This window comes from Balaenoptera borealis, assembly GCF_965194805.1.
Source record: "Balaenoptera borealis genome assembly, chromosome: 11".
NCBI lineage: Eukaryota > Metazoa > Chordata > Mammalia > Artiodactyla > Balaenopteridae > Balaenoptera > Balaenoptera borealis.
In genome coordinates this window covers 56,291,327-56,868,042 of record NC_138868.1, presented here as the reverse complement: position 1 = coordinate 56,868,042, position 576,716 = coordinate 56,291,327, and the positions used below count along the sequence as shown (strand labels likewise).

At 39.2% G+C, this 576,716-nt stretch overlaps 10 protein-coding genes, 2 long non-coding RNA genes and 1 pseudogene across 27 annotated transcripts; 8 read left to right on the top strand and 5 right to left on the bottom strand.

Annotated features, from left to right (window-relative positions):
* Positions 1–20,504: 20,504 nt before the first annotated feature.
* On the bottom strand, positions 20,505–42,833 carry LOC309606387. 4 transcript variants are annotated; one of them, XR_014231795.1, is made up of 5 exons: positions 42,752–42,827; positions 41,752–41,901; positions 36,457–36,571; positions 33,687–34,229; positions 20,505–28,135 (listed from the first exon to the last, which is right to left on the bottom strand). It is a non-coding gene; the product is annotated as an uncharacterized lncRNA (long non-coding RNA). The 4 variants fall into 4 exon arrangements; XR_014231796.1 differs by having other exon boundaries at positions 42,655–42,776; XR_014231793.1 differs by lacking the exon at positions 41,752–41,901 and having other exon boundaries at positions 42,752–42,833.
* Positions 42,834–42,896: 63 nt separating this feature from the next.
* Positions 42,897–73,771, top strand: ALG8 (ALG8 alpha-1,3-glucosyltransferase). 5 transcript variants are annotated; one of them, XM_082343356.1, is made up of 13 exons: positions 42,897–43,071; positions 47,753–47,831; positions 53,492–53,685; positions 56,719–56,828; positions 58,044–58,111; positions 61,427–61,553; positions 61,815–61,918; positions 62,723–62,842; positions 65,120–65,219; positions 66,466–66,571; positions 67,912–68,009; positions 68,331–68,403; positions 69,765–73,771. In XM_082343356.1, exons 1-13 carry the CDS (start codon positions 42,977–42,979, stop codon positions 69,994–69,996), a joined length of 1,506 nt encoding a protein of 501 aa, XP_082199482.1. In that variant the 5' UTR covers positions 42,897–42,976; the 3' UTR covers positions 69,997–73,771. The 5 variants fall into 5 exon arrangements, with proteins under 5 accessions (XP_082199482.1, XP_082199479.1, XP_082199480.1 ...); XM_082343353.1 differs by having other exon boundaries at positions 62,723–62,843; positions 65,080–65,219; positions 66,432–66,571; XM_082343354.1 differs by lacking the exon at positions 68,331–68,403 and having other exon boundaries at positions 62,723–62,843; positions 65,080–65,219; positions 66,432–66,571; positions 69,765–70,018.
* Positions 73,772–84,752: 10,981 nt separating this feature from the next.
* Positions 84,753–92,228, top strand: NDUFC2 (NADH:ubiquinone oxidoreductase subunit C2). The gene is made up of 3 exons (XM_082343423.1): positions 84,753–85,081; positions 90,050–90,193; positions 92,049–92,228. Exons 1-3 carry the CDS (start codon positions 84,913–84,915, stop codon positions 92,096–92,098), a joined length of 363 nt encoding a protein of 120 aa, XP_082199549.1. The 5' UTR covers positions 84,753–84,912; the 3' UTR covers positions 92,099–92,228.
* A 1,234-nt stretch (positions 92,229–93,462) lies between these two features.
* On the bottom strand, positions 93,463–133,505 carry THRSP (thyroid hormone responsive). Its single transcript, XM_082343415.1, is given in 7 exon segments — positions 93,463–94,143; positions 96,910–97,033; positions 97,037–97,231; positions 97,235–97,804; positions 118,427–118,515; positions 130,378–130,477; positions 133,167–133,505. Coding segments are annotated over 4 exon segments (498 nt in total). The 5' UTR covers positions 97,400–97,804; positions 118,427–118,515; positions 130,378–130,477; positions 133,167–133,505; the 3' UTR covers positions 93,463–94,129.
* On the top strand, positions 132,860–139,325 carry KCTD14 (potassium channel tetramerization domain containing 14). Of its 2 annotated transcripts, XM_082343403.1 has the most exons (3): positions 132,860–132,993; positions 137,718–138,302; positions 139,100–139,325. In XM_082343403.1, exons 1-3 carry the CDS (start codon positions 132,922–132,924, stop codon positions 139,103–139,105), a joined length of 663 nt encoding a protein of 220 aa, XP_082199529.1. In that variant the 5' UTR covers positions 132,860–132,921; the 3' UTR covers positions 139,106–139,325. The 2 variants fall into 2 exon arrangements, with proteins under 2 accessions (XP_082199529.1, XP_082199528.1); XM_082343402.1 differs by lacking the exon at positions 139,100–139,325 and having other exon boundaries at positions 137,718–138,449.
* A 10,976-nt stretch (positions 139,326–150,301) lies between these two features.
* Positions 150,302–271,716, top strand: INTS4 (integrator complex subunit 4). 2 transcript variants are annotated; one of them, XM_082343315.1, is made up of 23 exons: positions 150,302–150,442; positions 156,148–156,342; positions 168,393–168,510; positions 187,735–187,841; positions 201,412–201,597; positions 202,242–202,292; positions 205,920–206,008; positions 207,162–207,282; positions 212,972–213,043; positions 215,908–216,082; positions 220,592–220,797; positions 230,755–230,897; positions 233,516–233,631; positions 235,847–235,980; positions 237,975–238,132; positions 246,085–246,178; positions 249,450–249,530; positions 251,364–251,494; positions 256,973–257,032; positions 258,793–258,952; positions 259,178–259,321; positions 263,848–263,968; positions 268,081–271,716. In XM_082343315.1, exons 1-23 carry the CDS (start codon positions 150,389–150,391, stop codon positions 268,257–268,259), a joined length of 2,895 nt encoding a protein of 964 aa, XP_082199441.1. In that variant the 5' UTR covers positions 150,302–150,388; the 3' UTR covers positions 268,260–271,716. The 2 variants fall into 2 exon arrangements, with proteins under 2 accessions (XP_082199441.1, XP_082199442.1); XM_082343316.1 differs by lacking the exon at positions 187,735–187,841 and having other exon boundaries at positions 150,369–150,442.
* LOC309606381 (cytochrome b-c1 complex subunit 6, mitochondrial pseudogene) lies at positions 238,140–243,663 on the top strand (annotated as a pseudogene). Its single transcript has one exon. The product of its transcript is annotated as a cytochrome b-c1 complex subunit 6, mitochondrial pseudogene (transcript).
* A 2,786-nt stretch (positions 271,717–274,502) lies between the features above and the next one.
* Positions 274,503–307,737, bottom strand: AAMDC (adipogenesis associated Mth938 domain containing). 2 transcript variants are annotated; one of them, XM_082343416.1, is made up of 4 exons: positions 307,586–307,737; positions 299,295–299,444; positions 276,451–276,546; positions 274,503–274,677 (listed from the first exon to the last, which is right to left on the bottom strand). In XM_082343416.1, exons 2-4 carry the CDS (start codon positions 299,424–299,426, stop codon positions 274,537–274,539), a joined length of 369 nt encoding a protein of 122 aa, XP_082199542.1. In that variant the 5' UTR covers positions 299,427–299,444; positions 307,586–307,737; the 3' UTR covers positions 274,503–274,536. The 2 variants fall into 2 exon arrangements, with proteins under 2 accessions (XP_082199542.1, XP_082199543.1); XM_082343417.1 differs by having other exon boundaries at positions 307,644–307,734.
* Positions 307,738–307,845: 108 nt separating this feature from the next.
* On the top strand, positions 307,846–490,284 carry RSF1 (remodeling and spacing factor 1). 2 transcript variants are annotated; one of them, XM_082343286.1, is made up of 16 exons: positions 307,846–308,306; positions 351,594–351,685; positions 417,793–417,885; positions 419,226–419,431; positions 439,331–439,485; positions 454,793–456,558; positions 458,310–458,516; positions 462,863–462,967; positions 464,533–464,612; positions 469,378–469,432; positions 470,396–470,505; positions 476,465–476,532; positions 477,652–477,859; positions 479,541–479,761; positions 482,030–482,218; positions 484,320–490,284. In XM_082343286.1, the coding sequence occupies exons 1-16, from the start codon at positions 308,120–308,122 to the stop codon at positions 484,886–484,888; spliced, it is 4,311 nt and encodes a 1,436-aa protein (XP_082199412.1). In that variant the 5' UTR covers positions 307,846–308,119; the 3' UTR covers positions 484,889–490,284. The 2 variants fall into 2 exon arrangements, with proteins under 2 accessions (XP_082199412.1, XP_082199413.1); XM_082343287.1 differs by lacking the exon at positions 307,846–308,306 and adding an exon at positions 388,498–388,606.
* LOC309606358 (serine/threonine-protein kinase MARK2-like) lies at positions 373,179–573,871 on the top strand. Its single transcript, XM_082343376.1, has 2 exons — positions 373,179–377,997; positions 570,222–573,871. The coding sequence occupies exon 1, from the start codon at positions 375,142–375,144 to the stop codon at positions 376,276–376,278; it is 1,137 nt and encodes a 378-aa protein (XP_082199502.1). The 5' UTR covers positions 373,179–375,141; the 3' UTR covers positions 376,279–377,997; positions 570,222–573,871.
* LOC309606389 lies at positions 397,520–501,292 on the bottom strand. Its single transcript, XR_014231798.1, has 3 exons — positions 500,850–501,292; positions 500,306–500,607; positions 397,520–407,997 (listed from the first exon to the last, which is right to left on the bottom strand). It is a non-coding gene; the product is annotated as an uncharacterized lncRNA (long non-coding RNA).
* Positions 501,341–520,766, top strand: CLNS1A (chloride nucleotide-sensitive channel 1A). 4 transcript variants are annotated; one of them, XM_082343389.1, is made up of 7 exons: positions 501,343–501,563; positions 506,717–506,853; positions 511,301–511,402; positions 512,063–512,170; positions 513,934–514,107; positions 517,493–517,582; positions 520,016–520,766. In XM_082343389.1, the coding sequence occupies exons 1-6, from the start codon at positions 501,439–501,441 to the stop codon at positions 517,558–517,560; spliced, it is 714 nt and encodes a 237-aa protein (XP_082199515.1). In that variant the 5' UTR covers positions 501,343–501,438; the 3' UTR covers positions 517,561–517,582; positions 520,016–520,766. The 4 variants fall into 4 exon arrangements, with proteins under 4 accessions (XP_082199518.1, XP_082199517.1, XP_082199515.1 ...); XM_082343390.1 differs by lacking the exon at positions 520,016–520,766 and adding an exon at positions 519,352–520,002; XM_082343392.1 differs by lacking the exons at positions 513,934–514,107; positions 520,016–520,766 and adding an exon at positions 519,352–520,007 and having other exon boundaries at positions 501,341–501,563.
* AQP11 (aquaporin 11) lies at positions 523,166–542,969 on the bottom strand. The gene is made up of 3 exons (XM_082343394.1): positions 541,716–542,969; positions 534,196–534,312; positions 523,166–530,884 (listed from the first exon to the last, which is right to left on the bottom strand). The coding sequence occupies exons 1-3, from the start codon at positions 542,332–542,334 to the stop codon at positions 530,805–530,807; spliced, it is 816 nt and encodes a 271-aa protein (XP_082199520.1). The 5' UTR covers positions 542,335–542,969; the 3' UTR covers positions 523,166–530,804.
* Positions 573,872–576,716: the final 2,845 nt, after the last annotated feature.

Genomic DNA, 576,716 nt, shown 5'->3' with positions numbered 1-576,716 from the left:
ACAGATTCTGGAGTTAGACTGCCTGGAATCAAATCCTGGCTTTGCCACTTAATGGCTATGTGACCTCTGGCCAGTTACTTAACCTCTCTCTTTCCTTGTCTGTAAAGTTGTGGTAATAGTACCTATAACCCATAGGGCTGTTGTAAGGGTTTGATGAGGAATACATCTTCAGCTTTTTGAATAGGGCCAGGAGTATAGTAAGTGCTCTACTTACTACATTAATTACTACCATTACTATAATTATTACTATCATCATCATCATTATTTTCTGTCCTCATCTTTCATTGCTGTCTTACTTGCTCATGCCCTCAGTGTCCCCTGCATAGTCCACATGGATTTTTAACTCCTGACCTTTGCCCAAGGCATTCCTACTGCTTAAGGCAACCCACTTCTCCTCTCCAGTGACCCAAACCCTGTCCATCCACAGTGGATACCCTTCTCACCCTCCACCACCCTCTCACTGAGCCCTTCCTCCTCTGGTCTTTCAGTGCCCTTCTGGTTGGCATCTCCAGGGGTCTGAGAATCAGATCTCAAATCACATGGTCTGTTTATTCACATACTCTTTTGAACACCTGACATATACCAACCCCAGGGCTGGGCTCTGAGAAAGCAAAGATGAACCCTGAACATTCCTGATCAGGGTGTGCAGTGGGGGAGAGAGACAGGTAAACAAATTCCAATAGGATGGGCAGTGCGAAGGTGGAAGTCTGTCACAGGTGGAGTGGACCACAGAGATAGGATAGCCTCAATGTTGACACCACTTTACAGTTTAACAAAGCACTTTGCTTTCTTTTACTCATTTAATCCTCCCAACAAGGCTCTGAGAGAAGCAACACAGGAGGGGCTTTTTTTTAATAGATGAGGATGAAACGACTTGCATGTGAACACACTGTGTGTAAGTACAGTGCCTGAACATAGTAGGCCCTTGGCTAATTATGAAATTGAATTATATGTCATTTAATTCAAATTAAGTGGCCAAGTCAAGGTGAGAACCCAGTCTGAATCCTCCTTCAGGATTATTTCCCCTCAGTTGTGAGGCCAAGGACAGAACCAGGTCTCCAAGTGCCAGGACTCTGATCCAGGCTTTTCCACAATGTTCCAGGTGACCTCGGGTAAATCACTTCACTGAGCTGGGCCAGACAGCATCCTTGGTCGAAGGCAAAAAGGTAGAGTTCAGCTCTACCAGCTAGAAATCTCTTCTAGCCAGAGTTGGCTGGAAGAATGATCCTCCTAATTCTGGAGTTATGTGAGCAGAGACCAAAAAAATCCCTTGATGGGGCTGTCATGGGCTTCTAGCACTGGCCTGGCCCCAATTGTCTTCTCCCAGCCTTTTGTGCTGTGAACATAATACTTGGTGACAGAGCAGTCCTGGGATTTTTGTATTTTCCGGTATGAAATGCTGGACGTTATTAAGTGCTTCTGGAGCTAAAACAACCAGGCAAAGTGGAGTCACTCAGATGTCATGTCATACTACTAATATTCCCTTGAGTGAAGTCCGAAAGCTTTTGTGAGGATGAGGCTTATTCCACTGAAACATGGTGCTCCCCACCTCCTTAGAAGGGGAGGCAGATGAGACAAATCTCAGCATCCCCACATCATCATTCCTGAGCAAAGAAAGGGGCTTCCTTACTTGGCGGCTAAGAAAAAGGACTGTCAGAACGTGACATTCATTGGCTATTTTTGGCATAGAATCTGAGAATGCTGTCCTAGAAGGAAATTTGTAATTGACCATCAAAGGCGAAGAGGAAAGAGAACTGGCTTTCAGTCAAGCAGACCAGTCCAAATCCTGGCTCTGCCGTGTGACCTTGGCAAGCACCACCATCTCTCTCTGTCTCAATGACTTCATCTAGGAAGTGGGGATAAGAATACCTGCATTCCCTACCTCGTAGAGTGATTATAAGGATGAAGTGAGAAGTACATGGAGAGCGCCTGGCTCCCTCCTCTTGGCCCTGGACTTCGTGCTGTCCACACTGGATGGGGAGATCTCTCCTAAAGCAGGGACCACCTCTCACACCTCTATATCCCTGGCCTTCAGCACACTGCTTCCAAGGGGAGCTCCTCAGTTCACATTTGTTGAATAAATGACTGAACTCCACCTCTTTACCCTTACCCATTAGGAAACAGGTCCAGAGTGGTGGAGGGACTTGTCCCAGTTACACAGCCAGGGAGGACCCCAGGACCCTTGACTCCCAGCCCTCTCTCTCCCATACACTACGCCTTGTGCATGCCACATTTGGCAAAGCCCTCTTTGCACATTGGAGCCTTTCTTCTTCTTCTTCTTCTTTTTTTTTTTTTTTTTTGGAGCCTTTCTTCTTTCAGCCTCTTGGTTGGCGAGCAGCAGACTTGGAACAAGAACCCAGATCTGTCAGGCCCAAAGCCATGAGCTTATTTTATGAGGTGCACCAAAAGCTCAAGTGGGGCCTACGCAGCTTTTTAAATCTGTTTCCCAGCCGTGAGTTTAGCTAGTTCTGCAGGTGATGAGCATCCGTTGGGAAGATGCCTCACCACCCTACCTCCCTGCATAAATCTGACATTGAACAGTGGCCAAAATCAGAGGCTGAAGGCCAAATGGCCTTGCCTGCTCCCCTTCAGTCGATCTTTGTTGCCAAAAGCAAAGAAACAGGACATAGTCTCTTTCATCAATTCTAAGACACATATTTTTTCACATTCCAACATCTCTGAAATCAGGCTGAGACTTAACAATTGATAGTATCTTTCAATTATAATTGGCATTATTTATTCTTATGTGGTAAAACATAAAATAAACTTGTGTCTTGAAATTGTCTTAGGTTAAATGAAATCCAACATTAACCAACAGTGGCAATGTCACTGCAGGTCTGCATACCCTTTCCCCTGGGCTAATTAGACCCTGGAAGCTTTGCCCCTGGCCCAACATCCTTATTTCACAGATAGGGAAAATGGCCAGGGCCACAAAGCCAATCAGTGGTAGGGCTGGGTCAACATCCTGTGAGCTGGACCTGCTCCTCCCCACCTCCTTTATTGTTATTAACACTTCTAATCCTCACCAGAGCCCTGTGAGATAGGAACAATTTACTCCCCCTATTTTCCAAGTGAATGCTATGGAATGAATTTTGTTCCCCCAAAATTCATATGTAGAAGTTATATCCTCCAGTACCTCAGAATACAACTGTATTTGGGGGACTTCCCTGGCAGTCCAGTGGTTAAGACTCTGCGCTTCCACTGCAGTGGGCGCAGGTTCCATCCCTGGTCAGGGAACTAAAAGCCCGCATGGTGCAGCCAAAAAAAAAAAAAAAAGAATACAATTGTATTTGGAGGGTATTTAAAGAGGTAATTAAGTTAAAAGAGGTCATTAGGATGGACCCTAATCCTATATGACTGGTGTTCTTTTAAGAAGAGGGAACTTGGACAGAGACAGACATACGAGGGAAGACCATATGAAGACACAGGGAGAAGTTGGCCATCTGCAAGCCTAGGAGGGAGGCCTCAGAAGAATCCAATCCTGTTAATGCTTTGATTTTAGATTTCTAACCTCTAACACTTTGAGAAAATAAATTTCCGTTATTTAAGGCGCCCAGTCTGTGGTACTTTGTTATGGTAGCCCTAGCTGACTAGTACAGTGAAGAAGCTGAGGCACAGAGAAGTAAAGCAGCTAGGAAGAGGCTGAGGGAGGGTTTTGCACTCAGGCAGTCGGCTCTATAACTGATGCTCCGAACCACCACCTCCACCATGGAGAAGGCCTCATGGCTTCAGCCCAAACAGTGCCACTACCGGAGCGGGCTTGTGCTTCTTGGCCCCCAGGCAGCCTGGTGAGCCTAGATGAGCTCGTGGCGGCTCCTCTGTCTCAGATTCCTCCAGCTGAGTGTGGTATGTCAAGCTGTGATAGGCTTGGGGCAGAGTGGAAAAGATGGACCACAGTGGTGGGGTTGAGAACAGAAAATACACACACACACCCAGACACACACACACCCAAACACACACACCCCTTGTTCCCACACACACCCCTTGTCTCCTAGAGCACTGTTCTTCCTCCTCTTCACGCTGCCTTGGAATTACACCATAAGGCAAACACAGTCTAATGCTCAACGCTGGTGTGGATCCTGTCATTAAAAACCCAGTTCCAAGTAACAACTACCACTGGCCAAGCACTATGAGGGGTGTTATATGATCTCATCTAATCTTAACAAAAATCTGGGAAGTCACTATCATAACATTCATTTATAAGTGAAGACACTGAGGCCCATGTAGATTAAACAGCCCAAGGGAATGAAGCCAGAAAGTGGCAGAGCTAACTGCAGATCAAGTCTTTCTGATGCAGAAGCCCAGAGCCCTCAAGTTGCACAATACCCAGAGGCTCTGTTTGCACAAAATAATAGAATTCAATATGACAGCTGCTCCTTGGAGTTGTGCAGCACCCCAGAACTGTGAGGCTCCCCTTTCCCCAAACTCCTAGTGTTTCTTTTATTTTCCTTCTAGTTTTATTGAGATGTGATATAATTATACTGAGATATAGTTGACATACAGCACTGTATAAATTTAAGGTATACAGCATAATGACTTGACTTACGTATATCATGAAGTGATTGTCATAGTAAGTTTAGTAAACATCCATCATCTCGAATAGATACAAAATTAAAGGAAAGAAAAAAATGTTTTCCTTGGGACGAGAACTCAGGATTTACTCTCTTAACATTCAAATATATCAATCAGCAACATTAATTATATTTATCATGTTGTACATTATATTCCTTATAACTTATTATTTATCTTATAACTGAAAGTTTGTACCTTTTGACTGCCTTCATCCAATTCCCCCTGCCCCCAGCCCCTGCCTGTGGTAACCAAAAAACTGATCTCTTTTTCTACGAATATGTTTGTTTTCAAAGCATAATTGAACTACAGTGTTATTTCCTAGTGCACAACATAGTGATTCAATATTTCTATACATTTCAAAATGATCACCATAATAAGCATAGTTATAATATGTCACCATACAAAGATATTATGTAGTTATTGACTATATTCCCCACTCTGTACATTTCATAACCCTGACTCATTTATTTTGCAACTGAAAGTGTATTTCTTAATCTACCCCACATATTTCTTTCCTTCACCCACCCCCTACTTCCCCTCAGGCACCCACCTGTTCATTCTCAGTATCCATAACTCTGTTTCTGTTTTGTTATGTTTGTTCATTTGTTTTGTTTTTTAGATTCCACATATATGTGAAATCATACAATATTTATCTTTTTCTGTCTGATTTATTTCACTTAGCATAACCTGTAGCTCCATCCATGTTGTCACAGATGGCAAGATTTTATTCTTGTTTATGGCTGAGTAATATTCTGTTCTATATGCATATAGATATAGATGGATAGATAGATCATTATTCTTTTATCCATTCATCTGTTGATGGGCACTGAGGTTGCTTCCTTATCTTAACTATTATAAATAATGCTGCAGTGAACATAGGGGTGCATACATATTTTCTAATTAGTGTTTTCATTTGCTTTGGATAAACACCCAGGAGTGGAATTTCTGGATCATACTGTAGTTCTATTTTTAATTTTTGGAGCAATCTCCATACTGTTTTTTTTTTAATTAATTTATTTTATTTTTGGCTGCTTTGGGTCTTTGTTGCTGCACACGCTTTCTCTAGTTGCAGCAAGCGGGGGCTACTCTTCGTTGCAGTGAGTGGGCTTCTCATTACGGTGGCTTCTCTTGTTGCAGAGCACGGGCTCTAGGCTCACGGGCTTCAGTAGTTATGGCACACAGGCTCGGTAGTTGTGGCGCACGGGCTTAGTTGCTCCGCAGCCTGTGGGATCTTCCCGGACCAGGGCTTGAACCCATGTCCCCAGCATTGGCAGGCAGATTCCTAACCACTGCGCCACAAGGGAAGCCCCTCCATACTGTTTTACATAGTGGTTGCACCAATTTACATTCCCACCAACAGTGCACAAGGGTTCCCTTTTCTCCATATCTTGGTCGACACTTGTTATTTATTGTCTTTTTGATAATAGCCATTCTAACAGGTGTGAGGTGATATCTCATTGTGGTTTTGATTTGCATTTCCCTGATGATCAGTGATGTTGAGCATCTTTTCATGTGCCTGTTGGCCATCTGTATGTGTTCTTTGGAAATATGTCTGTTCAGATCCTCTGCCCATTTTCCAATTGGGCTGTTTATATTTTTGATGTTGTGTTGTATGATTTCTTGGTATATTTTGATATTTATTTTTATTTATTTATTTATTTATTTGGCTGCGTCGGGTCTTAGTTGCGGCACACGGGATCTTCATTGAGGCATGTGGGATCTTTCGTTACGGCGCACAAGTTTCTCTAGTTGTGGCGTGTGGGCTTCTCTCTAGTTGTAGCATGAAGGCTCAGTAGTTGTGGCACATGGGCTCTCTAGTTGTGGCGCACAGGCTCCAGAGTGCTTGGGCTCAGTAGTTGTGGCATGCAGGCTCTCTAGTTGTGTCGCACGGGCTCTAGTTGCAGTGCGCGGGCTTAGTTGCCCCGTGGCATGTGGGATCTTAGTTCCCGACCAGGGATCAAACCCGCATCCCCTGCATTGGAAGTCAGATTCTTAACCACTGGACAACTAGGAAAGTCCCTCTCGGTATAGTTTGGATATTAACCCCTTATTGGATGTCTCATTTGCAAATATCTTCTCCTATTCAGTAGGTGGCGTTTCATTTTGTTGATAGTAGCTTCCTTCACTTTGCAAAAGCTTTTTAGCTTGATGTAGTTTTCATTTGTTTATTTTTTGTTTTTACTCCCTTGCCTGAGGAGACATATCCAAAAAAAAATTACTAAGACCGATGTCAAAGAGCTTACTGCCTGTTTTCTTCTAGAAGTTCTATGGTTTCAGGTCTTACATTTAAGTCTTTAATCCATTTTGAATTTATTTTTGTGCGTGGTGTGAGAGAGTAATCAAGTTTGATTCTTTTGCATGTACCTGTCCAGTTTTTCCAATGCCATTTATTGAAGAGATTGTCATTTCCCATTGTATATTCTTCCCTCTTTTGTCATCCATTAAATGTCCAGGTAAGTGTGAGTTCATTTCTGGGCTCTTTATTTTGTTCCATTGATCTTATGCCAGTACCATACCATTTTGATTATTGTAGCTTTGTAGCATAATTTGAAACCTGAGCACACAGTACCTCCAGCCTTGTTCTTTCTCAAGACCGCTTTGGCTATTCAGGGTCTTTTGTGTTTCCATACAAATTTTAGAATTTTTTTTTCTAGTTCTGTGAAAAATGTCATTGGTATTTTGATAGGGATTTTATTGAATCTGTAGATTGCCTTGGGTAGTATGGTCATTTTAATAATATTAATTCTTCCAATCCATGAAAACAGTAGCTCTTTCCAGCTGTTTATGTTGTCTTCAATTTCTTTCATCAGTGTCTTATAGTTTTCAGAGTACAGATCTTTTACATCCTAAGTTAGATTTATTCCTATGTATTTTATCCTTTTTGATATGATAGTAAATGTGATTGTTTTTTTAATTTCCCTTTCTCATTGTTTGTTGTTAGTGTATAGTATAGACATGCAACAGATTTCTGTATATTAATTCTGTATCCTGCAACTTTACCGATTTCATTGATGAGTTCTAGTAGTTTTTTTGGTGATGTCTTTAGGATTTTCTGTGTATAGTATCATGTCATCTTCAAGCAGTGACCATTTTACTTCTTCCTTTCCAATTTGGATTCTTTTTGTGTCTCTTTCTTGGCTGATTTCTGTGGCTAGGACTTACAATACTATATTGAATAAAAGTGGTGAGAGTGGGCATCCTTGTCTTGTTCCTGATCTTAGAGAAAATGCTTTCAGCTTTTTACTGTTGAGTATGATATTAGCTGTGGGCTCGTCATATATGGCCTTTATTATGTTGAGGTAGGCTCCCTCTATACCCACTTTATTGAGAGTTTTTATCATAAATGGATGTTGAATTTTGTCAAAGCTTTTCTGCATCTATTGAGATGATCATATGATTTTTTTCTTCAATTTGTTAATGTAGTATATTACATTGATTGATTTGCAAATATTGAACCATCCTTGCATCCCTGGGATAAATCCCACTTGATTATGGTGTATGATTCTTCACTGTATTGTTGAATTTGGTTTGCTAGTATTTTGTTGAGGATTTTTACATCTATCTTCATCAGTGATATTGGCCCATAATTTTCCTTTTGTCTGATATCTTTGTCTGGCTTTGGTATCTGGGTGATGCTGGCTTTTAGAATGAATTCAGAATTGTTCTTTCCTCTACAATTTTTTGGAATACTTTCAGAAGGAGCAGTGTTAACTCTTCTCTGAATATTTGGTAGAATTCACCTGTGAAGCCATCTGGTCCTGGACTTTGGTTTGTTGGGAGTTTTAAAATTACTGATTCAGTTTCATTACTGGTAACTGATCTGTTCATATTTTCTATTTCTTCCTGGTTCAGTCTTGGGAGAGTGTACCTTTCTAAGAATTTGTCCATTTCTTCTAGGTTGTCCATTTTGGGGGAGTATAATTCTTCATAGTAATCTCTTATGACCCTTTGCATTTCTGTGGTGTTGGTTGTAAATTCTCCTTTTTCATTTCTGATTTTATTGATTTGGGCCCTCTTTTTTCCTTGATGAATCTGCCTAAAAGTTTATCAATTTTGTTTGCCGTTTCAAAGAACTAGCTCTTGGTTTTATTTATCTTTTCTACTGTTTTTTAGTCTTTTTTTCATTTATTTCTGCTCTGATCTTTATGATTTCTTTCTACTAACTTCAGAATTTGTTTGTTCTTATTTTTCTACTTACTTTAGCTGCAAGGTTAGGTTGTTTATTTGAAATTTGTCTTGTTTCCTGAGGTAGGCTTGTGTCACTATAAGAACTGTTTTTGCTGTGGCCCAGAGATTTTGGATCACTGTGTTTTTGTTTTCATTTGTCTACAGGTATTTTTTTATTTCTTCTTTGATTTCTTCAGTGATCCATTGGTTGTTTAGTAGCATATTGTTTAGCCTCCATGTGTTTATGTTTTTTTGAGATTTTTTTTTTCTTATAGTTGATCTCTAGTCTCATAGTGTTATGGTCAGAAAAGATGCTTGGTATGATTTCAATCTTCTTAAATTTACTGAGGCTTGTTTTGTGGCCTAGGATGCGCTCTATCCTGGAGAATGTTCCATGAGCACTTGAAAAGAATGTATTCTGCTGCTTTAAATCCATTTGGTCTAATATATTATTTAAGGCCTGTGTTTCCTTATTTTCTGTCTGGATGATCTGTCCATTGGTGTAAGTGGGTGTTAAAGTCCCCTACTATTATTGTGTTACTGTTGATTACTCTCCTTTTATGGATGTTAGCATTTGCCTTACATATTGAGGTGGTCCTATGTTGGATGCATATATATTTACAATTGTTATATCTTCTTCTTGGATTGATCCCTTGATCCTTATGTAGTATTCTTCTTTGTCTCTTGTAACGGTCTTATTTTGAAGTCTATTTTGTCTCATATAAGTATTGCTACTTTGACTTTCTTTTTTTATATATATATAAATTTATTTATTTATTTATGACTGCATTGGCTCTTTGCTGCTGCATGTGGGCTTTCTCTAGTTGCAGTGAGCGGGGGCTACTCTTCATTGCGGTGCATGGGCTTCTCACTGTGGCGGCTTCTCTTGTTGCGGAGCATGGGCTCTAGGTGCGCAGGCTTCAGTAGTTGTGGCACACAGGCTCAGTAGTTGTGGGTCACAGGCTCTAGACCGCAGGCTCAGTAGTTGTGGTGCACAGGCTTAGTTGCTCAGTGGCATGTAGGATCTTCCCAGACCAGGGCTCGAACCCGTGTCCCCTGCATTAGCAGGTGGATTCTTAACCACTGTGCCACCAGGGAAGTCCTACTTTGACTTTCTTTTTATTTCCATTTGTGTGGAATACCTTTTTCAGTCTGTATGTGTCTCTAGATCTGTGATAAGTTTCTTGTAGGCAGCAATTATATGGATCTTGTTTTTGTATCCATTCGGCCTGTCTGTGTCTTTTGGTTGGAGCATTTGGTCCATTTACATTTAAGGTAATTATCAATATGTATGTTCTTATTGCCATTTTGTTAATTGTTTTAGATTTGTTTTGTAGGTCTTTCTTCCCCTTTCTTCTTTTGTTCTCTTCCCTTGCGATTTGATGACTATCTTTAGTGTTATGCTTGGATTCCTTTTTCTTTTTTGTGTGTATATCTATTATAGATTTTTGTTTTGTGGTTACCGTGAGGTTTTTATATAGCAGTCTATATATATATACATGATTGTTTTAAGTTGCTGGCCTTTGTTCTGGTCAGTTGCCATGCCCTGCCTTGTGTGGAGGCTGCCAGCTGCTGATGGGCAAAGCCAGGTCATGAAGCAGCTGCCTACAGAGCCTCAGGGGTCCCAGGGCTAGTACTGGCCCATTGGTGGGCAGAGCCATGTGCTGGGTGGGTGGTTACAGGAGTGGGGTTCCCAGATCTAGTGTTGGCCTGCTGGTGGATGGGGCCAGTTCCTGACATGGCTGGCTGCTGGGTCTGGGGTACTCCAGAGCTAATGTTGGCCCACTGGTGAGTGGGACTATATGCCAGGGCAGCTGGCTTAGGGGTCCAAAATGTCTCAGTGCTGGTGTTGGCCTGATGATTGGCAGGGACAGTGCCCAGGGGAATCCCAGAGCTAGTGCCTGCCCACTGGTAGGCAGAGTGAAGTCCTCAAGGTCTCTGGCTGCAGGGCCCTGGGGGTCCCAGAGCTGGTGTTAGCCCATTGGTGGGCAAGACTGGTTCCTGACACCATTGGCTACAGGGTCTACGGTGTCCTGTAGCTTGTGTCAGCCCACTTGTGGGTGGTGCCAGATCCCAGGGCAGCTGGCTGAGGGGCCCAAGTTGTCTCAGAGCTGGTGTTGGCCTGATGGTGTGTTGGGCAGGTCCAAGTGCTAATAAGCTAGAGGGAGAATCCCAAAATGGCACTTGCCAGTATCAGTGTTCTCATGGTAGAATGAGCTCCCAAAAATAGCTGCCACCAGTGTCTACGTCCCCAAGGGTGAGCTCTAGTTGCCTCTTGACTCTCTGGGAGAGAGATCAGGAGGTGGGTTTAACCCAGGCTCCTTTCAAATTTCTGCTTCTGCTCTGGGTCCCAGAGTGTGTGAGATTTTGTATGCATCCTTTAAGAGTGTAGTCTCTACTTCCCACAGCCCTCTGGCTCTCCCAAAAGCAAGGCCTGAAGGCCTTCAAAGCCAAATGTTCTGGGGACTCACCCTCCTGGTGCAGGAACCCTGGGCTGGGGAGCCCCATGTGGGGCTTGGACCCCTCAGTCCTTGGAAAGAACCTCTGCAATTGTAATTACCCTTCCATTTGTGGGTCACCCACCCAGGGGTATGGGTCTTAACTATCCCACATCTCCACCCTCCTACCCATCTCACTGTGGTTCTTTCTTTATATCTTTAGTTGCAGAAGATCTTTTCTGCCAGTCTTTCAGTCTCTCTCATCAGTAGTTGCTCTGTAATTGTAGTTTTGGTGTCCCTGTGAGAGGAGGTGAGCTCAGTGTCTTCTTCCTCTGCCATCTTGGCCACTCTCTGCCTCCCAACCTTGTAGTGTTTCTAATCTAAGGATGTAGATGCCATTTCCTAAGCCCCCGTGGGTTATGCACTGTTAGGACTGTGGGCATAGACCTCAGCCTGTCCTCCTGGCTGTCACTGCCCATTGGGGAAGACAGGCAAGGAAGCAAAAAATTTCTAATAGTGAGATCATTGCAATATTAGAAGGACAAAGGTGAGAGGGGTGAGGGTGAGTTGAGGGTACTAGGGACCATGTTGGAGAGGAAACAGGGAACAGTCAAAGATACCTCACCTAGGGGCTTCCCTGGTGGCGCAGTGGTTGAGAGTCTGCCTGCCAATGCAGGGGAAACGGGTTCGAGCCCTGGTCTGGGAGGGTCCCACATGCTGCGGAGCAACTAGGCCCGTGAGCCACAACTACTGAGCCTGCGCGTCTGGAGCCTGTGCTCCGCAACAAGAGAGGCCATGGTGGTGAGAGGCCCGCGCACCGCGATGAAGAGTGGTCCCCACTCGCCGCAACTGGAGAAAGCCCTCGCACAGAAACGAAGACCCAACACAGCCAAAAATAAATAAATAAATAAATAAATAATTTAAATGTCAGTTTTAAAAAAAAGATACCTCACCTAGGAAGACACCCTTATGATGGGTACTGAAGGATGAGTAGAAGTTTCCTAGGCAGACAAGGCAAGGAAGGGCATTTTAGCCATAAAGGACATCATGTACAAGTAATAATAATAGCTAATATCAATTAAGTACTCATTATGTGTCAGGCATGATGCTGGGCACTGTACTTGCATTATTTCATTCAGTCCTCACACAACACTATGCGATAGGTACTATAACCAGTTTTACAGATGATGAAACTGAGGCTCAGAGAAGGTGATTAACTTGCTCAAAGTCACACAGCTGTTAAATAGTAGGACCTCAAAAGCCTGTGTTCTCACCACTACCACGTTACCATCTGTACAGAAACCTGGAGTTGAGAGTTAATAAAAGAAGTTTAATGTTTCCTTAATAATTTCTCTGATTTTTCCAACTGTGATTAATGGTTATCAGGTCTTTCTCCAGCCTTTTCTAACCAGAGAGTAGGAGGAGTTTCATGTCTTAGGACACAGTGGACTCATGTGGCAATGAGATGGGGCAAGAGAAGATGTGCCCAGAGCTTGTTTACATTTGGAAGTTTCTAGGACCTTGTGAAATTTTCAATATTTTTTTGCTTTGCCTTAAAGAAAATCCAGACAAACTGGAAAGCACTTCCTCTCCAATGGCCCCACCATTTTAATAAAAGGAAGGAAGATCCATTTAGTGAATTCTGTCCAAGTTGACTTGGTGCCCTGCTGGCCAGAGGCCCCAGCTTGAGTTTAGAGTGTTTTGTTCTGCTGTTTTTGAGGACTGGGTTAGCAAAATACATCCCAAGATTGTTTGTCTGTTTTTCCCTGTTGCCTCATGACTCCCAGACAAAACTTGCCAAAACTCACTCTCCCACCAGCATTCTCAAAGAAGGCCTCTTTGGGGTGAGATGTAAGACAGACTTAAGAAAGGCTCAAAGTGCATGAAGGCTTTTTCAAATGTTCCATGCACAGGCAGCGCGGCTGGTGTATGAGAGCAGGGCTGGGAATCACAAGTCCTGGGATCTGGCCTTGGGTGTTTCTCTCACTTGCTTTGTGATGTGAGTAGGTCCCTCCGCCTCTCTGGACTTGCTTCCTTGTGTGTGAAAGAGTCGGGTCAGTTACTCATTCAACAAACTTGAACAAAGGACCTTCCACATACAGGTACCATGCTGAGGGTTGGGGATACCGAGGCATGAGATGTGGTCCCTGTTTCAGGACAGCTTCCAGGCCGCTATTGGGAGCAACTAGTAAAGGGGGCAAAGAGGAGAGAGGGGAAGCTTCCCTCCCTGGTTGGAGAGGCAGGTGGGGTCAGGGACAAAATCTAGGAAGTACTTCAAACGGCAAGTAGGGGACTTCCCTGGTGGCGCAGTGGTTAAGAATCCACCTGTCAATGCAGGGGACACGGGTTCAAGCCCTGGTCCGGGAAGATCCCACATGCCACGGAGCAACTAAGCCTGTGCACCACAACTACCGAGCCTGTACTCTAAAGCCCACGAGCCACAACTACTGAGCCCGCGTGCCGCAACTACTGAAGCCCATGTGCCTAGAGCCCGTGCTCCGCAACAAGAGAAGCCACCGCAATGAGAAGCCCGCACACCACAACTAAGAGTAGCCCCCACTCACTGCAACTAGAGAAAGACTGCGCTCAGCAAGAAAGACACAATAGGGCTTCCCTGGTGGCGCAGTGGTTGAGAATCTGCCTGCTAATGCAGGGGACACGGGTTCGAGCCCTGGTCTGGGAAGATCCCACATGCCGCAGAGCAGCTGGGCCCGTGAGCCACAATTACTGAGCCTGTGCGTCTGGAGCCTGTGCTCCGCAACAAGAGAGGCCGCGACAGTGAGAGGCCCGTGCACTGTGATGAAGAGTGGCCCCTGCTTGCCGCAACTAGAGAAAGCCCTCGCACAGAAACGAAGACCCAACACAGCCAAAAGTAAATAAATTAATTTAAAAAAAAAGACACAATACAGCCAAAAATAAATAAATAAACTTATTAAATGAATAAATAAATGGCAGGTAGAGTTTGCTAGAGTCAGAAATTAGGGAAAGGCACTCCAGCAGAGCCCAGGCTCTGAGACCGGAAAGAGCAAGACCGCCTCTAAAACAGAGGCACTAAAAAAAGGGGTGGCTGGGAATGGTTAAGGGTCTGGGCAGACCGCCTGGCTTCAAGTCCTGGCTCTACCACTTGCTGACTATGTGACCTTTGGCAAAGTATTTCACCCCCCTGAGCCTAATTTCCTCATCAGACAACTGGGGATAATAACCACACTCACCAGATAGGGTTCTGTAAGTGTTAGATAAGTCAATGCACATAAAACGCTTAGAACAATGATTGGCACCTTTTACACACTCAATGGATGATAATTATCAATATTGCTATTTTTATTAGTCGAGGCTAGAGACTAGAGTCTAGGCTAAGGGGATAGACTAAAATATACACTGGGACCAGAATATGAAGGGTTTTGTGTGTTAGGGTCATTCAATTTAATCACTGAGTGTTTCCTATGTACCTGGCACTGGGGATTCAGTGCTAAACCAGACACATACCCTGCCTCTAAGTCATTGCCACAGGGAAGGGCTGCCAGGCAGTGTTGAGGGAGGGAATCAGCAGATGTTGAACGTAGTAGAAGCAATCCATGCTGCTATGTGCCTTTCATCATCATGCAGCCATTACATAGCAAGAAAAGGGCCCTGCCCTGATGGAACCTGCATTCAAACATGGAAAGATACCCCATCTTATAATTCCACATGGCACAATTGTGACCAGGCACAGGCAGTGAACAAGACTTTCCCTAGGGTTCAGGGGACAATAAAATGGAAATACACATTAAGAACAACATGAGCTAGATCACAGCTAGAAAGTCAGGTCCACTCCTCTTCAGCTAGGAACAACCTATGGGAGACCTCTCTCTGTGTATCAGAGGCCATTTTCCACCCCACCCAGAGGTCCTATTCAGCCTACGTAGCCTGCTCTGAGTGCCAGCCCCCAGCAAGAGACCCAGACAGACAGCTGGTCTTCAACTTGCCTATTTCAAGCGTATCTTTCACATTGATTTTCTCTCTTGTACTTAACTGTCCTCTACAATTTTCACAAAGAATCATAACTCTCCTTAAAGGAGAGACTTACCCTCTGGGTTCAAGGTATCCAGGCCCTTAGGAAAACAGATGATAAAATGATTGTAGCAGAAGCTGCTGGTTGTCCCTTAGTATCCATTTTGCCCCACTCTTTTCTGTAATAGGAGCTCATGAATTTGTCCACTCAGAAGAAAGACCATATTTTCCAGCCTCCCTTGCAGCTAGCTATGGCCATATGACTAAAATCTGACCAACAGGATGTGAGGAGAAGTGGTGTGGGTAACTTCTGGGACGAGTCTCTAAAGTGAGGGAGTGTGCCCCTCTTTGTCCCTTCCTTCTTTATGCTGGCTGGAACGGCAGACACACGGCAGGAGCGGCCACCATGAACCATGATGTGATGGCCACATGCTGAAGATGGTGGAGCCACAATATGGAAGGAGCTTGGGTCACTGACACCATGGGGTGCTGTATCAGCCCAGACTGACAACCTCTACAATTCTATGAGAGAGAGAATGTCAACTTTATTGAAACCACTGTTTGTTTATTTTCACTTGTAGCCAAACCTAATCAAAACAAATATTTCCACCTCATCCATAAAAGAGAAACACATATAAGAACAAGGAATTGTTTCATTACACCAAGCCAAGCTATGTGTCAAGATCCCCTTTCTGAGATTGGTCTTGCTGACCCAAGCCTGGGGCCGAGTGAGCCCATAAGGAGCTCTGATGCTCCAGCTTTACTCTTGCCCCTGGGTTGGCTCAGTTCTCCTGCCAGGGGCCAAGGCTTTGTCCTAAACCCCAGCTTCCTTGCCTGGGTCCAGAAAACTACCCAGCTCTGTCAGTCTCTCTGTCTACATTCTGGCCCCTGGACCCAGCTACCTAGTTGCAAGTTGAGGTCCCTATGAAGTTGTTCATAGGGACAACTTCCCTGGAATTTCCCTTGCCACCTGCTATGTTATAGGCCTTGTGGGTGAGGTATTTTCAGGAGGAATTGGGGAGGCTCTTTGACATACATCACTGAAGTGGTGCCTAAAGAGTTCAAGTTCTTTTGGCAAATCTGGCATTTGGCAGTTACAGCCTCAGTTGCCTTCATTTTCCCAAATATTAAATCTCATATTGGTCCTCATCTATCCCCTAGCTTACATTCAGATTTATGTAATCATCATGTTCCTCTGATAGAGGAAGACCCTCACTCTTCCCATGATGTCTGGTGCAGCTTGGATCCACCTGTGAACTCTCTGTGTTCGTGAACTTCACAGGAAGGGGCCTAAGATGCCGAAGGCTCATGCGAGAAGATGCAATAACAATCATCTCCAAAGGGGCTGGGGCGGAGGAAGCATTAGCAAGCTCTGGTCTTCATTCTCCTTACACGGTACCTATAATGAGATGTGCGTTGTCATAGCAATGAAGGGCTGGGAGTTGGACAATGGGAGAAGATTGTATCATGATGCTATGAAAGATGAGATGTTTGAGACATAGTGTGATCAAAATATACCCCCACTGACCTCAGTGGGGGATGTCCAGAGCTTATTCCTATGATGTCACTACCCTCTGCAGAGACTCCTACAACTGTGCCCAGCCCCATGCTCCAGTTTGGACTCCAGAAGCTAGTGCCACTGAGGGCCGATTCAATCTACACTTTGGCCCCTGGACCCATCTATCCAATTGTAGAAGTTCTGGGCAATGTTCCAAAGCAGGTCCCCTGTCTGTACCTCGCCCTCCTCTCCATGTTGACCTACCACTGAGGCCTCTGCATGTCTCTGAGTCAGACCCAGGAAGCTGTAAGAGAGCCTTTACATATGAACTTCATTCTTTCTCTTTATTTATTACAATGTACCAAATCTTCCCAAATCTTTAGGATCTGGCTCAAATGGCCCCTTCTCCAGGAAGCTTTCCTTAGTCCCCTCTACCCCAAACTCGTATTGTTATTATTAATAACAACAATAATAATATTTCATTAAGCCCTTACAAAGAGCCAGGCACCATGCTGTTATTTACAAACATAATCAATCAGTTGAATCCTCACAACGTCTTTCTGAGATAAGTGTTATCTCCATTCTATAGATCAAAAAACTGAGGCTGAGAGGGGTGAAGTGCTATGCACATGGTCCGAGAGCTGGTAAGTGACTGAGTCGGGATTCGAGCTCAGGTGTGGTCACTAATCACTGCACTGTACTGTCCCACTGAAAGTGAGCACATATTTCTTGGAACTGCCCTGGCTCTTTACCTGGACTCTCCTAGGGTGGGATAATTTCCTGATCCACTCCAGATCTGGCAGCCTAGGGTTCTGGGATCATTAGAAGGCACGGCAAAGGGGACACAGAGACTTCTTGGTGACTCTCTAGGAAGAACCGCCAGGGCCTCTGTTGCTGGGTTCTTTTCTAAAAGTGTCCTCCCCCACTCAGCCCTTGATGCAGGGTGCAGCTTTAGAATTCCTGGACTCAGCTTCTGAGTATTGTTGTTTGCAGGAGCAAGTCAGCAATTTGTGGTTTCCACACAATGGCTCTGTGTTCTGTTATAGAACTGGGCTTGTTTGCATTTCCATCATCGGACAGGGCACAGGCCCGGGTCTGTCCTACCCTTTTGCCTGGTGACCCAGAGCTATTCTGTGGTCAGGTCATCTGCCCCAACCCTTCAGAGTGGAGAACACAGGACAGGGCAGAAGGCCCAGCTCTATTATCACAAAGATAAAACCCAAACAAAACTGGACTTCCTGCCCAGAGAAGGGATCATCATGATACCTGTTCTTTTAAATGTGCCTTTTGGTACTTTAAAGGGGAAAAGTGGGTTTAAATCCAGGGTGGCAGTGTTGATAAGAGGGTAGGGAAACAAGTACGCTTATATACTATCGGTGGGGTATAAACTAATGTGATCTCTTTGAAGGACAAGTTGGTACTATTTATTGACATTTCAAACGTAAAAACACTTTAATGCAGCACTTCAAGTTCTAGAAATTTATCTTTCAGATATTCTTGTACATTATGCAAAGATATATGTACAAGATGTTTACTCTTGTATATATTATAGCAAAAAATGTTAGTAATCTAAATGACCATCATTTGGGGACTTACTAAATAAATAAATTATCGTTAAACCACACAATAGAACATTTTGCTGCCATTTAAAAAAAAAAAGTAGATATGTATGGGCCTAAATGAAACATCCTCTGAGATGTACTGTTAAATTAAAACAGCAAGATTCCAGGGGTGCAGTGGGGGAAGGTGGATGTGAAAAAATGTGTGTGTGTCGGAACCCTCCAACACTGTTGGTGGGAAAGTAAATTAGTGCCGCCACTATGGAAAACAGTATGGAAGTTCCTTAAAAAACTAAAAATAGAGCTACTATATGATCCAGCAATCCTACTCCCGGGCATATATCCAGAAAAGACAAAAACTCTAATTCGAAAAGATACACACACCCCACTGTTCATAGCAGCACAACTTACAATAGCCAAGACATGGAAGCAACCTAAATGTCCATCAACAGATGAATGGATGAAGAAGATGTGGTACATGTATACAATAGAATACTACTCAGCCATGAAATAATGCCATTTGCAGCAACATGGATACACCTAGAGATTATCACACTAAGTGAAGTAAGTCAGAAAGGGAAAGACAAATACCATATGATATCACTTATATGTGGAATCTAAAAAAATGATATGAATAACTTATTTACAAAACAGAAATAGACTCATAGACATAGAAAACAAACTTATGGTTACCAAAGGGGAAAGGGAGGTGTGGGAGGGATAAATTAGGAGTTTGGGATTAAGAGATACACACTACTATATATAAAATAGATAACCAACAAGGACCTACTGTATAGCACAGGGAACTATATTCAATATCTTGTAATAAACTATAATGGTAAAGAATCTGAAAAAGAATAGATATATATATAGATACATATATATGAGAGAGAGAAGTGAATCACTTTGCTGTACACTTGAAACATTGTAAATCAACTATACTACAATTTAAAAATTTAAAAACTTAAAATTAAAAAAACTTTTTAAAGATACACAGAAATATTTTTTTAAAAGGTGTGTGTATATGTACACATATAAAACAAAATTCTGGAAAGATGGTAGGAAACCATCAACAATGATTACTTGAGTAAAGGGCCTGAGATTCTGGAGTAGGAGGGAGACTAACTTTTCAGTGACTACCAGTTTGAACTGGTTTGACTTTTTTTACCCATGTACTTATATTACTTTTATTTTAAAAGTATTCACGTTAGAAAAAAAATATTTTTATCTAAACCAAACCCTGCTCTTCTAAACTGTTTCAAAGTCGTCCTCAATTTTTCCCATAAACTGAGCTGCTACTGTGTCAAGCACTATGCTCTATGCTTTATTTAAAGTTCTGCTTTACGTATATTTTTGTGTATGAGGTAAGTAAGGGTCAGTATCTCAATTTTATAGCTGAGGAAACAAAAGATTTAAGGAAATTAAGTAACTTCCTGTGATGGTTAATTTTATGTGCCAACTTGGCTAGACTACAGTATCCAGTTTTTTAATTAAACATTAATCAAATCTAAGTGTTGCTGTCAAGGTATTTTGGACAATCAATTAGCTTTTATAATATGTTTATTTATTTACTTATTTTTAATTTTTTTAATCTATTTTTGGCTGCGATGGGTCTTCGTTACTGCGCGCGGGCTTTCTCTAGTTGTGGCGAGCAGGGGGCTACTCTTCATTACGGTGTGCGGTCTTCTCATTGCAGTGGCTTCTCTTATTGCAGAGCACAGGCTCTAGGCGTGCAGGCTTCAGTAGTTGCAACACGCAAGCACGGTAGTTACGGCAAGCGGACCCTAGAGCACGTGGGCTTCAGTAGTTGTGGTGCATGGGCTCAGTAGTTGTGGCTCGTGGGCTCTAGAGCACAATCTCAATAGTTGTGGTGCATGGGCTCAGTTGCTCTGCAGCATGTGGGATCTTCCTGGACCGGATCAAACCCGTGTCCCCTGAATTGGCAGGCAGATTCTTAACCACTGTGCCACCAAGGAATTCCTAGTTGACTTTTAGATAAAGGAGATTATCCTTGATAATCTGCATAGGCCTGATCCAATAAGTTAAAAAGGTCTTGTGTGCAAAAATGAGGTTTCCTAGAAGAGGAAGAACTTCACCTGTGGACTGCTGCTTCAGCTCCTACCTGACAGTTTCCAGCCTCTTGGTCTGCCCTACAGATTCCAGACTTGCCTGGCCAGCCCCTACAATCCCAAAAGCCAGTTACTTGCAACCAATCCCCTGACCCTTCTCTCTCTTTTCTCTTATTCTCTCTCTCTCTCTATCTATCTATATCTATCTATCTATCTATCTATCTATCTATATATATAATTTTTTTTCCTCCTAAAGGCTTTGTTTTTGTTTCTTTGGTAGAATCCTGACTGATACACTTCCTGAGATCACAGGGCTAATAACTGATACAAATGGAGTTTGAATCTAGGTCCATCTGACTTCAGAACATTTGAAGTCAGAGTGAGCATGACAAAGCCTAAGTGGGTTCATGTCACAGCTTACGTGAATCCTTTCATTGAATCTATCATATACCAGAATAAAAATTCCTAGCAGGACTATGTTTGTCAAATCTGTTTTGGTTGCAAGCAACAGAAGATGCAACTCAAAATGGCTTAAGAAAAATTAAGGGGGCAGCGGCAGTGTGTGGATTTATGCCTCATGTACTGGAGAAGTTAAGAGAAGTTCTGGTTTCACCAGGAATAGTTTCTCTCCCTCCAACTCTCAGCTTTGCTTTCCTTTTTTGTTTTTTTAATTTGTAATCCCTTTCTTGGTCATGCTGTCCCTTCATGGTGGCAAGATGGCTGCTGTAGCTCCAGCCTGCACACTCCTAGGTCCAGTCCTAGGGAAGAAGAGAACTCATTTCTCCCATATCTGAAGTATAAGTTGTAGGAAAAACTGAGCTTTGGGGGCTCTGATTGGTCTGACGTGGAGATGTGTCACTACTATCAGTGATGTGCCAAGCATCAGTTGCTCTGGGTCTGAACTGTGTATGGGGATGGGGCCTGCCTACCCAACCAACATGGACTGAGAATAAGGTGGAGTAGATTCCTGAATGGAAATCAGGGGTTGTTACTAGAAGTAGGTGAATGAATGCTAAGCAGTCCAGAATGTCCATTTCAGTGACGTCCACGGTCAGACTCACCTGGCCCCTACCCCACTCCTCCTCCTACCCTATACAACCTACACTCCAGTTTTACCCAGACACTTGCCATTCCTTCAATGTACCCCAAACTCTCTTTTCTCTGTGCTTTTTGCCTACTATTCTCTCTGCTTAGAATGCCATTCCTTGTTATCCTCCATCCTGAAAAAGGTAACCTTTTCTTTAAGACCATTTGAAATAATAACTTCTCCAGAAAACCTTAGAGGATGCCTCTGACTGAATTACTCTCTCCCTCTTTTTTTTTTTTTAACATCTTTATTGGAGTATAGTTGCTTTACAATGGTGTGTTAGTTTCTGCTTTATAACAAAGTGAATCAGCTATACATATACATATATCCCCATATCTCCTCCCTCTTGCGTCTCCCTCCCACCCTCCTCTCCCTCTTCTTTGTTGTTTTTGCTGTTGTTGTTGTTTTGAGTTGGCAGCATAACTAAATTGTTAATTCTAAAATGGTCAATTACCTTGGTAAATCACCAAAAGAAAGTGCAAACCTGACAACAGAAATATGAGGCTAAAACTGGCCAAAATTATCAAGGGACTGATTCTTTCAGACTTTAGAAAATACACTGATCATATCAAGAGACTTCGTTTAGCTGTTATTTCTACAGTTAGTATGCCATGACAGTTTGCTGGCTGTAATAACCAAATAACTCTTTTTTGTTTTTATAGAGATATTTTTGTTTCTATACAGAAGCATTTAGCACATTCTTCCTGATATTATGGTGATTTAAGCACCTGACTAGTTTCTCCTAGTCTGTGGGTTCCTTGAGGGCAAAGACAATAAATCAATCACCTTCATAACCACATGGTGCCTGTAATAGTGTCTTGCATATATTTATTTGTTTGAGCAAATGTTTATGAGGCATCTGTTCTGTGGCAGGTTCTATGTTGGTTATTGGAAGAAGCACTATTTAAAAACACAACTAGACCACATATGCTTCTGTCTCAAATGGAATGGCCAAATTCCTTCAGGAGCCACTTAGCTAGGCAACAAATCCAGAATTTGAACATAGTCTGACACTGGAGTGTACAATCTTAACCACTGTGCAATGCCATCCTCCAATGGTTAGGGCACAGGATATGGAATCCCACAGGCCTGGATTCAATTCCAGACTCTACCAATTCCTAGAGTAAGACCTTGGGTAAGCTGTCACATCCTTCTAAAACTACAACGTCCCCCATCTATGAAGTAGGCATAATATTTACATCTACCTCATGAGACTGCTGTGAGAATTAAATGAGTTAATCCATATAAAGCATTTAACACAGTGCCTGGCACAGAGCCAGTGCTAGGTAAATGTTTTTATTATTACATTTTCCAGAAAAGTTGAGGCCCTCAGGTATAATTTGGAAGGAAAACGCTAAACAGAGACAGTATAAAATAAGAATTTGATACTGGTGGGGGAAGAAGAGAGAAGAGGGAGTGGGGAATTAAGTCACAGAGCAGGGACTTCCCTGGTGGTCCAGTGGTTAAGAATCCGCCTTCCAATGCAGGGGACGCGGGTTCAATCCCTGGTCAGGGAACTAAGATCCCACATTCCGTGTGGTGACTAAGCCCGTGTGCTCTAGAGCCCGTGTGCCACAACTACTGAGCCCACACACCACAACTACTGAGCCCACATGCCACAACTAGAGAGAAGCCTGGGCGCTGCAACGAAGAGCCCACATGCCGCAACTTAGACCCAATGTAGCCAAATAAATAAATATAAAAAAATTAAAAAGTCACAGAGCAATAGATGGGGATTCTGAGGAAAAAAGTCAGCCAGTGAGAAATTCTGAATGATGGAGTTGACCAAATAATAATAACAACAACTAGTGCTTACCACGTGCCACGCAATTCTAAGAGTTTTCCATATAATAACTCAATTCTCAATATAACACTGTGAGATACATACTATAATTTTCCTCATTTTATAGATAAAGAACTTGAGTCACAGGTTAAACCACTTGCCCAAAGTTCAACAGCTTGTGACTGGTAAAACCAAGATTTGAAGCCCCACAGTCTGATTCCCAAGTTTTTGCTCTTAATCAGTATGCTATACCATGGAGGTCAATTTGGGGGAGTCAAAAAATTTAGGATAAGAAAGTCATCCAAAATAGGGACCCAGATTTCTGCAGAAATATGTCCTATCATCACAGTATTATTTATTGAACATCTGCTATGTGCCAGGAGCTGCTTTTGGTGTTTACACATATTATTTAATCCGCACAGAAAACTTATGAGATAGGAACTGTCATCCCCATTTTCAGATGATGAATTTGAAATTAAGTAATTTACCCAGGGCTACATAGCTGGTAAAGCTAGTAAGCAGAATCAGGACTGGAATTAAAAAAAAAAAAAAAAAAAAAAAAAAAAAGACTGGAATTCAAATACATCTGTCTCCGAAAGCTGTGTTCTTGTCCTTATGGCAAAAAATTGGCAACAACTTAAACACCCAATAATAGAAAAACAGTTCAGTAAATTTTGCTATATTCACTTTTCATATTCAAATTCAATATATTCAAATTCAGCTACTAAAAATTAGGATTTTAATAGCATGGGAAATTTTCTTGTGTTAAGTGACTGTTTTACGTGAACGGGTAAAACTGCATATATGTAATGAGCTCAACTAGGTTAAAATTTGCACAGAAAAAAGATGAGAAGGAAATACACCAGTTGCCTCTGAGTGGTAGAATTACGGATGATAATTTTTTCCATGTCTTTATACTTTTCTATACTTTACAAATTTTCTACAATGAAGTCATAGTATTTTTATAATCAGAAAATAGTAAAGGAGATTCTTTAAAAACTAGGCTCCATGTTTCATTTTTTGAGAGCCCTTCTCAGTATGGCACTAGTGGCAGAGCTACAAAAGAGACTGAATACACAACCTCAAGAGTTTCCTGTGTCAATGTCAAGGTCCTAATTGACAAAGGATGGAATCCTAACAGAGACGGGGAACTTTTGGCAGAGTAACCTTAGAATCTTAAACTTCCAGATTCTCCAGAATTCTCTGTTCCAGCAGAAACAGCCCCTTCTCCCTTGCCAGAAGAAAGTAGTCTCTCCTTGTCTGGAGATGCTATAAAAGCCCTAACTGAGGCAGGTACTTGTCTTCTTCCTCAATATCTGACCCTATTGCCCCATCTGTTGCCAGGCTAATAACCATCTCTGGGGGGAGACAGCTTCTACACTGAAGGTATTGCAGACCCTCGTTGATACATACTGGAAGAAACCAGGGGAACATATGTGGGAATGGATCTTGAAGGCATTAGACTTAGGGGGATGAAGTACAAGGCTGGATAGGTGAGAACAGTTTTCAGGATTGTTGGATATGGAGTGTGAGCTGATGCTGATTATACTAGGAGAACCAAAACACCACTATAGGCCTCTGGTTAGAGTGGGGAATTAAGGAAGCCAAGTGATAAAAGGGCTTCTAGCCCAAGTCCATTGCACAAGGTGAAATGCATTCATAGATCTACCCTGTAGTTAATTACCCAGTTTCTGAGAGTGGAGATTGGTAGAGATATATTTAGCAGATATCAGAATCTTTGCCTTGATTTCCTGATTTGAGGAATAAAACCTTTAAAGCAGAAAGGGTGGGACTTCCCTGGTGGTCCAGTGGTAAAGAATCCACCTTCCAATGCAGGGGACGCAGGTTCGATCCCTGGTCGGGGAACTAAGATCCCACATGCCGCGGGGCAACTAAGCCCGTGTGCCACAACTACTGAGCTCACGCAGCTCAGTGAGAGAGCCTGCGTGCCGCAAACTACAGAGCCCACGTGTCCTGGAGCCTGCGCACCACAACTAGAGAGAGAAAACCCGCGTGCCGCAACGAAGAGCCTGTGCACTGCAACAAAAAGATCCCTCAAGCCTCAACGAAGATCCCATGTGCTGCAACTAAGACCCAATGCAGCCAAAAAAAAAAAAATTAAAGCAAAAGGGGCCAAAGTGGAAGCCCTTGATATTACCCAGACAGCCCACTGCCCCATCAAGCCAAGGGAGAAAATTATAAGCAACACTGCATCTGGAAGGAATTACAGAGATTAACACAGACAGCCTTAAAGGATGTAAGAGTGTTCATCCCCATTATACCCTTATTCAAGTCACCTTTCTGGCCTCTGCAAAAAGCAGATAGACCCTGGCAGATGATGGTGGACTATCATAAACTTAACCAACTTGTAACTTTAATTGTAGCTGCCACACTTAATGGGATACCTTTACTGTAACACAGCCTCTGGCACTTGAAATACGACTACTGATCTGACAAACATGTTCTTCTCAATTCCCATTGGTAAATAATATCAAAAGCAGTTCACCTTTATCTGGAAAGGATACTAGTCTACACTTGCTACCTTGACTGAAGTTTATGTCAACTCTCTTGCTCTGTCACAGAGTGGTCTCTAGACCCCTTAGTCATCTTCTCATTGCAGAGAACATTAACAGTCGTCCTCTAGAATGATGGCATCATGCCAGTGGTGCTGGTGAGCAGGAAAAGAAAGTACTTTAGATGCCCAAATAAGACATAATTGTTACAGAGAGATAAACTCCATGAAGATTCAAGGCTCACCATGTTAGAGAAGCTTTTAGCGGTTCAATCACCTAGAGTATGAAAAACATTCCATCTAAGGTAAAGGACAAGTTTTTGCACTAGCATTCCTATCATTGAGGAAGAACCACATGCTTGGGGGATTTTGAAGGTAGCATATACTGGACTACAGATGCTGCTCTGGTCCATTTCCCTGATGACTTGGAAGGCTGCCAGTTCTGTTTTTTGCTCAAGGCAAGAGAGGGTTCTGCAGCAGGTTCAGTCTGCAGTTCAAGTTACCTTAACACTCAGGCATATGACCTAGAAGATCTGTGGGGCATAAGGATGTTATATAGAATCTCTGAAAAACCCTACAAGGAGAGTTGCAGCCCTAGAGTTCTGTAGCAAGACCATGTCTTCTATGGCACAGAACCACTCATCATTTGAAAACCAGATACTACATGTTACAGGGTCCTAGTTGAGAATAATTGCTTGACACTGGGATACCACATGTGGTAGGCTGATAGTAGTCTCCAAAAAGATATCCATGTCTTAATCTCTGGAACCTGTGAATGCTGCCTTACATGGCAAAATGGAGTCTGCATGTGTGATTAAGTCATGAATCTTGTGATGGGGAAATTATTCTGGATTATTCGAGTAGGCCCTAAAAGCAATCACATGTATCCATATGAGAGAGAAGCAGGAGTGGCACACAGATAAGAAGAGGAGAAGGCAATGTGGCCGTGAAAGCAGAGACTGAAGTAATACATCCACAAACCAAGGAATGCTGGCAGGCACCAGAAATACTGGAAGAGGCAAGGAACAAATTCTCCCCTCAAGCCTCCAGAGGAAGTGTAGCCCTGCTGATACCTTGATTTCAGCCCAGTGATACAGATTCTGAACTTCTGGCCTCCAGAACTGTGAGACAATAAATTTCCATTGTTTTACGCCACAGCTTTAAGTTTGTGGTAATTTGTTACAGCAGCCATAGGAAATCAATACACCAAGTTACTATATGACAGGAGCTGCCCATCATGAGTGAGTATTATCAGATCCAGCAAGCCATAAGGGTTGGAAAAGCAATCCATTGTAGGGTGGAAATGTTGCATTTGGTATCAGACCCAAGCAGGTCCAGAAAGCACAATTACAGTATGCCTAGATCCCCATGTCACCTATTTCTGTTGCAGTGAGACCTCGTCTTCAATTCACACCTATGGCCTTTGTGGGGAGAGGGGATGGGCCCACATAACCAACTGACAGAGAAGGGAAAAACTCAAACCTACTTCAGAGATGGGTTGGTACAATTTGTTGGTACTAGTCAAAAATGGACAGCTGCTTCATGACTCAAAGTGTAGTTGTAAAGGATAGTAGTTAAGGAAAATCCTGGACAGAGATACAATCAGTACTCTTAGTTGATTACTTTGTGAGGAAAGAAAAGTGGCCTGAGGTACAGTTCTACATGGTCTCCTGACCAATGGTGAATGGCTTGAAGTGAGTGGTCAGAGACTTGAAAGAAACACCATTGGAAGATTGGACTAAAGAAATCTGGGCAAGAAACACGTGGATGGACATGTGGGAGTTAGTATATAAGTCTTTGTATCCCAAGTTAATGCCGTAAGAGAACATCCACCATAGAGAAAGTGCTCAACAACCAGGAGAGAGGATGATTTGTCCTGTGGATGTCAGTCAGCCTCTCTTCTCAGCTACTTCAGCGCTAGCACAATGGGGCCAGGAGTTGAGTGCTATGATGACAAAGAGGGAGGCTATGCATGGGCTTAGCAGGATGGGTTCCCTCTTATTAAAACTGATCTAGTTATTGCCTTTGCTAAATACCTAAAAGGCCAGTAGCAGAGATCAATGCTGAGCTCTAATCTTTAAGGAAACCAATTAGCCTCTTGGTAACAGGTTGATTACATTGAACCCCTTTGTTACCAAGTCCAAGCTCGCTCTGCTCGCCACACGACAGGCCAATAAATCAGGAGAAAAGGTGTTGAGGCAATGAATAGCAACTTTATTCGGAAAGCCGGGCATCCGAGAAGATGGCGGACTAGCGTCCTAGAGTACCATCTTATCGGGGTCTGGTTGCTACTTCCTTTTATAGAACAGACAGGGGGAGGAGGTGAGGAAGTAAAATAAAAAGGCCATAAGTCTTGCAAAATATCTCCTGGTTTTGGCCAGCCTCAGGGAGGAGATGTGTTAATTTCTTCTTTTCTGCAGCCAGTCACAGGTGGGCAGGGTCAGGGTGTTTCCCTGTGAGCTGAACAAAGACACTCTAGTTTAACATTCAGGCAGAGGGGCAGGGTTCCCCAAGGGAGGCCATTATGTATGTCTATAGCTATAGACTGAACAAAAGCAACTGAAAGCAAAGGTCAAAGTAAAAGAAACAGATCTAACATGGAGTCAGGTTTTGTTCTCCCCTGTTATAATTCCCCACTGTCAATGTCCATTCCACAGTCTTGTGGGATAAGGGGCAATGACCACTCTAACTGCTTCCTGCTGTGTAGCGGTGACAAGAGGTGATCATGGAATGGAATTGATCAGCCTTGGGCAGGGAATAATTCTCAGAATTTTTAGTAAATAGTTCTCAATTATTTGAACCTAATGCTGTGCTGTTCAGTAGAACAGGATTAAACAAGTAGATTGACCTGCGCTTCTCCAGCCATAAGGAAATTGCAATCTCAAGTTAAGGAATTTGGTGCTTTTCTACATATGGGAAGATGCAAGAGTCTGGGCTCACTGAAATCATTTCTTTGATATACACCTCACCTATCTGGGGTCTATATCCTGTGTTTTCACATCCTGAGTTTCCTCAAGGCTCACCGCAGGGAGTGGCTGCAGTCTGCTGGCTGCTAGATGGCAGGTATTCTTTCCTTCCTGAGTTCCCCCAGGGCTCATCAGCTCACCATCAGTGGTGGCTGCAATTGCTGATGACTGTGACATCCTTTGTTTACTGATATGGCAGAAAATATTCCATTTCTCAGATCCTCCTCTTGGTCAGGAATTCGACAAATATTTGGGAGACATTTCATGACCAAATTTTGTCCCACAGCACTGGGAGGCTCATCCCAGATCAGGCAAAAATTCTTGTTGATATGCCACTCCAGGTGCTAATTTCTGGATTAGGCCCTGTTGATAATTAAAGACTCTCTGGATCCTCTGTCTTTCTAGTCTATTATGATCCAGGAAATCTTTTCCCTTGTTGCTTCTTCCCATACTTAGAATCACACTATTACAATTATTCTATAAGAGTCATAAATGTGATCTATTTCCTCAAGATGTTTAGCCATCATCAATTTTGTTGGAGGCTTGGTTACACACTGGGTACTGTAAGAGACAACAATCTTATATAATAGACAGGATATAAGCAACGCAGCTAGTAACACTGACCAAGTCATAGTGCAGCAGGGAGACGCAAATCACGAACAATTAGGAAACAAAGAACAAATTAAAACAATGCTTAGGGCTTCCCTGGTGGCGCAGTGGTTGAGAATCTGCCTGCCAATGCAGAGGATATGGGTTCGAGCCCTAGTCTGGGAAGATCCCACATGCCGCGGAGCAACTGGGCCCGTGAGCCACAATTACTGAGCCTGCGCGTCTGGAGCCTGTGCTCCGCAACAAGAGAGGCCACGATAATGAGAGGCCCGCGCACCGCGATGAAGAGTGGCCCCCGCTTGCCGCAACTAGAGAAAGCCCTCACACAGAAACGAAGACCCAACACAGCCATAAAAATAAATAAATAAATAAACCCAAAGTTTAAAAAAAACAAACAAACAAAAAAAAAAAAACAATGCTTAGTATAACTGTTTGTAATCCAGTTACAATAAGCCATCAAGTCCACAAGAGAGCCAGCTGGAGAAAGCCAAATTCTGGCAGGACCAGGTAGAGAGAAAAAGATAAATGTTTCATCGTTGTTTACAAGGGTATACTTTATCAACTTGTTGTAGCCCATAGCATAAGAGAAAAGGTTTTTCTGGAAAACAAAGATTAAGGCTAGTATATTTCCCAAAGTCAAAAAGTTATAAATCATGTTCATCAGTTCATTCAGTCCCATGTAATTAATTAATTCCTGTTGATCTAGATGAAGTAATCAGGTTTTCCATTAGTTTTTTCATTTGTTACCCAGTCCAGTGGCATTATCTAAAGGCTATCAGAAACTTATATTTGTTTTAAAAAAGTTCCTTTTTATGCCTTCTTGAAGATGTGGCAGTTTTGCAAAGCATCACCCTTAGCTGCCAATGAATGATAAAGGTCTTAAAAAGGCAAGGTTAAAAGATCTCATTACAATTCTTCTTGGCAAAGAAGCTTATCTAAGTTGTTGTGACATACAACATTTTACAATAACAACTAAAACTATAACATTATGCCAAGACATATGTAAATTTCAGAGCTTTATATGATTTTTACAATTTTATATTAATAACATTTATTCATACCATATAATCTGAGGAGGCTTATCACTCATTTGACAATGCTTTCTGTGTAATTTAGCATACTGACCAATTCTAGTCAGTTTAATATATATATATTTTTTCTCTGAGGTGCCTCAGGGTCACAGTTCCCTAGCCCCCAAAAAGGAAGAAAATCTCAGCCAACGCTCCACCACAGGCAAAACCAACGCAATAGGGAAGGATACCCTGGTATCGTCACACATGAGTCCCATTATCAAACTGGTCTCTCAGGGTCACAGTTCCCTAGCCCCACAAAAGGAAGATTCCCAACCAATGCCCCATCAGTCCAAAAGGGGAGAACCCCAACCAATGTCCCATCAGAGATGAAGCTGAATGAATGACCAAGGATGGCTCAAAAGGGAAAATCCCAAAGAACGCTCTGCCGCAGGCCAAACCAATGCAATAAGGAAGGCTCTCAGGGGCTCTCTGAAGCATCCCAAAGCTAGCTGAAGTCAAAAGATCTTTAATTAGAATTTGATAGGAAATTCATCAAAAAATCCAAAAAAAATTTTTTTAAACATTTGGTCAGATAGAATATTTAAGAATAAAATCCATTTACCAATTAAGTTTAATCTAACCTCAGCCTGACAATGCATAAAACTCCTTTTTACTCAAAACCTATATCCCACTTTCCTATTATACAGTGAAATGTTTTATTATTTTTAGTAGCTTTAATTACATATTTAAATTAGAATCCCCAACTCTTAAAAACTTTAATTTCTAGTGAAAACCGAGAAGCAAGTAATAGTTATCAAAATCTGGAGAGACTGTCTTAGGTAATTTTCAGAACATAATTATTCTTATAGAGTTTACCTAAAAGCTCTTATCTCATTTACATTTACTTTAATTTTTTAGTATTTATTTATTTATTTATCTATTTATTTTGGCTGCACCGGGTCTTAGTTGCAGCATGCAGGATTTTTATTGCGGCACGCAGGATCTTTAGTTGCAGCACATGGGATCTTTTAGTTGTGGCATGCAGGCTTCTTAGTTGCAGCATGTGGACTTCTTAATTGTGGCATGCGGACTTCTTAGTTGCAGCATGCAAACTCTTAGTTGCGGCATGCATGCAGGATCTAGTTCCCTGACCAGGGATCAAACCCAGGCCCCCTGCATTGGGAGGGCGGAGTCTTACCCACTGTACCACCAGGAAAGTCCCTACATTTACTTTAAAGTTTCATCCTATCAAGTTATTTTCCTTGCAACAGATGTAATAAGGTCTTTTTTGATTCCTAGGTACAACAAGGTATTATGCTTAAATTAATGACTCTAAAGACATATCTATATTAATTAGATCAACGAGTTTAAGCCACCTTCAATACCAGATATCAGTTTAATGTTGAATATTTTCCAGATCATGTGAACCCAAAATTCATTCTGGCCAGTTTTATATTCCTGAGTATTTATATAAGTGCTTAATTTTTTTTTAAGTCATTTAAGTAGAGCTCTTTTACGAATTAATTTTGGTAATACCATACATCTACAACACACATAGACACATACAAACACACAAACAGAGAAACCTCATAGTTCTCATTTCAAAATTTCAGCCCTGAGTCAGGTACAGCAATGTAAAACTCATCAGTTAACAAAAGAGGTTGGATTAAAATTGGGTTTCTGGCAGATGGAACAAATCAAGCTCACTTGTCTAGATGGCTGAATCTTTTTGCTAATACTTATAGAAAAGACATTTAGGATTTCTATTTATCCTTGACAAGTCAATTTCTAAATTACTTTACTCTCTTTTCAAAATTTGCATTTTAAAAAGATGGCAGAGATAAGGGTTCCTGAGAAGACCAGGTAGGATATTTGCATCTCAAAGATACAGGCAAGCTTCTCCTAGGATGACCTCAGGGGGAAAGAGCTCTTTCTCCTTTTCTTGGGTTTCCATTAGTGCCATTTGTAGGCTTAAAGCATGCTCCAGTGGGACCCTGATGTCAAGCTGTTCTGGCAAAAAAGTTACTTGAGCATTTAATTTACAAAGGATATCTTGTCCCAAAAGGGGGATTGGACACTCTGGCATATATAAGAAGCTATGTTTCAGGGTGGGGTCCCCTAATTAGCATTCTAGAGGTTGTACTTCTCCAGAAACTCCCATGACCAGGATAGACTGAGGCGTTTTCTGTGCCACCTTGGTATTTACCACAGAATATGTGGCACCCATATCTATTAGAAAGTCAATCAATTTGTTCCCCACTGTCATAGTTACCTGGGGCTCCTGTGGGGAAATTAGAATCGGACGCCTCAAGCCCAAGGGAGTCTCCTGGCCTCTTCATTCATTAGCAGAGTGTTCCTCTCTTTCTTATATGAGAGGCTCCTGTCTTCCTTCTATTATTCTCCTTCTTATTCTTTAGTCTAGGGCAATCTTCTTCCCAAAGCCCTTCCTCCTTTCAAACCCAGTAAGCATTATATTCATAAGAGTGTGAATGTCTGCCCAAGTGGGATGGTGAGTGGCAAATATAGAGGTGAAAAGTTCAGTCAAACGGAATGGGTCCTCTCAGTAAGCAGGGTTATGGTTTTTCCAGTTAAGCAAATCCAAAGTCAAGAATGAATTGTGTACCCATATAAACCCAGCTGGTTGGCCATTTGCATTAAGGCCTCCTACAAGATATTGGCACATGGGAAATTGCCCTGCTGTGGAAGTGGCTCCCAGTCCAAATTGGGTGCCCTGTCAGGTCTTAGATGGTGATACTAAACCAGGTCCCTGTGCCCTGGGGGTTAACATAGAAACTTCTATTCGACTCCACGGGTAGGGGAAATAGGAGGCGGTAAAAGGAGTGAATATGTTGGCGACATGGGGGGGTAGCTGGAACAACTGTTGGTGCAGAGTGTTCGGCCAGTGGGGGAGCTGGATAGGCCGGAGCAGGGTTTAAGTTTTGAAGTAACATGTCCCCACTCTCATTTTCTCCCTCTTCCCCTTGTAGAACAGGTTCCCCCTTGGGTTTTCTTTCAGACTGCTGCACCATAAGATGGCAGCCCTCTGACTTCTTTTCCTCCTGATGCAATAGCATAAATGCTTCTACGTATGGAATCTCATCTCTTTCTTAGTCATAGGCTCAGGGCTATGTTTTGCCCATTTATCTAATATACACCCCAAAGGGCTTTCCTTCGCAATAGATGAAGTATTTCCCATTTTTATAAGTTTGATAACACCAAAACACAATAGATGCAAACAAATTCCAACACAAAAAGCGCAAACAAATTCCAACATCGATGCACACAAAACAGAAGCCAACGAACTGGTTTCCAAATCAGGCAGAGTCCAACAACAATTCCCCTCTCCAACAGGGTACCCCAACCAAATGCAAAACAAATTGAGGGGGGAATTTGTTCCTGGTTGTACACACCAGAGCGACTTACCCTACAAAGATTGAGTCTGTCGACTTGCAGAAGTTTGTTGATTCCTTGCTCCAAATGCCGAGCTCTGGGGTAGCCAGTGTCACACTTCAAGGAATTTTTTGAAGGGAAGATCCTTAAAACAAATTGTCCCAGCAGCTGCTAGGGCCTTGCCCCAAAATTGCCTGATCGGGGCCAGTTAGCCATGAACAGCAAGACTCCTGGCTGGCTAAGCCAAATTTGTTACTGAGTCCAAGCTCGCTCTGCTCGCCACATGACAAGCCAATAAATGGGGAGATGAGATGTCGAGGCAAGGAATAGGGACTTTATTCAGAAAGCCAAGCATCCAAGAAGATCGCGGACTAATGTCCTAGAATACCATTTATCAGGGTCTGGATGCTAGTTTCTTTTATAGAACAGAGAGGGGGAGGAGGTGAGGAAGTAAAATAAAAAGGCCATAAGTCTTGCAAAACATCTCCTGGTTTGGCCAGCCTCAGGGAGGGGATGTATTTTCTTCTTTCTTGCAGCTGTTCACAGGTGGGCAGGGTCAGAATGTTTCCCTGTGAGCTGAACAAAAGCAAGTTAGTTTAACATTCAGGCAGAGGGGCAGGGTTCCCCAAGGGAGACCATTAAGTATGTTGTCTAATAGCTATAGACAACATCCTTTTAGTGATTATAGTAAAAAAAAAAAAACCAACAGAAAGCAAAGGTTAAAGTAAAAGAAACAGATCCAACATGGGGTCAGATTTTGTTCTTCCCTATTACAGCACCACTAACAAAATATACCATATGAAAGGTAATATTGGATATTCTTTGACACTAAAATTAAAATATTAGTTGCTGGCACAGTGGCTTAGTGATATAAATGAGCTAGGAATGAATGAAAACTGGTCAGTTCTCACAAACACTTGCCTCTGAGGACTCATCTTGAGTTGCTCAAGGTGTAAGGCCCCAATGAAAAAGCAACTAAAACCACAACCTTGCCAAAAATACCACATGGGGTCTCTACTTCCTTCAGAAATCCTATAGAAAGTGTCAGGAAATTCCAGAGGCAATAAACCTGGTTAAGGAAGTGCATACACATAGCCCTTGTGCTTGAGGGCTGGGCTTAGGAAAAGGCTGATGGGATTTAATACATAAAGTTGGGGAGGGATGAAAGGGAGTTCATTCAACATCCAGCTTAACTAAGGCATTAGAGGAGGATGAGGAAAGTGTAGGTGGTAAAATCAGGTATTGCTGAATAAGAAGCATGGGCTAAAACAATTCCAGGTGGGCCCTCTGCTTTGAAAGCACTTCTTAGCCAGGCAGGTGGGTTTTAATAATAAGCTACCCAGCAGGCCAACTAGGTCCCCATGGTGAAGCTTCAGTTATCACGTGGGGATAAGAATGAGGTGTGGTTGATAGAACAGAAAGGAATAACTAGGAGCCACCTCTCATTTTACAGCCAAAGTACAGAAAGGAAATGTGAGAGCCTGTGGATACACAGCAAGTTAGAGGCAGAACTGGGACTAGAATTAGGGCTAGACCCTTAGTCAGCCCCTTTCTTTTGCATAGCAAAGATCCCTCGGAACCATCAGATCAAATTAACATCAACCTATTCATTCTTTGATTCAGTTTTTTCAATCAATCATTCTCTCAATCATCAATTCACTTATTCTACAAATGTTATTGAGGGCTCAGTGCAGGAAGCTGGGGTAAACAAAACAAACTATGTAAGACGTGATTCAGACCCATGGGTGAAACACTCATAAACATATAATTAGGCACAGGAATGGGAAATGATTATCTCAACTGCTGGCCCCAGAATCCCTCTTTGAAAAGGAGTTGACTTCGTTTGGGAAAAAACCTTGATAAGCTCTTGGGTAGAAGAAGAGGCCAAGAGCAGAAAGTGCCCTGACATTGCTCTGCATGTGGAAGAGGTTTCTTGCTTCAGAGAGTAAGGGAAGACCAGAGAAATGGGAAGAAGAAATGGGAAGACTGGTATTACACAAGGAAAGAAAAAAGGAGGGACACCACGTGGCCAAGGAGCCAAAGAGGACTGAAGAGGGCCAGACTGACTCCTAAGGACTTTAAAGGATTTGCTGTGTGACCTGCAGCTTTTCAAGAAAGTCTTCTGTATTCATAAATACTGTGTATGAGCAGATTTGCCTGGAAACCAAGGAATAAGCAGAATTTCCCATCTGGATTACAAGGTAAGAATATAAGTCACAACTGAGGAAGTATAGGCATACTTCGAAAATATTCAGGTTCAGTTCCAGACCACCACAATAAAGTGAATATTGGAATAAAGCAATCCCATGAATTATTGGTTTCCCAGTGCATATAAAAGTTATCTTGGGACCTCCCTAGTGGTCCAGTAGTAAAGAATCCTCACGCCAATGCAGGGGACGTGGGTTCGATCCCTGATTGGGGAACTAAGATCCCACATGCCACGGGGCAACTAAGCCCGTGCGCCACAACTACTGAGCTCATGTGCCTCAACGAGAAAGCCCACATGCCACAAACTACAGAGCCCATGCACTCTGGAACCCACGCACCACAACTAGAGACAGAAAAAAATCCTGCACGCCACAACTAGAGAGAAGCCCACACCACAACTAGAGAGAAGCCTGCGTGACACACTGAAGAGCCTGCGTGCCCCAACTAAGACCTGATGCAGCCAAAAAAAAAAAACAGTTATCTTTACCCTATACTGTAGTCTACTAATTGTGCAACAGTAATATGTCTAAAAAAATGAATGATGTACATGCCTTAATTTTAAAATACCTTATTGCTAAAAAATGCTAACCATCACCTGAGCCTTTAGCAGGTCATAATCTTCTTGCTGATGGAGGGTTTTGCCTTGATGTTGATGGCTGCTGACTGGTCAGGGTGGTAGTTGCTGAAGGTTGGGGTAGCCATGGCAATTTCTTAAAATAAAACAATAAAATTTGCTGCATCGATTGACTCTTCCTTTCACAAACAATTTCTCTGAGGCGTGCAACACTGATAGCATTTGACCCACAGTAGAACTTCTTTCAAAATGGAAGTGAATCCTCTCAAACCCTGCTGCTGCTTTATCAACTAAGTTTATGTACTACTGTATTCTAAATCCTTTGTTGTCACTTCAACAATCTTCACAGCATCATCACCAGTAGATTCCAGCTCAAGAAACCACTTTCTTTGCTCATCCATAAGAAGCAACTCCTCATCCAATAAAGTCTTATGATGAGATTGCAGCAATTCAGTCACATCTTCAGGCTCCACTTTTAATTCTAGTTCTCTTGCTATTTCCACCATATCTGCAGTTACTTTCTCCCCTGAAGTCTTGAACCCCTCAAAGTCATCCATAAGGGTTGGAACCAACTTCTTCCAAACTCCTGTTAATGTTGATATTTTGACTTCTTCCCATGAATTAAGAATGTTCTTGGGACTTCCTTGGTGGTCCAGTGGTTAAGACTCCACACTCCCAATGTGGGGGGCCCAGGTTCCATCCCTGGTCAGGGAACTGGATCCCACATGCCACAACTTAAAGATTCTGCATGCCACAATTAAAGATCTCGCATACCATAACTAAAAAAAAGATCCCGCATGCCGCAATGAAGATCCTGCGTGCCGCAATTAAGACCCAGTGCAGCCAAATAAATAAATAAATAATAAAATAATCTTTAAAAAAGAATGTTCTTAATGGTATCTACAATGGTGAATAGTTTCCAGAAGGTTTTCAATTGAATTGGCCCAGATCCATCAGAGGAATCACTGTCTGCGGCAGTTATAGCCTTATGAAACGTATTTCTTAAATAATAAGATTTGAAAGTCAAAGTTACTCCCTGATCCATGGGCTACAGCATAGAAGTGTTAGCAGGCATGAAAAATATTAATCTCGTTGTAGATCTCCATCAGACCTCACAGGTGACCAGGTGTGTTGTCAATGAGCAGTCATATTTTGAAAGGAATCTTTTTTTCTGAGCAGTATGACCCCACAGTGTGCTTAAAATAGTCAGTAAACCATGTTGTAAACAGATGTGCTGTCATCCAGGCTTTATTTTTCCATTTATAGAGCATGGGCAGAGTAGATTTAGCATAATTCTTAAGGGCCCTAGGATTTTTGGAATGGTAAATGAGCATTGACTTCAACTTAAAGTAACCAGCTGCATTAACCCTTAGCAAGAGAGTCAGCTTGTCCTTTGAAGTTTTGAAGCCAGGCATTGACTTCTCCTCTCTAACTATGGAAGTCCTATATGGCACCTTCTTCCAATATAAGGCTGTTTTGTCTACTTTGAAAAATCTGTTGTTTAGTATAGCCACCTTTATTAATTATCTCAGCTAGATCTTCTGGATAACTTGCTGCAGCTCCTACATCAGCACATGCTGTTTCACCTTGCTCTTTTATGTTATGGGGATGGCTTCTTTCCTTAAACCTCATGGACCAACCTCTGCTAACTTCAAACGCCTCTTCTGCAGCTTCCTTGCCTCTCTCAGTCTTCATGGAATTGAAGAGAGTTAGGACCTTGCTCTGGATTATGCTTTGGCTTAAGGGAATGTTGTGGCTGGTTTAATCTTCTATCCAGACCACTAAAACTTTCTCCATATCAGCAATAAGGCTGTTTTGCTTTCTTATCATTCATGTGTTCACTGGAGTAGCACTTTTAATTTCCTTCAAGAACTTTTCCTTTGCATTCACAATGTGGCTGTTTGGTGAAAGAGGCCTACCTCGACATGCCCACCTCACTAAGTTTCATCATTTCTAACTTTTGATTTAAAGCGAGAGTTGTGTGACTCGTCCTTTCACTTGCACACTCAGAGGCCATTGTAGTGTTATTAATTGGCCTAATTTCAATATTGTTGTGTCTCAGGGAATAGGAGAGAGACAGGGCAATGGCCAGTTGGTGATGCAGTCAGAACACACACAACATTTATCCATTAAGTTCGCCATCTTCTATGGGCGTGGCTCGTGGCACCCCAAAACAATAGTAATGTTGGAGCCCAAGGTAGGCCACACCAAAATGTGCCTCGATGGCATATTGATTATTTTGAATTAAAGTTACTTAAGAAATAGCCAACGCAAGAGGGACACTGATTCTCCCTGCTGTCTCCCTGAAAGCAGGAAAGAAATCTCTCATGTGAAAGGTGCACCCCTGCATCTGGAGGTAGAAGGACACCCTTACTGCCAAAGATAGGAAATTCGGGACCCAGAAGCCTATATAAATAAACCTTGTTACTTCTTTAATTTACTAACCCAAGCCCAAGCTCTGTTTAGATTCTTCATTAATTGGGCACCCAAAACCTAAGTTTCCTAGTCCTGTCAATTCCTCACAAATTTATTCTTTGTCTAAAAAACATGAAAGCTTCCTGTATGGCCACTTCTTAGGTCCCATTTCTATGAGACTTCCATGTGCATGAGTCAAAATTTATTTTTCTTCTGTTAATCTGTCTTGTGTCAATTTTATTATTAGTCCAGCCGCAAGAACTCAAGAAGGGTAGAGGGGGAAATTTCCCTCTCCCCAACAGTAACATCAAAAACCATTGATCACAGATCACCATAACAAATATAATGAAAAAGTCTGAGATATTGCAAGAATACCAAAATGCAACACAGAGACACAAAGTGAGCAAATGCAGTTGGAAAAATGGCACAATATCTCCCCAGGTTTGAAATCTACTCATTCTGGGTGGTGTACTGTGAGGGAAAAAAGCAGGGACTCAGGGGTAGGAAAAACATGGGTTGGAATCATGTTCCAGACATTCATGCCATTCAACAAATATTGAGTGCATATGTTGTACCAGCTGCTGTGCCAGTTCTGCTGCTACAATAGTGAGTAAAAACAGACAAGGTCCCAGCACTCATAGTATGAATACCTAATGGGGAATTAGATAATCACACAAATAAATGTGTGATTGCACTCAGCTGACAGGTGCACAAAGGGAGGTCAGGGAAGGTTTCCTGGGAAAGTGGTGCTTGATCTGAGAGCTAAAGAATGGAGAGGTAACTAGCCTGGGGAGATGTTAAAAACAAGACAACAGGCCCAAAATAGAATCACTTATGCTAAGCTCCACACCACCAAACTGAGACTTGACTCAATTACAGTTTTGTCCTCCCAGAAATGGAATCTTAAACCAGGAAATCAGGAATCACCTTATCAGCATTAGCTAAGTAATCTGCCCGATAAACCCCTGGCATCCCCTATAGGGAAAGTAAACTTGCAATAACCAATCTGCTTTTTTGCCTAGCGTAACTCCTTTGTTCTTGCTCCCCTCTGCCTATAAAAGCCGTCTTTTCCATAAAGCTCTTCAGAGTTCCTCTCTGTCTGCTAGATTGGATGCTGCTTGATTCATAAATCATTGAATAAAACCAAGAAGATCCTTAAGACTTATTCAGTTGAATTTTGTTTTTTAACAAGGAGAAGGAAGAACATTCCAAATAGAGAATGTATAAAGGTGCAGTGACAGGAGGGAACGTGGCATGTACCAGAAGCTGAAAGCAAATCAGTTAGGCTAGAGAAGAGAATAGGGGGTGGAGAAGAGTGGATGAATGTGAGAGGATTAAGGAAGTCAAATAGACAGGACTTGGCAATAGCAGTTAGAAATACTTCAGCTGCAAGGAGCAGACAATGACCAACAGTGGCTCAAATACATAAGGATGATGATGATGTGTGTGTGTTTCCTCAGATAATAAGAAGATAAGAATTCTGGAGGTAGGAGGGATTTGTTTAGCAGCGCAGTGATGTCAGGGCCAGCATGATGTGCCTTCCACGCCTCATGACCAAGTCCAAGGCAGGAAGAATGAAAAAGGGGGCAAAATCCATAAAAACTGCCTCTTTTATCAGGAAAGGAAACCCTTTCCTGGAAACCCCCCAGCAGACTCCTAAGTCCTACTAGACAGAGCTGTCATCAGGCCATACCTAGCTGCCAGGGAAGCTGGAAGATCAACTGTTTAACTTTTCTAGACTCTTTAGAAGAAGTGAAAAAGGGGATTGGGAATGGGTATTGAGTTAGTAAGTTCACAGTGAGTTTGCAGGTGCGGGGCAGGGTAGGTGAACAACTGAATGGTTGGTTGGTGTCATTCTCTGAGTGGATAATACTGGAAAATCATGAGCTCAGTTTTAGATATGTTGAGTTTGAGGTGTGTGGTAAACTGAATAATGGCCTCCTAAGATACTTGTGCCCTAAACACTGGAACCTGTGAATATTACCTTATATGGCAAAAAGGGACATTGCAGATGTGATTAAGTTAAATACTTTGAGATGGGAGGGTCCTAGATGCATTCACAGCTGTCCTTATATGAGGGAAGCAAGGGAAATTTGATTCTAGAAAAGTAATAGATGTGGCAGTAGAAGCAAGAGGTTAGAGTGATGCAAGGAAGGGGCCAAGGAATGCAGGCAACTTCTAAAGGCTGAAAAAGAAAATAGATTCTCCCCTCAGAACCTCCAGAAGGCACCAACCCTTATGACATCTTGACTTCAGCCTAGTGAGACTGATTTGAGACTTCTGATATCCAGAACTGTAAGAGAATAAGTTTGTGTTGTTTTAAGTTTGTGATAATTTGTTACAGCAGCCTAGGAAACTAATGCAAGGTGCCTTTAAAATCTAAGAGATGGCAGGTAGGTAGTTGGATATAATGGTCTGGAGGTGAAAGAAAAGGGCTGGGCTTGAAATATAAATTTGGTTTTTTTTTTTAATTAATTTATTTATTTTTGGCTGTGTTGGGTCTTTGTTGCTGCGTGCGGGCTTTTTCTAGTTGCTGCGAGCAGGGGCTACTCTTCGTTGTGGTGTGTGGGCTTCTCATTGCGGTGGCTTCTCTTGTTGAGGAGCACGGGCTCTAGGTGCACAGGCTTCAGTAGTTGTGGCACTTGGGCTCAGTAGTTGTGGCTTTCAGGCTCTAGAGCATAGACTCAGTAGTTGTGGCGCACGGGCTTAGTTGCTCCGCGGCATGTGGGATCTTCCCAGGCCAGGGCTCGAACCTGTGTCCCCTGCATTGGCAGGTGGATTCTCAACCACTGCACCAGAAGGGAAGCCCCTGAGATATAAATTTGAATGTCATATTCATATGGGTGGCATCTGAAATTGCGGGAGGGCATAAACTCATCTGATAGTGACACTGTCACCTACCTGCTGTTTATCTTTCAGCAAGGTACTTAACTTCTCTGAAACATTTTTTATTGAACATTTATTCTGTCCTGGCACCATATCAAGCAATTTACAAGTGTCCTCATTTAATCCTCACAACCACTTTATGAGGCAGACACCATTTTTAACCTCCTATTTACAAAAAAGGAAAATAGGGTTAGAAAGATTAGTCATTGGGGGGAGGGATATATTGGGAGGTTGGGACTGATATATACACACTACTATGTATAAAATAGATAACTAATAAGGATCTACTGTATAGCACAGGGAACTCTACTCAATACTCCGTAATGATCTATATGGGAAAAGAATCTAAAAAAGAGGGGATATATGTATAACTGATTCACTTTGCTGTACAGCAGAAACTAACACAACAGTGTAAATAAACTGTACCCCGGTGAATATTTTTTAAAAAAGAAATGAAAGATTAGTCATTTGTGCAAAATCAGACAGTACATGAGGGTGACAAGACTAACTCCATTCCTTGTGCCTCGGCTCTTACGGCCCAGGTATCAGCAGTATCCACACCATGTAGGACTTTGTTAGACCTACTGCATGAGAATCTGAACTTTAACAAGATCCCCCAAGTGTACAGACAGAAGAAGCACTGGGCTCTAGCCTGCCTCCACAGTAGGTTCCCCTCAGGCAGGTACTTTCCCAGAGCCCAGCTCAGAGTTCTAGAAGCACAGAATGTTTTCCCGTCTGTACCTTTACCCAGGCCATTCTCTGCCTGGAGCTAATACTCCAGGTGTCTGGATTAGGCGCCTCCAGTATCCTCAGGTACTTTTATCTACTGTTACTCTACTGTAACAGAATTACTGTTATAATTCTGTCTCCTCCATTAATATGTGAACGTCTCCCGGAAAAAAAATAGTTTTCTCTCACCAGGTACCCCAACAATAGGCAAAACACCCAGAGCAGACGCCCAGCAACTATTTGAACCAAAGCATTAGTAGCACGTGAAACTTGTCACCGTACAAACCGCTCAGACTCAGGGTGGCCCTCCCTGGCGGAGACTGAGGCGGAGCGGAGAAAGGACGCGGAGCGGAAGGGTTTAAACACTCCATCCCTGGCTTTCCGCCGGCTGAGCAGCTGAGCGGCTGAGCGCATGCGCGCAGCTCACGGGCACCGCCTCACAGGGCCTTCCCCGCATGCGCGGGAGCGCGGAGGCGGGTCAAGTTGATTGAAAGCGGGTGGCGCCGTAGCAATGGCGGCGCTCGGAGCTGCGACAGGTGGTGGCAGTTGGTTTTCGGCTTTGGCGCTCGGGGTGACTCTTCTCAAATGCCTTCTCATCCCCACCTAGTAAGGGACCCGCACGGCCCGGGGCTGGGTGGGGAGGCCCCGCGGTCGGTCAGGGCGGGAGAGAGAAGCGTGGATGCCCCTGGGTGAGAGGAGGAAAGGGAACTTGAAGTCATGTGGTCGCTGCTGCCCCTTTGCTATGCTTCCCACTCCGCCCTTCGAGTGTTATTTCACCTGTGCACTAGATCATAGCCCTGATGGCTGGGGTCAGGGCTGGCACTGTCTGACTTTAATGTTTCTGACCTCAAGGTCCTCTTCCTTAACATGCAGATAAACAACACCCACCTCCAACATTCATTCAGCCAGTACAGTATTTATCAGCTGCCTCCTGTGCTAGGCACTGTTCTAAGTCCTGGAGAGGCATTTGAGAAAGACATTTCTGGGGAAGTTGGTGAGGCCAGATAGACAAACAGGAAAGTTTCAGATTGCGATGAGGTCTGTAAAAGAGGTAGAGAGTGGCTACCGGGCAAGGCTTTACTCTCCTCTTTTAAGAGGTGATGTTTGAGTTAAAAGCTGAAGGATGAAAAAGAATAAGCAATGTCAAAAGTAGTTCGGGCATAGGAAAGAGTAAGTGTAAAGGCCCTGTGGTAGGAAAGAACTCAGAGCATTCCAGGAACAGAAAGTGAGCATTGTGGCTGAAGAGCAGTAAGGGAGGAGGAGAGTGACACAGGATGAGGTAGGCAGTAGTCAGGTCACACAGGCTTAGACTGCTGTGCGACAAATGGATGCAGACCCAAGACTGAAAGCATGGGATCCCATTAGGAAAATACCACGCAGTGGTAATGTGTATACAATGGGTACTCAGTATTTATTAATATTATTAATATTGGCTTCCACATCGGTTCATCCTTCCTATTTCTTCTCCCTTGACTTTTCCCCTCATTCCTTTGCTCCCTTCCCAGTTTAGTGTTTGGTTTATTGGTATCCTTTGGTTCAAGTTCTTGGTGACCTCTCATTGGGTATGGAAGAGCTGTATGTATAGAATGTAAATCCATACTGATGTGTGTATAAGCAATGAAGTGTATATGCAGGTTCAGCAAAATGACTTACAGGGACTTGGGAAAAGAAGACGTTGGTCAGTTGAACTTTCTGCAGAACTGAAAACAAATAAGAAACATCTTTCTCTTGTAAAAGCAAATTGGAAAAATCCTTCTAAAATGTAGGAAATTCCTTTCAAATCAGAATGAAAGGGAATTTTTTTTTTAAACCGTGGGTATAAGGTGATGTTCCTTGCTTTAGTTACTTCAGCCTAGAAATGTGTCTTCAGGGTTGTTATTTTGAATACTGCTGTTGCTTCAGGATTAAGACTGTATGTAGTTGTAGTTAATGCTCTGCTTCTCAAACAGGAAACCCCTGGGATGTGAGAGGGAAGCTACAGGATAAATGCAAAAGTATTCACCAAAATGTTTACTAACTGCTTTATTATGAACCAGGTACTGTGGCAAGGTACTAGAGGGGAAGACAAAATGGATATGATCCCTAGCCCTAGAAAGGGTGTAGTTTAGTGAAGATAACAGTCCCAGAAATAAATCAACACAAATATGTAATTACATAACAATGCTGTCTTAAGTGTTATGAAAGGAAAGAATGGGATCCTATAAGGCAACTAACAAGGGGGACTTACTTTAGATTGGGTGTCGGGAAAGGTCTCTGACATATAATTGTAGGCCTGAAGATAGACCCAGTACATGTCTTTTCTTGAACATATGTATGTGTTTCTATTGAGTATGTTGGGGAGGAAGAAATTTTTCTCTACCTTTCTAGTCAGGTTCTGGCTGGTCTAAGAATTCAGTTGACATGAGACAGATTCACAGGAGAAAATCATCAAACAAAAGTTTAATAACATGTACATGGGAGAGACTCGGGAAAATGGAGTAACTCACCAAAATGGCTGAAGCCCCTCACCTTAAATACCATCTTCAGCTAAAGACAAAAGAGGATGTTGGGGGTAGTAGTTTGGGACTTCAAAGGGGAGAAAGGCAATTCACATATAAATGTTTGCTGGGCCATGAAGAGACAAGAGTGGACTCTGATCTCTAGGTTCTGGTGAGTTTCCCTCACCACATGTAGCCCATATTCTTTGCAGATATCAGGGGTGATAGCTCTCTTCCGGGAACAAGCTCTTTATATAAATTCTTTAGGCAGCTAAGAGGGAGGTAAAAAGAAGGACTTCCTGAGTCTTCTGTTTCTTAAAAATATTCAGCTTAAATCAATCCTCATGCCAAAAAGACACATTTTGGGTTGCCAAATTTTGCTCCCCTACAAGTGTATACCTAGAAATGTAATTGCTAGGTCATAAGATCAGTTGTGAATTGTGATTTTGAGAAATCTGTAGGAAATTCAGGTGACATTGTCAGCAGGAAGTTGGAGATGTCTCTCTTCTAGAACTCAGGAAAGAGACCAAGGTTGTATATTGTGATTCGGGAGTCATCATTACACAGTTCTTAGTGGAAGCAATAAATGTGAATAAGATTGTGCAGAGCAGAGTAAGCTGCATAAGAAGAAGACCAAGAACTGAACCTGAAAGAACATCAACATTTGCTTGTTGAGTATTGGAATGGGAAGCCATGAAAGAGACATGGAAGGGGTTGGCTAGGAAACTCACGAGAGAGTTGTCACAGCGGAAATGTTGTATAAAACATTAGAAAAGGTAAATCAGGTTTTGCTGTGGAACTCATTGTTGACTTTGGTGAGTGGTTAATTCAACAAGAATGTATTGAGCCCATCCATGTATCAGGTGCTGTGTAAGATGTGGAAGGGAAGTAAAGCAGAGTAATAAACAGAAAAATAAACTCCTGCTAAAGAGGAGTGAAAGGCACCAGAATATGCCACCCCAAAATATGCCTCTTTGGTGTAAGGATTTTTATATTGGTATCATTTGGTTCAAGTTCTTGGTGACCTCTCGTTGGGTATGGAAGAGCTGTATGTATAGAATGTAAATCCATACTGATGTGTTGGGGACCACTGCTTTAGATGACTCAGAGACTCTTTTCACTTAGTATTGGGTTGGCCAAAAAGTTCGGGGACTTATTATCTGGGGGAACTGCAGACATAGGAGAAGCTCTGAAAACAGTAAAAGTTACTTTCAAGGAAAATTTACATTAGAAAGGAGGCCTGTACCTGGAAAGTAACTATTACCAGAGATCACTTTTTCATCTGAGAGACTTAGCTGCAAGGCAGAGCAACGTTTGTTTGCCAAACATTCTCTTCTCACCTTCCCAAGAGTTGCCTTCCCCCCTCTTTGAAGCCCCAGCCCCCTACCCCTCTCCTTAGCTCTCATGATGGTAGATAAGCCTCAATCACCTGGCCACCTTTTGAGTCTCATCTTGTATCTTTTGGGGCTCCTGTACATATGTATGTAATTTAAATTGTCTTTTTTCCTCCTGTTATTCTGTCTTAGGTCAATTTAATTCTTAGACCAGCCGCAGAACCTGGAAGGGTTGAAGGGAAAACAATTTTCCTCCCCTATATATAGGGGACATACTTGGATATATTTATATATAGTGAGGGGGGACCAGTAAACAGAATTTGGAGACATGAGAAAGGCAGGGCAGGGGCCTTTTCCCACCTTTTCTGTCTGATGAACTCCTGCTCATCCTTGAAGATCCAGCTTCTGTGTGAGGCCTTTGCCAGATAATGAATCTTACTAGAATTGTTTGTGAACAAGAATAAGTCACCTCTGAGCAATAGCCTGAGGGCCTCCCTTAAGGAAAAGTATGGGCTTTTGGTCAGCCCTTTAGATCAAGGGTCCCCAACCTCCAGGCCACGGACCATTACCGGACACTCCCCATTGCTCGCATTACTGCCTGAGCTCCGCCTCCTGTCAGATCAGCAGCAGCATTAGATTCTCATAGGAGCACAAACCCTACTGTGAGCTGCACATGCGAGGGATCCAAGTTGTGTGCTCCTTATGAGAATCTAATGCCTGATGATGTGACGTGGAGCTGAGGCGGTGATGCTAGCACTGGGGAGTATCTGCAAATACAGATTATCATTAGCAGAGAGGTTTGACTGCACAGAGACCATAATAAATCAATTGCTTGCAGACTCATATCAAAACCCTATCAGTGAGTGGCAAGTGACAATTAAGCTGCATCTTACGGAGTAGACCAGACATAAGCAACACACTTTGGGTGTCACTGTCTCCCATCACCCCCAGATGGGACCATCTAGTTGCAGGAAAACAAGCTCAGGACTCCCACTAATTCTGCATTATGGTGATTTGAATAATTATTTCATTATATATTACAATGTAATAATAATAGAAGGAAAGTGCACAATAAATGTAATGTGCTTGAGTCATCCCAAAACCATCCCCCCACCCTGCCTGCTCTGTAGAAAAATTGTTTTCCACAAAACCAGTCCCTAGGGCCAAAAAGGTTGGGGACCACTGCTTTAGATGACTCAGAGACTCTTTTCACTTAGTATTGGGTTAGCCAAAAAGTTCATTTGGGTTTTTCCATAACATCTTACTGAATAGGTTCCCCACCTTTTCCAGAAGGAGGTCTGGTCTCCAGGTAAGTGAGGTGTTTCAGGATTATGTAAAATACCTATTTGTGTCTTTATAGGATAGTGAGCTGTGACTATGTAGGGGGTGTTGGTCCATTTAAAAGCATAATTTTAGAAATGTGAGATTGATAAATATTATGAAATCTCATTTTATTCATCTGATTGTTTTGAGTAGCCATTCCACAGATTTTGAAGTGCACCGAAACTGGCTTGCTATCACCCACAGTTTGCCAATATCACAGTGGTATTATGAGGTAAGTTTTAATTTTCACCTTTTTGTTTTTTTTTTTAAGATGATGTGTGAAATCGTGTAAGTATTATTGATATTAAAACAGTTTTCCCTGTGATCATAGGTTGAATAAATCTTTATAAAAATTGTAGTCTTTCCTCATGTTACCGAACCGAACTTGGGTCCCCTTGCCTGGCACGCACAAAGCAGATCTACTGATCCTGGGTTATTGTGAAGGAAAATACAGTGTTTATTGCAGGGCGCCAGGCAAAGAGAACAGGCAGCTAGTGCTCAAAAGACCTTGTTGGCTTAAAAAAATGCACAACGTCAGAGTTGTGAGTTAAGTTTTATTTGGGGCAAAATGAGGACTGCAGCCTGGGAGACAGCATTTCAGATAGCTCTGAGAAACTGCTCTGAGGAGGCAAGGGGGGAGCTAGGACATATAGTTTTGCAACAAAGGGCAGGCAGTCGGGAACATCAAAAGATTACTGCTAATTAAAGAAACCAGATATGCCAAGTTAAGGAGTTAAGCGCTTTTCTATATATGGGAAGATGCAAGAGTCTGGGCTCACAGAAATCATTCCTTTGATATGCACCTCAGCTATCTGGGGCCGTATCCTGTATTTTCACATCCTGAGTTTCCTCAGGGCTCACAGCAGGGAGTGGCTGCAGTCTGACAACTGCTAGGTGGCAGGTATTCTTTCCTTTCTGAGTTCCCTCAGGGCTCACCAGCTCACCATCAGGTGGTAGCTGCCATCGCTGATGACTGTGAACTTGCCAATGGCTTTCAGGCAAGGGTTTTTAAAGGCCACAGTAGGGGTGAGGGTCACAGGGTGCATGATCAGCTCACGGACATTTTTCTAATTGGTTGGTGGTATGGTCATAGGGTGATGTTTTGAGAATCTTTTTTTTTTTTTTTTTTTTTGGCTGCTTTGGGTCTTCGTTGCTGTGCGCGGGCTTTCTCGTTGCGGTGGTTTCTCTTGTCACGGAGCACGCGCTGTAGGCGTGTGGGCTTCAGTAGTTGTGGCATGCTGGCTCAGTAGTTGTGGCTCGCGGGCTCTAGAGCACAGGCTCAGTAGTTGTGGTGCACAGGCGCACAGAGATGTTCCCGGACCAGGGATCAAACCTGTGTCCCCTGCATTGGCAGGCAGATTCTTAACGACTGCACCACCAGGGAAGTCCTTGTTTTGGGAATCTTAATCATCAACCTTCTGGTTCCAGTCTGGGGTCTATGTGCTTGTGGTCAGCATATAGTCACCATCCTCCACTGAGTGCGGGGGTCTTAGTTTCTGCAGAACAACTCAAAGATATGAGTCCAATTGTTGTCTATATTCATTCAGGAGGAACTAGGAGTCCTGTGACTCTATTGTTCTAATCATTAACTACTTGACTTTGCTCTTTGGAAGGCCAAACAAGAAGTGGGGGACAGGGAGGGTCTTATACCTGGGTAGTCCCCACAGGGTCTTACTCGGTTTCAGTCCCCCCTTTTCTTTGATACTCCTCAATTCCTGAGGAGAACATGGTGGGACAAGAAAGGGAATAAAGTTTTGGATAGAGAGGTTAATCATAAACTCTGCAAGGGAACTTGGTTTAAGGAGGAGTCAGTTTCATTCAGTTCTGCCCTCTGGAACTATTAGGGAACCCCTTTACTTCAAAGTGAGTTTCCCAAATTATACATGGGGAATTATAATATTTGCCACATGCTTTTTGAAAGAACATTGGATTGGGAAAGAGGGAAAATTGGATTCAAGACCTGGCTCTGCATCAGCATAGAAAATACATTTCATCTCTCTGAGCCTTGGTTTCTCATCTGGCATATGAGGATTTGGAATGAATTATTTCTAAGATCCTGTCTCTCCTTAACATTTTGTGATTTATGAGGACAGGAATAATCCAATGTGATGTGTAGGTGTCTGGTAATATACAAACCATTCTATTCTATTATTACAAAAACCATGTCTGTATTTTTATTTCTGGTATGAGTTACTAACTTGCATATGATACTTCATGGAAAACAGACATCAGCTCAAAAATGACTTGATCAAAAGCAGCACTCTGCTGTCAGTAAGATTTTTTTAAGACAAGCTGTAAAGTCTTCTGTGAGTTTGTTGTTGCTTTTTGGGTTTTTTGGTCAGGTCAGAATAGTCCTTTGCACTGAAAAAGCTTGAGAACAATTGACCTAATTGACCAAGTTCCTTCTCACATAATAACACTACAAGTATTTCATAAGAACACTAAGGAACTTTAAGTAGTTTCTTTAGTGTGAAGTATTTCCATTTGCATGTATGCATACCAGTGAGGAAACTTTTTGTGTGGCCTAGTGGTCCAAAGGTTGGGCTGTGATTTCAGACTGCCTAGGTTTGACTTTCAGCTCTGCCACTTAATACCTATGCTGGGCAACTGTGGGCAAACTACTTGACCTCTCAAAGCCTCTGTATCCCCAACTATTAAATGATAATAATTATTAGGATGAAATGAATATAATGTATAATGTGCTTAGCATAGTACTTAGAACAAATGTGCTCATTAAATATTAAAGTTTATTAATACTTAGCATTATTAATATAATGACCTTCAACCTGTAAATGAAAAGGCAGTCCCCTGTCTCACCATTTCCTCCCTGCTCTCTGACTATCCCTTCTTAGTCTCCTTTGCTCACTCTTCTTCATCTATACACTCTTTCAAAAACTGGTTCCCTCTGCCTCTCTTTGTGGTCCCTTTTTCTTTTTTTTTTTTTTTAACATCTTTATTGGAGTATAATTGCTTTACATTGTTGTGTTAGTTGCTGCCCTTTTTCTTTTAATTCTATAATTCTTTCTGGCTGTTCTCTCATTTACTCCTATAACTTTCACTACTACCTGTTATCTTAGTACTCCTAAAACTGTATTTAGGCCAGAGCTGCCTCCTGTTATTGGCTTGTTTTAGATAGAAGAGGTTTATGTAAAAGAGATTCTAGTAATGGTATACTTCTTTGTTCTTCCTGCCCTCCTCAGCAATAACAACAAAAGAAAACAAGAAACAAAACTCAAGTGCGAGGTTCACAGTAGGATATAAGGCTGGAGAGGCACATGCCTCAGGTCTGGAAGGTCTTTCTGCCATACTAAGGAGAGTGGACATGTGAGCAGTGGATTGTTTTGTAGAGCCCTTCTTAGCTTTGACTTCTAGCCTACCGTTCTGTTCTGGACTCAAATTAAATTGATTGGTCGATTGGTTGGGAAAGACATTAAAAAGACCCATAATAAATATTCGTGGAATGGACACAATTGTTTTGAATCTTTGTTGACTTAAAACAAGTAGACTGCCAGTTACTTCTCCAGCAAAAATGGGTTTATTCAGGATCAGCAGAAAATAGCAATTCAGGGTCTGCAACCATAGCGAGTCATGTGCAAGTCCCCGCGTAGCAGTAGCAGCGCATAGCGAGGGAAGGAGAATTCTTTCAAAGAGGGAAAAAGGAAGTTGGGAGGGCTAGAGTAAATAGAGTCCATGGCTTTTCATTGGCTGAGTTGTGACAGTCTGAGCTCTTTGCAGGAAGGAAGAGACTTTCTTCTTGCTGTTGGGCTCTGCTGTCCTCCTAGGGCCTGAGACCTCCCCCTTCTGGCCTCCTGATTCTATCTTAATTGAGGTTTCTGTTTATTAATTTTTACATCTTCATATGTAAAAATGAGGTTGGATGTTTTTGTACTTGAGGAAGCAGCTCTGTTGTGGTAGCTTCCCGAGCTAATGGATTTGGAGTTGGAGACCCAGATTTGAGCCCCAGCTCTACCACATATAAGTGACAGAACTCTTCACTTGGGAGGAAATGTTAGCTAATCACTTTCCTGGCTTCCCAGAAGCTGTTTAGGTAAGATGATGGCCCCAGCTGGAAATCCCTGAGGTCAGGAGGGCCTCCTGGGCTAGGTTTGGGAAGTCTCTGTGGGGAGAAGGAGCAACATACAGAGGGTGCCTGAGGGGTGTGGGATTGGGGACGGCAAGGGAAGGACAGGGACGTTTTGTTTTGGATAAATGACCATCTCAGGCAGCACCTGTTCCTTCTCCCAACTCTTTTCATGCTTTCTGTTCCCCATTTTATTTAAAGTAATAAATATGTCGATAAAATAAAGTAGGAAAATCTTTTAGACTTCCAATAAAATAAATGGCTCTTTAAGGGTAGAGTGAGCTCTGACATAGAAACTGTGGCTGGAAACCACAGATGTTAATAAAGTCTAGATTCATGTTGAATTTCTTGAAATTGTATGGACCAGTAATTTCTAAACTTTTTCAAAAATATATACCCTAGCCAGAAATCATTTTTGAGCATTCACTACCCAAGAGGTCTTTATAAATTATAAAGGCAAAGCCCTATTAATATACTTTTAAAAACAGAAATTAAGAAGGATAAGAGTAAAAAATAGAATTTCTCATTTTTCTTTCCATAGTTCAGTGGGTCATCACCCCACATTGGAGATTTGGGATTAGAGAAGGAACTTTTCATAAAGGAAAATTTAATGGGTGAGTTCATAGCCTGAGTGCCCTAGACAGAGAGCCTCTGGGTTGGCCTTTGCATTTTATACCTGCAGGGGGAGTAAATAGGCTACTTCTTATTGAGACCTAAAGTTTTCATTCATCCTTATCATGAACAAAGAGCTAATAAGTAGTTTGAGTCTCTCTTGCCTCATTTTATACTATAGAGAGACCCTAAATAGTAGTCCCTGTGGGCACTCAGTTAGTACCCAGTGAACCCTTAGTGCACTTCCAGAAGGAGAGGAGTTTTCCATTGAAAAGAGCAACAAATGCAGAGTAGGGAGATTATTACTGTCTCAGCTCTTCTAGGTGCAAGATCAGGTTTAGTTTTAGGGACATGCTATGAGGATAGTAATGTTTTAAATGATAACAATTAATAATATTTACTGATACTTAGTTTATATCTGGTTCAATACTGTGTGTGTGTATATATATATATGTAAAATTTAATAACCCATGAAGTAGGTACTGTCATCCTTGTATGAATGCAGAAACTGAAACAAAACAACAAAATATAGTTATCATAAAGTTCATATATAGTTTATATTTTTATATAAAGTTTATATGTTTTTATAAGATCTATATTTTCATTTAATCATTAGTGACCATTCATTCATTTAACTAATGATTATATAATATATCAGGAACTTAATAAGTGCTCAGGATACAGAAATGACAGAGTGGTTTCTGCTCTCAAGGATCTCATGACCTAGTGGAACAAAAGATAAGTAGCATCAGTGTAGCATTTTGTCGTTTATAAACATATTTCATATGTATTAACTCATTTAGTCCTCACAATATCTCATTTTACAGATAGGGAAATTGAATCTCTGGGACAGAACTTGAACTCAAGCTAGTAAATCATTCATTATGCCTTAGCTCCCTTTTTATATTTAGATGAGTAGAACCATGTCATAACCAAGTTTATTATTAAAAGTTTTCAAATTAATTTCTTGTGAAGTATAGTTGACTCTAAGGAAATTGAAGACTGTATTAAATAACTTAGGAAACACGTTTTGGTGTTCTGCTCAGTCTTAACAGAAAATTTTCTATTTATGGCATATTTTAAGTATAATTTCATCATGTGTTTTTTTTAAAGATGAGAGAATGAAAATTTCCAACCTTTGCACCTTCTTTATTTATTCAGTTACTTAGGATATATTCTATCTTCAATTTTTACCACAGGCAACTTCAGAGTGGACCTTGGATTACCCCCCCTTTTTTGCATGGTTTGAGTATGCCCTGTCACATGTTGCCAAATATTTTGATCAAGAGATGCTGAATGTCCGTAATCTGAATTACTCCAGCTCAAGGACCTTACTCTTCCAGAGATTTTCCGTCATCTTTACAGATACGCTCTTTGTGTATGCTGTCCATGAGTAAGTCTGAGAATGTCATTTCCTGTGGAGGGTGTTGAGGAAATATTATAGTATTAAATAGTATTAACTTGTTCCTCATTTGGGGCAAACAAAGTTCATATAATAGCAAATGCTAGAACAGTCCAAAATGGTTGTGTTTCAAACTTCACAATGAGTAATTACAGCAAGCAGTCTAGCTGAATCTTGTGGAAGAAAATGGGGGCTAAGGTGGGATTACAAGTTAGAGGTAGAACAAGAGATTGTGAATGTTGTGAAAAGTAGTCCCAAGTAGAGTTCCAGGACCGTTTCTCCTGCCCAAAGTGGCTCTACATGCTTCTCTTTCCTTCCTTGTAGCAGACTACCAGAGGCTGCCATGACCTACCCTGTTCTTTGGGATATGCATACCTATGTACAGCACAGCACAGTCATGCATACATATGCATAATGCTAACCACCAATGGAGTTTCCATTCTAGTAAACTCAAGAAATCTTACTGAGTGCTTTCAGTTGTAGTCTCTGGATTCTTTCCTTCACGAAGACTCTTCACTAATTTTAGGTTATGTTTATATTTTATATTTTTATGTTTCGCATATTTTACTTATAAGTTACTTTTAAGTAGGTGAATACACGTACGTAGAATATTGTGCACAGTGACTTCCAAGTAGTGATTTCCCAGTTAATGTTGATTTCTATTCTGTCCTAATACTTAAGCCTGCTGGTATGATTGTGACAGAGCAGTAACTGGTGTCCATTCAATGACCTTTGTCATAAATAGATCATTTCTGTTTGTGAGGTCTTCTAGACTGAACTCTTGCCCCATTCAGTAAAGAGTCCCTTGGGGATGTTTTAACCCCCTGCTCATTTTCATGGAATAACTGCTGTTTGGCACCCTGACCTTCATTCTCTTTAGGACCTAGCAAGAGTTGAAAGGGAAGGTGATATGTAAATGTACTCCTTTTAACTCAAAATGTTTAAATTCACACTCTCAGGGAAAGTGTATACAGGCAGAGAGAGGGAGTAGAATTCATTTCCATCTACAATGTAGAGGGAACAGTTAAGTAAGATAAAAATCTAGAACAAGGCACTTTGTATAGATTAGTAACTTACTTAATTTTCTCAATTACCCTGTAAGGTTACTATCTCTATTTATGAGGAAACTGAGGCTCCATGGAGGAAAAGCAGGACACCTTTTGCTAACCCCTATTTAATTGCATCTTTATTATGTCTTCTTTTGGTTTTAGATTTCTTTGTTTTTAAAATTTGCTGATATTCAAACGAAACACATTTTTTAAAAATCTTTTTATAGAATAATACATCCTTTTCATTGTCAAAATTTTGGAAAACAGAAAGCAATTATACATACACACAAAGTAAAAATGACCCATACTCCTGCACTTACAGCTGTCACTATCAACATTTTGGTGCATATTATTTCAGCCTCTTTTCTGTATCTGAATTTAATTTTTATAAAATAAAAATGGGATCATACTGTTTTGTCACCTGGTATTGTCACTTAATTACTATATCTCTACCTTTAAATAACATACATTTTTTCATAGGAGTTTTTTAAATTATTTGGGCAATCAAGAGCTGCAGGTTTGTGGCTCTATTCTTTTTTTTTTTTTTTTTTTTTCAATTCCCTCCACCACCCTCTCCCAAACTATCACAGGTCTATTCTTTTTTTTTTTTTTAATATATTTTTTTAAAAAATTTATTTATTTTTGACTGTGTTGGGTCTTCGTTGCTGCACACAGGCTTTCTCTAGTTGCTGCGAGAGGGGGCTACTCTTCATTGCGGTGCGCGGGCTTCTCATTGCAGTGACTCCCCTTGTCGCGGTGCATGGGCTCTAGGCGCACAGGCTTCAGTAGTTGCAGCACGTGGGTTCTGTAGTTGTGGCACGTGGGCTTCAGTAGTTGCAGCGCTCGGGCTCTAGGGTGCACAGGCTTCAGTAGTTGTGGCGCATGGGCTCAGTGGTTGTGGTGCACGGGCTTAGTTGCTCCGCAGCATGTGGGATCTTCCTGGACCAGGGATCAAACCTGTGTCCCCTGCATTGGCAGGCAGATTCTTAACCACTGCGCCACCAGGGAAGTCCTCACAGGTCTATTCTTAACTTGGCTGGTATCGTAATATATAATTTGGAGTGCTATATCATTCTGGTCTGCATTTTTTAGTTTTAAGGACTAAAATAGTGTATGCCCTCTCAATTTTCAAAATCCTTACATTTGGGTTTTTGGTGGATGGTTTTATTGTTTGTTTGCTTTATTAAATGAAGACTTTGTTTTCCAAAAAAAAAAAAAAATGAAGACTTTTGTTTCAAATCAGCATAGCTGAGAAAGAGACATGGAACTGGCCTTGAGGCCTTTCTTTCTGCTACCACCTTTTTAAACAGTCAAGAATGGCATGGACACCCCAATCCCTGTGTCTAATCTAATAAACTGACAGAGAAGCAACTAAAATTTTTCCAACCCATTGGAATTTCTTGGGAGAGGTGACACCTAAGGACACCTTAATTGGAAAATTGTCAACATCACCAGAACTGGACTCCATCACCTTTCTTTTTCCTCCCTATTAATAACTGGCAACATTAGAGCTGTGATTTGGGTGCAGTCATATTGAAGGACTACAAGAAATTCTCTTGGAGTCCCTTTCCTCCTTTTTAAAAAGAAAACCTCCCATGGTCCTTGAGAAGTAAATTTAATACTCTGAATGAAAGCATCTAGCATGCACTGAGTACTCCATAAATACTAGCTTCATTTCCTTCATCCTTTCTCTCCTTCATTCCTCCATCTCTTTCTTCCTTTTTTTTTTCTTCATATTTGGGTTGATATAAACCTGGGTTTTCTGACTGCTATTCAGCCTCAGTGTCACTTTTTAATCATCATTTTCAAAATAAAATAGTTCCACATTAAAAAAAAAAAAGAATGGCATGGACACTTTATCAGGAATGGCTAATCAAATGCATCAGAGTATTTCAGAGTGTACTCTGTAGAAGTATTATGGTGTTCTAATGAAGATTAAATTTGTTTCTGATTCTTTCCTCATGTTCCAATATAGGTGCTGTAAATGCATTGATGGGAAAAAAGCAGGCAAAGAACTTACAGAGAAGCCAAAGTTTATTCTATCAGTATTACTGCTGTGGAACTTCGGGTTGTTAATTGTAGACCGTATCCTTGACGTTTTATGTACTGTTCCCTTACTTATTTGATATATACTAAGTATAAGATTAATTCTTTCTGTAATGGTGATTCTGAAATGTGAGCTGCTTTTGAAAGTGGATGTGGGGTGGGTTAGTCAGTTCCCCAAACTGTGGTCTCTGCCCAACTTCATCAGACTCTGGTTGTTAGAGCACTTTGTTCCTGAAAAGTTAGTGGTGACGTGCAAGAACCAGTAAAACTGCCAGTAAAGCAGTATACTGGGACTTGTTAACTGTCTTTAGATTAATCTAATACACATATCTTTAATAGTTTATAACATTATTCTAAATACCTTTTATAGGAAACGGCATATCACAGTGTCCATATGGAAACAGGCCTTCATGGTTTTCTGCCATCTTGGCTTATGACATATTAATAGGCAAAGTTCTTAAATCCAAAGGGTCTGAATGGGGGACTTCCCTGGCAGTTCAGTGGTTAAGACTTCGCCTTCCAATGCAGGGGGTGCGGGTTTGATCTCTGATCGCGGAGCTAAGATCCCACATGCCTTGTGGCCATAAAACCAAAACATAAAACAGAAGCAATATTGTAACAAATTCAACAGAGACTTTAAAAATAGTCCACATCAAAAAAATCTTAAAAGAAAAAACGGGGGGGGGGGGGCGGTTCCTGAATGTAAGTAAAATCCGAATGATAGAAGCCGAATTTCTACAGTTTTCATACAGGTAGCCAGGTGTGGAAGAAAACACCTAGACTTTGGTTTAAGTCTGACCTGGTCTTGAATCTCAGTTATGAAATTCACGTAGTGTTAGGCCATGAGTGGATTAATGCTCTGAGCTCTAACTACCTCACAGGTTCACTGTATGTGTACTATAAACAATGGAATGCTACATGCAGTGGCCTTCAGTAGCTATTAGGTCCCTTTCTCATCCCTGATTCTAAAAAGCAAAACAAAACAAAAAACTCCTTTAGTTGCTGGCTCTTTAAGGTACAGAAAATATGGGAAAGTTTCCTGGTTTTCTTCTTAAACATAAATTTTAATTTAAAAGTTTGTCCAGGATTTGGCTGTTTATAGAAAACACTTTTATGAAAAGTCCAAACTGGTAGTAATATTTTTGTCTTTAATTTACCTATAAAGGAAGCATTTGCAATTTTTATACTTCGTCTGCTGGCACAGTTCATTATGAAATTGGTATCCTCTGTTTTCTTTCCTTGACCTGAGTCCAGATATTCATTTCCAGTACAATGGTTTTTTATCTGGATTAATGCTACTCTCTATTGCACGATTATTTCAGGTAAACACAAAATAGGCTAATTATATTAGTTTGGTTTTTAGCTTGTAAAGGTGATAGGTAAGTTTATTTGACCAACTGTTTTGAGTTGCCAAGTGCTATAGACACTTTTATTGAGTATTTCTCACAAATTCCATCTTCTCTTTTAATAATACTTTTCTCCATTTTACAGATGAGAAAATTATACTCTAAAAACTTGTTAGAGTATGGCAGGCCTAAAATAAACTTGAGTTTCTATATTTGGTTGGGATCATTTATCCAGGAATGAAATCTTCAACAGTTTATACTATATAGTAACTGTGATGGTGGGGCCTTAACCATCAGAAGCATGTAGCATAGTGTAATGGAAAGTATGGAATTTGGAACCAGAAGACCTGGGTTGAAATCCTGAATAACCCTAATAAGCTGTGTGACTCAGACAGGGGTTATTCAAAAGCATTCGCTGCTTCAGATTGGATACGTTATATATAATATATTATTGAGTAAACCTTGTAACTATTCTGTGAAGTTGTTAAAAGTTTCCTCCTTTCATAGAGGAGGAAAGCGGATAATTCAGATTTCTGGGACACTCCTCTGTACACTGAATCAGAATCTCTGGGATTGGGTTTTAGGAATCTCCAGGAAATTTTGATACACCATCAGGTTTGGGAACCATTAACCCAAGGCAAGTCTTTCAACCCTCTCAGCCTCAGTTTTCTCATCCATAAAATAAAATTTACCCTTGATACATTCTGTTTATAAGATGGGGCCACCTACCTCACAGGGACTTTGGAAAGATCAAATTCAATAATCTATCTTAAAGTTCTTTATCAACTATAAATGTCTGGATAAGTTTTTTTCTTTTAACCATAAAAAGCCACATTATACATGGATCATAATTGGTGTTCAATGAATGAATGTGGATGGTTGTTGAACAAATGAACTAAAGTTTAGCTATAGAACCAGCTAGACTTTCTCTGAATCTTAAATAAATAATAAAACCGGTGGAGAGATTTGGAAGCATCCCATTGTTTTTGCCTTATCGTTCCTAACGCATCTATTCTAGACCACACCTGATGAGACAGTGAAAGGAGGAACTTGGCTTTTCATGTTCCCTTTGGCAGTTTCTCATTTGATCCTTCCACACCCCAGGACCCCAGGACCATTATCTCATTTTATCCTTCCAAAATTCCTGTGAGGTAGGTAGAATGCAGACTTCTTTAGTTATAGTCAACTCAGTTTGGAGGTTTTTTTTTTTTCTTCCTCAATCAGAATGCCTTTAATTCTCCTAGGTAGTTTGTTAGATCTAGTACTATTGGCACAATACTTGGTGCCTTCAGCCTGATTGTAGTTTATGTTACCTAATATGTAATATAAGATTTAAGTGATTCTTTGTTAGCATAGCTTTATGTGTAATCATTGGTACTCTCATTCCCAGATCCTCTCTGGAAATCAGCTCCAGCTATTGTATAACTATAAGAGGGTGAAGGTAATTAACTTCCCTAGGTTCCTTAAGGAGAATTTGTAGTGTGTTGTTACGATGATGTATCTTGTACTTCAGCATCAAACTTAGTACTTAATAAATATTTGTTGAAATAATGAATTTATGAACCAACTAGGCTCAGTATAAAAGCTGGCTGGAATCACTTGCCTCTGTTCTCCTTATATTACATTTAAACCTTTTTATTATAGAAAATTTAAATTATATACAAAAATGGAGAAGATAGTACAGTGATCTAAACACGCACACACAGAGGATTATTTTGAAACACATCCCAGACATCATATTTCATTTGTTAAGTATTTCCAAATACAGGCAGACCTCAGAAATATTGTGGGTTCAGTTCCAGACCACCACGATAAAGCAAATGTTGCAATAAAACTAGTCATGTGAATTTTTTGGTTTCCCAGTGTATATAAAAGTTATGTTTACACTATACTGTAGTCTGTTAAGTGTGCAATAGCATTGTCTAAAAAAATGTGCATACCTTAATTTAAAAATACTTTATTACTAAAAAATGCTAACCATCATCTGAGCCTTCAGTGAGTTGTAGTAGTAACCTCAAAGATCACTGATCACAGATGACCATAACAAGCATAGTGATAATGAAAAAGTTTGAAATATTGCAAGAATTACCAAAATGTAGCACGGAGACAGGAAGTGAGCAAATGCTGTTGGAAAAGTGGCGCCAATAGACTTGCTCAATGCAGGGCTGCCACAAACCTTCAATTTGTAAAAAACACAGTATCTGTGAAGCGCAATAAAGCAAATCGCAATAAAACGACATATGCCTGTATATCTTCAAAACCATGTTTTTTTTTCAATATGGTAAAATACATATAAGATAAAACTTACCATCTTAAACCATTTTTTTCTTCCAGTTTTATCAAGATATAATTGACGTACAGCACTGACATACAGTTTAAGGTGTACAGCATAATTATTTACTTACATACGTCATGAAATGATTATCACGATAAGTTTAGTGAACATCTATCATCTCATAAAGATACAAAATTAAAGAAATAGAAAAAAATCTTGATGAAAACTCTTAGGATTTGCTCTGTTAACAACTTTCAGATGTAACATACAGTAGTGTTTTTTATATTTATCATGTTATATATTACATCCCTAGTACTTACTTATCTTATAGCTGGAAGTTTGTACCTTTTGACTGCCTTCATTCAGTTCTCCCTCCCCCATTCCCCACCTTTGGTAACTACAAATCTGATCTCTTTTTCTTAGAGTTTGTTTGTTTTTGCTAGTTGTTAGTTACACAACTTAGTGATTCAATATTTCTATCTATTTCAAAATGATCAGCACATAAGTCTAGTTACAATCTGTCACCATACTAAGATATGACAATATAGTTATTGAATTTCCCACACTGTACATTTCATACCCATGACTCATTTATTTTGCAACTGGAAGTTTGTACTTAATCTCTTAATCTCCCTCACCTATTTCTTTCCTCCCCTCTCCCATTTATCTTAAGCGTTTTAAAATGTACAGTTCAGTAATGGTAAGTATATTCACACTGTTGTGCAACCAATCTCCAGTGTTTTTATTTTTTAATGAACTTTATTTTTTTAAATAATTTTAGCTTTACAGGAAAGTTGCAAAGATAATAGAGTTCCTGTACCCCCTCACTCATTTTCCCCTAATGTTACCATCTTATAGTGCATTCATCAAGACTAAGAAACCAACATTGGTACACTCAGATTTCACCAGTTTTTCCACTAACATCCTTTTTCTGTTCCAGAATCCAATCCAGGATACTACATTATTGTGTTTAGTCTACCCTGAATTTTGAATTATTTACCTTTTAAATCTCCTAGAAAAGGCATATGGAAGGAGCATTTCTCTTTGCTGTTCTCCTACATTTCAAGCACATCTACCTCTATGTAGCACCAGCTTACGGTGTATATTTACTACGATCTTACTGTTTCACTGCAAATAAACCAGGCAAGTTTTAGTGATCATTTTATTTTTTCTTTATTTTATTTTATCTTGACTTGGTGGCTTGCTTTGTGAGAGGGTTTTATGAGGCACAACAGGTATCTCTCAGCTATTGATCCTATAAACCCTTTACCCATTCTGATTTTTCTCTGCTCTTGCCACATCATAAAGATTGGTGTACTATCATGGGATACTTCTAGTTTTGGCATATTGTATAAGTTATGGCTTTCCATGCTACTGGTTAATGATAATGTTCCTTTTCTGTAGATGGGTCCATCCGATGGAACAGCTTCAGTTTTCTCCGTCTTATTTCCCTGGGACTAATTGTTTTCCTAGTTTCTGCTCTTTCGTTGGGCCCTTTTCTAGCCTTGGTAAGTCTTCTATTTGTTATAAAGAGTACATGTTTGTTGTTATTTAGAAAAAAATAATAAAGCCAGGAATATATAAAATAAGGAAAACTACTCCTTTTTTACTCCTTCCCACTATGACTCCCCAAAGATAGAATGTTATTCTTTCAGACATTTTTGTGCTTATGCAAATATGTATGTGCATATATTTGTATGTTTAACTATATGTCTCACACAGACACGCACACTCACACAGAGTTGCTAATAATTAGTCACAGATTTCCATATTTGCTAATTTGCTTGTTTGCTATACTTCAGTTGTAACCTCAAAATCAATACTCACAGTGCTTTCACAGTCATTCATTGACAGCAAACATTCTAAAGTGCCTAGAATGTTACAGATGTTCAACAGATGTTTTTCGTTTTTCACTTCTTCCCTCATGCTGAATTCAACTAATTAGTTTTAATTTCTGCTAAAACTGGGAAACATTACATCTCTCATCAAGCCTTCCCTGCCGTCCCCTTCTCTTCAGTAAACTTCGTAAAGCTGCAGTCTGTGTTCTCCTTTGCCCCTTATAAATTCTTCCATTATTATAATAGTATTGGACTGGTATTCAGAGTACTCTGATGTATCTTGTCCCACTTAACAGATGAGAAGGTTGGACAAAAAAGAGGTTCTGTGAACTGCTCAGGATCACACAACTACTTCCTTGAACAAAAACTGTAACTCAGACCTCATAACTTGCTACACACTATGCCATAGACAGTACCCTAGTTCTCTTTTTGAATTTAGAAAAGATTGATCACTGTTTAATCTCTTTTCAACAGAACCAACTGCCTCAAGTCTTTTCCCGACTCTTCCCTTTCAAGAGGGGCCTCTGCCATGCATATTGGGCCCCAAACTTCTGGGCTTTGTACAGCGCTTTGGACAAAGTGCTGTCCATCATCGGTATGGTAGCAAGCCTTCTTACTTTTTTTTTTCTTTGGCCGTGCAGCATGGCTTGTGGGATCTTAGTTCCCCGACCAGGGATCGAATCCGGCCCCGGCAGTGAAAGCACCGAGTCCTAACCACTGGACCGCCATGGAATTCCCTAAGCCTTCTTACTTAGACTATGAATATTGAAAGGACTAGTCACATTGACAAATGGAAAAACCTGCCTTGTGTTTTGAATGTGGCTGAGCTGGTTGTTCTCCAGCCCTGCGTTTCACCTTTCAGAATGAGCAGGGGAGTGGTTCTAGGGACTGAGACTTCAGTGCAGGAAGCAGACTGCATTCCTTCTAAAAGCTCTTTGTGGCAGTGAGGTTGTTGCTCCTTTCCTTGGGAAAAAAATAAACTTTTTAGACATTTTTAGAACGTAATTTTACCTTAAGCAAAACGTTATTCAGTAGTTATAACCTTAGTTTTAAACTTAAAAAATGTGAAGAAGCAGGAAAGAAGAATGTGTAGGTTGTGACTCTGGGTATTGAACCAATAAGGGAATGATAGCCATGCAGTTTAACATGAGCTGAGAAGAAAGGGAAACCTTAGGCTATGCTTTTGAGTTTGAGGTGTGATGAAAAAGAATTTATAACCTTTAGGTGGTTCTGAAAATGACTCTGTGGAACAACTCACAGTCTCTCATTTGTGAATACAGCCCAGCTTGATGGAAAATGGCAGGATCAAGAGAAGGACAGGTAAACTTTTCTGTAGTGGGACAGACAGTAAACATTTTAGGCTTTGCAGGCCACATAAGGTTTTGCTTACAACCTTTAAAAACGTAAAAACCTGTTGTGAGAAACAAATGCAACAATAAAGAAGTGCTAGGCTGTCAGTAGCAGGAGCTTTGGAACCAGACAGAACTGGGTTTGATTCTTCCACCTATTAGTTGTATGACTTAGGCACATTACTCATCTCTCTGTGCCTCAGGGGGGCAAAAAGTAATGGCTACAAAGCCCTTGGCACATGGTAGATGCTTAACGCGTGGTGGCGGCTATTACTGTTTTGGCTACGTACTTACAGGAAATCGTAATTTGTTATTATTGCTCACCCACTGAGTCCAGCCTTGATGTACATGGCATCTTATAAAGTAAGTTCTTAACATTTCTAAAAGCTTTAAACAACCAGCATGATATGAGGTACAAGGGTCGCTTGCCTTATCTGAGTCAGGAAACTGTTGTACCTCACCTTGTATATCTGTCTCCTCAAGGATGTGGTGAATGGAAAGTCAGTGGCAGGTTAGGCAACTCTGTTTCAGGCAGATAGTTATTAGCTTTAAGAGAGAATCAGCAGGCTGAAGGAAAAAGGGACAAGGTGAATGAATAGAAAATATTTTGGTAGTCTACACCTTTCCCACATTTCACTAATTTTCAATGGCATTAGACAGGGCCATTCAGGTGCTCAGACTGTCCCTGACTGTTCTGTTAGCTTTTTTTGGGCTGGGACTTACATCATTATCGTCAGACTTGGTTCATTTAGTAAGTATTTCTTGAACTCCTATGTGCTGGGGATAGAAATAAATTAATTGTCATTCCTGCCTTTAAGGAACCGAGTATAGTAGAGGAAATGAACATATATACAGATACAGTGCAGTGTGGTGCACACAGAGACATGTATAACAGACCTTAGCCCACAAGAAAATCAGCTCTACTACCTGAGTTAGGAGCTTTCTCAGATGAGTAAGTGAATTAGGAGTTAACTTTGCAAAGTGAGTAGGCCATTCTAAGCAAAGGGAGTAGTCTATGCAAAGGGACACAGGTGTCAGAGTGGTATGTCGGCTGACTGTGGCCAAGCTGTATTTAACAAGGTGGAGTAGATGAGGCTGGAGAGGTGGGAGGGGGCTAGATCATGGAAGACACTATGTGCTATGCTTAGGAATGTGGACTTTATCCCATAGGCAAGGAAGGATTCAAAGCTGGCCTGTGACATGGTAGACCTGTATTTTAGAAAGCTTGCTTCATTTTAGAGGTGAGAGCATATTGCTGTTCATGCTGCCTGCCAGCAAGGTTTCCTGTTCCAATACAGACAGCTGCAGTCTAAACTAGAGGCATTTTAGGTAGAATGGTGCAGGACTGAGTTAATGAAATCTTGACCTTGAAACAGTCTTAAGATTTAGTAGCTTATTCTTTTTCCTCAAGGAATTGATTGGTAAAATATGGTGTGCCATTAATCAAAACAGAACAAAATAAAATGTCTTTTTACTCTGTAGGTTTAGAACTGAAACTTCTTGACCCCAGCAAGATTCCCAGGGCCTCAATGACAAGTGGTTTAGTTCAGCAGTTCCAACACACAGTCCTTCCCTCAGTGACACCCTTGGCCACCCTTATCTGCACTCTGATTGCCATATTGGTAAGAATTCAGACGTGGTCCTCATTTCTTGTGTTTTCTCTGCTTTTCTTTTGTGTGGCTGGTTGAATTTTAACTTTCAAGTTTTCCCAACTGTAGGATAAATTCCATGGCTGTAATCCTGCTGCAGATTGAGGCATTTCCTATTCTTAGGGTAACTTTGAACACTGTAAGGAAGGATTACTAGTAAAGCCTCCTTGAGAGAGGTTCTCACCAGAGGCTAAGAGACCATGTGTTCACCGTCAGATGAGGAAGAAAGAAAAGCCCAGGGGAGGGAACTTGGACCACACCGTGGAGAAAGAGGACAATGTAGTAGGGACATCAGGTTTTTGTTTTCATCCATGGCTAACTGATAAAAACTCTAAATTTGTCTGTACTGCATGGATATTTTGTGATGATGATAATGAATTGAGAGAGTCAACAATGGCTGTCTGAGCATGAGATAAGAATCTTATATGAATCAGATGCTGTTATAGGCATCATTCATAGCTGTTTTTATTTGTTAGTGATCATGATGCCCTCAATTTCATGATACAATTTTAGTAAAATTCAACATAAATAACTTAATCATATCTAATTATACTCAGTTTTAATTTTGGTTTCTAAACAATCAAGTCTACTCACAAGACACCTGACCCCACTTAATTACGTGGCAGTACTGGTAGGTAGTTAAGCTCTGTTGGCCTACTTATCCACATGTTCTGAGTTTAAAACTTTTTTCCTAAAACTTCAGCCTTGTAAGCTGCACATGGAAGGCCATGGTTTTGTTGTAAATTACACTCCAGCCCACAAAGTTAGGTGTTTGTTTATTAATATGCTAAGATCTAATTTATTATTAGCTCCACAATATCAATGAACTTTTGTAGTTTGACCTAATAAGTTCAGTGACTATTAATTAACTAATTATGAAGGTGTAATATGAGTTATACTGGATATCCTAGAACTTAATTATCTTTTCATATTAATTTTGATGAATAGAATTAATTTTAATGTGTTAAATATATATTTCCAAATGCCTTTTTTTTTTCCTGAGTAGTTGTTTTTATGTTAACTTTTGGTGGACCGTTCACAAAGCGAATTATCCCAGTTTGATGGAGAATAGTCTTAAGAGCTACTGTTTTTCAGAGATGATGTAAATTATATTCACCTGAACAATGTTTCAGTAAAGCCTATTTTAAATGATACTGAAGTTTTATCTTTGCCTATTGTTTCTAGCCCTCTATTTTCTGTCTTTGGTTTAAACCTCAAGGGCCCAGAGGCTTTCTCCGATGTCTAATTCTTTGTGCCTTGAGCTCCTTTATGTTTGGGTGGCACGTCCATGAAAAAGCCATACTCCTTGCAGTTCTCCCAATGAGGTAAGCAGATAGCTCAGTCAGTCAACATTTCTGGCATATTTCACAGTGATCCTATTGTTTTCCATTTGATCTGTCGCTTCTTGACATGTTCAGTGGGATAAGCAAAGGCAAAGACATATGGGAACATATTTATACCGGGACAGAATGGGGATGTTTAACTTGGGATCCTTGTACCTGTGTAGGTTCTAAGTATGCAAAACTGCCTGTATTGTTCCTGCATTTTTTGGTAAGGGGTACTGTAGTGATTAAGCGCCATGATACCAGGCTGTTACTTCTGGATATTGAATGGCAGCATAGTATGGAAAAAGCATGGACTTTGGTGTCATCACACCTGTGAAAATAAGGTCCCACAGTTCCTTGTTAAGTGTTGTTAGTCAAAGTAAGGATTGAGTCCATTATGGAATAATACCTAACACATACAGCACTTCAGATTTTTCAGAACTGTTTTTGTTGCTAGTTGGTTTTTTTGGGGCGGGGGTTGTTGTTTTGTTTTGCATTCTTTCTTTTGAGCCTCACAACAACCTTTAAGATAATTAGGATAAATGGATATCATCCCCTGTCTTCACATCTGCAGAAACTGGGGCTCAGAGTTTAAGTGACTTATCCAAAGTCACACAGCTAGCAAATAGCAGGGTTAGGACTTAAACCTGAATCTTATCATGCTGAATCTTAAGATCTTTTCACTGTGCCATGCTAAAAAAAAAAAAAAGCATTTTAACTGCAGTTGTGTCCATTTTATATACAACTGAAACCCAATTAGATAGATGGTAATAGAATTAGCCTTTTTCTTAAGATTTTTCTTAAATCCTGAGAGAAATCATTTAAGCTCTGAAAGAACATTAAGCAAATTTGTCAGATCAGTATATGGCTTGTCTGGGTTCATTTAGCAACTTGGAGTTTCCAAATTAAAAAATAGAGAAAAACTTCTAATGTCTTTAGTTAGAATTCTTATTAAACACCAGCAGGTATGGGGCATTGTCCAGGAGAAGGGCTATAGGGTTGGAAATAAAACTCCAAGTCCTGTTTCTCTAGCTGCCACCACTAGGCAGCTCCCAATCCCACAATATTCCTTTCTTTGAGGAGGCAGTTACTCAGAGAGGCAAGATTCTTTTTTGAATGTTCCATGACTCAGTGTGGTGCATTCTTCTTTGTATTACTTAAAGTTTCCCACTAAAAAAGTAATATTCTCAATTGAATTGGACTTGTAGCAAAGATCAGTATGTTATTTTATGCATAAGCCAGTTCTGGAAATAATATTCGATGCAGGTTATTCCAGCTATTTGCAAGTATAAGCTTCATATGATGTTTTAAGGAATTATTATAAGAACTTTTATTTTTAGCCTCTTATCTGTGGGAAAAGCAGGAGATGCTTCAATTTTTCTGATTCTGACCACGACAGGACATTATTCCCTCTTCCCTCTGCTCTTCACTGCACCAGGTAAGTAGCTTCTTTTAAGAGAGATCTATTTAATTGCCTTGCCTTTTCATCAGAGCCTACTGATCAATACTGTCTGATCAATACTATCTGATTTAAACAACCTTAAAATCTCTTAGAGAGAGCTCATCCATTCTTTTAAATAAAACCTCCAACATGTCCCTAATTCTCAGTATCTTTACATGTCACAAAAATGCACGGTTAAGCTCAGAAAGCATTCCCAGCACTATATAGCTGTGTCATTGTGATTATATTCCCTTAAGTACCATAAACCTTTCTCTTACCAACTTAATTATCATATGTACTTTTTTATTCTTTTAACAGAACTTCCCATTAAAATCTTACTCATGTTACTGTTTACCATCTATAGTATTTCCTCACTGAAGACTCTATTCAGGTAATCTAAAAAAACTGCATTTAAAATTATATTTACTCTTGTGAAATGTTTACTCCTAAATGATTGATAAGCCTTTTAAATTTTATTTTTTAAGTTTTAATAGTAACATCACAACATTACAAAATATCAGCAGATAGCAGGAGAAATTACCCATATTCCATCACTCTCACATGGCAATACAGGTCATGGCTTTAGTTTGGGGGAGTATTTGAGGAAGGACTACCCAGCTTAAACTAAAACTTTATATGAAAACTAAAAAATGGAATGTAAAATATGCATTATGAGTAAAACCACATAAATACAGATGCTTAAAACCAAAAGATATGTAAAAAATTCTTACATATCTTAGAATTATGGGTGGAATTTTTTTCTTTTCTAAACTTAATGTTACCTATATAATTTTTTGAAGCTTGCTTATGGATTATATCCGATTGTGTTCGTGAAACCTCAAATGTTTAATTATATGAAAACTCAATTATAACCATATGACTCAGCAATTCCACTCTTAGGTATATACCCAAAAGAACTGAAAATAGGGACTCAAACAGATACTTGTACAGCAATGTTCATTGCAGTTTTATTCACAGTAGCCAAAAGCTAGAAATAGTCCAAATGTCCATCAACAAATGAATGGATAAACAAAATAGTATATATACATATAATGGGATATTAGTCATCCAGAAAGAGGAAGCTCTGATATGTACTACAACATGGATGAACCTTGAAAACTTAGGCTAAGTGAAATAAGCCAGACACAAAAAGGACAAATACTGTATGATTTCATTTATATGAAATATCTAGACTAGGCAAATTCATAGAGACAGAAGGTAAATTAGTAGGTATGGGGACCGGTGAGAGCATTGGTGATGCTGGATAGGGAGTTATTATTGCTTAATGTTTCCAGAGATTCTTTTTGGGGTGTTGAAATGTTTTGAAAGTGGATACTGACACAACATTGTCTATATACTTAATACTACTTAATTATATACTTAAAAATGGTTAAAATACCAAGTTTTATATTATTTTACCAAAACAAAAAATTATGTATTGTTTACCATATTCTTATTCCAATATCACACTATCCAACCCCCTTTCCTCTTCCGAATGCATAGCTAATTCTCTCTCAGCAACTTCAGCTAAGTGACAACATAGATGATGGTTGGGTAAATTTGGATTGCTGAGTTAATGTAATGATATATCTTTATCATTTTTTTTTAAATGTGAAATTCTGTGCATTCTTTTGACTCTAGCTTTATCTGTACTTCACATCAAGACAGTGCAGGTGAGAAGCTTTAGCTGAGAAATGTTTGCAAAAGCAGAATGACTCATCTAAAATCAGACTCCTCTCGTTTTTTCTTCAGAAAAGAAAAACCTCTTTTTAATTGGATGGAAACTTTCTACCTCCTTGGCCTGGGGCCTCTGGAAGTCTTCTGTGAATTTGTATTCCCTTTCACCTCTTGGAAGCTGAAGTACCCCTTTATCCCTTTGTTACTGACCTCAGTGTATTGTGCAGTGGGCATCACACATGCTTGGTTCAAACTGTATGTTTCAGTATTGACTGACCCTCCTGTTGGCAAGACAAAGAAGCAATGAATAAAGGAACTGCTTGGATGTATTCCAAGCAATTATTTCATGGGAAATTAATCAGAACTTGAAGAAAGTTGCTGGTGGCATGAACCATTCATTTCAGTAAATCTGTTTGAGGACCTTTCTTCTAAACTTGGCCTTGCCCAGCTTAGCAACCTGATTGTCACCATGGTGAGAAGCCACTTGTCCTCCGTAAGCAGTGAAACACATCTGAAACAAATCTCGCCTTCCCCTATTAAAATTGTCTGAGATCATTGAGACTGCTGTGCTTGCTCTAGGCAAGGAGGGAGTCTGATCAACAGCATGATTATCTGTAGCCTATGATAACCATTGTCAGGGTATAAAGCATAATTAGAATTATGTGCTAAGGGAAATATAAATAAAATACCATTTTGTATTTCTGCATAAAAAATTTTTGGATCATTTCCAGCTCCTACATTTTCCTGTTGGCATGCACACAAGCAAGTGGTGTGCACTGTCCCCATTCTGTACACCTTGTTCCAGGAGATTTTTTTTTTCTTTGAAATTATACATTGACAATACTCACAAAGCCAGGGAGAATATTTAATGAACCGTTTGGCCTGTCAGCAGAGACTATAAACCACATCTACTCTTACATTAGTTAAGGACATCTTGTACAGTTCATTTATTCTAAAAGCAAGTACTGCAATTTTTTTTTTTTTTTTTAATTTTTGCTTGTGGCCTTTTTTCAAGTTTATTTATTTATTTATTTATTTTTGGCTGTGTCGGGTCTTCGTTTCTGTGCGAGGGCTTTCTCTAGTCGCGGCAAGCAGGGGCCACTCTTCATCGCGGTGCGCGGGCCTCTCACTATTGTGGCCTCTCTTGATGCGGAGCACAGCCTCCAGACGCGCAGGCTCAGTAGTTGTGGCTCACGGGCCTAGTTGCTCCACTGCATGTGGGATCCTCCCAGACCAGGGCTCGAACCCGTGCCCCCTGCATTGGCAGGCAGATTCTCAACCACTGCGCCACCAGGGAAGCCTGCAAGTACTGCAATTTTGATAAGGCTACTCCTTCTCAAACTTTCCTCATGTGAAAAGACTTAAGGGTTTTTTGCAGCCCAGTCTTGTCCTCCCCCCACCTTGAGGGTACTTCATACACTTTATCCAAGACCCCCGTTTGCCTAATATCTGCTGCACATTCAAATTCAACCAACATTTATCTAGCTGACACTAGGAACTTTCACACATTTTATTTACCCATTGTCTCCTAAGAAGATCAGAGAGAGACCAAGGTCAATAGAATCCTGGGATGCTAATCCAGCTATCCCATCTCTTAAATTCACTCTATTTTCCCAGACTTCTTTTGAGTCTCATTCAGAGATAAAGATGGGGATTTTTGCCAAAGGGGGAGGGAAGTACGGCCCCTCTAGCCTGTTTTCCTCACCACAGTCCCCCTTGCACGCTATGCTCCTGCTGTCCCAACAACTTAGAATTCCCAGTGTGCCATGCTGTTTTGTACTTCTGCTTCCTTTCATTCTTGCCACTTCCTTTCTTTACTCTCTCTACTGACTTTTCTAGCCTATCATCTGATTGTCTGAACTTCTTCAAGATTCAACTTCACTGCTACCGTATCTATAACTATAAATGTAATACAGTGTAATGATTAAGAGTAGGGGCCTTAGGACTTCCCTGATGGTTCAGTGGTTAAGACTCTGTGCTCCCAGTGCATGGGACCTGGGTTTGATCCCTGGTCAGGGAACTAGATCCCATATGCCACAACTAAGAGTTTGCCTGCTGCAACTAAGATTCCACATGCTGCAACTAAAGATCCCTCATGCCACAAGGAAGAGCCCATGTGCTGCTACTAAGACCTAATGCAGCCAAATAAATAAATAAAATAAATATTAAAAAAAAAAAAAGAGTAGCGGCCCTGCGGGAATTCCCTGACACACACACAAGAAAAGAGTAGGGTCCCTGAAATCACACAGCCTGATTTTAGATCTTGCCTCCATGAATTTTTTTTTATCTGTAGTCAAGTTATTTAACCATCCATTGCCTCAATGTCCTCATTTCTAAAATCACAAAAAATTTAGAACCCTGCTTAGCACATATTACGTGTTCAATAAATATCATTTAAGGGAATTCCCTGGCGGCCCAGTGGTTATGACTGCACTTTCACTGCTGAGGGCCCAGGTTCAATTCCTGGTCGGGGAACTAAGATCCCACAAGCTGCGCAGTGCGGCCAATAAATAAATATCTGATATTTTTACGAGTCCTTTCCCTCTACCTTCTCTCCCCCTCCCCCAGAATTGAGTACCCCACCATGTGCTCCCAGGCCAGGGGTCTACTTGTACTATTAACGGCTGTAATAATTGTTTATCTGTTTTCCTCAGGAGACTTTAACAGTTTGACAGCAGACACCACACTTGTCTTGATAGTCCCAGTTTTTGGCACAGTTGAATGAATGAAGCACACCACACAGGCCATGATTAAAATCTAAATGTTTAGTAGCACCAGCAGTAACACAAGGGACCCAACGTAGTTCCTCATATCTTTGCCAATTGGTATGCAAACAAACAAAAAAAGATGAATTTGGTTGCCTCTCAACAAGGCCAAATTTAATTATGCTTTGTAGGTTGTTAACTGTCAAAGTGATGTGTTGTCAGAACTGGAAGAGCTCATCTGGTGCAGAGGTTTCCAAAATGTTCTGCAGAGCCCTGGAGGTTCTTGAGAGCTGCCTCAGAGGCTCTGGGCCCTGAAGCATCTTCAACCAAAGCAAATATGCTTTGATCTATTATATATTAGGCATCATGTAAGTTTTTGTTTGACTTAAGGATTCAAAGTCTAAATATAGTCTTTAAAGCAATTCAACCCCTTATATTACCAGGAGGGCAATGGCTCCAGAGACTGAGGAAAATCTTGTTGATGCCAACACAGACTTCCTCCCTACAGCCTGGGACTCTCCCAAGCACTATACTTTGTATTCATGTATTTAAACTTTGCAAAAACATAAGTGGTTTTCAACAGTACCTTCCTAGGTTTCAGCAGTTAACTAAATACATGAAAGTGCCATTTCAAAATGTTTTGAAATCTAGAATTAAGTCAAGAACAAGCAAAGGTTACTATCAAAATTTAAACAAATAAGATATAAAAGAAACCCATTTTTTACCTGCTTTTAATTTATTTTCAATGTACCCAAAGTTAACAAGAGGAAGGAAAAGAAAAGTGGGAGGAACTCGGTATTCTTGGTCACCGTATCTTTCCCTGGGTTGAGGGGATAGAGCCAGAACTGGGAGGGAACTACGGAAGATGCACTCTTTCCAGCCCAACACTGTCATAGTTTTCCTTGTTAATGATTTCCACCTAGAAACTATTCTTTGTGTAGGAAGCACTTCAGTGTCAGAGAGAATTGCCCCCTATGTATAGTCCATGCAGCTTGCTTGCAGTTAATGGGAGAAAAAAAATTCTATTAAAATATAACCTTTGAAAAAGATGTTTTACTCTTAAGTAGTTCGATAAAATTACTCTTCCAGTATGATCATGGTAAAAAAAAAATTCTTTTCACCCATCTTTCACCCCCTTTTTTGTGCTTCAAAGAAATGGGCTACTGAGACTTCCCTGCTGGTCCAGTGGTAAAGAATCCGCCTTCCAGTGCAGGGTACGCAGGTTCGATCCCTGGTCGGGGAACTAAGATCCCACATGCTGTGGGGCAACTAAGCCCGCATGCCACAACTACTGAGCTCGTGCGCCTCAATGAGAGAGCCAGCATGCCGCAAACTACAGAGCCCACGCACCCTGGCACCGGTGCACCACAACTAGAGGGAACACCCACACACCACAACTAGAGAGAAGCCCGTGTGCCGCAACGAAGAGCCCATGCACTGCAACTAAGACCTGATGCAGCCAAAAAAGAAGAAATGGGCTACTGTGCTAATGGCAACTGAACTTGGAACAATTTTATAAACCTCAAAAACCTGAATCAATATAGCCATTAGTTTCTCACAATAAAGTCCCATATTCAGCATCCCCACTTTATAGAAATGTCAATAAATGTACTAAAAAAATTTTTTTCAGTCTCAGGAGTGTTGACTGCAAGAAAAACACACAACATAGGAGTTGTTTTAGTTTTATTCAGGGACCTTACCAAGGACTCTAGCCTAGGAAACGGCCTCTCAGTAACTCTGAGAGAACAGCTCTGAAGAGGTAGGGGGAGATTCAAGTATATATGTGACTTTTGGGCTAGGGAATACATACAGTCAAGTATACATCTTGGTAAAAGATTACTGCAAGTAACAAAGAACAGATATCTCAGGTTAATGATTTTAGTGCTTTTCTATGTAAAGGAAGATGCAAGAATCTGGGTACATTAAAATTCTTCCGATTGGAACCAAGATGGAGGAGTAGAAGGACATGCTCTCACTCCCTCTTGTGAAAACCCCAGAATCACAACTAGCTGCTGGACAATCATCGACAGGAGGACACTGGAACTCAACAAAAAATATACCCCACATCCAAAGACAAAGGAGAAGCCACAATGAGACAGTAGGAGGGGCGCAATCACAGTAAAATCAAGTCCCATAACTGCTGGGTGGGTGACTCACAGACTGGAGAACACTTATACCACAGAAGTTCACCCACTGGAGTGAAGGTTCTAAGCCCCACGTCAGGCTTTCCAACCTGGGGGTCCGGCAACAGGAGGAGGAATTCCTAGAGAATCAGACTTTGAAGGCTACTGGGATTTGATTGCAGGACTTTGACAGAACTGGGGGAAACAGAGACTCCACTTTTGGAGGGCACACACAAAGTGGTGTGCGCATCGGGACCCAGGGGAAGGAACAGTGACCCCAGGGGAGACTGAACCAGACCTACCTGCTAGTGTTGGAGGGTCTCCTGGGGAGGCGGGGTGGGGGGTGGCTGTGGCTCACCATGAGGACAAAGACACTGGCAGCAAAAGTTCTGGGAAGTACTCCTTGGTGTGAGCCCTCCCAGAGTCCGCATTTAGCCCCACCAACAAGCCCAGGTAGGCTCCAGGATTGGGTTGCCTCAGGCCAAACAACCAACAGGGAGGAAACCCAGCCCCACCCATCAGCAGTCAAGCAGATTAAAGTTTTATTGAGCTCCGCCCACCAGAGCAACAGTCAGCTCTACCCACCACCAGTCCCTCCCATCAGGAAACTTGCATAAGCCTCTTACATACCCTCACCCACCAGAGGGCAGACAGCAGAAGCAAGAAGAACTACAATCCTGCAGCCTGTGGAACAAAAGCCACATTCACAGAAAGATAGAAAGATGAAAAGGCAGAGGGCCATGTACCAGATGAAGGAACAAGATAAAACCCCAGAAAAACAACTAAATGAAGTGGAGATAGGCAACCTTCCAGAAAAAGAATTCAGAATAATGATAGTGAAGATGATCCAGGGCCTCGGAAAAAGAATGGAGGCAAAGATCGAGAAGATGGGGCTTCCCTGGTGGCGCAGTGGTTGACAATCTGCCTGCCCATGCAGGGGACACGGGTTCGAGCCCTGGTCTGGGAAGATCCCACGTGCCACAGCTGGGCCCGTGAGCCACAACTACTGAGCCTGCGCATCTGGAGCCTGTGCTCCGCAACAAGAGACGCCGCGATAGTGAGAGGCCCGCGCACCGTGATGAAGAGTGGCCCCCGCTTGCCACAACTAGAGAAAGGCCTCACACAGAAACGAAGACCCAACACAGCCAAAAATATAAATAAATAAATAAATTAATTAATTAATTTAAAAAAAAAATCGAGAAGATGCAAGAAATATTTAGCAAAGACCTAGAAGAATTAAAGAACAAACAAACAGAGATGAACAATAAAATAACTGAAATGAAAACTACACTAGAAGGAATCAATAGCAGAATAACTGAGGCAGAAGAATGGATAAGTGACCTGGAAGACAGAATGGTGGAATTAACTACTGTGGGACAAAATAAAGAAAAAAGAACGAAAAGAAATGAAGACAGCCTAAGACACCTCTGGGACAACATTAAATGCAACAACATTCGCATTATAGGGGTCCCTATAATGCGAAAGGACCAGAGAAAATATTTGAAGAGATTATAGTCGAAAACTTCCCTAACATCAGAAAGGAAATAGCCACCCAAGTCCAGGAAGCACAGAGAGTTCCATACAGGATAAACCCAAGGAGAAACACGCTGAGACAAATAGTAATCAAATTGGCAAAAATTAAAGACAAAGAAAAATTATCAAAAGCAGCAAGGGAAAAACGACAAATAACATACAAGGGAACTCCCATAAGGTTAACAGCTGATTTCTCAGCAGAAACTCTACAAGCCAGAAGGGAGTGGCATGATATACTTAAAGTGATGAAAGGGAAGAACCTACAAGCAAGATTACTCTACCCGGCAAGGATCCCATTCAGATTCGACAGAGAAATCAAAAGCTTTACAGACAAGCAGAAGCTAAGAGAATTCAGCACCACCAAACCATCTCTACAACAAATGCTAAAGGAACTTCTCTAAGTGGGAAACACAAGAGAAGAAAAGGACCTACAAAAACAAACCCAAAACAATTAAGAAAATGGTCATAGGAACACACGTATCGATAATTACCCTAAACGTGAATGGATTAAATGCTCCAACCAAAAGACACAGGCTGGCTGAATGGATACAAAAACAAGACCCATATATATGCTGTCTACAAGTGACCCAGTTCAGACCTAGGGACACATTCAGACTGAAAGTGAGGGGATGGAAAAAGATATTCCATGCAAATGGAAATCAAAAGAAAGCTGGAGTAGCAATACTCATATCAGATAAAATAGACTTTAAAATAAAGAATGTTACAAGGGACAAGGGAAGACACTATGTAATTATCAAGGGATCAATCCAAGAAAAAGATGTAACAATTATAAATATATATGCACCCAACATAGGAGCACCTCAATACATAAAGCAACTGCTAATAGCTATAAAAGAGGAAATCGACAGTAGCACAATCATAGTGGGGGACTTTAACACCTCACTTAAACCAATGGACAGATCATCCAAAATGAAAATAAATAAGGAAACAGAAGCTTTAAATGACACAATAGACCAGATAGATTTAGTTGATATTTATAAGACATTACATCCAAAAACAGCAGATTACACTTTCTTCACAAGTGCACATGGAACATTCTCCAGGATAGATCACATCTTGGGTCACAAATCAAGCCTCAGTAAATTTAAGAAAATTGAAATCATATCAAGCATCTTTTCTGACCACAACACTATGAGATTAGAAATGAATTACAGGGAAAAAAACATAAAAAACACAAACACATGGAGGTTAAACAATACGTTACTAAATAACCAAGAGATCACTGAAGAAATCAAAGAGGAAATCAAAAAATACCTAGAGACAAATGACAATGAAAACAAGATGAACCAAAACCTATGGGATGCAACAAAAGCAGTTCTAAGAGGGAAGTTTATAGCTATACAAGCCTACCTCAAGAAACAAGAAAAATCTCAAAGAAACAATCTAACCTCACATCTAAAGGAACTAGAGAAAGAAGAACAAACAAACCCCAAAGTTAGCAGAAGGAAAGAAATCATAAATATCAGAGCAGAAATAAATGAAATAGAAACAAAGAAAACAATAGCAAAGATCAATAAAACTAAAAGTTGGTTCTTTGAGAAGATAAACAAAATTGATAAACCATTAGCCAGACTCATCAAGAAAAAGAGGGAGAGGACTCAAATCAATAAAATTTGAAATGAAAAAGGAGAAGTTACAACAGACACCGCAGAAATACAAAGCATCCTAAGAGATTACTACAAGCAACTGTATGCCAATAAAATGGACAACCTGGAAGAAATGGACAAATTCTTAGAAAGGTATAACCTTCCAAGACTGAACCAGGAAGAAATAGAAAATATGAACAGACCAATCACAAGTAATGAAATTGAAACTGTGATTAAAAATCTTCCAACAAACAAAAGTCCAGGACCAGATGGCTTCATAGGTGAATTCTATCAAACATTTAGAGAAGAGCTAACACCCATCCTTCTCAAACTCTTCCAAAAAATTGTGGAGGAAGGAACACTCCCAAACTCATTTTATGAGGCCACCATCACCCTGATACCAAAACCAGACAAAGATACTAGAAAAAAAGAAAATTACAGACCAATATCACTGATGCATATAGATGCAAAAATCCTCAACAAAATACTAGCAAACAGAATCCAACAACAGATTAAAAGGATCATACACCATGACGAAGTGGGATTTATCCCAGTGATGCAGGGATTCTTCAATATACGCAAATCAATCAATGTGATACACCATATTAACAAATTGAAGAATAAAAACCATATGATCATCTCAATAGATGCAGAAAAAGCTTTTGACAAAATTCACCACCCATTTATGATAAAAACTCTCCAGAAAGTGGGCATAGAGGGAACCTACCTCAACATAATAAAGGCCATATACGACAAACCCACAGCAAACATCATTCTCAATGGTGAAAAACTGAAAGCATTTCATCAAAGATCAGGAACTAGACAAGGATGTCCACTCTCGCCACTATTATTCAACATAGTTTTGGAAGTCCTAGCCACAGCAATCAGAGAAGAAAAAGAAATAAAAGGAATACAAATTGGAAAAGAAGAAGTAAAACTGTCACTGTTTGCAGATGACATGATACTATACATAGAGAATCCTAAAGATGCCACCAGAAAACTACTAGAGCTAATCAATGAATTTGGTAAAGTTGTAGGATACAAAATTAATGCACAGAAATCTCTTGCATTCCTATACACTAATGATGAAAAATCTGAAAGAGAAATTAAGGAAACACTCCCATTTACCATTGCAACAAAAAGAATAAAATACCTAGGAATAAACCTACCTAGGGAGACAAAAGACCTGTATGCAGAAAACTATAAGACACTGATGAAAGAAATTATAGATGATACCAACAGATGGAGAGATATACCATGTTCTTGGATTGGAAGAATCAATATTGTGAAAATGACTATACTACCCAAAGCAATCTACAGATTCAATGCAATCCCTATCAAATTACCAATGGCATTTTTAACAGAACTAGAACAACAAATCTTAAAATTTGTATGGAGAGAGAAAAGACCCCGAATAGCCCAAGCAGTCTTGAGGGAAAAAAACGGAGCTGGAGGAATCAGACTCCCTGACTTCAGACTATACTATAAAGCGACAGTAATCAAGACAATATGGTACTGGCACAAAAACAGAAATATAGATCAATTCAACAGGATAGAGCCCATGCACCAGAGATAAACCCATGCACCTATGGTCAACTAATCTATGAGAAAGGAGGCAAGGATATACAATGAAGAAAAGACAGTCTCTTCAATAAGTGATGCTGGGAAAACTGGACAGCTACATGTAAAAGAATGGAATTAGAACACTCCCTAACACCATACACAAAAATAAACTCAAAATGGATTAGAGACCTAAATGTAAGACCGGACACTACAAAAGTCTTAGAGGAAAACATAGGAAGAACACTCTTTGACATAAATCACAGCAAGGTCTTTTTTGATCCACCTCCTAGAGTAATGGAAATAAAAACAAAAATAAACAAATGGGACCTAATGAAACTTCAAAGTTTTTGCACAGCAAAGGAAACCATAAACAAGATGAAAAAACAACCCTCAGTATGGGAGAAAATATTTGCAAACGAATCAAAGGATTAATCTCCAAAATATATAACCAGCTCATTCAGCTCAATATTAAAGAAACAAACAACCCAATCCAAAAATGGGCAGAAGACCTAAATAGACATTTCTCCAAAGAAGACATACAGATGGCCAAGAAGCACATGAAAAGATGCTCAACATCACTAATTATTAGAGAAATGCAAATCAAAACTACAATGAGGTATCACCTCACACTAGTTAGAATGGCCATCATCAGAAAATCCACAAACAACAAATGCTGGAGAGGGTGTGGAGAAAAGGGAACCCTCTTGCACTGTTGGTGGGAATGTAAATTGATACAGCCACTATGGAGAAAAGTATGGAGGTTCCTTAAAGAACTAAAAATAGAATTACCACATGACCCAGCAATCCCACTGCTGGGCATATACCCAGAGAAAACCATAATTCAAAAAAACACATGCACCCCAACGTTCATTGCAGCACTATTTACAATAGCCAGGTCATGGAAGCAACCTAAATGCCCATCGACAGACGAATGGATAAAGAAGAGGTGGTACATATATACAATGGAATATTACTCAGCCATAAAAGGAATGAAATCGGGTCATTTGTTGAGACGTGGATGGATCTAGAGACTGTCATACAGAGTGAAGTTAGTCAGAAAGAGAAAAACAAATATCGTATATTAACGCATGTATGTGGAACCTAGAAAATGGTACAGGTGAACCGGGTTGCAGGACAGAAGTTGAGACACAGATGTAGAGAACAAACGTATGGACACCAAGGGGGGAAAGTGGCGGGGGGGTGGGGGTGGGGTGTGACGAATTGGGTGATTGGGATTGACATGTATACAGTGATGTGTATAAAATTGATGACTAATAAGAGCCTGCTGTATAGAAATATATATATATTATTCAAGTCATCCAAAAAAATAATAATTCTTCGTAAGATATACATCTAACCATAAGGGAACGGGTTGTCCAAAGCCCAGAGCATCCTGTTGTCTTAATTTCCTCTGCCTGAAGCAGAGAGTGTACTGTCCATCAGTGACTGCAGCAGATTAGTCCTTGCAGAACTGGTCAATGAGCAACACTCCCTGTTCTTCTTTGTTTAAAGGAGTCAGAAATAAAAACAGTATAGTATATACAGAAACAACTGTGAAAAGGACAGGACCCATAATATACCTATGTACAACATCATGGAACCCTAGAATCCTAGAGACTCTCAGAAGAGCATTCAAGGAGGATTTAATTTTTACAGTTTTCCTGAATGAATAGGTAGCTGATTAGGCAGTGTCGAGGTGTTCGCCATCTCATAAAGCAGCCTCTCCCACATGTGCAGCTGTTTCTTAGGGCATTTAATGCTGAATTAATATTTTTCTTCCTCTTACTTTTACCAGTTGGTCTCTGGAACTATACATAATGAGGTTCTATTCCCATTTGTGACAGCCCTTCAAGTGATACACAAAGGGGAAGTCCCACATTGTGGTCCTTTCTGCTGAGAGCCTACTATATGTCAGGTACTATGCCAGGCATTATCTCTTTTAATCCTTCCTAAAACTTTGAGAAACAAATTCACTATTGCTTCAAAAAAAAATTCACTGAATTTCTATTGAGTGTCATGCACTGTGCTAGGTGATGGAGATCAAAGGTGAACAAGAAAGACATATTCCTGCACTCAAGAATTTATTTTCTAGTGGCTAGAGATTTGTAAGAGCCAGGAAGATGGCTCCTAGAAGAAAACATAGGTGGAAAGCTTTAGGACATTAGATTTGATAGTGATTTTCTTGGATATGACACCAAAAGCATAGGCAACAAAAGCAAAAATAGACAATTGGGACTACACCACAAAGGAAACAATCAACAAAATGAAAAGGCAACCTATGGAATGAAAGAAAATATTTGCAAATCATATATTTGATAAGGGATTAATATCTGGAATATATAAGGAACTTCTACAACAAAAAGAACCAAATAACCCAATTTAAAAATGGGCAAAGGACTTGAATAGACAATTCTCCAAAGACACACAAATGACCTATAAGCATATGAAAAGTTGCTAAACATCACTAATCACAAGATGAATGCAAATCAAGACCACACTCACATTTGTAGAATGACCACTATCAAAAGAACGGAAAATAAGAAGTGTTGGCAAGGATGTGGAGAAAGTAGACCCTGTAAGCACTCTGGAAATGTAAAATGGTGCAGCCGTTATGGAAAACAGTATAGAGGTTCCCCAAAAAATCAAAAATATAATTACCATATGAACCAACAATCCCACTTCTGGGTATATATCCAAAAGAATTCAAAGCAGGATCTTGAAGAGATATTTGCACACCTGTGTTCATTGTAGCATTATTTCACAATAGCTAAGAGGTGGAAGCAACCCAAGTGAACATCAACAGATGGATGATAGATAAAATGTAGTGTATACATTTTGCAATGGAATATTATGCAATCTTAAAAAGGAAGGAAATCCTAGGAATTCCCTGGTGGTCCAGTGGTTAGGACTCCACGCTTTCACTGCTGGGGCTCAGGTTCAATCCCTGGTTGGGGAACTAAGATCCTGCAACCCATGTGGTGCAGGCAGAAAAAAAAATAAAAGGGAAATCCTGTCACATGCAACAACATGGATAAACTTCAAGGACATTATGCTAAGTGAAATAAGCCAGTCACAAAAGAACAGATTGCATAATTCCACTCATACGAATCTGAAGTAGTCAAAATCATAAAAACAGAAAGTAGAAGGGTTGTTACCAAGGGCTGGGGGTAGGAGGGAAAGGGAATTAGTGTTCAATGGGTAGAGAATTTCAGTTTTGCAAGATGAAAAATTTCTAGAGATCTGTTGTACAACAATATGAGTATACCATACTTAACACTACTGAACTATACACTTAAAAATGATTAAGATAATAAATTTGGTGTTATGTTTTTTACCATAATTTAGAAAGTTAAAATTTTAATTTATCAAAAAAAATTATTATTGCATAAAGTATATCATAAATCTAAAGGTATGTAAAATGCATATGTAAGATTAGAAATATAAAATGTATATCCATGTACCCTCCACACAGCCTAAAAATAGAATATTATTAATACCTTAGAGGTCTTCTCTGAGGCCCTCCTTCCCCAGAGGTAACTATCCTGAATATTTGTGTTAATCCTTCTCGTACTTTTCTGTATAGTTTTACCACTAATATGAGATATCTCTAAATAACATATATTTGCCTAATATTGAACTTTATATATGGAATCATTTATCCTCTTGTAACTTACCTCTTTTTCTCTGATCTCTTATTCTTTTTTTAACATGAACCTCTTTTTTGAGATTCATCATACTGGATATTCCTTTGAATGAAAACACCACAATTTATCTTCTATTCTGTTCTTAATGGACATTTAAGATGTTACTGGTTTGGGGCTCTTACAAATGGGTATAACTGCTGTGAATCTTCTTGTACGTCTCTTAGTCCTGGTACACATGTCCAAAAGCTTCTCTTGACCCTAGATTCTGGAGTACAGATTTAAGTAAATGAAAAAGAAATTGAACACAACCTAAGCATCTCTCAAAAGGGTAATGGATGAATAAAATGTGACATTTATATAATGGAATATCATACAGTAATCAAAAGGAATGAACCTGATCTTTCTGTATCATCATGGATGGTTCTCAAAAACGTTATATGGAATGATGAAAGTGAGAGAAAACAGGAACAATGAATCATACTATTTAGGTAAAAAAAAACTTTAAGCACACAAAACATAATACTAAATATATGTAAAAATATAAAAAGTGGTCTGGAAGTGTGCACAGTAAACTCGTGATCGTGTTTGCCTCTGAGGAAGATGGGAAAGGGGTCTTTATAGTGTTTTATTTCCTTTTAAAATAAATGACAAAATATTAACAATTGTTAACTCTGGGTGACAGAATAAGCATATTTGTTATACTGTTCTTTGTATTTTTTTTTTTTTTTGTATGTTTTAAGTTCCTTAAGAGAGAGAGAGACTGGACCCAGAAGAACGTGAGGAGAATGTGTAAGCATCACTGAAATATTTGTGTTTGCCTAACAGTTCATCTAGTATTCAAAATTAACATAATCCTAAGGTAGGTTTTTGATGGTTTTCATTCTTCTGCTGTAATTTTAAAAGGAACACTGTGGTTAAAAAAAAAAAAAAAAAGACTGTGAATATGTCATACTAGTATTTACATAAGACAGATTCTCAGACATGTAATTACTAGGTCAAAGAGTGTGAACCTCTGAAACATTTGCTGCCTTCCAGGAAACTGTTCCAGTATACGTTCCTTTGGAAAATCCTCACTTGAAATGTTACGGATCTGGGAGTGCTTTTTGTAGGCATAAAAGCCTCATCCTTTATTAACTAAAACTTAATTCTTCCACTTTGTAGATCAATACCTGATGCATATAGCTTCGCATTAACCTCTAGTTTAATCAGCATTCCTCTAGATAAAATGTTGAAGACATTTTAGCTCCTTATCAGGAAGGGCTGTCTAAAGAGAGAGCTGTTCGAAGATCGGAGCTCCTCAGTCCTGGAGGCAGGTGAGCAGAGACTGGACAATTACTTGGCAGAATGTTATGGATTCCTTCTTTTTTTTCATTCCTCAAATCTTTAGGAAACACGTCGTCCCTCAGCGACGTGCAAGGACCTGAAGATCCAGGCTGAATTTCTAGAGTTTAGCTAAATGATCCAGTCCTGGGATTCTCCGAATTCTTTATGACTGGCTGGACCTTAATTTTAGGCTTTGTGGAGGGTGTGCCTGTGCGAACGAACGACAGGAAACGCAGGAAATGCAAACTAGATTTTATTTTATTTCAATTAATTACGTTTCTTAAAACTATCCATCAAGCCCACTTCTGGGTTTTGGATACAAAGATAATTTCTTGCTGAAAGAACATTCTGGGGCGGGAAAAGGAGAGGCAATTGTGGGTGGGGGAGGTTGGGCGAAAAAAATCAATGTCTCCTAGTCTTCTAGCAGGATGGCTCGTTTCCCATACCCCTCGACCCCCGCTACCAAGCCCCGACACCCACTCCGTGGAGTTAGCGCCGGCCGGCTAGTGAGCAAGGCCGGACACTTAGTAGCCCGGAACCTCGCGTGCGCGTTTCCGGCAGCAGCGTGCAAGGGGAAGTGTTTGGGCGCCGCACCGCCTCGCGCTATGCCCTTCAGCCCCGCGCTCGGAGGTGAAAGCTCGTGGCTTGGGCCCCGGCCGTGGTCTTGGTGATTTTCTTTGTAGTTGGAGGTCAGAGGCCAGGCCTCAAGTGGGAACGGCCTCACCATGATGAACGGCCGGCCGGGCCGAGTGCCCTTACAGTTCCTGCCGAATGAGGCCCGGAGCCTGCCGCCGCCCAAGCTAACCGACCCGCGGCTCGTCTACGTCGGCTTCTTGGGTTACTGCTCCGGCCTGATTGATAACGCGATCCGGCGGCGGCCGATGGTGTCGGCCGGTGAGGGCTGCGCGGGCGGGATGGGCTGGGAGGAGAGGGGGCTGTAGGGCTGAGGGCCGGCTCTGCCTTAGGCTGCCTGAGGTGCCTCCGCTTTTCCGGGCCTTTTCGCGTTAACAGGCCCCGCCTCGCCTCCCTCAGGTATCCGCGCCCCGTGAGCTTCTCAGAATCGGGCCGGCCAGAGTGTCATTTCAGGAAACTGAGATGCAGTGCAACCCACGACCTCGCAGTGAGTCTGTGAAGGACCCCGGACTGAACTGCCTGCTCCCCTCTCAGTTCGCGCTGTGGGGTGTGCAAAAATGAGCGATCAATCGATGCAATGCACTACTAACACTGCGTGCATTATAGCATTTAGTCTTCAGACACCTTGGGTGGTGAGGTGGGGGAGAGGTATTATCCATAATGGGGAAACAGAGCCTTAGATTAAAGCAGCTTGCCCAAGGTCGTAAGTAGCACAGTCTGTTTTTAAACTTCAGAGTCTATGTTCAGAACCAGCACTTCTCAGATTTAATGTGCATACTAATAACTTGGGGATCTTGTTAAAATGCAGATGCTGGTTCATTAGATCTGGAGAGAGGCCTGATGGTCCCAATCTCCCAGACGCTGCTGGTCTGGGGACTTCACATTGAGTAGGAGGCTCTAAACCACTGGGCTGTATTTCCTAGTAGATCAGTGTTCACCTGTCTGAGACCAACAGTGATAGTAAGTGACACAGCTGTGCTAAAGTCTATGGATTTCCAGAGGGAAGAGAGGGAAGCTTTGTAAAAGGTGTCTTTCAATTTAGCTTTGATATGTTAGACAGATACTTGGAGAGAGCCTTCCAGGCCCATGGGAGGCTAGTGGGAGTGAATGGGGGCAAGAGCACCTGAATGGGGGGCAGTTGATGATGAGTGAGTGCAGAGTAGGGCGGTAAGGTAACAAAGATTTAGGTGGATGGTAGCAATTTATTCTCTAGGCAGATGGGAACCTTACATGCTTTTGAAAGCTATCAAAGCTTTCAGAGGAAGTTCAGTGATTGGACCTGTGTTTTAAAAGGTCAACTTTGTTATAAACTGATTGGAGCCAAGGAGCCCAGCTAGGACGAAGGCTAATACAGTGGTTCAGGCAAGCAGGAATCACCTCACTTGTGCCTCTTTTGCCTTCTTCCAGCTGTATCTATGCCTGGAGGTCGACTCCCAACCCACCAAATTTCAGCATTTCTAGTGCTCAAATAGACTTGAGATCCTATCTGCTTTGGACATGACCCCACTCCACAGAAAGGAGTGATCTTTGTCCATTTCTGCCACTAGGAACTGTGGAGTGTTCTCCCTTCTTATCACCACTCCACACTTGCCCACGCCTGTCACTTGGTGTAATGGAAAGAGCTCCATTTTGGAATTAAATGGCCTTGCTCCGCTGCTTCCCAGCCATGTCACCTTGCGCAAGTTACTTGGTCAGAGCTCAAGTTTCCTCATCTATAAAGTGAGAATAATTCATCTTTGCATATTTTTTTGTGAGAATTAAGTGAGATTCTATAGGCAAATGCCTGGCACACGGAAGGTGCCTAACAGGTTTCCCTTTCCTTAGCTCTTGTTATGCAAACAGTTTACCATATATTTGTTCAACCTTAACTGAGCTCTTTCCCTGTGCCAGGCAGTGTTGTTACACATTGGCTGTATAGGGGGAGGAATACTGACCTGCCCTTGAGGAACTCCTAATTGTGTCAGGGAGACAAACAGATCTGGGTCTAGGTGTGACAGACAGGTATTTTGATAGAGGTGGGTGAGCAGAGAGTGCTTTGGGAGCATAAAGGAGGTTCAGATCAGAGGGATCCTGTTCCAGAGGAAGAAACGGTTGGCTGAGATTTGAAGTATGTATCACTTAATCTCACCTCATGGTTGTCAAAGAATGTTTTGTGCCTTTTCTGGGAGACAGAAGAGCATAGTAGTTAAGAGCACAAGCTTTTGCATTTGACACCACCTCCTCCCTACTAGCCATTTGATTCTGAAGAAGTTACTTATCTCTTTGAGCTTTAGTTTCCTCATCTATGAAATAGGGATGGTGTCTACCTCTTTGTGTGGCTGTGAGAACTAGGTGAGATAATGGATGTAAAGCACTTAGCCCAGGCCTAGGGGTCAGAGTTCCTGAGTTCCCTGGGTTTCCCCTTAGTTGCTTTGGAAAATTCAGGTTTTGAGGACTTTATTGAAATAGTTTTCCTCAGCAGCATTTATTGAATGCATACTGTGTTTATCTAGTTCAATGTCTGGCATATAGTAATGTTCAATGAGTATTTATTGAATGAATGTGTAGATTACAAGGAAATATAAAACATTGTCCCAACCATCCAAAGATTTACAAACCAGATGGGCATATCTATTAAAAAGATGAATTGTGGTACAACTTTATGCACATAGGAGGAGTGGGGAAGGAGAAATATATGGTGGATTTTCCAACTGTGGCCATGGAGAGTACCTGGCATTCTGTAGGTAGTTGGAATATTCTATCAATGAAATCAAGTTGTGCAGATCTTTTTCAAGTAGCAGAAAATATTAAATACAATTTTTTCTTAAGCTTTTCTCCCATCACCTGTTTTTAAACCCTTGTTTCTGGTTACCACTTACCTGCCCTAAATTTAGAGTTAGTTGGTATCTAAGTGTAATCCACAAAATTAAATGTTTATTGATTTCTAGTTTAATATATCAGTAGTTTATGGCATTCTGCAAAGAGCACCATGGCTTTCAAGTTTAGGTTCACTGAGTAAAGGAAAGAAGGGGAAGATAATTGTGGGAGGGTTGTGTATGTGGTGAAAGGGAGACCACTGCTGAAAGAGAAGAGGCTAGGGAAATGAGGACTTGGGAAGAGGCCAAGCCATGCCTTTAGGGCTAGGACACTGATATCATCTAAACCTTCTGTGAAGGATATGAGTAAGCACAGAGAGTCTGAGTCTTTGTATCTGTGTAGTCCAGTGGCACACGGGAGAACCCAGCACATTTTGGTTTGCTGTATTACAGGTGGCCCATTAGGGGAAGCAGTGGCTGTTCGGGGTAAGGGAGAATGCAGAAGAGTCTGGGCCTTGTCCAGTCCCAGGTTATAGTGATACTTTGTATTTTTATTGTTTTACAATTTTTCCAAAACACTATAATAACTACTGTGAAAAAGATAGGTTAGGTATTATCTTTTAGAGGTAGTAAATTGATTTTCCCAAGGCCATTCATCCATTTATTATATATTTATTAAGTGCTGTCTGTGTGCTGGTATACAAAGATGAATCAAACATTGACTTTGCCTGGTAGTAGAGAGAGAAATAATTACTATAGCAATTTACATATTAATAGATATGAGTTCATCCTTTTAACTCCAGGAAAGTTATAGGAAGGCTTCTTAGCAGAAGTGATGTCTGAGTTGAATCTTGAAGGATCAGGAAGTTGCTGGACAGAGAAGTAATCAGTGCACGGTATATAGAAGCATGAAGGAGCCTAGTTCATGTGAGGAATTAAAAGTAGTTGAGTATTGCTGGGCACAATGTGCATATCAGGGAGGGTCAGAAGATGAAGGTGGAAGAGGCAGCTCATGAAAGGCCTGGGAGATCATATGCACGAGTTTAGGGTCCTGTTGACCATAATTGAAGAAGGGACTGACAGACTAGTTTGTGTTTTTGTAGAAATTCCTCTAATGACAGGGTAAAAGCTGGGATCAGTGTGGAGTAGAAAATGAGGTGAAAGGGAGACCAGTTAGTGTGAATAAGCATAAGTTCCCTGAAGTGAGGAAAGGAAATATTTATAAGGTAGAATTGACAGTGACTGGATGTAGGGGAAGAGGGTAGAAAAAAAAGATAATTACTGTGTTTATTACCCAGGACATGGATTCCTGGGTAAATGGTCTTATTCTCTGAATTAAGAAAAAGAGGTATGAATAGGAAGGAACTGAGTTTGTTTGGGGGTATTCAGGTAAACGTATCTGTCAAATATTCGGATATATTTGCTGTTCAGCATGGGTGCCTGAGTTGGATGTTACTTATAGATGATAATAGATAAAACTATAGGAATAAAAAGTTCTCCAAAGGAACATGTACGGGATAAGAAGAGGGCTGGGAATAGAATTCTGAGGCATAGCTAGAAAACCTGCCCTTAGCCTTTTGCAAAAAAATATTTTTGTATATAAAGTATATACCTTTGCATCTCCCCTTCACATTATAAATTTTGGCTTTCCTAGATCATGTGATTTGATCCTCTCCAGTCTTATTATAATAGGATGATTTTTTTGGTAGGATGATTTTATTTATTTATTATTTATTTTTATTTTTTCTGCTCTGCGTGGCATGTGGGATCTTAGTTCCCCAACCAGGGATCGAACCCATACCCCCTGCAGTGGAAGCGCAGAGTCTTAACCACTGGACCGCCAGGGAAATCCCAGTAGGATGATTTTTTAAAGATAGTTTTTGAATAAGAAATACATGCAAAACTACAAAATTTAGAAGGTACAAAAGAGAATTGAGATATGTTTGTCGTACAGTGTACTGTTTTAGTAACCACTAGATATGCAAAAATAAATCGGTATATGGAGACAAACCAAATTGCTTTTAGACCATCTGTAGAGGACTTTACCTCTACTCGTCATCTCCTGAACATGTCCTGGAATACAAGCTAGTGTAGGTCTAAAGTTAACTTATTGAAAAAGGAAAACTTTTTTTTCTGTTTCAGTCTGCCATTCAAGTTTTTGTACTTACCCACCTTTTTCCTTGAAGAAACTTATAAAACCTGAATTTAAAAAATCTTGGGTTCTGTTGATAGTTATATTTGTAGACTTAATGTTGCTTTTCATAGTTGCCAGATATCCTTAGGAAGATGTCCCAAAGAATACCCATATACAAAAGCCTTTTTTTTTTTAAAGAATGTCGAAAGAAATAAATTATATATCTGAAACATTAGAAATGTGATTTTTAATACAATGACTGATTTTTGCTTTCTTTGGGATTTGTTGTTTCAATTTCAGGTTTGCATCGCCAGCTTCTATATGTTACTTCCTTTATTTTTGTCGGATATTATCTTTTAAAACGTCAAGACTGTATGTATGCTCTGAGGGACCACGATATGTTTGCATATGTAAAGTCACATCCAGAGGATTTTCCTGGAAAAGGTATTTCAAGTTAATTGCAGAAAACTTCTTTCTTACTCCGTATCATTTTCCCTGGTTAATCTTATTCATGCCTATGGCTTCAGTGCCTTCTGTATTTTGTTGACTTCCACATCTTTGTCTGTAGACCAGAATTCTCTTGAATTCATGTATCCAGTTTCTGGCTGAGTACCTCTGTGTCCCTCAGACAGCAGACAGAACTCATGTCTCCTCTGCTTGCCCAGACCTCCTGTTCTTCTGTGTCCTGCTTCAGTGAATGGCACTACTGTCCACCTAGGCTCTCCAGCCAGAAGCCTGGGAATCATCTTCAAGTCTGTGTCTTTGACTTCCCATTAGTCATCAAGTCTTACCGTTCTAATCCCTAAATAATTCTCAGCCCTGCACTCTCCTCTCTACCCTTGTCACTACCCTGGTTCAGGCCCTGGTAACCTCTTGTGTGGACGCTTGCACTTGCCTCTAGCTTGCCTTTGCCTTTAGTCTTACCGAAAATCACATCTCTGTGGATAAATATGGATGTGCTTAAAATAGCTATCCATTGCCTTTTGGATAAAATCACGACTCCCTAGGATGGCTTGTTTTCCCAGGCTGAGCTAATTGCCTGGTAGAAACACTTAACTCATACCTCTTATCCACCCCTTAACACACACAGGCTGTGTTGTGTCCCTCACTGGACTGTAGCTTCATCTTTGTTTCTCCAGCCTCCAGCACAGAGCCTACACGTAGTAGGCACTTAAATAAATAATGGCTGGCCTGAACTACATAGGGCCCTGCCTCATCTCCTGCCTCATGAAATGCTGTCCTGAACCTGCCCTATATCACTTTGTACATGCTATACCTCCTTAGTCCTCCTCTTGCCCCATTTCCACTCTATGCACCTAACAAAATTCCTGCTCAAGATTCATCATCTCAATGAAGCCTTCATCCAGCTATAGACAGGAATTTCCTTAGCACACTCTACTTATCTTTGTGCAGCTGTGAATATAACTGTAATACTGCTGTTTTCTTGTTCACATTTTATACAGATACACAATATAGATGTGTGTGTACATGAGTGAATGAGTGTAGGAAATATTTGAAATTTTGAAAATTTTGTAAATATATTTTTAGATTTTCCTATTTATGTAAAAGTGTAGTATTAAGCATTTAAATTTCATCAGACTGAATGATGATGTGTAGGGTCCTATTTAGCTCTGAAATTGTATTACTCTAACATTTCCCTAGCCTTCAGTCACATATGTGATATTTATGGTGGATCAGAAAGGCAGCTTTTTTTTGCCAATGAAGAGCTCAAAGACTAGTACAAAGCCCTGAATAGTAGATGTATCAGGGATGGGAAATACTCAGGACTGCTGGATGTTAGTGCTGAAAGGAATCTTGGGAATATTGATTTCTAAGAGGGAGACCCAGTGGCAGTTAGTCCTCAGTCCCAGACCTCTGGCTCTTTGCCTCCGCGTTTCCACTAGCTCCCTCTGGCAGTGAGTGTAGCCTCACGGGCTCATTCTCTCTGAGCAGCAGATTACTGGCAGGTGTGCCCAGTGCCTCCTGCATGGACAGTGCAGGCATGGAGAGCTTGACTGCCTCGGCTCCTGGCCCCTCCCTATTCATTCCTTCTTTTACCCCTTCAGCTAGGATTCCCCTGGCAGCACTTTGCCCCTCCAGATAACCATCTGGATGTCACCACAGATTCTTCCAAAGTTATTCTTCATTCAGTGGAACAAAATGCCTCAGTGATTGCCAAGCCATGGTTGAGGACTAGAAAATAAGTCAGTTCTTAAAAGAATATTAAGTGTTAATTTTTCTTTAGGAAATATGATTTTTTAAACACACTTTAAAAATCTTTTGTGATCTTTCTTTATAGATAAGAAAACTTATGGTGAAATTCTTGAAGAATTCCATCCAGTGCGTTGAAGTCTCCAAAATGCTTGCTCTGGTTTCATTGATACCGGTTTTTTCTGAATTTTGTGGAACTGTTTCTATGACATCTGAAGTGTATGGTAATCTATACATTAACACCTTGTGATTAAAATGGTAATCATAAGCACTGACTCCTTTTTGTCATAAGAAAAATAGTTCATCGGAGAATGGTCAGTTTCCATTTACCTAGTTTTTTTTTTTTTTTTAAATCTTCATCCTTCCTGTTTTTAAATTTATTTATTTATTTATGGCTGTGTTGGGTCTTCGTTTCTGTGCGAGGGCTTTCTCTAGTTGCGGCAAGTGGGGGCCACTGTTCATCGCGGTGCGCGGGCCTCTCACTATCGCGGCCGCTCTTGTTGCGGAGCACAGGCTCCAGACGCGCAGGCTCAGTATCTGTGGCTTACGGGCCCAGTTGCTCCGTGGCATGTGGGATCTTCCCAGACCAGGGCTCGAACCCGTGTCCCCTGCATTGTCAGGCAGATTCTCAACCACTGCGCCACCAGGGAAGCCCTCCATTTACCTAGTTTTAAGAAGACATCTGGCAGATTTAAAAATGGGGTTTAGTTCTGGTTCAGAGTTGGCAAACTATAGCCTGTGGGCCAAATCTGGCTCACTGCCAATACAATTTTATTGGACACAGCCAAGCTCATTTGTTTACCTGTTTATGGCTGCTTCCATGCTACTGCAGCAGAGTTGAATGGTGGTGACAGAGACCTTATGGTCTGCAAAGCCTAAAATATTTAATATATGGCCCTTTACAGAAGAGTTTTGCCTGCTCCAGTTCTAATGCAAAGTGAATCCAAGCAAGCCAGATTATGGTAGGTTTTGTGAGTCGTGCAGAATAATTTTGACTTGATTCTGTAGGTAGTGGAAAGTCACTAAAGGATTTTAAATAGGAATAACATGATCATGTTTGTATTACTGAGCTCTCTGCAACAACGTAGAGGGTGGTTGAGAAGGAGGAAACTCAAGACCAGGAGAACAGCTGATACGGCAAAGGGGTCTCAGCTCTTAGATGGATCATCCTGGAGAAAGTGGGCTCAGTAGCTAATGCTGTCTACAGTGGAGCTTGGTGCAATTAGAAGTAAAAGATCCCACCTAACTAGAATGAGGTTACTCTTTATGGCTTATCAAGTCCAAATGCTTGTCCAAAAAGTTTTTGTTTCCAAGGTCAGATTTTATAATCAGATTAGGTTTTGGAGATTAATAAAATTGTTTATTTATATGTGATTTCAAATTAGGTGGCAGTCTGAATATAAGCAGATGGGCAAATCAGATGGTTCCATCTCTCTTGAGTCCTACTTGTTAAAAATGAAATCATGTCTGAGAAAGTAGAGGTTAATAAAGATATGTACAAATACAAGGTATTATTTTTTATTGCTACTTCAATAAATAAGTTTATAGTTCACCTGTGCTCAGCAGGTGTAAGAGTGTGAACCACTCAGAGTTTAGGACTCTGCTACTTCTTAGTTCTGGAGGCTAAAAAGTAAGGGAGGGCTAGAACAAAGACAAGGTGAGGGTGGGAGAAAAAAATCCACCTATAATAATAGCTCTCACATGCCAGCTGCTTTTGACTTATTGTCGTGTTTAATTTTCATAACAACTTTATGAGGTAGGTAACACTTTCCCCATTTTATAGATGAGGAAATTTAGGCTACAGTGGGTTAAATAACTTGCCCAAGATCACAGTGAATGACTGCCAAGAGGGAAGGATGTGAACTTCAATTAGTCGGATGCTAAAACTTCTCTTTCTCCTGTAACACACTGGCCAGGTGACATGTGGTCCCTCGTGAACCACTGGCTACCACCCCAAGCTGGTAAGAGGAGCAAGGAGAGTTGTGAATAGCAACAAGCAACCTAAAGGTGACCCAGTGATGAGTCCACGAATTGGTTCTCAGAGGCAGGTAGGGAAGCATCCCAGACATCCAAGTCACCTTCACTTCTAGCTGCGGGTCCAGGTCTTTCTGGTCTTATCATCATCAGGCTAGCGAACTGCTCCATGTCCTCATCACAGTCTGCCTTCTGTCATGTGGAGTAAGCTGTGGAGTGCAGAAATTTTAAGAAAGCAGCCAGTGTAAATTCACACCATTAAGGTACTGTCACATGCCTATTAAAGTAGGAAAAATACTGAAAAAGCACAGCGGTGCTGCCGTAGGAAAACCCTGGTGGCATTACAGCGCTACAAGAAGAATCCGGTTGTCAGTGCTGCAATATCTCACCTAGTTTCATCTCTACATTTTACTAACAGGAAAACTACAGAAAGGTGAACTAAGTTGTCCAGGGCATAGAGAGATCAGTGAAGAGCCAGGACAAGAGGCCAGATATTTTTTAACTTCTGTACAGCTGCCACAAAAAACAAGCTAGGGAGCGTTGAAGCGTTGCAATGTAGAATTGGCTGCTCTTGTCTTTGAAGTGGTTTGGCTGACCAAGGAGTGGGGTTTCTCACCGCTTTGCCATCCCTAATTCCCACCTCCAGCCCAAGCTGCAGAATTCTAAGGTGCTAAGGAAATCCAGTAGTGTAGAGGAAAGGAATTAGATGTGAGCTAGGCCAGGGCCCATTCACATCTTGGCTCTGCCATTTCCTGAGTAACCTCGGACTCATTTTATCTCTCAGACCTCCAGTTTTTCCATTTGTAAGAGGGGATTATAATTCCATTAGATCATTGATATGCAAGTGATTTTAAACTACAAGACTATTCAAGTGCTAATTGTTTTTATTAATTTTTTTATTATTCAGTGAATAAACTGAAACCCAGAGAAGTGAGTGAAAATAAGGCCTCACAGCTCATTAGTGATGGAATCAGGACTTGAACCCAGAGCTCTTGACCCAGCCCCATTACATTCAAGAAGAACCTCTGAAAGGCCACCCAGGGAGCCTCAAGGGGAGAGGGAAGCGGGTTGAAGTTGGCAGTTTGGGTTTGGGTTTGAGGTAGGGGAAGGGAAAATGGCTGAGAAAATACCAGGAGCAGAGCTCTTTATAGGCTATGTGTTCAGAATCCATGTGTATTTCCCATCATTATAGAGTGACCTCAGGAAAATCATGAAGATAACACAATATAGCAGAGAGTAAATCTGATGGAAAGAACACCCAGCTCAAAGTTGGGGCCATTCTTGCTTTTTTTATCCCCCTACTAATTATGTGACTTTGGGTGAGTCAGTTCATCTCTCTGGATTTAATTTCCTTACAGGTAAAATGAGGATAAAGATTCTGCCCAAATACCTGCATCGGGTGGTTTTGAGATTCCCATGGACATGGACTTGGACATGGTTTATTACCGATGAAGCCAGTTTGTGGCAGCAGGGCTGACAGGTGGCACAGGATCAAAACTGGCATGTGCCGTGGCCAAATTTCTCCCAATCATTACCCAGGAGTGACCCATCCATGACTGTCCCAGATCCCCTTCCCACCTCCTACCCTGTGCCACCACCTGCTAGTCTAGCTTCCTGCTCATCTACACCTCACAACCCCAGCCCTTCTGTGCTCAGATTCCAACACGTATGTATACGTCCTCACAACTGGGCTTCCCAACGGGCATGCCTCCACACTGGTGTCCCCGGAACAGATTTGAGTGCCCACATAGTGGTCCTTTAGCTTTCCATTTGGCTGGCTGCCACTTGGGATGGCCAGAGTACCCCTGCTAGTTGCAGGACTACTGTGAGCAGCCTATGTACCCCATGTGCCATATAAATATAATTTTCCATATTTCATAACTTGAAAAAATGTTGGAAGCAGTGCCACACACACATAGAATTCACATTCTACACCTAAGTAAACACATGCCTTGGGTAAGTTTCTTCACTTATAAAATAGAAAAAATAAAACCTATCTTCCGGACTTCCCTGATGGCACAGTGTTTAAGAATCCGCCTATCAATGCAAGGGACACAGGTTCGAGCCCTAGTCCAGGAAGATCCCACATGCCGCGGAGCAACTAAGCCTGTGTGCCACAACTACTGAGGCTGCGCTCTAGAGGCCGCGAGCCACAACTACTGAAGCCCGTGTGCCACAACTACTGAAGCCTGTGCGCCTAGAGCCTGTGCTCTGCAACAAGAGAAGCCACCACAGTGAGAAGCCCGTGCACCACAATGAAGAGTAGCTCCTGCTCACTGCAACTAGAGAAAGCCCACGCACAGCAATGAAGACCCAAAGCAGCCAAAAAATTAATTAATTAATTAATTAATTAATTAATTAATTAAAAAAAACTATCTTCCTAGAATTGTTATGAAGATTAAATGAGTTAATCCTATCTCAAGCATTTAGGGACTATGCTGGCATTCATTATGTGCTCAAATAGAAGCTATCATTTATATGTGACATCAGGGGTTCTTATTTTAGAATTCATGGATAGGCCCTAGTAGATGGCATATCCCCTGAAATTGCATGTACAGTTATGTGTCTTTATGCCTAGACTCTGGAGAGAGAGAGAGTCCTTGGCTTTAATCAGATTCTTAAAGAAGTCAATGGTGAGAGCACACCTGTTCAGTTCGTACAGCTCCAAATATTCACATACTTACTAATAATTGCACAAATACATATAAGTGCACGTAAGGTATGCACTCACCAATCACTTTTCCTTATGTTTCCATGACAGTTCACCACCATTACTCACAAATTCTGGGTCAGAAGGAGAGTAAGGCAGGCCTGGCCTTGGACCTTCCCAAGTCATGGTCCCAATATCCCAAAGTGAGGGTGGCTTTGTCTGAGAGCCAGGCTCTCCCTCTCACACTGGGTTCACCACTGCTCTATTTCCTCCCCTGGGATGTCCCTCAGTGGACTCTGACACCCACTAGCATGGCCACCGTTACCTTTCCTAGAGTCCGAGGCCTCTATGGGCTGTCCCATTATCTCCTGGTATTTCCTCGTCACCTCCTCAGCTTTCAGGGTAAGGTGGGTGAGGATATGAGGAAGGCTGGAGAAGTGCAGGTGGAACTAGGCTTCCAGGTCCAGCTGCCCCAAGACCCTCTCCTCCTCGGCCTCCTCTGGCTCTGCAGCTTCGTTCTCAGCCTCGTCGGCTTTGCCACCTGCCACCTTGGCCTTCCACTCCTCCCAGGGCAGCAGCCCATGTTCCACATCCACGCAGATGGCCTTGAGCATGGTGAAGTAGTTGTAGAGATAGGGAGCCCCTGCCTAGGCCTGGCGTCCATGAACACTCAGCTGCACATCCCACAGAAGGCTGGGGATCATCACCAGCTGTTTCATGTTGCACACCATGGCCGAGTACTGGTCCATGACAGTCAGCAGGCAGTTCCTGCGGTAGCACTTGGTCAGCATCTGCATGGTGGCTTTAGCTTCCATACAGAGGCTGGCAGACTGCCTCAGCACTATTTCCAGGCTGTTATTTTTGTCTGGATGCACAGCAGTGTGACAGAATGCAAGGCCCAGCTGGTGGGTCAACACAGCCCTCTTTTAGGCCAATCCCAGGGCTTGGGTCCCAACATCTGTATCAGGCGATCCATCTGCCCAGGGATAGAACTGCCAGACTTGTGTCAGTCATTTCAGTACTCCGTGACTGCCTCAGCAAGAGCCTGGCTCCTCCTTCATCAGCTCACCAGGTCAGTTAGAGGGCGGCCTTTCCCTTTGGCAACAGGTGCACTTGAAACCAGGGCAGTAATTAATTCTTTCAGGTCACCTGAGACCAAGCTGCCTCTTGGCTGTCTGTGTCCTAATGCACAGCTCACTTCTTCAACCTGGGTGTCTCAGCTGTGAAATGAACAAGGGAAGAGGGTCATGTAATGAAATGGCTTAGTGTGGGGCAAAGAGCATTCAAGTGGGAGCCAGAAGCCCACTTCTGCTGCAATTTCCTAGCCATGAATTTGTCATTGTTTGCTGACTAACAATTATGAGCACCCACTTCACATCAAGTTCTATACTAAGCTCTTTCACCACAACCCTACGATGAATGCTTTAGTATTCCCATTTTACCAGTGAGGAAACTGAGGTGCAAACAGCTAAAGTAACTTGCCCATGGTGCCCTTAGGGCTGGGATTCCAGCCTGGGACCACCTCTCTCTCACCTCCACTCAGGGCTCTACACTGATGTGTGAGGTTGCATAAGTTATACAAGGTGGAGAGGGAAGACAGGAGAAGCAAGAAGAACTACAATTCTTCAGCCTGTGGAAGGAAAACCATATTCACAGAAAGATAGACAAGATGAAAAGGCAGAGGACTTTGTACCAGATGAAGGAACAAGATAAAACCCCAGAAAAACAACTAAATGAAGTGGAGATAGGCAACCTTCCAGAAAAAGAATTCAGAATAATGATAGTGAAGATGATCCAGGACCTCGGAAAAAGAATGGAGGCAAAGATCGAGAAGATGCAAGAAATGTTTAACAAAGTCCTAGAAGAATTAAAGAACAAACACCTAGAAGAATTAAAGAACAAACAAACAGAGATGAACAATACAATAACTGAAATGAAAAATATACTAGAAGGAATCAATAGCAGAATAACTGAGGCAGAAGAAAGGATAAGTGAATTGGAAGACAGAATGGTGGAATTCACTGCCATGGAACAGAATTTAAAAAAAAGAATGAAAAGAAATGAAGACAGCCTAAGAGACCTCTGAGACAACATTAAATGCAACATCATTTGCATTATAGGGGCCCCAGAAGAAGAAGAGAGAGAGAAAGGACTCAAGAAAATATTTGAAGAGATTATAGTCAAAAATTTCCCTAACGTGGGAAAGGAAATAGCCACCCAAGTCCAGGAAGCGCAGAGATTCCCAGGCAGGATAAACCCAAGGAGTAACATACCGAGACACATACTAATCAAATTGACAAAAATTAAAGACAAAGAAAAGTTATTGAAAGCACCAAGAGAAAAACGACAAATAACATACAAGGAAACTCCCATAAAGTTAACAGCGATTTCTCAGCAGAAACTCTACAAGCCAGAAGGGAGTGGCAGGACATATTTAAATTGATGAATGGGAAAAATACCCAGCAAGGATCTCATTCAGATTCGACAGAGAAATTAAAACCTTTACAGACAAGCAAAAGCTAAGAGAATTCAGCACCACCAAACCAGCTCTACAACAAATGCTAAAGGAACTTCTCTAAGTGGGAAACACAAGAGAAGAAAAGGACCTACAAAAACAAAACCATAACAATTAAGAAAATGGTAATAGGAACATATATATCGATAATTACCTTAAATGTGAATGGATTAAATGCTCCAACCAAAAGACACAGGCTGGCTGAATGGATACAAAAACAAGACCCATATATATGCTGTCTACAAGAGACCCACTTCAGACCTAGGGACACATACAGACTGAAAGTGAGGGGATGGAAAAAGATATTCCATGCAAACAGAAGTCAAAAGAAAGCTGGAGTAGCAATACTCATATCAGATAAAATAGACTTTAAAATAAAGAATGTTACAAGAGACAAGGAAGGACACTACATAATGATCAAGGGATCAATCCAAGAAGAAGATATAACAATTATAAATATATACGCACCCAACATAGGAGCACCTCAATACATAAGGTAACTGCTAACCGCTATAAAAGAGAAAAATCGACAGTAACACAATAATAGTGGCCAACTTTAACACCTCACTTACACCAATGGACAGATCATTCAGACAGAAAATTAATAAGGAAACACAAGCTTTAAATGATGCAATAGACCAGATAGATTTAATTGATATTTATAGGACATTCCATCCAAAAACAGCAGATTACACCTTCTTCTCAAGTGCACACGGACATTCTCCAGGATAGATCACATCTTGGGTCACAAATCAAGCCTCGGTAAACCTAAGAAAATTGAAATCATATCAAGCATCTTTTCCGACCACAACGCTATGAGTTTATAAATCAATTACAGGGGAAAAAAATGTAAAAAACACAAACACATGGAGGTTAAACAATACATTACTAAATAACCAAGAGATCACTGAAGAAATCAAAGAGGAAATCAGAAATACCTAGAGACAAATTACAACGAAAACACGACAATCCAAAACCTATGGGATGCAACAAAAGCAGTTCTAAGAGGGAAGTTTATAGCTATACAAGCCTACCTCAAGAAACAAGAAAAACCTCAAATAAACAATCTAACCTTACACCTAAAGAAACTAGAGAAAGAAGAACAAACAAAACCCAAAGTTAGCAGAAGGAAAGAAATCATAAAGATCAGAGCAGAAATAAATGAAATAGAAACAAAGAAAACAATAGCAAAGATCAATAAAACTAAATGCTGGTTCTTTGAGAAGATAAACAAAATTGATAAACCATTAGCCAGACTCATCAAGAAAAAGAGGGAGAGGACTCAAATTAATAAAATTAGAAATGAAAAAGGAGAAGTTACAACAGACACCGCAGAAATACAAAGCATCCTAAGAGATTACTACAAGCAACTGTATGCCAATAAAATGGACAACCTGGAAGAAATGGACAAACCCTTAGAAAGGTATAACCTTCCAAGACTGAACCAGGAAGAAATAGAAAATATGAACAGACCAATCACAAGTAATGAAATTGAAACTGTGATTAAAAATCTTCCAACAAACAAAAGTCCAGGACTAGATGGCTTCATAGGTGAATTCTGTCTAACATTTAGAGAAGAACTAACACCCATCCTTCTCAAACTCTTCCAAAAAATTGCAGAGGAAGGAACATTCCCAAACTCATTCTATGAGGCCATCATCACCCTGATACCAAAACCAGACAAAGATACTACAAAAGAAGAAAATTACAGACCAATATCACTGATGAATATAGATGCAAATATCCTCAACAAAATACTAGCAAACAGAATCCAACAACACATTAAAAGGATCATACACCATGATCAAGTAGGATTTATCCCAGGGATGTAAGGATATATGCGAATCAATCAATGTGATACACCATATTAACAAATCAAAGAATAAAAACCATGTGATCATCTCAATAGATGCAGAAAAAGCTTTTGACAAAATTCACCACCCATTTATGATAAAAACTCTCCAGAAAGTGGGCATAGAGGGAACCTACCTCAACATAATAAAGGCCATATATGACAAACCCACAGCAAACATCATTCTCAATGGTGAAAAACAGAAAGCATTTCATCTAAGATCAGGAACAAGACAGGATGTCCACTCTTGCCACTATTATTCAACATAGTTGTGGAAGTCCTAGCCATGGCAATCAGAGAAGAAAAAGAAATAAAAGGAATACAAATTGGAAAAGAAGAAGTAAAACTGTCACTGTTTGCAGATGACATGATACTATACATAGAGAATCCTAAAGATGCCACCAGAAAACTACTAGAGTTAATCAATGAATTTGGTAAAGTTTCAGGATACAAAATTAATGCACAGAAATCTCTTGCATTCCTATCCACTAACAACAGAAGCTCAGAAAGAGAAATTAAGGAAACAATCCCATTCACCATTGCAACAAAAAGAATAAAATGCCTAGGAATAAATCTACATAAGGAGGTAACAGACCTGTACTCAGAAAACTATAAGACACTGATGAAAGAAATCAAAGATGGCACAAACAGATGGAGAGATATACCATGTTCTTGGATTGAAAGAATCAATATTGTGAAAATGACTATACTACCCAAAGCAATCTACAGATTCAATGCAATCCCTATCAAATTACCAGTGGCATTTTTTACAGAGCTAGAACAAAAAAATCTTTAAATTTGTATGGAGACACAAAAGACCCCGAATAGCCAAAGCAGTCTTGAGGGAAAAAAATGGAGCTGCAGGAATCAGACTCCTTGACTTCAAGCTATACTACAAAGCTACACTAATCAAGACAATATGGTATTGGCACAAAAACAGAAATATAGATCAATTCAACAGGATAGAGCCCATGCACCAGAGATAAACCCATGCACCTATGGTCAACTAATCTATGAGAAAGGAGGCAAGAATATACAATGGAGAAAAGACAGTTTCTTCAATAAGTGATGCTGGGAAAACTGAACAGCTACATGTAAAAGAATGAAATTAGAATACTCCCTAACAGCATACACACACAAAAAACTCAAAATTGATTAAAGACCTAAATGTAAGACTGGACAGTATAAAACTCTTAGAGGAAAACATAGGAAGAACACTCTTTGACATAAATCATGGCCAGATCTTTCTTGATCCACCTCCTAGAGTAATGGAAATAAAAACAAAAATAAACAAATGGGACCTAATGAAACTTCAAAGTTTTTGCACAGCAAAGGAAACCATAAACAAGACGAAAAGACAACCCTCAGAATGGGAGAAAATATTTGCAAACGAATCAACGGACAAAGGATTAATCTCCAAAATATATAAACAGCTCATGCAGCTCAATATTAAAAAAACAAACAACCCAATCAAAAAATGGGCAGAAGACCTAAATAGACATTCCTCCAAAGAAGACATACAGATGGCCAAGAAGCACATGAAAAGATGCTCAACATCACTAATTATTAGAGAAATGCAAATCAAAACTACAATGAGGTATCACCTCACACCAGTTAGAATGGGCATTATCAGAAAATCTATAAACAACTAATGCTGGAGAGGGTGTGGAGAAAAGGGAACCCTCTTGCACTGTTGGTGGGAATGTAAACTGATACAGCCACTATGGAGAACAGTATGGAGGTTCCTTAAAAAACTAAAAATAGGGGCTTCCCCGCTGGTGCAGTGGTTGAGAATCTGCCTGCCAATGCAGGGGATACGGGTTTGAGCCCTGGTCTGGCAAGATCCCACATGCCGCAGAGCAACTAGGCCCGTGAGCCACAACTACTGAGCCTGCGCGTCTGGAGCCTGTGCTCCGCAATAAGAGAGGCCGCGATAGTGAGAGGCCCACGCACCGCGATGAAGAGTGGCCCCCGCTTGCCACAATTGGGGAAAGCCCTTGCACAGAAACGAAGACCCAACACAGCCAAAAATAAAAATAAATAAATAAATATTAAAAAAAGAAACAAAAAAAAAACCAACTAAAAATAGAACTACCATACGACCCAGCAATCCCACTACTGGGCATATACCCTGAGAAAACCATAATTCAAAAAGAGTCATGTACCACCATATTCATTGCAGTTCTATTTACAATAGCCAGGACATGGAAGCCACCTAAGTGTCCATCAACAGATGAATGAATAAAGAAGATGTGGCACATATATACAATAGAATATTACTCAGCCATAAAAAGAAATGAAATTGAGTTATTTGTAGTGAGGTGGATGGACCTAGAGACTGTCATACAGAGTGAAGTAAGTCAGAAAGAGAAAAACAAATACTGTATGCTAACACATATATATGGAATCTAAAAAAAAAAAAAAAAAAAAAGGTCATCAAGAACCTAGGGGCAAGATGGGAATAAAGATGCAGACTTACTAGAGAATGGATTTGAGGACACAGGGAGGGGGAAGGGTAAGCTGGGACGAAGTGAGAGAGTGGCATGGACATATATACACTACCAAATGTAAAATAGATAGCTAGTGGGAAGCAGCTGCGTCGCACAGGGAGATCAGCTCGGTGCTTTGTGTCCACCTAGAAGGGTGGGATAGGGAGGGTGGGAGGGAGATGCAAGAGGGAGGAGATACGGGGATACATGTATATGTATAGCTGATTCACTTTGTTATACAGCAGAAACTAACACACCACTGTAAAGCAATTATACTCCAATAAAGATGTTAAAAAAAGAAAAACTAAAAATAGAATTACCATTTGACCCAGCAATCCCACTACTGGGCATATACCCAGAGAAAACCATAATTCAAAAGGACACATGCACCCCAATGTTCTTTGCAGCACTATTTATAATAGCCAGGCCATGGAAGCAACCTAAATGCCCATCAACAGACAAATGGATAAAGAAGATGTGGTACATATATACAGTGGAATATTACTTAGCCATAAAAAGGAACGAAATTGGGTCATTTGTAGAGACATGGATGGCTCTAGAGACTGTCATATAGAGTGAAGTAAGTCAGAAAGAGAAAAACAAATATCGTATATTAACGTGTCTATGTGGAACCTAGAAAAATGGTACAGATGAATCGGTTTGCAGGGCAGAAATAGAGACACAGATGTAGAGAATAAACATATGGACACCAAGGGGGGAAAGTGGCAGGGGGGTGGGGGTGGGATGAATTGGGAGATTGGGATTGACATATATACACTAATATGTATAAAATAGATAACTAATAAGAACCTGCTGTATAAAAAAATAAATTAAATTTTTTTTTTAAAAAGAGAAGTTATACAAGGTAACAGGATCCATATCCTTATCTGTAAATTTGAGGTGTTAGGAGACAAAGCATAGTCCCCAGATATATCATCTGTGCAGATGCTAGATTAATGCTGAGGTCCCTCTCAACTCTAGTCAGTAATTCCATGAGTTATAATGCTTCCTCTTTACCATTGACCTAGTCTTCTGGCCAACAGTCTTGGAAGATAATAATCCCTTGCATTGCCACATTATCACAGTTGACAAACTGCATTTGCTATGTTTATTAATAACTAGGAAAATGAGGCCCAATGAGAGGCTCATAGTTGCACAAGTTAGTAGCAGAGTCAAGTGAACAAGACCTTCCAAGTTCTAGTTCAGTTACCTGCTTGTAACACCACCTTGAGGGAAAAGATTTACTAGGTACCTGGCGGAGAGAGGAGGAGAGCATCAGAGGGGATCTTCTCTCACCTAGGCCACCCTCACTCCCACTCCAGAGCAGGAGCCCCCTCTGCATCCTCCTGACTGATAATCATCCGCTGGACCACTTCCTTCCACTCCTATGGCCAGAGCTATGAGAAAGTTCATCTTTATGTTGAACTGGATTCTAACTCCTTATGGCCCCTCCCCATTAAATGAAAATACTCACCCCACCCTAAAGTCACGGGCCTTAACTCTGCTTATATTAGCACAGCAGGGTAGTGTGAAAACCCATCTCCCAGCCTTTAACTTGCTCAGTCCCACAACAGCCCTATGAGGCAGAAAAACATTAGTATCCCCCTTTTCAGATGAGGACACTGAGATGCAGGAAAGGGGAGGTACTTGCCCAAGGTCTCAGACATGACAGGAAGAGACTCAGCCCAGCTCCCCAGACCTCAGAAGAAAGTGACAGTTGTCCCTCTCTCCAAGTCCCCTTCATGGGCTGGCCAGGCACACAGCCGCAGGTGACCTGGGGTCATCCTGCGTTGGACAGCTGGCCTTGCCTCTCCAAGGTACAGAGGGCAGCCAAGTCCAGCCATGGACCTGCTGTGAGGGCAAACCTTCCCCTTTTAACCCTTTCTGTACTGCAGGTCGCAGAGTGGAACAGAGAACATGGCCAGCTCTTCCCTCTGGCTGTGTGGCCGTGGGCTAGTCACTGCTCCTTTCTGAGCTTCAACTTCCTCCTATGTTGTAATAATGATAAGAGCAAACATCGATTGAGGGCTTGCTATTCTAAACTAAGTTAATATATGCAAAGTGCTTAGAGCAGAACTCAATCCTTCCAACAATCCTATGGGGTAGATAGTCCTCGTTCACAGAGGAGGAAACTGAAGCCTAGGAAGGTCAAGAAATTAACCTTAAAACACACACTGTTAGTTCTTAGGCAAGGAGGAGTTGGAACAAGTGCTAAATCCTACCCACCAGTAGTTATGAGGATTAGAGATGGTGTTTGTGAAATATCTGGTATATTGCAAGACCTCAATAAACACGCACTGCCTCCTGGCCACTCCCCTTTCCTATGCTATGCTCCCAATTCCTCCTTTATTCTTCCATTCTAGGACTTGCTACACAGTTCAGTTCCTTTTGTACCTGTCCTGGCTCCCAGGACTGCAAATGCTCAGTAGATGCTGGCTGAATGATGACCATTAGATTCATTTTTTGATACACTCTAGGGTCTTTGGTTGTAATGTCCAGTCACCCTGAAAAATAGGGTCCCTGACTTGGCAGGAGGAAGTAGTGAGGACTTTGACACTTTGGCAAGGGACCCCAAGTGGCTGCAGCCACACATGGCCAAGGCACAGCAGGTGCTCAAAACCAGCTCATGGGCCTGACTCTAAGGTGAAGCTCTTTTCCAGAATTCCAGAAGGAGAGGTGTGCCATACTCTGTCCTGACAGTCTTCATCATGCACGGTGCCTTCCTCAATATGTTACTGCAGACAAACTGTTAGCAAGGTGCATTAGCCCAATATTACCTCCCCACCAGTCAGATGGGAGAAGAATTTTCATAAAATTGTATCCTAAACCATGAGTGGAAAAGAGCAGGTTTTCTAAATTAATAGATTAAGTGAAAAAATTTAATTTTAATAGATTACTTAAGTAAACATCTGATTAATTCATTTCCAGCCCTAAAACATTTTTTGTTTGTTTGTTTTGGACTTTTACTAGGGAAAACACCACGCCATGCACCTTGCAGGATCTCAGCTTCCCATCCAGGGGTTGAACGTGCGTCCTTGGCAGTGAAAGCATGGAGTCCCAACCACTGGACCGCCGGGGAAGGGAAAACGTTCTTAAAATGTTTTCTCCTCAGGAAAATGGGGCTTCCTTTGTATTTAAACATCCAGGATGGCTGGGCAGTGGGTTTAGCCAGAGACCAGTAGGCTGGACATTGTGGTTTAGGTTCTGGGGCTGCTTCCAGGTCCACCTGTGACCAGGCTTCCAGGGCTCCAGCATCCACGAGTATAAAGTGAAGGGTTTGGAAATCTCTGAGGGAAGGCCTTTCCAGCCCTGGTTGTATAACTCCTTCTGAATCCATGTTTGGGTCACTAAGGATATTATTACCCTGCTCTACTTCTCTCATTTTTAACCCAGCTCCAGAGTCACTGACTCAGAACTGGAAAACATGATGTCCTGCTTGCAGACAGGGCCGGGAGAGCTGACTCGGCGTGGTGGGCAGGTCCGGAGTGCCCCATCAGCAGCCTCCTGGGCCTACCTTCACCTTTGAATAAATAGAATTTACTCAACAAGGGGGCTGATCTTTGTTAGGTCCTCTCCAGCTCAGACTTTGGGGGACTCCAGCTGAGCACAGGGCCCCTGTGTCCTGCTGTGTCATTCTGCCTCTGTGTGTGCATCATAATCCCATCTCAGGCCAGTCCTTTCCCAGAAATGCTCCTGGCCCTGGCCCCGGCCCCGGGGATTGAGGGGGCGCTGCAAGTGTGAGTGAGTGAGTGCGCCAATTGGTAATTGGGGGAATAAATGAGCGATGTGAGTAAACAAGTGCAGAACAGACGGAGTAGTCCTGCGAAGGAGGGACAGGAAGGTCTGCATGGCCAGGGTCATCCAGCCAGCAGGCTACAGACTGAGACTGCCTCCAGGCCCACCTGGCAGATGAAAGATAAAATGTTGCTGAATCAGCAGCTGCCAGCTGGCTCCAATTATCAGGGATCTAAGGGCACAGGCTGCGCTCAGACAAGTTCTAGGAGTGGGGAGAGGAGGAAGGCAGGAAAGAAAGGACAAGGACGTGAGGTCTTCTCAGGGGGTGCGATGAGGCAGGAGAGGTGGCCCTTGGTTCAGAAGGGCCCACTGAATTCAGGTGTCCCTGCTCTCAAGTTGCCACGTCTCAGGGTTGGGAGGTTATCTTGTCCAGCTGGGCCACTGCAGGTGGAAGTAGCAATGGAGAAGAGGGAAGTAGCAGAAGCTGGGCTAGACTTCAAGCATCATTCAGTTTCCCCAGACTTCCCTCCCACCATCAGGTGGGGAAACTGACACTGAGTGAGGCACTTTACTGGAATGGCCTCTGAGGAGCTGCCTGTGACCTCACCCTCAAGGTATCTGAATGCCCCAAGTTGGAAAAACTGAACTGGTCCCAGATGGACTGGGGTCAAGGCCCCCAAGGGCCAGGCCAGGAACACCATGTGAACGTGGTACCAGGGGTAAGCTGATCAAGTCGGGCCCTGGGGAAGCCAGACTCCAAGTAACCCTGGCTGAGCTTGAGCCCAGACAGCTACAGAATGGACTCAGACCTAGGTTGTGACAAGTTTTCTAGTTTTAAAAATGATCTATATACGCACACTCATGTCACCTGATGCCCATGGACCTCAGACTGTTTGTCACTCCAGTCCTGACCTACTGGAGAACATAGGGGGTCAAGAGTCACTGATCCCCTGCTGTGTACTTTGACCCCCTTCTGTGCCATGAGGAGTCAAGAGAAAACTGGACAAAGTCCCTGCCCTTCAGAACCAGACTCCCTCTGTCACTGGGGGGACTTCATGTACTGAGAGCCTGCAGTGTGTCTGTGCTGTGCTGGGCCTGGGGATGTAACAGGGCACGAGGGGGTCAAGGTGCCCCACTCAGACAGTTTATATCTAGTGAGAAGAAAGCTATGATGAACACATGCACAGATAAATATGATAATATCACATCGTGACATGTACTAGGAAGAAAATAAAGTAAATTAATAAGCTAGAGCCTTGCTACTACAAGTGTCATCTGCAGACCAGAAGCATCCAATAACCAGAGAGCTCATCAGAAATGCAGATTCTCAGGCCCTGCCCAGGACCTCCTGAATCTCTATTTCAACAAGATCCTCAGGGGATGCCTATGACTAGGGGGTCAGGAATTCACTCCAAGCATGGTAATTACCCCAGGGAAAAAAGAAACATTTGAGACATAAATGTTCTCAGCTTCTGGAAGCTCTGTCTTGCAGGCGGAGGGAACAGCCAGTGCTACCAATCATAAAATATTCTCCTTAAAGGCACAACTAACTCGCTAGGGAACCTTAAGCAAGTCATCTTACCTCTTTAGGCCTCAGTTTCCAACCGGGTAAATCGAGGAGTTGAACTCAATACAGGCTCTTTCAAACTAAAAAACTACAATCCTCTGAATGGAGGATTTTGAGTCATCAAGAGTCAAATGACCTGGGGCTTCCCTAGTGGCGCAGTGGTTAAGAATCCATCTGCCAATGCAGGGAACACGGGTTCAAGCCCTGGTCTGGGAAGATCTCACATGCCGCAGAGCAACTAAGCCCGTGCACCACAACTACTGAAGCCCTCGCGCCTAGAGCCCGTGCTCCGCAACAAGAGAAGCCACCGCAATGAGAAGGCCATGCACTGCAACAAAGAGTAGCTCCCACTCACCACAACTAGAGAAAGCCCATGCCCAGCAACGAAGACCCAATACAGCCAAAAATAAAAAAATAAATAAATAAATAAAAGAGTCAAATGACCAGCTAAGAAAGAGCTATTTGAGGGAGTAGCAGGGCCCTGGAGTCCTCAGGTTACCCTAAGAGGCCCAGGCCTTTTCTGTCCCTTGGGAATAGAAGTATCTCTGCTTGGGGAATCCACTGCAAACTCCACTGTTACAAAGGCTCCTTGTGAATGGCTGAACCCTGTCAACCCAGGAAGCTGGCAGGTCTTCCTGACTGGCCTCCACTCTGGTCTTCCTCCCTATCATACCCCTCCCCCAGTTCTAGGAAGACCCAGCCCTTCCTCCAGCTGATGCAACTGGCTCCCGGGGCAGCTTACAGGTTTCTGAGCTTGCTGAGTAGTAAAGAGAGGGGTTGACAGGACAACAAAGTGCTCCCTAGTCAGTCAGTCACAAAGGTCTGGATTATCAGAGCTGGATATACTCTAGCACTCCTGCAACTCAACCTCTACCTTATCGATGAGAAACCTGGGACTCCAAATTATATTTTCAACCATGTTTTGTTCACTCCCCTGGAAGGACTTCACCTGCCATATATATCACTTACTATAAAGTTATTATATTTTAAAATTCTGTGACCAGACAAAACTAGTCACTCATACGGAAAACATGTCTGTCTCTCCTCTACCTAGCAGTTCTTGAGGGCAAGAGACAGGTCTACCTCTTCCCTATGACCCCAGGAGCTCAGGAAATTTTCCTCAGTTTGTTGACTGAAAGGATGAATGAATGAAAATTGTGGGGACCTGTCTATCCTTGGTGTGCTTCCCAAATATTTCTTCACTCCTTCCTCTGTTGTTTTCATTCAGTACACTTTTATTGGGCTCCCCCCAGGGAGCCTTAGGAGAGAGATCCAAAAAAAATATTGCTATGATATATAGCAAAGAGTGTTTGCCTATGTTTTCTTCTGGGAGTTTTATGGTTTTAGGTCTTACATTTAGGTCTTTAATCCATTTTGAGTTTATTTTTGTATATCGTGTTATAGAATGTTCTAAGTTCATTCTTTTACATGTAGCTGTCCAGTTTCCCCAGCACCACTTATTGAAGAGACTGTCTTTTCTCCATTGCATATTCTTGCCTCCTTTGTCATAGATTAATTGACCATATTGTGTGGTTTTATTTCTAGGCTCTCTATTTTGTTCCATTGATCTATGTGTCTGTTTTTGTGCCAGCACCATACTGTTTTGATTATTGTAGCTTTAGGGTATAGTCTCAAGTCAGGGAGCATGATAACTTCAGGACTGTTCTTCTTTCTCAATATTGCTTTGGCTATTCAGAATCTGTTTCAGGATCGTTTTTCCAGCATCAGTTGCTTACTTCATGTCTCTGTGTCAAGTTTTGGTAATTCTCGCAGTATTTCAATTTTTTCTTGTTCTTTTATTTTGGCCGCACAGCGCGGCATGCGGGATCTTACTTCCCCGACGAGGGATCAAACCTGCGCCCCCTACAGTGGAAGTGTGGAGTCTTAACCACTGGACCACCAGGGAAGTCACTCATTATTACTATATTTGTTGTGGCTATCTGTGGTCAGTGATCTTTCATGTTACTATTGCAATGTGTTTGGGGTACAACAAACTGTGCCCATATAGGATGGCAAACTTAATAGATAAATGTTGCATGTGTTCTGACTGCTCTACCAAGCAGCCATTGCCCCATCTCTCTCCCTCTCCTCAGGCCATGCAGCAATATCGAAATTAGTCCAATTAATAACCCTACAGTGGCCTCTATGTGTTCAAGTGAAAGGAGGAGTTACACATTTCTCACTTTAAGTCAAAAGCTAGAAATGATTAAGCTTACTGGGGAAGGCATGTCAAAAGCTGGGATAGGCCAAAAGTTAAGCATCTTGTACCAGTTAGCCATGTTGTGACTGCAAAGGAAAAGTCCTTGAAAGATATTAGAGGTACTACTCCAGTGAACACACGAATGATAAGAAAGCAAAACAGCCTTATTGCTGATATGGAGAAAGTTTTAGTGGTCTAGATAGAAGATTAAACCAGCCACAACATTCCTTTAAGTCAAAGGCCCTAACTCTCTTCAACTCTATGAAGGCTGAAAGAGGTGAGGAAGCTGCAGAAGAATAGTTTGAAGGTAGCAGAGGTTGGTTCATGAGGTTTAAGGAAAGAAGTCATCTCCATAACATAGAAGGTGAAACAGCAAGTGCTGATATAGAAGCTGCAGCAAGTTATCCAGAAGATCTTGCTAAGACATTTAAGGAAGATGGCTACATTAAACAACAGATTTTCAATATAGATGAAGCAGCCTAATATTGGGAAGAAATGCCATCCAGGACTTTCATAGTTAGAGAGAAGTCAACGCCTGGCTTCAAAACTTTAAAGGACAGGCTGACTCTCTTGCTAGGGGCTAATGCAGCTGGTTACTTTAAGTTGAAGTCAATGCTCATTTACCATTCCAAGAATCCTAGGGACCTTAAGAAGTATGCTAAATCTACTCTGCTTGTGCTCTAATGTGGATGACAGCACATCTGTTGACAACATGGTTTACTGACTATTTTAAACACACTGTTGAGACCTACTGCTCAGAAAAAGAGTTTCCTTTCAAAATATGACTGCTCATTGACAATGCACCTGGTCACCTGTGAGCTCTGATGGAGATTTACAACAAGATTGTTTTCAGGCTTGCTAACGTGACATCCATTCTGTAGCCCATGATTCGGGGAATAATTTTGACTTTAAAGTCTTATTACTTAAGAAACACAGTTCCTAAGGTTATAGCTGCCACAAGTAGTGATGCCTCTGATGGATCTGGGCCATTAAGAACATTCTTGGACTTCCCTGGTGGCACAGTGGTTGAGAATCCACCTGCCAATGCAGGGGGCAAGGGTTTGATCCCTGGTCCGGGAAGATCTCACATGCAGCGGAGCAACTAAGCCCGTGCACCACAACTACTGAGCCTGTGCTCTACAGCCCGTGAGCCACAACTACTGAAGCCCATGTGCCTAGAGCCTGTGCTCCGCAGAAAGAGAAGCCACCACAATGAGAAGCCCATGCACCACAACAAAGAGTAGCCCCCACTCACTGCAACTAGAGAAAGCCCGAGCCCACGCGCAGCAACAAAGGCCCAATGCAGCCATAAATAAATAAATAGATAAATAAATAAATTTATAAAAAAAAGAACGAACATTCTTGATTCATGGGAAGAGGTCAAAATATCAACATTAACAGGAGTTTGGAAGTTGACTCCAACTCTCATGGATGACTTTGAGGGGTTCAAGACTTCAGTGGAGGAAGTAACTGCAGATGTGGAAACAGCAAGAGAACTAGAATTAGAAGTGGGGCGTGATGGGAGCGACTGAATTGCTGCAATCTCATGACAAAACTTTAATGAATGAGGAGTTGCTTGTTATGGATGAGCAAAGAAAGTGATTTCTTGAGATGGAATCTACTCCTGGTGAAGATGCTGTAAAGATTGTTGAAATAACAACAAAGGATAAACTCAGTTGATAAGACAGCAGCAGGGTTTGAGAGGATTGAAAGAAGTTCGACTGTGGGTAAAATGCTATCAAACAGCATTGCACACTGCAGAGAAATCGTTTGTGAGAGGAAGGGTCAATCGATGCAGCAAGTTTCATTGTCTTATTTTAAGAAATTGTTCACGGCCACCCCAACCTTCAGCAACCACCAACCTGATCAGTCAGCAGCCATCAACATCAAGGCAAGACCCCCTACCAGCATAAAGATTACAACTTGCTGAAGGCTCAGGTGATGGTTAGCATTTTTTAGCAATAAAGTATTTTAAAATTAAGGTATGTACACTTTTTTGTACATAATGCTATTGCACACTTAGAATACAGTATAGTGTAAACATACCTTTTATAGGCGCTGGGAAAGCAAAAAATTTGTGTGACTTGCTTTTTTGTGATATTCACTTTATTGCAATATTCGCTTTATTGCAGCGGTCTGGAACAAAACACACAACGTCTCCAAGGTGTGCCGGTACCATAAATCCAGTGGCTTAAAGCAACACAAATTTACTATCTCACAATCCCAGAGGTCAGAAATCCAAAATGGATCTCATGGACCTAAAATCAAGGTGTCATCAGCGCTGTGTTCCTTTCTGCAGGCTCTGGGGGAGAATCCATTCCCTTGCCTTTTCCAGATTCTAGAGGCTGCCTGCATTTCTTGGTTCATGGGCCCTTCCTTCATCTTCAAAGCTAGCAAGGCCTTTTCATCCAGCCATCTCTCTGGTTCTCCTCTTCCAGTTACAAGGATTTTGTCATTATGTTAGGCCCCCTCCTGGATTATAATCCAGGATAATCTTCCCATCTCAAGGTCATCTGATTAGCAATCTTAATTCCATCCTTAATCCTCCTTTGCCACATAACCTAACATATTCACAGGTGCCAGGGATTAGGACATTGACATCTTTGGGAGCCATTATTGAGCCCATCACACTCCTCATCCCTTTCAATTTTGTTTTTACATGCCATGATATATTTTTAAAAATGTTTATTGGAGTATAGTTGATTTACAAGGTTGTGTTACTTTCTGCTGTACAGCAAAGTGAATAAGTTATACATATACATATATCCACTCTTTTTTAGATTCTTTTCCCATATAGGTCATTACAGAGTATTGAGTAGGGTTCCCTGTGCTATACAGTAGGTCCTTATTAGTTATCTATTTTATATATAGTAATGTGTATATGCCAATCCCAATCTCCCAATTTATCCCGCTCTCCCATTCCCCCCGGTAACCATAAGATTGTTTTCTACATCTGTAACTCTAATTTCTGTTTTGTTAATAAGTTCATTTGTACCATTTTTAAAGATTCCACATATAAGCGATATCATACGATATTTGTCCATCTCTGTCTGACTTACTTCACTCAGTATGACAATCTCTAGGTCCATCCATGTTGCTGCAAATGGCATTATTTCATTCTTTTTTAAGGTTGAGTTATATTCCATTGTATATATGTGCTACATCTTCTTTATCCATTCCTCTGTCGATGGACATTTTGGTTGCTTCCATGTCCTGGCTATTGTAAATAGTGCTGCAATGAACATAGTGGTGCATGTATATTTTCAAATTATGGTTTTCTCCAGGTATATGCCCAGGAGTGGGATTTCTGGGTCATATGGTAGCTCTATTTTTAGTTTTTTAAGGAACCTCCATACTGTTCTCCATAGTGGCTGTACCAATTTACATTCCCACCAACAGTGCAAGAGGGTTCCCTTTTCTCCACACCCTCTCCAGCATTTATTGTTTGTAGATTTTTTTGATGATGGCCATTCTGACCATAGAGAGGTGGTACCTCATTGCAGTTTTGATTTGCATTTCTCTAATAATTAGTGATGTTGAGCATATTTTCATGTGCTTTTTGGCCAACTGTATGTCTTCTTTGGAGATATGTCTATTTAGGTCTTCTGCCCATTTTTTGATTGGGTTGTTTGTTTTTTTGATATTGAGCTGCATGAGCTGTTTGTATATTTTGGAGATTAATCTCTTGTCAGTTGCTTCATTTGCAAATATGTTCTCCTATTCTATGGGCTGTCTTTTCGTTTTATGGTTTCCTTTACTGTGCAAAAACTTTTAAGTTTAATTAGGTCCCATTTGTTTACTTTTGTTTTTATTTTCATTACTCTAGGAGGTGGGTCAAAAAACATCTTGCTGTGATTTATATCAGATAGTGTTCTGCCTATGTTTTCATCTAAGAGTTTTATAGTTTTATATCCGGCCTTACGTTTAGGTTTTAATCCATTTTGAGTTTATTTTTGTGTATGGTGTTAAGGAGTGTTCTAATTTCATTCTTTAACATGTACTGTATTTCTTTAAGTAAAATTTTGCACTGAAGCCCAATGAATGAGACAGATTGAGAAGAAATTGATTTGACTAATAGGATAACGGTGGGCTATAGCTGCATCCTCTGACCACTTTTCTTTAGCCCTGAAGTCACCTCCAGAGAACTCAAGAGACTCCACAGAGCCCAGCTGAAAAACCACCATCCAAGATGAGGTCCAATGTCTTATCCTGGTGTTCAAGCCTTTCTGGCCTTATTCTCTGCCTTCAGGCCCCACCTGTGGGCCAGACTCTGGGCTGAGCAGGAGAGACACCCGACCTGGACGCACAGTTCTGGCCCCCAGGAAGCTTGAGAGCCTGATGGGGGAGGACAGACAACCAAGCAGGCCACTTCAACCTAGCTGGGTAACTATCACAAGAGCACAGGGAGCAGAGAGGAGAGGGGCTTGGCAAAGCTTCCGGAAGGAGTAACAACTATGTGAAGTTAGTAAGGCAGAAAGATGTGGGAATAATCTTAAATGCAGGATGGTGAGAAGAAAAATGTGTCTCTCCCTCTCTTTATATACATATTGGGTTGGCCAAAAAGTTCGTTCGGGTTTGTCTGTAAGATGGTACAAAAACCCGAACGAACTTTTTGGCCAACCCAATATATTCTCTATAACACAGTACATACACTATATACTATATATGTAAATATACTATACAACACTATAACACATATACTGTATTTTTTAAAAGATTTTTTCGCTTTTTAAAATTAATTAATTAATTTTATTTTCAGCTGCTTTGGGTCTTCGTTGCTGCTCGCAGGCTTTCTCTAGCTGTGGTGAGCGGGGGCTACTCTTCATTGCGGTGCGCGGGCTTCTCGTTGTGGTGGCTGCTCTTGTTGCAGAGCATGCGCTCTAGGCTGGCGGGCTCAGTAGTTGTGGCTCACTGGCTCTAGAGCGCAGGCTCAGTAGTTTTGGTGCCCGGACTTAGTTTCTCTGCAGGGTGTAGGATCTTCCCAGATCAGGGACTGAACCCATGTCCCCTGCATTAGCAGGTGAATTCTTAACCACTGCGCCACCAGGGAAGCCCCATACATATACTACATTAAAGTATACACATACAGCATACATTCTATATCTATATTCTAAATACAATAAGTTACAATTTTCCTGATTTCATGCATCTATATATTATTTATGGATACATATACAGTAAATAAAAACTTACATGGGAATGAAAACATCAACTTAAGGAGCCAGCTCTGGGAAGAAGGAGGATGAAAGGGAGGAGTACATGGGTACTTTCTATTTGTTAGGTCTTATTTCTCGAGCTGAGTGATGGGTACATGGATATTTATATATTCATTCTCTCATATTTTTGAATACATTAATTAGAACCAAAAAAAAAGGAAAAGGAAAGTGGGAAATGTTTTCCAGGTAGAGGTACCAGCTTAAGCAAATGCCCAGAGACACGAAATAGCAGGAATACCGGTGACTCCTCAGCGTGCCGCACTCTCCCAAAGGCCACTACCAGCTTTTCCAAATCTTCACTCCCCCACTTCCCACCTCACCCCTTTTGCCCAGCCTCACCCTCCGCGGCTGACCTTTCTGACCAGATCAGCCCCCTCCCCTATCGGATAGGCTCTCATCCCAGTGGCAAGTGTACACCTCTCGTGTGACCGTTCAATTCCCGAATGACTGTCTCACCTCAAAGCCTGCAGACTCCAGGAGGGCAGGGCGGGTTCCAGCCCCAAAGCTGGGTCGCAAGGCGGGGGGGCCGGCCGCTGCAGCTTCGGCCAGCAGGGGGCGCTGCAGGGCAAGCCAGGACCGGTGCTCCGCCCGCGCCGCCGCCGCCGCCCGAGCCAGCTATTGCGTCCCTGAGCCCCCGCCAGCGCGACGAGACACGTCGCCAGCGGAAACACACGAGTTTCCAAGCGGTAATCGTCCGTCTCGCTTTGATAAAAAGGGTTGGCCGATGCGGGAGACAGTGGGAGGAAAATCCTCTCATCCTTTTAAGACCGCATTCACCAGATAGGCGTCATTAATGTTTTCGTAGCTGTTTATTAAAGAAAGGGGTTTGACTCAGCAGCTGGAAAGCACAGAGCCGATTTCTTTCTTTCCTACCACTGCCCTTTCGAACCGATTCTGCGGACTCATGCTTTACTTTTCCCGGATGAAATCTCGGCAGGTCCCCTAGCTTTCTGAGAGCCTCCCGTAGGCACTCTACGTGCAGGCCAATGTTAAAGCAAAACTGCCCCTGTTCTGGCCACCTCTGGCTGGGACACCTGCTGGCTGGGGAAGGGACTGGGCAGCCTCTCTCGCCTCGCTTTTCTGCTCCTCCTGCCCCTGCCCCGGCTGCCTCTGGCACTCCAGAGCTGGGGGGAGGGGGTGGGGTAGTCTCAGCCAGGAAGGTCTACCTACGATAGAGCCCTCTGGTCTTGGCAGGTTCCAGATGCTGACATTTTCTCTCAGGAGCACTTCTGATAGGCTCCTGGGAGACCTACCACACCATTCAGCTGCAGTACCCCTAAAAAAAGGGGGTGCTTCCTCTTTGCGGCTGTTTACAGCCCCTTGGCTTCTGCATCCCTCCTCACACTTCCAGCCTCATTCTGCGGGAGTCCCCTCTCCCCTGAGCGGAAGCCCTCTTCCACGGGGTGCTTTCCAAGAAGGTCTCATTCTACTCCTTACTGTGGGATCTACAGGTGCCCTAAGAGAAACACACAGCTGGAAGTACAGCCCCCGGCCTAGGAGCGCCACCCCCCGCCCCCGCACTCGCCAGCTCTCACCAGATTCCAGACCTCACAGACCCCCTCCAAGGCTCCCCAAATAGTTCTCCCAAAGCCTCTCTCCCCTGGTTCGAGGTGACGGGGGAGAGCTCCTTCCCCTCCCTGGTAAGGTGTGGTTGGGGGACAGGCAGAGTGAATGCACTGACAACTCTCTCGGAAGAGTCTTCTCTCCGGCGGTTCCTGGGGGATGTTGACTTTCTCTCCGTGGCAGGCAGGTTAGCTGAGCAATGGCTTTTAGTCCTGCCCTCTCTCCTCCTCCGGAGTTCTGCATGGGTGGTTCAGCCTCTCACTTTAAGTTCAGCAGCTCTGGCCTTTGGGGCCTCAGCTGAAATTCCGAGGTGAATGGGAAAGTCTTTGTTTACATCTTATTAGGTTCCAGCCTTTGCCTGAGAGCAATGTCTCTAACCTCAACCCAGAAAAGACCTCGCCAGAGGATCCACCCAAAATACAAATCTGTCACTCCCCTGGTAAAACTCTTCATTCTCCAGCTACTCCCAGCAGGCAAGCTGCATTTCAGCTCCTGAGCTTTACAGACGCTTCCCGAACCTCACGCTTTCTCTCGCAACTTTGCCTTTCCTTCCACCAGAGGAGTTCTAGCTCCACTTCTCCACTTGGCTGATTCCTTGAGGTCTTTGAAGACCAGAGTCAAAATGTCACCTCCTCCAGAAAGCCTTCCACTACCTCCACTGTGCTTCCACAGCCCTTGCCACAAATAGTATTTTGTTATGATTACCTGGATCTGTATCTGTCTCCCCACTCGATCCTGAGCTCTTTGAGAACACGGATGGTATTTGTTTTGCTGAGTATGTTTAAATTTTTTATCTGAAAAACACCAAAAAGAAAGTAAAAATCACCTATAATCCCAGCACTTTTTAAAAATTGAAGTATAGTTGATTTACAATGTTGTGTTAATTTCTGCTGTACAGCAAAGTGATTAAGTTATACATATATATACATTCTTTTTTTAAATACTCTTTTCCATTACGGTTTATCATAGGATACTGAATATAGTTCTCTATGCTATACAGTAGGACCTTGTTGTTTATCCATTCCATATAACAGCTTACATCTGCTACCCCCAACCTCCCACTCCATCCTTCCTCTGACCCCCTCCCTCTTGGCAACCACAAGTCTGTTCTCCATGTCCATGAATCTGTTTCTGTTTCATAGATAGGTTCGTTTGTGTCATATTTTAGATTCCACATATAAGTGATACCACATGGTGTGTGTCTTTCTCTTTCTGACGTACTTAGTATGATAATCTCTAGTTGCATCCATGTTGTTGCAAATGGCATTATTTCATTCTTTTTTATGGCTGAGTAATATTCCATTGTATATATGTACCACATCTTCTTTATCCATTCCTCTTTGATGGACATTTAGGTTGTTTCCATGTCTTCGTTATTGTGAATAGTGCTGCTATGAACATAGGGGTGCATGTGTCTTTTTGGATTAGAGTTTTGTCTGGATATATTATGCCCAGGAGTGGGACTGCTGGGTCATATGGTAGCTCTATTTTTAGTTTTCTGAGGAACCTCCATACTGTTTTCCATAGTGGCTGTACCAACTTAGAATCCCACCAACAGTGCAGGAGGGTTCCCTTTTATTCACATCCTCTCCAGCATTTGTTATTTGTAGAGTTTTTAGTGATGGCCATTCTGACCAGTGCCCAGCACTTATTTTTGATATCACAGAAAGGACAAAGAATCTTCCTTCTCCTGTGTGTCCCACCAATCTCACTTCCAGTGACAAACACTTTTAAGAGGGTGATATGATTCTTTACTGCCTTTTCCTGGCACACAAATGCACACACACACACACACACACACAATTTTATAATTCTTACTATCATCTTCATCTACAATTTCCATTTTCACTTAACAGTCTATCTTGGGTATCTTTCCATATTACTGCATATGATTCTACCTCATTCATTTTTTAAAAATTGTGTGTATTTTATTTATTTATTTATATATATAAAACAAAAATTTTGCCATTTTAACTATTTTTAAGTGTACAATTTAGTGGCATTAATTACATTCACAATATTGTGCAACCATCACCACTATCTATTTCCAAAATTTTTTCATCATCCCGAACAGAAACTCTGTACCCATTAAGCAATAACTCTCCATGCTCCCCTGCCCCTCCCCTCATAACCCCTGGTAACCTCTAATGTACTTTCTGTCTCTATGAATTCCCCATTTAAAAAAAATTATTTATCTATTTGGCTGCATGGGTCTTAGTTGCAGCATACAGAATCTTTAGTTGTGGTGTGTGGGATCTTTAGTTGTGGCATGTGGGATCTAGTTCCCTGATGAGGGATTGAACCTGGGCCCCCCTGCATTGGGAGCGTGGAGTCTTAACCACTGGAGCACCAGGGAAGTCCCAAATGCCCCATTTTTAAAAAATGACTGAATATTACTCTACAGTAGGAAACATTATCATCTATTTAACCATTCTCTACTAATAGACACTTAGGGTGTTCCCAAGTTTGGATAACAAACAATGCTACAACAAATATCCTCATGCAGAAAGTTGAGGAGTGGGGTTGCTGAGACATAGGGTGTGTGCATTCAAAAATCTAACAGGTACTTATCAGCCTGTGCATCACATTTTGCATGAAGGTTTCTGACCCCCATTCCCAGATATTCTGGTTTAATAAGAATGCGCAGGGGCCCAGCAACCTGAATTTTTATAAAATCCTACCTGATCATTGTGATGGGAGAACACACAATGAGAAACACGGCCATGGGGCCTGGATCTGCTGTGTTCCTGGGTCCCCAGCATCCGCCCTCAGAGAGCAGGTTTCCTCTCTGGAACAACATCATAAACTGATGTCCCTACGCACAGCCTGCTGCCAATACACCGAGGCTGCCCTGATGAGTCATTGGGCACAGTGTGCTGGCCCCTGGGGTGACAAAGCCTCTAAGGAAACCTTGATGGATTGTGTGTCTCCCAACCTGGAAGCCCTGAGTCACCCTGGTGTACCATGCAGCTCCCAATTTTGTGATCTGTTAGCTTTGCCTTTTGTGGGAGGCAAACTCACCCCTCATTTAAATCAAGGCCCATGAAGGAAAAGGCTGCCTTATCTCTCTGGGGAAATTATGACTCACACAACAGGAGTGGTGGGTGGAGGACAGAGAGGAGAGGAGAAGAGAAAACAGACAGAAACAAGGCTGAATTCCGGGGCAGGGGGGAATTAAAAGGTGAAGGAAAAAGAGTAGAGAGGAAGGGAAAGCAAAAAGACCAGAGTTAGAGGGAAGACACAGAAAGGAAAGAGAGAGAGAAAAGGGAGGGGGAAGCAAGAAGGAAGAGAAGACGGGAGAAAGAAAAGACAACATGGAGCAGGACGTGGGGTGAGTTCCTTAGCTGGTATTTTGGATCACCCCAGAAAAAGATGCTCATCAGATCTCAGGAAGACTCCGATGGCGGAGGTGGCCTGCCTTGGTTCTCAGGCCCTGCCTATAAGCCAGCTCATGGTTTCAGCCTCGCCTGCAGCCTCGGCAGCCCCCTGGGGGCTGGTGGGTGGGGGTCAGACTCTGAGCGGGGGCAAAAACACACTAAGGAGCAGCCATACCCTGTGTGCCTGGGTGGCGGGCACAGCCTTCCTAGTCATTTGGCAACAGGGAACAGATCCTCGGAAAAGGTGCGTACTCCTTGCTCAGTGTCTCAGCTATGAAGGACGCTCCTTGCACTGCTAGTTACAGTAAAGGAGAAAAAAGAAAGAAAGAAGGCAGAAGTGAAGTGTGGCTTAATACAGGGGTCCCCAACCCCCAGGCCGCAGACTGATACCAGTCTGTGGCCTGTTAGGAACCGGACTGCACAGCAGGAGGTGAGCAGCGGGGTGAGCAGGCGAAGCTTATCTGTCACTCCCCATCGCTCCCCATCGCTCCCCATCACTCCCCATTGCTCCCCATCGCTCGCATTACCGCCTGAACCACAACCCCCAACCCATGTCCGTGGAAAAACTGTCTTCCACGTAACCGGTCCCTGGTGCCAAAAAGGTTGGGGACCACTGGCTTAATAGATTTATGATACATTCTTACAACACACTGTGATGTAGCCGTTACAAATGGTGTATAGAAAAGCCCTTAAAAAAATGGGAGAAATCCTCACAATACTGGATGAAAAAATAAATACATACATGTTCAAATTAATCTTTAAAATGGTACGATTTGGATTTCCCTGGTGGTCCAGTGGTTAAGACTCCACTGCAGGGGACGCAGGTTTGATCCCTGGTCGGGGAAGTTCCACATGCTGTGGGGTGTGGCCAAAAAAAAAAGAAAAGGTATGATTCAAATGTTGTTAGTGGATATGTGTGTAATGGGGGTGGCATTGCCTCTGCCCAACTCAAAGTCTTCTCCAAGTTCAGTTCAACCCTGTGCTAAGAGATAGTCGTTTTGTTTTTGGCGATGTGATGTCTAGACTCTACCCCTTCCCCACTAGCCCCATGCTCTCCCTTTAGGGGAAATTCCCATTCAAGTCTTGCCGGGGTAGGTAACTCCTAGTCCCTGCTCCCACTGCAGAAGCCCAAATGATTGGCTTCTTCTTCTACCTGCCCCTGGTATAGCTAGGGGCCTGCCTGTGACCGCAGCAGCAGAAGCCACTCAGTTCTGCAGTGTAATCCCAGTCAGGCTCCTGCCACTGGGCCCCCTGAGCTCCTGGTGCCCATCCCCTAGGAACACTGGTAATCGTGGAAATTTCCTTTTGGTGTAAAGAGCTGGCCTTGGCCTCTGCTACTGGCCACCAGAAGCCTGGTCTGACACTTTCACTGTGTTCAGCTGCAGGAAGTTCTGCTACCACCACCCACTTGGTGGGCAGGGCCCCTCCCTTCCTTGGGTTAGGGTGTCTTGGGGCTGTGTGAGAAGGTGTCCATCTGGGGTCATCAACTGGGGTCTGCACACTGGGGCTGGGCAGCCAGTGAACGAGGAGGTGGATGGGATGCAGTTAATTCCTCTCCAGGAGTCCGAGGATGAGCTGGCAGAGGTCCTGAGTACAGGCCATGGGACATGCTCTTCTCAGTGACAAGGGGTAAACAGTAACCAGCCCCACGTGGTGCCTGGGCACCTGAAAACTGGCCCTGCAAGCCAACAGCTGCCAGCATGACCTGAAAAAGAGGGTCTGGGGAGGAGTTGGGACGGCATCCAAGCTCTCACTCAGGCTAGGCCAGAGAGAGGCCTTTGGGGCTCCAAGTGATGGCTCAGAGAGGGAGGAGCTGCCCACCAGGAGCAGGAACCCAAGGACTCTGGAGGTCCCAAGACTTGGGGCACTGCCCATGTCAGCTATGTTGACCTATACTATCTTCGCTGGGCAGGATTCAGTCAGAAACCCTTAGATGAAAAGGGTCTCTGGGTGGGACTTCCCTGGTGGTGCAGTGGTTAAGAATCCGCCTGCCAATGCAGGGGACACAGGTTCGAGCCCTGGTCCGGGGAGATGCCACATGCTGCAGAGCAACTAAGCCCGTGCACCACAACTACCGAGCCTGTGCTCTAGAGCCCGCAAGCCACAACTACTGAGGCCATGTGCCACAACTACTGAAGTCCGTGTGCCCAGAGCCCATGCTCTGCAACAAGAGAAGCCACTGCAATGAGAAGCCCGCGCGCCGCAATGAAGAGTAGCCCCCGCTCACGGCAACTAGAGAAAGCCCGCGTGCAGCAACGAAGACCCGATGCAGCCAAAAATAAAAAATAAATTAAAAAAAAAAAAGAAAGAAAAAAAAGAAAAGGATCTCTGGGTATGTGTTGGGGAGTATTCAGGGAGAACAGCTGGAAAGATGATCCCTATTTCACAGCTGGTCTGGTAGGGGGAGCCAGGGGCAAGAGTGGGTGGCAATGATTTTTTTAAAAAAACTTTTAATTGAAGTATAACTTAAGTACAGAGGAATGCACCCAAGTAATTGTCACAAGATGTAAACACACCTGTGTAACCATTACCCAGGCCAAGACAAAAAACATTACTCAGGGTCTCAGAAGCCCCCCATTTGGGTAGCAATGGTTTTAGAGAGGAAAGTGGACAGGGTCTGAGAGCAAAGGAGGAAGGAAGGAAAAGATCCTCCCAGGTGCCACCTGACTGACAAGTGAACTGGCCTGCAGGCAGGGCTCCGGGACACAACACACACCCGGAAGTTCAGGGTCGTCCCTTGGGAACTTGGTGAGCCATGGGCAGCCCTGCAAAGAAAGGCAAGCAACAGGGTGTTTGGAGAAGATCACAGACCAGGTAGGACTGGGCTGAGAGCCTGAGGGCAAACAGGAAAGACGATTGCTTCCGGGCTGGGCTGGGAGGGTCTAGGAATGGTTGGTCCCAGGGGAGTGGCTGCAGCAGCCACTATTTGCTCTTTGCCATTTGTTTGTCCAATAATGATTCATGTGAGTTCCACTGATCAGCGCCTCCTCCTCCTTGCCCCACTGTGAGCTCCTGTGCCAAGGGCAGAGGGGCATGGGGGACAAGCACAGCTGTGACATCAGGGAGACCTACGTTTGAACCCCGGCTCTAGGCTGTGTGACTTTGGAAAAGTCACATTCCCTCTCTAACTTCGGTCAGCAAAATGGGACAACAACCTGTGCCTCATAAGATAGTTGTGAAGAAGAAACGAGAAAAAAACACATAAAATGCCTGACATTGGGCAGGCCCTTAATAAATGCTTGCTCCTTTTCTTAGCCCTTTTTTCATTTAACAAATATTTATCTGGGGCCTGGTATAGAGCAGGCAGCTGTGCTAGGCACTAGGAAGAGTGGTGAACAAAACAAGTATGGAGACTGGCTGCCCTCATGGAGCTTAGAATCCAAGCAGTGGGACAGACATTAAATAAACAAACAAATACACATCGTGAAGGAGAAGCACAATGTATTATGAAAAAGAATATCAGTGGTGACTTCCTTCCAGTTGAGTGGTCAGGGAAGGCCTCTTGGGAGAGGTGACACCCATAAGCTGAGACCTAAAGGATGAGAATGAACCAGGCATTTTGGAAAGCAGGACCGAGAGTGGCAAAAAGGCACAGGTTTAGGAGCCAGATGTGGATGGGTTTCAAATCTTGGGTCCACTACTTACTCAGCTGTGGGACTTTAGGTGAGTTCCTTTACCAGTTAAGGCCTCAGTTTTATCTTCTATAAAATGTGGCTAAAAACACTTATTTTATAGAATTGTGACGATGAAACCCAACTATGTATATCAAGTGTCCTGCCTGGAGTCTCTCAGTAAAAATCAGTTCCCTTCCTCTACAAGCTCTTGATTAATTGTCGAGAGACTGGCACAGAGATGACGCATGCACACATTCAAACACACACACACGTGCATGCGCAGTACATACACCATCAAGAACACACAGAGGCAGGACACAGGTGCCTCCTCAAGCTGGGGGTTCGAGGAGAGGTTCATGAAAAGACTCTACAGAGATATGGCAGGGATTGGGGAGAGCAGCAAGAAATAGTGCAGTCCTTCAGGGCAGCGAACTGTGGGGACTTAAAAGGGTGAGGAAGACAGTGGTTACCAGAACCACAGAGAATAGCTGTGTGGAGCGGTTGCCTGAGGGATGCAGCTGACTTACAGGGACTGGGCAGGGAGACGGCCAGGGAGTAATGAGTCTGATCTCAGCCTCCCCTTTCCCTCTGATCTCCTGCTAGGCCTTGCGTTGGCCAAATTCAGACAGAGGCTGGAGGGCATGGGAGCCTGTGCCTATAGCCCATTAGGATCAGCCTCCCAGGGTGGAGAGCCGGTGGGGGGAAGAGTGGAGAGGATCTGGAGGGACAACTGGCAGAGACACAGTACAGAACCCGTGACCGTCGGGCCCCTTTAGAATGTAAGTGACAGATATATCCAAAGTAAAATGACTTACATCAAAAGGGAATAACGTCAGGTCACCTAACTAGAAACTCCAGGGGTAGGGCCTTCGCCATAGCTTGATCAGTGCTCAAATGATGGCCAGGAACAGGTATCTCGTCTCTCAATTCTATTTGCCTTCATATGTCAGCTTCATTCTCAAGCTGTATGTAGTGGCAAGATGAGAGTGGCAGTAGAGAGTAAAGGAGGGGTGGTCCCCAGAGGAAAACTGTAGTTCTGTATAAAGAAGGAAGGAGAACAGAAGCTGGGTGGAAACACTACACATGCCCACTACAGTTTATGTCAGGGTGCTCATAAACTCGGGTGACAGGGATTGCTACTGGGGCCACGGTAAGCAGTCTCCTCTGAGTGTGGCCTGTTGGGGAAATGTAGTTGTCTCTGGGCCACCCATTCCCACCTCTCACTAAAGGGACCTGAAGATTACCTAGCCTAGTGACCCCACTTGACAGGTAGCAAAAGGTTTTACACAAGAGCATGCAGTTAATGTCAAGGCCAGGACTTAAACCCAGGCCACACAATCTGTCCTGCATACCTGACTTCTTTTTAATTTTTTTAAATTTATTTTTTATTTTATTTTATTTTTTTGGCCATGCCGCATGGCTTGTGGTATCTTAGTTCCCTGACCAGGGATCAAACCCATGCCCCATTCAGTGGAAACACAGAGTCCTAACCACTGGACTGCCAGGGAAGTCCCATGACTTCTTTTTTATTTTTTTTAAGTTTTAGTTTTATATTTATTTATTTATTTTTATTTGGTTGTGCCGGGCCTTAGTTGCAGCAGGCGGGCTCCTTAGTTGCGGCTCAAGGGCTCCTTAGTTGTGGCATGCAAACTCTTAGTTGCGGCATGCATGTGGGATCTAGTTCCCTGACCAGGGATCAAACCCAGGCCCCCTGCATCAGGAGTGCGGAGACTTATCCACTGTGCCACCAGGGAAGTCCCGTGACTTCTTTTTTAAAAAAGAAATAAGAAACACCCCTAGAGAGTGTTTGGAAAAGAAAGACAGGAAGGAATAAGGAAAGAAAGAAAGGAAGGAAGAAAGAGAGGGAGGGAGGGAGGGAGAAACACATGCTCTTGTCCAAATCCCGGTACCTGATGCCACGATTGACACATAGTAGGCCCTCAGATATCTATGTCCCCCATCTCTAAAGGGGAATAGCACTACCTGCTATTTGTTCTGAAGGTGAAATGGAACAAAACTCTCCAAAGCACCTGGCCCAAAGTCAGACCAATCTGGTTCGGTCCTGGACCATTCTATAAAGACCTGGATATTTCTCAAACAGGCATGGAGCAGAGGGAAGGGAAGAGGGTCCTTGTGGGCTGGCAGGGGTCTCCCCCACTGTGGAACTCACAAAGGGAGCCTTGTGTGGGAGTGGTAGCAGGATGCTTCAAGCGACAGCTGGGCCCAGGGCTGCCAGGCCTGGGCTGGGCTGGGCTGGGCTGGGCACTCCGCCACAGGCAGCCCTCTGAGGGCCCTTTCATCTGAGTCCCAGCTGCCACTTGGCTGGCTGGCCCAAAGCCCAGCAGCCTGGAGAGGAGAGGGGCTGGCAGCTTTGTCTCAGGAAGAAGAACAAAGAGTAGGGTGCGTGGGAGGAGGGCAGAGGGAAGCAGTGCTTGCTCTTGGATTCAGGCCAAAGGGAAACAAGATCCAGTTTTAGGCAACACCAAGGGACTGTTTGAATTCTTTTGTTGCCATAGCATCAAGCCAGACAGTTTCCCAGAGACCATCTCAAACAATATCCCAACCCCCACCACGTTACAGGTGAAGAACTGAGGCCCAGAGAGGGACACGGACTTGGCCAAAGTTACACACGAATGGTAGAGCCAAAATTGGAACCCCAGTCGGTCTCTTGTCTCCCGGTGCTGAAGGACTCTGAAAGAGGCACTTCATCTCTGGGACCCTTGGGGTCCTCATACACAAAATGGAGGTGCTAATTCCTATTTTGAATGGTGAGGGTCAAATGTGCTAATGGATATAAAAGGAAGAAGAGGGCCATTTGACCTGGGTCTTGAAAGCTGTGTAGGAATTTTCCAGAGAGAAGGAGCTGGTGGGGAAAGGCATTTTGAGCACAAGGAACAGCATAAACAAAAGCAAGAAAGCATAGGAGTGCAGGTTGTTTCAGGGCAGCTGCAGCTGGGGGAGAAACAGGAAATGGGGCCCACGGTTCTCGGTGCTGTCAGAAGTGCCCAGTGTCCCTCCAGCTGTCCAGCCCTCCTTTCTGGGGTGATGACCCTTCAGAACTCAGCCTCCCCATGGAATCATCCTGGCCCATGCAGCTGATCAACCCTCTGGGAGGAGCCAGACAATGCAAGGGGGAACCCGTGCCGTGTGGAGCCGGCCCACGGGAGGCTCCCTAACCCAGATGCAGCGGGCAGGGACGCCTGCTTTGAGGAGATCACAGCTGCCTCCCCATGGCTCAATCCCATCTGCAAGTCATAATGTTCAAGGTACACACTTTGCCCAGTGTCTTAATCTACTCAGGCTGCTGTAACAAAAATACTGTAAATCGGGTGGTTTATAAACAACAAACATATATTTCTCACCGTTCTGGAGGTTAGGAAGTGCAAGATCATGGTGCTGGTAGATTCGGTGTCTGATGAAACCTGCTTTCTGGTTCATAGATGGCCATCTTCTTGCTATGTCCTCATACGGTGGAAGGAAGGGGCTAGAGAGCTCTCTGGGGGTCTCATTTTTTATAAGAGCACTAATCCCATTCTTCAGGGCTTCACCCTCATGACTTAATCACCTCCCAAAGGCCCCATCTCCTAACATCGTCACATTGATGGTTAGGTTTCAACATGAATTTTGGGGGGACACAAACATTCAGATCATAGCAGCCAGATACAAAGCAATTCTTTCCAGTCACAGAAAAACAATTTTGGAGTGAGAAAGACATGCAGTTTAAGCTTGGTTCTGCCAATTACCAGCTGTGTGGCTTTTTGCCATTCACTGAACTTCTCTGAGCCTCGGTTCCCTCGTCTGTACAGTAAGTCTAACAGCTTGGAAGAATTGATACAAGAGTCTGTGTTCAGTGCAGGTGTTCAACACATGATCATTTTCCTTTCATTTTCCTCCTTTTCTTGGCACAGCTGACCCCTCTGCTGGGAGGAAACCCCCGCAGGCTTCTCTCAACAAATCTCTCCCCCCTTCAAGACCCAGCTTATGTGCCACCGCTTCCACGAAGCCTTTCCAGGACCCCCAAACTGAAAAGCTAACTTCCTCTTGTAATGCCTTCTGCTTGTGTTATGTTATTGCCTTTTCTTTTTCTTTCTTTTGCTCTTTTATACTTTTTCATGTTCACTGCAACTAGTGACATAATATAAACATGTATTAAGAAAAACATTTCTTAATCAATAATTTCCCCTCTTCATTTCTATCCCGTTCCTACTGAATAACCAATGGTAACACCCACTGTGTATCATTCTACACTTTTCTGAGTATACGCTCACATAAATATAAATTTATATAAGAAGGTTTATGTCTTTACTGATTTTCCATAGTATACAGTGCTCTGATATTTATTTTTAATTGCTTAAAAAATCATAGATGAGTGAACAGATGTAGATCTACCTCACTCTTTTAAATAGCTGCATACAATTCCATGCCATGGACAAACCATGGTTTATTCAACCATACCTCTATATTTCTAATTTTTGCCACCACAAACAAAACAGTAATACACATATTTGTTCATATATCCTTTCAGAGAAGTGCTTTTAGTTCTATTCGATAGATTCTCAAAAGTGGAAATATTGGGTCAAATGATATCTGTATTTTTTTTAAAAATTTTAGTAGCTATGGCCGTATTGTTTTCCAAAAAAGATCACAGCAGTTCACATTCCAGTCAGTGAAGTTTGAGGAGTTCTTTTCTTACATCCTTACCCCCTCTGGCACATTGTTATTCCTCTCAATATTTGCAAAAATGATGGATGAAAAATAGTACAACATTGCTCCTTTGATTGCATTTTCTCAACCCCTAGTAAGTTTCAGTAACTTTTCATTTCAATTATTTTATTTTTCATTTCTAGAAGTTCTATTTGGCTTTTTTCAAATCTGCCTGGTCATTTTTTTAAATATAAATTTATTTATTTTATTTATTTATTTTTGGCTGCACTGGGTCTTTGTTGCTGTGCATGGGCTTTCTCTAGTTACGGCGAGCAAGGGCTACTCTTCACTGCGGTGTGCGGGCTTCTCATTGTGGTGGCTTCCCTTGTTGCACAGCACGGACTCTAGGCACGTGGGCTCAGTAGTTGTGGCGCATGGGCTTAGCTGCTCCGCGGCATGTGGGATCTTCCCGGACCAGGGCTCAAACCCGTGTCCCCTACATTGGCAGGCAGATTCTTAACCACTGAGCCACCACGGAAGCCCTGCCTGGTCATTTTTGATCAGATCTTCTTGGTCTTCACTCAGGTTTTTTGTTGTTTTTTTTTTAAAAAGTTTTTTTTGATGTGGACCATTTTTAACATCTTTATTGAATTTGTTACAACATTGCTTCTTTTTTTATGTTTTGGTTTTTTGGCCACGAGGCATGTGGGATCTTAGCTCCCCAACCAGGGATCGAACCCTCACCCCCTGCATTGGAAGGCGAAGTCTTAACCACTGGACCACCAGGGAAGTCCCTTCACTCAGGTTTTAAATACACCCTTCTCTATAGTTATTTAAGCACAGTAAACACTTATTTTATATTCTATACCCAGTAATCTCAGTATTTGAGGTGCTTGTGGATCTACTGACTCTTGCTCACTGTACCTTGTGTCCTTTTGTGGTGTGTGACTTTTGATTCTGAGCTTGCATTTGTTGGACTGCTGTGTAAATTCTTTGAGGCTTGGTTTGACTGTGCACTTACCTCCAGGAAGGGTTTTCATTTTCTTTGTCAGACATCTGGGGCATTACCAATCCAGGTCCGTTTTAAATTAAGTTCCTTGTTGTTGTTGCTCTTGTTGATCCTGAAAAAAAAAGAATATTTGGACCCTGGATCTATTTGAGCTCTAGCCTATTGCCAGAATTTTTCAGGGGAGACTTTTCTCTACCCAGAACAGAGGAATGAGACAGATGTTTCCACAGCATTCACATTTGAGTGGTGGATTTTTAATAATTTACCCTTTTATAGTCTCTGATCTGACATCCAACCCTGTGAGTGGCCCAGACTTTGTCTCCTACTCTCTCTCCCCTGAAAATAAAAGTTCTAGGTTACTCAGGGTTGGAGATAATCCCAGGGAAGTCCATGGAGTTGGTGTTCAAACATCTCAGAGCAGTTCCTTGACTTTCTTGAGAGCTCAGACATATAGACATACATATATTCAGTATTTTCAATATTTTGAGATGCTTTTTAGTAGGAGGATTTCCAGTAACATGGACTTCCAGCATATTTTCATATGCTCATTTACTCTTTCATTAAAGTTATTTGTGTTCATATCTTTGGAACAAAGACATGTCTTGCGCACCTGTGTCTGCAGCCCCCAACCCCTAGCTAAGGTCAGTATCAGTAACTCTTGGGTGAACATTAAATGGAGTGACAACCCACATGGGGAGGAAGAAGAAGAGATTGGAAAGTTATCCACGGCTGGATGGGATGATGTTGGAAGGGTGGTGTCATAGAGTCAGGGGGAATGGGCACTGACATTCACTGAGTCCCATCCTTCCTAGGCCAGTAAATGCATCATTCTAGTTTTTCCCAAATTTCCAAGATGACATGATGCTTGTTACATATGCAGGTTCCCAGGCCCTTCCTTGGTAACTTGGTTTTAGTACTCTGGAGGTGGGGCTCTGGAATGATGTTCAACAAGCATTCTGAGAGAGTCTTAGCAACAGGGAAGTTTGGGAAACATGATAGATTTTTTTCCTCTTAATTTAATTCTCACAACAACCCAGAAAGTAAGTATTTGCATGTATTTTACAAAGAGGAAATTTGGGTTCTTTTGAGAGGGGAAGTGATGGATGATCACACAGCTGGTAAATGACAGGTCTAGGGTTCCATTCCCAGTTGTCACACTCCAAAGCTCTATTTTTTTTTCACCAGATATTGTCTGGTTATTATTGTTATTATTTTTTCCAAGTTTCTGTACCATTAGTTTATGACCAAAAGTCATATTTTTAAAAAGTTGTGTTAAAAAACACATAAGATGAAATTTACATCTTAAGCATTTTTAAGGGTATAGTTTAGTAGTGTTACATTGCTGTGAAACAGATCTCCAGAACTTTTTCATCGTGTAAAACTGAAACTCTCTACCCATTAAACAATTCCCCTTTTCCCTCTCCCCCCAGCCCCTGGTAACCACTATTCAACTTCCTGTTTCTATTAATTTGACTACTTTAGGTATCTCATATAAGTGGAATTATGCAGTATTTGTCTTTTTGTTACTGGCTTATTTCACTTAATGTCCTCAAGAGTCATCCATGCTGTAGCATGTGACAGGATTTCCTTCCTCTTTATGGCTGAATAGCATTCCATTGTACATATATCCCACTTTTGTTTATGCATTCATCCATTGATGGATATTCCACCTCTTGGCTACTGTGAATAATGCTGCTATGAAACGGGTGTGCAAATATGTCTTGGAGGTCCTGCTTTTAATTTTCTGCATATATAACCAGAAGTAGATTTGCTGGATCATATAATAGTTCTACTTTTAGTGGTTTTTTTTTTTTGAGGAACTGCCATGATTAGACTGGGGTTATGGGTTTTGGGGAGGAAGATCACAGAGGCAAAGTGCCATTTTCATCACATCATATCAAGGATGCATACTATCATCATGATTTATGACTTCTGATGTTGATCTTGATCACCTGGCTGAAGTTGTGTTTGTCATTTTCTCCACTGTATGGTTACTCTTCTTCCCCTCCTCTTTCCATACTGTCCTCTCTGGAAGGTCATTATGCAGGCCCATACTACAGAAGAGTAATGCCCCCCTTCATAAGGACCATGTTTTAACAAGCAAAATAACTCACACAACAGGTACCTAGCTCTTCTCATCACTGGTCATGCTCTGTACTTTCAGCGGCTGATCTGAGGTGAATAACTGGCCGCCCTATCTCCTGGAGGCCCACCCTTCTCACCTGTAAAGTGGGTGTCGCTCATCCTTTACCCCTAGGACTGTAGTGAGTGGAGACAGTCTCAAGGTCGTCAGTGTCAGTTCCCTCTGCCTCCTCCATTTGGCTGTCCCGCAACACCAGGCAACAGAGGGACAGTGACTAGCCTAAGGTTTCACCGCAAGGCCGCCAACTCCAGCCCAATCAGGGTTCTAACCACACCCTGGGTACGGATTCCCCCCCACCCCGGGGCGGGAGCGAGGAGCACTTCCGCCAGCCACAAGTACCGCGCACGTGGCGGGCTGTGCGGGACCGGCGAGCGGCAGCCCGGCTGCGCAGCGCCAGCGCCTGCGGGGCCGGGATGATGAGCCTGACCTCGGCGCCCGCTTCCCGGCCGTTGCGCCGGGCCGTGACCCCCGCGGGCCGGCAGACGGTGAGTGCGAAGCCCGGGGCGGGCGAGAAGACCCGGCCGGCTCCGGCTCCGGCCCCGCGCCTCTCCCTTCTTTCACTCCTTCCAGGGTCCCCCGTCCTTTCCTCCCCGCGGGTCTGAATTCCCCTGCTTCCGGCGCGCCCGTCTCGGCCTGCGGCTAGGCGCTCTCTTTTCACCTGGTCAGTTCCTGCCGCTTTGATCTCTCCTTCCGCGCCACAGCCTCGGTTCCGGTTCCGGTTCCGGTTCCGGCTCAGTCCAGCCTCTCCTCTATGCCCTCTTTCCTGCTTGGCTGCCTTTGTCTCCTCCTTCTTCTCTTTGCGTCTCGTCTCTCAGTCCCCTGGCTTGCCCCAGTCTACTGCTCTTCCTCTGCCCCTCCTCTTCCCCTGCCCCTCCCCTCCTGCAGGTGGGAGTAGACCCAACTGAGGGCTGGCCAGAGTATCATTCATTCCCTCACCCCCCCGGACACCCACCCTCTCTAGCCTGTCCCTGACCTCTGGCTGGGTCCTGAGTCCTCCTGCTTGCCCGTTCCCTCCCAGGGCTTGGGTGGGGGGACCGGGGGTGGGGTGGGGGGGAGGATCAAGAAAAAGCCCAGAGCACTCAAGAATCAGAACATTTAACCTCTCCCCGGCTACGTGCCATCCTGAAGACTTGTAGGAAGGGAAAGCAGATCCAGCAGTGGGGCGACTGTGGCTCTTTTCTATAGGATGATGATAACCTCATTGTTCCTGGCTATTGACAATGTCACCTGCTCAGAGGCAGGGGCCGCTCAAGGTACCCAATAAATGTCTGAATTAATTACCGGGCAAAGGAGGAAGCCAGCACCGTGCACGATGCCAAGTAGGGCAAGATTGGCCTTTATCAGAATACCAGGTGCCCCTGTAAGTCAGTGCTGAGGGTAAGTGCAGTTCAATTCAGCAGACACTTAATGGAGCATCCCTGGTGTGCTGAGCACTGTAGTAGGTACTGGTAACATAAAGATGAGCCTGGGATAGTCCTCCCTCCAGTCTGGTGGGGGATACAGATGAAGGAACAGAATTACCATGACAAGGGAAGTACATGGCCCTCTGAAATCACAAGGAGACAACCCATCCAGAAAATTCCCGGAGGAATTAACTTGAAGGATGAGTGGGCTGACTGAAGGGACTGGGGGTGTTAAATGAGTGAAGTCCTGGGGGCAGTGGGGCCCAGCCTGCTCTGAATGGGTTGGGGTTGGGGAGCAGTAGTTGGCTCTGGTAGTTGATTGCCAGGGTTGCACAGGACCTTGTAAACCTTGTTAAGGAGTCTCGAGTTAACCTGTAAAGAAATGTGGGATCACTGAAGTGTTTAATGCAGGTGGTGACTAGATCGGATTTTCGCTTCAGAGAAACTGCTTTGGTTTCAGAATAGAGATTGGATTGGGGGAGGATATTCGAGGGAGCCGGGAGCCATGGAACTGACCAGCCATTTAGAATGGCCAGGACTTGGTGACTGATTACCTGTGTGGGGGGAGGTTGAGGACAGGAGCAGAATGCAAGATTAGAGTCTAGGTTTCTGGCTCAGATGACTGAGATAGGGTACAGTGGGAAAAGGTCAAAGTTGTGGTGTGGGGAGAGATCTTGGGCTTGGGAGACATATGAATGGGGGTGTCCCTCCACTGACTAGACTAAGTGTGACCTAAGGAAATGTATGAATGTTTGGTGGGATGAGAGCTGGGCCTGATTCATCCCTGTGTCCTCGTGGCCAGCACTAGCCTGGTACCCAGCAGAGCCTCCTAAAGACCACATTTCCCCAGCCTGTGCACACAGGGCCTGGGTCATGCTTGCTCACCCAGGAATGCTTCAGCAGGGTGACTGGTAGAACAGGTGGGGAGGAGGGGCCATGAGGAAGGGCAGGTGGTCCAGAAGAGGGATGGAAAAGAAGTCTTTATCTGCTAGAAACACACACAGTAGTATTTATGGATGGGTAGGAGGTCTGAGATTTCCAAAGAGATTTGGAGTTTTTAGAAAACACGGAGGGAAAAGAGACATAATTAGGAAGCTTGGGAACAGGGCCCAGGTCTTTGCTGATAAAGAAATGGGACTGCAAATATCAGGGCAGGGGACTATTTTGTGTAGCATCTGGAAATGAGCTTCAGAAACAACATGTGAAGTGATTGGATTCATTAAACTTTCAAAGCTGGAGAGTCTTAGAGTTCTCTTCATCGATTTTGCCTCACTATTTGATAGATGACTAAGCTTAGGCCCAGAGAAGGAAGTGTGACGCCCTAGAAACAGCTAATTACTAGCAGCAGTGCGACTGGATGTTGGGAGGGTGGGGGTAGGTCATCCATACTGTCCTGAAGTCAGACTGATACGGATTTGATCCCAGCTCCAACTTCCTCACCTCCTAGCTGTGTGACCCCTCTTTCTGAGCTTTCCTCGCCTGTAATGTGGGGACGTTAAGAGCTCTCAGTGGTACAGGAGTGATGAGAGTCCATCATCGATCCATTCAGGGGTTAAAGTCTGCAAATTCACATTTAACTGCCTGCTTTACAGAGCCACCTTAGGGTTAATCAAACAGCCTTGCCAAGGAGCCTTGAGGTTTATGGGAGAAAGAGGGCGTCACAGGTTCTGGGCTTATTTTTCTCAGGGCTGTATTGTTTGGCTGCCGTCAGACTCCAACCTCTTTTCTCCCTTCTCCATTCCAGCTAGCAGAACTGTCCCTTGGTAGGAGCTGTTGCCATGGCAACTCAGTTCTCCCCAGCAATTTGGCTGCCTTGAGTTCTCTTAATTCCAGTACTTTAATCTTAGAGGTAGAGCCCACAGACAAGTTGAAAAGGAAGTCACACCTAAATCTGACTGAAGGACATTCCTGAGTCCTGTCCCTATCCCTGGCCCTGTAATGACCTGTAGTGGAGTCTCCAGTTTGGAAATCCAGGCTTCCCCCTAATACTGTAGATCTTTTCCACAGCAGCAGCCATCACATCCCTTAGGAAACCTTCCCTGACAACCTCCAACACACATCTACAAAAAGAGCCAATCCCTTCTACCTTTGAGTCTTCCCCCTCAGCACCTACACATTTAAGCCATCTGTTTCCCTTTCTCCCCTATGAGCTCCTCAAGGGCAGGGACCGTGTCCTGTCCATCTGCTTCAGAGGAGGCTTGGGTGGAATAGGTCCTCCCTACATTTTGTTGGATGAATAGGGATTGAAGAGTGGAGGTGTTTGAAGGTTGAAAATTAATTTATGTAATGACTAAGTGGTAAATCAGACCTGAGTTCAAATCCCGACATTATCGCTTAATAGCTGGTTGGTCTTAAGCAACTTGAACTTCACCTCCTTAAGCCTTAGTTTCTTCATCTGGAAAATGGGGATTTAATACATTCATCATAGGATTACTATGAGGGTTGAGTTAGAGAGTGTATGTAAAGCACTTTACACAGTTACTAGACTGTGAGGGGAGGTTCTGTGTCCTGCTTGTTCCTCACTGTGTCCCAGCTACCTGGCACAAAATAGGCACATACATGTTTTATTGAATGAGTGAGTGAATTTTAAAAGATGAAAGTTGTTCAGGAAGCTGGGTTTGTAAGGATAACAACCGGTGTATCACCTCATGTGTAATAACCGCTATAGAGTATTCTGGTATTTTTGTTAGGTCTGTGTGGCAGCCTTCCTCAGATGCAGCCCGACTCTCAGTCTCTTTCCAGGTCCCTCTCTGCACTCGCCTGTGGGCATCTCCAGGCAGATATCACATGGGTCTCACCCACATCCTTAGTGCTCAGCCCAAGGTCTGATCTAGAGAAGAGGCCTCTAAAAATTCTGATGAACAGCTAAATCTAACTTACATTTGCACCATACTTTACCATTTATGAGGCAGTTTTACGCCTGTTGTATTTGGTGTTACCAACCTTGTCACCACCAAGTATATTCCTGTTATTTAATCCCATGGGCCCATATTTTGAAAAAATACCCATCAAACAAATTACATTTGTTAATCAAAGTCATGCCAACTGCTAATCAGAACTTCTGCTCTATATGAAATAAGAATTTTTATCCCCACTCCCAGCACGGATGTGGACACACAGTAAGTACCAAAGAAATGATTCCTGAATGAATACATGTGTGATTTCTTTAGCCTTTCTGAAAGGTTGAAAATGTTTTGTCCCCCACAACACCCCCCCCCCTTTTTTTTTTTTTTTTTTTTTTTTTTTACTGTATCTTATATCTAAGCATCCCTGTCAGGAACTCTTGACTTCACAATAGCTCCATATCCTCATTTTATTTTATTTATTTATTTTTTTGGCCATGCCACATGGCATGCGGGATCTTAGTTCCCCGACCAGGGATTGAACCCGTGTCCCCTGCAGTGGAAGCGCAGAGTCCTAACCACTGGACCGCCAGGGAAGTCCCCATATCCTCACTTTATAAACAAGGAAACTGAGGCCTAGGGAGGGAAAAAACCTTGCCACAGGCCACACACTTTAGAGGTATTGTCGCTGTGACTTGCTTCCACTAATATTCTGTGACCTAAATGAGAAAATTCAAATGCTTGAATGGGTATTCTTATATCAAACTAAAATATTTTTCTTCCTTAAAATGCCTACTCTCTGTAGCTATACAGCATAAATATAACCCCCTTCAGTAAGATGGACATTCCAATAAGCTGAAGCCAATCATTATGGCTCCCCTAAATTCTGTAGGGTATTGTTCTTTGGATGATGAGCTCCCTGGAGATGGCGCTGTGGGTTCACTCTGCCTCTTGTGCCCCCAGGAATCTCCTGTAGTGGAGCTGAACGTTGGGGGTGAGTTCTATACCACCACCTTGGGCACCCTGAGAAAACTCCCAGGCTCAAAGCTGGCAGAGATGTTCTCCAGCTCCGCCAAGGCCTGCCTGGACGCGGAGGGACGCTTCTTCATCGATCGCTGTGGCACCTATTTTGGACCCATCCTGGAATATCTGCGCAGTGGGCAGCTGCCCACACAGCACATCCCCGAGGTGTACCGTGAGGCTCAGTTCTACGAAATCAAGCCTTTAATCAAACTCTTGGAGGACATGCCACAGATCTTTGGTGAGCAGGTAGCTCGGAAGCAGTTTTTGCTGCAGGTGCCAGGCTACAGTGAGAACCTGGAGCTTATGGTGCGCCTGGCGCGTGCTGAGGCCGTGGCGGCGCGCTGCTCTAGTGTTCTGGTGTGCCTGGTACAGAACGAAAAGGATGACGCAAACTGCGCGGACGCCCTGCGCTCCCTGGAGGCGGACAAGAGGTCAGTGGTCAAATTCGGGCCTTGGAAGGCAGCCCTGGATATCAGGGACCTCCTGGACTGCATGAACATGGACATTGAGGCCCAAGGGTACCAGGTACGCTATTCACACAACAGTCCGTTACCGGCCAAGGTCTCCGACTACTTCTATACCTTCAGCTTCAGCTGGTGGTGATCCCCAGGGGCGGACACTGTTTGTTATGGGCTCTGGTGGGACTTAAGAAATTAAAGGTTGCCTTCCAAAGCCATCTTCCTTTAATTTTAAAAACAAACAGACATCAAAAACTTCCAAGGTGGTCTACTTGAGTCTTGCCCCAAATATGTGTTTCCCCTTTGAGGACTTTCCACTCATTGCAACTGACTCCACTGTACTTGCCTAGAGAGGTGCAGCTGTTTCCTCTTTAAAGCCTCATGTACCTGCCAGACCCTTCCCTTGAAGTCCAATAGCAAGGCAGAGGTGAATCGGAATGTGTCAACAATGCTTTGGCTGGAGATGCGGGATGACAACAGGAAAATAATAGGATGTCATGAATCTAGACAGACATAAAAATGTAATCTACCCAGCCTCAGCTTGTGGTCCAATCTTCTAGCCCTGGTGTGTGCCTTCATGAGGAAGATGCCAAGTTAGTATACCTGGAGTAGATGGCGCTCAGCTCTTCTTTCCTGGATGCTGTGGGTATTGGCTGCTAAAGCCTCACAGGTGTCCTCTTATCTAGAGCAGTAGTTCTCAAAGTGTGGTCCCTAGACCGGCAGCATCCCCAATACCTGGGAACTTGTTAGAAATACAAATTCTCTAGTCCCTACCTCAGACCTACTGAATCAGAAACAGGGAGTTGGCCCAGCAGTCTGTTTTAAGAAGTTCTCCAGGTAATTCTGATGCACTTTAATTTTGAGATCTGATCAAGAAAAGAATTTCTGTCTCGCTTGTGTGGAGGTACAGAAGACTGATCCCTCACCTCACGGAGGTGCAGTTCCTGTTCTAGAGCTCCTCGTGGGATCAGGCTGAAGTCAGTCTTCACTGAACACCACATTCTTGCTTAGTGGTCTTTCTCTGCTTTAACCTGCTTCCCTCCCTCCCCTTCACCTGAGAACACATCCTCAATAAACGACTTAAACAAGAGACTCTCTCAGGTTTTGCTTCTCAACCAAAGACATTAAGTGACTCTAAGGAGGACACACTCATCCTTCTCCAAGTTCAGGTCTGGGATAGATGGCCCCCGTTCCCCACCTAGTAGGATTACCAGCCATCCTGGGTTCCCTGGGACTGAAGGTCAGGTTTAACTGTGAAGCTTTAAGGAATTAACACTGAATCAGAGAATTTCAAATTTAAACATAAAATTGCTCAGAACATAGTTATTTTCAGTGAGCGTTTTAATTCAGTAACTGCATCTGCTTGTATATTTTTTTCTTATTTTCAAAGCTTGTTCTATATTTTCTTTTTCTTTTTTTGGTATTTAATATGGCTCACAATTTAAAGTGGAAAAATCCTGAATATCTATTTGAACTTAACATCATGAATCAATTCAACGTTATTCCTCAAGAGCCTGAAAAAAGTTCATACCCTTTGATCAGTAATTACACTTCTGAGATTTGATTCCAAGGAGATACCCTGCTGCATAAGATCTAAATAGGATTGCTTAGGGCTTCCCTGGTGGCGCAGTGGTTGAGAGTCTGCCAGCCAATGCAGGAGACATGGGTTCGAGCCCTGGTCTGGGAAGATCCCACATGCCGCGGAGCAACTGAGCCCGTGAGCCACGACTACTGAGCCTGCGCGTCTGGAGCCTGTGCTCGGCAACGGGAGAGGCCGCGACAGTGAGAGGCCCGCGCACCGCGATGAAGAGTGGCCCCCGCTGTCGCAACTAAAGAAAGCCCTCGCACAGAAACGAAGACCCAACACAGCCAAAAATAAATATAAATAAATAAATAAATTTAAATAAATAAATAAATAAATAGGATTGCTTAAAATCTCAGTTTCATGAATTATGGAAAGATCAATGTCCTCCCCAAGATTTCTGCACATTCCCAGAGGGCTTGTCTTCTTATGGTCAGCTCTGGTTCTCTGTTTCTGCTAGATTCATTCAGCATAGGGATCAACTAGATGTCTTAAACCTGTTGTGCTGTTCTACGCAATGCTTACCCAGAGTTAACACTCAGATCTTTTTCTTAATTTTTACAAATGCCACTCCCATCAGCTATTTGTGCACATAGCAGACGGTGGCAAATGCAGGCAAATAAGGGGAGTTTACCACACAGAAATGCCAACAACTTCAAATTGAATATTGGGCATATCTTTTCCTAAGAGTGCCTTAGTCACCCCCATCACTAGGGGCTTTTCACTAGTAGATTGTATTTGTGTCCTATTCTTTCTTCCCTCTCTATTCCTGCCATGCTTCTCTGTAGGTGGGAGTAATCTTCCCCACCCCACTGAGTTCGTGCTTGGCCTCATGACTTAATCTGGCCAATGGTATATGTGTGGAAGTGACAGTGTGCCAGTTCCAAAATGAGGCTTTCGAGGCATGCCAAATTTCCACCAGCCCCCTTGTGTTCTTGTCATTTGCCAAAAGGCCATGTTCCAGTTTAGCTACCTCTTTTATCGCTCTGGCTCTAGCCTGCATCCCTTTGGATCTGACTCTCTTCCTTAGCAATTTACCAAACTATTTTATTAAACGAAAGCAATTCCAATACCCCCGCCCCCCACTCCCAATCCATAATACAATTAAGATAACATACTATTTTTATCCCACTTAATTTACAATAGCAAAACAATTGGAAATAAGCCAGCTTAGTTACATCTATATAATGCAATGTTATACAGCAAAATTGCATTTATAGATGGCTTAAAATTATTGGGGAGGAGATTAATTTAATTTAATTCAGTACAATTAAATCTTTGCTCTAAAAAGGATTTAAGGTGGTGGGGCTTACAGGGCTATGAAAAAAAGAAATATCAAAAAAGATATAAATTAGAAATACATAAATTAAATTGACACGCTTGGTTGCCTTCCCAATAATACCATCTCCTCCCTTCCTCTGAAATAGCAAAATAAGTAAGGCACATTAGTAATGTTCAAAATACCATCTCTGAACACGCTGATTAAAAAATGGGCAGAGGACCTGAATAGACATTTTTCCAAAGAAGATGAACAGATGGTCAACAGGCACATGAAAAGATACTCAACATCACTAATTATTAGAGAAATGCAAATCAAAACTACAATGAGATATCATCTCACACCTGTCAGAATGGCTGTCATCAAAAATGCCACAAATAACAAGTGCTGGCAAGGATGTGGAGAAAAGGGAACCCTCGTACACTGTTGGTGGGAATATAAATTGGTATAGCCACTATGGAAAACGATATGGAGGTTCCTTAAAAAACTAAAAATAGAACTATCATATGACCCAGCAGTTCTACTCCTGGGTATATATCTGAAGAAAACAAAAGATACATACACCCCAATATTCAGGGCATCATTATTTACAATAGCCAAGATATAGAAGCAACCTACGTATCCAACAGATGAATAGATACAGAAGATATGTGTGTATATATACAATGGAATACTACTTAGCCATAAAAAACCGAAATTCTGCCATTTGCAACAATGTGGATGGACTTAGAGCGTGTTATGCCTAGTGAAATCAGTCAGACAGAGAAACACAAATACTCTGTTATCACTTATATGTGGAATCTAAAAACTAGCACAAACCTATGTATATAACAAAGCAGAAACAGACTCACAGATATAAAGAACAAGCTAGTGGTTATGAGTGGGGAGAAGAAGGGGGAGGGGCAAGATAGAGGTATGGGAGGGACTTCCCTGGTGGTCCAGTGGTTAAGACTCCTTGCTTCCACTGCAGGGGATGTGGGTTTGGTCCCTGGTTGGGGGAACTAAGATCCCTCATGCTGTGCAGTGTGGCCAAAGAGTTAAAAAAAAAAAAAAAGGGGTATGGGATTAAGAGGTAAAATCTACTATGTATAAAATAAATAAACAACATGGATATATTGTACAACACAGGGAAATATAGCCATTATTTTGTAATAACTTTAAATGGAATATAATCTATAAAAGTATTGAATTACTGTGGTGTACACCTGAAACTAATATAAAATTGTAAATCAACTATACCTCAATAAAAAAAAAAAAACCCACCACCTCTATTCATTTGTAGGGGTATATGTGGCTTTTCAGATCTGTTGGGATTAACTAAAGAAAATTATAGAGTCAGAGGAGAAAAACTTAAAACTGAATGCTAAATATAACTGTTATTATAATCCAAAGGAAAAACACACAGTAAAACCTTTGAGGTTGCCCTCATGGAGACACCCTACTTCATAGCACTGTGCCAGGTTTTCAGGTCTCATTGTTTTCTTAGAGCACCTCTTTTTTTTTTCTACTTATTTTCCCTGTCTTCCCTGCCCCCCTTTCCATTCATTCTTTTCCCTTTTCTGCTGTGCTCAGTGTCCTGGAAGACTGATCTCTAGGTACTGCATGTCCAGGCCCCCTCCTGGTTGGCCAAAGCCTTGGAAAGTATGAGAGTGGAAGATTGGGGACAAGAAGGCCTGGGATGTTGGTATGTGGATGAATGTCTTGGAATGGTGAAAATATTTGTGTTTCCTATGAATGCCCACCAGAGGGCATCCCTTCTAGAAGAGGCTTTCAAAAAATAAATGGACACAATGATCCGAACTGTGCATTCCTGTGACTTCCCTGGTGGTTCAGTGGGTAAGACTCCACGCTCCCAATGTGGGGGGTACCCCAGATCGATCCCTGGTCGAGGAACTAGATCCCGCATGCATGCCGCAACTAAGAAGTCCACATACTGCAACTAAAGAAAGATCCTGCATGCCACAACTAAGACCTGGCGCAACCTAAATAAATATTTAAAAAAAAAACAACAAAAAACTGTGCATGCCAGTCAGCCTCTTTCCCCAGAGCTCAACGGAGTCATGAGAAAGGTGGCCATGATGGTAGGGATGGAGTTGGTGTGTGGGCTCTGTGATATAGTTCCTCTCACCAAAGCTGATCTGGTCAATGATGGATGTCCAACAGCAGAGACCAACACTGACTCCCTGATATGGTATTATTCCCACCGGGGGACTAGATACTTCTTGGTGGTAGGTAGATAGTCCTGCAAATCAGTTAGCTGTATTGCACTGTAACAGACTGTTGAGAGAAATGCTGGCATTTCTAAGCAAATGGCATTGACAGCTTTGAGGATGTTTGCAAAGCTGCCTAGGGTTAGGGTGCAGATTTATTTCATTACAGGGTAATAAAGCTAGTTTCACCCTCCAATCCTGGAGACATTTCAGGGTGATAAAAATGTTTCCCACTGGGTTGGCAGGAAAATTTGTTTCCTGACCAGTATAATAAAGATAATGTTGGGGGAAAAAAATAACGATATTGTCTCTCTCCAGAGGGCAGGTTTGCTAGCACTCCTCCTTTAAGATTGAGCGTTTCCTAAGCTCAGTGTTCTTCATCTGTGTTACAGATCTACTGTGCATGGCATTCACCTGCATCGCCCCCATGGTGTTTAGGGGGCAAGGAGAACTAATACAAACATGAAGTTCATGCTGCCTGCTATGCTGTGAATGATAAGCTGCCTAAATCTATTTGGGCTTGTTTTCTCCTTACCAGCTGACTCTATGGAAGTTAGCAGCTTAGGAATTGTCTAACCACATGACAACCTCTTGACCCCCAAACTTAATACCTTAATACTATAACCATTAATTATTTCTCATAGCCTATAAATTGGGCAGTTCTTCTGGTCTTATTTGGTCTCACTCATGCATCTGTAGTCAGATGGGGGATCAGCTGGGGTGGGGCTGGTCTGAAATAGCCTCAGCTGGGTCAACTTGGCTTTGTTCCATGTAGTCATTCACTCTGCAGCAGATTAGGTTGGACTTATTCTCATGGCAATGGTAGCATTCCAAAATCAAACAAAAGACCTGAAGAACTGGTATGTGGGTGGACCTTGAGGCCTAGGTTCAAAACTAGCACACTGTTACTTCTGCTGTATTCTACTGGCCAGGCACAAGGCCAGCCCAATTCAAAGAGTGGGGATACAGATTCCATCTCTTAATGGAAGCAGCTCTAGAGCTACACTTCAAGGGATTTATATACAGAGAGGAAGAATTGGGGCCATATGCTACCATATGCTTTATCCCTTCCATCAGGGAGGGAGTGGTGATTTAACCACATAGGAATAGATACATATCCCAGATTCAGATTTGACTTTTCTACTGCTATAGACACTGTTTGTGTTGCCCACCCCCCCAACTCCATTTCCAAATTCATATGTTGAAATCCTAATCCTCAATGTGATGGTATTAGGAGGTCAGGCCTTTGGGAGGTGATTAGGTTCTGAGGATGGAGCCCTCATGAATGGGGTTAGTGCCCTTATAAAACAGACCCCAGAGAGCCCCTTTGCCTCTTCAACCATGTGAGACACGGAGAGAAGACAGCTATCTATGAACCAGGAAGTGAGCTCTCACCAGACACTGAATCTGCCAGCACCTTGATCTTGGACTTCCCAGCCTCCAGAACTGTGAGAAATAAATTTCTGTTGTTTATAAGCCACTCAGTATATGGTATTCTGTTATAGTATCCTAATATCTCTATATATCCTATTGGTTCTGTTTTCCTGAAGAACCCTAATAATACCTAACTGCAATGTTTCTGCCAGCTCTAGCATTCATGGATACCTTATTCATTTTCATGGTATCTCACACATTGCTTCTGACTAAGGAGCTTATTTTTATTTATTTATTTATTTTAACATCTTTATTGGAGTATAATTGCTTTACAATGGTGTGTTAGTTTCTGCTTTATAACAAAGTGAATCAGTTATACATATACATATGTTCCCATATCTATTCCCTCTTGCATCTCCCTCCCTCCCACCCTCCCTATCCCACCCCTCTAGGTGGTCACAAAGCACCAAGCTGATCTCCCTGTGCTATGCGGTTGCTTCCCACTAGCTATTTTACGTTTGGTAGTGTATATATGTCCATGCCACTCTCTCACTTTGTCACAGCTTAACCTTCCCCCTCCCCATATCCTCAAGTCCATTCTCTAGTAGGTCTGTGTCTTTATTCCCATCTTGCCACTAGGTTCTTCATGACCTTTTTTTTTTTTCCTTAGATTCCATATATATGTGTTAGCATACTATATTTGTTTTTCTCTTTCTGACTTACTTCACTCTGTATGACAGACTCTAACTCCATCCACCTCACTACAAATAACTCCATTTCGTTTCTTTTTATGGCTGAGTAATATTCCATTGTATATATGTGCCACATCTTCTTTATCCATTCGTCCGATAATGGACACTTAGGTTGCTTCCATGTCCTGGCTATTGTAAATAGAGCTGCAATGAACATTTTGGTACATGACTCTTTTTGAATTCTGGTTTTCTCAGGGTATATGCCCAGTAGTGGGATGCTGGGTCATATGGTAGTTCTATTTGTAGTTTTTTAAGGAACCTCCATACTGTTCTCCATAGTGGCTGTATCAATAAGGAGCTTATTTTATGATGAAAAAAGTATAGCAAAGAAACTTCTTGGTCTTGCCAGTTACCCCATTCACTCAGATGTAGCTATAATAAACAGTATAATGAGCTTTTGCAGACTCAGTTATGGTGGGAGCTGAGAGACAACATATTATGAGTTGTGGTGCTGTCTTACGGTATATATGTGGTATATGCCTCATATCAACAGCTAAAATATGTACTGGTTTCTTCCACAGTTAGAATACACGATTCTGGGAACCAAGAGATAGGAGTGGTTCTTGTCACTTTTACACATAATAACTCATTTATGAATTCTTGTGTTCAGTGGGTTTGGAGTATTTAGTCCTCAAAGGAGGAGTAGTTCCACTAAAGAACACAGTCACTGTTTCATTACATTGGAACATGTAATGAAACTGCCCCTGGTCATTTTGGGCTTTTCTTGCTGAGCCAACAGGCAGAGAAGGGGTTAATATACCAGTCTGAGTAATTGACCCCAATTTCCAAGGGGAAACTGGGTTGATGTTATACAATAGGGACAGGGAACACTTTATTTGAAGCCAAAGGATTCAATGGGGCACCTCGTATTCCCATGTACAATAATGCAGGTCAAGGGAAAATGTCATCAATTTATTTTATTATTTTTTTTAAATTTAATTAATTAATTAATTAATTTTTGGCTGCTTTGGGTCTTCGTTGCTGCACGCTGGCCTTCCTTAGTTGCGGTGAGCGGGAGCTACTCTTCATTGCGGTGCATGGGCTTCTCATTGCGGTGGCTTCTCTTGTTGTGGAGCGTGGGCTCTAGGTGCGCGGGCTTCAGTAGTTGTAGCTTGCGGGTTCTAGAGCACAGGCTCAGTAGTTGTGGAGCATGGGCTTAGTTGCTCCGTGGCATGTGGGATCTTCCCAGACCAGGGCTCAAACCCGTGTCCCCTGCACTGGCAGGTGGATTCTTAACCACTGCGCCACCAGGGAAGCCCAAAGGTCATCAATTTAATAAAGACAGTTTTTCATTTCAAAATTAAAGAAAGTGGAATATTCTTGTTTCTATACCAATCTGGCCTTAGCTTCTCAACTTTATTTCTATCACTCTTCTCTGTTTCCTGTATGCACTTTTCTCTCAATATGAACTGAATTTCCTCTGTTTTTCTGAATGCACCTAACTCCTTCCTACAGCCTTGTATCTAATAATAACAATGATAATACTTTGTACCATCTCTGAAATCAGGATGCATCTTAAGATTGCTGTTGGCCAGTTGTTCATGTGTAGACTGGGCCATAGCAATTCACATTGTCATGACTTCAACCGAGTTCTGGGAATGTGTTGTCTTTAATTGTCATTCAAGGTATCTTAAAAAGATTTCCCGGGCTTCCCTGGTGGCGCAGTGGTTGAGAATCTGCCTGCCAATGCAGGGGACACGGGTTCAAGCCCTGGTCTGGGAAGGTCCCACATGCCGCGGAGCAACTAGGCCCGTGAGCCACAACTACTGAGCTTGCGCGTCTGGAGCTTGTGCTCCGCAACAAGAGAGGCCACGACAGTGAGAGGCCCGTGCACCGCGATGAAGAGTGGCCCCCACTCGCCGCAACTAGAGAAAGCCCTCGCACAGAAACGAAGACCCAACACAGCAAAAATAAATAAATTAGTTAATTTAAAAAAAAAAAGAAAAAAGAAAGATTTCCCTATAATTTGCATTGAAACAGAAAGTTTTTAAGTGCATAGAAAGGTATAGGGAGTACAGCAGTATGACATAGGATACAAATCTTTGTCTAAAGAAGTGTAAATTATCTATTTTCAGTAAGTATACCTAAATCTAAGCAATAAGAAACCACTGTTTTTAATTTCAGCATTTGTTCTTAATGTTGTACATAAAATAATGGCTTGTTTTTACAATTGCTGGCAGCTTATTTTTGATAAAATATGGTAACAATAATAATAGCTGCTAACATTTATTAAAGGCACTGTTTGCTAAGTCCCTTTAATTACGCTGGACACATTTGTATATGTGGTAGTCTCTTTGGTCTGGGATGCCTTTCTTTCTTTCTGGAAAATTCACTATTTCAAAGCCAGATTAAAAATTGTTTCCTCTGTAAAACTTCCCTGAGGCATCCTGAAGTTAGGTTTGATCAGTCTGGGTGTCTCCCTTCCCTGTTAGACTGTAGAACCTTGAGGGTAAAGACCATTTTTTCCGTGTTTTGGGGTCTTCTGTACCTACCACAGTCTGCTTCTTTTTCTAAGCATCCTACATTAACTTGTTTCAAAGAATGAAACAACAAACAGCTAAAGTTTAGTGCAGGATGTAAACCTTGACCTTGGATTTATTAACACTAGCATGTGAACCATACTTTACTGTGCAAAATGTTTCTGCGTTATTTCATTCCACTGTCACTACATCTTTGTCAGGCTAGGTGTTAGTGCAATTGTAGTTGAGGCTACTTGTTCATTAAGTGCTAGTCGTAGTGAAATAGGAGGGAAGGGGGCAGGGCACAACCTTTAAAAGAATGACATGGCCAGGAGTTCCCTGGTGGCCTAGTGGTTAGGATTCTGGGCTTCCACTGCTGTGGCCTGGGTTCAATCCCTGGTCAGAGAACTGAGATCCTGCAAGCTGTGTGGTGCAGCCAAAAAACAAACAAACAAAAAGAATGACATAGCCATTGAGGATATGACATAAACTGGTTACAATCAATTAGGTCCAAGATAGCAGAAGATTCACCATCCAGTAGACCTTGAGCCTCATTATATGCTCATTGTAATACATTAGCATATGCCAAATGACACACCTACAGGCGCCTACAGTTCCAAGGCAGACCACAAAAGGCCAAAAAGTGGGCAGTGGCCCAGTTCTTGGAAATCCCCATCCCTTCCCCAAAATAGTTGAATAATCCTCCCACTCACTAGCCTATGAAATTACTCAGCCCACAAAAACCATCTACCCCATATTTCAGGGCCTCTCATCTTCTGAGATGGCTCACACTCTGTGGAGTGTGTTTCTCCCACCACCGCTCTCACTTTTTGAGATGGACTGCATTCTGTCTATGGGATGTTGTATCTCTCTAAATAATCCATGTCTTCCGTATCGCATTGCCTCTCGCTGAATTCCTTCTGTGCTGAGACATAAAGAACCTGAGCTTCAGTAAGTCCTGACACCAGGTGAGCAATTTTAATTAAAAGACAGTGGGTTTGAGTCCCAGTCAGAGTTTTGGCTGAGTAAAAGTCCCAGCCCATGGGTTCAAATCCAAGTGTGAGTTTCGGCTGGGTTCAATCCCATCTGAGTTGTGCAGTCTGAAGCTTTGTTGCTTAACCCTTGGCCTCAGAATTCTTTCCACTCTCCCTTAGCTGTCAGAGGATGGCTTGAGCCCTTAAAGGATAGGTAGCTTTTGAACAACTGGAGTGAGAAAGCAAGGAGAAGTACCCTAGGCTGGGGCAGGGGTGGGGGTGGTGGCATCCAGCTTCCTGTAAGCAGGTAGGGTAGGGGGGCCCCAGAGAAAGAATCAGGCATGGCTTTCTTGACATAAGGGAAGCAATTTTTAGCCTAAGCCATTTTGTGACCTAAGCCTGACCACGTTTGTCCTTGAATAGGTCTTGGTAATTAATTAAGTGAGGGAATGCAGGAACAAAGGAAAAGCAGTCAAGAAACAAGTTTCTGGGACTTCCCCAGTGGTCCAGTGGTTAAGACTCAGAGCTTCCACTGCAGGGGGTGCAGGATCGATCCCTGGTTGGGGGACTAATATCCCGCATGCCATGAGCCATGGCAAAAAAAAAAAAGAAAGAAACAAGTTTCTCCCCAAGGCATATACATAACAATCTGATACATGTCTTTGGGTTCTACAGGAACTAAGACTCCCCACCCAGGTGGAGGATGGAATGATGATGTCGACCGTCATGACTTCAATCAACTAAATCCTGGACTCTGTTGACCTCTGCCCCAATTCTACGATGAATTCTCCTCTGCTCAAGCCCCTTCATGAATAGGTACGCTCCCTTAGCTTAACGCCTCCCCAATTTTCCTGTTTGGAGAGATACTGCATTGGGGAAGATTCTTTGTTTTCCTTACTTGCTGCAAGTAATATATCCTTCCTTATTCCGAACTTTGGCTTAGTCGTGTCTTTTGGGTTCACTAAGGTGAACCAGTTTTCCAGTAACGGCTTGACCAAGAGGAGAGTGCAGGCAACATACAGATGGCAAATATTGTGACCAGCAATGGATGATGCGAACGTCAGTTTGACCTTCCCTTATCTCCTGAGTCAAAATCCTTACACAGCTCCAGGTTTTGTCTCTAGCTCTGGAAAGCTCCACCTCTGCCCTTTACCGGAGAGTACTTCCTCCCTCCCTGGGCTCAGTTCCCCCGCCAGTCTCTCCGTCACTCAGACCAACAGCAAGCTCCCCAAATCCCCCATTGGCTCCTCTAGCCTTTCCGACCCGGCTCCTCCCACCAGAAGCCCAGCCCCCTGCGCTACGCTCTCGCTCTGGCTTACCTTCCTCCGGCGCAGGTGGCGTAGGCGGCCAAATCCGGCGGCAAAGCGGCAGGGCAGTCGAGCAGCCGGAAGCGGCCTCTCTTTCCCGGAACCCCACTGCCTTGTGGGACCGTGGCTGGTTCCTCCGGCCTGGGCAGGTTTTCCGGACTCCTCCGCTCCACCTCTCTCCTCGGGTACGGAAGCTGAGAGGGTGTGAGGACTGCCATGGCGGCGCACCTCAAGAAGCGGGTGTACGAGGAATTCACTAAGGTGGTTCAGGTAAGCTCTGGAAGGAAAGGTCCCGGGACCGGTCTGGGGTAGGGGAAGGTTCTCCACGCCCCAGGCACTTTGCCAGACCAGGCGCCACAAAGCTGGGTTGAGTGCCTACTGCTTTGGTAGGCAGCCTCTCTGAGGCTACACTTTAGTGGGCGTGTCGTTTGCCGCTGCTGTTGTCAGCATTAATACGTGCAGTCTGACACTAAAAAATTATTAGAAGAAACAAACAGCGCTTTACAATCTACGAAAATATCTTATTCGTTACTTCATTTTATTTGTATTACATTAGCATCCTCGTTTTACAGATGAGGACTTTGAGGCTTCCGGTGGAGTATGAGGACACAGAGCCAGTTAGTGGCAAATTGCCTCCAACTCCCGTTACAAAAAAAGCGCCCAAGGACAAGTTGGCTGTATGCAGAGCTCTAAGGGATTGGAAGAGGAGTCTATAGAAATCCTCAAGACCCAGTCAGAGCAGGCGAGGGTCACAGGCTTCATAGGGGTGGAACTTTCTGTTGGTAGAACAGTTCACCTAGGAAGGAGGGTAATACCTTCCTCCTTTAGAGTTGTTTAAGGACTGGTGGGCCAAACCCGTGTCAGCAGTCAGTGATTCTCCTTGCATTTCCTCATAGATATAGCTGAAGTAGTGGTTGATCCCACGTCATACCTTGTGTTGTGCTTCTCAAACTTTGTGTATCCAATTCACCTGGGGTCTTTTTAAAATATAGATTCTACTCAGTAAGTAAATCGGGCCGGGGAGGTGAGGCAATAATCTGCATTTCTGAGAAGCCCTCAATTGATGCCAGTCAGTAGCATCCTTCCGTCCATAGACTTGTGGAGTAACAAGCTTTAGACCATCCAGCAGGACACTGATCCTTAAACATTTCATTTATTCCTTCAACAAGAGTTTACTGAGTAAAAGAGTGGTTACTACGTATTAGGTATGGTAAAAGGTGCTGAGCTACAAAGTCCAATACACATTAGGGTCCCTGTCCTTTAGGAACTCACAGGCGAGTGGGAGATGCGGAACGGCATATCTGTGATTATAGTACAAAGAGGTAATTGCATCGACAAATCAAGTCTTCCTCTTTTTACAGCTACTTGTTTTTTTTAAAATAAATTTATTTATTTATTTTTGGCTGCGTTGGGTCTTGGTTGCTGCGCGCGGGCTTTTTCTAGTGGCGGCGAGTTGGGGCTACTCCGTTGCAGTGCGCGGGCTTCTCATTGCGGTGGCTTCTCTTGTTGCGGAGCACGGGCTCTAGGCGCGCGGGCTTCAGTAGTTGTGGCACACGGGCTCAGTAGTTGTGATTTGCAGGCTGTAGAGAGCAGGCTCAGTAGTTGTGGCGCACGGGCTTAGTTGCTCTGTGGCGTGTGGTATCCTCCTGGACCAGGGCTCGAACCCGTGTCTCCTGCATTGGCAGGCGGATTCTTAGCCACTGCGCCACAAGGGAAGCCCCCCCCCCCCTTTTTTTTTAACAGCTACTTCTTTTTGTAAAAACTCCCTAGCCAAACTCCCTAGCTCTTTGTGATTTAACAGTATTCCTTCTAGCTGTATCTCTGCCTTTTTTGTTTTGTGGACACTTTGTGACATATTCCCATTGTGTGTAGGGAGGTTAGTTTGCTTCTTATTCTTGTTTTTTTCTGAAAATAACCTTGATATTTACCTTGACACTCTTTTGTTGCTCCTTTTTATGTGAAATTAGTTTTCCTCAACTTTTAAAATGAGTCAACATTCAGGAAAGCTTTTTGGCTTCACAGAGCTCCCTCTTCTGTGGCTTGCTTTTTGGGATTTCCTGGCTCTGTTTCCTTTGCCCCCCCTTTTTAAAAAATTGTGGCAAAATATATATAACACAGAATTTATCATTTTAACCATTTTTTAAGTGTAGGGTTCAGTGGCATTAAGTACTTTCACTTTGTTGTGCAGTGTCACTTCCTTTCTTTCCAGTATTCTGTTGTTCCCCCTTACCAAGACTACTCACCCCTCCTCCCGCATGCCACGTGTTTGCACCTCTCCAAACTTTTGTATCTATTGTCTCTTTTACATACAACGGATGTCATGCTTCCCTCTCTCTTTGTTCTCCACCCAGTGGACTTATATTTTTGCTTTAGTTTCTCCTCCCCTGCTTCTGTAGCACTCATCTGTTTGTACTTATCACTCAGTGCTACTATAATTACTAGTGTACATATCTCCCCACCAGTTTGGGCTCCTTGAGGGCAGAGATGATGCGTGGTTCATCTGTGTTCCCTCGATAGACCATAAGGCCTGGGTCACTAAAATGTTATTGATGGTTGAATGATAGCAGATATTGGTCTGTCCTTCTCCTTATATACTCCCTAGGGAAAAAAAATCTTTCCAATCTTTTGACCTAACTGCAGCCCAGATAACACTGAAGACCAAATTTATGTGGAATAGGATGGAAATGGGTAAAGATTTTAAGAGAAGAGCTCATTTCTTCACTTCATTGTTCATGCATCGTTACCATGGAGTGATGAAATGAGATCTTACTGCTTCTGTTATTTTTGCTCTGCTATGAAGATGAGGGAGAGAGAACTGATATGTATCTAGTGCTTATTATGTGTTTGCACAATAAAGACATTATACTTTAGACTTCTTAAATATCCCTATGATGTAGGTATTGTACTCCTTTTCATAGAAGAAGGAGAAGGCCTCCTCTAGCTAGTAAGTGGTAATTGAACTCAAATTCCTCTGACTTCAAAGCCCTTGGTCTTTTTATCATGCCATGCCATGTTCCTGTCTAGAATAATCCTAGTCTCTTCTCTGTAGAAGTGAAAATTTGTAAAGAGGTGATTGCTCAAGGTATCATTATGATGCATCAAGCGTTAAGGAAGAGTTTTTTTTTGAATTTTATTTTATTTTTAATACAGCAGGTTATTAGTTATCTTTTTTATATGTATTAGTGTATATATGTCAATCCCAATCTCCCAATTCATCCCACCACCACCCCTCACCCCTTTCCCCCTTTGGTGTCCATACATTTGTTCTCTACATCTGTGTCTCCATTTCTGCATGCAAACTGGTTCATCTGTACCATGTTTCTAGATTCCACATATATGCGTTAATATACGATATTTGTTGTTCTCTTTCTGACTTACTTCACTCTGTATGACAGTTTCTAAGTCCATCCATGTCTCTACAAATGACCCAATTTCGTTCCTTTTTATGTCTGAGTAATATTCCATTGTATGTATGTACCACATCTTCTTTATCCATTCGTCTGTCTGTGGGCATTTAGGTTGCTTCCATGACCTGGCTATTGTAAATAGTGCTTCAGTGAACATTGGGGTGCATGTGTCTTTGAATTGTGGTTTTCTCCAGGTATATGCCCAGTAGTGGGATTGCTGGGTCATATGGTAATTCTATTTTTAGTTTTTTAAGGAAACGCCATACTGTTCTCCATAGTGGCTGTATTAATTTACATTCCCACCAACAGTGCAAGAGGATTCCCTTTTCTCCACACTCTCTCCAGCATTTGTTGTTTGTAGATTTTCTGATGATGCCCATTCTGACTGGTGTGAGGTGATACCTCATTGTAGTTTTGATTTGCATTTCTCTAATGATTAGTGATGTTGAGCATCCTTTCATGTGTTTGTTGGCAATCTGTATGTCTTCTTTGGAGAAATGTCTATTTAGGTCTTCTGTCCATTTTTTAATTGGGTTGTTTGTTTTTTTAATATTGAGCTGCATGAACTGTTTATATATTTTGGAGATTAATCCTTTATCCGTTGATTTGTTTGCAAATATTTTCTCCCATTCTGAGGGTTGTCTTTTCATCTTGTTTATAGTTTCCTTTGCTGTGCAAAAGCTTTTTAGTTTCATTAGGTCCTATTTGTTTATTTTTGTTTTTATTTCCATTACTCTAGGAGTTGGTCAAAAAAGAGCTTGCTGTGATTTATGTCAGAGTGTTCTTCCTATGTTTTCCTCTAAGGGTTTTATACTGTCCGGTCTTACATTTAGGTCTTTAATCCATTTTGAGTTTATTTTTGTGTATGGTGTTAGGGAGTGTTCTAATTTCATTCTTTTACCTATAGCTGTCCAGTTTTCCCAGCACCAGTTATTGAAGAGACTGTCTTTTCTTCATTGTATATCCTTGCCTCCTTTGTTATAGATTAGTTGACCATAGGTGTGTGGGTTTATCTGTGGGCTTTCTATCCTGTTCCATTGATTTATATTTCTGTTTTTGTGCCAGTACCATATTGTCTTGATTACTGTAGCTTTGTAGTATAGTCTGAAGTCAGGGAGTCTGATTCCTCCAGCTCCATTTTTCTTTCTCAAGACTGCTTTGGCTATTCGGGGTCTTTTGTGTCTCCATACAAGTTTTAAGATTTTTTGTTCTAGTTCTGTGAAAAATACCATTGGTAATTTGATAGGGATTGCATTGAATCTGTAGATTACTTTGGGTAGTATAGTCATTTTCACAATGTTGATTCTTCCAATCCAACAACGTGGTATATCTCTCCATCTGTTTGTGTCATCTTTGATTTCTTTCATCAGTGTCTTGCCGTTTTCTGAGTATAGGTCTTTTACCTCCTTATGTAGGTTTATTCCTAGGTATTTTATTCTTTTTATTGCAATGGTGAATGGGATTGTTTCCTTAATTTCTCTTTCTGATCTTTCGTTTTTAGTGTATAGGAATGCAAGTGATTTCTGTGCATTAATTTTGTAACCTACAACTTTACCAAATTCATTGATTAGCTTTAGTAGTTTTCTGATGATTACTATTGATTACAACTTTTATCTTCTGTTTTGATCCTCTGTATATCTACACACCAGGGCCTTACGTAAGCCCTGGAGTAACAGGTTCCCTTTTACATGAACTTTTTGGCACTCATCATATGTAACAGATGCATCTAGAATAGTTCTAGTTATGCACCATCCTTGGGAAAATTGAGAAAATAGTTACTCAGCTAATTTTGTGTGTTCTGTGGTTCAGATGAGTATCCCTGATTGAGATAGACTAGTGGTAGGTCATCATTTCTGTTTTACAGATGATAAAAATGTGAATTATGACGTACTTAGAATAGAGCAGCAGAGTTGGAATCAGAGACAACTTCTAATTCCAAATCAATCATTCAGTAAATATTTGTTAAGTAGCTGCAGTTTGCTAGGCATATGGCAATGTATTTTTTTCCTACACTGACCATCCTTCTAATAAAGGTAGAATGATTTGGGTGAAAATAGTCATCTGTTATGAGAGGAAGATTTTTTTCCTCAGTGTAAGCTGCAGACCATTCCCATCAGTTCTAGTTTTCTTAGGAGGCAAGGTGAGCCTAGTAAGTGCCTCAGCACAGTCTGAATATATTTGTCGAATTGAGATTTCTTTTCTAATAAGGAGTGGAGCAGATCCTTTGTTGTCCTCTTAACCCTAAAGCTGCAATAATCCTAAGAGATAGGCAGAACAAAATATTCGTGGACCTGCTTTACAGAGAAAGAAACTGAGACTTAGAGAAGTTAAATAACTTGCCCAAAGCTGTAGGAGCTAGTGAAAAGCAAAATTGGGACTCATAGCTTTGTCTCCAGTTGGCTCCTTTCCCAGTTCATAACACTGCTCTTTGTTTAGGCTGGGTCTGTTACGTAAATACATTATTTTGGTATAGGAAAAATTATTTCCATCAAACAAGGTAAAGTTAAATTTGCAAACTTTCTGTTTTCAGTCAATTTTTCATGTTTTATCTTTCCTACCCTCTTGCAGCAACAGCAGGAGGAAATTGCTACTAAGAAACTCCGACTGACAAAACCAAGTAAATCTGCAGCACTCCACATAGATCTGTGTAAGGCTACCTCCCCAGCAGATGCTTTGCAGTACCTACTTCAGTTTGCCAGGAAGCCTGTGGAGGCAGAAAGTGTGGAGGGAGTAGTCAGGATTCTCTTGGAACATTATTACAAGGTAAGAATGTCTTGAGGACCTGATGGGAGTGTGTATGGGAGTGTGTATAAGAGTTGTATCATGTGTCTGCAGAATGGGTTAATATGCAAAATAAATAATAATGTTCATTCAGCAGTCTTTTACTGAGTGTCTTCCATGTGCTAGGCACTGTGGATACAGAGATAAAAAAGATCCAAAAAGATCCTATCATCAGAAGCTTACAGGGGCTTCCCTGGTGGCAGAGTGGGGACACGGGTTCCAGCCCTGGTCCGGGAAGATCCCACATGCTGTGGAGCAACTAAGCCCGTGCACCACAGCTACTGAAGCCCGCACACCTGGAGCCTGTGCTCCACAGCAAGGGAAGCCACTGCATTGAGAAGCCCGTGCACCGCAATGAAGAGTAGCCCCCGCTTGCGGCAACTAGAGAAAGCCCACAGGCAGCAACGAAAACCCAATGCAGTCCCCCCCCCCAAAAAAAAAAAAAAAAAAAAAAAGAAGCTTACAGTATCTAGATGGAAACAGATGTGAATGATAAAATGCATCAAATTGCTCAGAGTACTGAGAGAGTGCATTGGAGCACAAAGGAGGAGTTAACTTCAACCATGACCCTTCTGTAACCAGATTTGTCTCTGGCATACAGTCCTCTCATCCTGCTGTTACTGCTTTAATTCAAGGCCCTCATATCTAACTGCAATAGCCATTTTTTAATTTTTAACTGTTTTTTAGCTAAGTGGCATTTTATTTCTCTATTTTCATGGGTTAGAAAAAACATCAGTTCATGCATAGTTAAATACAGGAAATATTTTAAGCAGAAAATGAAACTTGCAAAATGCGTTTATTTTTCAGTTTTTATTTGTAAGTAAGATCTGAAGTAAAAGAAGAAATAATTTTCAAATATTTAAATCATAGATGACTTCGAATTTTAAACTTTAGTATGAAAATTACTGAGCTTATAGAAAAGTAGAGAATACTGTATGAACTGCCAAATACCCATCTTTGGGATTAAATAGTTATTAATATTTTGTCAAATTTGCTCAATTTGTTTTCCTGAAGTTTTTTTAAAGTATCATAATATTTTTCCCTAAATAGTTCAGTAAATACCTCTTAAAAAGGGACACTTAAAAAATATAACCATCTGACCACCTCAAGTAAAATTAAATTGCTCCTTAACGTCATCTAACAAATAGTCCATATTCAAATTTCTCTAGTTGTTCCCAAAATATCTTGTTATAGCTGATTTGTTCAAATCGAAATGCAAACTGTCTCCACACATGGCATTTGCTTTTTTGAAAATCTAGAACAATTTTTATTATTTTGGTGACATTGACCTGTTAAAGAAATTTGGTCAGTTGTTTTTTAAAATGCCTTGTTTTCTGAATTTATTTACTTTCTTGGTTAACTTGCTCCTCTATCTCCTGTATTTACTGTGAACTGAAAGTTAGATCTATAGACTTTGTTAGATCCCAGGTAAGCATATTTTTGAGAATTTTAAGAATACTTTATAGGTGATGATTTGTACTTCATATTTGCATCGGTCAGGATGCATATGTCTTGAAGTCCACCTTGCTTCCTATCTTTTTCCCTTTAGTCTTTCTTTACATATATAATGTTCTAGCTTAATCAGAATGCTTGCAGTTTTCCAAAGACCTTGTATGTTTTCAGAAATCAGTGTCTTTTCACATGTTGTTACCTCAGCCACTGCCCTGTGATCTGGTCTGCCATTTTCTCTGTCAAGTATATTCTTTCCTCAGAGTCTTTCCACTTATGCTTCCTTCTGCCCGGAACACTTCCCTGAGATGTTCATATGTGTATTTCCCACACTTCATTCAAGTCTTTGCTCAAATGTTACTTTTTCATTAAGGCCTTCCTTTATCCCTCTGTTTGAAACTCTGTATCCCACTCCAGCACTTTCTAGCCCCTTCCTTGATTTTGTTTTCTCCGTAGCACTTACCATTTTCTAATATTGTATATAATTTTCTCATTTATTTTGTTCCTGCCCATTTCCCTGTACTAGGATATAAGCTCCTCTTGAGCAATATGGGATTTTTTTTTCCTTCCAGTTTTATTGAGATATAATAGACATACAGCACTGTATAAGTTTAAAGTCGCAACATAATGATTTGACTTACATACATCATGAAATGATGACCACAGTAAGTTTAGTGAACATCCATCATCTCATACAGATCCAAAATTAAAGAAATAGAAAAAAAAAATTTTTCCCTTGTGTTGAGAACTCTTAGGATTTACTCTCTTAATAACTTTTAATATATAACATACAGCAGTGTTAATTATATTTATCATGTTGTATGTTACATCCCTAGTACTTATTTATCTTATAACTGGAAGTTTGTACCTTTTGACTGCCTTCATCTAGTTCCCCTCCCCCCACCTCTGCCTCTGGTAACCACAGATCTGATCTCCTTTTCTATGGGTTTGTTTTTAAAGTATAACTGACCTACAACAACACTATGTTAGTTCCTGTTACACAGTATAGTGATTCAGTATTTCTATACATTTCAAAATGATCACCACAATAAGTTGAGTTATGATCTGTCACCATACAAAATATTAAATAGTTATTGATTATATTCCCTACCCTGTACATTTCATACCCATGACTCATTTATTTTGCAACTGGAAGTTTGTATCGCTTAATCTTCCTCACCTATTTCTCTCCTCCCCCCCAACCCCTTCCCCTCTGGCAAACACCTATGTATCTCGATATCTATGACTCTCTTTCTGTTTTGTTGTGTTTATTCATTTGTTTTGTTTTGTTGATTCCACATGTAAGTGAAATCATACGGTGTTTGTCTTTCTCTGACTTATTTCACTTAGCATAATACTCTCTCGGTCCATCCATGTTGTCGCAAATAGCAAGGTTTCATTCTTTTTTATGGCTGAGTAATATTCCATTGTGTATATGAATCATGTCTTCTTTATCCATACATTTATTTATGGGCACTTAACGTTGCTTCCGAATCTTGGCTGTGATAATGCTGCAACAAACATAGGGGTGCGTATATCTTTTGGAATTAGTATTTTCGTTTTCTTCTGATAAATACCCAGGGGTGGAATTGCTGGACTGTATGGAATTTTGTTTTCAACTTTTTGTTATGGAACATTTCAAATATATATACAATTAGAGAGAATAGTTTAATTCCCATGTACTCATTACCCAGCTTCAACAATTATCATTTTATGTCCAAATTTGTTTTATTCCCACCCTCACTCCTACTGTCCACTTCCATTTCCTCCACTGTCACCCTCTACCGGATTCTTGTGAAACAAATTCCTGGCATCGTATCATTTTATTCATAAATTTCAGTTTATATCTCTAAACAATAAAGACTCTTTTTAAAAGCATAATCACAATACCGTTACCATGTCTAAAAGAAAAATTGGACTCAGGCATTCTGATGTCAGACCCCAAGCTCTTTAACCAGGCCATGCTGCGTGCATTAGTCTAGCAGATTCTAGCCCCAAAGGAAAGGAGGAGGGATGGCAAATGGGTCCAGTTCTAGATTGATGACCATAGTGTTTTTTTATTCTTTCTTCTATTTTATCCGGAAATGTGGTATCTTGTATTTTAGTAGATAACTACTTTGGCTTCTGCTTTTCTTATCCAAGGTTTTCTGTAGTTGAACTTGTTAATATTTCACATGAGGGGTTCTTCACTTATACTACTGTGTTAGTTGCTGTGGAGGATGTTGAAGAACTGTGAGACATGTTCTTTGTCCTTTAAGGGCCAGTAGTATAGTTGGTAGATCAAATAATATATGTGATATATAGATGGTAAGGGCTTGAGTTATTCATTTATTTATTTTTTTCATTCACTCTAAGTGTTCTGAATACTAATTCTGTGCCAGGCCTTGTGCTTCATGTTGATGATACAGAGATTAATATATGATCCCTGATCTGAGTCTAGTTGGGTAGATTAAACAAAAAATGGATAATAATACAATGTCATAGGTGCTATGAAATCTGAGACAGGTTATGATATAACTTTAAAGAAGAGGGTAATCAATTTTACTTGGGAGCATGGGCCTAGAAGAGCATTATAGAGTAGTGATGCTTGAGATGAATCTTAATCAGATTTTGGGCAGTTGGAAAGTAGGAGGAAAGACGTTTTAGAAAGAAGGAGCAATTGTGAGCAAAGGCATTGAGATGTGAAATAACTTGTCACGTTAGAAGAAATACAGGTAGTTTGGCTGGTGTAAATTTTATTTTATTTTATTATTTTTTAAATTAATTAATTAATTAATTATTTTTGGCTGCGTTGGGTCTTTGTTGCTGTGTGTGGGCTTTCCCTAGTTGCAGCGAGCGGGGGCTACTCTTCATTGCGGTGGCTTCTCTTGTTGCAGAGCACGGGCTCTAGGCCCACGGGCTTCAGTAGTCGTGCCATTTGGGCTCAGTAGTTGTGGCTTGTGGGCTCTAGAGCTCAGGCTCAGTAGTTGTGGTACACGGGCTTAGTTGCTCCATGGCATGTGGGATCTTCCCGGACCAGGGCTCGAACCTGTGTCTCCTGCATTGGCAGGCGGATTCTTAACCACTGCACCACCAGGGAAGTCCTTTTGTACATCTTTTTGTTAGTTATTCCTAGATAGTTAATATTGTGTTATTGTAAATGATATGTTTAAAAAATTTTATTTTCTAACAATACATAGTGGATATTCAGAAATGCAATTGATTTTTGTTTATTAAATCCTATGTCTAACAATCTTGCTAGGCTCATTTAACAATTTTAATAAATTATGTGTAGATTTTGGTTTCTTTACAAATAATCATATCAGCATATAATGGCTTTGTCTGATATTAATATTATGATACCAACTATCTCTTGATTAAAGTTTGCATGGTATACCTATTTCTACTTTTTATTTTCATCTTTTTTATAACTTTACTTTATGACCCATGTAAAAAACATGTAGTTAGTTTTTTAAAAATTTCACTTGACAGTGTTTGTTTTTCAACTGGAGCATTTAGTTCATTACATTTAATGTGTTTATTGATATATGCTGGTTTAAATCTACCCTCTTATTAAATGCCTTCTATTTGTCTTACCTGCTCAGTGTTCTTTTCTTTTCTCTCATTTCTTGCCATCTTTTGCATTGACTCTTTTTAAAAAATTCTCTCCTCCACCCCTTTTTTATTAGCTTGGGAGTTATACGTTCTTTTACACTTCTTTTACTGTTTAACCTAGATATTACATGAATTCTCGACTGATCAAAGTCAAGTGTTAAATGGTACAGTTTCTATTTTGAACAATGCAAGGACTTTAACTTCATTTATCCACCTTCCTGACTTACATGTGTGAATGCAATTTTGTGTTTTAATTCTCCATTTTTCACTCTGGAAGACATTGTTATTTTCTACAGGCAATATTCATTTAGGTTTACCTATGTATTTATCATTTACCCACATGTATTTATCATTGCTTTTCTTTCCTTCTTGTATCTGTGACTATTTATTCATCTGGGATTATTTTCCTTTTGGCTGAAGAATACCCTCTGATATTTCCATTTATTGTGAGTTTACTGGTGGCACTCAGTGACAAATTCTTTGTGTTTGTTTGTATGGAAAAGTTTTAAGTTTTACGTCCATTCTTTTTTTTTTTGCCCATGCTGCATGGTTTGTGGGATCTTAGTTCCCCAACCAGCCACTGAACCTGGGCCACAGCAGTGAAAGTGCTGAATCCTAACCACTGGACTGCCAGGGAATTTCCTTTATGTCCTTTCTTTATTTTAAAAAAATTTATTTTATTTTATTTATTTTTGGCTGCTTTGGGTCTTTGTTGCTGTGCATAGGTTTTTCTCTAGTTGCGGCGAGTGGGGGCTACTCTTTGTTGTGGTGCACGGGCCTCTTATTGCGGTGGCTTCTCTTGTTGTGGAACACGGGCTCTAGGCGCTTGGGCTTCAGTAGTTGTGGCTCGCAGGCTCTAGAGCGCAGGCTCAGTAGTTGTGGTGCATGGGCTTAGTTGCTCCATGGCATGTGGGATCTTCCTGGACCAGGGCTTGAACCAGTGTCCCCTGCATTGGCAGGTGGATTCTTAACCACTGCGCCACCAGGGAAACCCCTACCTCCCTTCTTGAAGGATGTTTTTGCTGTGTGTAGAATTTTAGACTGGCTGTTTTTCTTTATTTGTTTGTTTGTTTTTAGTACTTTAAATATATCATTGTATTGTTTCCATTGAGAAGTCACATGTCAGTCATTATTTATCCCTTTGAGGAGTAATCTGTCTTCTTTTTCTTTGTCTGCTTTTAGGAGTTTTTGCTTCTTATGGTTTTCAGCAATTTTTCTGTCATGTGCCTAAATGTGGATTTCTTTTCATTTATCCTACTTAGGGTTCATAGTGTTTGATTTATTATATGTGGCTTTGTAGTTCTAATCAGAAAGGTTCTTGGCCATTATTTCTTCAGATTTTGCTTTTCTCTTATTCTCTTCCTCCTCTCCTTTTGGGACTCCAATTATATGTATGATAACCATCTCATTTTATCCTATTACCTTCTTTTCTGAATTTTCTTTCTTTTGTCTTTTGGTGCTTAATTCTGGACCTGTCTTCCAGTTCACTAATTCTGTCTTGACCTTGTCTAATCTGCTCTTAAACCTATCTGTTGTTTCTTAATTTCATTTATTGCTTTTTATCATTTCTATAATTTTCTTTTTAAAAAAAAGTTTTAGTTCTCTGGTGAATTCCCAATTTTGACTTTTATCTCTTTGAACATACTAAGCAGAGTTAAAGTCTGTGTCTGATTACTTCAGTAGATGGAGTGCCTGTGGCTATGTCTTATCATTTTTATTCATGTCATCTGATCCCCTAGTATGCCTTTTTTCTTATTGTATTAGGCAGTGTATTTCTAAAATTGTTTGTAAAAATAATTTGAGGCCTAGGATGACTTAATTTTTGTCCAGAGAGGATTTGTTTCTGTCTATTCATCCAGGAAGACCTTATTCTTGTTTTAGGAATTGAGGTGATTCAAAGATGAGCTGCAGTCTCTACCAAAGTCTATGTATTTTTATTTTATTCTCACTTATATTATTGTAGCATTTGGGGATCCTAATCCAAAGTGATCGGGTTTATTAGGCTACCCCTGCTCATCCTCCTACTCTCAGCCTTATACACTAGCCATTGTGCCCTTACCCTTACCTGGCTGTTGGAAGCACTGCTTACTTTGCCTCTTATATATCCATCCCCTCACCTCCCACAGTTGACAGACATCTCCAGAAAAAGCAGCCCAAACTGCTTTGGAGAACCTTCTTGGGTCTGTGACCTTCCTTGCATGATCCTGATTCTTTAATTCTTATTTATCGTTTTTCTTTCAAATATCTTCAAATACACACACAAGTATATATGCACATATACACATACATATATACATACGTATGTGTATATACATGTACACACTTGTATATGTGCATGTGTATTACATGCATGTACACACACATATGTTTTTCTTTTTTGGCATCCATAGTACTATTCTAGTTTTCCTTAGCGGGAAGGTTGTTCTGTATTACCTGCCCCTAACGTAAGTGGGAGTCTTGCCATTGTCTTTTGCTGGACTATTTTTTTCCACGTATTAATTTTTATTTAATTTATTAAAAGAATGAATGGAAAGATGAATAATTCTTTGGAACCATTCAAATTCTTTTGCTGTTCTATAATTTTTTTAATCAAATACTCCTTTTTTTATTTTTTGCTGCTCAAAGGATTAAATTTTTTTTCAGAAATATGGAATGCTTCATGAATTTGTGTGCCATCCTTGCGTGGGAGCCATGCAAATTTTCTCTCTTTTGTCCCAGTTTTAGTATATGTGCTGCCAAAATGAGCACTGCAATTACTCTTAATTCGTCTCTCTGGCTACTTTTGCCCCTTCCAATCCAATCATTATATTGAGGCTGGTTTGGTATTTCAAAAATTTGAATCTGTTTATGTCACTCTCCTCGTTATAGTTTTTCAAAGGATTTTTATTGTTCTTAGGACAAATACTATTCATTTGTTTATTCAACAGTGAACAAATATGTATTGAATTCCTGCTACATTCTGGGCACTATCAGAGGCACTTGCCATAATTCTCAAAAAGTTGTGGCACCTGCTTGCCTCTGTAGCCGCATTTCATGGTAGTCTACATTTTAGCCACATTGCCCCCTTTTTCAGTTCTGGAAGCTGTGGTGTTCTTTCATGACTGAGAGCATTCATTTATTCTTTTCTCTCTGCCTCAAATTAAAGTCTGTGTTTGTTATATTATATGCTTTCATGGAACTCTGTACTTTTCCTTTACAGTACAACTTTGTAATTATGTATTTGGACATTACTTGACAACTGTCTGCCTTGCCCATTAAAACCTAAAGTTCCATGAGGGCAGTGTATCCCCATGGCCAAACACAGTGGCTCCTTGTAAGTACTCAGGAAATCCTGTTGAACAGATGATGGATGAATTATTTAATTCACTGAGTGAATTAAGTAGGACACTTGGCTTTTCCTTTTCCTATACTCTTCCCTTTATTTTTATCAGAATGTACGAAGTGTTTTCTGGGCATTCTGCTTGTCACTTTAGCAGCTCACAGGTTGGTTGGGGAAACAGACACAATCACATAATACACTGTGATAATTACAGTGCACTGGTGAGGGGCATGATAAAGGGTTGCACCAGGCTGCTTGGGTGGTCCAAGGGGAAGGGCACTCTTGTCCAGTTCAGGCATCAGAGACAAACTTCCTGGGGTTGCTGACACCTGAGGGGCAGGAGGGAGCGGCTGTGGGAGGCAGGGAGAGCAATTTAGGCAGAGGAGCAATCTGAGCAGAAGTACAGAAGCTTGAAGCCTCATGGCATCACTGCTGGGGAATTGTGGGAGCTGACATACGGGACAGCCTTGGCAGGCTGTTGTGGCATGCTCAGCAGCTCAGGCTTCTTTCCATAGGAAACTGGAAGCTTTTGAATGGTTATGAATGTTGGTGTGGAGTTTTAAATTTAACATTCTTTTAAAAACCCCAACTGTAGCATTTATTGTAACAAATTCAAGCAGTATAGAAGTGTATAAAATAAAGAATGAGACTTGCCTCTGCAAATAAAAAAGTTAGAAAACAAAATACACTCTCCAGAGATTACTCTGAAGAGAATCACTGTAACAGATACGTATGCATTCTTAAATGCAGCATTTTAGAATCTTCCATATTCTGGGTTTGCAACATTCTTCTGCCTGGAATGCTGCTTCCCTAAAACTTCCTATTGCTCTCTGACTCACTCAGTTAAGTATCCGCTCAAAAGTAATATCCTTAGAGTGGACTTTCCTCACTGTCCTATCTATAATAGCCTCTCCACATTACTCTTTAACCTCTTACACATGTCGTTTTTCTTCAGAATGCTTACCATCTGAAATTACATATTTTCTTTTGCCAGTCTTTATTTTTTAATTTTTTATTCTTTTTGGCCAAGCCACATGGCTTGCACGATCATAGTTCCCCAACCAGGGATTGAACCTGGGCCCATGGCAGTGAAAACACCAAGTCCTAACCACTGGACCACCAGAGGATTCCCTCTTTGGCCAGTCTTATCCACTTGAATATAAGCGCTATGAGAGCAGGGATTGCTTCTGTTTTATTCATCGTTGTATCCCCAGCAGCTAGAATGATACTCGGCACATAGTAGGTACTCCTTGAATATTTGTTGAATGAGTAAATTAATTTGCATTTTAGATAGAATAAGTACTTTCATGTGATTTTTCTAAAACGTTAACTTTTTTTTTTGTAAATTTACAAACATACACAAAAGGAGAGAAAATAACATGAGCCTTCCAGTGTTCCTCATCCAGCTTCAACAATTATCAACATTTTGCTGTTCTTGTTTGGTGCATTCCCCTACTTTTTTGGGGGTGGGGCAAATCCCAGGCAACATATCATTTTACCTATAAACAATTATCTATGTTTAACAAATTAGGAGTTTTTTTAGGACTTAAAAAAAATGACACTTAACAATAGTCCTTAATAGTGTATATAATACCTAGTCCATGTTCAGTTTTCACTGATTGTCTTAAAGTCTTTTTACAGTTGGTTTGTTTGAGCAGGATTCACACATTGCATTTGGTTAGTTTAGCTGTCCTTTTCAGTTTCTTTTAATCTATAGCATTCCCTCCCCCCACCACCTTTTCTTTAATTTTTAAAAAAATTATTTATTTATTTAATTATTTTTTGGCTGTGTTGGGTCTTCGTTTCTGTGCGAGGGCTTTCTCTAGTTGCAGCGAGCGGGGGCCACTCTTCATCGCGGTGCGCGGGCCTCTCACTATCGTGGCCTCTCTCGTTGCGGAGCACAGGCTCCAGATGCGCAGGCTCAGTAGTCGTGGCTCACGGGCCTAGTTGCTCCGTGGCATGTGGGATCTTCCCAGACCAGAGATCGAACCCATGTCCCCTGCATTGGCAGGCAGATTCTCAACCACTGTGCCACCAGGGAAGCCCACCACCACCTTTTCTTTCCCATGCTATTTATTGTTTAAAAACCAGGCATTTTACCCTGTGGAATTTCCCATGTTCTGGGCTTGGTGATTGCATCCTTATTTTTCACGTGTTTTTTATTTGCTCTTTATGGTACCTATCGGAGTACCATATCCATAGGGATTCAGTTCAGGTTTTATTACCCTCCACATGAAAGGACTGATGGTCAGAGAGGAAGGAAGGAAGGGCATTAATATTTGGTTGCCTTCTGTATGCCCATTTCTGTGTGAGTTGTTTTCCTCTCAGTAGCCGTTTGAGGTTATTAGCCCCATTTCACAGATGAGGCTTAAGAAGTTAATTAGCCTGTTCAAGACATATAGCTATTACATAGTGAGTCCAGGCTTCACATCTCAATCTGGCCAATTTCAAAGCCGTTTCTCCTTCTGCTGCACTCCACAGCTTAAGTTCCCAAGAAAATGACTTTCCCAAGGTTGAACGTATGGTAAGTGGTGTGCCAGGATTCAGGGTCTTCTGACTGCATATCTTTTGTCCCTTCTCCTGCTTCAGGCCTTCTTGTTGTGCCCAGTTACTTCCTTAGAAACTGGGGTCACATCTAGAAGGCACTTCATCTTTTGAGCATACATTTAAGTAATTTTGTCCTTGGGACAGAAATGCTTACTTAATCTTAGCGTTGGCAAGGTACGTTTTTTTTTTTTTTTTCATTTTACCTGTGTTTATTGAACTTCTGTCTACTTAGTGCAAGATATTGTGCTACATACTTGCGATATGGTAATGAACAAAGAGACAAGTTCCTTTCTGTCTTTGGGGGAAATTTCTCACCATAGGAATCTTGGTGCAAATTAGAGACCACCTCCCGATATTGAAGCTAAAAGGGCCACACTAACTCATTTCTTAGTCCCTCTTGCCCTGGGCCCCAGACCCAAGACCTAGACCCAGACAATGATTCACCTGCCCCAGACTTTTCTTTAAAATATTTATTTATTTATTTATTTATTTGGCTTCACTGGGTCTTACTTGTGGCACGCGGGATCTTTGTTGCTGCATGCAGGATTTTTAGTTGCATCATGCAGGATCTAGTTCCCTGACCAGGGATTGAACCCGGGCCCCCTGCATTGGGAGCACAGAGTTCTAACCACTGGACCACCTGGGAAGTCCCATCACCTGCCCCAGACTTCTGATCAGGATCTGGTGATTCAAAAAAACACAGGTAGAACGAAAACTTCTCTCTGGTGATAGCAGTGGTAGCTGCAGCACCCAATTTCTGGGGGCTCCAAAAACAGTGGTGCTGACAGCAATGTTGAGTGCCCAGTGCTGGCAGTGTTGGTGGTCCAAGTTGCTGCAACTCTTGTCTAATGTGACTGCACAGTGGAGGAAAGGTACTTTTAATCCCAAAAGCACACATCTCGTTAGACATTAATGACATCAGGAAGGCATAAAATATTCCCATTCACTTTGCAGTATTTAGGTGTAACATACAGATTGAGAAAAACTTTCTGCCCCCAAAGCATATAAAGTTAATTTTTCAGAAATAAAGCTTAAGAATACTTGTTGACTCTATTTTGAGATATTAGTTTCCCATGTTCCTGAGAGTAGAGCATCAATGTAACAATAGCTTCTTTTGTTTCAGGAGAATGATCCATCTGTGAGACTGAAAATTGCATCATTGTTGGGTTTACTGTCAAAGACTGCAGGGTTTTCACCAGACTGCATTATGGATGATGCCATTAGCATCCTGCAGAATGAAAGTAAGTTGCAATTTAAAAGCTGTATAGGGAATTCCCTGGCTGTCCCGTGGTTAGGACTGAGCTGCCACTGCAGGGGGCACGGGTTTGATCCCTGGTTGGGGAACTAAGACCCCATATGCTGCAGGGCGTGGCCAAAAAAAAAAAGAAAAAAAAAAAAAGCTGTATAATTAGACCAGAAATCTTTAGTTCCTTTTGTATACAATGTAGAACAAAATTTTGTTGTGTTGGTGGTTATTGAAAAGGAATTTGAGGATGATTCAATAAAACCATGTACATATATTTACACTAGAGTTAAAATACAGGTTTGTCTCTTAATAGCTATCATTTATTGATCTCTACTAAGTGCCATATACTTAAGGTAGTTTACATATGACATAAGATAGATACTATTGTCCCTATTTTATAGGTTGGGAAACTGAAGCTCAGAGAAGTTAACTAACTTGTTCAAGGTTACATAGTATGTGACAGAGTTGATGTTTTGTTGACTGTGCCTACTAACTCAGAAACGGTGGGAGGTGCTGCCCTGGTCATGGGATCACCCACAATTTACTTCCTATAAAGGCAACATCTCCCAAGTCTCATATGTTGTTGCCTTTTCTGTTTGTTCCTTGTTGATGCCCACTAAAATTATTCTCAGTCTTTAGGTGAAAAGGAAAACTATTTTACCTTAAAAAATTGTTTTTTTGATTATCTAGTTTTATTTATGTACAAGATTTTCTTATAGGGTTAGTGCCTGATTGCCTTGATATTTATTCTAAAATTAAATAAAATGAAATCCTTTGTGGCTGTTTCTGAAAGTACTATAGTTTTGTTTGAATTGTTTGTAGTTTCAAAAAATAGTTTTATTTCATTTTAGGGTATACATATTTAAACAAATATGATTATTTACATATTAGACAACATTTAGTCTATCAACTTGAGGTTATGAGAGTAATAAAGGTCCAGTGAACTCAAGAGACAATCTAAATTCACTTATCGTACAACTGTTTAATGATAACAAGTATCTTATATAAGTGGCCCATGGGTTGAAGTTGAGAATTTTTTATTTTTATTTTTAAATGACATCGGAGGAGGTCAGAAATGGAGTGACATCCTGCCGAAGTGTTTATTTATTTATTTGTTTGTTTGTTTATTTATTTATATTTATTTATGGCTGTGTTGGGTCTTCGTTTCTGTGCGAGGGCTTTCTCTAGTTGTGGCAAGCGGGGGCCACTCTTCATCGCGGTGCACGGGCCTCTCACTATCACGGCCTATCTTGTTGCGGAGCACAGGCTCCAGACGTGCAGGCTCAGTAATTGTGGCTCACGGGCCCAGCTGCTCTGCGGCACATGGGATCTTCCCAGACCAGGGCTCGAACCCGTGTCCCCTGCATTGGCAGGCAGACTCTCAACCACTGCGCCACCAGGGAAGCCCGAAGTTGAGAATTTTTTATTTTGTTAGAAGCAACTTTAAATTTTACCTGTATTCAATTTTTTTTTTATCAGTCATCAATTTTATACACATCACTGTATACATGTCAATCCCAATCGCCCAGTTCAGCACACCACCATCCCCACCCCACCACAGTATTCCCTCTTGGTGTCCATACGTTTGTTCTCTACATCTGTGTCTCAACTTCTGCCCTGCAACCTGGTTCATCTGTACCATTTTTCTAGGTTCCACATACATGCGTTAATATACGGTATTTGTTTTTCTCTTTCTGATTTACTTCACTCTGTATGACAGTCTCTAGATCCATCCACGTCTCAACAAATGACTCAATTTCGTTCCTTTTTATGGCTGAGTAATATTCCATTGTGTATATGTACCACAACTTCTTTATCCATTTGTCTGTCGATGGGCATTTAGGTTGCTTCCATGACCTGGCTATTGTAAATAGTGCTGCAATGAACATTGGGGTGCATGAGTCTTTTTGAATTACGGTTTTCTCTGGGTATATGCCCAGTAGTGGGATTGCTGGGTCATATGGTAATTCTACTTTTAGTTTTTTAAGGAACCTGCATATTGTTCTCCATAGTGGCTATATCAATTTACATTCCCACCAACAGTGCGAGGGGGTTCCCTTTTCTCCACACCCTCTCCAGCATTTGTTGTTTGTAGATTTTCTGATGATGCCCATTCTAACTGGTGTGAGGTGATACCTCATTGTAGTTTTGATTTGCATTTCTCTAATAATTAGTGATGTTGAGCATCTTTTCATGTGCTTCGTGGCCGTCTGCATGTCTTCTTTGGAGAAATGTCTATTTAGGTCTTCTGCCCACTTTTGGATTGGGTTGTTTGTTTCTTTAATATTGAGCTGAATGAGCTGTTTATATATTTTGGAGATTAATCCTTTGTCCATTGATTTGTTTGCAAATATTTTCTCCCATTCTGAGGGTTGTCTTTTCGTCTTGTTTATGGTTTCCTTTGCTGTGCAAAAGCTTTGAAGTTTCATTACGTCCCATTTGTTTATTTTTGTTTTTATTTCCATTACTCTAGGAGGTGGATCAAAAAAGATCTTGCTGTGATTTATGTCAAAGAGTGTTCTTCCTATGTTTTCCTCTAAGAGTTTTATAGTGTCCGGTCTTACATTTAGGTCTCGAATCCATTTTGAGTTTATTTTTGTGTATGGTGTTAGGGAGTATCTAATTTCATTCTTTTACAAGTAGCTGTCCAGTTTCCCCAGCACCACTTATTGAAGAGACTGTCTTTTCTCCATTGTATATCTTTGCTTCCTTTGTCATAGATTAGATGACCATAGGTGCGTGGGTTTCTCTGGGCTTTCTATCTTGTTCCATTGATCTATGTTTCTGTTTTTGTGCCAGTACCATATTGTCTTGATTACTGTAGCTTTCTAGGATAGTCTGAAGTCAGGGAGTCTGATTCCTCCAGCTCCGTTTTTTTCCCTCAAGACTGCTTTGGCTATTCGGGGTCTTTTGTGTCTCCATACAAATTTTAAGATGATTTGTTCTAGTTCCGTAAAAAATGCCATTGGTAATTTGATAGGGATTGCATTGAATCTGTAGATTGCTTTGGGTAGTATAGTCATTTTCACGATATTGATTCTTCCAATCCAAGAACATGGTATATCTCTCCATCTGTTGGTATCATCTATAATTTCTTTCATCAGTGTCTTATAGTTTTCTGCATACAGGTCTTTTGTCTCCCTAGGTAGGTTTATTCCTAGGTATTTTATTCTTTTTGTTGCAATGGTAAATGGGAGTGTTTCCATAATTTCTCTTTCAGATTTTTCATCATTAGTGTATACGAATGCAAGAGATTTCTGTGCATTAATTTTGTATCCTACAACTTTACCAAATTCATTGATTAGCTCTAGTAGTTTTCTGGTGGCAGTTTTAGGATTCTCTATGTATAGTATCATGTCATCTGCAAACAGTGACAGTTTTACTTCTTCTTTTCCAATTTGTATTCCTTTTATTTCTTTTTCTTCTCTGATTGCCATGGCTAGGACTTCCAAAACTATGTTGAATAATAGTGGTGAGAGTGGACATCCTTCTCTCGTTCCTGATCTTAGAGGAAATGCTTTCAGTTTTTCACCGTTGAGAATGATGTTTCCTGTGGGTTTGTCGTATATGGCCTTTATTATGTTGAGGTAGGTTCCCTCTATGCCCACTTTCTGGAGAGTTTTTATCATAAATGGGTGTTGAATTTTGTCAAAAGCTTTTTCTGCATCTATTGAGATGATCATATGGTTTTTATTCTTCAGTTTGTTAATATGGTGTATCACATTGATTGATTTGCATATATTGAAGAATCCTTGCATGCCTGGGATAAATCCCACTTGATCGTGGTGTATGGTCCTTTTAATGTGTTGTTGGATTCTGTTTGCTAGTATTTTGTTGAGGATTTTTGCATCTATAATCATCAGTGATATTGGTCTGTAATTTTCTTTTTTTGTAGTATCTTTGTCTGGTTTTGGTATCAGGGTGATGGTGGCCTCATAGAATGAGTTTGGGAGTGTTCCTTCCTCTGCAATTTTTTGGAAGAGTTTGAGAAGGGTGGGTGTTAGCTCTTCTCTAAATGTTTGATAGAATTCACCTGTGAAGCTATCTGGTCCTGGACTTTTGTTTATTGGAAGATTTTTAACCACATTTTCAATTTCATTACTTGTGATTGCTCTGTTCATATTTTCTGTTTCTTCCTGGTTCAGTCTTGGAAGATTATACCTTTCTAAGAATTTGTCCATTTCTTCCAGATTGTCTATTTTATTGGCATAGAGTTGCTTGTAGTAGTCTCTTAGGAGGCTTTGTGTTTCTGCGGTGTCTGTTGTAACTTCTCCTTTTTCATTTCTGATTTTATTGATTTGAGTCCTCTCCCTCTTTTTCTTGATGAGTCTGGCTAATGGCTTATCAATTTTATTTATCTTCTCAAAGAACCAGCTTTTAGTTTTATTGATCTTTGTTATTGTTTTCTTTGTTTCTATTTCATTTATTTCCACTCTGATCTTTATGATTTCTTTCCTTCCGCTCACTTTGGGTTTTGTTTGTTCTTCTTTCTCTAGTTTCTTTAGGTGTAAGGTTAGATTGTTTATTTGAGATTTTTCTTGTTTCTTTAGGTAGGCTTCTATAGCTATAAACTTTCCTCTTAGAACTGCTTTTGCTGCATCCCATAGGTTTTAGATCGTCGTGTTTTCATTGTCATTTGTCTCTCGGTATTTTTTGATTTCCTCTTTGATTTCTTCAGTGATCTCTTGGTTATTTAGTAACGTATTGTTTAACCTCCATGTGTTTGTGTTTTTTACGTTTTTTTCCCTGTAATTCATTTCTAATTCCATAGCGTTGTCATCAAAAAAGATGCTTGATATGATTTCAATTTTCTTAAATTTACTGAGGCTTGATTTGTGACCCAAAATGTGATCTATCCTGGAGAATGTTCCGTGCGCACTTGAGAAGAAAGTGTAATCTGCTGTTTTTGGATGGAATGTTCTATAAATATCAATTAAATCTAACTGGTCTATTGTGTCATTTAAAGCTTCTGTTTCCTTATTTATTTTCATTTTGGATGATCTGTCCATTGGTGTAAGTGAGGTGTTAAAGCCCCCCACTATTATTGTGTTACTGTTGACTTCCTGTTTTATAGCTGTTAGCAGTTGCCTTATGTACTGAGGTGCTCCTATGTTGGGTGCATATATATTTATAATTGTTATATCTTCTTCTTGGATTGATCCCTTGATCATTATGTAGTGTCCTTTCTTGTCTCTTGTAACATTCTTTATTTTGAAGTCTATTTTATCTGATATGAGTATTGCTACTCCAGCTTTCTTTTGATTTCCATTTGCATGGAATATCTTTTTCCATCCCCTCACTTTCAGTCTGTATGTGTCCCTAGGTCTGAAGTGGGTCTCTTGTAGACAGCATATATATGGGTCTTGTTTTTGCATCCATTCAGCCAGCCTGTGTCTCTTGGTTGGAGCATTTAATCCATTCACGTTTAAGGTAATTATCGATATGTATGTTCCTATGACCATTTTCTTAATTGTTTTGGGTTTGTTTTTGTAGGTCCTTTTCTTCTCTTGTGTTTCCCACTTAGAGAAGTTCCTTTAGCATTTGTTGTAGAGCTGGTTTGGTGGTGCTGAATTCTCTTAGCTTTTGCTTGTCTGTAAAGCTTTTGACTTCTCCATCAAATCTAAATGAGATCCTTGCCAGGTAGAGTAATCTTGGTTGTAGGTTCTTCCCTTTCATCACTTTAAGTATATCATGCCACTCCCTTCTGGCTTGTAGAGTTTCTGCTGAGAAATCAGCTGTTAATCTTATGGGAGTTCCCTTGTATGTTATTTGTCGTTTTTCCCTTGCTGCTTTCAATAATTTTTCTTTGTCTTTAATTTTTGCCAATTTGATTACTATGTGCCTCAGCGTGTTTCTCCCTGGGTTCATCCTGTATGGGACTCTCCATGCTTCCTGGACTTGGGTGGCTATTTCCTTTCCCATGTTAGAGAAGTTTTCGACTATAATCTCTTCAAATATTTTCTCTGGTCCTTTCTCTCTCTCTTCTCCTTCTGGGACCCCTATAATGCGAATGTTGTTGTGTTTAATGTTGTCCCAGAGGTGTCTTAGGCTGTCTTAATTTCTTTTCATTCGTTTTTCTTTAGTCTGTTCCGCATCAGTGAATTCCACCATTCTGTCTTCCAGGTCACTTATCCGTTCTTCTGCCTCATTTATCTGCTATTGATTCCTTCTAGTGTAATTTTCATTTCAATTATTGTATTGGTTATCTCTGTTTGTTTGTTCTTTAATTCTTCTAGGCCTTTGTTAATCATTTCTTGCATCTTCTCGATCTTTGCCTCCATTCTTATTCTGAGGTCCTGGATCATCTTCACTATCATTATTCTGAATTCTTTTTCTGGAAGGTTGCCTATCTCCACTTTATTTAGTTGTTTTTCTGGGGTTTTTTCTTGTTCCTTCATCTGGTACATAGCCCTCTGCCCTTTCATCTTGTCTGTCTTTCTGTGAATGTGGTTTTTGTTCCACAGGCTGCAGGATTGTAGTTTTTCTTGCTTCTGCTGTCTTCCCTCTGGTGGTTGAGGCTATCTAAGAGGCTTGATGGGAGGCTCTGGTGGTGGGTAGAGCTCACTTGTATTGAATTTTGACCCAAGACTTTTAATTCACAGGAAACAATCAAAATATCTTTAAAAAATTTTTTTGGCATTTATTGAAATGCCAATGTAATGACATTAGGGAGAAATTTAAAAAATATTTCTACTGCTACCATAAAACAATTTAATGGGGGCGGAGTCAAGATGGCAGACTAGGAGGACGCAGAGTTCACATCTCTGCACAGCTAGGACACCTACCAGGCACTGGTGGGGGACCACAGACATCGAAGGGGACGGTAGGAACCCCTGAGTGACTGGGTAGGACATGTGGGGGAGTGAGGGGAAAGGAGAAGTGGAGGTGGGATGGGACCAGCGCCCCTGAGGGGCTGCTGGGAGAGGGGAGGGGTTCCCAGACCAGGTGGGGCCACCCACGGTTAGGGGATCATCAGGGACAGGGGAGACCCTCGGGAGAGGGCAGGAATGGAAGGGAGCACAGCCAGCATTTCCCTGCCCACTTGGGCCTGTGGGGAGCCTGCTGAGGTCCCGGGCCTAATCCTCCACCCTCGGAGGTCCATCAGTGCTGAGCCTAAGCTCTATCCACACACCTCCACCCAGGGCCTTACCTGTGAATTCCGAAGTCTGTACACCAAGGCCCCCCTCAGGCCGTGTTGCCTTTCCCCACAGGTGCAACACCTAGGCTCCCCCACACTAAACCCCACCTCTGCCTAAGTTCTGCCCCTGCCTAAACTCTGCCCCCCACAGCCAAGGGTCTTTTTGTTTTTTTTTTAGATTGTGTTTCTGTTTTACCTTGCTGTTGTTGATTCATTTATATTTTTATTTTTCTAATTTTATTTTATTCTTTATAGTTTGTTATTCTGCTCCTTTTGGCATGTTCTCTTTTTTTTTTTTCTTTTTTCTGTTGTGGTTCTGTTTTACTTTGTTGTAGTTGTTTCACTTATATTTTTATTTTCCTAATATATTTTTTGGTTTTTCTAATTTTATTTTATTTTTTATTTCTGTTATTGTACTGCTCCTTTTTGTGTGTGTGTGTTTTGTTTTCTTTTCTATTGCCATGCTGCATGGCTTGCAGGATCTTGGTTCCCAGACCGGGGGTTGGGGCTGAGCTCCTTGGTGGGAGTGCTGAGTCCAAACTGCTAGACTAACAGAGAACCTCAGACACCAGGGAATATTAATTGGAGTGAGGTCTCCCGGAGGTCCTCATCTCAGCACCAAGACCTGGCTCTACCCAACTGCCTGCAAACTCCAGTGCTGGACGTCTTAGGCCAAACAACCAGTAAGGCAGGAATACAGCCCCATCCATCAGAAAAAATGAGACGACAGAAAAATACGTTACAGACGAAGGAGTAACGTAAAAACCTACAAAACCAAATAAATGAATAGTTAATAGGCAACCTACCTGAAAAAGAATTCAGAGTATTGATAGTAAAGGTCCAAAATCTCAGAAATAGAATGGAGGCACGGATTGAGAAAATACAAGAAATGTTTAACAAAGACCTAGAAGAACTAAAGAACAAACAAACAGTGATGAACAACACAATAACTGAGATGAAAAATGCACTAGAAGGAATCAATAGTAGAATAACTGAGGCAGAACATTAAGTAAGTGAGCTGGAAGATTGAATGTTGGGAATAACTGCAGAGGAGCAGAATAAAGAAAGAATTGAGGACAGTCTCAGAGACCTCTGGGACAACATTAAACACACCAACATTCGAATGATAGGGGTCCCAGAAGAAGAAGAGAAAGAGGAAGGGTCTGAGAAAATATTTGAAGAAATTACAGTTGAAAACTTCCCTAACATGGGAAAGGAAATAGCCACCCAAGTCTAGGAAGCACGGAGAGTCCCATACAGAAGAAATCCAAAGAGAAACACGCCAAGACACATAGTAATCAAACTATCAAAAATTAAATACAAAGAAAAAATATTAAAAGCAATAAAGGAAAAACAGCAAATAACATACAAGGGAATCCCCATAAGGTTATCAGCTGATTTTTCAGCAGAAACTCTGCAGGCTAGAAAGGAGTGGCAGGATATGTTTAAAGTGATAAAAGGGAAAAACCTACAATCAAGATTAGTCTACCCAGCAAGGATCTCATTCAGATTTGACGGAGAAATCAAAAGCTTTACAGACAAGCAAAAGCTAAGAGAATTCAGCACCACCAAACCAGCTTTACAACAAATGCTAAAGGAACTTCTCTAGGAAACACAAGAGAAGAAAAAGAGCCACAAAAGCAAACCCAAAACAATTAAAAAAATAGTAATAGGAACATACATGTTGATAATCACCTTGCATGTAAATAGATTAAATGCTCTCACCAAAAGACACAGACTGGCTGAATGGATGCAAAAACAAGATCCGTATATATGCTGTCTACAAGAGACCCACTTCAGACCTAGGGACACATGCAGACTGAAAGTGAGGGGATGGAAAAAGATATTCCATGCAAATGGAAATTACAAGAAAGCTGGAGTAGCACTCATATCAGATAAAGTAGACTTTAAAATAAAGACTGTTACAAGAGATAAGGAAGGACACTACATAATGATCAAGGGATCAATCCAGGAAGAAAACATAACAGTTGTAAATATTTATGCACCCAACATAGGAGCACCTCAATACATAAGGCAAATGCTAACAGCCGTAAAAGGGGCAATTGACACTAACACAATAATAGTAAGGGACTTTAACACCCCACTTTCACCAATGGACAGATCATCTAAAATGAAAATAAATAAGGAAACACAAGCTTTAAATGACACGTTAGAACAGATGGACTTAATTGATATTTATAGGACATTTCATCCAAAAACAACAGAATACACTATCTTCTCAACTGCACACGGAACATTCTCCAGGATAGATCACATCTTGGGTCACAAATCACGCCTTGGTAAATTTAGGAAAATTGAAATCATATCAAGTATCTTTTCCAACCACAGCGCTATGAGCCTAGATATCAATTACAGGAAAAAAACTGTAAAAAATACAAACACATAGAGGCTAAACAATACGCTGCTAAATAACAACGAGATCACTGAAGAAATCAAAGAAGAAATTTTTAAAAACCTAGAAACTAATGGCAACGAAAACACAAAGATCCAAAACTTATGCGATGCAGCCAAAGCAGTTTTATGCGGGAAGTTTATAGCAATTCAGGCTCACCTCGAGAAACAAGAAAAATCTCAAATAAACAATCTAACCTTACACCTAAAGCAACTAGAGAAAGAAGAACAAAGAAAACCTGAAGTCAGTAGAAGGAAAGAAATCATAAAGATCAGAGCAGAAAGAAATGAAATAGAAATGAAGAAAGCAATAGCGAAGATTAATAAAACTGAAAGTAGGTTCTTTCAGAAGATAAACAAAATTGATACCTTCAGCCAGACTCATCAAGAAAAAAAGGGAGAGGACGCAAATCAATAAAATTAGAAATGTAAAAGGAGAGATTACAACTGACACCTCAGAAATACAAAGGATCATAAGAGACTACTACAAGCAGCTATATGCCAATAAAACAGACAACCTGGAAGAAATAGACAAATTCTTGTCAAGGTGCAACTTTCCAAGACTGGACCAGGAAGAATTCGAAAATATAAACAGACCAATCACAAGTATTGAAATTGAAAAAGTAAAAATGTTAACAGCAAACAAAAGTCCAAGACGAAATGGCTTCACAGGGGAATTCTGTGAAACACTTAGAGAAGAGTTAACACCTATCCTTCCAAACTGTTCCAAAAAATTGTAGAGGTAGGAACACTCCCAAACTTGTTCTATGAGGCCACCATTGCCCTGATACCAAAACCAGAAAAAGATATCACAAAAAAGAAAATTACAGACCAGTATCGCTGATGAACATAGACACAAAAATCCTCAACAAAATACTAGCAAATAGAATCCAACAGCACATTAAAAAGATCATACACCATGACCAAGTGGGATTTATCCCAGGGATGCAAAGATTCTTTAATATATGCAAATCAAGCATTGTGATAAACCATATTAACAAATTAAAGAATAAAAACCATATGATCATCTCAATAGATGCAGAAAAAGCTTTGGACAAAATTCAACACCCACGTATGATGAAAACTCTCCAGAAAATGACCAAGAGGGAATCTACCTCAATATAATAATGGCCATATATGACAAACCCTCAGCAAACATCATTATGGTGAAACACTGAAAGCATTTCCTCTAAGATCAGGAACCAGACAAGGATGTCCACTCTCACTACTGTTATTCAACATAATATTGGAAGTCCTAGCCACGGCAGTCAGAGAAGAAAAAGAAATAGAAGGAATACAAATTGGAAAAGAAGAAGTAGAACTGTCCCTGTTTGCAGGTGACATGATACTATACATAGAAAATCCTAAAGATGCCACCAGAAAACTACTAGAACTAATCAATGAATTTTGTAAGGTCGCAGGGTACAAAATTAATGCACAGAAATCTCTTTCATTCTTATACAGTAATAACAAAAGGTCAGAAAGAGAAATTAAGGAAACACTCCTATTTACCATTGCAAGAAAAAGAATAAAATACCTAGGAATAAACGTACCTAAGGAGGTAAAAGACCTGTACTCAGAAAACTATAAAACACTCATGAAAGAAATCAAAGATGATGCAAATAGATGGAGAGATATACCATGCTCCTGGATTGGAAGAATCAATATTGTGAAAATGACTGTACTACCCAGAGCAATCTACAGATTCAATGCAGTGCCTGTCAAACTACCAGTGGCATTTTTCACATAACTAGAACAAAAAATGTTAACATTTGTATGGAGACACAAAAGACCCTGAATAGCCAAAGCAGTCTTGAGGGAAAAAAACGGAGCTGGAGGAATCAGGCTCCCGGAATTCAGACTGTACTACAAAGCTACAGTAATGAAGACAATATGGTACTGACACAAAAACAGAAATATAGATCAATGGAGCAGGATAGAAAGCCCAGAGATAAACCCACGCACCTATGGTCAACTAATCTATGACAAAGGAGGCAAGGGTATACAATGGAGAAAAGACAGCCTCTTCAGTAAATGGTGTTGGGAAAACTGAACAACTATATGTAAAAGAATGAAATTAGATCATTACCTAACACCATATACAAAAATAAACTCAAAATGGCTTAAAGACCTAAATGTAAGGCTAGACACTCTAAAACTCTTAGAGGAAAACATAGGCAGAATACTCTATGACATAAATCACAGCAAGATCCTTCTTGACTCACCTCCTAGAGAAATGGAAATAAAAACAAAAATAAACAAATGGGACCTAATGAAACTTAAAAGCTTTTGCACAGCAAAGGAAACCATAAACAAGACGGAAAGACAAACCTCAGAATGGGAGAAAATATTTGCAAATAAAGCAACTGACAAAGGATTAATCTCCAAATTTTACAAGCAGCTTATGCAGCTCAGTATCAAAAAAACAAACAACCCAATCCAAAAATGGGCAGAAGGTCTAAATAGACATTTCTCCAAAGAAGGTATACAGATTGCCAACAAACACATGAAAGGATGCTCAACATCACTAATCATTAGAGAAATGCAAATCAAAACTGCAATGAGGTATCACCTCACAGCAGTCAGAATGGCCATCATCAAAAAATCTACAAACAATAAATGCTGGAGAGGGTGTGGAGAAAAGGGAACCCTCTTGCACTGTTGGTGGGAATGTAAATTGATACAGGCACTATGGAGAACAGTATGGAGGTTCCTTAAAAAACTAAAAATAGAATTACCATATGACCCAGAAATCCCACTACTGGGCATATACCCAGAGAAAACCATAATTCAGAAAGACACATGCACCCCAATATTCATTGCAGCTCTATTTACAATAGCCAGGACATGGAAGTAACCTAAGTGTCCATCAGCAGATGAATGGGTAAAGAAGATGTGGCACATATATACAATAGAATATTACTCAGCCATAAAAAGAAACGAAATTGAGTTATTTGTCGTGAGGTGGATGCACCTAGAGTCTGTCATACAGAGTGAAGTAAGTCAGAAAGAAAAAGAAATACCGTAGGCTAACACATATATATGGAATCTAAAAAAAAAAGGAAAAGGTTATGAAGAACCTAGGGGCAGGACAGGAATAAAGATGCAGACATAGAGAATGGACTTGAGGACACGGGATGGGGGAAGAGTAAGCTGGGACAAAGTGAGAGAGTGGCATGGACATATATACACTACCAAATGTAAAATAGATAGCTAGTTGGAAGCAGCCGCGTAGCACAGGGAGATCAACTCGGTGCTTTGTGACCACCTAGAGGGGTGGGATAGGAAGTGCAGGAGGGAGATGCAAGAGGGAGGAGATATGGGGCTATATGTATATGTATAGCTGATTCACTTTGTTATACAGCAGAAACTAACACACCATTGTAACGCAGTTATACTCCAATAAAGATGTTAAAAAAGAAAAACAGATTAAAGACATAAATGTTAAGACCGGACACTATAAAACTCTTAGAGGAAAACATAGGAAAAACTCTCTTTAACATAAATCACATTAAGTTCTTTTATGACACGCCTCCTATAGTAATGAAAATAGCAGAATGGGAAAAAATATTTGCAAATGAAACAACGGACAGAGGATTAATCTCCAAAATATACACACAACTCATTCAGCTCAATATCAAAAAAACAACCAACCCAATCAAGAAATGGGTGGAAGACCTAAACAGACATTTCTCCAAAGAAGACATACAGATGGCCAAGAGGCACATGAAAAGATGCTCAACACCACTAATTTTTAGAGAAATGCAAATCAAAACTACAATGAGGTATCACCTCACACCAGTTAGAATGGACATCATCAGAAAATCTACAAACAACAAATGCTGGAGAGGGTGTGGAGAAAAGGGAACCCTCTTGCACTGTTGGTGGGAATGTAAATTGATACAGCCACTATGGAGAACAGTATGGAGGTTCCTCAAAAAATAAAAATAGAACTACCATATGACCCAGCAATCCCACTACTGGGCATATACCCTGAGAAAACCATAATTCAAAAAAGACACACGTACCCCAATATTCATTGCAGCACTACTTACAATAGCCAGGACATGGAAACCCCTAAATGTCCATCGACAGATGAATGGATAAAGAAGATATGGTACGTATATTTAATGGAATATTACTCCGCCATAAAAAGAAATGAATTTGGGTTATTTGTAGAGTTGTGGATGGACCTAGAGTTTGTCCTACAGAGTTAAGTAGGTCAGAAAGAGAAAAACAAATATTGTATATTAACGCATATATGTGGAATCTAGAAAAATGGTACAGATGTACCTATTTGCAGGGCAGGAATAGAAATGCAGACGTAGGGAACAGACGTGTGGACACAGAGGGGGAAGGGGAGGGTGGGATGAAGATTAGGTTTGACGTAAATACACTACCATGTGTAAAATATATAGCTAGTGGGAACCTGCTGTATAGCACAGGGAGCTCAGCTTGGTGCTCTGTGATGACCTAGATGGGTGGGATGGGGGGTTGAAGGAGGTCCAAGAGGGAGGGAATATATGTATATATACAGCTGATTCAGTTCACTGTACAGCAGAAACTAACACAACATTGTAAAGCAATTATACTCCAATAAACAAAAACAAAGACAAACAAAAAAAATTTGTTTTACATATTACCTTTTACTTATGTAAGTTTTATATGGTTGTACTTATAGGGAATGTATTATTTTGTGTTTTAGTGTATTTACTTAATATCACATGTAATTTTCCCATTTTCATACATTACCTTAATAAAAATTAGGGTGTTGATAATATATTAAATACTAACAGGTATGTTTTTGCTGTTGTAGAGAGTGGCAAAATGGCAAAAAAAATACTTCTTTTAAAAGCACCAAAACAGGGACTTCCCTGGTGGTCCAGTGGTTAAGACTTCTTCCAGTGCAGGGGGTGTGGGTTGGATCCCTGGTTGGGGAACTAAGATCTCACATTCCTCAGGGCCAAAAAGCCAAAACATAAAACAGAAGCAATATTGTAACAAAATTCAACAAAGACTTTAAAAATGGTCCATATCAAAAAAAAGAAGTCTTGGGCTTCTCTGGTGGTGCAGTGGTTGAGAATCTGCCTGCCAATGCAGGGGACACGGGTTCGAGCCCTGGTCTGGGAAGATCCCACGTGCCGTGGAGCAGCTGGGCCTGTGAGCCACAACTACTGAGCCTGCGCGTCTGGAGCCTGTGCTCCGCAACAACAGAGGCCGCTATAGTGAGAGGCCCGCTCACCGCAATGAAGAGTGGCCCCCGCTCGCTGCAACTAGAGAAAGCCCTCGCACAGAAACTAAGACCCAACACAGCCAATAAATAAATAAATAAATAAATAAATTTATTTTAAAAAAAAAGTCTTAAAAGCACCAAAACAATTACATTGTGTCAGTATAGAAGTATCCTTTTTTTCTGTGCAAAATTCTTATAGAAGCTATACTTGGAAGAATTTCATACTTTATGATTGGGGATTTCATAAAGCCATAGACTTTTTGAGCTATAAATGGCCTTATAGGGACCATCTTGTGTAATTCCTTCATTTTGCAGATGACAGACTCTAGGTCCCAGAGATGAAATGAGTTGAAGTGAGTTGATCTAGCTAAAAGAAGTAGCAGGACTGAGAACTTAGTGCAGTGCTCTTTCTTATGGACCATGGTTTAACCAAGAACACTTACCTCTAAAATAGAAACATTACAAGAGAGAGTTAATTTTGATTCAAACCTCATCCTAGCCAAATTATGCAGTATTCATGGAAATAGCTGTTTTAACTTTTTGTTAAGTATTCTAATGTTTGTTACTTGTCTCTAAGAGAGCTGATCTAGGACTCTTCCTATTTTCCTGTTCCTGGCCTACCTAGATTCATACAAGATAGAATTGGAAGGGACCATAAGTATCATCTAGTTCAAACCCTTTATTTCAGAGCTCATGAATTCCAGGGAAGTAAAGTGACTGCTAAAGTCACTCTGTATTTGCAGCTTAAAATTAAGAGTTTCCCAGTTATCAGTCTACTATGCACTTTCAAATCCAAGACTGTGGTCCACACTTTGGACCAGATGTCTTTCATTTCAGTTCATCAGATGTATGAGTTTTGTAACTCCTTGGCAAACACTGCTTCTCTAGTATCAGTACATATTATACCACTAATGATAACACAAAGCTCATTTTAGAGAAGGTATAATTAAAATACTGTAGCAGCAGAGGAGAGAATGGGATCAGTGCTGACTGGTGGGATCTAGAAAGACTTAGTGAAGAGGTAGATTTGGAAAGTCCAAATCCCTCAAATTTGGTTAAAAGTGGTGCCAAGGAGAAGGAACAATATGATAGATGGTAGAGAACTGGGAAAGTATAAGAGATGTTTGAAGAACTGAATTGTTTCTTGAGAGATCAGCAGGAAGTAAGGGGCTTTTGGAAGAAAAACACTGGTAAAATGTTTTGAAGCCAAAGGGTAGGTAGTGTTGAGTGCTGAGGATTTTAAATGTTATTTTGCAGGCAGTGGGAACCTTGTTCTTTTTGAACAAGGCATGAAATGATCAAGTCTAGTCTTGGAAAGATATTTTGGTGGTTGTGTGGAATTTGCTTTGATGAACTGGGTAGTTTAGAGAAGAGATGTTGAGGATTCAGTTATTCATGTGGTGATGTTCATCTAACCTGGAGTTACAATGTAGGTCTGGAACTTGGGAGAGAGACCAGGATTTAAGATTTAGATTAGATTTGTGATGTATCGGAGGCAAGAGTTAAGTTCAAAAATGTTTGACTAGCTTTTCATGGTTGCCATGCAGAATCATCTTTTTGAAGAAATAAATTACAGGGCAGTGTAGTGGTGTTGGAGATGTCTTCACCTCTCTTCCGTTTTCTCTTAGCACCTTCTTATCTCTTTGCGGCCTCTTTCATATTGGAGACTTTTCTTTCCTTTTTTAATCTATTCAACTTAAAAAAATTCTTACTGAAGTATAGTTGATTTACAGTATTGTATTAATGGAGACTTTTCTTGATGATCCTTGGCATTGCATTTAAATTTAAGATGAGGCAATAAAAAGCTGATTGGTAGTTCTGTGTGAATGGATGGGGCTTGTCAGCTGGTAGGCTTCACTCTAAGGTGATCCTTTATGTCTTTGGAGGACTGTTAAATATTGGTGTCTTTTGCTGTTTTTCTGTGGGATCCATCAGCTTTTGACTCTCCTGCTAGGAAGACAGAAATGCCTGGCTGCCATGTTTTTTTTTTAGCCAAAGCAACTGAAGGGAGCTAGGGAGAGGGAGGGAGTCTCATTTTCAATATGTTGATTATCTCTTAATCTTCTCTTCTTCATTATATTTCCTCCCTGTCCTCACCTGGTATTCCCCAAATTAGATCCTTTCTGTCCTAATTTTCATAGAGAACAAACCTCCTATTTCAGTGGTCACTTGGTTATATAGGATAGGGAAGGAGGCAGGGGTCCAACTACTTCTTATAGACCTTTCAAACAAATCCCTGCCTCATCCCTGTTTTGGGGTGTTATTTGGTTGTTTTTTTTAAATCTACCATTCCTGAATCTTTCTGGGCGCATGGCTAGAATTTATTTGCTCTGTCATGACACCCTCCTCAGTAGGCATTTAGTATTAGATTTCTCAGTTCTGCCATAGACTTTTTTTTTGATTTTATTTATTTATTTTTTGACATACAAAGTATTTTTTTAACATCTTTATTGGAATATAATTGCTTTACAATGGTGTGTTAGTTTCTGCTTTATAACAAAGTGAATCAGCTACACATATATATATATATATATATCCCCATATCTCCTCCCTCTTGTGCCTCCCTCCCACCCTCCGTATCCCACCCCTCTAGGTGGTCACAAAGCACCGAGCTGCCATAGACTTTTTAACTGCTTTCCATCTCTGAAAAATTTGTTGACTTTTCTCATCTGCTTACCTTTCTTCTCCTGTTTTCTTTGTCCTTGTAAGTTTATACCTTTTAAATTTCTTTACGCTTATATGTTAATGAGGTTTTAGGAAAGAATTAGTGATAAACAGATGTGTTCAATCTGTTGTGTTTTACTGGAAATCTTAGTAAGAAGTGATTTAACCAGTGTTTTCTGAGCTTTAGTCATTTATATATCTTACCATTTTTGACATTTGTTTCACATCTATATTATGGTTTACTTAATGTTTTTCTTAAGTGGACAATTATTTTTTAGTTAAATAAAATTAAAGAGACTATATTAGTAAAGGTAAAAGGAAATTAATGTCATCAACATAATAACTGCAATTTTTATTTTGTTCATTAAAATATGTACAAGCATACCTCTGAGATATTGCAGGTTCTGTTCCAGACCACCACAGTAAAGTGAATATCACAATAAAGCAAGTCACACAAGTGTTTTGATTTCCCAGTGCAGATAAAAGTAATGTCTCCACTATACTGTAGTCTATTAAGTGTGCAATAGCATTATGTCTAAAAAGAATGTACTACCTTAATACTGTATTGCTAAAAAATGTTAACCATAATCTGAGCCTTTAGTGAGTCATTATCTTTTTGCAATAGTAATATCAAAGATCATTGATCACAAATCACCATAACAAATATAATAATGAAAGTTTGAAATATTTCAAGAATTACCAAAAAGTGACAGAGACATGAAGTGAGCAATGCTGTTGAAAATGGCACTGATAGACTTGCTTGATGCAGGGTTGAGGCAGACCTTCAATTTGTAAAAAATGTAGTACAGTATCTGCAAAGTGCAATAAAGTGAAGCACAGTGAAACAAGGTATGCCTGTACAAGGTTATTAATATAAAAATGATTTTCCTAATGCCACCTAAATCCTCTTGTATACAACTAGCATTATAAGAGCTGTATTTTGGAACAAAGAAGAGAATTTAGACAAAGAAGAGAATCTGGCTAAGGTGATTGATAATGATTCACTTAGAATTGGCTGTTTGCCCATTTATTAAGCATCTGTTGGGCATATAATGAGTTGCGCTAGATTCTGATAATACAAAGGTGAATAAAACACAGTCCTTGCCCTTAAGGATCTTTCAGTCTCCTGGTTTTGTCTGATATGCAAATAAATAAGTATCGTTAAGTGTTATAGCTGATTCAGTGGAAGCATGAGGAAGAAATGGTCAGTTTTTTTAGGGGAAGAAGGAAAAGCACTATACAGGAGGTGACACTTCAGGATTAGTAGGTGCTCCCTGGGGAGTAAGGTTGAAAATGGAGTTGGATGTAGATGAAGCCATTCTAGGTAGGGAAGTTGGCCTGAGCAAAGGTAGGGGGACATGAAATTATAAGTAATTGGGGAAAAGGGTGCTAGAGGAGACCTGAAAGAGATGAGGCTAGAAAAGTAGGGAGGGCTAGACATCATGGCGGGACTGGTATGTATGTATGTATGTATATATGTATGTATGTATGTATGTATGCATGCCCTGCTAAGGAATTTAGACTTTATCTTGAAGGCAATGAAAAGCCCTTGAATTAGTCAAGCACTAAACATTTTTGGAGCACTATGCGCCATGCTGTGGAGGACTCAAATTTTTAGACATGATCCCTTTAGGAACTTAGTTGAAGGGAATCAGGGATCAAATAGTAGAACCCAGCAGACAAAAATCTACATTCTTTACCCAAGTAAATTTAGTTTCTATAGTGATCTCCTTTTGAAATTCTAAAACCCAACTTTCCATCTTCCTTTCTAGAGTCTCATCAAGTCCTAGCTCAGCTGTTGGACACTTTGCTTGCAATTGGCACTAAACTCCCAGACAATCAAGCTATCCAGATGCGATTAGTTGATGTAGCCTGCAAGGTAAGAATATAATCGTTAGACACAGGGTTGCATCTTTTTTGAACAGTTTTGCATTATCTGGAGAGGTGATATGAGCTGTAAGATCTGCTTACCTCCATCCTAAATCTATAACTGAGAATTGCCAAGGACTCTTAATGGTTTTAAGAGCTGCCTCATTTTTTTTGTTTCTTGATGTTGGATTAGGAGTAAAGTTGAGTAACTTGTTATAAAATGAACTTCCTCATCCTCCCAAAAGAAATGAAAATAATCATAGGAACTACCATGTATCCTGTACCTAATATATGCACTCTGCTTATTATGGTACTTTGTACCCAGTTTTTCATTTGTTCCTCATAGTCCTTTAGGGAAGTGCTATTATACCTCTTTTACTAAGGTGGGAATTGAGGTTGGAGACGTTTAGTTTCCCCAAGTTTTCACAGTTAGGAAGTTGCAGAACCAGGGCATAAACTCCTTTTTCTGATTCCAAAGCCCATATTCTTTTTATGATACTTTGTTGCCTCAATAAACAGACCAACTAGACACAAACAAGTGTTTTGGAAATTTTTTTTGTTGATCTGATTATAAAAAATTGTATGTACATTAGTTGTGCCTTTTGACTTAATTTGGAGCTTTTTATTAGCTGTCTTTTGTGCATAACACCAGTTCCTAAACTTTGTAGAATTGACTTTACTTTTTTTTTTTAACATCTTTATTGGAATATAATTGCTTTACATTGTTGTGTTAGTTTCTGCTGTATAACAAAGTGAATCAGCTATACACATACATATATCCCCATATCCCCTCCCTCTTGCGTCTCCCTCCCACCCTCCCTATCCCACCCCTCTAGGTGGTCACAGAGCACCGAGCTGCTCTCCTTGTGCTGTGCAGCTGCTTCCCACTAGCTATCTGTTTTACATTTGGTAGTGTGTATATGTCCATGCCACTCTCTCACTTCGTCCCAGCTTACCCTTCCCCCTCCCCGTGTCCTCAAGTCCATTCTTGTTTGTAGATTTTTTGATGATGGCCATTCTGACTGGTGTGAGGTGATACCTCATTGTAGTTTTGATTTGCATTTCTCTAATGATTAGTGATGTTGAGCATCCTTCCATGTGTTTGTTGGCAATCTGTATATCTTCTTTGGAGAAATGTCTATTTAGATCTTCTGCCCATTTTTGGATTGTGTTGTTTGTTTTTTTGATATTGAGCTGCATGAGCTGCTTGTATATTTTGGAGAGTAATCCTTTGTCAGTTGCTTTGTTTGCAAATATTTTCTCCCATTCTGAGGGTTGTCTTTTGGTCTTGTTTATGGTTTCCTATGCTGTACAAAAGCTTTTAAGTTTCATTAGGTCCCATTTGTTTATTTTTGTTTTTATTTCCATTTCTCTAGGAGGTGGGTCAGAAAGGATCTTGCTGTGATTTATGTCAAAGAGTGTTCTGACAATTGGCTTTAGTTTTAATCTTTTTGATAAATTTATTTTGAGAATATAAGGAGACATATGTTTGAATTGTGGAAGGGTTATATTCATGGGATTAGAAAGCCATTTCTGAACCCCAGGAAAGAGTATTTCATTTATCTTAATAAACAATGACAACAATAAACAAACCCAGAACACTTTGAGAAGTACAGTATTAAAAGCTTAAGTGGAAAAAACTAGGGATTATGTGTTTGAGAGAGTAAGTGTATCTCCCATGTGAGAGTATATACCTGGGAGGTTGTGCTTGTGAGAGAGGCGTCGTACTCAGTGGATTGTTCTGCTTGAAGTAACAGTTTCTTAAATTTGTTTTAAATAAACCTTTTATTATAAAAATTTATACTCATGGAACTTTGGAAAGATACTAAAAAGTATAAAGAAAGAACTACACTCAACCATTATAAAGGCAACCATTATTATTGGTCTTTTGATGTATGCTTTCTGATTTTTTTTCTGTATACAGATTGATTGCTTTTCTTTTTTTTTTAAAATTAATTAATTAATTAATTTACTTTTGGCTGTGTTGGGTCTTCGTTTCTGTGCAAGGGCTTTCTCTAGTTGTGGCAAGTGGGGGCCACTCTTCATCGCGGTGCGCGGGCCTCTCACTATCGCGGCCTCTCTTGTTGCGGAGCATAGGCTCCAGGCGCGCAGGCTCAGTAGTTGTGGCTCACGGGCCCAGTTGCTCCGCGGCATGTGGGATCTTCCCAGACCAGGGCTCGAACCTGTGTTCCCCTGCATTGGCAGGCGGATTCTCAACCACTGCACCACCAGGGAAGCCCGATTGCTTTTCTTGTTACACACGTAGCTGTAAGCATATTCTATGTTCAATTTTGCTTTTTTACTAATGTAACAAAAGTATTTTCCTTATATTGTAAATGTTTTAGAAATATTTTTAATGGTTGCATGATATTTTGTCCAATAATTAAACCATAGTTTGTCCTAACTATTCTCCTATTATTGGACATTTATATTGTAGCCATTTTTTTAAATTGTAAATAATAATACAGTGAATGTGATTAGTCTAAAGTATTTTCTGTATTTAGAGTTATTTCCTAAACATAGATTGTCACAGTAGAATTACTAGATGAAAGCATTTAGAGTTTTTTGTAAGGCTTTTGATACTTTTGCCAAATTGTTTTCCAAAGTATTCCAGTTTATATGCCCATCAACAGTATATGAGAGTGCCTAATTTCACCTGTTTTTCTAGCATTGGATATTAAACAAGAGATAAACCTGTTAATTTGGTAGGAGGAAAATGGCATTTCATTTTTTTTAAATTTCCTTTTTAAAAGATTACTAGTGAGACCTCATATTTGTTCTTCATTTATTTGTCCTCTCTTAAGAATGAGCTTTTCATGTTCTTTTCCAGTTTCTCATATGGAGTTTTTGTGCATTTCTTCACCATTTGTAATAGGATGAAAATTTGAACTACCTGGAAATGGCAGATCTGTCACAAGGTTTTGCAAATTCACATAAATAAAGACTATGATTCATAGCTACAGTTACTGTTTCTATTGCCTAATGCTATTTTGTCTGTGATTTTTGCCCTACAATGTGCCTTGAGATATGATTCACATACAATAACATTCACTCTTTTGATAGAAATAATGCAAAGTATGTTTTTCAGCTACAATGGAATGAAATTAGATGAGTAACAGAAAAAAATTAGGAAAAGCACAAATACGTGGAAATTAAACAACATACTCCTACTTAACCAAGGGTCAAAGAAGAAATCAGTAGGGAAATTAGAAAGTACTTTGAGATGAGTCAAAATGAAGACACAACATACCAAAACTGGGCTGCATCTAATGCATGCTGAGAGGGAAATTTATAGCAATTTGTGTCTATAGTAAAAAAGAAGAAAGATCTCATACCAGTACCCTAACCTTCCACCTTAAGACACTGTATAAAGAAGAGCACACTAAATATAAAGCATGCAGAAAGAGGGAAATACGAAAAACTAGAGGAGAAATTAATGAAATCAAGAGTAGAAAAACATTAACGAAAACCAAAAGCTTGTTATTTGACAACAAAATTGATAAACCTTTAGTTTTGGAAAGGAAGAAAAGAAGGCTCAAATTACTAGAATCAGAAGTGAAAAGAGGCTATTTCTGCTGACCTGACAGAAAAGAAAAGGAGCATGGGGGCTCAGTAGTTGTGGCACATGGGCTTAGTTGCCCGACGGCGTGTGGGATCTTAGTTCCCCGACCAGGGATTGAACCATGTCCCCTGCATTGGAAGGCGGATTCTTAACCACTGGACCAGCAGGGAAGTCCCTTATCCTTATTATTTTTTTGAAGTTCATGTTGCTCCTTTATATATTTTTAAAATGTAAGATGTGAATCTGCCATATTTTTTGTTTCACAGTAGGAAGAAAGTCATGCTTTTGGGTACTCTTAATGTTTCAAAATTCATCTCATTTTATCCTGTTAGTAATCCTTTGAGGTACATTGTACAGCTAGTCCTCATTTGAGAGATGAAGAGATTTAGATTTGGCCAGGAAATTACTAACTCTTTTCTTGTGTAGGATTTGCACAACTGAAATTAGAGGTCTTCTGCTTTCTTTCCTATCTGTGAAGATTTTTCTAGAATAATAAATATCTTGTCATTTTTGCTTATATGGCTTCCTTAGAGCCTAGTTTAATTCTTTGTTTTTCTGTTTCCATCTCACCTTCTCTTCCATTCTCTCTGTTTCTTTTCTGTTCCTTTAATTCTGTGGCAAAAGTATCAAAACATTAAGCTCTTAAGGCAAAAGATAGAAACAGACAGCATTTTAAGATTTATTAAATACTACCCAAACAGATATTATGTGTTGTTTGTTAGGAGAGGTTGTCTGTTAGAATCATTTCCATTGCTAAGTACACTGAATTTTTATCTGTGCTTAAAAACAATCCACATTGATGGGAATTCTTCAGCGGTCCAGTGGTTAGGACTCAGCGCTGTCAGTGCCATGGCCGGGGTTCAATTCCTGGTCGGGGCCCTAAGATCCCACAAGCCGTGCAGTGTGCTGCCTCCCTCCCGCTCCCAAAAAAGAAAAAAATATCCATATTGAAACTGAATGAGTCAGTAAGGTATTTTTGTCTTATTTAACCTCAGTCTCAGATTTTCTTGATATACTTAATCATTGATTTTTTTTCCTGTAGCAATAGTTTTAAACCGATTGGTTTAGCTTATTTTATTTTTGACGTGGATTGCTCTTATTATCAGGGATGTGGTTTGCTTACTCACTCCATTAATAGAGAAATGATGGCACTTTAATGGCCTGGGTATAACACCAAAATAACATCATCTGCAGAGCAGAGACTAGGCAGCTATTAGTGATGATAGCCGTGATGTAAGTAGTGACCTGTGGGGGAAGGACATCATAAAACTGTAATTGCTGCCCTGAGGGTGTGATTTAGACTTATGATCTCTTTTGGGATAACATTCAGTGTGCAGTAATAGGCTGGTTATGCGTCAGTGTTGCCTTGGTTACCTTAATAGGAACTAGAATGTTATAGTTTGTTTGAAAATCAAATGAAGTATTTGTAACAATTGCAGCAATCTTCCAGGGGCTGGTGGTTCAGTTACCAGTTTAGTTATGACAAATGATGCTTCCATACTAAATAAAAATAGTTTTAAAAAAAAGAACAACTTTGCTGTATTAACTGTGACAGAGTCATTGTCAGCTTCGTATCTGGAAATTTCTCTTAACTTCTCAGTTTTAGTGTGTTATTTTGTTGGATAATTTTGAGCCCTTACTCTACATGACATTGTGATCACTTAAAAGTATATGTTTCAGGGGGCTTCCCTGGTGGTGCAGTGGTTGAGAATCTGCCTGCCAATGCAGGGGACACGGGTTCGAGTCCTGGTCTGGGAAGATCCCACATGCCGCGGAGCAACTAGGCCCGTGAGCCACAATTACTGAGCCTGCGTGTCTGGAGCCTGTGCTCCGCAACAAGAGAGGCCACGCACGATAGTGAGAGGCCCGCGCACCGCGATGAAGAGAGGCCCCCGCTTGCCGCAACTGGAGAAAGCCCTCGCACAGAAACGAAGACCCAACACAGCCATAAATAAATAAATAAAAATTTTTTTAAAAAGTATATGTTTCAGGGCTTCCCTGGTGGCGCAGTGGTTGAGAATCTGCCTGCCAATGCAGGGGACACGGGTTCGAGCCCTGGTCCAGGAAGATCCCACGTGCCGTGGAGCAGCTGGGCCTGTGAGCCACAATTACTGAGCCTGCGCGTCTGGAGCCTGTGCTCCGCAACAAGAGAGGCCGCGATAGTGAGAGGCCCGCGCACTGCGATGAAGAGTGGCCCCCGCTTGCCGCAACTAGAGAAAGCCCTCGCACAGAAATGAAGACCCAGCACAGCCATAAATAAATAAATAAACAAATACTTAGGAAAAAAAAAAAGTATGTGTTTCACATTTCTGTAGCTTAAATAACTTGGAGGCATGAACTAACTCTGATCTAAAATGCTTGATTGAGACATTTTTATAAGGAGACAGTCCCTCTCTGAGAGCCCCACCCTCCACACCTGAGCTTTCTCTCCAGGTTTCCTTTGTTCTCTCCTCTAAGTAAGCCTACCTGCCTAGTCTAACTTCACATAGAACATAGCTTCACACAGAAAGTTCAGGTCCATTTAGTTCAGGAATTTCCCCTTGGAGCATTCTGATGTGAACCATTAACAGGTGCTCAGTACCTTTCCTGACAGACTGCCCTCTTATTAGACAGCTATCACTAGAAAGTTTATGCTTGTGTGTTCCAGATCAGCAGGGCTGTTTCATCCAGCTGGCCCACTTTTACCTCTGACCCTTCTCTGTTTTCTATTTTTTGCCACCACCTGTCCTTCTTTTCCCTACCTGTTTCCCTTCTCTTCTTAAGCAGGTTGTTTTTTTAAAAGTACATGCCAAGTGCCAGGCACTATGCTAGGCATTTGTACTTACTGAATGTCTATTATATCTGGGACACTATTAGCTGATTTTACATACAATAATTATTAAATGAATTCATTTTAATCCACTCACCATAAACCTTCATGGTAGGGGATATTACTCCTATTATTACAAAGTAAGGATTTCTAAAAAGGGTCTTGGTGAAGACCACATAGATACTAAGTGGCAGCTCCAGCAATCAGACCTAGGTCTGGTTCCAGTCTGTGTTCATTCCACTATGCTTCTTTGCCTCTCAAACAAGAGGGGAAACAAGTTATGAAATCCACTTTCTTTGCAAAGCCACCTACAACTCCTCCAGGTATTCTCTGCACCTCTGTGGGTATGAGTATGCTATAGCTACCCCCTTTTTATGGTCTTAAAGTACACTTATTCTTATGGATAATATAATATTTTTCTAATGTTTATGAAACAGTATGGTTAGTTTATTCTTTTTTGTGTATATTTAAACTTTCATTTTTAAAAAAAATCTCTAACTTGGGAATTCTCTGGTGGTCCAGTTGTTAGGACTTGGTGCTTTCGGTGCCGAGGGCCCAGATTCAATCCCTGGTCAGGGAACTAAGATCCCCCAAGCCATGTGGTGTGGCCTTTAAAAAAAAAAAAAAAAAAATCTCAAACTTGAAGAAAAATTGCAAGCACAGTAATAAAGAACTTTCTTTTCTTGTGAACCATTTTAGAGTAAGTTGCTAACATGGTGCCCCATTACTCTTCAATACTTCAGTTTGTGTTTCCTATAAACAAAGATACTCTCCTTCATAACCTCAATATGACCATCCAAATCAGGACACTAACATCAACATATTACCATTTAATCCTCAAACCTCATTCAAATGTCAGTATTTATTCCAATGTCCTTTATAGGAAAAGAATCCAGTTCAGAATCGCATCTTGCATTGATTGTCAACATATCTCATCAGTCTTTTTCTTTTTTAAATAATTAATTAATTAATTAATTAATTTTGGCAGCGTTGGGTCTTTTATTCCCCAATACTGTATATGTATATTTATTTATCCATAAATTGTATATATTTATTTATTTTAAAATTTTATTTTATTTATTTTTGGTTGCATTGGGTCTTTTTTTTTTAAAATCTTTATTGGAGTATAATTGCTTCACAATGGTGTGTTAGTTTCCGCTTTATAACAAAGTGAATCAGCTGTACATATACATACATCCCCATATCTTCCTCCCTCTTGTGTCTCCCTCCCACCCTCCCTATCCCAACACTCTAGGTGGTCACAAAGCACTGAACTGATCTCCCTGTGCTATGTGGCTGCTTCCCACTAGCGATCTATGTTACATTTGGTAGTGTGTATATGTCCATGCCACTCTCTCACTTTGTCCCAGGTTACCCATCCTCCTCCTCATGTCCTCAAGTCCATTCTGTACTTCTGAGGCTTTATTCCTGTCCTGCCCCTAGGTTCTTCAGAACCATTTTTTTTTTTTAGATTCCATATATATGTGTTAGCATATGGTATTTGTTTTTCTCTTTCTGACTTCTTAACTCTGCATGACAGACTCCAGGTCCATCCACCTCACTACAAATAACTCAGTTTCACTTCTTTTTATGGCTGAGTAATATTCCATTGTATATATGTGCCACATCTTCTTTATGCATTCATCTGTCGATGGACACTTAGGTTGTTCCATGTCCTGGCTATTGTAAATAGAGCTGCAATGAACATTGTGGTACATGACTCTTTTTGAATTATGGTTTTCTCAGGGTATATGCCCAGTAGTGGGATTGCTGGGTCGTATGGTAGTTCTATTTTTAGTTTTCTGAGGAACCTCCATACTGTTCTCCATAGTGGCTGTATCAGTTTGCATTCCCACCAACAGTGCAAGAGTGTTCCCTTTTCTCCACACCCTCTCCAGCATTTATTGTTTGTAGATTTTTTGATGGCCATTCTGACTGGTGTGAGGTGATACCTCACTGTAGTTTTGATTTGCATTTCTCTAATGTTTAGTGATGTTGAGCATCCTTTCATGTGTTTGTTGGCAATCTGTACATCTTCTTTGGAGAAATGTCTATTTAGGTCTTCTGCCCATGTTTGGATTGGGTTGTTTGTTTTTTTGATATTGAGCTGCATGAGCTGCTTGTAAAATTTGGAGGTTAATCCTTTGTCAGTTGCTTTATTTGCAAATATTTTCTCCCATTCTGAGGGTTGTCTTTTCATCTTGTTTATGGTTTCCTTTGCTGTGCAAAAGCTTTTAAGTTTCATTAGGTCCCATTTGTTTATTTTTGTTTTTATTTCCATTTCTCTAGGAGGTGGGTCAAAAAGGATCTTGCTGTGATTTATGTCATAGAGTGTTCTGCCTATGTTTTCCTCTAAGAGTTTTATAGTGTCTGGTCTTACATTTAGCTCTTTAATCCATTTTGAGTTTATTTCTGTGTATGGTGTTAGGGAGTGTTCTAATTTCATTCTTTTACATGTAGTTGTCCAGTTTTCCCAGCACCACTTATTGAAGAGGCTGTCTTTTCTCCATTGTATATTCTGGCCTCCTTTATCAAAAATAAGGTGACCATATGTGCATGGGTTTATCTCTGGGCTTTCTATCCTGTTCCATTGATCTATATTTCTGTTTTTGTGCCAATACCATACTGTCTTGATTACTGTAGCTTTGTAGTATAGTCTGAAGTCTGGGAGCCTGATTCCTCCAGCTCCATTTTTCTTTCTCAAGATTGCTTTGGCTCTTTGGGGTCTTTTGTGTTTCCATACAAATTGTGAAATTTTTTGTTCTAGTTCTCTGAAAAATGCCATTGGTAATTTGGTAGGGATTGCATTGAATCTGTAGATTGCTTTGGGTAGTAGAGTCATTTTCACAATGTTGATTCTTCCAATCCAAAAACATGGTATATCTCTCCATCTGTTTGTATCATCTTTAATTTCTTTCATCAGTGTCTTATGGTTTTCTGCATACAGGTCTTTTGTCTCCTTATGTAGGTTTATTCCTAGGTAGTTTATTCTTTTTGTTGCAGTGGTAAATGGAAGTTTTTCCTTAATTTCTCTTTCAGATTTTTCATCATTAGTGTATGGGAATGCAAGAGATTTCTGTGCATTAATTTTATATCCTGCTTTACCAAATTCATTGATTAGCTCTAGTAGTTTTCTGGTAGCGTCTTTAGGATTCTTTATGTTTAGTATCATGTCATCTGCAAACAGTGACAGCTTTACTTCTTTTCCGATTTGGATTCCTTTTACTTCTTTGTCTTCTCTGATTGCCGTGGCTAAAACTTCCAAAACTATGTTGAATAGTAGTGGTGAGAGTGGACTGTTGAATAATAATGGTGAGAGTGAATAACCTTTTCTTCTTCCTGATCTTAGAGGAAATGGTTTCAGTTTTTCACCATTGAGAATGATGTTGGCTGTGGGTTTGTCATATATGGCCTTTATTATGTTGAGGTAAGTTCCCTCTATGCCTACTTTCAGGAGGGTTTTTAACATAAATGAGTGTTGAATTTTGTCGAAAGCTTTTTCTGCATCTATTGAGATGATCATACGATTTTTCTCCTTCAATTTGTTAATAATCACATTGATTGATTTGCGTATACTAAAGAATCTTTGCATTCATGGGATAAACCCCACTTGATCATGGTGTATGATCCTCTTAACATGCTGTTGGATTCCGTTTGCTAGTATTTTGTTGAGGATTTTTACATCTATGTTGATCAGTGATATTGGCCTGTAGTTTTCTTTCTTTGTGACATGTTTGTCTGGTTTTGGTGTCAGGGTGATGGTGGTCTCGTAGAAGGAGTTTGGGAGTGTCCCTCCCTCTGCTATATTTTGGAAGAGTTTGAGAAGGATAGGTGTTAGCTCTTCCCTAAATGTTTGATAGAATTCGCCTGTGAAGCCATCTGGTCCTGGGCTTTTGTTTGTTGGAAGATTTTTAATCACAGTCTCAATTTCAGTGCTTGTGATTGGTCTGTTTATATTTTCTATTTCTTCCAGGTTCAGTCTCGGAAGGTTGTGCTTTTCTAAGGATCTGTTCATTACTTCCAGGTTGTCCATTTTATTGACATATAGTTGCTTGTAGTAATCTGTCATGATCCTTTGTATTTCTGCAGTGTCCGTTGTAACTTCTCCCTTTTCATTTCTAATTGTATTGATTTGAGTCTTCTCCCTTTTTTTCTTGATGAGTCTGGCTAATGGTTTATCAATTTTGTTTGTCTTCTCAAAGAACCAGCTTTTAGTTTTATTGATCTTTATTATTGTTTACTTCATTTCTTTTTCATTTATTTCTGATCTGATCGTTATGATTTCTTTCCTTCTGCTAACTTTGGGGTTTTTTTGTTCTTCTTTCTCTAATTGCTTTAGGTGTAAGGTTAGGTTGTTTATTTGAGATGTTTCTTGTTTCTTGAGGTAGGATTTTATTGCTATAAACTTCCCTCTTAGAATTGCTTTTGCTGCATCCCATAGGTTTTGGGTTGTTGTGTTTTCATTGTCATTTGTTTCTAGGTATTTTTTGATTTCCTCTTTGATTTCTTCAGTGATCTCTTGGTTATTTAGTAGTGTATTGTTTAGTGTATTGTTTAGCAGGTTGTTTGGGTTTTATTGATATTGAGGTATATGAGTTGTCTATATGTTTGGGATATTAACCCGTTATTGGTCATGTAATTTGCAAATATTTTTCTCCAATTCACTAGGTTGTCTTTTTTGTCAGTGGTTTCCTTTGCTGTGCAAAAGCTTTTAAGTTTAATTAGGTCCCATTTGTTTATTTTTGCTTTTGTTTCCTTTGCCTTAGGAGAGAGATCCAAAAAAATATTTCTATGATTTATGTCAAGGAGTGTTCTGCCTATGTTTTTTTCTGGGAGTTTTATAGTTTCTAGTCTTACATTTAGGTCTTTTTTTTTTTTTTTTTGGCTGTGTTGTGTCTTAGTTGAGGCACACAGGATCTTCATTGTGGCATGCAGGCTCTTCATTGCGGCGTGCAGGCTTCTCCCTAGTTGTGGCATGCAGGTTTTTCTCTCTCTAGTTGTTCTTCAGAGCATGTGGGCTCTGTAGTTTGCAGCTCGAGGACTCTCTAGTTGAGGCACACGGGCTCAGTAGTTGTGGTGTGCAGGCTTAGTTGCCCTGCAGCATGTGGGATCTTAGTTCCCCGACCAGGGATTGAACCTGCGTCCCCTGCATTGGAAAGTGGATTCTTTACCACTGGACCACCAGGGAAGCCCCACAGTTAGGTCTTTAATCCATTTTGAGTTTACTTTTGTATATAGTATGAGAAAGTGTTCTAATTCATACTTTTACATGTAGCTGTAGAGTTTCTCCAGCACCACTTATCAAAGGGACTATCTTTTCCCCATTGTATATTCTTTCCTTCTTTGTTGTAGATTAATTGACCATAAGTGTGTGGGTTCATGTCTTGGCTCTCTCTTCTGTTCCATTGATCTGTGTGTCTGTTTTTTTAAAAATTGTTTATTTATTTATTTTTGGCTGTGTTGGGTCTTTGTTGCTGTGCACAGGCTTTCTCTAGTTGCGGTGAGTTGGGGCTGCTCTTTGTTGCGGTGCGTGGGCTTCTCATTGCAGTGGCTTCTCTCGTTGCGGAGCACGGGCTCTAGGCACGTGGGCTTCAGTAGATGTGGCACACGGGCTCAGTAGTTGTGGCTTGCGGGCTCTGGAGCGCAGGCTCAGTAGTTGTGGCACATGGGCTTTGTTGCTCCACGGCATGTGGGATATTACCGGACCAGGGCTCGAACCCATGTCCCCTGCATTGGCAGGTGGATTCTTAACCACTGCGCCAGCAGGGAAGTCCTGTGTGTCTGTTTTTGTGCCATTAACATACTGTTTTGATCATGGTAGCCTTGTAGTATAGTCTAAAGGCAGGGAGCATGATTTCTCCAGGTTTGTTCTTTTTTCTCAAGATTGCTTTGGTGATGGTGGCTTTTTATTTTATTTTATTTTTTAGGTGGAAGGAAGCAAATTTTATTATTAATAATAATCGTAATAGTAACAATAGCTGATAATGTTTATGGAATTCTCACAACACTGCAGATGCTTTGCATGCACTTAATTTAAATTAATTTACTTTCAGTTCTCCTAAGAACCCCCAAGAGAAGGCCCTTTATAATCCATATTTAGTTTCTGTACTCTGTGCTCAATGTATAAAAGATTCTAAAAGGAGCACAGTCTTTTTTTTTCTTTTTTTGGCTGCATTGGGTCTTCGTTGCTGCACATGGGCTTTCTCTAGTTGCGGCAAGCTCAGCTCAAGCCCGTGTTGAGAAACGCGGGCTTCTCATTGAGGTGGCTTCCCTTGTTGTGGAGCACAGGCTCTAGGCGCGTGGGCTTCAGTAGTTTTGGTGTATGGGTTCAGTAGTTGTGGCGCATGGGCTTAGTTGCTCTGCAACATGTGGTATCTTCCTGGACCAGGGATTGAACCTGTGTCCCCTGCACTGGCAGGTGGATTCTTAACCACTGCACCACCATGGAAGCCCAGGAGCACAGTCTTAAAGGAGATGGACTTGTGAAAACAAGACATTGCAGTACAATTTGATGCCTGAGAGGATACCACAGCAGCTCCCAAGAGGAAGGGCTTAGCTTCCTGCTGGGGAGGACGAAGCCTGATGGTGGCTATTTTTGATGGTGGTAGAGTAGTTACTGTGAGAGTTGGTCATGTTTTACTTCCTTATCTGGTTGCTTCTTATTTGTGTGTGTTTTGTGAAAATTCATTGAGTTGTACATTTAATATTTTTACATATTTCTGTATGAATATTAAAATTTTTTAAATTTATGAATTTTTGTTCTGTTTTTAGATTTGATAGTGAATAAAATGCAATTTAAGGGGTCACTTTTAAAGTACCTAGTCTTTACAAGGCCAGGTGCTTGCTGTTGGGAGTATAATGTTGAATAAATGGGAGTCTTATTTTCTAAGGACTCATGATTCTTTTTGGAAGACACATACTCAAAAAACATGAAGGGAATTCCTTGGCTGTCCAGTGGTTAGGATTAGGCACTTTCACTGCCAGCGCCTGGGTTCAATCCCTGGTTGGGGAAATAAGATCCCACAAGCCACACAGCATGGCCAAAAAACCAAAAAACAACAACAAAAAACCCATGAGACTAGACAGACTAGTGAGAATGTAGTGTCTGAAGTCATTCCTAAAGTTGATACAGTGCTTTTGTTTCTGTGTTTTTGTTTATTTTTAAGATATCTTAATCATGTCCTTTTGTTCTCTCTTTTCTTTTCATAGCACCTGACAGATACCTCGCATGGTGTAAGAAATAAGTGCCTGCAATTACTTGGCAATCTGGGTTCTTTGGAGAAAAGTGTCACAAAAGATGCAGAAGGCCTAGCTGTCAGAGACGTCCAGAAGATTATAGGGGATTACTTCAGTGACCAGGATCCACGTGTCAGAACAGCAGCTATAAAAGCCATGGTAAACGTGATCATGGAAACTAAATGGAGATAGTTTTTTTTTGTTTGTTTTTTTCTTTTCTTTTTTTTTTTAGTTAATGGCTAATGCCACCTTGGATACATTCTGAATCCCCCCAGGGTATACTTTATGCACACTTTCAGGAAGGCGTTGGTGGCATCACAGAACTCAAAGGCACACATTCCTTTACAACAGTTGCTTATCTTTGGGCTTCTTTGGTAGCTTTCACCTGCATTTCTGAAACATGGAAGGTACAACTTGTATCCCAGGTCCATGGGAGAGATGTTACTTGGTATTATAGTACAATAGGTACAGGTTATACCTTTGTATTTCAGAAGTATAGGTGAAAGTTATGGGGGAGGGTTGCTCTTTAGGGGGAGATGGTGTTAACCATTTCTTCCTCAGCCTCCTTATCATTATTTCATATTTCTTCTGATATCCCCTTGGGACAGTCCACGGGTTAGATTCATTAAGTGTTTGAGTGTTTCTACTGAAAAGTCCAGGTTTCCTATTTATATAGCACTGATTTTGGCCAAAGGGAACCATGTTAATGTGATATAATGGGGAAAAATATATGAGATTGTGGGGAGACATTGGAAATATTGATTTTTTTTTCGGAATACTTAAACTGTATCTTTATTATCTAGTTGCAGCTCCATGAAAGAGGACTGAAATTATACCAAACAATTTATTCTCAGGTACCTTATATGATTGCTGTCTAGAAGAGGAGGGAGGTGGAGAAATCATGAAACTGGGAGGGTGGCATGCTGGTGGTCAGAATTTGAAAACATAGAGCTTCAGCTGGCTAACAGTGGCAGTGTTGTGATGAATGTGCAGTTGTATCCAAAACATACATTCTAAGAAGAGAATGGGGAATATGTAATGAATAGCACTAGTGCATGTGAGGAGGGCATTTGGGAGAATTTAGGTAGCTCAGTATGAATACCAGAGTATACAAAGAGAAGTGTAGTGTTCAGAGTAAGGAAAGTGGTAGTCTTGCTGATCTCTGCTTGGTTGACTGAGATTGACTTCAAACCTGAAGTCAATTCAGGGCATCACACTTGAGAAACTGGAGTATTTCTGGAGGAGGATGACCAAGACCATGGGATCATATGAAAAGATATCACATGATTGTTATAGCATTGGTAAGGAAAAGCACAATGAAGTTATAGTATCATTAGGAGAAGCTGACTGTCTAACCGAAAGCCCTTACAGTTATTCTTGTAGAATAATTGGATGTATCTAGAGACAAGAAATCTAAATCCACGCTCAGAGACCAGTTTTTGTTAGCCTACTGTGAGTGGTTTTAGCTTTTAGAGGAAGAGGATAATTAGCCAAACTATTAGCCCCTATGACTGATGTGTAAACCAAGTACGTTCTTTTACAAATGAAGTAGAATGAGTTCAGAATGGTTATGTTGGTGTGACCTATAGGAAAACTGTGTGGGAAACCAAATAATTAAAGGAAGCTTTTAGAGTAAGGACTCAAAGGAAAAAGAGTTAGTCCGATGATTCAGATGTTTAGTGACATAAGACTGTGTCAGTTGGTTAGGCAAGCAATGCTGTGGACCTCGAGGGAGTGAGGATGGAATGATGGGGGAGGATTTGAGATATGAGGTAGAATTAGTTACTATAATGAGTTCATTTTGATTATCTTGAGTTTGAAGGATTGATGGGATACTCATGAGGAGAATTCCAGGTCTGGAACTCAGGAAAGATCAGAGCTGGAGGTGGATATTTGGAGCCATCAATATCTAGGGGTCATGGGGATACCCAGGGAGAGTAAGAAGATTGGAAGTGATGAGGATGGAGCCAGGGGTGAGGTCCAACGTTTAAGAAAGGAGCCCTAGAATGGAACTGAGGAGCAGCTTGATGGAGGAGGAGGAAAAATATATTCCAAAAAAGGCAGGAGGGCATTCTCATAGTCAGCAGTGTCAAATGCTGGTGAAAGGTCATTTAGGATAGCACTGAAATCTGGTCATGAGACTTAGCAACAAAGTGGTCATTAGTGAGTTTAAAGAGAGCAATTTCAGTATAGTGCTGGGACTGGGGGAAGCCAGATCAGGGTCTTTTGAGTTGAGGCATTTAAAGTCTATTGACTATGACTGTATTTTAAAGAAACTTGACTATGATTGGAAAGTGGGGTAGAAGTTGGTAGAAGGGGGCATAGGATTAAGGGTTGTTGGGTTTTTTTTTCCTGTATTTTAAAGACAGTTGCTAAGTATGTTTATATGTTGAAGAGAGAGCTACTGTTTTGGGAGAGCTAGTGTTATGATAGAAGAGACAAAGGAGAATAAATGCTGGAGTAAGTTCCTTGAGGCAGAAGATCAGATTCATGAGCTGATTCATCCAACAAATGTTAGTGAGTACCTAATGCTGGCTTTATAATCCCAAGCATTTTATAATAGATAGGACCCATGCCCTTCACATTGTCATAGGTAAGACAGGCAATTAACAAATAAGCAAACACAGTTATTGCATATGAGTATTGCTGTGAGGTAAATCAATAGGATGCTATCATAGAGAATCACAAAGAGGATCTATTTTGGAGGATGGTAAGGGATGGTCATGTGAGGAAGTGATGGGATCCATAGCAAAACTAGAAGGATTAGGAACTAGAAAGGACCCTTTTCCCTCAGATATTGAGAAAACGAGGGGTGGGAGAATACAGGAATAAATGAATTTATAACTGGTGTGGAGTAGTTGAGTGGGTTTGTGCCTGAGAACCTTGATTTTTCTCAGATAAACAGGTCGCCTTATAGCTGGTAGTGGGATAGAAGTCCTGAGGAAAAGGTTAAGAAAAGCTGCCTTGGGGCTTCCCTGGTGGCGCAGTGGATAAGAATCTGCCTGCCAGTGCAGGGGACACGGGTTCGAGCCCTGGTCCAGGAAGATCCCACATGCCGTGGAGCGACTAAGGCTGTGTGCCACAACTACTGAGCCTGCACTCTAGAGCCCTTGAGCCACAACTACTGTTGTGAGCCGCAACAAGAGAAGCCACTGCAATGAGAAGCCCGCGCACTGCAACGAAGAGTAGCCACCGCTCGCCGCAACTAGAGAAAGCCTGTGTAAATCAACAAAGACCCAACACAGCCAAAAAAAAAAAAGGGCTCATTAGCCACCTTTCTGAAAAAAAGAAAAGCTGCCTTGGGAAATGGAAGTGGAAAGCAGGAGTGTAAAGGATTTCAGAGTAGGACTAATAAGGTTTGAGATCATGAATCACCAATCCCCTAGAGAGTGTGGTCTTCTTTGCCAGTGCTCTGCTGCCCTTGTGAAGACTAGAGAAAGTCTTAGGTTTTTGGAGCAGCTGTAGCAGAAATCCTGAGGGGGTTGTGCATGATGATGCAGACAATGCTGTCAAGAGACTGAAGTAAGGACGGGTATAGAGCAAGGAAAAGGTGGTTTATTTGGAAAGAAAGGATAGAATTAAAGCAGTGGTTCTCAAGCAAGGTGATTTTGCCCTCCAGGGCACATTTGGCAATGTCTGGAGGTATTTTTGACTACTGCAGTTGCTGGGGAGAGGAAGAGGGTGCGGTGCTACAACTACCTAGTGGGTAGAGGCCAGGGATGCTGCTAAATATCTTATATTGCACAGGACATCCCCTCACAACAAAGAATTATCTAGTCCAAAATGTCAGTAATAGCAAGGTTGAGAGACCCTGCTTAAACGGATAGGTAACTTAAGTGGGATGAAGAGCAGGTGTGATGGGTTCAGTCATGACGATGGAAGAGCTGGTAGAGTAGCATATATGGTCAAAGCATGGAATATAAGATTTTAAAATTTCAAAAACCGTTTTCTGGGTGTTGTTGAAGTCTAGGGTGTAGCTATGACTGTGGGTGGAGTAGGGATATTCCATTTCAGACTAAAGTAAAAAAGGAAAATTTGGCCTCTTTTTGGCAGCTTAGTGTTAAAATTGTACATTTATTTAGAGTGCTTGAATTTTCAGATGGACTGTCAGTCAGAAATTTGTGCTCTAGTTTTACATATAGGGAAAAAACTCATCTTTGGTGTTTGAGCCTGTGAGGGTAGCACTGTGGGCTCCCAGCAAGCTTTGCTATGATTGATGCTATTCTAGATGGCTTTTGTGCTATCTATCAATCTGTGGTTCTCCTTTCAGACATGGGGTGGGAGGGTACACAGTCAGAACACAGCCAGAGCAGCTGGCAGAGGCCAAGAATTCTTTGTTGGGCAAAGGTTCAGGAAGTTAAAATCACCCATATGTTTTGATTGGTATCCTTATCCAGCCACCTTATCTTCATTTTGAAAATAGTTTGAACATCACCTGGGAGGATACAGAACTAACAGACTTTTGGAATCCTTGTTTGCAGGCTTGTAAATTGCTCTCTGATGACTATGAACAAGTGCGCAGTGCTGCAGTCCAGCTTATCTGGGTTGTCAGTCAGCTCTATCCTGAAAGGTCAGTGTGGGTGTAAGCCAGCTTTTGTTCATTGCTAAGCCATTTTTCTCTCCTCCCACCATGCCGAAAGCCCACCTCCAGAAAAGGAATGTTGGCTAGATTTTTGGAAGGCAGTATGGAATAGGGGAAAAGCATGGACCCTGAAAATCAGGATGCTTGGTCCTTGTTTTTCAGCTCTGCCTTGAACTTTCTGTGTATGCTGGGAAAGACACTTCGCCTCTCTGGGTCCTAACCTCCTCAACTATAGATGAAAAGATTGGATGGTCTTTCTCAAATGCTATCCACTCCACCTCTGCCCACCCCTTAAAAAAAAGTCTTTAAAATGGTTTGGGGCACATTTTAGTAAATACAAATGCCAGCTAAAGATACCAGGTGAATTTGAAAATAATGATCCCTTATGTAGTGTTTTCCTGGTTAAAAATATTTTCATTGGGAATTCCCTGGTGGTCCAGTGGTTAGGACTTGGTGCTTTCTCTGCTGAGAGCCTGGGTTCAGTCCCTGGTCGGGGAACTACGATTGCGCAAGCTGTGCGATGCGGCCAAAAAAAAAATTTTTTTTTTTCACAGTAATTAAATAATTTATCTCACAGTGATCCTTTGAGGTGGAGAGACAGATATTATTTATTCTGTTTTATAGAAGAACTCCTTTTATAGGAAAAAGAAGTGTTTTTTCCTCTTCATTAAGCTACCTACTGAAATTGAAAAACCAGAATGAGTTAATAAAGCTATAGACACCACCCCCGACCCCCTCAAAAAAAAAGACTAGCTGGAAATTGTCTTTTCATTTAGGACCAGATTTGCAAGTATGTTTTATATTGGTTTATTCTGAGACTTGCTATATTGACAGCAATGCAATTATAAGGGAGAATAAACTTAAAGATATACTCTGTGGTAGCTGTTTTTGGTATCTCATAAATCTTTGAATCTTCAGTGTTAAATACTTTTTACTGAAGACACAAATTTGCATTGCAACTAAAAATAGACAAATCCCAGAGTGATTTGGTTACTCTGAAATGTATTTCATCATTATAGGATTTGAATTATTCAATTATCATTTCTATTTGTGCTAATTTTCATTGGTCATTCTCAGTTTATTGAACCTGCAATTTTAGGCTCATGTTTTGTCACTTGTGGTTTCTTTTCTTTTAATTTAGCATTGTCCCAATCCCTTCTTCTAATGAAGAAATTCGCTTAGTTGATGATGCGTTTGGAAAAATCTGTCACATGGTCAGTGATGGCTCCTGGGTGGTTCGAGTTCAAGCTGCAAAGCTATTGGTAAGTTACATCTTCTTTAATGAACATATTACCTGTTACACTTGTAAAACATTTTGAGAAACTAGATAGGGATAGGTGTAATGAGCTTTTATAAACCTTAGTGTTTCTTAAAATAGAAAGAAATTGTTCACTTTCCCATAGAGAAGTAGTCTTTTAGAACTAGAAAGAATTTTAAAGATAATCCTATTTAATCTCATTAGCATATTAGACAACCAAAGTCTAGAGAAAAAGGAACATAATAATAAAAATAATTGTTACCATTACTAAGCACCTGGTATGGCCTAGATACTTTGCTATGAGGCCACTTAATTATCTCATTTATTCTTTTTTTTTTTATTGGAGTATAATTGCTTTATTGTCCCATTTATTCTTACAGTAACCCAGCAAGGTAGGTGCTGTTATTCCCACTTTCCAGGTGAGAAAACTGAGGCTTTGAGGATTTAAGTAAATTATTCAATTTATACAGATAGGAAGTTGTAGAATGAGATTCAGATGCTAGTCTGACTTTTAGCCTTATTCTTTCCTACTGTTTTGCCTTTGGGGACTCTAGTATATTTGTAAGAAAAATTTTAACTTTTCAGAAATAGAACCGTCTTATAGAAGAAGGAGTGTTGGCGTAATACTCAGCCTTATTTTATACCTGTGTTATCTTGGACATGTCACTTAATCTTAGTCCCATTTCCTCATCTGTTAAGTGGCTTATAATATCTCTCATGTTTACCTCACAGGGTTGTCATGACACTCAAATGAGATCCTGTCTGTGAATATGTGTATAAACTGTGAAGTACTACACTATGCACGGTGGTGGGGTTGTTATAATATATAAATATATATATAACTATCTATAAAAATTTGTATTAATGTCACAGCAAGAATATCTGAAATTCTTTTTGATAACTTCTCTTTTGAGGGCCCCCAACTATGCCAGTCTTAGTAAGATTGTTGGCTAAAAAGTTTGGACCTGATTGTACTGGACACAGATCCTGTGATACCCCTAGTCCTTTGACCAGTATTTTGGGGGTTAACTGCTGAAACCTATGTGAAGCACTTTCATGGAAAAATAAGGAATTTGGATGATTTCAATATTTCCTGCTTACAGATTATATTGCTTGTCCATAATAAAATACAGAGTTAAACAAGCCAGCTGTTAGTGATTTTATTTTTGAATTCACATTTTAAAGCCTTGTTTTGATTTGTGGATATTTTAAAATTCAGAACAATCTAATCATTCATCAGATTCCTTCATTCAGCATGTACTGAGCATCTACAGTGTGCTGTGTGTGTGTGAGGGGATGTTTTAGAGGAATAATTCAATGATATATTGTCATCTGAGTAGGCAGTTAGAAAAGTAATCCTTAAAGCAGAGTCATTCAAATTTTTTAGTTTTGTACCCCATAGAATCTAAAATTCATTTATGTAAAGCTGTATGAATAATGAATTACAGTGGTGAGTTGAAAAGATTTTCACTTAGATGACTATAATTTGACTCAAGTGCTTTATGTTATTTAAGTGATTTCAAATCCAAACAACTCTAAATTACATAAGTATGATTATACTTCAAAAGTAATTAATAATCTAATCTTGCTAATTATAATAATTGTTACTATTTATAGAGTTCCTAGCCCACTAAGCTAGGCACTTTTAGTCATACATGCATACACATGCACATACACCCATTTCCTCATATACAGGCACACGTAAATATATGCCTATACATACACTTATATACATACTCACTTTTTGTTTTTCATTTTTAATTCTTTTAAACTCCTTGAGGTAGATATTATATTATTTATTTTATAAATAATAAAACTAAGGTTTAGAAAAGTATAATTTGTCCAAGGCCACATAGATTGTAAATGATACTTCATGCTCTAAAGCCCATGTAGAATTCCTTCCTAGTGCGGGTCCAGTTATATATTGGGAGCTGCGGTTGTGCAGCTAAGGTCCTGCTGGTTTACTAGTTCCTCTGTGCAAGCTAAGAGGTAAACTCCCCTGCTCCAATTCTTGAGTAGACAAATCCGTGATCAGGTAAACCATATATGATCTTTAGACTACATATTCATCAATTCAGCAAACTCTGAGCATAATCTGTGTCTTCAAAAGAGTGGATAGTCAGGTAGGTTGACATAGGCAGTCAGTCAGTTACAATACCGGTACTCCTAGGAAAGAGCACCTAACACACGCACAGAAGGCTTCTTGGACGAGGTGATTTCTCAGTTGACTTTGAAAGATGAGTATGGGTTAGCTAGGTAAAGAAGTAGAGAAGGAGAAAATATGAGCAGAGATAACATGAGTACACTATCATGCATGCTAATATCATACTAAACTACAATATCATGTTAAACTACAAGCAGTTTGGTACTTCTTGGTATGGGGGATAATGTTCGATTTGGTGATGTGTGACAAGATTAAGCTCGGGAGGAATGCAGAAGCCAGGTTTTCAAGAACTTAGATGAAATGATAAGGCTTTAGACTTAAGTCCATCTTGTACAGAAAATGAATAGAGTCCATTCTCCTTGGCTTATAGCAGGATGAAAAATTTCAGATATGGGATGTATCAGAAAATTCAAAACCATGTAAAGGGTTGGTTTTCAGTTATCTGTAACTTACCTGATGGAGCAAAGAAACTTGATTTTCAAGAATATAGCTCCATGGGACTATTTAGAATACAATCACTACTTTGAAATTAATTATGGTAATTGGCATCCTATCTAGAATAGGGTCCTTAGTTTAATGATTTCTTTTTAAGATGTTAAATAATTTAAACCTTATTTGTAAGGTTCCAGAAGTCTTTGACCTTAAAAATTATAACATTTTCATACAGTTAGATTGTAGATTGTAGGTTTTTATGTTTGTAACTCTGCCCAGGGCTAGTCTTTCCCAGGGCAAATGTAGCTGTCCTAGTCAGTGGCAGTTTTATGTCTCATATAGTAATCCATCTTTTTTTTTTTTTTTTGGTCTGCTTCTCTTTTTCATCACCTAATGAATAGAGGCTAGGAGCTTAAAATTGAAATAGACAAACAATGCATAGACTTATGTTATATACTAGTTGAGCAGGTTTTGTTCTGAGAGCAGGTTTGACGCACTTGTTTGTTAAATATCAGTTTTCTTAGTGTTATAGATTGTTAAGTAGGGGTAGTAGTACAGTTGGAGAGCTTTTACCTGAATATATGTGTCTTGGTCAAAGCATACAGGAATGTAGATGTTTTTCTGATTGGTGAGATGCACTTTATGATGAACTCATTATCTTTTTGCTCCAGATTTCCTCCTTCTGTGCTTTCATAAATGATGCCATCATTTACCCAGAGGCATTTGAGAATTCTTTCTCTGTGTCCTGTATCCACTGAGTCATCAGCTCTTATCAGTACTACCTTCTTGACATACCTTGAATCTATCCCTTCTCTATTTCCACTGTGCTTGTAACAGTTCAAGTTTCACTATTTTTCAAGTGGATTATGCTGTAAGGTTCTTGCTATTTGTGGATTTAAAATGGAAAGCTTCAGCTAGTCTTACATAACACTGGAAACTTGTTACAAACAATGATATGCAATTTTTTGAGGCTAGAATTTGAATAGTACCCTCTCTTTGCTACTGTGTTGGGAGAGAGCTCAGTTGAAGGCTTTGGAGAAGGACGTTGAGACTGTGGGTTCCAGTAACTTACTGTGAAGTCATTAAAACTTTCATTCTTTGTAGAAAAACAAAGTGCCTGTTAAAAAGCCAACTGTTGGGGACTTCTCTGGCAGTCCAGTGGTTAAGACTCCGCGCTTCTAATACAGGGGACATGGGTTCAATCCCTGGTCGGGGAACTAAGACCCACATGGCTCACGGTGCGGCCAAAAAAAAGACAACTGTTAATGTTGGTGGTAAGACTAAAGAGAAAGTGAGGAGTTCTTAAAAATGTATAGTTTTTATTCATAAAATTGATGTTTTGCATTAAAAAAATGAATGTTAGATTTGGTATTGGCTCAGACCTGTGTAACAAACTATATACCATGTAGAGATAAGAAAAAGTGGTTTTGAAACTACTTAAGGTGAACAGTACAATTGCCCTTCTAGAATTGTAGGAAAGGTGTTAACTTGGGTAAGAGTACTCCCAAAGAACATGTAACTTACTATGGAAAATGTGATTGGAGAAAAAGTCTGAGCCTGTATAAACATTTCCATATTTATTAACTTGGGAATTAGAGAAGATTTCCAATATATTCCTTAAGAATGTCTAGGACCTGCTTTAAATAGCCTCCTAACTTGTGTCTCTGCTTCGTTTTGGGTTCCTTCTGGTCCATTAGCCACATTGCTGCCAAGATGATGTTTATGAGTATAAATCTGATTATGTTTCTCTCTTATTTGAAATGAGCAAGTTACTGAATCTCTCAGCCTCAATTTCTCGTAAAAAATAAATAAATAAAAAGTGAGGGGAAAAAAAAAAGTGAGGATAATGCGCGTTCTTCATGGGATTATTGGGAGGAATAAATTTTTAAAATGCAAGTCTTTGTACATTACTGAGCTCATTCAATATTTAATAGAAATTATCTATAGAGTTATTATTCATAAGGCAAACTCCTTACCGTAGCAAACAAAGACCTTTATGATCTGCTTTCTACCTACCTGTCTTGCCTCATTTTCGGTACCCCCATCCTATGTTCTATTCATAGAACCACTTGATGTTTCCCACATGACATTCTCTCTGTGCATTTAATTGTGATTTCCAGTTCCCCAGATATACCTCTCCCTGCCTCCACCCCATACTTCTTTTCTTTAAGTTCCCATAGCACCCTTTATAAATGTATATTATAAAATTTCATACCATAATGCAGTAATCTCTTTACTTGTCAATTTCCCTCACTAGTGTGTGATTGTTGAATGTAGAATTGATGTCTTTTTATTTTTGTGTACCTGTTCCTGGTAACTCTAGGCATATAATGGAATGGTTGCTAAGTATATATTTGTTTAATGAATGAATGGACAAATAAATGGAAAGGATGGAATGAAAAGGAATGGAGAGGCAGTGGAGAGTAGTAGTTAAGGCAAAGGATTCTGGAGCCTGGGTTTATAACCCAGCTCTGTAATTTACACTGTTTGTGACCTTGAATGAATTACTTCATCTTTTTGTGCCTTCTTTTCCCCTTATATAAAACGTGACTAATACTAGTATTTACTTCATAGGGTTGTAATGAGGATTAAATGAATTAATATATGTATAAAGCACTTAGAACAGTGCATGACACCTAATAGCTCTATATAGGTGCTAGCTGCTGCTGCTAATGGTTTTATTATTTTCCTGATGATTCAAAACCCATAGGGATCTTTACTATCAAGAATAATGTTATCCAAATATCATATATTAACGCATGTATGTGGAACCTAGAAAAATGGTACAGATGAACCGGTTTGCAGGGCAGAAATAGAGACACAGATGTAGAGAACAAACGTATGGACACCAAGGGGGGAAAGTGGTGGGGGGTGGGGGTGGGGGTGGGATTAATTGGGCGATTGGGATTGACATGTCTACACTGATGTGTATAAAATAGATAACAAGAACCTGCTGTATAAAAAATAAATAAAATTAAATTTAAAAAAAAGAATAATGTTATCTTTATGCATTTAAGTTGGCGGCAAACTTTGAATTTGAAGATATTCTTCAGGTCTTAAAAGTTGTTTAATTGCTCTGGATTCTTCCTTTTTATAGGGCTCTATGGAGCAAGTCAGTTCTCATTTCTTGGAACAGACACTTGACAAGAAGCTGATGTCAGATCTGAGGGTAACTTGAATTCTTTGTTGTTTAAACTGGGTTTCTGAAACCAAAATCAGTGTAGCTATATGCCGAGTTGTGTTGATTTAATTTTACAGCCCATGAATTTGTTAATGTAGGATGACTAGATTACATTTTAATTTAAAATCTTAGTAAATTGAACCAAATTACAAGTTACTTCATTAAATTTTAAATTATTATAATGAAATACTTTGCACAGATTGTGTTTTACAAATAAGAGGCAAGATTAACTTTCTATTTGTTAAAAACTACAAAGGTCTGGTCTTACTTTGTGACTCCTTTCAACAGCAGTTCTCATGGTAGAGTGAGTAAATCCTTTCTCTGAACAGTAACAGAATGCCCTTAAGCTTTGACTGTGATAGGTCTCTGGCATAGTTGTCAGGAACAAATATGAGTCTGAGAATATGATAGGAACATTCATTGTCAGTATCTTAATTTTTAAATTATAAAAGTGTTAATAAGGAATCAGAATCTTTGATAAGTAGAAGAAAAAGAGAAACCGTTTACCCATATTCCTACTACTATAACACAGTGACTTTCACCATTTTGGTATATTTCTCTCCAGCTCTTTTTCTTATGCATGTTTTAAACATTGAATCATTATATACAGATAATTTTGTAGTCTACTTTTTATATTTATCACTACCTCATATGCTTTTTTTCATATTGTTAACTTCATACTTACGATTTTTACTGATAGCATAACATTCTGTTAAGTAGATGTGCCATCATTTTTTAGCCCTTTATTATACATTTACAGTTTCTTCTTAATTTTTCCACCATTATAAATCACATATAGAGTATCACCTTCATGGGTATTAGATCTTTTCTTGTTTTGATTTATTCCGTAAGGTGAATTCTTAGGAATAGTTGGGGAGTTAATATCTGTGCTTCATGAAACATTGCCATATGGCTTTCTTGAAGGGCATTCCCTTCATTTGAGGTCAGTGATTGCTTAAGTGTTCTTTGTGTGTACTGGGGTGGAAGTGCAAAGAAGGACACGCTCATGGTGAATTGTGAGGGATGGGTAATGCAAGGGTTTCTAAGACACTTCGCAAGGTACAAACTTTACTTCTGCGTCTGACCCACATCCTTGTAGGCTCAGGTGCTATATTTCATCAGTGCCTTTGAGATGATCAGCCATGAGGATGTGGGCTCACACCAGGAAGGTTCATAGAGGCTGATATCTATGCCAGTTTATTCATTTATGAAGGTAACTGTAACTGTCAAGTAGACTCAATATTTACTTTAGCTGACTAGTATATTCCTCCTTAGGCAATCTGTGAAGAAAGTAAATTAACTAGACACTTGCTTGGTGAGCATAGTGTTGTCAAATAGACGCTTACTTCTTTTTTTTTTTTTTTTTTTAGCATAAAATATTATTGCTTTAATATGAAAGTGAAATTTTGCTACAACCAGCTCTGAGAATACATTTTGGAGTTTTAAGTGCCCTTAGGAGTTGTCTAATGTACAAAAGCCTCTTTTGACAAACTGACACACATTTAATCCACAGTACTAATTTGTAGTAAAGCTAGACTTAAGGCTCCTTCTAGCTCAACAACAATTACATGTCACATCAGCTATGTTATCTACTTTTCTAAACTCACTTGAGTCATAAAGTCACATGGTACTGTTTTGTGGGTAATTTTTCCACCTACTAGTCAACTTAATTATCAATTTACTTTGGAGGAGCACTCACTGTTAAGTTAGAGGACCCTCCACGTGCCCATCTTCTGCAAAGGCATTTGTGTACATTTTTGTACCCTGTTCAACATCTACTGAGCGTGTATAATGTCGGAGATAGCACTTTGTATTAGTGATATAAGAGGGGAACAAGGAAACCAGACAAACTCCAAGTTGTTTCAAATCCCCATCTCCAAGTTACCATGTTATTTTAGCCTTCCGATGCTTGGTTCAAAGAGAATCAAGAGTTTTTCATTGAGTATCGTCTAGAGTTGCTTTGATTATTAGTTTATTTTTGTAAGTGGTCAGTCTACCATGGTGGGTGGTGCGTATCAGATGATGTACCACCTGATAACAATTCCTGATAATAATAGGAATTATTATCAAGAGCCTCTCTGACCTGGAGCTCTCAAGTTGGTAGCAGATTCCAAGCTTTAAAAAATTGTTACATATCCTCTGTATATATAACACAGGGTACAGAGAATAGGGAATGACGGGGGTGGGGTCAGACATCTATAAACAAACAATTGAGTACAATTTGGTGCGCAAGGCGGTTGTCAGTGAAGGTAATGACACTCCAGCTTCAGGGTCCCATTTGTATGGTCACTTCCAAGGCCTTGGAAGGGGCCCTAGCAATGTTTTCATGGTCTTGTGCTTCTGTAAAATTTGGAAAAGTAAGGTAATGTTCCATTCTTTTTCTTTACAAGGTCCGTCTAAATGGTACAAGTTTCGGGCCTCATAAAACATGCATCCGCCCGTGACGGTCCATAGACGCTTACTTCTATGGGATGAAAAAAATTATTTTCTAGGGCCAGTGTATTGTCTACCCAGGATGGTGCTTGGAAGGACACTGCCATTATTTACCTCTCTGGTTCTCCCTTTCCTGTGTTGCCATGGCAAACATAACCACCTGTCCAGTCAACATTCTTGTGCTATCTTTAATGAAGTTACTATCTTTAATAAGGTTACTATCAGCTGTTGATGACCTGAGAACCTTGGTCTTAACTTCAAGTTGAATTTGCATTTCTCTGCTCTGATCTATTGAGTATTTTTTTTTTAAAATGTAACTCTCAGAGAGCAGTCGTATTTTTTACTTTCTCATGTTCTCAGGGTGCAACTTACTGTTCTCTCATGAATCTCCAGCAAGTGGTAATTGTTGTCTTCTATAGAGGAAACGCACTGCACATGAACGTGCCAAGGAACTTTACACTTCGGGAGAGTTTTCCAGCGGCAGGAAGTGGGGAGATGATGCTCCCAAGGAAGAAGTAGATACGGGGGCTGTGAACTTGATTGAGTCAGGAGCTTGTGGAGCCTTTGTTCATGGATTGGAAGATGAGATGTATGGTAAGAATGACTTCATAACAATAACAGTGCCCATTTACTGAGTGACTGCTATGTATCTGGCATTGTACTGAGTGATATACACAGGTTGTCTCACTTAATCTTCATAGTCACTCAGTGAAGTATCTACTATTATTTTAATTTTATAAACAGAAGAGGTTGAGGCTCAGGTGGTATGGATCAGTGGTTAAGAGCATGGACTTTGGGTTCAGTCAATTTAGGTTCAAATTCTAGCATTTTTGTAAAACAAGGTTAATAGCAAGTGTTTCTGAATTGTGATAATTAAATGAGATTATATATACATGACATGATACATGACCCAGTTATAGTAAGCACTTAATAAATGGTAGTAAAAATTGATATTTATACTGATAACAATTGTACTTTCTTATTAGTCACTCAACTAGTAAGAGACAGAAGCAAGATTTAAACCGAGGTTAGTCTGACTAACTAATGACTAATCAAGCCTTTATTTTGCCTTCATTTTTGAAAGATAGTTTCACTGGGAATGAAATTCTAGATTAATAGTGGTTTATTTGTTTATTTTTTTGTCCTTTAAACATCTTGTTCCACAGTTTTTCAGTTTGCATTTTTCTGCTGAGAACTCTGCTGTCATTTTAAATCTTTGTTCTTCAGTACCTAATGTATCTTGTTTTCTCTAGCTGCTTTTAAGCTTTTCTCTTTATCACTGGTTTTAAACGATCTAATTATAATGTGCCTTGGTATAATTTTCTTCATGTTTCTTATGCTTGGAGTTTGTTGAGCTTCTTGGATCTGTGGGTTTGTGGTTTTTATTTGGAAAATCTTTGACTGTTATTTCTTTAAATATTTTTCTGGCCCCATGCTCCTTTGGGGACTCCCAATTACATATATATTAGGCTACTGAGGTTGTCCTGTAGCTCACAGATGCTCTATTCTTTTTTTTCCATGTAATCTTTTTTTCCTATTTGTTTCATTTTGGATAATGTTTATTGCTTTGTCTTGGAGTTCACTAATCTTTTCTTCTGCAGTGTCTAATGTGCTGTTAATTCCATCCAGTATATTTTTCATCTCAGACATTGTAGTTGTCATCCCTAGAAGTTTGATTAGAATTTGCATTTGTTTAGTATCTTCTGTATTGCTACTTAATATGCTTAATCTTTTCTCTAGCTTTGTCAACAGAGAATGTATTTACAGTAACTATCCTTATGTCCTTGTCTCCTAGCTCTGTTATTTGTGTGATTTCTGGGTTGGGTTTTTTTTTTTTAAATCAGCGTTTAATTTTTTTTTAATGTTAATATTTAGGTTTTTTTTTTTTTAAACGTTTCTTTAATTTCTGTATTTATTTTATATTTATTTTTGGCTGTGTTGGGTCTTCGTTTCTGTGCAAGGGCTTTCTCCAGTTGCGGCGAGCAGGGGCCACTCTTCATCGCGGTGCGCGGGCCTCTCACTGTCGCGGCCTCTCCCGTTGCGGAGCACAGGCTCCAGACGCACAGGCTCAGTAGTTGTGGCTCACGGGCTTAGTTGCTCTGCGGCACGTGGAATCTTCCCAGACCAGGGCTCGAACCCGTGTCGCCTGCATTGGCAGGCAGATTCTTAACCACTGCGCCACCAGGGAAGCCCATCTGGGTTGGTTTTGATTGATTGATTTTTCTCCTCATTATGGATTATATTTTCCTGCTTCTATGCATACCTGGTAACTTGGGATTGGATGCCAGACACTCTGAATTTTAATTTATTGGGTGCTGAACATTGTTATATTCCTATAAGTATTCTTGAGCTTTGTTCTAGAATGCAGTTATTTCAGGTCTTATTTTTAAGCTTTGTTAGGTGGACCCAAGTAACATTTAGTCTAGGGGTTATTTTTCTTCACTAGTGAAACAAACTCTTGTTGACCATGTGTGAGCTTTGGAGATTGTTCCCTCGAATCCTCTTGAGTGGTTCTTTCTCAGGCCTTGGATAGTTTCTTCACAGATCAGAACTTGGCTGAAGATTTGAGGAGGACCCTCTGCAGATCTCCTAGGCTTGCTTTCTCTGTGCACGTCTTTCCTTTCTGGTACTTTGCCCTATGAACTCTAGCCACATTGGCCTTTCCAGACTCCCAGCTCTGTCTTCTCAACTCAGGGAGACCTACAACCTGGAAACTCTACAGACAGTAAACTGGTATCATCGTAAAGCTCACCTCATTTACTTCCTGTCTCTCAGGGATCACTACCTTTCATTGCCTGTTGTATAGTGTGTTGAATACTTTTGTTTCATATATTTTGTCTCTGTTTTTAGTTGTTTCAGATAGAAAGATAAATCTAGCCCTTGTTACTCCATTTTAGCCAGTAATAGAAGTCCTTGCAAAGCTCTTACGATTTCCACAGTATGATGCTCTCCATCTCACGTAGATCACAGACTGTCAGTGCCTTGAGATGATTGACTCCAACCTCCTATTTTCAGTGAGGCTAACAGACGTGGGGAGATAATATTGATTGTCCAAATTTTATAGTAAATTTGTGTCAGAGGATTAGAACTCAGGTCTTCAAAATGCCTATAAAAATGATACCTCAGAATAGAACTTCTTAGAAGGGCAAGAAAATTACTCTTGAAAGACAGTTTTTCTATTAGATATAAAAATTGGGTTACCCTATTCAATTTGCTGTAAAATTTTCTGTATATATGGAAATTAATTAAAGCTACCTCTGCTTATGTCCTCCATGAACTTTGATATATGAATTAAAAATTTAAATAGTGTTAGATAATAAGGAATTCCAGTTATTAAAACCCATTTTATCCTAAGACAGGTAACTAGAACCTATTTTCTTTTGTTTTTCCTAGGATTTTTGCTTTGTTTAGTTTCTACAATTGAATTTAATCACTGTTAATGTTTATGTGGTTGATTTCTACAGTTTTTAGTTTGTCACTAAGGTTTACTTAAAGGAACTTAACTTTGGAAAGTGAGTAGATCATAACCAGCATCAAGTATGGCAGCTCTCTAATTTAATCATACCTATAAAATTCTGGGTAAATCAGGATTTTAGGGACACATTTGCTGGGAGTGAAATGGAGCCTTATTTCATTGGCTATAGACTGTAGTGTAGTATCACACATACTTCTAGTCCTCTGGTTGTTCCATGTTCTCCCTCCTTTCTGGGCCTTTACATGTGGTTCCTCTGCGTAGGAAGGCCTTTTTCCTTTCCTCTGGCCTAACAACTCCTTCAAGTGTTATTTTAGGGGTCACTTTCTGAAAAGCTGCCTCTGATCCTGTTGAGTAGGCTATGTGCCTCTTCCGCATTTTCTTAATACTACGTGTGCTCTTCCATTGTATCATTCATCACTCTGTAATGCAATTAACTATTCTAGTCTGTAGTGGCTGGGACATAGTCTTGTTCTTGTCCATCTTTGTATCTTCAGTACTAAGCATAAAGTAGCAAAAGTAGGATCTGATTACATATGTTAAGACGCCAGAGGATTGGTCTTTTTTTTTTTTATTCTCGAGCAAGCTAATTCCTTTTCTCTGCCCTGCACCCTTAAGGAGACTGTTATATATTTTCAACATTCCAAAAAGTCCAGTAGGAATTGTTAATTTAGCTACCTGTAGCCAGGCTGTGCATGCAAAGTAAAAAACCATGCTTCTTTGCTTCTGCTTGGAATTGCATCAGGTCAGGTCATACTGATTATCTCATGTTGATCTGAAGTTTCTCTGTGATTCCCTTGATACACTTGCAAGAGTTACACATGAGTCAATGCAATGTAATGGATAAAGCCCTAAGAAGCAGGGTTAGCAGTTAAAACATTTGGGTCCATCTCTGGCTTGCTTTGTAATTATTAGCAATTTCCTGTTTAAATTACATTGTTGTGATGTAGAGCAAATCCTTCCCTTCTGATGAAAAAGAGGAATTTATAAGTACCAAGAAAAATCTGAGTCATCTCCCTTTAATGTAGTAACTCTGCTTTTAAGTTGTCTATAAAACCTTTCGTATACAAAAACCAAAGTATACAAAAACCAAACCACAATTTGAGTGTTTTTCTTTTCTTTTTTGAAACTGTACATTTTATTGTGGGAACCGCTGGAACAAAACAAGCATGTATCCATACTATATGATGCTAGTCTAGAATTAGCAGACCTGGGTACTAGTCTTATCTCTGCTCTCATTCACTTTGAGGCAAGTTTATCCACTTTGCTGATTCTTATCTGTAGAATGAGAATAATGATATCGAGCCTGTTTTAATCTTAATAATGTTATTTTAAAAGTGCTTTTTTTAAAAAGTACTTTACTGTGGTTGGACTACTGAGATAATAAGACAACTGAGTTTTCAAGGAGTCAGGATCTAAACCTCAGTCCCTGTGGTACCAACATCCTTGTTCATAGGTCTATGTGAAGGTGGTAGCAGAATCTGCAGGCATGGAGGAGATCTCCCAGAGAGAGTTTGTAAAGTAACAGGAGTAGAGAGGGAAACACAAACCTGAATGAGAAGGAATCCTTCTTACATTTTTCCCATGGATCTTAACTTGACGTGCAGTTTTGTTTGTCCCTTTTTCTCTAGAGGTCCGCATTGCTGCTGTAGAGGCGCTCTGCATGCTGGCCCAGTCTTCACCTTCTTTTGCTGAGAAGTGCCTTGATTTCCTGGTTGACATGTTTAATGATGAAATTGAGGAGGTACGTCTACAGTCCATACATACCATGAGAAAAATCTCTAACAATATCACCCTTCGAGAGGATCAGCTTGACACTGTCCTTGCTGTGTTAGAGGTGAGTTTGTTATGCATTTCTTCATCAATACCTACTGAGCACCACTTTTTTTTTTTTTTTTTTTAAACCAGGCATTGATGATAAAATAGTGTAGAGGCAGCACAGTTCTGCCTTCTCATCATACAACTCCTTTGTGGTGGAGGAGACTGACTATTAAACAGGAAATTTGAATAAAGCTTAGTATTGCTATGATCAGGGAAGGATAGGGTGCTCTGGGAATGCAGAGTATCTAACCTGAATTGCCTGGGGTAAGGTTGGGGAGATAGGGAAGAAAGAAGGAATGCTGTAGTGGATACTTGAAGGAGTAGGACTTAATGAGGCATTTTCTTTCTTTCATTTTTTTTTTTTAATGAAGTATAACTGACTTACTATATTATATTAGATTTAGGTGTATGAAACATTTTCTTGGGAAGGAGTGGCACTGATAGTAGTAGGGTGGAAGGATACCAAACAGAGGGAGCAGTGTCTAAGGATCCAGAAGTAAGAGTGGATATGATATATTCAAGGAATTGGGAGGAATTCATTGTAATATAACATAGAGTTGAGAGATAGAGGAGGGAAGGGAAGTGCCTATAGATAAGGCAGGGGCTAAATAATGAAGAATTCCTTTCAGCCTTGATTTGATTTAATTCTTCTAGTGAATCATAGACAGCCGGAAGGGCTCTTAGGGATCAATTCATTCAACCTTGGAGTTTTCAGAAAAAAGGTAATTTGTTTGAGGTTGTACAGGTAAGAAGTGTCTGTGCCAGGATACGAACACAGATTTGCCTCCCAGGCTGTACAGTTCTTTGTGGTTCTTCAATTGTTTTTCTAAAGTGTCTGGATTTTATTTGCGAGCTCTGAAGTTTTTCATTTATTTATTTGTTTATTTGGCTGCATTGGGTCTTAGTTGCGGCTCATGGGATCTTCGTTACAGCATGCAGGATCTTTCGTTGCAGCACGTAGGCTTTTCTCTAGTTGTGGCATGCAGGCTCCAGAATGCACGGGCTCAGTAGTTGCAGTGTGTGGGCTTAGTTGCCCTATGGCACGTGGGATCTTAGTTCCCCGACCAGGGATCGAACCCCCGTCCCCTGCATTGGAAGGCAGATTCTTAACCACTGGACCACCAGGGAAGTCCCTGAAGTTTTTCAGAATATTAATAAATGAGAGTTGGGCTTTGGTTCCCCACCCCCCTTTTTTAGATATTGTGAAAGGGATAACAATTTGATGTTTACATATTAGCACTTGTTACAGATTTCTGCTACATACTTTGGAAAACAGGTTAGGTGCTCTGATTTTGAAGGTCTTTATCATTCTCTCAGTTGCTTAGCACTTCTCTTAAGATTTTTCCTGAATTATAAATCTTTATAATTTTTTTCATGTATTTTAAAAAATAAATTTATTTATTTATTTATATTTTTTGGCTGCATTGGGTCTTCGTTGCTGCGCGCAGGCTTTCTCTAGTTGCAGTGAGCAGGGGCTACTCTTCGATGTGGTGCGTGGGCTTTTCATTGCAGTGGCTTCTTTTATTGCAGAGCACGGGCTCTAGGAGCATGGGCTCAGTAGTTGTGGCTCACGGGCTCTAGGGCACAGACTAAATAGTTGTGGCGCATGGGCTTAGTTGCTCTGCGGCACGTGGGATCTTCCCAGACCAGGGATTGAACCTGTGTCCCCTGCATTGGCAAGCGGATTCTTAACCACTGCACCACCAACTGAGTCCCTCGTATTTTTTCCTAAGAAGATAAGTTTGCATTTTGTGTATTGTTCTCTATGGTTGGTCTCTATAGCCTAGCCCCTTCTTTCCTTTTTAGCTTTCGTTCCCATCATTCCTCACCTTGAACTTTATGCTGTAGTCACTCTGCTAATCATCCTGCTTTTCTTCACCATTTTGCCTTCATTGTAACTTATTGTCCTCTGCCTGCAAAACTGCCACTTTTCACGTAGCACACTTCTGCTTATTCCCAGGATCTACATTAGGTAATATATCTAGGAAGCCTTCCTTAACTAACTGTACTGCTGAGTGGGCTAAATAGCACTCATCTGTATTTTTGTAACACCCTGTTTATGCTACTGTAGCATTTATCAGTAGGTGTTCTGTTTGTTTAATTCTTTATTCCACAAGACTGTGAGCTTCTCAAGGCGCCAGTCTTGATTTTTTCGTTCTTTAATTCGCAGTGCTTTGTAGTGTCGGGCACAAGTAGATGCTCAGTAAACGTTAAGTAGCTGAGCTATATCACAAGCTATAATTTGACATACTTAATTGTTCATAGGGCCATGATAGGCTTATTGTGAGCACTTTTGTATAAAACTCACAAAGAATTTGTTTAGGTCTAAACTCCTTGACGTGGAGTTCTGTCCATGAATTTTAGACTTACATAAACTCATTGTCTGTTCTTCTACCCTACTGCTCACTGCTCTATATAGTTGTTGTGCCACTGTACTTCACTGTGTTGAGATTTAGCTACCTGACCCTTCCAGCCTCAATTTGTCTCTTTGCTCCTTCCTTCCTTCTCTCCTTCCTTCCTTCCTTCCTTTCCTTCCTTTACTTTTCTTTCTTTCTTTTCTTCCTTTCTTTTACATTGAGCTACTACCTGAATTCAACAAGTGCTGTCTATGTACTGGAGGTGTAGTGGTCAAAAACAGATTCCCTGCTCTCATGGGACATATATTCTAAAGAGAGGTAGAGTAAACAAAATGATTTCAGAGAGTGATAAGTCTTATACAGAAGGTAAATAGTGATGGAGGAATGGGAAGTTTCACTGTAAAGTTAAGGATTAGTAAAAGCCTTTCTATGGAGACAGTGTTTGTGCTGAGTCTTTTTTTTTTTTTGATTAATTAATTTTTGGCTGTGTTGGGTCTTCATTGAGGTGCACGGGCTTCTCGTTGAGGTGGCTTCTCTTGTAACGGAGCACGGGCTCTAGGTGCGCAGGCTTCAGTAGTTGTGGCTCACGGGCTCTAGAGCACAGGCTCAGTAGTTGTGGCACACGGGCTTAGTTGCTCCGTGGCATGTGGAATCTTCCCAGACCAGGGCTCGAACCCGTGTTCCCTGCATTGGCAGGCGGATTCTTAACCACTGTGCCACCAGGGAAGTCCCTGTGCTGAGTCTTTTTTTTTGGTTCTTGTTTACATGTTTAATCTTAATAAACAGACGAACTCGGCACACTAATCTTCAGGACACAAACAAGGAGCAGGCAGCTGGGGCCATGGAACGCAAGTCCACCGGGACAGCTGGTAGACCCGGCAGCTGGGGCCTGTGCTGAGTCTTAAATGACAGAAGGAAGCCAGCCATGTGAAAGTTGGAGGAAGGACCTTCAGGAAGAGGCAATAGCTGGTAGAAAGGCTCTAAGGCATAGGTGAGCTTTGATGTGCTTCCAGAACAGGAGTAAGAAGGCTGGTATAGGTGGAACATAGATAGTAGAAAAGTGATATGAGATGAGGTCTGAGAGGTGGGTGGGGCAGGTAGAGTACCTTGGAGGCTGTTGTAAGATGTTTGGATTTTATTCTAAGTATTATGGGATACCATTGGAAAATTTTATGCAGAAGGATAACATAATAATTTACCGCTTTCAACATATCTCATTCTTGAAGTTTTCTTGAAGTTCATATCAAATAAATTGACTTTTTCCCTCATTCCTCCATTTAAGCCATAATTATTGAGTACCAAGCCCGTGTGTCTCTTACTGTAGTTTTCACACTTTATCCATTTATGTCAGGTTTAGTGTGTTTGTCTTATCTCCCTGATGAGATTGTGAAGTCCTTAAGGAGAGTGACCATGTTGTACCCTTTACTGTATCCTTTCAGGGTTTAATGTGGTGACTTACCCATAGAGGATGCTTAGTAAACATTTCCTAAAACAAATCTACACAGGTTAATTGTATAACTGGGAAGTTCTTAAGAAACACACAAGTCAAAATTGTTTTCTTATTACTTGACAATTGTTTCTCCAGTACATCCATATAGCTGCCTCCTATCAGTGGTGGAGATTTGTTCATATGGGAAGCATTATATCTTATTTAAGTCTGCTACATACAGAGCCAGACAGATCCAAATCAACCTGTCATTTCTTCTCTTTGGTCCCTTTTTCCCTTTGTTTGTTTGTTTTTATTATTTATTGACCATCTGTTATGTGCCAGGCACTGTGCAAAGGGGGACACAATAGTGAGCAAAAGCCATGGCCCTGCTCTCATGGACCTTAGAATTTAGGTATGAGGTAGACAGACAAATAAGACACAAATGAAGGTGTAGTATAAGTTGAAATAAGGAGCTCACGACAGAAAGGAGTGAGGTCCCATGGGGGTATATCATAGAGGTACTTGGTCTTTAGGAGTGAGGGGGTACAGCAATCAAGAAAAGCTTCTGAACCTGAGCTCTAAAGGAGGAATAAGGCACTAACTTGGCAGGAAGAGTTGGGAGTGTGAGGTGTAAGACATTTCAGGCAGAGGAGCAGGAAGTGTAGAAACTGTGGTGGGTGGAAACATGACACAGTTGAGGGACCAAAAGAGGGCCTGGCAGTAACAGAGCTAGTGTGTGGTATGAGATTAGGCTGGAGGGGGTGGGTGGGACCAGCTCATGCAGAGCCTTTAGAACAACTAAAAGCTGTTAAAGGATTTTAGCAACCTTGCAATTTTGGACAAATTATTTAATCCTTCTGGTTCTTGGTTTTCTCATCTCTAAAGTGAGGATAATTTCACATATTCTTATGTTTCTTTTAAAAATTAAATGAGAGAATTCATATAAAGTGCTTCATATGGTAGTAGTTCATAATATAGACATACCTCATTTTATTGCACTTTGAAGATGTTGCATTTTTTACAAATTGAAGGTTTGTGGAAACCCTGCATGGAGCAAGTCTATCGGTCCTGTTTTTTTTTTTCTTTCCCCCTGCACCCCCAACCTATCAGTGCCATTTTTCCCACAGCTCACTTCATGTCTCTGTGTCACATTTTGGTAATTCTTTCAGTATTTCAAACTTTTTCATTATCATTGTATTTTTGATGGTGATCTGTGATCAGTGATCTTTGATGTTCCTATTGCAAAAAGATTATGACTTGCTGAGGCTCAGTTGATGGTTAGCATTTTTAACAATAAAGTATTTTTAAATTAAGGTATGTATATTGTTTGTTTAGATATAATGGTATTGCATGCTTACTAGACTATAGTAGAGTATAAGCATAACTCTTATATGTACTGGGAAACCAGAAAATTTATGACCTGCTTTACTGTGATATTCGCTTTGTTGTGGTAGTCTGGAACCAAACTTGCAGTGTCTCTCAGGTATGCCTCAGAAAGTCATTCAAGAAACATTTACTGATTTTTCCTGAGCCAGGTTCTGTATTAGGTTCTGAGGATGTTGAGATGGACAGTCCTCTTGCCTCTGAGTTGCTCAGTTTTATAGAGAAGACAGCAATATAAACCATAATTACAAGATCGTATCAAAAGTAAGGTAAAGGATGACATTGTCACCAGAAGGATAGCATATGACCGCAGGTAAAGGCTGGGGGGGGTGGGGTGTGAAATGGCATGACCTGGACAGGGAACATTGAGAAGTTCACATGTGGCTGTGAGGGAGAAGGGGTGGGAGGTGAAACAGGAGAGGTCAGTAGAGAACCAATTGTAAAGGGCCTGTGTGCTGTGCTGAGGAGCCTCCGTGTTATCCTAGGGGTGGTGGGAAGCCAAATGAGGTTACTAAATGGGGGGATGACATAGTCAGATGTGTTTATTGAGAAGTGGGCCCCCCTAATTGTATAGGGTAAAGAAATGAGAGAATTGCAGGATAAAAGAGGGTGCCTGGAGAATAAAGAAGGCATGTCTCCAACTGAGCTTCAAGGAAGAGTCCTCTGATTCTTAGATTTTGTTATGTAGTTATGGATGTGTCTTTTAAATTTTTTAGTTTGATTTCTTTCATGTATTAAGTAAAACTTAAAAGTATAAAACTTTCAGGAGAAATATTTGTGACCTTGTCTTAGACAAAGATTTCTTAGATATGACACCAAAAACTTAATCTATGAAAGAAATAACTAGATAAACTAGACTTATCAAATAAAAAAAATTCTTCAAAGAGACACTTTTAAGAAATTTTAAAGATAGCACAACAGTGTGAATATACTTAGTGCCATAGAACTGTACACTTAAAATGTACATTTACTTAAAGTGGTAAATTTTATGTTATATATATTTGACCACAGTAAAGAGATAATGGGACCAAATCAAACACATATAATGGCTTTGATATGTAAACTGTACCAAAAAAAGGGAGGGGGTAGATTTGGATACAGAAACGCACATAGCGGGAAGACAATGTGAAGACACAGAGAGAATGCCATCTACAAGGCCATACAAGGAATGTAAGGTTACCACAAGCTAGGAGGGGGATTGTGGAATAGATTCTGTGTCGCAGCCCTCAGAAGGAACCAACTCTGCTTATATCTTGATTTTGGACGTCAAGCCTCTAGAGCTCAGACAATAAATTTCTGTTTTTCTAAGCCAAAAAAAAAATTTTTTTTGAAAAGACATACCGCAGACTGGGAGGAAATATTTTCAAAACACACATCTGATAAAGAATATATTAAAAATTCTCAGGGAATTCCCTGGCAGTCCAATGGTTGGGACTCCTCAATTTCACTGCCAAGGGCCCGGGTTTAATTCTTGGTGGGGGAACTAAGATCCCACAAGCCATGCGGCACGGCCAAAAAAAATAGAAAAATAAAAAGAATATATATTCTATAATAAGAAAGCACACCACCCAATTAAAAAATGAACAAAAGATTTGAACAGACACTTAAGCAAAGAAGATAGCAGTGGCAAATAATAAATAAGCATGTGAAAACATGCTTAACATCATTAGTCATTAGAGAAATGCAGATTAGAACAATAGTGAGGGGATTCCCCAGCAGTCCAGTGGTTAGGTCTCTGGGCTTTCACTGCTGAGGGCCCGGGTTCAATCCCTGTTCAGGGAACTAAGATCCTGCGAGCTGTACCGCGCGGCCAAAAAAAACCAAAAAAACAAAACAATAGTGAGAAATTACAACAACACATCTGTTAGAATGGGTAAAAACAAACAAACAAAAGAAACCCTGACAATATCAAGTGCTGTGAAGATGGGGAACAACTGGCACTTTTCATATACTGCTGATGGAAATGCAAAATGGTAGAGCCACTTTGGAAACTACTGTGACAGCTTCTTATAAAATTAAATATACACTTAACATATGACCCCACAGTCCCACTCTGAAGTATTTACTAAGGAAAACTGAAAACTCATGTTCACACAAAGACCTGTATGCAAATGTTTATTGCAGCTTTATTTATAATAGTCCCAAACTGGAAACAACACAAAATCCTTCAGTTGGTGAATGGATAAATTAACTATGGTACATCTATACAATGGATTACTACTCAGTAATAAAAAAGAATAGCTGCTGATACACATAACAACATGGATGAATCTCAAATGCATTATGCTAAGTGAAAGTAGCCAGACACAAGAAGCAGCATACTCTGTGATTTCATTTATATGACATTTTGGAAAAGACAAAACTGTAGCAGAAAATGTATCAGTGGTTGCCAGAGGCTGGGGGTGAGGGGTAGACTACAAAGGGACACGAGGGAAGTGTTTGGGTGATGCAAGTGTTTTATATCTTGATTGTCATGGTGGTTACATAACTATATGCATTTGTTAAACTCATGGAAGTGTACACTAAAAAGGATGAATTTTACAGAATGTAAATTATATGTCAGTAAACCTGACTTTTTTTTTTTTTTGGCCAAGCCATGTGGCTTGTGGGATCTTAATTCTCTGACCAAGGATTGAACGCAGGCCCTCGGCAGTGAGAGCGTGGAGTCCTAACCACCCGACCGCCAGGGAATTCTCAAACCTGACTTTTTAAAAAATGCTTTGGAGATCCCATTTCCCACTAAAAGGAACCAAAATTCCAAAGAGAAATGGCTGATTCCAAGTGTGGTGTAGGAAACGTAACAAGATGACCTTGTACTGTCTTGTCATACAGAAAGCAAACCTTAGCTATCAAAGACCTCTAGGCTTATATCAAAAAGACCCAGGAGATAACTTAAATAGACTCACACTGGCTAAAGGTGAAACATATCATTAAGGATTACAACTGCAAATATGTTGAAACCCATGATTTTATAATAATTCAAAAACAAAACACTGCATTAGTAACCTTTAGAAGATGCTTAGTAATCAACTCATTATTTTGAAAACTGGTAAGTTAAGGAATCAAGCATTTATCCTTCCTTTTCCCATGCAGATAGAACTTCAAGACAACCAGCTAGTTGATAAGGGAAAGTTTCTCTTTGTAGAAGTATTCCAGTTGATGAATGAAGAAGAATGATAGAATTTATATATCATTGTTTTACAACTTTAATGAATTACTAGATCTAGGCAGTGATCTTCAGTGGTTACTAATATCACAAAAAGAAAAATATAGTTCCTGAGGGAGGCACACAGTACTACCTATGAAGTGGTCTTATAAAAAAATTGAACCTAAATGTGATTAAGCCTCTAAATCAAACTACCATCTCAGGATATACAGGGGAGAAATTGCAAGGGGAAAAAAAAGTGAGATGTAAAGAGATTTTACGTATTAAAAGATACTTAAGGGACATATTACCCAATTGCAATGTGCGGACGTTCTTGGAGCCTGATTAGAACAAATAAAAACTTTTTGAGTCAGGGAAATTTTATTATGGAGTGGATATTTGATATTAAAGAATTATTAAAATTTTAGGCATGATATTGGTTTTGTGTGTTTTAAAAAAAAATAATCATTTTTAAAAAGAGGTATGGAAATATTTACCAACAAAATGCTATGATTTCTCTGATTGGCTTCAAAATAATCTGGGAGGGGGCTTCCCTGGTGGCGCAGTGGTTAAGAATCCGCCTGCCAATGCCGGGGACACGGGTTCGAGCCCTGGTCCCGGAGGATCCCACATGCCGCGGAGCAGCTGGGCCCGTGAGCCACAATTACTGAGCCTGCGCGTCTGGAGCCTGTGCTCTGCAACAAGAGAGGCCGCGATAGTGAGAGGCCCGTGCACTGCGATGAAGAGTGGCCCCCACTTGCCACAGCTGGAGAGAGCCCTCCCACAGAGGCGAGGACCCAACACAGCCATAAATAAATAAATAAATAAATAAAATTAAAAAAATAATAATAATAATCTGGGAGGAGTGGGTAAAGGTATAGATGAAGCAAGATTGGCTATGAGTTAATTGTTGAAACTGGGGAATTATCTCTACTTTTACATATGTTTCAAATTGTCTATATTAAAAAGTTTTAAAGAACTGGCAAAAAGTGCTATGGAGATATCACATAAGAGTAAAACTGATATGTTTTCATTTACATAAGCATTAAGTTGTTGGTGAGCTTTTCTAATCATTTTAGTGAGGTTGAGCAGAAAGTGTTGGGGAGGGAAGAGGCCACTCTCTGACATCATCTGGTACCTACTCTCTTTTTGTTTACTCTGCTGTAGCCACGCTGCTATTTTTCAACATGCTTTCACCTCATGGCCTTTATGTTTGCTGTTCCCTTTGATTATGCCATGTAAAATACCCCACCTGTCCTAGCACTCTTAACCTTAACCTGCTTTATAGTTTCTCATATCTGACCTATATATTTAGTTATTCATTTTTGTCTTTTCACTAGAAGGAAACTCCTGAGAGCAGGGATTCAACTTTAATTACTGCTGTACCCCTAGCACTTGGTACATAGTAGGTGCTGATAAATGTTGACTGTTTAATAAGTGTTCAGTAAATGTTGAGTGTACAGATTAATGAATGAACAAATGAATGAATTCTTCAAATAATCATTTCATATTTTTCCTCCTCTGTGAATACTAGCCCCTCCCCTTTCTGAAAATTGAGAAGTTCTTTACCCTGTACTCCCACTTTAACCTGTATACTCCTCCATAATAGCTAATCCATAGTGACTGCTATTATTATTATTACCTTTTTTTTTTTTTAAGGATTCATCCAGAGATATTAGAGAGGCTCTTCATGAACTCTTATGCTGCACTAATGTTTCAACCAAAGAAGGGATTCATCTTGCACTGGTGGAGCTGCTGAAAAATTTAACCAAGTACCCTACTGATAGGGACTCCATATGGAAGTAAGGATTTTTTTTGCTCATTTGTTCGCTGAGTCTGATAATATGGTAAATGTACAATGCTGACATTATTTAGTGGATCATCATAGATTGGGGTATGGCCTTCAATTTTGTCTTCAATTTAGAAACCTGATTCAACATAACTATACTCTCAAGAGTCTGGTTCCTAAATTGAATATCACATTTTAGGTTATTCATTTGTCCATCCGTCCACCTAGCAAATACTATGTGCCTGCTATGTGCTTACTATGTGCCAAGCCCTGTGGTAAGTTTTGGAGGTACAGAGATGAGTCGATTAGATTTCCTTTTCCTCTTATATAGTGTTAGTCACTCTTTGTCTGTTTCCATCATTGTAGAGATTAGAGGGAGGGTTAAGTATTTGGTCTTCAGATGGAAAATCACAATCATATTTTCCCCTGATTACCTCTAGCTTTACTGGCTAGAGTCAAGCTTAACACTGTTCATGAATTGCTGTTTGAGGAGCTACTTGCATACATTTAATATAAAATGTCCGTTGTTGTACTCCACGTATTTCAATGAGCTTATGTGATGAGATCACTGCAAATATATGATTTATTTATTTTCAAAAAAAATTGTTATTAAAAGTTGAAAAACTGTGGGTCAAATCAGGTGCTTGGAAGACATACTAAGAACTAAAAATGCCAGGGAATCTTGCTCTAGGTAACATTTTTGATACCTGGTTTTCTGTTTTGCCATTTCTTCATGTTTGTTCAGTCCAAATCAGCTCAATTCATTGTACATTTATTGATTGTCTTCAAGGAGCACTCAGTCATTTGGGATGTGGGGATACAATGTCCCCTGAGGCACAGTGAGTAAATGGGCTGAGAGAGGTCAGAAAACTAGTGAATTAAGTTCTTTAAGACAGAACTGGAGAAAAGTGTACTTTCCTAACAGTATCAAGTGTTTTAAATGTGATGCCTTTCATACCCCATATAGCCTTCAGTTTGTTCATGGGGTTTGTTTTCTCTCTTTTGGTGATCTTCTTGTTCTCCAGTCCTTGGTGAAGTCCCATCTTCTTTGGGCAGCTTTCTCCGATCACAGTGATCCCTTCTACCTTTGACAGGTAGAAAGCAGGGTATCATTCATTTGATAGTTCATTACCTTATAGTGTTAGTCATCTTTGCCTCAGTTAGATTATAAACTCAGTGAGAACATTAAATTAAGGTTTATATTTATTTTCAGTTCACCACACCTTCTACACCAGAACTTAATTAAAAATAACAAAAAAGCATAAATACCAGCACACATGTAGTTCTTTATAACTTATAAAGGGCCTTCATGTAGTCATAGTAGTTAACTAATAGCCAATTAATAATAGCTAACTAATAGTTAATTAAGTTCTTATTATATAATGGCAGACACCTTGCTAAGTACTTTTCATTCATTATCTCATTTAACCCTTATAGCAACTGTATGAGGTAATTATATTTAATCTCATTTGTAGGTAAACATATATCTGCTCAAGGCCACAGAGTTATTAAGTTTCCTGTTTCAGATCAGATCTCTTCTGATTCTAGAACTTCACCCAGGATATCAGTTAGAATGCTTTTGTCTACAAGTAACAGAAAATCTGATTAAAAGTGGCTTAAACAGTAAGGTCTAATTTTTTTGTATAACAAGAAGTCAGAAAGTTGATTTCAGGATTGGTCATTCAACAGCTTAACAGGGCTAGTACTCTGGTTGACTTCTTTGCAGTTCTCTTGGCTTTCTCCTCATAGTTGCAAGATGGCTACCTCATAAGACAGTATCTTAAGACAGAAAGAAAGGACATTCCCTCCATGCACTTCTCTTTTTTTAAAATTTTATTGAAGTATAGTTGATTTACAATGTTGTGTTAATTTCTGCTGTACAGCAAAGTGATTCAGTTATACATATATGTATATTATTTTTCATTTTCTTTCCCATTACGGTTTATCACAGGATATTGAGTATAGTTCCCTGTGCTATACAGTAGGACCTTGTTTATCCATCCTATATATAATAGTTTGCATTTGCTAATCCCAAACTCCCAATACTTCCCTCCCCCACCCCTCTTCCCCCTTGGCAACCACAAATCTGTTCTCTGTATTTGTGAGTCTGTTTCCGTTTCATAGATATGTTCATGTGTATGCACTTCATTTGATTAGGAAAACATTCCTGAGAAGCTCCCCAGCAGACTTCCTCTCTTGTTCCATTGACCAGAACTGGGTTACTTGACTACCTGCAAAGCAGTCTCTGTAAAATGGGCTTGGGATTGCCATGATGAGTTTAGACCAGTTGTGGTTGAGCCCTTGGGCTAGGCCTACCTTCATTGAGCACTTTGCTACTTACCTGATACCTGAGTAAAATCAGGGTTCTCTTGGCAAGGAAGCTGGGGGAAATGGTTGTTAGTTAAATAACCTGTAGTAATATCTGTCATATCAGCTCTTCTATCTTCATAATAACCAAGTTTTTAGATGAATTAACTTGAGTTCCGGAATAATTGAATGACTTATCTGAAGTCATAGAGTTAACAAAAGTAGATGGTTGAGAATTTGTAATTCTGAGTCAGGTTTTCTGATTCCAATTCCCAGTACTTTTTTAAAAACAGGTTTGCTTGTTTCTCATTTTGCTTGTTTCAGATGCTTGAAGTTTCTGGGAAGTCGGCATCCAACCCTGGTGCTTCCCTTGGTGCCTGAGCTCCTGAGCACCCACCCGTTTTTTGACACAGCTGAACCAGACATGGATGATCCAGCCTGTATCCTCTGCTGATTTAGCAGGGAATTTTGGCATCTTTTTCTGCAGTGTAGCTTGGATGGTCTGAGGGTTTTGTTTTGTTTTACTGTTATTTTTCTTTCTCATTTCTTTTAGTTAAAAGTATATCCTGAGGGAGCCTAATGGTTATTTTCCTCAGCTTTTATTCTTATATTCACAGTAATTCAACTTTGCCATTTAATACTAATACTAATTTTTTTAACCATTTATTGAGCATCTGCTATATTCCACATACTGTTTAAATACTTCATACATTTTTATTACTGATCTGCAAACGACACTGGAAGGAGGTATTATTCACTGCTTACAGATGAGGAACTGAGGCTCAGAGAGTCTAAGTAACTCTCTAAGCAGCAAATCTGGGATTCAAAGCCAGACAGACATCTTTGGTTTTAAAGCCTGTGGACTTTTCCCTATGTCTTATTCCATGCTTAATTTGATCTGCAGCCTGAAGGAGGGGATGGGCTGAGCTAGGCTGCATGATTACTCTAGCTCTGATACAAGTTCAGGGGGGTTGTGATAGCTTTGGGCAGCATGCCATGCCGTCGGGTTGTTTTCCAGTAATGGGAATACATTTACATCAGTACATCCATACTCTCCCGTGGTTCTTTTCACTCTATAGCACATCCTTGGTGAGGTTTAGGGGGGTATTTATTGAGATACAGGGATCAGCCAAATAACTGGCTTTTGTGATGACCATTGTATTCTCTCTTCATTCTTTTTTTTTATTTTCACAGGGCATTTGGAGAATTTTTTAAAAGATCTGTGTAATTGATGTGCTAACCAGTGCCTGACTCTGTGTTTACGTCTAAAAAAGGCACATCCCTGACCTTACCTCTAAAGGTGCAATACTGTGACTATTTGAAATTCAGCTCATCAGAGAGAGACTTGTGGGCTAGGTGTTATTACAAATCACACAGGACATATTAAAGTGCCCTGAAATCTGAAGCCCCTTTCATGTTAAAAAAAATACTAAACATTTTTGGAAGCCTAATGTTAAGATATTTTTCTGGGTAGTTCGAGAATTGTGTTATTTAAGAAATATGTTTGGCTGTGAATAACAGAGATTACCCCAAATGTATCTTAAATGTTAATTAGAGTTTTTTTTTTCCCTCAATGTAAAAGAAGTCTGGAGGTGAGCAGTCTGGTATAGTAGTTCCACATTATTCTTGGTGATCTAGGCTCCTTCCATTTTTCTGTTCTGCCATTTTCGGTCGTCCAAAATTATTGCTAGAGCTCCAGTCATCAGGTCCAGGTTGTAGGCAGGAAGTTAGAGGATATTTGGAATAAAGTCAATATTCTATTAGTAAGGAAAAAGGGAACAATGGATACTGGGTAGGCAAATAGCACGCTCTGCCATAGAGATACATACAGAAGATTGGAAGGTATGTTTATCTTGTATTTTTAATTTCTGATTTTCCCTCTGTTGCAAAATTAATATACATAGAAAGAAAACTTTTAAAAGTAGAAAGAGGAAATTTCATATGTAACACCCAGAGTCTTACTAGCCAATGTAATTGACTTAATATTTTGGTTTGTTTCCTCCTCCCTTTTTAAAAGCTTGGGTTTGGGATTTTGCTGTCATTTTATTTTTTAACATTTTATTTCATCAACAAACATTTGATGATAGATAGCTGCTGTCATATTGTCTATACATTTTAGAGTCTGCTTTTTTCACTTATGACAAAATGCTTATGATACAATATTAAAAATCTTTTATAAAGATAATTTTTAACGATTGTGTAATACTCCATCAAGTAGATGAAACACAAGTTATTTAATCATTCTCCTGTTTTTGGACATTTAGGTTGTTACTGATTATTTGCTATTGTAAATGATTCTCTGCTATTTGATTTTGAGATGTGGAATTACTCAACATTCATAAGACTCATATCTAGTACCAAATTATTATTCAAAGGGATTGTGCCAGTATATACTTTAGTAGGCATTGTACCAGAAGTTCTTATTTGTTAGTATTCTCGGCAGCAGGCATTATTTTAAAAAACCTTTCTTTGGTAATTGGAGGGGTAATTGGGGTAATTTGAAGTGAGGTAATGTATCTCTTTGAATTTGCATTTCTTTGTTAGAAAATTGTAGTCATTTAACAGGAATTTGGGGGGTTAGAAGTAGAGGCACCAAATTCTGGCCAAGCTCAACCTTTTATACCTCCGACTTTACTTAACGCACTTATTTATCAGACATTGCAGTTTTGGTTCTTATTTTCAATGCTGCTAAAACCTGTCCAACAATGCCTGCATTGTTCTCAGATCATACCTTCAGACACTATGCCTACCTCCGAGACAGTCTTTCTCATCTTGTTCCTGCCTTGAGGGTATGTTGAAAACATCTTGCGTCCTTGTTTTTGGTTTTTTGATTTTTAGTCCCGTGTGGTTGTTAAGTAGCAGAAAGCAGACTATATATTCTCTGAAAACACATTCATTAATTCTCTTTCTCTCTTGGGCTTTCTTCTATTGTTTTGTACTTTTCTCTGAATCTTTTTTTGTTTTTTAATAAATTTATTTATTTTTGGCTGCTTTGGGTCTTTGTTGCTGTGCGTGGGCTTTCTCTAGTTGCAGAGAGCGGGGGCTACTCTTCATTGCAGTGCGCGGGCTTCTTATTGCGGTGGCTTCTTTGGTTGCAGAGCACAGGCTCTAGGCGCGTGGGCTTCAGTAGTTGTGGCACACGGGCTCAGTAGTTGTGGCTCGCAGGCTCTAGAGCACAGGCTCAGTAGTCGTGGCTCACGGGCTCTAGAGTGCAGGCTCAGTAGTCATGGCGCATGGGCTTAGTTCCTCTGCGGCATGTGGGATCCTCCTGGACCAGGGCTCGAACCCGTGTCCCCTGCATTGGCAGGTGGATTCTTAACCACTGTGCCCCCAGGGAAGTCCCTGCTCTGAATCTTTTAAGAAGATTCATTTTTTAAATGTCCCTGGGTCTAGGGGCAGGACAGGAATAAAGACGCAGACATAGAGAATGGACTTGAGGACACGGGGAGGGGGAAGGGTAAGCTGGGACGAAGTGAGACAGTGTCATGGACATATATACACTACCAAATGTAAAATAAATAGCTAGTGGGAAGCAGCCACATAGCACAGGGAGATCAGTTCGGTGCTTTGTGACCACCTAGAGGGGTGGGATAGGGAGGGTGGGAGGGAGACGCAAGAGGGAGGAGATTTGGGGATATATGTATATGTATAGCTGATTCACTTTGTTTTAAAGCAGAAACTAGCATACCATTGTAAAGCAATTATACTCCAATAAAGATGTTAAAAAAAAATGTCCCTGGGTTATTGATTATATTAGGCAAGAAGAAGAAATCTGGAACAACATATTTTAAATCAAGGATAAGATTGTGTTATATCTTAATAATTACATAAAGCTATGATTCTCAGCAAGTTTTTTTTTTTTGGTTGTGGGTCTTAGTTGCAGCAGGCAGGCTCCTTAGTTGCGGCATGCGTGTGGGATCTAGTTCCCTGACCAGGGATCGAACCCGGGGCCCCTGCATTGGGAGCGCAGAGTGTCATCCACTGCGCCACCAGGGAACTCCCAAGTTTATTTTTTAATAATAAACTCTTTATTATTTTTAAACTGAGAGATATAGAAAGAAAAACATTTTAATGAACCATAACGATAATAATGGCAAACACTTACTGAATGCTGTGTGCAGGCACTTTTCTAAGCTCTTTATTTGTATTTACTCATCCCTGCTTAAGTAACTCTAAATGACTTTATTTAGAATAATTTATGTACATGGTTAGAAAATTTAAACTATATAGAAGATACAAAGTTAAAAGTAAAATCCTTTTTGCTCTCCCTTCCTCATCCCTTTCTTGAAAGGTAGCCACTTTTAACAGTAAGAACAAGGATTATAATTATCATCATAAAAAACATTTTTACAACATGCTATATAAACTTATTTGGGAATAAATCATCACTCTTCTATGAAGTGAATGATCAAATAAAGGTTAAAAATAAATGTGATTACAGATTAATTTTTAGTCCTGTTTCTGTGGTTAGCCCATTTATTTCAGTTAACAATAGAAAATAATGTTATACCATTCTCTTTTCTTTTTCTCCTTGCAGCTGTGGCTATATTCGGTAGACCATGTTCGTTTTCTCTCTCTCTTTCCCTTTCTCCCACTTAAGCTGAGGAAGGAGAAAAAGGTTGTTTACAGAATTATCTAGCTTTTTTTTTCCATTTCTTTGTTTTGTTCACATTTTTTTCCTGGTTTCTTCGTGTTACTAAAAACTGAGCCACAGAAGTTTTTGTTTTTGTTTTTCTTAAGCCACAGAATTTGATGGTGCTGTAACCCCACTGTGTTTGCTTAGTTACCAGGTAGAAAACTAGTGTCATCAGCTCTTTCTCCCAATATCATGCCTCATGAGGATCCTTCCCATCAGTTCCTGCAGCAGAGCCTTGAAAGGGTATACAGTCTTCAACACCTGGACCCTCAAGGAACTCAGGAGCTGTTAGAGTTCACCATCAGGTGAGGTGATTGATCATCCCTTTCCTTTGATAAAGTTAACGTTGTTATGCTTGGCTTGATCCTTTTGATTTCTAATGTTGGTTATAGGCTAGTTTTTCTGACTGTGTTGACATGATTTTATGATGTTTTTATTTGGATTAGATTGTAGTTTAAGCATATTACAAAGAAAAGCTTTGTGTTCATGACAAGATTGATGATTAGTACAAAACTAGAAAGAGTTACAAAGAAGCTGTTTTCAATTTTTCTTACCTTATATTAGTTAGAGTAACAGAAAATGCAACTAACAGTGACTTAAACAGGATAAAAGGTTAATTCTTTCTCATAGGCGGACAGAGCTGAGATGGCTGATGACCTAGACTCATTCTTTCTTATTTCTCCATCTTCTGCATCAAGTGGCCTTTGCCTGAAGATCCAAACTTTAACTATCCCCTTTGTAATCCAGCCTCTAGGAAAAAGGAAAGAGCAGAAGGGCATCTTTTCTACAACCACTCCCTTTTAAAGACAGTTCCCCAAAGTTGCATGTTCTAATTTTACTTGTGTCCCATTGACTAGAACTTAAGTCACATGGCTATATCTAGCTGTAAGGAGCTAGGAAAGGTAGTCTTTGTTCTGGGTGACCAGTGCTTAGTTAACACTTGGTGACTCTGTTACTAAGGAAGAAGGGAAGGATATCGAGAACAATCAGCAGACTCTGCCAGGCCCTATTAGTATGTCCTGAATGATTTGAAAAGAAATGAAACCCATTTGCCTTTATTTTTTTTAATTTTTAAAATAAATTTATTTATTTATTTATTTATTTTTGGCTGTGTTGGGTCTTCATTGCTGCGCGCAGGTTTTCTCTAGTTGCAGGGAGTGGGGGCTACTCTTCGTTGCGATGCGCGGGCTTCTCATTGCAGTGGCTTCTCTTGTTGCGGAGCACAGACCCTAGGCACGTGGGCTTCAGTAGTTGTGGCGCATGGACTTAGTTGCTCTGCGGCATGTGGGATCTTTCCGGACCAGGGCTCGAACCCGTGTCCCCTGCATTGGCAGGAGGATTCTTGACTACTGCGCCACCAGGGAAGCCCCCCATTTGCCTTTAGCAAAGACAATATCTGTCTGCTTTTGTAAATAGGGTTTGATTGAAACACAGCCACACTCATTCGTTTAGGTACTGTCTATGGCTGCTTTCATTGCTGCAGTGGTAGATTGAGTAGTTACCACAGAGACTATATGGACTACAAAGCCTAAAATGTTTACTATGTGACCCTTTACAGAAAAAGTTTGCTGACCCTGAAGTGATGCCTGGATCACATTTTCTTTCTCATCTGCTCCCTCACCAAGGTGATTAAATTTAGAAGCTGCTACTGAAGTTTTTGGCCCTGAGCCCAGGAAAATAAGCTCTACTTCCCCACTCAGCCACACCTAAATAAACATTTAAGTTTTGTCCTTGACAGTTTTCTATCCAGTTGGCACTGAGAAGGTACAAAATGCACAAAAGCAAGCCAATTTGGTCATTAGCTGCAGTGCTGGCTATTAGTAGGTACTCAGTAAACACCCAGGTTTGAGTCACTTTGATGATCTGGATTTTATGAGGTGATAGTCCTGTTGGGCTTTGGGCTGGTCAGACCGCGGTTCTAGTGCTGTGGTCAGTCCTGGGCACTATGTTTCTAGTTAAGTGCATTCTGAGAAAGGTGGCCAGGATGGTGAAAGATCCGAAAAGGAAAGCAGATGGTGCAGCAGTTACTGATGACCTACTGTGTTTTACAAATATTATTGCAGTTAGATGTTGTTAACCATTTTACAATGAAGAAATAGAAATTTGGGGAAATGAAGCAATTTGCTAGGAAGTAGCACAAATGGAATTTAAATCTAGCTTTGTTTGACTCTAAAATTGTTGCTCTCTGATATGCAGCAGTGAAGGGGATTCTTTTATCAGGGGTGATAACGTCAGATGATCCCTGGGGTTCTTCAGAATTTACATTTTTCCGTAGTTGCTGAAAAGTGAAATGTTAGTCAGAATTTCATACAGAAGTTTCTCTGATTAGGACTCTGGCCGTTTACTTGTTAGTACTAGTATCAAACAAACTTCACCGTCAAACACATTGTCCTTTGTTGTAATCTAAGCAGCCATGTCACCCAAATAAGATTTCATCTCACTGCTGTAGTTCAGTGAGGACCCTGGGGGATGATTTTTTTGGTTTGTTTTTAGAACTTGACATAACTACTTTGTCTTCACCACTGTATTTTGGGTGCCTTATTTAGGAGCTTAGTAAATATTTGTTGAAAACTCTGGTTATGATGGCTTAACCAGGAATGAAGACTTTTAATATTTTTATAGATGGCATTTTCTTCTGGTCATACCTCACCTTCAGTTGCATGGATTTAATCTTTTGTAAGGCTCCACTATCCTTGATCATAGCAAGAGCTGCTGTCTGTTAAGTGCCCACTCTTCTGTTTTATGTACATTATTTCATTGAATTTGAAAACAATTCCATGAGAATTATCCAATTTTTACAATGAGTGAGGGAGCTGGAGATCATTAATTTGTTATATGGTTTTTTAGCGCCAAGCATTGTGCTAGGCAGAAGGGACGCAATAGTAAACAAGGCATAGTCTCTGCTGCAAGGGATCTTACAGCCTGGTTGGGGAAATAGCTAGGTAAACAGGCAATGCAGTATTGTGATTTCCACACAATACATTAAGTACAGGGTTTTCTAGAAGACGGAAGGGGGCACCTAACCCTTCCTTTCATGGTTTAAGCAATGACCAGTAGAATGAGTAGAAATTAGTCAAGTGAAGAAGGGAAAAGACTGTCAAAGACAAGGAACAGCAAAGCCCTGGACTAGAACATAGGTTTTTCTAGCCCTTCCATCTTGTCACACTGCTCTGTTTCTGCATAAACAGTCTGTGTGACATGAAGGATCTGGTATAGTGAGATTTAAAATCCAAAGACTTGTTTCATATCAAAGAGGAAATCAGAAAAATACCTGGAGAAAAATGAAAACAAAAGTACGAAAATCCAAAACCTATGGGATGGGGCTTCCCTGGTGGTGCAGTGGTTGAGAATCCGCCTGCCAATGCAGGGGACACGGGTTTGAGCCCTGATCTGGGAAGATCCCACATGCCACGGAGTGGCTAGGCCCGTGAGCCACAACTACTGAGCCTGCACGTGTGGAGCCTGTGCTCCGCAACGGGAGAGGCCGCGATGGTGAGAGGCCCGTGCACCGCGATGAAGAGTGGCCCCTGCTCGCCCCAACTAGGGGAAGCCCTTGCACAGAAACGAAGACCCAACACAGCCAAAAATAAATAAATAAATAAATAAATTTATTTTTAAAAAAAACCTATGGGATGCAGCAAAAGCAGTTCTTAGAGGGAAGTTTATAGCGATACAAGCTTACCTCAGGAATCAAGAAAAATCTCAAACAACCTAACTTTACACCTAAAGCAACTATAGAAAGAAGAACAAACAAAACCCAGAGTTAGTAGAAGGAAAGAAATCATAAAGATCAAAGCAGAAATAAATGAAAAAGAGACTAAAAGAACGATAGAAAAGATTGATGAAACTAAAAGCTGATTCTTTAAAAATAATAAATAAAATTGATAAACCTTTAGCCAGACTTATCAGGAAAAAATGGGAGAGGGCCCAAACCAATAAAATCAGAAATGAAAAGGAGAAGTTAACAACCAACACCACAGAAATACAAAAGATCCTGAGAGACTACTATGAACCACTGTACACCAACAAAATAGACAACATAGAAGAAATGGACAAATTCTTAGAAAGGTACAATCTCCCAAGACTGAACCAGGAAGAAATAGAAAATATGAACAGACCAATTACCAGTACTGAAGTTGAACCAGTAATTTAAATATTCCCAACAGATGAAAGTCCAGGGCCAGCTGGCTTCACAGGTGAATTCCATCAAACATTTGGAGAAGAGTTAGCACCTGTCCTTCTGAAACTATTCCAAAACATTGCAGAGGAAGGAACACTCCCAAACTCATTCTATGAGGCCACCGTCACCCTGATACCCAAACTAGAAAAGGTATCACAAAAAAATAAAATTACAGGCCAATATCACTGATGAATATAGATGCAAAAATCCTCAACAAAATACTAGCAAACTAAATCTAACAGCACATTAAAAGGATCATCCTCCATGATCAAGTGGGATTGATTCCAGGGATGCAAGGCTTTTTCAATATCTGCAAATCAATCAATGTGATACACCATATTAACAAACTGAATAAAAACCATATGACCATCTCAATAGATAACAGAGAGCTTTTGGTAGAATGGAACATCCACTTCTGGTAAAAACACTACAGAAAGCAGGCATAGAGGGAACATACCTCAATATCATAAAGGCCATAGATGACAAACCTACAGCCAACATCATACTCAGTGGTGAAAAGCTGAAAGCATTCCCTCTAAGATCAGGAAAAAGAGAAGGATGCCCACTCTCACCACTTTTATTCAACATAGTTTGACGTACGGATGGCTAACAGGCACATGAAAAGGTACTCAACATTACCGATTATTAGAGACTGCAAATCAAAACTACAGTGAGATACTATCATCTCACACTGGTCAGAATGGCCATCATCAAAAAGTCTACAAATACTAAATGATGGAGAGTGTACAGAGAAAAGGAACCCTCCTACAGTTTGTGGGAACGTAAATTGGTACAGCCACTGTGGAGAACAGTATAACCTCTAGTGTAATGTAAACATGACTTTTGTATGTACTGGGAAACCAAAAAACTTGCGTGCCTAGCTAGCTTTATTGTGATATTTGCTTTATTTGTGGCGGTCTGGAACTGAACCCGCAATTTTCCAAAGTATGCCTATAATTGCAGTTCACATTGTAAGGATTAAGTGAGCTCAAATAAGGAAACACCTAGCACACCTAGTACAGTGCACACAGGAGATGCTTTTTTGTACCTTTTTCATTAAAGAGTCCATAGCCTCCTGATGGATGTCTAAACTGAGGCTTCCTGAGGATTGTGGGCATAAAGAAATACAGAGAATAGGTGCCGCTGTTGCTGCTCATGTTGTGTCCACAACAGCAGCCGGACATGGGGCTGGAGGACGAGCAAAGGATGCTGACTGGGTCCGGAGTTCCCAAGGAGAAGGAAGAGGAGGAGGAGGAATGAGTGGATCCCCTAACAACAGTGAGAGAGCAATGCGAGCAGCTGGAGCAATGTGTAAAGGCTCGGGAGCGGCTAGAGCTCTATGATGAGCATGTATCCTCCAGGTCACTGACAGAGGAGGATGCACAGAGGAGCTCTTTGACTTCTTGCATGCAAGGGACCACCGCGTGGCCCACAAACTCTTCAACAGCGTGAAATAAGTGTGCCGATTCATTCACCCCAGCCTTCATCACCTGAGCTTCGAGATATTTCCTTATGGTTTTGAACATGCCATTTGTTTCTTAATTTGTATAACTAGGTTCATGTGAACCTCAAGGATTTTGGCTTAGGCAGGTAGCTTCTGTGTAATTATCAGTGATTCCATCTTATTAAAGTGCAGTGGTCAGCAAAAAAAAGAAATACAGAGAGCAAACACTGGGACACAGAGCGTTTTGAGCAGGGCTGGCAAGTTTCTATTTTTGTTTGTATAATAGTTCAGATTTCCCATGGCTAGTTGGGTTGCATCTTGCTTTGTGCAATTCAGAACAAATGCTACAGGGCAAGGGTGGTAGAATGACTTAACGCTTGGGGGCAGTCAGCTAATGTAGAGTCAGCTGGTCAGTGTTCTCTATAATGTAGCAGAAGGCAGAATCTTTCTGGAGATGAAATGGTTCAGACGTAGAATGATTCAGGGCCATCTTTTGCAAGAGAGACATCAGAGATGCGAAAGGGAGAGACCAGCTGGCCGCCAAAATAGGATTTTACAGGTATGGTTAGCTAGTACAGGGTCTTGCCTTTTATTGTGCTTGATACCCACACATGAGCAGGCTCTCCAGGATTAGCTCAAATCACCAAAACTCAAAAGAGACGGTATATAAGCCACAGACCCTAATTTCTTCAGTCACTTTGGAAATAATTCATTTTTGCCCCTTTCCAGGGCATCTCCTTTCTTGTATCAAGGTTCTCAGGAGGCAGCATTAGCTATCAGAAAGTTGCCTGAAATAAGAGGGAGGGGCTTAGTCCAATGGACAATTTTGCGCAGGCTGCTATGAAACCTGATATAGTATCCCAGCCCTGAAACAGTTAACTTCCCTCATGAGCCAGATCTTTAGGTTTCCCACAGTTATCATTTCTATGTGAAATTTTGATACTGACATTAAAAAACCAAGCAGCTTTCTACGAATTTTTTCTGAGATTGTTAGCTTGCTTGCTCACCCTCTCTCTCATTCTCCCTCTCTCTCCTCCCCAAAAAAGAAGAAAGAAAAGAAAAACATTACTTTTTGTAGATGTATAGCATATTTCCAGAAGAATTTAAAAGAAACTGGTATGGTAGTTGTCTCTGGAAAAGATTACTGGTTAACAGCACACAGGTATAGGAAAGTGGACTAATTTAATAGTCTATCCTTTAGTATCTTTTGAATTCTATTCCTTATTGGTGTAATTCTATAGCTAGGTATGTATAACCTATTAAAAAAATTAAATGTTTCAAATCAGTAGTCCCAGCCCTGAACACAACTATTTTATGTGTGTGTACCACTTTCTGTTTTCTTGTCCACAGGCAGATGTATTTAATATGGTTGCAATCACTTTGTCTATACCTATATCCAGTTAGCATGCTTTTAATTGTGAGTATCAGAAAACCTTATCTCAAATTAACTTATAATGGCTATTTATTTCTTCATATGAACAGAAATCAGAGGCATTTCTTAGTATGGTATGGTTAAGTAGTTCATTTATATCATTAAGGACCCAGTTTCTCTCTGTCTCTTTGGATTTTTCTTGTCCTCAACATTTGCTTTATCCCAAGGCGTTTTTTCTTTTAGAGTTACAGTATGACTGCCAGTGGTAATCAGGACTATAAAATATTCTTGTTCAGTCTAGTGAGAGATAGAGACAGAGAGAGAGAAAGAAAAGAGAGTATGAGTGATTCATAGACCACCATCAGACCTGCTTCAAGCATTGAATATAAGTCCTTCCATTAGGACTCATAAGGCCAACTTAGGTGACCTAACCAGGGAGATGATGTGTACTAATTAGCTTAGTCCAGTCGGACTCTACCTGGAACTAGGTTTGGGGCACCTTCTCTTGAACAAAATCAGGGTTCACTTAGTAAGGAAAAAGTGGAAAATTACTAACTAGGTAGGCAGCCAATGGAGCCCACTATGATACCTTAAACTTTTTTTTTCTGATGATATAAAACATACTTACCCATTGTATAAAACACTTGGAAAATAAAGCATAGTTAGGAGAAGGCACTAAAAAACACCCTAATACCTCTATCTAGAAAACAGGTTGCTGTGTTTTTCTCATATTTCATATATGTGTGTGTGTGTGTATATATATATATATATATATGGTTTTTACATAGTTGAGATCATATAACTTATTACCATATTATATTTTAATGGTTGTAGAATATTCCATTTACTGTATGTACAGTAATTTAATAATTCCTCTACCATTGAATATTTAAGTAGTTACTGGGTTTTACTATAATAGTCCACATGACAATGAATATTGTGGGGCATAAAGCATTTCATTTCTGTTGAATGTTTCCCTTAGAATTACTTCTTAGCATAAAGCTACTGATCAAAACTTTTGACTATATGCGTGACTTTTATAACGTAGTACAGTTTTGTTTTCCAGAAGAATTATAGCAGCATAAACTGCTATCAAAGTGTAAGTGAACCAGTTTCGTTATAACCACTTCAGCATTGAGTGCTGTCATTTAAAAATTTTTTACCAATTTACTAGGTATAAAATGGTAAAAAGCTTTTGACATGATCTTTAATTGGTGTTATTATCCTTATTCTGTTTGGCTTGGGTTTTTATTTACTACAGGGATCTGCAAAGACTTGGAGAACTTCAGTCTGAATTGGCAGGAGTAGCTGACTTCTCTGCTACCTATCTTAGGTGTCAACTTCTTCTCATCAAGGTTGGTTTGAATCCATTTTGTTCATGAGTGTGTTGCTAAGAATGCAGTTTAATGGATCCAGCAGTGTTTGAGGCCATAAGTAGAAAAATAAATGGTTTTCTGCAACCGCTTAGCAATGGGGAAATTATGTACTCTGCAGTATAATTATATTTGCCTCTAATTAAAGAATTGTTAGCTCATATAGGAATTTGAATTTTTTAATTTGGGAGAATTCTTTTATCATATAATTAGAGCAGGTTGGATAACCATTTGCATTAGAATCCCAAGGATTTTAATTGTTTTTTAATAATTTGATTAGCAACGATCTTGTATAAACATTTGTATTTTATATATTTATATATTTCTAAATGCTAATTTCATTTGGTCAAAGTCAGATTAGTCAAAGGTTGATTTCATTGCTCTTAAGAGTGCTAGGGCTTCCCTGGTGGCGCAGTGGTTGAGAATCTGCCTGCTAATGCAGGGGACACGGGTTCGAGCCCTGGTCTGGGAAGATCCCACATGCCACGGAGCAGCTGGGCCCGTGAGCCACAGCTACTGAGCCTGCGCATCTGGAGCCTGTGCCCCGCAACGGGAGGGGCCGCGATAGTGAAAGGCCCGCGCACCGCGATGAAGAGTGGCCCCCGCTTGCCGCAACTAGAGAAAGCCCTCGCACGAACTGAAGACCCAACACAGCCAAAAATAAATAAATAAATAAAGTAGCTATAAAATTAAAAAAAAAAAAAAAAAAAAAAGTACTAACCATGTGCCACAAACTCAGGAATGACAACAGAACCACAGTGGTAGGGAGTTGATTTAAAAAAAAAAAAAAAAAAAAAAAAAAAAAGAGTGCTAATGACTTGCTGTCATTTCATACTAGGTAGTTAGAGTACATATATATACACACGCAAAATTGGTACTCAAAAGCTGTTTCAGTTCACTGAGTTGAAAACCAATTAAACTAGCTCAATAGCTGTCAGCTTCTGCAGCAGAGTTCTGTTATAAATTTAGGCTTAGAATTTAGAAGAGCCCTTCTAACTTGATAAGACTTACTTGGCTTTAGTTCTAAATGTGGTTAGTCTTCAAAGTTATTAATGATATTTGACCAAAGTCAGAATAAATGGAGGCGTCAGAAATTATTTGCCACTGTAAGATATGTGAGCTTAGGGTTGTGTAGGTGTGTGTATGCATGTAAAGATGAGTGTGTACACTGAAGTAGGTTGGGATTTAAACAGTCCTTATTTGGCTAGATACTTTCAAATATATATGCCTGTGTAACCACCACCACAGTTAAGATATAGAAGATTTCCATTACCCCCAAAAGTTCCTTCATGTCCCTTTGCACAGTTATTTGGCTTTTCCAAGCTTCTATGAAACGAGGCTAATAACTCTACCCAGGTAAGGATTGGTAGCAAGCAGTGCATGTGAAAACCCTTGGTCTAGTGCCTGGTACATAGTGAGTGCCATGTCATTGTTGGTCTTCTTCCTTCTTCCTTGGCTTGTTGTCTTCTAGATAGGAATACAAGGAGGCCTTTGAAAAGAATCCACTTTCCTTTAGTAGGAAAAGAGAAGAGATTACTCCTAAAAAGAACACAGAACTATGTTTTTTATTCAGCGTCATGGAGCAGAAGTGTAGGTAAGGGACCCAGACTTAGAACCCAAGGCAGGCAAGTGTTTGATAATAGGGGAGGAGCTAAATAAATCGTGGCACATCTACTCAACCGTATATTCTGTAGCAGTAATGATCTTTATGAAGAATTATATAAGAACATGACCAAATATGACATAATGTTATGTACCCAAAGAAGCATACAAAATTACTTCTGCTTTCTGACTACAACTATATAAAAAAACATGCATATAGGAAATGATTGGAAGCAAATATTCAAAAATAATAACTCTTAGTGGTAGTATGATTTAGGTTATTAAACAATTTCTATATCTATAGTCTAGACCTGCCACTGTCAAATACAGTAGTCACTATGTACGTGTGACCATTGAGCACTTTAAATGTTCATGTTGAGGACTTCCCTGGTGGTGTAGTGGTTAAGAATCCGCCTGCCAATGCAGGGGACACGGGTTTGATCCCTGATCTGGGAAGATCCCACGTGCTGCGGAGCACCTAAGCCTGTGCGCCACAGCTACTGAGCCTGCGCTCTAGAGCCCACGAGCCACAACTGCTGAGTCCAAATGGCACAACTACTGAATCCCACGTGCCTAGAGCCCGTGCTTCGCAACAAGAGAAGCCACCGCAGTGAGAAGCCCGTGCACCGCAAGGAAGAGTAGCCCCGCTCGCCGCAACTAGAGAAAGCCCGCTCCCATCAACGAAGGCCCAATGCAGCCAAAGATAAATAAATAAAAAATAAATAAATTTATAAAAATAAATAAATAAATGTTCATATTGAGATGTACTGTAAGTGAAAAATACACACTGGATTTCTTAGACTTAGTATGAAAAAATGTAAACTATCTCATTAATAATTTTAAAAATATTGATTGCATAGTGAAATAATATCTTATTTATACTGGGTTAAATAAACTATATTGTTAAAATTAATTTCACCTGTTTCTTTTTACTTTTAAAGATGTGGCTACTCTAAAATGTAAAATTACATACATGGCTTATGTTATATTTCTGTTGTACAGTGTTAGTCTAGGTTTTCTGTAATGTCATTATGTCTGTAATTAAGAAGGGCTGTGAAAATACGAGACTGTAGCAGAGGTTTAGATGAGATGGCCGTATGGATGGATAGGCGAGGAGGGAGATGGAAGGTAAAATCCGTGGCTCTAAGTGATAGTTTTGAATGTGGAGAGATTGAGAGAGGGAGGAATCTAGGAAAGCTTCTTGATTTCTTGTTTGAGTATGTTGGTAAGGTGATGGGACTGTTCAAAGGATAGTGAGCATGGAGCAAAGAAAAAGGAACTAAGTCAGGGAAGAAGGATCTAGGCAGTCTGGTTAGTCCATTGACTCTGGGATCAAGGAGGTCCCAGAGCCTCAGAAGCCTGACGTGCCTGGACATTCTTGGTGAGGCCTTCATGGCTCCTGCACTCTGCTTGCAAGCTCTGGTCTGGAACATAGGGTCTTTGGGCCAGGAATTGAATGGGGAGGAGTTCATTTGGCCCAAATCATTGGTCTCCTCTCTGTCCATAATAGGTAGGGCTTATTGGTCTAAAAGAATAAGAATGAGAGGAAGTCTTGATCACGGTAAATTTTCAAAGCAAAACAGACACTTAAGTCTCAAATTATTTGGCAGTCTTTTTGACCTCTGTGTTCTGTCCTCTCCTGATTTGTTAGGCCTTGCAGGAAAAGCTGTGGAATGTGGCTGCCCCTTTGTATGTGAAGCAGAGTGATTTGGCCTCAGCAGCAGCAAAACAGGTAAGCTTATTGAGACCTTCTCCTCAGGTGGATCTCTGTCCAGATCTCTGTCCAGAAATTGCATTGTCTAAGTTAGAGTCAGAGGCCTTCACAAGGCTCTGCTGTGGCCTCCCCATTTTCAGCCTGTGTCAGAAGTTAGTGATATGAGAAGCAGCATAATTAGGGGACACAGCACTGGCTTTAGAGTCAGGGGACTTGGGTTCTGTCCCCATGTCTGCCTCTAATTTGTTGGGTGGTGTTGAGCAGGTTCCTTAACCTCCCTGATTTCTAAGATTTCTTTTGTGTTCTAAAATATTATTAGTTTGTATTTCAGATATACTAAAATCCAATAAATACTATCATGAATCTTTCTTCTGAAAATGTAGCTGAACTCATTTTGAGGTGGTTTATATTTTTAGCCTGTACCATCTCTCTTTCTCTCTCTTTTCTTTAACCATCTCTTGAATATTTAAAGGTCTTTTTGTTCCTCCTCAGTTCATTAAGTAGCCTTTAATTTTACTTGCCTTAAGTTTATTTCTTTCTAGTTTTGAGCAATTTCCCTTCATTCTTGGGTACTGGGATTTGGTGAACTCTTCTGGGTCATGTCTTCCCAATAGTAAGTCTGTATATGACTAATTATGACCCAGTAGGAAGACAATGATGGTGACTATGATTGTTACATTACAGTTCACTAAATGATTTCAAGTCTATTTTAATTAGCCCTCATGATAATCCCATTAGGTTGGAATAAGTATTAAGTCCGTTTTACAGATGAAACAACGCTCAGCAAGGTTATATTCATAGAGCTATAGGTAGTAAGTCAGGGACTTGAGCTCAGGTACTCTGATACCCAGAGTCTGTTTTCTTTCCACTACTCTGCTTCATCTCTTGTCTAATCTAGTCTCAGACCTGCCATGTGGTTTATTGTAGGGGAGTAGAACTTAATGACAACAGACCACCAATGGGCCATGTTGGGAGGGATGGGACAGGGAGCAGTAGTCTGGAAGAAAGAGAAAGGAATTACCATTGCTATGTGACAGTTACTGTGCTAAGCACCGTCCATACCCCATTTAATCCTTTAAATTTTATGATGTTGCTGCTTTTTCTTCTGCATTTACAGATAGGGAAACTGAGGCACCATGTAATTAGGAAACATATCTTACTGTCAGATGTAGAAGACAACTGACAGGGCTCTGACTCAATGGGAGGCAAGCATCATTGCCTGCCATCATTGCTTGCCTCCCATTGAAGAAAGGGAAGGGAAAGAGAAGCATCATTCAGGGGGGAGTCGCTGACTTGGATAGAATAGAGCGAGAGCTTAGGATGCACTGGGCTTGAGCTGAGGTCACTGACATTGTTTTCTGCACTGATTCCCTCCCTAAAATCCCTCTGACAGACCAGGCCCATAGAACAGTCTGGATGGCTAACAGGTGGTCAGTGGTTCCTAATACTAAGTTCTTGAGGACTTTTCCTGAGGATTACGTTTCCATACGTATTCATTTGCCACCACATCACAGTGAATTTGCTTTAGTTACAAGCAGTGCTTTACAGTTTTATCAGTGTTTAAACTTTCGTATCTTTATATCATCAACTAAGATGATATTACCAGATGAAAGTTTGTTTTTTTAATTGACAAAATAATTTATTCTCTCAACATGTATATTAATTTCTCTCAAATTACACTAATTTCTGTCAACATAGGCACTTAAAAATCTCAGTTCAGAATTAAAGCATAGGCATTAAAAAAAGCACTCTGTTCAGATCTGGTTTCACTTAGAATCCTGTGCTGCTCTTTGCTCTTAAGTAAGACTATAATGATATTTTCGCTGCTTATTACTTACCTTTTCCTTATAGATCATGGAAGAAACCTACAAAATGGAGTTCATGTATAGTGGCGTGGAGAACAAGCAGGTGGTGATTATCCATCACATGAGGCTGCAGGCCAAAGCCTTGCAACTTATAGTAACAGCACGGACTGCTCGAGGGTAAGATGTGCGGTTGGTGAAAAAGGGTGGCTGAGTCCTTTTAAAGGCACTTACAACTGCATTCAGAGATCTCACCAAGGTTAATGATGCGTGAAATAATATTTAGGAAAGACTTCCTAAGGGGTATACAAGCTCTTCATTTTTTCAGATATTCCAAGTTACATTCTTGGATCAGATTAGATCCCTGGAAAAACCCTTTGGTGGCTCTCCTTTGCGTACAACACAGCATAGGGCTTCATCTGGCAACAAGGCATTCTGTATAGTCCTTGATAGATTTCTTTAAGAATATAGTGCCAGAACCCCTTTTTTTCTCTTCTGATGGGACTAGTGCTCTATCTTAGGCAGTAAAGACAAATTATGAGAATGTATGGTGCTGTGAGACTACTTTGTTCAAATCCTGACCTCTCTACTTACTTGTTGTTTGATTACAGACAGGTTTTTTTAGCCTCTCTGTGCCTTGTTTTCCTGTCTGTAAAATGAGAACCATGACAGCATCTATCTCATGGGGTTTCTGCGAAAAATGAATGGGATAATACGTGTAAAAGCACTTAGCATGGTACTTAGTACATAGTAAGAGCTCATTATAATGGTAGCTGTTAGACTTTCTGATAATGAGAATTGCTATAGTTCATTGATTCTAAAATGCACGTTTAAAAATTTTACTTCTCTGAAATCAGATATTTTGATGGTGAGCCATAGTTTGATTGAAAGTGTTTTTGTTTCTTGGTGTTTCATAAAATAAAGGTGCATCTTAAGAATAATGGCACCACGGATTTAATATAATATAGTACTTAGGAAACTCATTATCAGACAGGAGACACATTTGATGCTCAGTCCACCAGTTGTGTCAGCCTAAAAATAGTGTAGAGAAATAAATATGAGTTTTTAAGTAAGCACTGAAAAATACATTAAAAGGAACATTGTATTATTTTATTTCTTTGCTTATCTTGATAGCGACCTGATAAACTCAGGTAGTGATTTAATCTTAGAGATAGCCATACATTCATTTAACAAATGTTTAATCCCTGCCATGTGCCAGTCACATCTGAGAAAAGATTGGTGCTTGTGATGGCATCTACACATTTTTATTTAAAGAAAATAAATATCTTTTTCAGTTTATATATGATTATTGTAAAAATTTAAGTATTGCAGATTAAGTGAACATTCTGTTCTCTGGTAATCTACCCCTTGTAAAACAAATGACTAAAAGTGTAGATTATAAATGTGTGCATTTATTAGCATAAATCGAATCATAATATACTTGGCTGTTCTGCCATATTTTCATTTCATCCGACAATATAATATTTCGTATTTCCATGTCATTATATAAAGATTCCAATATATTTGGTCTTTACTCATGCTATATTATTTTATATTTTCCATTTGTATGCATTCCTGCTTCTTTTTCTTTTTCCTTGATTTTTGCTGGAAATTTTTGATTGTTTTGTTTCTTTTTGTTTCTTTCGTCTTCCAGGGGTTTGAAAGTTCTGTACCCTAATTTTAACCTCTTCAAGTGAGAGGCAGTAGAACATAATGATTAAGAGGGCTGGGGTGCCTCATTGCTTTGATTCAGATCTTGACTCCACCATTTGCAAACTTAGTGACCTTGGACAAGTTACTTAAGAACTTCTGTCTCAGTTTGTTTCCCATAAGTTAAACTGGGATAATAATAGTACTTGCCTGTCATAGGGTTATTGTAAGGATTATTGAATTATTATATGTGAAGCCCTTAAAATACAGCCTGACACATTAAGAGTAAACACTTGACAAATGTTAGCTCATTTTAGTTGTATAAATAGTATTTTTACTCTTATATATATATATATGTTAAAAAAAATGTTTTTATTTTTGGCTGTGTTGGGTCCTTGTTGCTGCGTGCGGGCTTTCTTTTTGCAGCGAGCGGGGGCTACTCTTCGTTGCGGTGCGCGGGCTTCTCATTGCAGTGGCTTCTCTTTGTTGCGGAGCACGGGCTCTAGAGCACAGGCTCAGTAGTTGTGGCACACGGGTGTAGTTGCTCCACAGCATGTGGGATCTTCCCAGACCAGGGCTTGAACTCGTGTCCCCTACACTGGCTGGCGGATTCTTAACCACTGCACCACCGGGGAATCCCTACCCTTATATTTTTAATAAACAGATTGACCTTATATTTTTCAGCATTAAAAAATAGAATTTATGATCATCTCTATCAAGACCACATCTAATCAAAATGAAAGTTTTAGTGTACTTTTATTTGATTGTTTCATGCTGTTAAATAATTTAGAATTTAGTTTCAGATTGTTCTTTTTTTAAATTGAAGTATAGTTGGTATACAATATTAGTTTCAGGTGTACAGTGTAGTGATTCAGCATTTTTACAGATTATACTCCATTAAAAGTTATTATAAGATAATGGCTGTAATTCCCTGTGCTGTACAATATATTGGATTATGGTTTTTAACGGATCTCTTATTTTAAGAATTCTTTCTTAAAATATGCATTACTCTTTATAAGTACATTATCAAAATAATTTAGCTCCCGCTTACCCCACCACTGTTCTTTATGTATCACAATTGCCTTTTAAAATTCCTTGTTCTAATTCACTATTTATCTGACTGGAACTCATTCGCTAGTATTGTTTTTCAGAGTAAGTATATAAGTAGTATACTCATTGAGACTTCGCATATCTAAAACTGCCTTTCTTTTGCTCTCATACATAATTGGAATTCTTTCAGAACTCTGTTAGTATTGCTATGTTGCCTTTTAGTATTTTTTTTTTTTTAATTTTTATTTATTTATTTATTTATGGCTGTGTTGGGTCTTCGTTTCTGTGTGAGGGCTTTCTCTAGTTGTGGCAAGTGGGGGCCACTCTTCATCGCGGTGCGCAGGCCTCTCATTATCGCGGCCTCTCTTGTTGTGGAGCACAGGCTCCAGACGCGCAGGCTCAGTAATTGTGGCTCACGGGCCTAATTGCTCCGTGGCATGTGGGATCTTCCCAGACCAGGGCTCGAACCCGTGTCCCCTGCATTGGCAGGCAGATTCTCAACCACTGCGCCACCAGGGAAGCCCGCCTTTTAGTATTTAATGTTACAGTTAGGATGTCTGATGTCTGTCTGGTTCTCTTTCCTTTGTAGTTAGCTTATTTTTCATGGCTCAAAGCTGTAAACTTTTTCTTTTTCTTTTTAGAATTCAGAAATTTCATCAGGATATGTCTAGTTATGTGTTTCCTTTCATTATTCTTACTGACCTTTAATGGGACTTCGAAGTCTCAGCTCTGTTTTATCTCAGGGATTTTTTCCCTCTATTATTTCTTTAATTACTACTTCTTCCATCCACTCCAGTCTACCATACTGGATATTGTATCTTCTGGATCTATTTTCCCTATATCTTATCTTTTCTCTCATAATTTCAGTTTCTTTTTCTACTTTATATTCTGAGTAAATTCCTCAACATACTCTTTTAATTTACCATTTCAGTTTTCATCATTTTTCATTCTAGTGTTCTTCAGTTGTTGAGTTGATTTCATTATTATTATTTCCAAGTGTGCTTTCTTCTGTGTACCTTTTTTATAGCCGTTTTTCTCGCTTTATCAATGCAATATCCTTTCAAATCTCCTCTTAAATCTTAATCAGGTTGTTTATTAGAATTTTTAAAAAAGCTTTCTGTGCTTTCTTCCCTTGACATTACCTCATTGAGGTCTGCTTGGTCTCCTTTACAGCTCCTTATCATCCTTATAACATCTAATAATATTTCATTGTCTTTGAATACTTTTAAGTGAAAGTTTAGACTAGTTTAAATTGGTAACTGGTATAGGCTTCCCCAACAGTTATAGGTCAGTGTTTGGTTTCCCCTAGTGGGCCTCACTCTTACATTGAAAGTGGGGGTTCTTAGTGCTAGAGGCCTACTTCATGTACGTACCATGTAGGTGAGGCTACCTACTCTGTTTGGGGGTTGGGGAAGAGTTCCCAAATCTTTTTGTATTTTACTGCTTGGAAATTCTCCAAGTTGGTTGTATGTGAGCAAGCCAAAAAAGGTGCTACTTGGCCAAATTGTTTTCATTTCAGTCTCTGCTTAGCTGGAGTTCTCCCTTCCAGCTCTCTCATCCTAGGTGGTCTTTGGTTGGTTAACCTCACCAGCAAATTTCAGTTCCACTTCTAATAGTTTGTCACAGTTAAGAAAGTTTCAAGTGCTACCTGCTTTTTAGGAAAATAATTCAAATTAATGTTGGTTGTAGAGTACATTTCCATCTGCCATTTATCATTTATTTATCCATTCAACAAATATTTATTGAATAGCTGCTTGTGTCAGGAAATACATGATGAATGATACAAAGTCCCTACTCTTCATGGAGCTTACAGCTTAGTGGAAAAACTTGACTCGGTTATTAAGAACCTTGATACCATTCTCTCACATGTTTTTATATAAGGAAAGAGTATTTGTTTTTTCTTCACTGGAACTTTACTCCTTCAATTAATAATATATTAATGAAAATAAGTGGAACATTCCCTGCAGAAATTATAAGAAATAAAATGCACAGAGATCAAAGGAAAAATCTGTTGTGTGATTAGTAAGTTACATTGTCCTGGCATGTTGCCTGGCTTATTTAGGTATACATTTAAGTTTCTACAGAAATGAAATACTCTAATTACTGCGGGACCAAAGAAGCCAAGATAGAGAAGAAAGCATATAGTCTGTGTCTGTGTGCAAAGTAGTAACAAAACCTTTTCCCCTTCTGCATGAGAATTTGACCTTTGGTTTCCAGGTCTATTCCCTGGAAAGCTAATCACAACAACTCTATTACTAGGTGACACTGCTATGGTAAAAATGATCTCTGAGAAAATTACATGTAGACTAGAAGGAACTATCAGTGAACTATAATTACCTAATGCAGACACCATAGCTTTGGGCTTCATTGAATGCAGTGATTCTTGTAACTGAGCATATCCCTGTGGGGACCCTGGAAGGTATGCCTTTGGATTACTTCAAGAGATATTAGCACCTATGGAGCATGAGGCTTCTAAGTGAAGATGGTCTCCACATTCGCCTGATGTAGATCTCATCTCCTTGAATCTGAGCTATCAGTGGCAAGGTCAGAGCTCCCAGACAGCTATGTAGATGGCTGAATGGGCTGCTGCAAGGACTCCTGCAGAGGAGAAATATGACATTGCACTGCCTGTAAGCTGTGCTCCTGTGCTATATCCTTACTGAATCTGGTGACAAGTGTGGCCTGTGATAGTCTTTGATTTTGAATGTACATTGAGCCTAATGGGCACTGCAGTGTTTCAATTAGGTCTTGGGATCCTGGCAAATATTTCCCCCTAGGTCCATTAGGAGTCCTCTATTTCTCTCACAGATAATTTTTATAGTATAATATGCTCATCGTCTTTTCTTGTGGGCTCAGGTTTCTGGAACTTTGGTCTTTACTCCTCAGTTCTCAGATTTCACAAGCAAATTACATGGGTTTTTTTGTTTGTTTTGTTTTGTTGTTTTTTCTTTTCTACAGAGTTGACCCCTTATTTGGGATGTGTGAAAAATTTTTACAGGAAGTGGACTTTTTTCAGAGGTAAGTATTTCATCACCTTCTAGCTTATTAAATCTTGGTTATGTAGAGATCGCACTTACAGGGAAACAAGAGCAATCACAAGCCAGAATCTTTGGTTTAGCCCATGCAGCCAAGCTATTATTATACATGCAGTGTGCCCTAATTTGTATACAGGTGGCTCTCAGTTTCCATGGGTTCTGCATTCATGGATATGGAGGGTTCGACTGTATTATTCCATTTCATATAAAGGACTTGAGCATCCGTGGATTTTGGTATTTGCAAGGGGTCCTGGAACCAATCCACCACAGATACTGAGAGATAACTGTATTTTCTTTACTGGTATATAAACTTCTTAAGTTAGCTAAACATACAACATAATAATAAAAACACGAGGAATTTTTTTGATTCAGCACTCAGCTGGGCCAGAAAAAGACAAATATTATGTGGGAAAACTCAAACTCTTGTTGAAAAATCACGTTTCTATTTTTTTGCACCATGGTTCTTAAACTTGCGTATTTCTCTCTAATCTACAAAAATTGTTCCATCATTCTATAGGTAGCTTTTATTTTGTAGCATAGATATGTTTTCTCAGGATTCATTATGAAGTAAATCAGGTAAAACAGATGCAGTCGATGAGTGGAAGGCTTGGTGAAACAGTGGGGGTCGAGGTAGTGACCTTGACTGTGACCTGTGGTATGCTGGCGATACAATACTGGGAAGAAGGCATTTATAGGATTTTAAAATCTAATATGTATTAAGTCTAATATTTCATTTTTTCACTCCTTGCTTCTACCCCCATTAACTTTACCAAACCTGACTTTACAGGTTTGTATGAGTCTACACTTTTCAGGCTTTTTTCATTTGGGTGATGATAGCTTCCTATAGGGCTGAGTTGCAATACTACTCTTCACCAATAGGAGCTGCTCTGTAGTAAATGGTACAATCTAGCTTGACTCTTTAGATTCTGACTTCAAATCTCTACAAAGTCCATGCCTTACTTTCGGTTTTAGATTTTTTTTTTAATTGAAGTATAGTTGGTTTACAATGTTGTATATGTTTCTGGTGTACAGCAAACTGATTTAGTTAGACATGGTTTTAGATTCTTTAAGGTGGAGAGTCTGTTTTTGCACAGCTGGGTTGGAGAGATTTTTGGAAAGATGACAGCTCTGATTTGCCACAGATGAGGATCTGTTGTTAAAAGCTGCACATTCTTTCTTAATTCAGCCTCTGAGTCCCTGTACTGATATCACCCCTCAGTGAAATATTTTTTGACTATCTCCTTCTACAAAGCAGAGTACTGTGGAATCATTCAGAGCTGGGAGTAAGTTACTTAACTTTTTTTAAGCCTCAGTACAACATTATCCTCTCTGAGTCTCAATGTTCCTATCAGTGATGCTCCATTAAGACAGGCTTTTCTTCTCTTTTGCTCAGTGTCATGTCCCCAGTGTCTAGAATACTACTTGGTAAGGCCTAAAGACATATTTGTTATATTAATTAATGAATCTGTAATATGACAATAATAATTCTAATAATGCACAGGATTGCTGGGAGGATTAAATAAGATAGTGTAAAACAAGAGGATGCCTGGCATATATAGGTATTTAATAAGCAAGGCTATTATGATGGTCATGTCACTACAGCATAATTACATAGGTGCATGGCTTTCCTCGGTAACCATGAACTCCTCCAGTTCATCACTTTTCCTACCTCAGGACTTGGCAGAAGTTTGGGGCTCAGCCTGTGGTGAATGAATGCATAGTTGCTTCTGTTTGTTCCTTCAGGTGTTTCATCGCTGATTTGCCCCACCTGCAGGACAGCTTTGTGGACAAACTTCTTGACCTCATGCCCCGACTCATGACATCCAAACCTGCAGAAGTGGTCAAAATTCTACATACCATGCTGCGGCAGAGTACCTTCCTACACCTCCCCCTTCCAGAGCAGGTCAGCGTCTGTGTCATACCCCTTCAGGCCAAATCCATCCAGAGAGCATCCAAAACTGCTCATCTTGGTGATCTTCTTTGACCAGTGGAGGAGCTGGGTTAGGGCCTTTCCTCTGATTGACTAACATACGTCCACCCATTAGATAAGGAGACAGAAAGGCAAGGATCATGTTTTGTTACCTAGAGATGACCTGGCTTTAGAATCGTATTTTCTTCTTGCTTACAGATCCACAAAGCCTCAGCCACCATTATTGAGCCAGCGGGCGAGTCAGACAACCCTTTGCGGTTTACATCTGGGTTGGTGGTGGCCCTGGATGTCGATGCAACCCTGGAACATGTGCAGGATCCTCAGAGCACTGTGAAGGTCCAGGTCTGTCAGGTTTTGGTCCCCATGGAGCTTCTAAACTGACTTTGTGTTGGAACTTTTAACTTTAGCACCCCTGTAATCTCTACCTGAGGGACAGAAACTGGGGAGAGAGAAGAGATAAGTTTTTATGGACAAGAGCCTGGGCGTGAATCCCAGCTCTACTGCTGGTTATGGTCTGGAGGAAGTTACTTTAAACTCTGAACCTTAGATTCTGCAACTGACAAATAGGAATAGTTGACATTGAAATGAAGTGATGTGTATAAAGTTCCTGATGCCCAGTAAGTGTTCACTAAATGACAGGGCCGCTTCTATTCTTATAATGTAAAGTTAAGACTTGGTATTTTCAGGGCTATAAGCAAACTGTAATAAGTCCTTTTCCGGTTGTGGGTGGGTCAGCTTGGTGAATACAGTTTATGGGTGGGAAAAGCAGTCACTAGGGAGTATTCTTTCCAAGTTAGATAGATGTACTAGAGAGACAGGAGAGATGCAGTATAGACACTAATCAATTTAACAGTCTGTAGTTAAGCCCCACTAAGAGTCCTACCCATTTACACCCCCACCCTCGCTCCCTCCCTCCTTCCCTTCCATCCGTCCATGCTTACTCTACTGCACATGCTAAGTGCTAGGCAGACATGTCAGAATTCGTGCCCTCAGGAGGCTTAGTTTCAGTGAGAGACAGACAAATGGACAGGCAGTTGTAAAACAGAAGTTCAGTCATCAGTTCAGACAGGCACAGGATGAATTAAGAATGTTATGGCCTCTTATTAAATCCTGATTGCTCACACAACATAGATCCAACTTTGGAAGCCACTTGCAACACTGCCTCCTGAAATGAGACCTAACGTTTTAAATAACCTGACCCCTTCTCAAGACTAAGAGACTGGGACTTCCCTGGTGGTGCAGTGGATAAGACTCCGCGCTCCCAATGCAGGGGGCCCGGGTTTGATCCCTGGTCAGGGAACTAGATCCCACATGCGTGCCGCAACTAAGATTTCATGTGCCTCAGCTAGGGAGCCCACCTGCCGCAACCAAGGAGCCCACCTGCCGCAACTAAGTGTCACTGAGTTCAAGCTCGCTCTGCTCACTGCGTGACAGGCCAGTGAATCGGGAGAGGAGGTGTTGAGGCAAGGAATACGACTTTATTCGGAAAGCCGGCAGACCAAGAAGATGGCAGACTAGTGTCTCCGAAAAACCATCTTTTCTGGGTTTGGATGCCAGTTTCCTTTATAGAACAGAGAGGGGGAGGAGATGAGGAAGTATAGTAAAAAGGCCATAAGTTTTGCAAATGTCCCCTGGAATGGCTAGCCTCAGGGAGGGGATGTGTTAATTTCTTCTTTCTTGCAGCCATCCACAGGTGGACAGGGTCAGGTTGCTTCCCCCAACAAAGGCACTTTGGTTTAACATTCAGGCAGAGGGACAGGGTTCCCCGAGGCAGGCCATTATGTACAGACAGTATCCTTTTAGTGAACAAGAGCAGGAAAGCAAAGGTTAAAGTAAAAGAAACAGGTCCAACATGTAGCCAGATTTGGCTCTTCCCTGTTACCTAAGGAGCCCACGTACTGCAACTAAGGAATCCACCTGCCGCAACTAAGACCCGGCACAACCAACCAACCAATGAACGAAATAAATAAAGAAAATAAAGATTAAAAAAAAAAAAAAAAAAGACTAAGAGACTGGTTCAGTGAGATAATGGACCGATCTACCGACTTAGCTTCTGGATTGTGAAGCTTCTTAGAAGTTTCAAAGGCAGGAATGAAGGGGAACATAATACACCACCCCAAAATAAGCCTTTTTGGCCTAAGGATTATTTTAGGATGATTATTTTTGAGAGGCTGCAGACTGGAAACAGAGTAGAATTGCCCTTTTGTGAGGGAAATTTACATTTATAAGGGAAATCTCCATTTGTAAGGTATCTCCCTCTCAGTTCCAAAAAGGGAAGCAAGACTAAATGTCTAGAAACTCATCAGTGAAGACTATGCCAACTTAAATTTGCATAACACTCGTACCCTTGATTATTGTGTTTTACCTGATAACCTCCCATAACAGGCTCTCTTCCTCTTCAACATCTTTCTTTTGTTTTTAGCTGAATATGGTATTTAAGGTGATGGCTTGGTTAGTTTCAGGGAGTTACTCAGTTTTCCTAGGTCTCTTCCTTATATAGAGGAGACATATTTGTTATTAACTTCTATTTGTTTTTCTCCTGTTAATCTGCCTTTTATTATAGCAGGGTCTCAGCCAAGAACCTAGAAGGGTAGAGGGGAAATTAATTTTTCTCCCCTACAGGGTTATTTCCAATTTTGGCTACTATAAAACCATTCTGCAATATACTTTTAAATATATATATATATATATATTTATATATATACACACAAATATATACATATGTGTGTATATATACGTGTGTGTGTGTGTGTGTGTGTATAAATTATAAAGAATACTATGGAGAAGCCCTTAATTTGTAGAGTGTGACTAAGGAAAAGAAAGACTTTGTGGAGATACTGTTATATGGATGAGATAAAGGATGATTAAGAGCAAGCGATAGAGGTATTCCAAACAGAAGGAATATGAATAAAAGTTAGGGATGCAATCACCTGCAGTAAGTACAGAAAAATAGCCTGGAGCAGGCAGGGTCGGCTTCCTGGAAGAGAGTAAGGATGAATCAGGCCCTGAAGTCGGTTAATATTTGCCTATGGTGACAGTAGAGGAAAAAAATCTTCTGGCTTCCCAGCAGGAATTATTATAAATCATGAGACCTGCAGAGAACTAACTCTGAGCTGCAGTTTTGTTGGGCGGCAGTGTTTTGTTTGTTGGTTTGTTTTCCCCTGTCTACCGAAAATAAATGCACAACCTAGAATTTGAGAGTTATGTTTTTTTTGGCAGACATTCTTAGATTGCAGGTATAGATTGTCGCAAGCCTGGGAGACAGCATCTCAGATAAATGCTGAGAAAACTGTTCGGAAGAGGAAGGGGGAAACCAGGATATATAGGAGTTTTTGCAACAACACCAGGTAGTCGGAACAAAAGACTACTGTTACTAAAAGAAAACTAGATATCTCAAGTTAAGGAATTTAGCACTTTTCTACATAAGGAAAGATGCAAGAGTCTGGACTCATTGAAATCCTTCCTTTGATATGCACCTCAGCTCTCTGGGACCAGTATCCTGTGTCCTCTTCCTGAGTTTCCTCAAGCTGTACCATTGGGGTGGCTGCGGTCTGATGACTGCGGTCATTCCTTGTTTCCTCCCTGAGTTCCCTCAGGGCTCACCGCTGGAGGGCGGCTGCCGTTGCTGATGGCCCGAAATCCTTTGTTTACTGATGTGGTGGGCAGTGTTTTATTTCTCAGCCCCAACGTTACTGGTTCTCCACCCTAGCTGCACTTTAGAATTATACAGAAAGTGTTAAAAAGTACTGATGCACGGGGCCTCAGCCTACACCAGTTAAATCAGAATCCTGAGAGTAGGGCCCATGACTACCAGTATTTTTTATTTAAGAGCTCATAGGTGATTCTAATGTGCAGCCAGGGTTGAGAACCCCTGTTTCACATTGTCCTTGGAAAAAGTTCGCTGACCAATTGAGCATAAATGAGATTGCAGGTATAGATTATTTAAGGATCATCTGCTAGACTTTACTGAAAGATCACCTTCAGAGTAGCTCTACTACATGCATGGCTGGACTGTTTGGATACCTCTGCAGGCTGGGAGATGGGGAACTCGCTGCTCAGTCATGGGACAGCCCTGACATTAGGAAAGCATTGTCCAGTTCAGCTACCATGCCCCAACACTTCCGGACAGATGAGATTATGGGGTAGGTGGGCTGAGACATGACTCCCCAGAGTTTCAAAGCTGAAAGACCTGTGTGGTCCCTACTTTACCCCTATCAGTGTAGTCCCGTAGCCCAGGACCTGTGTGTTTCTAGGGTATGCTTCATTTGTTCATTTAGCTCATTTGTACACTGTGCAGTATATAATAGTAGGCCCTCTACACAGATAGCTGTGAGGTCCCCCTGGGTGTTGAGGAGAGTTCTTTGGCAGCTTGTAAGATTTGAAGAACTGGCCAGTGATTTGAGCACTGAGCACTGTCTCTGTAGAAGGAGATAGATAAACAGCTTCCTAGCTGCTTATGATCTAGTGGAGAGTTACAGAATTATTCTTAATCCTTGGTAGTTGGTGATGGATCCTGGGCCATGATATGATTTGGAGCCAGAGGAAGGAGAGTCATCCTGATGGGGGTGTCTGAGAAGGCTTTTCACATCAGGATTAATATTTTAACCTATCCATGTACTTCATAGAGGCACTTTATTCCTGTCACTCATTCACCATGAATTCAGGAAACATTTATCACATACTGCTTTGTACTGGGGAGGGGGGTAGAGAGATTTCGACAGTGTTGTCCTCCCCTCCAGGAGCAGTTTCGTATGAAGGATAGTGTCTTCTTTTCCTCCTGTTTTGGGGTTCACAGCAGATGTCACCAGCAATTCTGTTAAAAGCTCACAGCTCTTCTGCCTCTTTTTCTCACTTCTGTCACCTCTTAGGTCTCATATCCAGATGGCCAAGCTCAGATGATCCACCCTAAGCCGGCAGACTTTCGGAATCCCGGCCCAGGGCGGCACCGGCTTATCACTCAGGTGTACCTCTCCCACACTGCCTGGACAGGTAAGGAGTCAGTGGGCCAAGGCATTGGTTTTTTTGTAGTTTGAAAAATATGTGATTGAACCAGGCCTGCTGAGGGTTGAACTTGATTTCTTAAGGAGCTTGAAAGCTCAAACTGGGTACATTTAGACTAATTTGCTGCATTGCTTTGATTGTACACAGCACAAGATTTTTTCGAAAGATGAAAAGGAGATTACAGTAGAATGGAGTCTCATTGAAAGAACCGTGGGCTGGACACCAGGAGACTATTTTCTTATCCTAACACTGCCACTGACTTGCTGTGTACACTTGGACAAGCTACTCTCCCTTCTGAATCTGTTTCCTCACCTTCCAAATTAAGATAACAATTCTTTACTACTTAATTCTGAGGACTACTCTGTCTGGAAATTAAACAGTTTTATATTTCTTACCAGAAATTTACAATCACTCTTTTTTGTGTATGAACAATTCAGTTCATTCCCCCAGAACAAGTAAAATGACAACTGTTCCTGCCTTCCCTTCCCACATGGGCTGGTTTGTGCGGTAATGCAAAGTAAAGTGATCTATTCCTATTTTACCCTCCCATACAGCAATTGAGTAGGACCTTGATAATTTGAGAAGAGACATGGAGGTTACATAAGTATTTTTCTTTCATTTGTAAAGAATAAAACGAGAGAATACAAGTGCAATGACATTACACTTCCAAAGCCTGTAAGGCTGCTTTGGAAACTTTGAAAAAGACTCAGTCTGCAGAACCTAAAATGTGGGAGAGAATTGGCCTCGGTGGTGTTGCGTAAATCACTGAAGGTGATTCAGAAGCATGGTTGTTACTGGAGAAAGTGTTCAATACCACCAAATTTGGTTTATTTTAGAAATAGGTGGATGCCTTCTGGAATTTTCTTTCACTGTATTTTTGAATACATGAGTAACTGTTTTTTGTTTTGTTTTGTTTTTAATTATTTATTTATTTATTTATGGCTGTGTTGGGTCTTCGTTTCTGTGCGAGGGCTTTCTCTAGTTGTGGCAAGCGGGGGCCACTCTTCATCGCGGTGCGCAGGCCTCTCACTATCGCGGCCTCTCTTGTTGCGGAGCACAGGCTCCAGATGCGCAGGCTCAGTAATTGTGGCTCATGGGCCTAGTTGCTCCGCGGCATGTGGGATCTTCCCAGACCAGGGCTTGAACCCGTGTCCCCTGCATTGGCAGGCAGATTCTAAACCACTGCGCCACCAGGGAAGCCCTACATGAGTAACTGTTTATTGCCATTATTAATGGTTTTCCTCTGTCAAGGGTGTTAGACAGGTATAGATGACTTTATAAAGTTTTCACAAAGAGGAGGTGGTGCTGTTGAGTGTCAGGGCAGCCCCTTCGGGGGTCCAGCAGGCCTGGCAAAATTGAGGGAGCAGATCCAGCAATGCCCTTACCCAGAATCTGCCTCTCTGAGTGTCCCTCAATCCATATCCTTGCTGCTTGCCACAGTGCAAGTCCACAGAAACGTAGAGTTCCTTATTTTAATCTCTTGTGGTGAAGGGATCCTAGATATGGGGAAAGAAATGCTGTAGGACAGCGTTGTTTTGCAGGGTTAAGACTGAGGGAAGCAAAACAGCATGTTAGAGCTCAGAAGAGCTTGAAAGGTTTTGAGGGGCATATTGACTTGCCCCTGGCCACACAGCAGGTCATTGCCTGAACCAGGCCTACAATTCGGGCTGTCCTGAGCCTGAAGAATTGTAATTCATCCAGGATCACCTCCTCTGAGAGGTTGCTACTTAGTCACAATTACAAATCTCTATTTTAATTCTCCTGCTCAGCACTTATTAGTGTCAGATGTTTTCTCATTTGTTTATTGACTTTCTCTCCAATTAGAATGTAGGCTCCTTGAGAACAGGGAACTTGCTCGTCATCTTTAACCTCTGTATCCCTAGTGCCTGACGTGGAGTAGGTGCTCAACAAATAATCAAAACTGAATATAGGATTTTAAATTTGCAATTAAAATTCATTTAATTCTTAGACAACTTTGTGGTGGGAATTAGTATTCTGCTCTTAATTTTGTAGATGCATAAGTGGAGGCCCATGTAGCTGAACAGTAATGGCACTGAGGCTGGCACGCAGATTTCCTAACTCCTAAATCCCTTGTTTTTTTCACTGTACCATCCTCCCATCTGACCTGGGACACTAAAGTGAAACGTGTTCTCATTCTGAAGGTGCCAGCACCTCTTTCTCCTAATCCAGGAGATGGTGCCTGGTATTGGTAAGGGGCTCCTCCATCTAGTCCCTCAGCTCCCTACCGAGGGCCTCTCCTTTGGGAGACAGAATGCTGCCAGGTCACAAGGTTTGAGTCACATAGACGAGTTTCCAAATTCTGCCTTACTTGCTGTGTGATCCTGAGAAAGTTATTTAACCTCTCTATCTCATTTTCCTTTAAGATTGGAGTAATAATATATACCTCATAAAGACATATTCTTCCAAGCATGATAAATAGGTTGCATGATTTTTCCCAGATGATCTTTTGTCTCTTTTTCCCACTGTTTCTTTCCCTCTTGTTTCTTCTCCCTGCTCCTTCCCGCTGCTGGCAGTGGCTTGAATTGCCACTCTTCCCACGTGCTGGTGAGAGAAGGCATAATGACCAGATGGGGTTTAGTCCTCTGACCTTACCAGTATTTGGCTCCTGAAAGTGCTGTGAGAGCCAGGGCTAGATTGTGGTTCAGGGGTTGGCAATAGCCATCTAGGACAAGAAAGGAGAGCGTAGTGGGAGAGCTGATACTGGAGCCTAGTACCAGAAAGCAGTGCTAGTTTCATTACAGATACACTCCAGGCTGGTAAAAGGCCCCATGTGAAAAGGTGATGCTGAGGTTGCGCTCTGGGGTTGGCTAGGTTGCTCTGGTTGCCTGCCAGCCTTTCCCTTCCTGGAGGACAGCAATCTAGTCTGTATTCTGATCCCTAGGGAGAAGTCTGGAAGTAACCAGGCACACATCTGGGGAGGCATTGAGAAGTCCTGGGACCTCTGCCCTTGTTCATTTAGGTCCATCCAGCCCTCATTCCTGCCCTGTAAACCTCTTAGCCTTGGGCTCATCTTTAATACTTGCACCTTTCATGAGATTGCCCAGTCACACAAAATCAAGGAGGACACCCAAGCTAGCGGTGTTCTTGGCCTCTGCACTTGCCCTTATGTTTTTCTGAAATCCTCTCCCCCTTCTTTATGGAAGCCACGTGGTGAATAGAAAGATTAGTTGCTTCAGTTTATGAACTGAGCTCAAATTCTGTCACTGGTGTGGATTTGGGTAGTCACTTAGAACCTCTCAGAGTCTTGGGACTTTTTTGGGATTGTGACAGTCTTTCTTTCATGGTGTGGCAGGGTAAGAACTCTTGGGGTTATGTGCTTGGCACAGAGCAGGTGTTCCATTCCAAAGCCTTCCTGAGCTCCCTCCTCAGTACCTCTTACGGACTAGAGTGTGCACTGTGCTCCAGTGCAACTGTCTCTGCCTCCTCAGCCAAACAGCAACTTGAGGGAGGTCTTACTTATTTTTGCTGGGGCCTGCCACATGAAGACACCAGATCAGTATTGTAATGTCATGTCATGAAAGAATGGAAGGTTCAGTGACATGATTTTAGGTTCCTGAAATATATTCCTGTTCAGTAGTGAGAGTTTTCTGTCCAAACTATTTCCTAATGAAAGGCTTCCTCTCCGCTAATGTGGTAGAGTCCACTGTGCATGTAGCCCTCAGGCCTGAGATCAGCTGTGCAGAAAGAGCATGATTATCTGGGTACAAGAATTGGCCACATGCCTGTACTTTGTGACCCTCTGTCTTGAGGCTGGAAGGCCTCTGTGGAAGAGGCCTTTTTAGCTTGCTCTCTGAACATCTCAGCAGCATGGCTCTGAGCTGCAGGGAGCCCAAGAGACTGGAGGAGGAGGTGGCAGTGGCAGAGAAGCAGCAGTAAATCTGCAGGCTTAGGAACAGCCTCACAGTATTCAGGCTGGAGAAGTGTTTTTGTATGCTGATGGGGGAAGGGGGGGATGCAGACAGATGAAGAAATGTTCTTGAAACTCTACTGCTTCTATCTTTGATGTTGCTTTTACTTGACATTTCATCCCAATTCCTAGGTGTTGCCCCATCAAAGAGGATTTTTGTCTTTTTTTCTAGAACCGTGCCAGGTGGAAGTGAGACTGCTGCTGGCCTACAACTCCAGTTCACGCATTCCAAAATCCCCCTGGATTGAGGGTGGTGAGATGTCATCCCAGGTGGAAACCAGCATCGAGGGCACCATCCCCTTCAGCAAGTCTGTAAAAGTTTACATAATGCCCAAACCCGCAAGGCGCTGAGTCACAAGTAGTCTTTACAGCCGTGGCCTAAAAGGCCCTTCTTGGGATCAGAGTGAGCCAGAAGCCTGGAGCCTTTCACCTGGACATGGTATATAGGCATAAGGAAGAACATGTGACCCTTATAGTCTCATCTGGTATCGAACATTGGATAAATTATTTTGCATTAAGAAAACAAAAACCTTCAAGTCTATCCCATCCCCCACCCCCTACCTCCCTAGCCTTGCCCCCAGTAAAGTTGAGACACCAAGCTGTTCTAGAAATCTGTGTAGCTATAGGTTCAACATTTATACGGCAGGCCTACATTCTTCAGGTGTGAAACAAAAAGATCCAATTTTCTAGCCCCTTCCAAAGAACCAGTTATTGGAGCCATAATCTTATTTCTTAAAGCAATAGTCTGTTTGCCAGGGCCAACTCCAAAGCAGCTTTCACAGCTGTACTTTTTCACCACCGGCAGTTCCTGAAGGGCCCTAGACTTTCGTTATCTTGCTGAGAGTCTCCTTCCTTAACTCAGGCAATAGCTGGCCAAGGACTGAATGAACAGCTGAAGAATGAATCACTTTCATCCCTCAGGGAAATTCTTGATCTTGCCTGCCATTATCCTTAGAACAAAAATCTGAGAGAAGGGCCATATTTTACAAAAGAAACCAGGATTATGGGAAAGAGGGACTCAGTGTAAGAAACAAAGTCATTTCCCACTACTTCTCTGATGACTCCAGTGCTGGAGCTGCATGTGAGCTGAAGGTGCAGCGGGGGTTTAAGAACAGTAAAGCCTCCAGAGATGTGAACCACGTGAGGGCCTGTGCTATGTTCTTTACCTGTCATTTTATCCTTGCAACAGCCAAGTGGGACTAAGAGGTTAAGTCACTGGTAGGAAAACTGTAATAACGCCTTTACTCATTCAAATCCAAGATGATTCCAAAGGCCTGAGCTATACCATATGGAAAAGAACCTTCAGATTTTCTCTCTGTGCCTCAGTTTTTTCATCTGTAAAACAGAGGTAATTATACCTTAAGGGTTGTTGAATGGGTTTAATTAAATAATGCTTGGCAAATCTGAATCTTTGGCCAGTCTTGATCATATTTGGTACTTGGAAAGCTTAATAAAAAAATAACAAGAGCATACAATTACTCAGAGGCAGAGCTGGAATTTGAATTCAAGCATGTTTGACTTTTGGTTTAATATACCTAATGTGTGCCCAGCAGTGTTGTAAGCCCTTTACATGAATTAACTCATTTAATCCTCAAAACTACCCTATGAAGTAGGTACTGTAACATTTATTCTATAAACAAGGCAGTTGAAGTTCAGAGAATTTAAAGAAACCAGGATTATGAGAAAGAGGGATCCACTCTAAGAAATAATATTGTGAACTACATCTCTGATGACTGCAGTGTTGGAGCTGCCTAGTTGGCCTAGGACACACCACTAGTAAATGACAGAGCTGGGATTTGAACCCAGGCAGTCTGGCTCTGGGAGGTTATAACTGCTGTAGAGGGACTAAGGGAAGAAGATCACCTCCATGGGATTTACTTTTCTAGTGTGCTCGCCTGTTTAGTACATCTCAGTGATGTGCCATCAGTGGGCTCTCATGTGTCAACAGATGCCCTAAAGGAAATAGCCTGCCTTGGAGATAAAATGAAGCTTAAAGCTAGGCTGAATCATACCATGGCCCTGACACAAAGCACCTAATGATGATTACTGAGTTGAAGCACAGATGAAAACATCAAGACCCATCGCTGCTAACTGAGCCTTTGATGCCATAGCTATAGAAAGCCTTCCAAGGGAAGAATATGCTGAATCCTTTTCAGATACACTACTCCTTTTATAAAAATCCTTCTGGGTCATTCCCCATTTTACAGGTGGGGAAACGGAGACTTAGAGGTAATGTCTTTCTCCTAAGGGGCAAGGGTGGGATTTGATCCTAGGTCTTAAAACCCAAAATAGTACTTTTCCCACCAAAGGTGGAGAAACACGAAGAGGCAAAATTTACCTTAGTATCAGGATGAGTTTTTAAGAATTGAATGGGCTGCTTTAGGAGCAGCCTTATTCTTACACTAATGAGCGTAAGAATTGAATGGGCTGCATTAGGAGATAAGGAGTTTTCCATGCTGGATGTGTTCAAGCAGAGGTTGAACAAGCTCCTGACAAGTTTGTTGTAAAGGAATTCAAGTATCATATGAGCAGTTGGGCTTAACCTTTTAAATTCCTTTTACTCTGAATTCTCTGTGAATTATGAGAATCTTGATTTTTCTGACAGAAACCTGGAAGGGAGCATAAAGATGGCTCCAGTGTGGCACCCTCATTTATAAGTGAATGTGCAAGCCCAGAAAGACTGAGTTAGTAGAAGCAAGTCTGGAACCCAGGCCTCTCAGTCTAATACGGTTTTCATGACAGGGATCTGTTGTTCTGCCTTTTCAGTGGCCAACTATGTACCTTGTCAAAGCCAGAAACTGTGTCACATTGGACTCTATCTTTACGCCTCATATAAAACCAACCATCAAGTCCTTTAGATTCTGCTTCCTTAAATGTTTCAATCCTCTTCTTGACTTGGTGGTTCTGTCTTGATGCAGCCTCATCATCACTCCTAAGGTATGGGATTAGCTTCTTAATGAGCTGCTTGCTTCAAATCTTGCCCCCTTCAGTCTACTCTTCACACAGCTGCCAGAGTAATCTTTCTAAAACCCGGATCTGATCACACCATTCCCCTGCTTTAAACCCCTTTAAGTGGGTCACTTCTGGCCCCAGGATAAAGTCTAAACTCCTCTCCTTGAAGGCTCTTTATGCCCCTTGTGTCCTCTCCAGCCTCATACTCCGTGTCCCAAACATTCTCTACTTCTCCAGCTGTAGAGGATTATCTGTAGTTATTCCCAATACTTAATCATGCTCTCTCTTGCTTCACACCTTTGCACTTGCTGAGCCCTGGAATGTGCTCTTCAGATTGTCTCCTATGGTTCTTTTCTTTGCATTCTTCAGGACTGAGCCTCATTCTGGAACCTATCTGTGTCTCCTGTGGGCTTGGTGCGTTGCACAGCCTCCTATACATTCTTCAAGCATGGTATTTATTGCAGGTTCACAAATGCCAACCTCTGAAGCAGGTAGGCAGGGGAAAAAAAGGGGTCAAGTGGCTTTGTCAATCTAATAAATGCATCCTAGGTAATTTTCATGAATGTATTTTTCAAAATTATGAAAAATAATAATCCTTGTACAAATTAAAAAAGGGGGGGTTGTCAAGTGACCTGGAAGAAGATAACAGAGACTTGAGGAATCAGCACATTCTCTGTCAGAAGAAGGCAGTTGCTATTCAGCTCCACTCAGTTCATAGGTATGGGCCTGGTGATGTCAGATTTTCTGATTCTTCCAGAAAAGCCAGAAACCTGCATTTTCATGTGAAAAATAACCACGTTAAAAATTTTGGTAACTAAATAAAGTAAATGTTAAAATTACTCTGAGACAAACAAAACCTGTCTCCAGGTAGATTTGTGCCAGTTTGAAACTTCTGCATCGTCACTGCATATTTACATGTCTGTTTCTTCCAACCACTCTGTGAATAGCTAGACTGTAAGAATGTCTGTGTTGTATCCCCAGCATAGCTCCTGGCACATACCAGGCAAGGAAAGAAGGAATGAGTCCGTGAATCCAGAGCAAGTTTAGCAGTACCATGACATGCCTGCAAAACCCAGCCCTGAGAGTCGGGTTTCTGAAAGGACTTTATATTTGGCTTTGACATGATTGACCTCAGCAAACAATTATGGAGAAGGTACACACCTAGCACTTGACAGACTGCTCGTCTTAGGAACCGCTCAAGCTAGAAGAAATTAAATGTGGGCAGAGTGAGGGCTGTGCAAGCAACTTACAAATTGAATCAAAGGGTTTAATGATTAAGACATGGGACTAAGTATAGTGTCATGGAAAAAGAGCTTCTCTCCAGGCTCTGCAAATTGCCAGCATTGACCATGCAGAACAGATTCAGAAGTAGGGGCTATCAGCAGGTTCTGTACAAAGTTTAATAACCTCACTGTCAGGTACTTCTGTCTCAAAGAAGTTTGTACTAAGTTCTGTTTAATGTAGAGACAACTCAGTTAGGAACATTGATTACACCCACACCTAATTCAACACCCACTGGAGCTGTCTCATCTTACATTTGACAAAAAAATTTTTTTATTGCATCAACCAGAGAAACAGTCTAAATTTTATCAAACATCCTTCCTAGCTATATATGTGTCTGGCTTTATGAGCTGAGGGAACTGAGATCTAGAAACATCCTGTCATCTGACAAATGGCTGGTTGTAGAAAGGGCACTGAGCAAGACCTTCTCAGACCTCTAGGCTGAGTCTCAGGTCTGTGAGGATCTCTCTCCCACGGGCCTCCTAAGGTGGTAGAAAGAGATCAAGACACAGCATTGGGTTCTAATCCTCCCTTTGCTACTTTCTTGCTGGGTAAGCTTAGAAATTAGATCACTTTCCATTCCAATGGGCTTAGCTCATCTTTTCTGGCCAGGCCACATCTTAAGTTGCTGTTCAGTCTACGGATTGGCTGTCCTGAGGTCAGATGCCCAGTGGGGCCAGTCAGGCAACAGGATCATGTGGAGCAAAGATCAGCTTTCTGGGCTGTGGCTTCAACAAGGGCTGGGGTGGAGCAATTTTATTTAGTTATGACCATGATAGATACCATACCTAATAAATAGTTCCCAAATGTTTGGTGAATAAATGAACCTCTTCTTGTTCTTTAAGACTTGTGTTACATCCTTAGTGATGTCTTCCCTAATTTTCCTCCCATTCTGGTAGGATAAGTTAGTCCACCCTTTGTGCCACCACTGGACCTTGTAACTAGTATAATGTTAACACACTGTATCATTACTGTCTTGTTTATTTGTTTCTCTCTCACATAACTCCTGAGGGCAAGAACTATATCATTCCTGTACCCCTAGGATCCAGCAATAATTGGTCATAAGAATATTAGTAAGAGACTCTCGTAAATGAATATAAAAGAGAATTACTGAATAAATGAGAGAATAGAGTAGATAATTCCTTTGGGCTCCAATATTCTATGAATCTATGAAGTTATAAGCTGATATATTAAGAACCATAAAATGAAACCAGTTAGCTTTACACAGCAGCCCCATTAGGAGAAAGATACTGACAATGGTTTCAATTTATTGAGTCCTTACTACATGCCAGGCAATGTGCCAAGACTTTCTATGAATTACCCAACTTAACACCTATGATAACTCCAGGTACTAATATGATCCCTATCTGACAAATGAGAACAGTGAAACTCTGAGGGATTAAATAAATGCCCAACCAGTGAGTGGCCGTGAAAGCCACAGTTCAAAGTCAAGGCTATCTGACACCAAAGCTGATACTCATAACTCTTTAAAGAGGGGGAAATTGAAAAATAAGGTAATGCTGATTACTATTATAATTCTGTCAGTCTATTCTAAGGCTTCACAAAGGCCACCTGGTATTTAATAGAGCAAAGGCTATCCATGCCAGTAGGGACCATTAAAAGGCATTTAGTCCAGCCCCATCATTTTATAGTGAGGGAATCTGAGGCAGAGAGAACTGTCTGGCAAGGCTCAGGTTTAGTTAGTAGAACAGCCTGCCTAGAACCCTAGTATCAAGGCATAGCTCCTTTTACTGTTATTGAAGTGTTGCCTCAGTTCATTCAGGGCTCTACTCATATGTCATTGCACCAAGACACTTTCCCTGACCACACATCTGAAATAGCCCCATCACTCTTTTTCTTATCTTGCTTTATTTTTCTTCATAACATTCTACTTATATTATGTATTTGTTTACTTGTTTATTTTGCCCACTAGAATATAAGCTTCATGAGCACAAGACTTTTATTGCTGTTTCTCTGGAGCCTATAGCAGTGCCTGGCATATAAGGTACTTAATAAAAATTGGTTGAATTGATGACTAAACATTTCAAAGCATCAATTGCAATGTGATTTTAATGCACTGAAACTTTTCTTTGGCTTTCAAACTTCAAGTCAGAAGGTTTTCTTTATTTTTGCCTTTATTTTCGCTTACTTCTGGCCTAACATTTGCCACAATATTAAACTTTGGTAAACTTCTGTCTCCTCCCCTGATTTTCAGCCACCACCCCACCACCCCCCAGGACAGGGACCTTGCCTAAGTCATCCATGCATCCCAAAGCCTAGCACAGGACCTGGCACAAGCAGCTGTTCAAAAATGCTTGGGGAGGCTGGAGTGGACAGAGGTAAGAGTGACAGTCACAGGCATCATTGCTTAGTGATTTATTCTCTTAAGGCTCCATCAGCAGGTGGAATGGAAGACCCCTCCCACCCTGATGCCTTGGGTAACCAAGGCATTATACTCCTTCACTGCCTGCTCTGTCTGGAGGACCCGCACATCAATGCCTTTTTTCTTGAGGTATTCCACGGTTGATAGGGGTACCTGGGAAGAAGGAAAAAGATGAGTAAATCAGGGGGAAAGGCCCCCAGGATTCCCTTTCCTGCTATGAGGCAAGTATATTCTACAGAACTGGACAGTGACAACTATCACTCCTCAATCACCCGGCGTGTCACCAGTCCAGAATTTGGCAGTGAGTCCCAAGGAGTCAAAAAGGCTTCTAAGAAGTTAACAGAAGTACCATGAAACATGTGCAAACAGCTCAGGTGAAATGGAAACTGCAAAGAGCATGGATTTTGGAGTCAGACAGTCTTGAATTTAAGTCCTTACTAGCAGTGTGACTTTGGGTAAGTGAATTAAATTCTCTGAGCCTTTGTTTCCATGTATGTAAATAGGGATAACAAAACCTGCTTACACGGTTGGTATGAGAATGAATTCAGCTAAAGTATGTAAAATGTTAAATGTTTGAGTCAGTCCAACCTGAGTCTAAATTCTAACTTTGCTGTGTACTAACCAAGAGACCTTTTGAAAGTCTTTCAACTGCAATTTCCTCCCCTATAAAACGGGGATGATACTACTTACAATCAAAGGGTTGGTGTGAGGATGAAGTTTTATGAATGTACGTACACTGCAGCTCAAATGCAAATGTCTTCTCAGAAAGGCCTTTCTTGAACACCCCATTTAGAGCAGCCCCTCATAAGTCACCATTTTCTTCACAGCACTTACTATGACCTGAAATTGTCTACATTTTTATTATCCATGAGGGCCATGAACCTTGTTTGCCTTGTTTAGCTTGTCCCTGGTACCTAGAATAGTGTCTGCCCCATAGAAGGTGCTGAATAAATATTTGTAAATGAATTTATATAAAAGATTCTCAGGAGTGGCAGCTATTATTGGATATTTTCTCAACTCTGGCTTGTCTTCAATATTATTTTAAATAGATTTTAATTAGACTCTGCCTTGTCAGAAGGAGCTCTGAGTGAAATGTTTTTTAAAATGCCCTACATTACTTTTTTATATGTTTGAACAATTTTATAATAACAGTAGTCTTACAGATGGGGATCATTTTAATGGAGGAAAAAACTAGGTTAAACTAAAAAATATAAATAAAGGGCACCTCCATCAATAGGGAACTGGATTTTAGGACATCTGTATAAAGGATAGAATGAGGTAGATAAACTTACGTGAAAGGCTGTCCATAATGCAATAATGTAAGTGAATAAAAAGTTACAGAACAATATGTATAGAGTGATCCTATTTATGTAAAAACATGTATATCAGTATGTGTAAGTGTATATATTCGCAGATGCATAGAGAGAGCATTGGAGCAGTTATGATTGGGAAGGGGAAATCTTTCACCTTTTTAATTCTACATTTCTGCATTGACTCTTTTACAACAAGCATGTACTATTTCTATAAGTACAATAAAAATAAACTTTCTTTTTCTGAAAGGGGAAAACGGCTTAACTTGAATGTGCCCAAGAAAAGAAAAATTAAAAGTACTGTAAAAATGGAGAGTACTGTAAAAATCTAAAGAGCCAAATATTGATAACTGTAGAGCTTAAAAGAAATTCCAGGATTGAGGAATTTCTGAAAAATAGTTGAAACAGCACAGGCCTATGATTAGAGACTGGAGAGTCCAACCCTGATGAGGAAGAAGAGTGCACAGCCACTATTTTATCCTGGGCCGTCCACTGGCTCAGCAAAATGAGGGTGCATGATATATAGAGATTAACTTCCAAGAAGGACATATCTCTAACGTAAAGATCCAAGAGATTACCAGAAGTCCTCAGGAATGCTGTGCTCACCAATACCTACCTTCAAGGCCTCACTCATCCCTCGGCCAATGACAAGGATCTGCACACCCTTCTCGACAACTTCCTCCACATCTGCAGGCTGCACACCAGGAGAATGCTGGACATGGAAAGAGAAAGTATACCAGCTACCTGCTCTTTTCACCTTTCTTTGCGGTCAGCATTCCTGTTAGAGTCATTCATTCACCGAACAAATGTTTACTGAGGTTTACTCTATGCCAAGCCTCACTAGGGCCCTGGGAATAGCAGAAGATACAGTACTGCCCTTATGGAGCTCTAAGTCTAGTGAAAAATATAGAAGACTACAAAGAAATTTCAGTAGTTTTACAAGTGCTACAAAGAAGTACGTTCAGGGTGTAGTGAGAACATACAGAAAGGGCACCTAATTCAGACCTGGGGAGTCAGGGCAGGGGGTCAGGGAAGACACCCCAGAGGACGTGACATTTAAGCTGAGACCTAAAGGACAAACAGGAATTAGCCAGGTTAAAGGAAATCAGGGGAACAAGGCATACCAAATACAGGGAATAGCATGAACTAAGGCTCAGAGGAAAGACAACCTAGTGAACTACAATTAGTTCCATATGACTGAAGTGTACGTGACAAGTGAGTGGAAAGAGATAAAGTGGGAGAAGAAAGCACCTGCACACCATGCCAAAACTTGGAAAGCTCCATACTGTTTCCTTTCTGTGAGCCCCTTTCCCACTTAACTCCAGGAACACTTTGATGCTTTAAAACCTATCTATCACTCTGTAAAGTCTTCCCAGATTCTCCCAGGGATATTTAAGGTAAGGTGTTTAATGAACATTAATCCAACGTTAAAGGATGGTGGCTTCTGAACTGCTTCCACATCAGCAAAGGGGATACAGGAGTTAGAGTTTGGTAAATACCAGCCCAACTATTGGGGAGTGAATAAGAGTGGAAAATTGTCATGGAAGACATGCTGTTCTAACTGCGTCTTGAAGTATGACTAGGAGTATGCCTTGATGCAGTGGTTGTAGAAGGGGTACATTCTAATCATAGTTAGACATGGTTTAGGGAAAGAGCTGCTGAATATACCAAGACAACAACAAATGTACCAAAGAAAGAAGGGTTTTTCAGTCTAAAAAGCTGATGGTTTAGAGAAGATAGGATTGAAATTTATTATAAAAGGTATAAGAAGAACAAATATGAGTATTTTTATTAAATCCTGGAATAATAATCTTACATGTTTATAGTTGCAATTTTCATAATACAGCTATAGAAATTATTCCATGTGATCTGCATTAATAGTAGCACAAAAGCATCCATTCTCCTTGTTTTATAGATAAAGAAACTGAAGCTCACAAAATATATACACATTAGCCAAGATGACACAATTACTAAGTAGCAGAGTTGGGATTTAAACAGAAACATGTTCACCTTTGGTTTAATGCACTTTATTAGAATACTGTAACCTAGGGAGCAACCTTGAAACTTGAAAGAACTAGCCCTAATGACCACAAGAGTTGTGCTTAAGCCCAGTGCCTGGCCCATTGTAGGCACACAATAATTGTTACTTTAAGTGTAACCTGAATCTTCCCTAAGGCAATTGCCTGCCACCCACACACACACATGAGCTAAAAAACCAATAAAGGAGACAGACTGAAGTATTAAAAAATACTTGATTAACCCCCCTAAAAAGGCAGGAATAAAAAACATGAGGACAAACAGAAAACAAATAGCAATATGTTAACACTTAAACCTAACTGTAGCAGTAATTAACTTTAAGTGGCCTAAATAGTTTAATGAAAGGCAAAGATTGGGTTAAAAAGCAAGACCCAACTAAACACTACTTACAAGGTATATACTTGAAATATAAAGGCATAAGTTGAAAGTAAAAGGATAAAGATATAAAATGCAAACACTAAGAAAGCTGGTGTGGTTATATTAATATCAAGATAGGAAGTATTACTAGAGATAAAGAGTTTCATCTCATGATACTTAAAGGACCAATTCATTAAGAAAAACATAACAACCCAAATCTGTAAACTCTTAGTGAAAGAGCTACAAAATGTATGAAAACAAAAATAACAGATCTGGGACATCACTAGTGGTCCAGCAGCTAAGAATCCGCCTTCCAATGCAGAGGATGCAGGTTCGATCCCTGGTCTGGGAACTAAGATCCCACATGCGGCGGGGCAAATAAGCCCATGTGCCACAACTACCGAGCCTGTGCACCACAACTAAAGAGGCCCTGTGCCACAACTACAGAGCCCATACACTCTGGAGCCACAACTAGAGAGGAACCCACATGCCACAACTAGACAGAAGCCCGCACACTGCAAGGAAAGATCCTGCATGCCGCAACTAAGACCCGACACAGCCATAAATAAATAAATAAATAAATAAATAAATAAATAAATAAATATTTTTTTAAAAAAACAACAAACAAAAATAACAGAACTCAGGAAAGAGATGAAACCACTATAATTGGATTTTTTAAAAAATATCTTTATTGGAGTATAATTGCTTTACAATGGTGTGTTAGCTTCTGCTTTATAACAAAGTGAATCAGCTCTACATATACATATATCCCCATATCTCCTCCCTCTTGCATCTGCCTCCCACCCTCCCTAGCCCACCCCTCTAGGTGGTCACAAAGCACTGAGCTGATCTCCCTGCTATGCGGCTGCTTCCCACTAGCTATCTATTTTACATTTGGTAGTGCATATATGTCCATGCCACTCTCTCACTTCATCCCAGCTTACCCTTCCCCCTCCCCATGTCCTCAAGTCCATTCTCTACGTCTGCATCTTTATTCCTGTCCTGCCCCGAAGTTCTTCAGAACCTTTTTTTTTTTTTTTTTTTAGATTCCATATATATGTGTTAGCATACAGTGTTTGTTTTCCTCTTTCTGACTTACTTCACTCTGCATGACATACTCTAGGTCCATCCAGCTCTATAGTTGGAAATTTTAACAACCTTCTCTCAGTATTTGATAGAACACATAGACAAAGAGTCTAATTAAGGAAATGGGAGCTTTTAGCAACACTATCAGTTAATTTGACCTAATAGACATTTATAGGTTACTACACCCAACAACTGCAGAATACACATTGTTTTTTCAAGTGTACATGGAACAGTCACTAAGACGTTATGCTGACATAAGTCTCAGTAAATTTCAAAGAAAGGAAATAACAGAGAATATGATATATGACAAAATAGATTTGTTGATAACAATAAGATATTTAGAAAAGACAAATAATTGGAAATTGAGCAACAAAGTATTTTGAACTAAAGGGTAAAGGAAAAAGACATCAAGATTTGTGGAATACAGCTATATAATGCTTATAGGCAAATTTATCACTTTAAATACTTATAATAGAAAAATAATTGTCTAAAATCAATGGTGTAAGCCCCCACCTTAAAAAGCTAGGGGAAGAGAAGCAAATCATATCCAAAGTAAGCAGAAGACAGATAATAATGAATATATGTGTGTAAATCAATGAAATGGGAAAGAAATGATAGAGAAAAGTCAGCAAGGCCAAAAGTTGGTTCTTTGAAAAGATTAATAAAATTGAAACCATTGTAAGACTGATCAGGAAAAAAAGAGAAGATACAAATCATAAATACCAGGAATGAAGGGGACATCACTATAGATCATACAGATAGAAGAAGAATAATTTTAAAATTTGGGAATAAATTTACACTAATAAATGTGATAACTTAGAAGAAATGGACAGTTTTTTTTGAAAGACACAACTTATTAAAATACAAGAAGAAAATCTGAATAGTCCTATAGATGTTAGAAATTGAATTTATAATTTAAAACCCACAGAAAAAATTATAGACACATATGATTTCAGTGGTGAATTCTATTTTAAACATTTAATGAAAATCCTCAACAAAACATTAGCAAATGCAAGCTTGGTTCAATATTTTTAAAATCAATGCAGTTCACCACAAAGTAAAGAAGAAAAATTATACAGTCGTGTCAAATGATGCAGAAAAAGCATTTAACGAAGTTCACCATGTATTTATGATTAAAAAAAAATAAAACTCGGGCTTCCCTGGTGGCGCAGTGGTTGAGAGTCTGCCTGCTAATGCGGGGGACATGGGTTCGGGCCCTGGTCTGGGAAGATCCTACATGCTGCAGAGCAACTAGGCCCGTGAGCCACAACTACTGAGCCTGCGCGTCTGGAGCCTGTGCTCCACAACAAGAGAGGCCACGATAGTGAGAGGCCCGCGCACCGCGATGAAGAGTGGCCCCCGCTTGCCGGAACTAGAGAAAGCCCTTGAACAGAAACGAAGACCCAACACAGCCAAAACTAAATAAATAAAAATTAATTTAAAAAAAAAATAAAATAAAAAAATAATAAAAATAAAAATAAAAATAAAACTCTCAGAAAACTAAACTAGAATAGCCAAGATATGGAAGCAACCTAAATGTCCATCGAGAGATAAACGGATAAAGAAGATGTGGTACACGCACTTACGGCCACCTAATCTATGACAAAGGAGGCAAGAATATACAATGGAAAAAAGACAGTCTCTTCAATAAGTGGTGCTGGGAAAACTGGACAGCTACATGTAAAAAAATGAAAGTAGAACACTGCCTAACACCATACACAAAAATAAACTCAAAATGGATTAAGGACCAGACACTATAAAACCCTTGGAGGAAAACATAGGCAGACCACTCTTTGACATAAATCACAGCAAGATCTTTTTTGATTCACCTCCTAGACTAATGAAAATAAAAACAAAAATAAACAAATGGGATCTAATTAAACTTAAAAGCTTTTGCACAGCAAAGGAAACCATAAACAAAATGAAAAGACAGTCCTCAGAATGGAAGAAAATATTTGCAAATGAAGCAGCTGACAAGGGATTAATCTCCAAAATATAAAAACAGCTCATGCAGCTCAATATAGAAAAAAAACAATCCAATCAAAAAATGGGTGAAGACCTAAATAGACATTTCTCCAAAGAAGACATACAGATGGCCAACAGGCATATGAAAAGATGCTCAACATCACTAATTATTAGAGAAATGCAAATCAAAACCACAATGAGGTGTCACCTCACACTGGTCAGAATGGCCATCATCAAAAATTCTACAAACAATAAATGCTGGAGAGGGTGTGGAGAAAAGGGGACCCTTGTACACTGTTGGTGGGAATGTAAATTGGTACTGCCACTATGGAGAACAGTATGGAGGTTCCTTAAAAAACTAAAAATAGAGCTACCATATGACCCAGGAATCCCACTCCTAGGCATATATCCGGAGAAAACCATAATTCAAAAGGATGCATGCACCCCGATGTTCAATGCAGCACTATTTACCATAGCCAGGGCATGGAAGCAACCTAAATGTCCATCAACAGAGGAATGGATAAAGAAGATGTGGTACATATATACAATGGAATATTACTCAGCCATAAAAAGTAACAAAATAGTGCCATTTGCAGAGACGTGGATGGACCTAGAGACTGTCATACAGAGTGAAGTAAGTCAAAAAGAGAAAAACAAATATAGTATAATATCGCTTATATGTGGAATCTAGAAAAAAGGTGGAGATGAACTTATTTGCAAAGAAGAAATAGAGTCACAGATGTAGAGAACAAACTTATGGTTGCCAAGGGGGGAAGAAGGGTGGGCTGAATTGGGAGATTGGGACTGACGTATATACACCACTATGTATAAAATAGATAACTAATGAGAACCTACTGTATAGCACAGGGAACTCTACTCAGTGCTCTATGGTGACCTAAATGGGAAGGAAATCCAAAAAAGAGTGGATATATGTATATGTACGACTGATTCACTTTGTTGTACAGCAAGAAACTAACACAGCATTGTAAAGCAACTATATTCCAATAAAATTTAATTGAAAAAGTTCAGGACTTCCCTGGTGGCGCAGTGGTTAAGAATCCACCTGCCAATGTAGGGGACACGGGTTCAAGGTTTGGTCCAGGAAGATCCCACATGCTCGGAGCAACTAAGCCCATGTGCCACAACTACTGAGCCTGCACTCTAGAGCCCGTGAGCCACAACTACTGAGTCCACGTGCCACAGCTACTGAAGCCTGTGTGCCTAGAGCCTGTGCTCCGCAACAAGAGAAGCCACCGCAATGAGAAGTCCGCACACCGCAACGAAGAGTAGCCCCCGCTCGCCGCAACTAGAGAAAGCCCATGTGCAGTGATGAAGACCCAATGCAGCCAGAAATAAATAATAAATAATAAATAAAATTTTTTTAAAAATGTGGTACACATATACAATGGAATATTGCTCAGCCATAAGAAAGAATTAAATGATGCCATTTGTGACAATATGGATGGACCTAGAGGGTATTATCCTAAGTGAAATAAGTCAGAGAAAGATAAATACTGTATGATTTCATTTATATGTGGAATCTAAAAAACAAAACAAAACAGAAATAGACTCATAGATACAAAGAATAAACACGTAGTTGCCAGAGGGGAGGTGGTGGGGGAGATGAGTGAAATAGGTGAGGGACATTAAGAGGTACAAACTTACAGTTACAAAATAAATGAGTTGGGCTTCCCTGGTGGCACAGTGGTTAAGAATCCGCCTGCCAATGCAGGACACACGGGTTCGAGCCCTGGTCCGGGAAGATCCCACATGCCGCAGGGCAACTAAGCCAGTGCACCGCAACTACTGAGCCTGCACTCTAAAGCCCACGAGCCACAACTACTGAGCCCATGTGCCACAACTACTGAAGCCTGTGTGCCTAGAGCCCAAGCTCCGCAACAAGAGAAGCCACCACAATGAGAAGCCCACGCACCGCAACGAAGACTAGCCCCTGCTCACAGCAACTAGAGAAAGCCCGCGCACAGCAACAAAGACCCAATGCAGCCAAAAATAAATAAATTAATTAATTAAAAAACAAAAACAAAAAACAAATGAGTCACAGGGATGAAATATACAGCATGGGGGATATAGTCAATAATAGTGTATGGTAACAGATGGTAACTAGACTTATCGTGGTGATCATTTTGTAATGTATAGAAACATGAAACCATTATGTTGTGCACCTGGAACTAACATGGCGTTGTAGGTCAATTATACTTCAATAAAAATAAATAAATTATTATTATTAATGTTTTAAAAATAAACTAGAAGGGAACCTTCCTTAGGTAGAGGACATCTAAGAAAAACCTACAGCTAAAGATTAAGTATAATGTTGAAATGTTAAACATTTTCCCCAAAAGATTGGACATAATAATTTACTTCCTTATTATCTCTTGGACCTGTCCATTCCTCTCCATCTCCACTGCCACTACCCTGGTCTAAGCTGCCATTACTTCTTATTTAGCCTGTTGCAGTAACTTTTTAACTGGTCTCCATAAAACCACTTTAGCCCTTTCCAATGAACCATTCTTCAAATCGTAGCTAGAGGAATCTTTGCAAAACACAAATCCATTCAAGTCACTCTGCTTAACAGCACTCAATGGCTTCTCATTGCCCTTAAAATAACTGCCAAACTCCTTAACATGGTCTATAAGTTCCCAGCTGCCTCACCAGTCTTACTGCATATCACTTTCTTCATGTTCTAGCAGGAAAACAGTTTGGCATTTTCTTAAATATGTACTTACGCAATTCAGCAATCACATACCTGGGTATTTATCCTAGAGAAATGAAAACTCACATTCACACAAAAACCTGTACATGAACGTTCATAGCAGCTTTCTATTGGGGGTGGGGGGAGGCGTTGTTAACTCTTATTTCCTAAACTTAGAAGCAGCATATCCTACTCTAGATTTTTTTTCCAGTTTTATTGAGATATAGTTGACATACAGCACTGTATAAGTTCAAGCTGTACAGCATATGACTTATGTATATCATGAAATGATTCCCACAATAAGTTTAGTTAACATGCATCATCTCACACAGATACAAAAAAAGAAAAAAAGAAAAAATCATTTTTCTCTTGTGATGAGAACTCTTAGGATTTAGTCTCTTAACAACTTTCCTATATATCATATAGCATTGCTAACTACAGTCATCTGTAGCAGCTTTACTTGTAGTAAACCAAACTGGAAACAACCCAAATGTTCATCAACAGATTGTGTTATAATCCAACAATGGAATACTACTCAGTAATAAAAAAGGAACAAATTATTGATACCTATGACAATATGGATGAATCTAAAATGTATTATGCTGAGTGAAAAAAGCAAGTCTCAAAAGACTATATACTGTATGATTCCATTAGTATGACAAATAAATGTAACGTGTATTAGGTCAATTGGCAAAATATTAATAAGGTCTGTTTATTAAATAATAGTATTGTATCAATGTTAATTTCCTGATTTTCATCACTGTGTTGTAAGAGAATGTCCTTGTTTTTTGGGGAAATACACACAGGTATTTAGGAGCAAAGGGGTACATCTACAGCAGGGTATCTACAGCAGTTCAGAAAAAAGTCTATTGGAGAAGAGGATGATAAAGAAAATATGATAAACTTAACATTTGGGTCTGGGTAAAAATGAGAATTCTTATATTCCTGTAACTTTTCTGTAAGTCTGAAATTATTTCAAAATAAACAGCTTAAAAAATAACCCTATAGTATTGGCAGGTTATAGATTAGCAGGAAGAGACCACATATAGGCACACATACCTACTCACTACTTCCTGATTTATTTAGCCAAGGAAACAAAGTTTAGCAGAAGCCAGGTGGCTACACAAAGCAGGAGCAGATGCAGCACATCTTTGCTGGCTTTCTCCATGTCTCTTGATTTCCTGTGGGGTGTACAGCTACTGCTGACACTCTTCACTCAGTCAGTGAGTGTTCCAGAGCTGATAACATAGCCAGTCTCTCACACTAACACCTTTTTATATTCTGACTTACTTCATCAGCATCTTCTTAAGGAATTTACACTAAGACTATATGAGCTTACACTTAAGGGAATATCAGAGTGTTCTAAATTAGAACACCTGCACGTCAAAGAGTGAACCAAACTGATCAGCAGCAACGGTACTTCCTCATCGTGGGAGGGGATGCAGAGCTAGTGCCCAGGTGGCTCTGAACAGTATCTCTGCCTCCAGCTTTCCCTATTCTCCACAAAGATCAGAAGAGATTGGGGGGAGATTAGATTCTTTATCTCTAAAGTCATTTAGGTTTATACATTTTTAAAAATTATTTACTTATTTATTTGGCTGCATGAGGTCTTAGTTGCGGCATGCAGGATCCTCGTTGTGGCATGCGGGATCTTTCATTGTGGCGCGCAGGCTCCAGAGTGTGTGGGCTCAGTGGTTGCGGTGTGCGGGCTCTCTAGTTGTGGTGTGCGGGGTCAGTAGTCGTGGCACATGCGGGCTTAGTTGCCCGGTGGCATGTGGGATCTTAGTTCCCCAACGAGGGATTGAACCTGCATCCCCTGCATTGGAAGGCAGATTCTTAACCACTGGACCACCAGGGAAGTCCCTAGGTTTATACATTTTTAAAAGGCAAAACAAAAATGGGGATATTTTTTCATTTGATTATACAATAATTGGTTCTTAAAGAATGTATTGATAAAACGATTGGATTAGATGCTTTTTTAGTTCCACAGCTCTGTGATCAATCCTAGAACCACCCTGAGCTGAACAGCTATGGTATGAACTTAACTTTTTTTTTTTCTGGTACAACAACCAAGGTAAATATTTAACAGAATTACAAATCAGGGCTGGAGAGCTTCACCTGTCTTAAGTAAATGCATTTATCTGAAATACTGAATGATTCCTTCATTTAACAAAGAATAGGGGCTTCCCTGCTGGCGCAGTGGTTGAGAATCCACCTGCCAATGCAGGGGACACGGGTTCGATCCCTGGTCTGGGAAGATCCCACATGCTGTGTAGCAACTAAGCCCGTGTGCTACAACTACTGAGCCTGCTCTCTAGAGCCCACGAGCCACGACTACTGAGCCCTCGTGCCTCAACTACTGAAGCCCACATGCCTAGAGCCCGTGCTCTGCAATGAGAAGCCACCGCAATGAGAAGCCCACGCACTGCAATGAAGAGTAGCTCCCGCTCGCTGCAACTAGAGAAAGCCCGCGCGCAGCAGCGAAGACCCAACACAGCCAAAAATAAATAAATAAATTTATTTAAAAAACCCCAAAGAATAGCATCTACTTTGAGGAGCACCATGATCCCCAGGCTGTAAGAGCTCACATTCTAGTATAAGGAAACAAGGCCACTGCTCAATGAAGTGAAAGGTCATAAAAGAGTGCAAAAGCATAATCCTCTCAAGATTCAGAGACTGCAGACAGCAGGAGCCCATCAGAATTGCTGGAGCAGTGGAACTCAATTTGGCTGTTGTGTGCTTTACTGCAGGCCCAGGGTGTCACGTACAGAGCCATGAAAGATAACTGCAACAGCCTGTGGATCCAGGCCCTGGTGGGTGATAACTTACAGCCTTGTGCATAGGTCTGTGTTTGGAGCATCAACCTGTTATTGAGGCGTCCTCACCCTGCCACCAGCTCCCTCTCTGCTTCTTCCAATCCCTCCCGGCAAACCACTAAGGCTCTCTGCCCTTAGTGAGTGTCTGATTCTGTTCCTCTTTAAGAGGCTTTCCATAACATGTCAATGTTACGGAAATCTTATTGTTTTTTCTTGGAGGAAAGCTATTAGCATCTTTTCATGGGTCTGTTGGATATATGTATGTCTTCTTTGGAAAGATGTATATTCAGGACCTCTGCCCAATTATTAATTGGGTTATTTGTTTGTTGGTGTTGAGTTGTATGAGTTCTTTTTATATTTTAGATATTAACCCCTTATTAGATACATTGTTTGCAAATATTTTCTTCCAAAGCCTTTTGGTTTTGTTGTTAGTTTCCTTCATTGTGCAAAAGCCTTTTAGTTTGATGTAGCTACATCAGGGAAATAGAAATAAAAACCACAATGCAATATCATCTCAGATCTGTCAGAATGGCTATTATCAAAAAGATAGCAAATAACAAGTGTTGGCGAGGATGTGGAGAAAACGGAACCCTTGTGCACTGTTGGTGGGAATGTAAATTGGTGCAACCACTATGGAAAACAGTACAGAGGTCCCTCAAAATATTAAAATAGAAGTACCAGACAATCCAGCAATTCCACTTGTGTATTTTTGCAAAGAAAATGAAAACACTAAAAGAATGAAATCTTGCCATTTGCGACAAGGATGTACTTAGAGGGTATTAAGCTAAGTGATATAAGTCAGACAGAGGAAGACAAATACTGTATGATTTCACTTATATGTGAAATCTAAAAAAACAAATAAACAAGTAAAACAAAACAGAAATTAGACTCATAGAGAATAAACAGGTGGTTGCCAGAGGGGAGGTGGTGGGAGAGATGAGTGAAATAGGTGAGGGAGATTAAGAGGTACAAACTTAACGGTTACAAAAGAAATGAGTCACAGGGATGAAATGTGCAGCATGGGGAATATAGTCAATAATAGTGTAAATATTTTGTATGATAACAGATGGTAACTAGACTTACTGTGGCAATCATTTTGTAATGTATAGAAATATCAAATCATTATGTTGTGCACCTGAAACTTGCATAGTATTGTAGGTCAATTATACTTCAATCAATAAATCTGTCTATTGATAGAGTAAAGAAACACGACAACAAAATGCAATGCATGACCCCTCACTGGATCTTGGGTTGGAAAGGAAAGCCGGCTATAAAAGATATTATTTTATTGGAACAATTGTTATAATTTGACTATGGAGTTGATGCTATTTAATATTATATAAATGTTGGATTTCTTGAGTGTAACATTATGATTATGTAAGGCAGAATGCCTTTGTTTTATTAGATACAGGCTGAAGTATTTAGAGTTAAGTCTCATGATGTCAGTACTTACTTCCAAATGATTCAGCAAATACAGTTATTCAGAGAGAGAGAGAGAGAGAAAGCCACTGAGAGATAAATAAAGCAAATGTGCCAGAATATTAAAAACTGGTAAATCTAGGCTGATGGTATACAAGTGTTTATTATTTTTTTCCAATTTGTTATATAGGTTCAAAATATTTCAAAATAGAAAAAGGGGTGGGAGAAGTTCAACATAGACTTTCCAGGTCAACCAGGTTTAGAAGGTGAATGGGAAAACAATAGCAAAAACAAACACACACAAATGCAGAAAGGGTTAGGGACAGCTCAGCTCATCTATCTTTCCTTTTATAGCAGTGTCCTGAGTACAAGAACCTTTAGTCTGATCAAATGGACAAGACTCTGAGTTATGTTATACTTTACACCTATTGCCTGTATTATATATAAAAATAAAACCACAAAATCGGCGATAGTTATAGAGGGCATTTTGGGGGAAATTTGAAGATAGACTGTATACTAAATAGTAATATTGTATCAAGGATAATATCCTTATTTGTGAGAATGATATTGTGGCTATGTAGGAGAATGTTTATGTTCTTAGGAAAGCAATGCTAAAATATCTGCCATTTACACTCAAATGATTGGGGAAAAATGTGTGTGTGTTTGTGTGTGTGTGTGTGTGTGTGTGTGTGTGTGTGTGTGTTTAGAGAGAAAAAACAAACATGGCAAAGTATTAACAACTTGAAGATTTTGAAAAAGGGTGTGTGGCTATTTATCATATTCATACAACTGTTTCATAGGTTTAATATTGTTTAAAATTAAAAGGTGGGACTAAAATCAACTACACTTCAATAAAAATTTTTTTTTTAAATAGGTGGGGTAAAGTTTCCACATTTCCTTTGGTTCTCTTTAGGTGCCTGCTAATTGGTTTGGCTTTCTTTTAAATTTACACTTTTGTCATATCTTCCTCCTTGTCCCCTTTCAGCCTAACAAAAGGATGTATAAATGAAAGACCTATGCATGTTTCCACATAGAAAACTCTTCTCCAATAAGACAGTTATTGCTTTAGGATAGAAATGAGTGAGGACAGTATGTAATAGTAGCAAAGTATAGGCTTTATAGTAAGACTCAGGTGCAAATCTTGGTTCCAAAAATTATTAGTGGTGTGACCCTGGAAAAGCTATATTTGATCAGGCACACAGCAGTTGTTTAATGATTGGTAGAGATTTGGGAGTAGGTAGTAGTAATTATTATTTCAAGGACACTGGTTGAAGACAGTAAATTTTCTTGATATTTCCATTCTGCAATCACTATATCATCTGCCCCTTCCCACCCTTAAACTGATAAAAAAGGAATCACAACATTAACCTACCTCAGAAGGAATGTCACAAAGTATAAAAAAAATTTTTTAACGACATTTATAATTAAAAATTCAATGCAGCCAACATTTATTGAGCCCATACTTTATGGGCACTGTGCTAAATGCATAGTTCTTGCCCTTAGGGAGTTCACCACTTAGTGAGGGAAACACGTAAATACAAACTCAGTACAATACAGGTGAACTGCACTAAGTGCTAAAATAGAGGCACAAAGTATTATAGGAATACTGAGAATGGAGTAAGCAGCTCATTCTCACAAGGATTATCAGGAAGTGCTTCATAGAGGAGATAAAACAAAAGCTAGGAATTGAAGGATATATAAGATTTCAACAGGTACCAAGGGGAGCAGGTCATTTCAAGTAAAGGAAATGGTTTTAGGGACTTCCCTGGTGGCATAGTGGATAAGACTCTGCGCTCCCAATGCAGGGGGCCTGGGTTCAATCCTTGGTCAGGGAACTAGATCCCACATGCATGCCGCAACTAGGAGTTCATATGCCACAACTAAGGAGGCCTGGAGCCACAACTAAGAAGCCCACCTGCCGCAACTAAGGAGCCTACGTGCTGCAACTAAGGAGCCCACCTGCCACAACTAAGACCCAGCGCAACCAAATAAATAAATAAATAAATAAATAAATAACAATAAATAAAAGGAAATGGTTTTACCAAAGGTACAGAGAATGAAAGATCATGGTAGGTTTGTAAGGGAATATGTATTTGTTATGGAATAGCTAGGTCTTCAGATGTGTTATGAAATATAGGGGATGAGAATGAAGGAAAAATTTGGAACTGTATCATTTTTTTAAAAAAATGGCCCTGAACACTATCCTAAGGAGTTTTGCTTAATTCTGAGGTCTATGGAAAGCCTTTGAAATTTTCTAAGCAGAGCAGTGACATGACTAGCTTTATGTTGGCCAAGTCAACAAATGTACTTTGTTGGATATGGTGGAGGAGAAAATTGGAGAAATAAAAATTTTGTCTGATGTTTCTCTTCTAGGTGACTGGGTGGATAGTGATTCCATTAATGGAGACGGAGAACACAAGAAAGTACCTGGATATTTGGGGGGGTGGGGAGGTAGGGAAAAGGAAATGAAATCTGCTTTGGATATGTTCAGTTTAAGTTGCCCAAGGAACAACTCATATGCAGATGTACAACATGTGATTGAATATTCTGATAGTTTGGATAACTGTTCAGCAAATATTCACTCTTTTTGCCCTCTTACTGTGGGCAGAATATACTTCTATGCCCTACTGATGTGGGAACTTATGTTGGTGAACCTGGGGCAAACAAAGCCTTGAAATATACTTGCTCAGTGGGGCTTATGTTTGTGAGCTTCAGATAACACCGTGAGAAGATCAGGTCCTGGCTAGCTCACTGGTCCAAGATGGGTAAGAGACATACGGAGTACCCAGCCAGCTTGCCAACTGCAGCTTGGAGTAGAGCTGCTCCAGCTAGACCTATAAGCATGATAATAAACACTTATTATTGTAAATCACTAAGTTTGGGGTAGTTCATTAAAAAGAATAGCTGAACAAGGGAATTCCCTGGCAGTCCAGTGGTTAGGACTCGATGCTTTCACTGCTGTGGGCCCAGGTTCAATCCCTGGTCAGGGACCTAAAATCCTATAAGCTGCGTGATGCAGCCAAAAAAAAAAAAAAAAAAAAAAAGCTGAACAATACTACTATATATTTAGAGCATAAAAAATAACTAGAGATAATACCTCCATCAGTTCATGGCATAAACAATTGTAGTAGTCTAAAGTAAAAAGAAATCCCCTAAACACTCTCAGGCACTTAATTCCCTCAAGGATTCCCTATTAAGCAGCATTTGATGTACAAATCAGAGTGTTTCATGTCCAAGACTTTTAAAAGAATTAAATCAGTCATTTCTATAGTTGAGAAACATACTGTAGAGCAGTATTATATGCTAGGTGTTGTGCTAGGTAACTAAGGAAGAAAAGAAAAAAAAAGATCAAGTATCTACTATGTGACAGGCACTGTGGTAGATGCTTTACAAAGATGAACATATTTAGTATTCAAAGCAACCACGTGAAATATATTATTTTCCAGGTCCCACCCCCAAGAGATTATGATTCAGTAGTTGGGAGGAGTGCAGGAGATACAGAACATGCATTTTAAACAAGCCTCTAGGTGATTGTGATGCAAGAGATCTACGAATCGCACTGAGAAATACTGAGTGAGAGAAAGAATGAATTTGCATGATGGCAAGTGGCATGCATTTTTCAAATTTATTCTTCCCAACCCATTTATTACTCTTACATCAAGCCATGACAAACAGACATTATTATTCTCCTTTTATAAATGGTTAAACTGAGGCACAGTCAGGCTATATAACTTGGTTAAGGTATCTAGTTAAAATGTGACAGTGCCTGGACCTATAAATCTAAATATCTACTAGATATCTCTTGATGCCCTAATGTAAGTTCAAGCTCAACATATTCCAAAAGAATTAATCATTTTCTCTACCCAGCCTCTGCCCCAAACACAAACACATCTGTTCCTCCTCGTCATATACCCAATCTCAATAAATGGCACCACCATGTACCCATTTATCTATGCTAGAATTCTCCTTTGCCTGCTAAATCTAATAAACTGCCTTATCCTGCCAATTTCACCTTCTTTTCTGAAATTAATTTTTTTTACTGAAGTACAGTTGAATTACAATGTTGTGTTAATTGCTGCTGTACAGCAAAGTGACTCAATTATACATATATATATATATACGTACTTTTTCATATTATTTTCCATTATGGTTTATCACAGGATATTGAATATAGTTTCCTGTGCTACACAGTAGGACCTTGTTGTTTATTTATTCTGTATATACCAGTTTGCATCTGCTAATCCCAAACTCCCAATCCAACCCTCTCACCTTCTTAATAGTTTTCATATTTGCTGTTTCATATCCACCCACACTACTACTAACTTAACAATAACAGCTTCATTTATTGAGTGCCTACACCATATCTAGCACAGTACAGTAACCCTTAGATCAACTCTGTGAGGTGGGTAATATTACTATCTCCATTTTATAGATGAGGACTCTGAGGCTTAATAGCTTTGATTTGATGTCCTTTTGCTTCTATACAGATGAGTTCTAGTCAACAGCTCAGCTTTCCCTCTCATCTTTCCTAGTTCTTCTCTCTCCAACTAGTTCTAGAACACCTCCTCTTGTTTATTCTACTGACAAATGAAACTTAACAAGATGAAAACTAAACCTACAGCAAACTTTTCCTATTTTCCTATTATCATCACTGGCAACTTCACAGTTTTGTAGTCTTTAGTGTTGAAGTTTATAAGAAGAATCATGATGTTGTAGAAAGGAACAGGAAAGAAAGTTAGAATCTGACCTGAATTTACTATTTGATTTCACATTTTTCTAGCTTTCTAGCTCTAAACTCTGTGCTTATTAAGTTTCCTTAAATACAGAATGAGGTTAAGGGTAATATTAACTCATGTGGTCTTATATGGGAAAAATATATAGTGTTAAATCCATTTCTGAAGAAAAAAAAATCTCTCCATTGTGGCACACTCATAAGTTGGTACTCCAATATATCTTAAACCCATAGTCTGGATAATCTTTGTCAGTCAAATCAATCTCCTGCTTAAGTATCTGAAGTGGCTATGTCTTGTCTACTGAATAAAATGTAAACTGAGCTCTGCAGACACCCGACACCCTCAACCATACCACTGCCTATTCTTACACCACACTAGCTTTACTCTATGAAACAATCCAATGGAGTCATTTGGTTCACAAGCATTACAACTTCTTATTCCTCAGCCTTCTCTCATTCTGTCCCTTCTATATCTCAAAGCCCTCTCATTTCTTTTACCAATCCTTTCTTTTCGTAAAGAAAGGTATATTCCTTTCTTTAAGATCTAGGTTGGTAGCTAACAAGCAACTAGGTGTCTGGATCAAAACAGTGAGTGTATGCAGTTCAAAACAAAGGCACCACAATGAGACCAGTAGGAGGGGTGGACTCACGATATAATCAAATCCTGTACCCCAGGGGTGGGCAACCCACAAACTGGAGATTAATTATATTACAGAGGTTCTCACACAGGAGTGAGAGTTCTGAGCCCCACGTAAGGCCTTCCAGCCCAGGGATCTGGCACCATGAAGAGTACTTGGCTTTGAAGGCCTGCAGGACTTGAACGCAGAAGCTCCTCAGGATTGATGGAAATAGAGACTTCACTCTTAAAGGGCATACACAAAATCTCATACACCCTGGGACCAAGGGTAAAAGCAGTAATTTGATAGAAGACTGGCCCAGACTTACCTGCTGGTCTTGGAGGGTCTCCTGGGGTGGGGGAGACCCTGGGGACATAGACAATGGTGGCAGAAACATCAGGAAGCATTCATCTGCATGAGCTCTCCTGGAGGCTGGCACACCTTGGCACATCGAGACCTGGCCCCAGGGAACAGGCTGTAGGCTTTAGTGCTGGGACGCCTGAGGCCAAATAACAAACTGGGTGGGAACATAGCCCCACCCATCAGCAGACAGGCTGCCTAAAGACTTCCTGAGCCCACAGCCACCTCTAGACAGCTTCTAGACACAGCCCTGCCCACCAGAGGGCCAAGACCCAGCTCAACCCACCAGGGCACAGACATCAGAACTAAGAAAACTACAGTTCTGCAGCCTGCTGCAGGCTAGACACCACCCTGGGGCCAGCTGGCCCCTGGCTCTTGGGTGATGAGAGGGGAGTGTAATCCTGGGACACATAGGATGTCTCTTACAGAGGACCACTTTTCCAAGGTGGAGAAACATAACTAACCTACCACATACATAAAAATACAAATAGCAATTTAGAAAAGATGAGGAGACAGAAGAATATGTTTCAGATGAAGGAACAAGATAAAACCCCAGAGGAAGAACTAAGTGACATGGAGATAGGCAATCTACCCACGAAAGAGTTGAGAGTAATGATCGTAAAGATGATCAAAGAACTCAGGAGGAGAATGGATGCACAGAGTGAGAAATTAGAAGTTTTAAACAAGGAATTAGAAAATATAAAGAACAACAAAACAGAACTGACAAATACAATAACTGAAATGAAAAATGCACTAGAAGGAATCAATAGTAGACTAAATGAAGCAGATGAATGGATCAGTGAGCTGGAATACAGAGTAGTGGAAATCTCCACCACCAAACAGAAAGAAGAAAAAAAAAAAGAAAAGAAATGAGGACAGTTTGAGAGACCTCTGGGACAACATCAAATGCACTAATATTCACATTATAGGGATCCCATAAGAAGAGAGAAAGGGCCTGAAAAAACATTTGAAGAGATAGTAGCTGAAACCCTCCCTAACGTGAGAAAGGAAATAGTCACCAAAGTCTAGGAAGCACAGAGTCCCATACAGGATTAACCCACAGAGGAACACACTAAGACATGTTGTAATCAAAATGATAAAAATTAAAGATAGAGAGAATATTAAAACCAACAAGGGAAAAGCAACAAATAACATACAAAGGAACTCCCATAAGGCTATCAGCTGATTTTTCAGCAGAAACTCTGCAGGCCAGAAGGGAGTGGCACAATACACTTAAAGTGATGAAAGAGGAAAAATCCACAATCAAATAATACTCTACCCAACAAGGCTCTTGTTCAGATTTGACGGAGAAATCAAAAGCTTTACAGACAAGCAAAAGCTAAAAGAATTCAGCACCACCAAACCAGCTTTATGACAAATGCTAAAGGAACTTCTCTAGGCAGAAAAGAAAAGGCCACAACCGGGAACAAGAAAATTACGAAATGGAAAAGCTCACTGGTAAAGGCAAACATACAAAAAAGGTAGGAAATCATCCACACAGATAGCTAGTAGGGAGGTTAAATGACAAAAGTAGTGAAATTATTTGTATCCACAATAAGTGGTTAAGGGATACACAAAACAATTAGATGTAAAATATAATATCAAAAAAAGTAATTGTGGGGCTTCCCTGGTGGTCCAGTGGTTAAGACTCTGTGCTTCAACTGCTGGGGTGTGGGTTTGATCCCTAGTCAGGGAACTAAGATCCCACAGGCTGTGTGGCATGGCCAAAAAAAAAAAAAAAAAAAGTAATTGTGAGGGGAAGAGAGTACAAATGCAGGTTATCTAAAATGCACTGGACATTAGAGATCAGCAACTTAAACATATATATATACAGACTGCTACACAAAAGCCTCACTGTAAACAAAAATCTCTAATAGATATATACACAAAAAAGAAAAAGGAATCCAAACATAACACTAAAGATACTCATCAAGGACTTCCCTGGTGGTGCAGTGGTTAAGAATCCACCTGCCAGTGCAGGGGACACGGGTTCAAGCCCCGGTCCAGGAAGATCCCACATGCCACAGAGCAACAAAGCCCATGCGCCACAACTACCAAGCCTGCGCTCTAGAGCCTGCGAGCCACAACTACTGAGAGAATAACCTTCTCTCATGCCACGGAGCAACTAAGCTCATGCGCCAAAACTACTGAGCCTGCATGCCACAACTACTGAAGCCTGCGTGCCTAGAGCCTGTGCTCCACAACAAGAGAAGCCACTGCAATGAGAAGCCCGTGCACTGTAACGAAGAGCAGCCCCTGCTCACTGCAACTAGAGAAAGCCTGTGTGCAGCAACAAAGACCCAACATAGCCAAAAATAAATAAATAAATAAATAAATAAAATTTTTTAAAAAAGATAGTCATCAAATCACAAGAGAAGAGAACAAAAGAAGAAAGGGGAAAAAAGACCTCACAAACAAATCCAAAACAATTAACAAAATGGCAGTAGTAACATACCTATTGATAATTACCTTAAATGTAAACAAACTAAATGCTCAAACCAAAAGATATACACTGGCTGGATAGATACAAAACAGGACCTGTATATATGCTGCCTACAAGACACTCATTTCAGGTCTAGAGACACATACAGACTGAAAGCTAGGGGACGGTAGATGATATTCCATGCAAATGGAAATCAAAACAAAGCCAGAGTAGCAATATTTTTATCAGAGAAAGCAGACTTTGAAATGAAGATTGTTACAAGAGATAAAGAAGGAAATATACATAATGATCAAAGGATCAATCCAAGAAGAAGATATAACAATTGTAAATACTTAGGAACACCTCACTATATAAAGCAAACATTAACAAACATAAAAGGAGAAATTGACAGTAACACAATAATAGTGGGGGACTTCAACACACCCCACTATCCCATCCCCACTTCTGTGGTCGCCTTGGAAAGCAACAACCTGGAATCACAGTGAAAACCACCAGCTGTGCAATCACCTAATGGATTAAAGCTCCTTCAAATGCCCATTCCCAGAGAACTGTCATTATTTGACCTGTCTGGTGGTTCCTTGGAAGGCCCCACTCATAGGCTGTCTTTATTTGATCTGACTTGGAGCTTGCCAGTGCAAACCATCTTTTCTCCCAGAGAAGCTTGTCAAAAACAGTCAAAGACAATTGTTTAACAGTGCAGCTGCCTGAGGCAGTAGACAACAGGGCAAATGAGAGGTTCCAATAAACTAAAATGAAAAAAATAATAAATGAGATGTTTATGGGGGCTTTGAAAAACTCAGGTATGAACCTTGGTATTGAAAAGGCCATACACATGTCCAGGATTGTGCACATGCTCAGGAATGACATGAAAAGGCCCTAAGATCACAATTCTGGGTACCCTTGAGAGTCTGCATAAGCAAGGAGCAAGCAGAGTTTTAAACTGTCTGGCTAAGTGCTGACTGCATACCCCAAATTGCATACAGAGCCCCTTACCATAAAGTGGAACACCTATTGGTTTCAGACATATAGGGAAACTTCTGTCATTGTTTCAGGAAACCATATCTAAAGAACTAAAGGAAAGTGTGAGAACAGTATCTAACCAAATAGAGAATAACAATAAAAAGATAGAAATTATTTTTTAAAGGAAATTCTGGAGCTGAAAAGTACAATATTGAAAAGTTCACTAAAGGGGTACAATGGCAGGTAAGAATCAGCAAAACTGAAAGATAGGTAAATTGAGATGATCCAATCTGAGAAAAAGGATAGAAAAATGAATGAAAACAATGAACAGAGCCTCAAGAGACCTGTGGGACACCTGAAACCCCTACAAAAAAACAAAAAAACAAAAAAAACACACAACATACTCCCTAACAGTTTTCCCAGAGGAGAAGAGATAGAAGGGGCAGAAAGAATATTTGAAGAAATAATGGCTGAAAATGTCCCAAATTTGATGATGAACAACAATCTACACATCTATGAAGCTCAATACATTCCAAGTAGGATAAACTCAAAGAGATCCACATGTAGATGTATCATAGTCAAACTGTCAAAAGTTAAATATAAAGAGAGAATTTTGAAAGCAGCAAGAGAGAAGTGACTTGTCAAATCCAAAGAAATCTTAATAACATTTGATTTCTCATTAGTAACCAGTAATGCCAAAAAAAGTGGGATGACATTTTCAAAGCATTGAAAGAAAGACTATCACAAATTGTATATCCAGCAAAACTATCCTTCAGAATGGAAGGATCAACTTCCATCACTACCGGACGAAGAGCTCCATTACTTGCACCTAAGTGTAAATTATTAAAACAAACAAACCAACAAACATAACCTAAAAAAAATTTTTTTTAACCCCAATCATTCAAAGACTTTGGAAAAGGTCCAAAGAGGAAACAGCAAATTAAGAAATACGTATTCAAGAAAAAATATAAATATTTGGTAGGAAAGGTGAAAATCTGTGATATTTCAAGAAAGACTGCTGCCTGCCTCCCTCCTCCTAGTTCAGTGAGGTGGAGACTCCACTCCAGACTGCTGCAGCCAAGAACATAGGGCTATTTCTTCTTTCAGCTACCAGCTGTAAGGCTTTCTTCCTGGGAGAATCAGGACATCAATGTTTCTCATACTGCCTGCAGCTATCTATTGCTGAAGCTAAGTCCCAAGTGAGTGTGGTGGAGAGGTAGGGGGTTCCCTTCTTTTATCCAACCTCCACTCATGGAATGGAGACTCTATTTCGGGCATGGCACACTGAGAATACTTGAGGAGCTTCAATATAAGGGAAATGAAATTTCAAATCACAATGAGATAACATTTCACATCAACTAGGATGGTATAATAAAAACAAAGCAAAACAAATAAGAGTAAGAGTTGATGAGGAAGGATTTAGAAAAACTGGATCCATCACACATTTCTAACATCTATAATGTAAAATGGTGCAGTTACTTTGGAAAACAGTCTGGCAGTTCCTCAAAAGGTGAAACATAGAGTTACCATATTACCCAGAGTTTCCAATCCTAGGTATGTGCTTAAGAGAACTGAATGATTTTGTTTATATGAAACATCTAGAATAGGCACATCTATAGCAACAGAACGTAGTAGTTGCCAGGAGCTGGAGGGAAGGAAGAATGGGTAGTGACTGCTAACGGTTATAGGGTTTCCTCTGGGGTGATAAACATATTCTGGAGTTAGTAGTGGTAGTTATTGTACAAGGTTATGCCAAAAAGTCCATTGAATTGCATACTTTAAAACTCTAATGGTGAGTTTAATGGTATGTGTATTATATCGAGAGAGAGAGAGAGAGAGAGAGGGAAAAAAATGGAAGAAATAGTTACTTTTTACTTGGAACTTTGTCATTATGGCTTAGGAGTTTGAAAATCACTTGGTCAACCTTATGCAGTGTCAACCATACACTAATAGCTTACCTCAGTTCCTGTTTCTCGCCAATCCCAAGCCCGACTTCCCCCTGGCCACACTTTGCAGTCCTTATAGATTTTAGTAGAGCCTTGTACTTTCATTTGCCCCCATGAGAGGGAAGCAATTTCAGGGGAAGACATAAGGAACTTAATTGAACTCTGAAATTAAAAGAAAAATATACTAAATCAGTTTTAAAGTAAGGTTGAAACAGCTCCAAAATACAGGAGCTATACTATAAACAGAATGTATTTCAAAATATAATGCTGTATACAAAATATAGTAAGCCCTGGTCCTCTATGAGTTAAGAAGCATCTTTCTCATTTATGTGGTTGTCACTTCTTCTCCGGAGGTCTGAAAAGTGAAATGTTTTTCTTGGGATCCTGAATCATCCAACCATGGAAACTAGATACTACAATTACTTCTCAGACTCTGGAGGGAATTCTCAGGATATTTTTGAGAGATAAAATTAAAGGTGGAGATTTACTTCAGCATGATGGAGTGAGGAAGTTGACAAATCCTTTCCCAAAAAGCAGGTATAGAGCTGGAAAAACTGTCAAAATAACAATTTGGCACTCTGGAAATATTAAAGACATACTGCAAACTGAAAAACGCTTATTCATGAAAACCACTGAATTTCAGATAAGAACAGTAAGATGTCTTTTTGTTCTTGCCTGGGATTACTCCCATGCCCCTACAACAGTTCTGTTGGCACAGAGGTTCAACTTGATTGGGGCAGGGCATGAAAACCAACAGTCTTGCTGCTAAGGCAGAGGAGGCTCACTTGATTTAGAGCATTTTCAGTTAACCTGGTGATTTCAGTGGCAAGTAAATATGGATGGCAGGTGGCTCTGCTTCCTTAATATTGTTAAGCCTGTTTGGAATAAGCAATGGATTGTCAGAGTAGACAGGGATTTAAAAGGAATTCCCAAGAGGTGCTTGATAAGCTCTCTATCCAGAGTGGAGCAAAGGCTGTGAGCATATGCATCAAAGACAGGAATAGGCCTAAGTCATGGAAATGTTCTGGGCCAATGGAGCCTATAGAACATGCAAGGTGAAGAGGTGAGGGGGCTCAGGAGGACTCAGAAGAATGTAAGAGCCAGGGAAGAGATGAAAACATCTGAACATTGAATGTACTCCCCAGCACACACACTGACCCATCAGTAGAGAGGGTAAGTCTTACTGGCTTGAGGTGTTTGAACACAATCTTTGGCTGTACGCTAAGATATATAGGCACAGAGGAGACCCCCTAGGAAGCCAAGCTTAAAAGTGAAAACAAGGGGAACTCCCTGGCGGTCCAGTGATTAGGACTTGGCACTTTCACTTCTGGGACCAGGGTTCAATCCCTGGTTGGGGAGTTCCCGCAAGCCACGTGGCACGGACGAAAAAAGAAAGAAAAAAAAAGCCCTTAATACAGATTTCAGTGGCCACACATTGCATGGGAGACAGAATCCACAGATTTAGTTTAGGCAAGTGACTAAACAGAAACAAATAAACTAAGAACAGCAATGTAGGGGGAAAATCCAAATCCAGACTCTATAATACACTATCTAAAATACCCAGTTTTCAATAAAAAATTACAAGACATGCAAAGAAACAAAAAAATGTGACTCACACTCATCAATTGAAACAGTATCTGAGCACTCCCATATATTTGATTTAGCAAAGACTTCAAAGAAGCTACTCTAAATATGTTCAAAGAACTAAAGGAAACTATTCATGAAGAATCAAAATTATGATGAAACAGGGGAAGGGCAAGTTAGGGGGATGGGATTAAGAGATACAAAATGCTCTGTATAAAATAGATATGCAACAAGGTTATATTGTATAGCACAGGGAATTATAGCCATCAGTGTTCTTGTAACTTTTAGTGGAGTATAATTTGTAAAAATAGTGAATCACTATGCTGTATACCTAAAACTAATGTAATGTTGTAAAATCAACTATACCTCAGGGACTTCCCTGGTGGTCCAGTGGTTAAGAATCCACCTTCCAGTGCAGGGGATGTGGGTTCCATCCCTGGTCAGGGAACTAAGATCCCGCATGCCGCAGGGCAACGAAGCTCGTGTGCTGCAACTACAGAGCCTGCATGCCACAACTACAGAGCCCATGTGCCACAACTAAGACCCGACACAGCCAAAAATAAATAAATAAATATTTAAAGAAAACTATACTTCAATGTAAAAATTATGATGACAATGACTCAATGAATATAGAATCTCAATAAAGAGCTAGACATTTCAAAAAAGAATCAAATGGGAATTCTAGCATTGATAAGTACAATTAACTAAAAGGTGCTTGATTCAGGTTTCTCCAGAGAAACAGCACCAATGGACTATATATATTAACAGATTTATTTCACAGAAGTGGCTCATGCAATTGTGGGGATTGCCTAGTGCAAAATGTGCAGGGCAGGCTGGCAGGCTGCTAACTTTCAGGCAAGGGTTGTCATTTCAGTATTGACGTGTTATTTCTTCTTCCTCAAGGAAACCTCACTTTTCCTTTTGAGGCCTTTCAACTAATTGAATGAGGCCTTCCAAGAGTATTGAGGATAATCTTCTTTATTTAAAAGTCAACTAATTGTAGATGTAAACTAGGTCCACAAAACACCTTCACAGCAGCACCTAGATTAGTGTTTGATTGGATAACTGAGTGCTATAGCCCAGCCAAACTGACACATAAAATTAACCTTCACAGTCCACCCCTTGTTAATATGGTACCTATATACATGTCCTTAAATTGTATTTAATCTCCAAATAAAGACAATAACAAAGTGATATTTCTCCCTAATATTAATAACTACTAACCCATTTTTAAAATGTGGAATATAACAAAGGACATAAACACACTATCTTTGGTGCTATGGGAGGAAGACACAAATTTATAAAACATGATTCTTGTTGAGAAGTTAATATTACACTAGAGGAGAGAAGACATATGCAAATAACTGTAACAATTTTTTAAAGGTGACTTTTAAAAATTACAAGGTAACTTGAAAAGTGGTATAAGGAAATTGTAATGAATTGTTATGAGGGTTGAGAAAGACTTCTGTACTAGTCTGCTAGAGTTTCCATAGTAAAATAACACAGACTGGGTAGCTTAAACAACAGAAATTTATTTTCTCATAGTCTGGAGACTGGAAGTCCAAGATCAAAGTGCCAGCAGGGCTGGTTTCTGGTGAGACCTCTTTTCCTGGCATGCAGATGGATTCTTTCTTGCTTTGTCCCCACATGGCCTTTTCTCTGTTCATGAGCACTCTTGATGTCTTTTCCTTTTCTTATAAGGATACCAGTCCCATGGGATTAGAGCCCCAGTCCTCATGGCCTCCTTTAGTTACCTCCTTAAAGGCTCTATTTCCAAATATAGTCCCATTGAGGATTAGGGCTTCAACATATGAATTTTGGGGAGGCACAGTTCGGTCCATAGTAGCTATCCTATGGCAGTACTACACAGTCTTGATTATTGTAGCTTTGTAGTCACTTTTGAAACCAGGAAGTGTGAGACCTTCAACTTTGTTCATCACTTAAAAAACCGTTGAGGATATTCTGGGTTCCTTGCACTTCCATATTAATATTAGGACCAACTTACACATTTCTACAAAAAAGCCAACATAATTTTTCTTTCAGTAAAAATAATTATTTCATCAGAGAAATTGGTTTCAGTCATGTTCTTAAGAAATAAGAATAGACTGATGCATAACTCTTAAGAAAAAAGATGGTAAGACACTTCTAAAAGTGCTTCTTCAATGAATAGAATTCTATTGCAACAGAGAATTCAGTTATCATTAAGAGAAAGAACCAGAAAATGGCTGGATTAAATCTTGTTTTTATTACTTCTTTTTATTTTCATATGGAACTATTTTGAAGACTATAGATTCCTACTTCTGTTGACACAACAGCTTTTTCACTACATGTAACATATCCACATACTTCTAGAAGTATTTCTTGTAAAAGTGAGTTTTAAACAAACCTAAGTAAATTTGCTCATCACTAATTAGGAATTCCCAAACTGGCTCCACAATTGAATCGAATTCATTTCAATATACATTTGCCAGGCTTACAATATCTGTAAAAAAGATTGTGTGACAAATGCAAAGATAATATGTTGGGGAGACAGAAATATGTATAAATTATTCCAATATAAGGCAGACTGTTATCAATGTAATTTGACAAAATTGAAGGCTAAGCCATTAAATTTTAAAATCAGAGCATAATTACATTCAATTAAATGCAGAAATATCTTTTAGAGTTCAAGAGTTTTCACAAATGTATAAACTTGCCAGTCATGAAACAGAATGTATCTTGAAATTTCCCTTGTGCACCTTTCTAGTCAATCCCCTTCCAAGCTCAAAAGAAGCTTTTGATTTCTATTCCCATATATTAGCTAGACCTTCATATTGATGGAATTTTACATTACCTACTCTTTTGTGTCTTTCTTCTTTCACTCAAAATGCTTTTGAGATTCACCCATGTTGTAATATATATCAGGTGTGTATCAGTCTGAGTAGTAGTCTGTTGAAAGACTGTATCACAATTTATTTACCCATTCTTCTTCTGACGAGCATTTTGTTTGTTTCTTTTTGGTATTTTGAATAAACTAGTCATTAATTCTGAATACAAAACTATTTTGTCTTTTCCCCTAAGAGAATGTGAAATTTGAACTATCTTAAGAAATTTCTTATTCATAAATAAAGACTGAGTGTAGGTAATTTAATTCTTATTTAAAGGCTTCTTTATGGCAGTAGCAATAAATTACAGTTTTTTTTTTAAAGCTACTTTTTTTTTCTATCTTTACCTTTTAGTCTGATATATATAACGCAATTATTTAACTACATAAATTGGGATTAAATTCTTGTAACCCACAAATTCTCTTAGCCCAAGGCAAGAAGAGACAGTGCTTATCATTTATTTTTTTTTTCCAAGAACAGACTTAGTGAAGGTATGACCTAAACCTTGTTTTGTAGTACAACATCTCTCATCTTTTGGGTGGATATAACTTTTGATGCCCATGGACTTTGTTCTAATGCCAATCTTGATCAGAAAAGCAGAAATTCTAACCTTATTTATCAGTCCCCGCTTTGAGTAACAATGTCAGCACTGAGAAAAGAAAAAAATTATATAAAGCTTTTTTTTTTAGAAAGTTATATTTACAGTCCCATGGGAGAGCAGGTGAGGTGCTGGAAAAGCTGAAAGCGAAGAGAGAGAAAGGAAAGAGGCAGGGGGGTAGTGTTCAGAAAATGATATAACTAAATCTTTCTTTTGGTTTGAAGGTTTTTTTTCCATCAAAATTCATTCACAAAGATATGATTTTATTTAATATTGTGTACCTGCTTTTCATTTAAGGTCAATTAAGTTATGATCTTATGAAGATTTTTGTATCTTTGCAAAACTGGTAAGTTCTGGGTCAAATTTTTCTTAAACTGGGGTCTTCAGGGCCCCAGGTATAGAGATATATACTTGGGAGTTTGAGAGTTCTACCAACATATTTCAGTTTACTTTTTTTTTTTTTTAATTGAGGGATAGTTGATGAACAATATTATATAAGCTTCAGGTGTACAACAACACAGTGATTCACACTTTTAAAACACAATTTTTAAAGGTTATACTATATTTATATCCATTATATTGTAAAATATTGGCTATATTCCCTGTGTTGTACAATATATGTTTTAGTTTAGTTCTGTTTCATTTCAGTGTTGTTTAAAATATTTTACTACACATTAAATTAAGACTTCTCTTTTGCTATGATAATCCATCACATTTTCCTAAAGTGAGACTTTTCTTTTTTTTTTTAAACATCTTTATTGGAGTATAATTGCTTTACAATAGTGTGTTAGTTTCTGCTTTATAACAAAGTGAATCAGCTATACATACACATATATCCCCATAAAAATATGGAACGCTTCACGAATTTGCGTGTCATCCTTGCGCAGGGGCCATGCTAATCTTCTCTGTATCTTTCCAATTTTAGTATACGTGCTGCCGAAGCGAGCACTTTTTTAACTTTTCTATTGTGGCACAATATACATAACATAAATCTTACCATTTTAACCATTTTTAAGTGTATAGTTCAATGGCATCAAGTACATTCACATTGTTGTATAGACTTTAATTACATCAGTATTTCTTAAACTGAAATTTTCAAGAGTATTTGTAAATTTTATTTTTTTTACTAAAATTAATTTTTATTGGCGTATAGTTGCTTTACAATGTGTGTTAGTTTCTGCTGTACAGCAAAATAATCAGCTATACATATACATATATCCCCTCTTTTTTGGATTTCCTTTCCATTTAGGTCACCACAGTGCATTAAGTACAATTCCTGTGCTATACAGTATGTTCTCATTAGTAATCTATTTTATACATAGTATCTATAGTGTATATGTGTCAATCCCAATCTCCCAATTCCTCCCCCTCCCAGTATTTGTAAATTTTAAAACAACATTTTTTTCCTTTAAAAAGGGTTTGTAGGGAATCCCCTGGTGGTGCAGTGGTTGCAGGGACTTCCCTGGTGGTGCAGTGGTTAAGAATCCGCCTGCCAAAGCAGGCGACACAGGTTCGAGCCCTGGTCTGGGAAGATCCCACATGCCGTGGAGCAACTAAGCCCCAGCACCACAACTACTGAGCCTGCGCTCCAGAGCCCGCGAGCCACAACTACTGAGCCTGCGTGCCATAACTACTGAAGCCCATGTGCCTAGAGCCCATGCTCCGCAGCAAAGAGAAGCCACCACAATCGCACTGCAACGAAGAGTTGCCGCTGCTCCGCTGCTCGCCACAACTAGAGAAAGCCCGCGCGCAGCAACAAAGACCCAACACAGCCAAAAATAAACAAATAAAATTTTAAAATAAATAAATTAATAAAAAGGGTTTGCATTTTTTTTTTTTTAAAGTTTTTGGCTGCACCCCACTGGTATGTGGGATCTTAGTTCCCCGACCAGGGATCGAATCCTCACCTCCTGCATTGGAAGGCAGAGTCTTAACCATTGGACTGCTGGGGAAGTCCCAAAAAGGGTTTGTATATTATTTGAGATTAAGAATCAGTGTTCTAGGTAATAAACTCCTCTTATAATATAGAATTTTTTTCTCTTGATAAACGAGTATTCTTTCTTTCTTTAGATAATAAGTCTGATATAGAACATTACAGTTTTCCCCTTTTTTACCTAGAAATGCAGAACAAAATTCAATTTTTAATTGTGGTAATCATTTTCTCTGTTCCCAATATAATTACTTGACTATATATTTATTTTCCTTTAATTATAAATGGTCCTATTTTAAATGGTTTATATTATACTTTGAAATTCTTTTTAGTAAGTAGATACTATATAAATTTTAAATGCGCACTGAAATTTTTGGCTCAGAGTAGTAAACTATCAATTACAAATAGCTGAATTCAATCTAAATTTTAGGAATTTTCTTCAATAGTAGCAACTAATATTTTTAAAGTATTTACAGTGTGCCAGGGCATTGTGCTAATCAATTTACTGTGAATTATCTAGTAAAATCCTATGTTGTAGGTACTATTATCACTCCGACTTTACACAGGTTCAGAGAAATAAAAAATCTTCCGCAATGTCCTGAGGCGGTTCCGTTAGGAATCAAGTCTTGCCGAACTCCAAAGCTCAGGCTCTTAACCAAAATGCACATTGTATCCCAAGCTGCACATTCTACTCTGCATTACTGATGGTTTTTCTGAGATTCTTTGTGGGAGAATGCTCACTGCTTCTCCCAACGAAGCGGAACCCTGTCTTGTAAGAAACTTTTTGCCCTTGCACAAAGTTTCCTACCATGTCCATCCTCAGTGTAGTCCTAGTGCACCCTCTGATCTTGGGCCGCTACAGAGCCTGGTCCCCAGATCTTCGGACTCAACAAAGCCCCTCCCCCTCACACGCTGGCAACCACAGCAGGGCCCTGTCCTCTCACACCTTGGTCCCTGTGAAGAGCCTGGTCCTTTTAGACCCTGATTTCCTAGCAGGGCCCCAACTCCTCAGACAGTGATCCTGGCAGAACCTCGTTCCATCAGGCCCTCGTCCCCCAGAGTTTTCAGACACGCTTTCCAGCACAGGTGCGGTTCTTGTACCTTAGCAGTATCCCTCAGCAAACTTTCACTGAGACATCTCCATACAAAGGTTCCATCCCAACCACTAATTCAGGGCACCTCTCCACCTTTCCCCTCTCCAATTTTTTCTCAGAATCGTTTTTTTCCCCCCTATTCTGCTCTATTGTTGCTTCTTATTCACTCTCCTCAACTTCCCCCACCATCTGGTGCCCCAGTTTCTGTCCCGGGAGTGCCCCCCCAAACTTACCCAACGCCCTCTCTCCGAGGAGCAGCGATCTCGAACGGCTCCCTGCTTTACCTCTCACCTTTGCTCCCGCGGACCCGTTTAGGCGATCCCCCCGCGACTCGCCCGGCCCTGGAAAAGTCTTTTGGCCTGTTATCGAGTGAAGCTCCGCCCCCTTCAAGCCTATTGGTCACCGCTCCTAAAACTCCCGCCTCTCCAGCTTCCAGCCCGCCTCCCTGCCCCGCAGCCCTTGTTTTCATTCCCCTTGTCACACGAGGCAGTGGCGAACCCGAAGTGGGAGGAGCGAGGGAGGGGGGCGGAAAGAGAGCGGAAAGCGAAAGGCACGGGGCGCCTCTCTTTCCTACGTCTGACTCGGTTCTCGACTGCTCCGGGCCGCCGTTGTATTGTGGGATCGCTGCGCCGTGCCTGAGACGCTCGGATCCGCAGGGGCGCCCACTTGCTAGCGCCTCCTGTCGTCTGTAAGGTTGCCCTGCCATTCCTCGGCACCCCAACTCCCCCCACCCCCCTATCGCCTCCTCCTCCATCCTCCAGTTCAAAATGGCGGCGGCGGCGGCAGCGGCGGTGGCTATGGCTCCTCCGGGCTGCCCGGGTTCTTGCCCCAACTTCGCCGTAGTCTGCTCCTTCTTGGAGCGCTACGGGCCGCTGCTCGACCTGCCTGAGTTGCCGTTCCCCGAGCTGGAGCGGGTGCTGCAAGCTCCGCCGCCCGACGTCGGCAACGGAGAAGGTAAGCTAGGGGCCCGAACGCCCGGCGGGAAGCGGCCCTGGCACGCTCCTTCTCTCCGCTCTTCACAGACACCCGGGACCTCCGAGGCTCTGTCCTCCCGCCGGGGCGCAGTTCCGCCCGGCCGGCCTTCTCCTCCCAGCCCCCGGGGTCTTGGGCAGTGGGGAGGCGGGGCGGAGGCCCCGTAGGGCCACTCCGCCCGACGCCCATTAGAGGTGGGGGCGTCGCGGGCTAGGTCTGGGCTGGGGGCGGGGAGGGGTCATTGTGCTGGTCGGCCGCCCCTGGGACTGCTATCCCGCGGCGGGGGCCGGGCCCCCCAATCCTTCTCCCTCTCGGTGGCGGGGGAAGGGGAGCGCAGGTTCCGGCCAGCTTTGCGCTTTTCTCCTCTACTCCTCCCTCACTCCCTCCCCTCCTCCCACCATCCTCGCTACCATCTCCGGGGAGGCTGGGCTCATCTTCTCGGGGCGCCCCTTTCTCTCCCTCCACCTGGGTGGGCGGGGGCCAGCGGACACTTCATCTCTCCCTCCCTCTAGTGGGAACTCCCCCGAGAGAGTCGGCTCTGGTCTCTTTTCCTTTCCCCTCCAGGGCTGGTTTAACCCCCCAAACTCCTTCCTCTGAGTCGGGAGGTTTGCTCCTCCTCCTTAGGGGGGGGGTCCTCCTCCATTCTCGCTTTGGGGGGCGAAGTCGGTTCAGCTTCTCCACTTTGGAGGGTAGAGGGTTAATTTCTCCTCCCCCATAGTTTTCCTCCTCCTCCCCACCTCCCCCCAAATAATAGAAGAGCATCTCCCCACTTTTCCAGTCCCTTCCCCCTTCATCCTGGCATAAGGCTTAGGGGAAGAAGAAGTCGCCCTCCCATTTGCAGGGTAGGGTGGGGTGGTTAGTATGTAGGGTGGAGGAGGGGCTCAGACGGAGGGGAAACAGTTGAAGAAGGTGCTTGTTGCTCATGTTTCTCTCTCTGGTGCCGCCGGTCTATTATTGGTGTTCGCAAGTGGTGCTCCTTCCACATAAGGCCACCGCGCGGCTTCAGGGCGCATGCTCTGCCCGGCCCCATTGAAACTTCCTGCTGGTGCTGCGGCGGCGGCGGCGGCGGCGGCGGCTGGTGGTTCTTTTCGCTGGAGCATCTCCGCGCTGCGCCTGCTGCCTCCAACCCTCATTGAGCGCATCACTCACTCCCTATTTATTCCCGATCCATGCCTCTGCTTTCTGGCACATTTCTTTTTTCAGAGAAGGGATTTTTGTTGTACTCTGAGCATTGCCTTTATCTGGGAACAGCCCTTGGCTGGAGAAGAAACGTTTCCAAATAGGTCTTTTTTTTTTTTCCCCCTTTTTGTCCGTATTAGGTGGCCACAGTGGACTGGGTATTGTGCAAAACAGATAGCTATTTCCTTTACAAGAAATCAGGGCCGCTCTTCAGTTCTCCATGGAAATGAAGAAGTTTCTGTTAACAGAATATATTTACATAGCTAGGAAGAGCCCAAGTGTGAAGTTGTTCAAAATATTACCTATAGAGAAAATTATATTATGGCTACCAAAGACTCAAATTAATACAGCAGTTATGGTACAGGCATATATCTCTTCTTACCTGCCCAAATCTCGTCTACCATTCATAAACTCTGGCAAATAAAAGTTTATATAAAGACTTCCTGCAGAATTTCTTGAAAAGTTAAACTCCCCAATATAGTAATTTCAATTACAATTTGATGACTATCAAATTGTATTTATATTTCTTTTACGGAAATGGTCATTATGAAGGAGAGTGCCTTATAAGTTACTTTTAGGATACCTTGGAAAATGATGGTAATGTATCTATAAGAGAGAAGTGTGGAAATTTGAGGAAAGGGATTGCTGGTAAATTGTTTTTAGAATGTATTTGGACCAAGTTGGAATGCAGGCATAAATTTTCTGTCATGGCATTATATTTTGGGTGGTATATAAGATTGCTTGCTTCTCCATTCCTTTTAAGTATTTTGGCCACTGCATTTGACTTCTGTTAGTAACAAGAAAAAATATCAGGGTCAGTCTAATACTTCATGTTACTTTTCTATCTAGGATTGAACGATGGGCGACTAGCTGAGTAAAAAATGAGAAGTAATACGAGTTGAGAGCTTATACAGTGGGTTCAGCCATGCATTACTGTTGGTATAGTTTCAACTATAATAATAGATCTTGTCATAAGGTGATCCAAGAATAATAATTAATGTTACACAGCTCAAGACCCTTGGCAAGTGAAAAGTCGCTGCAGGTGAAATTCTGCTACTGTGCAGGGAAAAGATTTTTAGGCCTTTGGTGATGGTTAACCTACTTGTAGTAGTTGATAATACTGCTCCAACTAAGAAGATTTGGACTGAGTCTTGGGGAAGGAGTTGTGGTGTACTAGAAAGAGTTAAAAGACATTGGTTTTAGTTGAACTAAATATTTTGCTGATAATCTCTGGACAGCTGAATCAACCTCTTGAATAGTGTAATAATATGTAGTTTGTGGGGGCAAATTACTTAATTTCTATGGACCTCAGTTTCTTGAGTAAATAGAGGTAATATCTGGGGATCAAATGAAATGTTTCAAAAATCGTTTCATAAACCAAGTACTTACAAATATTATTATTATTATTATTTTGGCCATGCCGCACTGCCTGCTGGATCTTAGTTCCCCGACCAGGGATTGAACCCTGACCCTGGTAGTGAAAGTGCCAAGTCCTAACCACTGGACCGCCAGGGAATTCCTTAAATATTCTTGTATGACAAATTTTATTAAAATATTTGTGAGGTAGAAGACACAAAAGTACATTTGGAATGAAAATGTTAAATTCTTAGCATGTAGTGAGAAAGGAGTTTAAGCACAGTATAATGTTGAGCTATTGTGCTCTTGGGGAAAAGTCTTTGTTATAATCAAAGGAGTTTTGCTCTATATACATTTTAGTATTTTTAAAAGGCAGTTCTTAGTGCCATTTAAATAATACTATTTTATAAAACTTTTGGTTTTTCCTAGTGTGATTAGTCCTTAAAAGGTTTGTAAAATATATTCTTCTGAGTTGCCAGTTAAATTCTTTTTTACCTAGACATTTATTGTTGTAGCTATATCGACACTATGACATCTTTGGAGAAGACTGTATTTCTCTATATTATCCTTGTTTGGGCCCTTTATGATCTTTCCCTTAAATTTTTGTTTATAAGTCTTAATTTGACATTATGGCTTCAGCTTCCTTCATCCCCTACAGTCTCAATTTTTAAATTTGGTTTTATAAACTACTTGTTTAGTCTTAAGGATATAAGCTACCATTTATTGAGCATTTACTATGTGCAAACATCATCTCCTTATTTCTTACAACTATTCCCTGAGGTTGGTACTATTATTCCTATTTGGCAGGCATAGAAACTAGGTTCAAGAGATTGATTCAGCTGTCCAGTGCCCAAGATTATACAGTTTTTGGTAGAATCTTAGATTTGTTATTGATATTAGTTAGAATAGGAAAAGAATGTGCCAACTGAAGGTATGTTTTACTCCCTCTCCCTCAGTCTACTGTAGCCCTCCCAATTCTGTGCTCTGTATGGACTTCCCCAGCTTCCTCTTGATGGGAGGTGGTTGATCAGGAGGTATGGCTGTAAACAAAAGTGGACATTGACTTTGTGGAATTACCAACATCCAAGGCTCCCAAGTATATCCCCTCTCCTCCAGAGGGCATTCTTCTTCAAGAGGAAAATATACTTTTTCATTCTTTAAACATAGTCTTTGTATGGGTACTGATTGAGAAGTTATATGTATCTAATAACAGTCTATTAAGGTGTGTATGGATAAGGTTGAGTGAGTTATTGTATAGTATTAAACAAGTTGAATCATTAGTTTTTTGGTTTGGTTTTTTAATTTTAATTTTAGAGTAATTTTAGGTTTGATTTGTGTTTTGCATTTTTAAATGAATTGAAGTTTACCTCTTGCAGTCAAAATGTCAAGTATAAAAGGATATACCTTATTTTTTTAACTGGACTTGTGATTGTAACTTAATATGTTCTCTTCTGTTGGTGATAATCGAATTGTGTGACAGCAGTTTTTAGGTTCATTCATAAAGTAGAAAGGTGACTTTACCATAACTAGAGTCACCATCTGTTGCTTTGAGCAAAAGATCTTACCAGGTACATGTGCCAGGAGTTGCATGGATCTACAGTGGTAGACTGTTGGTGGTAGCATTGCTGGAACCAGAACCTCGTTTGGTCGAAAATGTCTAGTTTTGGCTCTTCCATGTTTGAAAGAAGGAATATTCTTTAGACATTTATTAGAGGGAAGGAGAGAAAGGTATTTCTTTTCCATCATTTTTGGTATATCACAGAGTTGAGGTAACCAAAAGTTATGGACGCTTGGAGGGAGGTTGTTGGCATTGTCCCAGAACTGGAGGTAATAGGGGCAGGAGTTTTCTGGCTAAATTGGGCCTGTTAATGAAAAATGAGTTTCTTCTTTTTTAAATTACTACGAAGTTTGCCTTGAAATTTACCTGTGTTGTTAAATTCTCAGCTAGTAAGGAAGGTAAGCATTTATTAGCTACTTCATTTACTTAATTTGTATATTGAATATTTGCTATATTCTAAGTACAGTAAACATTATGGTGATTATGTATTTTTTAAAATACCCTTTTTTTTTTTTTTTTTTTTTTTTGGCCATGCAGCTTGTGGGATTTTAGTTCCCGGACCAGGGATTGAAGCCAGGCCCTTGGCATTGAGAGCACAGAGTCCTAACCACTGGACCACCGGGGAATTCCCTACGGTGATTATTTTAAAAAGACATTAAACATGGGCCCTTCTTTTAAGGATTTCCTTATCTAGTAAGAAGTAGCAAGGCTGAGCTTGAGTTACTATCACCATTCAAATGCTTATTTTTTTCTCTGGGATTTTTTTAATATATAAATTTATTTATGGTGCATTGGGTCTTCATTACTGCATGCAGGCTTTCTCTAGTTGTGGAGAGCAGGGGCTACTCTTTGTTGCAGTGAGCGGGCTTCTCATTGTGGCGGCTTCTCTTGTTGCGAAGCACGGGCTCTAGGCACGCAGGCTTCAGTAGTTGTGGCACGTGGGCTCAGTCGTTGTGGCTCGCGGGCTCTAGAGCCCAGGCTCAGTAGTTGTGGCGCACGGGCTTAGTTGCTCCACGGCATGTGGGATCCTCCCGGACCAGGGCTCGAACCCGTGTCCCCTGCATTGGCAGGCGGATTCTTAACCCCTGCACCAGCGGGGAAGTCCCCTCTCTGGGATTTTTGTCAACTGGAGTTAGTAGTCTATGAATTCTAGTCTATAAGTTAATAGACTAAAATTATTTCTATGACAACTTTATGGTGGGATGTACAACTTCATACAGTGTGGGAAAGTAAGAACAATTCAGACCCAAAGTACACTTTAGCCTGAATCATGTATTCAAGGAAGGTATTTATGTGTGTTCCTGGATTTGAGAAAATTTCTTTGGCTCTCTACCTGATGGATATAGTCTTAATATAGTGTGCCTGGGTGTTTTTGTTTTGTTTTTCTGTTTTTACTGTGTGGCAGATCCCGTTACAAAGGGTATCAACGTGTTTTCTGTTTTCTTTTCATGTTAGAATTTTTGAAGTATCAAATACTGCTTGAGAGAGTAATGTGGGGCTTCATTTAAAAAAAAAAGATTGATTCTTTCAACAAATGTTAATTGATTACCTAATGTGTGCCAGGTACACTATACACTGGGGATACATAGGTGAGCAAGATAGATAAGATACTTCTCCTTATGGAGCTCATAGTTTAGCAGCAAAGATAGACAATGAAGCAGTGATTTTTTAAAAAAATGTTATTATATGGGCAAGTATACTGTACACTGTAGTGATACATATTTTTAGTGAACTTTGTTTTATAATTTGTTTAGCTTTGTATTTATCCTATCTGTATGCTTTTTTTCCTATATTTGTACACGTTTATCTTAATAATTTTCTGGATGGTAGGGTTATAAGTTTTTATTTTTTCTTTGTATCATATTTTTTCACATTTCCTTTTCAATACTAATTATGTATCTCTTTGGTAATCACAAAAATAAATTATTTAAAAGTAGTCGTATACCAAGAAGTGAACTGGGTGAAAGTGGTTAAAAGGTACAGACTTCCAGTTATAAGTCGTAGGGATATAATGTACAGCATGGTGACTATAGTTAATAATACTGCATTGTGTATTTGAAAGTTGCTGAGAGAATAAATCTCAAAAGTTCTCATCACAAGAAAAAAATTATAGCTATGTGGTGATGGATGTTAACTTATTGTGGTGATCATTTCACAATGTATACAAATATTGAATCATTTCATACACCTGAAACTAATATAATATGTCAATTATATCTCAAAAAAAAGAATTAAGAAAAAACTAGTTTTCGGGCTTCCCTGGTGGCGCAGTGGTTAAGAATCCGCCTGGCAATGGGGGAGACACGGGTTCGAGCCCTGGTCTGGGAGGATCCCACCTGCCGCGGAGCGGCTAGGCCCGTGCGCCACAGCTACTGAGCCTCCACTCTAGAGCCCGCGAGCCACAACTACTGAGCCCATGTGCCACAACTGCTGAGGCCCACGCGCCTAGAGCCGCGTGCTCTGCAACAAGACAAGCCACCACAATGAGAGGTCCGCGCACCGCAACGAGGAATGGCCCCCGCTCTCCGCAACTAGGGAAAGCCCGTGCGCAGCAACAAAGATCCAACGCAGCCAAAAATATAAATAAATAAATAAATAAATAAAAATTTTAAAAAAAGGTAAGAAAAATTCAATTAAGAAAAAAAAAACTAGTTTTCTAAGAGGCTTTATAAAAGAAAAATTGAGTTGCTGCCTTATTTACTTTTAATCTTGAATTACCTCTCACCATGAATATTACCATCATCCACCCAAGTCACCCAGATCAGAAACCAAGGAGCCAACTTAGACCTCAGTCTCTCACATTCTTTGTTCCATGTCTTGAGTCTATTTCTTTATCCCATTTTATATTCAACCTCACTTTTCTATCGTCATTACTACTCTGCTTTAGTCAAGCTGAACTGCTTGCAGGTCTCTGAAGGTATGAAAGGTTGTTTCACATCTTTATGCGTTTTCTTCATCCTTCTCCCTGAGTTGAATATTCTCTTTCCACCTTCCTTCCCTTGCCTGCTCACTGTACTCCTGCCCATCATTAATCTGCTCTTTAAGCACCAACTGCTCATGTGAAATTTTTCCTGCTTTCTCTGTTTCTCAAGTTAAATTAACCATTTCTGCCATTTTACCCCACAGTGTCCTGTGTAGATTTTATATCACAATACTCATAACAGGGACTTCCCTGGTGGCGCAGTGGTTAAGAATCTGCCTGCCAATGCAGGGGACACGGGTTCAAGCCCTGGTCTGGGAAGATCCCACATGCTGTGGAGCAACTAAGCCCCCGAGCCACAACTACTGAAGCCCGCGCGCCTAGAGCCCTTGCTCTGCAACAAAGACAAGCCTCCTCAGTGAGAAGCCTGCTCATAGCAATGAAGAGTAGCCCCCGCTCGCTGCAACTAGAGAAAGCCTGCCTGCAGCAACGAAGACGCAACGCAGCCAAAAATAAATAAATAAATGAATACTCATAACACTTTTTGCACTTACAGTCTAGCCTATGAGACTTTAATCTCCTTGAGGGCAGGGGTAACGTTAATGAGACGAATAGTTTTTTCCCAATTTATTATAATGCCATGTTCTGTTCTTAAACTTCTTTTTAGAATTAAATCTTAGTTAAAGTTAACTTTTTAAAAAACTAATTTTAAAAATTTATTTTATTTATTTTTGGCTGCATTGGGTCTTTGTTGCTGCATGCGGGCTTTCTCTAGTTGTGGCGAGCAGGAGCTACTCTTCATTGCGGTGCGTGGGCTTCTCATTGCTTTGAGAGAGGAGGTGCATTGGGAATATAAAAGAGCAAATACCTAACTTTTCCCAGGGGATAGCATAACATCACTGTAGTCATTATGGAAATTTTGATGATTGAAGAGGAGATGGAAGAGCATTCCAGGTAATGAACAGCATGGGAAAAGGCATAGAAGTGTGAAATAATATGGTGTGTCTAGGAAATTGCAACCTAACTTTAGGCATTAGCTTTCCAAAAGATTTGTGGTTGAGGAACTTCAGACCATGTGAGAAAATCAATTGGGACACATGAGTTATAAGCTCCTTAGAAATATATTCTTTTTCTTTAAAGCAAAAAAAAAAAAAGCACATGAAATAAAGGCAACATGTCAATGACTTAGCTCCATAAAGAATTCATTTTTCTTTATTCACTTTGTTTCTAGCATAGTACTTAGCATATAGTAGATGCTCAAATGTTGGTTGAAAGAATAAATGTCACATATTTCAGGTTAATAATGATGACTATTTTGATGTACTTTTAGTTTTTCTTTTTATCCTTTGCTTGCTAGAGATTTGTCATGGTGTAACTCTCCTTTTCATTTTGGGTATTGGTTATACAGATATGTACAGTTGACCCTTGAACAACAGGGGATTTAGGAATGCCCACCCTCAGTGTGGTGGAAAATCCACATATAACTTCACAGTCAGCCATCCGGCTGTCTCTGTATGGAGTTCCGCATTGGCAGATTCAACCAATTGCATATCACATAGTTAAACCAACTGTAGGTGGTGTGGTATTGTAGTGAATAAAATCTGTCTGTAAGTGGACCTATGCAGTTCGAACCCTTGTTGTTCAAGGGTCCACTGTACTACTAAATCCCCCTCTGTCCACTTGGTTTTTTTTTCTTTTTCTTTCTTCCTTTTCCTTCTTCCTTTCCTCCCTCCTTCCTTCCTTCCTTCCTTCCTTCCTTCCTTCCTTCCTTCCTTCCTTCCTTCCTTCCAACTTTCCTCCCAGGTCCTCTCCATCTTGGGTTTTATTATTACTGTTATTATTATTTTTAAACTGGAAGTATACTTTTATTATTATTATTTTTAATATATATTTATTTATTTATTTTGGCTGTGTTGGGTCTTCATTGCTGCACACGGGCTTTCTCTAGTTGTGGCGAGTGGGGGCTACTCTTCGTTGTGGCGCGCGGGCTTCTCATTGCAGTGGCTTCTCTTGTGGAGCATGGGCTCTAGGCGTGCGGGCTTCAGTAGTTGTGGCTTGCAGGCTCAATAGTTGTGGCACGTGGGCTTAGTTGCTCCACGGCATGTGGGATCTTCCTGGACCACGGCATGAACCTGTGTCCCCTGCATTGGCAAACGGATTCCTAACCACTGCGCCACCAGGGAAGCCCTGGTTGTACCAGGTCTTAAGTGCATGCCAAAGCATATGTGTTAACCTCTGTCTTCTAAGCTTATTACTTTTTATAGGAATCCTCAGAGTATAGTTTTAAAATCCACTTTTTCTTTTACCTTTCTGAAGTCATCTCAGGGAAAAGTCATTATTACTTCTCTGCTAGTTACTTTTTAAATAAAAAAAATTCTCAGCCCAGTTTCTCTGAATTGTTTTATATCATCTCCACCGGGGTAACTTGAAATTCTTATTTTTAAAACTAAAATTTTTTGAGTTGTTGAAAGGCAGTGGGCAGGCTTGAGAGTAGGGAAATCAGCTAGAGAATATAATATTATTGGTGAGATATGAATTGAGGCAGTGGCTGTGGGGAGTAAGAAAGGCTAGATCTGAGAAAGGTTTTGCAGTTAGAATTGATAAGGACTTAGTGGATGGATTAATGTGAAGGGTCTTTGAGTAAAAAGAATTTAGTATGATTCCCAGGTTTCTGGCTTAGAGAGTGGATAATTAATAGTTTCATTATTGAGGAAAGAAATGGTTAAAAAGACCCAGGGTATATGTGGGAATGGTGTGATTCCCTATTTTAAAAAATTCAGAATTGGGCGATTGGGATTGACATGTATACACTGATGTGTATAAAATTGATGCCTAATAAGAACCTGCAGTATAAAAAAACAAACAAACAAAACAACTAATACTAAACTTTCATTGGGTTATTTGTATGGAAATATGTTAATATAAATGTTTCAGACATTACATGAAATTTCTAAAAATCTTATATTTGTATTTGTATGGAAATATGTATGGAAATATGTTAATATAAATGTTTCAGACATTATATGAAATTTCTAAAAAAAAAAATTCAGAATTCTAATAACATATATGAGCACTATTTGAGGAACTAGCCATGTTAATTTTATAGCTTACTAAAAACTTACTCTGAATAAACAGATTATGGCGGTATATCTTATTTTACAGCTGTTTTGTTTTTTGTGATTTATTGAAGTTGCTCTACATGTATGTGCTATACATATGTTAAATATACATTTAACATTTTGTTAAGGACAGTTTTATAGAGAGCCTTATTTATGTACTTAAGGTAACTAAAATTAGCTTTATTAAAATATCTTGGCATTGGTGCCCAATTGTATTCTCTTATAAGTAAAGCTTTTTTAACTGAGATATTCTGTCATTTTCATTTGCAAAAAAAATTTGTTGTAATTTTAGAGATTGCTACGTTCTGCTGGGTAAAGGTTTGTTGTTAGACGTTCTGTTCCCCCCTCCCCACAAATAAAGAGATGGAACTTCAAGTAAATTGAAATGCCACTCTAAATAAATAAATATGTTAAATATGTAGTGTGGATTGAGTCCATTATATAGATGAGAATACTTAAGTAAATGTATGTCCTTTGTGTGTGTTGATAGTTGATGAGTAATTCTTGATTAATCTTGAAAGATTCTTTAACAGAAATTTTGAGTTGAATTCCTTTTTAGGAGTGACTCTCCAACTATTACAACATGCTATTAGACACCATGTGGTAACTCAAACCTGTATTGTTACCTGAGTTATAGTTTGTCTTGTCTCATGCCATTTAGTTAGTGAAGGATAGCTCCATCATCTTGAAAGACAAAATGTTACTATATATACTTCTTAAGCTGGAATTATCAATAATGTAAATAATTGTATCTACAAGGAAATTAATATTGGGAGATTTTTTCCATTTTTTTCTGAGGTTGATACTAGAGCACAGTAAGTTGCCTTTTTTATATTTTAATTAATTAATTAATTAATTTTTTAACATCTGTATTGGAGTATAATTGCTTTACAATGTTGTGTTAGTTTCTGCTGTATAACAAAGTGAGTCAGCTATATGTATGCATATATCCCCATATCCCCTCCCTCTTGCGTCTCCCTGCCACACTCCCTATCCCACCCCTCTAGGTGGTCACAAAGCACTGAGCTGATCTCCCTGTGCTATGCAACTGCTTCCCACTAGCTATTTTACATTTGGTAGTGTAGATGTCAATGCTACTCTGTCACTTCATACCAGCTTACCCTTCCCCCTCCCTGTGTCCTCAGTAAGTTGCTTTAATAACTCAAGCAATGTAAGAATCTTAACGGGCTTCCTCCCTGATCCTGTCCCACACCCAACCTGCCATGTTTTAATTAGCTGGGGTTTTAGTTCCATATTGTCATTCTTTTTTAAAAAAATAATTAATTAATTTTTGGGCTGCATTGGGTCTTCATTGTTGCGTGTGGGCTTTCTCTAGTTATGGCGCGCAGGCTTCTCATTGCAGCGGCTTCTCTTGTTGCGGAGCATGGGCTCTAGGTGCGTGGGCTCAGTAGCTCTGGGGCTCAGTAGCTCTGGGGCTCAGTACCTGTGGTGCATGGGCTTAGTTGCTCCGCGGCATGTGGGATCTTCCCGAACCAGGGCTTGAACCTATGTCCCCTGCATTGGCACGCGGTTTCTTAACCACTCCGCCACCAGGGAAGTCTTTGTAATTCATTTATATTTATGTTTCTCAACAATTATTTAAATTAACTGTATGTTTTACTAGTTTTTTTCACTCACCACTGTTTTTGATTCCCACATTTTTCCTTTTAGATTCATTCTTTTGCTGTAGTGCATTCTTTTTCAAACAGGATTTCTAAGAGGTGAATTTTGAGTTCTTGCATGTCTGAAAATATATTTATTTTGTTCTCTGTTCTGACTGCCCGTTTAGATTGAACACAGTATTCTAGTATTCACAAATAATTTCCCCCAGAGCTTTGATGATACTGCTTTTCTGTCTCCTAGGATCCACTGTTGCTGATGAGAAATCTGTCAGTCTGATTCTTTTCCTTTATGAGTTTCTTTTTCTTCCTGATTTTTATGATTTTTTTTTCTTAATCCCCAGAGTTCTGAGATCTTTTAGGATGTGCTTTTTTCTTTCAATTTCCTTGCTTTTGCTTTTACTTTGTGTGTGTGTGTGTGTGTGTGTGTGTGTGTGTGAAAGCGCGGAGTCCTAACCACTGGAACGCCAGGGAATTCCCTTACTTTTACTTTTTAAGACGATAAAATTACAAATTTATTTGAAGTTCTCTGTATATTACTCCTGTTCTAATTCTCTTTCGTCTGTTCCCATAGGCAACCACTGTTCTGAATTTTGGAGTTTATTGTTCCCATGAACACTTTTATACTAAGAGTATATATTTATGTATCCATAAACAATACGTGGTATGGATTTATATTTTTTTAATACTTTTTTTTTAATAAGTTTATTTGTTTTTGGCTGCATTGGGTCTTCGTTGTTGCACGCGGGCTTTCTCTAGTTGTGGTAAGTGAGGGCTACTATTTGTGGCCTTGTGGTGGCTTCTCTTGTTGCGGAGCACTGGCTCTAGGTGCACAGGCTTCAGTAGCTGTGGCACCTGGGCTTCAGTAGTTGTGGCTTGTGGGCTCTAGAGCGCAGGCTCAGTAGTTGTGGTGCACGGGCTTAGTTGCTCCGCGGCACGTGGGATCTTCCCAGATCAGGGCTTGAACCCGTGTCCCCTGCATTGGCAGGTGGATTCTTAACCACTGTGCCACCAGGGAAGCCCTGGATTTATATGCTTTAAAACTTTATATATAATCAATATAACACTATATGCATTCCTCTACAGCTTCCTTTATTCCCTCTTAACACTATTTTTGAAACATATCCATGTTAATGCATTGCTGTTTTAGTTATTTACTTTTAACTGCTGTATGGTATTCTATTACATGAAAATACTGTAATTTATTTATTTTTAATTGGTGGATATTTAGGTTTGTTTTTGTGCTATTAAGAGTAATGTTGTAATGAATATTCTAGCAGCTTTGCCTAGAGGTAGAATTGCTGGGCTAAAGGGTATACAGTCATCCCTTGGTATCAATGGGGGATTGTTTCCAGGACCCCCTTGTATACCAAAATCCGAGGATGCTCAAGTCCTTTATTTAAATGGCTTAGTGCAGTCTGCCGTCCATATCTGCAGGTTCTGCATCCAGGGATACAGAAGGTCCATTGTCTTCCTTTTAGCCTTGGTATAGCTGGATTGATTTCCAAATTAGCTTTATCAATTTATACATTGCCAGTAGTGTATGAAGGTTGCCATTTATCCAGGTTATCAAATCATAGCATTGTCAGACTTTTTAAATATTTGATAATGTGGTTGTGAATTAGATTCTTATTATTGCTCTGATAAGGTTGAACATTTTTTCATGTTTTTTTGGCCATTCACTTTTCTCTTGCGTGAATTGCCTTTTTATATCATTTCTCCATTTTCTTTGTTGTTTTCATTGATTTGTAGCAATTTTTTAAATGTGTTTCAGATGTCAATCTTTTGTCATTTTTATTTATTTATTTATTTTTATCTTAATACTGCTTATCTTTTTTACTGTTTTTATAGTATCTTGTTGATCCAGGCTTTAAAACTTCAGCATAGTATAATTGTTAATTACTTATACATTTATACTTTTATATCTCATTTAAGAAACCCTTCTCTTTATGATTTTGAGGCATAAGGTGTTCATCTGTATTTTCTTCTAAAAGTTTTGTTTCTCAAACTGTAGTCTTAAACCTCCTGGAATTTATTTTTGTATAATGTAATTTTTTTTTCCTCCCCTCACTAATTGGTAATGCCACATCTTGTATACCGGTTTCCACATATACGTGGGTGTATTTCTAGGCTCTTTATTTGTTACATTGGTGTATCCTTCACGCGGTTTTACTTGCTATAGCTTTAAAGCAAGTCCTTTTATCTGCTAAGGCAAGTTCTCCCACCATATTCTTTTGGAAATGCTGTTGGTTATTTTTAGCCCTTTATGTTCTCATCTGAATTTTAGAATTGGCATGTCAAACTTCACAAAAATCTTTGGTTGGATTTTATTCTGATACCAGCTGGTATACAGGCTTACCTTGGAGATACAGATTGGGTTCCAGACCACTGCAATAAAGTGAGTCACATGAATTTTTTGGTTCCCCAGTGCGTATAAAATTATGTTTACACCATATTGTAGTCTCTTAAGTGTGCAATAACATTATATCTTTAAAAAACCAATGTACATACCTTAATTAAAAAATACTTTATTGCTAAAAAATGCTGACCATCATCTGAGCCTTCAGCAAGTTGTAATCTTTTTGTTTTTGTTTTTGTTTTTGGCGGCACTGCACAGCATGTGGGATCTTAGTTCCCCAACCAGGGATTGAACCCACATCCCCTGCTTTGGAAGCGCGGTGTGTTAACCGCTGGACCGCCAGGGAAGTCCCTGTTGTAATCTTTTTGCTGGTGAAGGGTTTTGCCTCAGTTTTGATGGCTGCTGACTGATTAGGGTGGTGGTTGCTGAAGGTTGGGGTGGCTGTGCAATTTCTTAAAATAAGGCAATGAAGTTTACCACATCGATTGATTCTTTCTTTCACAAACGATTTCTCTGTAGCATGCAAAGCTGTTTGATAGCATTTTACCCACAGTAGAACTTCTTTCAAAATTGGCATCAATCTTCTCAAACCTTGCTGCTGCTTTATCAACTGAGTTTATTTAATATTCTGCATCCCTATTTGTCATTTCAATAATCGATTACGTTTGCCTTCTTATGTGGGTGCTTTTCATGTTGCCTCAAAACAATTACAATAGTAACGGCAAAGATCACTGGTTAAAGATCACTATAACAAATATAATAATAATGAAAAGTTCGAAATATTGTGAGAATTACCAAAATGTGGCACAGAGGCAGTAAATGAGTAAATGCTGTTGGAATAATGGCACCAACAGATTTGCTCCATGCAGGGTTGCCACAAACTTTCAATTTGTAAAAAATGCAGTATTTAGAGTGAGACAGTGGCATGGACATATATACACTACCAAACGTAAAATAGATAGCTAGTGGGAAGCAGCCGCATAGCACAGGGAGATCAGCTTGGTGCTTTGTGACCACCTATAGGGGTGGGATAGGGAGGGTGGGAGGGAGAGAGATGCAAGAGGGAAGAGATATGGGGACGTATGTATATGTATAACTGATTCACTTTGTTATAAAGCAGAAACTAACACACCATTGTAAAGCAATTATACTCCAATAAAGTTGTTTAAAAAAATGCAATATTTGCAAAGTGCAATAAAGTGAAATAGTAAAACGAGGTATGCCTGTACTGCAATACAATTCAATTCTGACACCAACCACCTGGAACTAGGTCAGATACCACAGGTTGAAGGGCATGGTCAACAGCAAGATTGCCCCCATTTCAGATGCCAGCTGCGGGTTCCCATGACCTGCTTCAGGTTTGAAAATTTGCTAGGCTGACTCACAGAACCCATAAAACTGCTATACCTGTGATTATGGTTTTATTTTAAAGGATACAATTAAGAACCAGCCAAATGAAGAGATACATAGGGCAAGGTCTGGGAGGGTCCCAGCGTAGAGCATTCATGCCCTCTCCCTGTGGAATCAGGGTGAATCATCCTACTGGCACATCAGTGTATTCACCAGTCAGCAAGTGCCACTGAGCTTCAGTGTAGCAGAGTTTTAATTGGAGATTTGACCATGTGATTGAACTCAATTTCCAGTCCCTTATCCCTCCATGGAAGTGGGGCCGATATCACATGACTCAAAGCCCCAACTGTCTAATCACGTGATTGGTCTTTCTGGCATGACTAGCCCCTATCCTAAATCCTTGCATTTCTGGGATAAATCCCAGTTGGTTATGATATGTTATTTCTTTAATATGCTGCTGGATTCAGTTTGCTTGTAGTTTGTTGAATTTTTTTTTGTCCATATTCATAAAGGATACTCATCTTTGCAGTTCCTGTGATTTTTCTCTGGTTTGGTGTCAGGATAATACTGGAGTCATAGAATGAGTTGGGGAGTATTCCCTCCTTTTCTATGTTTTGGAGGAGTTTGAGAAGGATTGGTGTTAATTCTGTAGATGTTTGGTAAATTCACCAGTGAAGCTATTGAGTTCTGGGCTTTTCTTTGTGTGGGAAGTTGTTTGATTACTAACTTTTTTTACGTTACTTGAATCTCTTTACTTGAATCCCCTGTGGGTATTGAGACTTTCTGTTTCTTCTTGAGTAAGTTTTGGTAGTTTGTTTCTAGAAATTTGTCTTTTTCATCTAGCTTATGTGATATGTTGATGTTCAAGTGTTCATAGTATTCTCTTAACAATCCTTTTATTTCTGTAAAGTCATTAGTAATATCTCTGCTTTCATTCCTGTTTTCGTAGTTTGAGTCCTTTCTCTTTTTCTTCATCAGTCAAGCTAAAGGTTTATCAATTTTCTTCATCCTTTCAAACAGTCAACTTCTGGTTTCATTGATTTTGATTCCACTTACATTAAATTTCCAGATTAGGCAAATCCATAGAGACAGAAAATAGATCTATGATTGGCCTGGGTTGAGGTGGGGGGAGATTTGGAAGGGGTATGTAGGTTCTTTCTGGATTGATGGAGATGATCTGTAATTAGATAGTAGTGATGGGTGCCCAATATTGTGACTATACTAAAACAACTGAATAGTACACATTAAAATGGTTTAAATGATGGATTTTATGTTATATAAACTTTATTTCAATAAAGTTTTTTTTTTTTTGGCCGCACCACACGGCATGTAGGATCTTAGTTCCCCCACCAGGGATCGAACCCGCGCTGCCTGCAGTGGAAGCGTGGAGACTTAACCACTGGACCGCCAGGGAAGTCCCCCAATTTTTTTTAGTTATATGACTACATGTGTATGGGTTTATTTCTGGACCCCATATTCTGTTTCTGTAATATATTTGTTTACAGGCCAATGTCACTTGTCCTTGACTCAACGCTAGCTTTGTAATGAGTGTTGAAGTCAGGTAGTTTAAGCCCTTCACCTTTATTATTATTCTTTTTTTAAAAAATATTTATTTATTTAGTTTTGGCTGTGTCGGGTCTTAGTTGTGGCACAGGCTCTTTGTTGTGACGTGCAGGGTTCTCTCTAGTGTGGTGCGTGGGCTCTCCAGTTGTGGTGCGCGGGCTTAGTTGCCCCGTGGCACCAGGGATCAAACCCGCATCCCCTGCATTGGAAGGCAGATTCTTAACCACTGGACTACCAGGGAACTCCCTTTATTATTCTTTTCAAAGATGTTTTAACTATTCTAGGTCCTTTGAATTTCTATATGAATTTTAACATAAGCTTATCAATTCCTACAAAAAATTTCCCTGGAATTTTTATTGGGATTATCTTGAATCTACAGACGAATTTGGGAAAAATTGATACCTTAAGATATTGTTTTCTCTCACAGATATAGAGAACAGACTACCAGAGGAAGGGGGGTAGGGGATTAAGAGCTACGAACCATTAGTATAAAATAAGCTATAAGGATATATTGTATAACACAGTGAATATAGCAAATATTTTATAATAACTATAAATGGACTATAACATTTAAAAATTTGTGAATCACTGTATAATATTATATACCTATAATTTATATAATTTTGTATATCAACTATATTTCAACAAAAAGATACTGAGTCTTCTGATAGATGAATATGGTACATTGCTCCATTTATTTAGGTTTTTATTTAGTTTTTCTTAGCTGTGTTTTTCGTTTTCAATATACGTGTCTTCCACATCTTGCATCACTTTTATCCCTAAATGTTTTATGTTTTTTTATGATAATCTATATGGTATTGTTTAAAATTTTTATTTACTAGTTTTTCATTGCTGATATATAAAAATTCAGTTGTTTTTTGTATGTTGATCTTGTATTCTGCAACCTTACTAAACCCATTTTTAATAGCTTTTAAAGATTAAAAATTCTTTATACATGATCCTGTCATCTGTAAAGAAAGTCTTACTTCTTTGTTTCCCATCTGCATGCCTTTGATTTTTTGTTTGTTTTTGTTTTATTTATTTATTTTAATATCTTTATTGGAGTATAATTGCTTTACAATGGTGTGTTAGTTTCTGCTTTATAACAAAGTTAATCAGCTCTATGTATACATATATCCCCATATCTCCTCCCTCTTGTGTCTCCCTCCTACCCTCCCTATCCCACCCCACATGGCTTTGATTACTTCTTCTTCCCAGAACTACATGTAGAGTTGTGAGTATAAGTGGTGGTTATATATGGACATTCTTGCTTTCATCCTGATCTTAGGGGGAAAGCACTTAGTCTTTCCCCATTAAGTATGTTGAAAGCAGATTTTTCACTATGCCCTTCCTCAGGTTGAGAAAGTTCCCTTTTATTTCTAGATTGCTTTATCAAGAGTGGTTGTTGGATTTTGTCAATTTTTTTTTTTTGCATATACTGAGATGATTATATTTTTTCATTTAAATTTGTTCATGTGGTGAATTACACTGATGGACTTTTTAAAACTAATCTTGCATTTTTGGGGATAAACCCCATTTAAGTCATTGGTGTGGACTGAATTGTGTCTCCCCCAAGTTTATATGTTGAAGCCATAACCCCCAATGAGACTGTGTCTGGGGTAGGGTCTTAGGAGATAACTAAGGTTAAGCGAAGTCACAAGAGTAGGGCCCTAATAGGACTGTGACCTCTTACAAGAAGAGGAAGAGAGATTCCTCTCTTTCTCTCTGCCATGTGAGGATTCAGTGAGAAGGTGGTTGTCTTCAGAAAGAGAACTCTCACCAGAACCTGACCATGCTATCTCCCTTGCTTTGGACTTCCAGGTTCAAGACCAGTGAGAAAATATATTTCTGTTGTTTAAACTACACAGTCTGTATGGTATTGTGTTTTGGCAGTCTGAGCAGACTAAGATAGTCATTATCAATTACCCTTTTTATATGTTTGCTAAAATTGTGTTAAGAAATTTTACGTCTATGTTCATGAGTGATATTAGTCTGTAGTTTTCTTTCTTTTGATGTGTTTTTCTGATTTTGATATCAGGGTAATACTGGCCTCATGGAAGAAATTGGGAAGTATTTCCTCCTTTTCCGTTTTCTGGAACTATTTGTATAGAATTGGTATTCTTTAAATCTGTGGCTTAATTTGCCAATGAAACCATCTAGATCTGGAGTTTTCTTTATGGTAAGGCTTTAAACTACAGATTCAGTTTCTTTAATAGATGTGGGATTATTCATGTTATCTGTTTCTGTTTGGATGAGCTTTGGTAATTTGTTTCTTCAAAAGAATTTTTCCGTTTTCCTGAAGTTACAAAATTTATCAGCATACATTTGCTCATAGTATTCTTATGTTTTTCCTGTCTGTAATGCATCTCATTCCTGATACTGTTAATTTGTGTTTCCTTTTCCCATTTGTGTTTCCTTTTCCCTCTTGGCTCAGTCTGGATAGAGATTTATCAATTATTTTATTTTTTTAGTTTTAAATTTTTAAATATTTATTTATTTGGCTACGCAGGGTCTTAATTGTGCCATGCGGGATCTTTATTGCGGCATGTGGGATCTTTAGTTGCGGCATGCAGGATCTTAGTTGCGGCATGTGGGATCTAGTTCCCTGACTAGGGATTGAACCCGGGCCCCCTGCGTTGGGACCTCCGAGTATTAACCACTGGACCACCAGGGAAGTCCCAAGAGGTTTATCAATTATTTTCATTTTTCTCAAAGAACCAGCTTTTGGTTTCATTGATTTCTGCTGCTTATTATTTCCTTTCTTCTGCTTATTCTTTTTTTTTTAAATTTATTTATTTTATTTATTTTTGGCTGCATTGGGTCTTCGTTGCTGTGTGCGGGCTTTCTCTAGTTGTGGCGAACGGGGGCTACTCTTCGTTGCGGTGCATGGGCTTCTCGTTGCAGTGGCTTCTCTTGTTGAGGAGCACGGGCTCTAGGCACGTGGGCTTCAGTAGTTGTGGCTCGCAGGCTCAGTAGTTGTGGCATATGGACTTAGTTGCTCCGTGGCACGTGGGATCTTCCCGGACCGGGGCTCGAACCCAGGTCCCCTGCATTGGCAGGCAGATTCCCAACCACTGTGCCACCAGGTAAACCCTTTCTCTCTTTTTTAAAATAGGGCTTTGTTTTATTTTGTTTCTCTCATTTTTTTATTATATAACTTTCAAGTGTACAGCATTATAGTTTTAACATTTGTGTACAATACAGAGTATCACCACCTCAAGTCTATTTACCATCTATCACCATACAGTTAACTCTTTTCACCCATTTTGCCTCCCCCATCACCTTTCCCTCTGGTAGCCACTGTTCTGTTGTTTGTATCTATGCATTTGTTTTTGTTTTGTTTGTTTGTTGGATTTTATTTTGTTTTTAGATTCCACATATGAGTAAAATCATATAGTGTTTGTCTTTCTCTGTCTGACTTATTTCACTTAGCAAAATACTCTCACGTTCCATGCATGTTATCACAAATGGCAAGATTTCCTTTTTTATGGCTTAGTAGTATTCCGTGTGTGTGTGTGTGTATACACATACCATATCTTCTTTATCCATTCATCCATTGATGGACACTTAGGTTGTTTCCATATCTTGGCTGTTGTAAATAATGCTACAGTGGACATAGGGGTGCATATATCTTTCTTTATCCGTGTTTTCATGTTCTTCGGAAAAATACCTAGGAGTAGAATAGCTGGGTCATGTGGCATTCTATTCTTAATTTTTTGAGGAAATCCATACTGTTTTCCATAGTGGCTGCACCAATTTACATTAAATTTTTTTTTTTCTTTTCATTTTCTGCTCTGTCTGGGTGAATTCCATCATTTTTCTTCTTGCTTGCTGATTCGTTCTTCTACCTATCCAGTCTGCTGTTGAACCTCTGTAGGGTATTTATTTATTTATTTATTTGGTTCAGTTATAAGTTTTTTCAAAAAGTTTGGTACTTTCTTATATTTTCTTTCTCTTTGTTGAAGTTCTCACTTGTTCATACATTCTTCTCCCAAGTTCAGTGAGTACCTTTGTGAATAATACTTTAAACTCTTTATTGGGTGGATTGCTTATCTTTATTTTGTTTAGTTCTTTTTCTGAGATTTGTCTTGGTCTTGTGATTGGAACAAATTCCTCTGTCTTCTCTGATTCTCTTTGTTTGTTTCTATATGTTAGGTGAATCAGCTACTTCTCCTAGTCTTGAAGGAGTGGCCTTACGTAGGAGATATTTTATGGGGCTCAGAAGCGCAGTCCTGCCTGGCCTTCAGATCCCAGCACTCAGTGGGTACCCCTGTGTGGACTGCTTGCACCCTCCCATTGTGTCAGAGTAGCAGCTGCTGCTTTGGTGCACTGGTCCTGAGAATGGCTGTGGGGACTGGCTGCTGGGTGCTGATAGGAGGGGTTTTCATCTAGCTGGGTTTCAGGCCTGAAGAAGGCGCAAGAGGTGGGTGAGGCTCTTGGTGGGCCATGCCCACTGGCACTAACAGGTTAGGTGGAGATTTCCAAAATGGCTCCTGCCACTGTCTCAGTCCCTAGGAAGCATCCCAAGTGGTTCCTCCCTCTCAGGTAGATGCTTTAAAATTAGTAAGTGGGTCCCCTTCCCCTCTGGTCCAGGTACTTTTCAAGCTTGTGTTTATGCACTGGTTTTTCAGTTGTCTGAGTCTGTGTGCAATCCCCTTAAGAGCAAGTTTTTTGTTCCCTGTAGTTCTGTAGTTTTCCTCGACCTATTCCTTGTTGGTTTTTAAAGCTAGGTGTTCTGGGAGCTCTTCTATTCAGGATTTAAGGGTTGGGATGCCCAATGTGGAACTCAAATCCCTCACTCTTCAGGGAAAATAACCTTACCTTTGTGATCCTTCCCAGTTGTGGATTGTGGCTGGGGTGTGTTTTTTCCTTTGGTGTCACCGTTTCTCTGTTTCTTCTACCCATCTCAGTGCTGTCCTTTTAGCCTTTGTTGTGGAGACTCTTTTCATCCAGTTTTCAGGTCCCTTTCAGAGGGAATTATTCCATATGTGGTTGTGGATTTTTTGTTTCCGTGGGAGAAGGTGAGTTGAGGATCTTTTTACATCATCATCTTGAACCTGGCCTCTTCTGTTTGCTCTTTTTTTTAAATTTTAGTTGAAGTATAATTGACATACAATGTTATATTAGTTTCAGGTGTGCAACATAGTGATTAGACATTTATATCATTATGAGATGATCACTACGATAAGTCTAGTTACCACTTGTCACCATTTAAAGTTATTACAATATTGCCTATGTTCTGTATTTTGAATCTTACATCCCCATGACTTATGTATTTTATAACTAGAAGTTTGTGCCTCTTAATTCTCTTCACCTATTCGCCTGTTTGCTCATCCCACTATTCCCCTCCTCTGGCAACCACCAGTTTGTTCTCTGTATCTGTGAATTTGTTTCTGTTTTGTTTGTTTGTTTGGTTTTACACACACTCTAATGATTTTTAGTTCTATAAAGTTCTGTATAAGTACTTGTTCAGCTGCATGCCACAACACTTACATGTATTTTCATAATTTTTCTTTTTCACTATCATTTCTTCAAATAATTTTATTTCTGTTTTTTGGGACTCCCAATTATGTGTGTGTTTGACCACTTGAAGTTGCCTCACAGTTTATTGTTTCTCTTTGCATCTTTTTTCAGTTCTTTTTCACCATGATTTTGTTTGTTTTTTATTGCTGTGTTTTAAAGTTCACTAATGGGGGGGTGGGTAGTAAGGATAACCTGTCTAGCCTCTATGCTATTTAGTGTATTTTTAACATCAGACACTGTAGTTTTCCTCTCCGGAATTTTCATTTATGTCTTTTTTAATATTATCCATGTCTTCACTTAACATGTTCAGTTTTTCCTCTGGCTTCTTAATCACATGTATTATAGTAATTTATAATCATAGAATAAATTCTCAGGTCCCTTTTTATTCTATTATTTAGTCACTTCTGAGTCAGATTCAGTTGGTTTTTCCTTCTCATTATGTGTTTAATTTTTCTGCTTTCTTTTTTGTGTCTGGTAATTTTTGATTTGATACTAGACATTGTTAATTTTAACTAGGCTAGATACCAGGTATTTTTGTACACCTATAGTATTCTTAAACTCTGGGATGTGATTCAGTTACTTGGGAACTGATTATTTAATATCTTCCCTCTAAGCTTTGTTAGGTGGGTTGGGATATGTGTTTATTCTAGGATTAGTTTCCTTCCGACTGACACAAGACTCATTTTTCTGTAAAGAGTCAGTAAATATTTTAGGCTTTGTGGGCTACTCAGTCTCTTTCTCAGCTACCTATCCCTTCTGTTATAGTGTGGAAGCAGCCATAGAGAGTGTTTAAATGAATGAGCATATTGTGAACTTTATTCTGGGACACTGTAATTTGAATTTCATGTAGTTTCATTTGTCATGAAATGTTACCATTTGACTATTTTTCAGTTGTTTAATAATGTAAAAACCATCCTTAGTTCTTGGGCTGTACAAAAAGAGGAGGAGGAGCAGATTGATCTGTGAGATGTAATTTGCTGACCTCTGTTCCAGCCAATGCTATTTGAAATATGACCTTTTTCCATTTTGGCTGTTGGGGAATAGAACTTGCTCATAAGACTTGTATGGATGTTGGGCATTGTTCCCTCTGTTCCTTTTAATGCTTCTTTCCTTGACCTTGGGTAGTTTCCTCACCTACATACACTGATTAGTATTTTGCTGCAGACTCAGAAGGTACTGTTTGTGGATTTCCAGAGTGGTCTCTGCACCTCTCACCTCTTTGTCACTCTACTCCATGAACGCTAGTTCATATCTCTAATTTGCCTTTTTAACTCCCAGCTTCACCTCTTTGACAGAGGGAAATTGCGAGGTTTTGACTGGGTCCTCCCTCTTTGCCTCCTTACCCAAGTAATACACTGGAGCAATTGTGGTGTTTATCGTCTTTGTTTCTAATCTTTCATGTATCATTGTTTATTGTCTTTTGTCACCTCTTATGTAATGTCTTGAGTACCATCGTTTCATATATTTTGTTCTGTTGTTTAGTTGTTTTAGGCATAAGGTAAATACAGTTTCTGTTACTTCATATTTATTGGAAACACAAGCCTATTACTTTTTTTCTCTCTCTTTGTTTTTTATTGTTTGCTTGTTTTTTACTGTCATTTTAAGGGATTTGTGGAAGAGGGACAGCCCATCTTCTTGGTGTAATGTACCTCCATCATTTTGAGAATGGAAATATGGGGACCTTTTATTCCCCAAGTGTGCATTGAGTGTCTACTGTATGTTAACCCCTTTTCTGGGTCTTATGAATAAAATTTTAAAAGAATTTACATTTTAGGGGGTCTCCAACATTGGATAATGAACATAATGTCCACCTATGAAATAGGAAATATATGTGTTCCTTAGGGATTTACTAGCTTGGGTGAATCATAACCAAAGGTCCAGAAATCATTTAAGGTATTTTTAAATGCCAATTTTAGATTTAAATAAATACATATCTATTTGTCCAAATGCCACATAGGCTAAAAATGACATTGTATCATTGCTTGTTTTTCTTTCTTTCTTTCTTTCTTTTTTATTTTTTGTTTTATTTTTATTTGTTTCTTTTTTTTTAATGATTTTTTTAAAAAATTTATTTCTATTTCTATTTATGGCTGTGTTGGGTCTTCGTTTCTCTGCGAGGGCTTTCTCTAGTTGTGGCAAACGGGGGGTCACTCTTCATCGCGGTGCGCGGGCCTCTCACTATCGCGGCCTCTCTTGTTGTGGAGCACAGGCTCCAGACGCGCAGGCTCAGTAATTGTGGCTCACAGGCCCAGCTGCTCTGCAGCATGTGGGATCTTCCCAGACCAGGGCTCGAACCCGTGTCCCCTGCATTGGCAGGCAGACTCTCAACCACTGTGCCACCAGGGAAGCCCTATTTGTTTCTTTTTTTAAAAAAAAAAATTTTATTGGAGTATAGTTGGTTTACAGTGTTGTGTTAGTTTCAAGAATACAGCAAAGTGAATCAGTTATGTATATATCCACTCTTATTTTTTTTCTGTTTTGACATTCTTTTCTCATATAGGCCATTACAGGGTATTGAGTAGAGTTCCCTATGCTATACAGTGTTTCATTATTTTTTAATGTTTTTTAAATTCAGTCGTTTGTATCATTGCTTATTTATTTATTTTTGGCTGCGTTGGGTCTTCATTGCTGCGTGCAGGATTTTCTCTAGTGAGTGGGGTCTGCTCTTTGTTACGGTACATGGGCTTCTCATTGCGGTACCTTCTCTTTGTTGTGGAGCATGGGCTCTAGGCGCACAGGCTTCAGTAACTGTGGTGCACGGGCTTCAGTAGTTGTGGCATGTGGACTCAGTAGTTGTGGTTCGTGGGCTCTAGAGCGCAGGCTCAGTAGTTGTGGAGCACGGGCTTAGTTGCTCTGCAGCATGTGGAATCTTCCCGGACCAGGACCCGAACCTGTGTCCCCTGTGTTGGCAGCCGGATTCTTAACCACTGTGCCACCAGGGAAGTCCTGTCATTGCTTTTATATGAAATATTCTCAACTTCCTGTGGTAATATCTTTTCCCCACATTGATCAGATATTATTACTGATAGTTAATAGTAACTTTTGCTAAGTAAAACACAGGAGATTTTAATAAATTCAGTTTGGCAAACCAGATTTCTTAAAATGTAGTATCTGTGTTGAGAGATAATGGGACGCAATGTGGTGTAGAGTGAAAACATGGTATTTAGTGTTAGCTGGGTTAGAATCTTAGCCTTGCCACTTGATGTTTGTGTGACCTGGGCAGGTTATTAATTTGTGAGCCTCTTCATAATGGAGACAATAATATTCATGTCTAAAGTTGTTTTAAGGATCCAATATTCCCTTTTTCTTTTTTTGGAAATGTTACAAACCAGTATCTGATATCCCTATTGTTTCTTTTTAGGTACTTAACATGTGAAAAATAGATTCATTTATAATTCATTCTTCTTTAAATTTGTATGATCTGCTCAGATACATATGTCTTCCATTTTGTTTTAAAAAATGAGGAATTTCATCTCCGGCCATGAAGGAGCAATAAGGAGTCTTTATCCCCTTGTCGCAAATAGTAAACTGGACCAAAATATATGAACTGTCTCTTATTAGATAGGGCAGAGTAGGACTGTGGTCCCTGAGAGAGGGGAAATAAGGAATATGAGCTCTACAACTACCATGGCTTCCTGTCTGGAAGCAAATTTGGGATTGAAGAAGCAGGGAGAGGGAGCCTAATGAGGCTGCAAGCCTCACTCAGTTGAGGAGGCACAGATTGGATTTTGGAGAGACTTAGGCAGCTAGAAGTTGCATGGCCAGTTTCTGAAAAGATAGGAACTATGCAAACAAAAGAACTCCAGAAATGTTTATAGGGGCCACGTTGAATCTTTGCTGAATACTAGGTCATGAATGCATAAAGTAAAATGCTATAAGGCTAGGCAGTGAACATCCAGGGAACTACTAGCAGAACATTTACCAAATTTATGCAGGAGACATTTAATTCTGACCAGAGTGAAAGGTCTTTTGGAGCACCCAAGGCATTCAGTGGAGAACTCACTGGATTTGTCATGTAGTAAAGACAGGAAAGTCCTCAGAGGGATCAAATGGATCTGTAAATAAATGCCTACCAAAACAAATCCCAACTCTGGAGTGATTGCAAATACTCAGAAACAGTAGTGTGACTGATATTTTCCAGCATCTAAGCAGAAATCACTAGACATTGCAAGAAACACGTCCAGGGTAACCTATAACCAGTAGAAAAATCAACCCAAAGAAACAGATTAGAAATGATGGAGGTGATGGAGCTAGCAGACAGGGATGTTAAAAATAGCTATTATAGGGACTTCCCTGGTGGCACAGTGGTTAAGAATCCGCCTGCCAATGCAGGGGACACAGGCTCGAGCCCCGGTCTGGGAAGATCCCACATGCCGTGGAGCAACTAAGCCCATGCGCCACAACTACTGAGCCTGTGCTCTAGAGCTCGCGAGCCATGACTACTGAGCCCAGGAGCCACAACTACTGAAGCCTACGTGCCTAGAGCCCATGCTCCGCAACAAGAGAAGCCACTGCAATGAGAGGCCCACACACAGCAACAAAGACCCAACCCAGCCAAAAATAAATAAATAAATTTATTTTAAAAATAGCTATTATAATTAATAAGTGTATTTAAAGAAAAATATGAACATAATGGCTAGAGAAATGGAAGATATAAACAAGAACCAAATGGAACTTCTATTGCTGAACAAAAGGGGTATCTGAAATAAAAAGTTAACTGAACAGATTTAACAGCAGATTGGACAGTGCAGAAGAACAGACCAGTAAACTTGAAGAAACAGCAGTAGATTTAAACTTAAAGTAGAGAAATAGAACTGAAACTAGTCAATGGCTCATTGGTCTGTGGGACAATACGAAGTTGGCTCAACAAAGTGTATTTGACATCCTAGAAGAAGGATGGAACCAAAAATATTGTAAGAAGTAATGGGTCAAAATTTTCCAAATTTGATGAAAATTCTGAATTCACAAGGTCCAATAATCTCAACAAACCCAAAGCAGGGCAGACCCACACAAAAATACCATGATCTAACCAGTTCCTAAAAACCAGTGATAAAAAAGAGTATTTTGAAGGCAGCCAAAGAAAAAGACATTATGCACAGAGAAACAATGAGGATTTCTTGTCAGAAAGTATGCAAACTAGGAGATGATGGAACATTTTTAAAGTACTGAATAAAAAAAAAAAATGTCAACGTATAGTTACATATTCAGGAAAATATCCTTTGAAAACAAGGGTGAAATAGAAACCATTTCAGAGAAATAAAACCAGAGAATTTACTACTAGCTAGTTGAAATATACAATAAGAAACATCTTAAGATGGAAGGAAAATGGATCAGATGAAAGCTGGGATCTAGACAGATGATGAGTGCAAGAAATGATAAATATGTTTGAATATAAAATACATTTTCCCTAATTTTAAACATCTTAAAAGATAATTGGCTGTTTAAAGCAAAAATCATAATTTATGGGGCTATTACAAGTAAAGCTGCTATGAACATTTGTGTACAAGTCTCTGTGTGGACATATATTTTTATTTCTCTTGGGTAGACAGTAGTGGAAACTGATAGGCTGTAGAGTATATGTAGGTTTAACTTAATAAGAAACTCCCAAACATTTTGCCAAAGTGGTTGCACTATTTAATCTTCCCACCCTTATTGTATAAGAGTTCCAGTTGATACACATCCTCACTAACATCTGAGGTATAGTGGGTCATTTCAAAAGAATGTATCTTCTGCCATGCTGGGTAGTGTTCTAGAAATGTCAGTAACATCCAGTTTGTTGATAACATTGTTCATGTCCTATACTCTATCTAGTTGCACTATCAATTACTGGGAGGAGTGCTGAAATTTCCAATTATAACTTTAGATTGTGTGTGTATCTTTCAGTTCTGTCAATTTTTGCTTCCCAAACTGGAAATAACCCGAATGTTCATCAGATGATTGGATGAACAATATATTCATATAATGGGATGCTACTTATAGTAAAAAAGGAGTGGACTGCTAATATATGCAGAACGTGAGTGAATGTCAAAAACATTATGCTGAGCTAAAAAAGCCAGACAAAATGAGTACATACTATATGATACCATTTATGTGAAATGCTAGAAAAGACAATTCTTAGTGACAGAAAGCAGATCAGTGGTTGCCTCAGGTTAAAAGTGGGGTCACTGTCTAGGAAGAGGGTCACAAGGCAACCATTTGTTTAGTCATAGTCTCTTCTGGTGTCTTCTTTTGTTTGTTTGTTTGTTTTTTGCTTATCTTAGTTTTTTCTCTTGTCACATTAGGAAACTTAATCATTCATAAAGGCAAGTTTATGGTTGGCAACTTGTAAATTGATAAGCATGGGTATAGTTGATTGCTTGGTATAAAGGCACATTGCCAAAGTGGATAGTCTATTTTACATGTTTCCTTTAAGGGTTTTAGAAACTTATCTGTTTTTCTGTCTGCTTCTTTAAGTATGCGCAAGAAACGTATATTATTGTTTATTCATTTGCTAATCAGTCAATTGCTGGGGTTATGAGTTCATGTTTATGAATAAATTACTTTAAAATTTTATTTTATTGAAGTATAGTTGACTTACAATGTTGTGTTAATTTCTGCTGTACAGCAGTAATTCAGTTATACATACATATATATATATATATATATATATATACACACACACATTCTTTTCCATGTTATTTTCCTTTATGGTTTATCAGAGGATATTGAATGTAGTTCCCTGTGCTGTTCAGTATGACCTTGTTGTTTATCCATTCTATATGTAATAGTTTGCATCTGCTAATCCCAAACTCCCAATCCATCCCTCCCCCACCCTCTGCTTGGTAACCACAAGTCTGTTCTTTATGTCAGTGAGTCTGTTTCTCTTTCATAGGTAAGTTCATTTGTGTTATATTTTAGATTCCACATATAAGTGATATAATATGGTATTTGTCTTTCTCTTTCTGACTTACTTCACTTAGTATGATAATCTCTAGGTCTACTTATGTTGCTGTAAATGGCATTATTTCATTCTTTTTTATGGCTGAGTAGTATTCCATTGTATATATGTAGTACATCTTCTTTATTCATCTGTCAGTGGACATTTAGGCTGTTTCTACGTCTTGGTTATTGTATCAGTAAATAGTGCTACTGTGAACATTGGGGTGCATATACCTTTTTGAATTATAGTTTTGCCTGGGTATATGCCCAGGAGTGGGATTGCTGGATTATATACTAACTCTATTTTTAGTTTTTTGAAGAACCTCCGTACTGTTTTCCACAGTGGCTGTACCAATTAACAATCCCACCAACAGTGTAGGAGGGTTCCCTTTTCTCCACACCCTCTCCAGCATTTATTATTTGTAGACTTTTTTAAAAAAAATTAATTAATTAATTTATTTTTGGCTGTGTTGGGTCTTCGTTTCTGTGTGAGGGCTTTCTCCAGTTGTGGCAAGCGGGGGCCACTCTTCATCGCGGTGCGCGGGCCTCTCACTATCACGGCCTCTCTTGTCGCGGAGCGCAGGCTCCAGACGCGCAGGCTCAATAGTTGTGGCTCACGGGCCCAGTTGCTCCGCGGCATGTGGGATCCTCCCAGACCAGGGCTCGAATACACGTCCCCCGCATTAGCAGGCAGATTCCCAACCACTGCGCCACCAGGGAAGCCCTGTAGACTTTTTAATGATGACCATTCTGACTGGTGTGAGGTGGTACCTCATTGTAGTTTTTGATTAGCATTTCTCTAATAAAATTGATTTTTTTAAAGGCCACATCATCTATTCATTCAATAAGTGCTTATTGAATGTATGGTATGCGCTAGGCACTGTCCTAGGTGCTGAAGATAAAGGCCTTTTTAATGTGGGATAGAGGTGATCAGACAGGCATTTATGATACAGTGTGATGTATAAGCAGAATCATTTTGGAATATCCAGCAGGGGCACTTAATCCTGATAAGATAAAAGAGTAATCAAAGAATGGATAAAAGAATGATTTCCTAAGGAGTGACAATGAAACAACTCTGAGGATGAATAGAGGTGGGTTGATGATAGAGAGAGCTGCACATGCTAAGGTACAAAGGCTAGAAACAGCAGGGAATGTTTGGGTATTCCATGACGTTGAATATGGTGGATTTCTTGAGCCATTAAACCAAAACTAGCAACTCATTAGTCTGGACTTCCAGAGAAGTCTATATGAGAAAAAGTAACCCATTATAGTTGTGAAGCCACTCTGGTAAGGTTTTCTATTACTTGAACATATCCATAACCAGTAGAGTGAGACAACATATTTAAGTTGAAATGAAAGGATGGATGAGATGTCTTAGGAACAAAAGAAATGAAATCCTAAAATAGAACCAGCTTTCAAGGAAAGGGCAGAAGTGGGCCTGCAAATGAATCCAAAACAGGGCAAAGAAATAAGAGGAGAAATCAGAAAAGTGGTGTCACAGGATGGCCAGGTTTCAAAAACCAAGTTGTGGTCACTGCTGTCATATGCTGCTAAATTAAGACAAAGACTAAAGCATCCATTTAATTTAACTAATGGAAGTCAGATTGTGGTGGGTTTGGAGCAAATGGGACAGGTGAGAAAATGGAAACTGAGTGCATAGAACTTTTTTCAGAAGGGTAGAGGAGGAGTGTGTGTTAGCTAGAGGCGACTTTATCATACTATTAGTATGACCGCCCCAAGTTGATTTTTCTTTTTGATTCCTTTTTTTTAAAAAATATTTATTTATTTATTTAGGCTGTACCAGGTCTTAGTTGTGGCACGTGGGACCTTCCTTGCAGCATGTTTAGTTGCGGCATGCGGGCTCTTAGTTGTAGTATGTGGGCTTCTTAGTTGCAGCCTGTGGACTTCTTAGCTGCAGCATGCAGACTCTTAGTTGTGACATACATGTGGGATCTAGTTCCCTGACCAGGGATCGAACCCCGGCCCCCTACATTGGGAGCGCCGATTCTTACCCACTGGACCACCAGGGAAGTACCCCACCTCCCAAGTTGATTTTTCAAAAGAAATCTTCGCAAGTCCTTTACTCTTACTTGGATTGTTTGAGGCCAGCAGCAAAATCCGTTGAAAGTCATATATAAATGAAAATACTCATAAATATCACATTTTGTGTCTTTTCAAGGGACCCAGTCTTAGTAAACCATTCCTTCTAGGAGCATTTTTTTTTTCTTTAAAGTGTAGAGCTTAAGCCAACAGTTGGTGTATTTTCAGTTAGATTCTTATGCACATGAGAACTGAGGATTGAGATAATGATGCTTCTTCGCCAACAATGAAGAGTAAGGGGTGGGGATGTTAGATTTCAGCATAACTGAACAATCTCAATGGAACACATTAAGATCTCGACTATCCTGAACCTGTAGGAGAAAGGGTTCTTTAAACTGGGATATTTGTATGTCTTTTGGGTTGTCTCTAAACTCTTTGAACATATTTACAGAAATGTTTGTGTTTACATTTTCTTAGGATGGCGATAGCTTTCATTCAAAATTAAGAGATTGATAATCTTATGTCGGATTCCCCAGGCAGTAGACCCTGAGACAGAAATGTGAGTGCAAATAGTTTATTTGGAAACTGATGCCAGGAAACACTGACAAGGGCAGGGGAAGTGATACTGGAAAGGGGAAAAAATGCCAATATGGGATGTGTTTTCAAGTATGTTACTTTATAGGCTACTGGGACTAAATCTTCTGTTGAGCTGAAAGACAGTGTAGATTATACCTCAGATTCATCCCAGCAAAGAGGTTAAGGAGCTCTGTCAGTTATTGGTTTAGGGATGCCCTCAGGAGTGCTTAACTCCACTGCCCTGTAGTCAGAAAAAACCCTCATGTGAAGACTTGCACATGCTTGCAGGTTGGTTTGTACTGGAATCGTAAGTGCTGAGGGGATAAAGGTGAGGTGCTGCCAGCATCTGCTACAGAGGTAACAAAAAAATACAATTTTATTTCTTGGTTAATTGAAAATGTTTTTAAATTGTTTAATTGACTGGAAATTCTGTGACATTAAACAATTATTAGTTTTTAGGTGGTAATAATATTATTATGCTTATTTTTAAAGAGTCCTCATCCCTTAGAGATACACAGTGAAATATTTGTGGATGAAATCATGGTATCTGGAATTTGCTTTAAAATAACACGTTAGGGTGGATCAAGGTGGTATGAATGGTTAAATAACCCATATAAGACTGCCAGAAAACATGCCCTGTTGTCTTTTTCTTTAAATTGTATCAGTAGTTATCAAATGTTAATAAGAACAGATCAGCTCCTTTAGAAATCTTCAGGCAGAACCTGTTTTTTATTGATTGTGTTTTGCTGATGTTTCAGTTGAACATACTTAAATCACCAGTATTTTATTCAGACAACCTGGTTTGCTTATTAATAATTTTTAATAGTCAGTTGGCTGGCCCCTGAATAAGGTGTCAGCATTTGCTTTAAATAAGACATGATCACCATCTGGTGGTGAATAACAGTAACTTTGGTTTGTGTATTGCTTTATGGTTTATAAAGTGTTTTCATGTACATTTTCTCATTTATTGAAATAACTGTAGAAGTTACAGTGAATTCATTTGTTATGCTTTCTGCCAAGATTTTAGGAAACTGTAAGATGACATAGTATGTTTCTTATATAGTTATCTCCGCTTGTCAAATGAATGTTGGTTGAAAGAAAAGCATGATCACTTGTTAGCAAGGAATAAAGATGACATAAATTTCATAAAGAAATAGTTATTTTTTTAAAATTTATTTATCTTATTTATTTTATTTTTGGCGCATTGGGTCTTCCTTGCAGCACACGGGCCTTCTCTAGTTGCAGTGAGCAGGGGCTACTCTTCGTTGTGGTGTGTGGGCTTCTCATTGTGGTGGCTTCTCTTGTTGTGGAGCATGGGCTCCAGGGCACGCAGGCTCAGTAGTTGTGGCACACGGGCTTACTTGCTCTGCGGTATGTGGGATCTTCCCGGACCAGGGCTCGAACCTGTGTTGCCTGCATTGGCAGGCGGATTCTTAACCACTACGCCACCAGGGAAGTCCCAAGAAATAGAGTTCTTTTAATTTAAGTTCATAGATCTGCAGAATGGTCTTTAAAAGAAACAGCAAACTGATTTCCTAACACCTAAAATCATGGTATTGAGTCATATAGGCATCTTTTAGTGTGCTTTTAAGTTTTTAAATACTGCGGAACATACATGATGGGGATAGAAATCTGGCACTTTATAGAGGTCTGGTGTTAGGAAATCACTATATAGGTATTTATTTAATTAAACTTGTGGACTTCATTATTGACTCCTGTATACAAATGTCCATGGGAGCATTCACATCTTCCATCCCTTCCCTCAAAAGGGAGAGAAAAGGGGAAATAAAACCCTGCCAATAAGTTGTCTTGGGTTAGTGAACTGAAATTCTAAAGCCACTTTTGCCATCTTTTTCATCTCATCTCCCTCATCACTTTCCTACATACTATTCAGATAATTTTTCTTTCACACCTAAAGGAACTTTCTTTTTTTCTAGCTGTCTGAGAACTTTTAAAATTTCCTCACTCCATCTCTCCCTGTTGCTTTCCTTCTCCTTTATTTTCTTGTCCCTATTCTAGTTCATCAAATAGTTGAATGAGCCAGGAACTGTGCTTGGTGGAGGGACTACAATGATGAAAAAGGCAGATAGATCTGACCCTTACCTTCTTGGAGCTTACATCTAAGGGTGGCAAAGAGGAAGAAGAGGAGATAGATGATAGGTAATTACAAAGTGAGACTGTAAAGGTAGTTAAGACTATATGATGTCAAAGAGCCTACCTTTATTTTCTTTCTCTTTTCCTGTTTTATACTTAGTTCTTACTCTCTCTTAATTGTCAGCATTGGGGATAAATTTAAAACAATTTTTTAGCTACCATGCTTGATTTTCTGCTTTATTTAAATATTAAAATTGTAACATAATTTTTCCCATTATTGTGTTTAACATTATGGATAAAATCAGTTCTTGTGGGGTAGCAAGGCATTTTGCATCTTGGCTTTGGTTTCAGTGGATACAGCCTCTTTCGCAGGTTGAGCATTGTCTAAAGATAGTGCTTTACATTTTGAGTAACAATGCTTGCTTTTGAATTCTAAAGCACAGTGTTTCTCAACCTTTTTTTTTTTTTCTTTTTCCCATGATCACACTCCTAAAGAGAAAACTTTAATTTAAAATTAATTTCTCCCTAGCAAGAGAATTTAAATACTAAGGAGTAAGATTTTGTCAGATAGGGTTAAGTTGCTGAGAACCGTAAACCATATCTGAGATTTTTTGCCTTCCTCAAGGATCAGTTTTTGCCCCCTTGGGTGCGGTATTGCTCCCACGGAGAATATATACTGTAGTGGACTTTACTTTTATAATTGTAAATTTTCCAGAAAGCAATTTGGAAGTGAAGTGACTGTTTCAAAACTTTTAACTATAAAAACGGATAGGAAAACAGCAACAGCAGTCATGGTTGCACAACTTTGTGAATGTAATTAATGCCCCTGAATTGTACGCTTAAAATGGTTAAGATGACAAATTTTATGTTATTTGTATTTTACCACAATTTAAACATTAATCATATAACATACCAAAACCCGTTGATTTGTATACTTTAAAAGGATGAAGTGTATGGTATGTAAATTACTTTTCAATAAAGCTGTTGAAAAAAGAAAGAATGGATTGGGAGGAGTAGTAGTAGTCTTTCTGTTGTTACAGAAAGCTGGATTACATTTTAGAAATGGTTAATGCCTCAGTGCATAGGCAGGAGCAACCCAAGGTAAAAGATAAAAACCCAGATACTGAGCTATGCAGAAAGGGTGGCTTGATTCATAAGTTAGGTCTTCTGAACTATTCCTCCATCCATTTGATACTTTAAGAAACATTAGAAAGAGCCTTGGATTGGAAGGCCAGAGGTCTGAGATCTTGCTTGGGCTCTCTTCGACCTTGAGCAATTGACATCACATCTTAGTTGCTAAGTTTTCTAGTTTATCAGAGAGTGTGCTTTCAGTTCAAAAATGCTAAATCCTATGACGACTGCTGTGTTATCCTAAGGCAAATAAATACCTGCCTCAATACTTAGACTTGGACATTGAATAGTAGAGCTGGAAGACTTTAGATCATCTGGTACAATTCCATTTATGAATAAGAAAATTGAGGTTTGCACCTCTTTCTCTTGACTCTTTCTAGTGCTTTCCATAATATACATGTAACGCAGTTTTAAAGAATACCTAGTTGAAATATTAAGTGCAGGCTTTTTTTTTTTTAATTTTTATTTATTTATTTATTATTTATGGCTGTGTTGGGTCTTCGTTTCTGTGCGAGGGCTTTCTCTAGTTGCGGCAAGTGGGGGCCACTCTTCATCGCGGTGCGCGGACCTCTCATTATCGCGGCCTCTCTTGTTGTGGAGCACAGGCTCCAGACGCGCAGGCTCAGTAATTGTGGCTCACGGGCCCAGTCGCTCCGCGGCATGTGGGATCTTCCCAGACCAGGGCTCGAACCCGTGTCCCCTGCATTAGCAGGCAGATTCTCAACCACTGCGCCACCAGGGAAGCCCTAAGTGCAGGCTTTTAAGTGCAATATGAACATTTGAAATGATGAAGAGTATGAGAAATAAGACATGGTACACATAAATTTATTTAACTTTATTATTAAATGTCTGTGTATATGTTGCCTTTCTAAATCATGACTAATCAAGCAAAAAGTCGTGGTTTCTGCTTTTAAAAATGAACAAATCAATAGGAATCACATAGAAGACAGATATATATAGTAGTTACTTTCTCAGATTAAGATTGGTGAAGGTGCTTGTTAGAAAATATTTTAAAAATTTTGAAATTTTCTAGATTTTGCAGTTTTCCTTGAGGGTACTTCTCTAAATCTCCACTGCTCCCACCTTAGTCCAAGCCATCATTATCTCTTGCCTGAAGTATGGCACTAGCCTCCTAGTTAGTCTAGTCGTATTCCCCACTTATACAAAATTAGAAAGTTGTATAATGAAGTTTCACATGCTCATCACCTAGGTTCAGTGAAATTTTGTAATTTTGTTTCATCTGTAACTTCATCTGTCCTCTGCTGCTTAGGTTGTTATGAAGCAGATCCTAGACACAGAATGATCTTTTAAAAACTTAGATCAGGAAACTTTCCTAAATTCCTCCCTTGATTTCTCATTACACTCAAAATATAATCAGAACTCTTTACACGGACCTCAAGGCTTTATAAGATATGACCTTTGCTTACTTCTTCAGTGGCATCTTTTACCATTTTCTCTTTCCTGACACACTGGAAGCTTTTAGCTGCTTCAGGTCTTCTCTACAGGCATTTCCTTGTGCCTGGCATGTTCTTCCCTTCCTTGGCTTGGTTGGCTGCTGCTTTTCCTTCTTTTTTTTATTAGAGAGCCTTTCGCTGATGGTTTTATCCTGTATAAAAACGTTTACCTAAAATGTTAGCAGTTGGTGCATTTAGGTGAAGGGTGTACTAGTCTTTCAACCTTTCACTAGATTTAAAATTATTGGAGGAAAAGATCCCTCCTCTTCCTTAAATACTATGATATCATTATTTCTTTCTTTTAAAACTTGTTTTGGGTCTCTCTTTCCTTCCTTCCCTACCCATCCCCCCACCCCCCATGATTATTAAATTGAGTGGAGAGAAAAGAGAGAAGGGAAATAGAATTATCTGATTAGAGTTGGAGGCGTATGTTATTGGAAGCCATTGCCTCAAGTACCTCAGATTCCCTCTGCCAGGATGCTGTTTGTCAAGTACATATAAGGAAAGAGTAACCCTTTAAAGACTGACTGATGTGAGGGTGGCTCACATCATCTTACCTAGAGGTCTTTCCTCCCCATAAACATCTACCTTCTCCTTCAGGAAGAGGTGCTGAATGCTGGTTATTAGAGCCTCCAGCCATACTGATGTTTATAGTAGTACACTGATTACTTTCTTTGTAGCAGAGTTGTTTTCACGGCTTTGGTTCTGAAATAATCTGAGACATGTTTGGTGTGTTTCTTTACCTATATGGGAATAGCAGTATGATTCTAAATGAAACCCAAAACCTAAATGGAGCATTAGAAACCTCTTGGTTTGCCTGCTTACATAACACCTATTCTTGGATTTTTTTTTTCCATTATGGTAATAATGGAAAGTTGAGCTTAGTGATTTATATTACACTTACCTGGCATCTCGCATCTGTAAACTATACCTTTTCAGATAATGACCTAAGTTATAGTTCATAGTCTTGAGCCTTTTTTTTTTTTTTTTTTTTGCTTTTCTGAAAACTTAAGATGATTGATTAAATGAACTTTTTGCCAATAAGGTTTATAAAAACATAATAGTTATTTCAAGGATCAAGTGGACTGTGGGACCAGTGTCATTATGGTTAAAACTGTGCTCCCCCAACAGAGTTTGTAAAAACTGACAGTAAGTAAAAGCTTTTTGTAAGCTTATACTTAAATCCCTGTATCTGAAATCAGTGTTCTTTTATCAGTGGCCTACATAAAATCAACTGTTTTGTGATTCTAAGTGTATCTCTGCTTACAACCATAGAGGAAGTTTAAGTAAAAGACTTCATTGAGAAATGAGAGGAATTATGTCATTTAGTTATTATGAGCAGCTGTAAATTTCTACCATTAAAAAAGCAGAATTGTACGTAATAAAACTAGAATTGCGGAGGCAGCAGCATTCTTAAGGCTTGGTGCTGGAAAGATGCTTAGAAAAATGTAAAACTATAGAACATCTTTGGGTGATTGGATCAGTAATACATTCTGGGATCCTACCACTTACTGCTGTTTCATACCTGCATCATTTTGGCAGGCCCTTCATGAATTCACAGAGCACCTGACCTTTTCTTCTGCTTCAGAATCTTTCACCTTCTTGAGGCCTTTTGAAAGAAACGGGTCTGTTAAAGGTTATATATCAAATCTGTCATGTGAAAAGGTAGAGATCTTGGTTCAATTGGGACAAAACCTGTAATTTTCAGAATGACATGAAGTTGGTTAATAGATAATTCTTAGAAGGAAGTTAATAATTACCTAATGTTCTCAAAATGAAATTATTTAGGAAATGTTCCAGGTGATAAATAAGTGAATTTATAGATCGTCAGTGCGTGTCATAGAAAATGATCATGTGTTTTAAAAATATGATTGATGTTTTATAGCTGCACTGCCCCAAACCCTAGCCACTTGCCACATGTGGCTGTTTAAGTTAATTAAAGATTAGTAAAATTAAAAGTCTAGTTCCTTAGTTTTATTGGCCACATATCAAGTGCTAAATAGTCACATGTAGCTAATGGCTACTGTTTTGAAAAGTGCAGATATAGACAGCACTGTTTTAGAGAATGTAAAGTATGGGAATTGTAATATTTTCAATTTAACTTTTCTATTGAAGTTTTTATCTGTTTCTTATTGACTGGCAAGATATTAAGAGCTACAAGTGTCCATAAGGTTATTAGCCTGTCAGTTCTATTTGTAACAAAAAAAATAAGGAAATTGGATGTTAACTAGGCATATTGTGGTGATCATTTTGCAGTATTTACAAATATCAAGTAATTATGTTGTACACCTGAAACTAAATACAGTGTTATATGTCAGTTGTATCACCAAAAAAAAAAAAAATTAAGTAAATTGTTAGTAAATTGTGGGTTCTAAATTTTAGTTTTAAATGTGCTAGCTGTGTGTGATCCAGTACAGTAGCCAGTAGCCAGTAGCCATATGTGGCTCTTGAGCACTTGAAATATGGCTAGGGTGAATTGAGATATGCTGTAAGGGTAAAATGATATATTTTGAATACTAAGTATCACCCAAAAAGTGTACAGTGGATGAAGACGGTCAAAAGGTACAAACTTTCAGTTATAAAGGGAGGTAATATACAGAATGGTGACTGCAGTTAATAATAGTGTATGGCATATTTGAAAGTTGCTAATCAAGGAGATCTTAAAAGTTCTCATAAGAAAAAAATTTTTTAACTATGTATGGTGGTGGGTGTTAACTAGACTTATTGTGGTGATCATTTTGCAGTGTATACAAATACTAAATCATTATGTTGTACACCTGAAAGTAATACTGTCATAGGTCAATGATGTATAATTTTAATTGAGGTATAAATTTAAAAAATAAGTAAAATGTCTAAAAAATATAAAAGTCTGAAATTTTAAATGCTGATAGTATGTTTGAAATAACATTGAGATATATAGTGCTAAATAACATAAATTGTTAAAATTAATTTTGACCTTTTTTTTTTTTACTTTTATGAATGAACTACTAGAAAATTTGAAATTATGTGGCTCATTTTATATTTTTATTGGATAGTACTGTGTAAGAGCCAATACTCTAATAAGGAAATCTACTTCTACATGCCTAAATCAAGAATGACTATATTTGCAAAGTGGGATGAAAAACATATTTATTGCATATATTTACTTTTGTCCTCTTGGATTTTTAAAAATAGTACCAATTGCATCAATACTTTTTGTGATTTCATTTGTCTGTGATGTGGAGGATATGCATAAAACACAGGTGCAGAGGTTTTACCTAACTGATAAATGAGTGATGCAGATAATATGAATACTTTGGCCATTCCAAGGACAAAGATGTTGCTGGAATCATTGGAAAGCCATCTCAGAGACTTTTAGGGCTTTTATTGACCAGACATTAAGAGATGAATATGATTCAAGTGGCAGAAAACAGTAAACTGGAGCGCTTGAATAAAAGCCCAGAAAGGTTGTATACTGGGTATGCTTAGGGGATAGTGAACAGGCCAGAATGGCTTGAATCAAGCATTTCAGTGCAGGAGTAAGAGGGAAGGATTGGAGAGTTAGGTTGAAACTGAATATTGGGACTCTTTGGCTAGGGTAAGGAATCTAGATGAGTTTATATAAGTATTTAGGAGCCATCAAAGATATTTATGAACTGGGAAGTGACATGAAAGCAGTATTTTTTTTTTTTTAAAGATTGGTTTGGTTACAGGAGAGTATCCATACCTGTTTTGAGAGAAGTGAGAAGGTGCAATGATATCATAGAGAAATTGGGGGAGATAGGGAGCAGGTTTGAGATGTAGGAAGGTAGAATCATTAAGACTACTGTGTTTGGGGAAAAGGAAAAAGGAGAAATTGAAAGTGACCTTGGTTCCCCAAATGTTGTGACAGAAGTGAAAATAAAGGTATTTTAGTTTTGTATAATGTTTTCTTTTTTTATTATTATTAATTTATATATTTTTGGCTGCATTGGGTCTTTGTTGCTGCGTGTCGGCTTTCTCTAGTTGCGGCGAGCAGGGGCTACTCTTTGTTGTGGTGTGCAGGGTTCTCATTGCGGTGGCTTTTCTTGTTGTGGAGCAGGGGCTCTAGGCACGCGGGCTGAGTAGTTGTGGCTTGTGGGCTCTAGAGCACAGGCTCAGTAGTTGTGGCGCATGGGCTTAGTTGCTCTGCAGCATGTGGGATCTTCCTGGACCAGGGCTCGAACCCGTGTCCCCTGCATTGGCAGGTGGATTCTTAACCACTGCGCCACCAGGGAAGCCCTGTATAATGTTTTCTGTTTTTAAAACTGTAAGATAGCCAGTTCAACCCTTTATTGCAGACGAGGAATTTGAGAGTCATTGTTTAAAGAACTTGACCAGAATCATGGTCTCCTTGTCTTAAGTAGTAGAGCTGAGAACTGAGCCCAGGTCTTTTTCTTCCTGATGTATTGTCATTGGCATCTACTCAGTTGCCTACGTCAGTGCCTCAGTTTTTCTTGATGCTTTCACTTTGCTCAGTCAGTCAGTCCCTAAGTTTTATTATTTGTTTCCTAAACATAACTCAAATCTCCCCACTTCTCTTGGTACCACCTCTGCCTTAGTTCATGTTACTCCCATCTTTCTGGATTGATATTTTCCTGAATTTATATCTAGTCTCTACCCTGCACACTACCTCCTAAAACAAATAAGCAAATAAAAGCTGTTTTCCTACAGTTCAGTTTTTGAGATCTTTCTAAATTATAGAGCACTCTCTTGCTTAAACTTTTTAATAAAATGTAAACTTTGTAGCCTGTTCTTACAAGATTTTTCATGATCATACCCCTTTTCTGAGTGCTCCCAGTTCCATGCTCACTTTGTTTTTCAGCCTTTTGTATCTGCTGTTACTTTCATAAGCAGTGTCCTTTCCCCCTTTTCTCCACTCCACCCTCAATCCCATGTATTCTGGTCTTGGCTTAGTTTAATTGTTTGTTTACTCGTCTGTAATCATCCCTCCCGTGCTTCTTTCCTTTACCTCCAACTCACCCACCATTTACCGTCCCCCTCCCCGCCCCAGAGAAGACTCCCTTAAGTAGGCTCATTAAAGGTAGAGGCTATTTCTTGCTTACTAATAGTGGGCCCACAGAAATTTGTTGAATGGTGAAATGTTTTTATGCTTCAGGGTCATTTCAAGTTAGAAGTGGCTTTAGTGGAGAGTAAAGAATCTGAAAGAATGAATAAAAAAAATTAGTCCATCACTTCCCAACCTGTACTTCAGAGCACTTGTATACTACAAGGTATTGTGTGTTTCACAGAAAAAGATTCCATGATCAAATATATTAGGGAATGCTGCAGATTATATCCAAGATAGGGATATAAGACTATTTATATAAGACTAATCAATTAAGGCTTCAGGAAGCTCTGTGGTAAAAATAAATATATATTTTCCTAATGTATTTGATTATGGAAACTTTTTAGATAGTGTAAATGTAATTTCTCTTAGGTTACTAGCAGTATTTAGTATTTGGGAAATGCTAAATGTGTGTGTCCTTTATTTCCCTCCGGTCTAATTAATACAGTTATACCATATAATCAGATGATGCCCAAGGGATATTTGGAGGAACTCTGGTTGTTTACAGTTGGAAGAGAAAACTTGAGGGAAGATACAGCTGTCTTCAAATATTTGAAGGTTCCAATAAAAGAGGGATTGAAAGTATTTTCTTTGAAACTAGAGAATAAGAGCAAGAAACAGGGGAGGAAGGTGTAGGGAGGCAGATTTTTTACTTTGTATAAGGGTAACTTTCTAATAATTAGAATTTTGGAAGGTTAAGTAAATTTTCTGTCCCTGTAGGTTGTCAAGCAGAGACTTACAGGGATGCTGTAGAGGAGTTCAGCACACTAGAGAACGGATAGATCAGAAGAGTAGTTTTCTTCAGCAGCTTGAAAACCACTTAGACTCTGTTTCTGAGATATCTGTCAATTTGGAATTTATATTCGTTGATTCCTTTCTAATTCTGTGAATCTGTGTCTTGGTCTTGCAATCTCAGTCAAGAAACCAAATATGTGGTATGAGAAACACAGTAGAAATTTTAGTTGTATAGTTAAGTGCTTTTACTTTATGGTATTTTTTATAGACTTTATTTTTTAGAGCAGTTTTAGATTCACAAAAAAAATTGAGCACAAAGTATAGAGAGTTCACATATACCCTCTTTCTCCACACTTGTACAACCTCTCTCACTGTCCACATCCCACACTACTATGGTACATTTGTTGAAATTGATGAACCTACATTGACACATTATTATCACCCAAAAGTCTACAGTTTACATTTGAGTTCACTCTTAATTGTTGATGTTTTGAAAGAAAACATAATATTCTTGTTCATGTTTAAAAAAGTAGTTTTCAGTTATTTCTTGCCCTAGTTTAGTCTTTTCTGATTCAGAGTTCTAAAAGATAACTAAATCAACATCTATTTTGAAAAAGTATTCAGCATTGGAGAAAGTTCTTTTTCTATGATCCTAAATGTTTACAAATGTTTTATTTTGCTGGCTAACAGTATTTTTTCTTCCTTTTAAGTACCTAAAGAATTGGTGGAGCTCCATTTGAAGTTGATGAGGAAGATTGGCAAATCTGTTACAGCAGATAGATGGGAAAAATATTTGATCAAGGTAAATATTTGTAAATCACCTTCTCTATATTCTATCTAGCATAAATCGATGTTATGTTTCATAATATGCTCTGATTTTTAAAATGGTCTCCTAAAAGTTGCAAAATATGACTCAGAAATCTATATGATTACTACTGGTATGTGATTCTTTTTTGCAGCTACTAAGCAATAGTCTAGAGTCCCAAAGGTAGATTTCAGAGGTGTTATCTTTTGTACCAAACACTGTGCTCAGGACTTTTCATGTTTTCTCTCAGTTTCTTTCATGATTTCTTAAAATCGTCCTGATCAACTCAATTAAGATACAGATAAGACCCAACAAAGCTGTCATTTTTCTTTGAGATCACATACTATGTGTAGACAGAGCCAAAATTTGTCTTTTACTTAAAAAGTAAAATGTCCAAAGACCTTTAGGTCAGTATGGAAGGCTTCTAAGTTAACAGTAGGCCAAACCTATCCTTAATGAGAACGACCTGGGTAATCAGAAAATGATTGCTTTAGGATAAACCCTATTAAGGGCACGACCATTCAGGAAAAATTGTCTGGATGGAATTGCATCCGAACTTTTGAGATCGGGGGTGATATTTTGAACTCTAACATACTAGAATATTAGGTTATATTTTTAGGCGATTGAAAAACTGTGTAATTTTCTTATCGTCTTTTTAAAAATGTATGTTTATGTATACATGTATTTTCATATCTGCTTTTGCAAGGGTGTGTATATGATTGTAGAGTGCTATGAAAAGAGGAACCACCAGGGAACAAGAGTTGCTTGTTCTTATCATAAAAAATCACATGTGCTGTTCCAGTCATCTTTGCTGTGTAACACACCACTCTAAGTGACATAAAACAATAATCATTTTAATCAGCTCAGTGACTCTCTGGGTTGGGAATTTGGAAAGGTCACTTTCACTGTACTCTGTTGGTTGAAGCAACCACAGTTCTCCCCAGATTCAGGGAGAGGAGGCATAGACCTGAATGCTCAGCAAGTGGTAGGAGTGTCTTAACTTTTGAAAAGCCCGATATGAGATACATTTCAATATTTTTGCACAATTGAAGCCCTGGAAATTTGGCTCAGCATTTCAAAAATCTGATGCTGTGTGATTTTCTAAAAGCCTTGATTAACTAATATTTAATTAAATCTCTGAACTGTATTAAACTGTGGATAATAAATGAGCAAATTTTTAACTGTTTAAAGTCCTTTTAAAAATACCAGTGGGGCGGGGGGTGGATACCAGTGAAGTTGCTGCTTTGCCTTTAACAAAGTATTTATTAACAATCTAGGTCTGGACCTTAAAAAGAGATGCTGGAATTTCAAGACAGTAGTTTTTAACATAACATTTTAAAGGGTGTAGTTGTTTGTAAATCTGTTTATTAAAGTGGGTTTGTTTGTTTTTTATATGTTCTGAGAACTGAGGTAGAAATATCTTGTATACTAATCTCAACTCTACTGTTAACAAAATTTGGGTCCATGGATAATCTGCTTTTGCCCCCTTGTATCTCAGTTTCTTTATAAAATGTGAGAATTGAGACAAGATGATTTTATAAACCCCTTCAGTTTTATGGTCATAACTACAGGTTCTAGCTCAGTATTTTTGAATTGAGATACATTCACATAACATAACATTTGCCCTTTGAAAATGTACAATTCAGTGTTTTTAGTATATTCACAAGGTTGTGCAACCATCACCAGTATCCAAACCAGAACATCTTCATCGCCCCCAGAAGAAACCTCATACCCATTAGCAATTACTTCCCTTTCCCCCAGTCCCCCAGTCCTTAGCAACCACTGATCTGTTTTCTGACTCTATGGATTTGCCTATTATGGAGGTTTCATATAAATGGAATCACAATTTGTAGCCTTTGTGTCTGGCTTCTTTCACTTAGCATAATATTTTCAAGGTTCATCTGTGTTGTAGCATGTATCAGAACTTTGTTTGTTTTTATGCTTGAATAATATTCCCTTGTGTGGATAATATTACATTTTATTTATCTGCTTATCAGTTTATGATATTTGCCTTGTTTCCACCTTTTGGGTATTACAAATAGTATTGCTATGAACATTTGTGTACAGATTTTTGGGTAGACAGGTGATTCAATTTTTTGAGTATATATTTAGGGTAGAATTGCTGGGTTATATGGTAATTCTTTGTTTAACTTTTTGAGGAACTGCCAGACTGTTTCCAAAACAGCTCCAACGTTTTATATTTCCCCTAGGAACCTATGAGGGTTCCAACTTTTCCACATCCCACCTTACCAACACTTATTATTGACTGATTGATTTTAGCCCTCCCAATGGGGATGAAGTACTATCTCATTATGGTTTTGATTTGCATTTTCCTTATGTTTAAAGGATGTTGAACCTTCTTCTCGTGGGCTTGTTGGACTTTGTATCGTCTTTGGAAAAATGTCTGTTCACATCCTTGTCCATTTTTTAATTGGTTGTCTTCTTGTTTTTGAGTTTTTAAAGTTTTTTATATATTCTGCATACTAGACCCTTACCAGATATATGGTTTGCAAATATTTTCTCCCATTATGTGTGTTGTCTTTTCAGTTTCTCTGTAATATCTTTTGATGCATAGAAGTTTTCATTTTGATTAAGTCCAATATTTTTCTAATGTGGCTAGTGCTTTTTTGTCATATATAAGAAACCATTGCCCAAGCCAGGTCATGAAGATTTAATCCTATATTTTGTTTTAAGAGTTTGTAGTTTTAGTTCTTAAATTTAGATCTATAACCCATTTAATTTTTGAATATACTCTCAGATAGGAGTCCAACTATATTCTTTGCACATAGATATCCATTTGTTCTATTACCATTTGTAAAAAAAAATTATTCTTTCCCCCACTGGATTGCCTTGACCTCCTTGTAGAAAGTCAATTGACCATAAATGTGAGAGTTTATTTCTGAAGTTTTCATTCTGTTGACTTACATGTTGTTATTTATGCTAGTACCATATAGTCTTGATTACTGCAGCTTTGTGGTAAATTTTGAAATAGTTCATCTTTTCCAAAATTGTTTTGGCTGTTCTGCATCACTTTCATTTCCTTACGAGTTTGAGAATCAGCTTATCAGTATCTGCAAAAATGCCAGTTAGGATTTGCATAGGGATTGTATATAATCTATAGATAAATTTGGGGAGTGTTGGCTTCTTAACAGTAGTAAGTTTTCTGATCCATGAAAACGGGATGTCTTTCAAAATATGTAGGTCTTTAATTCCTTTCAAAAATGTTTTGTAGTTTTCTGACTCTGGTCTTATACTTTTCTTCAGTTTATTCCTTAGTATGTTGCTGTTTTTGATGGTATTGTAAATGGAATTTTCTTAATTTCATTTTCATATCATTCATTGCTATTGTGTAGTAATATGACTAATGATTGTATGTTGATCTTGTATGTTGCAACTTTGCCAAACTCATTATTAGCTCAAATAGCTTTTTTTGTGAATTCTTAAGATTTTCTATGTACAAGATTATGTCATCTGCAAACATAGATAGGTTTACTTCCCCCTTTTCAATTTGGATACCCTTTATTTCTTTTTCTTGCATAATTGCTCTACTGGAACCTCTGGTAAACTGTTGAATAGAAATGGTGAGAGCAGACATCCTTGTCATGTTCCTGATCCTAGGGGGAAAGTTTTCAGCCTTTCAACTTTTAGTATGGTGTTATTTGAGGGTTTTTCATTGACGTCCTTTATCAGGTTGAGGAAATTCTCTTCTTTTCCTAGTTTGTTTAGTATTTTTATCATGAAAGCTGTTGGATTTTGTCAGATGTTTTTTCTGCATCTATTGAGTTAACCACGTGAATTTTCTCCTTTATTCTATTAATGTGGTGTATTACATTGATTAATTTTCATATGTTGAAACCTTGCAAGCCTGTAACCAATCCCACTTGGTCATGGTTCGTAATCATTTTTATCTGTTGCTAGATTTGGTTTGTTAATTTATTTTTGAGGATTTTTGTGCCTACGTTCATAAGGGATATCTGTATTTTTTTTTTTTTTTTCTTGAGGTGTCTTTGTCTGGTTTTGGTATCTGGGTAATGCTGGCCTCATATGTTGAATTGAGAAGTGTTTCCTCTGCTTTTATTTTTTTGCAAGTGTTTGTGAGATATTTATTAGAATTTAGCAGGGAAGCCAGGTGCACCTGGGCTTTTCTTTGTTGAAAATTTTTTGTTTGTTTGTTTATTCAGTCTCTTTAATTGTCATTGATTTATTCAGATTTGTGTTTCTTCTTGTGTCAAGTTCAGTAGTTTGTGCCTTTCTAGGAAATTGTCCATTTTATTAGCTTATCTAATTTATTGGCATACAGTTGTTCATAGTATTCACTTATAATTCTTTTTACTTCTGCAAAGTCAGTAGTAATGTTCCTTCTTTCTTTCCTCATTTTACTGATTTAGTGTTCTCTTTTTTCCTGGTCAGTCTAGTTAGAGGATTGTAAAATTTTATCTTTTTAAGGACCAACTTGTGGTTTAATTGAATTTCTGTTTTTCTTTTTTAAAATTAATTAATTAATGTTTTTTGGCCACATTGGGTCTTTGTTGCTCTGCACTGGCTTTCTCTAGTGCAGTGAGTGGGGGCTACTCTTCGTTGTGGTGTGCAGGCTTCTCATCACGGTGGCTTTTCTTGTTGCAGAGCACGGGGCTCTAGGCGCGTAGGCTTCAGTAGTTGTGGCTCGCGGGCTCTAGAGTGCGGGCTGAGTAGTTGTGGCGCACCGGCTTAGTTGCTCTGCGACATGTGGGATCTTCCCGGACCAGGGCTCTAACCTGTGTCCCCAGCATTGGCAGGTGGACTCTTAACCACTGCGCCACCAGGGAAGTCCCTGCTCTTCTTTTTTAACGTGGAAGTTTAGTTTATTAATTTGAGGTATTCCTCTTTTTCAATATAGGCATTTTCAGCTATTCCATCTAATCCCTGCTAAGTTACATTTCATAAATTAGTATGTTCTCTTTTGTTTTCATTCATTTCTAAGTATTTTCTCTTTCCCCTTGTGATTTCTTTTTTGACCCGTTGGTTATTTAGTAGTGTGTTGTTTCCACATGTTTGTGAATTTCACCAATTTTTTTCCTGTTTTTGATTTCTAATTTCATTCCATTGTGTAGGAGAACATACTTTGTTTGATTTTGATCCCTCTAGTTTTGTTGAGACTTTTTTTGCCCTTATTTAACATATATTATATCCTTCTTCAATATTAAAAAATAATTTTTCTACTTAGATATTTATAGAGATATGATAACTTCATATGTATATTTAGTCCTTTTTTTCCTGTTTTTTAAGACATTCACTGCCCTGTAAATACACTCTTATGTATAAATATGTATTTTTCCCTTATCTTTTTTGATATGCTAAAGTCTCTACTATTTTAGTAAAGAACTATAAACTCTCCATTAACTCTTTATTTCCCTTCAGCTGCCACATCTGCTCTTCCCCTTTATATTAGTTATCTATTGCTTTCATGGCAACTTACCCCCAAACTAAGCAGCTTAAACCAATGAACTTCAAACATTTATTATCTCATAATTTTTGTGTGTTAGGAATCTGGCTCAGTGTCTGTCATTAGGCTGTATGTAGTCAAGCTGTCAGCTTGCCTTGCAGTTTTCTCTGAAGGCTCAACTGGAAGAGGATCCACTTCCAAGCTCAGTCACATAGCTGTTGACAAGATTGGGTTCCTTGTCATGGCTTCTTCATAAGGCAGCTTAAAATATTGCAACAGAGCCAGTGAGTGAGACAGTGCCTGAGATGGAACTCATGGTCTTTTTGTAGCCAGATCTTGGAAATGACGTACTATCACCTTTGCCATGTTTTGTTTGTTAGAATGAAATCACTAGATTTGGCTCATAACAAAAGGGGGTGGGGTGAAGGAACAAGGGAGGGAGCGACATAAGGGGAATGAATACCAGGAGGTGAAGATCATTATGGGCCACGAAGAAGCTATCTATCTTACAAACCTCTTGAAATAATTTTCTTTATTTGCTAGTCTGTTTCTTTACCTCCCATTCACTCCTTAGTCCATTGAAAATTTCCTCCTCTGCATAATTCCATTCCAGTAAAATTTCTTTTTCAGTTCAAGCGTTTGAACAGTGTCCCTTATTACTAAATTCAAGTGACACTATTTATTACATATCTTCCCAGTTTCTCTACATGTTCTTTCCTTCAGACATTCTTCTTTTGCCTTCTTTCCTACAGTACTTCCCTGGTTTTCTTTCTATCCCTAGTAGTCTCCTTTGCCAGATCTTTCTTTTTATCTAAGCTCCTGAAGGTTTTTGTACTACAGAGTTTTGTTTTAGACCCTCCTCTAGTCTCATTTTATATACTCTCTGTGGATGATCTTATTTATTCCCATGGCTTTAAACCCCATATGCCAATGAGTCATATTTTCATCCTGAATCTTCTTAGTTCCAAGGCCAGTATACTCAATTACATAGTGAACATCTTTACTCAAAAAATAAAGTGAATCTGTGTCAGTGTAGAGACTAAACTTCTGTAACAAAATTATTCCAAAATATAATTGCTTAAATAAGCAATAACTTGGGACTTCCCAGGTGGTCCAGTGGTTAAGACTCTGAGCTCCCAATGCAGGGGCCACAGGTTTGATCCGTGGTCGGGGAACTAAGATCCTGCATGCCATATAGCGCGGCCAAAAAGGAAAAAAAAAAAAAGCAGTAAGTTTATTTCTCTCTATCATAACAATGACTGGTCTAGACTCTTGAGACAGTTGTGTTCCATGAGGTTATTCAGAGACCCAGGTTTCTTTTATTTCACTGTTGTACCCTAGGACATTTTGCTTTTCTGTGTTGTACAACGTACTTCATCCTCAGAAAGGAGAAAGAAAGTAAGTTCAGGGCATGCAGTTTTCTTTTAATAAGTGAAGCAGAAGTTGCATATGTTACTTCTGTTATTCCATTAGAAACAACACAGTCACATGGTTATACCTATTCGTAAAAGAGGTTAGAAAACGTCAGGTCTTCTTTAGTGGCCACAAACTCAGGAAAATGGAACAGGGTGGCCAGATTTGTGTGAAAAATATTTGGTTCCCTTCCCTTTGGGAGGACTATACATCCCCCTGCTGGTAAATTCAGGCATGGTCATGTGATTTGGCTTTGGTCGGTGAAATGAAGGAAAAGTGGTATGTTAGTTACACTTTCGGGAAAAAGCTTTAAGAGTAATGTATATTCTCCATGTGCTTTATCCCTTTGCTATGATGACTGATAATTTTCTAGATAAATGCTGCTCATTTGGGGGTGAAGATAATGTGCAGCAGAGCCACTACCAACCTGTTATCAAGGTACAGTGTAGCCCAGGAATAAACTTTGTTGCTGTAAACCTAGGTGTTCAGCAAACTATTTCTTAAAGGGTAAGATTGTAAATATTTTAGGCTTGTGGTCCTTATATTCTCTTTCACAACTACAATTTCTAAATAAATGGATATGGCTGTGTTGCAGTAAAACTTTATCTACAAAAACAAGCACTCAGTCTGTGGGCCAGAGTTTGCCACCCATTGTTGTAAATCATTGAGATTTGGGGGTCCTTTGTTACTGCAGCATAACCCTAGTATCCTGACTGATACACTTGGTTAAATAGAATCAATACCACGTACTTTCTCAAACCAGAAATCTAAGTATCATCCTTGATTCCTTTTTCATTTCCCAGACTAAATCTTGGCCTCTCTCTCTGAACTGTTCATTTTAACAGATGAAGATATTAAGAACCAAAGAGAGATAACTTATTCTTGGCCATGTATCCAAGTTAGTAAAAGAGAACCAGAACTTGGATAGATCTGCTACTTTTATAGTATATTTTTTTTAATAGTCTAGAGTTTATTGTTCCTTGACTTGCTAAATGGTACTATTATATATTCAGAGCTGCTGGTCATTCTGGACTTCACATCAACCAAGCCCTGTTTGATTTAGCCTTCTAAATCTCTCTCAACTCAGTATACTCAACCCTCTTTGTTTCTACCCTGCTTGCAGTCATTGTCTCTCACCTGGATTAATGTGGGAGCTGCAGATTGGTTTCCATGTCTATTTCAGTTACCACAGTGAAAATGGTAAAGCGAAAATCTGAATGATCTTTCTCTTCTGTTTTAAGCCCTTAACTATGACTCCTTGTTGTCTTTTGAATGGAAAATACATTTTTTAACATGGGAACAAAGTTTTTTATGTGATGGTCCTTGGTATTTTTTCTCTGGATTCTTTTCTTGCTATTCTCTTTACCACATCAGTATGTACTGTGTGGTAGTATATACAGTACAGTAGTTCTACCATGAGGAAATACTTTTGGTTTCCAGAATGGTCATGCTGTTTCTTGCTCCTTGCTTTTTTGTGTATAACTAAAGTAGGCCTTGCCCTTCAATCTCATCTTATCACCTCGTTTTATTTCATTCATAGAACGAAAAATCCCAAGTTTATTATTTAAGTCTGTCTCCTCCACAAAAACCAAATCTCAGTGAGGGCAAGGATTTTTATCAATCTCTACTATATTCTTAGCACCTGAACCAGTGCCTAACACATAGCGATTGCTCAGTCAATATTTGTTGAATCAATAATTGGATAAATGAATGAACACTCTCATAGCAGAAGCCAGCCACATGAGTGTGTTTGTGTATGTATGTATGTCTGTGGGTGTGTCTCTGTCTGCTCGCTGTTCCCCTGCTCCTGCTCCACACCCCCCCACACACATTAAAATGCAAGTTCTTTGAAATCAGGGAAGTGTGCATATTTTTCAGTGTTTTCATCTAATATTATGCCTTGCTAATTGTAGGTACTCAAGCATGTTAAAAGGATACTATTATGAGATACCAATTTTTAGCGCCTATTATTTTAGTTCTTCTGAGAGTACTTTTTTTTTTAAGCATCTTTATTGGAGTATAATTGCTTTACAGTGTTGCGTTAGTTTCTGATGTATAACAAAGTGAATCAGCTATATGCGTACGTATATCCCCATATCCCCTCCCTCTTGCGTCTCCCTCCGACCCTCCCTATCCCACTCCTCTAGGTGGTCGCAAAGCACCGAGCTGATCTCCCTGTGCTATGCAGCTGCTTCCCACTAGCTATCTATTTTACGCTTGGTAGTGTATATATGTCCATGCCACTCTCTCACTTCATCCCAGCTTACCCTTCCCCCTCCGCGTGTCCTCAGGTCCATTCTCTACGTCTGTGTCTTTATTCCTGCCCTGCCCCTAGTTTCATCAGAACCATTTTTTTTTAGATTCCATATATATGTGTTACCATACGGTATTTGTTTTTCTCTTTCTGACTGAACTTCACTCTGTATGACAGACTCTAGGTCCATCCACTTCACTACAAATAACTCAGTTTCGTGTCTTTTTATGGCTGAGTAATATTCCATTGTATATATGTGCCACATCTTTATCCATTAATCTGTCGATGCACACTTAGGCTGCTTCCATGTCCTGTTACTGTAAATAGTGCTGCAGTGAACATTGTGGTACATGACTCTTTGAATTATGGTTTTCTCAGGGTATATGCCCAGTAGTAGGATTGCTGGGTCATATGGTAGTTCTATTTTTAGTTTTGTAAGGAACCTCCATACTGTTCTGCATTGTGGCTGTATCAATTTACATCCCCACCAACAGTGTAGCAGGGTTCCCTTTTCTCCACACCCTCTCCAGCATTTGTTTGTAGATTTTTTGATGATGGCCATTCCGACCAGTGTGAGATGATACCTCATTGTAGTTTTGATTTGCATTTCTCTAATGATTGGTGACGTTGAGCATCTTTTCATGTGTTTGTTGGCAATCTGTATATCTTCTTTGGAAAAATGTCTGTTTAGCTCTTCTGCCCATTTTTGGATTGAGTTGTTTGCTTTTTTCATATTGAGCTGCATGAGCTGCTTGTATATTTTGGAGATTAATCTTTTGTCACTTGCTTTGTTTGCAAATATTTTCTCCCATTCTGAGGTTTGTCTTTTTGTCTTGTTTATGGTTTCCTATGCTGTACAAAAGCTTTTAAATTTCATTAGGTCCCATTTATTTATTTTTGTTTTAATTTCCATTTCTCTAGGAGGTGGGTCAAAAAGGATCTTGCTGTGTTTTATGTCATAGAGTGGTCTGCCTATGTTTTCCTCTAAGAGTTTTATAGTGTCTGGCCTTACATTTAGGTCCTTAATCCATCTGGAGTTTATTTTTGTGTATGGTGCTAGGGAATGTTCTAATTTCATTCTTCTACATGTAACTGTCCAGTTTCCCAGCAGCACTTATTGAAGAGGCTGTCCTTCCTCCATTGTGTACTCTTGCCTACTTTATCAAAGATAAGGTGACCGTATGTGCGTGGGTTTATCTCTGGGCTTTCTATCCCGTTCCATTGATCTATATTTCTGTTTTGTGCCAGTACCATGTTGTCTTGACTACTGTAGGTTTGTAGTATAGTCTGAAGTCAGGGAGTCTGATTGCTCCAGCTCCGTTTTTTCCCCTCAAGACTGCTTTGGCTATTCAGGGTTTTTTGGGTCTCCATACAAATTTTAAGATTTTTTTGTTGTAGTTTTGTAAAAAATGCCATTGGTAATTTGATAAGGATTGCATTGAATCTGTAGATTGCTTTGGGTAGTATAGTCATTTTCACAATGTTGATTCTTCCAATCCAAGAACATGGTATATCTCTCCATCTGTTGGTATCATCTTTAATTTCTTTCATCAGTGTCTTATAGTTTTCTACATACAGGTCTTTTGTTTCCCTAGGTAGGTTTATTCCTAGGTATTTTATTCTTTTTGTTGCAATGGTAAATGGGAGTGTTTCCTTAATTTCTCTTTCAGATTTTTCATCATTAGTGTATAGGAATGCAAGAGATTTCTGTGCATTAATTTTGTATACTGCTACTTTACCAAATTCATTGGTTAGCTCTAGTAGTTTTCTGGTGGCATCTTTTGGATTCTCTATGTATACTATCATGTCATCTGCAAACAGTGACAGTTTTACTTCTTTTCCAAGTTGTATACCTTTTATCTTTTTTTCTTCTCTGATTGCTGTGGCTAGGACTTCCATAACTATGTTGAATAATAGTGGTGAGAGTGGACATCCTTGTTTTGTTCCTGATCTTAGAGGAAATGATTTCAGTTTTTCACCTTTGAGAATGATGTTTGCTGTTGGTGTGTCATATATGGCCTTTATTATGTTGAGGTAGGTTCCCTCTATGCCCACTTTCTGGAGAGTTTTTATCATAAATGGGTGTTGAATTTTGTCAGAAGCTTTTTCTGCATCTATTGAGATGATCATATGGTTTTTCTACTTCAGTTTGTTAATATGGTGTATCACATTGATTGATATGCGTACACTGAAGAATCCTTGCATTCCTGGGAAAAACCCCACTTGATCATGGTTTATGATCCTTTTAATGTGTTGCTGGATTCTGTTTGCTAGTATTTTGTTGAGGATTTTTGCATCTATATTCATCAGTTATATTGGTCTGTAATTTTCTTTTTTTTGAGTATCTTTTTCTGGTTTTGTTATCAGGGTGATGGTGGCCTCATCGAATGAGTTTGGGAGTATTCCTCCCTCTGCTATATTTTGGAAGAGTTTGAGAAGGATAGGTGTTAGCTCTTCTCTAAATGTTTGATAGAATTCGCCTGTGAAGCCATCTGGTCCTGGGCTTTTGTTTCTTGGAAGATTTTTAATCACAGTTTCAATTTCAGTGCTTGTGATTGGTCTGTTTATATTTTCTATTTCTTCCTGGTTCCGTCTCAGAAGGTTGTGCTTTTCTAAGAATTTGTCCATTTCTTCCAGGTTGTCCATTTTATTGGCATATAATTGCTTGTAATAGTCTCTCATGATCCTTTGTACTTCTGCAGTGTCAGTTGTTACTTCTCCTTTTTCATTTCTAATTCTATTGATTTGAGTCTTCTCCCTTTTTTTCTTGATGAGTCTGGCTAATGGTTTATCAATTTTGTTTTTCTTCTCAAAGAACCAGCTTTTAGTTTTATTGCTCTTTGCTATCGTTTCCTTCATTTCTTTTTTATTTATTTCTTATCTGATGTTTATGATTTCTTTCCTTGTACTAACTTTGGGTTTTGTTTGTTCTTCTTTCTCTAGTTCCTTTAGGTGTAAGGTTAGATTGTTTATTTGAGGTATTTCTTGTTACTTGACGTAGGACTGTATAGCTATAAACTTCCCTCTTAGATAGAACTGCTTTTGCTGCATCCCGTAGGTTTTGGATCGTTGTGTTTTTCATTGTCATTTGGCTCATAAATCTTTTTGATTTCCTCTTTGATTTTTTCAGTGATCTTTTGGTTATTTACTAACATATTATTTAGCCTCTATGTGTTTGTGTTTTTTACGTTTTTTTCCCTGTAATTTATTTCTAATCTTATAGTGTTGTGGTCAGAAAAGATGCTTGATATGATTGTAATTTTCTTAAATTTACTGAGGCTTGATTTGTGACCCAAGATGTAATCTGTCCTGGAGAATGTTCCGTGAGCACTTGAGAAGAAAGTGTAATCTGCTGTTTTTGGATGGAATGTCCTATAAATATCAACTAAATCTATCTGGTCTATTGTGTCATTTAAAGCTTGTGTTTCCTTATTAATTTTCTGTTTGGATGATCTGTCCACTGGTGAAAGTGGGGTGTTGAAATCCCCCACTATTATTGTGTTACTTTCAATTTCCTCTTTTATAGCTGTTAGCAGTTGCCTTATGTATTGAGGTGCTCCTATGTTGGGTGCATATATATTTATAATTGTTATATCTTCTTCTTGGATTGATCCCTGGATCATTATGTAGTGTCCTTCCTTGTCTCTTGTAACATTCTTTATTTTAAAGTCTATTTTACCTGATATGAGTATTGCTACTCCAGCTTTCTTTTGATTTCCATTTGCATCGAGTATCTTTTTCCATTGCCCCACTTTCAGTCTGTATGTGTCCCTAGGTCTGAAGTGGGTGTCCTGTAGACAGCATATATATGGGTCTTGTTTTTGTATCCATTCAGTGAGCCTGTGTCTTTTGGTTGGAACATTTAATCCATTCACGTTTAAGGTAATTATCAACATGTATGTTCCGATTACCATTTTCTTAATTGTTTTGGGTTTGTTTTTGTAGGTCCTTTTCTTTTCTTGTGTTTCCCACTTAGAGAAGCTCGTTTAGCCTTTTTTGCAGAGTTGGTTTGGTGGTGCTGAATTCTCTTAGCTTTTCCTTGCCTGTAAAGCTTTTGATTTCTCCACCGAAACTGAATGAGATCCGTGCCAGGTAGAGTAGTCTTGGCTGTAGGTTCTTCCCTTTCATCACTTTAAGTATGTCCTGCCACTTCTTTCTGGCTTGTAGAGTTTCTGCTGAGAAGTCAGCTGTTAACCTTATGGGAGTTCTCTTGTATGTTATTTGTCTTTTTTCCTTTGCTGCTTTTAATAATTTTTCTTTGTCTTTAATTTTTGCCAATTTGATTACTATGTGTCTTGGCCTATTTCTCCTTGGGTTTATCCTGTGTGGGACTCTCTGTGCTTCCTGGACTTGGGTGGCTATTTCCTTTCCCAATGTTAGGGAAGTTTTCGACTCTCGTCTCTTCATATATTTTCTCTGGTCCTTTCTCTGTCTCTTCTCCTTCTGGGACCCCTATAATGCGAATGTTGTTGCGTTTAATGTTGTCCCAGAGGTCTCTTAGGCTGTCTTCATTTCTTTTCATCCTTTTATCTTTATTCTGTTCCGCAGCAGTGATTTCCACCATTCTGTCTTCCAGGTCACTTATCCGTTCTTCTGCTTCAGTTATTCTGCTATTGATTCCTTCTAGTGTAGTTTTCATTTCAGTTATTGTATTGTTCATCTCTGCTTGTTTGTTCTTTAATTCTTCTAGGTCTTTGTTAAACATTTCTTGCATCTTTTCGATCTTTGCCTCCATTCTTTTTCCGAGGTCCTGGATCATCTTTACTATCATTATTCTGAATTCTTTTTCTGGAAGGTTGCCTATCTCCACTTCATTTAATTGTTTTTCTGGGGTTTTATCTTGTTCCTTCACCTGGTATATAGCCCTTTGTCTTTTCATCTTGTCTGTCTTTCTGTGAATGTGGTTTTTGTTCCACAGGCTGCAGGATTGTAGTTCTTCTTGCTTCTGCTGTCTGCCCTGTGTTGGATGAGGCTATCTAAGAGGCTTGTGCAAGTTTCCTGATGGGAGGGACTGGTGGTGGGTAGAGCTGTTTTTTGGTCTGGTGGGCAGAGCTGTGTAAAACTTTAATCCGCTTGTCTGCTGATGGGTGGGGCTGGGTTCCCTCCCTGTTGTTTGTTTGGCCTGAGGCAGTCCAACACTGGAGCCTACCTGGGCTGTTTGGTGGGGCTAATGGCGGACTCTGGGAGGGCTTATGCCAAGGAGTACTTCCCAGAACTTCTGCTGCCAGTGTCCTTGTCCTCTCGGTGAGACACAGCCACCCCCCGCCTCTGCAGGAGACCCTCCACAACTAGCAGGTATGTCTGGTTCATTCTCCTGTGGGGTCACTGCTCCTTCCCCTGGGTCCTGATGTGCACACTAGTTTGTGTGTGCCCTCGAAGAGTGGAGTCCCTGTTTCCCCCAGTCCTGTCGAAGTCCTGCAATCAAATCCCACTAGCCTTCAAAGTCTGATTCTCTAGGAATTCCTCTTCCCGTTGCTGGACCGCCGGGTTGGGAAGCCTGAGGTGGGGCTCAGAACCTTCTGTCCAGTGGGTGGACTTCTGTGGTAGAAGTGTTCTCCAATTTGTGAGTCACCCACCCAGCAGTTATGGGATTTGATTTTATTGTGATTGTGCCCCTCCTACCGCCTCATTGTGGCTTCTCCTTTGTCTTTGGATGTGGGGTATCTTTTTTGGTGAGTTCCAGTGTCTTCCTGTCGATGACTGTTCAGCAGTTAGTTGTGTTTCTGGTGCTCTTACAAGAGGGAGTGAGAGCACATCCTTCTACTCCGCCATCTTGAGCCAAATCCTCATTCTTTTTTCTTCATTCTGCTCCCTGGCAGTTATTTCTACCATTTTATCTTCCAACTCACTTATCCGTTCTTCTGCTTCAGTTATTCTGTTGTTGATTCCTTCTAGAGTATTTTTAATTTCAGTAATTGTGTGGGTTCATCACTGTTTGTCTGCTCTTTAGTTCCTCTAGATCCTTGTTAAATGTTTCTTGTATTTTCTGCATTTTGTTTCTGAGATTTTGGATCCTCTTTACTATCATTACTCTGAATTTTTTTTGGCGTCGGTTGCCTGTTTTGTCTTCATTTATTTAGTCTTGTAGGTTTTTAACTTGCTGCTTCGTCTGCAACATATTTTTTTGTCTTTTTATTTTATTTTATTTTATTTTTTTGATGGGTGGTGCTGTATTCCTGTCTTACTGGTTGTTTGGCCTGAGACATGCAGCACTGGAGTTTGTAGGCAGTTGGATAGAGCTGGTTCTTGGTGCTGAGATGAGGACCTCCCAGAGGCCTCACTCCAATTAATATTCCCTGGGGTCTGAGGTTCTCTGTTAGTCCAGCGGTTTGGATTTCGAACTCTCACCACAGGAGTTTGGGCCTGACCTCCGGACTGGGTACCAAGATCCTTCAAGCTTCGTGGCGCGGTAAAAAGAAAAAAAAAAAAAAAAGTAAGAAAAAAAGCAGCACAATATCAAAGAATAAAAAACAAAATAAAACTAGAAAGATAAAAAAATATATTAGGAAAAATAAAACTGTAATTGAAGCAATCTCAGCAAGGTAAAATAAAACTACGACAGAAAAAAGAAAAAAAAGTTGGGGTTCGGTGGGGAAACAAGCCGAAAGGAGAGATCACTAACAAAGTATAAAGAATAAAATAAAATTACAAAAATAAGAGACTTACTAGGAAAAATAAAAATATAAATGAATCAACAACAGTGAATCAACAAGGTAAAACAGAACCCCAATCTAAAAGGAAAAAAGAAAAGAAAAAAGAAAAGAGCCTTGGCTGTGGGGGCGGAGTTTAGGCAGCGGGTGGAACTTAGGCAGAGGTGTGGTTTAGGCTGGGGCAAGACCTAGGCAGTTGGTGGCGTGACATTTGAGCGTGGGGCAGGGCCTCTGTCTAGGACCTGTGCAGAAGGGGAGAGGCAGCAGGTTGAAAGGAGGGCCTCTCGAGTGTGGGGTTCCGGAGTTTGGAGGTAGGGCCCTGAGTGAGTGTGTGTGGGTGGGGTTTAGTCCCAGCGCGTTGGAGGCGGTCTCCGAGTGTAGAGGTAGGGCCCTGGGTGGGGGTTTAGGGCGAGGCTTGGGCTCTTGTGTTTCAGGAGGGAGGTTCCGACGGCAGAGGATGAGGCCCAGGAGCCCAACAGGCTCCCCGGTGCCTAAGTGGATTGGGAAAGCACTGGCCCCATTCCGTACCCTTTCTTCTTGCCCTTTCCCTACTGTCTCCCCCAGGGTCTCCCCTGTGGCCACTGGATCCCTAACCGTGGGTGGGTCCCGCTGGGTGTAGGAACTCCTTCCCTCCCCCAGCCACCCTTCAGGGATGCTGGTCCCAAAGTCCGTCCTTTACTTTTGCTCCCCCTTCCCTCCCTCCCACTCTCTCAGGACCCACTCTGCTGGAGGGGGCCTAGGTGGGCAGAGGATCAGGCCCGGGATCTCAACAGGTTCCTGGGGGTCCAAGTGGACAGGGGAAACCTGGCCACGCTCCCTTTTTATCCTCTGCCCTCCCAGTGGTCCCCCAATTTCCCTCTTCATGCGGGGGATCCCTTCCCCTCCCCCAGCGACCCTTCGGGACAACAGTCCTGTCCCATCTCCACTTCTCCCCCTTCACTCCCCCCACGCCCCATGTCCTACCCGGTCGCTGGGGGTTCCTCCCGTCCCGTTAGGTGTCCATGGTTCCCCACCGGTGCCTGGTAGGTGCCCCGGTTGTGTGGAGATTCGAATTCCATGTCCTCGTAGTACACCATCTTGACTCCGCCCCCTTAAGGGTACTTTTATACTTTTAGCTTTCTTTGATGCCAGCAAAACTTTAACACATTTGTCTTAAAGAATCTCACTGTTCCTAATTCAGGTGGCCCTAAGGTCTAGGTTAGAAAAGCTAAGGTTGAGAGACATTACACTGCATATAATTATGTCTCACATGTGTCCTTGTACTAACTTGTATTCATTTGCGAGTCAGAAATTGCTCTTGGATTTCCTCAGTTTGGAGGACTTTGTGGTATTCCCATGAAATGAGGTTAGAAAAAGGTTTCCCACAGCCTCTTTTTATTTTTAATATTAAAAAATGTAACATATTTCCATACAAATAACCCAATGAAAGTTTAGTATTAGTTGTTTTGTTTGTTTGTTTTTTTATACTGCAGGTTCTTATTAGGCATCAGTTTTATACACATCAGTGTATACATGTCAATCCCAATCGCCCAATTCAGCACACCACCATCCCCACCCCACCGCAGTTTTCCCCCCTTGGTGTCCATATGTCCATTCTCTACATCTGTGTCTCAACTTCTGCCCTGCAAACCGGCTCACATGTACCATTTTTCTAGGTTCCACATACATGCATTAATATACGATATTTGTTTTCCTCTTTCTGACTTACTTCACTCTGTATGACAGTCTCTAGATCCATCCACTTCTCAACAAATGACTCAATTTCGTTCCTTTTTATGGCTGAGTAATATTCCATTGTATATATGTACCACATCTTCTTTATCCATTCGTCTGTTGATGGGCATTTAGGTTGCTTCCATGACCTGGCTATTGTAAATAGTGCTGCAATGAACATTCGGGTGCATGTGTCTTTTTGAATTACGGTTTTCTCTGGATATATGCCCAGTAGTGGGATTGCAGGGTCATATGGTAATTCTATTTTTAGTTTTTTAAGGACCCTCCATATTGTTCTCCATAGTGACTGTATCAATTTACATTCCCACCAACAGTGCAAGAGGGTTCCCTTTTCTCCACACCCTCTCCAGCATTTGTTGTTTGTAGATTTTCTGATGATGCCCATTCTAACAGGAGTGAGGTGATACCTCATTGTAGTTTTGATTTGCATTTCTCTAATAATTAGTGATGTTGAGCATCTTTTCATGTGCTTCGTGGCCGTCTGTATGTCTTCTTTGGAGAAATGTCTATTTAGGTCTTCTTCCCATTTTTGGATTGGGGTGTTTGTTTCTTTAATATTGAGCTGAATGAGCTGTTTATATATTTTGGAGATTAATCCTTTGTCCATTGATTCGTTTGCAAATATTTTCTCCCATTCTGAGGGTTGTCTTTTCGTCTTGTTTATGGTTTCCTTTGCTGTGCAAAAGCTTTGAAGTTTCATTAGGTCCCATTTGTTTATTTTTGTTTTTATTTCCATTACTCTAGGAGGTGGATCAAAAAAGATCTTGCTGTGATTTATGTCAAAGAGTGTTCTTCCTATGTTTTCCTCTAAGAGTTTTATAGTGTCCAGTCTTATATTTAGGTCTCTAATCCATTTTGAGTTTATTTTTGTGTATGGTGTTAGGGAGTATTCTAATTTCATTCTTTTACATGTAGCTGTCCAGTTTTCCCAGCACCACTTATTGAAGAGACTGTCTTTTCTCCATTGTATATCTTTGCCTCCTTTGTCATAGATTAGTTGACCATAGGTGTGTGGGTTAATCTCTGGGCTTTCTATCTTGTTCCATTGATCTATGTTTCTGTTTTGGTGCCAGTATCATATTGTCTTGATTACTGTAGCTTTGTAGTATAGTCTGAAGTCAGGGAGTCTGATTCCTCCAGCTCCATTTTTTTGCCTCAAGACTGCTTTGGCTATTCGGGGTCTTTTGTGTCTCCATACAAATTTTAAGATGATTTGTTCTAGCTCCGTAAAAAATGCCATTGGTAATTTGATAAGGATTGCATTGAATCTGTAGATTGCTTTGGGTAGTATACTCATTTTCACAATGTTGATTCTTCCAATCCAAGAACATGGTATATCTCTCCATCTGTTGGTATCATCTTTAATTTCTTTCATCAGTGTCTTATAGTTTTCTGCATACAGGTCTTTTGTCTCCCTAGGTAGGTTTATTCCTAGGTATTTTATTCTTTTTGTTGCAATGGTAAATGGGAGTGTTTCCATAATTTCTCTTTCAGATTTTTCATCATTAGTGTATAGGAATGCAAGAGATTTCTGTGCATTAATTTTGTATCATGCAACGTTACCATATTCATTAATTAGCTCTAGCAGTTTTCTGGTGGCAGTTTTAGGATTCTCTATGTATAGTATCATGTCATCCGCAAACAGTGACAGCTTTACTTCTTTTCCAATTTGTATTCCTTTTATTTCTTTTTCTTCTCTGATTGCCGTGGCTAGGACTTCCAGAACTGTGTTGAATAATAGTGGTGAGGGTGGACATCCTTGTCTCGTTCCTGATCTTAGAGGAAATCCTTTCAGTTTTTCACCATTGAGAATGATGTTTGCTGTGGGTTTGTCATATATGGCCTTTATTATGTTGAGGTAGGTTCCCTCTATGCCCACTTTCTGGAGAGTTTTTATCAGAAATGGGTGTTGAATTTTATCAAAAGCTTTTTCTGCATCTATTGAGATGATCATATGGTTTTTATTCTTCAATTTGTTAATATGGTGTATCACATTGATTGATTTGCGTATATTGAAGAATCCTTGCATCCCTGGGATAAATCCCTGGGATAAAAAAAATATATATATATATCATGATCTTCAACTTGAAGTCATTGCAATTTAACAAATGTTGCAGTGCTTACTACATGCAAGGCACTGTGCTAGCTGGTTAACTTCCCTCCTCCCCCACTCTCAGTGTTGTCAGACATGTGTCAGACATGGTCCTTTTAAAAATCCATTGTTGCTTTTCACTTGCCTCTCAGAGAGTATTAAAGATATGAATCATGAAAAAAAAAAAAGAAGACAATGATTTTCTGAGACAAACCTCTTGTACAAAATAAATTGAGAGATAATAAATCTCTATATAAAAATGATTGTACACACACACACTTATATGCCCACAAACACATATTTACCTTTCATTTTAAACAAATCACTAGGAAAATAAGGGTTGAAGGAAAAGTTCCTTGCTCCTTTACAAGGTAGGCAAATCAACATAGGGTAAAAATAATACCCCAAGTCACCTAATCTATTTTGGAATAGTAAAACCAAAAGAGATGAAGAATCAGTTTTATCTTGGGGAAGTTGTTTCTGATTTTAAAATGTAAACACAATACACATGATGATAAAATGGACTTCTCAACTCAGAATAAATGAACTTTTATGAGTGTACATAACTCTAAAGTAATGATAATGAAGTAATTCAAATAAAGGGAAGGTTGGTGTGTGAGATGTCTCCAAAATTTTTCATAATATTTGGTTTTCCCTTTACTTAGGACTTCTTTTAAACAAGGCGAAAACTTAAGGTTTTCTGGCCTGTTTTGGACAAGTTGTTATGAATTTTAGCATCTCATCTTTAAATCTCTATTCTTGAACTCCAAATGTTTCCCTCGATTACAGTGTACAGTAATAAACAACTGCTACTCTCTGCTTGTTCCCACCCACTTGTACAAGTAAGTCTGTAGTATTTCAGGACCTCTGATTTGGTTTTCAAGAGGCTTTTTCTTGTCACTGGCTCTCCTCCATTTCTGCTGACCCAGGCTTCCAAGAGTGTGAGGGATAATGGGATACACTCTCCGAAGAGTTTGATGCCTCTCTTTTTATTTGTTTTGCTCATCACTGTATTAACATAAAATTCTAACTGAGTAAATTTGAAGATCGAATTGGCTTTATTCAATGATTTATGAATCGGGCAGCATCCCATTGAGCAAGTAGAAAGGAGCTCTGCGGAGCTCTAAAAAATGCAAGAACTTTACAGGCAGGAGGGGGCAGAAAAGGGAAGTTTCTAGCTAAGAGTGGATTGTTTCAGGCAGGGTCACCTTCCTTTTGGGGGAAGGTGGGGGGTCACCCCTCTAGTGCTGACCAGGTAATTCCAGATCTATTGGTGAAAGGTCCCATTCCTGAGAGAGGCTGAAACTGCAATTAGGTTAGCTATTAAGTCTTGGTTTGCTGACGTGGGACTTAGCACAAGTGACTCCATTTGGGGTTTGTTGTTTCTTTACTAACAACTGTATCTCATTCCTAGCTCTTAACCCCAGTACCTAGATACTTGCTGGTGAATGGATGACCAGACCAGTGAATTCAGAATTTCAGAGAAGTTCTTTATAATGAGAGACAGGCAGAGAAATGGCAGTTCTACCACCCAGTAAGTTTTGAACTCTTGCAGGTCTGATGCCCAAATCAAGCGTGGGAACGTGAACAGTGAGACTGAGTGAAAACACAGCAGTTCTTTGTGTTTCTGTTAGAGAAACACTGGTGGGAGACAGAGGACAAAGGAAGGAGACACAGGACTGGAGTGACCTCAGCTGGGGGCGGGGTTTCACAGTGTTGGGTGCTGCAGAGAGGTAGTCAGCAGGAGCAGGGGCTGTGTACATCATCAGAGGCATTTTTTATTTTATTTTATTGTTTTTATTGACGTATAGTTGATTTACAATCTTGTGCCAATCTGCTGTATGGCAAAGTGACTCAGTTATACACATATAGACATTCTTTTTTTACATTCTTTTCCATTACAGTTTATCACAGGATACTGACTCTAGTTCCCTGTGCTGTAGAGTAGGACCTTGTTGTTTATCCCTCCTATATATAATAGTTTACATCTGCTAATGCCACACTCCCAGCCCTTCCCTCTCCCACCCCCCTCCTCCTTGGCAACCACAAGTCTGTTCTCTATGTCTGTGAGTCTGTTGCTGTTTCATAGATAGGTTCATTTGTGCCATACTTTAGATTCCACATGTAAGTGGTATCACATGGTATTTGTCTTTCTCTTTCTGACTTACTTCACCTAATAATCTCTAGTTGCATCCATGTTGCTGCAGTCATCAAAGGCATTTTAGAAGAGGCTCTGCTTGCCATAGCTTCTGGCAGCATTGCTTCCTACAGTGGAAAGAAGAATGTTGTTGATGGGAATTCCCAAAGTTAGGCTAAAGTGGGGGTGAAGTAACTTTTCTAGGTGAAGAGGTGATCTTTTTTTTTTTTTTGATTTGTATGTGTGTGTTTTATTATATATTAGTCTCTTAAATCAAATAGAAGACAAAAAGTGGAGCTACAAACCAAAGTTACAACAGTACTAGCTTTTCTCGTCGCCCATCTGTCTACTTTTACCAGAGGTCTTTATTTCTTCATAAGGCTTTGAGCTACTGTCCAGGGTCCTTGACTGCAACCTGAAGAACTCCCTGTGGCAGGCGGGTCTGGTGGTTAAGAACTCTCTCAACTCTTGATTAACTGGGAATGTCTTGATTTCTCCCTCATTTTCGAAGGAAAGTTTTGCTAGATATAGGATTCTTGGTTGACGGTTTCTTTCCTTCAACACTTCTAGTACATTGAGTCATGCCATCTGGCCTCCGAGGCTCCTGATGAGAAATCTGCTCAGTGACCTTCCTGGCAAACCTTCTCTCAGCTTCATAGGCTTTCATAATGTACTGTATCATGTCTTATGCAACAGAACATTTTGTGTAGTATCGTGAAGTCAGTTAAGTTGTAACGTTATTTTGAGACCAGAATTTAAGGAAAAGGAATTGAACATTTCAAGTGTAGACATTATGAGGTCTCTAAAATTATTACACATTTTCAAACTAGAAATAAAAAGGCCACTGAAGTATCCTGCAGATTTTTATTTATAACAAAGTGAATACCAATATCTAGTAACACACGTAAAGAAAAATTTCTTTGGGATCCTTTTTCCTAAGTGTAAAGGGGCCTTGAACTCAAAAAGTGAGAAAACCACTGTGGTGTATCCCCAGCGGTGATGGGTCCATTTCTTGCTCTGACCTCAGAGTGCACCATTGTGATGTACTTCACAAAGCCCTATGAAAGAGAAAGGTGGGCCCAGGTTTTTGGTCCTTAGAGCCCAGGAAGCTGCTTTTGGTGACCTGACGGCCTTGGACCTACAGTTAGCTTGTGTTTTCCTTGTTTCTGCCATTTTGTTGATTTTCGTTTCTCCTTTCTCTACTCTTTTTTAATTGTGTCATTGTTCTTTCTACAGTTAGCATAGTGAGTATTGTTGGTATAGTTAATACTTGATTAGCATAGTTAGTGTAGTTAGTACTAGTTAGCGCTGTTGGTACAGTTAGCGTAGTTAGCGTTGTTAGTAGAGACAGCCTACTTAGCCCTGTTAGTACAGTTAGCATTGTTAGTTAGCGTAGTTAGCGTTGCTAGGTAGTGCTGTCAGTCAGTGTAGTTAGCAGATCACCAGGATGCAGGGCCTCACAGCCAAATCTGCTGGCAAGAAGGCTCATATTGATGACTTCGAGATCCTCCACACCATTGGTGAAGGCACCTTCGGTAAAGTGAAGTTGGCCCGGCACATTTTGACCGGGACACAGGTGGCTGTGAAGGTCATAAAGAAAAGGCGTCAGAGCTTCTCAAGTGTCCAGGCACTTTTCCGGGAAGTGTGCAGTCTGAAGGCTCTGAATCACCCCAATATTGTAAAACTGCTGGGGGTGATTGACACAGAGGAGACATTTTTCGTGGTGATGGAGTACCTCAGTTGGGGGGGACATGTACCGCTATTTGAAGACCCATGGCCGTATGACAGAGGCGGAGGCCCGAGGCCCGTTCCAGCAGCTGGTCTCCGCCCTGCAGCACTGCCACCGGAGGGGCATCGTGCACCGAGACCTGAAGCCACTGAGCCTCCTCTTTGATTCCAACATGAATATCAAACTTACAGACTTTGGCCTCAGCAACAAGTGTGATGACACTGTCCAACTGGACACGATCTGCGGCACACACCCTTATGCTGCCCCGGAACTCTTCCTGGGGCAGAGCTCCAGCGGCCCTGCGGTGGACGTGTGGAGCTTGGGAGTAGTGCTGTACACCATGGTAACTGGGTCCCAGCCCTTTGTGGGAAAAGACTTCCAGGAGCTGTGGAAGCAAATCCTACAAGGGCAATACCCCATCCCACCTTATCTGTCTTTGAAGATAAGGGATCTGTTACAAAAAATGATTGCCCTTAACCCCAGTGACAGAGGCACCTTACCTGACCTCATGAGGCATCCATGGGTCAACATGGGCCAGAAGGAGCCACTCCAGCCACCCTGTGAAGAGGACCTGGAGGTGACAATGGTGAGGACTCCGGGCTTGACTTGCGACCAGATCCAGGACACTGGGACAGGCAGTGTGAGCTCCAAGAAACCCAAGGTGGAGGTCTCCATCATAACTCTGAAGCCCTTCTCTTGCGGGGACCTCTGTGGCAGTGAACTTGAGCCTTCTCCAAGCCCTGTGGTGTCCTCCCTGCAAACCAGGTGGCTCTACCACAGAAAAAATGTGCAGCTGCAGGAAGACCAGCAGGCAGGGCAGAAGACCGGTGAGTCTGCCTGTCCCCCACCCAGCCTGGAGGCGAGGACTGCCACCCCCAGCCCAGCCCCACAGTGTGGCACTGGGACATCCACCTCCAGCAGCAGCAGCAGGATTGGAGCCCCAGAGGGAAGCAGCTGCCCCCTGGGTGTGTCCAACACTGGAAGGTCCTCCCACGCTGGGCAGCCTGAGAGTGTGTCCTCATCCACTGTCTCTGGCCAGAGCCAGAAAAAGCAAGGGGTGGCTGGGAGAATCTGGAACTTTATTTTGAAACATCTTTGTTGCAAGCTGCCCAGCATGAGGCGTCATAATAAAGTGAGCCCATGTGAACCCCATGGATGACCGAGGCAGGAAGGTCAGGCCGCCGCGCTCCCTGGGGCCCGGGGCAGGGGAAGAGGAGTGTGTTCTCTGCACGGCCTTCAGAAGCATCGTATCCAAGACCCTGGCCAGCTCAGAGGATGGTCCGGAGCAGCCCGGGCGACCGAAAACGAGGCCACCGTGGCTGCAGGTCTGCCCCTCAACCCCCACCTGGGTGACACTTGAGAGACTGGACTGTCATTCCTGGGGCACGTCTCCCCTCCCCTACTCTTCTGTCTTCCGTGTTGGTGGGGGAGGGGGATAGTTCTTGTTCCAAGAACTCCTTGGTTCTTCCAATTCTAGTTGATAAACTTGATGCTCCAGAAAAAAAAAAAAAAAAAATGTAGAGTGCATAGATTAAAACTAAGGATAATATAATGCCCATATTTCTACCACTCAGAATTAATGCTTTTCTGTTTTACTAGTCCTTTCACATTTTTACTAACTTGAATTAGATAGTACTTCTCATGAAATGTGAAATCTGTCCCCACTTTATCATTATTTTTTGGCAAATATTCCAACTTTTAATTATGTTAGGGAACATATATATAGTCTGTTAACTCGTAGAGCACTTTTGTACATTTTGCCTAAAAGTCTGTTAGTTTTACTTTGCAACACTAAGCAATTAGCTTTTACAGACAAAATGACAAACATCTCTGTTACTGATAATCAGGTACCCTCATCTACTTAGCCATTGATACATTTGTCGACTTGGAGTTTTATTGTAGTTGCAGTGATTTGACTTTTAAAAATTAGTTTTAATGTATAAATAGGCCATGTTTTGAGATTACAGAACAAGTATAGACATGCTTTTAATCTTCGTTTTCTTTGAGAATTTTGTGGTCTGTGCACATAAAACATTAATTAGATTGAGAACTTCCTTTTAGCACAGCAGTTTTCAACTTGTTTTTCATAAAGCCATAGGGTTTCCCCAGAATTGCTTCTGGGCCCAAGTGTTGGTCCACTAGGGCTACTATAACAAAATACCACAGAGTGGGTAGCTTAAAATTTATTCACAGTTTTGGCGGCTGGAAGTCCAAGAGCAAAGTGCTGGCAAATTTGGTTCCTAGTAAGCACTCTCTTCCTACCTTGTATTAGGCCTTCTTGCTGTTTCCTCAAATGGCCTTTCCTGTGGGTGTGCTCAGGGAGGTGGAATCTCTGGTCTCAGCGACACCAGTCCTGTAGGATTAGGGTGGCCCTGCTCTTAAGATCTCCTTTAACTTTAATTATGTCCTTAAAGACCTTACCTCCATATACAGACACCTTGTGGGTTAGGGCTTCAACATATTAATTTTGAGGGGACACAATTCAGTTCATAAAAACTAATGAAATATTTTGTTGGAAGAAAGTGATTATGGTGATTAATAAAAAGGGAAGGGGGGTTGAAAACTACTCATACATTATGTAGTTCCTTCAACATAAGAATTTATTGCATTCATGTACAACTTTTCAGGAGCCTATTTATTTAGTGAAATGGAGATTCATCCCTATAAACTGTCTTTCCTGGGATTCTAGATCTCTCTTAATTTCTTAGTAATTTAGATTTATAGAATCTTAAATGATGCAAACAGTCAGGAATTCCCATTGACTTGAGAGTCATTAAAATTTTGATTACAGTACGGTATGCTTCAGTAAATTATTGTAGAGTCTGGTTGTAGTGATTTCTAGACTAAAGTTAAAAAGTGTTGAATTAAGAATCAGAGAGTTCAGGACTGGATCAAGCTGGCGGAAGAGAAGGATGTGGAGCCCACCTCTTCCCACAAATACATCAGAAATAATCATTATGTGGAAAAATTCTCACAGAATACCTACTGAAGGCTGGCAGAAGATCTCATAAAACCAAAGTGGCAAGAAAGATCACCATGTAATGGGTAGGACCAAAGGAAAAAAAAGGGAATTGGCACAGGACGTGCACCCCTTGGAGGGTGCTGTGAAAAAGAAAAGGTTTCCTCACCCTAAGAAGCCCGTTCACCAGCGTGGAGATCAGCCATGACAGAAAGGGAGCTTCAGAGGCTCAGTGGAGAGTGCAGCAGCTAGCTTGGGGCAGGCAGAACAGAGAGAGACCTGCACAGAACAGATCCTGGACATCTTGCTGCACTCCCCAGCTTGAGACACATGTCTGCTGGTGTGCATGGGGGCTGGGTGCTGAAATTTGGGCTTCAGAGGACAGACATGGGGAGAGGCTTGGGGTTGGCTGTGCAGAAACAGCCTGAAGGGAATGGAGTGTGGTCTAAGCCACAACCGGGGTTTGCACAGGAAGGAGCCAAGGTCTGCCATTGAAGCCCCATTGGTAATGTGAGCCCTCTAAGGGAGGACAGGGCCTGCCTCATCCTCGATGTGCTCACAGCAGGCACGACTCTGCCTCTGCAACCTCTGGGGGCGCACAAGCACCTGTGAATCAATACAGACATACAGGGAGAAATTGGTGGAAATACAATAATAGTAGGAGAGTTTAACACCCCACTTACATCAATGGACAGATCTTCCAGACAGAAAATCAGTAAGGCAACAGAAATCCTAAATGATACAATAGAATAGTGCGACTTAGTTGTTGATTTTAGGACATTACATCCAAAAAATCTTTTCAAGTGCACATGGAACATTCCCTAGGATTGACCACAAGCTAGGACACAAAACAAGCCTCAGCATTTTAACACATGATTGACTGGAGATGTATTAAGACATCTTCTGTTACCTGAACGTTATTGACCAGAGATGTATCAATATCGTTTTACAGAGTGGTACAATTAACATCACCATGTGAAGTTGTTGGAGCTTAAAATTGATCAAGCGTTCATTATACAACTTATAATTGTCATTATCATAAACATTTTGTTCCGTTAGGTTTTTGGTCCAACCTTGTGTATATTATAAACGCAAGTTTATTACCATAAAATTTTCAAAGACGATGCATCGCGAAATTTAAGTGAAGAAGAATTTTTTGGTGAATTTTATGCAGATACTTTCTGTGATTGTCTGAGCGACATGTATACTAGTGTCTCAGGAGATGGTAGTTCTTTACAATATAGTTCTGATTCATTCGATCAATAGTCGACTTCAATAGTCAATCTAACTATTAGACCAACAGAAAGACAAAGCCTTAGTGATTGATTCTGATAAGGAAAGTGAAAATGAAACTCATGGTGCTAGAGAACTCTCCATTGCTGCTACAGAAGAGTAGATTGAAGACAGCATTTCACGAAAATTAGAAGGCTTTACAGGTGTGTCAGGTGTAACTATTGAATGTAATAACCTGCAAAGTGATTGTGATATAACAGAAATAATTTTTGGTAACGACTTTTTCAAGTTGGTCGCTTCTCAGACAAACTTGTATCACCAACAGAATGAAAAATCATATAAAAAGTATGATAAGGCTTTAAAATGGACTGATGTAACCAATAGTGGCATGAAGAAGTTTCTTGGATTAATAATTTTGATGGGACAAACAAGAAAGTCACACTGGAAAGAATATTGGTTGACTGATCCCTTACTTGAAACACCTATGTTCCCAAAGATTTTGACGAGATGAAGGTTAACTCCACTTCCTGCAGACAGAATTTCAAAAGTTAAACCTCTTTTGGAATATTTTCTCCCAAAATTGGAATCAATCTGTATACCCAAACAAGAGCTATCATTTGATGAGGCAGTGAATCTGAGTTCATTGCCTCATGAACTCAGAGGACGACTCAGATTCAAAACATGTAAGTGAAGAGGACAACTCAGATTCAAAACATATAATCCTAGAAAACTTACAAAATATGGAATTTTGGTCATGATGGTTAGTGAAAGTGAAACTGGATATATATATATGCAACCTTGCGATTTACACAGGTGAAGGAAAGAAACTGCAAGAAACAGTATTATTGGTCCTACAACCTTATCTTGGTTCATGGCACCATACTTACCAAGACAATTATTACAACAGTGTGTCCACATCTGAAACATTGTTGAAAAATAAAACCAGTTTGTGGGACTGTAAGAGAGAATCGTGGGCTACCAAACCAATTAAAGGAGAAATATAAAAATCTACAGAGGGGAGAAATGGCATTCTTACGGAAGGAGAAATGATTCTTCTCATGTGGAAAGACAAGAGGCTAGTCCGCATGGTGACAACTATTCACGATGCCTCCATAGCATCTACAGGAAAGGAAGACGGGAGGACTGGCCATCAGATAACTAAGCTCACTTGTATATTAGAGTATAATAAATATATGAAAGGAGTTAATTGATCCAATCAATATCTGGCAAACTTCAGTATCCTCTGGAAAACTCAAAAGTGGTATAAGAAAGTGGGTTTCTCTTTGAGTAGTTGCGGTTTATTCAATGTGTTTAAAATTTATTGCAGCCTTAATGCACAGAATAAAATGACTTACAAGCAATTTTTGTTAGCAATTGCTAGAGAATGGGTAACTGACTTTTCTGGTGAATGTAGTGTTAGTCCCACACCTGGTCCTTCTTGTGGCGTTTCTAAAAGAGCCCCCCACAAAGATCCATCTTGTGGACTATCAGGTAAATTAAAAGGACATATTCTAGAGAAAATAATACCTACAGGATTAAAAAAAAACTGCCGCCAGGAAGTGTAGAGCCTGCTCTTCCAGGGGAAAGCATGGTGATACATGGTATATTTATAATAGATGTTCTGTTCCCCTGCACAGAGGTGCCTGCTATACTGCCTGCTATACTGCCTATCACACTCTAACAAAATATTAGAATGCTTTACTACAACATATACAAAGTTTCAAATAAATACATTAAGTACAAAAAAAGTTGTTGATATTTACTCAGATGTGGTATTTCAGTATTCACTTACATAACAAATTGCTGGCCACAAGCGTTAGTTTCTGCAGAAATCCCCCAGCCAATAATGTGTTAAGAGGATAGAAGTTATTTTGAGCATCTTTTCTGACCATAATGGCATGAAACTAGAAATCAATCACAGAAAGAGAAACGAGAAAAAAAATGATTACATGGAGACTAAACAACATATTACTAAAATCCAGTGGGTCAATGATGAAATCAAAGAGGAAATTAAAAAATACCTCGAAACAAATGACAATGAAAACACAACCATACAAAATCTATGGGATGTAGCAAAAGCAGTTCTTAGAGGGAAGTTAATAGCAATACAGGCCTTCCTCAGAAAACAAGAAAAATCTCAAATATACAACCTCACCTACCACCTAAAAGAATTAGAAAAAGAAGAGCAAACAAAACCTAAAGTCAGCAGAAAGAAGGAACTAATACAGATCAGGTAGGAAATAAATAAAATAGAGATTTAAAAAACAGTAGAAAAATCAGTAAAACCAAAAGCTGGTTCTTTGAAAAGGTAAACAAAATTGACAGCCCTCTGGCCAGGCTCACCAAGACGAAAAGAGAGAGGAAGCAAATAAACAAAATAAGTGAAAGAGGAGAATTAACAACCGATACAGCAGAAATACAAAAAAACCATAAGAGAATACTATGAATAATTATATGCCAGCAAATTAGACAACCTAGAAGAAACAGACAAGTTTCTAGAAACATATGGCCCACCAAAACTGAATCAACATGAAACAGACAATTTGAATAGACCAATCACTAGAAGTGAAATAGAATCTGTTAAAAAAAAAAAAAAAAAAAGCCCTGCAAACAAAAGTTCAGGACCAGATGGCTTCACTGGGGAATTCTACCAAACATACAAAGAACTTGTACTGATCCTTCCCAAACTCTTCCAAAAGATTGAAGAGAAGGGAACACACCTAAAATCATTCTGTGAAGCCACCATCACTGTGATACCAAAACCAGACAGACAATACCAAAAAAGAAACAGGCCAGTATCTTTGAAGAATGTAGATGCAGAAATTCTCAACAAAATATTAGTAAACCAAATCCAACAACACTTAAAAAAAAGATCATACACCACGATCAAGTTGGATTCATCCAAGGGTCACAAGTTTGGTTCAATATATGCAAATTAATGTGATACACCACATCATCAAATGAAAAGACAAATACCACAACTTCCTGTAGTCCAGTGGTTGAGAATCCATCTTGCAATGCAGGGGACTCCAGTTTGATACCTTGTCATGGAAGTAAGATCCCACATGCCAACGGGGCAACTAAGTCCGTGCACCACAACTACTGAGCCTGCATGCCACAACTAGAGAGCCCATGTGCCACAACTACAGAACACATGTACTCTGGAGCCCACACGCCACAACTAGAGAGCCTGCGTGCTGCAACTACTGAGCCCACATGCTCTGGAGCCCATGTGTCACAACTAGAAAGTCTGTGCACTGCAACTAATGAGCCTGCTTGCTCTGGATCCCGTGAGCCACAACTAGAGACAAGCCTGCTCACCACAACGAAAGATCCTGCGTGCTGCAACTAAGACCTGTTGCAGGAAAGAAATACATACATACATACATAAAAACTTTTTTTTTAAAAAAAAGAAAACACAAAAACCACATGATCATCTCAATAGATGCAGAAAAAGCATTTTATAAAATTCAACATCTATTCATGATAAAAAGTCTTACCAAAGCAGTAGAGAGAGAACATATCTCAACGTACTAAAAGCTGTTTAGGACTTCCCTGGTGGCACTCTGGTTAAGAATCTGCCTGCCAGTGCAGGGGAGATGGATTCAATCCCTGGTCTGGGAGGATCCCACATGCCTCGGAGCAACTAAGCCCGTGTGCCCCAACTACTGAGCCTGTGCTCTAGAGCCCGTGCACCACAACTACTGAAGCCTGTGCACCCTAGGGCCTGTGCTCCACAACAAGAGAAGCCACTGCAATGAGAAGCCCGTGCACTAAAATGAAGAGTAGCCCCTGCTCACTGCAACTAGAGAAAGCCCGCACTCATCAACAAAGACCCAACGCGGCCAAAAATAGATTTAAAAAAAAATTTTTTTTTAATTAAAAAAAAAAAGCTGTTTATGACAAACCCATGGCCAACATAATGCTCAGTGGTGAAAAGCTGAAAGCCTTCCCACTAAAATCTGGAATAAGACACGGATGCTCACTCTCACCACTTCTATTCAACATAGTATTGGAAGGCCTAACCACAGCAGTCAGACAAGAAAAAGAAATAAAAGGTATCCAAATTATAAGAGAAGACGTAAAATTGTAATTATATGCAGATGACCTGATAGTATATATAGAAAACCCTAAAGACTCCACACAAAAATTACTAGAATTGATTAACGAATTCAGCAAGGTAGCAGGTTACAAGATTGACATACAGAAATCTGTTGCATTTCTTTACACTAACAATGAAATATCAGAAAGAGAAAGTTAAAAAAAAATCCCTTTTAAAATTGCATCAAAATAACACCTTAGGAATAAACCTTAGCAAGGATGTGAAAGACTTATATGCTGAGAAGTATAAAACATTGATAAAGGAAATTGAAGATGATTCAAAGACATGGAAAGATTTCCAATGCTATTAGATTGGACAAATTATTATTTTTTAAATGGCCATACTGCCCTAAGCAGTCTACAGATTTAATACGATCCCTATCAAATTACCCATGACATTTTTCACAGAACTAGAACAAATAATCCTAAAGTTTACATGGAACCATAAAAGACCCAGAATTGCCAAAGCAATCCTGAGGAAAAAGAACAAAGCTGGAGGCATAACCCTCCCAGACTTCAGACAATACTAGAAAGCTACAATAATCAAAACAGCATGGTAGGGCTTCCCTGGTGGCGCAGTGGTTAAGAATCTGCCTGCTAATGCAGGGGACGCGGGTTCGAGCCCTGGTCTGGGAAGATCCCACATGCCGCGGAGCAACTGGGCCCGTGAGCCACAACTACTGAGCCTGCGCGTCTGGAGCCTGTGCTCCGCAACAGGAGAGGCCACGATAGTGAGAGGCCCACGCACCGCGATGAAGAGTGGTCCCCACTTGCCGTAACTGGAGGAAGCCCTCGCACAGAAACGAAGACCCAACACAGCCAAAATAAATAAATAAATAATAATTTAAAAAAAAAACAGCATGGTATTGATACAAGAACAGACATATGGATCATTGGACATAATAGAGAGCCCAGAAATAAACCAACACACCTGTGGTAAATTAATCTTCGACAAAGTAAGCAAGAATATACAATGGAGAAAAGACAGTCTCTTCAGTAAGTGGTGTTGGGAAGGCTGGACAGCCACACTTAAATCAATGAAGTTAGAACACACCCTTACACCATAAACAAAAATAAACTCAACATGGCTTAAAGACTTAAATAATAAGACATGACATCATAAAACTACTAGAAGAGAACATACACAAAACATTCTCTGACATAAGTAGTACCCATGTTTTCTAAGGTCAGTCTCCCAAGGCAATAGAAATAAAAGAAAAATACACAAATGGGACCTAATCAAACCTATAAGCTTTTGCGCAGCAAAGGAAACTATGAACAAAACCAAAAGCAACCTATGGCCTAGGAGAAAATGCTTGCAAATGACGTGACCAACACGGGCTTAATTTCCAAAATAATCAAACAGCTCATACGACTCAATAACAAACAAACAAGCAACCCAGTGAAAAAGTGGGCAGAAAACCTAAATAGACATTTCTCCAAAGAAGACATACAGAGACTTCCCTGGTGGACCAGTGGTTAAGAATGCGCCTTCCAATGCAGGGGATGTGGGTTTGATCCCTGGTCGGGGAACTAAGATCCCACATGCTGTGGGGCAACTAAGCCTGCATGCCCCAACTGCTGAGCCTGTGTGCTCTAGAGCTTGTGCGCCACAACTAGAGAGAAGCCCACGCGCCGCAATGAAGAGCCCGTGTGCCACAACTAAGCCCAGATGCAGCCAAATAAATAATAAATAAATTTTTTTAAAACCAAAAAAACTAGACATAACAGATGGCCAACAGGCACATGAGAAGGTACTCAACATTGCTAATTATTAGAGAAATTCAAGTCAAAACTGTAGTGAGGTACCACCTCACACTGGCCAGAATAGCCATAATTTAAAAGTCTACAAATAACAAATGCTGGAGCGGGTGTGAAGAAAAGGGAACCCTCCTTCACCATTGGTGGGAATGTAAATTGATGCATCCACTATGGAAAGGAGTATTGAGGTTTCTAAAAAAACTAAAAATAGAGTTGCCTTATGATCCATCAATCCCACTCCTGGGCATATATCCAGAGAAAATTCTAATTCTAAAAGATATATGCACCTCAGTGTTCATAGCAGCATTATTTACAATAGCCAAGACATGGAAGCAGCCTAAATATCCATCGACAGAGGAATGGATAAAGAACATGTGGCATATATATACAATGGAATACCACTCAGCCATAAAGAAGAATGAAATAATGCCATTTGAAGCAACATGGGTGGACCCAGAGATAAGTGAAGTAAGTCAGAAAGAGAAAGGCAAATACTGTATGGTATCACTTATATGTGGAATGTAAAATATGACACAAATGAACTTATCTACAAAACAGAAAGAAACTCACAGACATAGGAAACAGACTTATGGTTACCAGAGGGGATAGCTGGGGATGGGGGGAGGAGTGATAAATTAGGAGTTTGGAATTAGCAGATACTACTGTATATACAACAAGGTCCTATTGTATAGCACAGGGAACTATATTCAATATCCTATAATAAATCATAATAGAAAAGAATATGTGGGACTTCCCTGGTGGCACAGTGGTTAAGAACCCGCCTGCCAATGCAGGGAACATAGGTTTGAGCCCTGGTCTGAGAAGATCCCACATGCCGTGGAGCAACTAAGCCCGTGCACCACAACTACTGAGCCTGCATTCTAGAGCCCGTGAGCCACAACTGCTGAGCCCACATGCCTCAACTACTGAAGCCCACACGCCTAGAGCCCACGCTCTGCAACAAAAGAAGCCACTGCAGTGAGAGGCCCACACGCTGCAAAGAAGAGTAGCCCCCACTCGATGCAACTAGAGAAAACCTGTGCGCAACAATGAAGACCCAGTGCAGCCAAAAATAAATAATTTTTAAAAAATGTGTGTGTGTGTGCATGTGTGTGTGTAACCCCTTTGCTCTACACCAGAAACTAAAACATAGCATTGTAAATCAACTGTACTTCAATTAAAAAAAAGAAATCAAAGAGTTCCAGCTCTGCTGGATAAATAAGTTTCACATTTCTGTGACTTGGCACTTCCAAGTAGAACATAAAAGAATACGGAGAAAAAAGAATACCCCAAATCTCAATATTGGGAATCATCATGTAGTAATCATAGGTGTGAAAGTACTTTGAAAAGTAAACTTCATAGAAATGCAAATTGAGAGCTTCACCAGTAATTTGCTTGAATTTCTCAGCTAAACAAAAGATTTATTTTATTTTCAATGTATGTTAAAACTCTGTTGGCAAGAAAAATTATCCCATTTACTCACATTATTGCATAGTTTTTGGTAAGTGGTTACCTCCAAAATAAAAATGTTAGAAGGAGAAACCATGCGGTAATTTTTCTCTTGTCCCTATTGATGGGATGACTTCTAACATAATGTGAAATTCCACTCCATCATGATTGTTGTGGTAATAATAACAGCTACTTCCATGCTATTATTTGAAATAAAATGCTATTCTGTTAAAATTTATAGAATGTCCATTTGGAAACTTTTGAGTAACATTTTGTTTAAAAATAGTAATCCTGAATTTATAACTTCATTGTATTATTATAGTCAAGCTTCTTAAGAATTGTCCACAGGGACTTCCCTGGGGGCGCAGTGGTTAAGAATCCGCCTGCCAATGCAGGGGACATGGGTTCGAGCCTTGGTCCAGGAAGATCCCACATGCCACGGAGCAACTAAGCCTGCGTGCCACAACTACTGAAGCCTGTGCACCTAGATAGAGACCGTGCTCCGCAACAAGAGAATCCACCACAGTGAGAAGCCCGCACACCTCAACAAAGAGTAGCCCTGGCTTGCTGCAGGTAGAGGAAGCCCGTGCACAGCAATGAGGACCCAACACAGCCAAAAGTAAATAAATAAAAACGAAATAAAGGCCCTTCTATCACTTAAAAAATGTATAGAATCTAAAAAAGATTTAAAAAAGAAAAAAGAATTGCCCACATGTGCTGTATTCAGTATTTTAGTTCTACTGAATCTTCCCCGTCTGGTTCTGACCCCACCATGCCACCAAGACCAAGTTTTGTCAAAATGAGCCTTGTGTTATCAAATCCAGTGGACATTATTTAGTTCTTCTTCAGTAAATATTTTATCAGTCTTCCACATTTGAACCTTTTTTAATCTCTCTCAGCTTTTCTTGATTTCTTCCTCTGGTTGTGTGGTTTCTTATTTTCTTTTGCTGGCTCTTTTGACCCCTGAACATTTCATGAGTAGTACACAAAACAGAATCATCTAATAGAAAAGCTGGAAGATTCCTTAAAATAAGTCATTTAAATGCGGCTTCTAACCATAAATGTGGTTAGCTAAGAATTCACAGCTACTAAAGCTAGCAGATTTTCACCCACCTAATCAGTAAATAGTTTTTGATGGCCTACTCTGTTAGGGACTCAGTAGGGTATTACAGGGGATGTGTAAGACACTGATGTTCTTGAGTCTGGAGTTCAGTGAAGGAAGAAAATAACAGATACACAAATGCATAAAGTGCCAAGCAGAAGTGCAGTGTGGTATCAGGAATAAAGTCATCTGAGGGTATGCAAAATACTTAAAATTTTCTCATCTTTTCAGTGTTTGTAGTAAAGATTGACTCATAAAAAATAGATAATCATTGATTGCTTTCCTTCTTTCTAAAGAGCAATGCTTATGAAAATAATGTGAAAGATATAAGTAGACCAAAGTTGTGAGATAGGAAGTGTCCGACATGAAAGCATACTTCGAGAAGTGGTCACTCAGTGGTTTTTTTATGGAAGGCATTTAGAACAGCTGATATGGGTTGTATGGTGGACAAAAGTTTGACCCTTATGGCCTTTGTTCCTTGGTGTTACATTCTTTAATATGTTATTTGCCAAAGGGGGCTTCATGGATATAATTATATTTATTAATCAGTTGACCTTAAGATAGGGTGATTTTCCTGAATTATCCAAATGGGCCCAATGTAAATTACATGAGCTGTTACAAGCAGAAGAGGTAGACAGAAGTCAAAGATAAATGCAGTGTGAGGACTCAGCATACTTCTGCCAGCTTGAAGGTGGAGGGTTATGTGCAAAGCATGAGAAGGAAATGAATTCTGCCAACAATCTGAATGAGCTTGAGTGGTTTTCTTTGCCCAGAGCCCCCAGAAGGAGCGCAGCCCTGCTAACACCTTGATATCACCTTCATGAGACGAAGCAGAGAACCCAGTCAAGCCGGACTACACAGGACTTCTAACCCATAGAAATTGTGAGATAATAAATAGGTGTTGTTTTAAAATGTTAAATTTGTGGCATTTTATTATGCAGCAGTAGGAACCTAATACAGATTTATTGTATGAATGAAGGATTTATAATTTGATGAGAAAACTCACGTATGATTGGAAGTTTAAAAAAATTCCTTGCAAAAGTATTTTTACATCTTTCATTTTCATCAAAAATGTGCTCTTTTCCTGTAAAAGCCAGAAATAGACCATGAAATTCTCAGATTAGTGCATTTAATTATTTACTGCAAACCTAACCTGATGCTAAACATTAAACAGATTTACTTTTTGGTACTAAATGAGGTATTATTGGGTTGGACAGAAAGTTCGTTCGGGTTTTTCCATAGCCTCTTACGGAAAAACCCGACTGAACTTTTTGGCCAACCCGATAGGTTCGCTGGAAAGAGTTATAGACTTTTGATGGTAGAAAATCTGGGCTCCATTCTTGGCTCCTCAGCACTGTTGATGTCAGGAAACTTTGTCACTTGTCTGAACCCAAGCTGACTGATCTGTAAAGCTGGGAAAATGCAATCTTATTAAATGGAGAAACTAACAATTTATCTTGCAGAATTGTGAGAATTTAATGAAGTAATGTATGAAATGCACTCAAAACTATTATCTTCACATATTGGCTTCAAGAAAACTATTATTGAAGATAATATAATATTGAAGGTACTATTGAAGCTTACATTATTACCTAATTTTTAAGATATATAAAAGCTAATATTAAGGTAATTTAGTTAACAGAAGGTACCACACCACAAAAACTCTTAAAGTATTTACTGGAATGGTAGGTTGTTACTAAATTCTGAAGGTAAAAATAGATGGCTTTATATGAAACAGGAGGACAAATCAAGATATGTTCAGCATGGAAGTGTCCTTTCCCTAATGACTAGGGAATCAAAGTTGTATCTGTTGGTTGGCTGTCTAGGCCACTTTAGTCTTCACATTTTAATGCCCTTAAATACAGTCCTTTATTAAAAAGGGAGGAGAAAGTACCTTCTATATGCATATGCAAATTCCTACCCAGACCCTGCAGAGTAGATCCATATATTGATATCCCCATTTTACAGATTAGGAAACTGTAATTGCCTTTCTAGAAATCTCTGTCCCTCACCAGAATTCACAAGAGCTAGACCCTGTGTGCCTTATTCACTTTTATGTATATCAAAAGTCCTCAAATTATGGCCCCCTGCCTATTTTTATAAGGCTTGTGAGCCAAGAATACTTTTTTGCAAAGAACATTTGAAATCAGTTCATTGAAAGAGGGAGTACTTGCTTTAATTCCAATTAAGTGAACTATTATCTATCCCCCAAATAGTCCTCTTCTTCTCATTAGTACACCTGTATTACAAAAAAATTATACTTAATTATTATATATTAAATATAACGTATATGATATACTACATAGTATATCACATTTCACATGTAGTTATTATATTTTAAATTTCATCAAAAATATTGTGGAGGCAGCTCCCTGGCAGAGTCTGCCTCGGCGGGCCTCCATGGGCCCATCCTTGAGTTTACATCCGAAGGAGCCCTGGCTGGGCTGAGGAAGGCCACAAGACTCGTGACCTTGGCAGCGTCTGAGGCCAAGCTTGCTGGCCCAGCGTGGAACCTGGGCAAGCCGGAAGCTAGGCTCAGCAAGCTGCCTGCCATGTTGTAAGCAGCCCTTTGAATGTCCCAGGTGATGGCAAAGAATGAAGATGCTTGCCAACAGCCAATGAGGAACTGAGGCGCTCTGACCTGATGTGAGTGAGCTTGTGAGCGGCAACTTCCACATCAGTTGAGTCTTTAGATGACTGCAGCCCTAGCCAATAGCTTGACTGCAACCTCATGAGAAACCGTGAGCCAGAACCACCCAGCTAAGGTACCAATTGAATTAAGAGAAACACACCTCCTCCCAAGAACAGTACTCCAGCGATGACATAACGCCTGGGTAGGGTTCGAAGTAGCAGCCAGGCTGTAATATAAGCTGGAACTTCAATCAAGGCAGAGAAGAAACAGTTCAGGAGCTGGCATGAGGCATGGCCAAGGACACTGTGAGTCCTCACTGACTGTCAGGAAGTGAATCTGCTTCCGTTGAATAGCTGCTTCTCCTCGTGGCCTCCTGCCTGTAGGGTTGAATCAAACACATTTTTCCCTCTTAATCTGGACATTCAAAAATCACCAGTATATACCTGCATCAGTGGTATGGAGCAAGACCAATAAAAAGTTGGAGATTAAAAAATATATATATTGTGTAATATATATAAATGGATAACTAATAAGAACCTGCTGTATAAATAAATAAATAAAATACAATTTAAAAAAACATATTGTGGAAATGTTTTCTCTCTTGTTACATAGGTGCCTGTATAAGATCCTTGATTTAGCCTCTTGGCCAGCAAAGCCTAAATATCAATATTTACTATCAGGCCCTTTACAGAAAAAGTTTGCTGACCCTTGATACACATCATGCCTAGCACAGTGCTTGACACATAGGTGCTTAATAATTATTTGTTGAATGAATGAATGAATGATGATTATAAATAACTTTGCAAAGGACACAAAGCCAAGTTACCAACCCAGGTCTTTCTGACTTTATAGCCTTAAAAACAATAAAGTTCTCTTTTTTTTTTTTTTAACATCTTTATTGGAGTATAATTGCTTTACAATGGTGTGTTAGTTTCTGCTTTATAACAAATTGAATCAGTTATACATATACATATGTTCCCATATCTCTTCCCTCTTGCGTCTCCCTCCCTCCCACCCTCCCTATCCCACCCCTCTAGGTGGTCACAAAGCACCGAGCTAATCTCCCTGTGCTATGCGGCTGCTTCCCACTAGCTATCTATTTTACATTTGGTAGTGTATATATGTCCATGCCACTCTCTCACCCTGTCACATCTTACCCCTCCCCCTCCCCATATCCTCAAGTCCATTCTCTAATAGGTCTGTGTCTTTATTCCCGTCTTGCCACTAGGTTCTCCATGACCTTTTTTTTTTTTTTCCCTTAGATTCCATATATATGTGTTAGCATACTGTATTTGTTTTACTCTTTCTGACTTACTTCACGCTGTATGACAGACTCTAACTCCATCCACCTCACTACAAATACTTCCATTTCATTTCTTTTTATGGCTGAGTAATATTCCATTGTATATATGTGCCACATCTTCTTTATCCATTCATCCGATGATGGACACTTAGGTTGTTTCCATGTCCTGGCTATTGTAAATAGAGCTGCAATGAACATGTGGTACATGACTCTTTTTGAATTCTGGTTTTCTCAGGGTATATGCCCAGTAGTGGGATTGCTGGGTCATATGGTAGTTCTATTTTTAGTTTTTTAAGGAACCTCCATACTGTTCTTCATAGTGGCTGTATCAGTTTACATTCCCACCAACAGTGCAAGAGTGTTCCCTTTTCTCCACACCCTCTCCAGCATTTATTGTTTCTAGATTTTTTGATGATGGCCATTCTGACTGGTGTGAGATAATATCTCCTTGTGGTTTTGATTTGCATTTCTCTAATGATTAATGATGTTGAGCATTCTTTCATGTGTCTGTTGGCAATCTGTATATCTTCTTTGGAGAAATGTCTATTTAGGTCTTCTGCCCATTTTTGGATTGGGTTGTTTGTTTTTTTGTTATTGAGCTGCATGAGCTGCTTGTAAATCTTGGAGATTAATCCTTTGTCAGTTGCTTCATTTGCAAATATTTTCTCCCATTCTGAGGGTTGTCTTTTGGTCTTGTTTATGGTTTCCTTTGCTGTGCAAAAGCTTTTAAGTTTCATTAGGTCCCATTTGTTTATTTCTGCTTTTATTTCCATTTCTCTAGGAGCTGGGTCAAAAGGATCTTGCTGTGATTTATGTCATAGAGTGTTCTGCCTATGTTTTCCTCTAAGAGTTTGATAGTGTCTGGCCTTACATTTAGGTCTTTAATCCATTTTGAGTTTTTTTTTGTGTATGGTGTCAGGGAGTGTTCTAACTTCATACTTTTACATGTACCTGTCCAATTTTCCCAGCACCACTTATTGTAGAGGCTGTCTTTTCTCCACTGTATATGCTTGCCTCCTTTATCAAAGATAAGGTGACCATATGTGTGTGGGTTTATCTCTGGGCTTTCTATCCTGTTCCATTGATTATATTTCTGTTTTTGTGCCAGTACCAAACTGTCTTGATTACTGTAGCTTTGTAATATAGTCTGAAGTCTGGGAGCCTGATTCCTCCTGCTCCATTTTTCGTTCTCAAGATTGCTTTGGCTATTCGGGGTCTTTTGTGTTTCCATACAAATTGTGCAATTTTTTGTTCTAGTTTTGTGAAAAATGCCAGTGGTAGTTTGATAGGGATTGCATTGAATCTGTAGATTGCTTTGGGTAGTACAGTCATTTTCACAGTGTTGATTCTTCCAATCTAAGAACATGGTATATCTCTCCATCTATTTGTGTCATCTTTAATTTCTTATTTCTTTCATCAGTGTCCTATAATTTTCTGCATACAGGTCTTTTGTCTCCCTAGGTAGGTTTATTCCTAGATATTTTATTCTTTTTGTTGCAATGGTAAACGGGAGTGTTTCCTTAATTTCCCTTTCAGATTTTTCATCATTAGTATATAGGAATGCAAGAGATTTCTGTGCATTAATTTTGTATCCTGCTACTTTACCAAATTCATTGATTAGCTCTAGTAGTTTTCTGGTAGCAGTTTTAGGAATCTCTATGTATAGTATCATGTCATCTGCAGATAGTGACAGCTTTACTCCTTCTTTTCCGATTTGGATTCCTTTTATTTCTTTTTCTTCTCTGATTGCTGTGGCTAACACTTCCAAAACTATATTGAATAATAGTGGTGAGAGTGGGCAACCTTGTCTTGTTCCTGATCTTAGTAGAAATGGTTTCAGTTTTTCACCATTGAGGACGATGTTGGCTGTGGGTTTGTCATATATGGCCTTTATTATGTTGAGGAAAGTTCCCTCTATGCCTACTTTCTGCAGGGCTTTTATCATAAATGGGTGTTGAATTTTGTCGAAAGCTTTCTCTGCATCTATTGAGATGATCATATGGTTTTTCTCCTTCAATTTGTTAATATGATGTAGCACGTTGATTGATTTGCATATATTGAAGAATCCTTACATTCCTGGAATAAACCCCACTTGATCATGTTGTATGATCCTTTTAATGTGCTGTTGGATTCTGTTTGCTAGTATTTTGTTGAGGATTTTTGCATCTATGTTCATCAGTGATATTGGCCTGTAGTTTTCTTTCTTTGTGACATCTTTGTCTGGTTTTGGTATCAGGGTGATGGTGGCCTCGTAGAATGAGTTGGGGAGTGTTCCTCCCTCTGCAATATTTTGGAAGAGTTTGAGAAGGATAGGTGTTAGCTGTTCTCTAAATGTTTGATAGAATTCGCCTGTGAAGCCATCTGGTCCTGGGCTTTTGTTTGTTGGAAGATTTTTAATCACAGTTTCAATTTCAGTGCTTGTGATTGGTCTGTTTATATTTTCTATTTCTTCCTGGTTCAGTCTCGGCAGGTTGTGCTTTTCTATGAATTTGTCTATTTCTTCCAGGTTGTCCATTTTATTGGCATAGAGTTGCTTGTAGTAATCTCTTATGATCGTTTGTATTTCTGCAGTGTCAGTGGTTACTTCTCCTTTTTCATTTCTAATTCTATTGATCTGAGTCTTCTCCCTTTTTCTCTTGATGAGTGTGGCTAATGGTTTATCAATTTTGTTTATCTTCTCAAAGAACCAGCTTTTAGTTTCATTGATCTTTGCTATTGTTTCCTTCATTTCTTTTTCATTTATTTCTGATCTGATCTTTATGATTTCTTTCCTTCTGCTAGCTTTGGGGTTTTTTTGTTCTTCTTTTTCTAATTGCTTTAGGTGCAAGGTTAGGTTGTTTATTCGAGATGTTTCCTGTTTTTTTGATGTAGGCTTGTATTGCTATAAACTTCCCGCTTACAACTGCTTTTGCTGCATCCCATAGGTTTTGGGTCATCGTGTCTCCACTGTCATTTGTTTCTAGGTATTTTTTGATTTCCCCTTTGATTTCTTCAGTGATCACTTCGTTATTAAGTAGTGTATTGTGTAGCCTCCATGTGTTTGTATTTTTTACAGATCTTTTCCTGTAATTGATATCTAGTCTCATAGCGTTGTGGTCGGAAAAGATACTTGATATAATTCCAGTTTTCTTAAATTTACCAAGGCTTGATTTGTGACCCAAGATATGATCTATCCTGGAGAATGTTCCATGAGCACTTGAGAAAAATGTGTATTCTGTTGTTTTTGGGTGGAATGTCCTATAAATATCAATTAAGTCCATCTTGTTTAATGTATCATTTAAAGCTTGTGTTTCCTTATTGATTTTCATTTTAGATGATCTGTCCATTGGTGAAAGTGGGGTGTTAAAGCCCCCTACTATGATTGTGTTACTGTCGATTTCCCCTTTTATGGCTGTTAGTATTTGCCTTATGTATTGAGGTGCTCCTACGTTGGGTGCATAAATATTTACAGTTGTTATACCTTCTTCATGGATCGATCCCTTGATCATTTTATAGTGTCCTTCTTTGTCTCTTGTAATAGTCTTTATTTTAAAGTCTATTTTGTCTGATATGAGCATTGCTACTCCAGCTTTCTTTTGATTTCCATTTGCATGGAATATCTTTTTCCATCCCCTCAGTTTCAGTCTGTATGTGTCCCTAGGTCTGAAGTGGGTCTCTTGTAGACAGCATATATATGGGTCTTGTTTTTGTATCCATTCAGCCAGTCTGTGTCTTTTGGTTTGAGCATTTAATCCATTTACATTTAAGGTAATTATCGATATGTATGTTCCTATTCCCATTTTCTTAAATGTTTTGGGTTTGTTATTGTAGGTGTTTTCCTTCTCTTGTGTTTCTTGCCTAGAGAAGTTCCTTTAGCATTTGTTGTAAAGTTGGTTTGGTGGTGCTGAACTGAGTCAGCTTTTGCTTGTCTGGAAAGGTTTTTATTTCTCCATCAAATCTGAATGAGATCCTTGCTGGGTAGAGTAATCTTGGTTGTAGGTTTTTCTCCTTCATCACTTTAAATATGTCCTGCCACTCCCTTCTGGCTTGCAGAGTTTCTGCTGAAAGTTCAGCTGTTAACCTTATGGGGATTCCCTTGTGTGTTATTTGTTGTTTTTCCCTTGCTGCTTTTAATATGTTTTCTTTATATTTAATTTTTGATAGTTTGATTAATATGTGTCTTGGTGTGTTTCTCCTTGGATTTATCCTGTATGGGACTCTCCGTGCTTCCAGGACTTGATTAACTATTTCCTTTCCCATATTAGGGAAGTTTTCAACTATAATCTCTTCAAATATTTTCTCAGTCCCTTTCTTTTTCTCTTCTTCTTCTGGGACCCCTATAATTCGAACGTTGGTGCATTTAATGTTGTCCCAGAGGTCTCTGAGACTGTCCTCAGTTCTTTTCATTCTTTTTTCTTTATTCTACTCTTCAGTAGTTATTTCCACTATTTTATCCTCCAGGTCACTTACCCATTCTTCTGCCTCAGTTATTCTGCTATTGATCCCTTCTAGAGTATTTTTAATTTCATTTATTGTGTTTTTCATCGTTGCTTGGTTCCTCTTTAGTTCTTCTACGTCCTTGTTAAATGTTTCTTGCATTTTGTCTATTCTATTTCCAAGATTTTGGATCATCCTTACTATCATTATTCTGAATTCTTTTTCTGGTAGACTACCTATTTCCTCTTCATTTGTTAAGTCTGGTGTGTTTTGACCCTGCTCCTTCATCTGCTGTGTGTTTTTCTGTCGTCTCATTTTGCTTATCTTACTGTGTTTGGGGTCTCCTTTTCACAGGCTGCAGGTTCGTAGTTCCCGTTGTTTTTGGTATCTGTCCCCAGTGGCTATGGTTGGTTCAGTGGGTTGTGTAGGCTTCCTGGTGGAGGGGACTAGTGCCTGTGTTCTGGTGGATGAGGCTGGATCTTGTCCTTCTGGTGGGCACGTCCACATCTGGTGGTGTGTTTTGGGGTGCCTGTGGCCTTATTATGATTTTAGGCAGCCTCTCTGCTAATGGATGGGGCTGTGTTCCTGTCTTGCTAGTTGTTTGGCATAGGGTGTCCAGCACTGTAGCTTGCTAGTCGTTGAGTGAAGGTGGGTCTTGATGTTGAGATGGAGATCTCTGAGAGATTTTCGCCGTTTGGTATTATGTGTGGAGCTGGGAGGTTTCTTGTGGACCCGTGTCCTGAAGTTGGCTCTCCCACCTCAGAGGCACAGCCTTGATGCCTGGCTAAGAGCACCAAGAGCCTTTCATCCACACGGCTCAGAATAAAAGAGAGAAAAAATAGAAAGAAAAAAAGAGGATAAAATAAAATAAAATAAAATAAAGCTATTATAATAAAAAATAAGAAAAAAATTTATTAAGAATTTTTTTAAATAAATTTATTAATTTTTTATAAGAAAAAATAAAAAATTATTAAGAAAAAAATTTAAGAAAAATTTAAAAATTTTTTTAAAATAAGGAAAAATTATTAAGAAAAAATTTATTAAGAAAAAAAATTCTTTAAGTAAAAAAAAAAAAAAAAGGACGGACTGAACTTAGCACAAATTGTGAAAGCAAAGCTATACAGACAAAATCTCACCCAGAAGCATACACATATACACTCACAAAAAAAGGAAAAGGGGAAAAATTAATATATCCTGCTCCCAAAGTCCACCTCCTGAATTTGGGATGATTCGTTGCCTATTCAGTTATTCAAGAGATGCAGATACATCAGGTTGTTTGTGGAGCTTTAATTCGCTGCTTCTGAGGCTACTGGGAGAAATTTCCCTTTCTCTTCTTTGTTCGTACAGCTCCAGGGGTTCAGCTTTGGATTTGGACCTGTCTCTGCGTGTAGGTCGCCTGAGGGCGTCTGTTCTTCGCTCACACAGGACGGGGTTAAAGGAGCAGCTGCTTCGGGGGCTCTGGCTCACTCAGGCGGGGTCGGGGAGGGAAGGGTACGGATGCAGGCGAGCCTGCAGCGGCAGAGGCCAGCGTGTTGTTGCAGCAGCCTGGGGCACGCCGTGCGTTCTCCCGGGGAAGTTGTCCCTGGATCACGGGACCCTGGCAGTGGCGGGCTGCACAGGCTCCCGGGAGGGGCGGTGTGGAGCGTGACCTGTGCTTGCACACAGGCTGCTTGGTGGCGGCAGCAGCAGCCTTAACATCTCATGCCCGTCTCTGGGGTCCGCGCTGATAGCCGCGGCTCGCTCCCGTCTCTGGAGCTCGTTTAGGCGGCGGCACTCTGAATCCCCTCTCGTTGCGCACCACGAAACAAAGAGGCACGAAAAAGTATCTTGCCTCTTTGGCAGCTGCAGACTTTTTCCCGGACTCCCTCCTGGCTAGCTGTGGTGCGCTAACCCCTTCAGGCTGTGTCCACGCAGCCAACCCCAGTCCTCTCCCTGCGATCCGACCGAAGCCCGAGCCTCAGCTCCCAGCCCCTGCCCGCCCCGGCGGGTGAGCAGAGAAGCCTCTCGGGCTGGTGAGTGCTGCTGGGCGCCGAGCCTCTGTGCAGGAATCTCTCCACTTTGCCCTCCGCACCCTTGTGGCTGCGTTCTCCTCCGTGGCTCCGAAGCTTCCCCCCTCTGCCACCCGCAGTCTCCGCCCGCGAAGGGGCTTCCTAGTATGTGGAAACCTTTTGTCCTTCACAGCTCCCTCCCACTGGTGCAGGTCCCGTCCCTATTCGTTTGTCTCGGTTATTTCTTTTTTATTTTGCCCTACCCAGGTACGTGGGGAGTTTCCTGCCTTTTGGGAGGTCTGACATCTTCTGCCAGCGTTCAGTGGGTGTTCTGTAGGAGCAGTTCCACGTGTAGATGTATTTCTAATGTATCTGTGGGAAGGAAGGTGATCTCCGCGTCTTACTCTTCCGCCATCTTGCCCAGACCCCCAGTAAAGTTCTCTTTATGGGCAAAAAGAAAGAAATCCTTAGGTTGTTGTTTTTGTTTTGTTTTTTTTAAAATATTTATGTATTTATTTAGGCTGTGCTGGGTCTTAGTTGCGGCATGCAGGATCTTCGTTGCGGCATGCGGGACTTTTTTTTTTACTTGCATCATGTGGACTTCTTAGTTGCAGCATGCATATAGGATCTAGTTCCCTGACCAGGGATTGAACCCTGGCCCCCTGCATTGGGAGCGTGGATTCTTACCCACTGGACCACCAGGGAAGTCCCTTAAGTTGTTTTTAAAAAGCATTATAATTATTTGCGTATATTATTTTCTTCTCTAAATCACCAGGAGTGAACATTTTATGTGAAACCTGATAATAGTATGGATACTGGGTATAATTGATAAGTACTTGACAATAAACTTTATTTATGTAAAGTTATAAGTTACATTATAGTTTTTCTAAAAATATAATTTAAAAATCAAAGTACAAGTTTTATTGTGGCCAAAAGCTATATCAGGAATTTTTTTCTTTAGCCATTCTTTCTGCATTGTTAAGAGAGCTATTGATAGTCTAGAGGAGGAGTTGGCGCACTATAGCCAAAGCCAGTTAGCTGTCTGGTTTTGTGAAAAAGTAGTATTTGAACACAGCTGCATCTGTTTGTTTACAGATGATCTACAGCTGCTTTCATGCTGAAGTGCAAAGTTCAGTGGTCTGTTTAATGGACTGTATGGCCAACGAAGCCTAAAATTCTTAGTATTGGCCATTGATAGAAAAAGTTGGACACCTGGTCTAGAAGCACATTAACCACCTATTTCTCTATTTCTCTTAGTTCTGTCGTTTATGAAATTAGAATACCAGAAAGCCACTTGGTGTTGGATAGATAAAAAGGATAAGGATGACCAAAGAACATATCTGTACCTGCTGCAGAACTGCTTTTGCCTGTTTTTATTATCTCTCATATTAGTTGTCTGCTGGTTCATTAGCAGATTGGAACTATGTCTACCTTTTGGACCACAATTTACCCAGCTCTAAGCATGTTGAATGATTGAACAAACGTATTTGTATGGAGTCTAAGCAATAAGTTTCCTTGAGAGTTGGTTACTAGAAAAAGTTTTGCAAACGCTGACTCCCAAAGCTCTAGCTCTAGCTCAGGCTTTTTTTTTTTTTTAACATCTTTATTGGAGTGTAATTGCTTTACAATGTTGTGTTAGTGTCTGCTGTATAACAAAGTGAATCAGCTATATGTATACATATATCCCTTATACCAGATTACAAACATCTATATTTATATCCAACTGACTGCTTAGTGAACTGGTTTCATGTAAGCAAATCAAACTCAACATATATCAAAAGCTAAATTCTGTTATTCCTCAATCCTCTTATACATACTGAATCCATGATGTATTTCACATCACCACCAGCATGGTGAGCCCAAGCCATGATTCTGTCATTAAACACAAAGGTTTAAAAGTAACTGTTATATCACTTACAGAGTTACTTAGTGATTCTCTTTCTTTTAAAAATCTAAACTATGTCTTAGCATTCAAAGCTCTTAATGATTTAGCCACTTTCTTTAGCCACATCTAATGACATTCACTCCTGTGTACCCTGCTACTTGACTCACATCCTGGCAAACATTTATCCTTTAGCTTTCACCTCAAGAATTACTTTCTTCTTGAGACCTTTCTTCTCTCAGGAAGATGTTCCTCCATGGATTTATGTGTAATTCCATTTTAGAAACTACTGTATGTTTTTTATATTGCATGTTCACTATGTACCAGGCACTGTGTTTAATATTTTCCTTATATAGTTCACTCTTGAAGTAAGTATTATCCTCATTTTATGCACAAGGAAATTGATTTTAAGAAACAATAACTGGACCAGTCTCTCATTGCTAGAAATGGCAGAGCCAGCATTGAAGCCCAGGACTTTGTGAATCCAGTGCTTTAAAACACTGCTAGTATTGCCCCTCATATTTGTCTTTGTTGTAAATTCTAAGCATCTTGATTGCTTTTTGCATCTTTTATGCATCAGTATTAGATGAATTAATCACTTAAACGATTTCAGTTTTCTTTCATTTGGCTGCTAATAAGCTTAACTCTGTATTTACTTCTTAGTTGTATTAGTTGGTTACATTAGTTTTCTAGTGGAATTTTTACCTTCCCTGTTAACATGCCTCTTGACCTTTTATCTTTTTCCTAGTGGTACCATTGTGCATATGTATTATGGAGAGCTTTTTCTTTTCCTTTTGAAGTCAGTGGAACATAATTAATATAGAATTATGTTTAAATCCAGAGCAAATATCTGACATCTGCTATGCCTTGTTCCTTGGCTCATAGCAGATGTTACCAGTCTAAGCTTTTCCTGCCAAGTCTAGATTTAGCAGACTACACTGCCACCACAAATCGTCAGCATTGGCATCTGTTTGTCTTGTCTTGTTTGTGTCTCCCTAAAACAGTTGAACTGAGACCTGTAGAATGAGCAGAAACTTGTTAGGAAATTACTAATAGCTTGGCTTCACTATAATATAAGGTACCTAGAGAGAATGGCAGCGAGTGGAGGCCTAGGGTTCACGTGAAAGAAAGTTACTGTAGTAATCCAACCGAGCAATGAAGAGGCCTGAATTAAGGTTTTGGCAGTAAGTATGGAAAGAAAAGGGTTTATGTGAGAGCTATTTGGAAGGTAGAGTCAATAAGTCTTTGTAACTGATAGTGAGGGAAAGAGAGAGGTGTCTGGCAGCTCACCTCAAGAAGGGCATCATTGTTGTGCTATATCCTGCACTTGCTAACATATATTTCCCAATTTCATCCAGAATGTAAAGGAACCTGAAAATCTAGCTGGTGACTTTTTACTTTTAAGGTGGAGTTACCCTCCTAAAAGAAACCCAGTGAGTAGAAATTTAAAATAGCAGTTCTGCGACGACCTGTTAACGTCTTGCTTCATTGGATAGGCCTTGGCCTTATTGAGCTTCAGATTCCTTTTGGTGAGTCACAAAGAAATTTCTCTGCCAGTGAACTCTTATGCCTCCATGAAACTCCTCTATTTCCTGTGGTGGTTAATGACTTTAGATACCACGTGAGCAATTTCAGACACCTTAGCCATGGATAATGAATACCACCATGTCAGTAAACAGATATGTACCTTCAACAAATTCATTATCTGTGCCTCTGCTTTCCTACTGCCCTGCCTCCTGCCCAAAAACAACAATAAAGAGACCCTAAAAACTAATGGGAAAGCTAATTTTTAATAAATTATCCTTTAAAGGAGTTGATTTCCTTTAGCCTCAGAATTATTTCTAAGAGACAGATGGTAATTTATTATAGCTATTTTTCTTCAATTTTGTGATTTCTTCAGTGCATGCCACAACCAGTGATTTAGAGACAGGTTTTCAGTGGAAAAAGAAATACTGTCACATTGAATGTTACCATGGATTTTAAAAGGCTCTTGATTTTAAGAAATGTTAACATATTAAAAAATATATGCTTATTAGAATAAGCAAAGAGTATTTGCTGGTGCTCAATACTTGAGAGATAATGACCTTCAGTAGAAAATAACCTAATGTGTCTCTTCTGGGATGTCTATCCACCACTTAACAGAAAATGACCTCATTTATCCCTCAAAAGTAAAGGGAAGATAAGAGATAATCTCTGTCCTTTGGTTTCTAGTAACAGGTTTAGAACTCTTTGGAAAGTGAATAAATTTGGCAATAGATGCGTTTAACCTAAATGACAATTTCAGTAAAGCCCATTGCCCATTGCCTTTACTCCTTTTACTCCTTAGGAAGCTGGTCATGTGTTAGCAAGTCATAAGGGTCATCTTTTATCATTTGCTAATTTGGATATATTTTGACAAGGGTTAGATATTTCTCTACTGCAATAAATACTGTTTTCAAAAGTAAACTAAGGTTGTTATCTTTCATTTTTATTTGCCTTGTTAATATTAATTTGTTTTACTTTATTTGAGATATAATTCATACAACATAAAATAATAATACAACATAAAATTTGCCATATTAAAATATATTCATTGATTTTTAGTATATTCATTGAGTTTTAGTATAGTCACTGTGTTGTACAACCATAACCACTATCTAATTCGAGAACATTTCCGTCACCCCAAGAAGAAACTGTACCCATTAGCAATCCATTCCGTTCAAACCCCTTCCTGCTCAAATCCCCTGGCAGCCCCCAATCTACTTTCTGTCTTTATGGATTTGCCTATTATGGACATTTCTTATAGATGGAATCATAAAATAAGTGGCCTTTTGTGTCTTCTTTCACTTAGCATAATGATTTCAAGGTTTATTCATATTATAGTATATATCAGTATTCCATTCCTTTTTATTGCCAAACACTGTTCCATTGTTTGGTTTATACCACATTTTATTTATTCATCATCAATTGATGATCATTTGGATTTTTTCACTTTTTGGCTGTTAGGAGTAATGTTGCTATGAATGTTGGTATACAAGTGTTTGTGTGGCCATGTATTTTCATTTCTCTTCTGTATGTACCTAGGAGTATAATTACTGGGTCATATGGTATTTTTCTGAGGAACTGCCAAACTGTTTTCCATAGTCGCTATACTATTTTACATTCCCATCAGCAATTTATGAGGGTTTCAATTCTCCAAAGCTTATATTTTAAAAATAATGATAAGAGCTAACATTTGAGAACTTACTATATACTAGATCCTATGCTATTTTACATACATTATCATTTAATTCATAGTACAACCCAGATCATGGAGAATAAGTAACTCCCGAGGTCACATGGATAGTAGATGATGAAGCAAGTGTTGAACATAAGTTTGATGCCACAGAATGAATACTTAATGCTTTATTTATTGGAAAGCATTTTCACCTACTTTTAACTTTGCAAAATGTTCCTTAAAGAGTACCATTTACTCTGTGGTAATGTGTAAGTAGCCATAATTTACCCTCATAAATGAATTGCATGCGGTGGTGTAGAAAGAGCACTGGATTTCTAATGGGGAAAAACCTGAACTCTGCTAGTTACTAGGTGCGTAAGTTTAGTTACTTCTTTGATCCTCTGTTTTCTCATGCAAGTATATGTGAATACTTTTCAGCATAGTCTTGTCAAATAGTTGGAACTCAGCAAATGTTGTTTAAATATTAATAATAAATTATCAGAGAAACAGTGGCAGTTTTACTTTTTTTTTTCCTGTGTCTGGCATTCTTTTGGAAGTTGATAGCAACTTGGGCCAAATAATTTATACTTGTGGATATGGAAATGTTGGGTTGCATTTTCTTTAGTTTTCTAGTGAACTTCAGGTGGTCCAGTGAATGTTTTATGTTGATAATATACCTGCAGGCTTTTCCAGTCAGAAGGGATCAGTGCCTTAATTATGGCTGGGAAGTCTCCTGTGGCAAGAGTGCCCTTGTAGGTGACTTAAGAAACGCGCTTTTCCCCTCCAGAGATTTTTTTTCAAGTGTTCACACTTGTATTGGTCATAACCTCTCAATTATATACTCAGGAGTACTGCTCCTTCATAACCACATTTGTTTATTTAGTAAACATACCTGTAACTCTAGTATTAGTGTGTTTTGAAAGAAGTTACATAAAAATACCAATTTAAAGTTATATCTCATTACTTCAGCTACTAAGCAGATAAACCTGGGAAGTAAAAATAAAATCTCCTAAAATTTCCTATGTATAAGAAGCTTTAGGAACCCATTGAAGAATATGATAATGATGTGTATGTCTCTTTTTATTTATTTATTTATTTGTTTGTTTGTTTATTTTTGGCTGCGTTGGGTCTTCATGCTGCGCGCGGGCTTTCTCTAGTTGCGGTGAGCAGGGGCTACTCTTCGTTGCAGTGCATGGGCTTCTCATTGCGGTGGCTTCTCTTGTTGCAGAGCATGGACTCTGGGTGCGCGGGCTTCAGTAGTTGTGGCACGTGGGCTCAGTAGTTGTGGCTTGTGGGCTCTAGAGTGCAGGCTCAGTAGTTGTGGCGCACGGGCTTAGCTGCTCCACAGCATGTGGGATTTTTCCCAGACCAGGGCTTGAACCCATGTCCTCTGCATTGGCAGACAGATTCTCAACCACTGTGCCACCAGGGAAGCCCGATGTGTATATGTCTTGATTCTTGTCTGAGCTGAAAATGAGAGGATGGAGTATATAAGATGTATTGAGAATTTATTGTAGTGTTTTTAGAACTTCTTTTGAGTGTTGCCTGTAGTATGAAATATGTATTTCTTGAGATTTAACAACTTGCAAAATGCAGTAGATACCCTACCTCATACCATATGCAAAAATTAACTCAAAATGGATTAACAGCCTAATGAAAAGAGCTAGAACCATAAACCTCTTAGAATAAAATATAGGGATAAACCTTCACGACCTTGGCCTTGGCAGTAGAGTCTTAGATCTGACACCAAAAGCATGTGAGCAACCAGAAAAACAATAGATAAATTGGACTTTATCAAAATTAAAAACTTTTGTGCATCAAATAACTTTATGAAGAAAGCGAAAAGACAACCTACAAAATGGGAGAAAATATTTATAAATCATATGACTGATAAGAACTTAATATCTAGACTATATAAGGAACTCCTAAAACTCAACAACAAAAAGACCAACGCAGTTTAAAAATGAGCAAAATTTTTAAGTAGACATTTCTCTAAAGATATACAAAGATTAATAATTAGCACATGAAAAGATGCTCAACATCTTTAGTCACTGGGGAAGTGAAAATCAAAAACACAATGAGATATTACTTTATACCTAATAGGATGACTGTTTTTTAAAAAGAAAATAATAAGTATTGGTGAGATTGTGGAGATATTGAAACTCTGATGGGAATGCAAAATGGTGCAGCTGTTGTGGAAAACAGTTTGGCGTGTCCTCAAAAAGCTAAACATAGAATTGCCGTGGGGCCTATCAGTTCTACTCCTAGCTATATACGCAAAAGAATTGAAAACAGAGACTCAAACAGATACTTGTATGCCAGTGTTTATTGTAGCGTAATTCATAATAGCCAAAAGGTTGAAACTACCCAAGTGTCCATCAACAGATGAATGGATAAACAAAATGTGGTGTATTCATACAATGCAGTATTTTTCATCCCTGAAAAGGAATGAAGTTCTTATATGTGCTACCACATGGGCAATCCTCGAAAACATTACACTAAGTAAAAGAAGCCAGGCACAAAAGGACAAATATTGGATGATTCCACTTATAAGAACTATCTAGGGCTTCCCTGGTGGCGCAGTGGTTGAGAGTCCGCCTGCCAATGCAGGGGACACGAGTTCGAGCCCTGGTCTGGGAAGATCCCACATGCCGTGGAGCAGCTCGGCCCGTGAGCCACAATTACTGAGCCTGCGCATCTGGAGCCTGTGCTCCGCAACAAGAGAGGCCACGACAGTGAGAGGCCCGCGCACTGCAGTGAAGAGTGGCCCCCGCTCGCTGCAACTAGAGAAAGCCCTCGCACAGAAATGAAGACCCAACACAGCCATAAATAAAAAAAAAAAAAAAAAAAAGAACCAAAGTCCCATGCCACCTTAAAAAAAAAAAAAAGGACTATCTAGAATAGGCAAATTCATAGAGACAAAGTAGATTAGAGATTACCACGTGCTGCAGGGTGGGAGGAGAATAGGGAGTTATTGCTTAAAGTTTAAAGAGTTTCTGTTTGGAGGGAATTCCCTGGAGGTCCAGTGGTTAGGACCCTGTGCTTCCCTTCCTGAGGGCCAGGGTTCAGTCCCTGTTCGGGGAACTAGCATCCCACAAGCCACATGGCATGTCCAAAAAAAAAAAAAAAAAAGTTTCTGTCTGGATAATAAAAAAAACTTTTGGAAATAAAAAGTGTTAATGGTTATACAACATTGTGAATGTGATTGATAAATGCCACTGAATTATACTCTTAATGGTTAAAATTGCAAATTTTATGTTTATTTATATGTAAACATTATATCTCTATACTAAATTCGTATATATTTCACAATATTTAAAAAGGCAGCAGTTAGGGAATTTTCTCTAGATCTGGCAGTAATCTTAGCTTCAACATACTATCATGTTGGATACAGAGTATAACAAGGCAAGCCATTCAGTATAATATAGGGTTAATTACTCAGAAAATAAAAGTAGGGAACTAAATCAGTCACCAATAATTTTGTTTAAATATGACATTTTTATTAATATATCTGAAACAAAAGTGTCATGAAACAATGTTTATGTACAGTTTGAAGAATACCAATATACTTCCTACCAGCTCTTAATTCTCTGTGTATATTCTGCTGTGTTCCAGTTGGTTCTTGTGGTGTTTTTCTGGATCCATTTTCAGGTTTGCATTTATATAAGTAACTGTGGCACTGTGAGTATCTGATCTTCCTAATCTCATCTCTTTTATTAGCAACAAAACCTCCATTTTACAGATGAAGATGCTGAAATTCAGAGAGGTGATTGACCTTGACAAGATCACACTGCTGATAGAGCCTGGATTTGAATCTCAATCTATTTTATACTAAAGCCTTATTTCCCTTTCTATTTAGATTATTGATATAAAGTAGATCTCTTGGAAAGAGGTACTTACCTATCACACACTTTCCATTTAGGCCTAGTTTAGGTATATGGTTACTCTTACCTATGATACAAAATAGCTATGGTAGAGATCTTATTTTTCTTGCTGGATTTTTGTCAGATACTTGCAAGGTACCTTTTCCTTAACTAAGACTTCAGAATAGACTACTTTTGAGGTAGCTTCTGAAATTTTTGACATGTGTAAATGTGCCAAATTTATAGGTTAACAGATTCCAGCTGCCTGTCCCACTAAGAGTTCCTTTAGCAGGAGTTGTAGTGTCTTACTTATCCTGATGTCAAGCACAGTGTCTGGCATACAATAAAGTCCTGATAAAGGACTGTTTATCCTGTTTGTGGAATGAGCTAATTAACTGATACATACCTGTGCTCTGGTCAGTTGTTGGGGTTTTTGTGTTCTTTTGATTTTCAAAACCATGTTGTTAGAGAAATCTTGCCATCGAAATATTTCCTGTGTGTGTGTGTGTATATATATATATATATATATATATATATATATATATTTTTTTTTTTTTTTTTTTTTTTTTTTGGTGAAAAAAAGAACCATCCAAAATTTATTCTCTGACAGACAGCATCAGCAGGTAAAAACTACAGGGATTTCTCCGTAGATCATACATTCACAAGGCATTATTAGCTTAACAAGCGAGAAAGCCTCTTGCTTTGTAAGATATGTGTACTAACAATCTGAATCTGCCTTGTTTTCCGTAACAATATCCACTTCACCGTGTAAACAGGTACTATTATTGTGTTCACTTACAATTCCAGAAGGAAAGGCACAACTTGGCAAAACAAAAAAAAATTTTTTTTGGATCCTAAAGTCAGGTGCAATTACCTGAGACTTGAGAACAGTCGCAATCCACTTTTCCACATAGAGGGGCAAAGACTTCACCCAGAAATATGGGTCTTTCTTTCTCCTTCCTTGTTAAATCCTCAAGAGTAACGCTTCATCGTCTGCTTAATATCACATATACAAAAGGGGGATTAAGAAAAAAAGAATCACAACATCTTGAACTTCCAACTGCTCGCACCAATACATCAACTCTTAGGTTTACGACAGGGCCTAGGAACACTTCAGCGGTCATCAAATAAGAAAATAGAGACTATAGCTACAAAAATAACACATGAATGACGTAGATAAATTAAAGCTTTCACATCCAGGACTTGCCTGTTCCAACTTGGTAGCCTTCATGCAATACTCAGGAAAAAAAAAATCTCATGATTACTTGGCATAAGTCACAGTCAAGGAACTTCTGGTACAAATCAGTATAAGAAGTTATTAGTATATAATAAGGAAACACGCCCTTCCGGTGAGTTTGTTTCTTCAAGAACGGACACCCAGCGCTTCAGAGTAGGCACCGGTGAACTAAATTAAGTCACCTGAGATTCCCTGCTCAGGTGCTCACCTCTCCTGGTTTTAGGAAGAAGAAGCACATCTGGAAAGCATAGGGAGGACCTTGGCACTCTTGGGGCTCCACCTGAACTGTATTTAAATAAGCAGCAACACACACACTGACTCTCTAAGGACTAAAATCCGTCCATTTGAGGGCATTCTACTTAAGGTTCCAAGGTTGAAAAAAAATTTGGAATTCTACAACCTTTGTTTAAAAAAAAAATACATTCAAAAAAGAAAAGAAAAATGGGTGTAGGGTTGGGAGAATACAAAACAGGTCCCTAAACGGACGACAGACCTTGTCCATTTACCCGTATACAGTCAGCACCGAAGTAGGTATACAGTAACCCACCCACCCATCCCAGCCCCCAAACAGGCCAAAACAGTTGTCTTCTCCATGGTGGTTCAACACCTTCCAACTTGAAATAAGTGACAGTCTTTTATTTCCTGTATATTTTTTAAGGAATTAAAGAAACATCCATTGTATATAACTCTTAATATACATTCTTATAGGCAGTGTTCCCAGATAGCCCATCATAATAGTAAGTTGACTCTGTAGTTATATCAGAGAACATTGATACAGTAAATATTGAGTGTCCACTATTAGCAAGGCCCTGAACTTGGGAGATACTGTAGGAAATAGAAAGATGAATCAGACTTTGTTTTTGCTTTCAAAAATCTTGTAGTTTTACAGAACATCCACTCCAAATGAAATAATGTTTGTGAAAGTTCTACTGTAAATAGTAAAACATTTACTATGTAATATACTAGGCATAAAGCTTGTTGTTGCTTTGTAAGATATGTGTACTAACAATCTGAATCTGCCTTCTCTTGAGTATCCTCTTCCAAGCTTAGCTCCAGCTTCATCACCTTTCCCATGAATTATTGCAAAACAGGCTTTAGTGGGTCTCCTTGACCTCAGAATCTATCCTCCTGTCTGTCTTGAGTGGTGCAATAGAACTGTTTTTCATCAGTACTTCCAAATGCTTGTTGAGTCCTCATATTTATGAGCCACGACCTACTTTCATGGCCTTGTCTCTACCCACACCCACCCCCCAACACTCATGATCTAGGATTCTAAGGGCTCAGCATAAAGAGCTCCTCTATTCGCCTTCACATTGACAGAACATACCAAAATATTCACATCCCCAATGGTTTTCATATTGTTCTGTTTTTCTTGAAATACTCTTTATTTACCTCTTTTTCTGGTAAAACCTCATTCATCCTTTAGGTCCTAGCATAAATGTCACCACTTGAATAAAACCTTCTTTGATCTCCCTTCATCCATTGGCTGAATAAGGGTTTCTCTCCTCTGTGTTTTCATAGTAGTTCATAGATACATCAGTTACTCAGTTTGTAGATGACTCTGACTGCTTTCCACCTCTATAATTATTTGTTTTCATGACCATCTCGCTCTCTGAATTCTGAACTTCTTAGAGCAGAGACTGTCTGTTAATTCATCTTTGCCCTCCAAATACTAAATGTGCTCAGTAAATGTTTCGTTTAGTCCTCTGGAAAGAATATTATATACAAAATAGTCGGACATATTTAAGTATTAGGTCAGGGGGACTTGGTGAGGTGTAATTTGAGTATAATAAAAGAGCTGAATGATTTCTAATTCTCAGTCTAGCTTTTTTCCATAGCTTGGTTGGTGATAACTGGCCTCATTGGTGTCTTAAATATATTACTGATTCACCATAAATTCCTAGAGATACTAATTCCTATTTCTCTCATTTCTTGGCTAAATCACAGAACCTCCTAAGGATAACAGTACACCCCTCTCAGGCTTGTGAGAATTGACTGAGTTAATATTTTAAAGCAATTGGAATAGTATTGGCACATGGTAAACACAATAAATGTTAGCTATTATTATCCTGGTAAGAATTTATAATGTTCTCTAAGATGTGTTGTGTTGCCTATAGAAGTTACTGGTGGTTATCTTAAAATAATAATACTTTAAGGTAAAAACATTGTTTTTCTATGTCTTTTGTTTATTCATCAGATATTTGTGTTTTGTACCTCCTGTGTGTCTCATACTTTGTCACAAGCTAGGGATACAAAGATGACTTCTCAGAGCTCAGCCAAAAAATTCTTCTTGACTCAGATTTGAAAAGGTTTAAGTAAAGACTGTATATGATCCAGTGGAAAGATCTCTGAGCCAGGAGTCATAAGCTTCAAGATTCAGCTCAGTCACTAACTTTGAGAAGGACATTTCTTAGATGTCTAATACATACCTCAAATGTATGAGGTATGAAAGAGATCTCTTTTCTCTCAGGTATTCCTTTATATCTTCATTAAAAGCACTTTCATCCTTCCATTTGTTCAAGGCAAGGAATTTAGATGTCACCTTTGGTTTTTCTTTCCATTCACCTTCCATATCTGTTCTTTCAGAAGTCCTGATGATTCTACCTTCAAAATACAGCTGTCTACTTCTTTCTGTTCCCACTACTACCACCATAGTCCATGTCATCATCATCTCTTGCCTTAAAATTGGTTTCTTAGTTTCCATTCTTTTCCCTCTGCAGTCTGTTTTACACACAGCAGCCATTTTTGAAACATAAATCCGATCTAATTATTCCCCCATGTAAAATCCTCCCGTCATATTGAAACCCTCCTACCCTGTTGGGGGGAATGTAAGTTGGTGCAGCCACTATGGAAAACAGTATGGAATTTCCTTAAAAAACTAAAAATAGAGCTACCATATGATCCAGCAATCCCATTCCTGGGCATATGCCTGAAACTAACAAAATATTTTTTAATTTTTTAATTGAAGTATAGTTGATTTACAGTGTTGTATTAGCTTCTGGTGTACAGCAAAGTGATTCATATATATATATATATATATAGTCTTCATCTTCTTTTCCATATGGTTTATTACAGGGTATTGAATACAGTTCCCTATGCTATACAGTAGGACCTTGTTGTTTATCTATTTTATATATAGTAGTTTGTATCTGCTAATACCAGACTCCTAATTTATCCCTCCCGCTATCCCCTTTGGTAACCCTAAGTTTGTTTTCTATGTCTGTGAGTCTCTTTCTGTTTCATAGATAAGTTCATTTGTGTCATATTTTAGATTCCACATATAAGTGATATATCATATGGTATTTGTCTTTCTCTTTCTAATTTCAGTTAGTAGGATAATCTCTGGGTCCATCCATGTTGCTGCAAAATGGCATTATTTCATTCTTTTTGATGACTGAGTGGTATTTAATTGTATATATATGCCACATCTTCTTTATCTGTTCATCTGTCAATGGACGTTTAGGTTGCTTCCATGTCTTGGCTGTTGTAAATAGTGCTCCTATGAACATTAGGAGTGCATGTATCTTTTCGAATTAGAATTTCCTCTGGATATATGCCCAGGAGTGGGATTGCTGGATCATATGGCAACTCTATTTTTAGTTTTTTAGGAACCTCCATACTGTTTTCCATAGTGGCTGCACCAATTTACATTCCCACCAGCAGTGTAGGAGTGTTCCCTTTTCAACACAACCTCTTCACCATTTAACACAATATTCTGTATGAGCTATGCTCTCCCCACGCAAAAAAAAAAAAAAAAAAAGATTGTAAAAAATCCATCACATTTGAAATTAGATTTTAATTTCTTACCCTGGCCTACATAAATTTGGCCTTTGGTTACCTCTTCAACTTTATCTTTTGCTGCTCTCCCTCTTAATTCTACTTCACTTACACTGATCTTTTTTTGTGGTTTTATAATATGCCAAACCTTAAGGCTTTGTGCTTGCTGTTTCTTCTACCTGGAACATTCCTATGCCAGGTCTTCATGTGGCTGATTTCTATTTTATCAGTCATGTCTCAACTTTTTGTGTCAAATGTCAGCTTTTTTTAATGAGGCCTCCCCTGAGCACCCAATCCAGAGTAGCACTCAGACTTTTCTCTTTCACAGTATTCTATTTTATTTTCAACATAGCCTTTGTCTCTACTTGATATTTTCTTATGTTCACCTATTTGACTGCCTCCTAGAATATAAGCTCCATGGTGGCAGGTTGGTTGTTTTCTTTACCTTGGTATTCCAGGTCCTAGACTAGTTCCTGCCATAGAACAAGTACTCAATAAATATTTGTGGAATCGCTGGATAAATGAATCTTTAAATTTCATGTCTCTCAGTGGTAAAATAAAGGTTTTCATCTGAATGATATTCAGGGACTCCCCCATCAAAGGTAAACAATGGCAGACACCAGTTAAAGGCTGTAATGACTGATTTTATTCAATAACTACGGTGATAGTGTTAGCGCAAGTTCGTGTGCCCGACACACAGTGAGGCCAAACACACTGAGACATCGGAGTTTGGAGCAGAGAAAGGTTTATTGCAGGGCCACGCAAGTAGACAGGTGGCTCAAGCCCTAAAAAGCCCCGAGCTCCCAGAAGGGTTTCAGCAAAGCATTTTTAAAAGCCAGGTTGGGGGTAGGGTTCTCAGGGTATGTGATCAGCTCATGCACAATTCTCTGACTGGCTGGTGGTGAGGGAACGGTGGAGTCACAGGAGTTAACATTATCAGCCCTTAGGCTCCAGGAGGCCTGGGCCTATGTGCTCATGGTCATCAAGTAGTTAACATCTTCCATTTGGTGGGGGGTTTTCACATCTGTAAAACAACTCAGGAAATGTGCATCAAATACTCTTACCTAGGTACTTCAGAGAGGAGCTAAAGCAGAGGATATGGGGGAAAGGGCTGTCCTGGGAAGGCCCCCATGGGGTCCTGCTCGGTTACAGTAGTAGATGGAGCTTGAGCTTGATTTCAGTTTGCCCAGAGGTGGCTGGTGTTTTAAAGGGAGAATGAGGGAGTTGGGGAGATGATAATGAGGGAGTAAAGGGGTCGAGCAGGGTTAGGGAAATTCAAAAATCACAAACACCTGGTATGAGAGTTGGTCAGAGTTAGCTTGATTAGGGCTTTTGTGCCTGCTAACTATGCAAGTTACAAGACTTCTACCCTCCCACAGAGTCTGATGATTACATATAAAAGGAATGGCTTTCAGGTCCTTGAGAAGGACACCCTGTCTTGTAGGAGATACACACACATCTCAGAGGGACAGAAGAAAGAGTTACAATTTTAAGTTTATGTTTGTTTTTAAAATTAATGGGGGAATTCCCTGGCAGTCTCGTTGTTAGTACTTGGCGCTTTCACTGCGGTGGCCCAGGTTCGATTCCTGGTCGGGAATTAAGATCCTGCAAGCTGCGCAGCATGGCCAAAAAGAAGAAAAGGAGGTGAGGGACCTAGATCAGGTATTGGCTGGAACAAACAATAAATTCTTTTGGCAACCTTGAGTTTTCTAGACAGCAGTGAGGGAGGAGCAGGGTTGTGCTAGGGACGTGTCCTTAGGCTGATAGAAGCCATGCTGGAGTTTGGTCTGGTCTCTCAGTGCAGGTGTTTGGATATTCATGCTGAGAGTTTTTGCAGTTTTTCTATACCCCTCCTCCTTTTTAATGCCTTATCTTTCGAACTGCCAAAAAGAGAAGAATTACTGGTACTTCCATTGTGTATATGAATATAAGATTAATATGTTAATGATCTCACTGAGAAGTTCTGTGTATTTGCTGTGTAGGCATGTGAAACTACCTTTCTTATAAATATTGAGCTGATGTGAACTTTTAAATGCCCCCCCACGCCCCCTCCCCTTTATTTTCCATCCTCAACCTTGTTTTTCTCTGTGTAGAAGTTAGGAAGAATAGACACAGGGAGTTTTGGAGCAACAGCAGGCAGCCAGCCAAGAGGTCTCCCAGGCTGAATGGCATTCAGCCTTGCAGGCATGGGACATTTGATTTTGTGTGTATATTAGAAAAACTGTTCCTTAGGCACCATACAGGGGACGCAACAAATGTGACCGCTCATTAACTACATTTAGAGAGAGTCAAACTTAAAACCAGTATTACGGAATTATAACTTATGGTGATAAATATGAATGTTCTGGATATTGGAACATTCTCTAAAGAGGAATTGCATGCAAAACCAAATTATAATTATATATTGATACAAGGCTGCTTGGTTAGAATCAAGTTGGAACATGGGGAGTTAATGTGAATTACCAATCTGCTAGGGATCCCCTTGCTTTAAGGTCCCAAGAATAACTGTCTAGACAGTCTCTGATAAACAAAGCTAATTTCTGGTTCTCTAGGCAAACTGTGGCTCCTGGGTCAAATCTGGCCTGCTGCTTGTTTATGTATGGCTTGAAAACTAAGAATGGTTTTATGTATTTAAATGGTTGGGAGAATGGTTGACATGAAAATTATATGAAATTCAAATTTCCTTGTAAAGTGGTATTGTAATACAGTGAAGCTCACTTGTTTATGTATTTTCTGTGACTGCTTTTGCACTATAACAGCAGAGTTGAATAGTTGAAAAAGAGGCCATATGGTCACAAAGCCTAAATTATTTCCTGTTTGTCACTTAGAAAAAGTTTGCTGACTCTTGGTGAGATTATATAGTCCTGCATAAGAATTATTTAAGTGTCATTTAGAGTACTTTTTTTATTTGCAGGTTTTATTTGCAGTATTTACTTTGTGGTAACAATAGGTTAGGGCTATTTGGACAAATCTAATTAATGTGCCTTTGGTGGGGGGGGGGATGGCACAGTAGTATGTCTACATTGCCCGTAAAGAAACAGAAAATGAATAGCATGTTTATCTCTGAATATCAGCACAACAGAGGTTTTACACCCTAAGCATTGTAAATGAAGGTCAGTAAATTGAAGCTAAGTAGTGAGGAAGCAGAGGCTTATATCTTAATTATCTTTGTATCTACCTCTCTTTCTCTTTCCTCCCCTTTCACACAGTAAATGATAATGAACAGTTGTTCAGCTGTATTTGGTGTCTGACGCCGTGAGCTGTTGGCCATGCTTTGGAGCTGTGTCATTCTCAGCCCCTTTGGTGAAACTGAACTTCCCCACACTCAGCTTTAGCCTACATCTTCTTGGGGTGTGGTATACAGTAGAGCACTCAAGAAATGCTTCATCCAAGTCATAAGCTTGGCTCTGTGTTGTTGGCTGTCCCTCTGTCTGATATTTTTAAATTGAGATATTATTCACATACCATGAAATTCAGTCTTTAAAAATATGCAATTCAGTGTTTTTAAGCATATTCACAAGGATGTGCGCTATCTTAACTGTAGAACACTATCATAATTGTAGAGCATTTTTGTTACTCTGAAACGAAGTCTGCTCATAGCCACCACTGTCTGTTCCTCCCTCTGCTTACCCACTAGCAACTGCTAATGAATTTTGTCTATATGGATTTGACTCCTGTGGAAATTCCATATACAAACTTTCATAAATTTGTGACCTTTTATGTCTGGTTTCTTTCACATAGCATCGTGTTTTGATGTTCATCTGTGCTGTACAATATATCACTACTTCATTCCTTTTCATGGATGCATAAAATCCCATTGTATTTATATTCCACGTATTATTTTATTCATTCATCAGTTGATGGAAATTTGGGTTGTTCCCACCTTTTGGCTGTTGTACTGTGATGAACGTTTGTACAATATATTTTCATTTTTTGGATGTACATACCGAAGAGTGGAATTGCTAAGTCATGTGGTAACTCGGTATTAACATTTTGAGGAATTGCTAAACTTTTTTTTACAAAGCAGCTGCACCATTTTACATTCCCATCATTTGCTATTATCCTTTTTTAAAAAAAAAATTAATTTATTTATTTTTGGCTGTGTTGGGTCTCCGTTGCTGCGCGGGCTTTCTCTAGTTGGCGGCGAGCAGGGGCTACTCTTCGTTGCAGTGCACAGGCGTCTCATTGCAGTGGCTTCTCTTGTTGCAGAGCACGGGCTCTAGGCACGTGGGCTTCAGTAGTTGTGGCGCGTGGGCTCAGTAGTTGTGGCGCGTGGGCTCTAGAGCGCAGGCTCAGTAGTTGTGGCGCACGGGCTTAGTTGCTCCACAACATGTGGGATCTTCCCAGACCAGGGCTCGGACCCATGTCCCCTGCATTGGCAGGCGGTTTCTCAACCACTGCGCCACCAGGGAAGCCCCTATCCTTCTTTTGATTACAGCTATCCTAACAGGTATGAAGTAGTATTTCATTGTGGTTTTGATTTGCATTTCCCTAATGACTAAGGACATTGACTATCTTTTCCTGTGCTTATTGGCCATTTATATATATTCTTTGGCAAAGTGTCTATTCACATTTTGACCTTTAGGTTTTGATATAATCATTTGAGGTCTTCCTTGTATAATATTCCAGAAATTTCCCTTATTCTGTATATCTCATTTTTTTTTCTCTACAAAATGTAGTGCTATCAGTCAGAGGAAGTATGGTATTCCAGAGAATGGAGAGCTCATTCTTCCTTTTTGCCTTTGAAGATCCCCCATGATATAGTTCCTGGCCATACTGCCTTCTATCCTGACTTGGTAAAAAAAAAAAAAGATGACACCAGTACAGGAGAGGAAAAGGGTAGCCCTCCCAGGAGGGCCAGCCTGGTCTTATTCCTAGGTTGAGGTGGTTATATAAGCAGTTTCACTTGCCTGTTTGTTTTTCTCCTGCCAGCGTTTCTAGCTAATTGCCCAAGCTCCCAGATAATTTTGTGCCTTGTATTGGTTCTTCTCCCTTGGCCTTCATTGTACTCTTTGTTCCTTGGATTGGAAAAAGAGCATGAAGTTTCTAGGCACTTTATATCATTTTGTATGCCTATTTCACAACCTTTAAGGTCAGTATTATTACTGCTCCCCTTTTGTTGCTGAAGAAACTGGCTCACAGAGGTCATAAAGCCCATTGTGCATCTCCTGATAAGTGGAATGGTTATCCAAATCTTCTTTCCTCATCCTGTTAAAGTGTCTCTGGTTTGCTTGCAATGTTTGTATGAGAAGAGAAGCCTAGAAATTTAAGTCAATGCCACATTATAGAAGGTCTCAAATGCCAAGCAGTGGAATCTTTACCCATAATTAGGAGGACTTTGAGTTGGAGAGTTACTTGAATAAAAATGTGCCTACAATTTGGCATGTTTTTTTTAGCTTGCTTCTATTGTAGGCATAGAGATGAATAAACTATTGTCCTTGCCCTTGAGGAACTTCTAGGCTATTTGGAGAGATGGAATCAGATAATTACTTGCATTTGGGAAAATGTGCCACAAAAATGTATATAAAATTCTTGAGAGCAGAGGAGAAAGCTGCAGGGATCACTGCTTACCTTAAATTGAATCATCAGACAGTAGTAAACATTTCTGGTATATTTAAGTAGTAGGCATTTCAGGGTGGGATTGGATTCAGTTGTGTTTGGTATAAACTTTTTCCTTTATATATTAACAAAACAGTTAACATAATTATACAACAAAACTACCAATGTAAATTTAAATTGCTTTTATGTATTAAGACTTTAACTTTCTCTGACAGATATGTCAAGAGTTTAACAGCACCTGGGCATGGGAGATGGAGAAGAAAGGCTATCTTGAAATGAGTGTTGAATGCAAGTTAGCACTCTTAAAGGTAATAAATTTATTATTTGTTACAGTTATTTTAATTAAAAAATTCACTTTTGACTCCTTCTGGTTGAATTGGGAAATAACTAGAAAGTAGACTTTTGGTGGGGGGCTCACGCCTGTGGCATGTGGGATCTTAGTTCCCCGACCAGGGATCGAACCTGCACCCCCTGCAGTGGAAGCACCGAGTCTTAACCACTGGACCACCAGGGAAGTCCCCAAGTAGACATTTTTACTGTTAGTGGAAAAGGACAATAGATTTTTCTTTTTCTTGTTTATTTTTTGGTGATAAAACTGTTCTTTAAATTACTGGTTTTGGTTGTTTTTCAATATACAAGTATATCTAGGTTTAATGATCTCTGCTTGTAGGGACAATAGTAGAATGGGTAAACCCCACATTCATTTTATGCATTATTTGCAGCCTTCACAATCATTGTTAACAAATATGGTAAACTGTGGTTAATCTTTTACTGATTTACTAAATTAGTAATTTGATCATTAGTTTTCCAGATGACTAGGGGCATGCCAGTGTGTACTTAATAAAAGTCTCACATAACCAAACCTACTTAATTAAAATAGGTCTTCTCAAAGTATAGATTTATTTTCAAGTTTGAGTTCCCCGTTTTCTCCTTGCTTGCTTCAGAGTGTTGGCCCTAATTATTAGCAATGTGGTCAGCATGATGAAGGGGAAAACTACCTTTATAGAAGAGAGTCTACGGGTGTAGACACCACAGGCAAAGGCAAAGAGGCTATGATAGGAACGTCATGTATTTTCTGTCTGGGCAGATAGGTTCAGGGAAGAAATCTGACTTTATACACTAATCATACACAAAAATTTTAATAAAAAATTAAAGTTCTTCCAATTTGGTGATGTCAGTATTCTTTTTTAAAGAGAATTCCGCAGAGGCAGTTATCAATAAGACTGCCTTCCTTAAAAACTGTATATGCCTCAAGCTTTCAAAAATAGATAGCCATTTCAAGAATAAAGTTCATCTAAAAGCTTTAAGAGAGAAGGAGTGATTGAAAATTTTATACCATGAACAAATTTGGGAAACTTTAATACAAACAGACTCATCGCTTTAAAATACCACTTTTGTGTCATTGGTTGGGTTAAACCTATAAATTTCTTTAATACAAAAATTAAATGTTAACTTAGAAATTTATGTTTTAAAGTTGGTTACTGAAAAATAAGTTTACAGAAGGGGAGAGAGGAAAGTGAAAGATGGATAAAACTACACGTATTCTTTCTCCTGTCCCCAAATCTGTTCCTTGGTTGAACATATCACATTTATTTTGATGGAGAAACATTTATGGGGTATTTTAAACCATGTTATGACTATTTTCCAGTACCTCTGTGAGTGTCAGTTTGATGACAATCTCAAATTCAAGAATATTATCAATGAGGAGGATGCCGATACCATGCGTCTCCAGCCAATTGGCCGTGACAAAGATGGCCTCATGTACTGGTACCAGTTGGATCAAGATCACAATGTCAGAATGTATATAGAAGAACAAGATGATCAAGATGGCTCTTCATGGAAATGCATCGTCAGGTATCTTTTATTGGAATTTTTTTAATGTTTATTTGCATGTCTCTTATATCTCTTCTCTACTGGAATATAATCTCTAAAGCTAGGTGATCCTTTTCTTTTTATGGGGTTGGGAATTTCCAGGACCTAGACTAGTGCCCAGCCTAATACCCATAGCAGGCACTCAATTATTTGTCAAATAAATAAATATGTTTAGCAGTGTGGTCCATATCAGGACAAATACCTTGTACTTTGGAAAGCTGGAATCTGAAAAATAATGATGCATAGGTAATATGCACACAGAAACTCACCGTTAGAAAGAAATGTAAGAAAAACATTATATATATATTTTTTGGCTGTGCTGCACAGCTTCGGGATCTTAGTTCCCGGACCAGGGATCAAACCCATGCCCTCGGCAGTGAAAGCCCAGCGTCCTAACCATTGGACTGCCAAGAAATTCCCAGAAAAACATTATTTGATTTTTATTTAGCTATATAGTTTTCTATTAGGCATTATTTGTTTATTACTCATGAATGTGGCTAATTCATCTGACACTTTACTATATTTTCAGTTTTTCCTGTGCATACATTTCTTTACTGAGGTCTGAAGAAATCTGAGGAACGTTCTACTTTTTTTGCCCTAATCTTTTTTTTTTTTCTATTCTTAATTTCTTTCATTTATTTATTTATTTATTTGACTTATTTATTTTTGGCTGCATTGGGTGTTAACTGCTGCATGCAGGCTTTCTCTAGTTGTGGCTAGCAGGGGCTACTCTTTGTTGTGGTGCGCGGGCTTCTCATTGCAGTGGCTTCTCTTGCTGCAGAGCACAGGCTCTAGGCGCGCAGGCTTCTGTAGTTGTGGCTCGCGGGCTCTAGAGCACAGGCTCAGTAGTTGTGGCGCAAAGGCTTAGTTGCTGTGCGGCATGTGGGATCTTCCCAGACCAGGGATCGAACCCATGTCCCCTGCATTGGCAGGTGGATTCTTAACCACTGTACCACCAGGGAAGTCCTTCTATTCTTAATTTATTTATTTTTTTTCTTTTACATCTTTGTTGAAGTATAATTGCTTTACAATGTTGTGTTAGTTTCTGCTGTATAACAAAGTGAACCAGCTATATGTATACATATATCCCCATATCCCCTCCCTCTTGCGTCTTCCTCCCATCCTCCCTATCCCACCCCTCTAGGTAGTCACAAAGCACCGAGCTGATCTCCCTGTGCTATACAGCTGCTTTCCACTAGCTATCTGTTTTACATTTGGTAGTATATATATGTCAGTGCTACTCTCTCACCTCGTCCCAGCTTCCCCTCCCTGCCCCATGTCCTCAAGTCCATTCTCTACGTCTGCATCTTTATTCCTGTCCTGCCCCTAGGTTCTTCAGAAGCCTTTTTTTTTTAAGATTCCATATATATGTGTTAGCATACAGTATCTGTTTTTCTCTTTCTGACTTCACTCTGTATGACAGATTCTAGGTCCATCCACCTCACTAAAAATAACTCAGTTTTGTGTCTTTTTATGGCTGAGTAATATTGCAGCGTATATATATGCCACATCATCTTCTTTATCCATTCATCTGTCAGTGGGCACTTAGGTTGCTTCCATGTCCTGGCTATTGTAAATAGTGCTGCAGTGAACATTGGGGTACATGACTCTTTTTGAATTATGGTTTTCTCAGGGTATACGCCCAGTATTGGGATTGCTGGGTCATATGGTAGTTCTACTTTTAGTTTTTTAAGGAATCTCCATACAGTTCTCCAGTGGCTCTATCAGTTTACATTCCCACCAACAACACAGGAGGGTTCTCTTTTCTCCACACCCTCTCCAGCATTTATTATTTGTAGATTTTTTGATGATGGCCATTTTGACCAGTGTGAGGTGATACCTCATTGTGGTTTTGATTTCCATTTCTCTAATGATTCCTGATGTTGAGGATACTTTCATTTGTTTGTGGGCAGTCTGTATATCTTCTTTGGAGAAATGTCTATTTAGGTCTTCCGCCCGTTTTTGGATTGGGTTTTTTGATTTTGATATTGAGCTGCATGAGCTGCTTGTGTATTTTGGAGATTAATCCTTTGTCACTTGCTTCGTTTGCAAATATTTTCTCCCATTCTGAGGGATGTCTTTTCATCTTCTTTATGTTTTCCTTTGCTGTGCAAAAGCTTTTAAGGTTCATTAGGTCCCATTTGTTTATTTTTGTTTTTATTTCCGTTACTTTAGGACGTGGGTCAAAAAGGATCTTGCTGTGATTTATGTCATAGAGTGTTCTGCCTATGTTTTCGTCTAAGAGTTTTATACTATCTGGCATTACATTTAGGTCTTTAATCCATTTTGAGTTTATTTTTGTGTATGGTGTTAGGAAGAATTCTAATTTCATTCTTTTACATGTAGCTGTCCAGTTTTCCCAGCACCACTTATTGAAGAGGCTGTCTCTTCTCCATTGGCTATTCTTGCCTCCTTTGTCAACGATAAGGTGCCCATGTATGTGTGGGTTTATCTCTGGGCTTTCTATCCTGTTCCATTGATCTATATTTCTGTTTTTGTGCCAATACCATACTGTCTTGATTACTGTAGCTTTGTAGTATAGTCTGAAGTCAGGGAGTCTGATTCCTCCAGCTCCATTTTTCTTTCTCAAGATTGCTTTGGCTATTCAGGATCTTTTGTGTCTCCATACAAATTTTAAGATTTTTTTGTTCTACTTCTGTGAAAAATGCCATTGGTAGTTTGATAGGGATTGCATTGAATCTGTAGATTATTTGGGTAGTATAGTCATTTTCACAATGTTGCTTCTTCCAGTCCAAGAACATGGTATATCTCTCCATCTGTTTGTATCATCTTTAATTTCTTTCATCAGTGTCTTAAGTTTTCTGCATACAGGTCTTTTGTCTTCTTGGGTAGATTTATTCCTAGGTATTTTATTCTTTTTGTTGCAGTAAATGGGAACGTTGCCTTAATATCTCTTTCAGATTTTTCATTATTAGTGTATAGGAATGCAAGAGATTTCTGTGCATTAATTTTGTACCCTGCTACTTTACCAAATTCATTGATTAGCTTTAGTAGTTTTCTGGTAGCATCTTTAGGATTCTCTGTGTTTAATATCATGTCATTTGCAAACAGTGACAGCTTTACTTCGTCTTTTCCAATTTGGATTCCTTTTATTTCTTTTTCTTCTCTGATTGCCGTGGCTAAAACTTCCAAAACTATGTTGAATAGTAGTGGTGAGAGTGGACAACCTTGTCTTGTTCCTGATCTTAGAGGAAATGTTTTCAGTTTTTCACCATTGAGAACGATGTTGGCTGTGGGTTTGTCATATATGGCCTTTATTATGTTGAGGTAGGTTCCCTCTATGCCTACTTTCTGGAGAGTTTTTATCATAAATTGGTGTTGAATTTTGTCAAAAGCCTTTTCTGCATCTATTGAGATGATCATATGGTTTATCTCCTTCAATTTGTTAATAAGGTGTATCCCATTGATTGATTTGCATATATTGAAGAATCCTTGCATTCCTGGGATAAACCCCACTTGATCTTCATGTACCATCCTTTTAATGTGCTGTTGGATTCTGTTTGCTAATATTTTGTTGAGGATTTCTGCATCTGTGTTCATCAGTGATATTGTCCTGTAGTTTTCTTTTTGTGTGACATCTTTGTCTGGTTTGGGTATCAGGGTGATGGTGGCCTCGTAGAATGAGTTTGGGAGTGTTCCTCCCTCTGCTGTATTTTAGAAGACTTTGAGAAGGATAGGTGTTAGCCCTTCTCTAAATGTTTGATAGAATTTGCCTGTGAAGCCATCTGGTTCTGGACTTTTGTTTGTTGGAAGATTTTTAGTCACAGTTTGAACTTCAGTGCTTGTGATTGGTCTGTTCATATTTTCTGTTTCTTCCTGGTTCAGTCTTGGTACGTTGTACTTTTCTAAGCATTTGTCCATTTCTTTGAGGTTGTCCATTTTATTGGCATAGTGTTGCTTGTAGTAGTCTCTCATGATCCTTTGTATTTCTGCAGTGTCAGTTGTTACTTCTCCATTTTCATTTCTAATTCTGTTGATTTGAGTCTTCTCTCTTTTTTTCTTGATGAGTCTGGCTAATGGTTTATCAATTTTGTTTATCTCCTCAAAGAACCAGCTTTTACTTTTATTGATCTTTGCTATTGTCTCCTTCATTTCTTTTTTATTTATTTCTGACCTGATCTTTATGATTTCTTTCCTTCTGCTAACTTTGGGGTTTTTTTGTTCTTCTTTCTCTAATTGCTTTAGGTTTAAGGTTAGGTTGTTTATTTGAGATGTTTCTTGTTTCTTGAGGTAGCATTGTATTGCTATAAACTTCCCTCTTAGAACTGCTTTTGCTGCATCCCATAGGTTTGGGTTGTCGTATTTTCATTGTCATTTATTTCTAGGTAGTTTTTTATTTCCTCTTGTATTTCTTCTGTGATCTCTTGGTTATTTCATCATGTATTCTTTAGCCTCCATGTGTTTGTATTTTTTACAGTTTTTTTTTTCTGTAATTGATATCTAGTCTCATAGTGTTGTGGTTGGAAAAGATGCTTGATACGATTTCAATTTTCTTAAATTTACTGAGGCTTGATTTGTGACCCCAGGTATGATCTATCCTGGGGAATGTTCCGTGTGCACTTGAGAATGTACTGTATTCTGTTGTATTTGGAAGGAATGTCCTATAAATATCAGTTAAGTCCATCTTTAACTGATAAAGATGGACTTAACTGATATTAAAGCTTGTGTTTCCTTATTTATTTTCATTTTGGATGATCTGTCCGTTGGTGAAAGTGGGGTGTTAAAGTCCCATACTATGATTGTATTACTGTCGATTCCCCTTTAATGGCAGTTAGCATTTACCTTATGTTTTGAGGTGGTCCTATGTTGGGTGCATAAATATTTACAATTGTTTTATCTTCTTGGATTGATCCCTTGATCATTATGTAGTGTCCTTCTTTGTCTCTTGTAATAGTCTTTTAGTTTAAAGTCTATTTTGTCTGATATAAGAATAGCTACTCCAGCTTTCTTTTGATTTCCGTTTGCATGGAATATCTTTTTCTATCCCCTCACTTTCAGTCTGTATGTGTCCCTAGGTCTGAAGTGGGTCTCTTGTAGATAGCATCTATACGGGTCTTGTTTTTGTATCCATCCAGACAGCGTATGTCTTTTGGTTGGAGCATTTAATACATTTACATTTAAGGTAATTATCGATAGGTATGTTCCTATTACCATTTTAATTGTTTTGGGTTCGTTTTTGTAGGTCTTTTCCTTCTCTTGTATTTCCTGTCTAGGAAAGTTCCTTTAGCATTTGTTGTAAAGTGGGTTTGGTGGTGCTGAATTCTCTTAAGTTTTGCTTGTGTGTAAAGGTTTTAATTTCTCTGTTGAATCTGCATGAGATCCTTGCTGGGTTGAGTAATCTTGATTGTAGTTTTTTCCCTTTCCTCACTTTAAATATGTCCTGCCACTCCCTTCTGGCTTGCAGAGTTTCTGCTGAAAGATCAGCTGTTAACCTTATGGGAATTCCCTTGTAGGTTTTTGTTGCTTTTCCCTTGCTACTTTAAATATGTTTTCTTTGTTTTTAATTTTTGATAGTTTGATTAATGTGTGTCTTGGTGTGTTTATCCTAGGGTTTATCCTGAATGGGACTCTCTGCACTTCCTGGACCTTCCTGGGCTTGATTGACTAGTTTTCGACTATAATCTCTTCAAATATTTTCTCAGAACCTTTCTTTTTCTCTTCTTCTTCTGGGACCCCTATCATTTGAATGTAGGTGCGTTTAATATTGTCCCAGAGGTCTCTGAGACTGTCCTCAATTCTTTTCATTCTTTTTTGTTTATTCTGCTCTGCGGCAGTTATTTCCACTATTCTATCTTCCAGGTCACTTACCTGTTCTTCTGCCTCAGTTATTCTGCTGTTGATTTCTTCTAGAGTATTTGTAATTTCATTTATTGTGTTGTTTATCATTGTTTGTTTTCTCTTTAGTTCTTCTAGATCCTTCTTAAATGTTTCTTTTGTTTTCTCCATTCTATTCCTGAGATTTTGGATCATCTTTACTATCATTACTCTGAATCCATTTTCAGGTAGACTTCCTATTTTCTCTTCATTTCTTTGGTCTGGTGGGTTTTTACCTTGCTCCTTCATCTGCTGCATATTTCTCTGTCCTCTCATTTTTTTTAACTTACTGTGTTTGGGGTCTACTTTTCGCAGGCTGCAGGTTCATGGTTCCTCTTATTTCTGGTGTCTAACCCCAGTGGGTTAGATTGGTTCAGTGGCTTGTGTAGGCTTTCTTGCAGGGGGACTGGTGCCTGTGTTCTGGTGGATGAGGCTGGATCTTGTCCTTCTGGTGGGCAGGGCCTTATCTGGTGGTGTATTTTGGGGTGTCTGTGAACTTAGTATGACTTTAGGCAGCCTCTCCGCTAATGTGTGGTGTTGTGTTCCTGTCTTGTTAGTTGTTCGGCATGGGGCATCCAGCACTGGAGCCTGCTGGCCGTTGTGTGCAGCTCGGTCTTAGTGTTGAGATGGAGATCTCTGGGAGAGCTCTCGCTGATTAATATTACATGGGGCCAGGAGGTCTCTGGTGGTCCAACATCATGGACTCTTTGCCCTAAATCTTTTTCAGAAAACCTTGATTTCTTATATTTGTATTGACAAATATATTTGAATGGAAACATTTAATGTAAAACCTTAAAATAAAACTTTCTTTTAAATTGATAAGTGACTGGGACTGTTATTCAGAATCTTTGTGTCTCAAATTTTCTGTTTTTGGAAATTAATTATTTAGAATTTATTCTTTTAATTCTCACAATTTATAATAAGTTTGAAAATATCAGGGGATTTATAGCTACAGTAGGGATAACTAATAGATATATATCCACTGGCTTACGAAAAACTTTTAACTGTAACTCATCTTTGTTTTTGCTCAGATTTAGCAGATTTTTGTTAGTGGTCATTTATTAATGTTTCGAAGAGATAATTCATAGAAATTCATAATAATTGTTTGGGTCAGGGAAGCTCAACTTTCATGCCCTAAGGATAAACATTAAATGAGCTGTTGGGGGATTGTTTTATAATCATCCTTTCCTCATATTATGATATGGTTTTCCATGTAGTTAATTTACTAAATTAAGATCAACAAAATGTTCCTGAAATAAAATATACTCACCATCTTTCCCTATGAATACATACATTAAATGAGGTTCTGTTCATTCTGTTTTACCACCACTTCTAATTCCTATATCAAGCTTGCATAGTTGTTTAAGACATATTGTCTTCTGCTTTGTAGATGAAGAACATATGACAGAGAAAAATTATTATGGTTATTATTAATCAGTCATACACGCTTAAAACAACCTCTAGTTTACACTGTTTTAAGTAGATTATACCCCAATGCATGATGTGAGAGAAAGAGCATAGATTTTATAGTTAATAACTGTTTGAATCTGGGTTCCTCTGCTTATCATCTGTAGGCAGGTTACTTAATTTCTCTGATACTCTTTCCTAAAATGAAGATGATAATACTTCTGTGTTAAGTTGTTCTGAGAACTATAAGAGAAATCATACTAGGGCCATAGTACATGCTTGATAAAAATTTGTTCCTTTTCTCCCAGTTAAACTATTGTCTTTTCTTAATTAATTAATTTAATTTAACAAGTAACAACTAACAACAATTAATTAATTTAATTTAATTAATTTACTTTAACAACTTCTATCCCCAAAGATTGAAACTTAGTTTCTTCATAAAAGAAATATTTATCAGCAGGAAGAGAAAAGGGCAAATTTGCCAGGCAACTTTTCCCAAATATGCAGTAATATTTGGGATCATTAATAAAACATTGGGTTTTTGACTCTGATTTCAGGTAATTAAAGCCAAATTCTAAACACCTGATTGTCACACTAATGTTCCTTTATTTCATTAAACTAATAGATTTCTATCACATGCCTACTTGTGTAATTGGCACTGTGCTGAGCAATGGCGGATATGGTAGTGAATAGAACAGCTCTGACATCTCTAGATGAGCTTCATGCACCTGTGGAATCCTTTATATTTTAAGTAGTAGCTCTTAGTTGTAATTAATGTGTGTATTTTCTGGGTAAGTACCATAGTTTCGATAGATTCTCAATGTGTCCTGTGACACGAGGGTATTTCAGTTAGCTTTAACTTGACATACTAGTACTGTTTTGGACAAATGTAGTGAACCGTTTTATCCATATAGGTCTCTCATTTTTTGAAGGTTGAATGCAAAAGCATTATGTTGTTATTCTTTCCTTTCCTGAAAGTTGAGATCTTAGTTGTCATTAAAATACATTAGGTACCCAAAATAATGTAGGGTATCATTTCATTTTGCACTGATGAGATTCTTCCTGGAGTATAGTATTTAGATTGGGATGCCAAACTCTAAGAAGAATATTAATATAGTATAATGAGTTATTTATGAGGAGAACCACAAAGAAGATGATTTAATGAAATGAAAATACTTTATCTAGCAGAAATTTAGGGGAGATATAACTGTCTGTATACATTTAAAGAATTGACTTGTGTAAGAGTATTTCTTTCATGGGCTGAGCCAGCATCAGTGGATACAAATTATGGGGTAGTAGAACTGAGCTTATAGAAGTGAGAACATTTGCTCTTCCTATATTGCAGAGAAATAATTATCTTAAGGCTGACAGATACTGTTAAAAACATTTTCTAAACTTGCAGGTTTATGTTAAGTAGAGTTTATGAGGAGGCAGTCATCTTTTTAGCAAGAAATACCTTTAGAAATTGAGGTAGTAAGTTAAGAGAAGTAAAGCAAATAGAATTTTGACTTTTTAATTTAATAGATTGCACTTGGGTGTTTTTCTTTACTAGTGAATATTATTTTTTACTAGTGAAATAAAAAGCCTACTTCTCTTGTTTAAAGCTGTTTGTTTAAAGTAAAACTTAGTTTCTCAGAAATTTTGGTGTTGGAAACACGTTTCTGCCTAATCACTAAAAGAAAACAATGTAACAAAAATTATCTAGTATTTAGAATTCTATTTTTTTAAGCTGTAACTCTTCTTAATGATTGATAAATGTATAAATTAACTGAACTTTGCAATGTAAAAATCAAATGGAATAGTTCTTCAAAAAATAGGAATCCATCAAAAAAGAGAGGATTTTATATATTTGATCGTCTGAAAATCGAATACCTAGAAACATACGGGGTCTGCTCTCAGACCACGATGAAGTTAAACTAGAAATCAATAACAGAAAGATAACTGTAAAATCCCCGGATAGTTGGACATTAAACAGTACACTTCTAAATAACACATGGGTCAAAAAAAATCTCAAGAGGATATTTTAAAATATTTTGAATTAAATGAAAATAAGCACGCAAATTACCAAAATTTGCAGTTGAAAGTTTGCAGCGAAAACAGTGGTTAGAGGGAAATTTATAGTACTGAATATATATGTATAAAGCAAAGGCTAGTTCTTTGAAAAGATCAATAAAATTTATGAGCCTCTAGCCAGGCTAAGAAAACAAAGAAAGGTGACACAGATTACTAATATCAGAAATGAAAAAGAGGACATCACTGTATATCCCATGGACATTAAAAGGATAATAAAGGAATGCTGTGAATAACTTGATTCCCACAGATTTGATAACCTAGATGAAATGGACCAATTACTTGAAAGGGACAATCTGCTAAGTCTCACAACAGAAGAATAGATAATATGCACAAGTCTCTATGAAAGAAATTGGATTGATAATTAACCTTCTAAAACGGAACACCAGGCTCAGATGGGTTCAGTAGTGAATTCTAACAAACATTTACGGAGGAAATTATACCAATTTTCTTCAGTCTTTTTCAGAAGATAGAAGGAGAGAGAATAATTCCTAACTAATTATATGAGGGCAGCATTACCTTAATACGCAAACCAGACAAAGATATTATAAAAAAAGAAAATTATAGGCCAATATCTCTCATGAACATAAAGACAAATTTTCAAAAAATATTAGCAAATTAAATCCAACAATGCATAAAAAGTATAATACACCATGACCAAGTGGGATTTATCCCGGGTATAAAAGGCTGGTTCAATATTTGAAAATGAGTTTTCACACATCACCAGGTTAAAGAAGAAAATATCACATGATCATGTCAATACATACAGAAAAATCATTTGATAAAATTCAACACCCTTACATGATTAAAACTCTCAGTAAAGTAGGAAGAGATGGAAACTTCCTTGATTAAAAAATGTATATATTGGGAATTCCCTGGCCGTCCAGTGGTTAGGACTCTGCAGTTCCACTGCTGGGGCCCCGGGTTCCATCCCTGGATGGGGAACTAAGATCCCACGAGCCATGCAACGTGGCCAAAAAAAACCCAAAAAACAAACTGATGTGCTATGGAGGCAGAGAATAAATCCTATACAAAATTGGAGGATTTCCAGTACTTGGCTTTCAACAAAAGTGAAGGAGCATCTAATAGATTTGTTAGCTGAATATTTAATTAAAAATTATTTTTTAAAAAATCTACAAAAACTTACACGTAACATCTATTTAATGAGGAGAAATTTGAAGTTTTTCCCACTAAGATCAGGAACAATGCAAGGGTATCTGCTCTCTTCATTCCTTTTCAACATCATACTGGAAGTTCTAAGTAATGCAGTAAGATAAGAAAAGGAAATAAGAGATACACAGATTGAGAAAGGAGAAATAAAACTGTCGTTTTTTGCCAATGACATCATTTTCTATATAGAAAATCTGAAAGAATCAACCAAAAAATCTCCTGGAACTAATTTGTGATTATAGCAGTGTTGCAGGATAAAATGTTAATACACAAATGTCAATCACTTTCTTATATGCCATCAGTGAATGTGTAGAATCTGAATTTAAAAACATAGTAGTACCTTTACATTAGCTCCCCTAAAACTGAAATACCTAGGTATAAATCTAACGAAATATGAAAAAATGTATATGAGGAAAACAAAACTAATGAAAGAAAGAAGAATCAATAAATGGAGAGATATTCCATGTTCATGGACAAGAACACTTACTATTGTCAAGATGTCACTTCTTCCCAACTTAATCTGTAAATTTCACTGCAATCCCAATCAAAATCCCAGCAACTTATTTGTGGATATCAACAAACTGACTCTAAAATTTATAAGCAAAAGACCTAGAATACACAGTGTTGTAAAAGAACAAAGTTGAAGTACTGACAGTACCTGAGTCCATGACTTACTATAAAACTATCATAATGAAGAGAGTGTGGTATTGGCAAGAGAATAGACAAGTAGATCAGTGGGACAGAATAAAGAGCACTGAAATAGACACACATAAATATAGTTAACTTGTGTATGACAAAGGAGCAAAGGCAATACAGTGGAGAAAAGATAGTCTTTACAAATGGTGCTGGCACAACTGGACATTCACATGCAAAAAACTGAATCTAGACACAGACCTTTACAACCTTTACAAAAATTAACTCAAAATGAATCACAGACCTACATGTAAAATGCAAAACTATAAAACTCCAAGAAGATAACATAGAAGAAAATCTAGATTACCTCAGGTTTGATGATAACTTTTTTGATGCAATACCAAAGGTGCAATCCATGAAAGAAAGAATTGATATTCTGGACTTTTTTAAAATTTTAAAATTTCTGCTCTGAGAAAGACAGTGTCAACATAATGCAAATATAAGCCATAGAATGGCAGAAAATAATTTATAAAAGACATATCTGATAGAGGATTGTTATTCAAAATATACAAAAAACTCTTCAAGTCCAACAGTAAGAAAACAAACAACCTGATTTATAATGGGCCAAAGACCTTATCAGACAGATGGCAAATCATTACAGGAAAAGATGTACCATGTCCTATTTCATCAGGGAAATGTAAATTAAGACAACAGTGAGGTATTACTAGACACCTATTACAGTGGCCAGAATCAAGAACACTGATAACACCAAATGCTGGTGAGAATGTGGAGCAATAGGAACTTTGATTCATCGCTGATGGGAACACAAAATGGCACAGCCACTTTGGAAGACAGTTTGCTGGCTTCTTACAAAACTAAACATTACCATATGATCCAGCAATCGTCTTCCTCGGTATTTGCCCAAAGAAGTTGAAGACTTACATCTATACAAAAACCTGCACATGAATGTTTATAGCACCTTTACTCAAAACTTGGCAAAACTTGAGAGCAACTAAGAATGTCCTTCAGTAGGTGAATGGATAAACTGAGGTGTATCCAGACAATGGTATATTGTCTAAAACAAAACAAATGAGCTGTCAAGCCACGAACAGACATGGAGGTTAAATCATATTAATAAAAGAAAGAAGGCAGTCTGAAATTAACTGTATGATTTCAACTATATGACATTCTGGAAGACATAAAACTATGGAGAAAGTAAAAAGAACAGTGGTTGTCAGGGTTTAGAGAGGAATGAGGGATGAATCGGTGAAGCACAGAGAATTTTTAGAGCAGTAAAACTACTCTGTCTGATACTATTGTAATGATGGGTGAGTGTTGGTATATATATGTCCAGACTCGTAGAATGTACCACACTAAGGGTAACCGTAATGTGAACTACGGACTCTGGGTGGTAGTTATGTGTCAGGATAGGTTCATCAATTCTAACAAACATACTTTTAAGAATGGAGGAAGCTGTGCATTGGCATGGAATACATGTGAAATCTCTGTACCTTCTCAATTTTGCTTAGACCCTAAAACTGCTCTTAAAAAATTAAGTTCTTAAGTTTTTTTAAAATTTAATGCTATAACATCATAGTTTTAAAACTTCTGCAATTTCCATTTCTGTTTGTGTAAAATTTATTATATAAGTATATATGAGATGGATAGATAGGAAGTGGTTAACTGAAATATAATTGTATTTTAAGTTTGAACAATTAGATTTAGTAAGTTACTTACAAAATAGTAAAAATCGTTCAAGTTTCATTGAACCAACATTGCCAACATTGGCAATGAAATTGCCAACATTTGAACATTTTAACCTAGAAAACAGGCAGTTATGTATGGCTTAACCAAGTATTATATTTCAAAAACAAAAATGTTTGAGCTCTAGCTAGTGCCCCACTCATTTCAACTAATGTTCAAAACATAATTGATGTGAAAGAATAGTATTTGTTATAGTTATTTCATCACTACTTTAGTCCTCAATGAAAGAGGATAAAGTACAGAAAAATATTTTCTATGTCTGATGAAATAACATGCTATAAGTGATATTAATTTATGCTAGGGGATATGTCAAGCAATTTTCTTTAGGAATGTAAAAGACGAGCAAAAAATATGAATACCATGAAGTGGTAGTTATTGGTTATTAATGATCAGAGAATTTTAGCACATCTTAGACCAGACTTCATTAGGCGATTCTTCAAAATCAGAAAGGGACTGCTGAAAGTGCTTTTATACTAGGTCTGCTAAGAAAGATAAAGTTTTATGCAGACTGTTGAACAGTTTCTTTGTAAAGAATATACAGCCCATATTCACATGAAAAAGTGTTTGATACCACTATTCATCAGAGAATTCCCAATTTAAACCATAATGAGATACTACTTTACCTCCACTAGAATGACTAAAATGAAAATGACTTACAGTACCAAATGTTAGCAAGAATGTGGACCAACTGGAACTCTTAAACACCTTGCTGGTGGGAATGTAAAATGGTATAACCACTTACACTTCAGCCATTTGTTCGAATGTTAAACAAACTGTTACCCCATAACCCAGTGATTTCACTCCTAGGTATTTATCTTAGAGAAATGAAACCAAATGTTTACAAAAAACCTTGTGTAATAATGTTCATAGCATCTTTGTTCATAATAGTCCCCATATATGGATTACTACTAGGCAATAAAAAGAAATGACCTATAATGCATGCAACTCTATGGATTTGTCTCAAAGGCATTATCATGTGTGAGAAGCCAAAAAGTACATACTGTTTTATTCCATTTAAGTTCTGGAATTAACCAAACTGATCTATGGTTACAGTGTTCAAAACTGTAATTCATTTTCGCTTTTGGTGGAGGAGAGGGATTGAGTAGGAAACAGGGCAGGGGGGAATTTTCTGGGGTGATGTGTAATATTCCTTATCTTGATGGAGGTGTGGATTACACAGATGTATGCATTTGTCAAAACTGATTAACTGAACACCTAAGATCTGTTCATTTCAATGGATGTCAATTATACCTCAATAAAAATATTTTAAGTATTGATAGTGGTTTGACAATCATTTTCAAAGAGCTGATTTCTAAATAGTATACAGAGTTTTCATGAACACATAATTAGAAAATCTGTCAAGACATTTCTGCTGCTAATATAGCACAGTGATTGAAAAGATGGTCTCTGAAGTCAGACTGTCTATAATTTAGTTCTGCCTTTAATATGTACTAACTGTGACCATAAGCAAATTACTGTACCTTTCTGCATGTTCTCACTTTCCTAGTCTTATAAAATGGTACCTATTTAATAGGTACTTATAAAATAGTACCTATTTAATCAGATTATATTGGAATTATATGAATTAATTCATGTAATGCTTCTGGAGTAATTCCTGGAGCATAGTGATCACTCACTAATGTTAACTTCTGTTATTAATATACTGCTGTTGATATCACTCATTAATACCTTCCTTCAGTTTCTTGGCCCCCTTAAGGAATACTGTCATACTCAATTATCTTCCTTTTTGTCTACTCAGTAATTTGGACTTACATGAAAAAGATTATTGGTAAACCTTGGAATCATATATTACAGGTGTTTGCTAAAGACTTGCTGTATAACTAACTGTTCTGTGCTCTGGAGGTACAAAGACATGATTCCATTCCTAAGCTCTCCATATTGTGGGAGAAAGATACAGGGAAGTAGTAAATGGTAATATAATGTCATAAATGTGATCTGTGATGGAGATCACTCCAGTATGCTATGGAGGAACCAGATACCTAACCCATACTTGGCAGAAGATGATACCTATGCTTGGCTGTGTTTTTGTTTTGTCTTTTTTCTTTTTTAATTGAATTGGGCTATCAGGTCAATTGCTTCTGAACGGTTTATCCCTACCACTAATTCTAACTCTGAACATCCCTTAGACTAAGAAAAATCATATTCCACATTATAATAATTAGAATGATATGTTCTACTTCACTCAAGTCTAGATTAACTTTAGGTACAGATAGTTAAGAATCCATTAAGTCAAAGTCAGTCAATCTGCCCATAACTTGAGCTTCCAGCCTTTCCACTTCAATGTTTCTCCCATCAGTTAATAACATCCATGTTTGCTTGGATCCAAAACTTGAGAGGCACATCATTAACTTTTCTTTTTCTCTCACTTCCCAACCATTCTTGCAGCAAATCCAGTCAGCTCTCTATGCAAAATGTATCCAGTGTTTAAACGTTCCTCATTCCTTTCATAACTACATTCTTGTCCAAGTCACCATCACTTTTTAAAAATATAATTTAGTGATTTTTAGTATATTCTCAAGGTTGTGTAGCTATCACCACTATCTAACTCCAGGGCATTTTCCTCACCCCACAAAGAAACCCCATACCCTGTACGTTAGCATTTACTCACCATTTTCCCTTTCCCCAGCCCACGGCAGCTGCCAGTCTACTTTCTGTTTCCCTAAGTTGCCTTTCCAAACACTGTATATACATAGAATCATACAATATGTGGCCTTCGTGTCTGGCTTCTTTCAGATAGCATAATATTTTCAAGGTTCATCTATGTAGTAAGAATCAGTACTACATTCCTTTTCATGGCTAAATAATATTCCCCCTTGTATGGGTATACCACGTTTATCCATTCTATGTTTGTCTTTGAAATAATGATTGGAGTTTGTCTGAAACGCACTTTGGGCTAAAGAGAACAGAAATGTAAACACCTGAGATCATAAGAGAACATGGCATTTTGGAGGAATATTTCTGATTTAATATGCCTCAGTGAAGAAATGTTTTAAAGAAAAGAAAACAATGGAGAGAGGGAGGGCAAAACGACTAAACTGTTGTTAGAATCCACAGTCTACTTTAAAAGGTCCTGTAGGGAACTCCCTGGTGGCACAGTGGTTAAGACTCCATGCTCCCAATGCAGGGGGCCCGGGTTCAATCCCTGGTCTGGGAATTAGATCCCACATGCATGTCGCAACTAAGAGTTCACATGCCACAACTAAGGAGCCTGCCTGCCGCAACTAAGACCTGACGCAACCAAATAAATAAATATCCTGGTCCTGTAGAGGACCAGATGGCTTCACAGGAGAATTCTACCAAACCTTTTGTTTGTTTGTTTTAATTATTTTTTTTTATTGGAGTATAGTTGATTTACAGTGTTGTGTAAGTTTCTGCTGTACAGCAAAGTGAGTCAGTTATGAATTCTACCAAACCTTTAGAGAAGTGTTAACACATCCTTCTGAAACTATTCCAAAACATTGCAGAGGAAGGAACACTTCCACACTCATTCTATGAGGCCAGCATCACCCTGATATGAAAACTGGACAAAGATATCATAAAAAAAGAAAATTACAGGCCAATATCACTGATGAACATAGATGCAAAAATCCTCAACCAAATACTAGCAAACCGAATCCAGTAATACATTAAAAGGGGACTTCTCTGGCCCAGTGGTTAAGACTCCACATTTATACTGCTGGGGGTGCGGGTTCGATCCCTGGTCAGGGAACTAATAAAATGTCACATGCCATGTGGCGCAGCCAAAAAGAAAAACTCAAAACGTTAAAAGGATCATACACTGTGATCAAATGGGATTGATCTCAGGGATGCAAGGATTTCTCAATATCTGCAAATCAGTGTGATATACCACATTAACAAACTGAAGAATAAAAACCATATAATCATCTCAATAGATGCAGAAAGCTTTTGATAAAATTCAACGTCCATTTATGATAAAAACACTCCAGAAAGTGGGCATAGAAGGAACGTACCTCAACATCATAAAGGCTGTATATGACAAACGCACAGCTAACATCATACTCTATGGTGAAAAGCTATAAGTATTTCCTCTAAGATCAGGAACAAGACAAAGATCCCCACTCTCACCACTTTTATTCAACATAGTTTTGGAAGTCCTAGCCACAGCAATCAGAGAAGAAAAGGAAATTTAAATATCCAAATTGGAAAGGAGGAAACTGCCTTAAACTGCCACTGTTTGCAGATGACATGGTGCTGTACATAGAAAATCCTAAAGACGCTACCAGAAAACTACTAGAGTTCAGCAGTGAATTTGGAAAAGTTGCAGGAAACAAAATTAACATACATGGATCTGTTGTGGTTTACATATATTTATACACACACACACACATACACATATATATGCACAATGGAATGCTACTCAGTCTTAAAAGAAAGAAATTTTGCCATTTGCCGTAACATGGATGGACTTGGAGGGCATTATGCTAAGTGAAATAAGTCAGACAGAGAAATACAAATACTTTACGATATCACTAACGTGGAATCTAAAAAATACAACAGACTAGTGAATAAAACAAAATATAGGCAGACTCACAGATATAGGGAACAAACTAGTGGTTACCAGTGGGAGGGGGAGGTACAGACTGTTGGGTGTAAGATAGACTCAAGAATGTATTGTACAACATGGGGAGTATAGCCAGTATTTCGTAATAACTGTAAATGGAAAGTAACCTTTAAAAATCGTACTAAAAATAAAAGGTCCTGTAAGAAGTAAGAAATTTGGATATAATTTTAATATATGTATATTTATTAAAATATCCTCTAGTTCTAATTTAGGGTTTTTAAAAAATTATTTAGCATACTAAATCTAATTGTAAGATCAAAACAGGAGAAATCCAGATGGGTAGTTTTCTGTTTTCATATAATAATGGCTATTTTAGGTTTGCATTTTAATATAGTAGTCAGGTTAAAAGCCTTTAGGGGAGTTTTTAATTAATTTTTCTGCTAAATTTTTTTGTTGCTTAGAGTAGTGGAAGTAATTGACATGGATTTTCTAGCAATATTGGCACTCTTCTAATGTTCAGCAGCTTTTAAAAATAGGTATAGTGAAATACTTCAATATTTTTTTCAGTTCCCAGCATGACCTCAAAAAATAACAAATGGGTTGAGGTCATGCAGTTCCCAGCATGACCTCAAAAAATAACAAATGGAATTCTCAGTGAAACATCATAGTAATAACATTAAGTGGATAGAGGCTTAGGTTAGAATCAGGTTGGTCTAATGAAGTTCAGAGATAGAAACTTAGCCAAAAATTAATTTATTTAACATATCTAGGTTTTAATTTTCCTTTTTTGTAAAGTGGATGTAGTACCAGACATGATCTTGAAAGTGCATCTAATCTGACCTTCTACTATTAGATAATTAAAATTCTAAAACTATTCATTTTATTGTATATGCTAATGTGATAGTTATAATAATATATAAACATGTATTCATTCCCATGCACAATATTTATAATATGTATAAACCTGTGTTCATTGTCATACACAATGACAAAATGGTTGTCATTTTAATTTCTGAAAGATGTTAGTCACTGGCAATTTTATTACTTTCTTTGGAAGACAATTTAATAATACTTGAGAGAATCCAGTCTTTTATAGATAAGGAAACTCAGGGCTAATGAAGATATATGACCTGTCCAGGGGTACATTGCCATTTAGTTTAGGAACAGGGATTCTATTAATTCATTAAACATCTTTTTAGAGCTTACTTCATAAGGCAGCTAGGTGGGATGGAGGTGGAATCGGACACAGAGGTGGAAACAGAGGATAGAGGACATACGTGGCATGACAGATAAGAAAACAAGTAGTTTCATCTTAATACTAACTACGTAGAATTAGAGGTGCATGCACAGTGCTTTGATGACACAGATGGGAAGATCATGGTGCTGTTTAATTAACTTAGTGGCAGATCTAGAACTAAGTTTCTCAACTCTTAGTCCAGGGTTTCCTTTTTATTTTCACTGTTACACCCTGTTTATCTGAGCAGGAAAATATTTAAATTAGTTTTCTTGTTTGTAAGTGGCATTAAAATTGACCATACTACACCTGCGGATTTGGTAGTAAAAACAGATGATTTGTAGATTGGTATCTTATTTATTTGGAATTTTCTTGTATTTTTTATTCAAAATGAATTCCCTTCCTGTAGTTGTAAACTCTAATTGACAAAGCAGCATCCATAACCTAAATTTTGGGGGTTTTGAACTGTGTTAGTAGACTTCCATAGCAGTTTCAAATATTATTCTCTATGTAGGTGGAAAAGAGTTCTTATTCCCAAATGAATCAAAAACTTGAATCATTTAGTTTAAAAAAAATTCTTCTTCAAGCAAGGTTTCCGTTGATTTTGTACTCCCTAGACATTGCATAGTATTTAAAAAAATTATCAAAATTTGCTTTTTGTTTAATTTTTGTTCCTACTGTTCTTTTTTAACCAAAGACATTTGCATTGCCATTCAAATCAATAGAATAGTCTTAAGATTCCTCTTTGGGGAAGAGTTTATTTTAATATGTATTCATTCCTACGTAAGTAATTTTAAAATTTAAGGTTAATTAGGGTTAGCTGTACTAGTGTTTTGGATGTTCTTAATATGTTTTTCTTTTTAAAATTTTAATTTCTAATAGATATATTCTGAAATCTCTTTAGAACAGAAGAAAGATTTTTTAAATTTTATTGAAGTATAGTTGATTTGCAGTGTTGTGTTCATTTCTACTGTACAGCAAGGTGACTCAGTTATACATATTCTTTTTCATATTCTTTTCCATTATGGTTTATCACAGGATATTAAATATAGTCCCATGTGCTATACAGTAGGACCTTGTTGTTTATCCATCTTATATATACTAGTTTGCATCTGCTAACCCCAGGCTCCCAATTCTCCGACCCTCCCCCCGCAACCCCTGGCAACACAGGTCTTAGAAAACAAGAAAGATTTTTATGCTGTCTTTTTTTTTTCCACTTTTTTAGAAATCGAAACGAGTTGGCTGAGACTCTTGCGCTCCTGAAAGCACAAATTGATCCTGTACTATTGAAAAACTCTAGCCAACAGGACAACTCTTCCCGGGAAAGTCCCAGCTTAGAGGATGAGGAGACTAAAAAGGAGGAAGAAACACCTAAACAAGGTTTTTTTTGTGTGTTTTGTTTTGCTTTGTTTTGTAATTTCTTCTCTTTTCTACTCCTCTTCCCAGCTATATAAATTGAAATTCCCTCAATTTGAAAATTTTTAACCCTTCCTGTAAAAGGAGGTACATTTTCCTTTTATTTAATGAAAAAAAAAAAAGCAGCAGCAGCAAAAAAACCATTGAGGACTTTGGTCTTTTATATTGAACATTTAAAAAATTTAAATAAAAAATGTTCATATCATCAAAACATAATATCTGTTACTAATTTAAGAGTACAAGATATTAGTGAACTTTTAAAAAATTATTGTGGTAAAATATGCATAACATAAAATTTTATCATTTTAACCATTTTTAAGTGTACAGTTCTATGGCATTAAGTTCATTTGTGTTGTTGTGCAACTGTCACCACCATTCATCTCCAGACTTAGCTCCCCCAACTGAAACTCTGTGCTCATTAAACACTAATTCCCCTTTCCTCCTCCCCTCAGCCCCAGGCATCCATCATTCTACTTTCTTTCTCTATGAATTTGACTAACTCTAGGAACCTTATTTCAGAGAAATCATGGCAGTATTTGTCCATTTGTGACTGTCTCATTTTCATTGAGCTTAATGTCTTCAGTGTTCATCCATATTGTAGCAAGTATCAGAATTTTTCCTTTTTAAGGCTAATATTCCATTGTGTGTATCTACCACATTTTATGTATTCATCTGTCACTGGATACTTGGGTTTCTTCTACCTTTTGTCTATTGAGAATAATGCTGCTATGAAAGTGGGTGTATAGATATCTGCTTTCACTTCTTTTGGGTATATACCTGAAGCAGAATTACTGGATCCGATGATAGTTCTGTTTTTAATTTTTTGAGGATCTGCCGTACCGTTTTCTACAGCCACTGCACCATTTTACATTCCTACCAATAATGCATAAGGGTTCCAATTTTTTCACATGCTACACATCACTTGTCACTTTCTTTTCTTTGTTTTAAAATAATAGCCATTCTAATGGATGTGAAGTGGTATCTGTGGTTTTGATTTGCCTTTTCATATTGGCTATAATGATGTTGAACACCTTTTCTTAGCCATTTGTGTATCTTCTCGGGAAAAATATCTATTCAAGTCCTTTGCCAGTTCTTTAATTGTGTGTGTGTGTGTGTGTGGTGTGGATTGGTTTTCTTTATTTGTTTTGTTCTGGATTGCCCTTAGCAAATCCTTAAGTCTACAAGAATTATAATTATTAAACTTGATTTCCTGATTGAGTTTCCTAGTATGCTTAACTGAGCAGATCAAATCGTAATCTTTTTAGAAGGACAGAACCAAGTCCTAACTTTTCTAGAAGCAGAGAAACCAACTGAAATTTTGTCTAACATCATTTTAGTTAATACTTTTTGTTGATAACATACCTTTTAATGACAGGGGAGAGAATTTGCTCTCCTTATTATGCTTTCTTCCTCTACTGTTAGTTTTCCTTTACTGTTTTGATTAGAACCTGAAAGCAATATGTTTTTACCTTATTTGCTGCTTTGAGGGAATTAACCATAAAGTCATCCCCTAGCTGCAAGCATTGCATAAAAACAAGTAATTATGCCTTTTAATGTAGGGTATAATGTTCGTACATATTAAGCATTGCTTTTAGCAAAAATCCTGCTTATTGTCCTCCTTTGACCAGTGTTTATATGATTTCAAATATCTTTGGTGGTCTTACTCATAAGCCATATTTCTGATTTGAAAAATTCTTTTCTATATCTTAAAATTCAGTTTGTAGCCTACATCAGTAAAACTTAATAATTTTGAAGTAGTCTAAACCCACTATTGAATTTTAAGATGTTTTTAAATTGAAGTATAATTGACATATAACATTATTATTCGTTTCAGGGGTACAACATAATGATTTGACGTTTGTATGCCTTGTGAAATGATCACCACAATAAATTTAGTAATTATCTGTCTCCATACAAAGTTACAAAAAACTTTTTCTTGTGATGAGAACCATTAAGATTTACTTTCTTAGCAATTTTCAAGTTTACTATATAATGTTATTGAATTTTCCAGATTTTTTTAGTAGCATCCCTAAGGATTAGTTCTGAGTTTAGACTTAATATTCATTTGGTCATTCAGTTTGGTCATTCATTCCTGTTTGCTTCTTCTCCAATGTATTTAAATCAAAACCAAAGAGGTCAAGGCAATAGAAATTTAAGAGGCAATATTCCTATTAAGTGAACTTAAATTTTACACTGATTTTGAAGGGGGAGTCATTGTATAGTTTAAATTAGAAAGAAAAACAAACTATTTCCTCAATAAAGTAAAGCTCTTTCTTGTATTTAATTCTAAAATTTCACTGTTGGGGGCCTTATAGGCGGGGGATGGAATTTCAGCAATAACACCAACTAACATTTATTGGGCATGTCCTGCTTCTTTGGAGCCTACCAAATGCTTCATGTGCATTTTTATTTAATCCTCTTAAGAAAAGGATTAGCAGCTCTTTGAGGTACTATTATTATTTCAGTTTTACAGATGAAGGAATTTGGAAGTTTATAAGCTTGCCCAAGTCATATAGATAATAATGTGTCAGAGTCTAGATTTGAACTCTGATTCTTGTAAAGCCTATGCCTTTAACTAGAGTGATCTAGAACTGTACTTCTCAAATTTTAATATGCATGATGTTTACCTAGTGATTTACCTGATTCACCATTTTTACAGAGGCCAAGTTGATGTTGATGCCTGCTGGTCAGAGGACCACAGTTTGAGTATCAAGGTTATAAAGGCAGTCTTCTCCTAACCTTGAAAACAAATATGGTCATCCCTTGGTCTCTCTGGGGATTGGTCCCAGAACCTCTGCTGATACCAAAATCCAAGAAGGCTCAAGTCCCTTATATAAAATAGAATAGTATTTGCATATCACCTATGCAAATCCTCCCGTATACTTCATTTAAATCATCCATAGATTACTTATAATACCTAATACAATCTAAATGCTATGTGAATAGTTGCCTGTGTGTGGCAAATTCAAGTTTCTCATTTTGGGACTTTCTGGAATTTTTTTTCTGAATATTTTCAATCTGAGGATGCAGAGGGCCAACTGGACAATAATGGCTTTCATACAGCTGTTTCTGAAAATATTCCTCAGTGAATGCTGATGTTCTGACTCTCAGTACAATTAAAAGAAAGTCTGTAAGGGAGGACAACTCTTGAAAAAGCAAAGGAGGGGAGGAGCAAGACATTTAGTTCTCTGGTTTTTTTCTTTCTCTTAAATAGTGTCTCTTCTGTTTCTCTTATTCTAACAGCAAAATGATTCTTATCATTCATTCGACAAATACTTATTGTGCACCTACTATGTGCCAAGCATGATTTTAGGCATGGGAATTTAGTAAACAAAGCAGAGTAAAATCCTTGCTTTCGTGAAGCTTACGTTGTAGTGGATAAAATAGCTGACACGTATATCATCACAATGTGCCAACACTGTTCTCAGTGCTTTACATATTTTTTTTTTTTTCTCAATCCAGATGTAGTTCGTCCATTAGAAGTTATTGATAACATGAGCTCTGTGGCCTAGTGATTGAGTTGACATTCCAATTTTTGGTTTATAAGAGGAGCAGAACTTAACCAACAGTCAAGTTCTCAGGAGAAGGAAAAAAGCTTTTCTTAGCCCATGGCACATAGATGGCCTAGTCATGGTGTGCTGCTAAGAAGCTTTGGTGGGGGGAGGGATTAAAACTTTTAATATCATTCAGGGAAGGATCTTTACCTTATCAATTAATATTTTCCCAAAGACTCCAATTTATTGGGTTGGTGATACAATGGAAACATTTTTGATATTGCAATTAATGAGTTGATTTATTCATTTTTTGTGAAATTGGTTCAATAGGAAATGTAGCAGTTAAGGGATAATCTGGCACACTTTCCTATACTGCATTTGGTATCTAGAAATGGATGTTATGGCCTGCATTCCGAAATAGGTTTTCTGAATTCAGTCTTTTATTTATTTATTTATTTGTTTGTTTGTTTGTTTGTTTGTTTATTTATTTATTTATTTATTTAGGGCTACATTGCGTCTTCCTTGCTGCGCGTGAGCTTGCTTTAGTTGCGGCAAGCAGGGGCTACTCTTCGTTGCAGTGCACGGGCTTCTCATTGCGGTGGCTTGTCTTGTTGCAGAGCACGGGCTCTAGGTGCATGGGCTCAGTTGCTCCGCAGCGTGTGGGATCTTCCTGGACCAGGGCTCAAACCCGTGTCCCCTGCATTGGCAGGCAGATCCTTAACCACTGCGCCACCAGGGAAGCCCTGAATTCAGTCTTAAGGAGAATAATTAATATTGTTTACTTTGCCTTCCTGAAGTAATACTGACAGAGTGGAGAGAATAGCAACAGGATAAATTACTAAACCAAAGTTTACTAGTACAGTACTGAAAACTTAATGATGACCTTCAGTTACAAAAATTATGTGAATATCCTGAGTGTAGATGCCCTATTTATACAAAACCATTCTTTAAAATTCTATCAATTTGAAAATGCCTGATAGAATTTTAAAGAATAGTTTTGTATACAGGGCATCTATGCTCAGGATATTCATACAATTTTTGTAATTGAATACCATCATTATTTAGTTTTTAGTATTATACTAGCTCTTCATTCCACTCCCTAGGAAGGAAGGAAGGGAGAGAAGGGAGGAAGAAGAAAAGAAAAACGTTTCACGATTAGAGAAACTGTTGAAGTTTTCTTTTCTGATTGAGTTTGTTGTGACTAGAATCAGAAGGTGATAATTTAAGTTATCATTCATAATTTTTGGAAAATATCAGTGGCATGGTTTTTGACTCTCTACAGATTCCCCTATAAAAGGAACATTTTGATGGCAAAAATAAAAAACTGTTAACAGTATGTGAAATTAAGATCTTAAAGGGACTCGGTACTCTGGGCCTTATGACTTCTCAAATTTCTCCAGCCAAAGCTCCCTTCCAGGACTAAACTCCACACAGAGCTTTGTGCAATCTGCTGGGAATAGGATCTAAATTAAGTACAATAGGGACAATGGAGACAAGCAGAAAAGAAGGTGCAAATAAAAGTATGGGAGAAGGCTAGAGTTAGGTGACCTCATAAAGTAAATCACTTTAATTTTTTTTTTTAATAAAATCTGGTAGTTCTTTTGTTTTTTTTTTTAATGGTAGGTTTCTGCTTTTAAGATTTATTTATTTATTTTTATTGATTGATTGATTGGTTGCTATGTTGGGTCTTCGTTTCCGTGCTAGGGCTTTCTCTAGTTGCGGCAAGCGGGGTCCACTCTTCATCGCGGTGCGCGGGCCTCTCACTATCGTGGCCTCCCCCGTTGCGAAGCACAGGCTCCAGATGCGCAGGCTCAGTAGTTGTGGCTCACGGGCCTAGTTGCTCCATGGCATGTGGGATCTTCCCAGACCAGGGCTCGAACCCATGTCCCCTGCATTAGCAGGCAGACTCTCAACCACTGTGCCACCAGGGAAGCCCCACTTTAATTTTTAATATAAAAAATGCAGAGCTCTATAGCTGTGGAATTAGAAAAACTGTCTACTTGCCATGAAAATGAGCAACTAAAAAAGATCCAGGTCAAATCCCACAGAATTATAATAACAAAAGAGAATAAGAGGTAGAATAACATCACTGCAGAGAATGAAAGCTTACCCAAAAGACATTCTTACTAAACATATGAAAACTTAATAGGTGGTAGAGTTATGATTTTTCAAAAATCTATGAATAACATCTGAGTCAACAAACACAAGAATTATTGACCTTAATAAATAGCAGATGGAAAGGTGTGTGTTTTTTTAAAAAGTTAAAAACAAAAGCAAATGAATAAAGATATAAAGATTTGAGAGAAAGAGATAAGGATTTGAAGATACGCAGTGAAAATCCAACAGAGGTCCATAAAAAAGAAAACCAAAGCAAGGGAACAGACAAAAATGCTAAAGACTATGCTTAACAAAACTTCTTGAAATAAAAAAAGGATATGAGACTACGTATTTAAAAGACACTGCGTACCTTGGAAAATCAACCCAGAACAACCAACATCAAGACATATTCTAGTAAAAGTATTGGGCTTTGAAGAAAGTACTTTGGCAATCCTGACAAAAAGACCAGGTAACTTATAGGGGAAAGAATATAAGACTGCCATCACTATATTTGAAAGCAATGACTTATGCCAGAAGAAAATGCCATAACATATGTAAGGGGGAAAAATGTGAACCAGAGATTTTATGTCTAGCCAAACTGACTTTTAGATAGAGACTACAGGTAAACTGCTATCGAAGACCTAATTCCCCATGAGTCTTTTTATAGGGATCTTCTAGTGAATGAGCTTCAGATAGCCAAAAAGACTAACAAAACCTCAATGGTGGGTGATATAGAAATAAATATAAATGTATTCATTTGTACATTTTAATATACATACATGTATTTCTTACCTCTGTTCATGAGAGGAATCTAAGAACAGTGATACCCCAGTAGCAATGAGCACTGTTAGCTTCTAGATTTTTATTTCAAAATATTGTTTTCCATTAAAAGGAACTAGTGCCCCTTAAAGACAAGATTGATTGATTCAGGAGATGGGCAGGGAAAATACAGGATAAACCTAGAATATCTTAGAATGACAGAAATGAAGGACATATTCAAAAAATAATTTAGGCATCTCAGTAGTACACAGTGCCAACTGGAAGGAGCTCTCAGTGGTGAAAGCAGAACTGTTTTAGCAACAAATTTATATGATGATAGACTTTAAATCTTAGAATAAAAGAAATACCTATGAGTTCCTACTTATATAAGTACCTAATTGAATAAATAAATAAATGGGGGTGAAGGGACAGGTCTTCCCTGCAGGTGAATATCAATTAATTCCTTTTGCACTGCAGGGACTACATTTCCCTGCAGTGTAGAAGGAATGAGAATAATAACAAATTTACCATTAGGGAAATACTGCAGTAGTAATTGTTGCAGGGAAGATCTCTGACAGACAATAAAATTAGTGGGTGCAAATTTGTGGAGAAACAGGATATTAGCATAATCTCAAAGTATCTCCCCAAGACATTTACCTGTTACAAAGGGGGAAATGGTTAACTTTACAGTGGAATGAGCAGCCAACACCACTGTAACCGAATGATCAAGGTATTTACATCATCATGTAGCCTCTGATATAATGCACAACATTTCTTCTGTGAAATTTTTCATCAAAAATGTATATCTTAATCTAGAGAAAACATCAAACAAGACCAAAGTGAGAGGTATTCTACAAAATAACTGTCAAGATCAGAAAAGACAAGGAAAGAATGAGGAATGGTCACAGATTGGAGGAGACTAAGGAAACACAAGAACAAAATGAGACATGGATCCTCAAACGGAAAGGATCTGGTGGGGGGTTGGTTGGGAGGAAAGGCAAAATTTAAATAAAATCTGTTTATGTTTAATAGTATTTTACTAATGTTAATTTCCTGGTTTTGATAATTGTGCTGTGAGTATGTAAGTTGTTAACTTAGGGGAAACAGGGTGATGATGTACTTGAACTATTTTTGTAACACATCTATATGTCTAAAATTATTTCAAAATAAAGATTTAAAAAAGAATGTTGGGTGAGCATTAACTTGGTAGTTACATGTAACTAAACCTAACTGACAGATACAGAGAACATGTAGTCTTTAATGGCTATGTGTTTTCACAGTGGAGCTATAGTAAGACAAAACAAATGGAGAAAGAATGGGAAGAGTACATGCAAAAAACTTGTGAACCTTTCATTAAATCACTTTGGTGATGGTGGTGTCATTGTTATTCTGAAAACGTGCATAATATGAGGAAAAAATAACTGATGTTCTAATTATATCATCTGTGGTGTCCTTGAAAACCAAGATTCGCAGTGTGGGAAAAAGAAATAAGATGTAAGACAGAAAAGTTAAGGAAAAACAAATATCATTATGAACTCATGGGTTAATTTTATTATTTTCTAGCACTGTCCACTGAAAAGACTTAAAAACAATGGCCAACCCAGTAGCAGTGAGCATCCTTTAGCACCCAGATCGTGGTCTTGAAATACAGTTTGCCATTAAAGTAAACCAAGGTGTCTCGGAAAAGTGGCTGATTCCAGTTCTGGGGCATAATGAGCCAAGAAACATCCTGTCATTCCAAGTAGTATGGACTGTATCAAAGTCATTTCAGAAAGACTCAAGAGCCAACTTAAAAAGGTTTCCATTGTCTAAGATGGGACAATTTAAGCATCACAAGGAAAATAACTGTAGTGGATTAAAACACATTGAATATGTCTTAAATCCATGACTTCATCATAATACTAATAGAAAAACTGGTTACCTTTGGAGGATGCCAGTGGAGACTAAATTATTATTTTGAAAATTGTTAAATAAACAAAAAGAATTGAACTTTAATCCTGACTTTTCAGTATTAACTGTACCACTGTATAACAAAACAATAAATTAGTAAAGTTTATTTTTATAGGGTTTATAATCACTGATGGAAGATTGACAGAATGGGAATATCATTTTGTAATCCCTAATGAGAAAACGTTTTAGATACTCAGCATTAACATCTCTTAACATCACATGAAGAGATGATCAGACATTAATGCCTCTTGATAAAGAACATACCACCACTGAAGTAGTTTTGCCACAGAAATTGAACCTGAATCTGATGCAGGCTATAGATTAAAGTGATGATTTACAGGGAAAAAAGAGGAATATGGGAATGCAGTCAGCAAAATCCAGAAATTATAGAATTGAGTCACCATCAAATTACTTGATTTGGTGACTCAAATAAATTGCAAAAAAAATAAAGGATGGAGGAACAATAGTAGGTTAAAGAGACCTAAAAAAGAAAATAAAAGGTAAAACTAAACTATAAAGCAAAATAAGGAAGTGATTAATATAAAAGTCAAGGTAATAGTTATACTTGTTAAAGAAGGAATTACTATCAGGAAAAGGCTTGTGTGTGGCTTTTCGGGTGCTGACAGGGTTCTATTTCCTGTTTGCCTTCTAATAATTTATTAAGTGGTTCATTTGTTTTCTGTGGGTGGCTTTACTTTTTAAATTTTTATTTATTTATTTATTTGGCTGCGCTAGGTCTTAGTTGTGGCATGTAGGGTCTTCATTGCAGCATGCGGGATCTTTTTTTTTAGTTGGGGCATGCGGGATCTTTTAGTTGAGTCACGTGGGATCTTTGTTGTGGCATGTGGGATCTTTAGTTGTGGCATGTAGGATCTAATTCCCTGACCAGGGATTGAACCCGGGCCCCCTGCATTGGGAATGTGAGTCTTAACCACTGGACTACCAGGGAAGTCCCCTGTGGCTTTATTTTGTTATACTTAATTATAAAAGACTTCTTGATACCTTTTTTGGCAGATATCTACCATGTAATTTTTAAATAAGTTACAAAAGGATTGGCACCAGTTCATATCCCTTTAACATGCAATAAAATGATAGTACTGATGTTTTAGTGAAGGCAGCTCCTATTATTTGTCCATTAGATACATGTTGGTAATATCAAATGATAATTTCAATATTTTGAGTCCAGAAAACTATTAGAGCTCATTAATGAATACACACAAAACTGTTGCATTTCTGTACACTAACAATGAAAGATCAGAAAGAGAATTTAAGGAAACAATCCCATTTACCATCGCATCAAAAAGAATAAAATACCTAGGAATAAACCTACCTAAGGAAGCAAAAGACCTGTACTCTGAAAATGGTAAGACACTGATGAAAGCCATCGAAGATGATGCAAAACAGATGGAAAGATACACCATATTCTAGGATTGAAAGAATCACTATTCTCAAAATGACTATACTACCCAAGGCAATCTACAGATTCAGTGCAATCCCTATCAAATTGCCAATGGCATTTTTAACAGAACTAGAACAAAAAAGTTTTTAAATTTGTATGGAAACACAAAAGACCCGAATAGCCAAAGCAATCTTGAGAAAGAAAAATGGAGCTGGAGGAATCAGGCTCCCTGACTTCAGACTATACTATAAAGCTGCAGTCAGTAAAACAGTATGGTACTGGCACAAAAACAGAAATACAGATCAATGGAACAGGCTAGAAAGCCCAGAAATAAGCCCACGCACCTATGGCCAATTAATCCACCACAAAGAAGGCAAGAATATCCAATGGAGAAGAGACAGCCTCTTCAACAAGTGGTGCTGGGAAAGCTGGGCAGCTACATGTAAAAGAATGAAATTAGAACATTCTCTAACACCATACACAAAAATAAACTCAAAATGGACTGAAGACCTAAATGTAAGACCGGAAACTATATAACTGTTAGAGGAAAACATAGGCAGAGCACTCTTTGACATAAATCCAGCAATATATTTTTGGATCCACCTCCTAGAGTAACAAAAATAAAAACAGGGACTTCCCTGGCAGTCCAGTGGTTAAGACTCTGCTTCCACTGCAGGGGGCATGGGTTCGATCCCTAGTCGGGGAATTAAGGTCCCACATGCTGCGCGGGTGTGGCCAAAACAAAAACAAAAATAAACAAATGGGACCTAATTAAACTTAAAAGATTTTGCACAGCAAAGGAAACCATAAACAATATGAAAAGACGACCCACAGAATGGGAAAAAATATTTGCAAACGATGCAACCAACAAGGGATTAATCTCCAAATATACAAGTAGCTCATGCAGCTCAATATAAAAAACAAACAAACAACCCAATCAGAAAATGGGCAGAACATCTAAAGGGACATTTCTCTAAAGAAGACATACAGATGGACAAAAAGCACATGAAAAGATGCTTAACATCGCTAAGTATTAGAGAAACACAAATCAAAACTACAATGAGGTATCACCTCACACAGTCAGAATGGCCATCATCAAAAAGTCTACAAACAATAAATACTGGAGAGGGTGTGGAGAAAAGGGAACCCTCCTGCACTGTTGGTGGGAATGTAAATTGGTACAGCCACTAGGGAGAACAGTATGGAGTTTCCTTTAAAAAAGTAAAAATAGGGCTACCATATGATCCAGCAGTCCCACTCCTGGGCATAAATTCAGAGAAAACTGTAATTCAAAAAGATACATGCCCCCCAATGTTCATAGCAGCACTATTTACAATAGCCAAGACATGGAAGCAACCTAAATGTCTGTCAACAGATGAATGGATAAAGAAGATGTGGTACACATATATATATATAATCGAATATTACTCAGCCACGAAAAAGAATGAAATAATGCCATTTGCAGCAACATGGATGGACCTAAAGATTATCATACTAAGTGAAGTAAGTTGGACAGTGAAAGATCAAATATCATATGATATCACTGATATGTGGAATCTAAAAAAAAATGATATAAATGAACTTATTTAAAAAACAGAAACAGACTCTGAAAACAAACTTCTGGTTACCAGAGGGGAAAGGTGGGGGGGGGGGGAATAAATTAGGAGTTTGGGATTAACATATACACACTACTATATATAAAATAGATAATCAACAGGGATCTACTGTATAGCACAGGGAACTCAATATTCTGTAATAACCTAAATGGGAAAAAAATCTGGAAAAGAATAGATATATGTGTATGTATTACTGAATCACTTTGCTGTATACTGAATCTAACACAACATTGTAAATCAACTATATTCCAATATAAAATAAAAGATTTTTAAATTTATTGATATATATCAATAATGCTATATGTTGTATTTTTTAGATTCCACATATATGTGATATCAGACAGTATTTGTCTTTCTCTGACTTATTTCACTTAGCATAATGCCCTCCAAGTCCATCTGTGTTGCTGCAAATGTCAAACTTTCATTCTTTTTTATGGCTGAGTAGTATTCCATTGCATATATCTACCACATCTTCTTTATCCATTCATCTGTTCATGGACACTTAGGTTACTTCCATACCTTGGCAATTGTAAATAATGCTGCTATGAACATTGGGTGCATGTATCTTTTCCGAGTAGTATTGTTGTTTCTTTTAGATATATATACCCAGGAGTGGAACTGCTGAGTCATATGGTATTTCTACTTTTAGTTTTCTGAGAAACCTCCATTCTGTTTTCCACAGTGGTTGCACCAGTTTACTTTCCCACCAGCAGTGTATGAGGGTTCCCTTTTCTTCACATCCTCACCAGTATTTGTTTGTTTTCTTTTTGATGATGGCCATTCTGACAAGTGTGAGTTAAATTTTTTTCTTGTAATAAAAAGTCATGTGGTAAGCAGTTCAGGTCTGGTTCAGCAGCTCCATGAAGCCGTCAAGTACCCTTCCTAATCTGCCATCCTTAGCACGTGGCTTTGATTGTTCCCTCTCCAGGTATTGTGTGCAGACTCTGGACAAAAAGCAGGGGAAGGGGCAGAAGGCATAGGTCAACTGAACCTTGTAAGTCTCACCCAGTAGATTTCCTCATGCATCTCATTGGCCAGAATTGGTTCACATGACCTTTAGCTATAAGGTATCTGAAGAGGCAAGTACTTTCTTGAACAAAATCAGAGTTGTAGTAGTAAGAAAGAAGAGGAGATTGATACTGGATAGGTAACTAGCAATGTCCTTCAGTGTTAACTTGCATAGAACATTCAGTGTTTCATTACATAGTGATTGGGATGGGTGGGAAAGCCCACAATAGGTGATTAATAGATAATTGTTGAGTAGATGAATGAATGTGCTTTAAAAACCCACAGTAAGTAACACTTGTCTTGAATCACCTTAAGTTTGTCAAGCAGTGTTGCTGTTGCATTGTGATTTTAGAGGTGAATTTTTCCTTGAGTTTTGTTACTTCAAATTTCATGCCTCTTAAACTAATTTGGATCTTCCTTTATAGTTAGTTTCCTTTTGACAGAACTTGTTGAAAATGCTTGTATAACTGAATGACCTTTTTACCAATTATGATTGTGCTTAAAGTTTCATTTCATGTCATGGTTTTTGTGTCTTCGGTTTTAGGGATACATCCATGTGATCTACAGGAGCTAGAGTTATAATTGTTATGTTTTTCTCTTATAAGAACTAAGCCAAAAAAAATATTGAATATTTTGGGGTTAAGAGAAATATAAGCCAGTGAAGAATAATTGTTGAGGTCGCTTAGTCCAGCTGCTTTATTTATACATGAAGAAATGAGGATCAGAGAGTTTGTGACATATCTAAAGATACACCACTAGCTGAATTAGGATTACTGAATCTAGGAGTCTTGAACCTAATGTTACTCTTCATTTTATTTTGCCACGTTGTTACTCAAATCAAAATCAGTTTAAAGGACTTATTCGTTCACCACCCCAAAAGCAAAGTGTCATTTTAGCTTGGGTGGGAGTCACAGTGAGAATCCTGAGTTGCTTTTTGAACCAAAATATATAGAAAAAATATGAAATTGTGTTTAGTATACTCTTTGTATTAGGCTAAAGTTATTTATAAAGATGGTAATCTGTATTTTAATTGTTAACCAAGATATTTATTTAATTAGACTTCCTGATACATTAACCAATTTCAATGAATAGGAATTTACTAAACCTGCTTAATCAATGGGAAAGGGAAGACATTCAAACTAGATAATTTCTGTCATGTCTTTAATTTTCTTAGTGACATGCATATGTTAAATAAGTATATGACAGTTAAAGAGGGAGGCGCAATACTCTAATCTCAGGTTCTCAGTAGTTATCAGTGGTTCTTGAATTTTTTATTTGCAGTATGATTGAACATAAAAGAAATGGTGGTTTGTAATAAAAGTACTTAACTTTTTAAAAGAAATGTTGAATTCTCACTTTAATGAATATGTCCTACTTCATCTCACTTCTGTCTATTATATTTTATTCCCACGAAAACGTTGAAACTCTGTCTGGTGTATCAACTTGGCAAGAATCTGTTCAGAAAAAAGTTTTTAATTCCTATCTTGCTAAAACTTCATTTAGAATTGAGGTTTTTCAGTTGCAAGGATAGGGTGAGGAAAATTTAGGTAAAATTAGTAGTTAAAGAATTCTGAAAACACTGCTCAGATTCCCTGAGCACAAGTTTAAAGCATATATGCATTCTCTGTAATTCCATTCAAAGATTATGATATTTACTAAATATGACTCTTGTTATATTTATTTATTTATTTTTAATAAATTTATTTATTTATTTTATTTTTGGCTGCGTTGGGTCCTCGTTGCTGAGCGCGGGCTTTCTTTTAGTTGTGGTGCACGGGAGCTACTCTTCGTTGTGGTGTGTGGGCTTCTCATTGCAATGGCTTCTCTTGTTGCGGAGCTTGGGCTCTAGGCGCGCTGGCTTCAGTAGTTGTGGCACGCGGGCTCTAGAGCGCAGGCTCAGTAGTTGTGGCACGCGGGCTCTAGAGCGCAGGCTCAGTAGTTGTGGCGCACGGGCTTAGTTGCTCCACGGCATGTAGGATCTTCCCGGACCAAGGCTCGAACCCGTGTCCCCTGCATTGGCAGGCAGATTCTTAACCACTGCGTCACCAGGGAAGCCCCATACTTTTATTATATTTAAATTTGCACTATTAGGTACTCCATGAAAGTTGGAAATATATAGCCGATAAGGTAAAAAGAGGAGTTGATAGATAAACACAAATAGTTTCCTTATAAAATACTAACTTCTGAAATGTTCAGTAATGGCATTTGATAAAGTAAATTGTAATATAACCATATTGAGGGATGTTACATAATTAAGTCCAATTTCTGTAAAGGCATTTAATATCATAAGAAAATGCTAATGTTTCAGTGAGAAAAATGGAGCAGCATGATCCCAACATTCTCAAAAATATATAAGACTAGAAGGAAGTAACCTAAAATAAAATATTAATAGTGATTGCCTCTGGGTATTTGGATTATGGGCATGTTTTTTGTTTCTCTGTTTTTCATTTTCTGTACAGAATTGTTACTTTTATTACCTGAATAAAACATAAAACATTTTCCCACTGCCTTGCTCATGTTACCTCAGTGAAATGAAGTGCTCAGTGACTTGCAAAGAAGAACAGTTGTCAGGTTTTAAAACAAATATGGTCTTTTGGAAATGTTTTATGATATATTCTTAGTTTCATATTTTTGAGCCATCACTGGAGCTTGAATAAATTATTTGAGCTGTATAAATATTTATATTTCATTGAGAACATTGAAGCTAAAAGTATAAAGCAGAAACCTGAGTCTTTCTAAACAATAGTTTTTTTAATATCTAAAAGTTGTACTTCAGAGTTTGGTAATTTTCTTTACTGTCCGATTTTATTTTTTATTGTCAGATGTCCAGTGACAGAAGCCACCTCTTTTAAGAGAGAAACTTCAAATGGAAATATATTTTATGTTATGCCTTATATATTTTATAATCTTGAATGCTTAGATTCATGTGAACGTTTTCTGATTTTTAGAGGAACAGAAGGAAAGTGAAAAGATGAAAAGTGAAGAGCAGCCAATAGATTCAGAAAACTGTTCTACACCCAATGCTCTAGAAGAGACTACTGTGAAAATAGAAAAAGAAGATGAAAAGGAACTTGTAAAACTGCCAGTCATAGTGAAGCTAGAAAAACCTTTGCCAGAAAGTGAAGAAAAAAAGATTATCAAAGAAGAAAGTGATTCCTTCAAGGAAAATGTCAAACCCATAAAAGTCGAAGTGAAGGAATGTAGAGCAGATCCTAGAGATATCAAAGGTAGCATGGAGAAGCTAGAGCCTGAGAGGCTAGATTTTGCTGGCAATGTTAAATCTTCTCAAGAAATCACTGAGAAGTCTACTGAAGAAACCGAGAAACTTAAAAATGACCAGCAGGCCAAGATACCACTAAAAAAACGAGAAATTAAACTGAGTGATGATTTTGACAGTCCAATCAAAGGACCTTTGTGTAAATCAGTTACTCCAACAAAAGAGTTTTTGAAAGATGAAATAAAACAAGAGGAAGAGACTTGTAAAAGGATCTCTACAATCACTACTTTTGGTCATGAAGGGAAACAGCTGGTAAATGGAGAAGTTAGTGATGAAAGGGTAACTCCAAATTTTAAGACAGAACAGATGGAGATGAAGTTTTATGATACAAAGGAAGATAGCTGTAGCCCCTCTAAGGACAGAAGTGTCATCATGGAGGGAAATGGAGCAGAGTCTTTAAATTCTGTCATAACGAGTATGAAAATAGGTGATCTTGAGAAAGAAGTGGTCACTTTAGGGAAAGATGCAGATAGTTCAATATCAGCCTTAGAGACACAGAGTCACAAAGGGCACATAGAGGAAACTGGTCCTCCAGAAATGGAAACCTCTCTTGAGACTTCTGAAATAGCAAAGGATCTCTCTTTAAAATTTGCTTTATCTACTGCTGAATCCTGTAGCATGAGAGTTGAAGAGAGGTCTCCCAAAAGTAAGAAGGATAAGCGCACACCAGTCCTAGAATGTCTTGAAAAGTTAGAGAAGTCCAAAAAGACTTTTCTTGATAAAGACACACAAAGATTGAGTCCAATACCAGAGGAGGTTCCAAAGAGTACTGTAGAATCAGTAAACGCAGGGTCTCCCGAGACAGCTGAAACTTCTCCATCATCTAACGTGACTGTCCACTGTGAGAAACTAGCCTCAGAAAAAGAAGTGGTAGAGTGTCAGAATACCAGTTCCACTGAAGGTCAGTCCTTGGAGAAAATAGACCCAGAAATTTTAAAAGTGGATTCTGAATCCACAAAGGTAGAAGTGGATGATCTGGACAATGCCCAGACCTCTGGCACAGGTGATCCTTCTGAGACAAAGGGTTCTATGCAAAAAAGCAAATTTAAATATAAGTTGATTCCTGAAGAAGAAACCACTGCCTCAGAAAACACAGAAATAACCTCTGAAAGGCAGAAAGAGGGCATCAAATTAACAATTAGGATATCCAGTAGGAAGAAGAAGCCAGATTCTCCTCCCAAAATTCTAGAGCCAGAAACCAAGCAAGAGAAGACAGAAAAGGAAGAAGAGAAAACAAATGTGGGTCGTACTTTAAGGAGGTCTCCAAGAATATCTAGACCCACAGCAAAAGTAGCTGAAATCAGAGATCAGAAAGCTGATAAAAAAAGAGGGGAAGGAGAAGATGAAGTAGAAGAAGAGTCAGCAGCTTTGCAAAAAACTGAGAAAAAAGAAAGTTTGAAAAAAACAGAGAAGGATACAAATTCTAAAGTAACCAAGGTAAAATTTCTTCTACTCTGAGTTTTAATTTTTCTTAGAAATACTTGGCTCTGAGTGTTTGTACCTGTTTGCTTTTGGCTAAATCAGCTCATTCAAAGATAACTAAAACAACAACAACCACAAAAAAGCCTCTCTTCCTATATCTGAGATGTTTTTTCTTAGTAGTTATCTCCAGACATTAAATTTCAGACTGTATAATCCTGTCATCTTTTAAACTTTTTCTCTGTTGTAGGCAATATAGAAATATATTCTCTGTATTGTAAACTATCCAAGTAATACCTAACCTGTATGATTGAAAAATGAAAATTCCTTAGAAACACTATTAACAGTTTGGGCTACATCTCTTTGCAGTCCTTTTTCCATATATTCATGTCCATGTTCGTAAATACTTCCCATTCTTTTAAAAAATAGATCGAATCAAATTATTTTTCTATGAGCTTTTCACTTAACAGTGTGTGTCTGAACTCTTTACATATCAGTAGATATAGTGTACTTTTTGGTTATTGGTGGCCACGTAGTATTCCATAGTGTGGGTGTACCTCAGTTTATTTAACCACTCCCTGCTTGATTGACATTTAGGTCGTTTCCAATTTTTCACTATTACAGGCAGTGCTGCACTGAAGATCCTTTTGGACATGAGTGAGTATTTCTTTAGAATAGACCCCTAGAATTGGAATTGCTGGGTCAAGGGGCATATGTGTTTTAAGTTTTGATAGCTTTCTCTATATTGCCCTCCAAAAAAGGCCCAGTTAATGTACCCTCTCATTGCCAGTGTTTGAGAGTGCCTCTGTGTCCCCATTTTAATCATTAGTCATAGAGCCAGAATTTTTTTTTTCTATGACCCTCTTATTTTAAGCAAAATCTAGTACAAGTCTTTGGCTAGCCTATGGGAGTTTGTTGTAATTAAAAGTGCTACTTTTGTTTTTGATATATTTAAGTGGTCAGATTGTTCTTAATTGCAAGTGATCCTTTGTTCCCTGAAATACTAAATTTTAGAATTTTTACTTAAAAAAAATTTCCCCTTCTGTTGTTAGAATTATTTTGGTCTCTGGTGGGGACTTACACTGTAGGAGTGAACAGAAATATGACTTAAAATATTGTGAAGCCAGCCAATAAAAAGCAGTTCCCAACATTATAAAGTTATTCTCTGAATAATATTTTTTAAGTTTGTCAGGATTTTTGTATGTATTTTTGACCCATTAAATTTTTTAAATTCATCACTAATACGGGAATTAAATTTTTTATGTAACAATATGTGAGAATATAGTCAGCGCTCTATTATAGAGCCTTTGAAAAGCGCATGACCTTTGACCCAGAATCCTCTTCAAGGAATTTATCCTAACCACAGAAGTGTGTGTAAAAGTTTGTATTTGCAAGGATACATTGTTTATGAAAGTGAAAAATGGAAAACTACCTAAATGTCTGTCTAGTAGTGGATTAGATAAATACAGCTATGTGATGGCTTATACATATATATACACACACACATGATGTTAGGAGACTATTTTATAACTAGGGAAAATAGTTATAAGACAGAATGTTCATTATAATTCTCCCTTCCAAAAAGTAGAAAAAATTAATGGAAATATATACCAAAATTTAATAGTAGGTATATCTGTGGATGAAGCTACAATAATTTTTCTTTTCTTCTTTGTATATTCACTAAATATTCTACAATGCATATGTAATCAGAACTGTTTTTTTAACATTCTTATTACATCAGATTATCCTAATGTTTTATTTTATACAAGGTAAAACCCAAAGGCAAAGTTCGCTGGACTGGTTCTCGAACACGTGGCAGGTGGAAATATTCCAGCAATGATGAAAGTGAAGGGTCTGACAGTGAAAAATCATCTGCAGCTTCGGAAGAGGAGGAAGAAAAGGAAAGTGAAGATGCCATCCTAGCAGATGATGATGAACCATGCAAAAAATGCGGCCTTCCAAACCATCCTGAACTAGTATGTACCTGATCTAAATGGACAGTATTCAAATTATTGGCATGCTGTGGTGTGAAGCAGCCTAACTTCTGGGTTTGATCATGATTTCAGTTTTATGTGTGCAAAATAGCCTTTATTTCTGTTTCGCAGATAATAACCCAACTGTAGGGAGGATTAGGATCTTGCTTTCATTCTTACCTGGCTTTATATTGATATTTCCTCTACTTAAGCATGCACTCCTATAATCTCTTCTCACAGATCAATTAGTTTATTCAAATATTTCTATTCTGTTTTTTTCCTTTAAAGTTTTCTTCTTTTCCTTTAAGTTATTTTATAATGATATTTCTGAAGTGGCGGCTTTAAATAAGTAAGACCTAAAGGGCCTGTTGCCTTTCTGTAAAAACATGTAAGTCAAGTAGTAACCTAGTAGGGCTTTAAACTTTAGAAAGTGGACAGTTGTAAAAAAAAAAAATTTAAGAGGATAATTATAGACCAGATATATTCAGAAAAATAGTGACAGATTTACATGGGACTTTCTTATTTAGGAAGTAAGTTCTTCAAAGATCGCCTAAATCAGGAAAACCAGTTCCTAACCTATATATGTATTTTTGCAGTTCATAAGTGCTTTCTAAAGAACCTATTGAGGAAACACTCTTGTTATGCTCAATTCTATGCAACCGTTCTGTTCTTTGGAATAGATTTGACTTTAAAAGCGAGCTCCACCTATTAAGTAGAAAGAGACATAAAGAAAGAAACTTCCACATAGGTTGAGTTGTATGGGAGCAGAAATAAGTTATGTAAAGTTGCCAAGCACAGTTCCTGATATCTGTTGTGTGCCGGGGTAAAGCTGTTTGTGGTTTACTTGCAGTTTTCTTCCTAAATGTGAAAATTATATCTGGAAACCAAATCAGTGAAGTTTATCAAATCCCAGTAGTTTCAGAGGGTTCAAGTAAAAGATATAACTTAGACCCAGAGAATAACTTTAGCTCTGAGAAGAACAGTTGTCAAAATTACACTGAGAAGACCCTTCTAAGCGTTTTTATGATCATCAAACTATAAAAGTTAGGTCAAGACTTTTGTGTGGAGAAAGGCAAAGAGAAGATTGACATAGTGGTCTTTTCTGCCCCCTAAATCAAGCAAAAATCAATATTTGTGTTCTTTCCCTACCATTTCCTAATATTTTTTTATACTGAGAGAATGCATTTTGACTGAGGCAGCAATAGACGTCAATGACAAAGGGGTGTGAAGAAATGAAAAGTAAAATGAGGTGAGCAGAAATGACATCCAGGAGATGGAGAAAGTTGCACCCTTCTTGGAACACACATAGGATTTTTATTTGGTTATCTTAATAACTGCTCTGAAAATCCCATTGCTGGTTATTGTGGCAAAGAGAATGACATTGGAAACTGAAGATCCCAAATATGGTGGATTTCTTATGCTAGATATTTAAGCATAATCCTCAAATAAAAATGTTAGGCAGCTGTTGTGTGTTAAGTGGTAGGGAAATGATGCTGAATTAGATGTGGTCCTTGTTCTCTTTGAGCTTACAGCAGAAAAGCAATAAATTCATAGATGAGTATAGAACTCTATCGGGTTTTTCAGATGCTTTAGTGAAAATAAGTGGGATCATTGCCTGAAGCTTGGAAATCTCACGTAGTAGTATTTATTTTAATGGGTTTTTACCTTTCTTGAAGAATAGAGACAATCATCATTTTAGAAATAAACTGAATTCTAAAAGTTTATTTTTAATTTTGTTATTTGAAATTTAGATTATGTTTTAAGATAGAAATGATGTGATAAATCGAATCAGGTGCCCAGGTTAGTCCACATATGCCTATGTAAGCAATCAATCACATAACTGAAGTATAATGTTAATATAACTTAAATTGAATTCTGGCTATTGGTAGCAAATGGAGAAGGGAGTTTTTCACTTTTAAAATGTGTGCACATTCTGTTCCCCACTCTAAACCCTCCCCATGGTACATGTTAGCAATTCAGAAACTATATATAACTATATACAAATAAAACTATATACAAATAAATGAAGTGTAGATAATGGGAGCCAGCTTTCTCACTGTTAAAGAAGTTAGAAATAAGGCTGAAGGCTAGAATGAACCCTGTGGTGCTGGATTAGATGGTGAGTTATTAGTATGAACTCATGCTTATTTTAATATAGATATATGTATATACATGGGGTGCTATACATATATGTATTTCCTAGCTCTGTCCTCTGTGAGAACTTAGAATCAGGGAGACCCAGGAGCAGTGAGCACTCAGCACCCAGATCTCGATTTCTAAATACCATTCTCCAATAAAAGAACCAGTGTTTCTGGGGAAAATGGCTGATTCTAAGGCTTGGGCAAGGAAAATATAAGATGTGCCTAGAGTATCCTGTATTACCAGAAAGTAAGGAAGTGCTTTAAAAAAAAATAAAAGCATGCAAATGAGTCCTAAGGACACAGGGGCCAACCTGAAAACTCCTAGTATATCAATGGCTAGAACAATTTGAACAATAAATTAAATAATTGTTTTAGATTACAACCCAAAGAATAAAATAATATTCATTAGTTCATTCTGATACAAATAAATAATTGAATAAACAAAAAAATGGGGTAATGGGGGAGGGACTTTTTTTTTTTTTATAGAAGAATTCCAAATAGCAAATGTTGAGGGCATGAGGAAAACAGAAAATCACCATTAGAACACTGTAGTAATAATTGTTTTGTTTTGTTTTGTTTTGCTTGTGGGATCTTAGTTCCCAGACCAGGGATCGAACGCAGGTCCCAAGCAGTGGAAGCACAGAGTCGTAACCACTGGACCACCAGGGAATTCCCAGTAATAATTATTGCAGCAAGATCCACTGATGAGTCCTAAAACTAGTGGGTGAAACTGTAAGGAAAAACAGGGTATAGCATAACTTCAACATATCTTCCCCCCAAATATTTATTAATTACTGTGGTGATTTTAACTTATCTCTACAAATTCTTTGATACTCCTCTCTTCAGAAAGTGGAGCTTAATTCCCTTCCCCTTGAGTATGGGCTGGAGTTATCAATTTTAATGAGAATAGAGTATAGAAAGTGAAAAGTAACTTTACAGTAATGAAAAACAACAGACACTACTATAACCAAGTGATCAAAGTTAATGTCACCAGTAATAAGTCATATTGCTATCATGTACCCCCAGATATGATGTAGTGAGCAGGGCATTTCACCTCTATGGTATTCTCAAAAACCCATAACTTCAGTCTAATCATGAGAAGACATCAGACAAACCCAAACTGAGGGCAGTCTGCATAATATCTGACTAGTACTCAAAACTGTCAAAGTCATGGAAAACAAAGAAAGACCAAGAAACTGTTACAGATCAGAGGAAATTAAGAAGAGATGATGAAATGCAGTATAATATCCTGGATTGGATCCTAGAATCAAAAAAAGGACAATAGTGGAAAAACTGGTGAAGTCTGAATAATGTCTGTTGTTTAGTTAATAGTTTTATACTGATGTTAATTTCTTAAGTTTTGGTAAATGTACCATGGTTATGTAAGATATTAACGTTAGTGTCCTATCTTGGCAACTCTTCCATAAATCGAAAATTATTTTAAAATAAAGGATTTTTTTAAGTTTAATTCATGAGTGTGTACCATTTTAAGTTTTAGAGAACTGGTCATCTGAAACTCGAATAGCAAAAAATAATCAACTTAAGATTAATTATTCGTAGCTTTTTTATTTGAACATGATTGTCCTTAGTGTAGTTCGATTCCTCTCATGTTTGAATTTACATGATAAAAGGAGCCATGAGTGTTTCTTACAGATAGGTAATTGAAATGCTATTTACAGTGGAAATTATTTGTATTTTAAAAGTCCTTCGTGTGGTAGGGGAGTTTATGGTACTTCAGCTATAAAACTCTATTATAAAGAATGTGTTGTCATATTCCTCATGGCATACAAAAAAAGGATTGTAACTCTAGTTCAGAAAAGACTTGTTATTTTTCACTTAATTTGTTAGCTTAACATTTTATTTTTTTTGTTTCTTAAATTTTTTTTTTAAATTATATCTTAGAGGGGAGTTTCCTGGCGGTCCAGTGGTTAGGACTCCGCACTCTCACTGCCAAGGGCTCGGGTTCAATCCCTGGTCAGGGAACTAAGATCCCACAAGCTGTGCAGTGAGGCCCCAAAAAAAAAAAAGACATGTTAGGTTCCTAATTATCAGAGCTTTTTTATTATTATGCTTTATGCAGATAAAGAGTATAGTATAGTATATTACTTAGTTTTATGCTAAGAAATATAGAAATGTCCTTATTTTAACTTGAGTCATTGAATATTAGTCATAGAGTTAGGTTGACAATTAATCTGTGGTTTTTTTCAGATTCTCCTGTGCGACTCTTGTGACAGTGGATACCACACTGCCTGCCTTCGCCCTCCTCTCATGATCATCCCAGATGGAGAATGGTTCTGCCCCCCTTGCCAACATGTATGATGACCCAGCACAGTTCTGTTTTTCCAGTCTTTGATTTTATATTTAAATTAATAATATTTCTTGACAGCCACTAAACATTTTAATCTTCAATTTGTAGATATTGTTCATCTCTTGTTTAAATTTCTGTGAAATTAAGAGACTATTGATAAAAACTACTTTTTATTAGTATCTTTTAGGTCTTCCCTTTATTTTTTTTCCAAAGCAATTCTTAGAAGACCTCTGGGTTTTGTAAAATTATAATCTCTGGTTTATTTTTTCTCACATTTGTTAAAGGCACAAAAACCCCCCAAATTAAGATAATATACAAGGGAAGAAATAAGTTTCTTCCTTTTGTTTATCCCTTTGTTTCATTCTCTTTTTCATTTCTGCCTACCTTCTTTTTGTCAGTTTTATAGATGATATTATGAATTATGCACCATTATAATGGTACTTTGAATAGAAACATGGATTCTGTTTCTCTCGTATCTCGATTCAGGTGGATTTCTTTTAAAACTGAAGAGCAGGATATTTTTTTGCATCCAAGAGGTCCTTTCTCTCACAAGCCCAGTCTCATTTTACTTTAAAAATGATGGCCTTGGGACTTCCCTGGCGGTCCAGTGGTTAGGACTCCGCACTTCCACTGCAGGGAGCATGGGTTCGATCCCTGGTTGGGGAACTAAGATGCCGCAAGCCGCACAGCACAGCCAAAAAAAAAAAAAGATGGCCTTTATTGCATTTCTTAGTAAAGTGGAATTTTTTTGGCTTAGCGTCATTTTAGCAATTACATTCTTCAGCTCTGTTTTGACCCAGTAACCATGTGGCATGGTTTTGTAAATTTTTTTCCATTCTCTTTTTAAAAAATAGTGATTGGCTGGGGCTTCCCTGGTGGCGCAGTGGTTAAGAATCCGCCTGCCAATGCAGGGGACATGGGTTCGAGCCCTGGTCTGGGAAGATCCCACATGCCGCGGAGCAACTAAGCCCGTGCGCCACAACTACTGAAGCCTGCACTCTAGAGCCCGTGCTCCGCAACGAGAAGCCACTGCAATGAGAAGCCCGTGCACCACAACAAAGAGTAGCCCCCTCTCTCAGCAACTGCAGAAAACCCGCGTGCAGCAGCAAAGACCCAATGCAGCCAAAAATTAAATAAATGAATAAATAAATAAATAAATTAAAAAAAAAATAGTGATTGGCACCATTGTATTTTATTGTACATAAACCTTCTTCCTTAAAAATGTCTTAGGATTTAAAAAATTTTTTTAATCACTGTCATGTATATACAGTGAACCAAATGCTATTTTAAACACTGATTACTGCCAGCAAGATAAGCATTGAACATGTTTCTTGGCAAAGCTGTAAGTTTCTTTAACATGTGTGTTAGTTTAAAGATACCCTGCTCATCTTCAGTTCAGTGGATGAACTGAAGCGGCATGTCTTTATTTAATTAAATACAAGGAACATTTCAGTGTTCACTGCATGGCCCCTTACCAGCTCTCATAGCATGGTATCTATAGCTAATAGGCAAGATATAAATGATTGTGGAAAGGTGTGTAAAATGACACTCATCTGTTTTATTTTTTCAGAAACTACTGTGTGAAAAATTAGAGGAACAATTGCAGGATTTGGATGTTGCCTTAAAGAAGAAGGAGCGTGCTGAACGCAGGTATTGTGATACATGTGTTAATGTTTTACTTGGGAATTTGACCTCAGAATTGTCTTCCAGTATAGACTAATGTGTCTGTCTAAAGCAGGGTTTGGCAAACTCTGACCTGTGGGCCAAATATGGCCCGGCTAAGAATGGTTTTTTCTTTTTTAAATGATTAGAAAAAAATCAAAACAAAAATCATATGTCATGGCACATGAAAATTGTATATTCTGATTTCATTGTCCATAAATAAAGTTTTATTGGAACATAGCCATGCTCATTGGTTTATATGTTGCCTGTGACTGCTTTTGCACTACAGCAGCGGAGTTGAGTAGTTGCAATAGGGACCTTATTACTCAAACCTAATTTATTATCTGTCCTTTTACAGGAAAAGTTTGCCAATCCCTGATCTAAAATATTTATCAGAACCTACTCTGAATAAGTATTGGCCCAAGTATTGTGGAGGATATGTAGCTAAGTATGTAGGGAGTACAAGAAAACTGTAAGAACTGGTCTACAGTTTAGTTACCCATGTCGTCTCTTTGGGTGGGCAGAATTAACACTGGTGAAATAAAGAGCATTTAAATGCTGAACTGAACTGTGTCCTACTGACTGTAAGCAATGCCTCCCTTTTCAATATGCCACTGCAGTGTGGTCTAAAGCAGTTGAAGAAGGCTTCTTGGAGGAGGTAAGATTGGAGTTGAGCTTAATCTTTAAAGGGGGCTCAAAATCAAGACAGTAAGTTTGTATTTATTTATGTTTATATGTACCTTTGTTGATTAGTCTATTGCTAAACATTCATTCATTCCTACTGTGTTCCAAACTGAAGAGAAAAGATGAGTAAGACAAAGCTCTTGCTTACCTGGAGTTCACCTTCTACCAGAGGACGCAGATGTATGAACCAGTGATTCAGTAAAGTAGACAAATCGAGGTATATTTGGAGCAATACTAGAACATTGTGGAGGAGCACTTTAGTTCTCCTAGGAGTTGGGGTTATCAGGGAAGTCCTTGGAAGATAACTAGGGGTTATATAGGTGGACATGCAGAGAAAGGATATTTCAGGCAAAGAGCACAGTACAAGCAAAGAGAGTGTAAATGTGAGAGTAAAAGAGTGGCGGGGGATGAAGCTATAAAGGAAACCGAGGCCAAATTGTGAACAGCTTTGCATAACTGGCTAGGAAATTTGAATTATTCTCTAGAGGCATGGGGGAGCCATCAAAGGAGGGATGTGCATAATCAGACTTTTATTTCAGAAAAAATGCCCTGGTAACAGTAAGAAGAAGGAATTAGAGTTTAGGCTGTTGGAATAAAGTCTATGAGAGCCAGTGAGGCCGAACTAGAGCAGTCATCATGATAATAAAGTAGAGAGGTTGAAGAGAATTTTCAGAGGATTAATCAATAGGACTTGATGCCCATCTGTACATGGTATGAGAAAAATCTAAGCAGTGTCTCCTGATTGCCCCTTCATTTGCTGCTACTTTAACTTTTACCTCCGTCACATAGTGTTCCCCTCAAAACTTCAGTTTGCGTTGAGACAGTCTGCTCATTCCATAGTCCACACACTTTACTCTGTGCCAAGTTGAACCTTAAAAATGGGTTCAGCTTCTAGATCCTTTTTCCTCTTTACTGCTCACCTTGAGCTCTCCCTGGCTCATAATGTATGCTGCTTAGTTTAAAGGCAAAGTTTATCTCTGAAGTTCACTAGGAGATAAAAGTAGTACTTTTTTTTTAATCGGTTGTCTAAATACCTTTATATGTAGGAACTAACAGTCCTGTATACAGTTATTAGGACTATTTTGATGTGCAAACTGCTCCTGTCTTAATTTTTGACACTGGAAAAGATCTAACTAAAGATGCTTCAAATTAAATCATAATTAAAAATTAGACTCGGTCTTCCTGCAATCTGCCTGCCCTTCTGAGAAATGAGTTCATGTTCTGAAGCTGATCTGACTTAGCAGTGTAGATAGCTAATAGGCTCACCCTTTAAGGACTTGGAAGAAAGTAGATTCTCTCTAAAAGCCAAGAATGTAAACCACTAAGAATTTGTCTCATACTTACATTATATCCGTTTATTCTTTGGAGGCCTGTGATGCTTGTACGTTTTATATGTGGAAAGATTGGTGAACATTTATTTTACTCTTGCCTCACACACTTTAGAATATGCTGCTGCAGTTAAGAAATACTTTCAGTTTTAGAAATTTATGTTAAAATGTGCCACAACATTTGTTTATATTATTGGTCTCCCATTTACTAGTTCATCTACTTTTTCTTCTATCCTTGGTAATCCTCTTTACTTAAATGTCATCCTTTAAGAGGACATCTGTAATTGTGCCTTTACATCACACACTAAATCCTATACGAGACCATTCTAACAAGGCAGGTTAACTGTTACTGTTGTTTGTTAATTCCCCCAAAAATCTGGTTAACAAAGCTTTCATTATTTATAACTCCTAATATATGTATATATTAGGAGCTCTAAATAGCAAAATATGTATGTCTCTAAAGCAAATAATATATTACCTGTAAATTCAGGTGACTTCATCTCTTTTTAAAAGTGAGCATTTTTATTCATCCTGTTTCAAATCTGTGAAATAATTTCTCTAGCATTCATCCTAACAACTTAGAGCCTTGCTTACTGTCTATGTCATAGTGCTAGAGTATCTTTCCCCTTGTTTGTTCTTTTAGTCAACATTTAATGAACATTTATTGAGTACCTGCTTTATGCCAGGCAATGTAATCAACATGAGGTGTATGATATGTGGCTCTACGGTATGGTGGAAAAGAAGGATGTGTCAGTGAGTAATTAGTAACTAGCCAGCAACTGTCTATAGAGCTGGAGCTGTGATGCTCTGTGAAATCTGATGTTTCAGAAGTCCATCCAGCTGATATGTAAATGTCCCTTCCTGGACTTGGTGCCAGAAATTATTGGGAATTCAAATAGCTGTGTACTTCCAAAGTACTATTACTAGTGTTTTGCTAGCAGAGAGTTGGATTTAATCAGGGTTGGAATTTTCCAGGTAATATAACAGAGGGAAGGAGAGAAAGAGACAAGGAATTTGAGAGTGTATGCAAAGGAGTATTTGTAATGATGGACCATGGAGTCTAAGCCAGGTAAGGGGGAAAGTAAGGACACAAAGGGAGTGCTGGACAGTGAAAAAAGGGTAGGGTCAGTGGATAGAGGTCCCACTGGAGTCAGGGAATGGTTGAGATCAGTGTAACAGAGGGAGTGAGCTGGAAAGTGAGTTAGTAGAAGTCAGAGAACAGGTTCCTTGAAATTGAAATTTTAAAAAGGGTGTGGTTATTGGTAATAATAAGGTCTGGGCCCAATATGATCATTGAGCTAGGTGGTGATATAGAATGGAAGATGTAACTTTCATAAGATTACTGAGCAAGAGAATGCCTTGATAAGAAATCATACCAACCTTCAAGGTCTTACTCAGATATTACCACCTATTTAAAGCCTTCCCGAGTTTCTCAGCTCTTCAGAGAAAATCCATTCCTTTTTCTCATTTCCATTATACCTGTTCATAATGGACTACAGTTAGTTGTTAAATAATTGTGAGGGCAAGAACCATGTCTCATTTACCTTTTGATTTCCAAGCCTGACACAAGTCAAGACCTAACATAGAACATGACTAAGTGTTTTTTCAGTTGAGTTGAGAAGAGAAATAATGGTCAAGTGAAAATAGAGCTTTTGAGGTATGAAAGAGGAAACTGATACCACAATAAACTTGGTTAATGTAAAGAGACATGTCAAACATATTTAATAACAGAGAGCTGAAGTTTTGAATTATCCACGTAGCCTTCCCTATTAATTTCAGCTAGTACTGTTCTTCCTTTCCTAGTTTTTAGTTCATTAACTGTACTAATTTTTTTAAACAAGTTTTGATTAAAATAACTTTATTATTTTCTTACATGCCAGTTTTTATTTAATAGCTTCATAACCCATCTCTTAAAAAGAGTATAAAATTCTTGTTAGCCCAGGGTTTATGGGGCAGTAAAGGCTGTGTTCTAAAGGACCCACACAACTGGATCATTAATGTCCTATATGGGACATCACAAATAAAGGGAGGAAGAGTGGTTACTATTTCTGTTTAGTTGAACATACACTGGCATGTATGTAAAAGCTCAGCTGTTCTTGGTGAATTGAATTAACTTTGGGAGAACCAGAGAAAGCTTCTGTTCTATATAGCAATTCGTTGTGTAAAATCTGTTGAATTAAAATCAACAAAGATTTCTTTGAAATGAAACTCTATGTCATTAGTGTCCATAAATCCACATTTTCTGGAGAAGTCTTAACTGGCTCTGAAGGTATCTTTGTTGTAAGCATCCTAGAGTGCAGAGACATATGGCTGTATTGCTGCTTTTCTTCTCTGCAAACAAGAAGTGGATGGTCTTAGAATCATTCACATAAAATATTACTGAGAACTTCCAGCATAACAAAGATCCAGTTTGTCCAGAGTTGGTGTTCCATCTAATCACTTCATCAGTGAGTCACAAGCATGACTCTTTTCATCAGATTTCCTTGTCTGTTTCACTTACAGGTTTTATTTTACCTGGCATAAGTCACTTCTAAAGCTAAGTTTTCATACCTTTAGGAAGTTTTGTGCCTGCCACAGATACCAATATTATAAGTTTCATGGATAATAACTAACATGTCTGTGACCTAGCTTCTGCTGTTACCATGAATCATAATTTTAGTACTATCTGTGTTAGTAATGTTTTCATTACAATTTCATTTTTAGCAAATCTCACTGTGTGCTTTTTTGTTTTTTACTTAAAGGAAAGAACGCTTGGTGTATGTGGGTATCAGTATTGAAAACATCATTCCTCCACAAGTAAGTTTCTGGTTTATAGTATTTTTAAAGAGGAGACTGCCAAAATTGTTCTAAAACTTAACTCACTTTATGTAATATGAGTGTTTTTAAATATATAGTATACCTATTTTATTAAAAATGAAAATTTAGCACCTTAAAGAAATGACCCATTTCCCTCATGATTGAAATTATGTGTATGCAGATAGCCCCAAAATGTAATATCACATCCAAACCAAGCTTAAAGCTCACCCCACGGAGTTTATGTTCTATTTTTTTTTTTTTTTTTAACCTAAATTGGGTAATTCGTTTTTAGCTTCTTTATGTGCTATTTATGTAAAGTGACTAAAAAATAGTTCAGGGAGATTTGGTTTTTAATTCCCTGCTTTGGGGATTATCAGAAACTTCAATTTGTGTTCTTACAGTTCAGTTTCTTTGAAGGGATACCATTGTTTTGCATTTATTAATCTAATTTATAATTGAGAAAGCTATCTCATGAATGAAAGTATATGTAACATGATATTCATTTGAAATGAAGAAATTTTCTTAGTTTCATGTGCAGTTTCATTCAGGCTTAATTAAATCACACACTGAAATAACCTGTCTTGGTTAGTTATTTTTCTGGAGCACCATGCCCCTTTCTTCTTCTAAATCCATTAGATTTATTCAGCATATCTTTTGATTTATGTGTGTTAAGTTTCATTATCGGTGGATAGACTTCATCATGATTGTTTTAAAAAAGGTAATTATAAACTCACAAAAGCATAAGTTTAATACAGAAGTGTTTTCATCCTTTGATCACCAATATTCTTTTTAATCTCTGTACTTAGTGTTGCCATGTTTCTTCAGTTTTGAGGGAATCATTTCACTTTTTTTAAACCTTTCACATGTGCTGCCTAGATGGACATTAGAAAGCTATTAATTCCAAGGAACTTTGTTCTGTTGTGAGTAATAACCTATATACTTATTATCATATTTTTAAACCAGGAGCCAGATTTTTCTGAAGATCATGAAGAAAAGAAAAAAGATTCTAAAAAATCCAAAGCAAACTTGCTTGAAAGGAGGTCAACAAGAACACGGAAATGTATAAGTTATAGGTATGAAATCTGTGAGAATGAAGGAGTGGAAAATGTTTTTGAAACAACCTGACCCCAAAGTATATGCTTTTCCCATTACAGTGACAGTGATGATTAGAAGTTGTATATATATTTCTTACTTACCGTCTTTAGAATCATAGCATTTTAGAGCAGCCAACATCATCTTTTCCAAGTGTAATTTGCTCATGTTATCCTCTTCTGTTTAACATACTTTGTCCAATTTCTGTAGCTCTGGGGATAAGAACCGATGCCTTTACCAAGGCCCACAGGCACTGCACAGCCTGCCCTGCCCTTAGCTTTTCAGCTCCACCTCATGCACGCTTTTCCTTACTCTCTCAGTAAGCCACACTGTCTTCTTTTGGTCCCTTTGTGTAGACTGTTTACTCTGCCTAGAATTTCTCTCCTGTTTTGTACCTTGTTAACAGTCTTCTCTTAATCAAACCCCTCTATTATATGCCCTCATAGCAACCAGTTTGTCTTCTTGAAAGTACTTCTATAGTTGTAACAATCGTGATTTTAATTTTTTGATTAATATTGCTCTCCCGCACTATACCGTTAACATGAAGGTAAGTACCATGTCCGTGTTATGCATCCCTCTGTTCTTTACAGCTAGCATAGTGCTCCATCAGTGCCTATTGAGAGACTCAATAAATATAGTCTGGTTTACCATCTGCCACCAGAAATATCAGAGAGAGATTTTTCCATAGTCACTCTGTTAGTAGCTAAACCTAGACTAAAACCTTATCTTCTAATTGTTTGCTCATCTAGTGTTCTTTCCACGAAACCACCCTGTCTCACTCAAATAATAAATAAATGATATTTTAATTATTTTAGACCATTGTTAGACAACACCAAAACAGTCTTTTAACTTGAATAACTGGATATGAAAAACAGAGTTGATTTTATAGAACTTTAAGCTTGTTTCCTGATTATAAACTTTGTCAGTGGTCATGAAAGAGTTCCCCTTGTGTAGTTTCTGTTGTTATTGTTAAAACTTTATTTTGGGTTGGCCGAAAAGTTTGTTTGGGTTTTTCCATAAAATGTTATAAATAAAATAAAATGCAGTAGGATCAGTAAGAGTAAAATCCTTAATATTTATGGGAATGGTGTCCATCTTATTGCTTAAGAAAAAAAAAAAACTTTGAAAAAGTACCGTTTTTTTATAAAATCATTAAAACTAGTGAAGTCAAAACCTACTAATGGAAAGTGCAAGTGTTAAAGTCAATTCTACTAAAACACAACAAATGCATTCCTAAAAATTGCCATTGTGTGCAAAATTGCACAAAAACTATAGGGATTATGGGAAATATGGAGTTAGGGCCACACACTCAAAAACTTCATTAGTGACACATTAAAAAAAAAAAAGATAACAACGGTAGTACCATTTGACACATCTTAAGTGGTTAAGAAATAACATAAATACTACAATAAATACGACATTTTATGTTGAAAAAAGACCTGAAGCTTGTCTGTGGAAGTGATTGTGAGGAGAGTTGCAATTTGTAAATTATTGTGTAGTGGTAGAAGGAGGGTTATTTGAAATCAGCCAGAAAGTTGTAATACCAGATGCAGATGGCTATAGCTTATAACACACATGATGAGCTTGGGTAGCTGGTAAATGTTTGTAAGGTGTGTGCACGTGTTTGTTTTGTGTATTCCTACGCGGCTGGTGCAGTTTTCTACATTTACCTAGTGTTTCTCACAAGGAAAATTACATATAAGCAAGTATGAAATACATGTTATGCTTGAATTATTTCCTAATATATCAGTTATGTTGGAACAAATTTACATTATCAGAACAAGCATCATAGGGGAACTGTATTATCTTTCAATCCTGATGTCATTGTGGATTTTAATGGGAGAAGAAATTTGTTATATTAGCATTTCATCTTGGGTATATACCCAGAAGTGGGATTGCTGGATCATATGGTAGTTCTGTTTTTGTTTTTTTGAGGAACCGCCATGCTGTTTTCCATGGCAGCTGCACCATTTTCCATTCCCACCAACAGTGTACAGGGTTTCTGGGTTCTCCACATCTTTACCAACACTTGTCGGCTTTTGTTTTTTTCATGGCAGCCATCCTAGCAGATGTGAGGTGATGTCTCATGATTTTGATTTGCATTTCCTTGATGGTTGGTGATGTTGAGCATCTTTTCATGTGCTTGTTGGGCATTTGTATGTCTCTTCTCAATTTTTCTTTTTTCCTTCTGCTTCTTAGTACTTTTTAAAGAGATTTAATAGAGTCCTCCATATGCTCTAATTTTTTAAAGTTTTATTCGTCATATTTAAGCTCTAAATACACCTAGAATTTACTTTGTACATGGGGTGCAATGGGACTGTTGTGAGGATAAAATCTAAAGCACTTAATATATCAACACAGAAAAAAAAACCCTCCCCCCCAAAACAAATTTCATCACTACTATCATTTAATAATTGTTTGTTGGATTCTTATAGCTCCTAACAGAGGATGATGTCAAAGTTGACTAGAAGGAGCATTGGATTGGGGGCCAGAAGACTTCAGATTATAGCCCTCACCACGCCACTAATTAGCCATGTATCTTTGAGTGGTTAGTCCATTTCCCTGGGTCTTGGTTGACATACCTATGATGGTGAACTAACCCAGATGATCCCTTCAGCTTAAAATTATATAACAGTAATATAAACTATGTTTTTTTAGCATAATATGTATTGTGTGATTCATTTATTTATACCCTGCCTAGTTCCCAAAAGGAGGTAAGGAAGATATATATTCTTATGTAAGGAGCAACTTTTTAAGCATAACACCAAACACAGAAACAATAGTGAAAAGGATATTTGATTATATAAAATTAAGAAAGACTCAGACAAAAAGCATTTACAAAAGAAAATGTTTGCTTGCAAAGAAATTTTGTAAAGGAGTTAAAATTCAAAAGGAATGGCTTATGAGTTTTTAAAATAACAGTGAGTATATAGTTTTTTCCATAGTGGAAATAGTTTTTCCACATGGTGTCTGCAAAGACTGTTGCATACTTCAGACATTAACATTGCTGAAGTCAAGGATAAAAAGCCATTTTTGTTAGGAAATCAGTTCCTTAAGAAAAATTAAGTTTCCATGTATTTTGAAGACTAGAAGTAGACAGCATGATTTGCTTTGTTTATTTGGGAGGGAGGCTGACTGGAGATGTGATGGGCACATATTTGTAATGATAGCAGGACAAAATGTCAGTTTTCCTGTCTCAAAACTTGAAAAAATAAGCAAAGGTTAAAGGGGAAATACACTTTGGGGACTTCCCTGGTGGTCCAGTGGTTTAGACTCAGCACTTCCACTGCAGGGGGCATTGGTTTGATCCCTGGTTGGGGAACTAAGATCCCGCATGCCATGGCGTGGCCCAAAAAAAAGGGGGGTGGGGAATACACTTTGGATAGAAATAATTGCAACATATGACAAAGATGTTAAAATCTTTAATACATAAAAAGCTCTTACAGATCTGTAAGGAAAGATGAATGTACTGGCTAATAAAATGGGGAAAGGACACAAACCAGTACTTGCAAATGAAAAAGTAAAAATGACCAGTAAACATGAAAATAATATTGGCTTTACTGGGTATTCAAATTAAAATTAAGGAACAAAATAATTTTGTTTTTCCATATTAGCAAAAAAATCTTAATGGTAAAATTCACTTCATGGTTGTATTTTAAATTGCTACAACCCTTGAAGAACAATTTGTATGCCCTTTAAGCCAACAATTTTATTTGTAGCAAGAATACCAGGAACAAACCTATAATCCAACAAAATCTCATAGTGGAACCAAGGGGCATCTCACCAAACAAAAGAAAAGATAAAGTTATGAAAAGATACTGAGGAAGGGTAGCGTTTAGATGAAATTTAAATGAAGAGTAAGGCTCAAAGCAAAGCAGGACTGTGAAAGGGTCAGTATCATATGTGGACAGCATGGTAGACACAGGGTCCTATTTACTTGAAAACAATGAAGATAAGAGTGTGGAGTGTTGTGTCCAACCCCTTATCCAAACTCTGAATCTGGGATGTAAATCAAGGCTGCTTATTTGTGTTAAAAGTGACTTAGATCCTCTAGGCAGGGGTGGGTGTTTCATTCTTACTGCTATAATTTCCTTTGTCCCAGGGTTCTGATGGTCTCTGAATTTAGAAAACAGAGTGTCTCAGTAAGAAAGTAGTAGTGGCTCAAAGAAATAGATTGTTATGGCACTTTACAGCTGCATCTTGTCCTTGGGAGAAATCCTGTTTTCCATTAACTTTGTATCTGGCTTTATCTGAATCTGTTATTCTAGCCTGATGAATAGATGCACAGATTTTTACTTTCTCAGAATTTATCTTAAGGAAAAGCTAAGCTATATCTATAAGGATGTTTTTCATAGCATTGTTTATAATCATGAAAAAATTGGAAGTAAACTGTTGCATTTAAAAATATGTTGTAGAGGAAAAGTTCTTAACCTGAAACTTGTGAATTCTCTGAAATTATATGTAAAATGTTATGTTTGTGTAGGTATATATATCTTCCTAGAGAGGAAATCTATAGCTGTAATGAGTTTCTCAACCCAAAAGGCAAAATATTTGGCTATTAGTCATTGTTTTTTTTTTAAAGGATTTTTGATTTTATTCTTTTTTTCTTTTTGCCTGCGTTGGGTCTTCGTTGCCGTGTGCGGGCTTCTCATTGCGGTGGCTTCTCTTGTTGCGGAGCACGGGCTCTAGGCTGGCGGGCTTCAGTAGTTGCGGCGCACGGGTTCAGTAGTTGTAGCTTGCGGGCTCTAGAGCACAGGCTCAGTAGTTGTGGCACACGGGCTTAGTTGCTCCGTGGCATGTGGGGTCTTCCTGGACCAGGGATCAAACCCGTGTCCCCTGCATTGGCAGGCGGATTCTTAACCACTGCGCCACCAGGGAAGTCCTGGCTATTGGTCTTAACTCTGTTGTTAATCACTGTGTAACTTTAATCCAATGCTGTCCAATTTACTGTGGTTATGGAAATGTTCTGTTTCTTTGCTGTCCAGTATGGAAATCAGTAGCCATATGTCACTGTTGAGCACTTGAAATATGGCTAGTGAGGAACAGCATTTTTTATTTTAATTATTTTAAATATAAATAGCCACATGTGGCTAGTAATTACCATATTTAGCATGATCTTCAAGTCACTTTATCTTTTGGTCACCTCAGTTCTAAAGTGAAAGGAGTTTTGTATGTGAATAAATCTTAGGAATCATCTAGTCTTGGTTTTTTGCTTTAAGTTGGAGGAAATAGCCCTTGTGAGAAAAAGTATGTTTAGCTAGTTTTAAAATTCTGACCATCTGTATATGAATTTCAGTAATAATAATAATATAATCTTTAATAACAACAATAGTATACTCCTCACACTTAGTATTATTTCTGGAACACGAATTTTGTTCAGTTTACCTTGTCATATGATTTGTATAATCGGGTTGGCAAACTGGCCTGTGGGCCAATCCAGCTCACTGCCAGTTTGTGTATAGCACGTGACCTAGGAGTGGTTTTTACATTGATAAATGGTTGAAGAAAGAACCAGAAGGATAAAATTATTTGAAAATTACATGAAATTCAAATCACAGTGTCTATAAATAGAGTTATATTGGAACACAGCTACTTTCATTCACTTAAATTGTCTGTGGCTGATTTTGCACTACAATGGCAGAGTTGAGTAGTTACAACAGAGATTGTACAGTCTACAAAGCCCATTACAAAAATATTTGTTGCTGCCTGGTATAGATGATCTTTGAAAATGAAAAAACAACTTAGAATTAGATACTGATTTATAAATCTCTGTTTTACCAAAGAAATTGAGGTTAACAGGACTGAGGTGGTCTAATCCAAGTCCCACAGCCCCAAAGTAGCGGAGAGCAGTTTCACATTCAGCCCTTTTTCACTTCAGAGGCAATTTTCCTAACCCATATGCCAGGACAGGCTGTAATGTGATTGTTGTATGTATTTTAGATTTGATGAGTTTGACGAAGCAATTGATGAAGCTATAGAAGATGATATCAAAGAGGCTGATGGAGGAGGTATGTGTTTATCATTCTCTCTTTTTCATCTAACTCGGCCAATACGTTAACTAAGATGCCCTGATTAGAGCAGTGAGCAAGCATATTTTCTTACTCTCCTCAGTATGTATCACGATCACTACTGATGTTAACTGTCTGAGATTCAAAATAATCTCTGGACACGGTGTCAATGTATAGACTCAGAGCTTCTAATTATTTTAAAAATAGTATTATTTTATAATCTGATATGAAACATAAATGTTCCTCCCTAGGTTAAATGTTCCTCCCTAGATTAAAAAATTTTCTTCTGCTTCCAAACAGAAAACTTTGCTGTTGTCTTTCCATTTTTAGATCACTACTGCTACAAAGTCACAAAAATTATGGATAATCAGAATCTAAATGATTGCTTTCAATTAAAAATCAATTTATTAATTTCATAGTCTTTAATGGGTGACATTAAAATAGAAGAATTTGAAGATAATTTAATTAAAGAGCTATGTAGGAAATCACCAGTGCTACAGTGTTATTATGAAAGCTCTAGAAAGGATTAATAATAAGTAGGCTGTTTGTAGTGAAACTGAAGAAGTCACTAGCTTTTCCAGACATGTGTGCCTTATTTACATCTTTGCTGCTGAATTCTCACTTTCTCTGCCCTGCAAACACAGTTTAAAAAAAAAATTTTAAAATGGATTGGCCTCTTTCTATAAAGCCATGTCCAAAAGACAGCTTTCAAGAAGAGATTCTTGAGTGACTGCTGATAGGTATGAGGTTTCTTTTGGGGGTGATAAAAATGCTCTGGAATTAGTGGTGATGGTTGCACAACTTTGTGACTATACTAAAAACCTATGAATTATACACTTTAAAAGGGTGAATATTATGGTACATGAATCATATCAAAATTTTTGAAGAAGCAAGTTCTCTACATAGTAAACTTCTATTTAGTAGGATAAACAAAAGAGAGCTCTGTCAGCTAAAGTTGTGAGAAAATTGCATATCTGTAGGAAGAAAATAAAGAAATGAAAATCTGCTAAGGACAATCTGTAGATATTAAAGGGAAGCTTTTAATAAACATATAGTTTTCTCTCTCTCTCCCTCCCTCTCTTCCCCTCACCTGCCCTACACCCTTCCCCCTGGACTCAGGAGTTGGCCGAGGAAAAGATATCTCCACTATCACAGGCCACCGTGGAAAAGATATCTCTACTATTTTGGATGAAGAAAGAAAAGAAAATAAACGACCCCAGAGGGCAGCTGCTGCTCGCCGGAAGAAACGCCGGCGACTAAATGATCTGGACAGCGACAGCAACCTGGATGAAGAAGAGAGCGAGGATGAATTCAAGATCAGTGATGGGTGCGTGGTCTGTCAGTAGATCCCATTCTCTAGGTCCAGGCTTGAACAGGCCTACCAGATAAGCTTGGCCCTGCTCTGATGGAGCTTTTGTTCTTCATGCACATAGACAATCTGTTTTCAGGATACTTTAAACAAATTCAGCGATGCTGATTTTGGTTCTTTCTAGATTAAAACGAAGTTTTATGGGTTATTGTTTGTTTTTTGGGGGGGGCCCACACGATGCGGCATGTGGGATCTTAGTTCCCCAACTAGGGATCGAACCTGTGCCCCCTGCATTGGGTGTGCAGAGTCTTAACCACTGGACCAGGGAAGGGAAGTCCCTATGCTTGTTGGTTTAATATTCAACATTGTATTTAAGTTTCATGAACAGCAGTTAGCATTCATTTGTGGTGTACCTCTGTGCCACCTTCTGCCACCATGACCATGAGAGGTTCCCAGTCAAATGTGAGAAATGGACAGGTATGAGTATTTAGAAACTGTCCTCTGGTGACCCATAGGGGTTTGGGTTGGGGCAAGTAATTGAGTATGGAAGATCAGGAAAGGCTTCCCTGCAGAGCAGGTATGGAAAGAATACCACAGAGTTTCTCCTCTCATATTGTTTAGTGGAGGAAGCAAACATATAAACCACAAAAAAGTCATTCTGCATGATATGATAGCTACTAAAACATAATTCAGGGTACAGAGAAGGGCCAGATCAATCCAGGGAGGTCAAGGAAAGCCTCAGAGTAGAAATAAAGTTTTATCTGAAATGTGAAGAATGAATTGGGCAGATTGATGAATTTGAGATTAGAAGCAGTGAAGGAAAGAAAGTGTTCTAAGCAGAGGAATCTTGTCCAGGGCAGCCAGGCATAAAACGTCATAGAATAGTTAGGAAACTCCTGGTGTGTCAGGGTAAGAAGAATTGAGGAAGCAGCAGAAAGTGCCCTGCTGGAAATGTGGCCAAGACATAAAAAGGAACCAGATGATGGGGTATTTTGTTTGTCATGCATAAGAATTTGGACTCTTTCCTGAAGATGATGAAAACCCACTGAATGGTTTTAAATACCAGACTAATATGAGGTTTATGTTTCAGAAAGATTCATCCTGGCATTCATTCGGAGGATTTACTGAGGGAAAATGAGTGTAGAGATTAAAGAGACTTTGGGGAATTGCTGTAGTAGTTTAGATGGGATATGAGAGCCTGAACTGAGAAGAGGTATCAGGTTTGAGATATTACCTTTATGAGGTAGACTCCGGAGGAATGAGTCATTGATTAGATGTGAGAAATGAAAAGGGAGAAAGAAATTAGGATAAATACCAGGTTTCTGCTTTGAATTACTGGATGGGTGACAGTACCAAATACCAGGCTAGGGAACAGAAGAGAGGAGTAGGTTAGGAAATAATGAGTTCACTTTTGGGCATGTTGAATTTTTGAGGTATGTGGGGGACTTCCCAAGAGGCCAAAGCAATTTATGTACAAAAATCAGCATCAGTTCATGTTCATAACTCCTTCTAAAAAAAGGAGAGGGGGCAAAACATCTCTTCATTTTATAAACAGGGAAACTGATACAGTTAACTGGATATTTTACATTAAACATTACTTAATAATTCACTGGACTTGTTAGAATTTGAACTCAGAACTCAAAAACGGGTTCACGGTTTTGAGTGTACCATCATAATTCATTTGGTTTCTCTTGGACAGATCTCAAGATGAGTTTGTTGTATCTGATGAGAACCCAGATGAAAGTGAAGAAGACCCACCATCTAATGATGACAGCGACACTGATTTCTGTAGCCGAAGACTAAGGCGACATCCCTCCCGGCCTATGAGGCAAAGCAGGCGTTTGCGGAGAAAGACTCCAAAGAAAAAGTACTCCGATGATGATGAAGAGGAGGAATCTGAGGAGAATAGTAGAGACTCTGGTAAAAATAATTTGTATCCACATCTCACGAAGTCAGTAAATTCTTATGACTTCTGGAATTAAGATTTCTTAAAATAAAATTCCATTCAATTGTAGTATAAGCTTTCTGATGAAACTTTGAGTTCTGTTCTTATGATTCACCACTAATTAAATCTTTCACATAAAGCACATCTGAGAAGATAAATACAGATGGATATGTTAACTTCATGCCAGATTCATTTAGGATTGTGATGAATCCTTTTGGTGCCAAGTGTTTCCATGCCTAGACTTTACCTTCATAGTGTTTCTTGGGAATCATTCTTAATAATCTGAGAACATTTTTCTCAGATGTCTAGCTATTAGAGAAAGATTACCAATTATCTCTAACATTTAGATCATGATCGGTGATTATGATTGTTAGTTTTTATAAATTATCAGCCGTTGATGTTATTATAGCTTATGCTTATCTCTGTGAACTAAATAAATAATGAGAGGCACAGCAGGTAAAAGAACAGATAGGAGTGCTTTATGGGATTGGCAGATAGGTAGCTGTCGTCTTACTGAGGAAGTGCCACAGACAGGAGTATTATATCCCCAACTTAGGCCAGGCTTGTGGAGTTTTACATAACCACAGTACAATATCAGAATCAGGAATTTTATTGATAAAATACTATTATCTAATCAACAGTATACATTCAAATTTTATCAGGTGTCCCAGTATTGTCCTTTATATAAACATCTTTTCCTGGTCAAGGATATAGTTCAGAATTACATATTGCATTTATTCACGTCTCTTTAGTCTCCTTTAATCTGTAATATTCCTCAAACTTTGTTGAATGTAGCATTTTTGAAAAATACACACTAGTTATTTTGTAAAACATACCTCATTTGGGTTTTTGTAGCCTTGTGATTAGATTCTAGTTATACATTTTCGGCAAGAATATCACAGAGTTAATGTATGTCCTCCAGGTCTCTATTATTTTCCCTTTGTAATTAATAAATAATTCATAGGAAGATATTTTGAGACTGTAAATATCCTGTTCCATATCAGATGTTTCACCCACTAGCTTTAGCATTTATTCATGAGTTTTCTAACTCCTTCCTTCCTTTTATATTTAATACTTGGTGTTCTGTAAGGAAGAGCTTTCTCTTCTCCCCTATATATTTATTTCTTTGTATCAGTGTGGACTTAACAGATTCTTATTTCAGTCGGTGGATATATGTTACCATCACTATTTTGACACACTTTGCCCTAGATTTGGCCAGTGGGGACCCCTTTAAACTGTTGGCTAGCTGTTTTGAAATATTTGAAATCCATTAGAAAACAAAGCTAGATATGATGATTCAGTGGAATTTGTTAGCATTCCTGAAAAACTGCTCTGACACAATGCCATAGTCTGACTTTGGTTTATTGATCAGAGGTGACATGACAAGAATAGTGCTATTTAGCAGTGCTTTGAAAGTTAAAGTAGCCCCATGAGCTGTATTTAGCAGATTTTAATTCCGCATGGAAAAAAGGCAAAAATATAACTCCAGTTCTGTACTTATTTGAAACAGGCGCATCAGTTTTTTGTGGTTAGAAAGTTTAACCTCTGCAGTACATTGTGAAGCTATGACTGTAGCCATATAGCTACATACATAGGAAAAGCAGATTATCATGAGGAAACGTAGTAACTATCCACCAAGAGGAGCAGTTGTGGCAGCCATGCAGCTCACTGGGTAGCTCTAGGTTGTATGAGATAAGGATTATGTAAAAAGTTTTTTTGTTTTTTTTTTGGCTGCACCGCAGGATCTCAGTTCCCCCACCAGGGATTGAACCCAGGCCCTTGGCAGTGAGAGTGCGGAGTCCTAACCACTGGACTGCCAGGGAATTCCCTGTAAAACATTTTTTAATCTTGAGGGTTGACTGCTAATAGGATACATTTGTGAGGTTTGGCATTAAAGCCCCCCCAGATGTACTCATATTATTAAGAAGAAAATGAGAGACATGATTACTGTTCATTTAAAAGTTATGACTGAACTCTGCCTAATAGCTTTATATTTTTATAACCTAAGCTAACTACTTTTCTATTTAGTGGAATTAAAATTTGTACTTGATGGGACTTCCCTGCTGGTCCAGTGGTTAAGACTCTGCACTTCCAATGCAGGAGTCCCAGGTTCAATCCCTGGGCGGGGAATTAAGATCCCACATGCTGCACGGCACAGCCAGAAATAAATTAAAAAAAAAAAAAAAATTGTGCTTGATTTCTTTTTCCTTTCTCCTCTTTTTTTTTTTTTTTTTTTTTAACAGAAAGTGATTTTAGTGATGGTTTTAGTGATGATTTTGTAGAAACTCGGCGAAGGCGGTCAAGGAGGAACCAGAAAAGACAAATTAACTATAAAGAAGATTCAGAAAGTGATGGTTCCCAGAAGAGTTTACGACGTGGTAAAGAAATCAGACGAGTTCACAAGCGTAGGCTTTCCAGCTCAGAGAGTGAAGGTAAGGAATAGCTCTCCAGTTTACAGAAGTTTGGACAAGACAGCAGTACAAATTATAAAGTGGACTCAGGATGATGATTCTGTACCATTTCTTAGAAATTTAATATAACCCGTAATATCTTTGAGACAAAACCCATTATTTTATGCCTGGTCAACTTATAGTTTAAATAACTGATACTTGATAAGATACTAACTTTTAAGGTCTTCATTGTAATAATTAAATTCTTCATTGAAACTGGAAGAGTATCAGAAAATTGTGATCTGAACAAGATTTCTTCTGCTCCCTTATTATTTATGGCCCTCATTTTGAAATAACCTCCTATGTCCTGAATACCTGAACAGTTCCAAACCAAGGGTGCCTACTGTGTCTCTCTCCACCGTAACAGTGAGCTTTACTTGGTAAACTTTTATTTCTTAATAGCTTTAGCTGTGCCCCATACCAGAAGTACAGGAAAAGATCTAAAATATGAACTTGTGATATCCATTTAGTCTTTGTAGTTATTCCAGAGTTCTTCCCAAGTTCATTTTAAATGAGTCTAACCCTTACCTTCCCCCATTTCTTTTTTATATATTTAATTCTCCATTGTTTATGGTCTGTTTTGAAGATTATTTGCTTTCATAGATCCTTGTCATTTAAGTTTGAGCCCAAGCCAGGAGAGCAAGGGGAAAAAATGTTTGGATATGGGAGACTAAAGAAGGGAGGTAAACATCTGGGTGAATGTGTATTTATCTTCATGTGTCATTAAAGACAGATATAAATTAATTAATTCAACTATTAAAAATAAATACTTACTGAACTAGTCACTGTCCTTGGCACTGGGAATAGAAGAGTGAAAAGAATAACCAAAAACATATAACTCTGTCATGTAACTCTTATTTTAGTTGAGGGAAGAGAGACAATAAACATGATAAATAAGTAGAATATATATTAGGTGGAGATAAATGCTATGGAGAAAAGTAAAGGAGAAAAGGAGCATAGGTGAAATTTCAGATAGGGTACCAAAGGAATGCCTCACTCAGAAGATAACATTTGAGTAAAGACGTGAAAGAAATGTTGATACCCACATGTGATTAGTGGGTACCATATTAGATAGTGCAGTAGACCATTGTATAGACTTTGGAATTTATTCTATGTGAGATGAGAAATAATTGGAGGATTTTGAGCAGAGGAGTGATATGATCTGACTTACATTTTAATTTGCTATGGTATCTGTGTTATGAGTACATTGAAGGGGACAGGGAGGAAATCTAGGAATCTAGTTGGGAGGCCATTGAAATAGGCCAGGTGATGATGATGGTGGGTGAGACTAGAGCAGTAGCAGTAAAGGGGTGAAAAGCAGTCAAATTATGGATATACTTTGAAAGTAGACCCATAGGATTTACTACTGGGTTAGATGGGAGAAAGAAAGGAATCACGGATGACTGAGCGATTGGAAGAATAGAGTTGCCAATAACCAAGATGGTGGAGACCAGAATGGCTCAGGTTTGAGGAAGAAGTTTAGGAGCTTGGTTCTGCCTGTTTAGAAATCCAGGCATAGATGTTGAGCAGGCAGTTTGATACATGAGTCTGGAACCTATGGATTGGTTGCCTAAAACAAATGTGAGAGTCACTGGCATATGGATGGTATGCAAAGCCATGAGACCAGGTGTCAAGTATAAACAAGAGAAGACGTTTCAGGACCACCAAGGACACTGAATAACATGGAATGAGAGTTAGCGCAGTATTTCAGATGTCCTGAATTGGGTGCTTAGTTTCTTTCCATATCGGTATGTTTACATGACTCCCTAATTTGAGGGCTAGTGGGAAGGAGTTGCTTAGTTTGTGACCAGCCTATCTTCATTTAATTTAAGGATTCTGCTCTTTCCTAAAATCTCGGGCAAAGTATACTGTGAATCACATTGGGCATTGTTGTGGGACTGAGAGGAGAGAGAAATAAGGCCAGTTATTGAAGGGAAATAGTTACGTACAAGCAAGTCTGAAAGCAGGACATGGGATGAATATGGGGAGGAAAAGGAGAATTACTTAAATCTGTTAAAGGAGAATTACTTAACTCTGTTAATGGTTAACTGTGCCAATGGCTTAAATGTGCTGTTTATTCTAGAGAGCTATATATCCAAGAACTCTGAAGATGATGAGCTAGCTAAAGAATCAAAGCGGTCAGTTCGAAAGCGGGGTCGAAGCACAGATGAGTATTCAGAAGCAGATGAGGAGGAAGAGGAAGGTAAACCATCCCGAAAACGGCTACACCGGATCGAGACAGACGAAGAGGAGAGTTGTGACAATGCTCATGGAGATGCAGACCAGCCTGCCCATGACAGCCAGCCCAGGGTCCTGCCCTCAGAACAAGAGAGCACCAAAAAGCCCTATCGGATAGACAGTGATGAGGAAGAGGACTTTGAAAATGTAGGCAAGGTGGGGAGCCCTTTGGACTATAGCTTAGTGGACTTACCTTCCACCAATGGACAGAGTCCTGGCAAAGCCATTGAGAACTTGATTGGCAAGCCAACTGAGAAGCCTCAGACCCCCAAGGACAACAGCACAGCCAGTGCAAGCCTGGCCCCCAATGGGACAAGTGGTGGGCAGGAGGCAGGGGCACCAGAAGAGGAGGAAGATGAGCTTTTGAGAGTGACTGACCTTGTTGATTATGTCTGTAACAGTGAACAGTTATAAGACTTTTTTCCATTTTTGTGCTAATTTATTCCACGGTAGCTCTCACACCAGCGGGCCAGTTATTAAAAGCTGTTTTATTTTTCCTAGAAAACTCCACTACAGAATGACTTTTTAGAAGAAAAATTTCAACAGACCTTGAAGTCTTTCTGTGAAGTGACCAGTTTTGAACTTTGAAGATAAATAATTGCTGTAAATTCCTTTTGATTTTCTTTTTCCAAGTTCATGGTCCTTGGTAATTTCAGTCATGGGAAAAGAATCTTATTGTAACAACAAAGATTTGTATATTTTTGACTTTATATTTCCTGAGCTCTCCTGACTTTGTGAAAAGGGTGGATAAGAATGCATTCCGAATCTGTGAGGGCCCAAAAACAGAATTAGGGGTGGGAGAAAGCACTTGTGCTTTAGCTTTTTCATATTAAATATATATTATATTTAAACATTCATGGCATAGATGATGATTAACAGACTGCTTAAAAGTTCAAGTCTGTATTGTTGCAGTTTGAGAATTGTAGATAACATCATACATAAGTCATTTAGTAACAGCATTCATGAAATCAGCTTGTTTACTATTGGAGATAACCACACTTAATAAAGAAGAGACCGAAAAAGTACCATCGTAAAAAACTCTAACCTAAGTTTCTCTTATAGCGGAGTTTGTTGTTTAAAAAAAAAAAATCATCTGAAAAGCATTTGTACAGTAAAATGTATAATGAAGCTTTGACAACCAGATTGTGCTAGTAAAAAATTTTTTAAAACAGCTTTATGCAGTGGTGATGAGGTGGCCTTTAATATGCTATCATGGAGAATTACTAGTGAAATGAGTGTGGTCTTTCATAAGGCCCAGGTGGACTGTAAACTTTGCAGATAGTGTAACTCTTGTCTTCTGGCCACTTAATATTTAAATATCTGAAATACCATTTTAAAAGAAGTACATCTATACATAACATACATGAAGAGATGGATGCTAAGCTGACCGCAGTATTTTAGCACATTTGTAGAAGGGGAAAGGATTTTCAGGTGAATTTTAACTGGTCTATTCTTGCCCTTAGTATCTACTTCAAATTGAAGTCTACAAACAAAGCAGTTCCTTTGGGAGGTTTTTAGTTTGAGTTTTAGTGTGTGTGTGTGTGTGTGTGTGTGTGTATGTGTGTGTTGGAATTTCCTATCTGCCTGGATATATTAGCAGGGTTTGAATGTAGTTTTGGCCTTTGGCCATTAGACTTCTATTAAAATTCATTAATAGTCACACGACCAATATAGAATTGATTGAAAACCGCCAATGTACTTAATAGGTATGACATCCTTTTCAAACATCTCAACACTTTAAAGAAAGATAAGCCCTTTGTTTCAAGAAAAAGGGGTTTGTAACTAACTAAATATCTAACATGTAATTGACACTAAAATATGAACTTGTCTTAGTTTCTGTTACAGCTGTAAAATTTCAGGCAGAGCCATAAATAACATTGTACAGAGTGTAGCACTTGTGATTAAACCTTGCCTGTCAAATTCTGAAACCTTCAGCCATTACTTCTGTGAATACTTTTGCCCTGGGATTGGGTTTTCTGTTCCAGTGTTGTGTCTGTTGCCGGCAATGGACACACCATATCTGCTGCTGGCCCAAGGAACTTCATTAATTTTTCTTTCCATTAAGCATTATATGTGCTAGTCAGTGTGTAGTAAAGCACTTCTCTTTTTTATTATTAAAAAGCTGGCATTAGACTCGCATTATAAATACCTCTCTAGAAACTTTATACTCCTTTTCCTCCCTCCACAGGTGTTGCCCTTAAATCTTATCTTTTGGCCTTGAAAGTTTATAGCTGTTGTTTTTCACTTGTTGGTTCTTGGTTTTTTTTGTTTTGTTTCACTTTAGTTCTGTAGTACCTACCCATTAATATTTTTGCTTTGATTCTAGCAGTGTACATGTATCTGTATAAAAAATAAAAGAATGAAAGCAGCCTAAAAATAGGATGCACCAACAGCATGTGGTTCCAAGCAAGTTGTGATTTTTATTTTGAGACAGTGTTCCACCAGAAGGGAGGGAAGGGCTTACATTCACAGACAGTAAGTAAGGCTATGTAAGGAGCCACATTCACTTACCAAGCCTGCTTTCTGGCTAGGTTTGTTTCATTTATTTGAAAGTCAGTTAAGAATGTTGGCCTTTTTAACTATCTAAAACAGGCAGGCAATAGAAGGATTCCTATTAATGCAAGGTAAGTGGTTAGAATGTGCAGGTGGCCTATCCTGCCCCGTCTCCTGCTACCATTTTAGTCCCACAGCTGGGTAAAGCCACTAAGGTGCAGAAACTCCCATGTACCCTCTCTCTACCTCTGGACACACCAGCTTCTGCTTCAGCCTATTAGTTTTCTTCAGTTAAGCAAATGACAAGAAGAAGTATTAAATGGGTAGATTATTTATTTTACAGGATGCCTAATGTGAAATAAGGAGTTCTTTTTACTCTTCTGCTATAGAGAGCAAAAGGTAATTTTTATCTTAGTAAGGACTGAGTATTCTATTTAGCAAATGTTCCACTGACATTGATACCATTTTTGCTGCCTGTTATTTACCAAACTTGAATTCAGTGTTTGTGAACTTGATAGTGTTTCCCTTTGAAAATTCCCTTCACATTCTGATTAAACCAGTTAACTACGCTTCATCTACAAAGAGTGCAATCTAAGCACCTGATAGTTACAAATTGTTATCATGCAGGTAGGTTAATTATGGCTGATTAAATGTTGAACAGTTCAAAAACAATTCTGCTGCTTGGTGTTTAGATTCAGTCTCTCAGAGAGTCTGTGTTTGCTGAAATACTAACTCTGAACATGCTTTGAAGAAGTTAAAAAAGAACAAAATGTAGGAAAAAGTGCATTTTCTATTTCCAAAGACATAATTCAGTCATTAGGAACTGGACAGAGTATAGGAAAGCAGCAATTCATCTAGAGTTTAGAACATCTTGGATCCTTGTAATTAGAGTACTAACCATGGATTTAGGCTCCCAATAGCTGCTATGTAATAGAGCCCTTTAATACTTTAAACCCCCTTTTTGGAAATACAAATTGGACTCCCATTATCAAACTCCACAGTCTATAGCAAATATATTAAGGGGAGATGTAGTTTAGTACTCAGAATATTTAGTTTGCAGTTTCTGTAAAGGTTTGAAAACTAGACAAATTTTCACAAAGCAGAAACTTTGAATTAAAATACGTGAAAAGAACTCAGACTGAAAATAACATGTTTTGGTTTTATAGACTTGTGCTGATGAAATAGTGTTTCGTGTAAACGTTTTCTGTTGTTGGCACATTACTAGAGAATGACGGCAGCGACATTCTCAAGAATATATCTGATTTATTGAGGTCGGGTTTCCTTGGCACGTCTTTTTCCAGTTGGTCAAGGTTGCAGATTCCAAGAATTAAAAGGAGTTTCATTTAGAATAAAGTGATGTCTACTGATAATTTTTTAAAAATGATCTACCAAAGAATCAAGGACTTCAAATGCTAAAGAAGTTGTTGAAAAAAAGATTTTTAAACAAATTAACTTTAACAGGACATTACAAACTCCAGTTTTTACTTTTTGATTGATAGAACCCATCCCATAATATGCATTTGGGCAAAGAACATATATTAAGAAAAATGTAGGTGTTTACTGTTATTTAGAGTTTAAAAGGTGGGGAGATGTTAGCTATTTTTAAGTGGGACTGATGGAATTTCCTCTGTCACAAGGAATGCCTTTTTAGCTTATGTTTGTGGGGATAAGAGATGTTAACTGTTTGCTAGTTCTACCATACAATTGAAAGGAACCTAATGAATTTACAAGTTTAATATTCAGAAAAAGTTGTGAACTGCCCTTCACCAACACAGTGGAACAAACAGGTCCCTGATTCATGGCATTGCCTCACAGCTATAGGACAAGTATTCAAAGACCCAGATCTTTTTTTAAATGGAATAAACATATATATGTATGTGTATATATATATATATAAATTAATATGTATATACATATCTTAGATGTTAGAAGAAATAAAAATGAACCCTTTGAAATTATTTGACACTATAAAAAATAAGACATAATTGTAACTGATGTGAAATTATGAACATCATTTAATTACACAAAGCCTAGAGAAAAATAGGGAAGTTCCTCTTCTTGGTTTAACATCCTGGTTCTCCCAAGAAGCAAGAATGCCAAGACTGCATACCTTCTGTATCTACCTAGTCCTCTGCTTAATATCTGTTATTAAACTTTCTTAGAATAAATTCCACTCCTATTTTATCCACCATTCCCAGTTTGTACCTGTAAACCTACCTTGGAAGTGGCAAGCTAACTGCTGATTTACTTCATTGTTTTTATACCAATCCTGAAAGACAAGACCCTTTGCTATCAGTGTATTTAAACTGAGTTATTTTGTTATATGTATACTTAATAATTTGTTTTCAAAATATTTCACTCTTAAATTATCATTAACATTTTGAGTGCCAAGAATTGCTAAGTAACTATGTAACATATATTGAAGATTGTCATTCTCCAGCAAGCAAGCAGTCATTAATAAGCAAAAATGTAGTGCTCTTGGTATATAGCTACTCTAGGTGGTACACTCGACACTTTCTAAAAATTCATATAAACCCTCTCAAATTGATTAGGATATGATTCCATTAGTGAATTTTTTCATTTTTGTCATGTAAGCTCAATTTTTTTTCCTTTCATGTTTATACCATTTCGCTCTGGGAAATGCTGCAAACCCTATTCTGACACATTGTAGTGATTTCAGTTAATAAAGATTTTTATTTTAATAACTAAGATGTCTATCCTATGCATAAGTTATATGAGAGGGCATAACAAATTATTGGACAAGTAGAAATTTATTAATTAAGCTCCTTAGACATTTTGAATGAGAAAAAACATTTTTAAAGGAACTACATTTGTGTTTTTTGCCAAACCGGTACAAGCTAGAAAATGCACTAGGGACTGAGTGACCTGCCTTGTTCATTTTGCCACTGGATGATGTAAGTTAAGAATGGAATTGTTAACCCTAACTATATATTTTCTTGACTTTCATCAGTTTCTAAAATCTAATTCAAGTGTTTGGGGTTTTGTTTGACATGTATTTATTGAGTTCTGTTCTTAGACCAGGAGCTAGCTGCATGTTGTGCTTATGAATGGCCAAGAACACAATCATTGGGAAACTTAATGGCTCAAGACCTTCTGAATCATTTAACTTATTTTGTATGTTGCAAAAAAAAAAAAAGTTTATTTTGCTTGAGAGTCACATTTTTTTATAACTGTACAGCTTTTAAGGGAGGGGAGGTGGAAAAATACCCTAAAATAGGATGTAGATTTTTACAATTGTGTTTATGCTAGAACATCTACAGGTGCATTATGTAATTAAACCTAAAATTGTTTAAAAATTTGTGCCATGGTCTTTTTCATTATCCTGCCCTTTAGCAGAGTTGGTGCACATCAATACTGCTATATGGACAAGCCTTGAAATTAGGCTAATAACCCTGTCTCCAAAGCTTTAAGATCATTGCATGAAAATTACACACACACACACATACGCACATATACACACATGTAGACATATATACACAGATCTAGTTTATATTAGTGTAAATGGATTTTCAATTTAAGAACAGCTATAATGGCCCAAATTTGGCATTTAGCAGCATATTCTTAAAGTGCGTGATTTTCGTGATGCCTAACTAGGGTATTCTCAGTGTTGGTCTGATGTTTTGTTCTCTTATCAAAGTAGAGTCTTGATAATGGTATCTGAATTATAGCTTGCCCAAACCTGCCAGGAGGTTTTGTATACACCTTGAAAGGATGTGTCCTGTGCTGGGATGGGGTTTGGGAGTGGAACAGAGCTTGGTTTCTTTGCAATCTGTAAAAGAAGGAGAAACTAGAATTGTTTGATTTGGTTCTTATAGACTCAATTCAGTAGACTTAATTCCACAGGAATATCTGTCTGCTGGAGGCATGGCAGGAAGGGATATCAGATTCAAATTCCAATTCCCTTCTTACTTGATAAATATTTTGAAATCTTGTAAATCTGCTGATTCTAGAAGCCTTATATGGCACATTTTACCATAAGTTATATTGACACCTTTGTTTAAGTGCCATTACTTTTTGCCATCTGATAATTTACCATTCTAATTTCTCACCTTTGTAGTGCAACTGTATTCTTGTAAAGAATTAAATCCATAACTTCTACCTAAGTTACCTGTATCTGTTGTCAGTTAGTGTAGGATGTCAGTTTCTTTGCTCTCCTCATCCGTTCAGAAATGAAGCTTGGGAATCATTTATTTCCAGGCAAAGAATACAAATTTCAGATAAGAATTTGTAGATGGCTTATGTTAGATTTGCATTTTAATTTTAAAGTAGTAGCTAGGATCCAGGGAGTGTTTAATCAGAATGCCTCTTGGATTTTCAGACATGCTTATATGAAATGCTTTATTTTCCTATGCATAAAAAATTATTCCTGGAATAGGTTCTCAGAATGCTTTATTTTGTTTCTAGGAGATGAGAGCTAAAGCAGAAACTCCAAGATTAGCATAAAACTCTTGAAGTAATAAGGAACGTGCTATTAGTTAAACAGGAGAAGCTGGCATGCTCTCTGCCACGTATGACATACTGCATGTATCGGGGGGGGAAGAGATTTGAAAACTGGAAATGTGATTCCAATAATGCACAAAGTAAATTTTGTGCATAGAAAATATAGGAATTCCTGGTAGCTTAAAGCTTCAGGGGTTAACTGCAGTGTATGAACACCTAGTGTGTTAGAATTGCAGTGCATAGTTGTTTAAATACAATACTCCTTGTTAGTGACAACCAGAATACATTGTGGCTCATGCCAATATTTTTGTTAATGAAATGTTCAGTGTCTCACTATAGTCTGATCAAAACTCTTGGTGTTATAAGATAGGCCCAAAGCTATTTGATGGCTATTGGCCTAATTGTGTAAATTTTCTTTCAAAATGTTTTATTATAATACTTCTGTCATTTCTTTCACTTAATATATGTCAATTGTCATAATAAAAAAATTAAATAATTTGATGTATTTAGCATGATGTGTTTGCAAACTTAGTTTATTTTAAACTTTGTAGCACATAGAAGGTTAAGAATTTTCATTAAGTTGATGAAGGTTGAAAATTTTTATCACCCCAGGAATAGATGAATTGTTCTCTTACTATCTAGAAAGTAAATTTGCAAGTGCATCAATTTCCCCAAAATAATGTTTAAAGCTATTTGCCAAGGATGTGAATTATAGATATTAGAAAGCTATTCTTGATTTCTATCTTTAGCCTCTGGAGAACGGACACATTAAAGAGGCCTTGGATTTGTTCTGTGTGGCCCTGTGGGAGCACAGAACTAGGCCAGAGGGCAGAAGCCGTAGGCAAAAGCTTTCCGTTTATTCTATGGAAACTCTTTTTTACAGAGTTCTCTAATAACTTGGATGTGAACTGTCACCAATAGGGGATGTTTGGGTTTAGGCTGAACTGCCATTTGGCAGGACTATGATAGATCAACACATTTAAAAAGGGGTTAGACATTTAAGGGGCCCTTCCAATCCTGAGTATAATTCTCATCTACAAATGTTGATTTGATAGATTTTCCTTACTCTTGGAATACAGTAGGATGCACAACGAACTCATTTTTTCCCCAACAAACTAGTGGAGTTCATTACTTGCAGTTCTCATTTAAAATATTGATAAACTATTTAGGTAAAGAACTTTTTGGATCAGAATTTCACTTAGTGGAGTGAAAGCTGATCTATGCTGGCAAGAAATGACCAGCTACAGTGCTGCTTAGTGATTTATTTGAAATGTTCACTTAAACTGAATTGGTCAAATACGAGTGAGATGCTGTGTTGGAGGCTAAGGGTGACAGCGCTGTGGCAGCCTTGAGAGAGTTCAAAGCTCTTTTCTGGAGCTGACAGTGGGGTCCAGAACATGACTGTCGACCCACATCCCTTTCAGGTTATGAGACCAGAGAATGTAAAAGAGTTGTTTTCTTTTAAAATCTGAGAATTGGTCTACTATACTGTGATCATTTAGTAGCGGTAGAATTATAAAAAGTAATGAAAACTTTCTAGTGAAACTAAATTAAATGTTGGGTGAGATGAATGCTTGTGTGTCATTCTGATTCTTCAATCACTTTGCATAAGCTCTTTAAGGTCCTAAAAGTCTAAAATGAAAAAAAAAGAAAAAACACTCTAAGGAAATGTGAATTCATATTTGCAACATTAGTTTTACACATAAAGTCATCCGCAAAGCAAAGTCAACTAGGAACTTACTAGTTCATGGTATAGGTCACATATAGCTTCCTTATTGTTCCTCTTTGCCCATTTCAGAGCCACTTTATCCACACTCGAGCACCCGTCCTTCTCTCCAGTCTCCAAGGAACAGATGTCACCTCTGTTTTTGCCACATCCCCTCTGCCTGTGTCCTTGATCTGGCCCCTTCCCTCTTGCCTGCTCTGGGTCTTCCCATCTCATTGATTTCTCTCTGACCTCCATCCCTCTATATTCACTTTCTCAATACAAAGCTCTCCCTTATCATGGAAAACAAGTGTCATCCTGTCTCCCGTCCAATCTGTTTCCTACTTGACTACCAGTCTTTAAAATAAATAGGTTATAGAAATATTAAACTATATTTGAAAACTCTCACTGAAATGTCAGAAATTCCGAAGAGAAAATCTAGGACCCTAGCAGGCTTCTCAAGAACATACCTGAACTCCATCATGAGGAACAATTGTTACAGAAAGCTGAAATTTACAATATGGGAGATGGTCCTCCCTTTTCCCTGCAATTGTTTCATGTTTTTCTTTTGAAATGTCCATTTTCTTTTCTCTTTGGCATTATTGCTTGCTAGTGGGATGCCAGTAATTGCATCTTTTTTTTTTTTAAGGATGAATTTTGAGGTTAACTAGGGCTTACCAACATCAAAGAGAAGCAAGCTGACTCAATTCTAGAAAATCAGAAAGTTGGCTTCAGATTCAGACTGATTGAGAAGGCAAGGCTGAAATTTTACTGGGAGATACTATACGCAGAATCAGGACAGTGCCAAAGAGGCAAGGATGAAAGGCAGGGACCCACAACCAGAAAAGGCACATTGGAAGGGGAGAGAAGGCTAGGAAGCAGCCTTCAGGATGACTGTCCTCTCCATGACACAGCCACTTTTAATAGTCTGGATGTGCTTATGCAATGGTTTCCAAAATAAAAGTTCTTGTCAATTTTATTTTAAAATCTTTCTTCTTGGTTTTTAAAGCTGAGATATAATTCACATGCCATAAAGTTCACCATTTTAAAGTGTACAATTCAATGGTCTTTAGTATATTCACAAGGTTGTTGTCACCCCCCAAAATAACCCCATATTATTAGCAGTCACTCACCATCCCTCCCCCCCGAGTCCCTGGCAACCACTAATCTACTTTCTGTCTGTAAGGATTTGCCTATTCTGGACATTTGATATAAATGGAATTATACAATATGTAGCCTTTTGTGTCTAACTTCTTTTATTTAGCATGTTTTCATGATTTCACCTATATTTTAGCATGAATCAGCACTTCATTCCTTTTCATAGATGAATAATATTCTATTCTATGGATATACCAAATCTTGTATATCCATTCATCAGTGGAGAGATACTGGATTGTTTCTACTCTTGGGCTATTAAGAATAATAAACATTTGTGTACAAGTTTTTGTGTGGACATATGTTTTCAGTTCTGTTAAGTACATAGCTAGGAATGGAATTACTAGATTATATGGTAACTCTTTGTTTCAAGTTTTAAGGAACTGCTAAACTCTTTTACACAGCATCTGCATCTTTTTACATTTTAGCAATGCACGAAGGTTCCTATTTCTCCACATCAGTAACACTTATTGTCAGTCTTTTTTTGTTATAGCTATCCTAGTGGATATCAAGTGGTTTCTCAGTGTGTTTTCGATTTGCATTTCCCTGATGATTAATGATGTTGAACATCTTTTCATGTGCCTACTGGCCAGTTGTAAATCTTCTTTTCAGAAACATCTATTTAAATCCTTTGTCCATTTTTAAATTGGGTTATCTGTCTTTTAAATTGTTGAGTGTCCTTTATATATTCTGGATACCACACCCCTACCAAATATATGATTTGCAAATATTTTCTCCAATTCTGCAGGTTAGTCTTTTACCTTCTTGATGCTGTCCTTTGACGCACAAAGGTTTTTCATTTTGATGACATCCAATTTTTTTCTGGGTTTTTTCTTTGCTTGTGCTTTAGATGTTTTACCTAAGAAACCATTGCCTAATGCAATGTTACAAAGATTTATGTTATATATTTGTAAGAGTTTTATAAGTTTATGTTTAGATCTTTGATTCATTCTGAGTTATTTTTGTATATGATGTGAGGTAAAGATCAAAATTCATTTATTTGCATGTGGCTATCCAGTTGTACCAGCACCGTTTATTGAAAAGACTGTCCTTTCCCCCACTGAATTATCTTGGAATCCTTGTCAAAACTTAATTGACCAAAAATGTATGAGTTTACTTCTGGACTCTCAATTTGATTCCACTTATGCATATGTTCATCCTTATGCCAGTACTATACAGTTTTGATTATTGTAGATTCGCAATAAGTTTTGACATCAGGAAGTGAGTCCTCCAACTTGGCTTTTTTTTTTTTTTTTAAGATTATTTTGACTATTCTAGGTACCTTGAATTTTCATATGAATTTTAGGTTCAGTATATCAATTTCTGTCAAAAAGGCAATTGGAATTTTGATAGGGCTTACATGTAATCTGCAGATCATTTGAAGGAATATTGGTTTCTTAACAATAGTAAGTCTTTTAATAAATGAACATGAGATGTCTTTCCTTTTATTTTAGGTCTTCCTTAATTTTTTTCAAGAACGTTTTATAGTTTTCTTTTGTTAAATATATTCCTATGTATTTTATTCATTTTGATGGTATTATAAATAGAATTGTTTTTCTTAATTTTATTTTTAGGTCGTTCATTGCTAATGTATAGAAATACAACTGATTTTTTACTCAGGAATAAACTTAACCAAAGAAGTGAAAGACTTGTACACTGAAAACTACAAAATGTTGCTGAAAGTAATTAAAGAAGACACAGATAAATGGTAAGACATCCCATGTCATGGATTGGAAGACTTAATACAGTTAAAATGTTAATACTATACACTAAGATATGTTTTCAGCAGAAATAGAAAAATTAATCCTAAAGTTCATATGGAATCTCAAGGGACCCTGAATAGCCTAAAGAATCTTGAAAAAGAAGGAAAAAAGTTGGAGGACTCACCCTTCCTGCTTTCAAAACTTACTACAAAGCTACAATAATCAAACAGCATAGTAAAAAGACACATGGCACAAAGTCAGCCATATAGACCAATGGAACAAAATATAGAGCCCAGAAAAACCCTCACATACATGGTCAAATAATTTTTGACAAGAGTGCCAACACCATTTGATAGGGGAAAATACAGTTTTTTCAACAAATAGTGCTGAAAAAATTAGATATCCACATGCAAAAGAATGAAGTTAGGCCCTTACCTAACACCATATGCAAAAATCAACTCAAATGGATAAAAGACCTAAATGAAAGACTTGAAACTATAAAAATCTTAGAAGAAATCATAGAGGAAAAGCTTCACAACATCGTATTTGGCAGTGATTCATTGGATATAACACCAAAAACACAGGCAACAAAAGAAAACTAAAACAGATAAATTTGACCACATCAAAATGAAAAACTTCTGAACATCAAAGGACACAAACAACAGAATGAAAAGGCAATCCATGGAATAGAGAAGATATTTGCAAATCATATATCTCATAAGGGGTTAATACCCAGAATAGATAAAGAACTACTACAACTCAACAACAACAAAAAAATCTGATTTTTAAATAGGCAAAAAACTTGAACATACATTTCTCCAAAGAAGATATACAAATGGCCAACAAAGCAAATAAAAGATGCTCAACCTCACTAATCATTAGGGAAATACAAATCAAAATCACAAGATATCACCTCACCCAGATGGGTCTCCCCTGGACAAATATCAACCACTTTACATAAGCTCAGAAGTATCCTATTCCTTTGCACCTTGTTAAGGACATTTCAGGCAGTCATCCCTGCTAAGTTCTTTACCTTCCTTCTTTCTCTCTCACCTAAATCATTGCCATCAGCCTACACACATGCTGTAATATTCCTTGTTATCCCTAAAACAAACACACACACAAAAAGCAAAAACAAACAAAACTCTACCCTAATCCTTTAACATCTTTATTGACATATAATTAACATTCCACATAGTTCATCCATTTACTACCCTGATTCTTTCCTTTCCTTTCTAGCTACCAACCCCATTCACCTGCACTCCTTCAAGCCAAACTTCTAAAGAGGGTTGTCTGCCCATATGGCTTCCAAGTCACTCTACATACCTTAACAGAAAAGCCAAAACTATAAAGTTTCTAGAAAAAAATAGGATAATATTTTCACAACTTTGGAGTAACCAAACATTTCTTAGACAGGATATTAAAAGCAATAACCATGAAAGAAAATATGAGTAAATTAGGCTTCATCAAAATTAAAAACTGCTCAACAGAAGACACCATTAAGAATATCCAAAGGCAAACCACGGACTGGGAGAAAACATTCATAACACAGGCATCTGACAAAGTATTTGTATCCAGAATAAATAATTCCTACAACTCAACAATAAAAAGACAATCCAATTTTTTTAAATTGGCAAAAGATTAGAAAATATACTTAACCAAACCAAATATATATATATGTGTGTGTGTGTATATATATACACAAATGGCCAATAAACACATGAAAAAGTGCCTTAACACCATTAGTTATCAGAGAAATGCTAATTAAAACCACAATGAGGTATACTACACACCCACTAGAATGGTTAAAATGAAAAAGACTGACAGTACCTAGCACACAAGCCCTCCATAAGTGTTAGTTGCTATTTTCTTGTTAAAATTATAATAATAATAAAGATTGTTATTATTACTGGATATGAAGAGTGAAGGACTAACCTGGGTTAGCATAGAATACAAAACCACTATTTTCTTTTATCTAATTTATTTTATCACTTTATGATTTTAATTTTTTAATAGTTTTTTTCCTGAGTTTCCCCCCTTTCATGTTTTTTTCTTCAGCTATTTAATTTTACTTGTCTATCTGTTTATTCATCCACTACATTATAAAAGTTAACTTTAGCTCACACCAGACTCCTGACATTGTCCCAGGATGTTAATAGAGACCTTCTCAAAACCTTAAATTCAAGAATATGATAGCGTATATAATATCCTCTCCTCCCACCCCCTCCCCAAAAGAAAGAAACCCACACAATGAAGTATGGTTTTGTGCGAGTGGTAAGGTAGGTTAAGTCATGGAAAGAGGCAAGAAAGCTAAGTTGAGTGTCATTGCAGGGAAGTCACCTGGGCTCATTTATCACCTCACCATCTGTCTTAGAAATTGTTACAGATTTGAGGGATAATTTGTGGCAGGCTATCTATGAATGCCAAGGGCCTGCTGTACATAGCCCTTCCCAGATTGTCCCTGCCTACTTTCTAGCCCCACCATGCCATCATGTGCCACACACAAATTCTTGCAGTTCTCAAGCATCTCATGCCTCTTTTGTGCCATTGAATGGAATCACCTCCACTCCTTCTTTTCCTTCTCTGTCTTTGAACTCCTCACTCTCAAGTCCCAGTTCTCCATGAAGTGCTCTCCGGATTCTCATGCAGAGCAATCCCATGGCACTTGGGTCTGTGCAGACTTCAATACCACACTTACCACACAAGATTATAATCCTTCCTGTATCTCTTATCCCAAAGACTATGGGGCCTCTGGGTTCACTGAATGAAGACCAATTTGGAGGCTCTTACAACAGTTTAATTAAGAGGTGACATGGCTTGAAGTGGGCTGGAGGAAGAGTGAGGGGTCAGGTCATGAGATAGGAGTTAAGAAATGACAGGACTTGGTTGATCGGAGGCATTAGAATGTAGTGGTTGAAGGGTGTAGGCTGTGCTGCCCAGCAGCTTAGGTTCTAAATCATACTCAGCCACTTGGTGGCTACGGACCTTGGACAAGTTACTTCAACCTTCTTACTTGTTTTCTTATTTGTAAAATAGGAATAATGACAGCATTTATTTCCTAGGGTTGCTGTGAAGATTAAATGAGTTGATACATATAAAGTGCCTAAAACAGTTAGTACCTAGCACATAAGCCCTCCATAAGTGTTAGTTGCCATTTTCTTGTTAAAATAATAATAATAATGATAAATATTGTTATTATTACTGGATATGAAGAGTGAAAGAGAGGAAGGAAATAAGGCTAAGTCCAAGGTTTCTAACCTGAGCAACTAAATGGAAGGTGGTATTTTTTCATAAAACAGGACATTGAAGAAATAACAGAATTGAGTGAGAAGATTGTAAATTCAACTTTTTTTTTTTTTTTGCTTTTTTTGCTTGCAGAATCTTAGTTACCCAACCAGGGATTGAACCCGGGCCACGGCAGTGAAAGCCCAGAATCCTAACCACTAGGCTACCAGGGAACTCCTGTAAATTCAACATTTTTCATTAAGACTTTATTCTTTTAGAGCAGTTGTAGGTTCACGACAAGTTTGAGGGGACGGTACAGAGATTCTCATATACTCCCCCTCCCACTCATGATAGCCTCCCCCATTATCTACATCCTCCACCAGAGTGGTACATTTGTTACAACTGATGAACCTACATTGACACATCATCACCCAAAGTCCATACTTTATAAGTTCAATTTTTGATAAGTTGAATGACAGGTGCCTGTGGAACTTCCAAGTGGAGATGTCTAGTAGGCTGTAGGGTGTAAATGTCTGTAGTTCATGAGACAATTCTGGGATGGAGATACAGATTTGGGAATCATCCACACAGGGTAATTCAAATAATGGGCATGGATAAGCTTGCCAAGTCAAGTGTTTAAGGAGCAGCACAGTGGCTAATACTGTTCAAGGTTCTTTCTCTTTCTCCCCTCTTTAATTAGTGTATTAATTATCTGTTGCTGTGTTTACCCCAAAACTCAGTGACTTAAAACAACAGCTATTTGGGACTTCCCTGATGGCCCAGTTGTTAAGAATCTGCACTTCCACTGCAGGTGGCTCATGTTAGATCCCTGGTCAGGGAACTAAGATCCCGAATGCCGCGTGGTGCGGCCAAAAAAAAAGAAAAGAAAACAAAAACCCAGCAGCTACTATCTCACAGTTTCTGTTGGTCATTAATCTGGGCACAGTTTAGTTGGGTGCCTCTGCCTCAAAGTCTGTCCCAAACCTGCAGTCAAGATGTTTAGCCAGGGATGCAAGCATTTCAAGGCATATATAGTACTACAAAGCTCATTAAAAAAAAAAAAAAGATGAAAAATCCAGCATATCCTACCTGTGGTTACACTCTGTAACTTCCAAGGCTAAGTGAGAAGAGACCATGCAGCTTCTATCAGTCTATTTCTTGGGATACTCAACTTCGAAACCCAGCTGCTGTGCTGTGAGGAAGCTCAGGCCACAGGGAGAGGCTATGTAAATGTGTTCCAGCTGATAGTTCCCACAGAGGTCCTAGCTGACAGCCACCATGTGTCCGGATGTCAGTAAGGAAGCCTCAGGATCTCAGGATCTATCTATTCCTGGTACATACTTTCCACTAGCTCTCCTTCTTTCAACTCCATCTCTGCCACATCGTTGTCACTAAGAGGAAATGAAGAAATAATAAGGGTAAAGTGCTTAGAACAGTGCCTGACACATAACACCCAGTTACCATTAGCTACTATTAAGATTATTTTAGAAGTTTTTCTTGCTCTTATTACTTTGCTCTTCGGTGCCTAACGAAGAAATAAAGCAAAAAATCCAAATCTAGTGGATTAATTCTTTTCCCTTCAGCGCCCCATCTGCTTACTGACATAACTAGCTCTTCACCTAGAATTAATTACCTCTTTGCGCTCGTTTGCCCGTCTGAGACCAGGGGATATGTGACTCGTGCACTAGGACGGCCTTAGGACCTAGACTGAGGTCTGGGGCGTGGCTGTTGAGACGTGAACAGACCTAGATGAGGAGGGCGCAGGTGAGAAGAGTAGAACCCAGTTAGGAGACCTCCGACCTGTAAATCAGTGTGGTCTCTACTTCCTACGCAACCTCAGGCAAGGACTCCCTGTCTCACGGTTCCGTTTCCCCTTCTGCAGAAAAAGTAATTTATTATTTGTGGTGCTTCCTCTCTCACAGGGTTGCTGTGAAGACCCTGAGGTAGGATTTCGGAGAGAGAACACTCCGTTATTGCAAGCCTGGAGCCTCAGAAATGGGAGGGAGAGAGAAAAGGGAGTCACGTGACAAACTCGGTCCTCTCAGGCCTCCAAGAGTTTGGCCTAGAACGTCTCATTTCTATGGTAGATGGCGCTGGAATTTCCGGGGCAAAGATTTTGCTCTTCCGGGGTAATTGTTACCGCTTCCGGGTCGGGACGCGGCGAGCGGAGTTTGCTGTGCTTTAGTTTGCTGTTGACTCGTGTTTCCGCGCTCCTTGTTGCAATGAGCTTTCTCAAAAGTTTCCCGCCGCCTGGGTCGGCTGAGGGGCTCCGGCAGCAGCAGCCAGATACTGAGGCCGTGCTGAACGGGAAAAGCCTTGGCACCGGCACCCTTTATATCGCTGAGAGGTAGGGTCTCTGGTGCCGAGTTCTGGCTTCCTGCGCGCCTCCTTCTCCACGGGCGCGGGCGGTGCGGAGGAGCGGGGCGACACCACGACCTCTGGGGCTGCGGGGCGGGGGAGCGCGTGCTCCGCGTTCCCTTGGGGGTGCCTCTGCTGGGGGTAAGATTCGACTGTTCCAGTGTCGTCTTCTCGGAGCCTTCCTTTTTCCTCATTCATTATGCTTTTTACCCCCCTGTTTACCCGAGGTCTGGTGGGGTGTTGCTCTTTATTCAAGGTCTCATTTTAAGGTTTTGAGTTTCCAGGCCCTGAGTTAGAGTCATCAGTGTGCTTGCCTTCTCGATGAACAGGAGCGGGAGGTGTTGCCCTGGGCAGGATATGTAGGTTTAGAGCAGATTGTGCAGCATTTTTAAAGTTTGGTTAAGGAGTATAGGTTTTCTTCTGTGGGTATGGGTGGAGAGAGGAACACCTTCAACGCCACGCAGGTTGGGGTTATATCCAGAGGGACCTGACTCTCATTTTCATTCCTAGAAGGAATTGCCCTTTTATTTGGGTACCTGGGGCACTTTGTACTTTCACAGTCAGATAGACTTGTGTTAAATGTTGAGATTGTAGAATAGAGGTTCCCATTTCCATGATACACGGTTCCATTCATCTTCAGGCCAACAGTGACACATTGAATCCTTCTGTCCTTCAAATGTCTCTGACTTCTGCATCAGTTTTGTCTATGTCCAGAGAAGATTCTCTGCTTCTAAGAAGTCACATGATTATATTGGACCCACACAGATAATCCAGGATAATCTCTCTATTTTATTGTCAACTGATTAGTAACCTGAATTACATACACAAAGTCCCTTTTGCCTTGTAACATAACACATTCACAGGTTTGACACCAGGGGATATTGGAGTCATGGGGGCCAAAATTCTGCCTACCACAGAGGGCACAAAAAGATGTAAAGAACCCTTGATTTAGAAGGAAATCTAGTCACTGAGCAAAGCTTAGGCTTTTGGCCAGTCACTGAGATAGGAAATATGGATGGGAGGAAAAGCAAGTTTGGGAAAGAGTTTGGTCTGTATATGTGTGGATTAATTGCACATATGAGCATGTTTCTTGGGACAGTGGTGTTAAAGATGGATAGATTAGATACCCAAGAAGAGAAGAGGACCAAGGGTAGAACCTTGGGGACACATCTACACTAAGAGGTAGGTTATAGAAGAAGAGACTTGAGAAGAGAGGAGCAGTCAAATAAAATATCTGAAAAGCACCTATTGGGTATTGACAAGGAGACCTTCAGTGATCTTGGAAGAGCAATTTCTTTTAAGGGGTGGAAAGTGGAACACAGATATGTTCCTAGCCCCTACTCAATACCCTTTTTCTCCATGGCTTCTCTGTGTATTCACTCTTCTATAATATAAATCCTGTTTTGGGAAGGTCCTATACTTGTCTTTCCATTTGGAAAAATTTCAAGCCTAAAGAAAACTTGCAAGCGTTGTTAATTAATACCCATGGCTCCTTTGCAAAGATCCATCAGTTGTTAACATTTTGCCACATTTACCTCTTTCTCTTTTTTTTCTGAGCTTCTTGAGAGTTGCAGACATGTCATCACTTCACATGTAAATACTTGAGCAAAAATCTAAGAATAAGGACATTCTCTTGTATAACCACAATAACAATACAGTTATCACACTGAGGAAGTGCAGACTCCTTTTTAGCTCTTATCTGTTTAAAAAATTTACTTATTTCAACTTTTCACTAACAAATCTTTTTCTTTAAGAAACTATTTTTATAAAATATACATATAAAAAGAATATAAATTATAAATATATGGTTTAAGGAATTATAATTAAACTGACACCTGCATAACACCTCCAGGTTAAGAATAGAATATTACCAGCACCTTGGACACCGTTGTTCGTCCCTCTACTGATTGTTAGCGTTACCTCCTTGGTCTCTTTCCCTTTTTGTTCTTTCCCACCTAGCATTTCCAAATCTTGATAGACTCAAGATCGCAATAAACTGGGAAGGCTTCCTAGAGGATGTGACAAATGAGGATTAACAGTCAGGTGAATGAGGTGGGGCTAAGAGGAAACATTATAATTAGAAGAAACAGGATGTTCAGAGGCAATGGTGAGAAACAGTATTGTGTGTGCCAGGGTATATATCTGTGTGCACACATGCACACACAGTTCAGCAGTTCTTCATCTGAGGGACCGAGGGAGAAAGAGTGGAAACATAATAAAGCTGGAGAAGGAGGGAGTCATGTTTATGAGCTTAGCTTATAGCCCAAAGGTTTTGCAGAAACTATTTTAGGATTTTAGGCAAAGAGGAACAGGGTCTGATTTGGTTTTAGGTAGTTTTTCAGATGTGTATTGAGAGATTTAGAACTCTTGGGCTTATTTTCAAAGCTTAGTTTTCATAGAAAGTTGACTTTTTGTCCAAATAAGGAAGGGAACAGAGGCATGAATCATTCAAAATAGATCATTTTGAAACAAGTGAAATAAAATATTTAATTAATTTAAAACTAGGTATCTTAAACTTACAAGTTATGCTCTTTTTATATCTTATTCCAAAATTAATTTAAAACCAAATAATTAAGCCAGCCCAAATTCAAAACCTCTCTTACCTTTCTGCCCTGTTTTTCTCCCCATGCCAGGAATAAAGTACAGTGATATTCTTCTGCAAAAGCATTGGAGGTTAGCAAAACATTTCTCTGCATCTTTACTGGCTTCCTAATTCTTGATTTTCCCGTATGTGACTCATGGTTTCTTTGGGACTGGGTATAGTTAATTAGATATTGGTTTTGAGGGCTTTTCTTCTAGAATATATGAGAAGAGAATAAATAAAAATGAAAACTTAGTAATCAGAGTAAACGTTGCTTTTAGCTGAAACTTTCTTCTGTAGAGTACATAATCCATGTTCCTGCATAAGATTATGAGAGCTCCATAGGAAATGCTGTGGTGAGGTAGCATTTGTGTTCTGCCAGCAGTAAGGAACTACAGAGTAATTATGTGCTTTTTAAAGTGAAAGCCATAATTTATAGGCACTGAATCTATGCTTATATTTCAGTTTTTCCAGCTCCTAATTGAGTCATTAAAGAAAGTTTTGTGGCTTTGGTATTTCAAATCATTTTGGACACCGAAATTTGGAATACTCCTTTCTGACTTGTGATAATGCCAGGGGGTTATTGAGCTGAGAAAAAGGAGTTTATTTGCTTAAAGTAATATAGTTTTAGTAAGGGACTGGCAATATTTCTGTGATACATGAGCACTATTTCTTCTACACATTAAGAGGAAAGCAGTGGAGGAAAGGCCCATAGAACACACACAATCCAATTACAATAATAAAATCTATTTCTTTGGACCCAATGGGATGAGTCATTCTGGAAAATCATTTGTAGAGCTTTTACCACTTTAAGCATCTTAAGATTTATCACTTTAAGCTTCCCAGATTTTCTTTTTCTCTTTTTTTAATAAGCATGTTGAATGGAAATCTTTCTAAATGACAGTGCATATTTTTTGCTTTCCTTTTTTTAGTGTACAGTTCCTTATGTTGTTTTAGTGTATTTACAGAGTTGTACAATTTTACCACAATCTAATTCTGCCTTTGCTTTTGATAAGTGAGGGTCAAGTGTTGCACACTTGTGCTGTTAGACGTTGATTTCCTTTAGGGACTAAGGTATAAAGTTCAGCCTCGCCTTACATCAGATATGAATGCTCTCAGACTGCTGTACTGTCATTGTTCCTGCACAAGGGAGTCCTGGGTTCTACTTTTGTATTTGTTTTTGCTTCATTAGAAATAAGACCACCAGGCTTGTTAGAGTTGTATAGAAAATAGAACGATATGGGGGTTTTATTGCGTTAACCTCTTTTTAAAAGAAAAGCTTCACTGAGATAATTTACATAGCATGCAATCCATGTATTTGAAGTATACAATTAAATGGTTTTTAATCTATTTACAGAGTTGTGCAGCCATCAACACAATTTTATTTATTTTTAATTTTTAATTAATTTATTTTTTTTGGCAACGCCACGCAGCTTGTGGGATCTTAGTTCCCTGACCAGGGATTGAACCGGGCCCCGGCAGTGAAAGTGCCGAGTCCTAACCACTGGACCACCAGGGAATTCCCAACACAATCAATTTTAGAATATTTTCATTCCCCCCGCAAAAACTGACACCCATCACTTTCTATTTTCCTCCAGCCCTGTGCAACCACTATATTGCATTAACTTTTATTTCATTAACATTTTTTGTGTGGTTTCTTAAGCATCTTTTTCCTACTTTTTTTCCTGCTAAGTGGTGAAGTATTACCAAAAAATTAGCCAGTCTTTGCTCAAAACTCAACGTACAGATTTTCTTGATATATTTCCTTTGTTATACCAATAAAATATTTACATTAGACCACTTTTGAGGGAAAACTAGATGTTGCTTATTTGTGGCTTTCTGTTAAAGCTGCAGAATAAATGAAAGGCTTCATAAAGTCTGCCTTTCAATGTGATTATTATTTTCCAGCTTGTGGTATGATTACAGCCATTTCATGTATATATCATTTAATGTAGGATTAGTGGAGAAATTAGTGATTCCTAGGTATTTATTGTATACTTACATGCTAAGCACTATGGTAGTGGTTTTGAAGAATGTTAAATAAAGGAATATGACAAGTTTTGTTGAGTAGCTCACGTTCTGTCAGGGTACAGATAAGATTCTTTACCACAGAGTTAGGTGCTCAATAGTATATTACTGAGCATAATTACAGTTTAGAAAAAGAAGAGATCATTATGGACTGGAATAATTGTAGGGAGGGCTCTTGGAGAGGCTGAGACTTATTCAGATGAAGAGGATTTGCAAAAGCAAAAAAGGTGCCTGAAGACATTCCAAATACGAACAAGCATAAAAAGGCATAGAAACACACAGTCACTTTCCTGTGACTTAAGAAAAATTGCATTTCAAATCTGTTTGAATAGAGGAAAATTAACTGTAACAGAATTGGTCTTAAAGAAATTCAATTCCTGCTGTTGAATTTTCTTATTTTAGGAATATTTCTAAACAGTATGCTTAAATTTATTCACATGTATAAAAATGTCCAAGCTGAACTTTTATAAACGTTAGGACATTAAATTAGGATTTAAGTTCTTAAAATAATCTACTTAAAACATGTTTTTCAGCCGCCTGTCTTGGTTAGATGGCTCTGGATTAGGATTCTCACTGGAATACCCCACCATTAGTTTGCATGCGGTGTCCAGGGACCTAAATGCCTATCCACGAGAGCATTTGTATGTTATGGTGAACGCCAAATTTGGAGGTATGTACGGTATTATTTAACCTTGAGCTTCCTTTGGTAGTATATTATATTTCAAAAAGCAGTCTCTGATCATAGTCAATGTAATAAGCCATTGACTTATTTCGGATAATACTTTCTTAAGCAAAATTTCAGCACAGTAAAATAATTTGGCCTTTTTAAAAAATTTATTTTATTTTTTATTTTTTATTTTTGGCTGTGTTGGGTCTTTGTTGCTGCACACGGGCTTCCTCTAGTTGTGGCTAGCAGGACCTAATCTTGGCTGTGGTGCGCGGGCTTCACATTGCAGCGGCTTCTCTTGTTGCGGAGCACGGGCTCTAGGTGTGCAGGCTCAGTAGTTGTGGTGCATGGGCTTAGTTGCTCCACGGCATGTGGGACCTTCCTGGACCAGGGATCGTACCCATGTCCCCTGTATTGGCAGGCAGATTCTTATCCACTGTGCCACCAGGGAAGCTCATGGACACTGCCTTGTATTTTCTATATACTTGGACTTAGAATTATTTAGCTATTGTGTGTTTGTATTTCTAGTTTTTCCTCTTGAGTTTAACTGTTTATTCTTTCTCTTTGTAAAGACATTTACATTTGGCACCCTTAGAGGCTTGGATCAGTGTACTTTGCTTCTAAGAGTTTAGGATAGAACATGTTTTGTTACAGAAATGGTTCTCAGTGGTGGACATGTTGCCCTCCCCCCATATTTGGCAATGACATTTTTTTTTTTTTTTTAAATTTTAAATTATTAGCACCTTTAATTATTATTTATTTATTTATTTATTTGGCTGTGTTGGGTCTTCGTTTCTGTGCGAGGGCTTCCTCTAGCTGCGGCAAGCGGGGGCCACTCTTCATCGCGGTGCGCGGGCCTCTCACCACCGCGGCCTGTCCTGTTGCAGAGCACAGGTTCCAGACGCGCAGGCTCAGTAGTTGTGGCTCACGGGCCTAGCTGCTCCGCGGCATGTGGGATCCTCCCAGACCAGGGCTCGAACCCGTGTCCCCTGCATTAGCAGGCAGACTCCCAACCACTGCGCCACCAGGGAAGCCCTGGCAATGACATTTTGATTGTCATGACTAGAGGTGGAGAGGAGTGCTACTGGCATCTAGTTAGAGGCCAGGGATGGTACTAAACATCCTACAATGCATAGGACAGGCTCCCACAACAAAGAATTAACCAGTCCTAATGTCAATAGTGCCAAGGTTGAGAAACCCTAGGGTACAGGATTCCCAAGTCTTGCATAAAATACAAAGATTCATAAAAATCTAGTGTAGTTGATGAAAGAAGCAAGAAAGATTTTAAAAATCCATTTTTTTAGGCTGTCCACAGTAAGTTGTAAAAATTCTGAATGAGAAACAAGTTAGGCACGAAATAGAATCTTGTGCTTGATTTTTGTAAGTATAACTAAATAAGAAGTTTATATAGTATATTGTGTTAGTTTAATATGTTCATCTTTTGTAGAAATGAAGAACTTAGGGGTTGAAAAGACAATTGTCACATCTTTAGTAAACTTTTGCTTTTAAAATAGTGGATTGCTTTTCTTTGAAATAGCACATAAGAGACAATCCCATGAGTTTTCCTATTGAGCTATTGCTCCTTCAATTTGAGATTTTAATATGGTTTCAGATATAAGATGAACATTTATATTGTTACACAGGTGTGGATCCTATTTTCCCAGCCTTCGTTCCTCTGGTCCTGATTCAGACTTTTTTTTTCTCTTTGGCTTACTTCCATTAACCTCTAAAGTGGACCATCAGCTTATTGTTGAGAACATGAGATTATTTTTAAAATGACTAAAAATACATTCCCATTTTTGAAAATTTAGAAAGTTTTAAGGAGACAGAGTGTGGCAGCCACTACTATGGTCCAGCATGAGATGATGAGTGTTTGTCATGGTAGTATTTTCTTTTCCTAATTGTAAAAATGCTATATTACATTTCTGTTTACTGCCTTAAGATAGATTCCTGCAGATATAAAAGAAGGTGTTAATTAATAGTAGTTATTTCTAGGGAGAGGACTAGAGGGTAGGGACTTTTTCCTTTGAATCCGTCTTGACTCTTTTACTTATTTTTATACCAGCATGAATTACTTTTTTTTTTTTTTAATTTTTATTGGAGTATAGTTGCTTTACAATGTTGTGTTAGTTTCTGCTGTACAGCAAAGTGAATCAGTTATATGTATACATATATCCCCTCTTTTTTAGATTTCCTTCCCATTTAGGTCACCACAGAGCACTGGGTACAGTTCCCTGTGCTATACAGTAGGTTCTCATTAGTTACCTATTTTATATATAGTAGTGTATATATGTCAATCCCAATCTCCCAATTCATCCCATTCCCGCTCTGCCCTTGGTATCTGTAAGTTTGTTCTTTACATCTGTCTCTGTTTCTGCTTTGCAAATAAGTTCATCTGTACCATTTTTCTAGATTCGACATACAAGTGATATTATACGATATTTGTTTTTCTCTTTTTGACTTATTTCACTCTGTATGACAGTCTCTAGGTCTATCCACGTCTCTGCAAATGGCACTATTTTGTTCCTTTTTATGGCTGAGTAATATTCCATTGTATATACGTACCACATCTTCTTTATCCATTCCTCTGTTGATAGACATTTAGATTGCTTCTGTGTCCTGGCTATTGTAAATAGTGCTGTAGTGAACATTGGGGTGCATGTATCTCTTTGCATTACGGCTTTCTCTGGGTATATGCCCAGGAGTGGGATTGCTGGGTCTGAGTTACTTTTATAATTTGAAAAGTGATATCCATTCAGTTATAGAATAATAATTACAGTATGATACTACTGTTTTTTTAAATGCATTGAAAAAGTTTGGTAGTACCATAATGTATTCAACTACTTAGAATTATTTGGAACTGTCCAATATTTTTGTATTTTAGTTTTTACAGAAGACACCTCTATTATATTTGACAATTTAATAACATTAGAAACAGGACAGAAAACGTCCTGTTAAATCTGCTCTTTAAAACTGCTAACAGTGGCCATTTAAATTTTTTTCCTTTTTTGCTTATCTGTATTTTTTCATTATTCTGCAGTGAACTTGTATGACTTATAAAAGGTAAAAAAAAATTTAGTGGATACCCCCTTATTATTGATTCCTATGAGTAGAACTGCTGCATTAAAGGTAAACATTTTTAAAGCTCTTAACATACATTGTTAAGTTGCTTTCCAGAAAGTTTATACTTTCAATACCTCTCTACCTTATCTTCATCTGTATGGAGAATTAACATTTTTTCAAAATGGTAACTGTAATATGCTAAACAAAAGTTATATTTTTAAGATGATTGGTTGAACATATTTTGGTAGTTTTGGGGTCTTTTTAAGTGTTTTATTGACCTTTTTTAAAAAAATTATTATTATGAAGTAATTCAAACATTGAAAAGTACAGAATAATAAAAAAATTTCCATTATTTAATATCCAGTGTAAATTCTAACATTTTTCATAATTACTCTAGTCTAAAAGAAATAAAACTGTATTAATACTATGGAAATCTTTTTTGTACCCATCCCCATTTCGTTCCTAACTCTGTCTCCAGAGTTCATCTTAAAGATGGTGTGTGTCCTTCTTGTCTATGCTTTTAGATTTTTACTGAATATGTATATACCCATAAGCACTCTAATGGTTCTCTTTTGTGTTTAAAATTTTAATGTAAGTGGTATTATATATATTCTGCAACGAGCTCTTTCACTCACTTATATTTTAAAATCTCTTCATTTTGGTACATATAAATCACATTTATTCATTTTCAGCTGCTATCTCTCAAACACAGTATGACCAGGTTACAATACATCTATTTCCTTTTTTTAATTAACATTTATTTTTTATGTTTTCTATAGTACATATAGTAGTTCAGTAAACATTCACGTACAAACTCCTTGTGTACATAATATGTAGTTAAATGAGGAATTTCTGGGTAGTAGGATAAACATGTCTGGAATGGTTTTAGCAGTTTCTGCTTCCACCAGCAGCATGTGCTAGTTCTCTTTATTGAACATTTGTATTTTTTTCTTGCCAACAGACTTTGTTAATTTATCTTTTGGGTCAGTTAACTTTCATGGGGCTTAGTTTTCTCATCTGTAAATTGTTGGTGATGAATCACATCAGTGGTTTACAAACTGCTGCTGAGCCCCTTGTTTCAAGGTGAAAGAAGCAGACATGACAATGGAACTCTACTTGATAGAGGCCTGACTGTATCGGTTTCCTCACCCCCACCATGATGTTGGGGCTTGGAATCCCTAGGACTCAAAGTACAGTGTGACTAGACCAGAGAGACTATCCAGAGTCTTTTTTAGCTCTAAAATAACAATGTTCTTATAATTTGAAGTAAAAAATTGCAGTATTTAGATATATCAGTAAGCATCCTTTAAGAAATTCTTTTAGGCTTCTATTTTTGAAAACAAATAAGCAACATCATTAAAAAGCTATTTTTTTATTCCCTTTCTAGAAGAATCAAAAGAATCTGTTGCTGATGAAGAAGAGGAAGACAGTGATGATGATATTGAACCTATTGCTGAATTTAGATTTGTGCCTAGTGATAGATCAGCCTGTGAGTATTCTGTAGAGTTGATTCTTTTCCCTTTAAGTACAAAGCATTCCCTCATCCCTCCCCCCACACACTTACCTTCACCCTCATTACCTCTGTTCTGTTGCTTTTTCTTCATTTTAGCATCTGTAATATCATTGAGGACCAGATAACTATTAATATAAAGATTGTGAATGAAGTGATAGTACAGTAGATGCCATGTTGCCTGGTATGTTTTGTGAGTGGAGGAATATGTTATTTTTATGGACTTGATGCTGTTGACTGAATCTCACTGGATAGAGGACAGAGGACTCATGGCAATTCCAAAGTGGAAGATGCCAGGATAGCTGGAAAGAGCCCTGCCAGCTGAGGGGCTTCACCCTGAGGCCAGTGGTCTGACCAGGACACTGACACTTTTTTTTTAGAAAATCCAGCCAGGCATGAAGGGATGTCAATAATGTTTCGAAATGAACTCTTAATTATTTTGTGGCGTGTTCATTGCTATCAAGCACTTTTCAAGATTGATTCTCCTTGGAATTTGGCAGGTTTTGTAAATGTTGTGACCCTAGTATATACCTCATGTCTACTCATTAAATTTATTTGCCCTGATGGTTATTTTATTAAATTTTTATTGTACATTGGTCAGAAAAAAATTAATTAGAAATTTTTAATTTACTTGTTCAGTGGAGGCCATGTTCACTGCAATGTGTGAATGCCAGGCTTTGCATCCAGATCCTGAGGATGAAGATTCAGATGATTACGATGGAGAAGAATATGATGTGGAAGCACATGGTTAGTGAAGTGGATTTTTTAAAGTGTTTGTGTATGTGTTTCATTTTAAGCATCTATTTGTATAGGATATAGGATTACAGTTCTTTATATCTCTAAGTATCCATATAGCTTGGTTTTTAATAAAAGCGAATGGCACAATTCATGTCTAAGCCAAATTAGAAAATTTCATGGGCTTCCGAGGCTTGAGAGCAAAAAATAGAGATTACTCAGGGGAGAAAGTAGATAGAGATAAATGGAAGTAAAGAAAATGATAGGATAGTGGGTAGTCGGGAGAGTCTTTTAGGTTGATGCAGTTGCTCTCAGAAAACAAACCTTCTGTCTCCATTGCTTGGAACCTGTGTCATCTACATCTTTAACATAGTCCATCAAACACCTCATTGCCAAAGTAATTTCTTTTTCCCAGAACCATACTTGATTTATCTAAGAATATCTCCCTTTACCTCCCCAGAGCATAATGCAGGCACTAGCTTGGTGTAGAGTCTTGTTACTTGAGGTGCCTGCTGTTCTCTTTTCTTTTTCCCTCTGGTCTCATGTATACAAGTTTGGCTCTCTAAAGCCTTTTCCTCCATATGTACCACTTCCTGGCCTGAGAACACTCATTTCTGGGATTCCCCTTTATATATCTAAATACATTCTCATCTTTGCTGAGATTTTGGGGTAATTTAATTTGTTTTTTTTAAATAAATTTATTTATTTTGGCTGCATTGTGTCTTCGTTGCTGCGCGTAGGCTTTCTCTAGTTGCGGTGAGCGGGGGCTACTCTTCGTTGGGGTGCCTGGGCTTCTCATTGCAGTGGCTTCTCCTGTTGCGGAGCACCGGCTCTAGGCGTGCGGGCTCGGTAGTTGTGGCTCGCAGGCTCTAGAGCGCAGGCTCAGTAGTTGTGGCACACAGGCTTAGTTGCTCCATGGCATGTGGGATCTTCCCGGACCAGGGCTCAAACCCGTGTCCCCTGCATTAGCAGGCGGATTCTTAACCACTGCGCCACCAGGGAAGTCCCAATTTAATTTTTTTAATCCTGTATTTTCCAGAATTTCTGATTTTTTTAAATTAATTAATTAATTTTTGGCTGTGTTGGGTCTTAGTTGTGGTGTGCGGGCTCTTCACTGTGGTGTATGGGCTTTTCTCTAGTTGTGGCCTGTGGGCTTCTCTCTTGTTATGGCACACGGGCTCCAGAGTGCACTGGCTCGTTAGTTGCAGTGCACAAGCTCTCTAGTTGAGGCATGCGGGCTCTCTAGTTGTGGGGTGCAGGCTCAGTAGTTGTGGTGCATGGACTTAGTTACCCCACGGTATATGGGATCTTAGTTCCCCGACCAGGGATCGAACCAGCGTCCTCTGCATTGCAAGATGGATTCTTAACCACTGGACCACCAGGGAAGTCCCCAGAATTTCTGATTTTTTAAAAGGAGCATGTATTTTAATCAGTAAAAAACACTTACATGTAAAATTCCCACCTTGGGTTAATATATGACTTCCTAACCTTAGGAACACCCTCTTTTCCTTCTAGTCTCTGGACATTTGATTCTTTGGGAATTGCTGTTTACTGGCTTGTTATGTCTTGGAATCTCTTCTCATCCTAGAGAGTAGAGACATTTTCTTTGTATCTCTGTCTTCAACAGATGGCTGATATATGTATGTTAAATGAATGTTGAGTGTTTTCCTGGAAGCCTTTTTTCATTTTAGCTTATCTTCAGTAAGTGCATTATTGATTATCTTTTTTTTTTTCTAATTGTTTTATAGTAGCTTAAAAGCTTTTTATTTATTTAGAACAAGGGCAGGGGGACATCCCTACATTTTATACCTATGAAGAAGGATTATCCCATTTAACAGCAGAAGGCCAAGCCACACTGGAGAGATTAGAAGGAATGCTTTCTCAGTCTGTAAGCAGCCAGTATAACATGGCTGGAGTCCGGACAGAAGATTCAATAAGAGATTATGAAGGTGAGTACACAGAATTAACTCTTTATAGCGTAGGAAGCAAAAGTAGAATTACATAGAATGGGAATTCTATGTAAAATTTTTTTTTTAACTTTTTTCCCTAACTACAAAGATAGTCTATGTTCATAGTCAAAAAAATTTTTAATGGGCACAGGCAAAGAAGAAATGAAAAATCAAGTAGAATTCTAATTGAGAGACATCTGTTACTTTCCTGCTGCATATCTTTCCAGTCTTTTTGTTGGCTTGCTTATGTAAGTGTATGTGCAGGCACACATTGATGCTGCCATTTTAATTTTTTAAATGAATTCCTGCTTGATTATGTGCAAAACTAGTCAGTTGATTAAGAGGGCTAGACAGCATTCAAGAAACTTGGGTTTTCTTTTAGTGACAGACATTTGAACCTTACACAAGTGGCTTTAACTGTTTGTTTCATTTGTCTCATATTTGTAAGCCGCTTTGTAAATATTTTACCTATTAGACTGGTTCCCTTTTCTGAGTGTCCTATTTCAATTAGAATCTTAATGTATTTCTGTTGACTCAGCCTTTACCATTTTTTCCGTTATCCAGTCCAGTACTGAGTTCTATGGATTTTTCCTTTAAATGACTTTTCAGATCTCTTTGCTATAACTACTGCTATCCTTCAAACCTAGGCCCTTTTCTTCTCACACTGGATTTACAATAGTAAATTTTTTGCCTCAGTCATTCCTTCCTCCAGCTCACTGTGCCATATTAATCTTCTGAGAACACTCTGTGTCATCCCTGTATAAGGATGTCCCCTCAGTGATTGTCTGATACTCACCATATGAAGTTCAAACTCTTCTCTCTGACTCTGAAGAGACAGCTCTGTCTCCGCCCCACTTGTCTCCAGTCTTGTTCCTACTACCCTCAATAAAACATTTAGATAGTGCTCTTATGTGCCAGGTCCTGATTTAAGCACATTATATGTATTTGCTCATTGAATCCTTCCAAGAACCCTCTGGTAGATGCTGTTATGATCCCCATTTTACAGATGAAGAAACTGAGGCACAGAAAGGTCACATAGCTAGTAAGTGGTAAGAGGATTAAATGAACTAATATGCAAAAACAATACGCCAGGCACTGTTGTGAGCATTTCTTGCATCTTATACGTATTCATTTCAGTATTTTATGTTGCTGCAGAGTCTTAATACTTCTAATTTTTAGTGATGCAGGATGTTCTTAAAGAGGGTTACCATGGTTTTTCTTTTATTGGTACATTTATGTTTCTCTCATAATGTTGTGATCAGTATCTCCATGCACATAGAATTCGGACCTGGGGGTCCTGAAGTTCTGGGATATTTAATTTGGAAAAACTTAGGCTTTGGGTCACACTGTTTTTCCTTATGTCTCCTCTCCATTTTAAGCCTTAGATCGTGAGCCTCTAACGCAGGCTTTAGGGTGAGATGGCTCAGGTGATTTCTAGTTCTCTGCCAAACTCTTAGCTGAAAGAATTCAAGATATTACTTTTTTTACTATAATGATTAACTGAAGAGTACCCTCGGACATTGAAAAATCTTTCATCACTGAAGGTTTTTTGTTGTTTTTAATTGTAAAATTCCTTATTTAATGCTTTGTAGCAAGTGATTTTAAGGTCACAAACACTTGTTGCTAAAGTGAGATTTTTGGGCTTGTATTCCTAAGCCTCATTAGCATATGGAGACTTGCCTATATATAAAACTTCTTCAGCCTGTACCATTCTCTATCTTCTAAAGTCCTGGGTACCCATATCACTGTCTTGCCATTTATTTATTTATTTGACCTGTGCATTTTCTTTTTTTTAATTTATTTTTAAAATAAAAATTGTATATATTCAAGGTGTACAACATGATGTTTAGATATATACATGGTGAAATTTCTACTGCTGGCATTTCAGTGCTTTGTGTGTTTATGTAAGAGGTGTTTGTTGAGCTACAGTGTCAGGTACAGAGAATACAGGAGTGCTCAAGAGAGATGCGGTTATATCTATCAATGGCAATCTAGTGGAGAGAAAAATAAATTAACTAATTAGGTAGTTATAGTACATTGTGATACAGCATTGAGATATAGGGGAGACTTGAGGAAGTGTGGAATCAGAGACTGGGCCTGTCACTCAGCTTGGATAGTCAGGGAGAGATTCAAACTTCATGGAGTAAGTGACATTTAAGCCAGAATCTAAAGATGAATAAAAATGAACCAAGTGAAGAGGGATTGCATACAGTTTGGGGAGAGAGGCAGGTAAAGGGATCAATCATGTGCAAAGGTTCAAGAGACCATTTAGCTTTGGGGAACTGAAACTTCATATGTCTGGAACTCTGAGTGTGAAGGGTAGTTATAGCAACAGATAAAGGCGGAGTAGTGAACTGGGCTGTATATTAAAGGAACTTGAAAGCTATGTTAAAGAATTTCAACTTATGCGTAGGTCATTTGGAAACTATTGAAGAATTTTAGTTTGATTAGTGTTTCAGAAGATGACTCTGGCTATGATACAAAAAATTAATTGCAGAGGGAAATACTAGAGGAAAGAAGACAAACCCTGTTAAGTACTTTATGATTTAAATTAGATAAGAGATAGTGGCCTAAATTACGGAGCGGCAGTGAATGTCAAAAGACAACAGATTTGAGAGATATTTAAGAGAAGCAACAGAAGTTAGAGACATGGTAGGGGTTTCTGCGTTGGGCAGGTAAAAGGTATCCTTTTGCAAGACTCTTTGGAAAGAGAAGCATTTTCTATGTGGAAAGATGATGAGTTAATTTTAGATAAGTGTTGTTTTTGCATGCCCTGCTGGATACCAAGGTGGTGGTGTGCCAGTGGGCTGCGGGCAGAAGCCAGTTTGTGGTGGACTAAAGAGTTGAGGGGTGAGTGGGAAGTGAAGAAGTTGGGAAAGCGGCTTTAGGCAACTCTTTCCAGAGGGCTTTTTTTTTTTTTCTTGTCCTCCCCCCTCCTTTTTTTTCAATGAGATAAGAAAAAGAGATAAGTAAGAACCTCGCTCTACTTAGTCTTCTCTCCTGAATTATGTTGTAAGCTTATGAAGATAGGACTTCATACCTTAAAAAAAAGTCACACAGTAAACACCTAGCACTGTTCTGTGAAGAGAGAACAATGGATGCTTACTGCATTTGAAAGTCCCTACCTAGTGTTCTTTCAGTGTTCAGGTTGAGAATTGCGAAGTAAATGTTAAATATATAGACTAATTTTAACTTGGCCTAAATCCACAGGTGGCATTTTTCTTTCTCAGTTTGTTCGTTGGTACTTTTAATTTTCAAAAGAGAAAGAAACTGCAACTCCTACAAGCAGGGGGCACTAGCTTCCTTCTGGTCTAACTATGAGCTGAATCTTTACCTATGTGAAGTGCTTAGTAGACTGTTGCTCAGTGGTTAATTTTTTCTTCAGATGGGATGGAGGTAGATACTACACCAACAGTTGCTGGACAGTTTGAGGATGCAGATGTTGATCATTGAAAATGACTGATGCTGCTTTAGGGTGAGTAGTTTATTGTCTCCCTTGTCACTGAACATGAAAATCATGTGAAATAATTGATTTTTATTTTCGTAATTGAGGAGAACTCTATAAAATTAGCAGTTGTGGGAAAATGTTAGTTATCCATTTATGAAATTATTTAAAATTGTGTAGGTTTTTTTCCCTAAGAAATCAAGATCTGCCAACATGGTAATGTTCAGGTTAACATTTATTGAGCACTTATTACATGCCAAGCACTATGCTAGGCATTGAGAGTACATGGAAGAATAAGACACACCCATCTTCAGTGAATCAGGAGAAGGACATTACCCTTTGTTCAGAAACAGAGATTTCCCTGGTTGGCTCAGGTGGGAACAGCAGAGCCTGAGGTCATGTCCTGTTCTGCTCAGTCACCTTTTCCCACTAGTGATGTTTGAAACTTTACCATACTCATCAAAAAACACAACGCAGAGATTTGCTGCAGCTCACTACTTTTCAGTTGAGGGAGGAAGTAGAAGTCATTCCAATCTGAGTTTAAGCCTTGAATCATAATCTTGTATCAGTTTCCCTCTTTTTGAATATAATGGAGGACCAAGGTCCCGGGCACTTCAGCGTTAAAGGCTGATTTGCCAAACCATATCAAGTCCATGTACAGTTGCCCAAAAGCTATCATTTCCCAAGTTGCTTCATTCCTGCTTTTCTTGACAGACATGAGCTCACTGCCAGTTTTCTTTCCTCTGACACATTCTCATGAGCTTTGCCTGAAGTTTGTTCCTGACTGTTTGTTACATGCTGCTCTGAGAAATAAATTGTCCTTTGTCAGTTTGAGTATCTCAACTGTATGTTAAATACTAGCTGAAGGTCATGTAGCTAGTTTATATCATACAGAGCTAGGATTAGTAATTAGCAGCCCTTCCTTTAAAAACTCTAAGATCGGGAATACCCTGGCAGTCCAGCAGTTTGGACTCCGTGTTTTCACCACCGAGGGCCTGGGTTTGATCCCTGGTCCAGGAATTAAGATCCCACAAGCTGTACAGCGTGGCCAAAAAAAAAAAAAAAAAAAAACTCTTAAGATTTTTACATTGTTAAGTTGTTGTTCCACTGTCCCCTTTACAACGTCCTTCTACTGCTGACCTTATAGCATTTTCTTGAATACTAGCTGTTTTCCATTCTTTGAGTACTTATACCCAGGTCCTTTGTTTTATTAAAGCATATAGTAATAACATGGCAAGATTTATGTATTTTGGCTTGAGTTTTATACCATTGTCAGTCATCCAATTAGGTTGTAAGATCCCTTGTTTTTCAAGTTCCATTTACCTTCCAGATTATTGCCATTGTGAATATAACATCGCTTCTTATAGTACCCATGAATTGTGATAATGGATCTCTGCCTTCCTCTTAGATGCCAGTGAAACTATTAGAAAATAATCTTAAGAGTTCTGTGATTTAATATCTTTTTCTTTAAATATTTATTTCCACAACATTTACTTCTGTCATTGGTAGCCATATAGTTTAAAATCAGCAATGTCTCCTCTGCAGTTAGCTAAAATTATGTGTTCACGTTGCTGGAGCTCTGTTAATATTAATTTTCAGATCTCACAGTTCCAGATGTCAGTATTTCACTATTCTACTTCATGGGAAATCTTTCAGTACCAATATAAGTCTTCTTCCCTTATTTCTCAGATTCTTATTTATTACATTCTTTATAGCATATGGATTTTTTCAGTAACTTTTATTGAAACTGGAAAACAGAGTTTTTGATCTGGCTTTAACATATTTCTTCTTAAAAACAGACTATTCAGAGAACACCAACTACTCTACTAATAAGATTGAGAAACTTATTTGGTATGTCACTAATGGTTACACAAATGGGATGTTACGGTATTTTCCTGCCGAGAATTCTTAGGATTCTTTGTAATGCAATTTTATGGTGAAATAACTGTAAAATAGCCCAGACTTTCTAATGAGCTGATGATTTGTTTTCTGTTCATTTTGTGCTACAGCTGGAGCAGAGAGATACTTTATTCATAAAGTTTATATAAGTTCTTCGTCTGGATAATTGACCTCAATTCCAAACAATGTCTGTAAATTTTTAATCACTTAAAATTACATTTGCTTTTGAGGAGTGAACAAGGAATAATTAGAGTGTATATGCAACTATTAAAAATGTCAAGATAATGGAACTAGGACCTCTCAATGCATGAGATAGGGTGGAGGGGAAGGCACATGAATAGTGGAATCACAACTCTACCACATACCAGCTGTGTGTCTTTGGACAGGCGTATAACTTCTCTAATTCTCAGTTACCTCTTCTGAAAAATGAGGATGATAGTAAATACCTGGCAGGATTGTTGCAAAGACTGAGATATAATATATCTAAATCCCTGGCACTCTTGACTAGGCATTTAATAAATTAGCTATTATTACTATAAACACTGTAAACCTTTTGTTTTTCAGATTCTGCTCATAACTGTAGGAGAGAACTTGGTGCCTCTTCCACTGTGGAGTGGGTATTGATGAAAGTCTTTTTCCTTCTCCAAAACTTACCTGAACCAGTTCTTTCTTGAGACACATTATACTGAGACAACAAGTTGTCACCAGCACAAGAAACTATGACCTTTATTAACAAAGGTGAATTAACTTAACCAAGAGGGTATTTGTAGTTTATCATTTACTCCAACACTTTGTGTCTAGGTGTACCCTCTGTAGGCTTATAATTGCTGCCTTCACTATATGCATCCTCATAACCTAGCAGGACTACATGGTGGAAATGCACTGGCACTTGAAGGTGTAGGTAGACTGCATGGGAAAGAGAGGGGCTGAATACAAGATATACACCTTAGGGCCTAAGAATACCCTTACTCCTTAAAAAAAGAAAAACAGATAAATCCTGGCCTATGCACAGTCTCCACAGGGATAAAGGTCTTTTTACTAATTGGGAACCCAGATTAATTAACTCTAGGGAGCCTTTTCAGAAACAGCCCAGCCACACATACTACCACTAACACAAGAGCTTTTGCCTAGCCTTTGCTCCTTTCACCATGTTTCACCAGTCTGTTCTCTTATAACCTCTTAGGTTATATCCTTTCATTTCCAACCTCTTAGGTCAGTTTCTGTAAAAGAACAAGTGAAATTGGGATGAAGTTCTCAAAGTACTTCAGATAATTGTTTTGTCTTTGTAATAGCTTAACAAATAAATCTAGGTTTTCTATATTATTGTGCTCTCATTCTTTTTTCTTTTAATTAATTTTTATTGGAGTATGGTTGCTTAACAATGTTGTGTAAGCCTCCACCGTACAACAGAATGAATCAGCCATACGCATACAGATATCCCCTCCCTTTTGGACTTCCCTCCCATTTTCATTCTTGACTAAAACCATTAATGAGAAACGTTTCTTAAAAAATTAGTGTTGGCAAAAACTGAGCATCTTGTTGGTCTTATTTTTGTTTGACTTTTGTTGAAACATGAACATGAAATAAGTAAGAAAATGGTATAGTTAGAGCTTCAGGCAAATGTTTAGTAGGGCAAGGTCATAACACATTTCAAAGGGATTTCTGCTTCCACTTGAATCAGGAGTACTTTCTCATAGCATACTTTTCAACTCTCAGTTTTCTGTTTTCACAGACACCTGGCTAGTTATCAGGCTGATTTGTAATTACAGGTTTATACTTGGACTTTATGACCTTAAAAAGAGGTTAAGAAAGCTATTCACAATTACTTGGCTAATTAGTGACTAGTGTGTCACCACTAAGCCCAGTGTTCTTTTCAGCACTTTTACTTGGTTTCCCTCATCTTGCATGGTAGACTGAAAAAAACGAATATTCCTTTTCCTGACCAGACTCTCATAAATACTGAATTTGTTACAACAAGCAAATATAAAGACCGCTTGGAAATGGGAACTGAAATTTACTGAGACCTTCTCTGTACTGTCCTGGGTTCTTTACATGCATTATGCATATAATATTCTTAACCACTTTATGAGGTATAGGTGCTTTTATGATCCCACTTTAGAGATGAGGAAACTGAGTTACAGAGAGAGGTAAAGTAACGCTTGAGGTCACACAGATAGGGAGCTGTGATTTTTAAGCCTATGCTCCCAAATACCATTCAGCCTTACCATCTACCAACAGCTGAAAGGAAGCACATTTTCTCTTTACTGCAGGGTTTTCAGTGTTAAAATTTCAATAGACAGCACAGGAAGTTCCCAAATTTCTCTGCTACCAATCTCAGCAGCATTCATAATTCTATGCTAGACGTTTATCCATTCTTCAGTAAGCAGTCCGGGTATTCTTACGGGCTAATCTTAGCAATTCTATTTGAATTCCTTTTTAAAGTCATGCTTACATACTTGTAATCATGACTTTTAGTGAAACGTAAAGTGCTCTTTGATAACATATCAACAAAATGTTGAGGTTCTGTGCACTGCTTCCTTGTAGGCACTGCTGCGGTCGGCCTGGTATTGTGGATAATGCAGTCAGCTAAGATGCAGAAGACCAAGCATCTAGTTCTGACTTGGCAGACAAGATATTTAACCTCTCTGGACCTACTTCCTCATCTTTGTAAAATGAGAGGACTAGACTTTCAAAGTCTGAATGACTTCAAAAGTAATAGTAGGCAGGTGTACCCATAGCTTTGAGAAAATAAGAGAAAGAAGAAAAGATGAGGTCACACTTTTTAAAAATGAAATTCATAATGATCAGCAAGCCAACATTTCTTGATTCTATTTGAACTTAGTTTTAGGGTTGCTGGAATTGTTTACTGTTTCTTGGTGTAGAGGAAATTTTAAGAAAAGACATAGACATTCTGCCCCCATAGCTAGGGTTAGTGGTTGTCTGATCTAGGTTCTATTGTTTAAAATTGTATTCATTAAAATATCCCAGTGGATTTCTGCCTCCCTCAGGTCACTTTGTCAGATATTGATACTTTTCAGATAGGCTTGTTTAAATGTTTGTTGATTATGTATTTTGAGATCTTGTTGGGATCTTGCCGGTATTGTTAAAGATGAGGGATTATGCACAGATGATCATAGTATATAGCCCTTTATTTTTAGAAGACAAGTGTGATTACTCATTGTTCAGAGAAATTTTAGATATTTAGATAAAATTTTATTTATCTGCAGGATTTCAGATAGAATCACTATATAGTTAATTGTCATACAAGTCATATTTTTAAAGTATTTCTAGAATGGATGAATCTGCATCTGGTACCCATCTTCTGTGGCTAATAGATCGTAATTAAAATCTGAGAAAATCCCTTATGAGGATTCTAATAGAATTATTGCCATCCCTTGACAAAGAAGCTGAAATTGAAAAATACTTTCACTAGCATCTCACTCTGTCTGCTCATATCTACGTAAATAAAATCAGTATCTAATGTCGGGGACTTAATAACTTCAGATGAGAAATCAGGACAACTTTGGGGAGAGCAGTGAACTTAGAATTGTTTTTAGCACAATTTTAAGAAGATAAAGTAGAAATACATAACTTGGGGATGAGAAGGCTAATAAATAAAAGTGTATACAGGCTAGTTCTTCTTAGGATTTTATTTTTGGATTATTTTGAAAATTGTATGAATCACTAACAACAGTGATTAGAATCACTACAACAGTGTGTAGAAGATGATGCAATAAATGTTAATTATTACCAAAAGTAGTTAATTCTTTCTATAACAGAAAGAAGCAGCTACAAATGTAATATTAACTCAGCTCTTAGAATACATCTGAGATGCCTGATATTTAAAATTCCACTGAGCAATTAAAACAGATGTGATAAAATTATGCATTTTTCTCGAAGGACCTTCAGGCCTTCACTGCAGGTCTCTACCCTTGCTCTACAAACAGGTCCAATGTACTTGCTCATCTAGTTTCTAGTCACGTAACAGGTTAGAAAAGGAGAAAAGGGGTGGTTGCATCAGGCATATCAATAGCATCAGTAAACAGCTGACAGAATTATGAAGAAAAGCAAATATGTATTACCCCAAAATATAGCAGTCTAAGCCTTCATAGCGTGTAATGCAAATATGAGAATAGTGTAGCAATTTATGTTCATAAAAGTATGACCAAAATTATCAGCCTAAATTCTGGTTGTAAATATCCAAATCTGGCTAATTTAAGCAGAAAAACAAAAAAAAAAGGCTATCTGGTAGCTCACAAAATGGACATGAAAGCTGAAATAAACCAGGCTCAGAAAAAGGTTAGAAACTAGGATTGGTTTACATAAGATGTTGTGATTCCTCTGGGTGTTAGACTGATTGAATTGCTTCTGTGTCTTTGAGTCCCCCCAGGGTCCTGGTTGGCACTGTGTGTGTTGCCAGAAGACAGGACTATCTGGCCCTTTCAGCTTCTGTAGTGGGAGGGCACTGCCCCTGCTCAGATTCTCACAGTGGTGGATTATCCCAAATAGAAAGGATGCTTGGATGCTGGCTTGCAAAAATTTACAGCTGTCTACTGCAACCCGAAACCTTAAAAAACAAACAAACAGAAACAACAACAACAAAAACTATAAATTGGGGTTGTATATAATTAAAGTTAAGAAAGGTTTTTATAGAAACTGAGGAACGTACTATTGATATTTGTCAAAGCTTAAAATGCACATGAGAGACCCAGAGACTTCACTTAAAGGAATTTATCGATAAGATAAATTTGCACATTAGGAAAGTCATAAGCACAAGGATAGTAATTGCAACTTTATTTGTAAAAGACTGAAAACAACCTCAATGTCTATAGTTAAGCCTGGGTCAGTTATTTACAGTACCTCTGTACAATGGAAAACTATCCCTTAAAAAGAATTGGTTAGATACTATGTACCAATAATGAATAGGCTCCAAGATACATTAGATTAAAAAACAAGACACAGAGATATTTGTATCGAAGAAAAGGGGCTGGAGGTTACAATGGGGATTTTACGTATCATGTACATATACATGATGCATAAGAAAGTTGTTTTTGGGAGAAGTAGGGGACTGGGGTAGGAGGGAGACTTGAGTTTTTTTTTCCCTGTTCGTGGGTTGAATTGTGTCCCTTCAGAGCGATAGGTTGAAATCGTGACCTCCAGCATCTCAGAATGTGACTTTATTTGGAAATAGGATCTTTACAGAGGTGATCAAGTTAAAATGAAGTCACTAGGATGGGCCCTAATGTAATATTTACTGGTGTCCTTATCAGAAGGGAGAATTTGGACACAGAGACAGACATGGCAGAGGGAAAGCCACGTGAAGGTGGGGGATTGTAGTGATGCATGTACAAGCAGAGGAATGCCTGAGGCTACCAGAAGCTAGGAGAGAGAGGTCTGGAACAGATGCTTCCCTAGTGCCTTTAAGAGGGATCATGGCTCTGCTGACACCTTGCTTGGACTTCTGACCTCCAGAACTGTGAGAGAATAAATTTCTGTTATTCTAAACCACCTGGTTTATGGTACTTTGTTACAGTGGTACTAGAAAACTAACACATCTCCTGCATGGTCATAATTTTTATCTGAGGAATAGGGATCTGGGCTATATATCGTAGTTTAGAGTTTCAGAGAATTAAAAAATTTACAATTATCATTCATTGTTTAACTGCAAAACTCTGCAGGTAAAGGAAAAGTTGGTTATCATTACCTAACTTTATAAATAATTAGTGTTCTGAAATTTTTTTGGCATATTAAAAAGATTAATGTAACCTAGAGAATATTATACTTAGTGGAATAAGTCAGAAAAAGACAAATACTATATGATATCGCTTATATGTGGAATCTAAAAATAATACAAATGAATGTATATGCCAAACAGAAACAGACTCACAGATATAGAAAACAAACTTGTGGTTACCAAAGGGGAGAGAGAAGTAAGGGAGGGACAAATTAGGGGTATGAGATTAACAGATACAAACTACCATGTGAAAAGTAGACAGGCAACAAGGATATATTTTGTAGCACAGGAAATTATAGTCATTATCTTGTAATAACTTATAATGGAGTAAAATCTGCAAAAATACTGAGTCACTATGCTATACACCTGAAAATAATGTAATATTGTAACTCAACTATACTTCAGTTAAAAAAAAAAAAAAGACTAATGTTAACACATACCCATATACTCACATGCAGCTAAGAAATAAAATTGTACAAATACAGTTGAAGCTCCCTTTGTATTCTCCAGATCCCAGTCCCCTTCCTCCTCTTCAGAGGTAACCGCTATCCCAGATTTGGTATTGATCATAACTATGTATGTGTTTGTATTTTTGCTAAATGTGTATGTATGCTATAAACACTATATAGTATTGGGTTGCATGGTTTTTTTTTAACTTTTATTAATTGAATCTTTCTGCTGCTTTTCCTACTTAAGCACTTTATTTTTATTTTTTTTCAAAGATTTTAAATTTTAATTATTTATTTTGGCCACGTTGGGTACTTTGTTGCTGCGTGTGGGCTTTCTCTAGTTGTAGCAAGCAGAGGCTATTCTTTGTTGCGGTGCACAGACTTCTCCTTGTGGTGGCTTCTCTTTTTGCAGAGCACGGGCTCTAGGCGCGCGGGCTTCAGTAGTTGTGGCACGTGGGCTCAGTAGTTGTGGCTCGCAGGCTCTAGAGCACAGGCTCAGTAGTTGTGGCACACGGGCTTAGTTGCTCCGCAGCATGTGGGATCCTCCCGGACCAGGGCTCTAACCCATGTACCCTGCATTGGCAGGCGGATTCTTAACCACTGTGCCACCAGGGAAGCCCCACTTATGTAAACCTTAAAGTTTGCTAGATTTTGCTAAACTGTTCTCCAAAACGATTGTAGCTATTTACAGTTCCACCATTAGGGAATAATGCTTCTCTATACCCTTACCAATTTTTGATATTTCCAGACTCCTGAATTTCTGCCAACCTGATGAATATGAAAGTAGAATTTCATCAAGATTGTAATTTCCATGTTCCTGATTATTAGTGAAATTGAACACCTTCCTGCTTTGTACATTTGACTTATACATATTTTTTGCCCAGTTTTATTTTTTTCTTACTGATCTGTCCTTTATATATTCTAGATTCCAGTCTCCTAGTCTGTGTCTTGTCTTTTCATTTTGTTTACAGTGTCTTTTAAAAGCAAGAAGTTGTGGAATCCTGTGTGCTTTTAGAAGCTAGGAATTATTCCTTATGTAGGATGCTTTCAAGTGTGGTTATTCTAGCCCTAGCATTCTAATACAATTTTGCTACAGTGTGTTTTTAAATAATGTGAACTAGCTCACAAATGATTGCTGAGTAGGGCAGTGATGTCCGTATAACCCAGAAATCACATTGGTTCATGTGCAGTTTTTCCCAGCACATTAATATTTTGCACCAACAGTTGCATACAGTTTTGTAATAGTTAAATCGAAGAATATATGCCTTTAAGTCTGAAATAGAGAGCTGTTGCATGATTTGATTGTTTTAATAGGATCACTCTGGTAATAGAAACAGGAAGTTACTGCAATAATCTGGACAGGAGTAAGTAAATGGAGGCTTGACTAAACTATGCTAGTAGGCCATAATGAAAAGTATGAAAGCCTGCTACCCTAGAAAAACACATGTACACAAGAAGACCTGCACAAGAATGTTTATCACATGCATTGATTTAATAGTGAGTAAGTACAAATACCATCAATAGAATGGATAAACTATGCAGTTTGAATTAACTAGAGCTGCATGTATTAACTTGAGTTATATGTTAGACAACCAAGTATAGAGTTACATTTACAGATGGATATGAGTCTGGAGTACAGGAGAGTTGTACAAGCTGGAGATAGAAATTTGGCAGTTATTAGGATATAGTTGCCATAAAGCCACAAGACTGGATAAAATTACCAAGGGAGTAAGTATAAATAGAAAAGAGCTCAGAGGACTGAGCCCTGGGAAGCTATCATTTAGTTTGGGGAAAGGAGGAAGAATAAACTGAGAAAGCAATAATTTTCTGGAAGTGAAGTGAATCAGGAGGAGAAAGCAATAAATTGTATCAAATGCTGCTGATAGGTAAGGAGTATGAGAACTTGATTTAACAGCATGGAAGTCATTGATGGCCTTGGCAGGAATTTCAGTGGAATGGTAGAGTTGAAGGGCTGACTAGAATGCTTCAAGAAAAAATGGGAAGAGGAAAACTGAAGAACTTCTTCAGACTCCCACCATCACATCTGTTCAACCAACTCTTCTTGTGCCCATATATTCTTAACCTTTTCTCCTGTTACTATGAATGATTTGTTTGTGATTCTAGCCAAGGCCAGCCCCTTCAGTTGTGCACTTGCTTCTATCTTTGCTAGCCAATTAAAAACTATGGACCTGGGAAATCTCCCCTCCCTTTCCTACATCATTATTTTCTCTACTGCATCATTCCCCTCAGCATGTAAACATGCTGATGTCTTTCCCACCTTAAAGGAAATTCTTTCTTGACCCAATTTCCCCCACACTTTCTTTGCTTACAGCAAAAGTCTTTGAAAGAACTGTCCTACTGCTATCTCCAATTTTTCTTCTATTTCATGTTTGGGTGCAGGCATGGAATAAGCAGACAGTTGGATTTAATCAAATTGTGGTTAAGCCATGTGAGTATGATGAGATAAAGGAACAAGGGAGTTAAGATTCTATACAAGAGTGTAATTTAAGCTGCTGAAGGAGACGAGAGTAATTGAGAGGGGAGAAAGATGTGAAAACATGGTGGTATCAGTGGACAGAAGTTCCCCATGGGGGTTCAAAGGATCACTGGAGATGAGATAGTAGGGCGAGTGAGCTGGAGAGAGGGGTTAGTGGTTGGGGAATGAGGTATTTGAGATCAGAGAAGAGTTTGAGTTATTGGTAATGACAGGCTCAAGGTTATGACCAAAGTTGTAGTTGAGGCAGAAGAGAAGGGAAAAACTATTGAAGAGCCTTTCAAGTTCAGCCAATGAACTGGGAGGCCAAGATATTGGAAGGATCATCTTTGTAAGTATTGAAATCACCAACAAATATAACTGGAGTAGTGTTGTGGAGAGAGAATGAGACAGGAACTAAATTCCTAAAGGATCAAGAGGGAATTGAGGGGACTGTACGGTAGATAACTGCAATAAGAAGTACCCAGGTAGAAGGTGGCATGGTCTGATGACATGTTTTTAAAGGGGGGAGCAGAGAATAGATGAGGAGAAAGGGACCTGTTCCATCTCCAGGCCCAGTGGTATCAAGAGGTGTGATAGAGAAAACAGCTAAGCTACCATTTGAGAGGGCTGCAGGGGAAGCCGTGTCATCAGGAGTCGCAACCTCTAATTCTGACAAGTGAAGTTTAGAGGGCTGGGTATTTTCACAAATTAATGCTCAATTTTCTTAAACCGCAGTCTCATGATAAAGAGACATGAATAAAAAAAATTCCTATAAGAAAAACAGCCATGAAATAATAAGTGAAATTCAGCTTCATGTTTGGAAGACATAGGGAGTGGCAAAGGGACTATTTTGAAGGGACCAGTCATTTTGTGTGCTTGTAATAGCAGAAGTCAGGCCTAATATTGACTGCTCTTTTTTTTTTTTTTTTTTTTTTTTTGGCTGTGTTGGGTCTTCGTTTCTGCGCGAGGGCTTTCTGCAGTTGCGGAGAGCGGGCCCACTCTTCATCACGGTGCGCGGGCCTCTCACTAACGCGGCCTCTCTCGTTGCGGAGCCCAAGCTCCAGACGCGCAGGCTCAGTAGCTGTGGTTCACGGGCCTAGTCGCTCCGCGGCACGTGGGATCTTCCCAGACCAGGGCTCGAACCCGTGTCCCCTGCATCGGCAGGCAGACTCTCAACCACTGCGCCAGCAGGGAAGCCCTTGACTGATCTTTTGATTTTTTTCAAGAGAAGCTAGAACTATGGATTTTTGTGTGGTTTAAAAACTTACAATAACTAGCTTGTTATTTTGTTTTAAATACTGTGCAGGCCAAATAAAACAAGTCAGAGACTGCATTTAGCCATTGTTGCAATTTTATGAACTCTGCTTTTTAAAATAGAAAATACTACGGTATGTATTCATAAGTTCAAGAGTCAAAAGTCCATGACCGTCAAACTGGCTGCCTTGCTGGGTAGCCTGCAGCAGTCTGGTTCAGTCTGCAGGTGTAAAGAGAGTGACTATAACAGGCTGATCACCAAGCAGCACTTAGATCACCTGGCAGTTTATCAGTTGCTTAATTGATTATTACTCAAACAGATCTTATTTCGCCCCTCCCCCCCCTTTTTTTTGCTTTCAGTTTTAACTCTGATAATGGAATTCCTTTGAAGAGAAACATACTTAACCTTTTATCATCTGAACTTTTAATAAAAAGTAGACATACAGGGGGGGAATAAAAAAAAAAAAAAGGTAGACATACAATAAAAGAAAGCTTCTAACAGAGGAAAACTTGAAGGTTCTTTAAGCCTAAAAAAAAAGCTGTTAATTCCTAAACAGATTGTAACATTATAAAGTATTTAATGTTTCTTTATAATCTTCAATTTTCCTTTAGTCTTGATGACGGAGAATATTTTTTTGTATTGAAGTAGAAGTTTAAAGATGGTATTTGGCTGTATTTGACCTTGGGCAAAGCAGTAAACCCCCTTCTAGACTTCATTTCCTTATCTGTTAAATGGAGATTAAAAATACATGCCCACCTACTTCATAAGGTAGCTGTTCAGTCAGATGAGAATGTGAAAAGCTTATACTTTGTATGAGTGCTTTATTCTACTAAAGAATGACAGTTTGCCTAAAGCTAGTGAGATTGTCTATTTAGAGAAAATATTTTAGATTAGAATATATTTAAAATTCAGGAACCCCCTTGAGTATGAGTAGGTATATAATCTACTTCCAAAAGCAACTTTCCTATTGAAAGATGACACTGCTGATGGTATCACTGTGTGAGGTAGTGGCTGAAAAGTATCCTCTCTCCAGTTTTGTAAGCATGACTGTTTGTACTTTGGTTAAAAATCTTGTTCATTCAAGTGACACATGATACACATACTCTTTCTTGGTCCTACCATCACCTTCCCTTCCCTTCTCACCCTGTACTCAATTTCTTTTTCATCAAAATTAACAATTATCACTTGAGATTTATATTTAAAGAGTCTTTTCTAGCAGCATTTAATACACGCTTAAAAGAACAAGTCTTAACTGAAAAACACAGGATACCTTATTTTCACAGTAATTTTTTTTAAGTCCCAGTGATGAAAACTCTAAGGCAGTTTCTTCAAAGGAAGATAACATTGACGAATCCAGTGCAGCCAGTGTGTGAGTATTAGGTGATAAAATCTTTATCACATCCATCTTGACTGTCCTGAAACTTAGTCTTTTAGAATAGTTACTCCTTTTTATTAATTGTATGGTTGTTATACAGCCATGGAAGGAAAAAACTGAACATCAAAATCATCAGCAATATACCTGAAAGAAAAATACAGTAAAAACAAAACAATCCCTAAGGAAGTTCATAATCATTCAGTGGTTATAATTTAAGATTATATACAATTACATACCTAGAGATTTGTAGAGCTATGTTTAAAAGAATTAGCTACATCAATTCTACATGAAACATGTAGGTATTTTAAAATATAATATTCTCATATTATTTTTCTTCAACCATGAATCCTTAAAAACAGTATGTACTTGGAAAAACCAGTAGGATCTAAACAGTGAATTCAAAGGATAAATAAAATAGATCTGGAGTTCTAGTTCTGGCTCCATTACTGACTTGCTGAGTGAGAAACTCTGGACTTGGGTCTCCATTTTAGTCTCAACCATTAATAGCTTTTAGAGCTGTATTAATAAGCAAAGTATCTGAAAGAAAACTTCAGTTGACATTTTAAATCTTAAATATAAATGTTTTTTAAAAAATCACATATTAGCACATCTTCATTTTTGAGGTCATGCCAGATAAATCTAAACTAGCATATATATATATGTAAAAAATGTGATTTTTTTTTAAAAACATTTTTTAAGATTTAAAATTTTTCAGTGGGAAATAGGGACAGAGGAGATTTAGGCACAGGACTCAAATCACTGTCTAACAGAGAAGTCTGCAATGGTTAATGTTTTTATCTGAAGGTATGTAGGCTTAAAGCTCTAAATCAGTTTAAACTTAGATTAAGAATGTGTTTTTGTCACATGCAGATTTGATAGTTTACTCCTGTTTGCTAACAAGAGGAAACCTTAAGGTTTGACTAGCATTTGGATAGCTTAACATATTTTTGAAAGATGAATCTGATTTGCAACCAAAGGCTTTAGATTTTTAAAAAGTCAGAAACAATCTGTTAATAAATCCACAAAATTTGACATATTCTTTATAAAGTCAGAGCTAGAAAATAAGACATTACATTTAAAACTTTCTAAAAATGGAGTTGCAGTTTCATAGAAGCAAATAGAATTTGCTAATTTTTATTATATGAAATGTGTAAGCTAGAGAATTTATATACATTCTTATAGTCACATTTCTAACATTTTATTAATTGGGGAAGATGGCAGGGCCCATTAAAGGAATTATAATTATCTCCGCTATGAAGAGAAACAAGAAAGAACAAGGACCGTGTCTTCCAAGAATAGTTGGCTCCCTGCTTGGTCAAGAAGGGAAAGAAGATAGGTATCTTGCGATTACTCTCCTCTGTCGCACTCTGTGGCACTGCCTAGTGTTTGTTTGCTTCGACTCCTCATCTCTTAGCTCTTTGAATGACTCTTGTAAAAATAAAATTTATTTTTCTTATCCTTCTTAGAGTTAAATAGTGACCTTACTTCATTTGAGGCCATTTTTTTCCCCAGTGGGAATGTAATTTCAGTGTATGACAAAAGTCAGTGGCAAGCCAGAATTTAGTATTCTAAAAACTGCCATTTAGTCACATGTCTTTTATCCACATCTATCGAGTTATTTCTATATTGTTTCTCATTCACAAACCTCTTAAAGCAGTATAGGAACGTGGCTCTTTAAATGAAGAACTAGAACAGAAATTTTGTTTGGGTCTGTTTAGAAAAAGCTAGGAGATCCTTAGGTCAACAAAGGAAGAATCTTTGTATATTTTCAACAGGCTAATTAGGGCCATACATAATTGCAAAAAAGTTTGATCCCAATTCCATTTTTAAAAGATCCCTTGAATAGGAAGCAAAGAAATAAAAGTATATTTGTTTTTCATTTGCGTATTTGGATTGTTTTTTGGATAAGGGGTTCTTTAAAATGTTTTGGTAACAGCAACAAGTAATGTTATCTTCCTGTTTGCACCACACTATCATGAAGAGAATATAGTCTGTTTTCCTACCCTACTACTCTCTGGTCTGTATATTTGCTAAAGGGGCAGAAGTGATTGCTCCTTTTTTTTAATCTGTCATGAGACTTTTTTCCAGTATGTTCTTCCAGGAAGAAGTTATCAAGTGATTTAGGCTAGGAAATGTGTTTAATGAAAAAAAAGTCATGGTCTTTTTACAGAGAATGGCAATGACTTCTGTTTCTTTTTTCTTTTAAAATTATTTTGGAAAGGCCTACTTTTTAGGTTTTTTTCAAGTAGTGAATGACATAATTCCTTAGTATCATGGGCCTACTGTTAAAATTGTAGTTGGAGCACATTAACAAATATATAATGTTAATAGTATATGTTCATTTCAAATAAGACATATTAAGAGAATTTTTCCATATAAAAACTTAAGTAGACTGGTCCAATTAGTGACCTTTTTAACTTCTTCATGAACTTCAGTGACCTTTTTTACTTCTTAAAAGTTAAGAGCAGAGAAAATTTAAAGAACTTATTGGAAAATACTAGTAATCAATAGATGAAAAAAAGCTACCATTATTAGCATTTTAAAATACAGGTTTTCTCTGATATTCTTCATGTTTAGGCCTATAGATATTGCTGAGCATAATAGATACTAAATGTGAGGAAAATTCCTAAATGAAAGGAATGGAAGGTGAATGGAAGGAGTGAAGTATGATGGCTATTCAAACCTGTTATGCCTATGTTCTCTCCTATAAGTACCCTCCTCCCCACCTCCTTTTTTTTTTTTAAAGAAATGAGCAACAAGAAACAAAATGCAAACTGGATAAAAAGAAGGATGAACTAACAAAAGGCCAGCTATCCTCATATTCATTTATAGTTATGAATTATAGTCAGGCTTAAAACAGATGACTAAACAAAATCAAGAAATGCTGATAACTTACATAAGGAAATGCATATCATGATTACAGTTATAACTTTTTTATGTTATTTGACCTACCTGAAAAGAGGAATTTTACATATCTGATCCAGATAGAGATAATAGGAATGCAACTTGTGGAAAATTTTAAAACTACATTTATTATAGTTGTGCATTGTTTCATGAGATGCCCTTCTGTAAAATGAGTCAAATGAACTAAATAGTATTTTATTTGGAGCTCACACACTTGAAAAAAACAAATTCCTTTAGCAAAAAAAAAAGATTATTTTTTAATGGAAATAATTACTCCTCACTTTTTTGCCCTCATATCTGAGGGCTTCTTAAAGTGGTATCAGACCTCAAACTGACTATCCTTAACTAGGTAATTTGTTTCTTTGAAGATAAAAGAAGTTTTAAAGGATACTGCACAAAATAAAATGTTATTTCAGGCATAACATTTCCTACCTTTTTTCTTTTCTGTCTGTTCCTACTCTGGCTTTGGAAATTGACATGTTACAGTGACATTCCATATCATATTTAAAAGATTCTAATCTTTTAATCATATTAAATAAAAATATGCTTACCTAAAGAAGGAGCCAGCCAATATACTATAAAAAATTGAAGGAATGCTTCATCAAAACACTTGAAATGTAGTGAAAGTGCCAAAGCTGGATTAAATACAGCTCCTGTTAGACTTCCTCCTGTAATACATTTTAAACAGAATGATACCAAACCATATATCTTACATTTTCTTGCAACTAGAAATACAGGGATTACTAAATGTAACTATTTCATTTTAGGTATTTAAGTATTCTTATTCTGTAATCTTCCTTTGCAGAATCACCTGGCATAGAGAATAAAAATAGATTATAGATTATAATATGCCAGGTGCAAAAAAGCGGGGGTGGGGGGACAAAGGACATTAAGAATTTTAATCCAATGCTTTTCCTATAGTATATTATAAAATGCACATTGAAAGTTAACCTGCTCTGTTATTGTTCCTACAGTTTTATAAAACAGGAGATTTGGCTGCCCTTAACATTCATAAACTTAAATGAATAATAATAAAAATAAAACGAAAGTACATTTAAAATGGGTACAATACCCCAGGATCCTCTTGAGCAGAAGTACCTTTGCTTTGAAAACAAAAAATAAAATGGACCAAAGCATTATCATTGACTCCATTTTTACTTGGCAGCAGAGCCCTGAAGAAGTGACTGAATGGTGTGTGAATTATATCTCAATAACGTGGTTACAAAATTTTTAAAAATAAAAAAAGAAGTCACTGAGTAGTCGTGAAAGATAAGCACAAATTCTAACTGTTGACTACTTTTCAGGATTCATGGTCCAGCTCTGCACACAGGGTCTCTCTCTCAGATGGGGCCCAGGAGTTTATAGTTCTGGCTACACAGCAAGTAAGGAAAGGCAAAAGAGGTTGGACTGCCTGTCCAGTGGTACTCACCAGAACTGTGGCTCCGCTTTTCAAAACATACTCTAATTGTATCCCTGAGATAGAGACATTTCTGGTGGTTGTTCCATGTGGAAGCTTGGGCACACTTGTCTGCCTCTGACTCAGCCACAGCTACAGATCCGGAGATCTTCACAAATTTTACATGGACATATGCCACTATAGCATGTTAATTGTCTTTATAAAATGCAGTGAAGTAAAATTGAAAATTAAGAGACCCTTTCATAAGATTTCACTAATGAGATTTCACTCCTGATAGGCTGAAAACATTGAAGCTGTGTTGAGGTAAAGATGTTGACACTGAACTGAGTTCACTCCAGGGCTAAGAGTCCTTTTTAGCATACCAGCCTCACAGCATGATTCATATTCATGCCTCAGCAATTATAAATGACATCACATCATGGACCTTCAGGACCACTCTTGAATAGTCAAATCCTGGAATGTTAAACCTGCAACTGCCAAGGGCCAACAGAATTGTTTGGTTGGCATGTGGTCATTTCAGCTTAATTCCACAAAAAATTATTGAGTTCCTATGTTCTAGACACCATGGACAAAAAGATAAGGATTCACACAGATCTTTATAATAAAATATAATGTAATATGTGCTGTGATAATATAAGTGACCTGTGATTTTTTTTTTGGCATTTATCAATAAAAATAGACTGAATCATTGCCCTCATAATTAGTTTGCTTCAGTTTTCCCATTAGGTCTTTGGTATTTCCATTAGGTCTAAGAACACTGTCAGTCAGTTTTATACCATTCTAAAACTCCAGCTACTTCACACTTATCTTCTAACCCTTACATCACCAATTCTGCTCAGTGTGACTTGGTAGAAGCTGCTCCTCCTACCCAGAGGTACAGTCTATTCCCCTGTCTTGGATATGGATTGGCTTTACAACTTGCACTGACAAATAGAATGCAGCAGAAGTGATGCTATGTGAATTCTGAGTGTGAGAAGCAACACTGAGTGAATTCTAGGTTCAGGTCTCAATAAAGCCATCGTCGGTTTCCACTTTTTACTCTCTTGGAACAATGCCCTGACCATGTAAGTGAGTTGGTCTAGGCTGCTGGAGGATGACAGGCCACAGGGAAGAAAACTGAGGCATCTTAGATGGCTGTTGGTACCAACTGCTGGACACGAGTGAAGCACCTTGGCTCTTCCAGACATACCAACTGTCCAGCTATATGATCTCAGGAATTTCCTATCTAATCCACAAAGTCATGAAAAATAATAAATTACTGTTATTTTAAGGATAAGTTAACTGATTCAGAAATCCATTGTGTCAGCAAAAGGCCCAAAATGTGGCATTGGCTTTGATGTTTTAGACTGGGTAATTCTTTGTTGGGAGTTGTCCTTTGCATTGTAGGATTTTTAGCAGCATTCCTAGCCTTTACCCACTAGATGCCAGTTGCACATCCATCTCCCACCTTGTAACAAACAAAAATGTCTCCAGACATTGCTAAAAGTCCCCTGGGGGGGCGGGGGGCAAAATTGTCCCATTGAAAACCACTGTCCTAGAGAACTACTGGTACTTGTATACTAGTAGACACACATAAGGTTGTTTATAGTAGCAATGAACTGGGAAACACCTAAATGTCTATTCAGAAGAAGGTAGCTACATATACAACTTTGTTATTAATTTGGAATACCATTCAGTACTGAAATAACAAGCGAAATCTCTTTACTAATATAGATCTCCAAGATAATATCATTGAACCACACCGCTAAAAAAAGCAAACTGCAGAAAGTAAAGTATGATACCTTTCATGTTAACATGAACACATATAATAGTTTCTGTAGGGTCCTATCAATATGTATAATAAATGCACATAAGAATTTGGAAGGACACACACATATGCACGCACAGGACTACACTGGTGAGAAGAGTAGGCAGGGAAGGAGAGGGGACAGGCATGAAGGATAGCAATCAAAAGTCTCATTGGTAATATTTCCATTTTTTACAAAAATAACACATTCATGTATTGTGTAATTAAATGTGAATTATTTAAAAAGTAAGAATCATCCATCAGGCACAGAACTTACAGAAAATGGCTTTGAAACATAAGTTACTATATATTGATGTCTGGAGGGGAGAAGCCATAACATATGTTGAAGAAGAGGTATCAACAGGGAGATCCAGCTGGCTGACTGCCAAGAGTCTTAGAAGACAGTATGACCTTGGTGAAATTACCACAAAGACTGAGTCCCAAATCTGGTAATTATAGGCACTAATGTTTCTCAGTACTCCTAAAGGGAATCAAATTCTCTGTGACAGAATGACACTAGTTAAAATCATGTAAGACTCGTGTAAAAGCTAGAATGTCAATTAACTAATTTATAACGGAAGCTAGGCCTTTCCAGTGACCAGAACATTTGTGCCAGTTATTGTGGGAAGAACTTGGAATACATTATTCTTCATCATAGTCTGAAGAGATAGATAGTATTAGTCTCCATTTTAAAGATTAGGAAACAGACCTAAATTAAGTTATCTCTCCTACGGACACAGTCCAACTCCAAGGCTGTGTGCTTAACCACTATATTATACTGGCATGATAAAAAAAAAGTTTTGGACCTTCGTTTGAAGCTGTTTTTCATTTGTAAATTGGCACCTATTTCATATGGTTATTGTATTAAAAATGAACGTATGTAAAGGACTTAGTTCCCTTCTCCTTTGACAAATAATCTTACCCAAATTCTTTGTGACTTAGAAGGATACAAAAACCTCCTGAATGGAGTAATGAAATGAAGTAAAAACACAGTTACTTCAAACAATATATTAGGCTTATTTTGAAAGCTCTTAGACATAAAATATGGAATACCCAGATATGTATTACTTCTTTCTATTTTTAAATGAATAGAGTATTTGCTAATTCATTCATTCACTCATTCTAAAAATAATGAGTATTTATTTGTAACAGGCGACACCATGCTAAGTCCTGATTATAACTTATAATGAATAAAACAATTTTAGTCTCTGTACTCATAAAGCTTACTGTCTGGTGGAGGAAGACAGGCATTACATCAGAAAACAAGTATATAATTTAAAATTCTACAAAGGAAATGAACAGGGTACAGTAATAAAGACAACCTATCTGGATATGTAAAATAACAGATTTTTTTCCCAATATGTAATTAATTTAAAAATGAATGCAGTTCTCTCTTACCCTGGTCATTGAACCAAATTCTCCCAAAACCTAAATTAAGGAAGATTTGCTTGAAATTTGCATTAATAGTTTTAACAGCTTTAATATGTTAATAAATCACACAGCTTTTTTTCACTTTATTTGGGAAGTCAATAAATACATGATAAGTGGTAATGACATCAGTGGCCTCCATCTGCACATCAAAGTGCAGGATGCTAAATCAATAAATACACAATCAGACGCTTGATCATTGGCTATCCAAGGAGCCTGTGGCTACGCTGCTGGACAGTTATGTTCTGTAATCTTAAATTATCAGTTCTTTTGATGTGACCTGTATTAGTGACTTCTGGGTGTCCTCAAAATGCAAGTGATTAAAGAAATATCCCAGGATGCAACTTAGCCAAACCAGTACTAATAGTATCTTAGAAGTTTAAAAAAAAAAAAGAGAGAGAAAGACATATCAAAGTAACTTGTAACGATGCCTGATTTAGCAGATGCTTCCCCTGACTTTCCTTCCCTATCCATTCTTAACTCCTTCCTACAAAAGCCTCACCTCTGCCGGGTAAGACACACACTCAGCTAGTCCCCAAACAGTTCACTCTATTTAGAATAACTGATCTAAAGTTATGACTTATATCCATAGAAAAAATGGGGAGTGACATGGCTTAGTGCAGCACTTCCCAAAGTATGTTCTCTTCTGCTACACACTCCTAGACAAATGGATTCCGTAAGTTTGAAAAACTGTGTTCCACATGCTCCTCTTGTTGGAGTTTCACAATAAACAGTAGCATAGTAAAGGCTCTGTGAAGTCTTAAATTAGAAAATCTGTTTAATCCAGTGTTTGCCAAATTTATTTGGCAACAGAATCCTTTTGTAACAAATTTTTTTAAGTTATGCTAAAATATACATAACATAAAATATGCCATTTTAACCATTTAAAAGTGTATATTCATGGCATTAGTTACAGTCACAATGTTCAATCATCACCACTATTTCCAAAACTTTTCCATCACCCCAAGCAGAAACTCTGTACCCATTAAACAAAAAGTCCCTATTCCTCCCTGGTACCCAGCCCATGGTAACCTCTATTCTACTTTCTGACTCTATGAATTTGCCTATTCTGAATATTTCATGTAAGTGGAGTCATATAACATTTGTCCCTTTGTGTCTGGCTTATTTTGCTTAGCATAATGTTTTCAAGGTTCATTCCTATTGTATGTATCAGAACTTCATTCCTTTTCATGGCTGAACAACATTCAATTGTATGTATATATTTTTGTTACTTTTGAGGAATATGCTGTAGAAATGCTGATAATGAAATGAGTATAAGCTTTAGTGTCAGTTTAAATCATGGTTCCAGAACATTCTAGCTGTGTGACCTTGGACAGGTCATTTCACTTTTCGGAGCCTGACTTACATAAAAATGGGAATAATGTATTCATCAGTGGGTTGCTGTAAGGATTAACTAGGATAACTCATATAAATTTCCTACATGCTTGGCATGTTGCCCAATGAATATTCTTATCTCCCTTATATTGGCAGAAAAGGAAGATCATAATAGGGTATCAATTTCTGTAACAGTAGTAAATAATTGTTAGGTTCTGTCCCTGCAAACAGTCTCCAGCACTGCCCAATGTTGTACCCACTAGCCACATATGGCTATTGAGTACTTGAAATGTGGCTATAGCAACTGAAGTAGTAAATATTTAATTTTAGTTGATTTATACCTAAATAACCATATGTGACTAGTGGCTACTGAAATGGCCAGCAAAGTCTAGACTGGAGCAGTGGTTCTCAGCCCTGGTTTCATATTGGGATCACCTGGGAAAATTTAAAATCTACTATTGCCTAGGCCCCTTCCCACAGCAATTAAATCTTAATCTTGGCACCCAGATATGGGTATGTTTAAAACACTCCCTAGGTGATTGTAACGCAGAGAGAATGTTGAGAACCACTGCTGTAGTGATCCCTTCACTCTCTCCTCCTCCCCTACCAATTAGTATCCTCATTTCAGCAATGTCTAGGTTAATAATGTGAGGGGAAGAAAGAGAGCAGTGTTTTTTGACACCTTAAATTGTTATTTTATGGGTTCTTTCTAATAACTCTCCTTATATTTATGTATAACTTCAATTATTATCTTGTTTCTCTTCTCTCAAAATCTTTGTCACTTATAAAATAGGTATTGGCTAATATTATATACAGTATTATTATGAAATCATAAATATGTATTAAAAGTACAAAAGGAAGAATACTAATTTAAGGATAATCAAGAGAGGGAGGAGGAACTGTGTATAACATTTTATTAACTTAAAACATCTTTTAAATATTTACCACTTCTAATTATGTAAGTACAGAGCTAAATTGTGGCATAACTTTTTTCAAGGGATGTTTTTGCTTTGGCCCAAACCTAAAACTTTAATAAGAAACTACTCACCAACCCCTCAAATATGCATAAATCCTTCCTTCTCTCCTATACCATTTATTTCCATCTGTCTCTCCAAAAAAAATGGTACTAGATCTAAAGAAGTTGAAATGGATTGCAGATTCTTTCATTTCTACCTAGGAAGTCGAGCGTATGTTTCAAAGTCCTTATCTTGAGGTTTGCATCTACTCATAGTTTCCCTTTCAATGGGCAGAAGACTGACTCTTACTACTAATTCCTTTTATTAGATTCCTGCCTCCAAAACATTTTAGAATTCAGATATAGTCCTAATGAAATATTTTGTTGTGATCATTTAAAATAACACACTTCATCATCAAACTTTTGTTTTTTGGATTTTCTTGTCCCATTTAGAATATTCAGATTATCCACTAAATCTGAGATCTGTCAAGGTAAACAAATGGTTTACAAGAAATCAACAGATTCTCAAGAATTATTAGTTTTTAAAAAGCATCTTTGATTTCAAGCACGTTTTGATTTTAAAACACATCTTTCTTGATAGGCCATTAAAAATTCACTTATAACTCAAGATGAATTATTAAGGAGATAAGAAATGATTTTAAGTAATTTTGTAGAAAAAGAACTAAGAAATAGAACTACAGAATTTCTACTTCCCACTCTTACTACTAACCAATCAGGTAGCTTGTGCTTTAAATTGGAAGGAACTTTTGACACCCAGGATCATGTTTCAGTGAGAGTCTCAGAAAGGATCTATACCAAGTTGGCAAGAGGTAGCTGACGTTATCTTTCCTTTCTACCATTACAACAATCCCTTTGTAGGATATTTGAACCCTTGGCAATATCTCACATGATCTCACTTTCAGCACATAAGTGGCTTTCTCTGGGTGTTAAAAAAAAAAAAAGCACTGAATGGAGGATCAATATTTCGACCCTATCGGTAAAGAATGAGCTGCAAAATGATTAGAATTACGGAGATACCAATTTTGACATCACAGAGGCATAATGGTTTAAAATGTATCTTGGCAAAGAACTTAGAGCCTCAAGTCATAGAAGCTCCGGACATGCCAAGTGTTTTGTGGGAATAACAAACCTGCATAGACCAAAAAGGTGATGAGTGCTGACAGCAGGTGGATACGAAGCTTGGTTCGGACCTCCTGGAAGTGCAGCAAAGCGCTGTGGAAGATAAAGGAGGAGACGGCCTCTATGATGACCGCTTTGGGCAAGTCCACTTGGATGGGATTCCTGCAAGCGAAGCTCCTCTCGCTGACGTGATACTTGGTCAGTCCCAGGCTCCACAGGGCGCCCATGCAGTACCTGCTGCACAGGGCACCAATCAGCTGAGCTAACAGCCTCATCGCACCCGTCTCAGCGGACATTCCCCCCAGCATCATCTGCATCATCACGCCGCACGGGTTGCTGGAGGTGCCCACCAGAGTCAGGCCATGCACCAACGAGAAGAAGTAGGTTAGCGTCAGCGGCCAGGTGGGGTGCAGGGGTTCCTGCTCGCTCAGCACTTGCAGCTCATGGGTGCAGAAGCAGAGCTGGAACGTGGCCAGAAACTCCAAGACGAAGGCGTGGGCAGTGGGCCTGTTCAGCTGCTGCCGGGTGACCACGCGGGCCAGCCCCATGAACAGCACGATCGACAGCATCAGCCCCAGCGAGGTACAGGTGTCCTGCATCTCGGGCCAGAGCCCCCGCAGCGCCGTCATGGCTCTCTCAACACCAGGCTGGGATCCCTGCTCTGGCTCGGCAGGAGGCGGTGTATGGGCCGGAGTCCTAAGTCCTCAGCCCCGCCCCCTCACGCCCCTCGGGGCGGGCCGACTCTAGGCTTGCTGGAGGCACCGGGGGTGCTATGCGGAAGGACTCCTCCCCTCCCCGGCTCTGAGCTAGGGTGTTGTTACCAGAGCCGGGGAGGAGGGGCGACGAGGACACCTCTGCGAGAGCACCGGCTGAGGGGCCAACGGTCAGCAGGAGCCGGACACGCACACGCCCTCGCCGCTTCCCTCAGGGACTGGAAGCAGGCGCGGGTGGGGCGGGGAGTGGAGGGACGGTGCGCGTCCGGAGGCCATTGCGCATGCGCGCGGCGGCCCGTGCGCCTTTGCGAGAGGCTAGACTTGGGACCGCCGGACCCCCGGCGACGCCGGGCGCGTTTCTCCCAGCGCTGAGCGGGAGGGAGCGCGCCCCTTGCGCTTTGACAGGTGCTTTGACGTGGGAACCTTGAGGTGTTTTCCTTACCCGCTCTTAAAACTGTAAAGCCGGCAGCCTGGAAAGACCGCTAAAGCTCATCTCGACCAACCACCTCGTTTTTAATTTGTGGGGCGACTGAGAAGACGGGAAGTGACGGAGGTGCAGCGCGGAGGTCGGGGGTGGGGGCTGGGTGGTGGTTTGGGGGGAGTAGATTTCAGAGCGAACCAGGGCTTGACCTGTGTGAAGAAGGGCAGGCAACTGGGTCTTCTTGAGCCTTAGTTTTTTTCACCTGCCTGTGACGTTTACCTCGTAGAGTTGTGGGTCAGACGACCCACCTCATCGATTTGTTTTTAAAAAAGCATGGAAGGCAAGTAGCACAGAGCCTGGCAGACAGGAAGTGTTCAAGAAGTGCTAGGCTGAAGTTGAAAGAGGACATCTTGCCACCACCCCTCACTCACAACAGCTCGCCCACCTTGGGCGGCCCTTTGTGGGTGCAGCTGGGAGGGAATGTCTGGGATTCCTCAGACCTTGCACCTGTCGTGGTTTTCTGCTAATGGAATGGGTGTCATGGTTTAGTTGGGGGAGAGGGGTGCAAATTTCTCAGCACTCTCCAGCCTCGGTTCTGCCTCCCCTGGGCTCCCCCTGGGCTCTGCTGAGACACAAGTCCACATTTCTGAGGGCTAGAGAGAAGTGAGAGAAGAGCTAAAATGAGAGGAATAATTAGCCCGAGCTTCAAGTGTTAGAGCGCTTGGAAGGTGTTCTTGAAACCACTAGGTGGCATCTCTGGGGGGCTCCAAGGAGCCCGGGTCCTTTCTGTCTCGTCACGGAAAGAATTCAGCCAGAGGCAAAGTGATAGATAAGAAGTGATTTATTAGAATAGGATGCTTGTGAGGCTTACAAGTGGGCAGGCGAGAGGATGCTGTGCCCTGAGAACTTAGTGGGCTACAATTTTATAATCAAAGGAAAAGTGGGGAGGGGGGAAAAACCCACCTTCTTCCTCATTCTTCAGTAGACGCCAAGCTTCCATCATCAGCTCCTCCTGCAGGTTGGGCAGGGGAGTTTTCTTGTCCCTACATGGTCAAGCCAGGACTGTCATGACACTATGGAAAAATTATTTCAGGTCTCAGTACAGTGAGGGTCTTTCACTTTGAAATGTCACTTTTCCATAAAGTATTGTTTTTTATGTGTGCAGAGAGTATGTCCTAGGGGTCATTAACTTACTGAGTTCACTGGGCAGGGTGTGAGTCTCATGCCACCATTGTTTTATTGTTTTGGGTCATGTCTCCTGCTTCTGCTGCATGGTTTTGTTGCTACGCAAGCCTGCTTGGTTTCGTGGTTAAGCAAACCTGCTTTCTTGAGTGATCATTAACTTACAGGGGTCTCCCATATTTTTTCTTTACTTACAATCCCCTAGTGGGATTAACTATTTAATTACCTACTTAGTCCCTTTACTCCGTCCCTATCATTCTTGCTGATTCTCCTCAGCTTTCCTTCCCAATCTCAATTTGTCCTCTAATAACTAATGAAAGTTCTCTTCATAACTCCCAAGTTTTCTGTGGTGCCAATAGGCATTCTTTGAATTAAAAAGATAAATTCTTTCAGAAAACACACAAACTGTGTAGAAAGAGGAAGTCCTTTCCTCTTTCCTGTGTTGGTGCCTGACCAGGAAAGAATTTAGAGTAAATTAAAACTATTGTCTGCTCACTGCTGTTGAAAGAGGTTGCTTTTAAATCAATACTGTGAGTGTAACGCTTTTATCGCTCCCCTTTACTAGAAGTCACTTGAGTTTTAGTTAATGTGAATATATTTTGTTTACTGCTCTGCTGATAATTCACTTTTACTAGCACAAGCCATGTAGAAAACTAGCCTTTTGGACTTTGATTAGAAATTTTAATAACATTATAATATACATTGTTATTAAAAGGATTTTGGTTATTCTTTCAATTAAAGAACAAGGCGAAAATAAACCCAATTAATTACTTGTGATTATTTCACATCACATGAATCTCTGTTTTCAGAAACAAAAAATCACTAATTAATCCACCCCATTTCCTTCAACATAAATGTTTGTTGGTATGGGTGACAGCTGCATCTTGCAAACCCAGATCTCAAAATTCCAGTTCTAAGACCAGTGTCTTCATGAGGAAGAACGACTCTTCCATAGGTTGGAAGATTAGAAGAGTCTGGCTTCCTCAGCAATGTTGGCCCCATTTTAACCACTTTGCTCCTGTGCATTTCAGAGATATCATGTTTCTGTGAGGCAGGAAGTACATAATACTAGGTTTGGTGAAAGCACTGGATTTAGCATTTGAAAATGAGGGTTTGCATCTTACGCTATGCTTACTGTGAGATCTTGAGGAAATTGTTAAATCATTAAACTTCTCTGAGCTTCAGTTTCCTCATCATAATATTATGGTAAATAACTAATTTAGGGTTTTGTTGTAAAGATTGAATGAGACAATACAGATGAAGTGCTTTGTAAAGGGTTATTACAAATGTTTATTGAGATGTAATTCACATACCATAAAATTCACCCTTTTAAAGTGTACAATTTAGTGGTTTTATTATATTCACAAAGTTGTGTAACCACAAATTATCAATAGTTATTTTGAGTGGTGATTCTTAGAAATGAAGTCCTAAATTTATAATGCGACTGTCTCTATAATCTTTGCCATGAATTATTTAAATATAATATGAAACAGTTATGTCTTATTATTATATACACTGCTTCCTATGTGGAGAGGAAACCCAAACTATAACTTTAAAGAGGTCCATAGCAATCAGTGGATCCTAAAATGGAAGATACTTATCTAGTGCTCTATCACATATAATCAGCTAAATTTTTGTGAGAACTTTTTGCTTCTATCTCAGTAATATGTTTCCTTCCTTCCTTCCTTCCTTCCTTCCTTCCTTCCTTCCTTCCTTCCTTCCTTCCTTTCTTTCCTCCCTCCCTCCCTCCCTCCCTTCCTCCCTCCCTTCTTTCCTTATCTTTTTGGCTGTGCTATGCTGCTTGCTTGGGATCTTAGTTCCCCAACCAAGGATCGAATCTGGGCCCATCAGTGAAAGCACCGTGTCCTAACCACTGGACTGCCAAGGAATTCCCTACCTTCCTGTTAATTCTAATTTCAGTTAAAAAAAATATTTGTTGAGCCACAGACATTAATAAGACACAGTCTGCCTCAATAACACAATCTTATAATAATATGTGATATTTATTGAGCACTACTTTGTGCCAAACATTGGATATTATTAGCCTTGCTTTACATAGGTCGAGAGAGGATTAAAAAAAAATAGAGCAGATATCATTTAATATGGTGGAAGAAGAAGAGTGCAGGTAAATTAAAATTATTTTAAGGCATCACCAATGCTTTAAATTTGGACTAATTGAATCAGCATATAATGGATAAGATCAGATTTTTACAGAAGTTGGCTTGTTTGAAAAAGCCCTCTAGATTGTCTTTTTCCTTTTGCTCTGATTTCATGTTATGTACTAATTTGACTTCCCATGCTTCTTTTGTTCTCTACATCTATGTCTCTATTTCTGCCTTGCAAACCGGTTCATCTGTACCATTTTTTCTAGATTCCACATATATACGTTACTATACGGTATTTGTTTTTCTCTTTCTGACTTACATCACTCTGTATGACAGTTTCTAGGTCCATCCATGTCTCTACAAATGACCCAATTTCGTTTTTTTTTATGGCTGAGTAATATTCCACTGTATACATGTACCACATCTTCTTTATCCATTCGTCTGTCAATGGGCATTTAGGTTGCTTCCATGACCTGGCTATTGTAAATAGTGCTGCAATGAACATTGGCCCATGCTTCTTAATACCAGGAAAAAGAAGCCTTGGAGAGAGGATACAAGAATTTCAACTATCAGGAAAGAATATGATTTACATTAAATAATTAAATGATATTTCAGTTCATGCTTAAGGGACTAAATCATTTTTTTAACTTTTAATTATGAGAATTTTCTAACATATACAAAAGCAGAGGGAATATATAGTAAATTCCTATATAGTTTTCACTATATATACTATTCAATGATTATCAATACTTTGCCAATTTTGTTTCATTTATTCAAAGTTTTGGTGGGGAGGAGGTTGGAGTATTTTAAAGCAAATTCTATACATCTTGTCATTTTTCCTGGATATCTCTTGTGTCCCCCTCCCAGTCCACTCTTTCTCTGCCTCTCATCCCTGCTCTGATTCCCTTGAGGCTCATCTGTACAGAATGCAGATAAGGACTGCATTACCCAATAGCATAAGGACTTCCTTACCCAATAGCATCTAGTTGGGTTCTGCTAATGGATAGTATCACCAGGAGCTTAATACCTTGAGGTACTATTCTTCTGGCTCCCTTTCTGAGGGTTTGTGGCAGCCAGGTGTATCCTTGGACCAAATGTCACAACTTCTTGTCACAAGACTTCTCTGTCTCTGGGTTCTGATAACCACACCCTTTCCTCACCCCTAGGCCTAGGGGTGTTAACAGTTGTTGTTACTAGTCCAGGGGTACTGTGTTATCCCTTCTAGTTTCCCTACAGTCTTCCTGCATCTTTGAAAAGGATCCTTTTTATTAAATTCTCTTTAAATTACCTGATTTGATTACTACTGTTTTCTACTAGAAACCTGACTGAAACGTCATTTTACACATAAATACTTGAGGGTGCATCCCTAATTGATAAAGATTTATTTTTAAAAAAGTAAACACTATGTTACTATCACATGTAACAAATTAACGATACTTTCTAAATATCATTTAATACCCAGTCCAAATTCACATTTCTCCAATTGACTAAAAACATGTCTTTTGGTTTAAGATCCAAACAAAACCCATTCTTTAAAAATTATTGTGCCTCTTAGTTTTCTTTAGTCTATGTTGTTGATTTATTGGAGAAACCAAGTCATTTGTTCTGTAAAATGTCCCACATTCTGGATTTGGCTGACTGCTTCTACATGGTGTCATTTAACTTTTTCCTCTATCCCTTGCATTTCCTTCAAACTGGTGGCTACATTTAAATGTTTAATTAAGTTTAGTTTCTTTCTTTTCTATTTTTTTAAGGCAAAATACTTCATAAGTGTCACTGTGTACTTAAGGCATATAATGTATGCCTACTTTTGGTAATACTAAGATTGATCAAGTGGTTTATAAATATACCATCAGTCTTCCACTTTTTAGTATCCATTATTTTCATAGCTCTATTAACTTATTAGGGGTTGAAAATTAGTGATTTTCTGAATCCCTCATTCCTTTTCCTTTATCAGCTGAATTTCTTCTATAAAGAAGAATTTTCCCTTAGTAACAATTTGGTCACTCTAAAATTCAGTTTGTAAAGGAAATCCAGGATTTAATCAATATCCTTTATTAATATTCAGAATAATGAGTTAGTGCCCCAGCAGCCTTTAATTATGACTAATTACCTTGTTACCATGATGAACTCATGGATTTTTATATATTTGATATGTTTCAATACATTTAATCATTATTATTTTTGATATGCTATTTATTATTTCTATGTTAGGTCAGTGAGGGCCCCTTTTCATTGATTCCTTTAGGCCTTTATTGGATTTTATTAGTGTGATAAAGTTTAACTTTAGGAGAAGAGAGAGCTCAACTCTGGATACTGATCCACTTGTGTTTTCAGACCTGCAACACTGAGAAATAACCCTAGACTGTGGTGGATTCATCAAGGTGACCCTCAATAGAGACCAGTCATCTAGCCTCCCTTGCTTATACATTCAGTTATTCACTCAATAAATGTTTTTTTTTGAGGACCTACTCAGTGTAGCATACCCTGTTAGCTTTGGTGAAATAACAGTGAAGATGTAGTCCTTGATTTTACCTAGCTTACAAGAGGGAACAAAAGGGAGAAGAAAAACTAAAATATAGTGTAAAACTACTATGGTTAAAGGAGGACATTACTCTGTAGGAGCACAGGGAAGGGCCTCCTACTCAAACTTAAGGAAAGGCTCCTTGGAAAAAGAGTCATTCTAGCTGATCCCTTTAGGATAAGTAGGAGCTAAAAGGTCAAGAGAAAGGAAAGAGAGACAGAGCCACTGCAGTTTGTAAAATCCCAGAGAGAAAGCCCAGGGTGGTCAGGGTACTCTAGGCTGGGGTGTGAAGAGGGAAGTAGCAAGACGTCAAGGTTAAATGAGATAATGCTGTACTGGTTAAGTACTAAAAAGTACTTAGTACGTGGCCAGCACATAGTTAGTGCTTAATAAAGGCTAATATATAAAAATAGAGTTCAAGCAGATGAAAGTTATATAATGATGAATTTTGCACTGAGGCCTCACATAAGATAAAGAGAAATGAAGGCGGAAGAAAACCTCACCAAAATTTAGAATTACGTTACAGTGGCATCTGTAAACAGAGAGGGAGATGGGATGTTTAAGAGCTTGTAAAGGCAAGTCCTTTGGCTTGATGTTATCAGGGACAGAAACTTTAAAACTCTGAACGTTAGGGAAGAGATTTGAGTCATTACATTAAAAAAACTATTTTGTAACAATATCAAACTTACAGAAAAGTTGCAAGTATATACAAAGAACTGTTTCTTCCTGAACCATTTGAAAGCAAGTTGCTGATATTATTATGATGTCCCATTAACCCAAATATTTTAGTGTTTATTCCCTCAAAAAACAACATTCTCCTATGTAACCACAGTAAGATCAACTAAATCAGAAAATTAACATTCTTTACATTTCTACCATCTATCTCTCAGACTCCATTCAAGTTTGGCCAATAGCCCCAGCACTGTCCTTTATAGTAAAAGGATTCGGTTCAGAATCATGCATTGCATTTACTCATTATGTCTCATTAATCTCCTTCAGTCTGGAAAAGTTCCTCAGTCCCTCCTTGACTTTCAGACCTTGACAGTTTTGAGGATTACAGGTCAGTTACTTTGTAGCACCTCTCTGAATTTGGGTTTGTCTGATGTTGCCTAGATGTTAGTTTCAGGTTATGTATCTTTGACAGGAATACCACAGAAATGATGGGATACTCTTCTCATTGTATCCTATCAGATGACATGATTTCAGTTTGTCCTATTACTGATGTTAATTACTTCTGAGCTCCTGATGAAGGTAGTGTCTGCCAGGTTTCTATACTGTAAAGTTGCTCTTTTCCCATTGTGTGGAGGGAAGGTTCATCAAACTTTACATTTATTTGAACAAAAAAAGTATTGATAACTTATAAACAGCTGAAGTGCTCAGGTCCTGTGATCTAGTATCATGGGGGTGGGAGAGGTGAGTATCTCTATTTTCATAATTCTCTAATAGAAGAAAAGAAAATCAATGTTTCTGTAACTTCTTAGAATTCAATATGACAATCTCCAATAATTAATAAATACGAATTTTGTTGTTGATGTGGAATTATTTTAGAACTTTGTTTTTGTGAATTTCAGTGAAAATAAAACAGATACCTGAGGAAAAAATGAGACAGCCTCAGATTTAAAAAATAAAATTAGCTTCCCTATTTTCAGTAAAATAGAGACTGGGAGCAGGGAAATCTTTTCATCTCAGTCCATCATGGCAGCAGAAAATCAGGGCTTGCTAATGTCGATGTTGTACAACCTGTTGTCAATGTTGGGAACTGATATCTATAGTTTGAGGACACCTATGGACTGATTCTCTGATCATCCTAGAGGATATGAAAGGGATTAGGAGATAGCATAAGCACAGTCCCTGCAATCTGTCTGAGAAACACTCGTTCTGCATATATGCCTTTTTTTAAAAAATAAATAAATTATTAGTAAACTGATAGAAATCAAAAAAGAAAAGAAAAAAAACCCCCAATGTTTCTGAATGGAAAGAACTCTGAAATTGGAATCAGGTTGAGTACTAGGTGCAGTTCTGCCACTGTATAAGTCCGCTAAGACTGACATTACAAAATACCATAGACGGGGGGCTTAAACAACTGATGTCTATTTTCTTACAATTCTGGAAACTGAAAGTCCAAGACTGTGGTGCCAGAGTTAGTTTCTGGTGAGATCTCTCTTCCTGGCTTGTAGACGGTGGCCTTCTCACTCTGTCCTCACATGGCTTTCCTCTGTGTTCTCACTGAGAAAGAGAGAGATCTTTGGTGTCTTCTGCTCTTCTTAAAAGGACAGCAGTCCTATCAGATTAGAGGTCCAGCCTTTTGACCTCATTTAACCTTCACTACCTCCCTAAAGGTCCTATCTCAAAATATAGTCACACTGTGGGTTAGGGCTTCAACATATGAATTTGGGGGGAGGGAACACAATTTGGTCTATAACAGCCACTAAGGAATGACTACTGCTTTGTGCTTCCATTTTCTCTATCAGGGGTCCCAGCTGGAGCCTATGCTGTATGTCCTTAGGATTCAAGCATTGCTGGAGGACTGGTGGAGCAGGACTTCAGGACTCTATTTATATGTAGCTCCTGGAGTATCTTAGGAAAGAAGCCATCCTAAGAGAGAGCTGAGTCCCCAAGCCTGGTTCAAGGATGTGAGCCACTGTCAGAAAGGAGAAGAAATGGTGAAAGCATCATGGTCTCTGTCATTTAGATCAGTCTCCAGCTCAGCCTTCATGGATTCATGCCTCTGTCATAAGGTAAAAGGGCTGCAATTGAAAAAAAAAAAATTCAAACTAAAGGGAAACACCCATTCAGTGGAATACTATTCACTGAGAAAAAAGGATGAGCTAGTCACAATAGCCAAAAGGTGGAAGCAACCCAAATGTCCATTGACAGATGAATGGATAAGCCAAATGTGGTATAAACATACAATGGAATATTATTCAGCCTTAAAAAGGAAGGGACTTCTGACGTATGCTACAAGTTGGATGAACCTTGAGGACATTATGTTAAGTGGAATATGTTAGTCACAAAAAGACAAATACTGTAAGATTCTACTTATATGAGGGACCTAGAGTAGTCAAATTCATAGAGACAGAAAGCAGAACGGTGGTTGCCAGGGACTGGGGGAAGGAGAAATGGGGAGTTATTATTTAATGGGCGTAGAGTTTTAGTTTTGCAAGATAATAAGAGCTCTGGAGATGGATGGTGAATTGCACAACGATATGAATATATTTAATACCACTAAGTGTACTTAAAAATGGTTAAGATGGTAAATTTTGTTACGTGTATTTTACTACAATTAAAACAAAAAAAATTTTTTTAAAGAAATAAGTTATCAAGCTAAGCAAAAACATGGATGAATCTTGAATGTATATTGCTAAATGAAAGAATCAGGTCTGAAAGGCTACAAACTATATGATTCTATTAATAGGACATTCTAGATAAGGCAAAACTATAGAGCCATAAAATACATTAGCAGAGATCAGTAGGGATTCAATGGGGAGGAGGATTGAATAGATAAAGCACAGAGGATATTTTACAGTGGTGAAACCATTTTGTATAATACCATAATGATGGATATATGATACCATGCACATACCCATAGAACCTTAATATATGCAAAATTTTTAAATAATTTAGGAGATTGGAGGATCCCAAGATGGAATAAAGGATGGGACAAAATAATCTAACTATATTATAAATCTATGAAACATGAGACTTCCCTGGTGGCGCAGTGGTTAAGAATCCTCCTGCCAGTGCAGGGGACATGGGTTTGAGCCCTGGTCCAGAGAGATCCCACAAGCTGCGGAGCAGCTAAGCCCATGCACCACAACTACTGAGCCTGAGCTCTAGAGCTCATGAGCCACAACTACTGAGCCCATGCACCACAACTACTGAAGCCCACGCGCCTAGAGCCCGTGCTCCGCAACAAGAGAAGCCACTGCAATAAGAAACTTGCGCACCACAACGAAGAGTAGCCCCCGCTCACCACAACTAGAGAAAGCCCGCACACAGCAACAAAGACCCAATGCAGCCAAAAATAAATAAATAAATTTATTTAAAATAAGTAAATCATTCAATCAATCTATGAAACAGCCTCACTGATGGGGGTGGGAGAAAAGGTACTGACCCAAGTAACTTTGGAAATGAGTGGAGTCTGTAAAATTAAATGCCAAAGAACTGTACATCAGCACTGTACTCTAGTTGAAAAAGTTGTGTACCCATGGGGTATAAGTTAACAATTCTGAATTCAATATATATATATATATATATATATATATATATATATATATATATATATATATATATACTGGAACTGAATAATTAAGTAAATGGTTGGCAGATTGTGGGAGCCAGGTTTCTCACTGTTGGAGTGGGAGTTTACAGATAATCAAGGGGAAGAGGCTAGAAAGCTCCATATGGTAATGAATTACAGTTGGAGATATCAGTATGAACTCATGTGTAGCTTAATATAGATACAGATGTTACATACAGAGATATTTATAGTTACGTGTGTATATATATGGGTTAGTATACACACATACATTTCCTTACGTTGTCAGCTGGGAGGGCCTAGAAAGAAGAATACCCCAATAGCAATGAGTGCACCTACTGCCCAGATCTTGGTTTCTAATACCATTCTCCCATAAAAGGAACCAGGGCTCCTTGGAGAAATGGCTGATTCAAGGACTGGGGCAGGGAATATACAGGAGCATCTGTAATGCCAGAACATCTTTTAGTGCCAGAAAGTAAAAGTTCTAAAAATAAAAGAAAAAAGATGGAGCTATGTCAAAGGGACATGGTAGCCAACTGAAAGAGCTGACCAAAGTGACCATTTAAGAAATACAATAAATAAAGTAGTATTGGATTATACCCAAAGTATACATTAATTATCCATAAAGCCACACTGATATACATAAATAATTGAATAAATAAATAAATGGGAGGGAATATAAAAATCTCCAGTGTAGAAGAATTCCAAATAATTTATGTAGATACTCTGCCTTCAAGGAGGCTGGGCATAGCTCCTCACTGGTTAAGTGTGGGTTTTGCACATTGACTTCCTTTCAAAGAGACTAGTCTGGAAGAGGGGGAGAGGGGAAGACTGAAAAGTGTAACTTTGCAGTGGAGAAACCTGACAAACACTACCTCAGCCAGATGATCAAGGTTAACCTCAACAGTGATGTCATGTTGATAGTATGTACCCTTGATATGAGGTAATGAGAATGGCACTTTACTTCTGTGGTTTCCTTCCCAAAACATATAACCCTAATCTAATCATGAGAAAAACATAAGACAAATTCCAATTGAGGGACATTCTGCAAAATACTTGACCAGTATTCCTCAAAACTGTCAAGGTCGTAAAAAATAAGGGGAGTCCGAGAAACTGTCATAGCCAAGAGGAGCCTAAGGAGGTATGATGACTAAATGTAATGTATCTTGGAAGGGATCCTGGGACAGCTAAAGGACATCAGGTAAAAATTAAAGAAATATGAGTAAAATATGGATTTAGCTAATAACATTAATATTGGTTCATTAATTATGACAAATGTTCCATATTAATGTAAGATGTTAATAATAGAGAAAATTGGGTATAGAGTATACAGGAGCTCTCTGTACTGTATTTGTAATTTTTCTGTAAATCTGTAACTTTCTTTGTTTTTTAAATTTATGTTTTAAGTAAAAAGTTTATTAAAAATAATAAATAATATATCATACACACAAAATAGAAGTTGCTCTTAATTTTTTTAAGTGGAATTGGAACACCAGGAAGTTTCAGCAGAGCTTGGAGTTGGCACTGGTGGTTTTGGCAATGTTAAGAGAAGGTGAAGTCCTCAGCAACGGTTTAGAAAGGAAAGGCCTCAAGTAGGACCTTAATAGCCTTGGGGCAGGCACATGTGGGCAGGTACCAGAGGTCCATCGGCCCTTTAAGCCTCAATAGAAACAGTGGGGTTTCTGCAGAGAGCAAGAGCTAGAGCAAGTTGGAAAAAAATGGTGAAGACAGGAGCTCTGCAGGTGAACTTGGGGCATCACAGAACAAGTTGAGAGAAAATAAGGAAGTTTGGCTTTCCTGCAGAATGAATGGAAGCAGAGCCAAAGAGCCACTGTTTTGTAAATGTTGTTGCAGCCCTTTATTTACTGTGAAGGATGCTGTTGCCTGAAAAACAGGGGGTCTACAAAATAAGGGTACTTATTGCTATAAAAGTACAATATAAGATGCAAAATAGGGCTTCCCTGGTGGCGCAGTGGTTGAGAGTCTGCCTGTCAGTGCAGGGGGCACGGGTTCGAGCCCTGGTCTGGGAGGATCCTGCATGCCGCGGAGCGACTGGGCCCGTGAGCCATAATTACTGAGCCTGCGCGTCTGGAGCCTGTGCTCCGCAACGAGAGAGGCCGCGATAGTGAGAGGCCTGCGCACCGCGATGATGAGTGGCCCCCGCTTGCCGCAGCTAGGGAGGGCCCTCGCACAGAGGCGAGGACTCAACACAACCATAAATAAATAAATTTTTTAAAAAAATGCAAAATATAAAAATCTATAAAATACACGCACACACAGTAAATGCAACTTAATGACCTGAGTCAAAGAGTTTATTTTTTTATATAAAGCTTAAAAACTAACATAATACACAGATACCAGAAATCCTTTTTATTATACTTAATCTATTAGAAATATAAACCTCAACCAACTGGCTTTTCAACTTCCTTTTGTCTCTAATGATGGGACTGGTGGTTTGAACATATGCCTAAATTTCTAGTATTGGATTTAACTGGACAAGCCTGATTCTTGCCAGGATTATAAACTCTTTGAATTCTGGTTATGAGAGCTACCTCTTTCTGAATTTCACTCCACCTAACTTCCCATTCACTGTTCCCTTTCTGAGCTTCAACTAGCTATTTCATCTCTAATCAACTTCTCTTACCGTGTGTATTGTGACTGGCTCTTCCCTGTTAAAAGTGAGATTTGTGTTTTTCAGTAGGATTAATTCTTCCCTTATCTGTAGATGGTGAACAATCTAACTGGATCTATCAAGACACCCCTACCCCAGAACAAGTCTTGCTCAATGAAGATTATGGACAGAATGACTAATTAATAGGCTCTTACCACCATGGAGTCTTCATTCATTCATTCAATAAGTATTTATTGAGAATCAGTTAGGTGCCAGCCAGTCTGCTAGCAATGAGTAGATACTATCCCATTACTCTTGGTGTTTGGCTATTGAGAAAGAGAGGATAATACTACAGAATGATTAAATATTATGCATATTAAGTTAGGAGAATATTGTGCTGTCATTCCTAAGACTATGGTTTTGAATCTTTTTTTTTTGAGGGGGTCATAGACCCCTTGAATCTTGTCAATGTCATGAACACTTGCCCCAGAAAACAAATATATCCCCAAAACTTACCAATAATTTTAAGTTGTTCATGGATCCTTTGAAGCCCTTTCATGAATTCTGGGTTTAGAATTCCTACCCTAAATGATAAACGCCAAAATCGGATGAAACCAGAAGAAGCAGGCATTCTAAGATATATGGAGGGGAAGGTAGACTAAGTGCTTAGGAGTGGCAGCAGCAAGAATGAAAAGTGAGTTTCTATAGCTTTATCTTACATGTGTTATCATCAGCTAACATATGTAATAATTAATGTTTCCAGGAATAATCCACTACTGAGGACCCAATGCCCCACAAAGTGAACCTTGGCCTCCCACAGAAGAACACTTTAAGGAGCTACCAACTCACCTTTGCTCTAGTGCAGTACCCATATTATGGGTGGTAAGAGGTACTATAAAATTAAGTAGGGTAAAGGGGATGGAAACTGGGGTTTTGTGTGTTTGTGCTATTTTATATAGTTATACAGAATGTCAAGGAAGTTGTCTCTGATAAGGTGATATTTGAGCAGGAATTTATAGAAGTGGGGGATTAAACCATGTGAATATCCAGGACAGCCTTTCAGCCAAATGGAGCAGCAAATGGAAGGAGGCCAGTGAGCAGAGCGGAGTGAGTAATGAGAGAGGGAGCGTGGTGGGAAGTGAGGTCAGGAGGGAGTTGAGGTGTGTGTGTGTCAGGTCTCCCAGGGTTGGATTGAAAGAGTCAGAGGTAAGGGACAAGCAGAATCTGAGGGTACCAGACTCAGGATCATAAAATGCTGTTAGTAATGGGAAAACTGCTCTGTGAAACCCAGTGGGGGATGTTTTGTGATGATTCGCTGGATAATATAGAGAGGCTTACCGAGCCGGACCTTACCCAAGTAAGGGTTAACTAATGGACACTGTTCTGTGTGTGTGAGGGGGTGGGGATAGGGTGGAGTCAGAAACAGAAAGAACAATGGAGAAAATACTTAGGAAAGTGAATAGAAAACAGAAGACTAGGATATCTTAAATGGGAAGAGCTTAGAAATCAAGGAAAGGGAGAAGGATTAGGAAAGAGGGGGAGGGAGTAAGGAACTAATATTTGTCACATGGCCACAGTTTGCCAGGATCCTTACATTTATATTTTAATTTTGTTTTAAAGCAGTACTACAAGATGAATGTTATTGTCCCCATCTTGCAGATAAGAAAATTTCAAGCCCAGAAAAGTTGAGTAACTCGATAAAGGTGATAAGCTACTAGTAAATAGTAGGAGAGGATAACTTTATTATTTTGTCTTCAGTTCTTATTATTTTCTTATGTTGCTGTGTTGATTCATTCCTAATATTATATTTGGAGAAACAAACTGATGTTAAAGGTAGGAAGACAACAGAAGGATGGCAAAGTGGCCGGCATGGTTAGAATTTTGTCCTGGGCAGTCAATCCTCAGTGTTGGACTACACACCTGGCCTTATAAAAAAGGCCACAAGGTGTCAGCGTCTTACTCGTTGGTTTGGGGGCCTCTCCTGCTCCTGTGGCCAACTGTTTCATTATAAAAATATTGAATAAAAAGTAATATATCACTTATAGATGATATTTAGAAACTGACCTATCTTAACCAGAAATACTTGTCGAGAAATAGTGTAAAAGTCCCTAAGTTCCCAGAAATACATCCATTGATAGGCATTGGGATCTTGACATTTGCCTCCAAGTGAGCAGGATAAAAGAAACCATTTCCAATGATGTGTGGGGTTATGCGACATGGTAGAATGTAGTGGTCAAGTTTCCACTGGGACGTCAGAGAGATCTGTGTTAAAATGCTATCTCCCACCTTTAGCTACATGGTATTGTGCAATTTCTTCATCGGTAAATTCCCTACCTCTTAAGTTCATTGTGAATACTAAATAGCACATAAAGAGTTCTTGGTAAAGTGCCTGACACTTACCACTCAATAAATAGTAGCCATTATATAATATCTATCTATCTATCTATCTACCTACCTATGGCAGAACTAGCATTACCCGAATACAATCATAGCTAATGGCTATAATACATTTATCTATGATTGCACATAATTTTTTAAAATATTTTTTCTTCTAGTTTTATTGGGATGTAATTGACATATAGCACTGTATAAGTTTAAGGTGTACAGCATAATGATTTGACTTCCATACATCATGAAATGATGACCACAATAAATTTAGTGAGCATCCATCATCTCATAGGAATACAAAATAAAAGAAAAAAAGGTTTTTTTCCCTTGTGATGAGAATGTTACCGAGCCAAACTCGGGTCTGCTCACCCATGTGCAGTAAAGCCAACCTCCAATCTACTGACACTGGGTTGTGGTGAAGGAAAGTGCAACTTTATTGTAAAGGTGCCAATACAAGGAGAACAGGTGGCTTGAGCTCAAAAAACCCCAAACTCCCTGAAGGGTTTCAGCAAAGCATTTTTAAGGGCAAGGTGAGGGAAGGATGTCCTAGAGTATGTGATCAGCTCCTGCACAATTCTGATTGGGTGATGGTGAGGTAACAGGGTGGTGGCACAGGGGTTAACATTATCAATCCTTAGGCCTGAGGGCTATGTGCTCATGGTCATCAAGTAGTTAACACCTTCCATTTGGTGGGGGGTTTTCACATCTGTGAAACAACTCAGGAAACATGCATCAGATACTGTTATCTAGGTACTTCTGAGAGGAGCTAAAGCAGAGGATATGGGGGAGGGCTCTGCCCCCAGCAAAGCTCCATAGGGTCCTGCTTGGTTACAAGAACTCTTAGGATTTACTCTCTTAACAACTTTCATACATAATATATGGCAGTGTTCGTTATATTAATCGTGTTGTACATTACATATCTAGTAATTATCTAACTGGAAGTTTGTACCTTTTGACCACCTTCATCCAGTTCCCCCTCCTCACATCCCCACCTCTGGTAACCACAAATCTGATCTCTTTTTCTAAGAGTTTGTTTGTTTGCTTTTGAAGTATAATTGACCTACACCACTATGTTAGTTCCTGGCACACATGTAGTGATTTGCTATTTCTATACATTACAAAATGATCACCACAGTAAGTGTAGTTACAATCTCTCACCATACAAAGATATCACATAATTATCGATCATATTCCCCACACTGTACGTTTCATCCCTGTGACTCATTCTTTTTGTAACTGGAAGTTTGTACCTCTTAATCTCCTTCACCTCTTTCACACATCTCCCTCCCTCCCTCCCATCTGGCAACCGCCTGTTTCTTCTCTGTATCTATGAGTCTGTTTCTGTTTTGTTATGTTTGTTCATTTGTTTTGGTTTTTAGATTCCACATACAAATAAAATCATACAGTGTTTGTCTTTGTCTGACTTATTTCACTTAGCATAATACCCTCTAGATCCATCCAAGTTGTCCCATATGGTAAGATTTCTCTTTTTAATGGCTGAATAGTATCCCATTGTATATATATTCCACATCTTCTTTATTCATTCATCCATCATCACTCAGTTTGCTTTCATACTTGGCTATTGTAAATAGTGCAGCAATGAACATACGAGTACATATATCTTTTCAAATTAGTTTTTTCACATTCTTTGGATAAATACCCAGAAATGGGATTGCTGGATTGTATCATAGTTCTCTTTTCAATTTTTTGAAGAACCTCCATACTGTTTTACATAGTGGGTACACCAGTTTACATTCCCACCAACAGTGCACAAGGATTCCCTTTTCTTCACATCCTCACCAACACTTATTTGTTGTCTCTTTGATAACAGATATTGCCATTTTGACAGGTGTGAGATGATATTTCATTGTGTGTGTTTTTTTTCTTTTTAATTATTTTTGGCTGCGTTGGGTCTTAGTTGTGGCACTTGGGATCTTTGTTGAGGCATGAGAGATCTTTACATTGCGGTGCGCAGACTCTTCTTTGCGGCACACAGGCTTCTCTCTAGTTGTGGAGCACAGGCTCCTGGGTGCATGGGCTCTGTAGTTTGTGTCATGCAGGCTCTCTAGTTGAGGCTCATGAGCTCAGTAGTTGTGTCGCTTGGGCTTAGTTGCCCTGCAGCACGTGGGATCTTTGTTCCCTGACCAGGGATCGAACCCACGTCCCCTGCATTGTAAGACGGATTCTTTACCACTGGACCACCAGGGAAGTCCCTCACTGTGGTTTTGATTTGCATTTCCCTGATGATTTGTGTTGTTGAGTATCGTTTTACCTGTTGGCCATTTGTATGTCTTCTTTGGCAATATGTCTGTTCAGGTCCTCTGCCCATTTTTAAAATCAGGTTGTTTGTTTTTTTTGATGTTGAGTTATATGAGTTATTTGTATATTTTGGATATTAAGCACTTATCAGATATATCATTTGCAAATATCTTCTTCTAGTCAGTAGTCTGCCTTTGGTTTTACTGATAGTTTCCTTTGCTGTGAAAAGATTTTAATGTAGTCCTGTTTATTAATTTTTTCTCTTATTTCCTTTCCATGAGGAGACATATCTAAAAAATATTTCTATGATCAATATCAAAGATCATACTGCCTGTTTTCTTCTAGGAGTTTTATGGCTTCAGCTCTTACATTTTCAGTTTCTAATCCATTTTGAGTTTATTTTCGTATATGGTGTGAGAAAGTAGCACAATTTGATTCTTTTGCATATAGCTGTTTTCTGAATACCATTTATTGAAGAAGCTGTCTTTTCCCCATTGTATATTCTTGCCTCCTCTGTTGTAGATCAATTGCCCATATCAGTGTGGGTTTACTTCTGGGCTCTCTCTTCTGTTCCATTGATCTAGGTGTTTTTGTGCCAGTACCATACTGTTTTGATTACTGTAGCTTTGTAGTATAGTTTGAAATCAGGACGTGTGATACCTCCAGCTTTGTTCTTCTTTCTCAAGATTGCTTTAGCTATTCAGAGTCTTTTGTGTTTCCATACAAATTTTAGAACTATTTGTTCTAGTTCTGTGAAAAATGTTATTCATATTTTGATATGGATTGCATTGAATCTGTGGATTGTTTGGGGGAGTATGGCAATTTTAACAATATTAATTCTTCCAATCTGTGAGCACAGTATATCTTTCCATTTGTTTGTCATCTTCAATTTCTTTTTATTTTCTTCCTGTTTTACTGAGATATAATGGACTTACAGCACTGTATAAATTTAAGGTGTACAGCATAATGATTTGATTTACATACATCATGAAATGATTACCACAGTGAGTTTAGTGAACATCCATCATCTCATATAGATACAAAATAAAAGAAAAAGAGAAAAATATTTTTTCTTTGTGATGAGAACTCTTAGGATTTACTCTCTTAACAACTTTCATACATAACATACAGCAGTGTTAATTATATTTATCATGTTGTACATTACATCCCTAGTACATATTTATCTTATAACTGGAAGTTTGGTCCTTTTGACTACCTTCATCCAAGTCCCCTCTCCCCAACCCCCACTTCTGGTTACCACAAATCTGATCTCTTTTTCTATAAGTTTATTTGTTTGTTTTTGAAGTATAATTGAACTACAACACTATGTTAGTTCCTGGCATACAATATAGTGATTCAATATTTCTATCCGTGTAATTAATTAATTTATTTATTTACTTATTGCCTGCGTTGGGTCTTCATTGCTGCATGCAGGCTTTCTTTAGTTGCAGCGAGCGGGGGCTACTCTTCGTTGCAGTGTGCGACCTTCTTATTGCGGTGGCTTCTCTTGTTGTGGAGCAGGGGTTCTAGGCATGTGGGCTTCAGTAGTTGCAGCACATGGGCTCTAGGGCACGCAGGCTTCAGTAGTTGTGGCTCGCGGGCTCTAGAGCACAGGCTCAGTAGTTGAGGTGCACGGGCTTAGTTACCCTGTGACATGTGGGATCTTCCCAGACCAGGGATTGAACCGGTGTCCCCTGCATTGGCAGGCAGATTCTTAACCACTGCACCACCAGGGAACTCCCTCTCTCCATTTTAAAACAATCACCAAGAAGTCTAGTTATGATCTGTCACCATTCAAAGATATTACATAATTATTGACTATATTCCCCAGGCTTTACATTTCATACCTCTGACTAATTTATTTTGTAACTGGAATCTGTACCTCTTAATCTCCCTCACCTATTTCTCTCCTCTCCCTCCCCTCTCCCCTCTGGCAACCACCTGTTTGTCCTCTGTATCTATTAGTATGTTTCTGTTTTGTTCTGTTTGTTTATTTGTTTTGTTATTTAGATTCCACATATAAATGAAATCATACAGTATTTGTCTTTCTTTTTTTTTAAGTTTAAAAAAATTATTTTTGGCTGCATTGGGTTTTCGTTGCTGCACATGGGCTTTCTCTAGTTGCAGCAAGCGGGGGCTACTCTTTGTTGCGGTGCATGGGCTTCTCACTGTGGTGGCTTCTCATTGCGGAACATGGGCTCTAGGTGTGCGGGCTTCAGTAGTTGCAGCACGCAGGCTCAGTAGCTGTGGCTCACGGGCTCTAGAGTACAGGTTCAGTAGTTGTGGTGCACGGGCTTAGTTGCTCTGCGGCATGTCAGCTTTTCCTGGACCAGGGATTGAACCTATGTCCACTGCATTGGCAGGCGGATTCTTAACCACTGCACCACGAAGGAAGTCCAATATTTGTCTTTCTGTGACTTATTTCACTTAGCCTCTAGGTCCATCCATATTGTCACAGATGGTAAGATTTCATTCTTTTTTATGGCTGAGTAGTATTCCACTGTATCTTTATCCATTCATCTACAGACGGGCACTCAGGTTTGCTTCCATATCTTGGCTATTGTAAATAATGCTGCAGTGAACATATGGGAGCATATATCTTTTCAAATTAGTGTTTTCATTTTCTTCAGATATACACCCAGAAGTGGAATTGCTGTATTATATGGTACTTCTATTTTTAATTTTTTGAGGAACCTCCATAATGTTTCCCATAGAGGCTGTACCAATTTACATTCCCATCAACAGTGCACAAGGGTTCCCTTTTCTCCACATCCTCACCAACACTTGTGATTTGTTGTCTTTTTGATAACAGATATTGCCATTCTGACAGGTGTGAGGTGATATTTTATTGTGGTTTTGATTTGCAATTCCCTGATGATTTGTGATGTTTTAATGTGCCTGTTGGCCATCTTTATGTCTTCTTTGGAAAAATTCCTATTCAAGTTCTCTGCCCATTTTTTAAGCAGGTTGTTTGTTTTTTAGATATTGAGTTGTATGAGTTGTTTGCATATTTTGGATATTAACCCCTTATCAGATAAATCATTTGCAAATATCTTCTCCCATTCAGTAGGCTGCTTTTTGTTTTGTTTATAGTTGCCTTTGTTGCGCAAAAGCTTTTCAGTTTGATGTATTCACATTTGTTTATTTGTTGTTTCCCTTACCTGAAGAGACATATCCAAAAAGATATTACTAAGACTGATGTCACAGAGCATACCTCCTATGTTTTCTTCTAGAAGTTTTATGGTTTCAGGTCTTACATTTATGTCTTTAATCCATTTTGAATTATTTTTGTGCATGGGGTGAGAAAGTAGGGACTGCATCAAATTTTAAAACTTCTTTAAGGTAAAGGGAACAATCACAAGAATGAAAAGGCAATCTATGGAATGTGAAAATATTTGCAAACCATTTATCTGATAAGGGGTTAATATCCCAAACTCACAAGAAACTCCTACAACTTGGTAGCAGAAAAACAAATAACCCGATTGAAAAATGGGACAAGACTTAAAAAATATATTTCTCGGGCTTCCCTGGTGGCGCAGTGGTTGAGAATCTGCCTGCCAATGCAGGGGACATGGGTTCGAGCCCTGGTCTGGGAAGATCCCACATGCCACGGAGCAACAAGGCCCGTGAGCCACAACTACTGAGCCTGCGCGTCTGGAGCCTGTGCTCCGCAACAAGAGAGGCCGCGACAGTGAGAGGCCCATGCACCGCGATGAAGAGTGGCCCCCGCTTGCTGCAACTAGAGAAAGCCCTCGCACAGAAACGAAGACCCAACACAGCCAAAAATAAATATATAAATAAATAAAATTTAAAACAAAACAAAACAAAAAAATATATATATATATATTTCTCCAAAGAAGACATATATATGGCCACCAGGTATATGAAAAGGTGCTCAACATCACTAACCATCAGGGAAATGCAAATCAAAACCACAATGAGATAATCACCTCACATCTGTTAAGATGGCTATTGAAAAACAAACAAACAAAAGATTACGGGACTTCCCTGGCCGTCCAGTGGTTGAGACTCTGCACTTCCAATGCAGGGGATGCGGGTTTGATCCCTGGTTGGGGAACTAAGATTCCACATGCCACATGGTATGGCCAAAAACTTAAAAAAAAACACACAAAAAACCCAAAAGATTAGTGTTTGTGAGGATGTGCAGAAACCGAAACCCTTGTACACTGTTGCTGGGAATTTAAATGATTCAGCTACTATGGAAAATAGTTTGGAGATTCCTCAAAAAATTAAAAATAAAACTACCATATTATCCAGCAATTCCACTTCTGGGTATATATCCAGAAGAATTAAAATCAAGATGTTAGCACTCTCATATTCATTGCAGCATTATTCACAGTAACCAAGATATGAAAACAACCCAGATGTTCATCAACAGGTGAATGGACAATGAAAATGTGGTGTATACATAGAATGGAGTATTATTCAGCCTTAAAAAAGATGGAAAGCCTACCATTTGTGACAACATGGATGAACCTGGAGGACATTATTCTAAGTGAAATAAACCAGTATTATAAGGACAAATACTGTATGAGTCCCCTTATATGAGGTATCTAGAATAGTCAAACTCACAGAAGCAGAGAATAGAATGGTGGTTGCCAGGGGCTGGGGGAAGGGGAAAATGAGGAGTTGTTCAATGAGTAAAAGTTTCAGTTATGCTAGATGAATAAATTCTAGCGACCTGTTGTACAACATAGTACCCACAGTTACCAGCACAGTGTTGTGCATTTTAGAATGTTAAGAGGGTAGATCTCATGTTAAGCATTCTTACCATACACACACACAAAATAATGGGACGCAAGGAAACTTCTGGAGATGATGGACATGTTTATTACCTTTATTGTGGTGGTGATATCATGGTGTATGCATATGTCCAAACTCATCAAATTGAATACATTAAATATGTACCTTTTTTGGTATATCAATTATACTTCAATAAAGCTGTTTGTTTGGTTTTTTTTCAAGTCTGCTGTCTGGAGTCCCAGCCCCACAAGTTCTGACTTAGCTGGTCTGGGGTACAGCATGGTCATTAGAATTTTTATAAGCATTCTAGATGATTCTAATATGTAGCTAGGGAGAGAAATACTTCTCTAGACTAATATCTCACTTCACAGATGGGAAAGAGAGGCTCAGAGAAAGTGAGAGTGACTTGTCTGGTGAAATGAGATCAAGAACTCAAACTGAGGTCTCCTGACTCCTAGTCCTGGGTTCTGTCTAGCACATAACGTGCCTCAGGCTCACTTCTTATGCTTCCACACAAACACTCTGTCCCAGTCAAATTGTCTCATGTTATATTCCCTGAACATACCAGGTCCATCCCTGTGTCAAATCCACAGCAGTACAAGCTGCCATATTATGTGCCCAAACTGAGCAAACCAAATTACATGTGTTACCTCTAATCCATACATCAAGCTTTCAGGGAAAGCATGAGCATCCCCATTGTTAGAGGAGGAACCTGATGTCAGAGACTCTAAGAGACTAGTTGCAGTACTGGCTAGTGAGGAGAAGCCAGAATTTTTTTTTTTAAGATATTTTGATGTTGACCATTTTTAAAGTCTTTATGGAATTTGTTACAATATTGCTTCTGTTTTATGTTTTACTTTTTTGGCTGTGAGGTATGTGGGATCTTAGCTCCCCGACCAGGGGTCAAACCTGCACACCCTACATTAGAAGGAGAAGTCATAACCACTGGGCCACCAGGGAAGTCCTGGAGAAGCAAGAATTTAACAAAGTTCTGTTGGACTCCAAAGCCCAGGCTCTTGAGCTACACTCACTGCCATCTGTTCCTACCCTGCCTTACCTTCCTGAGTTATTTCTCCATTAGAACCAGCTCTAGTTTCAAACCCTCCCTGAAAGCCCTTCCACCCCATCTTTTTGTTTACTCAATTTTCATGGCACTGATCACCCACATTAGCTGTTTGGGTGAGTCCATCTCACATGGTAACTTATTTTGTCATGTATATGACCTGTTTCCTTCTCCTTGAGGCTGGGAAGAACAAGGACCTTCCTCTGACTATGTTTCTGTCCTGGTCCTGTAGCGGTGTCAAGATATGGTGCTATTGCAAGATCATAATACTTAGTTTTTTCTGAGACTCCTCCCCTGGGAATATCTGGAGACAGGGAGAGCCTATAGGCCCAAATGGAGTTGAAAATTTGAACTAAGAAGGAATAGAGGTTTCCTCGGGCTCAGATTTGTAATAATATGTATAAGTAAGCCTCTAGGTGTCAGTAGAAAGCCTAGTTTTGATTGAGTCTCAAATGAAATCAAAATCCCAGGCTAGAAGGACTTTTTCTCATGTCAATCATCAACCTAAAGCTAGAATTCCCTCTCCAGCATAACAACAACCATAGCAACATTCCTTCCAGCCTAGGGTCTGGTGATGAGGAACCCACTGTTTCTGAGGTAGCCTCTTCAATGTTTGGACAGCTTTATTAGAATGCTCTTCTTGATTTTGTGAAACTCTGCCTCCTCTAGCTTTCACTACAAGGCAACTAAGTGAAAACAACACATGCACTGCATCTGGGCCTGGGCATGTGAGAAGCCTGCTGTGGCTGAGTCAGGCCTTCTACCCAAGATTGATTACTCAAGGATGTTGGTGGCATCAGTGGGAGCCCCACTGCTCTGGGCTATCCTGCCCATCAGCCCCTCCCTTATGACCTAAGCATTGTTGACCCTCAGAACATCGGGGAAGGAAGGAAGGAAGCAACACACCTCTGGCAGACTGCTGTCCTCTCAGACCCAGGGATGAAGAGGGTGACTCTTTACAGCAGAGTCCAAAGACCTGGAGAATATGTGTCTTGCTCAAAGAAGCCTCCTTTTCACTTCTGTTCTTCCCAAGGGCTCCTGTCCAATAGCTAGATTGTTGCTTAGCGAAACCCAATTTTTCTGCTCAAAAAATAAATAGGGACTGCCACTGTGTTTTCTGGTCCCAATTGTATTCTTTAGTAATATATAGAACAAACACAGTATCTCTTCCTCTAGGAATCTGAAGATGGAAATTAAGCCATCAATCCCTCCATCCATCCATTTATCCAACTGTCCAACCATTAAGCATATCTTTACTGGGAGCCTACCATGTGCCAGGCACTGAGTTTCCTAGTAAACAGACAATAAGTGGCAAATGGTATTACTGTATTAATGACCTGATGATTAACTTAGTCAAAGGTAGATCCACTTTTATATGGTGGATTTCTGAGAAGGGAATGGAGAGATAAGGGAACTAGCACATACTGAATATGGACTGCCTACCAGGCAAGGTGTTAGGTGCTTACTTCACTTGCCATATATTGTTTAAGTCTTACCACCATCTCATGATGTGTGTTATCTACATCTCCATTTTAAAAAGAAAGAAGCTGAGGCTTAGAGAGCCTAAATAAGTTGACCAAGGACACATAACTAGTAAGCAGTGGAGCTGGACTCTGGTTACAGACCTCCCCATCATGCTGTGGGCATCACATGAAAATCCGTAGGACAGCTGAAGGCACATCATGGTCCCTTCATGTAGTGTGTCTGGAATGAATACTGCTTTAAATCAAGCCTTTCTTCAAGCTTTCTAACCAAAACCCCTCATTTTCTCTATTGTATTTTTACTTTCATTTTATTTTATTTTTGGCCGCGTTGCATGGCTTGCGGGATCTTAGTTCCCCAGCCAGGGATTGAACCCACACCCTTGGCAGTGAAAACACGGAGTCCAAAACGCTGGACTGCTAGGGAATTCCCTCTGTTGCATTCTAAATTTTAAGTTTATAGGGTGATTTCTTTGTTGTTATTTTCTATAGAAGTCAAATTTCCTGTCAATGCTTTTCCATCATAAATTTGGACACATGACAAAGCATATGAAAATCAATAGCAGTAATTTGGGTATTCATCAGTTTGTTTTTCCTCTAGAATTAGTTCTGTACTATATTTACTTTAATTGATAAATTGCTGTGATAATATCAAAGAAAATTTTCAAGAAAATAAAGTAGGGGGGACCTACAACATGGCGGAGGAGTAAGACGTGGAGATCACCTTCCTCCCCACAAATACGTCAAAAATACATCTACATGTGGAACAACTCCAACAGAACGCTGGCAGAAGACCTCAGACTTTGAAAAAGAAGGCAGAGCACTGCCTAAACGAGCTCCAGAGACGGGCGCGAGCATGGCTATCAGCTCAGACCCCAGAGATGGGCATGAAATGCTAACGCTGCTGCTGCAGCCACCAAGAATCCTGTGTGCAAGCACAGGTCACTATCCACACCCCCCTGGGAGCCTGTGCAGCCCAACACTGCCAGGGTCCCATGATCCAGAGACAAGTTCCTTGGGAGAACGCATGGTGTGCCTCAGGCTGTTGCAATATCACGCTGGCCCCTGCTGCTGCAGGCTCGCCCTGCATTCCAATTATAACTTCCGTACCCCCCCTCCCCCCAGGCCTGAATAATCAAGAGCCCCCTAATCAGCCACTGCTTTAACCCCATCCTGTCTGAGTGAGAACAGATGCCTGAAGGCAACCTACATGCAGAGGCGGGGCCAAATCTAAAGCTGAACCCCAGGAGCTGTGCAAACAGAGAAGAGAAAGGGAAATCTCTCCCAGCAGCCTCAGGAGTAGCGGATTAAATCTCCGCAATCAACTTGATGTACCCTGCATCTGTGGAATACCTGAATAGACAGCGAATCATCCCAAAACTGAGGCAGTGGACTTTGGGAGCAACTGTAGACTTGGGGTTTGCTGTCTGCAACTGATTTCTTTCTGATTTTGTGTTTTACTTAGTAAAGTTTTTAGTGCTTGTTATCATTGGTGGATTTGTTTATTGGTTTTCTTGCGCTCTTCTTTTTATTATTATTATTTTTATTTTTATTTTAATATATTATTTTGCTTATTATTAAAAACATTTTTTTTCTTTCTTTTTTCTCAATTTTCTTCTGAGCTGTATGGCTGAAAGAGTCTTGGTGTTACGGCCTGGTGTCAGGCCTGAGCCTCTGAGGTGGGAGAGCCAAGTTCAGGACGCTGGTCCACCAGAGACCTCCCAGCCCCATGTAATATCAATTGACGAGAGCTCTCCCAGAGATCTCCATCTCAACGCTAAGACCCAGCTCCACCCAATGGTCAGCAAGCTCCAGTGCTGGATGCCCCATGCCAAACAACTAGCAAGACAGGAACACAACCCCACCCATTAGCAGGCTGCCTAAAATCATAATAAGTTCACAGACACCCCAAAACACACCACCGGACACAGCCCTGCCCACCAGAAAGACAATATCCAGCCCCACCCACCAGAACACAGGCACCAGTCCCCTCCACCAGAAGCCTACACAAGCCACTGAACAAAACTCACCCACTGGGGGCAGACACCAAAAACAATGGGAACTATGAACTTGCAGCCTGTGAAAAGGAGACCCAAACACAGTAAGTTTAGCAAAATGAGAAGACAGAGAAACACACAGCAGATGAAGGAGCAAGGCAAAAACCCACCAAACCAAACAAATGAAGAGGAAATAGGCACTCTACCTGAAAAAGAACTCAGAGTAACGATAGTAAAGTTGATCCAAAATCTTGGAAATAGAATGGAGAAAATACAAGAAACGTTTAACAAGGACCTAGATGAACTAAAGAGCAAACAAACAATGATGAACAACGCAATAAATGAAATTAAAAATTCTCTGGAAGGAATCAATAGCAGAATAACTGAGGCAGAAGAACGGATAAGTGACCTGGAAGATAAGATAGTGGAAATAACTACCGCAGAGCAGAATAAAGAAAAAAGAATGAAAAGAATTGAGGACAGTCTCAGAGACTTCTGGGGCAACATTAAACGCACCAACGTTTGAATTATAGGGGTCCCAGAAGAAGAAGAGAAAAAGAAAGGGTCTGAGAAAATATTTGAAGAGATTATAGTTGAAAACTTCCCTAATATGGGAAAGCAAATAGTCAATCAAGTCCAGGAAGCACAGAGAGTCCCATACAGGATAAATCCAAGGAGAAACACGCCAAGACACATAGTAATCAAGATATCAAAAATTAAATACAAAGAAAAAATATTAAAAGCAGCAAGGGGGGGCTTCCCCGGTGGCGCAGTGGTTGAGAATCTGCCTGCTAATGCAGGGGACACGGGTTCGAGCCCTGGTCTGGGAAGATCCCACATGCCGCGGAGCATATAGGCCCGTGAGCCACAACTATTGAGCCTGCGCGTCTGGAGCCTGTGCTCCTCAACAAGAGTGGCCACGATAGTGAGAAGCCCGTGCACCGCGATGAAGAGTGGCCCCCGCTTGCCGAAACTAGAGAAAGCCCTCGCACAGAAACAAAGACCCAACACAGCCAAAAATAAATAAATTAATTAATTAATTTAAAAAAAGAAAAAAAAAATCAGCAAGGGAAAACCAACAAATAACATACAAGGGAATCCCCATAAGGTTAACAGCTGATCTTTCAGCAGAAAATCTGCAAGCCAGAAGGGAGTGGCATGATATATTTAAAGTGATGGAAGGGAAAAACCTACAACCAAGATTACTCTACCCAACAAGGATCTCATTCAGATTCGACACAGAAATTAAAACCTTTACATACAAGCAAAAGCTAAGAGAATTCAGCACCACCAAACCAGCTTTACAACAAATGCTAAAGGAACTTCTCTAGGCAGGAAACACAAGAGAAGGAAAAGACCTACAATAACAAACCCAAAACAATTAAGAAAATGGTAATAGGAACATACATATCGATAATTACCTTAAATGTAAATGGATTAAATGCTCCCACCAAAAGACATAGACTGGCTGAATGGATACAAAAACAAGACCCATATATATGCTGTCTACAAGAGACCCACTTCAGACCTAGGGACACATACAGACTGAAAGTAAGGGGATGGAAAAAGATATTCCATGCAAATGGAAATCAAAAGAAAGCTGGAGTAGCAATACTCATATCAGACAAAATAGACTTTAAAATCAAGACTATTACAAGAGACAAAGAAGGACACTACATAATGATCAAGGGAGCACTCCAAGAAGAAGATATAACAGTTGTAAATATTTATGCATCCAACATAGGAGCACCTCAATACATAAGGCAAATGCTAACAACCATAAAAGGGGAAATCGACAATAACACAATCATACTAGGGGACTTTAACACCCCACTTTCACCAATGGGCAGATCAACCAAAATGAAAATAAATAAGGAAACACAAGCTTTAAATGACACATTAAACAAGATGGACTTAATTGATATTAATGGCCATTCCATCCAAAAAGAACAGAATACACTTTCTTCTCAAGTGCTCATGGAACATTCTCCAGGATAGATCATACCTTGGGTCACAAATCAAGCCTTGGTAAATTTAAGAAAATTGAAATCATATCAAATATCTTTTCCAGCCACAACGCTATGAGACTAGATATCAATTCCAGGAAAAAAGCCTGTAAAAAATAGAAACACATGGAGGCTAAAGAATGCACTACTAAATAACCAAGTGATCACTGAAGAAGTCAAAGAGGAATTCAAAAAATAGCTAGAAACAAATGACAATGAAAACAGGTGACCCAAAACCTATGGGATGCAGCAAAAGTAGTTCTAAGAGGGAAGTTTATAGCAATGCAGTCCTACCTCAAGAAACAAGAAACATCTCAAATAAACAACCTAACCTTACACCTAAAGCAGTTAGAGAAAGAAGAACAAAAAAACCCCAATGTTAGCAGAAGGAAAGAAATCATAAGGATGAGATCAGAAATAAATGAAAAAGAAATGAAGGAAACAATAACAAAGATCAATAAAATTAAAAGCTGGTTCTTTGAGAAGGTAAACAAAATTGATAAGCCATTATTAGCCAGACTCATCCAAAAAAACAGGGAGAAGACTCAAATCAACAGAATTAGAAATGAAAAAGGAGAAGTAACAGCTGACACTGCAGAAATACAAAGGATCATGAGAGATTACTGCAAGCAACTATATGCCAATAAAATGGATAACCTGGAAGAAATGGACAAATTCTTAGAAAAACACAACCTTCCAAGACTGAACCAGGAAGAAATAGAAAATATAAACAGACCAATTACAAGCACTGAAATTGAAAATGTGATTAAAAATCTTCCAGCAAACAAAAGCCCAGGACCAGATGGCTTCACAGGAGAATTCCATCAAACATTTAGAGAAGAGCTAACACCCATCCTCTCAAACTCTTCCAAAATATAGCAGAGGGATGAACACTCCCAAACTCATTCTACGAGGCCACCATCACGCTGATACCAGAACCAGACAAAGATGTCACAAAGAAAGAAAACTACAGGCCAATATCACTGATGAACACAGATGCAAAAATCCTCAACAAAATATGAGCAAACAGAATCCAACAGCACATCAAAAGGATCATACACCATGATCAAGTAGGGTTTATCCCAGGAATACAAGGATTCTTCAATATACACAAATCAATGTGATAAACCATATTAACAAATTGAAGAATAAAAACCATATGATCATCTCAATAGATTCAGAAAAAGCTTTTGACAAAATTCAACACCCATTTATGATAAAAACTCTCCTGAAAGTAGGCACAGAGGGAACCTACCTCAACATAATAAAGGCCATATATGACAAACCCACAGCCAACAACGTTCTCAATGGTGAAAAACTGAAACCATTTCCTCTAAGGTCAGGAACAAGACGGGGTGCCCACTCTCACCACTGTTATTCAACATAGTTTTGGAAGTTTTAGCCACAGCAATCAGAGAAGAAAAAGAAATAAAAGGAATCCAAATCAGAAAAGAAGTAAAGCTGTCACTGTTTGCAGATGACATGATACTCTACATAGAGAATCCTAAAGATGCTACCAGAAAACTACTAGAGCTAATCAATGAATTTGGTAAAGTAGCAGGGTACAAAATTAATGCACAGAAATCTCTTGCATTCCTATACTAATGATGAAAAATCTGAAAGAGAAATTAAGGAAACACAACCCAATCCAAAAATGGGCAGAAGACCTAAATAGACATTTCTCCAAAGAAGATGTACAGATTGCCAACAAACACATGAAAGGATGCTCAACATCACTAATCATTAGAGAAATGCGAATCAAAACTACAATGAGGTATCACCTTACACTGGTCAGAATGGCCATCATCAAAAAATCTACAAACAATAAATGCTGGAGAGGGTGTGGAGAAAAGGGAACCCTCTTGCACTGCTGGTGGGAATGTAAATTGATACAGCCACTATGGAGAACAGTATGGAGATTCCTTAAAAAACTGAAAATAGAACTACCATAGGACCCAGCAATCCCACTACTGGACATATACCCTGAGAAAACCATAATTCAAAAAGAGTCATGTACCACAATGTTCATTGCAGCACTATTTACAATAGCCAGGATATGTGTGTCCATCTGCATTCTTATTCTTGTCCTGCCCCTAGGTTAGTCAGAACCTTTTTTTTTTTTTTTTAGATTCTATATATATGTGTTAGCATACAGTACTTGTTTTTGTCTTTCTGACTTACTTCACTCTGTATGACAGACTCTAGGTCCATCCACCTCACTACAAATAACTCAATTTTGTTTCTTTTTATGGCTGAGTAATATTCCATTGTATATATGAGCCACATGTTCTTTATCCATTCATCTGTCAATGGACACTTAGGACATGCATTGGTTGACTAGCTTCCTCTTCACTTTTACCTTCCTAAATTTGTATCTACCCCCTGACCCAGAAATAATCAGCACTTTATAATCTTTTTTTAAAAAATAAATTTATTTATTTATTTATTTTTGGCTGCATTGGTTGACTACCTTCTTCTTCACTTTTACCTTCCTAAATTTGTATCTACCCCCCCACCCAGAAATAATCAGCACTTTAATCTTTTTTTAAAAAATGTTTATTTATTTTTGGCTGTGTTGGGTCTTTGTTGCTGTGCACAGGCTTTCTCTAGTTGTGTTGAGTGTGGGCTTTTCTTCATTGCGGTGTGCGGGCTTCTCATTGCCGTGGCTTCCCATGTTGCGGAGCAAGGGCTCTAGGCATGCGGGCTTCAGTAGTTGTGGCACATGGGCTCAGTAGTTGTGGCTCGTAGGCTCTAGAGTGCAGGCTCAGTAGTTGTGGCACATGGGCTTAGTTGTTCTGTAGCATGTGGGAGAAAAAATCATATGATCATTTTAACAGAATGCCAAAATATTTTGATAACAATCACCATATATTTTTGATTTAAGCAAATCTTAATTAATATGTTAATGAATATTGATCTCAAACCAACGGCCAGTATTCTATTTAGCAGTTAAACATTAGAATCATTTTCATTAAAGTTAATAATTTGAGTGTCATTACCATTATTTAAAATTTTCCTAGAAGTGCTAATCAATGCAGTAATGAGAAAAAGAAGTGAAGGAGGTATAAATATCTGACAGGAAGAGACAAAATTATCATTATTTAAAGATTATAAGGTTGCTTAAAAAACTATTAGAACTAGTGGGAGAGTTCAGAACGATTGGCAATTATGACAGCAATATTTAAAAAGTAATAGTTTCCTTATGTATCAACAACAATTAGTTAAGATAATGAAAAAAAAGAGTGCATATCATGGCAATCAAAAATAAAATCAAAGTACCCAGTAATAAACTTAAAGATAAATGTGCCAATCTCAAAACTTTGCCATGGAATCTAAAAGGAGATTTGAATAAAGGGATAGACATTCTATATTACTGTACTGGAAGATTTAATATTATAAAGATATTAATTTTCCTCAAACTAAGCCTATAAATTTAACAAAACCCCAACAAAAACACCTGGAAGTTTTTTAGAATGTGAAATAAATCTATTTTTTAGTTTATTTAGAAAAATCAACAAATGAAGAAAGCAAGCACATCTTTAGGAAGAATAGTAGTGAAAAGGCCTTTTCCTATCAGATATTAAAATAAGTCAGCAATATAGAGTAATTAAAATATTACTGTTCTACGTAAAAAAATAGACAGCTCAGAAATATATCCAAGTACATATAAGAATTAAGTATATAATAAAGCTAGTGCCTCATTCAGTGGGGGGAGTGTTAAGATGACAGTCTAGGGGACTTCCCTGGCAGTCCAGTGATTAAGACTCCATCTTCCAGTGCAGGGGGCAGGGGTTCTATCCCTGGTCAGGGAGCTATGATCCCACATGCCACGGTGCAGCCAAAAGTTAAAAAAAAAAAAAAAAAAAAGCTGTCTAACTGTTAAAATAAACCCAAATTCACACACTACACTAAGATAAATTCCAGAAGGATTAAAAATTTTAACGTTAGTAGAAGAAAATACACAGGAATATTTACAAAACTTTGGAGTAAGGAATGATTTTCTACACATGAAACTAAAAGCAGAAAGTATAAAGGATGATAAATGTGATTATATAAAGTATAAAACTTTTATATAGGAAGATTTACCACAAACCAAATTAAAAGACAAATGACATTGGAGGAAAGTATCCTTAACCAAAGGTTTGTATCCTTAATGTTCAAAGACCTTCTTCAAATCAATAAAAGAAAAGTGAAGATACACAACTGACCAGGAAAGGTATTTGACACAAGAAAAATCCTCAAATGCCCAATAAACATAAAAAGTTCAACTTCACTATCAGTCAAGAAGTACAAATTTAAACCATAAAGAAAAAAATAAGGATAAATATATCCATAATTAAGAGGAGTTTGGAGATTCAGGCCCTTTCAAACATTACTAGATATATAAACTTATACAGTTCTTCTAGAGGGTATAAAAGCCATAAGACAGGATTTATTCTTTAGTTTAGGAATGCTACTACTAGGAATGTACAGCGAAAAAATAATTAAGGGTATATATATAGAGACATATATATATATATATATATATATGTCTATATATATATATGTCTCCTTAATATATAACATGGCACTCTCTATAATAATAAAGAATTGGAAACAACCTAAGTGTCCAAAAACAAGGGCTGTATGCAGCCGTTTCAAAAGATGTAGAAGAATATTTAGGAACAAAAAATATTTCAGGAAAGATATTTAAAATAACAAAGCAATAATGAAAATGCAGCCAGTAGGGGGAAAGAAGTTGTAACTTTGACAACCTGACACTAGAGTTCTGATAGGGAGGGACTATTTTGATTTAGCAGAATAACGTATCTCTTTGTAGTTTAGAATAAAGCAGAAGAAGCATTGAATTGCCTTGTGCAAAAGAGGATGGAAACTGGAAATGATTGCTTTGGAGTTTATAGCTAGAGGGGGTTGAATTTGGAAAATGAAAAAGATATTCATTACCTTCTCAGGGAGAGAAGCTGGACAGCTGTTGCTGCTGTACTGCCTCTGGAGGGATGGTCAATGAGAATTTTCCAGTGATATGAATGACTAATGGACTCTTAAAAGAACTGCTCTCTTAACATGCAGTTTCAAGTTTTTCTCTAAGCTGAGCTTCAATATGAGCCATCCTTTCTTGCTCCCAAATTTTCCCTAAAAGTTTGCCAACACCACCTTGTTTAGGCCATATTTTGGGGAGGGAAGGGGTTGGGGAAATGTAGAAGGGACATTTCATGCCCAGAAAGTGAAATGAGTGGTG

Bases quoted from the DNA above. Each gene is read 5' to 3' on its own strand.
- ALG8 (XM_082343353.1), top strand. From the start codon at position 42,977: ATGGCGGCGCTCGGAGCTGCGACAGGTGGTGGCAGTTGGTTTTCGGCT. The intron at 65,220-66,431 runs GTAAGAATTCAG...TATTGTTTCTAG, and splicing joins GCACTCTGATTGCCATATTG to CCCTCTATTTTCTGTCTTTG. The intron at 68,010-68,330 runs GTAAGTAGCTTC...TTCTTTTAACAG, and splicing joins TCTGCTCTTCACTGCACCAG to AACTTCCCATTAAAATCTTA.
- NDUFC2 (XM_082343423.1), top strand. From the start codon at position 84,913: ATGATGAACGGCCGGCCGGGCCGAGTGCCCTTACAGTTCCTGCCGAAT. The intron at 85,082-90,049 runs GTGAGGGCTGCG...TTTCAATTTCAG, and splicing joins GCGGCCGATGGTGTCGGCCG to GTTTGCATCGCCAGCTTCTA. The intron at 90,194-92,048 runs GTATTTCAAGTT...CTTTCTTTATAG, and splicing joins AGAGGATTTTCCTGGAAAAG to ATAAGAAAACTTATGGTGAA.
- KCTD14 (XM_082343402.1), top strand. From the start codon at position 132,922: ATGATGAGCCTGACCTCGGCGCCCGCTTCCCGGCCGTTGCGCCGGGCC. The intron at 132,994-137,717 runs GTGAGTGCGAAG...TTGTGCCCCCAG, and splicing joins CCCCCGCGGGCCGGCAGACG to GAATCTCCTGTAGTGGAGCT.
- INTS4 (XM_082343315.1), top strand. From the start codon at position 150,389: ATGGCGGCGCACCTCAAGAAGCGGGTGTACGAGGAATTCACTAAGGTG. The intron at 238,133-246,084 runs GTGAGGTGATTG...TATTTACTACAG, and splicing joins CTGTTAGAGTTCACCATCAG to GGATCTGCAAAGACTTGGAG. The intron at 251,495-256,972 runs GTAAGATGTGCG...TCTTTTCTACAG, and splicing joins ACAGCACGGACTGCTCGAGG to AGTTGACCCCTTATTTGGGA.
- AAMDC (XM_082343416.1), bottom strand. From the start codon at position 299,426: ATGTCTTCCCCTGAAATTGCTTCCCTCTCATGGGGGCAAATGAAAGTA. The intron at 276,547-299,294 runs GTAAGCTATTAG...TTCCATGTCCAG, and splicing joins GGCGAGAAACAGGAACTGAG to CATTCTCCTGGTGTGCAGCC. The intron at 274,678-276,450 runs GTAGGTATTGGT...CCTTCTTCCCAG, and splicing joins GGATGAGTGAGGCCTTGAAG to GTACCCCTATCAACCGTGGA.
- RSF1 (XM_082343286.1), top strand. From the start codon at position 308,120: ATGGCGGCGGCGGCGGCAGCGGCGGTGGCTATGGCTCCTCCGGGCTGC. The intron at 469,433-470,395 runs GTAAGTTTCTGG...TTTTTAAACCAG, and splicing joins AAAACATCATTCCTCCACAA to GAGCCAGATTTTTCTGAAGA. The intron at 482,219-484,319 runs GTAAGGAATAGC...TGTTTATTCTAG, and splicing joins TTCCAGCTCAGAGAGTGAAG to AGAGCTATATATCCAAGAAC.
- LOC309606358 (XM_082343376.1), top strand. From the start codon at position 375,142: ATGTACCGCTATTTGAAGACCCATGGCCGTATGACAGAGGCGGAGGCC.
- CLNS1A (XM_082343389.1), top strand. From the start codon at position 501,439: ATGAGCTTTCTCAAAAGTTTCCCGCCGCCTGGGTCGGCTGAGGGGCTC. The intron at 511,403-512,062 runs GTGAGTATTCTG...TTACTTGTTCAG, and splicing joins GCCTAGTGATAGATCAGCCT to TGGAGGCCATGTTCACTGCA. The intron at 514,108-517,492 runs GTGAGTACACAG...TTTTTTCTTCAG, and splicing joins TTCAATAAGAGATTATGAAG to ATGGGATGGAGGTAGATACT.
- AQP11 (XM_082343394.1), bottom strand. From the start codon at position 542,334: ATGACGGCGCTGCGGGGGCTCTGGCCCGAGATGCAGGACACCTGTACC. The intron at 534,313-541,715 runs GTTTGTTATTCC...AATGTATTACAG, and splicing joins CACCTTTTTGGTCTATGCAG to GAGGAAGTCTAACAGGAGCT. The intron at 530,885-534,195 runs GTAAGCATATTT...TTTTTCTTTCAG, and splicing joins TTGGCTGGCTCCTTCTTTAG to GTATATTGCTGATGATTTTG.